Below are 545,586 nucleotides of genomic sequence, written 5' to 3' on the forward strand. Positions count from 1 at the left end.
ATGTATATAAAGAAATCTATTTCGGGAACCCGGCTGAGTAATCAGGTCTTCCCTTCATCCGAGACATCATCGCGACATTCTCTGGAAATTTACCTATTATTCTCGACAGGTTATTACCTATTATTCTCGACAGGTTATTACCTATTATTCTCGACAGGTTATTACCTATTATTCTCGACAGGTTATTACCTATTATTCTCGACAGGTTATTACCTATTATTCTCGACAGGTTATTACCTATTATTCTCGACAGGTTATTACCTATTATTCTCGACAGGTTATTACCTATTATTCTCAACAGATTATGAGCCCCGGGACCGTCTAAACCTCGGACTTGTATCCTACTGCTGCTAACAACCAATAAAACTATCCTCACCCATACGAGAAAAACTACCCCTGTTTTGGGCAACACAATGTCGAACGACGACAAGGACATTCTGAACAGTATGTATCAGATCCATCCTCTGAAGGAGGACAACTGGATGCCATGGAAGAGGTGCATGACTGCATTCCTGGATGAGAAACTTCTCGGCTACATCACCGGTGAGATACAGAAACTGAAGCCGAGCACTAATCCGGATATCAGAGAAGCACGCGATGCCGAGATTCAGAAGTGAGGCGAGAAGGATCACAGGGTGAGGAATTTGATTATCATGTGCCTGGACAATGCACAGGTGATTCATATGGAAGGAGCAACAATGGCGTATCATATGTGGGATCTGCTTCACATGGTAAAGGAGCTGAAAGGACAACATGGAATTATAGCTTTGAGTCGAGTTTTCTATGATTACCATGCTGATGAAGGCATGAATATCCTGAAGCACATCGCCAAGCTTCGGGAGATAAGCGAACAACTACAGATGATGGGAAAGCAAATAATGGATGCAGATTTTAATGAGATCCTCATCAAGTCCCTGCCCAGCAGCTGGGACTCATATATGGTGTCGTACACTGGCGCAATGAGTTCTCAGCCAAACTCTTCACCAATGATGACACCAGAATTGATTACTGTAGTCAACGGCGAATATAGGCGCCGTCTCGACTGCAATCAGCACGTCGAGCCAGAGCAAGTGCTTACCGCCCAAAGCCAGAAGCGGAAGTGAGACTCGATCAAGAAATGTTCCATCTGTCACAAGATGGGACACACGGCTAACAAATGCTGAAACCGAGGCAAGCCCATCTGTTCCAATTGTGGAAAGTTCGGGCACATTGGGAAAGATTGTTGGGCCAAGGGTGGTGACAAGGAGGGACAAGCGCCTTCCAGAGTGGGACTGTCCAATGCCCCATATTGAGGTGCATCATCTGGAGAACCTTCATACAAGCACTGAAAATTTGAGCAGATGCACGATGCCAGCAGCAAAGGCAAGGACAGAGTGCATATTGCACATGAGAATGATAAAGAAGATCGCGATAGCGATATGGTATCCTTAGGCACTAGCTCGGGGAATGATGATTTTGATTTCTTCTATGACTGGTATGCCGATTCAGCGACAACATCACATGTCGCAAAAAATCGTGATATATTCTTAATCTACAAACCTCTCGAGCATCATGCAATAAATGGACTTGGCACTGTCCAAGCCTATGGACGAGGAACTGTACAGCTCGAAAGTAAGGTAGGAAATAGAAAAATTAAGTTCCAATGGTGCAATGTGCTGTATGCACCACGATCCCCCTGCAATTTACTTTCAATACCGAGACTTGACGAAGCCAGTGGCTGAACAGTCATGGGAGATCAGCGCGCAATCTTAATTGATCACCACAGAAAAACCCTCGCTGTTGCCAAAATGAAAGGTAGATTATATTTATTGCATGTCCAAGCAGTTAAGCTGCAACAAGGGAGTGCATACATAGTGTCCGAGAACAACCCGCGCACCTGGGAAGAGTGGCACCGATCGTATGGACACATCAGCAAAGCCATGCTACAAACTTTGCAGCACAACCATCTAGTTGAGGGCTTACAATTTCTGCCCGACCTGGCCAATATCGAATGCACCACATCATCAGGAAAATCACTTTTTTCCTGAGAGCACGTGAGGAAGCTGAACTTTTCCCAGGGCACCTCAGAGCACACAAGGTGCCCTGAGGACAACTCAGGCTGGTACAGGAAATTACATAACTCCTGGGGTGTCTGAGAGTGTCAAGGGTGATCTCAGGACATCCACTTAATTCTATATGAGTACATTATAAAATATAAACATTGACCCAACTACAATCAACAGACACAGCACAATACCAATAGCACAAGCATCTCAGCTTGCACCGGCGACGTGGGAGACACCGGCTATGAGAGAGATTATGTGTCATTGCCATGGTGCAGAGGGCATGATACAGCTGTCAAGAGTGTGCCTGCCACACTGCATTGTGATGGCGTGGCAGGCCTCTTGTGTCTGAAAATGTGACAGGCACTCGTTGAGCTTAAATGTGTCCTGATGTGCATGGAGGACAGCGAGATAGGGCAGACCAGGTAGACAGCACAGAGGAGTGTGAGACTCCACCTGAACAGCATCGCCTTGCCTCCTGTCTGTCGCACGGGTGCATGTCAAGGTGACTGTGGCAAGTTCACACATGCAACTTCACAGAGAGGAAGGCCCCATCTGCATGCTCAGGAAACTTCAAGGAGCGCACGTGCATCTTGGTTCACAGGCCCAGGGGACATAATTGAACAGGGCACAAGTCTTGTGTCTTGCTGACGCGCATCTACAGCGATATTGATAGATTGACGAATCATCAAAATTGATCATCCATGTGCCAAATGACGTGATAGGAGTAGAGGTCAGTGCAGTTCATCAGGAAAACCCCACTTTTTCTTAAAAGGACACTTAAATAACTTAAATGGACTTATGGTCCTTATTTAAGGACATAAGGACAAAAAGGCCGCCTAAGGCATATTCCCTGAGTGTCTGAAATTCAACTTATTTGAACACTTATGGCCTTAAATAAGGGTTCTCAGACCCAAAATAAGTCCATAAGAGAAAGTTGGGTTTTCCTGATGCTTAGCAATGGGGGTCGAACAAGAATGTACTGCAGCGGACACATGGGCTGGGTGGAGTATGCAGGCCTGGTGCTCATGATGTTTGTTAAAATTGAATACATCAGGAAAACTCCAATTTTGCTTACGGCAGCTTTATCGTCTTAATCAAGGAAACAAGGATCTCAAGGACAATAAGCTGATCTCCGTACTTGACTGGCTTAATTTCTACTTGAACAACTTAAGAGCAAAGCTTTGTCTAAGAATGGCCAGGTAGTAAGATGAGATATCAGCTGCGCTTGACCAGCTTAAGCAAGCACATCAAGTGGACGAATTCAACAAGTATTAAATTGCTATATCAAGCAAATCATGCCAAATTGTACGTAAGACGAGACAGATACTAAGCTGTGAAGTTAACAGAAGCCAGAAAAGCGGTGAAACCAAGTAAAGATGAGTTCAGTAGGTATCATGCAGTGGACCATAAAGAAGCGGATCATACACACTGAAGCGGCAGCTAACCTGATTGCACCATAGGGCTTGTTTGATTCCCCCATCTCGATAGCGTACAGAGCAGGGATGTTGATCGTGCCTTCAGTCGACTTGTAATAGTACGCGAGCGTTCGCAAGACCAGCGGTGAGCCGAAGAGACCTCTGAATGACTTGAAAAAAATGACTAAGTGTTAGGACAAAATAATGCTTGATAGTACAATCACTTACAGATTCATTTGGACCATCAGCATCATTCCATACAAATCGCTGTTTATGAAGAAGCACCTTCGCAAAGTTTGCATGCTGTTCGGTCATCTCAAAATCCTCATCGGAGCCAAATAGATCCTCAAGGACCACAAGCACTGTCGAACCAAAGCTGTTACACCATTCACAGAGCCTCTGATTGGCCTACAAGGTGAAAAGGACAGCTATGTTTGAACGAATGATGCATTTGACGCCAGAGACTTACCAGTTTGCAGACGAAATCTTCGCGAGTAACCTTGTGCTCAATCTTTGCTTTGGTAAAAACTGCGTCCCAAACACATTGTAACACCGCCACAGCCTTTTCATCACTGATCGACCAGGGATCCCGCATAGTACCCACGTAGCACTCCAGAGTCGAAACAAACACCTGCCACCAGAGCTTCAGCGTGCCAGGTGGTAAATCAGCATTGGTAGCATTGGTAGACTTCGGCTTCTTGGATTTAACAAGTGTGCCATCGTCCAGCTTATTATTGAGTTCGAACTCTGCATCTTCGATTTTGACCATACTCTACCTGGTTGCTCAGTACCGGTATCAATATTGTATAGACTACTTACATTGCTGGTCAAGCGTACTCTTCCCTTCACCGGACTGGAAAGAGCCATGATTCATTCAAGTTCATCATCGTCATCGCTGGAGATCCCACCGCCAACTTCAATCGCAATGAGATTGATCTCATCGGTCTTAGCTGCTAACTTTTTGACAGTCCCAGACACCTTGGTGGAAGTAGATGCCTCGGTCCTGGCCATTTTGAATGTGGCAGTACGAGACTGAGAAGTGCCGGAGATGGATGGTGGATGGCTATCGGCAGCCTTAGAGGAAAGATTCCAAGTGATTACATTCACCGCCCAGTTCTTGATCGTTCCACTGGCAGAGAGGCCGCTGACACTCTTCTTATCTCTGCAGGTGTAATAAAAGAGGGTAGTTTCATCGAGTGTGAGCAATAACTGCATGTCAGAAGTGAGTACTACTCACTTCGATTGCACCGGCGCTTTGGCTTCCTTGCAGTTCCCAGCATGCAGTTGGGCGTCTTCTTTCTTGACGGTGCCCTCATCCTCGGACGACTCAATGATGACAGGCTCCTTCATTATCTTCTTGGTCTCCTTCAGATTCTGTTTGCGAGCTGCATCTATTGCTTTCCTGGTGGTCTGCTTCTTCGCTTTCTTCTTCGGGTGCTCATTCTCTGTCTCGATATCTGTGAGTTCAGAGGCTTCAGCATCAGATGCATCTCCTACAGCTCCATGTCCAGCTCTTTCCATCGTCTGCACCTCCTGAAGTGGATCACCTGCATTATCGTGATCGTCCTCCATTACATCAAGAGAAGCATAGGTGTGTTGGAGAGCTTGAGGGTCTGAAGCCCGAGAACGTTTCGCAGGCTGCTGAGATGATTGCGTGACATGTTTGGCCTCAATTTTAGCAGTGTCATCGGCCATCCTGTCCTCAAGATTAGCGATCCTCTTCAACTTCTTGACCTGCACCTGCTGCATCTCCTCCTTGGCCTTCTCCTCCGCAATTCTTACCGCCTTCATCTCTGCCTGGGTGCATCTTTTTGCCTTTATATCAGGCTGACCAGGATGCTTATCAAGGTTTGTTGCACGAGTAGCAAGACGAGACATGGCAGATGTATGAAGTGAGCTGAAAAATGGCGGAATGGAAATATGGTTCATTTCGACGGTTGTTGCCACAGTGTTCAGCATCTAACGGCGAACAATTCAGCAGTGTTCTCGGCTTGGTATATTGCAGGTAATATTACTTGAAATAAATGCATTTTCGGACTATCCTTTGTCGTAGTGTAAGCCCAATTTGTTGTAAGTTACACAATCGCTTCATCCTTCGCAAAGTCCCACTTTTACCTGGGTACAATCTCGAGTGCAATGCCTAACCATTTGATTCCTCGATCACGACACATTCCCAGTTTTCTACACTACCCTTGCAATGTCTCCAGTTGTAATCGGTGGTTCAAGAACAAAGGTGGACTCACGAAACACATCCGTTGCACTCACGCTCATGCTCCTCCTGCGCAGACACGAATAACCACCTCTTATCAGCCACAGTCTCCATCAGCTTCTCACGGAAATGTTCACGATGACCAGGAGGAGGAATCACGTTCAGAACGTAAGTCTAGCAATATGCAGGATGAAGATGGCCATTCTGCACTTGCGCCCTCGAGCCCTTTCGATCCTGCAAAGGAAGATGACACATCACTGCAGTCCCCCATACATTCAGATTATGTATACAATGACATTGCAGGCGATGCTGATAACTCAGATATTGACATGGAGAATGAAAGTGCATCTGAGAACAGATGCAATGAGCAGGATCATGTCAGGGTGGACCCAGATTCAGTCAGTGTGACAAGAGAGTACCATCCCTATATTAACGGTTCGTCCATTCACTTTGGCTGAAATTTTTCTAATCTCTTTTGCCTTTGGCAGGAAGGCCGTGTGATAAGAATGGAGTCTATCTTCCAGATGGTACTCCCCCTCCTCCTTGCCCAGCTCCGGAAACGGACAATTGGTTCCCTTACTATGATCGCGTAGCCTTTGAAACTGCGGAATTCCTGTATAATCGAGAGCAGATGTCAGCTGGAAACATCGATACTATACTTCAGCTATGGGCTGCCAGCTTACTCCAACATCACGACGATCTGCCGTTTGCAAATTGTGAAGACTTATACAACACAATCGACTCAACGCTGCTCAGTGATGTCAAGTGGGAGTCGTTCAACCTACAATACGAAGGTCAACGTCCCGAGAGAGACGTTCCCTCATGGATGACAGCGAAATATGAAGTATACTTTTGGAATCCTTCTGAAGTCTTTCACGATCAAATGGCAAATGCGGACTTTGACAGCGAGATCGACTATGCACCACTACGAGAGTTTGTGGATGGTCAACGTCATCTGAAGAATTTTATGTCTGGAGATTGGGCCTGGAGACAAGCCGTAAGTTTGTCTCATCCTTCGAATATTTTCCTTCGTAGCTGATATCAGTCAATCTTAGGATCTCATTGCACAGGATCCAAATACACATGGTGTCGCATTTGTACCTGTTATCCTTGGCAGCGACAAAATAACAGTTTCTGTTGCCACGGGACAAACCGAGTACTATCCATTGTACGGATCCATTGGAGGTGTGCACAACAATGTACATCGTGCACACCGCAATGCTGTGACACTCCTGGGCTTTCTTGCGATTCCAAAGAGTGAGGAATCTCTTCGTGATGACATTGCATATAGGGCTAATTCATTGAATGGTGATAGCTGATAAAGAATTCTCCGAAGACGCGATGTTCCGCAAGTTTCACAGACAGCTCTTTCATTCCTCACTATCAAGAATTCTGCAGCCCTTGAAGCCTGGAATGATGACCCCAGAGATCATGCTGTGTGCAGACGGCCACTATCGCCATGTTGTATATGGTCTTGGTCCCTACATTGCAGACTATCCTGAGCAGGTACTTCTTGCGTGCATTGTCTCTGGGTGGTGTGCAAAGTGAGTCATCTGTTTCTCCCTTTGCACAGTTACTGATGGGTTTTCAAGATGTACCGCTTAAAAAGATGATCTGGATGGCCCCGGCTATGGATGGTGCCATCGCGAACATACTGAACTTCTAGTAGAAGAACTGGAACTCGGTGTATTATGGGATGAGTACGGTCTTGTCGGGGATATCGTGGTAAGCACAATTTTGTCTCATCGACATTCCTTTACATAGCAGACCCATCCATACCAAGTCATGCCGATGTTAGAGCAATGACCCGAACTGATTGATGGGTGAAAATTTTGAGTCAAATGGAACTAACTTTCTGATGTTACCACAGCCCTTTACAAACGATTTCCCTCGCGCTGATATCCATGAACTTCTCTCCCCGGATCTTCTTCATCAAATCATTAAAGGAACATTCAAGGATCACCTCGTAAGTTGGGTGGAGGAATACATTGAATTGATGCACAGCAAGAGGGAAGTGAAATGAATCCTTGCAGATATTGATCAACGGTAGGTTCTTATGGCGTTAATTACTTTTGTTTGGCCTGACACATATCACCCTTTACAGCATTGCAGCAGTGCCTGCATTCTCTGGCCTATGACGATTTCCCAAGGGCCATAGATTCAAACAATGGACAGGAGACGATTCAAAGGCATTGATGAAGGTCTGTCGTTCTCCGCTACTTAAAACATGAGCAAACTTATACATGTATGCTAGGTTTATCTCCCTGCCATTGCCGAGTACGTCCCCGAGGATATGGTGTGGGCCATCCAAGCCTTCCTCGACTTCTGTTATATCGCACAGCGCAACGTTCACACTGAGCAAACACTTGATGCACTTCAGGATGCTCTGGATCGGTTTCATTACTACCGGAAGATTTTTGAGACTTGCGGTGTTCAACCTGATGGTATCTCACTTCCTCAGCAGCATTCTCTCTGCCACTACAGGTTCTCAATCTGGGAATTTGCAAGCCCGAATGGGCTGTGCTCATCCATTACTGAATCTAAGCATATCAAAGCGGTAAAGGAACCTTGGCGCTGATCAAGCAGATACCAGGCTCTAGGCCAGATGCTGCGAACAAATCAGAGGATCGATAAGCTTGCTGCAGCTTATGTTGACTTTACCAAGCGTGGTATGCTGAAGGGTTCATGGCTTTCCAATGCATTCTGCAAGATTTGTAAGTCAAGTTTTTACACCGTTTTACTCCATATGCTGAAAAATCAAAAGATCTCGTAGATGCTGATCCTACCGAGACTGAAGACATCAATATAGGAGCTGACTGCCATGTGTCCAAGCCACTGGGCCCTGACGAGCAGCAGGACGATGATGGCAGTGTCCCTGGCCCAACAGTTCTTGTGTACGTTGATCTAGCAGCGACTGTTCGTGCGTGACGATTGACTCTATCCTTATGTGACTCTATTGACCAAGCCCAACAGAACAGCGACATCCCAGAGGTTTTGCTGAACTTGCACATCAGATCAACCAACCTGAGCTTCCTGAACTGATCCGACGATTTCTGTACGACCAATTGAATCCTAACAACCCGCGTTCTGCATCCGATGTCAGTATCAGCGAATGTCCAACACTCAAAGGCAAGATTTCCGTTCACTACTCAGCCGCCGCAACATACTATGCTCTGAGTGATCCTTGTGGCATCGGCGGAATGCATCGCGAACACCTTCGGGCAAATCCAGTGTGGTGTCGTCATACACCACGTTTTGATTGTGCCCTCGTCAATCGTGACCCCAATCTCGCTGGTATGCTCAGTATTGACGTTGTTCGTATACGCTTGCTCTTCTCTTTCAAGCATGCAGGCCATCAATATCCCTGTGCCCTCATCCATTGGTTTCAGTGTGTGTGTGATCAGCCAGATGAAGATACAGGCATGTGGATCGTCCAACCAGAAACTGATGAACAGGGTGCACCTGTAATATCCATGATACATGTCGACTCCATTATACGTGCAGCACACTTGATCCCAGTGTATGGCGATGGGCGTGTATCACGGGACATTACAGATAAGAACTCACTGGATGCATTCCGTGCTTTCTACGTCAATAAGTTCACCGACCACCATGCATTTGAAATACTGTCATAGCTGTCGGTTGTCTCAATTTATCCCAATCCCTTTTCTTGGTCTGCAGTCTCTTATTCTCATGGCATAGGTATGTGCACCCTTCACTTCTTGCTGTCAAATATCTCACTTGCCAGCCATGGCTGATTGTAGGTGACAAATCAGTCGCAAATTAGCTAACCCACTTGATGCTGTGCGTGACCGCGAATGAGATTGCAGCAAGCGCGAGAAGGCTCGAACACATCCAGCATGCTGCACTCATGCTTGCCAAAGAGAAGTGGCAGGTGCACCACCTCAAGACCCTCCTGCGCAGCATGGATGACTGGCTCGACTACGAGAGCTGGTGCACAGACTGCATCGAGGGCCTCGCACATCGTGCTTGCATGCTTGCAAATATGATGGAATGCAAGTTACGCAGGGCTGAAAGTGAAGCATGGCATGTGGACAGATGGACAAGATTGTTCTTTATGCGAAGAAGGTTGGATACACCCCAAACTTTGTTGGCCTGCTCCAACACGTCATGCGAACCAACCCCGAGAAGGGTGCTGAGTTCTCTGCGCAGTTCGTCAACGATGACTCAGGTCCGCTCATGGATGTCGAGTGGGTGAGTTTTCTGTCTACTTCGAGTGTTCTATTACTGAGCTCACTCCCTCTTCAGGTGGTGGACATCTTCATGTCGCAAAACATGATCCAGCCCGCGGCGTCATTCTTACTCGATGCACTGAAGGAGAACAAGCCTGAGCAGGCTCATCTCCAGACTCATCTGCTGGAGATGAACCTGATTCACGCCCCTCAAGTCGTGGATGCCATTCTCGGTAATGAGATGTTCACGCACTACGACCGTCCACGAATTGCCAACCTTTGCGAGAAGGCTGGTTTAATGCAGCGAGTTCGTAGACTTTCATGGCGATTGATTGCTCTTGCTCATATTTTAGTCTGCAGGCTCTCGAGCACTACGAGGACTTGGGGAACATCAAGCGTTATCGTGCATGCGAACGTGTTCCAGATCGATGTGAGTATTTGCCGTGTCTCGCTTTTCATTGCACTTGTTACTCACTCGTCCATTAGTGGCTCGTCAGCTACTTCAGTCGCCTTACTACTGAGCAGTCATTGGCTTGCATGGGAGAGATACTTCGTATCAACATTCGGCAGAACCTGCAGGTTGTTGTCCAGATCACTACGAAGTACTCAGATATCCTTGGCCCTGTCAAGCTCATCGAGTTGTTTGAGAAGTTTAAGTCATTCGAAGGTAATCTCGCTCTATACATATCATTTTATTGGACACTGACACTCTACGACCAGACCTATACTACTACCTTGGTTCCATCGTCAATCTCAGCCAGGATTCCGAGGTTCACTTCAAATACATTCAGGCGGCCACTCGTACAGGCCAAATTCGTGAGGTTGAACGCATCTGTCGTGAGGGCAACTACTACAACCCGGAGAAAGTCAAGAACTTTCTGAAGGAGGCCAAGCTTTCGGACCAGCTACCCCTCATCATCATCTGCGACCAGTTCGACTTCGTTTATGACCTTGTGCTGTACCTGTATCAGAATGGTCTCACCAGCTTCATTGAGGTTTATGTTCAACGTGTCAACTCGGTCAGGACGCCGCAGGTCATTGGGGGTCTCTTGGATGTCGACTGTGATGAGACAACCGTCAAGTCGTTGCTTGCTTCTGTCCCTGGCAACTTCCCCATCAATGAACTCGTGAATGAGGTAGAGACAATGAACAGGCTGAAGTTAATCCTTCCGTGGTTGGAGGCACACATGCAGGCGGGAAGCCAAGACCCTGCTGTGTACAATGCGCTCGCAAAGATCTATATTGAATCGAACAACAATCCCGAGACATTCTTGAAGGAGAACAATGTAAGTTCGTTCATTCCTTACCACTGCCCCTTGTTAAAATGTGACTGTTCAGTTGTACGAGCCACTGGTCATCAGCAAATTCTGTGAGGCCAGAGATCTGTACCTCGCCTACATTGCGTACACAAAGGGCCTGTGCGATGATGAGCTTCATCACGAATGACAACTCGATGTTTAAGCAACAAGCTCGCTATCTCATCAAGCGTCATGGTCTGGGCCTATAGGTGCAAGTCAGTCTCGATCTGCGGCCATTTCTCTGGAGAAGGGTGAGTTGGGGAGCGCAAGGGCGGGTGAATGAACTCACTGTTGCCTGTGCGGGAGACGAGGAGGAAGGTGATGGTGAGGGAGAAGGTGGAGATGTGGTGACCAGAGGCAATGGAGAAGGAGATGGGGGCATCCATGGTGGGGAAAAGAGATGGAGGAGAGAGAGAAAAGACATTCTCATGAGATGCGGGCTGTCAGCCCCACAGCAGCCAAATATTCTTCCCGTCATCATCCACGACAGATTGCACGACATCTAACATGGGCTGTAACATGATCTGTCAGTCCCCCATCTCCTCGTGCCCATGCTTGCCACTGCAGAGCACCCAGTACACAACATCGCCAAGGTCAGCTTCGGTATGGGAACGAATGAGCTCTATGATCGGTCAGTCGCTCCGAGCGCTTGCTTCCCTGTTCTCATTCCACAGCTCCAGTGCTCAGCCCTCGTACCAGCCTGCCACCCTCTCCCACATCCACAATGCCCTCTCAGCCTCTGCCTCACTTAACACTGTTGAGTGAGTTTACTTGCTCCATCCTTGCTTCTCTGACCGCTCAGCTTTACTAGGATCGGTGCAGGCACCGGCATCTTCACCCGTGCACTTCTCGCCCACCCAGACTGGTCCCACTCCGTGAACCAGCTCCACGCCATTGAGCTGTCCGAAGGCATGCGCGACGTCTTCACAAATTTCGTACATGACCCCCGCGTCTCCATCACTAAGGGAACCTTCGACTCCACTGGTGTCAATGACGGATGGGCCGACCACGTCATCATCGCTCAGGTGCGTTTCCCCACTTTTGCATATATGCATGCCCACACGGGCTCCCCCCGCACCCGAGACAGGACAACATGCATCGTCATCAGCTGATGGATCAGGTGAGATTTCCACGTTGTTTTCGTCTGATCTCCCTACTGACTTCACTACAACTAGATCATTGCGACTGCCCTTCCTGAGTCCACGGACCCCGATGATGTGTCCGTAACTGGGAAAGCGTTCTTGATGGCAGACCTTCCCATTGAGTTGATCGAGCTGCTCGAGAAGCTCATCCTCGAGCCTTCACCATTCAGCGACAATCGCAACCTCCAGAACTTGATGGTGTTGACAGCCATTCACGCAGACAAAGGCAAAGTTGTTGGATACATTGACAAGCTCAAGAACTACGATATTGCTGAGATTGCCAAGATTGTGACCGACCATGGTCTGTATGAGGAGGCATTCCTCATATACAAGAAGTATGAGCAACATGCCATGGCCATCAATGTGCTCATCGAGCATATTGTGTTCCTGGACCGCGGCACCGAGTATGCCATTAAGGTTAACAGGCCCAAGGTATGGAGCAGGCTGGTGAAGGCACAGCTCGACGGTCTGCGAATCAAGGATGCCATCGGTGAGTCAATCTGGGTCTGAACATTTCAGGTGCTAATCCCAGATAAATATTTGCAGATTCGTACATCAAGGCTGAGAATTCCTCGAACTACACCGAAGTCATCGAGATTGCTAGTCATGCGGGTAAGACGACCTCGCCAAGTACCTCCAAATGGTGCGCAAGACTCTGCGCGAGCCTAAAATTGACATGGAGTTGGCGTACACCTATGGAAAGACCGATCGTCTGCACGATATGAAGGACTTCTTGACTATGACAAATGTTGCCGACATTCTTGAGGTCGGAGAGAAGTGTTTTGAGGATGAACTTTACCAGGCGGCGAAGTTGCTCTTCACAAGTATCTCCAATTGGGCCCGGCTTGTAACGATGGTCATCTATCTCAGTGAGAACCAGGCTGCGGTGAAAAGTGCGTGAAAGGCCAGAAACACTCAGTCAGTACCTCTCAGTCTGTCGGAGAGGCATATGTTCCTAATGACAATTAAAGAGTATGGAAGCAAGTGCATGCTGCATGTATCGAGAAGGCCGAATTCCGTTTGGTGCATGTTATCACGGATCTTCTCGTGTTGCACTGACGCGGTCTGCAGGCCCAAAATTGTGGTCTTAATATCATTGTGCATGCCATATGTTCCTAGCCAGTCACCTGTATATTATTTACTGATGCATTGATCACCTTCACAGGAGGAACTCGCTGGTCTCATTCAGTTGTACGAGCGTCGAGGGCATTTCGATTAACTTCTTGCCCTTCTGGAAGCTGGCCTCAGTCTGGAGAGAGCACACATAAGGCATCGATTTTCATTGACAGATAGTCTTCTGATCGTGGTCATCTGCAGATGGGTATCTTCACTGAGCTCTCAGCCTTTTACGGCAAGTACAGACCCGAGAAATGTGAGTAGGAATTTCTTGACATGGCTGGAAACATCTATAATAACATATCTTCAGTCATGGAGCATCTCAAGCTCTTTGTTTCTCGCATTAATATCCCCAAGGTGTGTTATGTTTCCTTCACCATTCTCTGCCCCTAATAGTGATTTCATGTAGGTCATTAAAGCCGCTGAACAGGCCCATCTCTGGCCAGAGCTGGTTTTCCTCTAGGTTAAGTATGATGAGTTTGTGGGTAGCATTCTGATATCTGTATCGAACCTCAGCTAACAGTCTTTACTAGGACAATGTGGCATTAGCAATGATTGAACGCTCGGCAGATGCTTGGGAGCACAACCAGTTCGAGGATGTGATCATTCGGGTTGCCAACATCGAGATGTAAGTGTTAGCTTTGCTCAATCTGTAGCACGCATTGACCATCGTGGTAGCTATCACAAGTCGCTTACGTTCTATCTGCAAGAACAACCGACTCTCCTAACAAATCTGCTGACCATCTAGTGCACAATGCATGAGGTCACATTGCTCCATGCTAGCATGACCACTGCCAACAAGGGCGCAACTTGTCCCAGGTGACAGTTTGGTTGGTGAACGGAATCCACACCGTGCCCGTGGTGGGGTACGTGATCTGTGGGCTGACGATGTTGTCCTCAGCATGGCTGATGGGCGTCGCAAGAGTGGACGCGGTGAGCATCGCAAACGTAGCGGTGAGCACGGACGCCCATCCACGGGAAGTGCACCCAGCTTCCTGCACCTTCCCCCACACTGGCCGATGCCACTGATCACATCTCGGTCAAGCAGGAGGAGCCCTTGCACGTCCTTTCACCCGTCCATCAACACCTCGGCACCAGCACCGGCTACGAGGGAGGCCGAGAGTAGTGCATGGCACGTTCTGGCAGACCTCCGATGTCGACCTACATCTTTGCATCACATTTGAGTTGTCAATACTTGTGCAGCTGTCATTGACGATAGCGCTCTTGTATGACTTGGTTGCTTTATCATTACTTGCTCTACTTTCCTCGTATCCACCTTAGGTGAATTGCCGGATTTAGTGCCTTACTTACATGTTTAATGCGACATAAGACTTGATCACTTCATTCTTACTTATGTGACTTTCGGAGTATACACCTTAGTTAAGTTATTGGGTTTAACCCCTTAATTACAAGTGCTTGATAGCCTTGCTCCAGTAGCTCAACCACATAACCACTTTGTTGACTTACTAACGACAACTAAGTAGAGCCAAGAAAGGACTTTAATTAAAATCTAACACTTAATTCCCTTACTGGGATTGTTGACTTGGATAAGTCACTAAAGCGGATTAAAGTAAAATCAAGGTTTTCCTGATGTAGTTAGTGCAGATTGCAAAGTTGTTAGTTGGCGAATTGCGTGCAAGTCGGAGTGCTAGGTGCTGACATAGGTGCACGTGATGGCACCGCCCACTCCATTTCGGGACAGCATACTGAACACCCAGCATTTATCTCCTGATGTAGCTGTCCTGCATTCCACATCAGGGAATCGGGATTCCTCCGGATGGAGGATAGATCTCCTCAGCTCCATCCGGAGCTGGATGGAGATTGTACCTTCGCATGGAGATGCCAGCTACAGACAGAGAGAGCTAAAGGCCCCAAGCAAGCAGATGTATCTAGACAGCATTGATATCTCTTCCTACATGCTCTATGAGTATTTTCTGAGAATATCCAACAACTTGAGCCTGTCCCTGGTGCTCGCGAGTATGTCCCACGAGCCACGTGCTGTCTCCGTCCAGCTCCATGCAGAGATGTGATCTCCATCCGGCACGGCACGGAGACGGCCTGCTCCGTATGATGGGGGGGATTTCCATCACTCCGGGGCTCCGTCCGCTACCATATGGAGCCTATGGAGCTATCCCAAGTTCCTGATGGCAGTCCTTACCGTCAAGACCACACACGAGAAGGTCGAAGCGGAGTCTAACGTCACACAGAGTGAAGAGCACACTGTGTTTGGCACTGCGAGGAGTAAAAGAGAGACGACGGTCGGTAAGTTGAACATTTTATGAAAGACTTTTGGTTAGAGCTGAGAAGCAGCGTACGTAGCCTTTAAGAATTGACGGTTACATAAGCAGATGGTTTCGACTTCACCAGCCTTCACCAAATCACAGTGGAGCTCCACTGTGTCTAGGTCTCCTCAAATACGCTCTAGTAGTACGTACGCTTACGTACGTCGTAGCACACGGTTGTGCTTCGAAGAACGGGAAGTAGGTTGACACGCTGACCCGGTACCTGTTGAACGCGAAGAGTCACGTTGCTGTTTGTTTGCGTCCCGAAACTACAAGTTAATCTTTGTACAAATACTAGGCCATGGCGCTTCGGACACATCATAACAGTCTCGGCCGCCCACAGTCATTGCATCACAAGTTAGCATCACGAGGGTTCTGTTCCTCACCCCCATTCCATACAACCACCATACTTATTTTCAGACTGTCGGGAGGTAGACCCACATATCCTTGAGGTATTGACATGTTATGAGTGAGTCACCGACGTTGGTGTATTTTCGTTAGCTGAAACCACATTCCCGGACTATTTGCGAGCAGGAGCTATGTCAGAAGAAATGGAGGAACGACCGCCGAATTCTCTGAACATGCACAGTCGAAGGTCATCTGGTAACACCGCCGGTGCTTCTCCTTGAACTACGACCTCAACAGAGTATACGTATCTTCTCAGGCCAGACTAAAACCCCCGCGGATTACCCAACCACCGTTGACGAACTGGGGTCACGAGAACTTTTAACAGGCTACGCCGGCATTCTGCTGACACTGAACTAGTTACACAGGGACCCCCCTCAAAACTCAGTCCAGAGTGACGTTCTTTCATCTCTCTCTCTCTTTACCGATGTCTACCACCCGCATCGCAGTTGTCACAGGTGCCTCTCGGGGAATCGGAGAGGCCGTCGCCTTGCGTCTTGCAGACGATGGATTTGACGTTGCCGTGAACGACATTCCTGCAATGGCAGAATCGCTCAAGGCGCTTGCCGAGAAGATACGGCAGAAGGGCAGACGCTCTCTCGCCGTGACTGGGGATGTATCGAATGAGAACGACGTGAAGACCGTGGTTGACAAGGTCGTAGAGACACTTGGCGGACTGGACGTTGTATGCATTCGGGATTTAAGCGAAGCACCGCATATTCTGAATACCTTGTTGACTGCCAGATGGTCGCAAACGCAGGCATCGCCCTGGCGAAGCCTGTCGTCGAGAGTGTGTGTGCTGTCTGCTTCAAAAACTGTGATACTTATCGGCGGCCGCAGCTTCTGTCGAAGAATATGATCGCATTATGTCTGTCAACGTCAAGGGTGTCTTCCTGTGCTTCAAGTATGCTGCTCTCCAGATGATCAAACAAGGACGAGGTGGAAGAATCATAGGTAAGCTGCTCTTGGGACTGTCCGACACGCGTATTTTGCTGGCATTGATCAGTCATCTCCAGGCGCTTGTTCCACGGCCGGTAGGAGGGGTAGGTCTGCAAAGTAGGTGCCAACAAAGACACTCGCATTCATGAGCACTTTGCATGGCCAGGAATGACCAATATTTCTGTATACGCCGCATCAAAATTCGCAGTGCGGGGACTTACTCAAACTTGTGGTGCGCCTTGACTTTCTTGTTCACATTGAAGAGCACAGCTAAGCTCGTATTCTTGCTTGAAACCGTCTTGTAGCGCTCGAATGGGCGAAGCACAACATAACTGTCAACAGCTATGCTCCTGGGATAATTAACACGCCGCTCGGTGCGTTCAAATGTTGATGCGCAGTTATAGGTCCTGACAAGTCTTTCTGAATAGTGACGGAGTCGAATGAGGTTGCGAGGGAGAAAAATTCAACCACGGTAAGTAGCCCACTCTTGTTACTAGTGAGACGCGATTTATCATGGCTGTTTAGGTCGTCGACACGCTTGGTCTCGGGAAGGATACTCCAAGCGCAGAGCCCTCTGTCATCGGAGAACTGGTCTCCTACCTCGTGAAACCAGAGTCTCAGTTCGTCAGCGGTGAGTAGCTCAATTTGGCGGAGGTGGCTATCGGGATCGGCTGATCGAAATATGGGATATTTAGGCCAATGCATAAACATCAACGGAGGCGTTTTCTTTGACTGAGGTCACGTCCGGAGAGCTATCAGCTAAGCTCCATTGTAATTGTTCGAGTACGTCAACTCTCGTACGGCTGCAGATCGAGTGTACGAATCAGACTTATCTTGGTGGTTCTGTTCTGCGTGTTCGTGCTTTGTGAATATGCTGCATGGATTGCTCGCGTACTCTGCACAACGATCATGCATGAGATCCTCCCTCATGATGAGCTCACTGAGAAGCGTCGATTTGTACGACGAACCGCCCGTCTGTGCGACGTAGTCATTGACCCGTTGATAAAGGTCCTAACGGAACCATCTCATATGGGGGGGAGCCAATCGCGCGCAACAAATACGAAGAGACGTTACCTTCGAAGACGTGTCCCAGACGCGTAGATTCCGGCGCCAAAGCGCAGAAAATTGGTACGCTCGCCGGCACGCACCCATTGCAACCGCAAGCGCATTCATCAAGGCAGTGAGCGTATCCAGTCGGCAGGATGCTAAGGACACAGAACAGTGACAAGCACGCGGATAAATATTACACAAGCACAAGCTTCAGCACTGCAGAGGTCGCGTAATAATTCACCGTCGCCCAGGCTACGGTTTCGTGCCGTGCCAGCCAGAGCACTGTGTGTTCCCGTCTGTCTGCGCGGTGTGCGGTGTGTTATGTATCATGACCTAAGCCTCAAATGTCTGCATGTGGGTTCAGGATTGGAAATATCCGCACCTGTATTGTATTGGTCGAATTTCTCATTCGCATCCCTGCTGCCGCAGATCTTCCAGATCTATGATACCTCACCACGGTCGACGACGTCCTCATAGAGAGCCGCAAGATCGAGGCAGACGAACTGGGTAGCTCGCGGGTATATATAGCACGTCCGCGGGATGCTTCGGTGCATTCTTGAATTGCTCGTCCACTACATAGCATGTCGGCACGGAATACAAACGCACCTCTACGTACGCACCGTGTGCGACTTCTGCGGTTGCAAAATAAAATACTTGTTAACAACCGGCGCTGATCAAAGATCGAAGATCGAAAATTTGACGAACGAGGTGGAAAAATACCGGACACACTAGCTCACCGTCGTCGTCGACAGCGTAATCGTCATATTCTCCGCAGCTCCTACTGGCTGGAGTTGCTGCGTCAACAGTTGATATTGCAAGGCTTTCTGAGCAAGCCCACAGCTGCGCGTCCGCTCGAGTCGGCAGCAGTGAGAACTACGTCATGTGAGATAAATACAAGCACGCCTCATGCCGTGCCGGTTTTTACAGCCGCTACAACGGACGTCACGCACACGCACCCGAACAGGAACAGACATACACCAACCTCGAGCTCACCCACCTCCACGCGACGCCTGCGTTCGACGAGCGCACACTCAGGCTTGCCCAGCTCGCACTTTGTGCCGGTCGGAGCTGGTCACCCTTCCGACCCAGGCAGCTGCACCCGGCACCGGACGCCACAGAAGGCGTGCATGCACTCGCCGGGTTGTCGCCAACGTGAATGGGGAACGCGAGGATCCAGCGTGTACTAGCAATCCGAGTGTAGACCGCCACACAGTTAGTACGAACTAGGGATGAATCGATGACCGATGGGCGCCGAGCGCCGTAGCAGCGATAACTGCCGTAGAACGAACGAGACTTCGTCCCTGGAGCAGCGCAAAAATCAGGATCGAGCAATCCTGGAAATAAAAATACGCGAACATGTAGCAACACTCTGGTGAGCATGCTATATATTCCGATCCCTTTGAAGAACAAAGACCACAGAGAAACGGTGAGTCGAGCGGGGCCACCGTCTTCGAGAGATTCGAGCTCGCGAAGAGCCGCCACAGTTGACAGGACTAGGTCGAATACCTTATTGAGACGCGACACAGGCTGTCCTTTGTGCTGTAAAGCTCGTTGACGCGGCGCATCCTGACTGAACTCGTTCAAGAGATAAGAAGCGAGTGGGGAGACGAAAGGCCATGGCCCGGTAGAAATATAATTGGGAAGAGGTTGGGTGAGCAGATGAACGACCTCTTGGACCTTGGGAGGCCAATCGGAAGAGTTGGTTATGTCGTGGAACACGGGAGGTGGGCAAAACAATGATTTATTGTGAGAGGTACGCGTTCGCCGCCGCGGTGGCGGTTGACGCGGTGTGACAACTCGTGACACTCGCGAGTTGAACACCTTGAATAGATCTAGATGAGTGTTCAATAACGCTCAATGTTCTCGTCAAAGAAGTCTTTCTGGACGCAGCAACTTTATCATGGAAGAAGTGTTGACAACTCTTCTATCGCCCTCACCCGGTAGAAGGAATTGCACATCGAGCGGTCCAAAGCTAGTCATTGTCGGCGAGTGTACTTATTCGAGTCAGCTTATGCTGATCCGATACAATCCTGCGCGCAGCGCGAGACAGCTGCATGCCTGTGATCATCAAGGACAGGAGCACAATTCCATGGTCCGGGAGTGGCCGAGCGCCCTCGTCCTCCCGTATTTTACCGTGCTTGACTGCGATCGAGTCCAACCGCGTATCTTTCTTTCTGTCTATTCTCTCCATTCATCATCACCTCTGCCCATGTCCAGCGCCGACCTGTGTATTACATCGTCTACGGGACCATGAGCCTTCATCGCACAGAGTGCGGCGTTCTCGAGAAAACACTGGGCACAGGGACAGCCCCAAACGCTTTGCACCCTCCACCTTCCTCTCTCTTTCTCTCCCTCTATCGAGTTCCCTGCCGGTGAGTGCAAGTCGCGACAACACGACGACAGGCCAAGGAGGTATGCTCTCTATCCTCACCGACTCGCGTTTCTCGATGTTCCGACGAGGCCGCCCAGTGCCTAGGCTAGCTCGGACTGACTGCTGCAATTTTGTTGACTCTGAGCCCAGCGTATTCTCTAGGTCTAGGTGTTCAGGGTGCTCTGTATCCCGTCACCACCTCCACTGGTCCCTACTCCCTGCCCCAGTCGCGTTCGTGCGTTCTGCGACGCACACAAGCCTTAAAGCTTAAACGTAGAGGTCGCGCAACGTGCGCTTATTTACATGCGTCGTATCCGATCTGGCCACGGAGAGTGCACGACGCTCTCCGACAAAGCACGGACAATATTAACCTCGATCCTTGAGAGGGTTGGCCAACTTATTGCTGTTTTCAGAAGTCTTGTCGCGCGGCCAAATACACACAAATTTCCGCTTGGACAACCTCTAACTTCGAACGCAGATATCTCTTCAACGGCTGGGCCGTTTCCCTCGATTCTTGCATTTTCGGACTCTCCTCGTCAGCGCACAGGGCATGGTACCAACAGATATACCCTTTCTCTGCTATCTCTGTTCGCCATTTTCAGCAGCTTCCTTCTGGCTCAGAAGTGAGTTTGTCATCGTTGGATGGGTCGGAGAACATCGGAAGGTGGTGGAGACCCTCTGGTAGTATGGTAGGCAGGGCAGGGATATGCATTTGTGGCCTGAGAGGGTCTGGATTGTATGTGATTTATCTCAGACTGCATAGTGCATATCAGGGGGTTACAGAACTCAGGCTACTGTCAAAGATTCCAGTGTATTTTGTGTATAGACTACATATAGGATTCATGTGTGCATCAGGAATGAAGGATGACAGTGCTGAAGATCAGGAATAATGGATTCAAGGGCTTGAGTATCATACCAACTGCGGCATGACCTCCACCATCCTGAGTGTGTTCTACCATCTGCTGCTCACTTAAAACCATCCAGATATCAACATAAAACATGTAAGACATGAAAAATGCAAACCGGGGAATGTTTTTGACCATCTGGCAATGGGGTCCTAGTGCTGTGATCACAGATTGGATCCCACAGTAAGAATCAGGACACGCTTACCTTCAAATTGCATACCATGCCCTCTCTATGATCCTAAGAAGTCCTCTCGGAACAATTTCTCCAGTACTGGGACTGTCTGCCGCACGGGAAGTCAGTTCTGAGCTAGTGCGATGACCACCAGATCCGTGAGTATTGAACGGTCCGAATATGTATGTTTCTTGATACCATGCCCTGCGCGCTGACCAGGAGAGTCCGAAAATGCAAGAATCGAGAGAAACGGCCCAGCCGTTGAAGAGATATCCGCGTTCGAAGTTAGAGGTCGTCCAAGCGGAAATTTGTGTGTATTTGGCCGCGCGACAAGACTTCTGAAAACAGCAATAAACTGGCACGCGTGCTGCGCCCGAGGTCCGAGGTGACCGAAGCGCGCAAACGAAAGTCAAGTACTACCTACCAACAGCTCGAAGGTAGTCAGTCGGTCGATCTTCCGCATGTGATCAGATGGATGAGGATCGGGGCCGCTGCCTGTAGGTTCCAGCGCACCACACCTACGAGAGAGATCAACGCAGGGGAAAGAGCGCACGCGAGCAGATATCGGTACATCAGTATATCTGTATATATATATATACGTGTACATATCGGCTTTGCGGGACCTGTAACTCGGGGCAGGTTCTAGCGGCGAAACCGACTCTCACGACGTTGTATACATAGCCCGTCGGGGAACGCGAGTCCTATAGTGATCGGAGGATGCGGGGGGTTAGCAGCTTCCGTCCGCGCGGGGCGGAGGATGTAGCGATCCTCCCGCCTGCGCAGCTGGGAGTGGACGTCGAAGAGGCGGGGCGGACCATCTACTACCTCGTCTGCGCCCCTGTTCCTGTGCGCACCGCGCCCGTGCCACGTCCGAAATAGGGAGGGGCGGAGGGCCAGAGCACGAATCCACAGCGCGCACTCGGGGACGCGTCAATTTGCAATCGCCATGGGCGGCCGAGCGGTCCCGCTGGCATCTGCAGAGGCAACAGCGAAGTCGAAGCGCCAGTGTGAAATTGAGATGGGCCAGTAGTGACGGGGAGGCGCCGCTGTCGGTCGGTGCGGTCAGGCACGCTCGTCGCCGTTCGCGCGGTTGATGGGGTTGCCAGGCCCGCTTTCCAGGGACGCAGCCTCTGGAGTTGTGTCTCGACCCACTGCGCACTGCTGGCAGGGCAAGGCGTACCGCCCGCAGCGCTGCCTGGTGCGCGAGTGGGTGCCGCGAGATGGGCGGTAGTGGCAGGGTGCAGAGCAGTGGCGGAGGCGGAGGGTGGCGGACAGCGAAGGGGGTGCATCTGTGTGCCTGATCTGGGCGGGAGCTGATCGGAGGCAGATCACGACACGATGCTCTCGCCGTCGCTCCGAAGGATGCACGTTCTGTCAGTAAGGGAGCGTGAAGCAAGCCAGACGTCGCGCGGTGCCAGCGCACGCGTGCGTGCAAAGCCAGTGTTGCATCGCGTCTTCCAATCACTCGCGCTGAGTCATGCGGGGCAGGCGCACGGTGGGAGTCCGGCGCTGGCCGCGGAGAGACACACACGGCCGAGCTGTTCGCAGGAGCGGGTGCTGGAGTGGTCCCATTGGTGGGCAGAGGGACGACGGGGAGGAGGGAATGAATGTGTACTGGGAGACGTGGAGCAATCGATGCCGTCCACTCGCGCTGACTGGGCGTTCCTGGCCTCGCTCGCCCAGGCTTTAAAGCGGGCGTCCCGTTATCTGCCCATCATCCTGCCCCTTCCCACCTCTCATTCCCCCCTCGCCTCGCCCACAAAATGAACTTCCAGCTCGTCTCTCTCCTCGCCGTCGTCGTCTTCGCCGGCCTCGCCGCCGCCCTCCCAGTGCGTTCCTTCCGTCCTTCCGTCCTTCTGTCCTTCTATGCCCCCCATGCTGACGCACCGTATCCCCCACCTAGCACCCCGCCGCGAATCCCAACGCACAAGTGAGCTTCCTCCCCAATTGCCTCCGCGTGATACAGCTCCCGCTGACCACCGACCCATCCCGCTTCCCTCCCTTCCAGGAAAAGGTCAGTCTTCTCCCCGAGATCCTCCGGCGTCCCATACTGAGTGCGCCGTGTGCAGCGCGGCGGCGACGAGAACACCCCCGCCTGGTAGACCCCGCATCGTGTAATATGAGATCGCCGCAGGTGCGTTCGCTGTGCTGCCCGCCGCTCACGCTCACCCGCTCCGCACCACAGGTTCCCATATGTTACAGCCCGGCCTACTTTATTTCCTTGCGTTCACCCACTCCTTCTCACTTTCCCCGTTGCCGGAAGTCGAAGCTGAAGCCGAAGCTGGAGGGGGGGCCGATGGAGATGTGTTGAGGTGTTCTGCGTTCAGTCCCGTTCCCGCTCCTGCGGACCTTGCCACTTTCGGGCGTTCGTTCGTTTCTTTCTTGTTGTTGTTGTTGGTCCCCGTCCGTCCCCCGTCGTGTACCTTGTAACTTGCCGTCCCAGCGAGGTATATGCATGTATCCCTACCTGCCCCTCCCGCGCCCCGCGTGCACCCTGCCCCGAATCGGGACAACTTGTGATAGAAGGCGCGATCCGCGCGGGTTCGGAAGCTTTTTCAAGTTAGCGTTGCTTCCGCCCCGCGGGCTCGCGGATGTATAATACGCATCTCGGTGGCGCGTTTTATGCACAGTTCGGTGTCTTTGAAGCGCTGCGCCGTCGAGGCGGGCGGACATGCCGGGTTCGGTGGACGACCGGCTGTGCGCGGGGGTATGTAGTGTATATATATTTTTATGTTATGCCTGCGCGTGCACGTCCAGGTACCACGTGCCCCGCGTGATAATGATTAATGAGGGCTCCGCACCGAGAGCTCGTCCTGCAGTGCCAGCACTGGCACTGCTACATACTTCGGACTGTGCGCGCATCAGGCCTCAGGACTCGGATGGCGACGCGCTGCTTCGGGGACGCTCGAGCGCCTGTCGGGCGCCGCGTGTTTTCGTCTACGCTGAGGCCGGAGGTAAGGTCTGCCTGCGCGTGCGATTATTATTATGGAGCGTCCGTCCGCTGCGACTGTTGGGCGTCTGCGCATTAAATTTGACGGGGCGGGACGCGGTCCTTTATACAGTTGCGGACAATCAAACGCGGTAACTATTTTAGTCCAATTATGTAGAGTCCGGACAGTGCCGGAAGCTTTCGGAAACTGCACAAATGTGATGCTTATGACTCAGAGACTCGATTTGCACGAGCCGATTTCACTAATTCTTATTATTTCCTGTTTTGGACCCAAAATTTTGGCCAACCCCATAATTAATTAGATAAAAATACGAAAAAATATGCAATCGACTCCTTTCAATGAGTAGGGCATAATGCCACAAACAGATGAAAAATATACATCCAAAAATATGGCTATAGAAAATGCACAAAGTATACCTAGAATATGGAATTTGTCATTTAAAGTTACTGTCTTAGATAGCATTCTGACCATTGCCAATCTAGCTATGATGAGCGGGTTCGTGCCAGAGGCAGTTTCAGCTGAAATCTGCGCGAACATGTGAGAACACCTCAAACGTGTGGCGTAAGAACAAATGCGTAAGTAGCAGTAGGATCCCTTACGGAAGCTGGTTGGGTGAATTTTGGGTGGATTCGCAACATTTGAATGAATCAGAGGTTGCGGGTGACTAGCAGGTGGCCAATAGTACTCACTACGACCGCAAAGTGGCCTATAAGTGTCGAAAAAATCGCCCAAAAATTTGGCCATCCAAAAACTTCGTGGGAAAAACTATCTGAGTGCATTTTTGGGGGTTTTAAACCTCCCTGAGTCTGAATCTGAAGTCCATTTGTCTCAGAAAAATCTAGTTCAGGCGCTATCAAATTAACCGTGTTTGATTGTCCGCAACTGTACCCTCGATCGAGCGGTACATATTTACTCGGGCTGCGGCGAGCGTGTTTGTGTTGTCGCCTGGTTCGAGTTTGAGTTCGAGTTGGCACCCACGCGCTCGTTGCTCGTGCTCGTGCTCGTGATCTATATAGAATCGGGTGGGTCTGTTCGCTGTCGCGCTCCAGCCACTGCAGCTGGCATGGCGGACGGATGGACATATGGGACAGACTGCGCGACCCCGACAGACCGGGGACTCGGCAGACGCGACCGCGCCCACTGCAGCCGCTGCTGCGTACTGACGGGGACGAGGACAAGGGGATGTCATCTGTACCGTGAGTGATGACGTGCGTGCGTCGACACCCCCCGTTTCGTGCACACACCGCGACGCCTTCAAGCGTTCGCGCGCAGGGAGCCCGGTGCCGGGATGGCTGGAATTAATGCGCTCGCCGGAGGTGGCCGGTGCCGGTGTGGCGCGGCGGCAGATTGCTTGCTGCTAGCTCTCCGATCGCGATCGCGATTAGAGTATACGGTCACGGTGGAACTCTGGAGATCTTCGTGTGGCCGCGACGCTCGCGGGGACCGACGAAAGGCCAGCCTCTACTACCGTCTCGCTGGCGTTCGCACTGCTCGGACGCGGAGGACGTACATCGTCGCGGCTGCACACCCCCGGATTTTACTCTCTGCATCCTCGCGTTCACGTTCGCGATAACGCAGCTTTGGCTTGGTGGCGTCCGATGCCCCGGGGTGCGACTGCCTATCGAGTCGTAATGGTGACCCATCTTCGACGTTCGCTGGTAAGTCCTACTAGTAGGACTTCTGATCCAGATCTTCCATCTTCTTCCTTCGTCGACTCCTCGAAAATATCCCGTCCAGATGTGCTGGTCTCTTCCTGCGAAAGACTTGGCGTCTTCAAAGCGAAGCTCGAGGCTGCCGGTGGTGTTAAGTTCTCCAGGTACGTCGTATCGGTACGGCAACCGGCCGAACTGCTATGAGAGCACACGTCTGATTGCGCGTCGATCCTCCAGAATGGGCAGCCCGGAGGTCGCTAACCGGAATGCATCGCAGACCTCAGACGGAAGTTTGGGCAGGTACTCGGGGACGGCTCACCGCCGCGGCGATACTTCTACTTTCATTTCACGACGGCCACGGTTAGTGTTCTCGTAATTTGGGCTGAAGCGGCGCTCAGTTGTTGTTTAGGACGCGAAGACGACGTCGACTATACTTCGGGACGGTGAGCCCTCCCGTTTGCATGTCTTCCTAGGCCCGCTACTAATCGACGTTGCCGTGTCATTTAGTGCAGGACACTGTCGTCCTCACAAGTCTACAGAAAAGCAACCGCATAGGATGGGTCCGCAGTGCTACCCTTTCTCGTAGATATTGCCTGGACTGCTCGCTTTGTGTGATATTATACCCGGTATGTCGTGCGTTATGCATCGTTTCTACTCTTGTGCTATGTCATATATCCAGCCCCGCGTCCGCGTCCATTCGCTGAGAGGGTGTTTTTCCGAGTCCGACAAGGTGGGAACATCGACCGCCAATCAGACGTTCGCTTTTGAGATTAAAAGTTTGGCTTCTCCGTTTCTTCCGCCTCTGTTGATTGTATACATGCATCAGCGGACTGCCAGTTCAAGGACAGCCATCGTATATTACACTCGTCCGGCAGAAGTTTTCCGGGGAATCATCCAGCATTTCCGAGACAACAGCGATTCGTATCGTCTCGAGCTACACGACGTTTCCATATCAGCGAGAACGAGAGAGGGGGGGGAGGGGGGAGCGTTCACTGGCACTGGCAAAGTCGCAAGCAGGTCCCGATGGACCGGGGATGCCGACGCTTCTATATCCAGTAAGCATATACAAGATCAAAGGCTGCCCTGACGCCGGAATCACGACTCCTCAGGGAGGAAAGGGCGGCATTGCTGGTAGACGTGGAGGAGGCTCAGCGAGGAGGGTGTAAAATGGCAGCCGCGTTGCATGGAGACATTATCGACTCGCGCCGTCGAGCGCTCGGTGTGCTCCTCAGGTCGCTTGTATGTTCCCGACGTCTTCAGCCGGCACAAAGTGCGAGGGCAAGTGTGCGCCCGTCGAACGCAAACGTCGCGTGTAGGTGGACGGGGTGGGTGTGCCGGGCAAACTTTGTTGCTCCTACCATCGCCTGTAATTAGCACTAGTTCCTATCTTTTCTGCAACTCCTGGAGTTGCTGCGTCAACAGCTGATCTTGGCTTTCTGAGCACTGGCAGGCCCACAGCTGCGCATCCGAGTCGACAGTGAGACTACGTCATAATGTGAGATAAATACAAGCACGCCTCAGCCGTGCCAGGTTTTACGGCCGCTACAGAACGTCACGCACCCAAACTATGCTATCGACAACGCTGAGTGTGTCTGGAATTTTGCCACCTCGTCCATTCGTCAAAATTTCGGTCCTCAGCTCGGATTAGGTATTTCGCAACTGCAGAAATCGCACAATGCGTACGTAGAGGTACGTCCGTGTTACGGTGCTTCTGTGCCAACGCGCTAGTGGATGAGCGATTTAAAAAACATCGAAGCAGTCCACGAAAGCATTACCTGCAATCTGCCAAGTTCGTCTGCTACGATCTTGCGGCTCTCTATTCGTGATATCGTCGATCGTGGTGAGGTATCGTAGGTCTGGAAGACCTGCGGCAGCAGGGACGCGAATGAGAAATTCGACCAATACAGGTGCGAGTGTTTCCCATCCTGACACCACACCACATGCAGATATTTGAGGCACAGTCCACGATACACAATGCACCGCGCAGACAGACAAGAACACACAACGCTCTGGCACGGCACGAAACCGTAGCCTGGGCGACGGTGAATTATTACGCGACCTCTGCAGTGCTGAAGCTTGTGCTTGTGTAATATTATCCGCGTGCTTGTCACTGTTCTGCGTCCTTAGCATCCTGCCGACCGGATACGCTCACTGCCTTGACGAATGCGTTTGCGGTTGCAAATGGGTGCGTGCCGGCGAGCGTACCAATTTTCTGCGATTTGGCGCGGGAATCTACGCGTCTGGAACGTCTTCGAAGGTAACGTCCCTTCGTATTTGTTGCGCGCGATTGGCTCCCCCCCATATGAGATGGTTCCGTTAGGACCTTTTTCAACGGGTCAATGACTACGTCGCACAGACGGGCGGTTCGTCGTACAAATCGACGCTTCTCAGTGAGCTCATCGTGGGGGGCGATCTCATGCATGATCGTTGTGCAGAGTACACGAGTAATCCATGCAGCAGCGATCTCTCCTTATGCACAAAGCACGAACACGCCAGAACAGAACCACCAAGATAAGTCTGATTCGTACACTCGATCTGCAGCCGTACAAGAGTTGACGTACTCGAACAATTACAATGGAGCTTAGCTGATAGCTCTCCGGACGCGAATGACCTCAGTCAAAGGCAATGCCTCCGTTGATGTTTATGCATTGGCCTAATTATCCCATATTTCGATCAGCCGATCTCGATAGCCACCTCCGCCAAATTACGCCACTCACCGCTGACGAAGTGAGACTCTGGTTTTACGAGGTAGGAGACCAGTTCTCCGATGACAGAGGGCTCTGCGATTGGAATATTCCCGATACCCAGCGTGTCGCCCTATATACAGCTGTGATGAATCACGCTTCACTAGTAACAAGAGTGGGCCACCTACTGTGGTTAAGTTTTTCTCACTCGCAACCTCACTGAACTCCATCACTGTCCAGAGAGACTTGTCAGGACCTATAACTGCGCATCAACATTTGAACGCACTGAGCGGCGTGCGAATCATCCCAGGAGCATAGCTGTTGACAGTTATGCCGTGCTTCGCCCATTCGAGCGCTACAAGACGGTTTCAAGCAAGAATACGAACTCAGCTGTGCTTTTCGATGAGAACAAGGTCAAGGCGCACCACAAGTTTGAGTAAGTCCCCGCACTGCGAATTTTGACGCGGTGTACACAGAAAGATTGGTCACCCCTGGTCATGCAAAGTGCTCATGAATGCGGGCGTCTTTGTTGGCGGGTGCTCTGCAGACCCACCCATCTTACCGGCCAAGGAACAAGCGCCTGGAAATGATCGATCAATACCAGGAAAATGCGCTAGTCGGACAGTGGCAAGAATGACTTACCTATGATTCTTCCACCTCGTCCTTGTTTGATCATCTGGAGAGCGGCATACTTGAAGCACAGGAAGACACCCTTGACGTTGACGGACATAACGCGGTCATACTCTTCGATAGAAGCTGCGGCCGCCGATAAGTATCACAGCTCTCGAAGCAGACAGTACGCACTCTCGACGACGGGCTTCAACAGGCAGGTGCCTGCGTTCGCGACCATCTGGCAGTCAACAAGATATTCAGAATATGCGGCGCTTCGCTCAGACCCCGAACGCATACAACGTCCAGTCCGCCAAGTGTCTCTACGACCTTGTCAACCACGGTCTTCACGTCGTTCTCATTCGATACGTCCCCAGTCACGGCGAGAGAGCGTCTGCCCTTCTGCCGTATCTTCTCGACAAGCGCCTCGAGCGATTCTGCCATTGCAGGAATGTCGTTCACGGCAACGTCAAATCCATCGTCTGCAAGACGCAAGGCGACGGCCTCTCCGATTCCTCGAGAGGCACCTGTGACAACTGCGACGCGGGTAGTAGACATCGATAAAGAGAGAGAGAGAGATGAAAGAATGTCACTCTGGACTGGGTGTTAAGGCGGTCCCTCCGTGACCAGTTCAGCGTCAGCAGAACGCCGGCGTACATAGCCTGTCAAAAGTTCTCGTGACCCCGGTTCGCCGACGTTGGTTGGGTAATCCTGGGAGGTTTTAGTCTAACCTGGGAAGATACATATACACTATCGAGGTTGTAGTTCAAGGAGAAGCACCGGCGGCGTTACCAGATGACCTTCGACTGTGCATGATCAGAGAATTCAGCGGTCAGTCCTCCATCTCTTTTCACATAGCTCCTGCTCGCAAATAGCCTGCAAATGTAGATTCAGCTAACAGAAATGCACCAACGTCGATGACTCACTTATAACATGTCAGTACCTCAAGGGTATGTGGGTCTACCTCCCGACAGTCTGAAATAATTATGGTGGTCGTATGAAATGGTGGTGTAGAACAGAACCCTCATGATGCTAACTTGTGATGCAATGACTGTGGCACCGGAGACAGCGGGCAATATCGCACCTCGGACATTGTGGGAAAATTCTGCCTTACATTGTACATGTATGAGCGGCTCTTGCCTGCGAAAATTTTGCCTTACATCCTTTCTCAGCCAATCACGTCGCGAGAATAAGCCTGTTTACAAGATCGTAGCGGCGCTCGCGCCAGTCCCCGACTCTGACTGGTTGCTCACAGTTTTTGTATGAGCAGGGGTGTATGATCAATACATATAGTACAAGTACAGGTGGTGTGGTAGTTACAGTAATCAAAAACTACATGAGCAAGCCTTGCATCAGGAATACCCAACTTTTCCTTAAAGGTGTCCTTATATGACTTAAATGCACTTATGGGCCTTAAATAAGGTAAAAAAGGATGAAAAGTCCGTAAGTCATATTTCCTTAGAGACTTAAAAGTCAACTTTTGGAAACTTATAGGCCTTAAATAAGGCAAAAAAGGACAAAAAGTCGGAATAAGCCTCATAAGTAAAAGTTGAGTTTTCCTGATGCTTCATTGTCCTAGGCTCATAGATACAGCCTTTAGTTACCTGCAGGAAGACAGTTGTTCCTTTTGTACTGCAACATTAAACACACAGAAAATGTCAACATTGTCCAAGCAGTATGTAGAATAAGAAAAGGACATACAGTACTTGTACAGTACTGTACACTAGAGCATCGTAGCGGCGCGAGCGCCATTCCCCGACTCCGACGGGGTGCTCACGGTTTTTGTATGAGCAAGGGTGTGTGATCGATACGTATAGTACAAGTACAGGCATTTGTGATAGTTACAGCAATGAAAACCTAGACAAGCGAGGCATCGTCGTCATCGCTGTCATCCGAGTGGTGTTGGTCAGGCTCGGAATTCGGTCGGAAGACTCCGAGGAGGGGCATGGGCTCGTCCTCGAGGAAGCCGCGGGGCATCGATCCCGGATTGGCGAGAAGGACGATGGATTGGATGTTGAGGGAGATAGTGGTGTCGGCATTTTCGTCATCGAGTTCAGGGTGGCTCTTGATGTACTTCCCAAGAGTGAAGAGCAGGAGGACGGCAGACTCTGTGGAGAGATTGTCGTGGATTTTGGGAAGCATCGATATGGAGCGCATGGAGAACTTGAAGGGCTTACACCCGTCGAAAGTCGGCACTGTGGGAGGAGTGAGTTAGGGCACATGTGCGAGAAGGTTGGGGGCGATCTTACCATCTCGATCGGCCGGCAGCACGGGGGGTGGACCTGGGGTGCGTTAGCGAACATTTTGTAGTGCGAGACGTCACGTACCGCGTTGTGCGTTCACCGGAGTGGCGGGAGCCATGCCGTGGATCTTGGTTGGAGTGTTTGAGGTGCCGGTGGTCAACCTTGTCGAGAAGGAGAGGCCAGCATGGAACGACGGGAAGACGAGTGTTCGTCTGTTGAGAATGGCACCCAGGATGGCAGCCGCATGTGGCCAGGTGAGTGCTGATGGTGCAACGCAGAGTTGACGGCTGCGACCGCTCGGACTGATCAGGTCACTGTGGGTAATGGAGCCGACAACAGAGAAAAGCATGAGATGGGTGCTCGTCTTGAGCTGAAGGTAGTCGGAGGCTCCGATGGTGACAAAGTGGAGTGCTGTGGGGTCTGCAGTCGCGAGATTGATGATGTCGTGTGCGGTGGCGATCGAAACATGGTTCAGACGTCTTTGGGGTTGATTAGTAGTATGGCAGAAAAAGCAAGGGCAAATGGACGTACTCGGCGATGTTCGAAGGGAATGCCCTCTTGAGATACACGGGTTGCATGAGGACAAACACGTTGTTCATGGCACGTATCACGGCGAGTGTTTCTCTGCAAGAAAGTGTCAGTGTGAGTCACAGTGGATAATTGCCAAAGGGCGTACCTGAGTTTCGACAGCGACTGGAGCACTTCGGTTCTTGTATATATGGTGCAGTCAGCGGAAGTGTCTGTCTGGTGGCAAACAGCGACTCACGGTGTTGTGGTTTTCTCGACGCACTTTCCTTTGTTGCGGTAGGGCTTACCGGGAGTCTCATCGGGTCGGTGACTGGCGTGAGCATCGTCTGCGGGAGTATCGGATGCGGTGGAGTCGGTGTGTGCTGTCAGCGAGAATCTGCAAAGAACTGCATGTTGGCTGGTATATGGCGGTGAGTGGGTATGAAGACTTACATGTCGTCGCTGTCTTCAGGCTTCTGCCTTTTTGCGGGTGAAGGCACTGGCGTGGACAGCGACGGATGCCTCATCTTGCATTTGCTGCCAGTGGTGGTTGCAGGAGCATCAGTGACGGAGGCCATGGTGGCAGTTGCGAGAGGAAATTGGGCGAGGTGGGAGTTGTTCGCGGTGCGACTGTTGGGGCATGTCCGTCGGCATTCGCTGTCTGGGCGCAGTCCTGAAACGGGGGCGAGAGTGTGGAGGAAATTGCGTACACAGCGCAGGCGCGTGCTTTGCGAGGGGCGAGGTGCGGCCTTGGTGTTTGAATGGGAGGTCCGGGCGGTGGTCGACCTGGGCACGGTCACGAAGCGTAAGGGAGAGGGTCGAGGTTGCGGTGCGCGCGGCGGGGGCGCGTGTTTTGCGGTGGCCCAGGCGCGGTATTGGCGTTCGAACGGGAGGTCTGCGTGGTGGTCCGGTTGGCGAGAGTAGGTGGTGGAGGGTGTCAGCGGTCGAGGTGCTGTGGAGAGGGGCGCAAATGCATGCGGAATTGCGCGTGCAGTGCAGGCGCGCATTTTGGTCAGGCGAGGCACCGTGTTGGCATTGCTGGATGTCAGCAAAATGTAAGCAAAATAGCAGAGAAAAATACGCATCGAGCGGGTGCGCGTGTTGTGCGATGGGCTAGGTGCGGCATTGGGATTCGCACGCCGGGAGGTCCGCGTGTTGGTTAAGCCACGCGCGGTCACGAAGTGTGAGGGAGAGGGTCGAGGTGGCGGCACGCGCAGTGGGGCCGCGTGTTTTGCGGTGGGCCAGGCGCGGTATTGGCGTTCCAACGGCAGGTCCGCGTGGTGGTCACATTGGCGAGAATGCAGGTGGTGGAGGGTGTCAGCAGTTGAGGTGCTGTGGAGAGGGGCCGCGAACGCACGCCGAATTGCGCGCACAGTGGGGACGCGCATTTGGGTCGGGCGAGGTGCGGTGTTGGGACTGCTGGATGTCAGCAAAGTGTAAGTAAAATAGTGGAGAAAAATATGCACCGAGCAGGTGCGCATGTTTTGCGAGAAGCTCAGCACGGGATTGGTGTTGGCACGCCGGGAGGTCCGCATGGTGGTCAAGCCGCGCGCGATCGTGAAACCTGAGTCAGAGGGGGGAGGAAACTGCGTGCGCAGGGGGGGCGCATGTTTTGTGGTCGGCCAGGCGCGGTATTGGCGTTCCAATGGCAGGTCTGCGTGGTGGTCGCATTGGCGAGAATGCAGGTGGTGGAGGCCGTCCGCGGTCGAGGTGCTGCGGAAAGCGGTCACGAACGTGCTCCCAGTGGGGACGCGCATTTGGGTCGGGCGAGGTTCCGTGTTGGTATTGCTGCATGTCGCGGCTGAGTTGGCGATGGTGGCAGAGAACGTCGGCGACCGTCCGTGTCAGTGGTGGAGATGTGGCTAGAGCAGTCGTGAACGTGTGCCGAATTTGACGCGCAGCAGTGGCGCGTGTCCACAATGAGCTGGGCGCGACGGTAAGATTTGAATCTGACGCGCAAACAGTTTGTCGTGCGGGGGCAAGCGTCGGTCATTGTGGATGGCTACTTACCTCCACAGGTGTGTTCGTTCTTGCTCATTGATCGTGTCTTGCTGGCAATTGACACTGGTGTATAAAGTTTAGTAAAAATCTTGCTGCTTTCGATCAAAATGAATTTGGAGGCTCACCTGAGTTCTGACACAATGGCAAAGGTCTTTCAGGATGCGCGTTGTGGTGCGTCGAGTTTCTGTTTTCGTGATGGGACTGGATGATGGCTGAATCTTGGTCAGTGAAATTATTCGACGAGTGGACCACATGTACGAAGGCGCCGAATCCGGAAATGGGTGCCGATGGACAGGGATTGCAGTTCCTGCTCGAGACGTATGATCAGTTTGAGACAGTTGAGCGTCAATTTGATGTTCAGGTCAGTTCGGGTGGGTATTTGTACCTGGTGTGGCGAAGCGCGCACGAGGAGGTTACACTGCGTGTGTCTGGGTTTGTTTCTCAGATGAGTCTTCTGCCCCCTTTCAGGCGCTCATTCAGGTTTGTCACTTCTGCACTTCACAAGCTGCTTGCCGATGTGATTGATTCGTATCTAGGCTGCTGAGGGGAAATCCAAATCTCGCTCTGCAGACTGTTGTGGTTGCCAGTGAAGGTCCTGCATTCCGGCGAGCCATCACTGCCTGATCAAACATCTTATGTTTCATGGAAATGCATGCACGCCGTGGAACGACATCTGTAATTGATGATGTCTGGCTTGGCGCCATGCCGTGTTTTGTTGCAGAGACACGTGTGCTCACGCCTATGGTGGAAGCACCGTTGTTTGACAGTGCCGATCTGAACATGGTTATTGACCCGTATGGTGCATTGGCAGAGCTAGTTGCTGGTGGGAGGCTCTCGTGGACATCAGACAATGTCGTGTCATGCATGGAGCTGAAGGGCGAGTATGACGACAGGTATGTCATAATATGAAATCATCTGTCTGCATTGCTTGAGGTGATGTTGTGTTTATGTAGGTGGTCTACTCCTGTGCAGTCATCCCTTGACATGGTGCGTGCCGGTGAGCTCGTTGAGCTTTCAGTAAACTTTCAGCTTCATGAGCACGTGAGTCCAAATGGGGCAAATGTGGGTCGCAAGTTTCTTACACAACTTGACACTGTCATGATCGTGAGTCGCTTGGGGATGAAGGTGAGTTGGCATTTGCCTGCATTTGTTTGTTATCAGAAAATGACTTCTAATGGTGGCTATAGCTGATTGCGGACTGCGAGTCAGAGCACTTGTCGATGATGCGTATTGCTGCTGCGGCTGATAACACTGGTGGAGGTAAGGCTCCGAAGAAGAGACAGTTCTCTTACCTCCAGTCTGTGCCTTCTGTTTTAACCAGTACTGAACAACACTTGAATTCACTGACAGTATTGGACAAGACAGATGATGTAGATCAGGTAATGAAGCCAGTGGGATAGTTGCAGTACTGTTACATATAGTTATATGATATAAGATACTGATGGTATGGCTGTCTTTTAAAAATTCAAATGAAAGGATCATCTGAGCATGAAGATCATGTCGATCAGGTAATAAAGTCAGTAAAATAGGTATAGTGTCATGGTGGCAATAATACAATATTTTGTTGATTCAATTGATTCAATTGAATGGACCATTTGATGTATACACGAGGATGTGCGCCCAGCGTCCGTCGAGTGTAAGGAGTGGTGTAAGGTCATCGGTATCCATTCTGTTTTCATATTGTGGGACACCATCATTCTGTTGGTCGTCGTATATCCATCCTGAGTTGTCAGAGTGGAGGAGACGTGCTGTAAAATGACTAGATCCAAAGTATATTACAGTTGCCAATAAGTAGGTGGTCTGCATATTGAATTCCAGATCAAATATGGGAGTGATAACTGTATGTTCCTGTGACGAATATTCAAAGTATAGGATGGGCAGTGGTGTAATGTTGCTTATATTATCATCAACTTCACTGTCGCATTGACATAGTAATCTTCTTGCATGCAGAATGGATGATGTCATGGTCTTACTTAACCAAGTTTGTATAGTTTGAGTTTCAGCAGAGGACTGCATGCCGGTGGACACAATAACAGATGGGATTCTTAGTGTGATTGGGCGTGTTTGATGACAGGCAAGACACTGTATGGTCGTGACTATATTGTTAGTGGTGTTTTCCAATGCACATTCAATTATGCTTACTGCAGAGGCAAACTGTGGACCATATCTTGGATATTCCATAGGTGATCGTCTACTAAGAAAATCTCGGAGAAAATCACGTTGCATGTTAAACTGCTCGGCACTGGAGTCTGGGCTCAGATTCTCAAAACAACTGACCAACAGACTAGCAATAGCCGACTGATTCTTCCACATTGCATGCAAAGAAGAGCTCAGTTGAGAGTAGCTGTGACAAAGTGACATAAATGTGGCATCATATGCACATGAGTAGTCTGTGGATGACCATTGGCAACCGTGCTTGTACATGTATGGTGATGAGTCAGAATGTGGCATTGACATTGATGGCAAAATCCCTGATTCTTCGATTTGTGAGGCTTTCCATTTGGTTCCTTTTGACTGTGAGCTACTGTCACTAAAGTTGACATGAAATGACTTTGTGGAGATGTCATCTTCACTTTCAGAATTTGGCAAAGGTACGAGGGATCCTGTTTTAAAGCCATAGTGAATTAAAGTATTTTGCTCAAGCACTTTAAATTTCTGTGTCTCATGGTATAGGTCAGCAGAAACAGGCTTGTTTAGCTGTTCCAACTTTACTGGCTCTGAGATGAATAGGCCATTTCGTGTGCGTGCTCTCGATGCAGCAACGTAGGCTGCAAAGCTGCCCTCAGTCATGTTGTTAAGTACTTTAGGCAGTGTTTTGCCTTGCGACGTGTGGCCGGTGACCACAAATGCAGGTTGTATGATGAGTTGCAGTCGGGTAACTTGGTACCTTTGTGTATCTCCATTGGCATCTCTAAGTGTAGTTGTAAACTGCCATGTTGTTGGAGCAATAGGCACATAGCCTGAAGGCAAATCAGGCAGATGTACCTTGCTTGTAGGAAACTCAACTATAACACAATTTGCATATGTGTATCCGACAGGACAGTGTTTAATCGAGATGTGCCTAACTATGCCTTGAGCACCATTGGTGATTCCAAGTTCTGTGGAGATGTTTCGACTGCGTAGTACCACAGGCATGCCTACATATAATGAAATGAATGCTGGGAGGGCACCTTCAGAAGTAAGTGGTGTTACATTGAGCTGCAGAAGTGCATCACGAGTGGATTTCTCAGGTACCTGACCATCAATCTTATCGACCGCTGTGCATATTATTAAGCTCAAACCATTGTCTGCATCACAGTTTGCCTGTGCCTTTTCAGTATTAATAACTTGTCGTAGCAGGTTGGTATTGACAATTACTGTAGGATTATCATCATCATCTTTTATTTGAAGGCCATCAAGATGGGTCGCTGACTTAACTACCCATGTATTAAATAGGTCAACATCTCCTATTGTGCATTCACGTGTTCGCAATCTGTTGACTGCATCACCATACTCAGGATCATCTTTCATATGTTGTTGCTCAGTCAACTCTACCACTGCGTTTACTTGCTTCCATGCAAGTCGACCAAGCCTCTTGCTGAGTTCATCTGATGTCTGTCTTGCATATGCTGATATCGGTGTGTATAGCGGTGTGCCACCTACTGGAGGATATTGATAAAAATCTCCCGCAAAAATTATATTAATACCTCCAAACCATACATCTGGTTTTTCTTTGGCATAACGTAATGCATGATCTATCTCAGAGAGTAACTGACAGCTAACCAGTGAGATTTCATCAATAAGTACAAACTCAACATGCTGCCATTCATCACGTAATACTGTACAATTTTGAACACTAATTGTTACTGTATAGTCCTGTTCACTTTCGCCCAGTCGCCTGTTGCCTTTACCCTTTGTCTTTGATTGTATCTTCAAACCAAGTCCTTTGTGAATTGTCATTCCATCGATTAGAGCAGCAGCAGAGCTGGTAGGTGCAAGAAAACGAATTTGGTATAAGCAGCCAAAGTATGTCATCAATTCTTTCAAGGCTTTGACAACATGCGTCTTGCCTGTGCCACCGGGACCGGTAAGCAACAAGTACAGCGGTTCCATTACAGTGTCTGATTTGACTACATAGTTTTGAATAAAATGTTTTGCACAAATCTGAAAGGCACATGCCTGCTTAGCATTTAAACTGTAGGATGTCTGAACAGACTGTAGAACTTTCATTGGGGACTGTTCAACTAATGCAGTAGTATCACTCATATTTGGGGCTTCTGTGGATGTGGTTAATTGTTCTGGTATTGTAGGCGTCATGTAATACTCAGTGTATGCAGGAGTTTTTTCGAGAGTAAACTGAGAGCTCATGTTGCCAGCATTACGTCTTTTCTGCATTACTTGCATCTCTTGCTCATGTAGGGCTGACTTCCACTTCTGCAACTGCAAGTGGGTTATATTATATTTAACAGTGGATAGTGCAGCTATCTTGTGATAAGTGTTGTGATGGAGCCAATTGCACTGTTCAAGTAAAGAGACAAACTGCTGTATCTTAAAGTCATTGACTGCACTTCATCTATCATGTGATGTAACATCAACATCATCATCTGTGTCTGCTGTAACAGATGAGTACATGGATTTTGTCAAGTGACATGATTCTGCTAGCAGCGTCGCTCGCTTGCGCAACCGTTCACTGTCTCTTGCATCTTCGCATTCATATGCTGCCTCCCAGTTGCGCATCTTGGTTTTGCTGAACTCACTAAAGTCATATACACTGAAGGTATGCTGAAAGGTGTCACCGTACTCTACAAGTGGAACTGTATCACTGAATGGTTTAAAGTGTGCCAGCATAAATATTGCATACCTTTCACTATTTTCATGGCGAGGGATCAGTGTACCAATTGGACGTGGAACACGCTCCATATTAAAGTCAACATGCATTGGACTGAAGTGCTCAACAAGTACATGTGTATCTGCAAGAGGATGTTGTTCCTTTACAGAAAGACGTGGAAGTACACCTAGTCGATCATCTGATGTATGATGGTTATGCTGTGCTGTTTTAGACTCTAATGTGAAGTATCTGCAGAAGTCATAGAAGTTTAAGTGAGAAAGAGTGTCTGGTCTGTAGATGTAATCATCAATTTGGTTCCGTTCGAGTAGCTGTCCATTTTTATTCACTTTAATATTGATAGTGCACTCTTCTATGTCATCAGCATCAGAATGATTATCCTCACCACTCTGACTTTCAATTTGCATAGCAAATGAATAATGCTCTTTGACATAAAGCAGTAACAAAATAGATAGCAAGGGCTTTGTAGGATGTGATGAAATACTATCGCCTCTCTTACGTATGTACCAGGCTGCTTGCTGAGAGTGGATCTGTTGTTGACGCAAGAATTGAGCCAAGCACCTATTTAGTAAGGTTTTTGTACTGTAACTAGTCAATTGCAAGGATTGGTCATTGCCACTGGGTAAACTTGCTACTGCCTTTGATAACAATGATAGCATCTGATAGGTTTTTAGGTCAACCTTAGTAATATAGTCTGTAATATAAAACATTGCAGCCTTCGCAGCTTTACCAGAAAGAATACATTTAATGTCATGATTATGTCTGCAAAAAACCAGAATATATGGATTGTAGTAGTTCACATTTGCATCTTTACACATCAGAATGACAGAGTTAGTATTACGATCAAAATATGAGCTCTCAACAACCTCATGGGGAAATAAAAATCTGCATTTACCTTCATTACCGTATTTTTCACAGACTTTATGGTGTTGATGACGCTGCAAGACTTCTTCACATTTTTTAATTTCAGTGACAAACACTGACTCCCATTCATTCAGAATATTGAGTGCTGATTCACCAACAATAGGTGGTTGTGGTGGTTGTTCAATACAAGGTTTGTACGTTGGATCAACTTGCATATCAATATTAGGCAAGTGATAAAATATAATGCTCTCCCAGTATCTGAAAAATTGGTATTCAAACTCATGACTGTCACGCAACCTAGCATGCAAATCAGAAGGATTCAGACCTCTGAGTAGCCATAATACAAAGTGACCATGCAGTGTACCACACTCAGTACATTCAGGTGTACCATAAAATGCACGCAACTTTCCTAAGATTCCACCTTGCCTTTTGGAGCGTCTCTTAGAAAAATCCCAGCCCAAGAGGTCTTCAAATATAGTGTGTATACAAAAGTAGAAAAAATCGCATGCTGCAACTGGATCTTTAGCCAGCCACAAAGCACGTTCATATGCAGGCACAACTAGTGGAAATCGTTTGGCCAAGTCTACAGTAGTGTCACCATACATGACTTGGAAAATTGGATTATGTACAGGTGAAGGATTTATGGTCATGTAAATATGTGGCATGCTAAAGTAACCAAAGTAGCTACGTATCTCATTTCTGACCCGAATTTTTGAGGCTTGAGAACCAGGAATATGTCCACCAATAGTGTTCACATGCTTTAGCAAGTCTAATGCATCTTTTTGCTGGTCAGTCAAATCTGCATATTTACCTTCATTCTCAAGATGGTTAGAGACTGACATAAGCAAGGAGGGTGAAAGAGTGACTAATCTTCTAGCGATAGTCTGAAAGTAGGGCTTTTGTACTGCAAAGTGTGTGTGTAAGTGAGCAGAGCGACACTGCCATATATTAAGTGCAATGAACATAAACATGTGATGATACTGAAATGCCTTGTCTGCAAGATCAAGATAGTAGTTGACCTGAGTATCAAACTCTATTGGCTTTGGCCTACTAGGATCTTCAAACCCACCAATGCCAAATGGATATAGTGTTGGAAACATACCTGAAAACAAGTTAGGATTGTTGTATTCAGAGACAGGCAGCATACCATGATGAACTACAAGATCAGGTTGTGATGCAGTTGGATTAACTATACTTCTTATTGCCGCAGCAGTAAAGCTTCTCCCACTAAGTTTATCTCCTTCTGGATCTGACATGCCCATTTTCTCCATCATAAGTTGTGGTTCATTTGATGGAGGACAGCTTTTGGCAAATAATTCTGCAGGATGTTCTGAAAAGCCTGCCGTTTCATCCTGAAATATAAGTGTAGTATCCATTCTGTGATCTTCGACAATTCGTGAACTAAGACCCGGTAACACATCATCTTCAGGATACATATCAAGTGCAGACAGATCAAAAGTCATATGTTTATACAACTTGTTATGACTCTTAAGCCACAGTAAAAAGCTCCAAATCTTACGCTTCCGCACACGATACATGTTTCCTACGTACTCAGGCTTAAACTTATGTGGACCAATAAAAACAACTGTAAGCATACCAGCAACATCGGCAGGTGTTCTCGGAAGCACTGATGCTGTGGAAACAACATTTAAATCATGTGTACATGTGTTTCCATGAAACACCTTTGGCTGTGCAGGGTCAGATGACTGGTAAATTCTTGTGACATGTGCAGTGCTACGGTAGATTGCACAAACCATTTCTTCAACCCAGGTTATATCATTGTATTGCTCAGGCAGACAACCACGATACAGATTATTAACTAAGCCATATTGTGGTGTAGTACGATGTTGTATTGCTGTATAGCAGCTCGAACAAATTTTGATAGCTGTGACCATGCCATTATCGTAAGTCAGCCCTTTCTTATCCAACATACAGCCGTCTAACCTTAAGTCCTTAAAAACAAACTCAGAGCTATTCTGTTTAACTTTGCAGTTTTCTAGAATGAAAGGATCTGTGATTTGGAATGCAGATAATACTTGCTTATTCAGCAGTAAACCATTCATCTTATATTCAGAAATATGAATCTCATGTGACTGACGAGCACATACAGCACAAATTGAAGGTGAATGCCACTGAGTATGAGTGTAATAATTGTTCAGACAGTTAAGAATCACATCGTGAGGAACAAGTTGTGGCCATGCATCAATATATGCTTTTGTCTCTGCACTGTCCTGTTCAATTTCTAACGCCTTTTCAACTCTACGCTGCTCTTTCTTTGCATCACTGTTTGTATGAGACTCCATGTTTAATTTATCAAAAATCTCAGATGGAACACTTGACTTTAGTAGCTTGAAAATCAGTTCACTACGAGAACTACATAACTCACTCTGAGATAAGAATGGTAAATGACACAAGATAGTATTCAAAAACTTTGAAGATTCAACTTTGAATAAGTACTGGGACAACTCAACAATATGCTCAACTATAACTGTGCAATGTGCATGACGTTTTACCGGCAATTGGTTTGTAAATGTAATACCATAGTTATAAAGTGTTCGCATTAACACAGATGACAAACGGTGAATGAGAACACTAGCTGGAGTGACAAACCAGGGTAATTCTATACATAATTCTACAGGCGATATGGCATATCCAATTAATGGATGTTTCTCAAAAAGTGGAGAGTTCACAGAACGTATTGCTAGTGCTACAGGTTTACCATACAATTTAATATACAGAGCACTGAGCAGAGCATACCGAGATTTGAGAAGTTGATCATCACCATGCAGACACTTTGCTACATCTTCATTGGACATGATAGCAACAGATGCACGACTCAATTGAAAGTCAACAAGAAGTCTTCTGCAAATCTCAGACTTGTTACGATCTTTCTGAGGTATTAAACAGTGAGATGACACAGCTGCAGACTGCAGAGTATAAAGACTTAACCTTTGGAGTGTACGCAAATACTGTTCATCAGACAAATAGAACCATGAGGGATTGAAATCTGCCATGGCTAAAGTCAATCACTTACACTACTTCAGTCCGAAGATTTAAAGGTGTTTCAACACAAATCCTTAGTGTACTTGAACAGCGTGCTTGAAGACAAATACTTAATGTGCTTGAACACAAAATATTTAACGTGCTTGAACACAAAATGTTTAACGTGCTTGAACACAAAATGTTTAACGTGCTTGAACACAAAATGTTTAACGTGCTTGAACACAAAATGTTTAATGTGCTTGAACACGAAATGTTTAATGTGCTTAGACACGAACTCAATCAAAACAGCACTGTGAAACTGTGAACACAGTATCACAAATAGCAACTGCATCGTGCAAATTAAACTGTAAGTATCCATTTGAACAAGTCAACAAGCATAGACGCACCTATTTTGCAGCTACACTTGTCCGAAACAGTCGCAAAAAACGCGAAAACTATGTCTTCAAGAGAGCAGGTCCACGTAGATTCTACATGGTTTAGTGGTGAATCAGTAGATTAGTAATAATATGAGAAAAAGAATACACTCACGTGCAAAACAGAATGATGTCGTATAGCGACTCATCGAGGAGTGACACTGAGGTGTAACGTCGTCCAGCAGCGCCAACATCGTCGAGAAATTGAGCGCGCACGTGATGTGTGCGAGCGCCATCCTACGTGAATAGACCTGCGCTGGAACACCGTCGGCAGGTCGAGCGCAGGGGCAGAACGTTCGCGAGCGCGATCTTACGTAAATAGACCTGCACTCGAACAGTGTCGACAGGTCCAGTGCAACAGCGACGTTCGCGACCGGAACCCTAGACGGAGTCAAGACTCAAATCGTAAGTGTTATTACTCAACTTATTTACTGATGTTGTTTTCGCACAACTTCATTCGCAGAGGCGTCTGCCGTTTCCCCTTGCCAAAGCCCTCCTCCAGTTCCTGGAGTCGGGGAACAACACTTCAAGAGAGTACCAAGAGTGTCAACTTATGACTATGTAGTAGCACCAAAAACACTACCGGAATGGGTTAGTCTTAGTCATCAAAACTCCTTGCATAAAAAAGAGTCTGTCACCTATTTACACATGTTTACATGCATCATACGGAGCTAGCAGAGGCGCAATACAAAATCCCTCGACAAGGCCCTCCAGTTCCTGAAGTCAGGGAATGTATAACTGTCTGACATTCTACCACATATGTACAATATTAGATGGGATATTTGCACAATATTAGATGTCCAGATATAGCTCGCGTCTCCAGTGTGGGTGGCCGAGACTTTCTGATGCGTCTGAAGGGCCATGGCCTAGTATTTTGTACAGAGACTCAGCAATTTGCTAATTGTTAGATGGGTGCCAAAAAATATCATGCACAGTCAGACCGAGAGGCAGGCAATCATCACACAAAGCCTGGGCGAGCAAGGCCAGGAATGCCCAGTCAGCGTGAGTGGACAGTATCAATTGCTCCACATCCGCCAGTACACATTCATTCCCTCCTCCCCATCATCCCCTCTGCCCACCAATGGGGTGACTCAGGACCTCGAAAAATAGGCCAAACAACCCTTATCCAGGAGAGGTCAAAATGTCTAAGTGCTGAAACCCAAAATTTGAGGTTTTGGTCCGTGAAATCATGAGGGTCCAGCGATTTTGTGCTAATATGTCTGGATTGGGCATAAGGGTTCTGTGAACTGACTTTTAGTCTGGATTGATAGATAAGGCTTCGAAAATGTCAAATTTCATCCAGACAGCTGAATAAGGCTCCAAGAAATCATATATTGTATGCTGTACTATGCCAAATGCGAGAGGAAAGCTCTGAGAAACTAGCTGGTTACATCATCTATCTCCTTGGTACCCCTGCACCTCAACTTCTGAAACTCCAGCACTGCGGAATTGAGAATCTTCAGATTTTGTAGCCAGCGAACAAACATGCCATAACCATCTGCATTGAGATTGAGATGATGAACACCTGCTGTTGCATTGCAGCACTCACGAGATAGTCTTATAGTCTGCATGTTACCAGGTGGAAGGTTCATGTGGGCACAGGATAATTAGGAGCTCTATATTAGAAGTCAGTGAACATAAGCCATAGGATAGGACTAACTATTTGAAGAGTACAGTGTCACGGGGGCCAGTCGTGCCACCGTACATCCGGTTCATCGTTGTCAGTGACTAGGCCTTCGCAAAGGCTCAAGTCAATTGTGAGGGGTCCGACCTCCAGTTATAGCGATGACCAGAGGTCGGCCCAGTGGAGCAGTCTTATGAATGCTTGGCCGCTGTCTGCGGACCAAGGTCGATTCGTCGCACAGATGTAGATGGTAAAACTGGTTGATGTGTAACCAGGACAAGATGGGGACTCCAGCTTGTCCTCTCGGTCTTATATACAAGTACAGGCGTCTGTCTACCTGTAATACTAGAACTACGATTGGTCCATCGGTATCAATACAAGGGCACAGGGTTCGTATACCTGTCCCACGGTCGTGAGAATGCTGAGTCAGTCATGACTCTGCGTGAGAGACAATCTGTCCATATGGGAAATAGGTTGTGCTGCAAAGACAAGGCAGCAGCGAGGTCGTCGTGCGTCTAGTGCATGTATCAGGGTCTAGGGCCATGTTTATGAGGTTCAGTATTTGTATCGTAAAGGTAAGGCAAAGGTGAGGCAAACATACCTTTGTCATGTGTGTGATAGGAAGTGCGTCCTAGGTCTGGATCTCGCACATGAGGTAAACATGCCTTGAGCACAAGGCGCATATCGTCAGATGATCAGGTGGATCCGTGTCAGATAGATAAGGGTGATGATCATGATGACATCATGGTCATGTGGTTGGTGACGTCATTGTCACATGGTCAGTCTAGGCTCTGTGATGTCATTGTCATGTGATCGGTAAAGGTAGAGGCGGAAGTCGTCCACGTGTTCCTCAGAGAGGAGCTTTGTAATATCAGCTCCCATTCAGGTCTTCAATTCCCTGGATTGAAGTCGTCAAGAAAGTTAGTAGGAAAATGGAATGGAGAAATTCCATGTATCGTCGTTCATCGTGTCATGTCATTGCATGATTCTGGGTAAATCAGAGGCGGAAAATGAAAAAATTGACCTGGGTGTTAATCCAGCTTCGCAAACTTCATTTTGCTTGTCGCTTGCATCCCTTTAAGACTGCTCGCTCCAACTGCAAGTCTTCTGTTCGTCTTCTTCTGATAAGCTATTCAGCTATGTTCATCATCTTTCATTAGTCTTGTTTCTTTGTGCTTTCGCACAGTGAATGGTCAACTCGCATTGCCCATTCTTCTTCATCTTGTTTCTTTTCAGTGTGCTTTTGCACAGTGAATGGTCAACTCGCGTTGTCCATTCTTCCCTACTATACCCCGGCCTAAAAATCAGGAGGGCTCAAGGCCACCAGGTGTAGCGTTGTCTTCAAAAATTCACAGTGTGGAAGGAGAATGTGGTGGAAGGGAGGAGGGGGGGAAAAAATTTGCCCTTGTGGGAGGGTTCCTCGTCCTCAACTACTCTTGTCGTTCCTCGACTTTGCTCGTCACTCCTCGATTCCATTCGTTCCTTGTCACCCGGGCACTCGGGCTCATTCCTTTGGCTCGGATATGCATCCTCGCCTACTAATCTCTATCCTCTGGCTCGGATATGCATCCTCGCCTACTATCCCCTATCAGCTCCCATTCAAAAAAACCAGATACCCTGGATCTGAAACCGATCAAACAGGTAACAAATCGTAAAGGGGAAAGAGGGTGGGCAGCAAGGGTCTTCTAGTTTCAAGTTATTGCGGACAAATATCATCTTCTAGTTTTAAGTCATTGCGGACAAGTATCGTCTTCTAGTTTTAAGTCATTGCGGACAAGTATCGTCTTTGGCTGGTCATCATCAATGCCAGCATGGTTAATCGTTTTTTGGTGAGCGATAGCTCCCATTCAGGTTTCATATCTTCGATGTTTCTAATCATCGGGATAATCATGGCCTTATCTTGGGTTGATACCGCACTTCGTCGGTTATCTTCCTTCACATTCCGTGAATGCCATAATCCTGCCTTTCGGCTTTCATCGAGGTCGTTTGTCCTTCTGATAACCTTTCTGCACCCCGGGTATCTCGCCCTACTAGGTGTTCTCAGCAAAGGTTCAGATCAAATATCCAATGGTAAGCGATAGCTCCCATTCACGTCTTTATGTCCAGTTTCATGTCTTCATCATTAAAGTACCCCGGCCTAGGTTTGAACTACCCCGGCCTAGCGTGATACTTCATCGAATATTTCATGTTGGGTCTTATCGTGTGTTGGTATCAAATAGAATCGACTACCTCCATCCATATTCCATGGATGCCCTATTCGTCGCTGTGTCGTATATCGAATTTCGTCTGTGAATGTCGTTCGTCCAGATGATGAGACAATAGTCTACATCAAATCCAAGGATCGGCCATGACCCAGTATCCTTTCTATCCATGGGGAACTACCCCGCGCATGTCATCAAAAGTGTCATATCGAAGGCTGTCGTTCATAGTAGTTTCACCCATCGAGATCTGTCTGATCGTCGAGGGTTGCTAGACCTATTTAAGCATCTAGCATCGGGTGTCGTCATCGTGGTGGTCAACAAAGGACCGTCTGAGACTTCCAGACATCATCGAATGAGTCATGTCTGTCTGATCATGCTCGAGTCGTCATCGTGGTGGTCAACAAAGGACCATTAGGGGTTTCCTAATATCAGGTGTCGTTATCGGGGATTGGAGTGTCATGTACTGTTAACTCCAAGTCGTTCTTCGGTGATATGATCTCTTGTTAAGTTCAATCATCAGGCTAATCGTCGCCTCGTCGAACCTTCGGCCTAGATTCGGTATGGATCATTGGTTTATACGGAGAGCCAGGATCCGTCTTCTGTCAGAACCTTTTACTATGTCATTCAAGGTTCATCCAGGTTCAGTTTCTTTATCGTCGAGAGCTGTGATCGACGGTCGTCGTTCAGATCCTTTTGTTACATCAGGACCTTCTTCAGATTGTCGGTTTCTTTAACGTCGAGAGCCTCTTCGACAGGGAATGGTTTGAAGTGTCAACTCGCGGTATCTTCAAACATTCCATGGTCATCAACTCGTAATGGAATCGAGTTGTCAATCTTTCTGCACCCCAGGTAACTCGCCATGCAGGGTGTTCTCAGCCAAGATCTATCGTTTGTTTATAGTGGAGAGCGAGTGTCCACTTGCTCAGTCCGAGCTCCCATTCAGGGATCACAATCATCAGATGGTCATCAGATCGGACTCAATTAAGAGTCTACGGTTTATACGGGTTGCCGTTCCCGGGATCAATCTGCACCGTGGGTATCTCGCCGCACTCGGTGTTATCAGCTATGATCATCAAGTGTGCGACTTAAGTCCTTCGTCAAAGGCTGCGCACCGTCCTCAGTTCATCACGGTCCATAGAGTCGGTACTAATTCTACGGTGGCCAAACCTTTCCGATTCGCAGTCACATGCGGCTCGTACATGTCTTTGATTATTACACATGTCGTAGCTTTCCTCGCATGAGGGGATTCGACCCCTGAGAGTCACCCAATGAAGGGTAAACTCTTGAGAGTTCGTTTCGGAGAAGGTGCCAATCAATTGTCTTATGAGAATCTGGTCTCACCTAGGAATGACCAGACAAGGGTCTTCTTCGTCGTTCCAATGTTAGATATCGAGAGAATGGAGTGTCAATCACGGTATCTCCATCTCTGTCATCACAGGTGTCCTAATGTCAATGGACAAGGTCGAAGTCAAGAGAATGGAGTGTCAAATCACGGTATCTCCATTTCTGTCATCGCAGGGGTCCTAATGTTACGCTGTCTGCGAACATGGACAAGTCGAGGTCGGGTAGTGTCGTCCTAAGGTAACCGTCACCTTGGTCGGTCAAGAGGTCAAAGGACACAGTTGCTGTCTGCGAACTGGTCGAAGTCGGGGTCATCGAGTTCTGCATTAAACCATAGGAGGTTGTGCCAGAGAATAAGGATCTTGTCCTAATGTCAATTCGGACAAGACGAGGAATCAAGTGCAAGGTAACCATCGCCTTGTTCGGTCGGATGAGCTGTCTGCTCAGGAGGTGCAAGGTATCCGTCGCCTTGTTCGGTCGGATGGTCAAAGGACACAGCCGCTGTCTGCGAACTGGTCGAAGTCGTCAAAGTGAGCTGTCTGCTCAGGACACAGTTGCTGTCTGCAAACTGGTCGAAGTCGTCAAGGTGAGCTGTCTGCTCATGACACAGTTGCTGTCTGCAAACTGGTCTAGTTCATCATAAAGTCAGCTCTAAACCATAGAAGGTTGAGCAGTAAATAATCATCTTGTCCTAATGTCACGGGGGCCAGTCGTGCCACCGTACATCCGGTTCATCGTTGTCAGTGACTAGGCCTTCGCAAAGGCTCAAGTCAATTGTGAGGGGTCCGACCTCCAGTCATAGCGATGACCAGAGGTCGGCCCAGTGGAGCAGTCTTATGAATGCTTGGCCGCTGTCTGCGGACCAAGGTCGATTCGTCGCACAGATGTAGATGGTAAAACTGGTTGATGTGTAACCAGGACAAGATGGGGACTCCAGCTTGTCCTCTCGGTCTTATATACAAGTACAGGCGTCTGTCTACCTGTAATACTAGAACTACGATTGGTCCATCGGTATCAATACAAGGGCACAGGGTTCGTATACCTGTCCCACGGTCATGAGAATGCTGAGTCAGTCATGACTCTGCATGAGAGACAATCTGTTCATATGGGGATAAGGTCGTGCTGCAAAGACAAGGCAGCAGCGAGGTCGTCGTGCGTCTAGCGCATGTATCAGGGTCTAGGGCCATGCCCATGAGGTTCGGTATCTGTATCATAAAGGTAAGGCAGAGGTGAGGCGCACATGCCTTTGTCGTGTGTGTGATAGGAAGTGCGTCCAAGTCTGGATCTCGCACATGAGGTAAACATGCCTTGAGCACAAGGCGCATATCGTCAGATAATCTTATAGATCCGTGCCGGATAGATAAGGGCGATGACCATGATGACATCATGGTCATGTGGTCAGTGACGTCATTGTCACATGGTCAGTCTAGGCTCTGTGATGTCATTGTCACGTGATCGGTAAAGGTAGAGGCGGAAGTCGTCCGCGCGTTCCTCAGAGAGGAGCTTTGTAACATACAGTCAATGAGCAACTCAGAGCAAGCATGGGAAATGATCACTAAGCATGCAGGAAAATGATCACTAGGTGCTCAGCACCATCAAATGAGTGGCTCATGGTCGGACTGAGGGATAAGGGTTAGGGTTCAACCTCCCACGCCTGTCTGGACTGAGGCATAAGGCTTCGAGCAGAATTTGGTCTGATTTGTCTGGATTGAATAAGATAAGGCTGTAGCACCATGCAAGCATGGCAGGACCTGCTATCTGTAGGGTGAAGGAGAGGCACGAGGAGATGAAGAGATATATTTGGCATATTAGAACACAAGGAGATATAAGTAAGTACATTAATGTCATACATACGAGTATAATACAATGAATCTGGTAGGCAAACCTTACATTTGGACTGGCAGAAGGTATGAGCAATACAGTAAAGCTGGCAGAAAATTTAAGTACAATAGGATAGTGGGATGGCTACGTTATAAATCAATCAGTCTGCATTGGCATTCTTGGGCAGAGAGGCATCAAACTCAGTGAATGCCACAGGAGGGTTGGAGGAGTGGGCAGATATGCAATTGAGAGAACTGAGTGTGGGACAGAGAATGATGCAGAATTAGTCAGATTTGGACTCAAAAACATCGATGACAGTGTCGATTTTTCCACCAAAGGATCAAACAGAATTAAGGCAGGAATTCCAAGATAATTGCCCAGAAGTGAGAAGGAAGGCATTTCAGTGCAACAAATATTATCAGCAAGCAGAGGGTTGGCAATAAATGTGGACAATTAATGCGAGCGATATGCAGAGTCGACGTAGAGGATGTGCGGTGAAAGATTCAGATGCTTAGTAAGGCTTACAAAGCATCTCACACTTAGCAAAGCTTAGGAAGCATTTTGTAGACCTTTCAATCTTTTGTATAGTTTAGGGCAGGACCTCCAAAACTGACAGTTTTTGGTGGAGCCCCTGTGTGACAAAAGATGCAGCAAGACCCACTACCAAAGGTAGCAGGAATAAACCCATCTCATTTTCAACTACTATGGTTACAGTGTTACATATCACGTGCCACTGCCAAATGTTGTCACACTTAGCCCGCGTAGGAGCACTTAACATCTTCTCACAATGTTCTGAAGATTAACGGCAGCCAGAAATGTAATGTATTTGGCCATGGGAAATCCTTATTATACAGAGCATATTTCACCAAGAGACAAGCCCAGAATATAGTAGCAAAATGATAAATGTTCCAGAATGTTGGAAAGTAGCGCCCAAATTTCTGGAGCTCCAGAAATTGGGGAGCACCCAAGGGCAGACAAGCTGAGGGCATGATTACAAAGAAAGACAAAGAAGGAAATTTGCTTATATAAAGTGGAGCGTCTAGAACTGTATATATACAAAAATCTATTTTAGGACGCGTAATCACGCGCCCCGACACATCTTGACCCGCCATCACTACCTTCCTATTTGGGAACTAAGGCGCGATTTCTAACAGGTTATGAGCCCCGGCTCTAGCCAATAAATACTTGGATAACAACAGCCCCTATTGTGGCTACAAAAATTGTTACCCCCTTACTAGTACGAGAACAAATAATGTCGACCAGCGCTGATAATATGAGCAATAGCAATACTTACCAGATCCCGCTCCTGAAGGAAGACAATTGGCTCCCGTGGAAGTGCCGCGTCGAGGCCATCCTTAATAATAAGGGTCTCCAGGAGTATGTGACCGGAAAGACACCGAAGCCGCAGCCGAGTAATTGTTACGCGGCAGCGAAACACGAGCGTCAAGTCGAGTCGTCACGAGACAAGGTCTTAGTCTAAGACACAAGTCCGTTTAAGAGACACTTCTGGCGATGTCTTCGCACTGAAGGTCGATCAGGGTTCGTTCTTATGACTCGCAGTAGCTGTCTGCTACTAACGGTCGATCTCAGTCAAAGGCAAGTGAAAATCTGGTTTAATGGTAACCAGGTCGAGATGGGGATCCAGCTCGACAAGGTCATCTATTTATACAAAAGGTATCCGCAGTACTACGCAGTAATGCGGAATCGTTCATTGGCTAGATAAGGTGAAACAATATCTGGGCAGGGTAACGGCGAGGAAGTAATATGTATGAGAAAGCTGAGTAAGGTCGTGAGAGATAATCAGTACTAATGGGGATAACGAGTCGTGTATCAGAACGAGGTAAAGATGAGGCATACATGCACGTCTTGCATGCGCGATAAGAAGAAGGTCTGAAGTTGGATCCGGTGTAACCCTAGACTAGGGGTTCTGGACATCTGGGTAAAGAATCGGAGGTTGCGCTCCGATGAGTCACGTGTTGGATCACGTGGTCTGGTAACATAAAGGGAACAAGGAAAAGGAGAAAGAAAAGACATGCCACAAGTGAGGAGCATTGTAACATCAGCTCCCGTCTAACGTTTCTTGTCCCACAAGAAATATTGTGATCTTCATCGTCGTCGGGGGCAGTCGCGGACATAATGATCTCCTCCACATCTGTAGCATGTTCGCCGGCTGATTCGTGATCCTTGTTTGGGGATACGTCCATTCCTGTAGGGATGACTGCGACGCGAAGAAGTGGATGCAGTCGAGAAAGATGGTTGGGATAACGGAGATCGTCCACTGGGTACGTGCGAACGAGGAGGGTGAGGTCGAATGGGAATTAGTTCTGGCGACGAGCGAGGAGTGGATGCGAGTATTCTATTAGTGGTGTATCCGAGGATGTGTCCGATGTCTTCATCCCCATGCTCCCTCCAAATCTCCTGTGCTGTACGAGTGACCGTACTGCGCATTAACGACCAGACTTGGTCGACTCTGGTTCGGGCTCTATTCGTCCTTTCCTCTGCTGCGATGAGCTCTTGTCTGGCCGTCTGCATCCACTCGACCATTTCTAATGCTCGTTGCATGGAAACCACCGCTTGTCGATCTTGCGGGCGATTTCGTAAGGCGACGAGGATATCTGTGAAGTCGACAGGAACATGGATAGCCGAGACCAGACGTGTGGCAAATTCTTGTTCATCCGATGCGCGACTGAGTTCGATAGAAGGTGAGGGCGATGAGGCACGGATAAAGGGTGTCTGTGCTTGAGAGGGTACTCCATTGACAAGCGTAGGCGATGCAGGTATGCTCATAATTGTGGAGGCGACTTCAGCAAGTATATTGTGAACAAGGTCGTCTATAGCGGAAGTGGGCATTGATGATATGTCGTCTTCTCCTCCTTTTATACCTTTCGGTCATTAAGGGGATTGCGGTTATCTGTGATGTGAAATAGAATGTCGTGGATCTGGGTAATAATCAAATAGATGAAAATCCATTGGACGATAAAGAGTATTCCCACAGAGATAAGAGCTGCCTGATCAGTTTCAGGCATCATTCTGATCACCCCAGTCGTTAGCGTGCGGGCTGTCTCGCATGAAGAGTGTGTGTTCGACAAGTCGTCTGATAAGGATTCGGTGGATGATCCAAAGAAAAGTGAGGGTTGTGCAGTGGAGGACGATTAGGAAGATGATGAGGAAAACTGTTGTGGTAGTCATTCTGGGTTTCTTCTCCTCTACTGGATTCTCCTGGTCCTTTTATATGCATCGAGGATTCGCTTGGCATTCTGTAAATTATGGGTAGGTTCCCACGAGTTTTCTGCTGAAGAATATCCCTTCCACTTGACTAAGTACCTCAGATGACCTCGGTACGTCTTGTGATTCAGGATGGCTTCGACTTCGTACTCTTCTTCGTTATCAACGACATCAGGTGGTGGGTTTATGTAATTCGGACCATGTATGTCATTTTCGCGATAAGGAGATAGAAGGGCGGCATGGAATACGGAATGAACTTGCCAGGTCTTCGGGAGTTTGAGACGATAGTTGGCTGGTCCGATGACCTCGACAATTTCGAATGGCCCCTCACGCTTTGGTGCTATCTTGCGCGAGGCGTAATTGACCTTCAGGTTCCTCGAGTCTAGCCAGACCTTCTGTCCTAGTGTAAACTTCGGTGATCCTTGTCTGACTCGGTCCGCCATCTGTTGTCGGGCTAACTCATGCATGGCTAGTGCTTCTAGTCTTATCTTCTGCAACATGTCAAGCCTGGATTCAACCGATGGAATGTTTGTGGTCGGAAATACGGAAGGGAGTCCACGTGGTTCGTATCCCATCATGATGCGGAATGGGCTCATCTTCTGTGCCGAGTGTTCCCTTGTGTTATGACAAAACTCGAGGTCTGGCAGGCGGTCGGCCCATGTTTCAGGGTTGTTTCCGCAATAGAGTCGAAGATAGATTTCCAGCTCCTGGTTGACTCACTCTGTTTCTCCGTCCGTCTGAGGGTGATAAGCTGTGCTCATTGATGATCTGATCTGGAGTAGTCGATTTAACTCTTGGAAGACCTTGGATGCATATTGAGGTCCTCTATCCGAGATGATTCGGTCAGGTAATCCAAATCGCGAGTATACTTTGTCATGAAAAATCTTGGCCATTCCTTCGGCTGTGATCGTTTTGAGGCAGGGCGTAAGAATCACCCCCTTTGTAAGGTCATGGTCTACTACGACCATAATTGAATCAAAACCGTTGGAAACGGGGAGGTCGGTAATAAAATCGGTGGTGCAACAGGAAAATGGTAATGCGTGTGGGTCGGTGGGAATTGGTTCTAAAGGAATACGAGTTGGATGAGTATTCGGTTTCATTTGTTGACAGGCGGCACAGCCTTCAACATAATTGTAGACAAATGTATACATGCCGGGCCACCAGAATTCACGACGTAATAGTTCAAGAGTATTGAACTTTCCAGGGTGACCCATGGCAGGGGAGTCGTGATGTAGTCGAACGAGTTCACGATGAAGAGTTTCGGATGGTGGAACGTAAATCTTTTCCTTGTAGAGGATGACACCATCGCGAACTTCCCAGTCGGAAAGCGATGATTTCATGGAGAATGGCCCTTTGTGCGCAATTGCTTCGAGGGCTTCGTGAACAATGAGGTCTTTTGCTGCGTGATTCCTGATTTCGTCAAATAGTGTCGGGGAAATGGATCGCACGAATAGTGCGTTGGGTAAAAGAATGTGATCTTCGTTGTCACTTTCACTGTCATCGAGTCCATTACGACGAGAGAGCGCATCAGATTGGATCATCTGAGTGCCAGGGACATGGATGAGGTGAAGATCAAATTGTGATAATTTGAGACTCCATCGTGCTTGTCGGTGGTTTAACTTCTGAGCTGTACGGAAGTACGTGAGGTTCTTGTGATCACTGCAAACTTCGACGGGATGGGGAGAGCCTTCAAGATAATGGCGCCATTCAGTGAGGGCTCGAATGATTCCGAGGAGTTCGCGGTCGTAGATTTCATAGTTCCGTTCAGCTGGATTGAGTGTCTGTGAAATGTAGGCACAAGGATGGAGGTCTCCATTGATATTGGCTTGGCGTAAAACTGCACCCGTAGCAAACTTGGAAGCGTCGGATTCAACAATAAAGGGTTTTGCCTTGTCAGGCAGTAACAGTACTGGGGCGGTACTGAATCGTTGCTTCAATGTGTCGAAAGCTGTCTGACATTCTGTTGTCCATTCAAAAGGTGGAGATCCAGCGGCAGTGCTCGTAAGATTCGTCAATGGTTTGGCAATATCTGAGAAGTTGGCAATAAACTTCCGATAGAAGTTTCCAAACCCTAGGAAAGAGCGAACACCTTTTACCGTGCTTGGTTCAGGCCATTCTGCAATTCCTTTAAGTTTGATAGGGTCCATGCCAATGTAGTTTTCTCGAATGATCATGCCTAGGAATTCAACTTCTTTAACGTCAAAGAAACACTTTTCCGGTTTAAGGAATAAGTCGTTGTCTTTGAGTCGTTGGAGTACGCGTCGGGTTTGAATGTGATGTTCTTCCAAATCGTTTGAGAAGATGAGGATATCATCCATTAAATGACTATCCATCCCTCATCGATCATGTCCTTGAAGAGTGCATTCATCATCATTTGGAAAGTCGTCGGGGAGTTGCAGAGTCCAAAGAACATGACCATAGGTTCGAAAAGTCCACGATTTGTCTTAAATGCGCCCTTCCATTGGTCACCATCTTTGATTCTGACATTGTTATATCCGGAGCGTAAATCCATTTTCGTAAAGATCGATGCGCCTTTGAATTGATCCATAAGGTCAGAAATGAGCCGAAGAGGATAGGCGTTCTTCACCATCCCTTCATTCAGGTATCGGTAATCCTGACAGGGACGTAGTGCTCCATCTTTCTTTCCTACGAAGAAAAATGGTGAAGCCATGAGAGATTTTGACAGTCGGATGTATCCTTTTTGCAGATTTTCTTCCAGGAAGTCATCCATCGCTCCTTGTTCTTTGAGCGATAATGGATAGACTTTACAGTTGCGTGGAATAAAATCGGGTTTCAAGTCAATGGCATGGTCCCAAGGCCTGGTTTCTGGAAAGCGTTCAGCTGCTTTCTTTTCAAAGATGGACTTCAAATCGTGGAGGTAGTTGGGGACCAACTCCTCGACGGTTTTGGGTTTGTCTACAGCTGATGCTTCCTTGTGTGCCTGTTGTGCCAATTCTTGTGATTTACCAGATGGTTTGTAAAAGACCGTATTCTGTGTGTTACAGAATAATGGGGATCAGGTACTGTGTGTCATTCTTCCAATGGCGGGGCCTCTTCGTATGGTGAAGACTGCAGTTTCAGTCTCTTCATTCGTCAAAGGTGACTCCTTCCTGATGAGTTCAAATATCCCAATAACTGGCTCTCCTGCGATATAGGATATAACTAGATCGTCATCATCGAGCTGATCCATAGGGGGCTCTGATAGTGGGTCATCTGGTTCGGTATCATTCCGCACTGCGGGTAACTCGCCACGCTCAGTGTTATCGGCCATGATTTCTCTGATAGATTCCGAATGCCCTAACGAGGTAGGGGAAGTTTCGGTGGTGATTAACTCTGAGAGTCCACCTTCCTTGAAAATTAAAACTTCTTCATCTGGTGCATCTTCGGCGGTGGGTTTCGGCAGCCATTTGGCGTCTTTACCAAACCAAAAGTCACCGGTTTCCCAGTTGATCATCGGATTGAGGCGTTTAAGCCACGGCATGCCGAGAAGTATGTTTTCTTTGCCAATGCCGGTCAAGAGGAAGCGAGTAAGTGTCTTCCTTCCTCCGATTTTCATCATCTTCCAGGTACAATGAGTAATAGTACCCATTTGATTTGGTGTGCCATCTGCATTCATGACTTTAATTGGTTTCGGTAATTCCCATCTGATGAAATTGTTTTCTTCCGCAAAACGAATGTTCATGAATGTTTCGGCTGCGCCGGAATCGATCAAGGCTTCTGTTGTAACGTCTTCCTTCTCTCCCAACGAAATATTCACAGTGATTGAATTTCCGCTAGTGTTACAAATAACGAGGGGAGATACGGTGAGATGCGACGGTCCATGCATTACTAGTGGCCGTCGTTTCAAAAACCCAATTGGGTTCGTTCTTTATCAGTTATGTCGTTGAAGACGTTTCGCACATAGGCGATCTGTTCCTCTCTGGTTTCTTCCTTCGACATCTCCTTCTTCTGTGCGAGGTCTTCTCGCATCTTCTTGATCCATGTGATCGTGTCTGTGTCCAACCCGGGCTGTATCATTCTGGCACGGGTGAAACTTCCAGACTGGGGGTGGAATTGTCTGTCGTTGGCTATATGGCCCTTCTTTCCGCATAGGAAACATAATCCTTCTTTCATTCTCTTCTGTCGCTCATTCGGGGATAAGCGCGAGATATTGACACGATCAACATCCATCGCGTTTGGATCCTTTGCAGAAGCCGAGTAGTAGGGACGATGGACCGATCGGCCCTTTCCTCGCGTCATCGTAGTGGCTCCTCGCTTGAAGATCTGAGCAGATCTCCATTGGTTATCAAACTGCGAGGCGTATTTGTACCACTTGTCAAGTGTCTTGGGCATGCTTTCCATCCCATATATCCTTTGTCGGAGTGGGTCGTTAAGTCCCCACTTGAAATACTCGATATTTCCGGCATCTTCTAATTTCGCCTTGGATTCAAGCGATCGGAATTCGGCAATGTAGTCATCCGCAGTACGAGTCCCTTGCTTGATGTTACGCAGCAATGTACGAGCGGTTTCTTCAATATTTTCATCGCCAAATGCTTTGTTCACACTTGCAATGAACTCTCTCCAACTTCTATAAGAAAGGAAGTCGTCATTGGTGAGTTCCGTTTCTATGAAGCTCTGCGCCCATGATCCTGCTGTCCCTCCTTGCATGTGCGATAGCACAAATGCAATTTTCTGATTGTCCTCCTGGTAGACATGGCTATTTCCGGCCATGTAATTCTTGCATTGGTTTATAAATTCCCTAAGCTTCGAACGGTCTGAACCGTTGAAGATCTCGGGTTTTCTAAAACCAAGTTCCTTTTGGCTAACATGGTGACGTTCTTCATCCATGGTAACTGTAGCCATCGGTGGTATGTAATCAGGTACGATTGGTGCAAGAGTTGATTGGGGTACAGGATTCTGGGCAGGGGGGTTCCAAGGGGCGTCTGGTCTCTCTCCTGGATAGGAGGTCATTATACCGCTGTCTGCGATGTGCTGGAGCACTATTCCACCAAGATTATGGGGAAGTGTCCTTTCAAATTCCTCTGGGGAGTAGTCGAAGTTGTGATTGTCTGGCCTGATGAATACAGGCCTTCCTCCTATAAAATGTGCGTTTCGTTCTGTGCTCCACTCCGCTTGGGATGGGAGGTGCTCGCGGTACTGCTCCAGAAGAGCGGTCGGGTTGATGTAGTTAAAATCCAGCATGGATAAATTCTTCTGTGTGGCCTATGTCTACACGTAGACTGCACATCGTCCTTAACTAAGTGGGTTCATTCGTCGTCGGCTAACAAGCCCGTAGAGTGTCTTCTATCTTCAAACTGGTACACCTATTTGCTGATTGCTCGAGTGATTACCTCAGCCTCCTCGGCCTATTGGTCTCTCGGACAGACCCCTCTCCGAAGATGAGTGATCAGTCTATCCCTTCAGCTGCCTCGATTACAGAGTAATCTCAAACGGCGCTTTAGCAATCGAATCGGGTGTATCGTTTAGTATTCAAGGTTCGGTCCGGTCGGTAGTTCGTTGTTAGACTTTAGGAAGTCACAGAGAGTAATAAGATCTCGACCTAATGTTACGCGGCAGCGAAACACGAGCGTCAAGTCGAGTCGTCACGAGACAAGGTCTTAGTCTAAGACACAAGTCCATTTAAGAGACACTTCTGGCGATGTCTTCACACTGAAGGTCAATCAGGGTTCATTCTTATGACTCGCAGTAGCTGTCTGCTACTAACGGTCGATCTCAGTCAAAGGCAAGTGAAAAGTTGGTTTAATGGTAACCAGGTCGAGATGGGGATCCAGCTCGACAAGGTCATCTATTTATACAAAAGGTATCCGCAGTACTACGCAGTAATGCGGAATCGTTCATTGGCTAGATAAGGTGAAACAATATCTGGGCAGGGTAATGGCGAGGAAGTAATATGTATGAGAAAGCTGAGTAAGGTCGTGAGAGATAATCAGTACTAATGGGGATAACGAGTCGTGTATCAGAACGAGGTAAAGATGAGGCATACATGCACGTCTTGCATGCGCGATAAGAAGAAGGTCTGAAGTTGGATCCGGTGTAACCCTAGACTAGGGGTTCTGGACATCTGGGTAAAGAATCGGAGGTTGCGCTCCGATGAGTCACGTGTTGGATCACGTGGTCTGGTAACGTAAAGGGAACAAGGAAAAGGAGAAAGAAAAGACGCGCCACAAGTGAGGAGCGTTATAACAGTAATGACCCGGCCAATAGGGCAGCGAGAGAGGCGGAGATTAGTGCCTGGGGAGAGAAGGACCTCAAGGCCCAGAACGTAATTGTGCTATCGCTGGGAGATTCCCAGATGGTGCACATCGCTGGAGCCGAGACGGCACGGGCCATGTGGGAGCAGCTTCGCACAGTCAAGGAACAGCGTGGACAGCATGGAATTCTCGTGCTGTGCCGGCGTTTTTACCGGATGCAAGCCAAGGAAGAAGATAATAACTCCAGTCACATTACACAGCTACGACAGATCCAGGAACAACTCCACCTAATGGGGAAGGTTGTTTCTGACGAGGATTTCCGGCTCATTCTGGCTACCTCATTACCGGAGAGCTGGGACTCTTTCCTCAGCTCTTACTTTGGTGCCGTGGGCGGCAATGTTGGCGCCGAAGGTGCTGACAACGTGCGCCCTCAGCTTACATCACAAGAATTGATTGCCATCATTCTTAATGAAAATAAGCGAAGGCACGAGCGTGGCGAGCGCGGTCAATCCTCGGACCAAGCCATGGTTGCCAAAGGAAAGAAGCGCCCCTTTGGGGAATACAAAAAATGTTCGATCTGCAGAAAGCCGGGACATCTTGGTAACGAGTGTCGGCACCGCGACAAGGTCAAATGTATGAATTGCGGAAAATTCGGGCATAAGGCCACGGATTGTTGGGCTAAAGGCAGTGGCAAAGCCAGACAGGGCCCGCCGATGAAACGACAAAAGATGGAACGTGCTTACGAAGTGCGCGAGGTCGAATCGAAAGAGGATGAGGCAAAAATAGCCTATGATAATGATAGCGACACTGTATCTCTCGGATCTGATGGTGAAATCGCTTCTTTCTATGAGTGGTTTGCCGACTCCGGGACAACTTTGCACATTACAAATCATCGTGAAGTCTTCGCGACCTATCAGGCGCTCGAAGATCACGCGATCACGGGCATCGGACCACAACCAACGCAGGCATTGGGCCGCGGTACGGTCGATGTCGAAAGTAAAGTAGGAGACCGGAAAGTGAAATTCCGTCTCCACGGTGTACTGTATGCGCCGACAGCACCCAATAACCTCCTCTCCATCACGCGTTTGGACGACGCGGGAGGAAGAGTACTTATGGGTAATAGTCGCGCAATACTAATAGATAAAAATAAACACACTCTTGCTATAGGCAAGAAAAATGGACGACTATATTCATTGAAATTGCGTCCAATAGTTCCGCAACCTGCGCGAACCTATACTGCTAAGGAATACAGCCCGCATACCTGAGAAGAGTGGCACAAGATCTATGGCCATATCGGGAAACCAGCGCTTATGCGATTATATCGCGAAGGGCTTGTTGATGGCCTAGAAATCTCGCCAAGCCCAGATGAAATTAATTGCGAGGCGTGCATCCAAGCAAAGGCGACGCGGAAGCCATTTCCCAAAGAGACGAACGAATGCAGCAAGGTACCCAGAGAATTAACACACACGGATGTGTGGGGACCTGCGCAGACAGCCGCTCTACAAGGGTGGAAATATTTTATTACATTTACCGATGATTACAGTCATCAAAGTACAGTACTATTTATGAGGCATAAAGATGAAGTAACAGAAAAGGTAAAGAATTATATTACCTATATCAAGCGCAAGTTTAGAAATAAACCCTTGCGACTCAGGCTCGACAACGGTCGAGAATATATGAACACCGAATTAATTAACTGGTGTCAAATGAAAGGGATCGAGATGGGTCCGACTGCGCCGTACTCACCATCCCAGAACGGAGTCTCTGAGAGATTAAATCGCACACTGCTTGGACTAGTGCGCACGATGATCTATGCGAGAGATCTACCTCGTTATCTTTGGGCTGAAGCAATTGCTCACGCAGTCTATATTAAAAATAGATCGCCTACCCAGGCGTTAAATAGGGCAACTCCCGAAGAAAAATGGAATGGGATGAAACCAAATATCTCATACCTACAAGAATTCGGTTCCCCCGTATGGGTCCTCACGGAAGACGCAACACTATCAAAGCTAGCGCTCCGTGCCAACAAGTATATTTTTGTTGGATACATGGACGGACCCAAAGCCATCAAATATTATGATGCGCATATGTGCCAGATTAAAATCTCGCGTAATTTCCAATTTTCTTCAAATTCCCCGGACCATTTGCCCGGCAACGTGCCTCACGTGCCACAAGAGCAAATAGGATACGATGTACCTATCCTCACAGCACAGCGTGAGGGGGAGCAAAATATATTTCCGGGCACTTTACCTAGCAATGCATCAGATGTGCTGCATGCGGAAAGGAGACCCGAAGTCCCAAACCTCACAATGACCGCAGATGTGCAGCGCGAGGGGGAGTTAGGAACTTCCACGCCACAGTCACCTGCCAAAAATCCGCGAAAGCGCAGACAGGATGATGATCCTGATCAACGCGAGGAAAGCGGGACGGACGCACCAAGCCAGCCCAGACGAACCAGAAGAAAGACAGTTCGGCATGATTACCGTTTAATGCACGATCCAGAGGCAGACAAAGATCTGGATAATGATCCAGATAAATCAAATGCCGAATTAGTCTATATTGCGATGAGTGCCCACGGAAATGCGGATGCGGACGAGCCAAAGACGCTCAGTGATGCCAAGAGATCACTCGAGTGGCCCAAATGGGAACAGGCAGTCCAGATGGAACTCAATCAACTACAGGGTATGGAGACTTGGGAGTTAGTGGAACCTCCCGAAGATTGAAAACCCGTAGGAAATAAATGGGTTCTAGTTAAGAAAACAAACAAAGAGGGTGAAATAATCAAATACAAAGCCCGCCTGGTTGCGAAGGGATGTTCTCAAATCCCAGGCATGGACTATACCGAGACATTTGCGCCTGTAGTCTGCCTCGAAACCATTCGAGCTATCCTCGGGCTAGCTGCAATCTTAGATTGGGAGATCGGACAGATGGACGTGAAAGGCGCCTATCTTAATGGAACTCTCAAAGAAGAAGTGTATATGCAGCAACCCAAAGGATACAGCGATGGAACATACCGCGTATGTAAATTAAAGAAAACCCTCTACGGGCTAAAGCAGTCTGGCCGAGAATGGAATATCGTGCTGAACCGCAAGTTACTAGACGCGGGATTCAAGCGCCTATTCTCGGATCCATGTGCGTACATTCGGATCAAAGGTGATAAGATAGAAATCGTCACCGTTTGGGTAGACGACCTATTAATATTCACCAATGATTGCGCACTGATGGACCAATTGAAGAGGGAACTCCGAAATATGTTTGAAGTTACCGACCTTGGCGAACCCCGAAAAATTGTGGGGATAGAAATTGAGAGAGACCATTCAAAGCGGACAATCAAAATCTCTCAGACAAAATATATTGAGTCTATCCTACACAAGAATGGGCTTATGAACACCAACACGGTCAGGATGCCTCTTGATCCAAATACAGTGCTTGAAAAAGAAGAACCCGAAACTGATGACGAATGCGACCGAGACAACGGATATGCATCGCTCGTCGGATCACTGATGTACGCGGCAATTGCCACGAGACCAGACATTGCTCATGCCGTGCAACGGCTTAGCTCATTTACTGCCAATCCCAGAATGGCTCATTGGACTGCTGCTAAACGTGTCCTCCGCTATTTATCCGGAACGCGAGAACTTGGAATAATCTACGGGCCAATTGCAGATGTCAAGCCCGAAGATCAATCCATATTTGTGGGCTACTCAGATGCAGACTATGTGAACGATATCCGAGATCGCAAATCAATCTCGGGATATTTATTTAAATTAGAAAATGGCACGATCACGTGGAGCTCAAAGAAGCAAACCACAATCGCGTCATCCACCACAGAAGCTGAATACATGGCATCCGCTGAAGCGGCAAAAAAAGCCGTGTGGCTTCGAACACTATTCAAAGAAATAGGTTTCGAGCAACAAGATCCTACAATTTTATTCGAGGATAATACAGCGGCGATCTCAATCGCACGTGATCCCCAATTCCACGCAAAATCAAAACATTTTGATGTAAAACATCATTATGTGCGCGAAAAATTGAGAGATAAATATATTGATATCCATTACTGTCCCACGGAGGACATGATAGCGGATATCCTAACAAAGTCACTCCCTAAGCCGAGGCACGAGAAGCTCACAAAGAAGCTCGGAATGCCCATCGGCTTGAGGGGGAGTGTTGAAAAGTAGTGCCCAAATTTCTGGAGCTCCAGAAATTGGGGAGCACCCAAGGGCAGACAAGCCGAGGGCATGATTACAAAGAAAGACAAAGAAGGAAATTTGCTTATATAAAGTGGAGCGTCTAGAACTGTATATATACAGAAATCTATTTTAGGACGCGTAATCACGTGCTCCGACGCATCTTGACCCGCCATCACTACCTTCCTATTTGGGAACTAAGGCGCAATTTCTAACACAGAATGAAACATCCAGCAAGTCTGCAGGACATTCTCCAATGAGACATTGTGGGAGACATATTAGATGTTCCAGGATGGTACATGCAACATGTCTCCAGCATGCTCTCCAATGGAACATTGTGCAAGACATATTAGATGTTCCTTACCATGTTCAGAACATGTGACATGTCCAAAAACGTAATCTGTTCCTTGGATGTTCAGACACTGTTCCAAGGCACAACATCCACTTTTGCCTCCAGTGCCTCCGGGCATTCCCAACAATCATTATCTAAGACCAACGCTCATCACCGCGAGGTAAGTGCGAGCTGTAATGCGAGCGCTTGTCGAGTAAAGTTGCTGCGTCCAGAAAGACTTCTTTGACGAGAATGCATTGAACGTTATTGAACACTCATCTAGATTCAAGGTGTTCAACTCGCGAGTGTCACGAGTTGTCACACCGCGTCAAACGCCACCGTGACCGCCACAACCTACCAAGGCAAACGCATACCTCTCACATTAAATGTTTTGCCCATCTCCCGTGTTCCACGACATAACTAACTCTTCCGATTGGCCTCCCAAGGTCCAAGAGGTTGTCCATCTGCTCACCCAACCTCTTCCCAATTATATTTCTACCGGGCCATGGCCTTTCGTCTCCTCACTCGCTTCTTATCTCTTGGACGAGCTCAGTCAAGATGCGCCGCGTCAACGAGCTTTACAGCACAAAGGACAGCCTGTGTCGCGTCTCAATAAGGTATTCGACCTAGTTCTGTCAACTGTGGCGGCCCTTCGCGAGCTCGAATCTCTCGAAGACTGTGGCCCCGCTCGACCCACCATTCCTCTGTGGTCTTTGCTCTTCAAGGGGATCGGAATGGCATGCTCACCAGAGTGTCGCTACATGTTCGCGTATTTTTATTTCCAGGATTGCTCGATTCTGACTTTTGTGCTGCTCCAGGGACGAAGTCTCGTTCGTTCTACCACGGTTATCGCCGCGATCGAACCAGGTCGTATTCGATGGCATCGCCACTCTCCTCATCTCTCACATAGTGGACGAAAGCCAATTCGTCCGCTCCTGCTCGTCCGCGGACGCTATGGATGCCGATGCATTCTCGGAGCCGGAAGAAGACGTCCAGGATGGTGCAGATGCATCGTCCTCTCACAACTCAGAGAGGATCTCTATTGACCGCACTTGCTCTGCTGCAGACTCGGAGGGTGACTACGCCGACGATCGGGACAGCACCGACGAAACCTCCCAGCGACCCAGTGGACCCTCTATCGACGTCCCCTTTGACGCGCATGTGCTGCGTGGGTCCGGTCGGCGGTTGTTCGCTGTTTTGCCCGTGATCTGCGTGGCCGACGCGGACAATATCGGAGCCCTGGTCACGAGTGTCGCATACCAGCGACGTGTCTGGGATATCGACGAGCCCGTGGTCGCGTTCGAGGTCTCGAAGACGGGTGCTGTAGTCCGTATCTTGTTGGGCTGGGTCGGCACGGAAGGCGATGGTGACTTCTTGGTTGGTTTGCCAGGTCTGATCCCGGATTTGATACTGATAAACGTGCAGCCGGCTGTGCACATCGCGTGTGCCACTGCCACTGCGCATTCGCACTCCGGGATGACAGTTGGGATTTTTGACCTCACGGACCCACGATCGGCGCTCGCCCTAGCGCAGTTTGTGCTCAGTCTAGACGCGCATTGTCGGAGGATAGTGTCGAAATCGACGCATCGACCGGTAATGGATGCGCTCCATTGGAGATCCGACTATCTCGAGGAACACGAGGATTCGTGCAACGGTGACTTGGGGACACGGATAGCGAACTGGGCAAGTAAGGTCGATACACGCGGCGATGGGTGAGCAGCTTGACAAGACACCAATAGATGTGCGCAACTCACCCACATTCCATCTCAGAGGCAGTCCCGAGGCTGGACTTGACCTGTCGACGTCCCCCGTGTCAGATACGAGTGACCTATCGATGATCCTCGAGAGCCCGGGGAAGCCTACCGAAGGGTACGAGCGGCCTTGGCTGAGTTAATATTCATGACTGATCTGCGCATCCTCTTGTTCATACAGGCGAGGTCGACCCACTACTCGACGCGCTGGCTCTCAGACAGGGAATGGCGCTGAAAAGTCACATAGCCGCGTCGAGGAAGAAGCCATTGCGACCAAGGGGAGGTCACGCACCCCAGCGAGCGACAAGGCGTCGCAAAGGCAGGAATCGAAAGCTCCGAAGAGCAGGAGTGCTTCCGTCGCACCGCGCAGCGAGAGGTCGAGTTCCGTGTGAGTGTTTGTATTTGTGAGGTCCCATTGTGTGCCACTGATTCTGTCTCCAGGTTGGCCAAGAAGGTTACAACTGCGCTCGACGGGTCGGTGACGCCTGCCACTTGGCTATTTGAGCGCAATGCATTTCCAATTGCTCTGATCGAGTTGCCTCCCGGTGCTGAAGATGCCGATGAAATCAATGAGAAGATCGACACTTACAGGAAGATCGTAGTTGAGTTTGCTTGGCGCAACGGGGAGTGGTCAAGCATAGTGGGTGTCCAGATCCTGCATCCGATATCTGTTCCTTGTCCTCATTTGAGATCAGGATACGATGCCGCAAGTAGACGAGGCGATCCAACCGGTTTTGGAGTGCTTGTTTCAAAACTACTCAGCCCTCAAGGAGAAACCGGTGAAATTAGACGAAGCAGACATGCATATCCTATCTAGTCGATTCTCCACCATCCTCTACGCATCAATGGGTGCCTACACTCACCATGCAGCCTCGTCTGGCCTTCGTGTTAGTGAAGCTGAGGCGCGACATGATTGGGACAGAATGCTTTACCAATTCTGTGTCTCCGATTCTGGCCGCATTGTTTCCCCCTACATTTTGTGAGTGAGCTCTCTAGTCATGCCTTTCACCATACTCATGGTTCGATATGCAGGTTAGAACGAGAACTCATCTTCCCTCGGAACAAGGCCGTAGATCTCATCCTTGATGACGACTCGCCAGAGAAGCAGAAGATCTTGGCTGAAGAGCAGCAGGCCTTAGCCCTGAGCTATAATACTCATTGTGCGGCAGTGCAAGTACCATCTGTCCTTCATGGCCCTGCTGTTCAATATCAGGCACTTGCAGCGTTGGAGCAGGCCTTGGACTTCTCTGTTCAGATCAACTCAGTTTCCAGTGATCCTAGCAAGATGGTTGATATGGTCAGGACACATGCTGCATCGGAGCCACTCAGGGGCATATGCGATGCTATTGTGGTAAGTGGCATCAAAGACACATTTGATAACAAGGACTCCCCGGCCACTCGGAAGTTTCTCAATGAACAGGCACTTGTGCAGCATACCCTGACGACGCGAAGGAAGAAAGACCAGTCATCTGAACTGCCATCTCAAACTTCATCCCACCCACAGCCGCCAACACCAGCCGTTGAGGTTCGTCCGAAGAAAGCATCCGTGCCGAAGACAATGTCCGCCCCGAAGACAACTTCCGCCCCGAAGACAACTTCCGCCTCGAAGACAACATCCACACGTTCTCGTGCACCATCCGCGCAGTCTGCCCTGCGGAAAGGTGTGGGGGATCCGTTTATGAATTCTTGTAGTCCATTGATTTCGAAGGACCGGACCAATGATAACAGTACATCTCCCAGGGACCCAGACACAATTACAAGGGACGCGGATGCGATCACGAGAGACCAGTTGTTGCTTCCCGTGTTGGTCGCAGAGTACAAACGCTGGGATGAGGATGAAGCCAAGTCCCTTAACCAGGGACGGTTCTACTGTGTCGCTTCTGTGACATTCCTTGCCGCGCTCGGCATCGAGGGATATCCGGTCTTCGTTCTCGTCACGAACGGCAAGGTGGGCGCTGTCCTACTTTCGTGGCAGTCACAGGGGAAGAAGGTTAGTGCACGTTCACTTCAATGGCGCTAGATCTGAGCTTGGTTGTTTCGCTATTGCAGAAGAAGATATATATCATAGAGCGAAACGTCTGCACGTTCGACCTCGCGGACCCTCTTCAGGCATTCCACTTCGCGACGTTCCTTGTTCGCCTTCGTCGCCAGCACAGAGAGCTGAAGGCACTCTTTGAGAAGGAGAAAGCAAATTTCAGGCGAAAGGTGTCTGCGGAGCAATTTGACGAGTGGATGATGGCCGCGCAGGATGTGATACTGAAGGCTCAACAGGCTGCGGCTGATGCAGCTGCCGCTTCGAAGGCCGATACTGATTCTAGTGATGCTCGGCCTGCTGCTGGTGATGTGCCAGCGGACTCCCCTACCATAGCCTGATGCACAGAGGTCTGAGTCGAATCGTGCCCCTCGTCCGAGTGAATTTCGATGTTGCTATGCTCTCATGCTGTCTTTCAGGTTGTTGTCGATGTTGCTGCATTCCTATGCTCTCATTCTCGATATCGCATATGCTCCTTCACTTTGATGTTTTGATATGTAGGATGTGTATGAATAACAGATGTACATTACGGCGACTGTATGTTACACGAAAGCATTGCGACATGCGAGAAATGGTGGAAAAGACAGATAGCATCGAGGTATCGAATAGTGGCAGGGCTGCCGCCGAAATGTGTCCAGTATGAGGTTTACTACTCACTCGACAACAGCGCCGTCACATCCCGAACATAATCCAGTGTGATCACGTTGCCGGGGCCGAGTTCAGGATCCCACTGGCGAAACTTCTCGTACGCCCATTTCCAGCGCTTCCGAACGGTGGTGATCGTTCATGAGAAGAACGATCACACAGGCAAAGAGAACTCACAAGGAACCTTTTCAACTCTTTGTCCTTTGGCAGCACAGACTTCCATTCCTCGTCACTGGCACAGAAGATGCGCCATGAGTCGAGCGCGTATGGACCGCATCCAGGAAGGTGAGAGACTGGTGTCCGCTTATAATCTGTCTGTTCAGCAACCACATTTTGGCCGCCGTTGGCTACTACGGAACTATACAAGGTTGTCTTGCACCTCGATTTGCGCAGGAGATCGGGCCTGGGAGGATCGTTTATGTACATTCGAGATAAGGTGATCAGCCGTTCTGAGCGTATATTACTCAGTCCGAGTGTCCTGATAATTTCCTCCACTGCATCCTGGGGGGCTGGAGAGGGTAAGTCGTGCAGCATGGAGGCAGAATAGACTCTCCCAACCTACGGCGAAATCCCGTGGTGTCGGCCATATCTTCATGAGGTTGAAGAACACCGGGACCGCCTTTGCTCCTGTTGTCTTGTTGAGCAACATGACGGCGCACAAGACTTTCCACGGATCATGTGCAACATAATCTGAAAGCCATGATGAACTCAGGGCCTAGCGACCGAGAAGAATCCGTCACTCACCTTGAATGAGTATGGGCTTTGCAAAGTACAGCTCGTCGAAGGCTGAAAGGAAGTCCTGACTGTAGTACTTGAACCCAGGGAGTTCGAGAAGGGACTGGTATTGCGTAGGCGGGCCTTCCGGAGCCGTACCGCTGTCGACGGAAGTCTTTTGCACGCGTTCAGGAGAGAAATAAGCAGATGTGTACAGAATTTCGGGAGACTTTTCGCGTCGTCAACGAACAGGCGGCGCCGAGAAATAGGGCGAGCGCCGAGCGCAATGCAGCACAGTGTGAAGCACGCCTAGCCTTGCTGGGCGCCATCGTCGCAGGCGTTCCAGACAGCGCTCGGGAAGGAGGCGTGTGATCTGCGTGACGGCAGCGACGGGCCTTTACACCGACAACCCGGCGTTCCTAACTGGGACCCATGCCGGTAATACTCCACCACCACCACCACCACCCTCTGCATTCGCCGCACACACTGAGCTATCCGCAAGTACTGTCAGTGAATTTACTCACGTCGACACCCAGCGCTCAATCCACTCGCAGTCCCTACGTGTCGGACTCGCCACGGTCGCCTTGACATGCACCCGCGCGACAGACAGGAGGCAAGGCGATGCTGTTCAGGCGGGGGTTGGGAGATCGACGGTTCGTGCATACACCGCGCTGCACTGCCGATCTGCTAACTGGCGCTACGTGCGCATCTGAAGGAGCATACGATGTGGTGCGCATGGTGTGTGGCACGAGGCGCATCGACGTGTACCAATGTGCGCTGGCGGATCATGGTCAGGACCTCCGCGGGCCTGGTGGAGGAGGACCTCGTGGATCGTGCCGACCCGAACGATGTCGAGGAGGCGAGGGTCCAGCGCGGGAACCGGTGCATGTCTTGCCTGTGGGCCCAAGTGTGGAGCGGCCGAGAGCGTCGTGCCGCGATGTTGTCGCAGGTTTACTCGATCGCTATTAAGATCAATGTAAATGGACCATCCATCGAGGCCGCTACCGAGCGCGGAGGGGGGAATCTCTGCCTGCTTCTTGACGATATCAGCGGAACGCGTGCGATAGGGCGGTGGACTCACTGCTCGCGAGCCGGAGCGAACACGTCTTGGCGAGGGCGAGCCAGATCTGCGCGACATCCGCCTGCGGGTCGTAGATGGCGACGAACGCGCGCTCGAACAGGAAGTCGCGATCGCGGGCGACTCACGCGGATCTTGCATGTCCGCCTTGCGGATGATTGTGTCGAAGAGGGTGTCTACGACGGTCTTGGAGAAGCACTAGGAGATCTTTGGTACCCGAGCACACAGCGATCTGCCGCCACACCGCGGTAAGCTCTCGGAGAGGTATAACAGGTCGGGGATATTCTTCTGGAAGCACGACCCCTCCAGAGCGCGAGAATTTGGGCCCAATGCGCGGGCCCATCAAACCTGACGCGGACGGCATACGCAAGCTGTTTGACGTTGGCCCCCGTCGCGTCATCAGTCGCGTTAGTTGAGTCGATCCGATGTGCGAGCATCGCGTGTGCGGCTACTGCGACGAGCATCACAACCGTGGCCTGTTCCTCTGTATTCAGCTAGCAAGTTCTTCCCCCGTGTACGAGTTAATCTTTGTGGCGTGCTTTATGACTTCTGCCCAGATTCTCTTTTGGCTGGAAAAGTGCGACATCAGTTAATGCTGTTTAAGCATTAGAGGGTTTACTATAATAGTGTATAATATATCCAATAGGTGTGGTGTCCTTGTTTCTGCCGACCACGTATTTGTAGAGCTACTGTCAGATGAGTCCATGATCATGAGTAGACTCGTTAACCAGCCTCTAGTATATAGGAAGAAAGAGTCGTTCCATAGATCATGAGACCATATCCAGAAGAGTGGTGCTCTGAGTCGAGTAGATGCTGGATTAGACATTGGCGTATCAAAGTCATAAGCTCGGGTCCTATGTCCTTGATACCAGATAGTACAAGTGGCTTTCATGGATCTGGGCGCCGAACCGCACATCGTGCAGCGCAGGCTATCCACGCCCGTGCAGCAGCCCGTTCTCCGGGTGCGCAGAGGCGAGCGCGGCGAGGTTTGCGCGAGGCAGTTAAAGGTCGTCGATGTATCCCGATAGGACGGTGACGAAGAGCGCGCACGATGGGCTGGTGAACCCATCGCGCAGTCCAGACTTGACGAACGTGCTCCCCCCCCCCTTCATCACAGAGACCGGGGGATGCGCAGCGAGCGCAGTGGGCGGCGAGCTCTTTCAGGACGTCCACCGCATGTACTGCACGGCAGGTGGGAGAGAATCCTTATGAGCCCATCGGGGCGTGAAGTCCAGTTACAGAGAGGTGCATGCGGCGTGATGATACCGCGCGAGCGAGTTCTCCGAGTCACGAGCCGCCGGCATCGGCCCCCTCGGAGTTCCGCGGGTCACTTCCATTTCCAGCGAGAACTTATTCAACGCCAACGTTACCGATCAGCTTGGAGACTCAGTACGTCGTATATCTTCTCGATTCTGCATACAGACTGGCTACGCATGAGTTCGCCTTCATAGATATCATGGAAGTGAACCGGAGCAACCACTCCAGCTCGGAATCGCGGATCCAGTGGCGGCTTGCCAGTGTGAAGTGTCATCAACAAGAGAATCTATCCCTATATGGAAGTGTCTTTGTGTCCTAAATTATGGGTGCCGGCGCAAGCGTTGCCATCTTATGGGAATCAAACCCTATTTGGCTTCAAATGCCATTGTCCTTGCCTCGTGCCGTTGCTTCAGATCGGGCCCTAGGACTCATGCGCCTGAATAGCCTGCGGATCTTAGCAATAGATCTACGCTTTGATCGAATTCATGCTGCGGTTGGACACAGTCCGGTCTCCTGCGTATAAATACCCAGGTCTGTTGCTCTCCTTTTCCCCCATCGCCTCTCCCTTCTCCATTGTGCCACGCGGACAGTTCGGTGCCTCTTCCCGGGTATATATAATCTGGTGCACAGCGCGTTTCTTGCCATCGCCTCTCTCTTTCTTTCCCTCACATACCCTCGCCCTTCAACCTCAATGTCCTCAAGCCACCTTGCCCAAGCTGCTGTATGACCACGGCGGAGGGTCGAACATCAAGGGTAAGTCTTCTTCCACATCGTTATTCGCCGCCTGTACTCAGCGATGCCCTGGCCCCACCGTAGGTCACTCAAGCGTTCTCAACTACAAACTTGGACAAAGGCGACACAATGGCGCGACTACTTCGTCGTTGACTGAGTTCAGCTTCAACTCTGGCGAGGGTGGCCACCAATGTGACCATATCAACACTCTGCCTTTCGACAACGGTGTTGAAGTTTTGACTGGCAACAGGTGGGTGGGCTGGCCATGGTGGCATTCTCTCCCTCCGGCGACACTCTTTCCCTCTTGCTACACTCTTACCCTCTGGCGACGGTCTCATCCTCTGGCGACGGTTCTCTTCTGTTGGTGATATACTTTCTTCTTTTTCCACTTCCCATTCCCACCCTCCTGTAGCTTTCCTTTTGTTTTTGTGACTGTTGTCGACAATCGCGTGGAAAGACCCCCCCCCCCCCCCCCGAGGGCTGGCGCGGGCCTCTACGTGGTCGTCGGGACGAGTACCCCGTCGCCTTCGTGCGGCGGGCGAAACCAACTCGCGCCAAACGTGAACCTCGCCTGAATCCAAGGTGTGTCCCTTGATTTGATCCTCTCATTTTCATGGACTGATATTTAGCCGTTTAGGTCCAAGACGGCCCTCGACACTCCGGTTGCTAGATGTCGGTCGGATCATCGCCATTCGGATTGCAAGACCACTACAAGGTGTTCACCAACATCGACGACTAGCGTATGGACCCTGTAAACCCTTCATAAGGGCGAGATCGACGGAGAGCCGGTGTGCAACGATGTGGGCATTTCATGCCTTCTGGTGCACACCACCATGGCTTTCTGTGACTGGTCGGCAGGTCGCTTTTCGTTCTTTGTTGCTTGCAAGGCGAGCGCAAGTTGTTCGTCAGCATCATTGACTAGCGTGTGGTCCCTGCAAACCCTTCATAAGGGCGAGATATCGGCGGAGAGCCGGTGTGCAACGATGTGGGCATTTCATGCCTTCCGCACACCACCATGGCTTTCTGTGACTGATCTGGCAGGTCGCTTTTCATTCGGTGTTGGCTGCAAGCTATTCGTCAGCATCAACGACTAGCGTATGGACCCTGTAAACCCTTCTTCAAGGGCGAGATCGACGGAGAGCCGGTGTGCAACGATGTGGGCATTTCATGCCTTCCGCACACCACCATGGCTTTCTGTGACTGGTCGGCAGGTCGCTTTTCGTTCGGTGCTGGCTGCAGGTTTGTGCGAGCCTTGCGGTTGTCCTCAGCGGAAGACAAGGTGAGCTTTTTAGTTCATTTTGTCTATGCTTTGATTAACAATGCTACAGTGTCGATGGACAAGAACCGTGCAAGGCAACGTGAACGTAGAAGGCTTCCAAGGACTCCATATTCAATATGCATTGCGGTAACAGGTACCTCCAGGTGCGTCCATTCCAACCCCTCTTTTCTCGAGGGCGGGCAGTGCTTGCGATGCAGGCGCGTCCGGGTGCGGACCTTTACGTGGTCCTCGGGATAAGTACCCCGTCGCCTCCGGGTAGCGGGGGAAACCAACTCGCACCGAAATTGAGGTTTGCTTCAACTTCCATCCACCGTTGTTTGATGAATATTCCTCGGCATTCTAGACATCTGGTTTTTGATGTCGTACGTCTCGAGAAATTTGCATTGAACAAAGGTGTGTTCTTGATCATGTTATCTCGTGCACCGACAAATGACCATCCTCAGCCCAGACCGAGGATGGCCGTTGCCTTCCCTGTCGCACGATGAGCACGAGGCGCCAGCCAGCATCGAGCGAGGAGCATACGCGCTGCATCCTTCCTCGAGGAAGACCGGCGGAACGACCCGGTGCGGTCTGATGACGGCACTTGTTGCCTCCGCGCACTGTAGAGCTCTCCGTGTCTGGTCGGCAGCTTGCTTGTTTCTCGGCGTTGGCTGGCGCATCGCGCTCACCTTGCGGTTGCCTTCAAGGGGAGACGGATCCACGGAAGGAAACCTTGTGGTCTCATTAAGGTGCGCTGTCTCTCTTCTGGCTAACCGTTGTTTGCAGCTGCGAAGCTGTCAGTGTGCGTGCTTATGTCCTGTTTCTCATCTCTGGGCTACACTTGCTATGACGACTGCTCCTACCCTATTCACTCTGGAGTTAGTGTTCTCTGGCGACTCCCGCGGCCCCTTGCGCGTATTGGTTCTAGTATCTGTGAAGGTAAGTACCCGGCGGGCGGCTCGGATTCACTTTGGCGACATAGGAAAGGTAAGTCAACGATAGCTCGAATCGACTCTGGCGACATGGCTCTTGAGTAACGCCACTCGAGTCTTCGGCAACTGGTCTGTGGCGACTCCAAGGCGACGGTTCATATTCTGCTTTATCGTTATTAGTCTGTGCCTGTTTACTACTTGTGCTTGTCTATCTGGCGACTGTTGTATGTCGGTGAGCGCTGTGGCATGATATCATCTTTGTTTCGTTTGATTTCTGCCAGAATGAATTCACAAGTCCCGACGCTATGTGATGTCGCAGCAATTAAACGATTTCTATATGTGGTTATTGGTGAGCGCTCTGTTCTCTTGAGTTCGGCGATGCTCTGTGTCATTCTTCTGCTTGAATGTCAGTTGAACGCACGCGCAACGAAACGTTCCACCTGAAAGCTGCTGCGATTCAACAAGTAATTTTTTTCGGGTGAGCATCCCTCGTCTTGAGTTGGGGAGCGTGCCGCCGCAGTCGTCCGCTCTCACATTAGTTGAATGTAGAATTGTGACACGACCGCCATATTCAATATGCACTGCATCAAATGCCACGCAATGCAAGAGCCTCCAGGTGCGTCATTTTCTTTCCCGAGGACGGGCAGCGCTTGCAACGCAGGCACTGTCCGGGCGCGGACCTTTGCGTGGTCCTCGGGATAAGTACCTCGTTGCTTCCTCGCAGCGGGGGAAACCAACTCGCGCCGCACTTCATGTATGATTTCTTTCTTATCTCATTTTCTCATGTGGTTCCTCCTTGCCGAATAGTTCGGCGGCTGCAGCTGCAAAGAACGGTGAGTCTGATACACCGCTGCCATCCTTTTTCTGCCTGACCAAGAGCGGGCAACTGATGCTCGCTCTGCCATCCAGTGCTCCCACAAGATACTGTCGATATTGGTTTTTGACACTCGGTTGCTCAATGCCTGTATTTCGCCATTTCTTTTACTCGACGGCGATGATTGCACTGACTGCTTGTGGATACATTGACCTTGGTCACTTCTCTTTCGGCTTAATCGTGTCACTAGCTCAGCGCTGTCTAGCGGCGGCTGACTGCAACGTTTTGAAAATGCAAAGGGACGGTAAGCGTACACTGTGAAATATCTGTATGAGTGCTCTTATTGAAGTAGGCCGTTGTGCATTCTATCTCTGCGGTGACCGGGCTTTTCTACGATGGAACCCCGGGTTCTAGGAGTCAGTTCACGTAGACCTGGTACGTCTGTGGCAACGTTGTTGTTCCAATGATCTTTGAGTTCAAGTTGACTCGTTATCGTTGCTCCGCTTTCTGTCTACGGCTGTCTATTTCTGAGTATGGCGACACGTTTGGCGTTCTCAAACTTGGCTGTCCCCTGCACCTCTATCCCCATCAACATTGTAATGATTCAGGTCTTCCCTCTGTTCGACACTGCAACCTCTGAGCTATGACATCTGGATCTCATATGTATACAAGGATGGTGTCGTCAGTTAGTATTCTAGCTGTAGAAATGTTCCATGAGGCAGAACGATCCTAGCGGGAACGGTGATACGACATACGGAATGAATATTAGCGACTCCTGATCATGAGCCTGGAGCATACTTAAGTCTCTTCTAAGCTTGTAGTACACACATCACGTAAGGCCTACTTCAACTATCGTCACGGCGTGACACATCAGGTGCCTCAGCCAAAGTCTGTCACGGTGGCGCGAGGAAAGGCGTGAATTTGGAGCACGAGCAGTCTAAATCCTCCATCCCTCCCCCAAAATAAAGTAATCGGTTTCTGTAAATAAATCCCAAAAATGATTTTCTACAAAGTTACAGAAGCAGATTTTTTGATGCTTGTCCTGTGCATGGAGAATTTAGCCATTCAGTGCAAATTCAGTGTGTCTCTCCCCGGAAGCGTGACAAAAAGGTCACGTGATAGTAGTCGAGGATGAAGTGCATCACTGAATCCGGGAAGATTCCATAACGCAGTTATAACGAGTGTATTCTACATAACGCCTGTAACTGTTACAGCCAGCGCTACGATGGGTTATATGGCTGAGCAATTGCCCAACGACATAATCCAATATAACAACAGCATTAGTCACAGGGCATTATAAACACAGTCAGATCTAGATGCAGAAATATATATGTCACGGTTTCGACTGACATATACATGATAATGGGATTTCTCATGTTCCGGGAAGATGCATACATCTTACGCAGAGATCTTTCCAACATATGCATTCAAACCATTTACGTAGTAAAACTAGACTAAGCAGTGCTAGAACATTTCACAACACTACCGACAATTCTCGATGCATCCAGAATTCTCTGCAGCCCCACATGCACCGCATGCCCTGTCATTGCTCACCTGAGCGCCGCCCGTTGCATGCAAGCCTTCAAATGGCTGCAGCAGGAACTTGAGGAATTAAGCTGAACAGCAGGTTAATTAATGACGCACCCAAATTTGAATCAAGCGACACAACTCAAACGAAACACACCACATACCAATAACTGGAGCGCGCACACCTGCCTGTTTTCAATGACGCAGTGTCAGCAAGGTGACGACACTTCACAGTCGAGAGAATACAAAATACGAAACGCACCGCATACTACTAACCGGAGCGAGAACACCTACCTCTTTTCGACGACACAGTGTCAGTAAGAACCCACTTCCGGGTAGAGATACAAGGCTACTTGCCTCATACTTACGAGCACACTGTAGAGTACTACTAACTGGAGTGAGAACACCTACCTCTTTTCGACGCAGGGTCGGTAAGAACACACTTCCGGGCAGAGATACAGGGTTACTTGCCTCATACTTACAAGCGCACTGTAGAGTAAAATCGTCAACAGATGAAGGCCATTGGTGAAACGGCGAAGGAAATCAGCGCAGAGTTCGCGTCTTTTATGCCGACAGCAGGACTATGCTGACAAAACAAATTTCAACGGGTAGGCTCCGAGGAACACACCTCGACTCAGCCCAGTGTGGTCGTCAGATGGAGACATATTTATCGAAAGCAGCCCGCGAGTGAGGCTGAAGCTCCGAACATGCCTGGAAGTTGGTCGAGAGTCTCTTGAGATGAGATAGATTTGGAGACCCGTGTCACGGCTATCACAAAATGTCACAGTGTGTCACGCGGAGTATCGCGGTGACGTGGATCCCATTCCGGCAAAATATTTTGCCTCCATTGTGAGCCAGAAACAATATGGGCTGCAATTTCAATCACCTGTGTATTGCCTTACAATTTTTGGCTAGGTCATGTAAGCGTTACAAATGGTAGAAATGTTGCTGGTGCATTATGCAGTACCCAAGTCTTCCGGATGGGTTGTGACTGATGTGACGCTCTGTGATTCTTTCCCGGTTCCAGTGATGTGGGAGGCTATATCTTAGGCTGGTACGGCACCCCCGAGCAACTCATGTCTGGTGAACCCCTCCCTCCCAACCCATACACTGGGCCGGAGGAGGCCGCCTACAACACCTGTCGCTACCTGGAAAGTCTCCTTGACTGGAGCGAGGTAGTAGCTGATCAGGTTCGTACGAGCAAGAGAACGCCACAGTTGTGCGGACGTCTCCTGGGATACATGATGTTAGAGGCACCCACTCCCCAAGGTCGCCTCAACGTGGCGAGGGAAATCCAAACGTGTGTATCAGCCTCCAATACCCAAGACCTGTTGGCAGCCCTCGCGCAGTTTTATGAGGACCACTTCATTCGTGTCTGTAAGTCAGCTCGTGCAAGTATCGACAATATTGTGTCCCGATATGCTGATACTCTGGACTTGCAGTCAAATCTGCGAAAGGACCCACACCTACGGTGTCGATGCATCCTTCCCGGCCGTCATTCGACCTGACCGCTGAGGAGAAGAATCTGCTGCTCAAGGAGGCTCCTCAGGACCACAGGGCCGCCAAATTGCTTGTAAGTTGTCATCTTGCCTGGTGGCCTTCCATCTGATTTGAATACTCCATCTCACTGGTGAGTGTCTCATTCGCGATAACTATCGATGCGTCGTCACAGGAAAATACGATGCTTCCACATATAAGAGCATGCGCCTGAAGGATAAAACTTTCATATCCCCAGCCCCTGTCGGGTATACAGAGCTCGCACATATAATTGCCGAATCGACGAACACAAATATCCAGGGGGGTGGTTCAAAGGTGCGGTTTTACTCCCAAGTACTGCTCTGTCTTCGCCTGATAGGAGCTGCTCGACTCAGCGAAAATATGCTGCCTCCGCGTGGGCGGTTCTGGAACGTTTTGGCAGGGTCAACGTTGTTGACGACGAATTAAATGGGGAAGGAATCCATCGCCTTCCAAATGTGATGACTATGTCTCTGGATGCTCATAGAGCCTTTGACAATCTTGACATATGGTTCGAAGAAATTGTGCGTCCCAATTTATACTTGTTCGACAGTGGGGTTGAACAGTCAGATGATTAGGGCAACGATCGCTATCGTCTGTGTGCAGAAAGCAATACAATTTTGGCTGCAGCTGGTGTTGACATTAATAACCCTGTAGTCCAGCTCACGACTACCGATGTTGACCTTCACCTGCCTGATGCCCGTCTCCTTCGCCTCCTCGCGACATGCGCCAAGGTGTCCCGTCTTTCTGGGGCAGGAGAGTATATAGATGCGATCCTCAGAGACATGGAGGAGCTGAAAGTATTGGCTTCTGATGGTGGCTCTGCTCATGTGTTGCTGGATGCACTACTTCACAGTGGCAGACAAGTTGCTGTCCATTGAAGTCCCTCTGAATTACTGTCTTAGATAGTTAGTAGTTCACCCTTTATGTTTGTGTTGTGCAACTATTCTCGCTGTGTACATTTTGCCTAGAATGTCCAGGTGTCACGTCACATCCAAGTTATACCAGCTGTGCATAGGCTTTCAATTTGGGAAACTGGTACATGGCAGGTGTCGCGGCTGATGGTCACGACAAGTGGATGAGAGACGTTCGTACTCGATCGCTATATATGGCAGGTTGATTCGGTAACAACAAGCCACCTCGATTCCGAGTCACTCTCACTCATGTAACGCAACGTCCACCGGAATCTCTAGAATAACTATTGTAATACTAGAACGGTACGTTAGACATATGATCTCGTAAGGTTCGGGCTTTAAGGTTCAAGAGTTCTTGCATATTGCAGATTTATTGGACTTGGGAGTCATAACACGGTGAAATCGGCGAGTTTGGTCGGGCGTGGTGGCCAGACAGTACGTTCTAACGTATACAATTTTGACGTGATATACTCATTTTTAGGCTGTATGACGAACACCTTTGACAAGCGGCGTAGGCGACTGAAAGAGATCGCCGAAAGCACCCTAGAAGCCATCGAGCAAGGGTCTTTCTCTCTCAACAACGTTACTCACGACCTGAACTCTCGGATTGTGCGTGCAAAGAAGAATACACGATATTACGCTCCAGACTCCCTGCTTTCCAGATGGTCCTCACTTTCTCCGCCATGGAGGTCGCCCCAAACGCCGACCAAAGTCTCCCTGTTGGAGACGTCTACGCTGGAGGGTGCGCGGTGGTTATCCGCGACACACAGCGGAAACCGACCGGCTTCTGATGCCTCTGCAAAAATCGCCATTCTCAATTTTGCATCCGCGAAGAAGCCTGGCGGAGGCTTCAAGAGCGGCGCACAGGCGCAAGAAGAGTCCATTGCCCGCTCGTCCACGCTATACCCAACACTGATGACGCGCACCGGGCAGGAGTTTTACACGCTCCATCATCGCGACCAGAAGGGCGGGTATTACTCCCACGCGATGATCTACTCTCCTGGTGTCACGGTCTTCCGAGATGACGGCGGTGGATGGGTCGAGCCGCTGGATGTCGACGTGCTTACCAGTGCGGCCGTCAATGCTGGCGTGGCCCGACACACGCTGCACGGTCGCGTGGCGGGGCCTGCGGTGGAAGGAAAGATTGAGAAAGCCATGCGAGAGCGGATGGCACGGATTCTGTATCTCTTCGAGAGCAACAGAGCGACTTCGATTGTCCTAGGCAGCTTTGGGACGGGTGTATTCAGGAACAATGTCGCCGTTGTAGCAAACATTTGGGCCGACCTACTGCTTTCGGACGGAGCGAGGTTCAAAGATTCTTTTGACCACGTCGCGTTTGCAATACTGGGCAAACCGACGTTTGAGGAATTCCAGAAGGTCTTCGAGGACAGGAGGAAGAGTGGCCCGGATGGTTCAGACTCTGCAGACCAATCGAAGTTTGAAGATACATGAAGCAACTCATACCTTGGGTATTATTTTACTTGTCTTTTTCGTACCTGTTGCTGACACCTACCGTGCACAGGTTATTGTATAGGTGGTCATCGCTAACTCAGTAGTTATACCTGTTGCGCGGCATACCTCTCACGATGACATACATACTATGTTTCATTGTTATCTTTGACTTTGGCGACTTGACTTGAGCAGCAATCTGCCTTCTTGTACGTTTCTGGACATATGTGTGTAGCATTACATCTCTTGACGTCGGTAACCTTGCTCTGTGGTACTTTTGATTACCTGTGCCTGGCAAGTTTACCGACAACCAGAGGATTGCATACTCAGACCACTGACCTGGACGTCCTGACTGACATTGATTCAAGGCTACACAGACACGAGATTCATCGTTTATGGTGCGTTGGACTATTCTAACCTGTGAGCACTGGATTGCTTTAGTTGTCGCCTAGATCTTGTTTGTTTCAAGTCCTTTATGCAATATCTCCAAGTAGCGATGGTTGTTCCCAGCTTTGGGCATGCATTTCTATGCCGCAGAGCCCGTCAACGCGATGTGCTCGCCGTGAGTTTCCCCTATTCTCAGCTTATGTACATCGAGGACTTAGAACTTGTACCAGATAGCGAGAGACTTTATTACGCCTCAGCTGGGGCACAATGTCCAAAATCCGATATCATAACAACGGCCTTTCATTGGGTATAGGTGTACGGCATTTCTACGCCATCAAGCAACCATCAAGCACCATTGCCGTCACTGATGTCCAGTCCATCCGAATATTTTCCTCAAACTGCTCAGCGTGATCGGTTGATTCAAAGCTGTCAGGGTGAGAGTATTTATGTCTGCCCAGAAAACGTCGACTGCCTCGGCATCTCTGTAGCACTGGGGTTAATCGCGACCTACTCGGGTTCGGCGCGGCGTCGTTCTACATTTATCACGCAGCATTGTCTGTAGCAATCTCGGCCTTGACCAGCGGGCGACTCTGCCCACCGCGGACATCGGTTTTCGGCCAGTCTTGGCGACCCCAAATCCCACTGGTGATGGAGTTCCGCTCGGTCTCTGTGGTGACTGTCAGCAAGCCTACGCGTAAGTCGCATTATGAGACACATGTGATGCACGACGTATTTCAGCGGCGTGCCGTGGCGGATGAATATCGATGAATATCGATGAGGGCCCATCTCCAGGTCGATCGACCGTATGTGGACATCTGCTGTTGTGAGCACTGCACGAGTAAGGACATGTGGGGGTCTTGAATCGCCCATACGCAAAACACTCCATGTCGTATACTATTCGCTTGTGAGGCTACCATCTCCAAACGCTCGGACACTGAATGAACCTTCGACGAGAACAACTTCCAACAAGCGCCCCGCAACGGTTTGAGTGGGGTCACGACGGAGCTGCACCTGACTTCAGGAAAATCTGACAACACGCACGGAAACATCTGGAGTCTATTATGACACTATCATACACGTAGATACAGTACTTTCTGCTTCAGAACGACCTTGTCGGTCTTTGTTCGCGCCCTACAAAGGGCGCGTTTAGTCTATGAACGGTCCACGATGGATAGCCAATAAAGGTATGCGAGAGATAGCCAGGAGCGAAAACAGGGGAGAGAAGGACGAGCGCATCTACAACCAAGACAAAACAGGAGTCGACAGCGGAGGGGCTGCGCGGGGAGGTGGCGCAAGTACTGGAGCGGGTGGTGACGCACCGGCGTTGGCAAAGAGGAGACGAGGAGTGGGGCACATGCGGCGCGGAAAAGAAACAAATAAACAAGAGCAACAAACGAGCGTCGGAATCCGGATACAAGTGGGTGTGTGGTGTTAATGACAGTTGCCGGATATGAGTACAAGGTCTAGCAGTTAGCAATGAGTGTGGGCACATGAATAGAAGAATACAGCGGTGAATGTGGGCGCGGAAATGACAGTTACGAATGAGTGTGGATGCACGATGGAAGATCACACAAGAAGAGACGAGAATAAGTGGGATAGCACCGTAGGGTCCAGTTATACTTTTTGCTTGTTGAGGATTCGACCAAAGACCGCGCTATGAGATGTAGTGCCACGCCAAATTGACACGCCCGACTTCCTTGATGTAAACTTGCGCCTGCACGCGGCAGACCTACAAATTTAAATGCGATCAGTTCGGACTTACCACGTAAGCCGAAGTCAAACGGGGACGAACCATATCCGCGACTTCCCACTGACGCCAGTACACATGCAGGCTACCATCGTCCTTGCGCTCCACCTTGCGCAGAGCGCCAAAGCTCTCGCACCAGTGCACGACATTCGTGAGCCGGCGCCTGCGCTCCTCGATGCGGCGTTCGCGCTCGGCCTCATCATGTGGGTTCCGCAGCTGCTGCACGCTTGCGAGGGCATCGGGGCCCTCAATCCCGCTAATCACGAGCTTCTTCGCGCGACGGCGGAGCCGGCGCTTAAGCGCGAGTGCGGAGAAAAATGTGTGTGGACGTTGCGGGACCAGGAAAGATTGAGATGGCATGCTGGGCGACGGTAAGGGGAGTGTGGGTTCAGGCGGAGGTGAAGGAGGAAGGGAAGGCGCTACGGGAATGTCTGGCAGATGGAAGTCTTGCACATCGCTCGAGGCATGGGCAGATTCTACAGGGATGCAGGAGTCTGCGGTCGCAGAGAAGGGATCTAGCATGGCATCTGTGGGGGTGGGGAGGCTAGCCGCGGAAGATGTATTGGAGGAGCTCGGGGACGAGTTCACAGGGAAATGTGAGTTGACGGGAGTGGTTAATGGAGAGGAGAGCGAGGGGCGCGATGAGACCATCAGGAAGTGGGGTTCCTTCGTGAGAGAATTCCGACCAGTTAACGCTTCTTCCGCAGCGGGGATGACTGGCGGAAGAGTCTTCCCCAAAGAGCCCGAACGGCCTCTCGAAATGAAGCTAATCAGCCTATCCCGAGTGCTCCCTTTGCTAGTTGGTGACTGCGTGGTAGGTGACGCCGGTAGAGGAATATGGACGGGGAGGAAAGAAGCGCGTGCATGTCTGGACACGACAGAGTCAAGTGACCAGCGGGAGGGCAGTTGCTGGTCGTCGTCAGTCTCGCCATTCGCCATGGCGCCCGATCTCGTAAACGGAGCCGCAGTGAGAGTGGAAGGAGCACTCGCGTCAATAAACTTCTGAGAAGTCGCAGTGAAGGCAGAGGGTAGATTTGTCGAGGTAGCACTGCCCAGCGACGGTGACGCAGATTGCACAGCTAGCGTACGCAATTGTGGAGACGATACCGACGTCGAGAGAGCAGGAAGAGCTGGCCTCTGCTTTCTTTTAGGGCCCATCTTTCCCAGCCCCAGATGCAACTTAGGCGCTTCGGCGTTAACGTGGGACATACTCGCGTTACTTCCGCGCCTAGCTGAAGCCGCGGCCATCTCGTCGACCGCGGTCTCGTTGGTACCCGTGACGTATACGCCCGCTCGCCTTTCTGCCTCTGTTTCGCGCTCCTCGAGAAGCTCGAGGGTAGAGGAGATAGAGGGATAGTTAGTATGTCGTTGAGACGCAGCTCTGGAAGCTGACACTGTAGTTGAACTAGGCATGACTGGTCGCACGACCTCGGTCGAAAGAACTGAGCTTGTGGGCAGGGAAGTTGAACGCGTTGAAAGGGGAGAAGTGTAGAACATGGACGTGCTGGCCGATGATCGAGGGAGGGTCGATGAGAACACACGCCCAGGAGCACACGGAGAGGGCGGAGGGGTGCGCGGAGAGGGCGGCCATGATGTGTAGACACATCCGAGTGCAGACGGAGTGCCAGGTATGTCTGGAAGGGGCTTGATAATGCGAGTCAGTGATCGTTGACATCGATTGCCAGAAATTAGATTAGCCACTGGCAGTAAAGTGTGTGCCTTGATGTCCACAGGTGACGAACTGCGACTTGCTCCACATGAAAGCTACATCAAACTTGTACGTTGATGCAACCCTCCATCTCCGTCCCACAGAACAGCGCGCACTGCCTACGCAACAAATTTCGGGAGACTTTACCCTTTTGCAGGGTCTGACACGAAGACGCCGGCATTTGGCGAGCGGCCCGAGCACGGCTCGGCCATTGCCGTGCACCATGCCCCAAGGCAGAAAGAAGTACAACGAAAATATCCTTGGGAAGGGAAAAGACGTCTGCTCTGACGTGAACGCGGTGTTTGACTTAAGGCCGTTCGCAGCGGAAGTGCAGTGGTGAACGGATGAAATATCAATGCACTCAAGAAGTTCGGGGGTCGTGGACCAGACCCAACAGCAGAGGTAACAAATGGGCGGGTACTTACTTTATCCTTGTCGCTGCACGCTCGTTGGTGCTTGGAGTTATTGTGCGACAGTGTGGAGTGCGGGGGTGGGAATAGGGTGGGGTCATACGCGTGCGGCATGCACGCGTCGGTAGCCTCTTCGTCTACTAGACGTATATCAGCACACATGGCAGCATGTAAATTATGAAATTTGCACGCACCTTGGTGCAAAACGCTGGACAAACTTATGGCGGAGTCGCGAGCCTCGTCGAGTGCCCATTGATATTCTGCGTGAATCCAGGTGTCGCTGTCAACGGACGTCTTGCGCGCAGACGGACTCTCGGTCGATTCGTCGAACCCCTGTGAGCACAGTTGTTGAAGAAGCTGAAGCTTCTCGTCGAGTTGCTTGCGGGACATGCTAAGACTGTCTATTGCAGAGGGTAGGTCCATGGTGGTTGGAAGCTAGTCGGGCGTTGCGCGTAGCGAACATCAACTTGTCGACTCGGGACACAGTGATATGATATAACGCACGCAATGCAGGAAACGCGTAGCAAGCACCGTTGTGTCGCGAGGAGGTGATGTGGTCAGTAGGAGATGTATTTGTCGCAGCGACGGAGACCTGCAGGTCTGCCGAGACTGCAGGTACGCGAAGAAAAGAGGATTGTCGGGAAGCGGAAAGTCGGTGCCAGGATTGTTGGAGGAGGGAATGTCGGAAACGCGACATGGCAGCGGGTATTTGAAGGGCACGAGAGCTCGTCGCTTCGCTTCGCGCAAATTCCAAATTTCCCATCAACGCCTCAAATACTTATTTTTCCCTAATCCACTTCCATACCACTTCTGGAAAGTCTGACCCCTACGTAAGCAGAACCCCTCCCGATCGGTCCGTCCGGCAATCTACCGCCCAATGATTCTCGGCTCCTTCTCAAACCAGTTTCCCGGCCACCGAAGCTGGCTGGTCATCCTCTCCCAGCTCTCAAATATTTCTCAACACCCTCCGTCGCGAACCCACTTGACATACCGCTGTGCACAGTCAGGGAACACACTTTGGCCGTATTTTTAAAGCATGGTGGAATTGTGTGCAATCAGGCAATAAATATTCGGCGAGCGATTTTAGGGTCGCCGACTGACGCTTGTCGCTTAAGTCGAGACCTAGCCGGTGTTTGGCCACCATGTTTGGCTTCCGTTGATTGGCCCCGCAAAACCGCATCTTTTCTCTGCCCCCGAGATATCTTCTCTCTGGAAAACCTCCAACTTTTATCCCTCTGGCCCATCTCGCAGCGTAATTGCGCACACGAGGACCAACACCGCGCCTTTATTGGACCTCCGATCTCATGAACACCAAACCGCTGTCCGCTGGAAAATGTGCAGCAGCGGGACGTACAGCATCGATGCTTCTTCGGCGCCGTTTTACCTACACACAGAATCATATCGATAAGCCCGGACGTACATACTCAGCATGACCTTCAGGGCAAAGGATAACCGCACTGTGCCCTCTTAGACGTGGAACAGAAGCTCCAGAACGCCGACAGTTGGACACTTGAAGTCCACCGTAATTGGAAGTACTGCTGGATTTGTACCACGGATGTACCTGCCCGACGTCTCCATCTTTTCGATCCGTTCTGGGAAAGGGGATGGATGACCACTTACGCTGCACATCGCACAAGGCCTCGAGGCCTCATACTGACAGCTTGTGCCTGCCTTGACCGCGGTCCCGGGCACTTGACAGTGAGTGAAAGAACACGAAAGCGTCCGCCGATAACACTCGGGGAACGTACACACGGTCTTCGTTGTGAACTATCGCTCGACAACAGCGTCTTGGACGAGAGTTACCATCCTGCTCTAGATGTGGTAAGTGTAAGTGGGAGTTCTTAGCATGCCTTCCCCTTATCGCATCCACATTGCTCACATTCATCGACAGTGCATCGGGGTCATCGTTGCGGTGTGAAATTGGTGCTCCTCCGACCAGTCGTGGAAAGCCCGATTCACGAGCCTATCATCTCCAGCGGACGGCCAAAGGTCATATACTAGTGACAGGTGTGTCAGGTAGGAATGGATTCAGACCATCGTAGCAATTTCCGTCTGAAAACCTCGTGGTATCGATCTTCGTGACCCTTCCGTCCAAGCACACTCCTATTGCCACACTCGCAGACAAGTTCATTCAGACCACCAAGATACTTCCAGGCGTGTTACAATGGCAGCTTTGCGTTCCTAAGTTGTGTCCTGACTGCATCCCTGTCTGATTCAGTCGTGTCGTCCACCGCGTGCTATCAACTCCTCCCCCCTCGGGGTCAGCTACCCTCCGATGGGCTCTGCATCGTCCTGGCGCACAATGTCCACTTGCTCATGATCTATGGTTAGCTTCAGATCCGCTGCAAATCCTCAATCAGCGCGCTTTCTCGGAGATTCTGCGCCGCATCAAACATACCGCGTGTCCAGTCCGAGCTCAAGGCCATTTCCCCTTGCGACGATTTCTCAGAGCGCGAGCCAGGCTATACGCTGAGTTTTACTTCCCTCCTGGTCGCCCTTGTTCCTGCTGCTGGCAAACCTCCGACTCTTGGGCGCGCCCAAGCGCCCATCAAGACATTCCGAGCGATATTCTTGCTTCACAGTTCAGCTGAACGACGTTTATGTGGAATGCCGCAGGGTCTCTGCTAAGTCTATGCACTGCTGCTTATCTCGTATTTGGGTAGGAGCCCTCCTCGGTTCGATCATGATTGTGCGCAGTTGTCCCGAATGACTGGGGGCGGTCTGGGGGTTTTCGCACCCTCTTGTCATCGATGCAGGGTGGGGGCTACACCGTCTTCGATGTGCGCTCCGTGGTGATCAATGGTGCGCGCAACGGGCGCTCACTGGCGATGATATTGCCAGCAATACGTTAGCTCGAGGAATTCTCGACCGAGCTCGCCGCAACGTTAGTTGTCCACGTATTCGTGCTCATGTGTCACAGTGGTCTTCGTCGTCCTTACGCTGCAGTGAATTCGAGAAGCAATTGATGTGAGTGGTCTGCACTGTCGTTCTCCACTTCCAATCTCTCCCACGCGATCAATATTTGATCTTTGATCCTGACTTTCCATCTGTTCTCATCGATAACTTGCTGTGTTCTTCTTCACTGACTGAACTCTTCGCCGCTGCAGGAAGAGCGCTCAGAAACGCTATACCTTCCAGTGATGAATATTCCATCTGAGCACGAAGCTCTCACCACGTTGATTGCTCGTGTCAATCCAGTACCCACCATTCGCCGCTCCGAGTCCGAGGCATCAACTTGACGGAAGTCAATACCACAGGATCGTGTATCTGGCGGCGCACCGCCCGACGGCCAAGGAGTCTTCTCTGCTCTCTTATTCGCGTCCTGGAACGAAGGATGTCATACGCCCAATGGATTGCTCTTTGTTTCCGAGCTGGGTGTCTTCCCCGACGTCGACGTGCGTTGACGGTTCGCGGGACAGAGAATAAGCTCTGGCGGTCGTACAAGCTCGCAAAGATGAATGGATCGCTGCCCTGGATTCCTCCCGATGGTATTCGTGCCACTGGACGGTTGTCTCACCAAGGTGATGCGATTTGTTTACGTTTCAGGGGCCAATGCTCGGCTCGCGCAAATCCGGAGGCGTACTGTGGCCGCTCGGTGCGTGCCTCTTTTGACTCTGCTGCGGCAGTGTAGGTTAGACTTCTGACCAGTCTCTATAATGCACCAATGCAATGCTATATACGAGGGGCCGGGGAGAATGAAGAGAGGGGGGAGAGGCGGCGGGATTGGTGCTATAGATCTATCTCCCCCCAATGCAAGGCGGCTGGTTTCGACACTAGGTGCAAGTCAGTGGACGACAATTGCCAAGACCAAGGCATCTAATTGGTTTTATGCTTCCCTGCTCTTGGAACCAGGAGCTTCTCCTCGCTGTAGTTGCATCGGGTGATATTTCGTACTTGGTTTGTCACTACTTTAGGCATTTACTCTAATCTTGGCGGGCTGATTATGAATTTTTACTGCTTCAGATTTCCGCGTCTCGTACTCAGAACATAATTGCTCTCATACAAATATAAGCGCTGTTCAATATATTGCCTCAATGGCCTCACATCGGCCAACGACAGGACCTCCGCTCTATAGTTGCGTCCACCCATGAAAGAACTATGTCTGCACTCTACAGGACGGACATTAGGCCTCTGGATTCTCTGCAACAGCACTCAGTGATTCTCCGCAAGGATGCTCCCCGATTCTGTGCAAGAACACTACTCGGTGGCTTTTTCTTGCTGTCTTGGGGGGTGGTCGAATACATGGCAAGGTGTGCTACTTCCAGGCATTATCATCAGAATACATCCCGAGGACGTTTGTAATTCTTTCTAACAAAAGAGCTTCCTCCGTGCATCGCTCGGGCCGGCCCGTGTTCTTCGGCAGGAAGCTTTGGGTGGCATTCTCGAGTCTCTAGTACTCAAGCATGTTATCCAAGAAACTTTGCGGCATGTGTATCATCCGCTCGACACAAGAGGAGATGACCAACGTGTCCTACTTACCTCTGGAGCCAGCTTCGTGTTGTCCAGGCAGTGCAGTGTGCGGATATACGCTCTTCAATGCCATTGCTCCTCTGTCATAGCTTCTTGTATGTTTCGACTTCCCTTTTATCTCCGTCCTCAAGCGAGCCTGTTTCAAATTGCGGGGATGCAGGGATAAGTGTCACAGTGTCGCTCATGTCAGGTGGTACGCTGAATGCTGACGCAGACAAATGTTGACAGAAGTCGAGGAAGAAGAGTGCACCGCATCTCGCTCATTACATCTTGGTGATTCGGGCACATCATCACTTGCTGTATAGAAGATCGGCGGGCAAGTCTAGCTACACCGAGTTGTGCTCCCGCGTCGCATCGTTCGGCGGCTCTTGTCGCGACGCGAACATGTGTGTCTCACGTCGACTCTAAACGATCGTAAACGTCGGAAAATCACGCTGTTGCGTGCTTGCTTTTGAGCAGTCCAATCTGATGTTGACTGCGTTGTCGAGATGCAGGAAAAAGCCTCTTTTCGTGTGGGTCCGACATGATGACTGATACAAAGAGTAGTTGTTACAGAGGTCAGTGTTTTCGCACCCTATTTGATTTTGTGACGAGTCCTGTTTTCTCCTTCAGTACCCGAGGCGCTTCCCTGCGCTTCTAGTGCATGTACTACGGATGTAAGTATTTGCCCACTTCGCAACCTCTCCCATCAATCATATATTCCATGTGTCGATGTACTATCCTTTGTCATGTGATTTGTCATCTACAACGATAGCCTTAGCTTATTCCCGTCCAGATCTCCTCTCGAGATATGTCGCCATCGAGATGTTGCATAGTGGATCTGTGTCAGGTGTGTATCATCCACTTGCAGGAACTCGTTAACTGAATGCCGCCCGCTGAGGGCCTGAGGTCTCCCTGGTTCGAGAGAACATCAAGATATGCTACCGAAGGGCATGGATTGGGTTCTCATTCTCACAGACGATGCCAGTGTGACCACTGTGTTCTACACCACGGTGATTCTGCTGTGCAGATACCGTACGATGACGTATCGCCGTCTTCGAACTTCTCATCTCCACTCGGCCTTCCCTTTATCCTTTCCCTCGGTGCTCTACTTCCGCATCTCGTCCCACAGCGACTAACACCGCGCCGTTCTCATCTGCGGGCTGCAGCTGCAACGGAGACGTCGTGTTGCAGAGACTCGCAGGATAGGTTTCTGTCCACCGCTGGAAGATCTAGAATATTCTTAGCCACATTGGTGGCAAGTTGGCTCCCGCGACAGCTTCCAAGCTTGAAGCTCCACTTTTGGTTCATCGACTTGAGCGATGAAAAATGGCTCGCTTTTTACCAGTTGCGTGCGTCCTCGAATAGCTTAAATTTTTGTGACCTTGTTTAATTTTGGTCTTCGCCATATTCTGTCTGCACGCGTGGTTTCATACCGTATTGCTCGCGACGCGATAGCCAGACCGTGGTCTTGGTGTTACGACATTCCTCCAGAAAAGGGCATATCATTACTGTCCGAAGAGGCGCAAAGGCGGTGGACGTCGTCATTTCACCACCACTCGTGACTGATCTGCTTATTGTTCTCTTCAGCACGTTGAACACCGTGGGATTGTGCAATTGCTGAACGTTCTGAGACAGGCCATTGAAGGATTACTTCTGTATCTCTTCACGTGGGGGTTGACATCATTGGAATCTACTCGATTTTCCCGGTGCCTCGTGAACGGTGACGTAAGCACAAGCACAAGCCGCCACTTCGATACTTCACGGGACCATCAATACATACGTCCTTGTATTGGTATTCGTTGATTCCGATGAGATTCCACATCCTCGCCCTGACGGTTCATGTTCAGCAACCCTCCAAGCGTTAGCGGCTACATCTTCCACCGAGTTTTTTTTCATGTGAAGTTGCGACGAGCAATTTCTGTGCATTTCCAGACGCCACTTGCGCATGTGTCAACCACCCCGAGTCCAAGCTCGATCGCAGCAATAACACATTACATTTCGTGACAATCTCGTGGTGCTTGTCCGTTTCGATAATTTGGACAGTCTTTGGCCTGATTTCTCAGATTCCCAATTGCCCCAGGTGGAATATTGACTGGCGCTCGGAGTACACCATCGACCACTTGCTTGAATGCGAATTGAATATCCAGTTGCGCAACTCCTACCGCCTAATATGGAGTTGTGCATTCGGCGTACCAGATGAAACAACAGTATCTCCACCCTCCGTCTCAGAAGCATCAGCGAGTACTCGAGTTATTCGTAAGTTGGAGCACACGAGCCATTTCAAAAGGAAATTACACTGTTTTTGTTGATTAGAACTGGAGAGACGAGCTTGTAGCGGTGCTCGAGGATAGCGCTCGAAGCCCATCATGACTTCCAATGTAACTGACGAGTTGGACATGTAGCATACAAGATCCCATTCCGGGATTACGAAGGGTATGCCTGTGAAGCTTCACATCCATCGCAAGACTCATGTCCCCATACTTCTATTACTCTGGCGCTACAGCGATGATGCTGATATGAATTCTGGAGCGCAAGCACCTCGAGTTCAATACAGGTAACGTGACTGGGAGACTTCGAAACCTTTCTAGATGACGAGAGGGATATGCTTTTATAGATATCGGAGGGAACATGACTTCCCCCCTTCAGCAAGTGATGATGTTGCTCAGGTACCGAGGTCCCGGTAAACCCAGGCATCGCGCTCGCGAAGGTGTGCTCCGCCAATACCAGGTCTTCGTCGGCGTGGCTCCAGCACTTAGAGAAGGGCAGCGTCGATGGGGTCCCTTCATCTTCTGCAGATGACCGCATCCCATGACTGTGTATTCCATGATTCGCAACACGCGTAGTCTGGTTGTGTACATATAGAGACGCTTCCATGCATCGAGTTTGTTGTATAAAACTGGGTACGTGCAATCTCTCTTCTCTACGCTTGTCCCCTGCACCGCCCATTCCCCCTTTCCTCCGCGAAAGACCACGTAAACTATGGCGTCCAGAATTTATGAACCGTCGCCTCAATCTGAGATGCACGCAGCGGTGTCGTCCTGTTTCTTGGGCCCACAGGCAGAGAACTTCGATTTACTCAAAGACCTTTTCATCAAAGTCGTTGAAGACCAAGCAAACGCTCGTCGTGCTTACCACCCTGAGGACGGCGTAAGTAACCCCTGTTGTCTACACTCATTTTCTCCCGTTATTGACATTTGTTCAGATTTTCATCACTACTGAGATTAAGGAGTCAGCCGCGTATCAAAATAAGGTTGCTGATCTTCGCAAACAGTTCTCCATACTCTCCGATTTACTCAACACGTTCTCTGTCCCGTTCTACTCCCCGCGATATGCCGCGCACATGACATTTGATACGAGCATGCCCGCTATCTTGGGTTGGCTCCTCGCCGGTTTGTTCAATCCGAACAATATCACCTTCGAAGCGAGTCCTATGACGACTTTGCTTGAGATTGATGTTGGCAATCAGTTGTGCGAGATGCTTGGCTATAAAACTCGTGCTATCGCTAAGACTGGGGAGGCTATCGGATGGGGACATATCGCGTGTGACGGTACTGTCGCAAACTTGGAGTCCATGTGGTAAATCTCGATTATTGACTGAGTCTTTCTCGCAGTAGTCTGACTGCGCACTACTCTTTACAGGGCCGGTAAATTGTCATTTGAAAGCGGTGGGAGCAAACTAACGTTCTCGCTGACATATAGCTCGCAACCTCAAATTCTACGCTCTCAGTCTCCGCGAGGCTATGGAACCGGGTGGTCCCCTTGCGTTCATTGCTGACAGATTCAAAGTCGGTACATGCGCCAGGCCGAACGAACTGGTGTTACTTACGGAGCTTTCCGTGTGGGAACTTCTCAACTTGCGCATCAAAGACATCTTGGACATTCCCGAAAGGCTTTCCAATGAGTTCGGTATCACATCTCAATTTTTGGAAGATGCTCTCGGAGACTATCTCATCCAATCTACTGCCAAAGATGTTCTTGAGGTCAAGTACGGGATCCAGAGTCCTCAGTATCTTGTATCTAGCACCAAGCACTACTCTTGGCCGAAGAGTGGTGGTATGTATGTTAGTCACTCGACACGATCATTTCTGATGGCGTGTGCGTTTCAAGCCATCGCCGGAATAGGGTCGGCCAATGTAGTCGATGTGCCAGTGGACACCAATGCCCGTGTCGACCTCGAATGCCTGAAGGCAGCCCTTGAAGAACGATACCAGAATCAGCAAGCTGTCTACGCAGTTGTGGCGATCATCGGTTCCACAGAGGAAGGAGCTGTGGATCCCCTGGATGCCATTGTCAAGCTGCGAGACATGTACGAAGCGAGGGGCATGTCGTTCGTCGTCCATGCAGACGCGGCGTGGGGCGGCTACTTCGCCTCCATGATCCGTGACAAGCCTGTCTACCACGTGCCAACTGCTCCGCGTCGCGATGACCGCGAATTTGTGCCGAGCGTCACTTTGCGCCCTTCCACTGTGGCACAATTTCATTCCCTGCGGCATGCGGATTCCATTACAATTGATCCGCACAAGAGTGGCTACGTGCCCTACCCGGCGGGAGGGTTGTGCTACCGTGACGGCAGGATGAGGTTCTTGTTGACTTGGACAGCGCCCTACCTTCCCCAAGGTACTGCGGAGAGCATTGGTTTGTACGGAGTCGAAGGAAGGTATGTACAACAGCTTCTTGCCTAATTGTCACACTTTTCCTGAGTGTATCATATAAACTAGCAAACCTGGTGCGGCTGCTGCAGCAGTTTATCTGCACAATACGGTTGTTGGTCTGCACAAGGAGGGTCATGGCGGGTTGCTCGGCGAGGTCTCCTTTACGTGCCGCAGAGTAAGAGTCATCCATTCCGTTTATGCTTCCTTTTCTGACGGTCGTGCAGCTCTCTGCCCACTGGGCTGCGATGTCTGATGACAAGACGGACTTCGTAGTCGTCCCTTTGAATCCTCTGCCTGACGAGTCTACATCTGACGCAGTGGCGAAGGAGAAGGAGTTCATCCGTTCACACATTCTGGGGAAGTCCAACGAGGAGATCTGGAACGACAAGGAGGCAATGAAGGTTCTCTGTCAGCTGGGATCGGACCTGAATATCAACGCGTTTGCCTGTAATTTCCGCATCAACGGCAAGGTGAACGAAGACGTTGAGGAAGCCAATTACCTGAACAAGCGCATCTTCGAGCGTCTCTCGATCACTACTACGGACAAGACGCCGCAAGATGTCCCAATCTTCATCTCCTCTTCCGTGTTCGAGATGAAGAACTACGGGAAGTGCGCCACGAGGTTCAAGGAACGTCTTGGACTTGAGACTCGATCGGAGCAGGATCTGTTCATCCTCCGAAATGTGGTCATGTCTCCGTTTCAAACTGCAGGTGACTTTGTGCAGAAGCTAGCAGACATTTTCCAAGGTGTTTTGGAAGATGAGGTCAAGGTAAGTTGTCATTACCTTTCCGTCAAGTTTTTGTCAGCTGAACAATGACGATAGAATGTTGTCCATCGGAACACCATCTCTCCCCAGAGACACGCCTTTATCATGCAGGGTACCAACAATATCTACTTGGTGTACCGATCACTCTTCCATAAGGCGAACAGCCGCTTCCAGCTTATTGTGAGCGCGAATATCGAGGACGCAGCGCAGCTTGCACAGTATCAAGCAGCCAGAAAGGCGAATCCGACCGAGAACTATTGGTTGCAGACACAACGCGAGGTGCCCTTGTCAGACATCTTGAAGAATGGCACCTTCACCGGAACCATCCGCGGCAAGTAAGTTGTGCTTCACAGTAGTCCCGTGTTATCATAATATGGTGTTGATTTCGTTGTCCTTCTGCAGGGGTCTGGACTTGAGTGAGGTGGTCGTATCTTCGATCTATGTTGTCAAGGAGCGTCCCCTTGACTCCATGTGGCGCGACCAGAATTACCCTGCCGATTCCATTCCCTTCTACCTCTACGGCTCTTTGCAGGAGCAGCACGTCGACCACATGCTTCTACAAGCACCTAATGCTCAGCTCTGCGCTGATCGTGTTGCCTTAAGTCTGGCAGAAGTGGATCGTCTCACGGACGAGAATCTGAGGAAGGGTGTTCTACTATTCATCGAGGGGTTGCACGAGCAGGCGATGCAGCCGTTCAGCAAAGACGATCCGCCGAACTTCTTCAAGGCAGGCACCAAGTTCAACGTCAAGGTTTACAACGATCCACGTGCTGCAACCACGCATGGCCCTGGGTTGGCGAAGGTATCCCCCAGAGATTTCATAGCTTCCGGCACTCTCACACTAGGCACTGGGATTTTCGTCGACTACACTGACTTGAATAGAGAGGACTTCATCGAGGGCAAGCAGCACACCACCAACTACACCTCGAACAAGATTAGTCCTGCCATTAGGCAGGAGTGGCAGGACGTTATGAGGTCTTATGTGGGTTGAACACGAGCTTGCAGTTATTGTGGCGACGTTGTCCGGTTCGTGAGCAAATGTACGATTAACGATGATCTAAAAGATGTACTATATTAGTGGAAGGATCACGTTGTAGGAAATATGCAATTATCACTTGATCATCATACACTCGATTATCACCCTGTTCGAGAAAACAAGTAAATTTAATTGACTATGCCGATAAACAGCTCAGGTTCGTAAGAGACACCTCGTCAGCTACTGCGTAAAGAAAATTACGACGACCTGTGGGTGTTCAGTGACCACGTGGTGCACACGCGATCGGGCAAACGATCGGAAGCAGGGCCTGTCGCGCACGCGCCTCAAGTTCCTCTTTCTGCTGCAACCAACTCTTATCCTTCTCGATATCAGCATGGGTGCCGCTGAGTCGACCGCTCAAAATACGGAAGACAACCGCTTTGTGTCGGGAGATCATTACACGGTGTTGGGAATCACAGAGAGCGCTACAGCTGAAGAAATAAGGGTACGTTCACAACGCCTTTGCACGCGTAAACTAGCGGAAAAGTCCCTTCCTGATGGATGTCATGCATCTGAGACACATTGATTAAATAAATCTGAGCGTAGGTCGCGTTCAGAAAGCTCGCACTAGTTCATCACCCGGATAAGAACATGAATGATGTAGAAGGTGCCACTCAGCGATTTGCAGCGGTACAGCAAGCGTACGAGGTGAGCGACTTGATTAGTGGCCGTGTTTTGCCTTAAGCTAGTTCAACTTGGACCTCGTAGATACTAAGCAACGATCAAGTGAGAAAAGAGACGTTCGAATGGGTCGCGTGATATTTTCTGACATTCCTGTGGCGACCAGGATCGCGCGTACTACGATAGCCAGAAAGCCTTCCGTGTACCACAGCCAACACAGAAGGAAGAACAGGAAGAAGAAGTTACATCCACGATGCCGGGTTTCCTTCGTCCAGAAGCTCGTCCAGAGCAGGTCACACCAGAATCTGCATCTCGTCGGACACAGCCGAACGGAAGCTGGCGGGGAGATGGCAGATCCAGTCCAACATTCAATTCCAAGAAAATTTTGACATTTGAGGATATCATCCGCTTTCACCTGCTTCTCTCTCCCGAATTGGACTTCTTCGGCGATGGTACCCATGTATGTGATCAGCATGAAATCAAATGCCGTCACTGATAGTGTTGTCTCTTTGAAGAGTTTCTATGCCTTGTATCACGAAATATTCCATCGCATCGCAGCAGACGAGCCTGACTTTAAAGCGGATTCGTATATGTGCTTCGGCAATTCTGCAACACCATGGAAATTGCCAAGAATTTTTAAGCAGATGAGGCCCTCTCCCGTCTCTGTCGCTGACTTCTACGATTCCTGGATGAAGTTTGAGACGTCAAAGGACTTCTCTTCTGTCGTGGATTTGCAAACCTCAAATGCCGGCTCTCGCAAAACACAGAAGTAAGTGACCCTACACTTCGTTCTTGAAATGTTTCCTAGTGTGCCTCTTTCCTGGTGTAGGAAAACACGGCAAAAAAATAACTATCTCCTCAGGAAGGCGGCTGATGACTACAATCAGGCAGTCAGAGTATGAACACTCAATACTGGTGTTCCAATTTTCCAGACTGAAATGCATCTCGATAAGGCACTGGTGACCATGGTACGCGCCGTGGATCCTCGGTATATTTGCAGAAAGTCGCCTTGCATGTGCCGTGCATGCTATGCCGAAAATTTCCAGAAGACTAGGCGTAGACGGTGATGTGAGGAGGTACACATCATGGTATTATACCTTTTTGGCTCGTGGTGTCGACAAAGCATCGAGATGACTTTCACACATTAAGCTTGTGGTGCAGATGTGGAAGTCTGGTTATGAAGTTGTATCTTGTAGCGATTAGCCAAATGTACACCGTAATAATGTCTGTTGATATCCTGCTTCGCAATTGATGCTTCACGTTTCTGGTGATACATCAGCATGCCAGGCCTCCGAGTTTCTCCGCCCTCGTCGATTCCTACCGCGTAACCCGCAGGAAATGAACTTTAACGAGGTAAAAATGGCCGATGATACGCCCTCACATCATTCTCACAAAGGGCATCCACAATGTAAGTCTGGGCGTGTAAGTTGTTTATGTTTTTCCGCTCTCGCAAGAACGACTTTGACCTCGAGGCCACTGCATATAGTTGCGCGTTTTCGTCACGGTAACCTCGTCGGCAATGTGGAGGAGCACGTCGCCACCTGATGAATAGATTCGGCAGCGCTGTAAAGGTTTCAAAGAACGCACGTTGCGCTTCCTTTCCTCTCACCATGAGAGCTCTGTGCCGAGGCGAAGGAAGAATCAGACCAGCGTTTGCAGAGGACAGAACGAGCGTGGAAATTAACATGAAATAGAGTCACTGTTATTGCCTAACTCCGTTACGCCATGAGGAGACCAGAGACACAATGGGAAAATTAAGCAAATCAGCGCAACATCATCAGCGGAAGTTCGCAGTTTCTGGGGAAAATAAGTTAAATGCAGGCGGGAACAGACATATTCGGCGACAGTCGACAGGTATATGTGACGTACGGTTGAGATCTATGAGCAAAAATACAGTGCATGCAAATGGGATATGCCTAGGATGCATCCAGATACAACTTTAAGTGTTCACATGATCCCGAGGGCTGGGAGAAGTTAGAGTTGGTCTAAGAATATGACAACGCCTACTTGAGTAATTCATCGTCGTCGTGGACAAAATCAACGTCCTCGGCCATCTGGTGCTCGAAACGTCCCCCGTCAAGATTATTTGAAACGTTAACAACAAGTTGAACCTGGCTGAGCAATTGTCACGTAGTCACTGTGACTGGTCGCGTTTCGCGTGACAAGCGAAAGGCGCGGTCCTGTGACACCGCGTCTCATCTTTCAATATTTCAATCCTCACAGCTGTTGATGCTTGCTCGTACCTACGGACGTGGATAACTTATGTTGTAGCATGCATAAAGTGAGTATATCACCGTCATAAGTGCTTATTTCATAGTAATAGCTCCCTTTTCATCGGAATCTGACTCGGATCCTGTGGCGCACAACGTTTCGGCCTTTTTTTGCGAACGCCAATTAAATAAGGACCCTTTGACAAATGTCGTGTTTCAGTTTCCTCAGTAATCATTGCAGAGCTCGTTGTATGCTTCCTGAAGTACGCTCTTACGTTTCTTCGATGGCGATAACTCTGACCTGCGGCACTTCAAGCTTACGAGTCCCATGGGGCGTTCTATCCTCCATCATCTGGCCGCTGCCGTACGCGACCGATTGGTAGCTATTCCGGCACCCTCCGTCACTTGTCATAGCTAGCTCTTCTATTACTACACTGAACCTCCCGAAATTCAGCAGACTTTCCGGCCAAACTAACTTTCCGTATCTGGTAACTTACAATTTGACTCATGCAAACCCTTGACCACGATTCATGGTGCTCTATGCGTTTCTTCTCGAACCTCTTACTTATCTTGCCCCAAAGGATCTGACAGTGCCCAACCATTGTTCCTCCTTATATGCGCCATTTGGTGCAGAAACCGCAATGCTGATCTCTTGGGCTCGGGAGAAGTGCGTCACCACGTTCACTATCCCTCTGCGGCTACAAACGTGCCTGATGCGATGTATGGTATTGCCATGCTTTCGCATATTGCACCGTGAGTTCATTTATTTTGCGTTAGCTGCTCTCAAGTCACACTCGATTTCTTTGACATGCATGGTATGCATCGATTCTACAGAACGCTGGTATACACAACGATACGATATGATATATTGCGGGGATTTGAGTGGTAGTCATACAATGCATGAGTGGGTATAAGAGTACATGTTGTTTGTTAAGCTGTCGAAGAGAAGTCAGGTAAGCATGGCTGGGGCAACGAACACTACCGCTCACTCCTTCGCTTATGAGAACAAGTCGTTTGCGCTCGATTGACGCGTTAAGATCTCGTTCAAATTCCTCGCCACGAGTCCTGCGCCCTGCTTCACCTTGTCCTGGTCGTCTTTCCGCACCTTCGGCAGCAGCTTGGTTTCAAAACGATCAGGGTGCCACCGCCTTATATGCTCCTTGATGCGATCTCTGGGAGACTTCGCCTTCTCGCCAGGATAGTGGGGTGAGAGAACATATGCACTGATGGCTATGGTGGTCAAGTCATCTGGTTCCTCAGGTCTCCTCAGCATTGGCCAGGGAAGGGTGCTCCAGCTGAGCACGTCCATGTTCGGAAGATCGGCCCAGCGGCGCTCGTGTTCCTCAAACAAACGGACTACGTCGTCCCTCGACATAGGCTTGGATGATTTGGCCTGCTTGTCCCATTCCATCTGCTCCTGCATGTGCTTGAACTGCTCCTGCTGTTTTCTCGCTCGCTCTTCTTGTCGGCGCCGCCATTCCTCTTCGTCCGAACTGGGCCCGGTTGAAGGGAAGGCGGTCGTCGGTTTGCTGCTTGCAGACGCTTGTGTCGGGGTCGAACCACCCGTCGATCTTCCCTGCGGAGGAGGTTTCATACTGGGAGAGGGTGTGCTGGCAGTGTGACTAGATGTGGCAGTAGGCGTGCTGGGGGCGTAACTGGATGTCGAGGTCTGGGTATAGGCGGAGCTGTTAGAGCGCCCGGACGAAGACCATCCAGAGGCTGAACTCGTCCAACTCGAGGAAGAGGCCGTGCTGCTGCGATCGGTGGAGCTACTGCTCGAGCTGGAGCTGCTGCTCTTGGGAATTGGCCACGGATTCGAAGGAGGTACCGAAGCATGGGAACGTCCTGCCGTGGGTCGACTGCTGTCAGAAGTGCTGCTCATGCTATCTTGCCTCTTCCTCTCTTCGGCGGCACGACGGAACATCTCCTCCTGCTGCTTGAGGAAATCCTCGTCCTGCCCCTTCAATATAGCCTCTTGCTCCCTGCGGACCAAGTCTTCCTCACGCCTATGCAGTTCCTCCTCTCTCCTCTTGATGTCTTCCTCTTTCCGACGGGTCTCCTCTTCCTTCATATTAACCTCCTGCTCCTTACGTCTCGATTCCTGCTCCTTGCGTCTGATCTCATCGTCTCTTCTCCTTGCCTCCGCCTCTTTCAGTCTATTCTCAGCTTCTTTGCGCTTTCTCTCCTCCTCCTTCCGTCTCGCCTCCTCCGCCATGCGCTTCGCCTCCTCCTCCTTCCGTCTCTCCTCCTCTGCTATCCGTCTGGCTTCCTCCTCTTTCCGTCTGGCTTCCTCCGCTACACGTCTCGCCTCCTCCTCCTTTCGTTTAGCCTCAGCCACCTTCCATTTTGCCTCGGCTTCCAGCCGCTTCTCCTCTTCTTCCTTCCGTTTTGCCTCAGCCTCTCTGCGTTTTGCTTCTGCCTCCTTCCGTTTCACCTCCTCTTGCTTCTGCTTGGCTTCTGCCTGCTTGCGCCTTGCCTCTTCCTCCTTCTGCTTCAGCTCTGCCTCCCTCTGCTTTACCTCGGCTTCTCTCCGCCTTGCCGCCTCTGCCATCGCCTTAGCTTCCATTGCCCTCTTCTCAGCCTCATCCTCCTCCCTCCTCTCAGCCAGCTCCAGGTCAGGGTTCCAAATGTCGCTGTCACTGTCACTGCCATACTCTCCCGAAGCTACCGACTGCTCGTCATACGTTGCCAGCCTTCGAGGAATCGGGCCGTAAAAATCCTGCCTGGAGGATTGAGACCGAAGCGAGTGTGCGCCAGAAGAGTTGCGACGGACGCTTCCGGGAGGAATCTGAGGGCCATACCAACCTCGATGACTGGGACTGGACGGCTGCTGGCTCGCCGAACTGTCTATCGTGAAAGACTGCTGCTTCACAATAGGTCTGTTCGATGGCACTGAAGCGCCTTGTGGACTCGGCACCCATCTCGAGTTAGGACTTGCCTGCGGATGGCGGAAATCGGCCTCCCTCGTAAAGGACGATTTGTTCGCAATCGACCTGCCTCCGTTGAAGCTCGACAGCTGATGGCGCGGAGTATCTGGAGATCCCTGGGGAGAGAGTGGTTGCCGAGAAGAAGACGCACCGCGTATTGGGATTCCTCCTGGTGGTTCTTCCGCCTCGCGATAGGTCACGGAATTGGGCTGGTAGGAGTAGCCATCAGCCGGAGGAAACTGCGCCGAGCCAGCGGGTGACGGGGGAACAGACGTCTGCCAGCGGAAGTCAGTGGACTTTCGAGGCCGGATCTGCTGTGGGCTCTGCGGTTCGCGCTGCTTCTCCCTCGTCCTCGACAGTAAAGACTCGGAGGCCAAACTGCCCGGTATCTCGCGCGACGCGTGTGAACTGACGTGAAACTCCCCGTCTTGCTGCGGTTTCCCTCGAGCTCGAAGACTGCCCGACCGTGACACAGATCTAGAAGTATCTCCTGTGATGCTGTCTCGTCTGACAGGTGAAATGGGAGACTCCATCGCAGCGGTCGCGTGTGCAAGCGTCCGCGACGTGGTCGGCTGGGTGTCGGGCGGTGAAGAAGGGCGCCAGAATTCTTGTTCTGGTCTCTTCGACAAAGAGCTTGTGCTCCTCTGCCTGGTGACGCTTGGGCGTGTGGTATCAAACCCCACGGTGCGCGATGACGACGCCTCGGAATCGCGGTCAAGATATGAGTCTGGCTTCGTGTAGCCGTAGCTGCTGATGGCGGCATCACGCAGCCACTGCGCAGGTATATCGTGGTCTCCACGCGCAGTATCAAGCCCAACCATGCGCGACGACGAGGACTCGAAGCCTCTGTGAAGATATGAGACTGGTTCCGCGTGCGATCCATAGCCGTAGCTATCGATGGGAAGGGCCTCGGGCAATTTCTGTGCGGGAATGTCACGGTCTCCGCCAGAAGCAACACTATTCTCCTCGTTCTCGCTATCGCTTGGCTGAGTATCATGTCTTGGGTTCAGTGATTCTTCACTGCTGTCGCGCTCACCTACCCTCGATGGTCCGTCAGTGGTGTCTCTGTTCTGGTCATCAACGGAGTTCTGGACGACACTGAGATCTTGCTGTTGCACACTCCCCTTTCTCTTTATACCGTCCAGGATTCCTTGCTGCTCACGAGCCAGTGCCTCGTTCCAACCCACATCCAAGGGGCCGCCTGCCGCCCATCGACGCGTTTGCCTCTCCTGCTCCAGTGCGTGCATAAGCTGCTCCTGCGCCAGACGCTTGATGCCCTCAATAGTCCTGTCGTATTCCTTGCAGATCTTCTCCCTCGTAGCATCGTCCAAGGGATACATGCCCAGCCCCCTGTCCCTCTGCGCTTTCGCTTCATCCACCGCCGGCCGCAACAACGCCTCGATCTGTTTGATGGTTGTATTCTTCCATTCTATATCTGGCTCTAGGTCAGTATTCTGGGAGGTGAAAGTGTCCTGCTCGGTGATCGTCGGTAGGAGCGTGGCCATGGGACGTCAAAGATAGGAAGTGCGGAAGAGAGAATTGGAGCTCGGATGGTGTTGATGAAGACAGCTGGGCGGAGACAGCTGGCGCAGGAATCTTGCTGGAAAGGCGGAAAAGCGCAGATGGCCAGGATGGTACAGGGATAGTCCCTCTAGTCCTGCCGCATGGAAAACTGGCGAAGACTGAAGAGTAGTGATGTCCTACCGATCGCGCCTCATGTCAGCACACGCGTTACAAGAAGTCCCGTTCGGTGTGGAGGAGGTTACGACGTACAAATAGGGCCAACGCCGCAGCGACGAGTGGACTTGGACAATGCACGAAGACGACGCGAATGGGAGCTAGAGGCAGTCGGGATACGTACGAAGAGCATATCCTCGAGGCTGCTACTACGCGCACGACGTGGTCGGATCTTTATATCAACCACGCGTGACGCGTCTACCGAACCGTTCCTCATTTGCCACGCTCTGCGGATGGTGCCGCCGCCGAGTACATATGGGCGCTACACAAGCTCAAACTTGGTCTAGACTACCGACAGCAAACAAACGGAATTCCCACATTCCCGTGCGCCCGCGCCCGAAGGATGCTGATCTTGGTTCGCTCACGTTTATCGCCACACGACAGACGACAGACGACATACGACATGGAATTTCGCTCTGCATTATGGTGGTCCTGGTGGCGCATCTTTGACACTGCCCGACATAAAATTTACCTTTGCAGCGTGAGATCCACCACACTTCTCCGGCTTGTGCTGCGCGTAGCGATGTACACCCGGAAGATGGAGAAGGACAAATAACGGAGCAATGAATTAGGAGCTTCGTTAATGAAGTGAACCCGATATGCTTGCCATAGCAATCTGCAAAACCGCCGTTGAAAATTGCTGCGTACCTTAGGGCTGTTATGGAAGGTCCTTCACAATGGAAGTATTACACATGGAGGGACCGCTTGCAGGAGCAATCGAACTGTTCTGAGATTCCGCATGTACCAGGTCGATGTTCATTTTCGCGCCATTGCCCTGTGCAGCATGCTGTCGGAGAAGAAAACCCAACAGCCGAAGACGGAAATGGGAACGCACCGCTAAGTGTTCACTGGGCAAATGAACGCTGAAACAGATAATCCGCGTTCCTGCCACGGAACCTTGATTCCAGCGTAGAGGTGTGCTCATCGAGATCGGACAGATCGCCACGCGAGAATGCTGTCAGTGCTCCGGGGAAAGAATCTGGGGCCCCCGCGTTCCATAGCCGATCTTGCAGAGAACCCAATCGAGAGAGTCGAGAACCCACATCGTGCTGCGCCCGCCGGGACGTCTCGACATTTGCGGAATTAATGTCCTTAAAGAGGACGTCGCCTGCATCATCATGCATCATACGGACGTCTCGTGAGTGTGCATTGGCCTCAGTGATGCTGGAAGATTTGCGGCGTCCCTCACCGACAAGTGGGAACGAGGCTCAAGCTTGGCCAGCGGACCGTAAGTTGTTCTGAAAGCGACGGTCGTGCGAGCCATTTGCTTTGCCAGGTGAATAGCAGGACAGAAGATAAAACACTGAACGCAGGTAAACCAACATGTTGCTGCCGCGATACTTATCTTTAACGAGTCGTTCGTGCTCGCATCACATCCGCAAGTTGTTCGTGTGACTGCTATGCATGCGCTCGACACAATTCAATGCGCATCTTGGTCTATCAGGTCAGCTGCGCATACGGTCTGAATGTGAGCTACTCGCCGGGTTGAGAATCCAACACATCGTGGTCAAAACGAGTAACAGTGAACTTCCTACAAATAAGAAAAATCGACGGGCCTGATGATACAGATAGTTCTATAATCTTCTGGTCTCTTTGATGCATGGGGAGAGTGTCGTAATCGATGGCGCCTCCAGATTAAGGTTCTTTGGCTCAGGGGAGCGCGGTCCCAGCATTGATAGCATTCGCGACCTGGCTGGTGTTCGGACGGTTATGCGCATACCTGTGGATGTGTGTGCATCGTCGTCACTACGATCGATCCATCATGAGGCAGGATAGGTGAAGACATTCTTACCGCTCGTAGCTGTCGATGTATAGCTGCTCCGTGCTGCAGGTGCGTTTGATCGTGGGGTGGGTCAGCAGGCGGTCGACGTAAGCGCGGAAGCGCGGGCCTTCGGGCAGCACGAAGCCACGGTAGTGCGCCAGCACGTTGGTCGCGCGGAAGAGCCCTACACGGGACGAGCGATCGTATCAGTATCGCGTTGGAAAGGCACGTCTTCGCGATTATGACCGTGACTAGTGACTGACAAGGGGAGACCATGACGTCAGAGAGGGTCAGCGTGCCCCCGTCGACCCACAGGCCAGCGAATGCAGGCGTTTCACTTTCTGCACGCTGGAACAGGTGGACAAGGCCCTCAATAGCTTTCACTAAGTCCCTTCCACCTTGGATCTGCTTCTCTGGTTGCAGGACAAATGTAAGTAAATGGTAGCACGGGTAACGGGAACGTAGGTACCTTCATCCTGCGCTTGAATGTAGCGGTAAAATGCCGGGACAAGGGTACGATTGACGTGGTCACCTTGTAGGCGGATCAGGGCACGGGCATCTAAGACGGTTTGTGAGGTGTGTTAGAGCGGAGCTAATGATGTGCAGCATACAGGGCTCTGAAACGGGGGGAAGCAGGCTGCGCTGAGTCGTGGTTGCTGCAAGACTGAGAAGTTAAATCGGTAAGTGAACGATATGCAGGTGAACTATGATAGTGCGTACTCTTGTATGAAGTCAAGAATCACAGTGCTCTCGCTTAATGCACGGGGCGGATCATACGTGTTGAGCTTCAAGCCTGGGACGAGACCCTTTGGTGATACCTCCAAGAGCTCGGGTGGCTTCTTGTATGGATCAATTTCGTCTGGGAGCAGAATCGTGAGCCCAATTCAGTTCGTTCCGTGCCCACGAGAACAGTAATATAATACTGACAGTACTGCGTCAAGCCACCATTCAGACGTCAGTAATTCAAAGATCAACATGTCCGTGAATCGTCCACCTTATAGTCTATTCCCAGAAACTCGAGCGCGATCCACACCCTCTGCACGAAAGGACAAAAACAGCTGCCGAAGAGGGTGATGTCCTTTGATGTACTATGAGCGTTGGCAGTCTCGAGTGCGTCTCCTGTGCACTGCAAGTGATACGACTTTCCAGAGTCGACTTTTGTTGACATCTTTACTGATTATTCGGTGAAGGTAGTCTGGGGAGCCACGGATTACCTTGGTAAATGGAGGTTCCGGAAATGTAGTGGTCTGATGCCGTCGTGTGGCGCTATGATGCGGTGGATAACACACGGTCACGTGGTCGCGTATCCGACTTGAATCGCGTTCATTGATGATGTACAAACTGCTACAAACTACTGATTCGCCGCTTTGCCTTAAGCCTGAGAGTACTGGCCAGAGTTGGCAAGAGCTTCCTGTGCCTGCTCCTTAGCCTGTCTCTTAGCCTTCTCCTTGTCAACGAGGTCGAACTGGAAAGGAACCGCAAGAATCAGACTCTGCATCAGACGATGTACAGATTGACCGATAAAACTTACACCCTTAGTCTCTACCAAGCGATCGATGAAACCACCGGATAAGGCAGCGCTGAGGACAAGGTTGAGGTTTAAGTCCTAGGCGCGATGCAGAACAGTGATGAGCCTCACAGCAACTCCTTTGCCTCAGCATGCGACGTTGGGTGACCGTTCTTTGCGACGTGGTCCTCGTAGGACTTTGCCGCCTGGGAAGATAATCAATCGTCAAGCGATTGAAGTATCGCTAGAATCGCATTGCAGACGCACGGCAAAAGAGGCAGCAGCCGCGAGGAGCTCATGCGAGACCTCGGGTTTGTTGCCAGTCGTGACCTAGTGGAGACAGTGTGAGTCTGAGTCTTCTACGATGACATCGATGGACACGAATAGGTACCTGGTTGTAGGCATCAGCCTGGCTGCTGTCGTCACTGAACCATCCCATGTTGACTGTACGTAGGTGTAGAGTGATGAAGAGGGTTTGAGGGAGTTTGAAAACCCGCAGTCCAGAACACCTGTATATATACCTCAACGCCGGCGGCGGATTCGCACCCTCGTTGCCATTGCGCGTGTTCACTAACAACGAGAAACTGATCTCACCTGATGTCATTAGCACGCTGAATGTGGAGTCATCGCCTTGCACCAGTGATGGCCTAGTGATGAGCGGTGTTCCTTGCTCCCGGGTATTGTCCGTGCCAATTGATAACTGGACAAATATCTCCACTTGGTTGAGGATGTTCCCTCAACTTAAACCATACCCATTGCAGAAGTTGCATGATATTGCACGGTGGAAGCGCCTTAGAGCGTCATCCAGAAGTTGGTGGATGGATGGTTATCTGACCCGCGATAACATAGCCGCGACCCAGTGCCATTTCCGCATCTTGGTATGCTTTTTGCATGTATTAAGCTGCATTGAGCAGTCCTTCGATATTCGGCTGATATGGTAGTAGTGGTCCAACAGCAGGAAGGCTGATCAGATACGCAGCATCTCGGAGGCGTTGAATCCCTTGAAGATGTAGATTCAGCCATGGTCCAAGTATATACCGATAAACGGTCACGACATGAGTAATGTTACAATAACCTTCCATGGTTCGTACAGCTTACGGTCAATCGTCGGCATTGTACAACACATACCCCTTTCCGTCGCCCTTCAGCAGTTTCTCGATGATCTTCATGCCTTCCAGCACTTTCTCTTCTTCGAGGCGCTTCCCAACGACCTGCACGCCGACGGGCAAACCGTGCATCCGGTCCGCGTCGTACATCTGGTACGAGCCCGCTTCGATCGCATTCCTAGGTTTGAACGACGAAAGCGCGTCTCGCGCTCTGTCTACGTGCGTTACGGGCAAGACGCCCGCCGAGTAGTCGAGCTGCGGCAGTACTCAGCACCAGACACTCCGAGGGAGCGAAGATATGGAGACGCACTATGTTGAAGAGGAACGTGTACCCACACGCCTTGAACCCCTCCTTCATCCCCCCATGCGGTACCGCGGGGAGGGCATTCGGCACCGTCAGCACGAAGTCGAGCGCCTCGTCGCGCATCATCGCGAACCAGCGCTCGCGGTACCCCTCCCGCCGTGCGATGAGCGCGAGGTATTCCTCAATGCTCTTCTCGTACCAGCTCTCGATGAGTCCCGCGTACACCTCATCCCGGCGAATGTGCCTCAGGTACCACGCGTAGAGGCTCTTCACAAAGCGCGGCATACGGAACATCAACCGTGCTTGATGCACCCCCGGGTCGTTCGTCTCGTTGAAGCGCATCGGCTGCATACACGTTTTACCTAGACAAGATCTATTATCATAGCAGACCCACTCAAGTGCAAGTGACGTACTGCCGTCCGCTAGAAGTAGCTGAGAGGATATTTGGAGTGCTTCGTATGGACTGGGAGGGTCTCTGAAGAACCATAGGTGATCAGCAAAAAAAACGGGGGGTGATATTATTCTACTAACATAGCCACGACCTCATGCTTGTGAGCCTCCAACGTCGATACCACCTCTTGCAATGCCCGACGGCACGCAGGGGATGGAGTAACCACACCTGATGGTTATGTTGGTGATGAAAATGTACGAGATGCTAGCGGACAGACCATCGTCCCATATCACACCCCACCGTATCGGCTTCGAGCCTAACAAATCGATTTCGCGCCAGGGGATGGGTAAGCACTACTTAGAGGTGCAGGTTATTTCATGTTCCTGCATAGAAGACTCTGTAACTTACAGAATGATCATACTCCCACGGCTTCATGCTGACAATCGCACGCCAGAAAGTCTCCAAGTCTTCCAGCGTCCTCGTCATCGGTGAATACACAGCAGGAATAGCCTCTTGCCCAGGCATACTGGTGGGATTGCCGGTTTTTAAGAACCGATGCATAGACGCCTTGATCGTGTAGACTCCGGAATAGTGTCTGCCGAAATATACTGGATTGTAGTGGTTCATCGTATCACAGTAGAGAGAGGAACTCACGCTGGGGCACGCACGGAACCTGCAACGTCTGTTCCGATCCCAAGACGAGAGCCACCATAGGCGAGCAGCGCAGCTTCTCCGCCAGTCGATCCACCGGGCGAATACCTTTTATTATGTGGGTTCGTCGTGACGCCGAATACATCGTTAGCCGATTCAAATGAGAGCAGCGTTATCGGCACGTTCGTTTTGACGAACGGAACCGCACCCGCATCACGCAAGAGCCGCACAAGCGCGCAGTCTTTCTGCATCGGCTTGCCCACCCACGCCGAGTACCCGATACACGAGTCAAAGCCCGTGATGGCGGCCGTGTCTTTCAGGCTGACAGGCATGCCCGCAAGAGGTCCCTGCGTGTTGCAGTTCTTCGCCCATCCCTCCGCCTTGGAGATGAGGACCTCGGTCAAGCAGTTCGTCTCTGCGTGCGCTTTCAGCGCCTTCTTGCCGTAGGCCAGTAGAATGTCAGACGGGTCGAGAGACCCTGCCTGCACGTTTGCGACGACTTCTGCGACAGGTAGGGCGAGAATGCCCTTATCTGCAGGCGTAAGAGCACTGTGATAAGAGGGGGGAAGGTTCTGAATGCGCTCTTGACGCTCCCGCTGCTTGGCAACGCTACGAATGCTCTCAGGCGCGTGAACTTTAGAAATGTCATCCGAACTCACCAAGCGCGACGGTGTGCGAGAAACGAGAACATCGTTCGAGGAGTGTTACTTGGTCAAGCCGAACTTGAGGCCAGGCGAACAGAGTCGGTTGTAGGCCCAGTGATAAGGGCAGATAGAGCGGACTGTTGGACGACCCAGAGTAATCATGGGAATACGCCAAACAACACAGCTCGCCAAGATCCACTACCTCTCACACAGAATCGCATTCTTTTCGAGGAGGCGCTCATGAAGAGGATTCGAAGGCCCAGAAGATCACGCGCACCGCTGGAGCAAAATGGAGATGACTTCGGCCCGTGTTTCGACCCAACTGTTCTTCTTGTTCCCATATACATACACCATCAGAAGTAGCATGCAGTGCAAGTTGACTGTCCGAGTCGGAGTGGAGTATACGATGTAGATTAGATTAGATGCACCGTTCAACAATCGTATCTGATAAATGTTCACTCACGAGTCAGGTTCATACTTAGTAAGTACCGACGCTTATGTTGATCCCCGCAGTATTGGACTGTCAGAAAAGATCATAAGCGCAGCATTATCAACGAGTTGCGCAGGGTGCAGTACTGTAGTCGTTACTGCGGCGAGCCAATCGGTGCGCAGTCACGTGGAACAGAGGGGCCGGAAATTTCGCGCAGTCTCCAAGTATCCTTTATCCTGCACTGCGACACAGCTTTCTTGGCAAGCATTCATCATTGTGAGTATGGTCTCTACCAGTGTCAAAGAAGGCGGGAGACTGACTGCGCTTACCCAACTCATACCGGGCGCAGGCCATCAGGTGTATAACTCAGGCAGCGCGCCGTCACAGCTCTGTGATCCTACTATCCTACGCTCTCAATCACTATGGACGCACTGAGGTTGCGCAAGAAGTACCCAGAAGTCTCTCAAGATGAGATGTTCGATTTCATCAACCGCTTTAAGTCGGTCGTTCACGTTGAATCCGCGCGCGGACCAGCTGACACCCATGCAGTACGATTTCGACCAATACACCAGGCAGAATCGACAAGACGGATGTGCTGCAGGCGTTGCAGGCCAACGGAGAGTCATATGATCGTGCACGAGAGACGCTGAAGCACGTCAGTGTGGATGCGAGTGGAAAGCTTGAGTTGGAAGATTGGGTCGAGGTGCGCATACATGCATGTCTCTGCGGGCATCCATTCTGACATACTAGGGGACAGTTGAACGTAAAGTTAAGATCGCAGGCACCCTCGTCTGGGCTGCAGACGAAAGCCGGGAAGGTAACGGTACATGGCTCGAACGCAAACGTGAGCCATACGATCAACGAAGACGAGCGCGCGGAATTTACGAATCACATTAACCTCGTACGTATGTGATTGGCGCCGTCGCCATCCTCGAGAGCGGTTACTGAACCTGTGTCCAACAGGTTTTGGATGGCGATGCGGACGTCGGCTCGCGCATTCCGATACCGACGAACACGATGCAGCTCTTCGACGAGGTGCGGGACGGGTTGATCCTGTGCAAACTGATCAACGACTCGGTGCCAGACACAATTGATATGCGTGTGCTAAACAAGCCGGCCCCACGCAAGCCGCTGAACGCATTCCAGATGACAGAGAACAATAACATCGTGATCACGTCCGCGAAGGCGATAGGGTGCTCAGTGGTCAACATCGGATCGTCGGACATTGCGGAGGGAAGGGAGCATTTGATCCTCGGTCTGATCTGGCAGGTCATTCGTCGCGGGCTACTCGCGCAGGTGGACATCAAGCTGCACCCAGAGCTGTATCGGCTATGCGAGGACGGCGAAACCATCGACGACTTGTTGAGGCTCACGCCGGACCAAATCTTGTTGAGATGGTTCAACTACCATCTCAAGCAGGCGGGCTGGAATCGCAGGGTGAACAACTTCAGCCGAGACGTTTCCGACGCCGAGAACTACACTGTGCTGTTGAATCAGCTTAAGCCGGACCTGTGTTCGCGTGCTCCATTGCAGACGCGGGACGTGCGCGCTCGCGCAGAGCAGGTACGCGTCATACAGCTTCTGACCCAGCTTTCGCTGACAGTTTGCAGGTATTGCACAATGCGGACGCCATCGGCTGCCGCAAATATCTGACGGTCGGCTCACTTGTAGCCGGGAATCCCCGGCTGAACCTCGCGTTCGTTGCGAATCTGTTCAACAACTACCCCGGACTCGAACCCCTGGACGAACAGGAGGCGAAGGATTATGGCGTGGTCGAGGACTTCGACGCGGAGGGCGAGCGGGAGGCGCGCGTGTTTATGCTTTGGCTGAACTCGCTTGGTGTCGAGCCCGGCGTGTTCAACCTCTTCGAGAACCTCAAGGATGGGCTTGTCATCCTCCAGGCGTTTGACAAGGTGTTGCCCGGCAGCGTCGTCTGGCGTCGGGTCAGCAAGCCCAAAGCTGGCTTCCAGGCATCGAATAGCTATTCCGCCGGTGGTACGGGCGAAGAGGAGGAAGATATTGGCGTGACGCCGAACCAGTCCAATCTGTCGCGCTTTAAGCAAGTAGAAAATTGCAACTACGCCGTCGACCTCGCGAGGCAGAACGGTATGCATATGGTCGGCATCCAGGGCGCGGATATCACCGACGGGACGAAGACTCTTGTGCTTGGGCTTGTATGGCAGCTCATGCGGTAAGCCTTGGGTAATCGGTTCTGTCTTCAGTTGCACTCATGCGTATCTATACTAGCATGAACATCACGAAGACCCTCTCCTCCCTCTCCAAGTCGGGACAAGGCAGACCTATCAGCGACACAGAGATTCTTAAGTGGGCAAACAGCACCGCGCAGAAGTCGAGGCCAGGCGTTAAGCCTATCCGGTCGTTCAAAGACCCGTCGCTCACGACCGGCCTTTTCTTCCTCGATCTTCTGGAAGCTCTCCGTCCAGGTATCGTGGACCCCACTTTGGTGATCGGCGTCAGCGACCATGGTGACTACGAAGAGCGGCGGCAGAATGGTAAGTTAGGCGTGCACCACAGTTGGCTGTGATCCTGACATTTATGATGATAGCGAAATTGGCGATCTCGATCGCAAGAAAGATGAACACGTTGATCTTCCTCGTTCCAGAGGACATCGTCGATGTTCGTCCTCGCTTAGTATGTATCCATCGCCCTTTTCTTCACCAAATGTACTCAGTCTTCCTTTGCAGCTCATGACGTTCGTGGGCAGCTTGATGGCGATCGCCAATGAATAGGTGTCAGTCTTTATGATTCCGGCATAAGCTCAAGTTCAGTGCTCAGTTAACCAGGACAGTATGAAGTTGTACCAGAATCATGTTGTAATCGAAAGAGGAGAAAGGCAATTCCATGGAGGTATTATACAGATCGAATGAAATAATGTTCGCTGTCTACACGGATCCTCGTCAAGGTGTGAACCGGTCTTGTCAGTTGGAATCTACCCGACGGACTCTAGTTGGTACACTAGTATATGATGCAAGTCCTGTCTTATACAATCTAAAAGTACGTGACCTAATCCCTGAACTTTAGAGTTGGACGAGAGGCTGCATGTGTCGCCCAAGCCCTTTCAACATATGAAAATGTTTGCTTTCAGTCAGCACAGCGTTCCCGAGAATTTCACCCAAGGAAATGAATGCTGCCGCGGTCAGCCCCACACACTAACACGTATCATGTGTGGGCGTATGTCGTGGCTGTAGCCGCAAGGGGAATCAGCCCAGCGACGTTCAGAATGGTATGTCCCATCGCTCCCACAATCACCAGCAGACGCTTCTCTGCGCGGTTGAGACGGAGGCTCGGATTCGCTGTAATCCACAAGGGAGAATACGCCAGTGCTGTCAAGCACTTCGAAGGACTGCAAAGATTGGAGAGCCAGTGATGCATGGCGCAGTACCTCAACGAGCTCGCGATAGCCGTATACGAGCGCGGGCATCCCAAGGAAGCCAAGGAGAATCGTGTGGCGTCGCTCCGATTCTTTCGGTGGACAACCTGACAGCGGTCGGCGACTGTCTCCGCAGTTTGGGCTTCACTATGTTGAAGCTGAGATACCGTCGGATCTCACACAGTGCGCGACGTCTGCTGTCCTCTTTGGTAGTGGCGATGTTATTGCCCAACAGGCGTTTCAGCAGAAGGGGAGGGAGTACAACGTGCTTATCCGTACGCGTGCTCTTACGATTCGCCTTCTGAGTTATTTTGTGAATGCAGTTCGCGCGGACCGCACGGCTCGCATTCTATGGCGGTGAGTGCCGCGTTCGATGCTTCTGCTGTGTGCTCATGCGCGACGTGCCAGGTGGGATATTCGGGCCCCTGCTCACCAAGTGGCTCCAGCTCCTCAACCGCATCACCTTCCCCTCCCCCATCAAGGGCGTCATCTACAAGGTACGCCCGTCCCTTCCCATCGTTCCTCCGAGGCTAATCTCGCGCATAGGTATGGATGGACCAGACGATGTTCACCCCAGGTGCGCGGAGCCTCTCCTCATACTCTACCTGTCCATCGCTGATTGAGCCCGACAGCGGTCATCGGCATCTTCTTCGGCTCCATGATACTCCTCGAGGGCAAAGGCATCGCCCAAGCGCAAGAGCGCATCAGCGACGTGCGTCCCCCCTCCGTTCACCCAGAGACACGCGCTTCGCACCGCTCTCAGGCTTGCGACGAGGCTTTCCTATAACAGCCAATGAGAAGTCTTCCTCGGAGGAGGAGGACTCGCGTTTCCTCTTCCCCGAACTCTGCCGCGCGCCCCCCGCCACAACCGCCTTCCCTTTTTTCTTCACTGGCTGCTCCTCCTGCTCTTCCGCCCCATGCACCTCCGCTGCACCCGATGCACGCTTCTTACCCCTACCTTCCCGGGCTCCCTCATCAAGAGCGCCCACGCCGGCGCTCTTGCTTTCATCCTTCTCCTCAGCCTCCCACACGGAGCGCACCGTACTCTTCTTCATCTCCTTCTGGAAGTTAATCACGTCCGGCATGATCTCCTCGTGCAGCTTCCCCGTCGCCTTCGTCGCCGCTGAGCGCCTCGACGGCGTGCGCATCAGCGCTGCCGGCACGGGGGCAGTGGTGATAGTAGTGCTGTCCTCTGTGGGAGGCTGGAAGGACACGGATGAAGCAGCGCGCTTGGCGAAGCCCGACGGCCGTCCCCGTTTGGTCGGGAACTGCACGGATGCTTCTGGTGCGGCGGCGCGGACGGACTCCGTCCTACCTAAGGCGCTCTTCGCCGGCAGGCCCTGCACGGATTTCTTCGACTCCGGGGAGACGTACACTGAGGCGGCGGTGGTTCGAGCGGGCCGACGCCGCGCTCGAGGAGGCCACCAAAGTCAACTCCCGGCGGGAAGCAGAGATATTTTTCGCGTGCGGGCGTCGGCGTGCGCCAGTGCACGAAGGCGTCCTCAAGCCAGGTGTGGTTCACGAGGGGGATTGACCTGGATAGTGCTTTCGCTGTCTTCGTGCCGCCGACGCTGTGATGGTAGCGTGAGTGATGAATGAGGGGACGAAGGAAGGGATGAGCGGATGAGGGACATACTATGCGGCGATGACGATCGTGTTCGTGTTGGACATGCTTGCGGTGAACTTGCCGTCCATGGTGGAGACCAACTTCTTGAGATACTCGCGATCTTTACCGGTGTAGTTCGTGATAGTGATAGACTAATTGAACAGTGGTTAGAATCTTTCAGGCGTCGATAAATGGTGACACTTACATGCTCCGCAAATCCCTCAGGAGCGCCCTTAGGTATCGGATAGTGCAACAATTTGTCCGTAGGGCGGGAGGGTGCGCCCGTGGACCGCACATGCCACAGCCACGTCATGCTGCCGATCGTCTTCTTTGCCTTAAGTGCCTTTCTCAGAGGAGTTAGTGGTTCAGCTCCCTTTGCACAAAGATAGGCGACGCCCACCCTGTATCGCGTGATGAGCACGTCCGCCTGCTGGACCTGCCTGGCCTCTTCCTGCGCGATGTCGAGTGGCGTCCCAGATCCGATCAGACTGAGGGGTACTATGACATCGCCCTCACGGCGGATGCCCTCCTCATGAGCGTCCCGCTGGCTCGCAGAGAGCTGCAGGGAGGCGCTGAGCAGAATGCGCAGGCCATTTCAGATGTTGCGCGGCGGCACACGGGAAAGTCGGCGATCGAACGACGAGGCGAGCGCCGTCTCGTAGAAACGCTTCTTCTCGCTAGACAGACGGTACGGCACGTCGAGCACGGCGCCGTCCGTACTCGTCTCGGGTTTGAAGACGCGAGGGTAGGGCCATTCGCACTCGTCAGTGGGAAGGCCGCGAATTCCCAGACGTACAGTATCGTCGAACCAGTGCGGGACGAGTACGCACATGCCAGTCTTGTCGCGGTAGTGCATCGCAGTCTCGGACTTAGCGCTCCCCGGCGAGAGTGCGAAGATGTGCGTGACGTCGCGCGTGAGCGCAGTACGCCACCGTCCGCCAAGCGATATGATTCCAGCTGAGAGGAGCTCGAGGTCGGCTGGAGAAAGATCTGTCGCGGTCGCTGTGATCCTCGAGAAGAGATTGGCGGGTAGTGCTCGGCCGGCTGCAGTTTACCAAGAACGAACGAGCGGTCTACCCATGTAGGTATAACTTGCTGAACCTTTTCCTTGTCCGGTATCTCCTCGAGGACGTCGTCTGAGGGCGGTGTGAGGGTGATGAAGTGGGTTAAGGACGGGTCATCGAGTGGCACGTCGGACGCCCCCTCATCATCGAGGACCTCCTTGAGCTGATCACGAATGCTGCTGAGAATGCTGATGGAAGCATAGTAAGAGACGTCGGGGAAGATGTGACTCGGAAGCCATGCGGGGGAACGTGGGCGGTGACGGACGCGTACACGAGGCGCGTGACCCGTCGCGCCGCCGTCACGCAGGTCACACGCCTCCTCCGAGCGCTGTCTGGGACGCCTGCGACGATGGCGCCCAGCAAGGCTAGGCGTGCTTCACACCGTGCTGCAGTGCACTCGCCCTATTTCCCGGCGCCGCCTGTTCGTCGACGACGCGAAAAGTCTCCCGAAATTCTGTACACATCTGCTTATTTCTCGCCTGAACGCGTGCAAAAGACCTCCCTCGACAGCGGTACGGCTCCGGAAGGCCAGCCTACAGAATACCAGTCCCTTCTCGAACTCCCTGGGTTTAAGTACTACAGTCAGGACTTCCTTTCAGCCTTCGAGGAGCTGTACTTTGCAAAGCCCATACTCATTCAAGGTGAGTGACGGATTCTTCTCGGTCGCTGGGCCCTGAGTTCATCATGGCTTTCAGATTATGTTGCACATGATCCGTGGAAAGTCTTGTGCGCCGTCATGTTGCTCAACAAGACAACAGGAGCAAAGGCGGTCCCGGTGTTCTTCAACCTCATGAAGATATGGCCGACACCTCGGGATTTCGCCGTAGGTTGGGAGAGTCTGTTCTGCTTCCATGCTGCACGACTTACCATTTCCAGCCCCCCAGGATGCAGTGGAGGAAATTGTCAGGACACTCGGACTGAGTAATATACGCTCAGAACGGCTGATCACCTTATCTCGAATGTACATAAACGATCCTCCCAGGCCCGACCTCCTGCGCAAATCGAGGTGCAAGACAACCTCGTATAGTTCCGTAGGAGCCAACGGCGGCCAACATGTGGTTGCTGAACAGACAGATTATAAGCGGACACCTGTCTCTCACTTTCCTGGATGCGGTCCATACGCGCTCGACTCATGGCGCATCTTCTGTGCCGGTGACGAGGAATGGAAGTCTGTGCTGCCAAAGGACAAAGAGTTGAAAAGGTTCCTTGTGAGTTCTCTTTGCCTGTGTGATCGTTCTTCTCACGAACGATCACCACCATTCGGAAGCGCTGGAAATGGGCATACGAGGAGTTTCGCCAGTGGGATCCTGAACTCGGCCCCGGCAACGTGATCACACTGGATTATGTTCGGGATATGACGGCGCTGTTGTCGAGTGAGTAGTAAACCTCATACTGGACACATTTCGGCGGCAGCCCTGCCACTATTCGATACCTCGATGCTATCTGTCTTTTCCACCATTTCTCGCATGTCGCAATGCTTTCGTGTAACATATAGTCGCCGTAATGTACATCTGTTATTCATACACATCCTACATATCAAAACATCAAAGTGAAGGAGCATATGCGATATCGAGAATGAGAGCATAGGAATGCAGCAACATCGATAACAACCTCAAAGACAGCATGAGAGCATAGCAACATCGAAATTCACTCGGACGAGGGGCACGATTCGACTCAGACATCTGTGCATCAGGCTATGGTAGGGGAGTCCGCTGGCACATCATCAGCAGCAGGCCGAGCATCACTAGAATCAGTATCGGCCTTCGAAGCGGCAGCTGCATCAGCCGCAGCCTGTTGAGCCTTCAGTATCACATCCTGCGCGGCCATCATCCACTCGTCAAATTGCTCCGCAGACACCTTTCGCCTGAAATTTGCTTTCTCCTTCTCAAAGAGTGCCTTCAGCTCTCTGTGCTGGCGACGAAGGCGAACAAGGAACGTCGCGAAGTGGAATGCCTGAAGAGGGTCCGCGAGGTCGAACGTGCAGACGTTTCGCTCTATGATATATATCTTCTTCTGCAATAGCGAAACAACCAAGCTCAGATCTAGCGCCATCGAAGTGAACGGTGCACTAACCTTCTTCCCCTGTGACTGCCACGAAAGTAGGACAGCGCCCACCTTGCCGTTTGTGATGAGAGTAAAGACCGGATATCCCTCGATGCCGAGCGCGGCAAGGAATGTCACAGAAGCAACGCAGTAGAACCGTCCTTGGTTAAGGGATTTGGCTTGATCCTCATCCCAGCGTTTGTACTCTGCGACCAACACGGGAAGCAACAACTGGTCTCTCGTGATTGCGTCCGCGTCCCTCGTAATTGCATCCGTGTCCCTGGGAGATGTACTGTTGTCATTGCTCTGGTCCTTCGAAATCAACGGACTACAAGAATTCATAAACGGATCCCCCACACTTTTCCGCAGGGCAGACTGCGCGGATGGTGCACGAGAACGCGTGGATGTTGTCTTCGACGCTGATGTTGTTTTCGGCGCAGATGTTGTCTTCAGCGCGGATGCTTTCTTCGGGCGAACCTCAGTGGCTGGCGTTGGCGGCTGTGGATGAGATGAAGTCTGAGATACCAGTTCTTCAGTTGACTGGTCTTTCTTCCTTCGCATCGTCAGGGTATGCTGCACAAGTGCCTGTTCATTGAGAAACTTCCGAGTGGCTGGGGAGTCCTTGTTATCAAATGCATCTTTGATGCCGCAGACCACAATGGCATCACATATTCCCATAAGTGGCTCCGATGCAGCATGTTTTCTGAACATATCAAGCATCTTGCTTGGGTCTCTGGAGACCGACCCAATTTGGTGGAAGAAAGACAAGGCCCGACCTGATGCTGCAATTGCCTGCTGCCCAACAGCAGGGCCATGAAGGACAGATGGTACTTGCACTGCCACGCAATGAGTATAATAGCTCAGGGCTAAGGCCTCCTGCTTTTCAGCAAAGCTCTTCCACTTCTCTGGTGAGTCGTCATCGAGCATGAGATCTACGGCCTTATTCCGAGGAAAGATGAGTTCTCGTTCCAACCTGCATATCAAACCATGAGCATGATGAAAGGCATGACCAGAGAGCTCACTCACAAAATGTAGGGGGAAACAATGCGGCCAGAATCGGAGACACAGAATTGGTAAAGCATTCTGTCCCAATCATGTCGTGCCTCAGCTTCATTAACACGAAGGCCAGACGAGGCTGCATGGTGAGTATAAGCACCCATCGATGCATAGAGGATGGTGGAGAATCGACTAGATAGGATATGCATGTCTGCTTCATCTAAGTTCACCGGTTTCTCCTTGAGGGCTGAGTAGTTTTGAAACAAGCGCTCCAAAACCGGTTGGACCGCCTCGTCTACTTGCGGCATCGTATCCTGATCTCAAATGAGGACAAGGAACAGATATCGGATGCAGGATCTGAACACCCACTACGCTTGACCACTCCCCACTGCGCCAAGCAAACTCAACCACAATCTTCCTGTAAGTGTCGATCTTCTCATTGATTTCATCGGCATCTTCAGCATTGGGAGGCAACTTGATCAGAGCAATTGGAAAGGCCTTTCGCTCAAATAGCCAAGTGGAAGGCGTCACCGACCCGTCGAGTGCAGTTGTAACCTTCTTGGCCAACCTGGAAACAGAATCAGTGGCACACAATGGGACCTCACAAATACAAACACTCACACGGAACTCGACCTCTCGCTGCGCGGTGCGACGGAAGCACTCCTGCTCTTCGGAGCTTTCAATTCCTGCTTTTGCGATGCCTTGTCGCTCGCTGGGGTACGTGACCTCCCCTTGGTCGCAACGGCTTCTTCCTTGACGCGGCTATGTGACTTTTTAGCGCCACTTCCTGTCTGAGAGCCAGCGCGTGGAGTAGTGGGTCGACCTCGCCTGTATGGGTAAGAGGATGCGCAGATTAGTCGTGAATAATAACGTAGCCAAGGCCGCTCGTACCCTTCGGTAGGTTTCCCCGGGCTCTCGAGGATCATCGATAGGTCACTCATATCTGACGCGGGGGACGTCGACAGGTCAAGTTCAGCCTCGGGATTGCCTCTGAGATGGAAGGTGGGTGAGTTGCACACATCTATTGGTCTCTTATCAAGCTACTCACCCATCGCCGCGTGTATCGATCGTACTTGCCCAGTTCGCTATCCGTGTCCCCAAGTCACCATTGTTGCACGAATCCTCGTGTTCCTCGAGATAGTCGGATCTCCAATGGAACGCATCGATTACCGGTCGATGCTTCGATTTCGACACTATCCTCCAACAATGCGCATCTAGACCGAGCACAAACTGCGCTAGAGCGAGCGCCGATTGTGGGTCCGTGAGATCAAAAACCCCAACTGTCATCCCGGAGTACGAATGTGTAGTGGCACATGCGATGTTTACAGCTGGCTGCAGGTTTATCAGTATCAAATCAGAGATCAGACCGGGCAAACCAACCAAGAAATCACCATCAACTTCCGCGCCGACCCAGCCCAACAAGATACGGGCTACAGCACCGGTCTTCGAGACCTCGAATCCGACCACGGGTTCATCGATATCCCAGACACGTCGCTGGTATGCGACACTTGTGACCAGGGCTCCGATATTGTCCGAGTCAGCCACGCAGATCACAGGCAAAACAGCGAACAACCGCCGACCGGACCCACGCAGCACATGCGCATCAAAGGGGACGTCGATAGAGGGTCCACTGGGTTGCTGGGAGGTTTCGTCGGTGCTATCCTGATCGTCAGCGTAGTCACCCTCCGAGTCTGCAGTAGAGTGAGTGCCGTCAATAGAGATTCTCTCTGAGTTGTGAGAGGACGATGCATCTGCACCATCCTGGTCGTCTTCCGGCTCCGAGAATGCATCGACATCCATAGCGTCCGAGGACGAGCGGGAGCGGACAAATTGGCTTTCGTCCACTATGTGAGAGATGAGGAGAGTGGCAATGCCATCGAATACGACCTGGCTCGATCGTGGCGATAACTGTGGTAGAACGAACGATACTTCGTCCCTGCAGCAGCACAAAAATCAGAATCGAGCAATCCTGGAAATGAAAGTACACGCAACATGTAGCAAGACTCTGGTGAGCATGCTATTCCGACCCCTTTGAAGAACAAAGACCACAGAGGAACAGTTGGTCGAGCGGGGCCACAGTCTTCGAGAGATTCGAGCTCACGAAGAGCCGCCACAGTCGACAGAACTAGGTCGAACACCTTATTGAGACGCGACACAGAGTCTGTCACAGACTGTCCTTCGTGCTGGAAAGCTCGTTGACGCGGTGCATCCTGACTGAGCTCGTTCAAGAGATAAGAAGCGAGTGGGGAGACGAAAGGCCATGGCCCAGTAGAAATATAATTGGGAAGAGGTTGGCTGAGCAGATGAACAACCTCTTGGACCTTATGAGGCCAATCGGAAGGGTTAGTTATGTCGTGGAACACGGGAGATGGGCAAAACATTTAATGTGAGAGGTACGCGTTTGCCTTGGTAGGTTGTGGCGGGGCGTGGCGTTTGACGCGGTGTGACAACTTGTGACACTCGCGAGTTGAACACCTTGAACTTGAATCTAGATGAGCGTTCAAACGTTCAACGTTCAACGTTCAACGTTCGTTCAACGTTCAATAACGTCACTTCAATGTTCTCGTCAAAGAAGTCCTTCTGGACGAGCAACTTTATCATGGAAGAAGTATTGACTACTCTCACTGTGTGCCTGAGAAGTGGTGAACTGTCTGAACTTATTCGGTGAAAACCGCCTTTCACCAATAAACTTCGGCATTAATTAGTGGATAGTGATTTGGATGTGATTTCCCCTGATTTCTGATCCACCGAGAATGGTAGTGAAATTCACCAACGACGATCCGCGTCGAAACGGTTCGGGAATTCACCACCTACTTGTTGGTGATTTTCTGTTGCGTTAAACTACCAAGTCCAATCAACCCTGCCCTAAATGTTCAAGTTTCAACATGGCGTCGTCGAGCTTCGTCGTGCGCTGGCATCGCTCAACACTGTCTCTAGCTTTGCACTTTCCAGCGCTCTGCTCGGGCCGGCTAATCTGGACTGGCTTAGTCAAATTGATCTCTGGTGTTGTCTCGTCTGCTGGGCTCCATGGCTTGCTCTCTGGGGAAGGTTCAATCCTTACCATGGCAAACAACAGACAGGTATGTGCAAATTTTGACGCAACGAGTGACCTCCCGGCCTTGCTACGGTATTCTGATGTCATCCTATGCCAGTCCCAGCAGACGGCTCTGTTGTGCAGCGCAGAGCGCGGTTTTAGGCGGACATGGTTTTAGGCAGACATGGTTTTAGGCGGACGTGGTTTTAGGCAGACGTTGTTTCACAAATTACGAGGGAGCGTAGGATGTATGTGTTCATTGCTATATATTACCGGAACTCTAGATCTGTATATATGTACTGGAATTGAATCTATATTCAATGTTTCTGGTAGTGAATTCAGTGATTGAGCGGAACCTAGTAGAAATCAACAATAAACAACCGGGTTCTCACGACTCGCCTTTCGACGCAAGGTAGTGAAATCGGACATTTTCTGGGTGATTTTTACCGCTTTCGCTCACCGAGAAAATTGGTGAAACAAGATAGTAGACCCTCGAAAACCTAGTGACATTCCATATGTAAAGTAGTAATACCTCCGAAGATATCTAGTGAACGAAGTTCGGGCTTTTCACCAACTTCCGGGCACACAGTGTCTTCTATCGCCCTCACCCGGTAAAAGGAATTGCACATCAAGTTGTCCAAAGCTAGTCATTGTCGGCGAGTATATTTATTCGGGTCAGCTTATGCTGGTCCGATATAATTCTGCGCGCAGAGCGAGACAGCCATGCCTGTGATCATCGATCATCAAGGACAGGAGCACAATTTTATGGTCCGGGAGTGGCTGAGCGCCCTCGTCGTCCTGTATTTGACCGTGATTGACTGCGATCGAGTCCAACTGTGGATCTTTCTTTCTGTCTATTCTCTCCATTCATCAGTTTCACCTCTGCCCATGTTCAGCGCCGACCTGTGTATTATTTTTTCGTCTACAGGATCATGAGCTTTCATCGCACGAACAGAGTGCGGAGTTCTCGATGAAAACACTGGGCACAGGGTCAGGGCAGACGCTTTGCACCCTCCACCTTCCTCTCTCTCCCTCTATCGAGTTCCGTGCCGGCGAGTGCAAGTCACGACAACACGACGACTGGCCAGTGCCACAGGCCAAGGAGGTATACTATCTATCCCCACCGACTCGCGTTCCTCGATATTCTGACGAGGCCGCCTGCCTAGGCGGACTGACTGCCGCAACTTTGTCGACTCTGAGCCAGCGTATTCTCTTTGTCCAGGGGTTTAGGGCGCTCTGTATCTCGTCACCGCCTCCACTGGTACTGCTCCCTACCCCAGTCACGTTCGTGCGTTCTGCGACGCACACAGTGACACAAGCCTTAAGCTTAGGCCCTGTTCGGTTGCCTGGTGTCGGCGAACCGGGCTCGGTTTGTCCTGCGGTAGACTTGGGGTCTCGGAACCGGACTCAAAACCCGGTTTCGCGTTTTGGCAGGCAAACCGAACCGGGCACCGGGCTACCGAACGAGCTACTGTCAGTTGCGGACAATCAAACGCGGTAACTATTTTAGTCCAATTATGTAGAGTCCGGACAGTGCCGGAAGCTTTCGGAAACTGCACAAATGTGATGCTTATGACTCAGAGACTCGATTTGCACGAGCCGATTTCACTAATTCTTATTATTTCCTGTTTTGGACCCAAAATTTTGGCCAACCCCATAATTAATTAGATAAAAATACGAAAAAATATGCAATCGACTCCTTTCAATGAGTAGGGCATAATGCCACAAACAGATGAAAAATATACATCCAAAAATATGGCTATAGAAAATGCACAAAGTATACCTAGAATATGGAATTTGTCATTTAAAGTTACTGTCTTAGATAGCATTCTGACCATTGCCAATCTAGCTATGATGAGCGGGTTCGTGCCAGAGGCAGTTTCAGCTGAAATCTGCGCGAACATGTGAGAACACCTCAAACGTGTGGCGTGAGAACAAATGCGTAAGTAGCAGTAGGATCCCTTACGGAAGCTGGTTGGGTGAATTTTGGGTGGATTCGCAACATTTGAATGAATCAGAGGTTGCGGGTGACTAGCAGGTGGCCAATAGTACTCACTACGACCGCAAAGTGGCCTATAAGTGTCGAAAAAATCGCCCAAAAATTTGGCCATCCAAAAACCTCGTGGGAAAAACTATCTGAGTGCATTTTTGGGGGTTTTAAACCTCCCTGAGTCTGAATCTGAAGTCCATTTGTCTCAGAAAAATCTAGTTCAGGCGCTATCAAATTTACCGTGTTTGATTGTCCGCAACTGTAGTAAGAGGATTCCATCGGGACGTCAGATCCGACTTCGAGAGGCAATCGCCCTGGCCCTCCAGATCTGAGATACATCCATGACAATGGACATCGTTCAGTCGGTTTACTAGAATTACAACTAGAGAAGAATTGAGTCCGCGTACTCCAACGATGACTTAGAATAATAGAGCCCAATTCATCTCCCAGTGTTCCTTGTCGCCTCCGTGGCTTCGTCACCAGCACGAACAGGTAATGCAGGCATGTGACGAATAATTTATGCTGAACTGTGCGCACGTGAGACGTGATCTTTGATGGTTGATACTTTTGGTCTTGTTCTACGATGGCCCGGATCCAAGCGACGAAGCTTGGTAGAAAGACGATATAGCCAATCGACGAATTCCACGTCTCGGGTTTCCGGCAGCGAGAAGAGATCCGATAAAATCCGCGAATGTCTGCCCAAGACAATTTAATATTGGCTGAGTGAAACAATCATACGGTCCATTGCCTCGGTATATGTAAGAGTATCTCAGTGATACAGCGAACAACAGAGATAGGACAAACTACGATAGATCTCACTTCCCGGCACCACCCTCATTATTTAGAGACACCACCATGCACTTGCGCGTCAGCAGATTGAACACGCTCCCGAATATCAGTGCGATGAGCGTGTAGCTCACGATAATGACGTACGGCATACTGAAGTCTGGCGTGTCAAGGTCGACCAGTAATGTTGACATGTAGATCCGCCTCGGCCTCCATTGAAGTGTCGTCAGTGCAGCAGCAGAAACATTCAAATCTGCTTCTGAAAGACCGCCGAGGGAAAATGGCACGAAAATCGCTGGGGGGGAGATCCCAGCCACGCTGTGCATAGGGTGGATGTTCGCTGTATCACAGGCATGGCTTTAAAACGTGCATCGTAACTTCCAACGCACTCTTCGGGGGGGAACATCAGTGCAGCTTGGAAGAGCATGGGCCGGGCGTGCGGGACAGGCGCAGCGTACGAGATGATCGTTACAAGATTCTCTGCGAAGCAGTCCGTCCCATGTCAGCCATGTAATGTATGGACGCGAGCATGAGATTGGCATGCGCGATCGCGATCGCCCCGCTTGACCGAGTACACGTATTACGTGAGACACCGTCGTTGCGAACGCCAAGGGTGTGGAGATAGAACTGTGCGAGCCAAGGCATCGTCTGGAGATAGCCTGTTTGGACCTGCACTGGGAGGTTGTTGGTGACCACGAGCGAGAGCCGGCGTCTGTCTGGCTCGAGCCCTTGAGAGTGAGCTGAGAGGTTCGGCGGCGGCAAACAAGGCCGGAGTTGTATTGTTAATGTATAAACACGTCAGAAAAGCAGGGTCCTCATACGCACGATAGGCAAACGTCGCTTTTCCAGGCCATTGCATTGCGATGACCAGCGCGTCCTGTGTTACAAAACAGTAGGTCAGCTGCCACTAACCAAGCTGGATATGTCACAGGGACACAACGCAATATCTTTCGCCACGAATATCGCGAGGTCCTGTATAATTACGGACGGATCAGGGGAGAGTATACAACTTCTTCCCAGGTAGCTCCACTCGAACCTCGCTTGAGCATGTAACCGGGCACGCTCTGTCAATCGTGCGGTCAAATATTGAACCGAGTGACCAGTCTGAGTCGCGCACGCGTAGCCAGTCCAGTCATCAACAACGCCGATAAGGTGGGAGGGGCGGCGGAATGCTAACCTCTACGCTTGTTAGGGGATAACCGGAAGGGATCGAAGACGGCCTGAAAGGTTACTCTCACTTCCACACCCAGTCAAAAATCCGATGTGGATTGAGCAGATGCGCGATGCCTGAGAGCGATTTACAAGGGAGCAATTTGAGGAATGGTGTAAGATATTTAGTGCAGACATGCTCCGACGGTAGCGTGGCGTGGCGTAACTGGTGAGGGGCTTTCCAATCTGGTAATCACCCTTCAGGTTGGAACGATAGAGTAGGCGACGTGGTGTGCTGCTCATCCAGTGAACCCAGTGAGGCACAGAATGGTCCGGCAAGAGCAATACGAAGACCTTGCCATCGTTCTTCAACACTGAGAAGTGTTTCGAGTTAAATCCATTATCCACCGTGACAACAAACTCACTGGACTCACGATATGGGAGCGCCATCTGCCATCCACACCCAGAGCCCTGCTCCGGTACCCACACCGCTATCCATGATAGTTCCAGTTCCCCGCGTTCAGCGATAGATGCAGCTCCGTGACTGCATATTCGCGGAGAATCTGACCCGGAGTAAGAGGGAACAAAGTATTATGCTGCTGCGCTGTCGTTATAGTTAGCACCAATTGACCCTCTGGATTTCTGGGAGTAGCACCCTTCAGCAACGTCGTGAAAGAGAATCTAGCAGCCAGCTTTGTAGAGGACGTAACGTCGATTCTTCCTCAAATTTTTCCGAAGAGGTCTGGAAGTATGAATACCAAACCAGCCCCCAAAGCAAACCGAAGTGTACTGCAACGGCCAGCGAAGTTGGGCGCTAACAAAGGCGCTTATCCTCGCGAGTTTGTGGCTTTGGAAATTTCTTGCCCGATGATCGATGAAGTCCATTGGAGAAAAATCAATAAACGCAGAAACTAACACAGGTGAATAAGAACATTGAACGGGCAGATGTGACGTCTATATTCACAAGAATATCCAGTGTGAAGTCTGATCGATCGCCCAGCATTCTCGACCCAACAACTCCTTCTAACGTATGCTCAAACTCTTGTGGTACGAACTGCTCGTCTTATTGCGTTTATCTCCCAGGAATAGATCTACTTTCTTGGTCTTATCTTTCTTCTGAAAAGGATTATATGGCTGCTATTTCCTCCCGCTCGTTCTCCGTGGGACTGACCAGTTCTGTCGCCATATCGCGCGAGGCACGCCGTGTTATAATCAACGCTGATGTTTTGAAGGCCAGTAAGGTATGTGCGGGCGAGGTCGTCGCCTTATCTGCTGCGGGAAACCAGAAGGTAAATAGCACTTCATTGTCTCCGGGTTCGCTTAGCGACCAACCATCCATATCGTTTACTGATGGGTTTGAGTTGACAGGCGTTTGCGGTGGGTATCGCATGGCCTTCCCAAGAATTATCACAGGACTGTGAGTGGACGTCCGCTTCACCCTCCGCATGAGCAGTGCTATCTGTCAACGTGCGTAAGCGGCTCATTCTCCGTCTTCCTATGTTTTTGTAGCTGTGTTAGTCGCGTCTTCGCTTCTTCTTACCGCCCATCTGGTAGAGGGCGCGAAAGTAGTGATCTTTCAACTCAACGGTGCAAGATTGCCACCCGGCCTCCCGTCTCTGCGGAAGCTGCGAAGAGCAGAGACGGTCCGTTTGACCGAAATTCTTGGACAACAACGATCTACGAAATTTGACTCGGCGTCATCTCGAGCCGTTGACAAGGGAAAGCGTCGCGACTGGCTGTCCTTGTTAGTTCGCGAAGCACTTGGTGAGCGCTTTTCGCCAGAACAGAAATCGCGTTCTGCAGCATCGGCTGCGAAACTCCCCTTTGCTGACTGCGCACCATAGTCGATCTCAAGTACCTGACTTCCACGCAGACGCTGGTGGTGGTCTATGAAGGGCAGATGCGGCGCTTTTCCGTCTCTTTTGTAACCACCGATCATGAGACAGAAGACGAGTTTGCGGAGAACTTTCAGTCACTGTCACTGTCCCTTAATCAACGATCGTTGCTATGGACAGTGGATTGGGACACTCTGGTTGTCCTTGAGGAAGGAAATGCGGAAACTAACAGTGCAGGACCGGCCAAAGAGAAGAAGCAGGTGTGCAACATTGTGCCGAGCGTGCCTTAGAATTGAACTTGACACAGATTCTTTCTCAGCTTACAGAAGGAGACACAATGCCAAACTCATACGCATCTGTCGGAGGTCTCGACAAGCAGATACAACAAATCCGTGATCTTATAGAAATCCCTCTCACTCGCCCGGAACTATTCCGCCAATTCGGTTTATAGCCCCTAATGGAATCACGATCACTGGCTAATGAAATTTCTTGTCCTCTTGCAGGCCTTAAACCACCGCGCGGCATCCTTCTCCATGGGCCACCGGGAACAGGAAAGACTCACCTTGCGCGTGCAATTGCGGCGTCCACACGCTCCACTGTCATTATTGTCAACGGTCCCGAACTATCCTCCGCTTACCACGGCGAGACAGAGTCGAAATTGCGAGATGTTTTCACCGAGGCGCGCTCTCGAAGTCCATGTATCGTCGTGCTTGACGAGGTTGACGCACTGTGTCCGCGCAGGGAAGACGGGCCCGGCGGGGAGGTCGAAAAGCGTGTCGTCGCTCAGCTCCTGACAATTATGGATGGCATGGAGGACGGGGGGAGTGACGCGGCGCAGAGGGTTGTCGTAGTTGCCACCACCAATAGACCAAATGCTATTGACCCCGCCCTTCGGCGTCCAGGACGGTTCGACCGGGAGATAGAAATCGGCGAGTGGTCCTTGATGTTCTGTGGTACAATATGCGCTCATGGTGTTATAGGTATTCCCAATGCGGAGGAACGTTTTTCGATCCTAAATGTACTCCTGGCAAAGACTCCGCACTGTGTCTCGCCAAACGACCTCCGCATGATTGCAGCGCGTGCGCACGGTTATGTTGGTGCGGACCTGAGTGCGGTCGTCCGGGAGGCAGGCACGATTGCAATCAAGCGCTGGCTCGCCGCAGAGTCCGGCGAACGTAGCAAGCCATCTACATCCCCTGATCCCCCTCAGCTCACCCCAGCAGACCTGCTCACGTCGTTGCCGTCGGTGCGCCCATCAGCCCTGCGCTCGCTCTTCCTCGACATCGTGCCGGTGCGGTTCTCCGACATTGGCGGGCAGGGGATAACGATACAGAAGCTGCGTGAATGCGTCGAGTGGCCGCTGCTGCATCCCGAGGCGTTCGAGAGACTTGGCATCCGCGCGCCAAAGGGCGTGCTGCTGTATGGCCCGCCAGGGTGCAGCAAGACGCTGCTTGTCAGAGCTTGCGCAACGGAGAGTGGGGTTAATTTCCTCGCGGTGAAAGGGCCTGAGGTACGTTAATTTCCGCATGCGACTTCATTACCGCGATTCTTATAAATGACCGTCTGGATAGTTGCTGAACAAATTCGTTGGAGAATCAGAGCGTGCTGTGCGCGAAATATTCAGGAAGGCCCGCGCTGCATCCCCCTCGATCATTTTCTTCGTAAGCTTATTCGTCGGTCTCCACCTTTCTTTTCATAGATGATATTTCTCTAGGATGAGATCGATGCTCTAGCAAGCTCTCGCTCGTCTTCAGACGCAAGCGGCGGTGCACATGAAGGCGTTCTGACCAGTCTCTTGAACGAGATGGATGGTGTACAAGAACTGGTTGGCGTGACAATCGTGGCGGCGACGAATCGCCCAGAGATAATTGTGCGGCCTTCTTCGTCCTGAAATTTTCCGCGACCTTTCCATTCATCTATGGCTTTAGGATTCTGCGCTCATGCGTCCCGGTCGCTTGGATCGTATTTTGTACGTCGGCCCTCCTGACCAACAGGGTAGAGAAGAGATTTTGCGCATTCGCACCCGCAAGATGAGCGTGGAGCCTGATCTTGATCTCCAAGCGATGGCGCAGATGGTGCGTTCTTCGCTTCGCCTTCCGGCCAACACTTACTTACTCGCATGCTGTTCTCAGACGGAGGGATACTCTGGTGCAGAGATAACTGCATTATGTCAGGAGGCGGCACTCACAATGATGAAGAAAGATATTAATACACCATATGTGAGCCTTAAGTGTCCCACGCACTGGCGCATGTGTTGAACGTTTCCACAGGTTCCATATGAGGCATTCGTATCCGCTGCACGGGCTATAAAGAGGCAGATCACTCCGGACGTCGTTGCGAAGTATGAGAGGTGGAGACACCAGAATGGTGCTACTGAAGTGTAGAGCCGAATGCGCTGATCTTGTTCTCTTCTCCAGTGCTTGCCAATCTCCAAATTGTCTTACGACTGCTGCATCAATTGTAAAGTATGGCAGGTATGGAAGTATGACTATAATGAATGATGATCGATCCGATACAGTGATTCTGAGCGGGGGTTGGCAGCTCAGACTCCTCGGTTGAGAACTCGAAGGAAAGCTCGCTGCCCGCAGAGACAGCGAGGTTGCTCGAATAGTCGTCTGGTTCCGCCGGGTTCTTGGGAGCAGGGAGCCGTTGACGGGCGACAACGTCGGCTCGTCGTTTGAATGCACCGAGTGTCCAACATTGGAGTCACCGGGCTTCAATGTTGTTGAATGCAAGAATGAGCGGCGCACCATGGCATTCGCATTGGATAATGTGAGGTTGTGTGTGCCCAGCGTGAAGTTGGATGCGTTGTCATACGCCTCGATCCCAAAGCCGGTACATGGGCCAGGAGTGGTTTGACGGACATTCAAGAGATATGCAAAGGAGAGGACAGCAGCCCCTCACGACACAAGCACAAGTGGAGAGAACATGGTTTGTGTTGGTATGGCGCAATCGATGTCCGCGTAAGAACGAGCGAGGACTGCGACGAAGACCGGCGTCGCATTTATACGTCGACGGGACGCTGTAGTCCTATAGTAGCCAGCACACACAGACATGAAACAAGAATATTCGCCATTCGTGAGGTTAGTGGCTGTAGCGTGTTAACGAACATTCTTGTCCTTGTAAACTTCTACTACCGGCCCGACATAGAAACTCTTTACACTAAAACCTAGTGCTTTCAAAGACACTAACTCGTAGCAAATTAGCGAAATTTTACTGCAAAAAAAGCGGCACTCACGTACGTGCGGAAGTTTTGAGTGACAAAGTTTCTCCACGGGGTCATCATTCTTCAACTAACTCAGGAGAAGGAACAGAAAAGCTTAGGTAGGCGCTTCTCAACTTCCGCCGCTCACCTCCAACTTCAGGCGGCCGGAACAACATCAGCAAGCGCTGCCAAATAGGAAATAAATGAAGGGCCAGTCCAGACAGAGTATTCGGGAACGGTGTACGGTCTGCGCGTCGCTGCTCCATTTATACCGCGCCCGATCTACGCTGACGACCCGTGCGTAGCCTCCGGACATTGTACGCCACTCGAACACAACACCAGCAGGAATAATTGCTCAGGTGGAAGTGCAAGACTTGGTGGAGACTAGCAGTGCACAGTTGCATATAATGGCGGGTTCCCAGCACCAGCAGTCAGATCCGAGTCGAGTCCTCGGTGGCACGGCACGGACACAGACGGCGGATAGGCTCACAATGTCAGTCGGTGGGATCGTCCGTGAAGTAGCTGACTTGTCCATCCTTTGTGCGCGGCAGATGGAAAGCTCATAGAGGCTATCGTAGCAGAAGCGGTCGTGTCCTCAGGCTCCGATCATCTCTCCGTGCGATGTCTGAGGATTCCATGCAAACGAGGTTAGAGCACTTTCTCGACATCGATACCGACGAAGGCATTTTATCATAGCACCATGCTTACCTGCATTCAAAAAGAGATGAAGGACAACCTGGGGCATCTTGCTCGTGCTTTCTGGACGACGAGCATTCGGCTGCCAGCATCCCATATGCGAGTAGGGAGCAAGCGTACCGAAAAGACGCAAGCTTCAAAATCGTCGATCCTAGGGTCATAATGCACAGTCCACGCATGCACTAACAGTACGCTGTGCTCCGCCAGCGACCACTTGTACGACCGACGTTCCTGCTTGCCCCAAGCAACTTGCTACTCTTGTCCGGCGGGATCTTGCTGACGTCGTAGGTGAGGTACAGCGAAGTGAGACAGGCATCGACGTCAGGCTTCATGACTAGACAGACCCGTGGCATAAAGCATTGCGGCGAGGAGGAAACGTCGTTGCAGAGATTTGGATCGGGCTCGTGTCCGATCGTCTCGGAGTCACTCTCGACAATGTCCTCTTCGGTCAGACGAACTTTCTCCTGAAGGCCCTCCATCAGCTTAGCCATATATAATGGTGACCCAGCTGAAGTGGAGAATCGGAGGTATCAATACGTGGTCCTACTTAAGCCGACGGACGACGTCTTCAAGAGATCTACAGGCCGCTCTTCGGGATTTGGACTAGTATGTACAATAACGACCGTCGCCCCAGCGGTCATGGTCCTACTCCAAGATCTCACGATTCTACCTCCCACTGTCGATCCTACTGCCGACCTTGATGATCTCCGTTCACCTTAGAACCACCTCCAAGAAAAATGTAGATCATCAAGGTTGGCCTACAGACGAGATGACCTTCAACTGTGAAGTACGTACTACGCATGCATTTATTTCACCTTCATCAGCTACCGCTTGCCATCCCAGAAGTTTAAGAGAGCGATGCACATGCTCTCGTTGGAACACCTTCCGGTTGATCTGATTCCGCGGCGTGGCCAGCTCTTGAAACCGTCGCCACTGCACTTCGGTTGGGTTTACGGCGGAGTCAAATAATTTAATTAAAAAAAGCTGGGAAGTACGCAGGATCTATACAAAACGGCGAATAACTTCGAAAGGTTAAAGTGAAGCTCTCGGATGAGGCTGATTGCCAGCGGCGAGCGCGGCCTCGGTATTGCAGAGCGTGCGAAGGGCAACCTCGAGGGCGCAAGGTAGTAGTATCTGTGCGTGTGCCATGTCGGTAATTCTGAATAGGGCAGGATATTGGAAGGTTTTTTTGTGAGTTTAGGAAGCACGTCGCTTCTACATGAGCTCCAGAACTTTTCCTGCAAATTAGGCTTGGGGCATGCAAGACGGTGTCAAGCATTGTCCCAGTTGCACTCTTGAAGCGGATGAACCTTTACACTGAAATGAAGGCAGCTGGTTACTTAACTTATTACCGTAGTGCACAAATCCCTACAGTCCTTCGTTATTGGCAACGGCGGAATGTGGCACTGAAGAAACACAGTCAGATTGCAGTCATATCAGCTTGTGTTACGATCTATGGATATCATTGCCCATACGACGTCAAACGTCCACGTCCTGAAAACCATTCGGCAGTACGAACCGGATCTGCACGGTACAGAAGTATTATGGAATGCTATATCGTGCGAATGTCATGTGGGAATAAACAAATGTCCATGCAACGAGAGGACACGAGAAAACAATACGTAGCATAGCATTCATGATGTCCTAGTCCAACGGCCCAATTTAACGCATGTGTCCGATTAAACAGTCCTGCGTGCAGCGCACGCATCCCCGCCGAGTTCACGTCCAACGGCAGCTCTAATGCGCCATTTGCCGCAGCAAGGTGTAACCGGACAGGAACATGATAACCACCGTCGCGACAAGACTGACGAAGGCGGGATGAGCGACATAATCCGGCCACGAGGCATTGACGTTGCACCCAGGACATGTCCAGCCTATCACGCCAGTGTATCAGGCCGACGGACGGGTGGATAGACCTCAGGTGCTTACTGGAAAGTGGGGTGTACGGCTGTGGTGAATACAACGCAAATCTCAGCCCACTGTTCTCGGACAGCTGTCCAGGCGACATCGCTGCACCCGGGCCGCGATCACCCCAGATGTTCAGGGTGTACGTCGCAACGGCAAGAGGGGTGGCCGAGTGTGCCTGCTGGTACGACCATAGATCCCATGTCACCGACGTCACAGAGCCGTCGATGATTCCGTTGGTGGGACCGACGGGATATGTGTTCCCGTTCTCGCAGATGGCGGAGACGGTGAGGTGGGTAGGGGTCACAAGGAGGTTGGTGAAGTTCCACGCAAACGTAATGGTATTAGACGGGGCGATTTTGTAGTAGGACGTCGCTGTCTCTGGGGGTTGGGTGATCGTGAGTGCGCCTGCCGGCGCCGTCTGGGGAATCTTCGAGCTGCTGCTTGATGCTGCAGAACTTGCTTTGCTCGACGATGACATCGTGCTACAGTCGACTACCGCTCTGATGAAGCAGGTGAAGAGGGAGAAGAGAGCGAAGATGAGAAATTTGACAACAAGGGCTTCTCGAGACCGTCTTTGCAGGTGGTGAGCGGGCAAGGCGTGGACCGTGGCAACACGGGTACGGAATGGTCACGCACACCGTTACTCACGTTACGTGACGAAATACTCTTCTTTTACAATTCATCTGCCTCGGTACGTGGGGGTGAATATCTTATATTCAACACCATGATGTACTCCAGAGTGCTTGCAAGGACCTGATGCTGTCGCTTGAACACTTGACGCAAATCCGAAGAATGTCGGCCGTGGCGAAATTCGAGCGTTTCTGGGTCCTTCTTGCACTAAATAAAAGAAAGTTCTGATGATCAGCTGCAGTACGAAGACAGCACATAACGGCCGTTAGCGTGGACATCTATCTACACGTACGTGCTCTGCGCAATACGAAACATGCACTGTGTGTGTGATCAATCTGTCTTTCGTTCATTTCATTTCTTGCAGGGAAACGATCAAACTCCCCTAACTCATTAATGGCGCTACACCGAAATCGACTTCTGGCAAGGCATGAGTCCAGTTGGCTAACGCATTTTTGCTACTACACACGGCAGGTGCCGTCTCACTCCAAGAATTTATGAGTATACTGCCCTACAACGATGGATTTGTGGCGTGTACGTACAGTACAAGATCACACTGTTCACATTGCCCCGCTTAATCACGGATCAAGATGCCCTTGCGACCTCCCTCGGTGGGACTGGCTGTGACTGATCAACAGAACTAACATCCGTGTCGAAGTCGATGCTTGTGTTCATCACGCGCGCCTTGACGTTGCTGACAGGAATCGCTGCCTGTGCAGCCCTGGGTCCGATTGTCTTCCATGCTCAAAATGCACTTCTCTCCCAGCCCATATAGTCAGCGGATGTCGCCTGTGCACAAGTGTCGCCATTCTTCCAACTAGCTGGCTCTATTTCTTTCTTGCGTCGTATCCTTGTCCTTCATTTCTATACCCTTCTCTTGTAAAATTGTTCTGCTTTTCACGATGGTGCCTCCGCTCTCCGTTTCGTCGTTCCCTGACCTTCTGCGCCTGCCCACTTCGGACCTCGATATCCCAGCACCACCCTCATCAGACCCCGTTTTATCTATCAAGAAACGCAGAAGACACCCTTCAGCCCTCTTTCTGAAAACTACCGATGGACTTGTTCAGGGCCATCCGTTTTCTGCAGCAGACAGCGACCCGGACGACTCGCCCAGCAGTCCGATCCTATTCCGACAATCGGACGAACTCGAGAGGAGGCGCAGTCTGAGGACAGACCACATTCGCCGATACAAGTTTCCCGCCCCTGCGGCGACACCAGGCGGGACGTCGACCAGTCCTGAGACCGCATCTTTTCCCTCTACACCCCGTTCAACGAAGGAGAGCATTGCCTGCTTCAGGTTGTCACGCAGCGCCCTGAGCAGGTCGCCCAGTCCTGACATGGACATTACTCATTGCTCGGGCAGCTGGGTGGACACCAGAGGCTTACTTCCCCCTCTACCTCCTCTCCCAAATGTATCAAAAATCGACGAGAAGGAGACTTCGACGATATACTACGTCGAGGATGATGAGTCGGACAATCGTCCAGTGGAGGGCACTGCAGATGAGCTGGAGTTCGTTGATCCTTCGCCCACAGACTCATTGTTTTCGGTGTCTTCTTTCGACTCCTGCATCTTGGACTGGAAGGATGACATCCGTGTGGGAGGGAATGTGCGTTATGCTCCGACTACGGCGAGAGCACGTTCATTCGACGGCGTGCGTCCGTCTTTACCTTCGCGACAGTTCTCGAAGCCACTTTCCTTCGCCACCTTCACAACGCCCTTAATATTACCCTCTGTGAACCCTCACATTGCCGTCGCGCCTACCACTCCTTTGCCGACCCCTTGCTCAAGGGCGAAACTGCGGTTTGGCTGCAGGGGAAAGTCCGCTACTGCTCCTCCCGATCTCGGCTCTTCATCTTCACTCGTTGAAGATGTCAAAACCGGCTCTGAGCGTGCGCGCAGCCCTAGCAACATGCTCAAGCTGCGGCTGAAGCGGATGAGGTCCCAAAAAGCATTGTTCTGTCGACGCACACCTCTTGCTTCTGAGTCCTTCGACACTGCCGCAGACACGGATGCAGACATGGCTTGCGATGATTTCTCAGCCTCTCCTTCCGTGTCTAGGATGAGCTCAGGGACGTTGGGACGCGAGCCTTCACCCTGCTCTTCCATTCCCTCCGCTAGGCCCATCCGTGAGTGTACCTCGTCCCACGGCTCCGACATTTCCGTCGTGGATTTGCCCCTCTACGACGTGTCGATTCCCGCACCCTCACGTTCTGCCGACCTCGCTGCCGATGAGCCTCTGGCTTGCGGGTCCGTCTCGCGCAGCAAGCTGATAGGGCGGAGCGTGGAGGTCGCGGTGGCTACCGCGACACTGTTCGGGGACGTGCTCGAGGAGCGCGACATCTCCGACGTGATTCCACGGCTGCGGATGCTGCGGGTGTCGTCGCGGTCGAGGCTGTGGTGAGGGGAGATGAAGTGACGCTTGGACTTAACCACCATCTTCTCCGTGCGATCCGCCGCAGGACATTTAACTCTCCGCCGCCGCTGTTCTGTTCTCTGTTCTGTGGACCCGTTCTGATCCTGACCTGAGCCATAGACTCTTTGAGCGCTGTGCATGATATGATGATAGGTGATGTGGTTGCAACGTGTACTCTTCAGCTAATGTACCAATCTTCCGCCGCTGCTTCTATCACTACAGTAGGGTGTATTTAATCTTTGCATGGCACCAACTATGATTCTATGTATTGTACGATACAATATTATTTTTGCGATACATTATACCATGTACATGTTGCAGAAGCATTTTCGTCGTGGGCATCTTTATGGCTAGTGAGATGCCGGCTCATTGACAAGCTTGGAAAGCTTCGTGCCAGATATGTTATAGGTTGATTGCAGATGACTGGTAGTACGTCACGAACTCCCAACGTACATGGTACAGCGTACATAGAATGAGCCGTGTAGTTGCTGATACATATACATTGACACTCATATCCGTCGATCGAAAAGTGTGATGGGAGAAGTACTACTCACCACAAACCATGGAGTTGGTCGGTTTGGAGAACTCTCGCACAGCCTCGGCCGCTCCACCGAACAATCCAAATGAGCGACACATGCACAAGTCCAAGCACGAGCGTCGGCCCAAGCCCGTCGAACCACGTATCTACCACCGCGAGCACAAGGAACACAAGGGCCACGAACGGGTGTAGACGTGAGTCAGGGCAGACATGCGCAATTGTTGATACCTAGCAGTGCACAGCGCAATTGTTGTTAGCACACGCAACAGCACAGTAATAAGAACATGAAAAGACATACCTTCGTCACGAGCACGAGCGACTTGAGAGTGCGAGCCCAGATGTGTGGCATCCCGATTCGAATGCGTCTCCCGCGCACCAGCACACCATATATCCACCTCAAGACCATGTGGTCCGCAACTGTGAGGCTACTCGATGAAGAGGAGCTTGGCGGCATGGGCAGTCCGAGTAGCGGGACTCTCACGCTATCCGCATGTTTCTCACCTGGCCGAGGTGTACGTGACCCTTCCACATCCACGCCGACATCGACTTCCGACTGCGAACTCGGCGCAGGCAACTCTGCAGACCCACTGGGAAGCGCAGTCGACGCAGCGTCCATTAGGCGCCTTACTGGGACCGGGATCAAGGAGGTGCGCGAGCTCGTGCGACGTATTCGTGCCGAGGGTATCGGGTCAAGCTGTGCGTTGATTGAACGAAGGTTAGATTTCATGATTTCAACGCGGATCACCAAGGTGGCGACGAGGGCTGAGGAAACGTGGTAGACACTCACCCGGCCTTCGCGGATAGCACTCAGCACGCGTTCGGAGGACGGGCGCATTGCGGGCGTCACATTCAATAGACTCTCGAGGAGGACGAGATACGCGCGCGGAAGGCGCCGTGACTCAAAAGCGGTGACATGCGCAGAAGTACATTTGAACCTGAGGATCATCCGTTGGATCTGTATCAGCGATATCTGTAGCTCACACACTACTTTCGACGCACCCTGAGTAGGAGGCGACCTCATGTTCAAGTATGTCTGCTGTCTCCCGTCCGTCCCTTTGCTCGTCGCCGTCCGATGCATGACGATATGGAAGCCGGAAAAAAAGCAGCTTGTGTAGGATCATGCCCACGCTCCACATATCTGCCTTGGAATCCACTTGTTGGAGCAACCCTGTCGAAGGCGATGGCAGGGATTCTGGGGATGTATATTCAAGCCTGTGTGCTGGTGAGAAGCCGACGGCGTATGCAGAGGAATGAGAAGATAAGACGTACGTGCCAGTGTTTCCAGAACGAGTTCGCGATGATAACCTGTCTTGGGACGTCCCAAAGTCACTCAGCATAGCGCGAGGGCTGTTTGCACATCAGTACAATGACGATCTCATTATGATGTAAGGTCACGCGCATTAGCCGTCCCTCGTCCCAAGTCAACAGCACATTACCCGGCTTCAGATCCAGATGCAAGATGGACTTATCATGCTGGAACCTATCCGTCAGCTGCGAGCACAATCTGATCGTGGGAGTAGCACGCACTAGAAATGCGAGTCCTGCAACGACGTCACCAAACAGCCCGCGCACCTCCTCCGCGCTGAGGAGATGTACTGCCTTCAAGTCGATCGGCCGACCGCTAGCCCCCATTTCGGCCAGACCCATCTCACGTCGCAGCCGCTCACGCTCCTCCGGCGGCGCACGCTGCATCGCTCGGAAAGCCCGTATGCGCATGCTCCGGGAGAAAGGCGCTTGAGAGGGTGATGGCGAGGAAGGAGTATCGGGGCTTGTCGGTGTCGTGGAGCCGAAGGGGTGAACGTGCGGAAGTACGGCGGCGCCCCTACCGAGCCGCGCATCGATCAGGTCGTCGAGACTCCCGCCCTCGGCCCATTGCATGAGCACGCTGTACGCTGTCAACTTGTGAAGAAACAAGAGTGGCGAGACAGAGACATACTGGAGAGTTGGGATTTTCGGTCCGAAAGAGGAGAATTGACAATTCTCCAGCCACGCATGGTGGTAGGTGATGATGTTTGGATGATGAAGTGTCTCGAGCAGGCGAACCTAAGAGGACGACATACTTCGATACAGACAGAGTAGACGTGCTAGTAGACGCTGCGCACCTCACGGAGGATGTTCAATAGGTAGGAGTGAGATTGGCCCACGGCTATCTTCTTCACAGCGAAATGACCTAGCACGTTCAGGGTTGATAGCAGCTTGCGTCACACGAATCGAAGCACCAACCAAGCAAATTCCCATCCAGAACATGCTAAATGAACATGGTTATTTATTGAGCATGCGTTTACGTGCAAAATTATGATGACTTTGGGACATGGAATCATTTGGACGACAAGATATTTTGAAGCGATCGATGGAACGACAACAACAAAAATCCTGATCTTCAAGGGTCAAATGTGGTCCGCAACCCTTGCAAACACCATCTGCAAAGAGTGCAATCCACATATTGTCGACCATGGCGCTCCCATGATACTGTATGTGTGCACGACTTACCTGACATAAGAAGACACTGCCGTTCGCACCCATGCCAAGCCGACACTCCTCCTTGAAGAAAGCCTTGAAGTAACCTTCAGCCATGTTCTCCGCACGAAACGCATTGCCTCCGGCACTTCCATTAGGACCACGCGTGCTATTCCCGCTGGAGTCTGCATATTGAGTATCGCTAAAGGTAGCAAACGGCCGTATGTTCGAGCTAGAAGTGGTTGGTGTGACAGGACGTGAAGCCGTCTCATTTGCGATTTCGAGAAGTTGGAAGTAATTCGCAGCACGGCTGTGCGAGTGTCTGTCAAACTCTGCGTCCAGTTCGAAATCGCGCTCTGATTCATCCTCGGCGTGCAAGTCCGCAGGCAACAAACGGTGACAATATGGACAGCGCACATCTGTACTTGATCTGTGTACCAGGGTGGGAGGTGGGGAACGAGACTGAGTGCGTACAGATATCGCATGCGAGGTTGGGTTATAGAGAACGACCTGGTTCGAAACGTGGAGGATTGGCTGCCATTCAGGATCCAGCGGAGGAAGCGCAACGAGTGCGCTAGTCGGAGAAGATGGCTCGCTGTCGTCAAACATCGCCCACGCTAAGCTTGTTCTTGAATGGCACGGTAGAAACAATGGGTACAAGCAGACAGAAATTATTTGTCCAAGTGCTGAATAATTTGAACACGTTCTTCACCCCGATTTGATTGCGTTCGCCCTGGAAGACAAAACGAAAATACGATGTGCAGCAGTCAGAACGGGGAAGACAGTCAAGTAATATGATGAACTCGGGAGTACTTACTTACTACTGCTCAGCGCTCGGCGCTCAATGGAGCCGATAATAAAGTATTATTCTCATCACGTGACGTATATTGATACAAGCCACGCGACAGTACTTCAGTTACAACCTCATTCCATCAATGCAAACAGTGAATGCATATCTCTATGCTGATATTTCGACAAATTATAACATTCCATGTCCATCATGCAAGTCAAGACAAAATATCGCATTTTATGTTTATCCACCACTGGCAGCACACAAGTCACACCGCAGCGGCCGCTGGCTCACACGGCTCAGCAGACATAGTGTATCATTCAAACCATCACTCTCGATTACGAGACCCGTACTAACAGTGCAACAGTACAGTACCTGTGACGCGTGTTTCTGAGCCTTAGCGCCATTTGCTAGACTACTCGGTCTGCGTTGCTTTCCCTGCCTCCAGCGGAACTCGGAACATCGCATACGGCTTCGTACGTAGATCCGTGCTGATCGCGTACCACATAAGTGAGAACGTGAGGCGTAGCGGACTTCGAGGAAGAGCACTCACCCGTTCTGATAGTCTGGACTGAGCCACAATCTGCACGGTGGAAAATCAGCCCATCATGCACAAGACGGAACGCACTAATCAGCACGTGGACGATACTCGAGTACGCACTGGTTAGAGGTGAAGTAGAGGTACTTTCCTCCACTCTGCAGCGTCACGACAGACAAAGTGTCAGGCCACTTGAGCTACATGTTAGCAACTGCGACCTAGATTGCCCCCGTACGCATCATTAATCTACTCACTTGGATGACAGGGTTACGGATGAACGGCTCCATGATGCCGGTGTTATTGTTGAAGCGGTTAATTCCGTTGTGTTCTGCGAATGGTACACGTTAGTACAGCCGTCTAGTGTCGTGGCGTACGGCGCACCGATGGATCCACTGTAGATGTACCCTGATGCATCCGTCTCAAGACCGTCAGCATTGCTTCCGGTCTCAGTCGCCAACTGGACAGCCTGGCGAGCGAGTAGCCCCGCGTAAGGGTTTTTCGAAGAAGGCTGTACCTTGAGGAATGACGTGGGAATTCTCCATAGATGGCGGTCTGACAAGGGAGAGATGTACAAATGCTCGCCATCTTCATGAAAGTGAGCAACACTTAAAACATATCAATACCAGTTTCCTCACCAGCTGCCAAAGCAATACCATCTACTGCGAACTGCGCACAAAAGACAGGTGATCAGACAGCATTTTCTACTTTTTGTTCGACGGTTCCTTACAGCCTCGTAGTTGATGACAGCATTGGGCGCGATATCGTTGTGGTAGTAGAATGGGACTACGTCAAACACAAGTCAATACTCGATACCCTCAAGTACTGCATTCACGCACCTCCGTTGTACAGGGGAACAAAATTGAGATCAAGGCTCACGGACGGGTGACTCTCTAAGTGCCTCCATGATTGGCCCGTCGTGAGATCTACCACGACGATCGCAGGGCGCTGCGGCGAACTATCTGTGATGTACGCGTAGCCACCACCGCGCAAGTCGAAGCGCACGTCGTTCAGGGAGGAGTCCGCGTACACGACGTCACTGGGGAAAGTGTAACTCGCGAAATTCGTACCGTTCAGGTAGAATCCGATCAGCTTTGGCCCGCCAGGAACCGCGGCCAGGAGAACGGTCCCGTTCACTCGCGGTCGTCCAGTGTCCAGTGCCCATACCCGATCTCGGCCATCAACCACGACAGACTGTACAAAGAGAAACTTAGAGGTAGCGATACTGTATCCGGGATTCGAGGAGTTACTGAACGTCTCGGGTGTGTTCCAGTCTTCGCTGAGTATCGCGGTAAGTAACTTCTACTTTATACCAAATATCCACGAACTTAGGCCATGCAACCTCGGTCGTCGGGCTGCTAAGAATGGCGAGAGTAAAGGTCTCGTTTCCGCGCGGGAAGCAAGTGAATACGGAGCCATCACTAGATGCGCCGACACCCTGGCATAATCAAGGAAACCTATTGAGTGACTGTCAGACGAACAGAACAAAGACTGACGGTTGGAACATAATTGTAGTAGGCATGAATCAGCTCGATCTGCGGACCAAAGTATCCCGTGTCATAGTGAACAAGCACGTTCGCAAGAGCAGGGTCGGTAGCAATTCCATAAGGTCTGACACCCTGGGCGCTCGCCAGTATTTCGTTCCAATCGGGAGTCCCAGCAGGAGGATACTCAGGGAACTACGTCGAATCCGTTGAATTTTCAGATGTAAAGAGTATCCGAGGAATTGTGCACTCACGTCAAAGGGATTTGACTGTGCACTGGCTGCAGCAGCCAAGAGGGCCAAAACTGCGAGTGTGCAAATCATCTCAGCAAGCTGGGTTACATCCATGCGCACACGGAGGACAATTTGTACCAGGACATAGACTATTTTTGATACTTCCTTCGCCAGAACTTCACGGGAGCCGCGATCTTCGTAGAGAAATGCAGCCCAGATGACGGCCAGGCCATCACGAGTCATGTAAACCCCTGCATGCGTCCCCCGTGCTTACATCCGATTTCTCATGATGATATTCGCGAAGTACGTGACGTCAGGTTTAACGGTAGGGAGCGACAGAGGAAGCATGCATGAATATCGCTCACTCGATTACGGGTCCTATTAAAATGCCTCACCGTTATTCATTCCGTGCACATGTCCTGCTTCTTTGTGAACACCATGCGCATGAGACGGCGTCGGAAGATGCAGTTGTCCACGGGACTTCAAACGAAGTGCCATTGGTGTGGATCACGCCAGTGAATCGGGGCCGAGTCAGACCTGAGACTGTAAGCATGGACTCACCTTGGACACGTCTTAAGAGGACAAAAAAATTCGAGATATTTGACACTGCTATCGACAGTCATCTGAACGCGATATCGAACTCGCAGGAAGTGGAATTGGCCATAGAACATCACAAAAGCACCGAATGGACGAGCGACGGGCAAGCGACGGATACAACTTCTTTCCTTTCTTACGTCACTTTATACGGAACGTTTTACCCGATTCGGTTCTTCGAGTGGTGCGATAGACACCATATAATTTCCCCAACTTGAACAAGTACGGCGTCCAGCCGGGAACGCGCGCACACGTTGCACAGCAAATATATAATGCGGACGAGATAAGTATAGGTTGAACTTCAAGAAGCTGTTATTGAATTGCTGTTTCCCGCTACCTAAGGTACTTACAATTCTCAGTAGTCGCCTAGTAGGCTCGATTCCAGTGTATAGTACTATGGAAGACAGTCGTTCCTTTGTATATCTCAGCAGCAACCTGTGTCTCAGGGCGTTTCGCAGCGCATCTCTCCAGGCGTTACGAAGCCTTCCAAAAAGTGCAACGCATAGGGATTTTAGAAGAACTGGCATGGAACGTTGAACAGCCGCAGGACGACAGTCATGACATTAACGTCAACTAAGATAGAGAACGTGCATGAGTTGCGGTATAAAAGCCTCTTCACTAGAATAGCTGAGTACGGGTTGAACAGATTCGCTGACAGGTTTGGATGTAGTGCCAGTCTCGTGAAGTAGGCAGTCTAAATTGCTTAATTAGTTCTCACTCTTGTACAACAACTAGTTTATAGATCTGTCAGTTTTAATTGTCTTTTTTTATTCATTTCTGGACGATATTCATTACATGGTATTTTGCGCTTCACCTGTCTCGTGTGAGCTCAGACGATAGAAACCGCAATAAGTTCAAGCCGCTGAAGAAGACGAGTAGTCGGCGACGCGGACCTCTCCTTTCCGGTCGCAAGAGGACACAACGGCTCTCCCAACCCCCGAAAATCTGGGATATCAATCGTCGGTTCACACTTAACCACGTCGGGAGTGATTGGGCCAGACGTCTCGTAACCCGACATGGACGTCGACGTGGAGGATAAGTCTACACTCTCGTCCTCGTCAAATTCGAAGGTGGGTGCTGAGGATGGGTGAGAAGAGTCGGTAGTGTCGTTCATCGGGCGTCCGAAGGGGGTTTGAGGGCGCGGAGGGAGGGAATCGTGTGCAGGGTGAGGTTCCCCGAAATCAGGATGCATGGTACCGATGTCGACCTCCTCAATCTCCATCCCATCATCGTCCTTCCCACGAAAGAGCACTTCGCTTTGGATGACGTGCGCAGAGGTATTGGCATCTAGGACGTCAGAAGAGGCGCGCGCAGCCTCAGCAAGCTGGGCCTCTTCGGTGGCGCTCATGAAGAAAGTGTCTACCGCCAGGATAGCCTTGCGCAGGCGCCGAATGGAGGTACGCGAGGAAGGATCAAGGACGAATATCCCATTGAGGATGTCGGCGACGCCACGTGAAATTGGCATGCAGTGGTAGAAATAGTCGGGGTCGAGGATGAATTCACTGAAGCACGAGTCGGTGCAGCGAGCGGATTCCCAAGGGTTGCGCCCGGTGATCATATTAATAAGGATGACACCAAGCGACCAAATGTCACTTTGCTTGGTTGAGTAGGCTGCAAAGCCAAGTTCCTCGCCGATACATTCTGACAGAAACAGTATCAGACAAATGAAGACGGTGACTGGAATGAGAGGACGTACCAGGGCTCATATAGAATGAGCTACCGCAGCCATGCGTATAGCTGAGCGGTCGGCTCGTCGCAAGCCCGAAATCGCCAACGTAGACTTGAGAGCCGTCTACGTTGCACATGATGTTTTCGGGCTTAAGGTCACGGTGGAAGACCTTATTGCGATGGCAGGCTTGGACAGCATCCAAGATCTGCAGAAACACCTTCCGCACCATCTCATCGTTCTTCACGAGCACCTTCTTCTCGCAAATATGGCGGAACAAATCACCACCAGGGTAATAGTCCATGACCAGATAGAAGTATTTACTGTCTTCGAACGCATCGTGAACGGTGACAACGTTCGGATGCTCCGAGACCAGGCGATGAAGAGATATCTCGCGCCTCTGCTGGGTGGTATCGGACTTCGCAGGACCAGCCTTGCGAAGGATTTTGATGGCCCGCTCCACTGGAGCGGTAGCAGAGGACGACGAAGGGGCGTGAAGATCCACCGCACGATACACTACTCCATAGGCGCCAGCGCCGAGGAGCTTGACTAGCTTGAACCGTCCTCCATCAAGGAGATAACCGGTGAAGTTGGGGATAGAGCTAGCAGCCATCGCGTGTTAAACGTGTATGACAAGTGTAGGGTGTGGGGCGTGGATAGTGAAATTGGAGGAATTGAGCGAAGATGGCTCACCTTTTATGCCTTTCAAGTGTGCTCGGTTCGGAGACAGGCCCTCGGGTGTAAGCACTCGGATGCAGCATTCCGTGCACCCAGTATCCGCCTCACCCACATCCGTGCAGGAAGGAAGGACATCGCGGCGCGGCATATTTCAGTATTGACCGGCACTCGACCCTCGGTTCTATTCGAAATGCTGCCGACAGCACGACTTCAGCAGGCATTTAGCTAGTAATCCTGCACGAATAAGAGATTAAAATCAAACGCATATAATATACCGGTTACGCGTTCAAACGAAATCAGGATGCACTACACAGGGCCTAAGATGTTGGGCAAGCTGCTGCTTTGAAACTCCCTTGTCCGACTGGTTGATGTCTTCCTATTTCAGTTCTATTTTCATAACTCCGCCCGCGTTTGTGAGCGAATCCGACTTTGGCAATCATCCAAGATGGGCGCCATGACACTTAGAGAGTAAGAGCGTACGGTATGTAACTTACAAAAGCAAATAATTGTTGCAGAACGGCATGGTGTCGCAATGTAGCATAAACATACAGACGGATACACAATGTCCTACGGAAAGGTGACGCCTGCGTCACCGTCAAGTCCGTTCGCCCCCATCAATCAATGATGAACCGGTCCACCAGTCGGCGCAACGGCTGCACTCCCACCTCAGAGCATTGAATTTTCCCCAATCGACCGATCGGTGGGCGAGAATACACTCCGCCAAGACTTCCGTTACGAGACTTTGGAGCTACGTCAGCCGGTTCGTGCATTTCCGGAGTGATTAGAATGTCGCTATCGTCGTCGGAGCTCGATATGTCGCAGAATCCAGAGGATGACGAAGTTGTGTCTTCTTCCTGAGGCAACCCAACAACGGTGCGAATACGGCGAGGAAGGAATTGATCCGTTCCATGTGGCTTGTGAGCCTCCAACGCACCATCGTCACCTAAGCCGTGTGGAGAAGACTTCCGATCACAAGCGCCAACGGAGTGTCCCTCCTCCACGTTGAGTAATGATTGCGACTCGACACCGTCGCTGTGTTCGTCTGAGTCATCCGAGTCGTCTTCCAGCGAACTCAAGCTAGACTCCGAAGTCGTCCATTCGTCTGAATCGTCTGAATCGTCTTTCATAAGGGGCGAATTCGGAGAGCGATACGATTCCCATGCAGACTGCACGTGTTCGTTGCTGGCGGCAATCTCTTCCTGGCTCATGTAGAACGTGTCAGTGTTCTCCACGAGTTGGCGTAAAGCGGGTAATTCGATGGCGGCACCGGGGTCGGAGGTAAAGATTGCATGAAGGATGCGGTGTGTGCTCTCAGAGATCGGTAACATCTTGCGCAAGAAGTCCGGATCGTCCAAGAAATAACGATAACACTTGTCGTCAAGTGTCGCACGCTTCCAAGGACTGCGTCCAGACACCATGTTTGTGAATATGACGCCGAGAGCCCAGACATCGCCGCGTCGAGTGTCGTATGATTTCGCGTGTGAGTCAGCATTGAGGCACTCTACACGGCAGACATAAGATTAAAGATGTACAACTCAACTCTGCAAAGTAAAGTTTATGCTCACCAGGGCTCATGTAGAGGGTAGTTCCAGCGCCAAACGTTATGCTGTGACGAGTTTTGGTAGCAAGTCCGAAGTCGGCAACATAAAGCTGAGTGAGATCTCGGCTGACAAGTATATTTTCGGGTTTTAGATCACGATGGTAGATGCCTCTCTGGTGGCATGCGTGCACAGCATCGATGAGCTGTAAGAAGAGACTGCGAATGAGCTCATCGTTTCTAGCGAAGAGATTCTTGCGTGAGACTATGCCGAACATATCGCCTCCAGGGCAGTAGTCCAGCACAATATAGAGGTAATGGGCGTCCCGCACGACGCGGTGTAAGGTGAGGATGTTTGGGTGGTCCGAGACGCAGTGCTGAAGGTGGACCTCGCGAGACTGGTAGATGCCGCCTTGTGTCTCGATGTTGCAGATATGAAGCACCTTGACGGCGTAGAAGATGGGATGTGCGAGAGACGACGAGAGATCGCGAGCACGGTAGATTGTGCCATGACCACCAGCGCCAAGTACGTCGAGCAATTGGATTCGGCCAGCGTCGATACATTTGAAAGCGAGATTAGGAACAGAGTGCTTGCTCATGATATGCGTGCGGCGAGTGTAGACGTGTATATGGAGTTGCGAATATGCAAAGTGGGTAGACAGAGGCATAGCGAGCCCTTTTATCTGGCGAACGCATTATCCGATATCCGAGCACCCGTCGAGTCATTCGACCTTCCCGTGCGTATTCTTCGCAATCTCGGTAACGGATATTGCTATCCGAGCCGCGAGTGAGTACTCTTTACGCATGCATTGGTGGTAGTCGAGATCGAAACAGCCGAACGAAGAATTGCCATTCTGGGAATCACCTCCATCGTTGCGATCTAAACTAGAGGTGAACGTTGGGTCATATGCATATTCAAAACCAGTGCCATCGTATATTGTCATTGAGCACGAGTGACTGGCACAAGCACATCAAGTTGAACATGGGGGGCTCTATACAGTCGTCAAAGATGGAGTTCAATTAACGAGATGGAGAGTGTATGTGCATATGCAAGACACACCCGAAAATTTCACTGACTCGTTTTTTCGACCGGCGTATCCACAATGACGTTCCGGATGCCCTGAGTCCATACGCCAAGTTCCTTCTCTAGCCTGATCAGCGTCTCCCTCACTTCCTGTCCCACTAAGCCTCCTCCCGTCTGTGATCCAAAGCCCACGACCAATTCGTCGCGTGCGCGCACCAGTGTCTCATACGCCAACCTCAAGCGTGCAGCTCCAGACGGCGGGAACTTTGTCTCGCCTCCCGTTGCAGGTGAGGAAGGCTCATCAACAGCGAGCAGCTTACCAAGTTCGGCGAGTGCAACGCCGCGAACGGGATGTCCGGGCGATAAGACACTGGTCAGCCCCGCACTGTACTTGGCGGCGGTACGAATGGTTTCGTCTAGCACTTCTTGAGTTATAGAAGAAGATAGCGAAGCAATCAATAGCTCCAACCGCAAACGGTAAATGGCGAGAAGAGGGTGGCATGACGGTGTGAGGCCAGCAGATGAGAGGATCGGGATCATATTGGCCGTGAGGCGTTCTGCTCGTCGGGGATCTAGGATTGGTATAAGAATCGGCGGTGAAAAACAAAGTAACAGAACATACCCTTGTATTGGAGAAACGATGCCTTGTCGAGGGCTTCCTGGCCCAGGCGCAGTGCGTCCAGCACGGCATTAGTCGAAGAGACCACTGCTCGGCATTGTGTGCAACGACTGAAATTGTTCTCTTCGGAGAGATGAGCACTGTGATAGAGTGATAACGAATATGGATGTACCTTCGGTAGGTACTGGACAAGTGCCGCCGCACTTCTCCGGACACCACATGGATGCACGAGGATCGATTGTCAACTTCTTGCTGCACAGCGCACATCCACAAGAAAAATTGTATGTTTCCTCGAGCTCCCGCTGTCGTTTAGCCTGGGGAAGAGTTGTATCGACATAAGCGGTGAGCACCTGAGGGTTGATCAGAATATCGTGCCACATGCAGCACGATGTAGAGATACCTCTTCATCCGGAGCAATATCCTTAATGGCCACAAGATGCATCAAGGGCTCCTGAGCCTGAGGGTCACTTGACGCTCTGGGGAAGACAATCACAGCATTCGGGTCGCATGAATGGTTGGCCAACGCGATAGTAGGACAAACAGACACTCCCAATGGTGTAAGCGAGGGCGATGTAAGCGTGAACGTATTCGTAGTGAACTGGTACAACGGCGTGAGATTTTGTCAAAAAAATTAACGATTGCCATTGCAACATACCCGTGAGATAAGATCGACCAGGTCTCCTGCGGATGATAGTCCGAACGCTGCCAGTTCTGTGGGAGAAGACACGCCAACATACCGAACTATGGAATGAGCTAGATGTGTATGTGACTCGAATGCAGAAGGCGGTAAAGATGATCTATCTGGATAACGGTGAATTCACAATTGGAGATGGTTGCAGAAACGACACACGGGATTGCATCGTGTATATTTCTCTTGTCTGAAGGACACAATCAGTTCTTGCTAGACACCGCCAGAATTGAATGTCAGTAGATACCCAAAGACTGTCTAGACCCTCCTTTTGTGCACTCCATAAAATTCTGCCCAGGCATCTGATAGCATCACTTGGAATGGCCAACTCTGGAGAAGGAGCGGAGGTCGCCCATCTCTGCAACGCGATGCACTCATTCTTATGCAATGACCAGTCGCTGTTCTGACATTTCTGGAGGAAAATAAGCTTACAATGATCAAAACTCGTCTGTATAACGTACGTACAATGCCGCAATACCACACGGAACGGCAGCGCGTGCAGCGTCTCAAGCCCGAGTCGGGAGCAGGCTCACAACAGGACGAGCAATGGGTATCGATGCACGATGTCGAGAGCACGCTGACATGAGGTTTTCTGAAAAATAAAACTGAGCCTGTTCGCTGTCAGTAACAACAAGGCCAATCGGTTCTGATACTCGAAAAGTAGCGAACCTGTCTTGGATGCGTTCTTTGCATAAACTCCTCGCCCTGCTCGGTCTGTCTTGCGAATCTTCAAATATGATGGCAGAGATTGGTGAAGGCCTTTCAAGTCAACTACCTCGCATCCATCACTGGTTCCAGCCGGTGTACCTCTTTCACTTTTGTCATTCGCCGAACGTAGTGGAGGTGCAGCCTGAGCAATGGAGGCGACCGCTTTCACGCATGATCGATATTGTTTGGATTGCCGAGCGGATCGCAGGTCGGAAAACGACATTAGGTGAGACAGAAAAATGATTATGATAGGCACTGGAGGGTGAACACGGTACCGATCGACACAACGCCACCTTGCACGAGTTGCCCGCAAGTGAGCACGAATGAGGGTCTGGGTCGTGTTGGTAGTGTACCCAGCTTGGACTCCGCAAGGATGTTTAATGCAGAATGGGCAGATTTACACCGTCGGTGTGAGACTTAGATATTTTCATGCTCTAAAAACTAAAAAAAGTACTGTAGCATTTCGACCAACCCGGCCGGTCCCGGTCACAAGTCACAGACACCTTGGCCCCTGAGCTATTTTGTGTAGCGTAGTCGGTTCGAATTCATCTGTTCCCTGTTCTCGGTTGTTTTCCGGATCTACTTGATGTCTAATTGGCTGCCCAGCTGCTCTTTGGTCTCGTACCAAGACGGTTATCTCATCGCACCCTACCACCGCAGATAACACGTCTGGGGCACTTCGATAGAGGCCCTACCTTACGGTAGCGCCCATTGGCCGCCCGAGAAGTCTGGCTTACGGGCTTCTTTAATTCTGGCTTTGTTAAAATTGTCGTCCCACTCATTGACCGCATTTTTTGCTTTCTATGCCCAATCCTTACAGTTTTCATGTTTTTTTGAGTTTCTATGAATTCAGTAAGCTTCTTAAATCCTCTGAAACTATTCTGAGATGGTTCTGAGTTTACTCTGACGCAAAGGGATGCCGGAAATGCTCAGCTGCCGAAATGGTCAAGCTTCTTCATGTGGTAGTGAACTTTTTCTATGTGGATACACAACATTAAAATACAGTGTTCATGCTAAATTTGCGGCCTGCATGTCCGTGATAGCTGGCTCTTCGACGAAGGAAGACATTCAAGCTTCACAACAGTTGCCTAATTCGGCACAGACCCTCCTTCGTTTAGCCCGCGCTTAGCGGGCGCTAACCGTAAGGTTACCTTGCTTGCGAGGTCTCTCCGCGCTCTTAATTGTCGCGCTCTTCGACTCCCCGGTTCCTCTCGTGCATCTGAATCTTGCACGATGTCCCGACTTGGCAACATCTCAGGTTCGAATCTGTATGGTGGCAAATGTCGCAAGCAAGGTCTCTGCCGCGAGGAGGCGGCGCTTCCCTCGTAGCGAAGTGCGATGAGATAACCGTCTGGGTACGAGACCAAGTACGGCTCCTGGTGGGACGCGGCCGCCTCACCTGGCCGGCCTAGCCGCTTTGTCCGTCCTGCTCCGGTCCGCTCACACCAATGCTGGACGCCCACCTTGTCTTGCCCAGGGTCAGCAGTAGGCGCGACCTCTCCTTCTGGTATCCTTCTGGCACAGTTACTGCTACCCAGCGACTTACCTACGGTCTTGTTGTAGGTGATCAGTAAGTAGTTCATGCCTCTCATCTGATGAGACCCTCCAGCAGATTTATAGGAAAACCATATAAGGGTTGTGTAAGCACGACAACAGACGAGTAGCAAGTGTATACACAACAACTAGATTAGAGCATCCGAAAGGGAAGCGGGACGATATAAGAGCATATAGAGTAGCATATTCACAGCAAAGATGTAAGGAGATAAATACGGGAAAGTTTTTGAGAAGGTCGTGTGGGTCATGAAAGGTCGTAACGTCGTGACACGTCGTAAATGGTCGCAACATTTGAAGGAATATAGATGTCTAGTGGCCTATTCATGCCAGGTTAAGACTAGTTTTCAGACACATAAGGAGAGGCACATACCAGCATGAAGAAAGTCTAGGATGGTTCGAAGGATCGCTGGATGAGACAACCGGCGCCTTGGCATCCCGGTCATGATTGACCGGCAACGCTTGCACTTTGGCCTCGTGGTCGAACGTGAGTATCGAATGAGCTTGTGGACGATGATCGTTTAGTTGTGATCGAGGAGTCGTCCTGCGAGTGCGCACGAGTAAAAAAGTCATCTTCGGACTCGTAAGGTGAAGAGGAAGAGTTGATCTGTGAAGGATGAGAGCGTCAGAATGTGAAGCTCTCATGGGATGAGAAATGATGGCTAGTTCAGAGCAACGCAGCGTCTTCGAGCGAGCACCTTTCAAAGAACCCCAAGAAAAACTTCACACGGAGCCCAATCACCTTCCCTTCTTGTCAAAAAAGCGTTCATCGCACGCGTGCGAAGCGCGAGATCCTCGCAGGAACGTGGAGAACAAGTGTCCACCTGGACTCTTCTCACACACACCCAAATATAGGCGATCAAGGAATCGGCTGGGGAACTCACCCACTGTCCCAAAACTTCTGCCACCCTATTGGCCTCCTCGGGGCTAAACGTCCCGTCGGGACCATTCGCAGCATGCAGTCGCAGCAGCTCGCTTAGTGTCCTCTTCGGCTTCCCTCCGCCAGTAGACTGACCATGCGTACGCCCCGGAGCATCGCCCGTATCCCCCTCCCCACTGTTATCTGTGTTGCCAGGGAACACGACAGAGTTCCGCGGAGTCCGCCTGTCCAGCTCAGGTTCGGACTGCAGCTGCATAGAACGGTCCCAGTCCTCCTCTCCCGCAGAACCTGGGGATTGCAGAGATAGTTGGGAGAGAGAAAAGTTGATCTGTTCAGTCATAGGACGGGTGGACGGACTCAAGAAGGTAGAGGATGGCAGAAGCCTTGGTGGGAGAGACGAGAATGGTGTATATGCACGTGACTTTCGTGAGAAGTCAACAAACGCGAGGTGTCACGGTCACCAGTATCACAGTGGTGTCACGCTGCTTCAAGTTGCGCACCCGGCCCTCTCTCTGGAAATTCTGAATCATCGTACCCTTGGTTAGCTCATAATCCCTTGACAATTCCGACATGTTGAAGCTATTATGAGGTGCCATCTGTAGTATACGGACCTAGATGAAGTGCCCAACATCGGTATTCCCTGAACCAGGCGTACACGTGAAGATAATAATGCCTGGGGTACCCAAACGCATGATTCGGAACAACTTAAAAAAGGCGCTTACGTAGTTCATGTCAAGACTATGGAAAATTTTCAGTGCTCCTTCCTTTGCATACAGGTGGCTTCGATGTCAAGATAAAGCAGGTGAGCCTCAGTACCTTCGCTTCACTTGGAAAGATTAATATTCTGATTCCTGCAATCGACATTTTTTTACGTTAGGTAATGTGAGCAGAACGGTCATGACGGTGGTACTCAGTGCTCTTCGTCTGAACCTGGTGAATGAGGGCTGTTTCTTACCTCGACCAAGGACGGTTCTGTTGGGCCATGAACTTAGAACTTGGGGCACACGCGTGATTGGCTTCAGGGATTCCGATGTAGAATTATATCACGGTGTGGATGCATGAAGTGTGCCATGACCTTAATAATCAAGGTATAGGCCATAAAAATGTCATAGATGTCCCTCCTCCCCTTGAGGTGATCTCTCCTAGGATGTCTGCGATCGAAAGAAGATGATCTGCCCTTAGGAAGTTTTGGAAGTACTGCACTTCGATTGTAGGAAAGTATGGTAACTTAGTATGCAGCTCTCATTGTTATCCTTCAGACATCGTAGTCGATTGGGTTCTGGTGCTTAGCTCATGTGCGCCTCAAAAGTCAATGTACCTGACATTACAGCTTCTCTTTGCGCTTGATCCTTCAACTGGATGGAGCGTTCTTGGAGAATAGTCATAAATTAGCCACCGCGCTCGGAGTACATCAACCGCTACGGTCACGGTCACGTCACAGTTCTTCGAGAGCCTGTAAGTGGCGGCCTTTCCCGTTTCGCTTGACTGGGATTCGCAACGGCTACGGAGCGCACGCCAACACCAGAGACACGCTTTTCATGACGGCGACGCTTCATGTGTTCCGTGCGACTGGGTGTCGGCATATATTTAACCGCATGGCCCTGCGTGAGTTTGCGTTGGGTTTTTTTCCCTTGGAACTTCTCGCTTGGTTTATATGTAGTTCACCGCAGTGAATGCGGTAGTGTCTCTGACATATGTGTCCGGCGTCGCTACTACGCGGGTATGTATTTTTATCCGAATGGTAACCAGATGATGCTGAATCGACAGCATATTAGACCTCTGCAAGCTTAAGGCTCGTGATCTCGGACTGTCCTACGTCCATCTCGGGGGTACAACTTACGACTTATGGTATATACAGGTGTTTGCTCCGCCGTGGTGGCTATCTTCGCATCTGCATCATTGATGACGTCCATATGTCGCTCGTGAACCCCATTCTGAATCCATAGGTAAGACGTTTTCGGCAGATACCGGTCTACTTACAGGCACACTCGGCGCAGTGCGCGAGCGTCAGCGCAGAACCCCGCTGGTCCGTGCGAAATACTAATCCGAAGCTAAGAAATCTCTGAGAAGGCCGCGTCCTTGGAGGGCTCGCTGCTAGAATCCTCTGATTATTCCTGAACCTTGTCACTTCAAGGCGACAACTGTTCTGATTCCATTCGTTGGAGTTTGCTGCTGTATCATGGTGCGCCCTGGGGAATTCCAAATTTCTTACCTGCGACATGCCTGGATTTGAGTCCCGTCTTCGGCTCTCGGGAGTCAAGCGTTCGTTTATCTCGTCCGTTCTTTCTTGCAGAGCTTGGGGTGGATCGAGAACTTTCACACTTCACCTCGTGCCACAATCGAGATGCGATGGCAGCTTCTCCCCAGAATCCCATCACGCCGACTCAGTGTTCCATAACTTGGTCTCACTGCTGGCCTGTCTATGTCGTGTGTCGCATTTTCATATGGTAGCGGTGATGAATTTCATTTTACGTGGGTCCACGGGAGGACCCTGAGTCGGCGTCCGGAAGCGGAGCTGTGTCTGGAGCTACGGCTGGTTAGGAGAATTACTATACGGACATAGCCTATTTGCCGGAACACAACTTGAGGCTATTTAAGACACTGGTCGCATGCTGGGGTGAACCTACAATATTGCTCGCGTGAATCTCTGAGGTACTCTCTGCTCTACTTCTCTTCTACAACAGGCCGTCCCTCTACCACTGTTCATCGGTCTAGTTTCCACCCCGAACCTGAATCCGCTGGCACCATGTTTGCCAACAGTCCCGAATACGAAGCCAGGTGCGCTCATAATCAGAATTCAATTTGTCACCTTCGAGTGTCTGACTTACATGCTATATATCGTACCGTTGCTTGGACTTATCGTTCTAACACGATCAGGCTTGCTCGGCCGTTCGCGCCACCCACGATCACCTTGAAGCAGATCCACGATGCGGTTCCGAAACGTCTGCTGCGAAAGGATCCTCTGCGCTCCTCTTGCTACGTGCTTCGTGACGTCTTCTTCTGTACTGTGTTCTTTGCGTTCGCCGGTTCTATAGAGGCACTGCTACAGAGTGGATTCTGCGGATACTTCCCCTTGACGTCGACTTGGCAGATCGTTCTTCTCAGAGCATTGATGTGGATGACATATTGGTGGTGGCAAGGACTTGCCTTCGCCAGTTTCTTCTGCATAGGTAAGTGTAATGTGCTCTGAATTGTTCAATCAGCCTGCTAAGCTCGGTTGCTATAGCACACGAAGTGAGCTTAACGCCACAAGGACCTTCTGGTATTCTTGAGATTCATGATATGATCTTCCCATAGCTTGGCCACGGAACGCTTTATGAGAGACGCTGGCTTAATGACGTCCTTGGTTTCATTCTTGACACGGTATGCTTCTCTCCGCCTTAGCGCTACATCTCCGTCTGCATATCTTCTCCGTAGTTCATCCTTACGCCATTCTTCGCGTGGAAAGTCAGCCATAACGCGCACCACGTGGGTCCCGTCGTCTTCGTATGATGTAATTTCGCTGACGGATCTTCCATGTTGTGTCTTAATAGAAAGCTGTTGCTTCGATGGAGCGCGATGAGAATTATGTCCCACACCTACGTAGCGATTACAAGCTGCCTCCACAAGAGCGTGCGACGACAGTGGACTATGCCGAAGTACTCGAGGAGACACCGATCTTGGTACTGACACGGATGCTGGTAATGCAGATCTTGTAAGATTCCCTCGATCCATACGTTCATGGGACCATCTGACATATTCGGTTAACCTGTCAGTGGCTGGTGGTACTACTTGGGGTACTTTCTGCTCCTTCTGCACAAATCCTCGAGCGCTCATTAACAATTACTGATTTAGGTGGAATGCCCTTGGCTCAAAGATGTATCCGCCAGGAACCAATCACTTCTCGCCTTATTCAGCGTTGTTCAAACCAGAACAGCGTATGCATGTATAACCCGTCATGCTGGTATCTCGCTCACATCTTGCTTGTGACCATCAATCAGGTCGCGGTATAATCATATCGGATATCGGTATTGCGGTCATGCTGTCCATCCTAGTGTATGCTGGCAGGCTATACGGTTGGAAGGCGATCCTCGGTTATTATTTTATTCCTTACGTTGTACGTGTGACCGTCGTACTGCACTGTATTCTTGCTCATTGGCATTGCGCGATAGCTATGCAACCATTGGTACGTGGTCGTATGGTGCGCTTGGCCTTCGATATATGCTGAAGCCTTAAATTCGGCGCTTGTGCAGGGTTGGTGAGTGGCGTTTTCACCTATCTACTTACCCGCGTATTGATTATCCACATTATGTTCTAGTAATGGCTACATTCCTGCACCACTCTGATCCTACTATCCCTCACTACAGGAAGGAAGAATGGTCCTTCCTACGTGGAGCTGCTGCTACGGTGGATCGACCACTTCTCGGCTGGGTGGGCCGCTTTTTCCTGCACAACGTGAATTTCTCTCGCCGTCAAAAGTATCCGTAGCTGAACGTGTTGTTCGAATCAAAAGGTTTCGCATGATCACGTAGCCCACCACTTCTTTTCGTTTATTCCATTCTGTGAGGTCCCGTTTGTTATCGGCGCGGTGCTTTTCACTGACATGTATACGCGAGACAGATAACCAACCGGAGGTCACGAAAGCGATACAAACCGTTCTGAAAGAGCACTACAATTACGACTCTACGGTCAGTTTTTCTCCTCCGTATGCTTTTTGTTTTACATTGAAGGCACAACCACAGAATGAATTCTACGCCCTTTACCGATCGTTCACAGAATGTGTATTTGTGGAAGAGGAAGGTAGTATCGTGTTTTACAAAAACAGGCACGGACAGGCTGCCAGAGAAGTTGCGGAGGGTGCCGTGCAGGAGATCAAGGAGAGCGGATGGAATCCAGATGACCAGGACAGAATGAAAGACGAGGAAGACCTAGAGCATTAATGCGATTGCGCATGTATTACACCGTCCGATGTATTCGTACGTTATGAGATTGCGTTTGGACCGACAGGAAGGCAGTGAACTGCTATATTTGCATGGCAAAGGCACTCTGCGAGGACGAGTGGACCTTCATTGTCTCTGCTTTTGTGCGATCTAAAGCAGGTTACTTCTGATTGTTTACAGCAATATTTATGCGGAATCGTCGAGGAGTTTTGGTTGAGGCGTCACTCAGTATCAACGTTCAACAACGTCATCCGCAATTCGGTCATGTGATCCCCGACGCGACGTTTCCCAACCGCGCAACTGGACATCGGCTCGTAGGCGTAAGAGCTCGCATATAGAGGAATGACTCCTTCCTATCTACTAAAGCCTGCTGCTGCTCAACGAGCCTAGAGCTCGCAGGCTGCTTCACCGTGTCAAACTGCGGCGTTCGCGAGAACGGTGCGAGAATCTGTGTACTGCATGCGACCTTCCCATGAAATTCAATAAGGACTTCTTCTGGCATCTGACGAATGTGACCATCAACCTCATGAGGGGAAGTCCCACTGGCGGCCCGGATTCTACTTGCTCCCTTCAACCAGCCCTGTCACGCGATGCGGATGGTATATTCATGGATGCTTTTTGTCGTCATTACTTGCAGCGGTGCGATGATGGCGAGTTTGCCGACCCGTCAGCGGTCCGCAGCCTCTTGTTGTATTCTTACGCGCGGCGCCCTCACGCGGCCCAGGTTGTGCAACTTATAAGTGACCCACCAGCAGGAACGAGACCAACCTTGTCACAGCTATGCGTGCCCTGTTAAATGCGGCCTTAGGTGTCTCGGTCCTGGTGAGACTGGGATGCCTGGCAGCCACAAACGTGGTGGTGAATAGTACCGCAAGTCACCTCATACCGTCGACGTTATGTGAGTAAAAAATACATTGGTCGTGCGGTCAGAGAATACTCACTTTGTTCTACAGATGGACAGATGTTCGAGGTGAGGAGCACCAACTGGCTACTGCGTCGAACAGCCCAAGATTATAACCTCTGTGCTGTGTCGTAGGATATCAATGTTAGTGGTATCTTTCTGTTCTCACCCGTCGATCGCTGATCAACTTTTCAGCACGTGAGCCACCAGAGTCCTCTCATTTGTGGTCTAAATTGCTAAAAGCGAGATAGAGTGGAGACGGAGGTCTATATGCTGAGTGTTCGTCCGTAGTCTAGCAGCTCTGAAACCCTGCTGACCAATATTCTAGTGCTTCAGAACCGTGCGTTTCAGCAGGTAACACCGAGTAAGACTCTTGCAATCGGAGATATTTGCATTGATCACTAAGTTCATCATGTTCTAGACACTACTACTGCACTTGAGCCGTGGCAGTCCATCAACAGTGCAGTTCTCAACGTGATTGCGGACTCTGCGCCAGTATCGTCCGCTTTACCGAACTCCCTTCAACTCACTATACCAGCTGGTGTCAGTGGAGCCGTAGGTTTTGCCAACCCCGGCTATTGGGGTACGCATCTACGAAATTGTCTTCAACTATTTAGTTGAATTGCGCCTGACATAGGTATAAATGTGAATTCGTCTTGGGTGTACAATGCTTCATTATACTATCGCTTTCCCTATGAATCCTCCTTTGCGGGCAATCTCACCATCGGGCTCCAGGCTTACTCCGGGGAGGTTTTTGCCTCCAAAGTCATACCTATCGACGGTGCACAAACAAACTGGACCTATGTCAAAATCTTCCTGCAGCCCTCAGCCTCAGCACGGACTACTAACAACACCTTCTTTGTAACTGTCAACACCTCAGGCAATGCTGAAGAAACCATCAACTTTGCTTTCTTGTCGCTCTTCCCACCTACATACAAAGATAGGCCCAATGGGATGAGGATAGATATCGCGGAAGTCAGTCCCATGACTGTTGTATTATCTGGCACTGTTCATAGATATATATCCGTCAGACACTGGCTGAAATGGGTCCTGCTTTTTTCCGCTTCCCAGGTGGTAACAATCTTGTACGTCGAGCTGCCTTTGAGGAGCAGGTCATACTGTCACCTGATTTGCTGAACCCACTGTTATTACCGGGATGTTATAGGAGGTAATGTAGGGTTTGTGTTCTATCTCACTAATGTGCTCATCCTCTATACTTCAGGGTCAAACTACTGCGACCAGATGGCAATGGAATGCTACCGTAGGACCTCTGCTCAATAGACCGGGGCGGGTAGGAGATTGGGGATATGTCAACACGGAGTGCGGATGTTTCTTTCTATCAACGGAATTTCATTCTCACTGTCCGCATTTCATCAACTGTTCTGCCAGTGGTCTTGGTCTTCTCGAGTACTTGACATTCTTTGAGGACGTTGGCATGGAGCCCATAATGGCTGTCTGGGCGGGTACGTGCCTCTGTGTTGTGTCCTCTGTAAAAGAAACGATGAGGTATCTTCTAGGATATTCGCTTGGAGGAACCAGTCTTCCCGAGAATGAGCTCGCACCTTACATCCAGCAAGCGAAGGACCAGGTAATTTGAGTCCCCTCCTAACTCTTTCTGTCTGAACTATCGAGACAGATCAACTTCGTGATAGGTGATCCTGCCACGAGCGCCCTAGGTTGGGATAGATTGAATGCGTACTTCCAAACGGATACTCATATGTTATCCAGCTGCATTGCGCGCATCACTCGGACATGCAGAACCTTTTTATTTGCAATACGTTGAGGTCGGAAATGAGGTATGAGATTGCATCTAGGATAATCGCCCGATCATGTCTAACGACTTTTCTTGCCAGGACTTCTTTGCTTCCACCACGTAAGTTTCACAGTTCTTCCAGATTTTGCAAAGGTTATTAGTCTTATGTCGGACTAGATATCCTTACAGATGGCGCGACTTTGTCGGAAATCTGAGCGCTGAATTCCCTCAGCTCAGTACGTATCCTGCACCACCGAAGCCGTCGCAAACTGACATGGTATAGAGTATATCGCCACGGCATATCCCTTCAATCCTATCATCTCTCCTGACCCCTTGCAATATGACGTTCACGTATATCAGACCCCCAGTGAGCCGGATGGATCACCAAAGCTTGAAATGTCCTAATCAAACCAACAGGCTGGTTCGCGGAGAATTCCTTTTACTATGACAGTTTTGAGGCAAGTCGCCATTACTCTGATTGATGGCTTATAGACTTACCAGAGGCGATACCTGGTCAGCGTAATGGAACAAGATACTTCGAAGTGCGTGGTTTTGACATCTTTCCTTTGCCCATATCTTGACATAGTGGTTAACCTACAGGGAGAATATGCGGCAATATCGTTGAACGAGACCAATTTGTATGGCACCCCGGATGATGGCCGTCTCCTTTATCCTACCGTGCAAAGTTAGTGACTATTTGCTACCAAAACGATTCACATGATTAAGTTACGAATAATCAGGTTCAACGGGGGAAGCAGCTTTCATGACTGGCCTTGAGAGGAATAGCGACATCGTTTTCGCTGCGTCATATGCCCCTCTTCTGCAGGTGGGTCAAACAATCCCCATCCCCCAGTCGAGCGTCGCTGATAGCGCATGTAGCATGTAAACTCATCTCAGTGGGTATGTGAATCGTAATATTTTTCAATATTCTCCTGTCGCTGAGGTGAACAGACACCAGACTTGATTAGTTTTGAGTAAGTTTGTCTCCCATGCCGCTTTAAATGTTGATACTAACGACCGATGGTTGGGTAGCGCGGCAGGAGTTGTTCGGTCCACAAGCTACTATGTGCAGAAGGTATAGAGAGCATACTCCAGAGGGATTCACCTCACCCCCCCCCCCTTCAGCTTTTCAGCCTTAATAGAGGTGATCTGTATCTTCCAAGCTCGCTGCCCACATACAACGGTACGCTATTTTGGACAGTATCTCGTTCATCCGTTACGGGAGATGTGTTCATCAAGGTCCGTCAACTGACCTCTGATCTCTTGAACACCACCCACGATGCGTTGCAGATTTCTAACACAGTTGCTACTCCTGCTGAGATCGCCTTCGAGCTGCCCTTTCCAGTTATTGCGGAGTGGGGCACGCTCCAGCTATTAGAAGGAGCCCAGAACGCTAGCAACACTCCAGAGATGCCTGGTGCAGTGGTACCTGTGACGAGTTATATAGCTACGGGCAATTCGTTCGAGTACACCGCACCTGGATACAGTGTCAGTGTTCTTACGGTGGGGACGGCCGACTAGTAGGCCCCAGCACTGTATTTTTGAATAACGATTGTGGGCGTATATACGCCGAGTATTTATCAAGGCTAGTGGTAGCAAGCTATGACGATTCGCTTGGTGGTTGCTCCTGATACATCATCGCTTGAACATCAGTGGTGTTGGCCTCCATGGCCGGCAAATACGTGTTCAACTTCCACATGTCACCAATTCTCACCCTGGAATGGTCGGAGGCCATTGCAATTACTGGGGATTGAGCATGCCTTTGCGTGTCTGGCGTAGGCGGTAGCAACATGTGATAGCGAGCAGAAAAATGCGTCAGCAGAATGTTTTCTGCATTCATCCTGCACGGTTTCTGTCAGGCCAGTCTAGCTTGGTCAATGCAGCCAATGCAATACATACATTTTGCCGATGTCTATGGCTTGTCCGGTCGTAGTGTGGGCCTTGTCACGGGCCATTTCCGCTTCATCGTCTCCCAAGGTCGCTTCATGGATCAGAAGGGTCGCACCTTGACCCGCTCGTACTAGGTTATTTGTAGGCAGTGTATCTCCTGAAAAGCTGTAAAGGTATCAACGGAGGTGAGGGAAACGTGAGAATGAAATGCGAACACAATGCTCCAGCCGTCCTTATGCTTTATGACGACACCGTATGCCTTCGTTTGATGGGCAACATCCACAGTCGCAAAAGACTCGAGTCCAAGCGCATTGCGCATGTCCTCAGCAGCCGCTCGAGCCCTAAAGCGCACATAAGCTATCTCAAATCGTAGACCCCTAAGGGCATCACTCACGCCTGAGTGTCGATGGGGAGATCTCCAGACCGGTCAAAATGAGGTAGCCGACGCCAATGCAACGCATCTGACGGCACCATAATTACGCCATTCGCGTCTTTCAATCCAAGGTCCTCTATTTCCGACTGTGCTTGCAGGTAGTTATAATGATCCCGGAGGCCCACGAGATATAATGGCTGCGCCGGTGGTGGGTGCAGCTGAATAGAATTATGATCAGCGTTGCTCGTCGCAAGCGCGTAGTACACGAGCATAGAAACTCACAAGCTTTCGCATGGCTAGTATCTTGGCCAGACCAACGTGATGATCAGCATGCATGTGGCTGAGGAATATGCACTTGAGATCTCGCAACACCTGCCACACGCCGCACGAACGATCTTGATTTCCGTAGAGGCGCGCAAGCTGGCTCCATGTACCCTCACCAGCGTCGAGCATGATGTTTCCGTACCCGGGAATCTCAATCAAGATACTCGAGACTGCAATCGCATCTGAGTTTCGAGACAGGGCGTACCAAACGGTGACAACATACCATTCCGCAACAAGGTAGGTGTAGCACTACTGGTTCCCAGAGGAACCACCACCACATCATCTCCCGGCCTCTGCGGCCTCTTGCGGTCATCTGACAACGCCTTCACGCGGCTTCGAACCTCCGAAAATCCCTGAGCAACGTTAGCCGGCACTATCTCCTCTGTGGGAGTCGCTAAGGCGACATCGAGGCGTTCTGTTGGTCGAGCGATCTTGTCGTGTTCAGGAGGGCGAAGAGGGCGGAAATGAATAATTTGATCTGCACGCAGCAGAGAAGTTTTAGAAGGCAAACCGGTCAGAGCTGTAACAAATATCAGCACCAGAGATCAAAGAAAACGCGTCGACTGCATACGCACACGCTAGACTGCGCTCGGGCTCTGGTTGGGACTGGAGTTTTGGAAACATGCCAGGATCAAGGACGTTTAAGCGCAGCTGGTTATACGCAGCGCCCCTGAACGTGATCTCGTCCGGTGAATATGCTTGTGAGGCAACGAGGTGCTATTCTCGGTCATTCAGTAAGTCAGAAGGTTGCATGGGTAGGGACCTACAAAAGTCTCATCTGAGAATCCATTCATGAATGCTTGATATTTCGTGTCCTCCAAAACGCCATCTCCGCAGATGTGTACTACTAGATGTACAAGATATTCTTCCATATCCTTCTGTGATTTTGAGTGCAGCTTCGCATAGAAGGGGCTTTCTGTGAAAGATGCCATCACAGACGGTATATACGACGGATCTGGTATATCCAGCAATATCATCGCCTACAATGCAATCATCACAATTGAGCGTCAGCGCAACCCAGTCCAAGTTCCTGTGCACACCTTGGGAATCTCTGATGGTCCGATGCAGTCCTCGGGTCTCACTGTACGGGTAACCATGTTCCCGGAATCGTCTTTTGTGTCGAAGGTTACCGTCTGGCCTTTCGTGAGTTTGCCTCTCAAGGGCCCATTGCCAAGACCTAACGCGTTCGCTTTCTCAACGTCGAATTTGCCCCGGGTGCGTGGGCCAACGATGACATAGCCCATAACAGGCCTCGGAGAGTGCGTGACCCCTGAATCAGAAGCATAACAGAAGGACGGAAGTTGTCTCCCCTTAGACGCATCCACCGCTTGTATTAACCGAGGCGAATGAAATGAATTACTTAGAGGGTTGACCTCAGCAGTAGCATTTTGACCCTGCCCTTTCTTCCCATTGATCTTTTTGGGCGATTTACTCCCTGCACAGGCTACTTCGGGCTTTTCTAGTTGAAACATTCTTCGAATAATACTTTTACGCCAGGTTTGCGCCTCTTCTCCACCCAGCAATGTGGGAGAGAATCCAGGAAGTGTTATCTTCTCCAAAATCGAAGTCGTACCCATAGCTGCAGAAGCGAGATGACGTTTCGACGACGATGGCGGTGACAGAGATCGCTTCCTTTTGGAACCTTCAGACCAGCGATGCTCAGTAGCAGAGTCCGACACAGGAATCGGTGTCTCTGGAGCACCGAAGTCGGAAGGACGAGGGTAGAAAGGAACTCCATATAGAGTAATGTTTGTGTCCTTGTAGATAGGTGCCGGGTCGACTGGAACAGGCATCAAGGGCGAAGACGCAATCTCGATGGGATTCACAGAAATATTTTCACTGCTCTCGGATCAGTGAACATCACAATTTAATCACATTCGGACCAACCGGTGAAGATACTTGTTCATGGAAGCGAGGTAGTGCAACAAACCCTGAGGTCCACCGATGTCTAAGCGCTCGATACCCGCATCAGCCAAAAACATTAATAGACCTTTGCGACATTGTTCATATCAGTCGCAGTACATTGGTACATTAACTCATGGACTCACCCGACAGGCCGCTTCCTCTCTGAGTTCCCGTAGAAGTCAACCAGATAGCCTTCGCTTTTCGCCAATGACGCTGCGACTGCAGCCATTTTCTTGAGGTGTTCTCGCCTACATTGAAAATATACTTTGCATCCTCAAACGTCACCACAAGAGTGGGTTCAGTGTCGGAAGAGATGCTACTATTCACGGATACAAACCAATCCATGGTGAGAAGGCGAGCAGGAGAGCGGAACGTGTGAACACTCCGTAAAGCAGAATTATTTAGACAAGGTTTGCTGATGCGAGAACATAGTAAGGTCGCCAGGATGAAGCTTAAGACTGACGCACTAGTACTTGCAGACTTTAGCCAAACGTCACCAGTCGCTTCTCTTCTAGTACAATACTGTAGAAAACCGACCAACCCGGAGCAAAATTGTCTTTTTTGGATTTTCGAAAATTCCCAGAAAATCGGAAAAATCGAGAAAAAATATTGGCAGGGAGAGAAAAAATTGCGTGTGACGTGTGACCCCCGGGTTGGTCGGTTTACTACCGTAATCCGAATCAACCAAATAACTCCTGAGTTTCCTCACATACATCAGGCTTACATATGTGCGGCTAACAAAATTGAATGACTAAAAGTTGCTCACTCTGGCTGGATTCGCATTGATACAGCAGGTGTATTCATTAAGCTTCCACGTACAGAACAGGACTACCAAGAGAAGCCTACTAACTCATACACTTACACATGCCTAATCTGCATCTGTACAAGATATTTGCTGCCCTTAAGAATTACATTCAAGCCTAGCTAACAGCTCTCAGGACGACCTCAGTCAAAGCAAATGCCTCCATTGATATTTATGCATTGGCCTGATTACCACATATTCAATCAGCCAACCTTGACAGCTACCTCCGCCAAATTATGCCACTCACCACTGACGAATTGAGACTCTGGCTTTACGAGATAGGAGACAAGTTCCCCGATGGCGGATGGCTGCGCGGTTGGAGTATCCTTCCCGAAGCCCACAAAATCCAGCTATACAGTTCCATAGTTAAGGTGAATCTCGTCTCACTAGAGACAACAGTATGCTACGTACCGTGTTTGAACTTTTGTCCGTCTCACTCACAACCTTATTGATTTCCGTTACTGTCCAAAGGGGCTTGTCAATGTCTATAACCGTGCATCGGCCTTCGAACGCACTCATCGGGGTGTTAATAAATCCAGGAGCATAGCTGTTGACAATGATGTTGTGCTTCGCCCATTCAAGCGCTACAAAGCAGTATCAAGGGAAAGTACAAGCTTAGCTGAGCTTTTCAATGGGAACAAGGAAATTAAGCTGTACCACAAGTTTGAGTAAGTCCCCGCACTGCAAATTTCGACGCACAGTATGCACAAGAATTACTGAATCCTGGGCGTGCAAAGAGGTCATGAATGCGGGTGCCTTTGTTAGCGGGTGCTCTGCAGACCTACCCGTCTTGCCAGCCATGGAACAAGCGCCTGGAAACAATTGATCAATACCAGCAAAATACACTAGATGGACAGTAGCAAGAATCACTTGCCTATGATTCTTCCACCTCGGCCTTGCTTGATCATCTGGACAGCAGCATACTTGAAGCACAAGAAGACACCTTTAGCGTTGATAGACATGACGCGATCATAATCTTCGACAGAAGCTGCGGCCGCTCATCAGTATCACAGTTTTTTCAAAGCAGACGGGATACACACTCTCGACGACTGGCTTCACAAAGGCAATGCCTGCATTTGCAATCATCTGAGAGTCAACAAAGAGTTCAGAATATGCGATGCTTCGCTTAGACACAAACGCATACAACGTCCAATCCTCCGAGTGTCTCTACGACTTTATCAACCATGGCCTTCACGTCATTTTCATTCGAGACGTCCCCAGTCACGACGAGAGAGCGCCTGCCCTTCTGCCGTATCTTCTCGGCAACCGCTTTGAGCGATTCTGCCATTGAAGGAATATCGTTCACGGCAACGTCAAGTCCATCGTCTGCAAGACGCAAGGCGATGGCCTCTCCGATTCCTCGGGAGGCACCTGTGACGACGGCAATGCGGGTAGTAGACATCGACAAAGAGATACAGTTCAAAGAACGTCGCTCTGGACAGCTCTCTGGACTGAGTGTTAAGGCACTGGCAGTACCTGCGTAACTAGTTCATTGTCAGCGGAATGCCGGCGCACGCAGCCTGTCAAAAGCTCTCGTGACCCCCGTTCGTCAACGTTGACTGGGTAATCGGCGGAAGTTCTAGTCTGGGAAGATGACCTCCGTCGATGTTGTAGAGAGGTATCTGAAGCGCTCGGGGCCGGTGACATCACTAGATCTGAGATCTGAGTGACTAGATAGTCATTCCTCCAGTACTTCCCGAGTCTCCCTTGGAGTCGGGGACTGGTGCTCGCGCCGCTACGATATGTCTAGTGTACAGTAAAACCGGACACAGGTGATGCTCACTTGTGATGCAACTGTCAACAACTGTGGGCGGCCGAGATCCCAGGTTCATGATTCATCTCGGTCGTCCGAGGCACATAAGAGTCTGGCCAGAAGAGTCTGAATCTACATGCAATACTTCGGTCACATCAGCTGGTATCGCAAGACGAACGGAGAACATTACAGCAACATCTGGTCAACCATAGTGCGGCCCGTGTTCACCATTCCCGAACATCAGTGCTATTTCCATTTGCGTCGTGACGGACTGAGGAGGACTCGAGGAGGAACCGGATGTTTTGCTTGATCTGAACTTCGTTAAGGACGAGAACGTCGGCAGGATCTTTGGACAACGTCTGACCGCTAGCATGCCCACTGCTGCAGACCTCTCTTCACCTGCGCCGCATGCAACTTATCCGTACTGGAGTCGGTGAATTTACTTACGTTGGCACCACGTTTTCATACACAAACCGCTACATCTTCGCTCGGCATTGTTCGACAGGGAGCAGACGCTACGCTTGGTACCGAGATAATGGTTGGAAATATTGCTCTTTAATTGCCGATGGTGAATACTCCGGTGTCGCAGCAGATCACTATGACATCCTGGCTTTGAAACATCCGATCGTGATATGATGGAGACCTTCATGCCTTTGCGACGTCGCTTACGGGGACCGATGAAAGATCAGCCTCTGGTTCATATTCGGACGCGGAGGACTTCATCACTGTGTGCGGTCTACACCTGGAATACTCTCTGAAACCTTGCATTCACATTCGCGACAATTCGAGTGCCATGATGCACACAACTTTTGCGGCGTCCGATGCGCAACTGCCTATCGTAATGGTAACCAGATCCAATGCGATGCTCCGGCACAAAGTACCAGGGCAAGTGTAAGCTCTTCGAATGTAAGCGTCTCGTGTAGGTGGATGAGGTTGGTGTACTGGGCAAACTTTATTGCTCCGACTCAGAGAACCATCCCTGTGAGTACTTCTTGTCTGTTCCTGGTTGTGTGAGTGACGTCCGTTGTAGTGGCTGTAAAACCTGGCACGGCTGAGGCGTGCTTATTGTATGTGGTATTTATCTTACATTACGACGTAGTCTCACTGCTGATATGCAGCTGTAGGCTTGCTCAGAAAGCCAAGATCAGCGATCAACGCAGCGATCTCAAGGAGCTGAAAGAAGATGCTATCGACAACGATGAGTGTGTCTAGTATTTTTCTACTTCATTCATTCGTTGAAATTTCGATCTTCAGTTCCGATTATTTTGCAACTACAGAACTCGCACAATGCATACATGGAAGCCGGCGTGCACGTCCGTGTTCTGTGCCGACACGCTAGTGGAAGAGCAATATTATCCGTGTGCTTGTCATCGTTCTTTGTGTCCTTAGCATCCTGCCGACTGAATACGCTCACTATGTTGACGAGTGCGCTGAATGGCTTATGGTCATCATTTCAGTTGGTTCGTGCCGGCGAGCGTCCAAATTTTCGGCGATTTGGGAGTCTACATGTCTGGAACGTCTTCGGAGGTACAGTCTCTTGTTTGCCCTCGGGTCAATGACTACGCCGCACAGACGAGCGGTTCGTCGTACAAAGCGACGCTTCTCAGTGAGCTCATCATGGGGGAGGGTATCATGCATGATTATTTTGCATTGACAGAGTACATATGCATGTAGCAGGGATTTCTCCTTATTCACAAAGCACGGACAGGCAGAACAGAACCACAAAGATAAGTCTGATTCGTATACTGGATCTGCAACTGTACGAGAATTGACATACTTAAGAATTACAATCGAGCTTAGCAGACAGCTCTGCGGACGTGACCTCAGTCAAAGAAAATGCCTCCGTTGATGTTTATGCATTGGCCTAGTTATCACATATTCGATCAGCCAACCCTATAGCCACCCCCGCCAAGTTATGCCACTCACCACTAACGAATTGGGACTCTGGCTTTACGAGGTAGGAGACCAGTTCCCCGATGACGGACGGCTCTGCGCCTGGAGTGTCTTTCCCGAGACCAATCGCGTCCGCCTATACAGCTGTTGTGAATCGCGCCTCACCAGGGACAACAGTGGGCTACCTACCGTGGTTGAATCTTTCTCCCTCCCACTCGCAACCTCATTGCTCTCCGTCACTGTCCGGAGAAGCTTGTCAAGGCCTATAACCGTGCATAAACGTTCAAACACACTCATCGGGGTGTAAATTAGCCCAGGAGCATAGCTGTTGACAGTGATGTTGTGCTGCGCCCATTCAAGCGCTATAAGACAGTATCAAGGCAGAGTCCGAGCTTAGTGGTGTTCTTCAATGAGAACAAGCAAGACAAGGCACACCACAAGTTTGAGTAAGTCCCCGCACTGCAAATTTCGACGCGCTGTACACAGCAAGATTACTCATTCCTGTTCGTGCAAAGTTACTCGTCAATGCGAGTGCATTTGTAGGTGGGTGCTCTGCAGACCTACCCTTCTTACCAGCCAAGGAACAAGCGCCTGGAGGGGACTGATCAAATACGCTAGTCGAACAGTACCATGGATCACTTGCCTATGATTCTTCCGCCTCGTCCCTGCTTGATCATCTGAACAGCAGCATACTTGAAGCACAAGAAGACACCCTTAGCGTTGATAGACATAACGCGATCATATTCTTCGACAGAAGCTGCGGCCGCCAATCAGCATCAGAGTTTTCGAAGCAGAGACATAGGCACACACTCTCGACGACGGGTTTCAACAGGGCGACGCCTGCGTTGGCAACCATCTGGAAGTCAACAAAGTGCTCAGAATATGCGATGCTTCGCTTAGACACAAACGCATACAACATCCAATCCTCCGAGTGTCTCTACGACCTTATCAACCATGGCCTTCACGTCATTTTCATTCGAGACGTCCCCAGTCACGACGAGAGAGCGTCTGCCCTTCTGCCGTATCTTCTCGGCAACCGCTTTGAGCGATTCTGCCATTGAAGGAATATCGTTCACGGCAACGTCAAGTCCATCGTCTGCAAGACGCAAGGCGATGGCCTCTCCGATTCCTCGGGAGGCACCTGTGACGACGGCAATGCGGGTAGTAGACATCGACAAAGAGATACAGTTCAAAGAACGTCGCTCTGGACAGCTCTCTGGACTGAGTGTTAAGGCACTGGCAGTACCTGCGTAACTAGTTCATTGTCAGCGGAATGCCGGCGTACGTAGCCTGTCAAAAGCTCTCGTGACCCCTGCCCGCCAACGTTGACTGGGTAATCGGCGGTTCTTGTCTGATCTTGGAAGATAGCCTCTGTCGAGGTTGTAGTGCAAGGAGAAGGTCGGCTGAAGCACCGGTGACGTTACCAGATGACCGTCGAATGCGCATGATCAGAGATTTCAGCGGCCATTCCTCCATATTCTTCTGACATAGCTCCCGCACGCGAATAGTCAGGAGAGGTGGTTTCAGCTGACAAAAATACACCAGCGTCGGTGACTCACTTATAACATGTCAGTGCCTCACGGGTATGCCGGTCTACCTCCCGAATGTAAATATGGTGGTTGTACGAAATGGTGGTGTAGAACATGACAGTCGTGATGCTAACCTGTGATGCAACGACTGTGGGTGGCTGAGACCGTTCTGATGCGTCCGAAGGGCCATGGGCTACTAGCAGATTAACTTGCAGAAGTGCACTGAGTCCATCTCGGGACGCGAACAAACAACAACATGACTCTTCACATCGGTGTTCAACAGGTACCTGTGCCCTTCCCCTGGTGAGTGTGTCAGCCTACTTACGGTTTTTCGAAGCCCAACTGGTGACTGCGACGGGCGTATTTGGCTCCACTCGGGCCGCGCATGGATGGGCGCTTATACACCTTGACCCAAACCATCTGCTTATATAACCGTCAATTCTGCTCGACGCCAGCCCTTCTCTTAACTCTGACCGAAAGTCTTTCATAAAATGTTCAACTTACCGACCGTCGTCTCTCTTTTACTTCTCGCAGTGCCAAGCACAGTGTACTCTTCACCCTGTGTGACGTTCGACTCCAGCTTCAACCTTCTCGTGTTCGGTCTTGACAGCAAGGACTGGAATGCAGGACAGCAGAGCACTTGGACAAGCGGTGAGTCCTTCAGCATGGTTTCAGTAGTGATAAAAGTGGGCACAACGACCCGCTGAACGATTGAAGACCTCGATTTTCAACTAAAGGGTCCTACGCTCGGTCCGAAAGGATAGCCGCATGTTGCAGACGCTTCGATGATTATCTTGCTGTCGTATGTAGCTGTCGCATACTGATATAACGGTATTCCTCCACAGGCAGTGCGACCGACATTACCACCTCAGGCCGCCCGTGAGTTCGCCGGAGCATTTCCCGGAGCACTGCAAGCTCGTGTCGGATGCTAATTCAAGTGACGCAGGTCTTTCGATGGCACGAACACTACATGCTACCTTTCGCAATTCTATAACGCGGTCTACGTCATGAATGGCGACTCGTCCAACCCGTCTTCCGTGTACATCTACGATGCCGGCGCACAGTCGTGGTCGACGCAGTCCGTCACGACCGGCAAGTTCAACCCGGCGTCCTTCGAGGCGATTCTGGATCACGATACAAACGTCATATATGCGTTATCGGGGGGCGACCTGTTCTACCTGAATATGGGCGACATGAAGACGGCGAACTCGACCGCACTCTCTTGGGTGGACGTCGAGCAAGCGCCGTACCCCAGCGGATATGAGCCAGTGATGGCTCTCGCGCAGAACCACATCCACTTTTTGGACATTCCCAACGTTCCTGCAGGCGATGCGGATATTTTCGTCATTCACTGTGAGTGGTCCTTTCATGCCTGGCAGGAAGGAAAGATCGGAGTTGACAGTATTTCGACAGACTCATATTTCCAGCCCCAACCACAGTCGTACCCGCTCCCGAACGGTAGTGCGTTCCCCGCGACGCACGGCAAGACTGCGTCATTCTTCCAGATGAGCGGTGTGCAGCAGGAATTTGCATTCATCCCCGATGACGGCGCTGCTACGTACGTGATCAACGTTGAGACGAACTCTACCGAAGCATACGCCGGCCCGATGAACAAGGATTCTCAGGCGACGTACGCCGCTTCCATCACCTCCCTAGTCCAGCTCGACAGTGCCGGCGCTCTCTCGTTCCTCCCGTACACCGAGGGAGATGTATCCACTAACTCGCAGGCCACCTGGTCGGCCATCTCCAAGGTGGCGGCTGTAGCTCCCCCTGGCCAGTCCTCCAGCGCTTTCCCCAGTGGCTCGAACACCGCCAGCGGTCATGCCAGCTCTACCAAGAGCAGCGCTAGCTCGACTGGCACTGCATCGGCTGGTTCTTCGAGCTCAGCCAATGGTGCCGTCACTATAAGAACGGGTTACGGGTTTACGATTGCGCTGGCGGGTGCATTGGGGGTTGTAGCGTGTTTCATTTGAGTGACGGACATCCCTAGATTCTACACTAATACCATTGGACGTGTTTCTGATCTGTTTTTCTCTACTCGGGCTGCTACTGCATGCGTGCAGTGCAATTTGACTGCACCCTAGTGTAGATCATGATTCCGTTTAGTGTGCAGTACTCGGAATAGGTATCACACGACGAGCTCGTAGCTGGCACGCCATGTTGACAATGTTAGAGTGGCCTTTCTCCGACACGCGGATGCAGTGGATGCGAATCCGCTGCTGCATCATATCCTTTCCACCGAACTCGTAAGTTCAGATCTGCGTGCGACACTGGGATTATGGAGTAGATACTGAACTCCAGAACGAAATTGTCTTTTTGGAATTCTCAAGAAATCCCAGAAAATCGGTAAAATCGAGAAAATTTTATTGGCGAGGTCAACGAAATTTGGGTGTGACGCGTGACCGCCGGAGTGGTCGAAATGGTACATGTACAGTAGTCTATCAGTCTACGGAATGTATGCAAGAACGTCATGAGCGGGGAATGAGAGGGATGCGGCATTGGAACTTCGATGGACCAAGCGGCGCACCATCGAGGCCAGCACACATATCGCGTTGCTCTAGTGTTTTTCTTGTTCCAGGACCTCTAGGAATGAGATCACCTCGCGCGCAACCGTCTCTCCATGGGCATCCCGCAACACCCTCTCGACGCTCTCGTCTATTCCGCTCACGATGCCGCTCTCGGCGTCTGGCTCCCCTCCTTCGTCGTCAAGCTGCGGTTGGGAGACAGCCGCTGATACCTTCTTGGTGAATTCCACATAGAACAGCGTAAACTCGCGCGCATGTTCAACAAGGGATTTAAGCTTCTTCCTATCGGATGATCCAGGCAAGGATTGAAGAACGACTCGCTGATTGTCTGGGTTATCCTTCATTAGCAATCCGAAGAGCACAGCCATATGACCGCGGACAACTGGATCGAGCTCGTGCTCTGACTTGCAATGTTGCAAGTAGACCAGGACCAGGCATTCCAGTGCGCTGACACGAGACACGCAACTGCAGCTCAACATGCAAGCACGTTTGCCGGAACAGGCGAAACCGAGCACTACAATCACTCGTCATAAACAGAGGATATTGAATGATAGAACAGCTATGCTCACAGGTATTTCTCGTTGCATCCTTGGCTTCATGCGATACCTGCACCAGGTTTGTCAGGAGCCCAAGCGCAAGACACAACCGATCTAGCGACGATGCTGTCTCTTCTGTATCATCCGGCGCATCTAGCTGTTCATCCTCGCGTTTCACCAAGACTCGACCGCGCTGCCGTTGAGACATAATTACAAGACGGACAATCGTCACTAGTGCGAAGTCTGCATCAAGGACGGCTTGACACCACGGAAGATCATCATGTGTTAGGTTGATCAGCACGCGAAATGCAGATTCCAAACATCGGTAGACTACATTCACTACTTTCAGCGTAAGGCATATACAAGTACGGCAAAACGGCCCACCCAAGTGATGCTGTTCTTGACGTTGTGCGTCTCGAGATTGCACGTCGCACGCGACGCAGAGTGCCATGAGCTTCTCGCCCAAGCCGTCTTCACGTTGAGCATTGAGTCTTCTTGTATCGTGTGAATTTTCAGCACCACTGTCCGTCCAGCGGCCCAGTAGGTAAGAATCAAGAAGCTGTAGACAGTGATCCACATGAACCAAAGAAGGTATATCCATATATGACGAGGATGAAGGCGAGGGAAAGAGAGGAAGACCAGAGGTGAACGCAGAAACGCGTGAGGGTATTGGTTTGAGCTCTGTAGTGAGACTTCTCAGTAGTGATGATAAGTGGGTTGAAATATTTGAAGAGGACGGTAAGCCTGTCAGCGCGTGAGAGATGAGGAGTCGGTTCGAGATCTGAGTTGTGTGAATCAGGCAGAACTTCTACAAAGTATTTAAGACCACTCACGATATCCCATTCCTCAAGAAGCCCGGACTTTTTCCTAATTACGCTGTGAAGGATAGCTAGCTATTCAGTGGCATTACTCATAGCTTCTGCGATACTTTATCAGCACACTCACCGATGTCTTCTCTGCTTTGGAAATCCCTGCTTTCCTTAGCTCGGCGTCGCTAAGGCCGCAAGAGATCAACCACAAGGGGTCGTTCTCTCGTTCTAAAATGGCCAGCATACGATACAGCGCTGACGCGAAGTCAGACTTCGAGGCAATATCTTGAAGGTCACGGGAATCTTGTGCTACCAGAGCAGCATAGAAGATGAGGGTTGTGTCCAAAACCTGCGGAGGGAAGGAGTTCATCGCAAGAGTTTCGACTAAGGCAGAGTACTGACCTTGTCTCCATTACCTGCACCGGCTTCTCGGAAGACTTCCCATGCTCGTCCAAGAAAATCAGCAGCTTTGGCTCTACGCGCGAAATCCGCATCACATAGTTTGGTCACTATCTCTAGCGCACTATTTGCCGAACACGACCGTTGAACGAGGGAATAAGATGTGCAAGCACAAGGTACTCGCACCTTGCTCTCCGGACACCAATGGCACCGTTCGCATCCAAGCCTTCAAAGAGGTACCCGACTTCGTCTAGAAAGCGACGACTTTCGCCCTTACTACGCAACTCTGTGATGCTTTTTAGATCGTTCAACATCCCATTTGGTAAAGGTTCCGCGTGAACATCGGGTTGTTTGCCTTTGCCCTTCCGTTTGCTTTTATCTCCCGGAGACGCGTGAAGTGGTGAAGAAGGCCGTGGATCATCCTCGGAGTCATCTACGCCCCAGCGTGTCCGCAAATCTGTGTACGATTCTCGAATCTCGAAGTCGTCCTCTTGGCTGTTGATGTATACATTGTCTTCGTCTGCTAGAACAGACTGAGAGTTGGAGTTGTTGCGAGATAAAGAACCATACTGTGCGGCAGGAAGAGCGACGAGGAAGGAACGCGACTTCCCAGCATAGGTGCGGATACTGGTAGGGACCAATGAGGGTCGTGCACCTGCGATTGGGGAAGAGATATCGTCCAAGGACTGAGATTTCGAGGGAGAGACTGAATGACTGCGCGACGAGGACGCAGAGCCAGCGGTTAAGTCGATGATCTCGTCGGATCGAGTCTTGGCCAGTTTGACCGGACCAAGGTCTGGTGGAGCAGCTAAAGCACCAATATTCTCTAGAGAGCTGCTCGCACTTGCACTCCCGATGCTTGACTCTGTGCGAGAGCGACCAAGCATGCGCTTCGCGATACTTGTGGGTTTCTTCCGCTTCGCTGAGGCCTTGTTGTTGGTAGCCAGTGAAAAGTCAAACAATTCCGATAAGTCCCTTGCTGGTTTCTTGGGGGACGGCGAATGAGCAACCTGATCGGCAGATACGACTGGGAGTGTATCCGAGCGAGTGAGAGATTTCGGGGACGGGGTAACTGGAGCTGTGTACGATTCTTGCGAGTGACTAGGCGTCCGAGACAGATATGTGACTTGCACCTCCGAAGATGGTACATGTGCAGGTAATTGAGTTCTTCGCGCCGTTACCTGAGAGGTGGCCCTGCTTACTGCAAACGTTCAATAAGTAAATGAGATTAATTTAAGATGCGCTTAAGGATTCTGGTGTCAGAAAGGAGGGGTGAAGCGATGTATCGGTCACAAGGACGAGCCACTGCATTAGGACGCATCCAAGTGAAGTAACCCATTCGGACAGACGAAGATGAAGTGTTTCTCCCACATAACTGCGGGATCACGAACTAGATACTTACCTGAACATAGCAAGACAAGGCCAGAAGTACTAAAGGAATTTCAGGCTAGCGCGAGTAAAATGAAGCATGACGGCCGAAATGAATGTGCGGCTTGACGAGGTGTAAACCTGCCGGATGAATCACAAGGTTGGCTCACCTTGAAAGGATCTTCCTGTGCATTCTTGCTTCTCATCACTGTCCACGTCCTCGCTAATACCGTGTCCTGGTGAAGGACCGGGAACGACCACTTCAACCTCGATCTTCTGACGCTTGCGCTGTCTAATGCTGCTTTCTGGAAGTGATGATCCTTCAGAGGAATCGGTGGCTGCACGACCACGACGCTGGGTTCGTTTGTGACTATATGTGCGCTTCATGCGAGATGCAAGACATTTACGAGATGTAATGGTAGCGGCAGACAGATGAGCCACAAGCGTCACAGAAAGTCACATTGACCATATTGTGTGACACCTGTCACCGCTTGTCACCGGCCGAGCTCGACGCCGCTCCTGCACCTCCCATTCGCGATGATGGACTGCTTGCAAACGAGATTGGATTCATTTTCTTCAAAAAACAAACGCGCGAAACAGTCGTCGAAGTTGCTGAAGTGGCCCCATCCGTCGACACACCTGGCGACACCAGAAAGTCTTGCCGAAGCCGGATTCTTCTTCGACCCCACCCCAGACTACAAAGACAACGTCACATGCTTTATGTGCAGGAAGGAGCTCAGCGACTGGGATGCGGAAGACGATCCATTTAACATTCATTTCATTAAGTGTCGGAATACGTGCGCTTGGGCGACAGTCCGCTGTGGATTGAAAGGGGACCTCGGCGAGCATGGAAAGTGTGTGTGATCCCGTTTCACCCATTCTGCGTTGCTGAAGAAACTGCAGTTACGACTTCTCAGATCCTACGCGTGTTCCGTCGTGCAAAGTGATGGAGATAGCTCGCTTGGAGACATTTACAGTGAACAAATCATGGCCTCACGATTCTGTCAAAGGTCATGGTGCGAACTCTAAGAAGGTGCGTGCAAACAAATTTCCGCGCATTGCATCGCTCTCAGACGCGATCAGATGGCCAAAGCGGGCTTTTCGTACACTCCCCAGTCCGCGGGCGACGACACCGTCACATGTTTCTACTGCAACCTCTCACTGAGTGGTTGGGACCACGACGACGATCCCACGTACGGCCGCGTACTCTTCTCCTGTTCCACAGCTCACGCGTTCTTTGACAGGGAAGAGCACGTGAAACGCGAAAAGAAATCAGGTCCGTGCCCTTTCTTCCAAGCGTCAACTTCACGGACGCTCTCCAAGTCGACCTCGAAACCTCCCACACGGAAGCCCGCGTCGCGTACGAGGGCTATTGAAGACCAAATTACAAACGTCGACTCGGACGACGAGCTCGCGACCACGCCTGCGCTCACTGCCGGCCCGTCGAAAAGCAGGAGCGCGAAGTCGGTGCGCAGCACGGAGACCAAGACCCCCGCGTCTCGGCGGTCAACGCGAGTTGGAAGCCGGACGGCGGGCAGTTCAGAGGTGGAGGACACTGAGGGGAGAAGCGGGAGCGACGTCGGGAAGCGGGTGTCGAAGACGAAGCGGAAGGGACGAAGTAAGAGCAAGGTGCGGATCACCGTGATTGAGGAGGAGGATGAGCAGCAGCAGCATGATGGGGTCGAGGAGGCGGTAGTGGTCGAAAGGGAGAAGCCGAAGCGAGGCCGCCCGCCAAAAGCTGCGACCGAGGCGAAACCCGTGATTGTCGAGGTAGAGAACGCGGTGGTCGATACCGAAGTTGGGCTGCCACCACTCGTAAGGAAGACGCACACACGGACTCGGTCGCGCGCCAATCTAGAATCCGAGTCCGAAGCGCCACTGCCCTCCTCTTCAAAACCGACCCACTCCAAGACGAAATCGACGTCAAACGCGATCCCAGCTGAAAATGGAACTGACGCTCTCCGGGCGGCGGGAACAGGGAAGGGGAGCAAGCGCAAGAAGAAGGGTGACGACTCTGAACCGCCAAGTGACGTACCCTCCGTCCCCAAACTAGCAAAGGCCAAGGTGTCGCGAGCAAAATCAAAAAAGGTTGTAGATCTTCAATCTGATGATGAGGAATACAATGCAGTCCAGGATTTCGTCGTAGTGCAGGAGCAGGAGCAGGAGCAGGAACTTCGTACGGTCACTGCAAAAGCCCCATCATCGCCATCTCAGCCTCGCCAGACGCTACGGCTGGAGAAAACTCCCAAGGCGCCCCCCTCACCTATATCCGACGATGCGGGATATGCTACGGCGGAGCTTCCCTTGGAGACGGATCCAGTGACGGCGACTCCTCCGCGTTTTCTTCACATCCTTCCCACTATCCCCCAAAGTCCTCCAGTACCCGTACCATACAACGATGCGGAAGAGCCTTCCACTGAGAATGGTCCAACTTCACCGGTATCATTCACGCCCTTCATGGCAATGTTCCCCATTCACAAATTGACGTCTCTCACCGATGAAGAAAGCTCAATGACGGTGGAGCAATATGTTCGACGCGAAATCGAACGACAGTACCAGCAACTCAAGTCGGATGGTGAAAGGAGGGTCGCGCAGTTTAGGGAGAAGGCAGCTGAGACGAGACGGATTATAGAGAATTCGTGATTCTTGGGCTCCGTGAGCAGCTTGACATGCGCTGGTATCGCTAATTTATTACGCTTTCATTTTCGTAGTTCGCGGACTGGGGTGTGGACGAATCGGGAGCAGTAATGGACACTTCATCCTATTGCCCATGCACAGAAACAATTACTTGTAAGCTTATGATCTGATGTGTCCAATTTACAACCGGTGAAAAACCAAATGTTTCAACACGCTATTTTTATTTTCAAGTGCGAATTACGTGCTAGAATGCAATCTGCTCTAGGCGTTGCACAAGTGATTCCACAGACAGAACAGGGTCACGCTCTTTCGCGCCGGCTACATTATCAAGAATATCCCTTTCCAAGACGTCCAACAAAATTGCGCCATCGACGGCGTGCATAGCAGGTGTGACGGGACTGTCACTGTCTTCTCCAGATGTGGAACCGGAACTGGATGCAGAAAAAGTATCGAATGACGACACTATCGCAAAATTGCTGGGTCGATCCTCAACGAGGACATCTCGCAAGAAAGATCGCCCATTTGACTTGTTCGATGGGATGGATTCCTCGTCATTCTCGCGCGGGGCATCACCGACATGATGATCCGGAGGCGCAGAGTACGTCGAGGCCGCGTATTTGATGAACTTGTTCCCCCGTGCAATCTCCTCCCCCGTCATGAAGAATCTCTCCAACTTCAGAATCTCCTCGCGAAGTTCAGGGATGGAGATGCGAGTGTAGGGATCAAAGGTAAAGACGCGCTTTAAAATGTGACTGGCGCCCTCTGATATGGGAAGCATCTCGCGAAGGTAGTTGGGGTTCGCCGTATAGCGCAAGAAACACTGATCGTCCTTGGTGGCATAACTCCAAGGGCTGCGTCCAGCGATCATGTTGGTGAGGATGATACCGAGTGCCCAAGTATCACTATGCTGCGTCGGGTAGGGCCTTTTATTGAACTCCACACCGATACACTCTGAACGAGATGAGTCAGCAACTCTCCCTTTTCATCGTATCGTAGTCGAGGCGTACTGACCAGGGCTTACATAGTAAGAACTTCCGCACCCGAAGGTGTTGCTCATACGGGAATTCGTGGCAAGTCCGAAGTCGCCAAGTTTGATCTCCGTGCCGTCCTGACTGCACATAATGTTCTCTGGTTTGAGATCACGGTGATAGATGCCCTTGTCGTGACAATGTTGGACGGCATCAAGAATTTGCACGAAGATCTTGCGGACCAAATCGTCCTTCCCGCAGAACGAATGACGCTCGATGATAGCAGTGAACAAATCGCCACCAGGGCAATAGTCCAGAACCAGGTAGATGAACCAGTCATCTTCAATAACTTCATGCAAGGTGAGCACGTTCGGGTGGTTTGAAACGAATTTGTGGATGGCTATTTCGCGACTCTGGAAGTGCCAATAGTGTCCGGATGGCTCGGCCTTCACGAGCACCTTGACGGCATATTCCTTTGGAGCGGGGTGCGAGGATGAAGTCGTGGAGCTGTCGTCGACAGCGCGGTAGACCACGCCATAACCACCTTCGCCAAGTCTTTCCATGAGTCTGAGGCGGCCGTTATCGATGGTCTGGTTCGTCATATCGGGGATGACGGAGGCAATGGGAGTAGCGTTGGCCATGGCGACGAGCCAGACAGTAGAAGTGACAGTGAATGCGGATGCGGGTACGTGCTTGACCTGCAAGCTTGAAGAGCGAGAACTTGGAGTGCGGTGCGGTCATGGCATGATTTTTATAAGAATGCACGACGGATATTGTAGCATCCATTCGGAGGAGAATGGAAAAGGACGGTACGGATGTGAGAGGAGTGCTGCCTTCCGTGTCGGATATCGATACCTGCAGTCCTTCTCGAAATGCATCCGCATTCGTATCCAGGGTCATCTGCGGTATGCAAATCACACTACTGTTGTCTCAAGGACCTCCGCGAAAATATGAATGTATGCAGAGGCCCGTGCCGCAATGCGATCCTAACGTCTCTGGCCCCTTATTGCCCTTAGTAGGTTTCTAGCCGGACTGGAGAGACCATCCAGGGGTTTGACGGAACCCCTCGCACGCGCGAGCGGGAGGTGAGACTCACTGGTCAGAATTGCAATGTATACACATATATCCGTCATCACGGACTCGAGATATCCGCTCTCTCCGTTCCCGGGGCCCTCGCAAATGTTTTATGTGCTTCTACTACGACAGTCCGGCATTGGATTATACGACAGTATTAAAGTGTAGGAAATTATGTATGGCATAGTGGTAGGTATAGCGATGCTGACTGTATGAAGTAGACATAGCTGCAACAAAAATTGAGTCGACGATCCATTTGTGTGCACCAGTAAGGTATTCTGGTTCAAACAAAGAACCTAGCCGCCACCCGTCGGAAGAACTGAACGCCTGGAGAGGACGTGAATGCGCGCCTCTTCGACAATGACAGCGAGTTGCCCGCCGAAGTGATGGGAGAGACCGCGACATGTTTAGGGACGCCCAAACTTGAGAACGACGGATGTGGGTCCAACTTGGGGATAGGGTGTCCGTAACTCTCGTCCGACGGTTCCTCCCAAGAAAAAGTGATAGTGTTGGTCGGACACGAACGAGGAATGCAGCGGATTTCGTCGCGATCGCTACAGGAAGACTCCCCCAGAGAGACAGTCTCAAGTGAGTTAATGCGGTCAATCGCCGTGGGTGAAAATGCAACCTCTTCTCGACAGCTCTTCAAATGACAGTCCTGGTCACCGCTGCTCCCGTCGTACATCACCTCTTCGACGCCATTGTTAAGAAACTCCTTTGCAACTTTTTTGACATAACGATTGGACACGGCAATCTCGTCGGCCAGTAGGAAGAAGGTGTCGAGTTGAATGATCATGGCGCGCAAACGAGGAATGCAGACTCTACGCGAGGGATCGTGCTTGAAGGTACGCTGGAGAATAGCATTGGCACCAGCGGAAATGGGGAGCATATCGCGGAGGAAGTCTGGATTACGCTGGAAGCTCTTGTAGCATTCGTCGGTGTAACTTGCCTTCCGCCAAGGATTATGTCCAGATATCATGCTGGTTAGAATGACGCCAAGTGCCCAGACGTCGTTTGCACGTGTGGAGTATCCTTCACGGCCGACGTCCTCCCCAATGCATTCTGTCAGCAGGTGAGACTGTCTTCAAGATTTACTAGACGGGGGCGGTACCTGGGCTCATGTAGTAGACGCTTCCCGCGCCAAACGACATACTATGAGTCTTCCGAGTGGCCAACCCAAAATCACTCAGATAAACTCGGGAACCATCCTCGTTGCAGAGGATGTTCTCCGGCTTGATATCCCTGTGAAAAATGCCTACTGCGTGACATGCTTCAACGGCGTCGAGAATCTGTAAATATATCCTCTTGACTAGGATGCTGTTGCCGCGAAGCGCCGTAGGTTGCGAAAGAAGCGAGAAAAGATCGCCACCGCGGCAATAATCCAGAACAAGGAAGAAGTAGAAGTTGTCCTCTACCACATGGTGCAAAGTAACGACGTTCGGATGATACGAAACAAGTTTGTGATAAAATATTTCTTGCTTCTGCAGCTCGTACTGACGAGTGCCTTTTTGCCCCTTCACGAGACACTTGACGGCATACTTGGTGCGATTTGCCACATGGGATGTAGTGTCGATCGCGAGGAAAATGATTCCATTGGACCCCGAACCAATCATATCTGTGAACCTGAGACGACCTCCGTCAATGCTATGGCCGACGAGGTTGGGAATGGCGGAGCTGTATAGCATCACCATGAGGACAGAACGATGGTGAACAGTGGATGGGTGCCGGTGACTTAGGAAGGCAGGCTGAAGTATCTCTGGAAATGCGACGGGTCGGAAACATGTCGAGCTACCATATCCGACGATCCGCAGTGGGGTCATGTCGGATGCAAATCATGTCAGCGCGGGCACTGCCCGGATGGTCGCAGCGGATATGCCCAGCGTCGCACGGATAAGTTGTGCTCACCTCCGAGAGACGCAGAGACTTTCTGAAAATCTGTAGACGACGTTGAGAAACTGTAGAAGGTAGCATGTATAATTTCCAACAGGTCACATAGCAAGCAGAATTCTACGGTATATCAGAGTTGAAAGCCAGCACAGAGAGTCCAGCGAATGGAAGGCTAACAGAGACAGCCGTGTTCGAGCGCAGAGAGTGCATACAAGGTCCAACGGTATCCCAGATCAAACTACCCAGAAGTTACCATCCTAGAGAGGAAGCCATACGGAGGAAACTCTCCTCGTCGAAAGAACTTGTGGAGAGATCTGTGACGTCGCATAGTCGCCGGATCCTACCGGAGGCGTCGTCGACTAACGAGTTTTCGGGGCTCAGATCGGCATCAAACAGGACGCTAATGGAGTGGATCTCCAAGCCGTCGACGTCGTCCACATCCACACCTAGCCAACTCGCCGTAGAGTATACTGAAGGGACTGTAGAGGCGGTAGACAGTCGCATACCGGTCTCTGCGATCTGCATGTCTTCCTCAGAGGTGATATTCGGCATGCTGCACGAAGCCCAGGGACTGCTTCCCAGGTACATTCCGTCCCTGCGCGTCGATCGCTTTTCTTCGGCCAATTCAAACCCCTCTAGTCTCCTTCTGATATCGTCCCTGGCGAGCGCATCTCGCAGAGGGATTAGGTTCTGTGTCCGAACCGCGAATGGAACAGTTTCGTCCGCTGCCTCGAAGTCCTCGTTTCGTCGGCGAATATCACGGCGATACCGAGCGAATGAGAGGGGAATGAAAGGTATGGGGGCGGCCATCGCGATGGTCAGTGCCTGAAGACTCTGAGGGCTCGAGCGAAGGGATGGTGCGGTACCATAGAAGTAAGAGATGTCGAAATCCGCAGACAAAGATCGCTCTTGTATATCAGAGTGCACCGGCGAGTGTGGGGTAGGAGTGTTGGAAGTCATACTCGCAATATTTGGGAAGACACGAGACAGAGGGATCTTCCATGAACTGTCGACTGGTCGACGCGAATGCGAAGGCGTCTGATGAGCCGCCTTAGACTTGCCGGAGAGAAGCGGGAGGGACACAGAGGTCAGTTTCAGGATGGCCATTTGATCTGAAACACGAAAGATACAGAGGTTACAATCTGCTCAGAGTGAGAATATGAGGCAGGGCAGTAGAATGTACCTTCCGATGATCTTCGATACGAGATAGGTTCCACTACCGGCCTGGGGAGCTTTACCGCTTAGGAACGACAGCGATTAACGTGAAACGAACCGAAAGCACAAAAGCACGAAAGCACGAAAGCACGAAAGGCAGAAAACTGGATGAGAGAGGACTATGCTTTAAGATAATGCGCAGAGTACTGCACTGAAAGGCTCACTCGGGGCTGACTGACTTTTTACTGTCGGTCAGCTTCGAAATCGCTTGTCGGACTGGTCAGACCTAGATGAAATCAACGACATACTTGAAACGGCAGCGTTAAAAGTGAAAATAGTGTACTTGACCAGAACGTATGATTTGCGGCTGCCCGAAGGCGCAGACAGTGACCTGCTGAATCAAGGGCAAGACAATCTGATTTAGAATGTGATCAATACGTGAGGCAGCGGCCCAGAGTCTTCTGTATACCACAGAGTCGTAATATTGAAGCTATTGAAGGGACGTGTCCCCATATCACTAACATGTCGGCGAGCGTCAACATCGCGACAGATACTTGGTAGACAGGACAAATGGAGACGTCTCAGAAGGTATTTGCCCTTAGGAATCACATGACTGGGACGCAGACCGATACTTGAGAGATGGACGTTGAACTTCGCAGTACATTACAATCGTTGAGATAACCACAAGGCATTCACATGCGGAGAAGACGGTCGACACATCAGCGTTGCTCCCTCGGTTCTTAAACCAAGTTTAGTATCTTCGCTTGCTGAGCAGAAAGAGGCATAGCGACTTACGTGACCACTGAATATTCAAGATGAGATTGTCATATCCTCGCCCATGCATCTTCTCCATCGCCTTCTGTGCATTGGCCCGCTCCTCAAAGCTGACGAATGCGAAGCCTTTGCCTGCGCCCGTTTCACGATCACGACCAACATATACACGAGCAACACGACCGAAGGTGCCAAAAAGATCGCGCAAGTCGTTCTCCTGGGTGTCCTCGGAGATGTTTGTGATGCGAAGGGTAGGCAAATCATCGCGCGAGCCTCCGGGTCGCGACATTGACTCGCCCGCGCCACGACCACCGGGACGCATAGACGGTGGTACGTACTTCCCACCAGTAGTAGCAGCAGGCGCGGCGGACGTTTCCGCCGGCGCATCGTCCCCCCCGAACGGAGGAGTCTCTACGAAGAAAAAGGTCGGCTTCGCGAATACACGAATCAATCCAAGCGCACCTGCTCCGTCTAGACCGGGCAAAGAGTCTTTGTAAGGGCATTTTGCAGTGAAGTGTTCCCCCTTGCATAGCCGACAGACGACTTTGCCAGCGCCAGCTCTTGCAAGATTGGTCTTCAGCGTTTGTTCAGGTGATGGTTCTGGCTCTGACGACTATCACCCAGAGATACGAATGAACTTCGAGCGCACGCAAGTGCACCTGAGAGGCGAATGCGTACCTTGTTGCCCGCACTGATTTTCAGGCTGACATTTTCTCCAACGGTAGTCGTCGCGCGATCAGGACCTGGTTTATTGCCCCTTTCCTGACCGAACTTGGCCCAATTCTGCCGCTCCGCCACGCTATGTTCAACTAGTGATTTCTGCAAGGTTCGCTTGATTTTACGCGTGATCTGCGAACGTCGCCAACTAGCGCGTGAGTTGCGACTAATGGTGTGCAAGGCATAATCGACCGTACTTTGACTTTCTTACCCTCATCGTTAATCGCATACTCCACCGTAGTTCTTATCCCATTCTCGTCGACGTAGTCTTCGACCTTGGCAGGTTGCTCTGAGATGTCGGGCGTCAGCGCTGACTCAGATGGCAGAAAAATGAGAACATACCCGACTCGTCAACATCGTCTGCCCAAGATGTTTTGGGTACTCCCCTGCGAGATGTTAAACGTCGAGTGAGGATGATCCAGTGTGCTTGTTACTTACGCTGATGCCATTGTGAAGTTATACGGGAAGCTGAAGACAGAGACAGAGACTCACAGAGTTTTTAAGTTATCAGAGATTGGAGAATCAGCCGGGCCGGCTCCGGCGCTAGGAGAACACTACGGCCCTGTACTTCATCTTGCGCCTTCGAGTCTTGCGAGGCAGGGTATACGAGGCTCACTCGTCGCCACCGTCGCATCTGCTAGCACCGCCTACATAGTCTATGCCGGTATCGTTTACGCCGTTGCGGATACGCGACACCAACACGACTCGCCCGCCTAACTGCACCTCACTAGATATCCGCCGAGTCTAACGCTGAGAGCAAGCCGGCGTGGTAGTAGCCAAACATGTCTCTCATCAGCGATCCCGAGTACGTTCACTTTCAAGTCTTCCCTTTCGTCCGTCATCTCATGTGTGCACAGTTTTCTCATCCATAGTTTACGTCTGAACTACCTCCGCAACGTTGACGACCCGTACGGCCCCAGAATCATCTCTCTCGATCCCTCTTACCATTCCAATCAATACATCGTCACGTCCGGCCTCGCGGATGTCGAGCGATGGCCAGAGCTCGCCATGCCCTCGAGTCCCACCCCCAGCGACGACGAATCGGGCGTTGCGAATCGCCCCAATCGTCACCTGGGGGCGACAGGACTCAAGTACACCACTACTATCATGGGCCCCTCCCGTGTTGGGACAATGGGTCTTCGTGTCTCGGGAAAACGTGCTTCATCCTCTAGGGCTTCGTTCAAATACTCAGTACGTTCCGAAGGTGCCGTGATGGAGCCCCAGCCAGAAGAACAAGATGCCGACGTAGTACCGGTCGCTCCGTCTGCATCGCCTATGAAGCTTGATGCCCTGGACCTCCCCGTACATACCAGTTCAGGGGATGGGACGACTCCTGTAGGCAATCATGCTGTTGCATCGGAGGATCTCACGCAAGAGCCAGCACCTTCGCCTCAATTCATTCCGAGATTCAAAGGCGCTGCAGAAATGGAGGCGAGACGGAAATTGCGCATGCTCGCTCGTGCGTCCCCTGGAGTTGTTGGCACTAAACCTCTCGCTGCTTCCGGGTACCTTGACCCGGAGCTATCCTCGTCAGAGTCATCGTCGTCAGATGGGGAAGATGACATCATTGATGAGGAAGACTTCGACCTTGCAGCCGACGCCGACGACAGTATGGACATAGATGGAGACGAATTCGATCCGTGTGTGATAAGTCCTATACTCAATTGTACTTGATTAATTGTTGGCTGTTTGCAGCGACTTTGCTACAAGTCATGGCCCTAGCGGTCTTGGTGGTATCATTTCTGACAGCGTGTCGGACGACCTTTCTATGTCGTCCGCTTCCGTCATTTCCGATTCCAACTCTTCCCTCGCTGATTCATCATTGCAACCCAGCAACAATGCCCGCATTCATGATCAATTGAGTCCTGTTTCGGAGGGGCGGACACGCGAGGAAAAGCTACCTGATCGTCCTGAAGAAACAGCCCCGCTTTCAGGCTTCGAGATGGTTACTCCAGCGCCGAAGATTACCAACCGTGGCCGTGCAGGTGTGGTCACAAATCCTGCCAAGCATTCGTCTATGTTCCCCGACTCGTCGAGCCCTCCTTCCTCTGCACTGTTTGCCCGTCGGCCAGTTCCACCGGCGGCCCCTGGAAAGTCTGCATTGACGGCAATGATGGCTGCCTCGTCGACGTCTTCGTCCTCGAATCCCTTCTCTGAGCTTTACAGCGCTATTTCCGGAAGGTCCGAGTCAGAGAGCATGACTGTGCATGTATACTTCCCCCATTCACGTGAGCCCGCTGGACGGATTCTTGACCTGAAAGTCAGGAAGGATGCAACCGTGGAGGAGGTCCTTGGGTTTGCACTGTGGAGTTACTGGGAAGAAGGGTGGCTTCCCGAGCTCGATGAAGGTCTTGATGGGGAAGAGGACCCAAAGTGGGTGACTAAGTGTTCCGCCATAGGCTGGATCTTTCGAATTGCTGAGGAGGACGGAGAGGTAGACGAGGATTTTCCTCGTATGTTTGTTGACATCGCAGACTCTCCAGCATTGACTCTCCATATTTCAGCGCCTGATCGTACCGGCAAGATTTCCAAATTCAACTTCGATGCATACGCCGTTCTGGAAGCTACTCCGGCTCAAGGTGAGTCTTCTTATATTCTCGTCCATCGCATCATTCACGCTGTGCGTGTGCTGCGATTCAGTGCAACAAAACAAGATCCTGGAATCAAAGATTCAACGTCGCGCCTCCCGCGTAGTGATCAAGAAGAAGAAATCCGCGGGATTGCTGAATCTCACATCCACGCTTGCTCCTCCGACGGACTCTCTGATAGGGACCAGTGCCGGATTGAGTTCTCTGGGCTCCTCTTTGGGGATGTTCCCGAGTTCGCTTGGACCGTCGACTAGTCAAGGACCTCCGATCTACCTGAGGTGCAGAATCGCTGATACGGCTGATGCAGGCCACGTCTCGACAACCATCCAAGCGTAAGTGTCTATGAGGGAAGCGAAGAGAATATTGTGCTAACGATAAACTATTTTGCTATATCTCAGATCGGGCGGCATGTACATGGCCGAAGTCCTCGAGGGCGTGTGCCAAAGGCGCAAGTTGAGTGATTCGAAGGACTACGCGCTCATTCTCGACCTCGGCACCACAAAGGTATACATCCCTCTCGACCGCACAGTCAGGAGCCTGCAAGGCAAGCGGGACTTGATTCTGATGAAGAAGGGTATGTTGCCATCGATCGGGGTGGAGATGGGCCAGGGAACGGATCGAACTACCGATCCCAATGGCGAGTTTTGCCTGCATGCATTTTGGGTGTAGACTAACGTGCCTCTTTAAGCCTCGATATTGAAGCGCAACTCTGAGGTTCCTGAACAACCATTCAGTTCGCTGTTCGATTACACAAACGCATACAGGGTGAGTTAACAGACGTTCGCGTATGCGTGACCTTCATGACTCAACATTTTGCAGAAATACACTGTCTATCGCAAAGTGCCTATGCTAGTGACACGTAGTGCTCGTCTACTCGCCATCGACGGTGGTTACATCCACGTACACTGACACTGATACTACATCGACCGACCGCATAGTGATTACTGATATTTTCTTAGATCATGCCCTTATCGAACAAGGCCAAGCACGTATTCGAGAGTGGCAAGACCGCGTCATATCCTCTTAAGAGCGTTGTTGCTTGCCAGCAATCAAGCAACAACAGCTCGTCATTCAAACTGGTCGTGCAGCGCGAGGCGGATCGCAACAAGCGCTACGAATTCGAGACCGAGAACCCCCAGACGGCCAGTGAGTGTTGTACCTAGGACAGCGATCATTTTGGTCACTAACGCGGATGATTCAGGTGAGATAGTGCAGACTATCCGTAGCTTGAAATTGGCGATGGAGCGCCCTGGTACGCTGAAGCAGTCGCGGAGGAGCAAGCATGTAAATAAGGAAGCTGCGCAGGCTTATATGTCGTTGAACAGATGATTCGTATTTGTACCGATCTTGTTGAGTGATAGTTTTTCCAGGTGGATCTAACATTCGACCGAAAACGCATAAAGCTCAAAGTTCTGAAACGTTCGAGTTGTACGTGCGGTCATGCACTTCAGCCTTTAGTTGTAGTTCGCATCCAGTGTTACCTTCGCTCTGACCTCCCCGAACTCTAGCCTGATCCAGGTATCCACCGCGCCTTTGGGATTGTGAGACGTGAACACGATATTCCGCACGCCGTGACCCCAACCTGAGTTGCTGTATCCCCCATATCTGGATCCATGAAGTCAGTGCCGGTGAGATAATCTGGTCTGACAAGCACACACCCGGAGTGCTTATTGAAGCAGAATATGACATTCTTCGTAGGTTCGCGCGCGCACCATTCATTGCCATGGTCTGTCGCAGAACATGCATCACCGACGTCGTAGTGTACTGAGAACACCGTGTGATTTACCATGACCAGATATCACTGCGTGCACGTTCTTGACATGTTGAGTGAGTGCATCCCAGAAAGGCTTGTCTCGTACGTCCGCAGACGGATTTATGCTATCTTGTACGGATCCGGAGCCCAGCTTGTCCTCTTGTGCGTCATGGAGTGGTGTTGTGCAATCGTTCAAAAGGTAACAGGATACTTCAGCCACGAATCATCGTTGGAAGATGCGAACGTACTAACCATTAAGACCAGGTTGTCGAGTGCTATTGAGAGTGGACTGTAAGCGCTGGATCGCGTGCCTGCAGAAATTGAATAAAGATCCGCACCTGGATCGAAAAGACGGTACGTACGGAGGTATATGTACGAAAGTAAGAGCCCCTCTTGTCATCTCTGCAGGCCCCCAAGCAGCGTCCATGAGGGCAGTCTCCTGTTGAATCCACCTCGCTACGCTCACATCCACCCAGTCAGGAACCGCGATCAAATCCGCTTCAGCAGTATAACCGCCTGATGAATCGGTTTACAAACATTGAACCATCAAGATGAATTCCTTATTCACCGCGTGAATCGAAAAACCAGAGAATCAAGACTGGAAAAGAATCTAAAGTGAAGATGTCAGAACAGGGTGATGACATCTAAGGTCTACTCACCGGAGGAGTGTCTATACACCTTTCAGTAGAAGTAAGCATCTCAGATACCACAGATATAGCTTATCAGCAAACGGTTCGCAGAGCTTCAAAGGGAAACAGGTTTGGTAATCTCCGATACATACAGGAACCCAGTAGTTTCCTGGACCATTTGGGCCGCCTACACCTGGCGGTGCTAGACGGGTATAACTGAGAGGTGCTACTTGCTCCTCGCGCAAAATCTCTTCGCGGTGTGTGATATTGGGCTCGTTGTCATGGTTCTATGATCAGGTGAGTAACAGTCAGGTCTGAAGGTCATACAGAATATGCAAGCACGCACTCCATACGTGGAGGAGAACGGAATCATGAACTCGTTGAGGGGAGCAACAATCTGGTCTATAAGGGTTGTTGAATTCTCCCGAAATGTATCTGGAAATCGTGTGTGAGAGCGCTAGCTGTTAGATTTGGAACAGCTCACTTTCTCCGGTAATCAGGTCGCCGTTCAAGACACTGACACAATTGAGTAGACGATGAGCCAATGACAACTTGCAGCGTCAACGAGCGTGTGCTAACACGTAGTCAGGTCTCTCGTCTGTCAGCACTCGCTGCATCAGCGAAGTACTACGAATATCTTGTTCGGGACCCCACGAGTCCCAGGGATTCTCGCCAAAGTGAAGATCTGAGAAGACAGTTACTTTGAACGTTCCATCTTTTCTGAACCTTATACGAGGTTTTGTTGGGTAGTGGTCAAGACGACTGAAAAGCTGGACTTCTGCGTTACAGATGCTGCTGTCTCGTCAGAATAATGTGGCGTATGCAGGCAGCTTACGTTGAAATGATCCAATGGGTGATGCGTAGAGAAATGCTGGGGTTTCCCATACTATCAGCAGAACGAGAAAATGGAATAGCGCTATACTGCCGAACATATTCTAGTCGGCTCCCGTCGTCGGTGTAGTACTACGAAATCGCTGGACGTTTAGACGATGGGATGGCACAAATCAAAGGGCCGTCATCTTTCTTTCCGACCACCGATCCCACGTAGAGCGCGCGCCTCAAGATTCCAATCTGAGTGGCCGCTGATCTCAAATCGATCACGCCCTGTAGCACACTATCATCTTGTACAATGATATCACGACCTACAGATTTGACCTCCCTTCGATATTTTCGTCATGAGCGTATCTTGAATGAAGGTCAATGACCAACCTACCTTACTCGTACGCAAATCAGTGGTGAACATTCTTCAGATCCTCTCACCCATGCCCTCACACTCCTCGGTACTTTCCCCCAAAACGGCGAAGGAACCGGAGAGCGTGCACCAGCCATTGTGCGGATCGAGAAAACACCTCTTCGTGCGGAGCTTGCGAGCGAACTACTGTCGGATGTGTTGAGCAGCGCACGGCTTATCGAGAGCACAGATATCGTACGCTTAGAATGTACATCAGATCGTCAAGGCGAGCTTACTAAATACGCAGCGCTAGTACACCTGGCTCTTTGCTTGGCTCTCTGTTTCCCCAGAGAGACCAGATGTGAAGGTCAACATCACATTCCCTGCCACCGAAGTCCATATTCGCAAGGTTCGAGTCCTGAAGTTCTCGTCCCATCTATGAATTCAAGTATCATCTAGTACTCAGCACAGGATGTGCTCATCGTGCATGAGACCCCAGATCAGTACCAGCGGATAGTGAAGCCTTATATCGCTGCGTTTCCCAGCTCGCGCACCAAGTGGTAGGCATCGTCCCATCTGACAATAGAAGACTCCCAGTTTACCTTTCCTCTGTTCCAGGGTTGAGGATATTCTAGGTGGTCGCTCCGAAGCACATAAGGTCTTGTATCGAGAGCATTCCTCTGACCTTGGATATGTTTTGCTTCCGGACATGAAGTGGGATCTGACCACTCTATCCTCCCTTTACCTTGTCGCAATATCAGTGTCAAGGGATATTCATAGTCTCAGAGATTTGAATAAGCACCATCTTGATATGCTTCGAAGTATACGGAGAGAAGCAGCGAGAGTGGTGAAAGAACGGTGGGGGCTACGACAAGGCTCGTTGCGGATGTTTGTTCACTATCAACCGTCATACTGTAAGCCATCTATCTTTGTTGTGTGTAGCATCGCTGATTGTAGCGGTCAGATCGCTTTCACGTGCACATCGTCAATGCGAACTACCAGGGTTTGGCGGGTATGACAGTTGGTCAAGCACACCTCCTAGATGATGTGATATCTCTGGTATGCTCGCTATTCAAGGGATGATATTTTGTTCTTGATTTTTTACAATTCTCAGCTGGAATTGGACCCACCCGATGAACCTTCAATTTTCCAGCGAATGACGTTGACATATGGGCTTGGTGATCAACACGGCCTGTACGAGGTTATGAAAGCTGAGCAAAGCGATGATGTACCGTTATAATCCCAATATGACAATAAAATGCCGTTGTGTTCCTTCTTGACCGCAGCAACCGCGAGAGATTTCCGACGGCGGCCTGTGTGATGAATGTGGGTTCGTCCGGAATATATGGCGTTCCGTCTGTAAGTTGCCTCTTACCCGCGCAGAGTTCATTTCTATGGCCTTCCTTTCGCACGGAGGTATCGGGTTCGACGATCTTGCGGGTGGTTCTGTTGTCCGCACCGGCGGACTTCATGTTCTCTTATGAAGTTGCGCGCGGTTACGCCGATTCGGCTTATTCATTTCGCTTGCATCCATTCCAGTATGTCGCCGACGATCACCGACGAGGTATAGCCTTCAAGTCTTTCAAGTTGAACACTGGCAACATACAAACTGAGTCACTTCGTCACCAAAGGCACATATTTTTGTCACCAATGGTGCGATCAATCAGCTATGTTCGTTCAGATTGTTCTCACCTAGTCCTCGTGTGCATGTAACATTTTCTCAACAAATATCCCATCAAATTGGGTGCATTTACACAGAAGGCTTCAGCATCACCGCACCGGAGCATACTTCGTTCCTTGGACCCGAAGGTCCAACTTCCAGCCAGTGGAGGTATGCTGGACTAAGTATTAAGAGGCTGACTGTGATATTCTGCATTGGCTAACTGCATGATGTAGGCGAACGATGTCTCACCAGTGGGAACAAACCTACGGCATTTGTGCGAGGAACAGATGAAGGCGCAGAGCATCACGTTGCAAGATCTCACGCGTGTACAACAGTAATTAGGGCAGATGTAATATTAATGGTCTTCCAATTGCACTGATGGTATGTTACGTATGGTAGTAGATTCTTGGATCCGTCTAGTATGGCGCCGAGGATGGGGGGTGGAAAGATCGTACATCATGAGTATCTTAGCGATGTAAACTGTGCACTGACGACGGAGAGGACCCCCGACAATTGGGGAAGGTCCCTGAGCCAGTTACGGACAAATTTTGAACTTTCGAGAGCCTCATGCCTGGTATTCACGGACAAATCAGGGGGGTTGACCGCCGGATAGCCTGAGCCATTTCGCGGACATCGGGGAGGCAGCGGCCTGATTCGAGGCCGGACAAACGCTTGTGGAAGGCCGGCGAGGGAGAGCGGGCAGGGCCGAGGCGGCATAGCCGCCGGCTCAGAAGCGCCCAAAATTCCCTTTTTAGGGTTAAAACCTGAAGAGAAACGTGGACCGCGGAGGCAAAAAATGTGGTGAGGCCTAATTTTTCACGGACATTTTGGGCCCGAAACGGCCTTTTCCCAACGGACATTTTTGCCCTCTCCAGATCAGGCCTATTCACCAATTGTCGGGGGTCCTCGACGGAGGCGCTTCGGATATCTCCTTATGTTGTGCGGAGAATCTCCAAATGTACAATTGAGCTTGATTACTTCAGCAGTTGAACCATAAAAGCTACCATGTGATCGTGTCGCGACGCGTTACTTTCCCACGTGTGTTAACGGCGACCACCATCATCCCCTCTCCAAGTTCGCTCCCGGCCTCTCCTCAGCAACGACGACGGCGGCGACGACTACGACTACGACGATAGCGATGACCAGACACTCTTTGATACCCGCTTCTGCGCCCACCTCCCCAGCAGTCACCCGCTCCAAGTCAGACCGACACCCCGTCACTCCGCAGCGCGTTGTTCACCCTCAGCTACGCCAGTTCAACTCGCCGTATACGCCCGCCCCGTCGCTGTCGACGGTCTCGACGCCTTATACCCCGCTCAGTCTCCGATCTTTCTCATCTTCGAATGCCTCGTCTCTTGCTACCCCTGCGTCAGCGATCAGTCGCAGGCGCATGAGCCTCTCTCTGTCCCCTGAGATCAACCTCAACCACAAGAGCCTTGCAGATATTGCAGAAAATTGGAGAACGCGCGCAAACGAAAATGGTATAAAAGTTACTTCTAGTGATGATTCTCAATACGAAGGTGTGTACGTGTTTTGGACAACAACATCATCTGCAATTCTCTTGTCTTGGATGGAAAAATCATGTCGCAAGCTTTTGAGTCCCATGTGATGTGGATATCGTCATATCTGTATCAGATGGTCACATGGCCGTCCCACTGCGGCGCTGGATTCACATATTTCTGGGATACATTAACGCGTGTTTGGCGAATATCTCATTCTTGCATACGATCAGACCATCTATTTCGTTGCTGACCATCTCCACTTCAGCTGACTCCTCTAGTCTATCGGACGTGAACAACTCGTTAATCGATAAATGTGAGATTCTTTCCTTCCTCTGGATGTATGCGCTAACCAGCAACACATAGCTCTTCTCCCCGCTCCTTTCTTCTCCACGCAGCGCCGCGAACGCGCTTATTCTCAGGCACAGGCCCCTCTTTCCCAAATTCCGGACCCCACCCAGTTTTGCACTCCCAACCGTGTCTTGCGTCCCCCTGGCATACTCAACACTCCTCCCTCTCAACCAAGTTTTAGACTCCGTGGTAGCTTGACAGACCCGGCTCATACACGTCGCCGACCTCCTTTTGACCAGGTGCGTCACGTATTCCAGAGTATATGCGGAGTCGTAACCATGATTCTCAGACTTCGGAACTGTTTAACATCGACGAAGACGAATACGCGCCCTACCCTCCCACTTTTTCTTCTTCAGTTTCTACTCAAGCAATCCCTCTTGCGCTCACCGATCCGTTCGGTCTTCATGCCAGCATTCCTGCGAACGTCGAGCCTATACAGTTTTATGAAACCAGGAAACCTCCTCAGGAATCAGCCACTGATGTCGTCTCTGCATGCTCCGTATGTGGGCTCTCCGGAAAGTCTCTCGCGATCTTGGAACCATGCGCGCATCCGTTGTGCTCTGCGTGTCTCACAAGCGCACTCAACATCGTCGGCGAGAAAGACATGGAGTGTGCGGTGTGTAAGGCGAAGGTGGATGACTTCAAGTTGTGTAGGTCCACCAGTGGCAAGTCTACTGTGGCGAAGACCCTGGAGAGCGATGCATATATCGACCACGACGACTTCGCACGTGGTATGGACGCTTTCGCTGGCGCGTCAGAGGTAGACATGGTGGTCGATACTCCCGCTTTTTGCGGCTTTGACGATTTCATGGACCGCGCTCAAGGTGCTTCGACGCCTGTCGCAGGCCGTCGCGAGATCAAGTCGGAGGAGCCCGTGGTGTTACGTATTGACAATGTTCCATGGGTGAGTCATGTCTTCAGGTAAGAAGTATCTGTCTCACTCATGTCTTATATCTCCGACAAGGACATCACGCCTCCCGCCATCGCAGCTTGGCTCAATCAGCCCGTCGTGCGCGTCCACGTCCTTCTTGATCGGAAGGGCAAGACGATGAGCCACGCATATGCTGAGATGGCTAATGCAGAGGTGGCACAGGCAGCCCTTAGAACAGCACAGAACTCTGTGCTCGGCAAGGGCAAGCGCGCCCGCGGAGTGACGGTCACGCGCAGCAGCCAGGAAGAACTCATGCAAGCAGTGAGTTGTTACTGCAGTACAGTATTTGGTTAGTCACTGACACTGGTGCCGTGGTAGCTCTTCCCTGCTTGGCAAGGTAACTTTGATGGCTCGCGCCCTTCGCTCTCTGGGTTGGACAACGAACGTGTCATCTCCACTCTGCAGCGCGGATTGTTCTCGGAGGGGGAGCTTAATGCTCTCTTGCATCTCATTCGTTCCCCGGATGTATGTCTCACGTTGGAGTTCCTTATTATCTGATCCTGACCACATGGTTATGTTACGCAGAGCCATTTCCTGAAGGTGCCCTCCCTTCCCTTCCACTCCCTCACTAGCATTCTTTCCAAATTTCCTTCGGACGACGACAGTCGAGTTTTCTGGTCCAGCACGCTTAGAGATACGTTGTATGGTCGGTGTCGCCCTGCACTTGTCTGGTTTGAAGACGCTGATGCTGATTTACTGTAACTGTTAGAAATAACTTATGGTTCGTTTCTTGCATCCAGCTTCCATACGTTTTTCACTTACCTTAACTCCTTAGCCGCTGTCCAAGTTCTGTTAGTTCGGATTGAAGAAAACCCGCTGTCTGACTGGACAACACTCATGGGAGAACTCGTCCGCGCTGCTATGGATTGTCAAGGTTCGTACAGTCGCCTGACTTGATTATTTGAATGAGGTCTTTCGTATACTGATTCATATCTAGCTTTTACGTCTGATCAGATGAGCAAGCTTTCCGACATTCTCGAAGCGTCGCTTCCCCAGTCCATGTCCTCTCCGCCGGGCATGCACACGGCCCTGCACACCCCCTCCTCTCCCCAGAGCGTCGCGCCCCAGTCCCATGAAGGGTACAACAGCCCTGATTTGAACACTGATCGAAGGACATACAACGATCTTGCCAAGGAGTTCGGTGTTGAGGCCGACCTCATTCATGCGTTGGCGCAGCGGCTCTCCGGATTGTGTTAGACGGGACAACTTAGGAGCGCCGAGACCAACATATCCAATGTCTCGCACCATCAAGCTCAAGGACTGTATTCTCCTTCTCTTCTTTTCCTTCCGTAACGCCTCGTTGCCCATGATGTTGATTCGCTTTCGCATGTTTGTCAGTCTCGCTTAGTCCATTCGCTCCCCGCTCCCCGCTATGTTGATCGTTACCGTCTACATCCCTCTTCGCTCTGTCCGTCGCTCTTCTGGAATTCGTTTTCCGCTGTGTGAAGTGTTGTCTTTCGAGTTCGGGAACTCTTGACATGTCGTATGTACCTCGCTCTGTACTTTTGTGACATTCTGCAATGAATTCAGGTTGGCGCGAGGGTCGCCACCCCGATCGTCGGGGTTCCCTTTAAGGCAACTTCTCAAGAAAATGCTTCCACCTATTCAACGTCAGTAGTGCGGGTGAGGTGTATAGCGCTCACCGATATTTATTTCTGGAGGCGGCACTCCTCCTGACTCTCGGTAGCAGTTTACTGAATTCCCCATCAGCGCCTTGTCTTCTAAGACGGTGTCATGAACGTGGGCTGCCCGAAATTGAGGGACATGTGGACAAGGCAGATGACAGTGAGATATTCTTATGCGTCCGTCGCTGGGCTGACGATGTTGGTCAATATTATTGGGGGCATTTTAGATCCTCTATTAATCAGCGTCGCGCACTCTGCAGATGTCCTCGTGATGAGTCGGCGCATTTAGCACGGAGCGTGGCCCTGGCCGGAATTGCATCTGGGATGCAAATTTCCGTCAACATGCGTATCTGGAATGAGATTCTGGCGATGAAAGACGTACGACATAGTATAAAAGATCTCCTTGAACGTACGGAGGCTCGCTGTGGCTCTGAGATGTTCTCCACGGTCTCTGTCCTCGCCCTGTGGTTCGCCGCAGTGGTTGCACAGTCACACTCGAGCCCCTTCGACGTGAGGCTTAGGTCTATATGTTCTTATCAGTAACTGATATTCACATATAACCAATGAAGTTTCCCGAGTACCCACCTCCTGGAACTCCGGATCCAAATGCGACACTAGCGAACTTTGAGGGACCCAGACCTTATGGGATCGCCACCGATCCCGCTCTTGTTAATGTATCTGTGCACTATGACACAGGGTACTATGGGCCTCAGATCGAGCTCATTCATGCCTATTACAATTACTGGCCAACGGTCGGTTATGTCTTCCTCTTTGCTGGGCAAATACTCACCTCTCGTTAACCGGTAAGGGAGTCGGCGCAGCAAGTGATGGATCAGTATTCACCTGCTTCCCTCGTGGAAATGAGACATACACATTAGCTCTTCTGAACAGTCCAACGACCGAAGTCGCGTGGCCCAAGTGAGTGCATTGTCATTACTGTACTGGATACTCACTCACTACAACTGCCAACAGCGAAGAATGGAACACGCCCGAGTCCTTTGTCAACACGTCCAACCCCGGGTACAGCATCGCGACGTCGAAGCTGCTCTTTGTCCAGTCCGTCGTCGTTGATGGACTGGACCGTGTGTGGGCGTTGGACACTGGAAGACCGCGAGTGAACGGGACTACCCTGCTGGCGACTGTCCCTGGCGGGCCAAAGCTTGTCGGATTCCATCTCAACGGCACGAACTTCGTGACCTACACGTTTCCCAGCGACATTGTGTATACGGACTCCTCCCTGAATGACGTACGCTTCGACTTGCGCGGTACGGGTTATGCGTATATCACGGACAGCTCACCGCAGCGCCCTGGCATCGTCGTCATTGACCTCGCGACGGGCGAGTCTTGGAGACACTTGGACGGATACGCCGCCGTTATCGTTGATCCTAATTTTCTTCCAGTCTACAACGGAGGTGTGATCGATCACCTCAGACTTACCTATTGCCAGATATTGACAAGGCTGCAGTTCCACTTTACGACCATCCAGATATCCAGCCAAACGCCGTCACCAATTTCAATGCTGTGAGTTCGTTGTTGAGTGTCTGTGCGGTTAAACTAAGTGCATGACGTGCGAAGTTCGCTGTAGATGGCATAGCATTGTCAGCAGGTGAGGATGAGGATATCAATGTCAGACAGATTTACTCACTTCTGCCGATAGATGGTGAATATCTTTATGTGTCTCCTTTAGCAGATCGCCATTTTTGGAGAGTCCCCACAACATATCTCAAGGTACAGCCTTCCTCGGAGAACCCGTATGCGGCGCTGCTTGCTCGTCAGGCGGTACAAGAAATGGGAGAGGCGGGAAGCCATGCTGATGGGCTCGAAACGGATGCAGCGGGGTACATCTACAGCGGCGCCCCAGGTACGTCAGCGTTTGGAGGTGTGATGCAGGACTCGGGGTGCGTCTGACATGATTTTACCATTTCCAGAACACAATGCCGTCTACCGCTTCAACAACAACACCGGCATCATGGAACCTTTTGTCCGTAACCCTGCCATCCAGGTGCGTGTACATCGGCACGTATAAAACAACGAACGCGATTTTTGTCATTGCCATCTAGTGGCCTGACACGCTGTCCGTGGTGACTCTGCAGAGTGGAGAAAATTACCTATATTTCACCTCAAACCAGTGCGCGTCTTTGTGCCCAGTTAGGCATGCGTTCCCTCCATTGACCAATCGTTAACTTGCAGACTGTGGCTCAGCCCTGACTATCAGAACGGGTTAGTGCCATCTCTGAAACAACATTGCGTAACACAGATTCACCCGACCTTCCCATTAAACGCAGAACGGATCTCCGGACGAAGCCCTACGCCATGTTCAGAGTCGCCCTAGAGGCGGAGAAAGCACCGCAGACCGAGTAACGGAGGCCGGGTAACACGAACCACACGCTTGGCACAGCGTGAGGCTTGTATGCATCCTCAATTGGCTCACCTTGTAGTAGACTTTGATCGAAATCACCATGCGCGAAATTGCTGCGATGCTACAGCATCCTCGTGGCTGGAAATGAGACGTGAAGACCCGCACGCAAGGCTCCCGAGCAGCTATTCGACGAACGGATGATAGTTAAGCGCGACCGGGGCCCTTTAGGGCGCTCGCCAGTCTCCAGGGCGGTTACATAGTCCGTACGTTGCCATCTGCAGCCAGCCAGGGTCCTGGAAACCGAGGAGACTAAGTAGAACACGTTGCAGCCGTTATTACTTCGAAGATGCATGACTCTGACCTCCGCGGCCGTAATATATGTGCACTCCTCACGGACGTTGAGACATAGCCCCGGCAGGCGCCTATTTCATTATCCGGCTACTACCGCTGGCAGCGCTCCGCGGGAAGATCGTTGTCGATCTCTGCTATGCTCCTTCCGCCATACCAGAACAGTGGTCCCGCTTCGGCTGCAGCGAAACATTTTCCGGATGTTTGCCGAGGCGATCTGTCATAAGTAGATGGCGTGGACGGAAAATGCACATCGAAGTAACCTATTGCTATAAGTGCGATATGAAATCGAAGGTACACTGGCAGTTAACTAAGCGAGAACGTGATGCTAAGTAGACATGGAGATACTAGGAAGCGAAGCATAGGCTAAGTGATTGTAGGGTAGAAATGAACTTAAAGTCATGGCGACAAAGGAAGTAGAAGTTTGGGCAACAACGACAGTAGGCAGTCAACAGCGAGGGCTTCCGAGTAAAGTACATAAGGTCGCTACAATGGTAGGATGTTATTCTATAGTACAGAAAGAGGATAGAGGATGGCACAAGTCAAGTAGAAATAATTAAGAGGTTGCGCCCCCGAAGTCGTTACGAAAAGGGGTCGAAAGGCATTCCAAGGATAGGTCAGCTGGCTGAGACAACGAAGAGATCCCAGCCTCGAAGAGTCGTGCAAGAAGCGACTTTTGAAGCAACTAAACACGCTTCATTGTGAAAAACCCCTTGAATGAGCTCTAAGTGGTACGGCGTCAGGCGAGATGTATCAGCGAATACCACACATGGAGAACAACAATGCGCACTGGCACGTTCCGTTTTTGCGGTGTCTGGATTCGGAGTCACCGCGAGTGAATAACTTCCCACAATTTTGGCAGAATCTCGATGTGGTTTTGAGGTGAGTGGTAGCAATGTGCTTTGCAAAGCTTGAGCATTTCATCGACTTTCGATAGTCGCAGTCTTTCCAAAAACAATAACCACGCTCTCCAACAATCCAGTCAGCTCTATCACCGAAGTGATACTGCAGGAGGTGTTTCTTGATGACTGGAACCTCGGTGGAGTTCAGGTTGACCGTGCAGTTGTCCCATCTGCAGGTTGTAGAGTTGGACTCGTCAGCAAGATCGGGAGGCACCGGTCCAGTTTCCTGTGGGGAGCATCCAGTCTGCGTAGTGAGACATGGTAAACAGCGGGTCACAGAATACGTAGCACAAAGGCATACCCTGGCTCGCACGATGCGATCCTCGCACACCTTCCGCAACTCCAACCAAAACTTCAACGGTGCCCACGGAACCCCGCGCAATCGTTGCAGAAGATGATCAGGGTGCATATTGCTAGTCCAATCCCGCATATCACCTGTGAATAATGATCGATTAGAAGGGGAAACTTCAAACGAGCAGAAAGGATAGTCACCGTGTTCGGAGGGAAGACAATGATTAGCTGAGGCAGACGCGTCCTGGGATGTGGGTAGGTGGCTTGGTGGCAGGAGCGAGGGATCAAGCTGCGAGCCGGAAGTAGGCGTGTCGGGAGTGGGAAGATAGCACCTACGGCGAGGTGAAGGATGAACGAGTCTCAACACCACGCTCAGTGTAGGGACAGTAGCAGACGACATACCCGTTCCACATAGTGTCCGGGGTCAAGGATTGAGCACTGTAATTATCGATATCTAGTTGAAAAAACCCATGGTCCATAGTAGAGATCGTGAGGTTACACAAGTGGGAGAGAATCCTAGTGGGATGGTGTTGGGGGAAAGAGGTCTGGCACGGGAGTAACTGAAATTTATTGACGTGTGGAACATCGAAGGTTCAACTTCGATGCTGATCCAGGCCGCGTGTTCGGTGCACACGAAGGCAGATAAGTACATACTCAAACAGGCAACATCGTCAATTGGGAATGGCAGGGCAGCCGGTTTTTTTCCCGGAGGCAATCCACGTTCAATGAGGGGTTGTCGACGACGGACTTAATGGGTATTCACAGGCATAGAATTGACTATGCCGGCCGGCGGCAGACTAAAAGTCGTACCAGGAGATCTGGACTGTGATCTCCAACCAACGTGTACGCCTGCCACAGTGCATCTGACAATGGGATGAGTCGGTCGGATATAAGGAATTGGACTGACCATTGCCACTCGACCCACACAACTCATCCGACGGAGAAGCATCGATGCCATGTCGACCAGCCATTTTAGGGCTTAGCCACAATATTTCATTACTAGTCAGCTTCTCGGCCCTCGCGCGTGGCCGCCCAGAATCAGCGGAAATACGGAGATCTCCATCATGTGTGGAAAGGTAGTCAAGACTACGTGACTCTCAGGCTGTCAGAGACACTATGGTGGGCTATGTTTTCCCAACAAGGTTGCATTGGGCAGACGTCCGCCGTCCGACGGCGGCGAGATAGCGCCCACAATTGCAGAAAACGGAAACTCACAACAGAGCGTCAGAAGGGCCGGAAATTGCGATTGCGTACGCCCAATGGTGAGATGCCAATGACCGACGTTCGGAGATAGAATTCCGAGGCAACCTAATCTTCGACCTCGACCGACCTTTCGCATAAGGCCCGAGACCCTATGTGCCTCAGGAACAGAACAGAAGTTCGAAGAATGTTGGGTTCGTGCGATTGCGTGGTGCTGCGCTGGGTACCACGTTTCCCGTCAGACATGAATGCACTCCCTACCTTACGTGTTTCGTGGGCGTGCTAGAGTCATCGGCGACGCTGTGCGAGGTCAGTTCCGTGATGGTTGCATGAGAACGGATAATAAAATAGCAGGTGGATAATCCACAAGAGGGAAGAGTGCAGCATCCCGCGCCGAGTGCAAATGAGGGATCCAGGCTTTGACGCCACGGTCTGACGCCCGATGCACCCCGCAATTATTTCCCATCTCATTCACTTCGCATCTATTGTCCATCGATCAACGACTCCCACCCTTTCTCGAGGTCTGCCGAGTGCAAAAGCCCGAAGGCAATGAAGTACCTTGCTTTCCTGAACTCGGACTGGATGTTGGACAACTGTTGACGCTTCTGGTTTTCCCGAAAGCATCGATTCGGTCGCCGAGCAGTGGCGAAGCAGAGTGATCCCCGCAACTGGAGCAAGGAAGTAAAGCCAAGCTTCGAGAGTACGCTCAGCCTTGAAGCGGCTGTGCAGCTTGACCTTCCGCCGACTTTCCGCCGGCGCGGAGATCTGACCATGTGCAAACCACGTGCCAGATAGATCTCGAATCGACCGGATCTCCAGTCCGAAAAACAACTTGAAGTTGACATCTGTCAGTGTTTACATCTGAATGTTACTCCTCTAATTTAAATGACTTGTTTCATGGTATATTCAAGATGCCTTTCTGCCAGGCATCCACAGCGACCTTGAAAGCAGACACGTACTCCTTACTCTGAAGCTTTCTAATCCGAAGCATTGCGAAAGACCATCACTCGGGCTTAGAATTGTGCCACTGCAACAACGCATGGCCACAAACGTACGGAAACACCGTGAATGGATCTACAGAATTACAATAAGCGGCGAGTACTAGTACTTGAGCTTGAACATCCGAACCATTGCAGACCTGACATACGTATGGTGACAGCGGACGTAAATAAAAATTTTCCTCGATTATCGATCTATAACCCGATGATCGTTCCATCCACTCCACGGCTGTCTGATTTGGAAGGTCAGTAAGTAGTGCCGTTCAATCGTAGGCAATTGAGGTCACTGCTCGTAATGGCCTCCGCGGGGAGATGGTGTCTGCAATCCGAAGGCAGCGTTGTTCCTTTAAGGTACTTCTTTCGTCCTTCTTCCAGCCGGATATGCATTTGGGCTTCCTTGTTGACAGATGATGGTCCGTCACGGCGCTCCGTGAGGTTCATGTGCATATTCGAAGTCTAATAGGAGAAGTTGGAGAAGTTGGAGGGATCCACAGATGAAACTGAGCTTGCCTGATGCAGGCGATGAGGTTGTGATACACGAGCACACGCAGTGGTTAGAGTTATGGGTAGGGTAGGATGGCAGGATAGGCTTTCGGATCTGCGGTGCATTCTGTTGCATGCGTAGCGCTCTTCTTGATACATCGTATCAATAGCATTCTGACAGATGATGCGCCCTCTAATTGTGGATGTTCAAGAGTCTACCACCTTGTCTGAACCTACGTTATCGTTTCAAACTTTCTTGATCGCCGTCTATTACGTCCCGCAAGAGCCGTGAGCTTATCATAATCTTGAATGAACGAGCTTGCTGCGTCTTATTTTTTGTTTCGGCGGGTCTTCGATCTTGATAGAAGGAGCGCGTCGTGCTATAATACCGCAGTCTAGCCAGAACGACGACGTCACCTTCTCTCGGAACTTTGATTCATTTCGATCATCGTCAACATCTATATGAAATATCCCACGAAGGTCATCAGGTTGCTCCGTTCCTTGTGTTTTTAGGGGGAAAATGTGCATGTCCAGTGACCGGCGTGCGTGGAGAAAAAATAATGCCGTCGATAATTTTTCGTAGTACGTACGGCATATCATTCGGCAGCTACGCCCCATGTACCATCGCAAATGATAGTTGCAATGCATGCTGTTCGGTCCATATATTCGAGTACTTGAGGCTTATGATTACCGAGGGGTTGTCCTCCAGACCTTGCAAGTTTTACGATATCAAGATTGCATTGAGTAAGCTACCAATAATACGCGGGCAATATTGTTATTCAAGTACCACTACTGAACAGCAGAAACAAATAGACGCACGTCCTGAAGTGCAGGGTCATTCTACTGGGAAAGAACGGAAATGAATCAGGACGGGTAAATTTAGAAAACAATATTGGCTAGAATATATATATGCACATTCAGGAGTAAAGTCTGACGTCGATAGTCAGCCAAGATATATGCTGCACAACCTCGACACCGTGGCGCCAGCCAGCATCTGAAACACTCACTTGTGCATCGGTTTAACTGAGCCGAAAATGTTCGCGCAATATGTGCCTAGAAAGGGATGCTTTACTCGGGACTGGTTTGCTGCATGTGGCGGTCCCTTCACGCCATTTACAATTGAAGTTCGATTCAACGTAGTCATTTAGATGATGAGACTTGAAATGACGATCGAGCCCGTCGATGGATGGCTCGAACGTAAGGCTGCATTTGTTCCAATGACAAGGCTTGAGGTTTGACATATGCGGAGAGTGCGTCCTGCACATACGACCATCAGGTGCGAAGTTTCACAGGGGTTGAACGTACTCACCGAGTAAATAAACAGGCTGCTGAGAACTGTCAGTGCGCCCTCGGAGGGGATTTATGATGTTCGACTGCAGGCTCGGAAGGTCTTCATCTTATACTCCCTGAGGCTGCTACCACTGAAAGCTATCCCGTTAGCGCAACAGGACCGCATACCACTGTCCAGATATACATAAACGCGGAAGTTAATGGCTGGAGTGACATATGCGATGTATTTGTATAACTTGACATATCGGTTATGGAGAAAGGCGTCGTAGAACGCCCCGGTCACTGTGGATCCGCGGTTGCGATCGCCAACTTGTGAACGGGCGTTTAAATTCCAAAAAAGGCTGGCCAGCATCACCTCAGCCTGCACTAACTACTATCGCTAGCTACTATTGTCCTTGTGACGCGTGGGGGCACGATATTCTCACCATTCGCCAATGTTTTCTATATCCGGGCGCGGAGAAGGACAAGTGCTAAGCACCTCCAACGACGTCTCCGCCGGCGAAAGTACAATTACGTTTGGTGACACTCCGTCCCGGATGTCTCAATACGAGGAATTCACGATGGTGCAGCGCCGATATCCGATCGGTGTCGGTTCGCTACAGCTCCGGATCTGTGTGGTTCCACCGTACTTATGCAATTGTGGACTAGGATTGTGTCTCCCACAAGGACCATCATGACTTGTCGGCTGTGACTAGCGGTAAGGGGCATAAAATGGAATTGGTTCTCGGGACGCGTGTTCCGGGAGAGTTAATGCTATACCAGAAGCTGTCGTAAGCACAGGAGCCTCTTTGACGATTACTTCGCCCCTTCTCATGCACGTCATACATGTCATGCACCCCCCCTCCCCCGCAGTCGAAACCACCAGCACGACTGCTTGGAAGTTGCGTCTTTGGGTGGTCATCATAGCTGAAACAAGCCACAAGAGCAATTTTTCGCTCCGTGCTTCGCTGGGTATGGGGGCCTGTCTGGGAATGTGCTGTTACTCTCATATTCCTTGGTGTACGTTCATACAATGTGCTTTCCGAGATCACTGGCGGAGACCCCATAGTAGCACGTGTATCTCGACTTCTCAGAATGTTGATCCTTATGGGCAGCCGAGAAAAGTTCTGTACATGGCGCTGCAGAGTATTTGAAATGCAGTATGACCAAGGTGAGCATACGTCTCGGAGCGGATGGAGTTCCATATTTCATTGATGGCAAGACTATCACCATGGACAGTTGCTTGCTACAAGAATTGCTTGGACGCTGACCAGCTACCTGGCAAGTTCCTGTGCGCCCACTTGACCTTGGACAGTTGTCGGAGTACATACGGTCTTGTCCGCGAAGGCATGACTGATCCGAAAATTCGAAAAATATGCCCATTCTCCATATGTTACTGCCCAAACTTGGCATAGTCGGGTTGCGGGTGTTATTGAGCTCTGCCATCGAACTGCGAATGCAGGACCTTCTAGGTTCTGAAAAAAAGAGCCAAACGTACAACCACATACGGACGTTCGTCGTGGCAGTGAATGCATCATCCGTCGTGCGCACAGCCGCCTCCGTCACAGCTTTTTTTCCTCCTCTCGTTTTATGCGCTAGAGTTGTTGCCCTTCCATTTCTGGCATAAGGGCGGGAGCCACACCGATCGGATTATATCTCAGTGTGGTCGCATCCTGTGTTGACACTCGTGATCCCGCTCGGATGCCTCCTTAGTTTACACTGCACTTGATGGCGTACGCCACTCTTTTACTCTGGAGGGATTCGCTCACCTCGAATTTGTCGTGGCGATCGAGTACAACAATGTTGTAGTGCTGTGTGCACCTGTCGCCGGAATATCGCTCAGCTGCCCTGTTGCGCATGGCGCTGCCTAGCCATGACATAAATTGATCACCGTTTTCTCTCATCGTACCTATGTAAGCACTCGTGGGGTATTTTCGTGCCTGTTTAGCTTTATAGATGGCGACTTGGTGCCACAGGTCCGGCAATGTCCGAAAGGGTGTTGTCCCAACGCTTTGCACCTCCGTCTGCACCTGAGGCCTGAACGTTGAACCTTGAGGTCTCTTCCGACCCGTCCTTGACGACTACTGTTTTGCATATCTTCTCCCGAACGCATACCTAGGCACCACTGGGGCTTCCGCTTGTAAGCCATTACTGTTATCCAATATGTTGAAGTCGGTGCAGATGCTCCACGCTGAAAGTGCCCGTACCGCAGGTACATGACTCAGTGTGGCCTCTTGACATCATAATGGAGGTGGTGGATGATAATGTCATGCCTGTGCTGCTCCATGTGCTTGCTATGATCACCGGCTGCACCCGGACAAATTTTCAGCACCAAGCGCTCTTGCCAGGAGAACTATCGAAGTTTGAGCGCAGCGCACTGCAAAGGAAGAAAGGTGAGATCCCTGGGTCGGAGATTGACTGGGAAGAGAATGCACTGCAACGACTTATATGGCCGATCAGTACGGCGTCCCAACCCAAGAAGTTTTTGCCTACTCTCTCTGCTCTATGTACATGGAAGGCCCTGCTACTGGAGCAACCTCCTCCTGATAGGAACCGAAGTGCACAATCATTCCCCTTGGCCAATCGGAGCTCATGCGTCACCGCCGCAGCGGACACACTGTACCAGTAAGTGAATTTGGACACGTCTGTCTCAGCACCTCAACTCCTAGTGAACATCCGATGTTCTTGGGCAGATGTTCCGGAGTTCCTGTCTAACCGTAGCGGCATTGGCATTGTGCACAGTTACGTGACCTTGGCGCTATGCATAGATGGGCTGCGCACTTTAGTGAGCCGATGTCGGATCCAAGTGAAGGTCGCATTATACGACTAGCGCAGCCAAAGGTTGAACAATACATGAAATGACTAGCTGAGCGTTGCGAGAACAGGTAAGTATTCTTCCGAAAAATGCTCCATGTCAACTTACAATCTGTCGCGACATACGCAGGATGTCAAAGGAGAGCAGGTGGAGCAGGTGGAAGAAACGTCAGTAACCAGCTTGGTGCTACCTCTAGCGGCTGAGTGCTTGCATGGTCCGGAAAACATTCTAGTAAGGCTTCATGTCGGTGACCGACAAGGACATTCCCAATCGCTGCGTCAAGCCTGCTGAAATATGAACAGAAGGCGAGAACTGCGCTTGCGAGGAGTCGACTGCGTCAGACTGACAGAATCTCTCGTCGCCGATGTCGAGTGAGTACATCATTCGTTAACTTCTTCCGTTCAAAATTTCATTCTGCGGACGCCTCTGTTTGCCAGGTGGCAAGGAAATTGGGCTCCGACTGGTGTGATGCAGGCCACGAACAACGTGGTACCCTTGTATCTCGTATCCGCCTTCAGCATTGGACTGTACAACGGACATCTTTAACCGTGCGAACTCATCGGTAGCAATATCCGCGCATTTCTATGCCGTTCATTAATTTGTTATCGGGGGGCACCTCGATTATTCTCTTGTCAGCGCCACCAGGTTCTTTTAATGGTCTGTTCACTATCGATCGCTCCTAGATGTAATCTGATTTTCGTCTGGAGGCTTCCATCCCGTCAAACAAGTCAACTGATACCCATGCCAGAGGTACCGTATACCTGGCGTGTTTTTTCCCTGCTCTCACCCCTTGTATAGATCATGTGGCTCTCCTTGGAGAGGCCTCGGAAGAGTCTGGACTCGTAGGGGCCCGGAATTCACCTCAGCGGCGCAGCATGTGCTGAAAGCTTCGTGATCGCATGAAAGGCTCTTTGAAAATCGACCTGGTCCTTCTCTCGTGATCCGTCCGGCGTGACGCAAGTGGACATGCCAGTGTGCGCATTTGAGAGTGCCCTTCGATTCATCTGACTGTCACATTCGGTCTACTCTAGATGTCTTATTCAATCTGTAGACAAAAGTCCAACGCGACAAACCGCCTTGTTTCTGTGAGTTTTCCCTGGATCGCGTGTGACAGTGACGTGACTAGACGTGTTTCATAGTATCACGTGTTACGTGTCATGACGTATTGTACTAATTTGTATGTAGGTCCTACTGCACCGTCCTACCCTTAAAAGCTCGTTTTTGACTTCTATAATACACCGACCCCGAACGACGACGTACATTCAGAGAAACATAGAGATTGTGACGGTACTTGGAGGGAAAATCCTATCAATATCGCCGGAGTCCGACTCAGAACTCAAAGGGAAAAACGCTCCTGCAAGTTCAAGCAACCGTATTTGCAATATTCAGTGTTAGATGACAAGGACCGATGTGATAAGATTCTCGCTCACCCTTAACGACGGGCCTTTGACTTGAAGAGCCGGGACAATGAGAAGGAACAACCCAACAACAATTGCCGCTTCCACACCGAAGGTCTGAAGTGCGCCATTATGCGTCGCCCATGGCACTTGGAAATAGGCCACACTGAATCCCCCGAGTGTACGACAGAGGTTAATGAGCGCTGAAACCTCGCCCTTGGAGAGGATCCGGCCGAGAAATTATCTGTGAATACTGATATATAGGAAAAAGGTATGCTATCACCTGTCTGGTCGGGAAACAATCATTGCAATACGCATCTGTCTCAGTGGGACCGTCAACCATATATCCTCAGGGAATAAATGAGATGACACGAACAGACTGCCACAGTGTTCATCATGATTGCCATCTCTGCGATCCCCCAGCCCATGACAAGGGCACCGACACTGAGATGCTTCTGAAAGGAAGCACCGAGTACCACGAAGCCGCAGACATAGAGAGGCACCGCAATATAACACGTCCTTCGGGTCGGTATAAACTGTCATCAAAGATAGGTAGACGTGAGCTTTTCAGTGCACTCACCATAGTCGCGTCTCTGCCACGAATACACCCTTATTATGCCGGATCCCATAGTTCATCACCCAGTCGTTGAAGTATCGTCCAAGTGTTTCTCCAATGAGAACAGCAACCTAAACAGGACAACAATCATCTGGCGCACTGACTCGCTGAAGGTCATACGAACTATAGGAGTTCCGTATGCACCAGCAATGGCATACTGACTGAACCCGTACCCTCCGGGTACAGGCAAAGCAAGGAAGACAGCGTTGGTAGTCTGACCGCGACGTCAGCATCTCAGGCTAGGACATAGAGAAGTGGGATGGTGCTTACGTTGATTCCAATGCCAAATCCAAACAACAGTGACTAAAGTACAATACACACATCCGTAGCATCACCCTACACCACCCGGGAGATATGGGCATAGAACGCACCTCAAAAAGTAGGATGCTCGCAATGTGCGGGCGCCAGATGACATCCAGACATGCTAAAGACACAGAACGCCAGCTCGCGCGATAGCGCGCCATACGCATCCCAGTTATGCCAACGAGAGTCTCGATGCGGTAGCGTAGAGCTGAGGCGGGTCGTGAGATCGGCTTTGGATTCGCCAGAGTACGATCATACATCCTGTGCCAGAACACAAGATCGCGTAGGCAGGAGAGAATTAGACAAATCAAATCAGGCGCATATAATATGCGAATACGCACGTTTCTTGAGTAAAGAAAGCGATGAGAAGCACCACAATCACCCCGTAGATCGAGCCGACACCATAAGTCCACCGCCAACTACCGGCGTCAAATATCAGCGCAACTAGACTGTAGATATCATGCGAAGCGAACCTACTTTGCACGTGCAACAACAAAACCGAAGATGAAGGGCGACAAGAAGGGCGAAACTATGAAACCCATCGTCCAGATGTTGAGCTAGGGTGACGACTATTAGCACATATAACAGACGCAGGGCCGCAGTATCCTCCCATACCTTGCGCGCCTGAAGATGAAAGGGGAATAGATCCGTCACGACGTAGAGGCCCTGACAGTAGGACCCAGAGACTAAGATCAAAGGCACTTGCGACGTGAGTAGAGCGCTGACGTACCGTGACTTGTGGACATGTCCTGTACGGTTAGATAGTCAGAAGGACAGATGGAAGCGTGCATGTGGGATAAAATACAACGCATTTGAAAACAAATCAGAAAAGATGAGATATCACCAACCCGAAGAAGGCGGTCAGACATCGCATAGCTGCGTAAACAAGGTCGGTCAATGGCACGTAAGTCATGCATAAAATGAGACCATGATAGAAGACAGATTAGAGGTCGAGCGCTGATGGACGATGGCTGAAATGCGGAACAACGCATCATCTGACATAGTGAATAACTCGGTATGCAAACTGACCAGCGAAGGTTTTCAGGTTGGGTGCAAAGGTGCAACCAACAAGGAATCCGAGTGCCAGGACCTGGAACAATGGAGTTATAGGAGTGAGAGCAAGTTCAGCAAGAATGATCAATCCACAAGTCTTATCAGCGAGAAGACACCCATGAAAGCGTTACAAACCTGGGACCAAAACAATACTGGCAGTCGACCGTACCGCCGCATAAGCATTACTGCAAAAATGCTTCCCCATCCTGGAGTCATATAAAATTATTATACCTCAAGACAACGAAAACGAACAGCATGCCGCACGTACCTAGAAGGAAGATGCTCCAACTGAGGAATGTGATAGTTAGATAAAAAATGTAGACCGGCATTGTACATTCAAACAAAGTATGATCAGAGAAAACGAGAAGGCGTACTTTGATGTCAAATTGTTGATTACGCCTGGCGTTGTATCGTACTGCTTCGCGAGCGCGAATATTGATGCGATACCTACGAATCCCAACAGACAGCGCAGATTACACAGCAAAACTTGAGGGCTGAATATGTTATGAACGAGTAGTAGAAGGCACACCTATGCCTGAATCGAAATCGGGGACAATTGCTGCCAGAGTGATGATTAAAAGCTGGATGTTTTTGCGAAGATCCGACCACTAGAGAGGTTTGGAGTGCGATGCATCGTTAATTCAAGGGCTTAAATAACGAATTTGAATCGTAGTATGTATGGGCTTACATTTTGTGGATCCTCGGGGTCGTCCGTGGGTTGGGGCCACAGCACCTTAGTGCCATCGCGAGAGAGCTTCAGACGCTTCGCAACGTCCTCTCCAAACTCAATAATCGCTTCTCTACATCACGTAGAAAACTCAAAAAAAAGTAGATAAATAATTTGCAGACATACTCGGGGTCGACAACAAGTCTTCCAGCATTGTGCTCATGATAGGCATAGAGCTCGAATTGATCTGCGGCGATGGCTTCGGCGGTGACTCCAGTATCCTTGTTCTCCCACCTGGGCTCACGGCCTTTCTCGCTGTCCTCCATACTCTGTGTCTCTAGTCTTGCCTCGTCACTGGACATGTCGGGGAAGGCGAGGAAGACGTTCTCTGAGAATCAGCGAAGGAGGGAAGGTGAGAAAGGGCCTAATAGAAAACAACACGTCAGTGTCAAAATACTTAACGACCATATTCATTTGAATTAGCCAATCCTGAAGACCTTGTGAGCACCCGTGAATGCTCGCCTGACCTCCCTCCGCATCTTCCACCTTACGCCACTAAGTGTCACGCTCCCCCCGTTAGTCACGTGCACGGAGGTGGACCAATGAGAGCGATGACGCCCCTCATCGTTCATCGCAATTATGTCCCTTCATGGAGAATTGGCCTCCACGCTACCCGGTAATGTTTCCCAGGAAGACGGGTCCCGGTCAGGCTTCGAGTACGCCAAGATCTGGAGATAGTCTCGCTCTGGCGGTATCTGCTCGCTGCAAATGTAGATCTCAGAACTAACCACGCACGATAATGTCGAAATACTGTTTATGATTCCATCATGTTGTCATCTTGACATTACAGCAAACCACGCATCTACCGCAGAAGGGAACCGAGTATTACGAGGACTACCTGGCCTGGCAGAATCAGGTGACAATCATTCGTGGAGCGTTACTCCCACTCACCTCGTTTTTATCCGGAGCGCGGGAACAGCGAATGAGGTTTACGACCTCTGCCGCAACCTAGTACATACTGGATCTGCAAGGCACCAAGCTGTGCCACTCGTGGTTGGCTGCCCTAAAGCCATGGAGAATGGTTGATAGGTTCACGCACGAGGAGACTTCGCCCTAGGAAAGACAGCAAACTCATCGCGGTTAAGTCTCATGACCGACGCGGACAATATTGTACATACGTACCTGCCTACTCGGTAAACAGTTTTGGCAGTACGCGTCTAAAACAAAGCAGTGTCACTCTAGCTAGCCTCGCAGCAGACTGTTACGGTGTACCAGGACAGCCAGAGAGATGCCCCAGCCCATCACAAGTGTATCCGCGATGCGATGGAGCCGGAACACCGTATCGAGCACAACGCATTCTATCTAGAGCGCAACCACGAGATAGTAGATCCTGCCCGATGGTGAGTGGATCAGCACGCTCTCCTGTGTTTGAAACAGAGGTCACATACGATAGCATTTTAGCCTCAGAGGGGCCTTTCAAGTCATTGCGCCGGCTACAGTCAATCATTGGCGTAGTACTTGGCGACCCGAACACAGGAATATCGGCCATATGAAGTTTGATTAAGAACTCACGCAAAACATGAAGGCTTGAGCGTGTTGCGTAAAACCTGGAAGCAGGTAGATAGTATTCTCGTTAAGAAGCCTGAGAGGTTGTTGGACAACACATGTGCCTTAGAAAGACTTCCTTAGCTTGTCGAGGAACAGCCGGAAATTCGCAGTGCCGGGCTACACCATTTCGGACTCGTGGGGGGTCACAGTCAGAAGCTAATTTCTGTATTCGTTCATCTCATACTTCAAGGTATCCGGGAAAAAAAGGGCACGACTTGTCGCCGTATATCGTGATTCGTCTTGAAGTAGCCTTCGAGAGCTTGGGCGGCGAGACGAACTTGATGTCACGATTCCCTTGATCACTTGCCTAGTCAATCGTATGGAGTCGTATATACATAGACAAAAGTTCCACATAGGAGAAAGAATACTTGTGTCTCTGACACTGTGAATGCCTGGGGGTGAGACGTTTGCCGGGTTACAAAAAGCCAATCACCCTGAATCTGGGTGATGTTCGGGTACCCATTAAATGGTTGGGCTCCGGGTGAATTGCTGACCCTCAGCGAACACCATCCGGCGGATACCTGGAGTGTAGTACTCGGAGAACGGGTGATTCTGCTCAAAATCACCGCCGAACGGGAAAAGGTTAACCGAATATTGAGTGATCTTACTCGCGATTTTTACCCAAGTTGGCATCCATAGTGTGATCTGCCTGAGCGGTCGATGCTTGGTGGTTCGGTCAAGGCTCAAAAGCAGCTGGACATCGGTGACATGTGACCCGACGCGTTCGAATGTCACGCACGCGCTCTGGCACACCGCACTGCAGACTCGGAGTTGAACACCATTTCCATCCTTGTACAGTACCGTATTCGTGCGGGATTCGCTCTGCAAGCTGTCTCATGCTCATACTCGGATACGTGATAAGTTCGTCTTAAATGAAGGAATGAACGCTACAGATGCTAATGTCACGGTCTCGCACGTCTCACTCGGTTCCAGGACCTTCAAGCACAATCCTCAGTCTCTGACTCGTTCAAGATCTTCTCCTAGCTAGATAATCGTCGATCGTCTTCTGCATGTGTTCTCGTGGACTTCATGCGCAAGTGTTCCAACGGGCGGAATAAGTTTGCAGGCCGCTATTTTCGGTCGCCAATTTGCAGCACGTTCACCAGAGGTTTACTTACCTGAGCAGAAAATCGAGATACTGTGGACTGTCAGCTGTGGCCCCGCTGTCAGATTTAAATGCTTCCACGCCACCAAGGTATGCCGATTCATCTCAGCGCGAAGATTTGCCCAGTTGCCAGCCGCTCGTGACCGTGCCGTCATGATCTCTCGGAAAATGCGCCACGCGTTGGAGACGGAAGTCCATGTCATGAATCCATGGTGCATAATCCCATCGAGACTGGTAGATCTGCATGTGGCAGAGATGATCGGCGAATGTCTCCCGAGGCTCTTCCCAACTGCATCTTTGATGGGTTACGGATGTGAAGGTCGTCGAAGATTGTAGGCCATTGTAGAAAAACATTACCATAGGCGGCATGAAGCTCCCGTCCGCCTCATCTTGGAGGCACTAGAGGGGTATGCCGACGGTAATGTGAAAGGGCCTGAGTTATGCAAGAGTCATGTTAAGTTTTTTGATACAAGCATCTAGTGCCAGGTTTCATGCCGTGGTGTCGCATGCATGCCCTGGGTCTCTTCAGCATTGTCAGAGCTCTCTCAACTTGTGTTACACCCGTCACTGTGTCCATGTCTGCCACCAATCACATGCTGGTGAGGGAGTCGTACGGTGGAGTAGCATTCGAATTCACTATGCTTGGTCTCTGCCTGGCATGATGAAATGTTCTTTTCCGGCGGACACTGCATCCCGGTCGCATAAACTTGTCCATGCAAGAGCGCCGTTGCTCGCGCCGCAGTCAAATCTCCTGCTCAGGAGTGTAAGCTGACAGCATAAAATGTGAATAATAGAGCTTTGAGTGGAACATACATCCTTGCCAAATTCTTTGTCATTCTCCGACCTTGTTGCAGCCCACTTCTGCCCACTGCAACTAGTGTTGAGATCCGGAGATACGAGGACTTCAAAGGTCCCATCGACGCATCATCTGGAGCATTCGAATGCTGCACTGACCACCACGTCCTGGTTGAATCCTGGTTGACAGAGGGAGGAACCCTACGATGCGAGCGTCAGTAATCGGCCTTCTCTGAGCATTTAAACTGCGCGGACATTGAGGGACAAGCAACATCCCTACCTTCATTAGCACCCTGAGGTATTCCTTTGTATTGACCTGCACTATATGTTGGCTCACATATCATCTCCAGCACAAATTGTTGGCCGCTGTCAGCTTACCATGCAAGTCAAGACCATCCTGACCATTGCAGCGGCCTTCGTTGCCGGGGCTCTTGCATCTCCACAACGATCCAGAGAAGGTTAAGCATTATCACCAGGTCGAGAAGAACACTAACTCGCATTTTGATGCAGAGCGCGTGAATTGGCCCAGTTAGAGGCTCGTCAAGTGGCGTGCTGTTGTTAATATGATGAAGTCGTTCTGTCGTGTAGACTCTGTAACAGGCATACAGCGCAGTGTGTAGCCAACGGGAAGTAAATTATTTGAGTCCATGAAGGAGAAGATCGTGTATGTTAAGTCGCAATGATCATGTAACATAGTATCAGCTGAACTGAGTCATGAGCAACAGATGCTTATCCATGTGTCGAACTGAATATTGATACATTCTCCTGGAGTCCCTGGATACAGATCGAGAAGTAACGTAATAAACTTAGACGAATGAACCCACCAGCCCTAGCGATATATACCACAATACTCCTTGAAAATTTTCTGCATCACTCCTGTCCTAATTAGCTTGCAGTCCTGCGTTCTCAATTGGGCGACGCGCCGTAAATATAGAACCAGTGGCGCGATAGCGTGTATTATTCATAGTTGATGGAGTGGACGACGATCTCACTAATGTTCTCGTCTTCATCCAACTGTGAACGAGAATCCGTGAATTCAGAGACAAGCAGAGTAAACATAAGGTTCTTACATTGATGCCGATGATCCTGTCTTCGTCAAGCAACACGTTGGCATAATCGTATTCGCCAATAGTAGTGGTTGACAAATACGGCAAGCACGAGACAACCACCTCTTCGAACACCTCTAAGAATAGTGTCGACGGCTCGTGCACGGCGTGAATGAGCACCGTCTCTCCGTTCGTTGGCTCTGTTCTCTCCCTCGTCACCGAAAGAAGAGCTTCGGAGTGCGGATGCTGAGCGATGAAGCGACGTAGCGAGAGCTGGTTGAAATTCAAGATTGATATTTGGAAGGGCATGTCATGCCCCACCGCGACGTGACGCTGTCCACATGTGGTTGTTATCCAGCGATTGTTCGGGCTCATGCCGTTGAGCCAGCGGGTAGCAGGGGGGCCCCACACGGCCCAAGGAACGGTGGACAATTCCGCGTGGAGACCTCGTCTGGAAGCGTCATCTGTGTCTCCGGGTAACAAGTCCTCTGACACGGCGTCAGAGTGCGAGACCTTGGGTGGGCGCGGAGGTAACCATGCGAGCAGCGCGGAGCGGTGCATTATCAACGAGAGCGTGTACACGCGGCCAACGATTTCTCCAACCCGTATGAAGAAGTTGAATATGACGACCGAATCCTTGGGATCCGGTCGGAAAGGGCTACCGTCGTTGTTCCCGAACGTAGAGTCGCACCCAGAGGGATTAGGCTCAGATCGGCATAAAACCTGTCTGATGAAGGCGACAGGTGCAAGTCTTGGCAACGCGAGGCGACAGACTGTTTCTAAGCGCTGAGGATCTGGACTATCGTTCGATAGCGTGTCCCCGATGTGGCACAACTCCAAACTGTTCTCCGTGCAGTTAGTCAATGCAACGACATCTCGAGACAGGAAGACGAATGCCAAATATTGGACATGCCCTCCAGAACGAGACTGGTCGGGCACAACATCAACGTGTTGGCACATGATACGAGTAATCCATCACCTACCAACGTTTGCCTTCCTGTAAGCCAGTCAAACATGTGGAATTCCCCAGGTCGTTGAGGCTGTACGCCTTGAAGGTATGGGAAATTCATTAAAATTGCCAACATATCGCCAACAATCTCGACAGAGACGCTGCATTGGCCGGCAAAAATAGGTACTTCGGAGACACGTATAGCAGGGTGTGCAGCTCGCGGGTGACATTCACCAGTAGCAATCTGGAGCAAGTGAACGTCGAAGACAACGGTGCGGGTCTGCAACTGAATGCTGCGCACAACCCGTTACCAGTCATGTTAAACTTCGGAAGTAATTGCAGGACATGACAGCTACGCACGCCTGAGTCACAACTGCTATCAAGTCATGTTCTTCAACCGCCAAACCCACATCAAGGATGCTGGCCTCCAGGTCAATTTTGAACCATGGCGATAACGTGGGTTTATCTCCACTCGCGCGTGACAATCGGAGCCATCTCAAAGCGTCGGTCTCCCTAAAAGTCCTCGCGAATGGCTCATACAAGGACTCTCCGAGTAAGAACACGCCACCAGTGAGATCGTATATGCTCGATGGGTTGAAATCTACGCGAATGGAAGTAACGTTTGTACATTCAATCTGTTCCCAGGCAGATTCTCTTGCTTTCAAGACACGGAGCCGATCCGAGACAGGTAAAGATGATGAGGGATTGTCGACAGCTCCAGCTACCTGTAGCTCGATCAGATACTGTAGTACCACACTGGATTCGATGGTGCTATCCAGCAGCTTGTTCGTACGCCGACATGCCACCAGGTCAGACAGAGGTAGGAAGGACAGAATAACGACAATGAGCTCGGAAGGTAGCTCAAGAAATAAAGATTCTGGCATGACGGTAGAGATCAGGACACACACCGACCTTGGGAACCAATATTAAAATTGGGACTCAGCCTATACCATGTATGGAAACGTACTTCCGGAAGTGGCGAGTCAAGAGTCAAGACATCTGCGCCGCAAGCTGTCTGCTGTCACCTCGGGTTGTCCATGTCTCATTCAAGTGAAGTATCCGGACGCAACGTATGCTATGTTGTTTCCAACGAGCTCGTGAAGGCAAGCGTAGAACCGGGGTCTTTCTCTGGTGCTAACCTTTTTTTCTAGATCTCCTCGCTGCTTCCTTCTAACAAGGGCCGTTCATTACTTGTTCATTCATTGGTGAAGGCGTTTGGATTGTTTTCTATGCCGCCAGGCAAACATTACGGTCGTCTTGTGGTCGTAAAACCCTTCCCTGCAGACTACAAAGATCTTTCAGTCTATCACAGTCGAGATTATCTAGACCACATACTTTCTCCAAGCACGTCGTCTTTGACTTCGGACGTCAACTCAGAGTATGGACTTGAAGAGGTATTGTCTTCCTCACATCGCCGATCCACCAGTTACTAAGGTTTCCTCTCCAGGATTGCCCTTACTTCACCGGTCTGCCCGAATATGTCCGCCTTGTAGCGGCGGCGTCACTTGCAGGTTGATACACCGTGAACACTACGCAACTCTGACAAGTTAATACTCTTAGTAGCAACGGATGCCCTTTGTCAGGGTCATACGGATATCTCAATCTGTTGGGATGGCGGAAGGTCTTTCGTTTTCTCCTACTCGCTGCAGTTTGCCAGAATTGACGAAGTCCAGACATCACGCTCATAAGTCATATGCCTCGGGATTCTGCTATGTCGCGGATTGTGTTCTCGCTGTGCTCTCTCTGAAACGCGGCGCGAGCTCTATGCTCACTCTCTCTAGCAAGCCACGTGTTATGTACCTCGACCTCGACCTGCATTTCTCCGACGGGGTCTCTCAAGCTTTCGCTTCATCATCATCTGGCGCTGCTGTTCCTCAAATCCTCACGCTGTCCATCCATCACGCTGCTCCAGGCTTCTTTCCTGTCTCACCTCTATCTGCTCTGCCTGATCCTTCCAGCCCCTCGTTCAATCCGTTCGTGCTCTCCATGCCCCTCGCTCGTGGCGCTTCCAATACCACTTTTGCACGTATATGGCCCACAGTTGAACGAGTTAAAGACGCATTTCAGCCCAACTTCGTGGTTGTCCAATGCGGTGTCGATGGGCTAGCAGGCGATCCATGCGCGATCTGGAACTGGTCACTCGGTGGTGTAGAAGGAAGTCTGGGCTGGTGCATTGAACGTATTTGTCACGAGTGGAATTGCAAGACTCTGCTCCTGGGTGGAGGTGAGTGTCCGGTTCTTGCCACACCGCAAATTATACACCTTTGTTACAAGGTGGTTATAATTCATCGAATGTTGCCCGAGCCTGGACGTACTTGACCTCAATAGCCGTAAGTTCAATTCGTAGAAGGCTTGTATGCATACGATTGATCGATTATCTACAGCTCGGTTCTCCTATTCCGCTGGAGTCTGACATACCTGACCACGATGCATTTCCGCTTTACGCGCCCTCGTTCACTCTGGACGTGCCTTCAGGCACGATGCAGGACCAAAATACGGAGAAATACCTCAGTGAGGTGGAAGAGTGCTTCAGCTACGTGGCTGGCGTCATCGAGAAACGCTTGTCATCTATACTGGAACACCATTAGGGCAGGATTAGTCGGTGTACTTGCTCTCACGGTTTCGGTCATAGTCTCCAGCATCGAGCCGAAATCGATAGAGCTAGCTTGAAAGTTGTACGTTACACTTCCACTGTATGTCCTTACTTATTTCCCACAGGAGCGTGAAGGTCAGGGCGGGTCTACTTTTGTGAACGATGTCATGAAACACGTTGATGGTCTCAGCCTCAAGTGGTCGGACGCCGAGAATATGTATTAGAGGAGTGCTCGATCGCAAGTCACTCCCTCCAAGCACACATTTGGCAACAACTGCAACAATGATGCCGGGCTCCAAGCCCGTACTATTATTCTGCGCAGATGCATAAAGACACCGTAGGTTTGATCCTTCTTATTATCACAGGGCGTCATACTTCTGGCTTGCCAAGTTGTCACGCGATGTAGCCTTAGGCCGCACGAACAGCAGATGCCAAGGTCTACGACCATATCGTGGTAGGTGGTATGTGTATTTGTCCTTTGTGCGTGTTGGAGGGCTACTTATCTTTCAGCGCATACCACGCAGCACTGCAGATAATGTGCTGTCAAGCCGTCTAAGCGAAGATTCCGATGTCTCCATGCTACTCCTCGAGCGCAAGAGGGGAGTCAAGTAGTGGCTATCGAAGGCCATGGGTACGTGGCCTTCACCTCGGATTAATCCATGATGCACGCCCACGGCGGGACCACCTTGCTGTCTCGGTCGTCTTTCGCTTCCCAATGCACGACTCCCTGCATAGCATGGACAGCAGTCCTCTGGTTGTGCTGAGACTTATATTGAAGTATTTTTTCCTTGGGCGAGACCGCCTCCTGCCGAACCCCCAGACTCTCCTTTTTGCGTATTACTTGTCGTCGATTCTCGCATCGTAGCAAACGGCCGCGCGGAACCCGCGACCCGCGCAATATTCCAGATAGCACAATGTGTCAGATTGGCCATCTGACATGGAGGGAGATGGTGCATTCTCATTCCTCGTGGTGCTGCAGCGGCCAAAGTCCACCGGCAGCGTGCGGCTCATCGGACGATCCGCGAGCATGCCCGGCATGCGACCTCGGAACTCTGCAGGCCCCAGAAGACCTGCCCGTGATTTCTGCCCGTGATGCGCAAGGGTTCAAGTTTGCGCTGTGGCTCGAGGAAGAGATGCGCAAGCTGGTATACCTCTGCGCGACTGCACGTCCCAAAGATCAGAGCGACGAGGACCTCGGCGCGTTTATCGTGCACGGAGCACGGACGACATACCAGTTCTCGTCAACGTGTCGCATGGCGCCGCTCTTTTGAGGGCGGCGTAGACAACAAACTGTACGTGCCCGACGTGGAGGGGGTGCGTGTCGCAGACAGGAGTATCTCCAAGCACCGGCGGTCATAGTGGCGGACAAGTGCGCGGGCGTGGTGCGTACCGCCGCGACTCCCATCGCGTGAACACACGCAGGCGCTATGGGGGTGTTGGCATTTCATTCCACTGCCAGTCCCAGAGCGTCGACGCCAGCATATTTCTGGATAAGGGGAGTCGGGACGTGCACACCCACTGTATGTAATAGCAAATATTCTCGATCATTTGTTGCGGAGCACCGTCTTGTCCGTTCCTGAGACAAGGGCAACTTCAACTGGGCTGTCTTGGAGCTGCAACTGAGTATCCGCGTTGCAGCCGTCGCATTTCCCGTACGTGTCTTTCGCAGTAGAGCGCGAGAAACATACTTCCGTCCATCCCCACGCGTACGAAAGGGCCGGGTTGATTGTCACGAGTAACCTTACGAGATAATTGCCGCCAACCATAATCTCTTCAACGTGGATCCTGGTCAAGACACGGTAATCGAGCTAAACTATCATTTCAAGGACATCGTCAGCATAACATTCCAGTCGTGATCATTGGTTTCGTCAATTCGTCAATCCTCCCTCCGCATCCTCCCTGTGGTGCCGCTTCTGATCTGCCGCGAGGCGGATGCGCACCTTCTCGACCTCTCTGTCCCAGTCCGTACGCACGCAAATCCAGACGCCAACCGTGGCGCAGTATACGAGCGAGACGGTAAGGCCAATCCACAGGCCATGCAGCTGCAAACCGTGCTTGAATGTAAGCCAGATTCCGAACGGAATGCCTGCAAGACGAGACATCAGCAGCATCAAGGTGGATAGGACAAAGGCACGTACCAATCACGTAGTAAGCACTGATACGGGAACATGTCAATCAGCAATGCGGTATGAAATATGGGGGCAGTCAACGTACGTCAAGTTCAACAGCGCGCCGGTGAACTGCAGATCTGATAAACCAGTTGATCACGCTCAATCCCAACAATGCACGAACCTGTTTTCCTCGCGCACGCAGGATTCCACCGGTGACACCTCCAAGTCCGTCGAAAACCTGAAATAACGCAACCAACGGCAGTATAGACGCCACAAGCGCAACAACATCTGTCATCTCGCGTTAGCGTTTCGCCATCTGGAATTCGAAAGAATGACAGACCTGGGTCGTCGTTGAACAGGTGCGCCCACGAGTGTCTGAAGGTCATGAACATGGCACTGTAGGAGGAAAGCGTCAGCCACAACCAAATAATCATGGGCTTACGCGCGCACCTCCACACTAAGCTGATGACCAGGGACATAATAATCGATGCATTCGCAGCTACGCCTGCACGCTTGGCGTTTTCCTCGCCGAGCAAATTACCCACACTAACAAGGCTGTGAGCACGATGCTCGCCGGTGGAGAAATGAAGACAAACCGAACAGACGTAGCGACGCTGAGTGCGAAGGGGGCTTGGTAGGTTGTCGAGGCAGAAACGAGAAGGACAGATTGAGTTGCAAGCGCTATAGGTCCAAGCCTACATGAACCATCATCAGTGGAGGAGAAGCTTTCGAAGCTTGGACGTACATGCTAGCCGCGACTAAATGAGCAAACATGAGTGGAAAGCTCACAGCACAGCAGACAGCAGCACTCACGGCCAACGAGCTCCCAAGACCACCATTCTGACGCTGTCTGGCCTGAATGAACATAGTGCCTTAGATAGCACAAAGGCATGCAATGCTAGGGGGATCATACCAACACCTGCAAGCCCAAGCTGCACAAGGACACCAACACTGGTGAAGCACCGTAACGATATCGGGTGCCAAGCGGTCTTGGGGACGAAAAACACACCATAGATGATGGAGGCGATAGATATGAGGTTAAACGAGATGGCGGTGGCAATGGGCGCCCCGATGAAACCAAGACGGATTGATTCGGGGCCCCAGACTGGAAGCACGTCAGTGGACCAATCCCGCTGCTATGTTCTAAACGTACCAAGAAGGTAGTTCAAGATCGCGTTGATCGGCGCTACGACAAGGATAATACGAGTTGGAACGGTGAAGAGACCTGCCATAGGAAGCTCAAGGCAGATGGATGAGGAATTAATAGTCTGCGCACCCTGTGATTGAAAATACCGACTGGAAGTATCAATCGTCAGATACGAAGCGCACGAACCCCCAGTGCTTCAACATACCGAGAGACGCTATTGAACGCGTACGCCGGAAGCCCAATGGCGAGATACTTGAGATACACAGCGGCGAGATGGGCAACCTCCGGATCTTGCTTCAAAGATAGCAGAATGGTCTCCGAATTGAACCATACAAGTAAAATAGGCTGTTTGTGGAGATTTAGCGAATCAAAAGTTGGATTCACAGGAGACGCACCATGAGGACCGCGGTCATAACCACGACTGGAGTACTTGTTAGTTTTCGGCAAAGTAAGGACATGACAAAAAGATTCGATCTTTGACCCCACAAGTACGCTCAAGCATCGGGAGGGAAAAATCACATGTACTCTGCAAAATACTGGCAAGAAAACACTTGTATACGGAAGTCTCTAACTAGCTGAGGGCCTCACAATGCGCAACATGTTCCCACATGAACATGAAATTTCCCCTGCGATGTTTTGCCCATATTACAGCCCCAACGTCGGAACGTGTGAAAACGTACCCATGCGCTGAGACCAGAGTCCGACAAGATTAGGCTGCGAAGAGGTCCACGCGCTCGGAAGCATTGTATCCAATGTGCTTGCGAAGCCCTGAACAATGCTAAAGCCAGATACACTGGCGGTCATTGAACCAAGCGTGGAAGCGGCAAGAGCAGTGGTCGATAAATGTCCTATGGACACCACCGAAGCAATCACGAGTGAATATTCGAAAAGATGCGTTCTGTGAAACGTTCATTGGCGATGTGATTGAGCACAAAGTCCGCGACTTACCCAAAAACTGGCAGAGTGTACTTAGTGAGGATACCAATCTCCTCCTTGTACATGTTCACGGGAGTATCGGGCTCTCCAGCGGCATCCCGTTCGTCTACTTCCTCCTCAATTCGGGGCACAGGAGGTGCGAGAAGAGGTGTTATTTCGGACGGATTAGGTGGACGAGGACCTGACAGGAAACCGTGCTTGTCTGATAGAAGACCAAGCGTAGGATTGAATGGCGCAATATGAGACGATGGGAAGCTGCGCCGACGCGATATTGGTATCCCCGACGAAGAGGGAATATCCAGAGCACTCGTACTGACTCCTTCGTCCGTCTCAAAGGTGCTTTCCGCCACCTCTTGAACAAGCTCCTCCTCTTCTACAGGATGTGCGGCCGCATACCGGGACAGTATCGCATAGTCTGACGGCAGGGACGACGGCGTCGAGTAATGCACATATGTCGATGACATCTCAAGAAGAGGGACCGTGAAGTTTCAAGGCAAGGACAAACTCGGGGCGTTCGGTCACATCATGAAGTCAATTTGACCGGCTCCGATGAGATAGGGAACCTTGATCTATAGACTTCTTATCTCGGTCACACGACGGGCAATGGCCTCGGAAAACCTATCAATGGAGGTGGATTGCAGAGATGCAATCTTAATGAACATCAACTGTCCATCGCGCTGCACCGGTGGACAAAAGATTAACTGCAATGACTTGTCACATGTCACTCGGAGGACAGTTGTACCATCCCCCGATCACCTTCCATGTATGGCAACTAGCCTGTGACGCTGGCATCTCAGGCCGAACATATCCTGTTGTGCTTTTAAGACCTAGTTCCCTTTCTGCGATCTAGCTGCCTGTTGCGGCTGGTGATGAGCCACCATTGCCTGTCGGTGCCAACAACGCGCTAACGGCATAACAATCTGTGTTTTCGCACCGCGCGGCCGAGCGCTAAATGTTCTTGGACCAATCGGAAGGCAAAATCAACCAAAAATTTCCTTTCTCGGGGCCCAGTAAAAAGTTGCGAATACATAGTCTACAAATTGTGGCTGTCGGAGATCGAAATTTGATTAACATGTATGTAACCGGGAGCGCTGAGCGCTCTGCACTCGAGCTTTTCTCCTTGTCCCATCCATGGAGGAAGAATTACAGGCTCCTCCCCTAAAACCTCCTCTTGCTAACACCTCTGTACCTCGCGACAGAGAGCCTGACAGGGCTGATCTCGAGAAGCTGAGGAAATGGCAGGAGGACCGTATTGCCCGGAGACTCCGTGGGGAATATGAGTCGGCAGTATTTCATCTGTCAGAGTTGGTGAGTAGCTCTTCTGGAGGCTTGCGAAACGGAGAAATAATGGCCAAAGTAGGTGAACGAAAACCTGACAACGCCGCTCCGTATTGCTTCGGTGCGAGTGGAGGGGGCCGTGAAGACTCGCAAGCCGTTCCTCGGCAGCATCATCAGTCCATTCCTCCCGACGACTTCTTCGCCCTCTGTGGATGGTGGATCTACGTTGGAGTCTGTTCTTCGTACTACTAGACATATTGGAAGCCTTCTCCAAGAGACAGATTTGTTCCAATCGGTCGAGGCGAAGTTGGAGGCTAGCCAGGGCATTCTTGCCCAAGACGGAGATGTGAACATAATCTTCAAGACACGTGAGAAGGGCAGGTTCTACCTCAACACAAGCACGGAAGTGGGGAACAACGAGGGTGGTGCTGTGCGTGTCTCTGGTTGGTCTGTGCAGGCTTGATGGTGCTGACTCTCACCACGACAGAGTGCTACGTGTCGCGTCCGTAACGCGTTCGGAGGTGCGGAGACCTTCGAAGCCAACCTTGCATTTGGCACAAAAACACGTGTCTCGTTCCATGGATCGCTCTCCGCTCCCTTGACCCCCTCTCTCAAGACAAGAGGCGAGATCTCTGTCTTCGGCCTCGAGAGGGATAACTCAAGCTATGCAAGCAGCTCAGAGGGCGTACGGGGCCTCAGAGCTAGCGTCAGGGTGAGCTAGGTCAGCTTGTCTTCCGACTGCTATATGGTGAGCGAATGACATATTTTACCTCGCTTATAGACCGAGACTGTCACGAGCGGACTGCATGAAGTCGCATATGAAGCCGTGCTGAGACATATCAGCAGCCTCACACCATCGGCCTCTATCAGGTGCGCACTAGCATTTACTTGTGTTCCTGGTTGCTGAATGCTGTGCGCGTAGCATGAGAGAAGCTGCCGGACAGACCATCAAATCCGCTGTGTCGCACTCGTGGACACGGGATACACGCGATGACAAACTTGTTGGGACGACCGGGTCATATTTCAAGCTCTCACAAGAGCTGGCCGGGCTCGGCGGCGATTCCTCCTTCTACAAGACTGAAGCGCAGACTCAGCTGTCAAGACCGTTCGTTCCTGGCGTAGTATGCTCCGTCCTATGATAATATCGAACCGCCCTGCTGATCCCGCTCAGACAGTTTCATTTGCAGCTCGCTCAGGGCTGTTATGGAGTTTTGCTCCGCGATCGCTGTTTTCAGATCGCTTCCAGCTTGGCGGCCCAGTAAGCGTGCGGATGTTCAGGACTAACGGGATGGGTCCTCGGGATGGCCGTGAGTTGTAGGCGTAAAGATGATATGCAGTCGTTGATCTTGCCCTTTCCCCAGCCGATTCGTTAGGTGGCGACATGTATTGGTCGACTGGTGTCAGCTTCATCTCTGATGTTCCACGGAAACCTCATTGGCCCGTCAAGCTGCACACCTTCGTAAATGCTGGCAGGCTAGATGTAGTAGACAGGTGTACGTCCTTTTGGGTGTACAAAGGGTTTTCATTCTATTGACCAAAGTTTTTGCAGCTCAATCTCTTCTGGACAACGTGATTAGCAGCATTTCTAAACCTTCGATCTCTGCTGGGGTTGGGCTGGTATATAAGCTGGATCCGGTGAGAGTTGAGGTAAACTTTGGTGTGCCACTGGTGGCTAGCAAGAGCGATGGTCTACAAAGAGGGTTCCAAGTAGGAATAGGCTTGGACTTTCTGTGAATAACTCACACTACTCTAGCTCAAATTCATTTTGTAATCAGACTCAGACTCAGGATCGACGGGTGGCAAACGGGTGACATCGCTTTGTGCAACGCGTGTGTGGCGCTTATCCCAACTGTCAAGCGTGCGTATGAAGCCACTCTGTGGCGTACTGGAGTTTTTCCCAACTTTCATCGTTCTTCCACCGTGCTCAACCGGGCATGTGTTTCGTCGAATACGCGATATACAATTTCACGGACTGCACCCACGTATTAAAGGCGGTATGGTCGAAACGCCGCTGCCCCATCCTACTCGCCCAGGATTCCACTTTCAATGACCCAGATCTGGCGTGTCCAACATTCGCGACGTATCTTCCGGCGAACAATGTCCCCGGTGGATGTCCCTCCTGTTGCACTTGGGCCACGCAAGAGGACATGAATGTCGGAATAGCGGTTCGGATGCAGGCCTCTTGGAGCGTGTTCCCAGGGCGGCCCGGGCTATTTCCTGCATACCAAGACGCGGACTGGGTGGGCGTTGTGTTCAAGGCGGCGGGTACGACTTTGAACCTCCAGGAGCGTGTGAGAGGTTGGCTCAAAGACCAAGCAAGGAATACATCGTCTTGCATGGACGCGGATGGCGGTACTACGTCGGAGATGACTGACTGGGTTGTCCTTGACCGAGACTTTCAAGACGACAGTTCTTTCGTGGTGGTGGGAGCATGTGGAGAAGATACGGATGGAGCAGAAGATAAGAGTCGTTGAGGCTAATTTAGCAAGGCATTCGGGTCCATCAGAAGAGAAGCTGGTGTGGCCCGCAATGAGCATGTGCCATAGTGGTCTCTTCTCACGGGTTGCGGGGAGGCGCGAGCGACTGGGCAGTCACCCAAGTTTGACCCAAGTACATAAATGACTGGTGGCCCGAGACGCGTCGGTCACAGTGCGAACGGTCGCGTGACAGACGGACGTAAAGTCACGATCTTGACTCCTTGGTGGCAACTCAACAAGCATTCCAATGTCTCCACAGGGCCCTTCCGCAGAACGGTCAAGATATGTCGCTGTGTCGTGGTTCGCTAGCCTTTTCTATTTTCTTATCCAGACTTGAATCACGCTGTCCGTCCCAGCGGCTGCTATAGTATCTCACTCACCTTATCTTTGCTTCGCAGCCCGCTGGTGATAGGATCCCTGTATCGGCGTGTCTACCAAAAGTCCAGTGTATACTTATCACGGATAGATGACAATGTAGGCCAAAGCAAGCCAGTGTTCTCCTGATACTCTCCATCTCGTCCCTCCGTCGAGACAAGATGCTGTCTCTGGCTGCTGAGTCCCAAGCGCGAGAGCTCAAGCACGAAGACTCCTCAAGCTCTGTTGAGAAATCCAAGGAGCTCGGTCACCTCTACTCTGATAAGGAGAAGGTCGCTGTGGCGGTTGTCTCCGATACTGATGACTACTCGAGCGTGAAGGTCATCGAGAAATCCGAAGATGTCGCCCTCGAGGTATGTTTGTCTGCACTGGACCTTTGTGTGCAATAAATAATCATGACCGGCAGATTCTGTCGACAGAGGATAACCCGGACTTGCCTGTGTTTACATTCCGCACCGTGTTTCTTGGTCTCGGACTTAGTGTTTTTGGCTCTACTCTTGCGACGATCTATACATTTAAGCCACAGGTATGTGCTACTCTTTCGTCAACACTGTGCGGAATTTTGTAACCTCATTTTATAATCAAGAATGCATCAGTATCCCAACTATTCTCTCTCATTATCGCGTATGTCATCGGAACCCTCATGGCTGGTGAGTATGGAAACATACGCTCCTTGGACCCTTTAATTGGTTAATTCTCGTTGTAGCTGTTATCCCTACGAAGGGGTACTGGAGATACTTCAATCCTGGACCGTTCAATATCAAGGGTGAGTGGAGCCTCGCAGCCTCTCTGACACTGGCAATTTTCCCACATGCTGCGATAGAACATACTGCCATCGTAATCATGGCGTCGACCGCATCGAACGTAGCAGTGGGAATGGAAGTAATCGCGGCACTGAGTTCGTCGGCTTTCCTTCATGGTTATCACATACTCATGAGAGTACCTACAGACCTGTTTTACAACATTCGCCTCAATGCTGCCGTCGCCATCTTCCAAATATTTGCTAGTCAAATGATTGGGTATGGAATTGCAGGTGTCTGTAAGTTCATCCATACTTTTTCGAACATAGCCGTACCAATGAGTTGTCGTCTGCAGTGCGCACGCTGCTCGTGTATCCCACCTAGTGAGTCTCGCACAAAGTTTAGCATGATCGGATGACTGAATTCCTCTGTTTAACTGTAGCGCATTTTATCCGACTTACATATCCGTTTGCAATCTTTTGCAAAGCCTTCACTTTAGCGGCAGCTTGAACCACAAGAGGCGGTGAGTTGTATTATCCCCGATCCTCATCACTCACTGCTCATCGTATCATGCGATAGAAAATACTTTTGGCTCGTGGTACGCATTACCAAATCGTTCGTACCACTGATCCTCTCATTCATCCTTGCACAGTTTGCGGGCATCTTCTTCTGGGAATGGTTCGCAAATTCTTGTGGCATCATTCTTGGAGCATTGATTCATCCACTCTGAAGGATCCCACAATACCCGTTCCCCCTTCTTACCGCCATTTCCGTAGTATGTCTGATCGACAACGGCCATCACGCCTTCATTCGTAATTTGTTCGGCGGTGGTTCGAGTAACGAAGGGATCGGTTTGCTCAGTTTCAGCACAAGTTGGACCCTTATTACTCAGGGCTCGCCTCTCGTATGGCCTCTGCAGACTCGTACGTGCACGTCCCCAATCCGTGAGCAAGCCGCGTCTAACTCTCGTTGTCCACTTTCAGAGGTTAATTCTTACAGTACGTTAGGAATCTGCGTTGTGACTGTTCTTGGCTGATATTTAGTACAGTTGGGATGGCCATCGGCTACATCGTGCTCACCACGACGTACTATTCGAACGCCTTTCACGCGCGCGATCTCATCTTCATGTCGACGTCTCTGTTCGGCGCTGACGGGTCCATTTACAACCAGTCTGCCATTCTGACCCCGCAGTACAAGCTCAATGCCTCTGCGCTCGCGGAGGTCGGTCTCCCGCGGTACACCTCGACGTACACAATCAGCCAGATCTGCTACAACTTCAGTTTGGGCGCAGCCATCACGCATGTGCTTCTGTGGCACTGGAAAGATTTGAAGAGAGGTGAGCGTGGCCGTTGCCACTTCTTGAATTGTGCTGAGGAAATGGATGCAGCGTTTGGTGGCATGAAGTTTTTGAGGAGCAATCAAGAGATCGATGATCCGCATTACCAAGGTGATTTAGCTTATTGGTGAGGACTTGCTATTTCACCTGAAGCAACGTTACAGAGATGAAGAAGTACGCCGAAGTACCACAATGGTGGTACATTCTCCTGTTCGCCTTGTCACTGGGCGTTGGCATTGGTTGCAGCGTACGAGAGATGCAACGTCCTTCCTCCAATGTGCACCTGACATTTATCGGTAGTACACTACGGGCGAAGCGCTGTTGCCGTGGTGGAGCATCCTCCTATTCACCGCGATCAGCTCTGTACTCGCAGTGTGCCTGGGTTTCAGTGCGTTGTTCGATATCATATTGTTTGTTGAAGTTACTAACGCATTGTTGCCAGTCATGGCTACCACCGGCTTCAGCATCTCCATCACTAACGCGATCCAGATCCTCGCTGCGTTCGTCCATCCAGGTAATCCAATGTAAGTGGCAACCGCACTGGCCATGGCAATTCTGGCTGACGAACCCTTACCACAGCGCTGTGATGTACGTCAATTTGTACGGTAACAGTACAGCGTATCAGACGTTGTACATGCTTCAAGGTGAGCAGTGCGTCGCGTAGTATGGTCGAATCGTTGTTGATATTGACGACCTGTGTTCAGATCTCAAATTGGGACAATACACGAAGCTGCCTCCCAAGGCAACATTCGCTGCCCAGATGGCGGGGTCAATTGTTGGCTCTATTTTCAATTATACCAGTGCGTTCACCAGACCATACCCGACCTGCTACGTAGAGACCTGAGAATTACACCAGTGATGATCTCGATTGTCAATGCAAACCGCGCAGCGCTGTTGAATCCTCTAGGAACCCGTGTGGTGCGCCGATGCTCACATCACGTACTCGATCCTGTGCTCATATGGCAAGTAGTGGAGCGGCTGGAATATCCAAAGCGTCAACTCCGCCTCCGTCGCAATGGGTGCACTCGGGAAGGAACTGTACGTCGATTGTTCTTCATGCACTCCGCGTCGCTGATCTACTCCATCCATCAGGTTTGAATACGGCAAGCCGTACTACTTGGTGGCCTTTGCGATCTTCATTGGCCTTGCGTTCCCGGTGCCGTTCTGGCTATTGCACAGGTTCGCTAGGCCGGGCTCATGGGTCGCCAAGTTCGCGGCGTACATCAACACGCCCATTGTAGCACTGTACATCGGGTACCTGCCGTACTCCGTCAACGGACAGTGGTGGTATGTCTGCTCAAGGAGATGCAGGCGCAGCCGGGACTGACTGGCTACCGGGCACTGGCAGGTCGTGCGTTGTCATCGGCTTCGCGGCGCAATGGTGGGCGCGCTCGCGCCGGCCGTCGTGGTTTAAGAAGTACAACTACCTGACGTCCGCTGCGCTGGATGGCGGGGCACAGGTTATCTTGTTCGTGCTGGTGAGTCAAGCGACGACTGAGATCGCGTCGATCTGTTGATCATGATGTGACCGTATTCAGAGCTTCGCTGTGTTTGGAGCTAGCGGTAACCCCGTCGACTTCCCCTACTGGTGCGTGGATCTCTTTCGAAGACTCATTCTCACAACTGGCTTACGCTTGTGCAGGTGGGGAAATCCCTCGAACCTCTCAGTCGATAGATGCGCCCTTACAGAGTAAGAGGCCGGTGGATCGTGGTGTAGGATTAAGTGCGGTCTTATGTATCGACGAGTTACAACACAGTACGTACGAGAAGTATCATGAGGTCAGAGCGACAGCGAAGGCGATGACGGATTACTATCTCCAATGAGCCACGGGGCTGCCGTGTGGGTCCATGTGAGAGATAGATGCCTCTGCAAATGGCACCCCTGCTGTCTTGGCATGCAGATAATGATACGTGGGCAGCTGGCCCAGGTCCGTGACACTCACGTCTCGATATTCACGTACAGCTAAATGATGCAGGTACAATCTCCAATGGTGAACTAAGCGATACGGATGTCGCGACGTCGCATTACTGTTGGTTGACCGACGTCATCGAGGCGCGATATTGCCTGTCCACGCTGTATCCAACCAGCGATCCGTTGTACCCGACCAAAGACTCGCTGTATCCGACAGGGACCTGCGGCGCGTGCGCGTGCAGCTCGCGCTCCTTGAGACGCTCGCGCAGGAGGCCCCAGGTGACCCACCAGTTGTTCGCAGCGTCCTCGGCCTCGTACGCGAACAGCGCGACAAGCTCGTCGAACCCGAGGTTGCTCATGACGCCCTTGCCGTCCGCGACGGCGCGCTCAACCTGCCGGTCGCGCGTGTCGCGTGCCTCCGCGGCAGGCATCGTCGTCGTGTGCACGATGATGTCCTCCATTTGCCGCAGCTCGTCACATCGCGGCTGGCGGATCTCCTGGAATGCGTACAGGAACGACTGGATCTGGTCCGTGCGCGCTAGGTGGGAGAAGATCTCAGCGAGACACGCCGCGTCCTCCACCGCCATGCTCCGCGAGTAGACCGCACCTGCCTGCGGGTGAAGAGGGCCTGTAAGCGTTGCTGGAAAAGCGAGCGGCAGAGCGAGGCTTACATGGAACGGGTGAGCGGCCCCGCCGATAAGCACCACATTCGAGTCTGGGTGCACCCAGTCCTCCACGGGAAACGGGTGCAAAACTCTGGTGCATAATCGCGAATGGCTCATCTTCACGAGTTTTTGCAACCTAGATTCGCATGATATCATGAGGTCCAAGGGTATCGGAAGGTGTTACTATCTCACCTCCGATCACAAGGTCCCATAGCCCGCAATATCCGACTTGCAGACACTTCTTTGATCCACTCGCCATCTGGGCCGTTACATACGCCGTCATCGGGCACAACAATATGCATGGAATATTCCGGGAGCCCACCCTAATCCTCAAGATCAGTTGAGCCACACGATTGAGGCGAAGGCATGGCTGCTTACAACCGGATTTGCTAGGACGCCGCGTCCGTCGCCACAAAAACATTGCATCACGGACTGCACGGAAAAAAACGACGTAAGTACAATGCACCGAATCTCGGAAAGGAGTGTCGCTACTTCGTTTTGGTAATTGCCCAGGAACGTTCGAAGATCCGGGTCTTGCATCATCCCCGGTATTGAGACAGTCACACTGCGAAGGTTGTTATCAGCGGTTGATCAGTGGTCATCAAGATGGGATGAGACGCTCACTCAAACATAACGGAACCGGTCGGTTTGCGTGGGTCTTCGATCTCGAACGCGAGCTCCCGCACCATGCTTGACCGACCGTCCGCGCCGATGATCACATTCGCCCGCAGCAGCTCACCGGTGGCTAGCCTTACCGCGGGGAGATCGCCGTCGGCCGTGTCGAGGTCAAAGTCGACGATGGAGACTTTCCGCCGGACGGAAGCACCGAGGGAGATGGCGGTTCTCTTGAGGATATTCCGCACGTCTGTTTGCTGCTCGTCGCCAATCGTGATTGGGGGATGTGCGACGTATCGAGTGCTGACTTACGTGCATGAGCAGGAAGACACCGCGGGTCTCTTTCAATATCTCCTCGTCCCATTGGTGGCTGCCCCAGGTGTTCCCGGTAAGGTCTTGGATGGTCGTGAGCGCAAGAAGCAAGAGCGGCAAGGATCGTGGGGACGCACACTCATCCATGGTGACATACCGCGAGACTATTGCCATGCTCCTGCAGTCGTCTTCTAGGCCCCAGCCGAAGAGAATCTTGGACATATTGGGTGAGACCCGGGAGCTTCCCGCGAGCTGAGATCAGAGAATCAGAGTTCGACCTGTGGGAGAGAAGCGCACAGGAAGGACATACGAAGAGCGGGTCACCCTCCGGCTCGAGGACGAGGACGCGGTGGCCGACGCGCCTGAGTGCGACCGCCGCAGCATACGCGCCGACGCCGCTGCCGACGATGATGAACTGGATGGAAAGGGTAGTCTTCATGAGTGCGTGGAGTGAGTATACGATGTGCGGAAGAAGGGGAATATAAGTACTGGTATCAAAATTGCCAAGGTCTGATATGGAGAGTGGTGATGCCCAGCCGTCGGATGTAAGCGAGAGTCAAAGTCGAATGTGCACGTGAATTACGTACGAGGTGCTGTACAATGAGGAATGATTGTGCAGTTGAGGGTGCCTCTCGGACGGCCAACAGCGGCGCCCCCGCTCACGCGCTGCTGGCGGAGCGCACGCACAATAATCCACAAGTGATCCTCCCAAACACAGAACTGCCATATCAGGAAGGTGCATTTCCTTTCGAGGACGTCTGCTCTGAAGACCGGCCCGTCTACTTTCCGCACCGACAACAAGACGCGATCGACAGCGCCCTTCGCAAATCCTTTCGAGCTTACCTATTAGTATTATTATTAATCATTATACCCGAGGGCCACCAACGGCGCAGACATATCGACATCGGGGCGATCGCGTAACTTGAGCTCTCGAACGTAATTACACCGACAGCATCATGCACATCGGCAGCGCCGCATCTTTTTGATATCATCACCGGCCGTCGACCCCGACGAAGAGCGCAACAGAATTTACGCCCGGGTCCCCAAGCGTGCGGCCTGTACCCCGCCCCACCTGGCCAGTGCGCACACAATACGCACCATCTGTTCCCGCTCTAATCGAGACACACCCGGCGATACAAGTACGTGCTCAAGAGAGCGCGAGCGCCCCAATCTATTGTTGCAGACGGGTTGTACGTGAGATCATACCTTGGTATCAGCACCCTAAATCCTATCGCACAACAAGAAGCGGTCAGGCGACGCATCTGAACCACCATTGGTACGGGGCTCGTAAGGGAGATCTAAACGCGTGTATTGTATTCGTGCAACATTGCAAGGAGATCGTAAGTGTGCTAATACTACAGATAGCGTCAGTTGCGTCGTGCGCTCATAAAGAGTCGTGCGAGAGCGTGGAGTTGGAGGTAATACTATATGAGATATAGGGTAAGCGGCCGGACCAGGTATCTTATGCGAACGTTGGTCGCCGGCGTGTATTTTACACTCGCGCAACACACGCGGTGCCGAAAAGAACGGGCGAACGAACCCGTCGACGGGTGCGCGAGAAGCGTACCGAATCTACCGATGGGAATCAGGTCGATGGAATAGTCGCGCTCATACTACGTGTTCGAGCGCTCCGAATCTTGCGATGTCCTGCGCGTCGACGGCCGCGTGTTGCTGTCTACGGTATGCACCGTCGTCGAGCTATACTGTCTATTGTTCACCAGCTGCACACAACGTCAGTATCCCATCCCCGTCATAGAAAGAGCGATCCCGACTCACCCCGCCGATAGGCCTCGAGTAGTCCATATCGTCTCTAAAGCTGATCGCGCCCGTGCTCCGCATCCCGACGGGCCCGAGCGCGCCGAGGTGCGGGTGCAGCAGGCCCTCTGGTGCGCGGCTCGACCCTTCCGTCGGGGCGGGCGACGGCAAATCCGGCCTGCTGGACATGAACCCTTGCTCGGGCAGCACGAGCACCGGCACGGACAGACCGCCGAGCGCGGACGAGTTCGGGCGGATGATCGACGGCGGGCGCGCGAGGCGCGGCGGGTCGTAGAACGACGCCGTCGGCGACTGCACCAGGCTCGCGGGCGGGGAGAGCAGCGTGTTCGACTGGCTCGTGCTCGCGCTGCTGAACCCGTTGCTCCCGGGCGCGCTGCCCGTCGCGTTGTTCCCGCCCATGCTGCCCGGCACGGAAGTGGCTGACGAGGACCGCCCGCGCTTCCAGCGCAACGAGCGGCCGAGGATCCCCATCCTCCGTGGCGCACTCTCCCCCTCCTCCTCCTCGTCCGCCATCGGGCGGTACGCAGTGGGCGGGACCGCGGGGTGCGGCTGCGTGGGCAGCAGGCTCGACGGGCCCGGCGACCGGCGGCCGTCGTTCATCCCGTGTCCGTGCGACGACAGTCTGTGGCCCTGCTCCGACGCGTGCCCGTGCCCGCTGGACGAGTGCCCGCTCGAGGACGCGCCCCCGCTCTGCCGGCGGAGGACATCCCCGCTCGTTCTGAACCCGTTCGAGCCGCCCGACGCGCGCTGCGAGGACCCGCTGCCCCCGGCACCACCACCGAGCTGTTCCACGTCCTCGCCGCCGCTTCCACCCAGCACACCCGTGTCGTCGGGCGAGTATCGCTGCGCGGATAAGGGCGACGGCGGCACCGGGTCGCGGAACGGGTCCGCCGAAATATCGCGTCCGCCAAGCCACGCGGCGGGCTCGGGGCCCACGAAGCTCGACGAGCGGTGCGCGCGCCTCGCGCTGGGCGGGGGCACGGCGAGGACGTCCTCGCTCGTGAGACCGGGCGCGTCGATCAGCGCCGAACGTTCGTCGCTCGGCGTGCGAGTCAGAGCCGGGGCAACGAGATCAAGGTCGCCCGACACGGTGCGCTCGCGCAGAGGCATATACGCGCCGGCGAGGCCTGCGAGCGAAACGGGGATCGGGACGTCTGTCTGTTGCAACATACCCGCGTCGTCGTCGTCACCGTCGTCGTCTTCTCCGAGAGGGGCGCGACCGCGGGGCTGTCCGGCGAGCGCTGCGACCTCGAGGCGATGTGCGCGGTGACGGCGGAGCGCGAGGAAAATCCAGAAGGCGAGCATGGCGACGAAGGCGATGCAGCCGATGACGAGGCCTGCGAGCGCGCCGGAGTTGTGTTCGAAACTGCATGGGTGAAAAAGCGGGATCAGCACAAAGCGAAAAGAGACACGAGTAGAAGGAGACGAGTGTGGGAGGATATAAGAGAAGAGCACGATCAACTACACTCGGTCATAACCCAGTAAATGAGCACTCACATATTGCCATCCTTGTCAGCCGGGTCGGGGATGAGCGTCCCCGTCGTGATCGACGTCACAGTCGTTACGCCTGTCTGCCCGTGGTTAGTCCAAGTCGACGTCACGACAACCGTGCTCGTGAACACGCTCCGGGAGGTCGCGCTGGAGGTGTGCGGGTCCGTAGAGGAGGAATCCCAGGAGGAAGAGGAGGGGTCCGTGGAGGACGAGGGGTCTGAGGAAGAGAAAGAGGTAGGTTGTGAGGCGGAAGAAGAGAGATCAACGGAGAAGGATGATGAGGAGTGTGCGGAGGAGCGTGCTCTCGAGGAGGAGCGGGAGTTCGTGGAGGCTGAGCGCACGGTCGTAGAGGAGCGCGCGTTCGTCGAAGAGGAGGAAGGCGTGTTCGTCGAAGAAGAGGCAGGCGCGTTGGTCGAGGAGGAGAAACGCGTGTCCGAGCTTGGGGTAGGGGTCGTGGTGGAAGCGGCGACGGTGCGCGAGAAGAACGAGAAGGGTAAGCTGACAGTGGAGGATGAAGCCGGGGCATCCGATGAACTGTCGGACGAGGAGGCAGGGGTGAAACCGGCAGACGAGGAAGCAGCAGGGGGCCCAGCATACGAAGAGGAGGAAGCGGCGGACAAGGACGCCTCAGACGAACGCGAGGAGGAGCCGCCCGCGGTCGAGGACCTCGTTACAGAACCCGCAGAGCCCGACGCGGACGCAGACGGTGGGGGATCAGACTCGGTGCTCGAGCTCGAGCCCGAGCTTGGGCTTGGACTCGACGCCGAAGCCGAACTTGCCTCGGACGCGGAGCTTGCGGCGGTGCTGCCGGGGGTGCTGGCACTGGGGAGAGAAACGGGTGAGAACGCGCTCGTAAAACTGGACGAGGAGACAGACGAAGACGCGATGGGCGCCTGTGACGCGGAAGAGAGAAGGAAAGACGATGACGCGGGGGTATAAGTAGCAGATGCGTTAGAAGTCGAAGATAGAGACGAAGAAGAGAAAAGGGAAGAAGAGAAAAACGCAGATAGACTCGTAGACGAGAAAAGAGACGATGAGAGAGATGCAGACAGAAAAGACGAGGACGTAAACGGATCTACGAATGAAGATGAGGGCGAGAGCGAAGAAGCACCGGATGTCGAAGACAACACGGACGCGGGGTCGGATGCAGATGTAAATACAGATGCGTGGGTGGAGGGGGGAGCGGATGCGGACGTAGGTGCGTCCGAGGGAGAGAAGGAGAAAGAAGATGCGGGTGCGGATGCAGATGAGGGTGTGGATAAGGACGCCGATGCGTACGAAGATGAAGACAAAAATGTGGGCGTGGACGCGGATGAAGATGCGGACGCGGACGTGGATACAGATGTGGGCGTGGATGAGGTTGTGGGCAAAGACATAGATGCAGAAGACAAAAATGTGGGCAAGGATGCGGGCGTGGATGAGGATGTGGGCAAGGACGTAGATGCATACGAAGAAGACAAAAATGTGGGCAAGGACGTAGATGAAGATGCGGGCGCGGACGTGGGTACAGATATGGGTGTTGAAGACGAAGATAAAAACGTGGGCGTGGACGCGGATGAAGATGCGGACGCGGACGTGGATGCAGATGTGGGTGTTGGGGAGGATGTGGGTTCAGATGTGGGCGAAAACGAAGAGAAAGATGTGGGGAAGGACGTAGACGAGGATGTGGGTGCAGACGTAGATGTAAGTGAGGGGGCGGAAGTTGGTAAGGACGTAAACGCGTTCGACGACGAAGACAAAGATGGAGGGATGGACGTGGACGAGGACGCGGGTGCGGACGTGGATGAGGATGCAGCCGAAGACGTAGGTGCATACGAAGAAGACAAGGATGGAGGGATGGACGTAGACGAAGACGCGGGTGCGGACGTGGACAGAGACGTGGGCGTGGACGAGGACGTAGGCGAAGACGTCAACGCATACGAAGAAGATAAAAGTGTGGGCGTAGACGCAGATGAGGAGGTGGGTGCGGACGCAGAGGCAGATGAGGGTGAGGAAGTAGGCGAGGACGCGGACGCGTACGAAGACGAAGACAAAGATGGAGAGAGGAACGTAGACGAGGAAAACGAAGATGGAGGAATGGAGGTAGACGAGGACGCAGGTACGGACGAGGACGCAAGAGAAGACGCGGATGGAGATGTGGGAGCGGACGTAGATAGTGAAGAAAAAAATGTAGGTATGGAGGAGGACGAAGATGCGGACGTGGAGGGGGGGATAGATACGGATGCGGGCGAGGACGTGGATGCGTATGACGACGGAGGGATAAGTGTGGATGCAGATGGGGATGTAGAGGAAATGGTGTATGCAGATGAAGAGTCAAATGTCGACGCGGATGAAGAAGTAAATGTCGATGCGGATGAGGAAGCAAATGTCGACGCGGATGAGGCAAATGTCGATACGGATGAGGAGACAAATGTCGATGAAGGTAAGGAAACAAATGTCGATGCGGACGAAGAAACAAACGTCGACGCGGACGAAGAGTCAAATGTCGATGGATACGAGGAAGAAGACGAAGAAGGCGCAGACAGAGACGTGGATACATACTCGGACGAAGACGAAAGCGCAGACGTGGGTGCATACGACGACAGGGGCGATGCGGACGAGAACGAAGAGGTAGAAGGCAGAGAGGAAGATGAAGGTAAAGTCATCGTCATGGACGGGGACATGGGCGGCGTAGATGAGGTCGCAGATGACGGCGCGCCCCCGGACGCGGAAGACGTGCTCCCCGGTGCAGAAGACGCGCTCCCCGCTGAAGACGCGCTCAGCGGTGCTGAAGAAGCGCTCCCCGGTGCAGAAGACGCGCTCAGCGGTGCCGAAGATCCCCTCTCAGAAACAGAAGACGCGCTCTTCGATGCAGAAGATACCCCCTCAGAAACAGAAGACGCGCTCTCCGATGCAGAAGATATCCCCTCAGACACAGACCCCTCAGAAACAGAAGACGCGCTCTCCGATGCAGAAGATATCCCCTCAGACACAGAAGACGTGCTCCCCGACGCAGAAGACAGCCCCACAGACGCAGAAGATAACCCCGCGGAGACGGAAGACGCACTCCCCGGCGCAGAAGAAACGCCCCCAGACGCGGAAGAGGACACCCCCCCGGGTTCAGACGTGGATCTAGGGATGGAACTGGCCGCCCCAAACGCACATATATAAAACGAATCGTAAGCACAACGGTGGACTGGTTAAAGATTTGAAACGGAAAACGAGACCGGACCCGAAGTCGGGTCCGGAAAAAAAGGGGACCGAACACAGATACGGACGGCGGCGAATACACAAGGGACGCTCTGCGTCCCCACCCGCACGCGTATATGCCGCCGAAAGACGTACAGGCGCGACGGGAGAGAAGAGACGCGTCGGGCGTGCGCAGCACACGGACGACGCGCTCGAGGAGCGCCTTCGCCCGGGAGGAAAGGATGAAACGAAGCTGCGATAGGCAAAATGGCGAAGCAGATCTGGATCGAGCACGCAAGGGGACGAGACTCACGTTGTGCCTGAGGCCGAAGGTGGGATGGACGAGCCAGAGCTTGGTGGAGTCGAGGGCGCCGAGGTTGGCGCCGACGCGGATGCCGAGGAGGCCGCCGAGGCCTGGGAGACGGACGTACTGGCACTTGTGGGTGTGGTCACACTGGGAGGGTCCGAGGTGGACGCAGTTGGAGTAGTGGAAGACGCGGTGTGAGAGGACGGGGCCATGGAGGGGGTGGTGGAGGGGTCGGACGGAGAGCTCGGGCCGGAAGTGGAGGATGGCGGCCGTGTTGGGGTGGAAGTCGGGGAAGGAGAGTCGGAGGACGGGGAAGGAGAGTCGGACGAGGAAGGCGGCGGGGCTGAGGATGCAGGGGGGGCGACCGAGGACGTAGGCGGGGTGGATGAGGGTGAAGCGTCGGGGGAGGATGAAGAGGGGGAGTCCTATTAGAGGGCGTGTGTCAGCGAGTGACGCGGATAGAGAACGACACGGGAAAGGCCAGAAGGAACTCACGGTGGACGAGGCACGCACTGGGCTCGAATCAGACGAGGACGCGTCCGGGGAGCGGCCAGAGGAGAGCTGGCGCGGGGAGCGCATACGCGCACGTTGACGTTGCACGTTGGCCATGGGCGAGTACGCAGGGTTGGCGGAGAGGACGAGAGGTAGACCGGGCCTGCGTACAAGCTGGGGCGAGTATGTCCTGGAGAGATAATATAACGAGAGGCAGACACGGAGATCATTGCGCCAGACCCCTGAGGGAGAGGAGAGACAGAGGCCGGGCACGGGTTATGCGCCAGAGGGGCCGGCACAGCCTGCTCCAGGGGAACACTACGCGCAGCCTTAAAAAGAGCACGCTGAGGCCGCGCGCATCTTCTTCCCTGCAGTGCCACCGATCATCCCATTCGAGGTCCCGCCTTCTTAGACGCTCACGCCCGACGCACGCTCCAGCGACGTCATCGCCCGACCTCCTGCTGCTATCCTACTTTCGTCCCCCTTATCGCTCTTATTCCCCATCACCCACGGAACTCTCCTACGCGCTCCGCCATCTTCCACTCCAGCGTTCGCATCGCCGTCCACTCTTGTCCTCTCCGTCCTTCGCCCCTGGCTCCACCGTGAATTTGTCGCCTGCGCACCCCTTCATTCTTCCCGCTGAAATCCACCCCTAATCGACACTGACGCGACCCCTCCGATATATTCGTCCTCCCCATCCCCGCCGCACGCCTCTCCGGAACTCACCATGATCAGATCAAATCACACCATGTCGACGCGATGAGCCCCCCATGATGTCCCCCTACTGCACAGTGCTCACCCCCCGAGGCCGTGTGCAGACGTCGCGGGCCCGGGACCCGTCACCCGGGTTACCACTCCGCTAACACGCCCGCATCCACGCCTCTGGGACTTGGTACGTATGTGGCTGAGCCTACACAGGGACTTCGACCCATCATCCACAGAGTCAAGTCCGCGGGCCATCGGTCGAGGACATGCCCTGCACTCGTGTCTACCGCCGGATACCGTACGAGCGATGCGGTGAAACCGCCGTCGGTGCAATCTGGGGGCGTAAAGACTGGGAAATATAAAACTGCTCGCCGCGACGCACGGCGGTCGGTCCTCCAGCTTGGCACACGGCTGCACACGCAGGTATCAAATCGTTTTTTGAAGCTCGCGCGAGTCGGTTGTGCTGCACCGCGTCGCGCCGGCGGGCCAGCAGTTCGTGCGCGGCTCGTGGACGTACACGCAACGTTTCCACGCCCAGCGACCACGCCCGTCCTATCGCCTGTAGAGTAGAATAAATGGTTGCTGGGCAGATGCATCCGAGTACGGATCCTAGCGTAGACGATCTTGGATGATAGCTTGCACACGGGGACCCACACAAAAAAGACCCCGCTATCGGCGAACATGTTCTCGCGCCTTGAGGCTCACACACAAGAGGTGTCGCCGCCATGAGGATGTGGAGCTGGGATCCGGCTCGGAGATGGCCCCTTCTAACGGCGAAGATTAACTGGAGGCACGGAGGTGCGACGCGGAGGGATGTGAGAACCTGCGTATGGAATTCGAGTGCGCACCGGGCAGTTCGTGAATATTAGGATATGAGCGCTGAGTTCCAGCTTGGCAGTAGACTGGATTCCATTGAGTGCGAGCGTGTCTTGCGCTATGGAGGCGGAACGTCGCATACGATACGAGATCCGGCGCAGAAGTGAAGGGTGGAGCGAGGCCGGGTGATGCCCCGAGGTGAGCATAGTACGTCCGAGGGAGACAGCGAGGATGTGTACTGCGCGTTGAGGCGGCGTAGGTGGGGCGCACGGTAGCTGGAGTGTGTGGGCCTATCGCCGGGATATGTCGTCGACGCGAGGTAGCCAGAATGAACGTGGAGCTTACCATCTACTGTGGTAATTGAGATGCGCACGCGGCGGGCGGTGCACTTCCTGAACTGCCCACTGCGGATAGCGGTGAGTCGGGTGCCAAGAGTGTGCGGACGTGAACGACTGTGAAGAACGAAGTCCGGTAGTATTAAGGGCCAAGGGTGATCTGCGGGAAAGGGTGCTTCCTACGAAGAGCCACAACGCGACATTGATTCGTTGTCCGTGAGCACCTCGGATCCAACAGTCATCCTTGCAAAGCGCAGGAACAGAAGAACGCCTGGCCTGCCAAATTAGAGACGGTGTCCGGTTCGGCATGATGAACTGGTGAGGTTGCGCTAGGTGAATGTACACACAGGCGCTGTAAACACAGCCCGATATACTGACACCGACACCGACATCAGGCGAGACACCCTCTTCCCAAGTAAAAGCTGCGAGTGACGATCAGTCCACTGCAGTAGAAATACTTTGTGCACGGGAGACGAGCGAAGTGATTGTGACGGCTCGACGTGAATGGAAGCAGCTCGATCTGAGCGCTGAGCGCTGAGCACCCACACGAGTAGAGAAACATCAACGCCGCGTTGCAGCGTTGTCAGGTGCATCTCCTCGCCCGCACCATTGGCATGCTGCTGATATGCGCCATTTTTATTTGGGAAATTGGGAATGGGCGGAATATATTTTCGGGACGGTGCGGAAAACAAAGCATGCGAGCTCACGGGCTCACGGACCTCAGCTGTGCTTTGCATACGGAAGGAAGCGGAATTATATGGCACCTACGCACCTTTGGTTCATTTGTGGTTCATTGAAAGGAGAGGTGCCTGCACGTTCTAATGTAGATCTGCGAGATCTCAGAAGTGCAATGAGCGACGGCTTGTATGTACACCTTGGAGATCGAAAATCATACAACATTGGCCACTCAGTGTACGTTCTGCGACAATGTAATTTCTCGTCACTGCAAAGCACGGTCAAGGACGGAAGTGATCACAGACACGATCACGCCAATGGTGCGGCCGCGGCGGAGCAAGCGTGTTGTTTGTTCGATGTTTGGTTCCTCGGGAGACGCCGACTATTGTTTGAACTTGTACTACGACAGTGCTACACTGACAAGCCCAAATATCCTCCTTCATCCTTCATCGACATCGTTCACACCCTCCGCTCGCCGTCTCCTCTTTGACCAGAAATACTAGCTCATCGCTACCCGACGCTGCGACGCTGATGCCCACGACGCGCTCACGCGCCTTACTCGACTCGTCCGCTGTCGATATCCCCCCCGTCCGGCGCCCTCCCCCTAAACGCTCCGCCTCCCACGCCTCCCTCCCTACCCCGCCGCGTACCGCGACCAAACGCAAACGTGCGCGCTCCCGTGCGACAGATTCCGACGTCGACGAGGACGAGCATGTACCTGCCATCGGCGAGGATGAACATAGTGATGACCCCGAACGCGAGCGAGCGAGCCGCCGCGATGGCGACGGCGCACTCATCATCGGCCACAAAAAGCGCAAGACTCTCGACGCCATCGCCGAGGAGCTCAGCGAGGCTGTCGTAGAAGAGGCCTTCTGGCTGGATGATCGCAACGCCAACGCAGGGAAGAGCCAGCTCGAGCCCAAGTCGCTGCCCCGCACCCGTGCGCGCTCACGGACGCGCTCGCCGTCCTCGTCGCCCCCGCCTGCCGCGCACCTCCTGCGCCGTGGCCACACCGGCCTCATATCGCCCCCGCCGTCGCGCCGCCAGCGCACCCGCGTCGGACGACGTCCTGTCACGCCCAGGCCCCGCGCGAGCACCAGCGGGAAGCCGAGCCTCTTCCCCAAGCGCGATTCGCCGGACAATCCCTTCCTGGCTGACACGCCGGATGACTCTCCTACGACACCCGTGCGCGAGACGGACGCTGGCGCCATGCCGCACACACCCGTGAAACAAGTCGAGAAGCCGACGCTCACTTGGGTCTTGTGCGTGCTCTTCGTCCTTGAAATCTCCTCGTTCTTGCTTATCCTGACGTATTTACAGCCGGGGCAAGAAAGTGGAGCTCGCGAATCCGCACTTCCATGGCACAGCCGAGGATGACGAGGATGACGAGGAGACCGCCAAGCACTGTCTCCTGCCGGAGGGCCATCCTGATTATAGCCCACCTCCAACGTACGCGCCCAAGCTTCTCTTCCCCGAGGCGCACAAACATACCCGGCGGCGAGCACCAAAGGCACCTGTGCCCACCACGGAAAAGGCTTCCATACCCATGGAGGCCAAGGCTACCTCAAAGATGAAGGCCAAGGCGGAGCCTGCAGAAGTTTCACCTTCTGACGCAGATCCAAGCGACGATGAACATGATGATGAGGCAGTCGAGGAGTTGGTGGCGTCAACGGTAACAGAAGCGGCGGTACAGGCAGCAATGGAGGAGCGCCTTGCGAAACGCATCGATGCTGCTACCGCGGCCGCGACGAGGACGAGGACACGCTCGCAAGCCGCGCCACGCCTCCCCGAGGTGAAGGACAGCGACATTCCTCGCCGTGCGATGGGCCCCGCCAGGGCGCCCAAGCCGGTCAAGAGCGTGGCGCGCTAACTCTGCGTTTGCTGACCGTCTGGCAGGTACAGCTCCTTTCTAATATAGTCATCTTTTCCATCTTCGCCGTTTTCCCTGCTGGTTATTGTCGGACCATGCTGCGACACCTACATTCTACCCTCCGCACGTAGCTTGTATATACGTTTCGCGACATTTCGGTACGCATCATACTACTTACCGCTCACTGTCGCCCTGCGATACCTTATGTTGCTCTCCGTCACAGTTTGATGTGTCGATATGCCCTGCATCTTGTTTCTCTTCGTTGCAATTGTTTCCTTCTGTTAATTGTCCATGCATTACACTCACGACTATATATGCATACAAGTACGCTTCAGATGTTGCAAATATACGTAGAACTCCATCCATCAATGAATAAAAGCCACGCAGAGCGCGACGCCATATGTCGGACCCGCCGTTGCATCAATCCCAACCAGTATAGATGGGGTACATGAAGGTATCATAGGAGCATGAATGCCTATAGCCTAGCAGAAATAACATATTAAATCAGTCGTTAAATCATGGTCGCCACGCAGGTCTCTCTTTCTCCACTCCCAACCCTCCTGCGACGCTCTGCACGCGCCTCAGCGAACTCCTCGATGGCGCTCTCTCCATGCTCTGTTGCTCCTTCAAACACTCGAAGGTGCGGACCAGCTCCTTCACACTCCCTGCACTGCTTCTGCGGTCACTGGATATCGAAAGTGACAGAACAGGCTGCGGTGTGGGTGGCGACGGTGGGCGCAGCTGAACGAGGCGCTGGGGTCGCTGGGTAAACCGTGGGATCATGGACGGCTTGGGCGGGAGCGGCACTGGGTGTAAGTGTACCAGCTCTTTCGGATGAGCAGGCTTCGACATCGGTTTGGGCGCAGGCGTTGAGATCGGTGGCCGAGGCTTCTGGAAGAGCTCTGCCGGAGGGATAGGAAGGCCAGGGTGCGCTGGCTGCACCCTCCGTGCCTTCTTAGGTGGCGCAGATCGAGTGACAGAGGGAAGATACGAGAATAACAGTCCTTTCATTCTTGTCGCGATAGAAGGGTTTGCTGGTTTCGCCGGTGAAGTAGTGGACGTGACTGTTATAGCAGTCGTCTGAGGGTGATCAGGAGCGGAGAGGCTGTCAGCGTAATCGGGAGACGACACGGTCTCTCTAGCGATGGCTTTAGCCTCTCCCATAAGGCGTGAGTAGTTGGGCTGCGCCTCAGACACGGGAGTGCTCGGTTCATCGTCAGTGATATCAAATCGCAAGGCAGATAGTCGAACAGCCGACTTGGGGATCGAGTGGGAAAAGCGACGATGGTCCGCAGCAGCACTGCTGGCCCTCGAGGACATTAGTGAAGAATAACCGCTTGGAGTTGGCGGTGCGAAGTTCCCGGAAAGTTGTTTTCTCCGAAGGGCTCGCGCTCGCTTCAATATGTCATCCCTGGTCCAATTCGTGTCACATACTTGTTGAAAAAATCTATCGGAGAGCTTACCTATTCCAACTAAGTTGTTCGTCGGTTAAACCGATAGGGCGAACCTGCCCCATAAACCGATCAACAACATCATCAAGGTCGATGTCATCGACCTCCGCAAGAACGTTGTGTCCAAGCCCTCGACGAGCACCGATAGCCAATCGCTCATCTGTGAAGAAGGTATCCAGTGTCCTCCAATGCAGTTTACCCCAAGCTTGAGGGAGCGCATTGACCTCCCTTGAGATCTCTGAAAAGGTCGCGGTCGGGGTGTGGAGGCTCGTCGAATTCACGGGCGTCTCGAATGATTTGTTCTCAATCGCCACCCTCCGAGGTGTCTGACTGCGTTCCAGAGTAACCTCAGCTTCCTTTAACAGTTGAGGCAGAGTGACCAACGGGCTGCCAGGTATATACACCTTGTCCCCGACAAGACCTCCGAGTGTATGCCGCCTGTGCACAGAAGGGGAGCGTTTAGATATCCCGGATTCTGAAAGCGTCTTTCGCCGAGCGTCACGAACGGCGATGTCAACGCTCTGTTGGGAATGCCTCCGTCTCGATAGCTGCGATTGCGAAACACAATCATAATCATGCTGCAGGCAATGGCAGATCCGTTCAGCATTGCAGCACAAAACGAACGCTGAAGGAAGACATGTCCTACCATCTTCAAGATCGCAGCAGCTCGAGCAGCCGCTCTGGGGTCGTCGCTGACGATCTTGACGACGTCCGCATCGATGTCTCCGTTTTGCTCGGGTGGAACCTCGCCGAAAAGAGCTTCCTCTTTCTCCATCACAGATCGGTCATCAGGGAGCTCTATTGTGTGAACCTGAGGCGACGGTCTTTCCAATTCCACCACCGACGGTGAGAAAGAGGAATCATCCTCGTCAAATTCATGCTGTTTATTATCATCGTCGCTGTCGGCCTCGGGTTCTCGAGAAAGTTCACGATCGACAACTGCTTCTTCAAGCTGGTCGTCATCAGCTATACCCTCGTCGCGAGCCTGGTCCGTCTGCACAATTTCCCGCTGTTCCTGAGCGTCGTCCGTTAAGTCCGAGATCGAGTCAACATGCATGTCTTCGAGGACATCGTCTGGCTGCGATTGGTCATCCTTGTTCATGTTTCGCTCCCACGTAGGGTTCTCCAAGGGAGGCGTCTGTAGAGGTGTTTTGGACATATTCTCATCCGTCCACGGTAAATCTAGAAGGGCGTCATCTTCGAGGCTATAGTCCTCAATAGGGATGTCCTGATCGACATCTCCCTCGTACTCCGGACGGTCAACAGCTCTTGATTTCGTAGGACTTGGGTGTGGTTCATCCATCAGAGCTGACTCCGGCTCAGCATCTCCAGCAGGAATTTCCAACACAGGAAAACCCTCGTCCATCTCTTCATCAACCGTCTCCGGCACAGGACGACTTGCTAGCTCCGCGGAGGGCTGCTGGGGGAATCGAGCCATGAGCTCGGAGGGGCCGTTCTCGTTGATACCATCAAGCTCGTCCCCAAAGTCGATCTGGCTGTTCAATCTTGGGAATGGACTGACAGGATGACCCCACGCGTCCATACGATCTCTTGTGCAGCTGCTGGGAGGATCTGCCTTTGTAGGCACCGTGAGCACCTTGTACTTACCAGTGTACTCCCCTGCGTGGTCAAAGTCGGCGCTCCCGTCGTCGCTATCGCTCCAGGCGTCGCCGCTAGCCTCAAGCAACATGTCGTCGAACCTGAAGATGGGCTCTATGACGTCGTCATTGGCGAAGTCGGACGTATCCATTTGATCTCTGAGCCGCAAGTCGATGAGCTCTGGTCCCTGCACGGCAAGAATGGGCGAACTGGACGCCATCGAAGGCGCCTCACGGGAGTGTGTATACGCATGACTGCGGCGAGACTTGGTACGAGGAGGACCGGTCAACAGGAGCGGATCTTCAGTTGGCGATGCTGGAGGAAGCGGTAAGCTGAGATCAATTTCGGGGAGCTCCTTCTTGATTGTCAGCACCAATTTCCCTGGTGACTTGGTCTTGTTGGAGGTCCTGCGCTTGCTAGATCTTGACATACGTGCGGAATGGGGAGCGGTTGGTGAGGTGTACAAGACCTCGCGTGGGGGAGTGAACCTGTCTAACGGTGGCTCATATCGTGGAAGGGGAGTGGAAGAACGGTGACGAGCAGAAAGAGTCTCGCGCGAATGAAAGAGCAAAGGAGGGATATAATCGGCGTGTGGATTGGCGGCGTGTGGCGAAAGAAGGAGCGCCCGTTTGGATGGTGAGAAAGACGACCCGCGACTTGAAGACTTGGTAGGCGTTGTGGGCTGAGCAGTAGATGCCCCAGCATGATACCGAGGAGAAGAGTTCCGTGATGAGACATCTGCGGTGTGTTTCGACTGTTTACGCGGCTTGGGGTTCGGTGTAGCCTCCGGACCCGCAGGGGCAGATCCTGGATCAGAGTTGCTTAACGACTCCGGTTCAAAATGGACTATACACTGAGAGTATGGGGACGCGCGCTTGCGCTTGGCGGCAAACGATTTCTTCGAACTTGAAAGCTCCGAGGTATCTGCAAGAAGCGAAGGCGTGAATGGAATTTGATCGATGGGTACGCTTGTAGATTTGGCGCGGGGAGCCTTGATTGTCATCGTGAGCTCTACAAAATTGCATAATTGTCTGAGACACTGACAGAAGATCGACTTCCAGCTCTCAGCATACTCTCGGGCGGGGGACTGATGAGCATCCTGGTGGCGTCAACATCACCTTCGATCTGGGACGTTGGTGGAGTCAAAAGACCAGAATCAAAGGTAGACTTCTCGCCCGTATCTTCATTAGCCCGAGCTACCAACACGAGTGAACTAGCGTGTTTGTGCCGCGTGGACTTGGCGTAGCGTCTGGTCGGACGCAGGAGGTCCTCAAGGTCGGGAAGAGGTGCATTGTGAGTATCTCTGTCGGATGTCATGGTAGGCGGGACATTCTCCATTACAAGACTATAAACAAAGCCGGGTATTCAAGACCAGAAAATAGACGAGGTAAATATCGATGGAGTATAAGAACAATGGGAACTCGAACATGCGGGCGCTTTCCCATCACGTGACTAAGACGCATCTTGCTGTTCCGTCACGGTTCAGCTAATCCAAATCGTTTCATCGTTTCCTGGGACTCCAGCCAATGCCGTGCTGATCGCACGCCCAAGTCTCTGGCCGTGCTAGAGTCATCCACTCGGACGTCCTCGCAGTTACGCGTCGAGTGGTACTTATCACTGGTAGTCTCCTGTGGGCAGACTGACACTATGGTTCAATCTTCGGGGCTGAGGATTAATCATCTGGTCACTCGAAAATAAGGTGTTCCGTGTAGCTCTTTTCGTCCGGAGACTGAGAGGCCAGCCGTAATACGGGGCCGGCTCTTGAATCCCTACCTCGCACCGTCGACTGCCGTCGTCTTCTGCACAGATTTTCTCGAGTCGGACGATATTTGATCAACTCCAGGTGTTGGCGACGGTGATCTACAAGTGCGGCGTGCACTCAAGCTCTGAATGTCCGGTCGCCCACCCTTGATGATGTGCGTTTAAATGTCAGCCGTGTGTATGTTCATATCCCTTCGCGGCTCTTGCGGTATGGCACCAAGTCAAGTCGTGGAGTGCGCGCCGTCAGACGGAGTTGACGATCTGCAAATTCGCCCTTCCCCCTTGCAAGTGGACGTACTCCGGCGAAGGCGGTCTTCGGCCACCTGTCTTGCGCATAGGTCCCTTGCGCCAGAAACAATTTTCCAGCAGGCTCGCTGCGCCGTGTAGCAATATATGAAGCTGTATGCCGCGTTCCTCGAGCATCCACGATTTTTTCGTCAACAATTCAGAATGTGCCGCGAAACGCGCTGCTGGGAGATCTTGTGGATGCACTTGCCGACAGTACGCGATCTGTTTTTTTCGTTGCGTTATCGTTGGTGCGCGAGAGTTCGCGTGCTTGATTTGCTGCTGCTTGTGTATTTCTTTATTATTCGTAGTGAACGGTTTCCTTCCCATTACACCGACTATCTGTGGATTAATTGGGGTTTTCGCGATGCTGCGCATCGTAGCGGTGATAGTACTAGTATTTCCTACTATCTCGCTCCTAGGCATATGTGCTCCTCCCGCATTTGTCTTCCGTAGGGTGAAATTGAGCGTGCGTGGGGTCGCGGCCTGTTCCCATTCGATATCATTTCATCCATTCTGCAATCTGAAACATTGGCTATATTCTTCAAGTTGTTCACCTGCGTCATGAACTTGAATATCACGCACTGTGGCTATAAGTTGCCACTGCAGAAACTCTCATTCCTGGCTGCCATACTATTCCCGGTGGTGTGCAGCATGGAGTCAGGGTTTTCCCTATTGCTCAATATTTCTTCAGTTGCCCTGAAGTGCATTGTATACTCTAGGTCCCTCTGGCGGTGGTATGACCGCTTGCACATACACCATCAGCAAAAGTGCACAATTGTTACAACGGATTACGACGATTGTAATACTCCGCGGTATGTGGTAACAGATTAGAATGACATTGTAAACCTTCAGAATAATTGGGTTGTATTGCAACCTCTGTAATCGTTCCCGATGTATTGCAACCCTCAGTAACGTAGACAATTAATTGCAATGGCATCACAATGTGCTACAATGCTATGTGAGGTTGTAAGGGCTTGTAAGGTTGGGCAAATTTTTGTCAAATTACAGGAGCAACTACGAAGGGAGACCCAAAAAAATGGTCGACTGGTAGGTACACGTACGATGTAAAGTCCAGAGAGCAATCTATAGCGATCTACTAGGGTTCGGGTTCACCGTTCCTTCGACGCACTCCGAGATGTGCATTGTCTTTTCTTCCCAGCTTGCAGGCCACCTTCGAGTCTCTACTATGTTTACTGCGAGTTCTGTCGCTGTATAGATCCACCGGGAATACATTAATACTATAGGGTCTTGAGGCATCCAGTGCTCCATGTCAAGCTTCTCAATATTGCCGGTAATTATCTTTCCCAGGCTACCTAGCTACAGTCTTATACCGGTCCTTCGGCCACCCAAATCTTGCCCGCCTCTGTATGGTACATGCCTACACTTTCTCGTAGATCGGCAAGCACACAGACCTCAATACATACTCCTACCATAAGATTGCATGTATTTACAACCCAATCGCTGGAGCAAAACATGAAATCGCGGTGGATCAATATAAAAAATCGTTATCAGTGCTTTCCTCACTCCTCCGGCCACGTCACATCACGTTGATGAATTTCCTGATACAGATGAGATTATGGGCGCTCATTTCTATATCAGGATATATGTGATGTGACATCTCGCCGATAAGAGCTCTGAAATGCTCACTCCCCAGGTCGAAGTTCCCTTCTCATCCTGGATAGCAGCGGATGGCTTGGGAAAACATTGCCAAAACATTACAGCGTGCATAAATATGCCTGGCATGAAATTTTTCGGATTTCTGCTGTGAACTAAACAATGTACAAGCACTTTTTTGCAAATTACACTCAAAATCGGTGTCTCCAAACCGATCCAGAGGCCGTACAATTTCTACAAGCTTGGAGAAGATAGTTCTAGTATATTCAGATCTAGTTTTAAAAAGTTGAAGTGGAAAAGGTGGCCAGGAAGCCAGAAAATGTGGGGTGGCCTAAGGACCCATGGTGGCCGAAGGACCGGTATAAGACTGTAATGATCTACCGTACCAGTAGTGAAAATCCAAAGCCCTATTAGGCCCGTAGTGATTCTTCCCGATTTGGAAGTAAAGGCAATGATGTAGCTTCTTTCTCTCATAACCCTGGCCCAGGCGTATATAACGGACGGTGAGTCCCATCTGGCGCCAAATACTCCTTCTTCCCTTCTCCTTGTATCCTCCCACCTTACTGATGGCTTCAAGGACAACAACAACGACAACAACACCGCAGAATTGGTTAACGCCAATGCTGCTCATGCTCCTGCCCATGTCTAACTTCTCCTCTCCTTCTATCGCACTCCAGAAGGATCCTTCTCCAGGATACTTCCTATGAGCCTCATTTCCAAGATGACGTGCTCTTGCTCTTCCGCTCCTCGCATGCCTATTAGAGTATAAGAAGTACCTCTCATTTGTTCACACTTGAGAGTAGAATCGGATCACTTGCGTGAGTTCTCCGGTTCATTGAAGAGCCCAATGATGTTCTGGAAAATTTTCACAGTGTTGAATGTCGAATTAACCATTGTGCCCACTCCAATGCATCTGAGAGTTCAGCCACGGTGCATGCTCTGGGGGGGCTCACATGCTCGCAGATCTAAGATTCCTGGGCAGGCGGGTTGCAGTATGCGCCCGGATGGCGGATGGCAGGTGTTGAGTCTGCACGGTATCGTCTGCGTTGGTGTTGACCTCGAGAGCGTCGTGAAGTATAAGCATCGTGCAGACAATAATAGATACTCATAATATCTCCCACAGTTTCTGGGCACCGCCTCACCGCATATTGATGGTGCCCAAACTCGGTATATGCATCCTCCGAGTACGTATTCATATCCATATCACGACGTGTCTAATGAATCATTTTATTATAGTCAGGTCCTTCATGCCGACGCCAACGAGAATGAGCGTGCAAACCACCGCAATGGTCACAACGGTCTCGCAACTCTGAAAGAGCAACGTGCTGTGCACTACCATCAGGCAGCCTCATGTTCATCATCACCATAGTCGGTAAGTATGCCAACATATGTATCATGCCATACAATGTCTTACAGCCATTCATGCAGACTGCCGACCTCGTATCTCTCCGCGGTTGCTGCCCCTCTCCTGGACATTCTCATCGGCCATCAGCATTCACCTTCGCTCCCTCTCCTTGTCGTCGTTGCTCCTCCTCACTAACTGTGCTTTTTTGTTGCGTCTCGACTGCTCATGTCCTTCGTGCTTTCCCTCGGTTTCCGGATGCTCACTTCTTTTGCCCTCTTTGTGCCAGTGTGGTGTTTGGCTGTCGTGCTCCTTCTTGTCTTGCACGCTGTGCTCCTGCTCTGTTCGGTATCATGGGATCATGTGGACTTCGTAGACACCGGAGACAGTGTGCAATATTGCATCTGCGGACATTGTGGGAAAATTCTGCCTTACATTGTACATGTATGACCGGCTCTTGTTGCCTGCGGAAATTTGGTGAGACTCTATGTTTGTACTCACCTCTGTCGTATGTAATATTGTACAATGATTACTGCATTTCTCGTAATGTGCCGTGCCGGCTACAAACAATATTATCCATACAGCCATTGTAATTTTTCCCCGGGTGTCACCACTGCTTACCATAGCATTACAATACCTTATAAAGCTCGGAATCCATTATAATAAGTCCGAAGTATTCCGGGCATTCCGAATAGATTATGTTGATTGCGAATGGATTACCGAATAATTTAAGACGTTGAGAAAAGTTCAGAACCACCGTAGAGAAGTTACTATCCATTACAACTTTGCTCAATAATTTTGATCATTGTAATGGATTTCGTAGATTATAATGCTATATAACCGATGGTAACGAAAGTGCACTTTTGCTGATGACCGTACTTGCATTGTACACTGGGGTGTCTCAATACAACCATGACGTGTGGCATAAAACTACGCTCTGCCGCGCGAAGCACCCAGAACAAGAATAATGGCAAGCATCACCTGCACTCTCCGACGTTGCACCCATTCACAGGTAGGTTTTTGTGGCAAGTGTACATACGTATCTCACAGCGGACCACGATCCGATTAAACAACTGTGTGTCCAAAGCTTCAAATTCAGGTTCCCTACCATGCGAGGTAGAGAATTTCCCAAAAATGTCCGTCAAGTCCTTCGGGCAGAATTCGCCTGCATGTTACCTTACACAGCACAACACTCCGGATTCTGACATCGGCAGATTCCGAGAGAAATGTCAGATTTTAGAACATTTTCCCAACATTGTGCCTCAGATACCCTCCGCAGAGAATCTACCTTTGATTACAAGTTTTTGCAGCATTGTTCCATCATTCTACTGAACATTTCTGCTCACATTTTACCACATTCTCTCCGGCCACGCTGGGTGCCACCATGCAGCCTTCCCTCACCTCCTCCTTGCTGTCCCTTGTCTGCCCATATTAACAGTCTCCCGCGGTGTGAAAAGCAGTAATCCATGCGCCGAAATGATGTATTAGGATAGATTAATGATAATGAAATGATCAGTATCCGCGTGCGCTCACATTGTACAGTTGATGAACAAGAAGCTCGAGTCAAGCACACAGAGAGACACTGCATCGATGCGAGCACCTGAATCTGTGTCCGCTGCTCGGCCTCGTACATGCCCTCAACCTTCACGGTACTAGTACTTTCTTGCCATGGAGGACGCGAACACCACCGAGAATGGCATGGTGGTGAGGAAACAGAAGACGGCGATGCTTGTGGCGCAGGTGTCTGATCACCAGATGCGCATCGAAGTTCTGGAGGGTGAAAAAGAGCTGTTGAGGATTGAGATAGAGAGCTTCAAGACAGTTGCAGAGACGTACGAAAAGCACCTCGAGACCACAATTAATCAGCTCGATAAACAGGCCAGGCTCATTGGCGGACTGCAAGACTTGGCATCAGAGCTGCAGGACCGCTTGGAGGCCACCGAGGAGGCCTCGAGCGAAGGGGAGGATGAGTCGGATGAAGGTTTTGACAAGAAGGAGAAGATGAGAATTGCAGCCAGTGCCGCAGCGTTGAGAGATGCATCCTACCAAGTGAGTCAGCCCCTGGTGATGTTCGCAAAGAGGTACTCACATGAAAGTCTCAGGAGCTCGTTCAGCAGGTTTTCCAGATGCGCATGGACGTTCCGAACCTTAAACCGTGCACTCTTCCATTCTGGCCGAAGGAAGGAGAGCCTATGCCAGTTGATCCTGCAACCAAGACCGACTTGATGCACTTTCGATGGGATCAGCCTTGGGACACCGCTGGAAACTACAAGAACATTAGGACACTGGTCACGATGATCATCAAACAAGGAGCGGAACTCGTACCTGGCGCGGCCAAGCCCATTCGAGATCTTCTCAAATCTGATGCTGAGGAGAGCGTGAAGAAGAAATTCCGTGCACTGCAAAAAGCTCTTCGTGATGAAAAGCTGATCGGTGCACGTGGTCATTCAGTAACGGTTCAGCGGGATATGAATGTGATGGCGTACGAGGATAATGATTCCACAGAGGCTGGTGGAAATGGCGCTGTGAAAGACATGCCCGTTACAGCGAAGAAGTCAACACATACAACCAGCCGTGCGAAAGGGGTAAGTCTGTCTGCAGTTCTGAGTAATGAAGGCATGGGCTTACATATGTTATAGAAGCTTCAAGTGCGCATCCGTAAGCGTACCAACTTGCCCAAGGAATCTGAGTGGCGCGATCCAAAGTACGATGCAGCATTCGCTGTGAACCTGATGTCCGATGACGAGGACCAGGTGGATGAGAAGGGTGAATTCACGGGGAAATATATCTCCAAGGCCCCTGCTTACCGAAGCCAAGAGGTGCGCATATTATTTTCTTCCGCAAGCACGGAGAGAATGACTTGTATGCGAGTTAATCAACCTGTTTCGGGCGGTTGATGCAACTCGAGACCCGGAGCCATCAAACAGATATATTCCTCATATGAAGGCTGCCGAGACCATTGATGAGCCGCCGAAGGTATCAAGAGACCTCAAGAATAAGGCATGGCGCTGGATGATTGACCAAGCTTGGTTAGCCCTCGAGAATAACAAGCAATATGATGTGGAGAGCCGCATCGTGAACAATGGCCATCTTTGGGGGGACGAAGAGGACCCTCAGGATATCACTGAGAAGCAGAAGTGCATGCGAGAGGTGAAGGCAGAGATCACCTCGAACAAGAAGGCACGCTTGGCAGAGAGTGCAGGCGACAAGGGTGAGGGATCGTCAAAGAAGAAGATTGCAAAGAAGATCAAGACCGTGAAGGAGAAAGAGAAAGAGGTAGTTGCCAAGGATGATGATTCTGATGATTTGTACTTCGGGTAGCAGCTTGCAGCCCACTGTCCCGAAGTTCCGCGTTCTTGGCATGTGCATACTGTTCTAATCATCTTCGTCGTCGAGAAGCTCTTCAGGCTCATTTCCCGTCTTGTTCCATAGTTAGTATAGTTCAGCGGCGCTGTAGGTAGACGTACATGGTCGAATGAAACTGAGACCCATAGTTCTTGTGCCAAACGTTCAGATCGGACTGGGATCAAGGCGAGAGGAGCATCGAGGGCCGTAGCAGGCACAATTTCGTAAGGTCCGAGGCGATTGGCGTACGAGATGTGAATTCCTAGCAAATTGGAGCTAGAGTGGGAGTTATACATCAGCGTGAGGTATATCTGATTGTGTGTGAGAGCGTAGACTGCATACTAAGTTTGCCATGGGAATGTTGGAATATTCTCATCAGAGACCATGCGGCGGATGACAGCGCATACATGCGGCGATTTCTCCGCAACCTTGATGCCTAGTAGTGCTGCGATCTCCACAGGTACACGCTCACCTGACTCTCCACTAGGATCTATGATGAAGACGTATCGATCAGCTTTTGTGCGCTTGTTAGAGGTCGATCCGTAGCGTATCCCATCTTTCCGAATGTATGTGAGAGGTCGCACGACTCGAGATGCAATGAAAGCAACTTCATCCTCTAGCGACAGATCGTCGATGAGATGGAGTTCGGGATATAGCAGTTGGGAGTACTTGAGAGCAAGGCGGTATATTCCTCCAGCCCCAGGCACCAGGAATTTACGAAGATTGATAGGCTTCCCAAGCACACGGGGGAGTTTGACGCGATCTACAGGAAGAAAGATTCATGTGGTATGTCAGTTATGAATATAGTAACACCTACCTGTTGTAGCCTCACTGCGATAGATGGCAAGTTCCGTCATCATTCCACCTCGCTGACTGCGCCCTTCTGACTTGATTACTCTCTCGACGTACTCGCGTTCTTTCGAATGAGCTTCGGGAGGTAGTGCCAGGAGATACTCGTAGATGAGATGGCACTGTATCCAGTGCCGCATGAGAGTTAGCTCCATGCGTCCCCCGTCATGACCGTTAGTATTTACTCGCTCAAACATTCCATTAAACCGTTCAAAGGCAAAGAGCCACCAACCGTAGACAGGCCCAAATAATTTGATGAATTTTGCGAAGTGAGTCGACAGATGGTTGTTGATTGTAAGGTCAACACCGAGCTCCTGCATCTTGCGGTTGTACTGTGTCAGGAAGTCTTGACCAATTTGAGCCTGCGACATAGAGATCTTGCACGAGGCCAGTATACAGATGCCTGCGCAAAGAAGAAGAATCGTGAAGTAGATGCTCTTGCAATTACGAGAATGTGTAGGTCGTGTCTTCGCATTTGGAGGAATAGGTGGGGTGACATTTGGTATGCGGTCATGTTCATCTTTCCAGCACACCCAGAGTAGGATTGGCATGATGGTGAGAAGCCGGCGCCATTTGTCAGCCTTCTTCAATGATTGATTCTCGCCAAGCTGCAACAATGAGTGGCTTACTTGCTTGTGAATATCAGATAAGTGTTACGCACGTTCTTTGGAAGCCGAGTGACATGACTCGGCCATCGCACTGAGTTCACCGTGTCCTCAAACTTCTGTTTGGGGGAATCATCACCTCCGATACCGGAGAACATGTAACCCTTGAAGAGAAGGTCAAGATATAGATGTGCGATAATTCCTAGAGTCCATAAACACGGTATTTTGAGCATAGAATGCATGAGTCTATTGTTACGCACCTAAGAAGACTGCATGCATGAAGTCCAAGACAGTCTGCGAGGATGGTAGCCAGCCTGCGAGCAGATTCATGATGCTCCAGCGCACGCCATGGTTGCACAATATGGCACTTTCCCGGCGAATGCTCACTCCTCTCGCAGAGAATGCATGCTTGAGCAATTTGTAGTCATCCTTCTCCGGTCGACCTAGAAGTACATCAGCGCTTGAAACACAACTAATACAAAGGGCAAACTGTTGTCGTAGCCACTGGACTTGTTGATATCCAGTATATTGATCCCGCAGTACAAGCAAGGATGAAAATCGTGGTTATGCGATGCTGTGCCGCTGACCTTGCGTGCCGCGGGCGTGTCGCAGTTATCACAGAGGAAGTCGGCATACACCGTGGCTGCATCATCATCGTGCACACTCATTTCAATGCCTACGAGATTATTAGCAAATTTATCTCATTTTTATAACTGGATCTCACCTTTGTGTAGTTCAATCATTTCCTTAATACCGGGCTCAAGTGCATGGTTAAGCTGTTGCTGATTAGGCTCGCCTGGACCTGGAAGTACTGCAAGGCAAATTACGTTAAGTTGAAAATACCGTTGGTCGCGCGGAAGATTATTGAGGGCGAGGTATATTGGGCCAGTCGAGTGAGGACGGCCAGAGAGTAAGCCAAACCTACGCGGGATTAATTCTACATCGGAACAGTAGTTACGGTACTTACCAGTCGAGGTTCATAGAAAGAGCTAGTCCGTAGCGATGGCTTGTAAGCTTCACTGGTTCTTGACCGTCTTCTCGAGGACGATCACGAACGGTACCGGCAGAGTTAATTTCTCTGATTGTCCCAGTTGTCAGCCTAAAGAGCATATCACTGTCATAGATGTCCTCCATCACGAAGTCTTCATCGCGATTGTGCCCAGGCTGATCATTGCGAAAGTCATGCAATGACTTGGCGAACCCAGGATGCATCATCATGCGTCACAGCGACTCGATAATAGACACCTGTGGACTGATTTTGATTGCCTGCCGCCGAGTTTTGCCCTTTGAGTCGAGTGATTCAAGATAAAGTGAACCGGAGCAACCAAGAACTGTACAGGCAGGTGACTCAAGCTCTTTCAGTTCCCTCGGAGTATGGTGCTTCCAGCAAACCGGACAAATCGCATACTGAATAATCCAAGCATCAGGATCAATGCCAAGGCGCCGTCTAGCAGTTGCCAGAGTGCGTGCAGGTTGAGGCCTGAGGGGTAGCTGGCCTGCTTGGACCGACAGACAGTCCAATGTGTTGTTCAGCTGCTCGGTTGCGGCGTTCCATGTGAGATTTTGATAGGTGTTACCCATGACGGCATGAAGATAGGCCATCCGAATGTAGGACTCTTCACTAAAGGCCGGAATAATGACAGAGGGTTCATCGTCATCATTGTCATGCTCTGAGCCTGGGATGGCGATGTCTGGTGGCAGCACTTCGTGATAGTCATCGGGTTCGAGCCCTGGTGCAGGTGGAGGATCAACATATGGAGAAGGCGAGCGAGAAGAATTCCTAGATGGCTGAGAGTCTGGTTCCACATCCTGTGGCTGAAAGTCGTCAAAGCCCTCAAAGTCATCTTCAGTACCATGTGGGCCAGGATGAACAGCCCCGTCATCATGAGTGAGTACAGGCTCAGGCAAATGCGCATCCTCTGGAATCCGATGTTCTGCCTGCCGAGGTTCACTACTGGATCCAGTTTCAGCGATGTTGTGGTGTGTTGTAGGCTGCAATGGGGCTGAATTAGGGGTTTGCGAGCTCTCCGGAACTGAAGTGTATGGCCCGTAGAGCTTTAGATGCTTCACACAGACCTGCTTTGACTGATACTTGAATCCTAGCAGGTCCAGACTGCAGCGAGCACAGCGACATTGTATGCGAACAGCTGCAGACATCAGTGAGTGTTCTCCTTTAGACCGAGATCCGAGCACCCAGGGAAGACTTGGTAGACACTTGTGTAGCCCTTTTCACAGAAAGATATAGGCGATTGAAGCGCATATAGTCAGGTGGTGGCGGCGCGAGATGGAGTCAGGTGCCAGTGAAGCGCGACGCGACTCAGAACGTGACCGTGCTAGTGGGCGCTAATTGACAAGCTCGAGTACTTTTTGTCTAAGTCTCGACACTCGCGCGATCGGAAAGCATGATGATAGACAATCTATATTTTCTAAGATTCTGCATGTAGGAATTACTCGGAGGCTTCACAATCGTCATAACCTACGGAGAATCGTGGAAAATCTGGGAACCGCCGACATTTTCCCACGTCCAAAATCTCTGGCGTTGTGCTGTGTTATGTGCGGCGAGTGTAGACCCAACTCTCTTCCACTCAACATATCATCGATTCATCTCTAAAGAGTTCGCTATCCCGGTGCGTTTTTCTCCAACTTTCTCGTCCATTCAGATTATCTCACTCCCTAATACGAGTTGGCTCACTTTGCCTCATATCAGACCGCTCTCGTTGCATGGTATTCTGCGCTTGAAAGTATGGATGCCATATTGCCCTAGTTGTCTATTTCAGTGCCACGGTGCACAAGAACGAGATACGCAAGTTGTGGGGATCTGAAGAGGCTAAAATTGAATGGGCAATGTGACACCGCTTGACCAATGACCCAGGAGGAAATTGGCAAGTTTGCACCACCCAGGGCATAGTAGTTCTCGCACCTAGCACTCCAGGGCACCTGAATATTGCTCGAAAATGACACGTGAACGCCAGTAACCAGCTGTTGGTAAATTCATGGACATCTTACAGCTCTGGCGGAATCGACAACTGAGGTTGTCCTCTTCAGTCATCTACAGGTCACTCAAATTAGCCTCAGGAACGTGTGGAAGGTATACAACATTACTTGTACATGTGAGCAGTGTCCATTGGTATCAGCCAGCATGTCGAAGTCAGTCCGAATATAAGTGAGTACTGTGCGGTGAAACTATCCGAATCAATACAGTAGTTGTGTCCGTTCAAACTTGTCCAAGTTTCTCCTCATCCACTCGACGACGACGCACTTTCCGTGCCTGTTTGAGATGTATCTCCGGTTTGACAAGCGCGCTCTAGCACTTCATGTCCTGATCACAATCATGAACTGAGAGACGCCAACACGACACTCACTGTGATCAAGAACACGCGCAGCGGGATCGTCCTGGTATCTCCCTTCTCTACCCATGGGTAACGTGAGGCATCTAATTGCAGCGACGATGCGTTGAACGTCGAAATGAAACCAGCGATGCAGGTTGTGAATCAATGTCGAAAATACATCTTTGGAGATGGTCGACTCGGATTTGCGGAACATTGAGTGGTCAAGGCGCTCGTCGATATCCTTCAGTCGCGTCTCACTGGGCCAATCCCCTAGCAGGCATAGCAGCGTTCCGAGTTGCCTCATGTTGATGCTTTGTGCAGAATTGGCTTCTGAAGCATCCAAATTCAGTAAATGCTCCGACACCTCGCATAGATAGATGAACGCGTACTATGCGCGGAACCGGAGAGGAACCACGACTCGACAAACGTCTCAGTGTAACTAGGATCTTCCTGATAGTTTTCCGGAAGGTGTTTCGTAGCTCGCTCTTCTCGGTACTTCGTAGCTTCGCGTTTGTCCTTGCGATGCAGAAGAGAGCCACGAGTATCGAGTAGGTCGGCCAGTGCACCTACAAGGGAAAGGTACATGATATGGTTCGTCGGACAATGTCCCTGTGCTTCTCTGCAATAAGCAATCGCTTCTTCAAGGTCTTCAACGTGATGTGTCTTCTTGAAGCGAGTTTGATATAAGACGGTGAGATTGCGCAGAAGCGCGATGCGACGGGTTTCGTGGTTCGGTTGGCGACGATCAACCGAGTACTTGCACCATTGGATGGCCCCTTCCAGGTCCTCCATATCATGTAGTTCGTGGTACGAGGCACTTAAGAGGACCGCGAGGTTGTCGCAGATGACGTAGTCATCGAAGAGATCTTCGCACGGAAGAGCATGCAGGCAATAGTGGATGGCGCTCCTGAGGTTGAGACTCGAATAAGACGAAGTATATGCGACCTTCGCAAGTCCTATCGACGTGCCATCAAATCGTCTGAAGACGTCAACGAGCGAATGAACGAACCTTCATCGACCCTGACATGCAGATTCCTCGGAAACACGGGGTCATGGCTTAGATACGATAGCTCAGGAGTGTTTGTGGCAATTGCAACTTTCGCATCCGATTTCTAAGGAACATGAATATAGTAAACATATGAGAGGCATGCTAATGAGTCACCACATACCGAGAGTATATAATCAAGAACAGACGTAAGAGGATCATATGGCTGTAAGGTATCATAGTCAATCATGGATTGCACAGCTCATGTAGACGCACCGTGTAACGGTGATGAGTAGGTTCAATTCCAACCATCTTTTTCCCAGACGAAGCACGCTGGACGTGGTGGTGAACCTCACGGCTTTTCCGCTTCTCATCTTGTCGTATCGACTTCAATCGCCGGCCAAATGGCAGCAGGCCCGTTATGGAAGATGCAGACCAGTGTGAACCATCTAGCTTTTACACAATTAGGGCTAGAGCAGGGTCGACGACACGCCCACTCACTTCATCCTGAACTCCGAGTGCAGGTGTCGGTTTGTGCTTCAATAAGTCGGTCTCAGAGCTCTGACTGTCCTCCGATGATGGCACAGGAGTTTCCTTCATCTTGCGAGGGATTTTCGTCCGCAATTTCAACCTGTAGTACAGCAGGAAAACGCATTGATCACGCTCCAGTGGGGACTTCATGAGCAGACCTCTCCCGATGCTCGAAAGACTGGAAGCCCTTCTCGCGTGCGTCGAACGACGAGGCCCGGAGTCACAATCCACGGGAAGCTCGTCTCCCTTGGATGAATCGGACATAAAGGCAACATTGGCAGGCACCCCGAATCGGCCCCGAAATGTCAGCTGCCCAGGTTTCGCATGGTCACGATCGTCAAATACTGCGACTGCCCAGTCCGCCGTCTTCACCCACCCACGTACGAACATGATGTCATCGACCCCTACGCCTTGCAGACCCAGCTTCTCAGCAAAATCGATCCAGCTCTTGTAGTTTTGGCGCATATATGTCATCATATTACGACTTGGATGGAATTCCTCGCGAGTAGCTGGTTCTTTCATAACTAGAATTGCTCCTCGCTCTTTCTCGCATCGGAAGCTCAGTGGACCTGCAACTCCTTTGCTAACCAGTAAGAGAACCATGAGAAAACCGTTCACATTAAACAACAGGAAACAGAACGCGCCTTTCATGCTCTGTACTAATGCTCTCAAACTTCACCCCCACGCTGCATAGGGGGCCCGCAGGAAGGGCATCCTTGAAGGTCTCCTTCAAGTATGGACCAGCAGTAAATGGTGTGTATCCTTCGGGCACACCATACCTGTTCAGCTCGTCGTCTTTCGCGCGCATGGCATTGAACATGCGGCTGAAATGGCCGTTTTGCAGGTATCCAACATCGCCAATGTGCACTCCGCCGTGCTTCGCGTGTTCGGGGCTCCAGAGGGGGTAACCATAGCCGCAGGGTGACAGCTGCTCCGCGTAGACGTCCCAAGGGCGAGTGGACGGCGAGGACGCAGACATGATGGGGAGGTGGTGAGAAGCTTCCGAGAAATCAAGGGACAGGTTATGACGACGGTCCCCACAGAGCGCTCGCGGGGAGGTGGTGGTGCGCCGGCGAGGCTCCTCTGGCCGTTAAGCCGAGCGGCGACACGCCTGGATTGCGATCGACCACTCTTAAACCGTGAGGTCTGCGGCCGTCGACGTGAGTTCGGCCATGTGCCTTATATTCGTCGTCAGAGTTGATCCTATCATCTACTGAGGCGGCGCCGGACGAATAAGTTCCATTCAAGAGTGAGCGCGCTCACCTGAGTTACGCCGAGTGGGAACACTGTATCACGCCCAGATGTTGAACTGACATCACGCGCCACCGCAACAGGGACTCTGCCAATCGAAGTCCTAGTGCAAGCACTAGCTATAGCGGTTGCAGTCCCCTGCCCAGGCAGGTGGGCATGTTGCGTTGGACGACCAAGGGGCAAACCCCGGCGTGAAGTTCTGCGCTATGGTCTAGACCCGATCGGGACTCATCAGGCTAATCCTGCTTATTTGGTTGGTCCACATTCAGGTATAATCACCAATGATCAGCGCCCGGAAGATGGTGATTAGAGGGAGAAGTGAGAATCAAGCTTAGGTAGGGGAAGGAGGAAAGCGGCAAACACTTGGTCGCCATATGTGATGTGGGCGCATCGCAGATACCGGTCTCTTGCGTGTCCGATTATCCATGAGCCAGGTTAATCGGACACGACTTGGCATGGAATTTGAAAACACGGAGGTCCGCGGGACACTCACTAGGCAAGAGATATTTCAGCCAAATTGCCAGTCACGAATTTCGTGAACGGAAGTACGACAGAGAGCTGATCGAGATTAGATCCTGCGCATCTAGCCAATACGATGACATCATGCATTATCCTGGCGGGACGGAATAACGTGGTGTCGCCGCAAATGCATGAGATTTTTAGGGTCAATATGCCAGCTCCGAGTGGGTTCCGTGCTCAAGACTGCATGCCCGGCAGGCAGTCCGACGGAGAACCAGGACCCGGGTACTGCCTGCTTACTCAAGGTCGAGCACAAGGAGACCACTCAGTGTTACACTGCAGCGCTCAACGTAGAGGGACGTGACAACATTAATGAGCGCATATAGCCACATTGGAACCTCAAGCTTCAAGCCTGGGGGAGGAATCAATCATGGTCATTACAATGACCGCGTCAAAAGATAGATAGATGCGCACCTCAATTTACTCTCATATGCATTTCCTGTGCATGTGCCAAACTGGAGACTCGCTAATGCACACCGGAGACTAATCACTACATGACAAGACAGTCCGGCACGTCTCTGGATGTCAGGAAGTAGAGAAACGCCATACTAACTGCCATCTGTTCACAGGAAGCCGACGTGTACCAGCTCATAGCGCGCAGAGCATGCCGGCGCAAGCTATGTCGTGAGATGATACAGATGGGCCAGTGCGCGCTTTCGCTCTGATGAGGGAGTCGACACTGGGGCCCGCGCAGAATCGAACCGCACTTCAAGGGTAGCGATGTGTAGCACTAGCAAATGCACAGGACGAGACGCGCACGAGGACTTAGGCATCTTATAACGCGTGTATGAGGCAGCAGACAATATTGTGCACGACGGGGTCAAGTGGCAGGCCGGGCAGCACAACTCATCAAGCTAAAGGGAACAGTGATGCCCTGGTGTCAACGAAACGTCGCGACATGACCCCGCGGATCAGTACTTCAGTCTCCAGTACTAGTCACATTGATAGATGCCCTTGGACATGACGATTAATGTTGTCGGTCGCCGAGGGCAGCAGCTGGGAGCAGGATGAATTTTATTGGTCGTACGATTGATATGTCGCAGAGAAGGGCACAGGCGTGCGAATATTGGGGGTCACCAATGCAAAGTCCCCATTTCCCTTTTGGGCGCGAGCGAGATTGACACATAAATACCGTACGTACGCCTCCAAAGTCTCCATATTCCTCTCTCCTTCCCCTCAAAACATGTCTTCTAAAGGTTTGCTTTCTTCCTCTTTGTCGTACGTTTCCTCGCTCACCGTCGTGCCCAGCCATCCGTGAATACGACGCGAAGCTCCTCCTCGCCTACTGGCTCGAGCGTGCACCCCCAGTCGACCCATCTGCACAGATCGCCACCAAGTTCGTCTACCCTGCTCCCAGAGTAGCTCAAATCTCTTGGGATGCCGCGACAAACTCCATCACTCCCGACACACAGCTCCCAGGTTGGGTCTTCTCCTCAAAACTCGTCGCGAAGCCCGATCAGCTCATCAAGCGTCGAGGAAAGGCCGGTCTCCTCGCCCTCAACAAGTCTTGGGATGAAGCCAAACAATGGGTTCAGCAGCGTGCCGGCAAGCCACAGAAGGTGAGTCAAGTTGTCCCTCGCTCCCCATGCCTCCCCGTCTCCCGTCTCCGCATCCTCAGCCGCCCCAGTCCCGCTGCTGTTCCCACGTAGACCCGTCGTCTAACTTTTGACGAGACGCCCCTTTTCCCGCGCTATCTTGACCCAATATACCTCATGTCCATCGACGCGAGTCCAACTCGCGTCCAGCGTGAGGATCGCTGAGCTTCGGCTAAGAGACGCGTTTATTGCGACCCACGTGACCCATAGTCGTTCTCCCAATCTGATGCTGATCACGACTGAATCTCATCGCAGGTAGAGTCTGTCACAGGAACGCTCAACACCTTCATCGTCGAGCCCTTCCTTCCGCACCCCTCCAACACCGAATATTACGTCTGCATCACGTCCGCTCGCGAAGGCGATGCCATCCTCTTCACACACGAGGGCGGTGTTGACATCGGCGACGTCGATGCCAAGGCTCTCACTCTCAACCTTCCCGTCGGCGCACCTTTCCCCTCCCGCAAGACCATTACGGACACACTCCTCAAACACGTTCCCGCAGAGAAGCAGGGGACCCTCGTTGACTTCCTCACTCGTCTCTACTCAGTCTACGTTGACCTTCACTTCGCGTACCTCGAGATCAACCCACTCATTTGCCTCGATGCCGTCGACGGCGGACAGCCAACCATCCACTACCTCGATATGGCCGCCAAGCTCGATCAGACTGCTGAGTCCATCTGTGGTCCCAAGTGGGCCATTGCCCGCGACTTGTCCGTGTACGAGTCTGGCTCGCAGGCCGTTACCTCGAGGGGCAAGGCCGTCTCTGCCGACCGAGGACCCCCAATGGTGCGCATATATGCTGCATGTCTGCTGGTGATGTTCGGTACCGCTGATCGTCGTTGTCTTGTCAGGTCTGGCCTGCACCCTTCGGTCGCGATTTAACGAAGGAGGAAGCCTACATCCAGAAGCTCGACAGTTCTACTGGCGCGTCTCTCAAGCTCACCGTGCTCAATGCCGAGGGGCGTATCTGGACCATGGTGGCTGGTGGTGGTGCCTCCGTCGTATACTCCGATGCCATCGCCGCCCACGGCTTCGCACATGAGCTCGCCAACTATGGCGAGTACTCGGGTGCCCCCACTGAGGGTCAGACATACGAATATGCGAAGACTATTAGTGAGTCTGTTGTGCCTGTATTGCATAGCATATATTCACCTACTTCGGTTTCAGTCGACTTGATGACTCGTGGCAAGCCTAATCCTGAGGGCAAGATACTCATCATCGGTGGCGGTATTGCCAATTTCACCAACGTCGCGGCGACGTTCAAGGGCATCATCCGCGCGCTGAAGGAGTTCAAGGCTCCCCTCATCGCGCACCACGTCAGGATCTACGTCCGTCGCGGTGGTCCCAACTACCAAGAAGGTCTCAAGGCGATGCGTCTCCTAGGAGAGTCGCTCGGTGTACCCATCAAGGTCTACGGCCCTGATACCCACATCACTGAGATTGTTCCCCTCGCGCTAGGCGTCAAGGGCAAGCCCAAGAACGCTCTGCACTCTGTTGCGCCCACTCCCCTCTCCCCACCGTCGCCGCCCACACCCGCTACTCCTCTCGGTGCTGAGGTTACCCCTACAGTCGGCACCATTCTTCCAGGTGGTGAGCGATCGCAGCCGAATGACCAAATTGTTCACTTTGACACTGCCGACATGAAGCATTCGCATCAGCGCCCCTCCTACCGTCCTTTCGATGCTCACACGCGTGCGTTCGTGTACGGCCTCCAGCCTCGTGCCATCCAGGGAATGCTCGACTTTGACTACTCCTGCGGACGCGAGACGCCGTCCGTCGCCGCGATGATATACCCCTTCGGTGGTCACCACATCCAGAAATTCTACTGGGGTACCCGTGAGACGCTGCTCCCCGTCTACACCAGTGTCGAGGAGGCCGTCCATAAGCATCCTGATGTTGATGTCGTCGTTAACTTCGCGAGCTCCCGCAGCGTGTACTCGAGCACGCTAGATATCCTCACGTTCCCCCAAATCAAGAGCATAGCCCTCATTGCCGAAGGCGTACCCGAGCGTCATGCGCGCGAGATCTTGCATTTGGCCAAGGCGAAGGGCGTCCTAATTATTGGGCCCGCGACTGTGGGTGGCATTAAGCCTGGATGTTTCAGGATTGGTAACTCTGGAGGGTGGGTAGCGCTCGCTGTCGTAGTCTCGTGTAGTGCTAACCCTGGCTTTCTTCAGTATGATGGACAATATCATCGCATCTAAGCTCTACCGCCCCGGGTCCGTCGGCTACGTTTCCAAGTCGGGAGGTATGTCCAACGAGCTGAACAACATCCTCTCGCTGGTCACCAACGGTACGTATGAGGGCATTGCGATCGGTGGTGACCGCTACCCTGGCTCAACCTTCATCGACCACCTCTTGCGCTATGAGCAGGACCCTGAATGCAAGATGCTTGTTCTCCTCGGGGAGGTTGGTGGGATCGAGGAGTACCGAGTCATCGACGCCGTCAAAAAAGGCATTATCCGCAAGCCGATCGTCGCCTGGGCCATAGGAACATGTGCAAAGATGTTCACAACCGAGGTGCAGTTCGGTCACGCCGGCTCCATGGCCAACTCGGACAGGGAGACCGCCGACGCAAAAAACTCTGCTATGCGCGCGGCGGGCTTCATCGTCCCCGTCACCTTCGAAGACCTTCCGCAGGTGCTCAAGGAGACCTACGAGCGTCTGGTCTCGAGCGGCACGATTAAGCCCCTGCCGGAGCGTGAGCCCCCCGTTATCCCCATGGACTACAAGTGGGCGCAGGAGCTCGGCCTCATTCGCAAGCCCGCCGCGTTCATCTCGACGATCTCCGACGAGCGTGGGCAGGAGTTGCTATACGCTGGCATGCGCATCTCCGATGTTTTCAAGGAAGATATCGGTATCGGCGGGGTCGTCAGTCTGCTATGGTTCAAGCGTCGTCTACCGCCTTGGGCTACCAAGTTCATCGAAATGGTGCTCATGCTCACTGCTGACCATGGCCCGGCTGTCTCTGGGTAAGTCACATGTCTTTGGTCTTTGGTTTTCAATCTAACCGATTGCGGTGCAGTGCGATGAACACGATCGTCGCTACTCGTGCCGGCAAGGACCTGATTTCTTCGTTGGCTTCCGGACTACTCACCATCGGAAGCCGTTTCGGTGGTGCACTTGATGAGGCTGCGTCAATGTTCTCGAACGCACGCGACACTGGACTCACCCCGCGTGAGTTCGTAGACAACAGCCGTAAGGCGAACAAGCTCAGTAAGCTTCGACTCACCGCAAAGATGCGAATAATAATTGACATTCGCTCCAGTCAGCGGTATTGGCCACAAGATCAAGAGCGTGAATAACCCCGATCTGCGTGTCGAGCTCGTGAAGGAGTACGTGAGCAAGAATTTCCCCAGCCACAGTCTTCTCGACTATGCTCTGGCTGTGGAGAAGGTCACTACGGCAAAGAAGGACACTGTGAGTGCCCAGCCGCTTTCCTTCGGCCGCTGGCTGATCCTGGTTGCGCAGCTTATCCTGAACGTCGACGGTTGCATTGCTGTCTGCTTTGTCGATCTCCTGCGCGACAGCGGTGCCTTCACTCCCGAGGAGGCGGATGAGTACATCAAGGTGCGGAAGTTAGTTTGTGTGATAATATATGCCAAGCTCATTATTTGTTTCACAGATTGGTACTCTGAACGGCCTTTTCGTCCTCGGTCGTAGCATCGGTTTCATTGGCCACCACCTTGACCAGAAGCGTCTCCGTGCTCCGCTGTATCGCCACCCGGCCGATGACATTTTCATCAACATGGCGGATCTGTCGCAGCCGCGCGTGCTTGGCAAGATGCATTGACGACCTGAACCCAGATGGAACTCTGTGTACTTATAGACCTTGCGAGGGTGCTGTTATACTATTGTTCGTTGCGTTTTATGCTAGGAGGATATAATAGACTATAGAAGATTCTTGTTCTCATGAAAGGTCGTTGTCTCCCGAGCTATCTCCACTAATTATGCAGTTCTTGTGCGGCAATGATTCAGACATGGTGTTTGCCCATTTGGCGACTAGGACGTGCACTCGCTTGTGGCTAATTAGACCGCCAAGGAACGTCATGTCACCCAGCCAGGATAACAACTTCATTGAGAAACTTATCATGGGACAGGGGCAACGGCGGAAATGAGACGAGTCGAAAACATTGGGAGAAGCGGTTGTGAAGACAAGCGTGCTATCTGCGTTCGACCACGACTCACTGCAGACTTGGTCCGACCACGAGGGGCACATCGCGGCAGCGCTACAGCCAGACAAGCTTGGCGCATACGACGCAAAGACAGCATACGATGCACGCATGGTGAGCATACGCGGGTCTCGGCCAATATGGTGCTGGCTGTCACGGAAGCAAACAAATTCGGGCGTTGGCATGATGAAAGGCGACGCTGTGCGGCGTTCGCGTGGTGGCCAAGAGGTTGGAGGTGGGAATAGAGTGGCACTCCGAGCAACATTCCGAACCACATCCCGAGCTCGGAGCGGCTCACCGCGCGCCAAGCTCTGTCTGTCAATTGCATGATGAATCAGACCCACCACATACAAAACTCTCTTGACCCTCGACCACCACTGTTACCCCACGAGCTCTCCTCTCTCGTCGCAGCTGCCGTTCTCCTCACGCAGATTGCATGGCGTCGAGCATCTCTCCAGGTCCCCACTACAACGAGCAGAAGGTGGAGATCCAGTCACTTCCCCGTCCCGTCTCCGCCGACTCTCGTTCTACTGCTATCGAATCTGCCCGTCTATGGCTCTCTCCCTCCACTGTCTTTTCCAAGGAGCACCTCTTCGGCGATGTTGATCCCAAGAAGGCCACGATCCCCCTCGCCGCATATTGCTTCATGACCGGTATCATGTACGAGCTTGCACTGCACCTACGCTAGTCGCGTGCTAATTAATTTTACATGTCAGCGATTCCATTTCCTTCACCGCTGTTTTCGTATGGTGTGGCTTCCAGACTGGTAACTCGGTGCAGGTGCGTGTGCTGCCTCCCTCGCTACGATAGCATCCTGACCAGGTTGTTTAGCTCGCCCTTGCCCTCGCGCGACTCTTCTCTGGTCCTCCTGGCCAGCGTGATACATCCTTCCATCTTCCTGACAGGCAGGCACTCACCTCTCTCATCACTTTCAATCTCGGCGCGTTCGTCGGTCGCCTCGGCGATCGCATGGGACCCATGTCCCGCGCATGGCTCATGCTCGGCACATTCATTCAGGCTCTGTTCACCATGGCGGCCGCACTCGCTGCGTGGAAGAGTGGTCAGGGTAGCGTTGCTGACTCGCGCGGCGATCCGGCATGGACGAACACTCTGACCTTTGTCGCCCTTGGCTTCATGAGTGCCAGCATTGGGCTGCAAGGAATCATGGGCAAGCGGGTGAACACACAGTTCACTACTACCGGTCAGTCCTCTCTCGCACATTCCATCACTTCGATTCGGTGACGGTTCGTCTTCAGTCGTGCTGACCACCGTATGGTGCGAGCTCATGGCGGACCCGAAACTATTCCAGCTCAATCGCTATGTGATCACTCGCGACCACAAGATCATCGCCATCGCCGCCGTATTCGTCGGCGGCTTCGTGGGTCGTGCTCTTGTCGACCAGATTGGTTCTGCTGGGGCTCTGGGTGTAGGCACCGGTTTCAGGACTCTCATCGCATTCTGGTGGATATTCGTTCCTGGGAAGCAGGACGGTCCAAAGATGAAGAAGCCGGCTGCAGCATAGAGCAACCGTACCTTATCTAGCATTTGACATACTGTACATTCAACAGTACTTGAGCTCCAGCAGCATACCTGTATGATATTACAAAGCTATTGAGTTGACTAGATACCCTCCTGGCTCCTAGAACCATCCGTCGTCATGGTGTTCTCGCTCCATTATCCTAGCAGTATGTTTGCATCAGAAAAAGTGTCGAAAGTCTGCAGCACTAGGTAGGCTTTGTAAGGAGGCGGGTCAGATTGGATCGCGGTGCAGCAGGCTGTAAAAGGCAAGCGAAGTGGAAAAAGTTTGCAAGTCAAAGTCCTCTCGACATACACCGCGGAAAATAAAGAATGATAATTTGAGGTTGTGCCCTATCTGTCCGAGTGATCAAGAAGCCGGGATTGAGAATTCAATAAGAAAGGTCCTGTCGACCTTCGAGTTTCCGAATGAGCAACCGTCAATTGACCGGAAGCTCGAGTCGACGTCGGCACGTGATCTTTATTTGAGGTTACGGAATACCTTGGGCGAAGTGCCGCCACCAAGCTCGGAGTGAGATTTTGGTAAGCCTGGAGTGTGATGGAGAGGTCATACTATCGATGACCCGGATGTGCCATAATATGGCACTTCTGGTCCCGCTACACACTACCTTGCCCAATTGTCTTCGGCACTTCAGAGACTGTTTCTGTAGCATATAGAACACTAAAGACTATTTTTTCGGATTTTTTTGACTAGCGTTGAACATTTTGGAGACATGCCGAGGTGTGGCACCAGCCAAATACATTCCGGCAATCCCGGATTTCATGGGACCCAAGTGGGCCACATTTAATTCTGAAACTTTTACAGTACTAAAATACAATGTATGAGAGCATCCCTGAATAATTTCGAGGCAATCAGTGTAGAGGATCAAACTGTAGAAAAAAGTATTGCACTTCTGGGCCATATGGCATATCCGGGTCACTGATAGTAATCACAACATTGTCATTGAGGATTGTGGCAGCAAGTCCAAGTACTTCCATAAGGACATACACTGTCTTGAGAAAAGGTCGGTTTGACTTTCACTTGAGATGCCTTATTACATGGGCCAGATATACCTGTTCATAGCTGGCAGTCCATTCTCGGCACCTGCATTAGACCCTGCCGGCTCTCAGTACAGAATGTAGAATGAATCACATTTATATCGTTCTAATACATACAGGTACCTGTAACGGCCATGCCGACGGAAGTCACGGAAGTAAGCAGAGACATCGTGGCCAGCATTGTATAACAATACTGCAGGTAGCTGGGCAAGGTGTTGTTCACCACTCACCAGTTCTTGTCAATTGTCAAAGTTATTGTTAACAACAGTCTGAGAGGATTGTAATACAATAACAACTTGTACAAAACAACTTATACTTAGCCAGACTTGAACCCTGGTCTTCCGGACACATAATTACATAATCACATGCCACACACACAATCTACCCACTGTTCCATTAGGCCATGCATTTTTTTTAGCCTCAATTCTATATAAGGCTACTGCCTTCTCTAATATACATATTAGAATCTTTTGTAATAACTACTATATCCTGTTGTTACTGTGGCTTCTAAGAGTTATTTGCCTACATTTTTCTATTTATTCCACTCTTCTAATAGCTTTATTAGATCTATAAATTTTGATATAACAGTTTTAATTTTGGATAATTCTATTGAGAAACCTCCAGAAACCTGAAAACCCCAGAAACCACCTTGAGTTGTTCAGCAACCCGGTTTCTCTCAAAGGAAGACTGTTGACAGCTGGCCGGGCTCTCGGGCACTTACATACATCACTGGCAGGCTTAGCGAGATGTGGCACCGATTGTACAAAATATCTGAAAAGTGAGCGAAGCACGGCCTCCCCGACTTCCTTGCAAAACTTTATTCTGAGGATTAAGGCTTATCAAACAAGTCACACTGAAGATATGAGAACTCAGAATATGCATGAAATGGGGGAAATATTGTTCTTACCGATCTCCCAGATACTTGGACAGGTACATAAGAGGCAGATATACTTCCAAAAGCAGCTGCTGCCACGATGGCTCGCGAAATATAAGCATGACAATCATCAACCAAAAAAGGTGGGTGCCGAGTCTCCCTCTTCCTCTCCCTCTCAAGTAATTACATAAGAGCTTGGAGAGACCTTGCTTGCTGGCAAGGTCTCTCAATGAACAGGCATGAGAATCTTGGTAGTAAGTCTGCCCTGCTTTTTACACAACCCGCACAAATGACGTCGGAGGTTTGTCGACGTTGGGACAGCACCAATAGCAGCTAACAGAGGACGGCCGGCCGGACACCGAGATTTCCTTCAGGGAGGGAAACCCCTTAAGTTTCCAAATTGAGGGGTTTCTGTGAGCGGCCTCAGAAACCCGAGGTTTTTTGAGGTTTTCGGGTTTCTGTGAGGTTTCTCAATAGAATTATCCTTTAATCTTATTTGAATATTTACTGAACTAAAAAAGAAATGCTTAATATTAGGCATTCAAAGACTTATTAACAGGGACCTCAATCACTGTTAGAAGCCACAGTAACAACAGGATATAGTAGTTATTACAAAAGATTCTAATATATATATTAGAGAAGGTAGTAAGTAGCCATATATAGAATTGAGGCTAAAAAAATGCATGGCCTAATGGATTAGTGGGTAGATTGTGTGTGTGGCATGTGATTATGTAATTATGTGTCCGGAAGACCAGGGTTCAAGCCTGACTGAGTATAAGTTGTTTTGTACAAGTTGTTATTGTATTACAATTCTCTTAGACTGTTGTTAACAATAACTTTGACAATTGACAAGAACTGGTGAGTGGTGAACAACACCTTGCCCAGCTACCTGCAGTATTGTTATACAATGCTGGCCACCACTGGTGAAGAATGTTCCCTCTTTCAAGGCATTTCGTCAGATGCAAAATCATCTTTGCTCACTGTGCGGTGTTACAACTTTACTACAAAAGTCATCATTGAGAAATCATTTCTATGTCAATGATCCCAGGGATATTATTAGTATGGTACATCCTGCCATCCTTTATTATTATTGTATATTTATGGAGTAATTGTAACTGCAGGACTTTGCCAATCCAGAAGTGGCGCCTTACATCAATATCTGGCCAGAGATCACAGATGGTCCAGTTTCAGAAACATGGCAGGCTGAGCATTGGAAAGAGGTCCCTTTGGATCTACTGACACCCACTGCATGCTCGACATCAGGTTCTAAGCAGTTCTATGTTAATGAATTAAATGAACTACAAGATGGTCGACTTGTAATCCTAATTATTTGGATGCAGCGACATAAAGAGCTTTATGCAGATTGTCGTTTAGTGTACATAATGCCTGATAAGGTATGTTGCTGTTCTTATCGAGATTACTGAATGCTTATACTTTCTTTGACTTTAACACAGAAACATCATGTTGATGAAACATCTGAAGTTATCAGTATTCCACTCACAGCATTTTGCTACAATTATTTTGACATACTAAGCAGAGGTCCTATCTCATTTATTGGTGAGTGGATTTTTTTTTCATAAAGCACTGTTCACTTATGTAAATTCATAGAGTCATGCCACACCTATGCTAGTAACATGCCAAATCCACTACGATAACTCGCAAAGGATGAAGACTTAATAACAGTCTTTATTCCGCTGTGGGCAGATGATGTTTCTGGTGCCCAATCTAAGCAATATCAAAAGCATGTGAATGTCTACATGGTCAATTCAAATCTTCCTGGTCGTCTACTTCAACAGGAGTATTTTGTCAAATTCGTGTCTACGTCACCACATGCCTCTGCACCAGAACAATTTGAAACTATAATGCCTCTTGTGCAGTATGTCTACATTGACTTATTATCAATATATGCTAATTTATGCTTCTCAGGGAGAGTCAAAAAAAACCAGTTTGGTGTTATAATGTGACTACTAATTGACATGCATGAGTCAGGTTAATTGTACCAGCATTACCTGCAGATAATCCATAGCAGGCTGAAGAAGCATCACATATTGGAATGAATGCCAACTGCAAGTGTCGACAATGTAAAACTGGAGGTTCTCATGAGGTTCAAGAGTCAGATGAAGGCTATCATGCCTTGCATGAGGTAAGCATTATTTGGGCAACGTGTTATTGTTGCTTATTTTTAATTTTTATAAAGCCTAGTGAATTACGAAATGTTACGGAAACTAGAGAGGCAGTAATTGAGCAACTGAAACTTGCTGCACTTGGAGTTGCACAGAAGGTTGCTGATCATCAAACTGCCACTGGAGTTAAAGACAAGATTGCACAACATTGGATTGAGCAGCTTATTAAGAAGGCTCGTGAAATCAAAGCTACAAAACCAGGTCGCTCATCTGAATCAATTTCAGATGAACTTGCAGAATGGCTTAAGTCAGAGACTGCACAGCCATTCAGTCCTCTTTTAACAATTTCAAGTATGTTTAATTGTTGAATTTTAGTTGGAGTGTGCCTAACTTCTTTTTAGCCCTTGATCCTACTCAAGATACACCAGTGGAACTCCTGCATACTATATTACTTGGTCTCATCAAATATTCATGGCATTCTCTTCACACCTCATGGACAGAGGCCAATCAAGATCTTTTTACTATGCGTCTTCAAGCCATAGATATTCAGGGTCTCGTTATTCCACCAATACGGGCATCATATATGATCCAGTACTGCAATGGTCTTATTGGCAAGTACTTCAAGACCATTATGCAGACAGCAACATTCCATGTGCATGACATTGCAACACCTGCTCAATTCAAGGTTACAAAAGTATTGGGAGAGCTTGGTGCTGTATTGTGGATACCAGAAATTGATAATATGGAGCAATATCTTGTGAGTAGAATCTTCACATTAACCTGCAGAATTTACAGTTTTTAGCATGATTTAGGAACCTTGATTGACAATGCACTGGATGCATTTGATGATCTAGATCCTGCTCAAATCCTTGTCAAGGGCAAGCTACATGTCTTGAAACACATCTTAGTTGACATACAACGATTCGGACCTGCAATACGCTTCTCTACTGAGATTTTCGAGTGCCTTAATGCAATCTTTTGCATGTGCTCAGTCCTTAGTAATCATCAGGCTCCTAGCCGTGATATTGCTCATAAATTTGCTGATATAGATCGAGTAAAACACATACTCAGTGGTGGATACTGGTTGCAGCATCAAGCACATGTTTAAGCTGGCAAGGATGTACAGTCGCTTCTCAAGCAGCAGCCTATTTTTCAATGTCACTTAGGTTGGACACCTGACAAGCCTTTCACTCCAGGTTCTGTAAAATTGTATCCTCAGAGCAAGCACAAGACATGTCATGCCTCAGAAATGCTGGCCTTTTCATCCAACAATATTGCTGAACTAGAACTGGCCCCAACATCATTGTGGAATGATGCAGTGTATGTCACAGCTCAATCTGAAGACATATGTAAAGTGGGTGCTTGGGTGGTTGCAATACCTTCAGTATGTTATTCCTTTAATCCAATCAAATAGATCTGACAAGAAAATTGATTACGATTCCTGAGGTACGAAGAAATCGTTCTTTATGAGATAGGGCTTTCGCCAGATTCTGGGGGACATGTCAAATCGCCCCTATGCATGAGAACGACTTTTTAATACAAATTTGTAGGCATGGGCTGCACCTAGTCCTGGGTTAGGTCTAGGGTTTGACTACAAACTTTGTAGTGCCTGTTCTTACTGTACTACAGCTTGCATACAGTCGGTCCTTCAAAGTGATTGTAGTAGAAACCAACGCGACTTGCACAAATAGTAATTAATAGAAGTGCCATAGCAGCCACAGAGAACCAATGCATCATAGTCAGTGAATTTATAGAAGCACATACTAATTCCAACACATAAAAAGCAGTACCATTGAAATCCTTGAAGGAAATGGAGCATAATGCTCTCTTAAACCAAGTAAATCTGAGTAAAAGTGGCTGAGATAGCTCAGTTTTAGATTAGAACGCTCAGGTGAAGTGCAGAAAAACTGTATAAATGCCAGAAAAATTTGAGAATGACTCTAAAATGAACATATAAACATGTTAGATAGGGCACCTTATTTTTGACATGCAGTGCACATTGAAGAAACAAGCAGAAATGAGAGAAAACTGAGAAATTGGATTGTAGCACTCCAGCATGTGATCATGATGTTTTGAGAGTAGCACCTTCAGATTCAGCTTGAAAATGCGGTCAGAATGCCTACCAGGTTTATCCAAATCCGAGCAGAATTGAGTGAACTACAAGCCTGGCAAGTTTGGCTACAAGTGTGGTAACAAGTGCTTGAAGCCGGTAGTGTCACGTGCCACCTGAGTCACGTTTCATACGGCGGGAAACGTGACCTGCCGGGCATGTGACGTGCACATGCTTGTGGCTGAAGACAAACATGCAGAATAAAATGCACAAAAATCGCAGAAATACCAGGAAAATTATGGCATGACCCTTTCATGACATTAGACTTGTAGAAATAACTAGACAATGTTGTAAACCATTGTAAAGTCCTTACAAATCCATACTAGATGGCATATTCGAATATTGTAAGGCCTTACAAACTAATACTAAAGGGTGTAATAGAATTCAAAAGATGGTATAATAAAGCATTGAAGCAGGGTTACTAAACACTACTAGACATACTAGGAGTCAATACAACACTTTGTAGGCTATTGTAAGCATCTTACAAAGTGACACTAGATGACATATCTCACTATTGTAGGATCATTATAAACATGTTCACTAGGACACTTACAAGAGATTACTAGAGACTATTGAAGGTTACTGAAGATTCTTACAAAGTGATGCCAGGTAACATTTCCGACTATTATAAGCTCATTACAAACTGATACTGTAGGATCTATCAGGAGCCAGTATTATAGGGTGTCGTTGACTTGCTGAACATTACTAGACAATATACCAAGAGTCAGTAGGCGACTTTGTACACTATTTAATAGTATGGCCCTTATCAACCCACACAACTTATCAATATATAGTGGGGACATTGTAGGACACTTAGTACACATTATTAAATGGCACACTAGGAGTTAGTAGAGAATACAATAACAATTTTTTGTATACATTGTTACAGGCACATTTGTAACAGTTTCTAGTGTCATTCTTTGTAGTGGTTTGTATATGCATGTTGTTCACATTTCTTGTAGTAATTCTTGTAGGCGCATTTGTAACAGTTTCTAGGGTCATTTTTTGTAGTGATTCTTATGTATTAAGAATCAGTAGATGAATTTGTAAACCACTGTAAGGCTCTTTAATCCTTGCAAAATGAATATTAATAACTTTTTAGTCATGTTTTTATATAGATTATATACAATGACATAGTAATATCATTTTGAAGCCATTTTTCAGCTGAATCTTTTAAAATGCATCCTAGCCACTTTTTAGTAATGTTTTTATATACTTTTCAGAAAATAACATAGTAATATCATTTTAAAGCTATATTTCAGCTGAATCTTTTAAAATGCATACTAGCCACTTTTCAGTAATTTTTTTGTATACTTTTTGCAAAATGACATAGTAATATCATTTTGAAACTATTTTTCAGCTCAGTCTTTTAAAATGCATACTAGTCACTTTTTAGTGATGTTTTTATATACTTTTTGCAAAATGACATAGTAATATCATTTTGAAGCCATTTTTCAGCTCAGTCTTTTAGAATTCATACTAGTAACTTTTTAGTTATGTTTTTGTACACTTTTTGCAAAACAACATAGTAGTATTATTTTAAAGCAATTTTGAAAGTTATTTTTAGGAGAGGTGTACTAACAATTTTTAGTAATATTCTTATATAGTTTTGATAACAGAACAGAGTAATATCATCTTAAAGCCATGTTTTAGATAGTCATACTTTGAGATACTTAGTAAGATGTTAGACTATTATCAGACAGCGACAAATAAATTATTATCTATATTGTACTAAATTATCAACTGATATTAAATTGTATGAAAAAAAGTTGTCTCATACTCTAATACACTATTATAAGATTTTTATAAACTACAATCAGATGACATTTTATAAGTAAGTCAAAAGTGTAATATTGTTAGAAGCTTACTAGATATTACTAAGCAATATACCAGTTATTGAATAACATTATAGACCATTAAAATCCTCTTATTTAAAAAGCACTAGCATTTTCTTGTAACTTTTTTATATAGACATATAGATGACATGCTAAACTATTGCAGAACTGTTACTAAATATTTCTAAGTGAAATATTAGACAAATAGCATACTAAAACATTGTAATGCAGTTGTTAATGATAACTGAAGTATCTAAATAATATTATAAGTGATTTTAATGCTTTATTTCTTTTTAGTATCTGTATAAAATGAATTTTTACATAAATGTAGTTGAAATAAAAACAGAGTTTCAGAGCTTCAAAAAATTACGATTCCTGAGGTACGAATGAATCGTTCTTATACAGGATGAGCCCTAGAGGGCGCTTATACTGTCACGACATTTTTCCCAAATCGTGGGAATGGTTTTTGACTACAAATTTTGTATGCGTCATCTAGGGTTAGGGCTGAGTTTGTAGGAATGCCACAAGGGTTAGGGTTAAGCTCCATCTACAGATGTTCTATCAGCTACTTACTCAACTACAATGTAACTATAGGCGGACATTCAAAAAAAGTTGTATTGAAAACCAACGCGACTTGTACAAAGCACTGTCAACAGATGAGTGGCTGAAGCACCTAGATTAGATAAACGATAGTGCTCAGGTGTCTCAGTGCTTTCCCTGTTGCAGTTGACCTTAAACATGTATTTTTTTGGGCAGTTTTAGTTGTATTACTCACAATTTTTGTACTAAATAACATGGTGCAGAGGTTCTCTTAAACAAATCCTACAATTCCTGATCGGAAAACTTGCTTTAGTTTCACAGATGCATATACTATACATTTTCGACCAACCTCACAGGTCATATGTGACAAGGCCAGTGGCCTGCCGGATTTTGAACATGTGTTATAAGCAGCAGCCACCGGCTACAGAACAGCTACATCCCACAGCTACATGATTGTTGCACTTGCTGTATGCCAGCACCTCCGATGCCACTACCTCACCACCTTGCCACTATGTTACATCCTGTCCTTGGTTACACCTGGCCCTGCCAGTTGGCCGGTTTGGATCCTTGAGGTCACAGGTCACACCCTTCACTGTGTTGATCAAAAATGTATAGTAAGATGTTCCGGTGTGCAGACCATCATATTAGTACTCACGGAAATCTCTCTACCATTCATCTCATTGTTGATGTGATTTGACACTTGGGTCACATTATGCAGTGGTACGACTGTCATCAGTTAACATACTGTAATATAAAATAAATTAAACTGGGTCAGTCTGAGAAAAGAAGTAAGAACAATGAATACAGAGACACACTGGACAATCCATAGGTCTACATTGACCTATATTATATCATAAACATGAGAAGATGGTCAAACCTACAATCCATGCTCAGATAAATGCAGTAAAGAGAGTTTGGGGTCAGGAAGAGGAGGAGAGCTAGGAGGATGAAGAACTCACCTAAATGGACAACCTGGGGCTTGATCTGCTGCTATTCCAATGTATAATGATGGGCAAGGAAGCCGTTCTAAAGTACAGCCCTTGGTTGGAAGCCTAGAGTATAATTTTGATTTAATTGGCTGGCTCACAGAAAATAAGTGAGACCAGTGAATACAGGGACACACCGGACAATCCAGAGGTCTATATTTATCTACATTATCCCTAAAACATGGGAAGAAGGTCAAATCTACAATCCAGGCTCAGATAAATGCAGTAAAGAGAGTTTGGGGTCAGGAGGAGAAGGAAAGCTAGGAGGATGAAGAACTCACCTAAATGAACAACCTGGGGCTTGATCTGCTGCTATTCCAATGTATAATGATGGGCAAGAAAGCCGTTCTAAAGTACAGCCCTTGGTTGGAAGCCTAGAATATAATTTTGATTTAATTGTCTGGCTCAGAGAGAATAAGTGAGAACAATGAATACAGGGACACACCGGACAATCCAGAGGGCTGTATTCATCTTCGTTATCCCCAAAACATGGAAAGAAGGTCAAATCTACAATCCATGTCAGATAAATGCTGTAAAGAGAGTTTGAAGTCAGGAAGAGAAGAAAGGCTAGGAGGATGAAGAACTCACCTAAATGGACAAACTCAGGCTTGATCTGCTGCTATTCCAATGTACAATGATGGGTAAAAAAGCTGTTCTAAAGTGCAGCTGCCAGTGGAGACCCCAGAATATTATCTGTGATTATTACATTCTGTATATATTGACTTGACCACTACAAAGTATCTACAACGGTCAACATTTTCTACTTGCTACCCTATCTACTCGCTGGAACTTACAGAGCAAATGTTCTGTCATAATTGGATCAAATCCAATAAGTCTCTTCTGTTCAACAGTAAGATGAGCATCCAAAAATGAGTATGCCATCTTAAATGCCTCTTCAACTTCTTCCACGCTAGATCCTGCAGATGTCAATGAACAAAGAGATAGACCGAAAATAGCACCCTTCTCCACATGAGCAACCACCTTGGCCATCTCATTGACGTCTGGCATTCTGACCTTGCCTGCATAGCAAAGATCAGCTGCCAAGAGCAGACAGATTAAACTGCCCATCTGCGGTAGAATCTTCTTGTGATCAGTTCGCATAGACCTAGTCGCCCAGGTGTAAAATTGGGTGAAGCCAATCTGGCCATCTTTACCCTCCATCTCCAAAAATCTGTGAAAGTATTCCTCTACAATAAAGTAGTCGTGAGCGTGCTTTGGATCACGACCACTAATACAGGAACCATATGCGGTCTTGTCACAGAGATAGCCTTTGCAAATATTGCCAGATGAATCATGAGGACAAGAGAGAAGCATCTCCTCCCACGCGGCTTCTGTGGGAAAATAGGTTGGCTTCTCTTGAACAATGGGACAACCAAAGGTGATTCCATGGAATATACAAGCACTTGCAAATGCACCAGGCTTATCGATATTGTCTGGGTGAAGTGGTCCATCAAGTCCACTGACACATGACTTGCTTGGTGTGCACTCGCGGAAGGGAAGACACTTGTCAAGCTGTTAGAGTACAAGCAATTGGATTCTAGTGGAAGGAAATGCTGTTGTAGAATCCACCAGAGGAATCAGCTCCAACACAAAGTCAAGAAGGCTTTGAAGTCCCTGGTGAGTTGGAATCTGAGAGGTGGATGCAGTTCCAGAAGGAATGGAAGTCGCTACTGGTGTAGGGGCAGTGGGTTTACCACCAGGGTATGAAATGAGCTCCAGGGCCTTCTTCACCAAATCTCCTATGTGTTCCAACAAAGAATGTTCCTTGGACTCCAGGCTAGCAAGTGGCAGGCTGGAGAGCTTGTCAAAGATTGTATCCAGCATATTAGGGCGTAGGGAGTGTGGACGCAATCCTTTGAAAGAAGGACCCAAGACCTTCACCTTGATTTTAGAATATATGCGCCATACGCCTTGAAGGAGTAAAACATTCTCAGAATGAAATGTCTGTATGATCCGAGTCACGAAGACACCTTGCATCATCGAGATATCATTTGGATAACCAAGCCAACTGCATAGGACTGAGTGCAGTGTGCTGAGAACATGAGTCTCCAGCATCACCATTAAGAGCATTGGTAACAGGCAGCTTCCAAGGTTGAATCGACTTTGGAAGACCAGGAAGATAAGTCGAGGGATTTAGTGTGTTACTGGAGCGGCGAGAAATCTCGAAGTGCTGGTAGATCTTGATAGTAAGAGAGGTAAACCAATCGGATGAGGTTACAAGTTTCCTTGCATGAAGAGGTTCAAAGAGTTCCTGACAACGCTGGAGACAGATGACGTTCAGCCAATGCCAGGCAACACCATTAGACAGCATGATCTGCTTCTGCGCAAGAATGTTCTCCAATGAGATGACTTTGCCTTTGATAGAGAGAACCTCCATTGACTCCCATATTTGAGAGATGGAAACTGCAAACTGAGCATTGGGATGCTGCTGACCATTGAACTTGTTAAGGAAACGAGTGAGCTTTTGCTGAGCAGTGACATATTTTTGATGAGACTGCTGTTGAATGCCTTGGAGAATATTACTGAATTCTGAATGAGATGCCTTGATGTTCCGCTTTTTGAAGAGTGAGAGCACTGCCGTATGAACTATAAACAAATAAGCAAAATAACATTATATTAATCTAGTCAAAAGACGCACCGGTGTCATCAATGTCTGAATCATTTTCACTTTCTGTCACTTGGTCACTATTCATTGGATCTACTGCAGGCATAAGTTGAATGAAAAATAAATAAATACATTAAACATACCTTGCTCTCTCTCTTCTACAGATTCATCATAAACATAAAAAGATGCCAAGACTTTGCGTGAAGGTTGTTTCTTCTTTCGAGTCTGAGGTGTCTGTTCAGTGTTCCTAGGCTCTTGATCATAGTTGTCTTCATCATTGTCATCCTTGTCAGGCTCATAGCCATCAGAAATATGCTGCTCAATGTCTGAGTGGAATATAAATTTAGTATTGTATACAAGGTGTTCAGATATATAAACACTAATGAGACGATACACCTGACTTTCCACCAAGGTGACTGCTACGCCTTACACCCTTCTGTGCACCAGACAAATCTACATCCATTCCATCATCACCATTATCACAGCCACCACCAACGAGGCCCAAGTATTCTTGCTCGTTGTCTGTGTCTGAGGATTCATGTCTAGTGGCCAAACACTTGCTGCGACACTTAGTCTTGGTCGATAAATCGATTGTCCGAGTACGCCCGATAGTTTTCAGTGTATCTTGTAACCCAACCTCTGAAAACCAGTATTAGATATAAGCAGAAACAATAAAAGTAAAGCATACCAGTTGCATAACCCTTGCGCATCTTCTTTGGTTGTTCGAGGACGCTTCTTGAAATTTTCTACAATCGCAAACAAATTAGAACGTAATGCAGAAATGAGTGATATCAATACAGACTCTTAGGTACTACAGAACAGCAATCAGTCACTAATACTTGAGTTCAAACAAAAAAAACGTACAAGGTCGACCACTTGGCTTAGCAGGCACGATGACTGCTTCAATATCACCAGTTGCTGCGGGCTCCTCATCAGAGTCAGAGTCACTACCAGCCCCTCCCTTCTTCTTTTCAGCAAGATAAGGAATAAATGCAGCTCGAGTCTTCGCTAGATGGTCCCAAGACTTCACCGCATCAGCGCGAGTAGTTTCAAAAGTCTCCAAGTATGCAGTAGAACCAGGACCAAGCTCCCAAGGGCCAGGCGTAACATGTTCGCCATCAACCTCCATCCAGGAACTTGTTAACGTCCATCTTCGCCTTAAGCATGGAAGGCACCTGACGAAGAAGAAAATGCGCGTACTGGGCAATGCCTCTTGTATAAAAGTGAAAAAAGGCTTTGCGATCACTCAATGCCAAGCCGTCGGTTGCCCAGTTGGCCTCATTCATATAGACGATGTCCGTATTGTCATAACTATACATCACTTAGCAAAACATAAAGAAAGCAGAAAATATATATATATACTCACTGCGGGTCGATCATTTCGGGCCGTAAAGTCAGCAGCTTGTGATCAGGCATGGCTGCAAGTCCAAGAAGAGCATGATCCTCCATCTGACTCTTTGGAGGATAGTTGATAAATGCCACTCGGTAAGAATCACCGGAAGGGTTGGAAGAAGTAGGAGGAGTGCCACCATGATGGCGTACACCTCCAAAGCAAAGCAAAGGAATATTGCCCATTTCCACAAAGATTCCAATGTCAAATAAGCAGAAGATGTCAGGATAGTCATCAGGGCCAAGATCAGAAGCCCCAATCATAACCGTGTAAGCACCAGGCCAGTCACCTTTATCGATGTGATTGCCCGCAAATTTTCCAAGATCTTCTTGGAAGTTGCTCTCTATGATTCTTATTAATATGCATGAGCATTAAAGAAGAAAAGATAATGCACCTGCATACTCGTCCTCATTTTTTGTGGACGAAATATTCAACTGCACAGTCGGATAAGTATAGTTATAAATATCTGAGCTGTCATCGGCCCCCAATGGTGGCAAATTCTTTACATCGGCATTGCGTTTCAACACCTCTGATACCTCTGGAGGTCCAGTCTCAAGACACTGTATGGCAACTTTAGTAGCTGCCTTCACTACGATTAATATGCTGCATGCTTTAGTATGATTAAGAACGCACCTGTACAGCCCTTTTACGCATCTGCTGATGTGGTGTCAACACGTCACCGTATACTTTAGCACCAGGAGAGGGAGATGCAAGGTTACGAGGAAGGATTGGCCCAAGGTATAGCAACACTTGGAAGTTGACACGTGAATGGCATTTGGATCACATTCCCATTGGATACCTCCAGTATAGCTATCACCAAGCTTGACAATATGATCAACTATTCTACTCGATCTACTTTACGTTGTTACTCAAAATCACTGACCTTGACAGCCTTATCAGCTGTACACAATTCTTTCGGGCCAAGAAGCTCATCACGAGAGTCGATAATTGCATTGATAAGTTCCTTCCGTATCTTGTAACTGCAAATGAAATCAATCACGTGAGCATATTATCGGAAAATTAAAGGCTTACAAACCTGGGCACATACCACGCCTGAATTACATCATCTACCAGTTGTCCAGATCCCCACATATCTCTAGCAAACACAGAATCTCCAGGCTTCATCTCAACATAGCCTGATATAACAGAATCAGAAGAGCAAAGGAACAATGGAAACATTTACGCACCAGCCAATCGAGCCTGCTCAGCTGTCAACCCTGGCAACTGCTGTCTCCCAGCCCAATCGAATAACTTTTCCATCACCTCTACATGCATATCCTGGACATATACGTACACCATCCCAACTTCAGAAAAGGGGTTCTTGGGATGGTCGTTCACCACAAAGAGGTGAGGATGCATCTCCTGTCAGTTAGGAACATTCACAAGTTCACTGGGGTGCACAAGTGGACCAGTAATAGGGTCTGTAATCCTCAGCTGGGTCAAAGACTGCAGCAATGAAGTGAAACAATGGCAACTCACCGAGAGAAGACATTGTTGATGCTAGCGTTCTGCAGTCATGGAATTTAAGGTCAGTATTCAATGGAATCAGAAGCATAACGACAAGATTCACTCACCAGATGTAAAGAAGCACTCTACAGGACCGATAGAAGGCCAATATCAATGGAGGTTCAGGAGGGAAAGACTTTGTGTCAAGTTTGCGAGTGTGGGTGCCACGTTCGAGAGGTAGCGGAGACTGCAGATGAGCGGACAACGAAAAAAGTGTCGATGTGATCCAGAAAATTGAGCGCATCGACACTTTTTTCATTCTCAGCGCTCTGGTGGCTGAGGAAATTACCGAATTGGGATAAATATTGGAGCGGAGCTATAATTTAAGGTGACTGGAAAAGCGCCTGTCAACCGTGCGAAATCCTCTAAGTCCCTACACCGGCCTCCTGCTCCTGCAGTCCCTCAGTTCTCCTCCACCCCGCGCCACTATTCGGAGGATGTCCCAAGCAAGAGGATACGCCAGAGATATTGGACGACACCCTCACGTGAATCACGGAGTTTTGGTGTGTAGTTCGCACCATCTCATGCAGATCTCAACTGACTAACCTCCCTCGTGCTTCCACCACCTGGCGCAATGGAACGCGAGGTGTGCCCTGCAAGAGGGCATGCAGGACAACTTGGACGACACCCCCGCATCAAAAGTGGGGGCTGTTTTCATCATCATCATCGTGCAACGTGCAGCCCAGACCCACCACCACCCCTCCGCCTCCCTTGTGTTTCCACCACTCTGCGCGATGGAATGCACACCATGCCCTTCAAGAGGGTATGCAGGATGACTCGGATCACATCCTCACTTCAAGAGCGGGGGCCAGGTTCGTCGTCGTCATCGTGCGACGCGTGGCCCGACTTACCACCGCCCCTCCGCCTCCCTTGTGTTTTCACTGCCCCGTGCGGTGGAATGCATGCCATGCCCTTCAAGAGGGCATGCAGGATGACTCGGACCACACCCCTGCATCAAGAGCAGGGGTCGCATTCATCGTCGTCATCGTGCGATGCATGGCCCAGACCCACCACCACCTCTCCTCCTCCCTCGTGCTTCCACTGCCCTGTGCGGTGGAACGCATGCCATACCCTGCAAGAGGGCATGGAGGAGGACACTGATAATGCCCCTGCTTCAAGTGCGGGGGTGTCTTTTGCAAACGGAGGCCATGCCCTGCAAGAGGGCATGCTGGACGACACAAACGATGCCCCCGCTTCAAGTGCGGGGGCCACGTTTGTCATCATCGCGCAACACGCAGCCCCACCTCCTCCCTCCTCTCTGACCTCCCTCGCACGATTGCCACCCACAACCTCTGAACAGAGGCCATGCCCTGCAAGAGGGCATGGAGAATGACACCGATGACACCCCCACTTCAAGAGCGGGAGTGCTTTTTGTCCTCGTCATTGCGTGACGCATGGCCCCACCTCCTCCCTCTTCTCTGACCTCCCTCACGTGTCCGCTGCCCACATCCTCCAAATGGAGGCCATGCCCTGCAAGAGGGCATGGAGGATGACACCCAGGATGCCCCCGCTTCAAGAGTGGAGGCCACGTTCATTGTCATCATCATCGTCATTGTGGGACAAGTAGCTGTAGCACTCCGTAGCACCATGCACCTATTTGTGAATTGTTAATGTAGCTAATGTGATTTTTCCAGATTAGTACCATCATCTTCCCAACCTTCCTTGTGCATCCATGGCCCTTCTTGTGATTCAACCTGTTTTGTATGGTATCATAGCTTATTTAAGCATATCATAGGACATGCATAGCACACCCGTACTCCTTACATATTTACCATGAAGCTCTCACCAAGGCTAATTGTACTCCTTACATATTTACCATGAAGCTCTCACCAAGGCTAATTGTTCTTGTTCATTGGAGCTTCCATGTTCACTCCTCAATTTTAACGCTCCACAGTGCAATGGACAACATGGATGTTCCCCCCCCTGATCTGGTACGTCCTTTTCATTATCATACACTGCCAATAATCACGAGGCAACTTCACTAATTATACTTCACAAGACCATCCCTCTTTTAGGGACAAGAGTCATGCGATGACTTGGTTAATTTGGCACACGACTGTCCCTCTTTCAGAGATGAGTGTCGTGCAACACATGACTCGGCAGATTTTCCCCAACGATATTCATTTAGTAGCATCTCATGCTATTTGTACTAAGATTGTGATACTCTAAATCTGTGGAGTCACAGGGTCCGATATGTCTAGTCTGGATGTAGATGATCCTATGGCCTCTATCGAAGATTCTACATGGCGTCGCTTTCCATGGTCATCCTCCTCCTCCATATCTGCATCAGAATCAGAATCATAGCCGATCTTACATTTGACTGTACGAGTCGGTAACAACTGTGGATGGACAATATGCTCCACTAAAATCTGGTTGAAATCCTACGGTATGTTGACTTCAGTTATAGTGATCTGTATCTTGAAATAGCATACCACTCACCGATTGTACCCTTCGATCCAGTATACAAATTGATCTCAACTTGTGCAAGAATCGATACTTCCCTTTAGATATAGGCACTGCACAAAAGGACACCTGCAGTTCAACCATATGACCTATCTGAATTGCAGCGGGTTGTATTGGGAGTGTATGACTAGATAGGTCATTAGCCTTATATGTTGATGCCATTTCATCCCTCACCTTTTGCCGTGCTCATTTAGAGCGCTCCTTTCATAATAAAGCACCTTGTTGTCAGTCGTATGAATGTAACCTTCAATCTGGTTTTTCAAGATTCCAAATGGGTCAATCTCAACATCAAATTCTATTGTCTCCTCTCCCACAGCATCCTTGGGCGAAGAGAAGTATCGGTTGGAGAAGTCGAGGAGTACTTCATTCTGAATGCATCGCGGTGTCCAGGGTGTAAGTGTCGCTCCGTTCACCCTCTCTAACATGAGCTGATGAAGGTTGATTATAGCTTTAATACCATCATCAAAAGACTTTGCACCAAGCCCCGCAAGTGATATAGATTGTTTGGCAGAGATAATATGTGTCAGCAGTCTAGTCATTTTTGTTGGTGAGAAAGAACTTATGAAATTCTAATTAGGCTCACTGATTGCGTCGGGTTACAGGTGGTAGCATCCTCTCCCATACGTATCCCTGGATGTAAAGAACCATCTCATCATGTATATTTGCAGTCACCGAATCATAGGGTCACGTAAAATCGACACGTTCACCCACACGAGGACTGAATGTTTCGGTGCATATCCTAGGGCGTTCGGGCTAAAGGTTGTAAGTAACATCAGTTCTAAGTTACTTCATAGCTTTGCTGATGCTCATTACTTACGTCTGCCATAAACACTAACTGCTGGCTTTCTCTGCCTCTCTTCGACCAACTTGTCATCATTGCAATCAAAAACTCACCTATAAGACATGTCAGTGGTACTTTTTGGAAGACAAGCAATTAACTGACAATATTGTTCTCGCTTTTCCAGCATAAGTTGGATAGTCATCCTGCAACAGTGTCGTTTGAGATGGTTCAAGGTTGATATTCGATTTGCATCTTTAGTATATGAAGATTTACCTCATAACCATCTAGGCATTAGGACATCCGCAGAAGTGTGTTCTAGACACAGTTCACATCAGATTCACCCTATCATTTGTGCCTCACAACTGTGAAATTCTTTTTTTTGGATCCTGATTTCCATCATAGTTAACCGGAACTGTCGCACAGCTGAGCAGATCAGTAAGGTTCAACTTAGTAAGGTTCTAAACATCCTTACATCATATTGTAACTGCCATCTCTGAGAAGTTGACATTAAAGTTTAAACTAGATGGTGCGTTCAGCTGTATGCATATATTCTGACGAGCATTGGCCATATGGCTAACGTCAGATAACATTATCAACTAGATTGGATCTGATGACTTGACATGACACATTCTATCTTATGACCTGACGTGACTTCCTTTCTCTCAATCGTTTCCGATGGAACATGTCCATGCTGTCCTCGTTGCTTTATAATCTGTTCACGATAATAAAGGTGAGTAGATTATGGTTACTCATCTTACAACCTTCATTACTTGTGGTTACATTGTTGAGCTTAATTATTGATAAAAACCTTGACAGGACATGAGTAGAAGGATAGCATAAGCAATTTGCTCATAGCTTATTGTTTGATTTTTAAGTAATTGGACCCTTTATCCAAGCATGTGGATGGTGGAGTTGATTGGTAAGGGACACTGTCATCACATGCTGATGGAATTGTTGGATCATTCCAAAGGTCAGGGGATGCCTGTGTCTCGGAACTCCGGCAATATCCCATTCCATTCGTCTCATAGCATAAGAGTAGACTCGTTGATTTTGTGAAGCGTGTAGTCGCCTAGAATTTCTCCTCAACCATGCCTACTCCCCGTCGAGGCACACATGCATGCGCATACTACTTTCCTATACTTATCTGATGCATAGACTTATGACATGCTTCTGTCAGATCACATCGCAGTAGAGGTGGCTCTCGCAAGACTCCAAAGTCGAAAGTGGTGATCTCTGGAGATTCCGAGTGCGTATGAAATATTCACATTATGCTGTGTAATGTTGATGATAGTGATTATGCTTGTTTAATAATGAAGTATCGAAATTATCAACCCTCCTCCTCAAACTGAGCAGTACGTCTACCATCTTTATTTGATGGAGAACATACATATTATAGATTTGCACTTATACTCCTACACAAACAGATCTGATCAGTGAGTCTTCAAGTTATCGTGTTTGCTTGTATAAAATGTATGAACGGACTTTTTTTGACTAATCAGAATGCGTAAATCTACACATACAGCTGTGTTAAAGAAGAAGTGAGTGCTACTCCCACTTTATATCATATTTGCACAGATAACATGTGTTTTAAAGATCATATGCTGATGATGACGATGATCATCTGGGAGGAATAAAGGAAGAGAAAGGCAGTGATGTTGTTCTGAATGATTCCAGTGTCGCTGAAATTGAAAGGTGAGTCGTAATGAATAATATTTATAAATGTGATAATAACAAATCTTTCAAGTGACGCTGCTCTTCCAGTGACAGATCCTGGCGTGCTCGGTACACCTAAGAAAGTGTGCATGCATTGATTAGACTCCAGATGGACTATGCTTACATACTACTTCTTGACAGACGCAAAGATGTATTCTCTCCGCAGCTAACACCTAAGACACCCTCACCTGTGTGCATTTTATTTGTGGTAGCATACAAAGGTATAACCTGATTTGTTTTACAGAAAGTCTAAATCGTCTACCACACGTACCCCAGGAAAGCGTGCTTAACGGTATGTTTTAATATAACTTCTTCACTGGTTTATCTAACACTCTATATAGTAGCTCTGATGCTAGCAATATCGCACCATCGTATGTTATTTTACTACTTATTTGAATATATTGACGACGTGTTTTCTAGTGCATCTCCTACAAAGAAGTCGCGGTGAGTTTATCTCTTATTCGTTCACTTGTAACTGAGTTGAACATATATCATAGGGTTCTGCAGAAAGATGAAGTAGATGGCGAACAATGGTGAGCTATATTTTTATATTATTTTTTCCGATAAGGAGCAACTGATACGTATGTTGTTCAAGCACGCCTACTAAATCCAAGCCTATACCTATAGCTAAGGTATCCAAGGGACAGTTAGTTCTGAGGTACGTCACTTCTATTTAATATTGTGAACATCTGATCTGCATTGGGTACTATCCAGATTGTCCGATCTAGATGGCGATACGGCTGAGTAAATGTTCTCTGATAGATTTTGCTGAATCAATTCTGATCATGTCAACATTAGATCAACACCTGTAAAGCATACCTGAGCTGTGTATGTTCCCATCTCATTTACTTATCTTGGTATATTCTAACAGTTGCTTAGACTATCCAAGGCCACCTTAGCTGATAAGGTCGATGATGAGGAGACCGACGATGATGCTATGCTGTTCGTACAATCCTTTTTGTTTATATCACATAGATCGTAATCATAATATTGTTACTTATATTTTATGCAGCGTATCACCAAAGTTGATTGCGAACATGTCACCTAATGAGCTTCATGCACTTATGGCTATGATCGATGCAAGCTTGCAGACTTCAAAGTACATTCTGGATCTTTCTAAATGAGATAATACACTGATTCCTTTTATGAACAGGACGAAGGTCAATCAGTACATGGTGAAGAAACCCATCAAAGTACAAAGGTAAGCTTATATGTGTGATTGAACATTTATAATGCTGATTTTCTCGATTTTCAAATGTATGTAAGCTCTGATGAAGAGTTGGAGGGCGATATTTCTCCAATGGAGATTGATAGTACCAAGAATGACGAGAATGACAGCAATGGTATGGATAATTCTGATACTTTGGAGGACAATGAGGCAGAGGAAGATGATGAGCACATGTATGACAAGAAGGCGAGGAAGGTTGAAGTGAAAGGGAAAGGAAAGATGACGTTGAAAGCACTTGATGATCAAGAGGATGAGGATGGCAATTTCAAGGTACGTAAGGGCGGAGCAAAAGGTCAAAGGGCATTCAAGGAAGAAGATAAGGATGAGGATGATGTAGAGGATGGTGACGAGAATCAGAAGGGAAAGGTAAAGGCACATTCAAGGAGTCTAAGAGCACCGTGGTAGATCCAGTTTCAGATGATATCAAGAGCGTACGTCAGTATATCTTGTTTAAGCTCTTTCCTTCTAATTTGGTCATACAGCGCCAGCAAAGGAATGGACAAACATGGTAATATTATGTACGTCTTGTTATTTTGATAGTGATGTCGATGCAACTGACACCAATTGAAGCATGGACTACTTGCTTCCGCCTGCCCCCAAGTTCAAATGCGAGGTGACTATTCTGGAGCTTCTTGATAGTGCTTTACAAGGAACCTATGAAGGATTGCCTCCACTGCGGTATATTGATGTAAAACTTGGTGTGTATTATCATATGCTAACTCGCAGGAAAGCAAGTTTCTTGGTCTACAATGAGGGCGATCTTACACTGTTCCGCTCAGCTTCATTTATAAACAACATGAGAGGCTTTTACCGTACAAGAGGTGCATCTCCTTTATATTAAATTGAACGTGCACTGATGATTATCGCTTAGTGCTATCCGCAACTTTGTTACCATTTCTATGAAGCATGGCCTGTTTCTTAATCCTTCACGAGGGGATCCTCAGTTCTTTGAACCTGGGCCTGTTGGCGACATTGTCAGCCAGATGGGCACTCGTCAGATCTGCTTGATGTTTGGGTTTTCAGGTCAGAGCAAAGTTGCAGAGGCTGAGGCTCGTCCTGACAGTGAGAAGTGGTACAAGTACATCCGACTCCTTCCTCTCAACCAAGAGTGGGAACGGTACATCGCATTTATGGCTACAAATATTGGTCAGGATGGGTTTTATATGCCTACGGGGAGGAAGCAAGCAAGCATGGAGTTCTCTACAAAGTGGGGAAAGATGGGTGCTGGTAATGGTGAAGATGACGATGAGGATGAACTATTTGCAGGTAAGTTTATACCTTCATTTGATATGTCCTTCACTTTTATCTTACATCGTGCCAGTGTTGAAGGGCGCAAAGTTTGGCAAGTCTCAAAGTGGACATGCCAGTAGTTCTCGTACACCGGGCAATATCATTACTGGGCATTCGATCACACCTCTTGCGCTCAATCATTGGGACCAAAGTGAGTGGTTCCTTATCAATCGTATGAAACACGGGCCTTAATGGATATGCAGTCGCAGTATACGATTGTACCAGGTTCTTCCAGGGTAAGGATAGTCGAAAGCTCAACGAGTCCTTTGATTTGGCAAAGGTTCGTGCAACTTGTCCTTTGTGGAAGAAGGAGGTACCGGTTGGCTCGTTCATTTGCGTTCTTCACTCCCCCGTCAAATGGATGGCTGCAGCTAAGACTGACAATCCCAAGTTGTCTTTGTCCTTGAATTTGCTCGCTATTTGTATCATCGTATCGCGACTGTAGTTTCTGCAACGTACTATGTGTCTTCAAAGTAGACCAGAATATCAAGTCTATCACATGGTGATACTTGATTATTATTGTGACGATGCATCTGTGATATATCCGGTATATTTGCTAATGAATCTATCGTGTCAGCTTAGTTTGTACTCTGGCTTTAAATGAGTTGGATCTCCGAATAAATGTAAATCAGTCTCACTCAGAGCTCAGTCGTTGACTTGCTCCAAGACACCTTCAAGCTTTACGATCTATCAGCATTGCAGTCATGCATTTCTGGGCAATTTTCCATTTGCTTCATGCAGCTGCTGTGCTAACTGAACTACTAGGTGCATTAAATCCTTCATTGAATGAGATTATTCAACCAAAAAGTCCACGGGTATGTGCCACGTCACTGGATTTAACCTCTCGCTACTTGTATCCGTCCGATTTACAGGATCCAATGTGTATATCATCTGAATCTCTTATGGCAGATACTCTTCAGAGAGTATCTCTATTGTTGAATTTCAGGGTATGGACGGGCACCCTTCCAGAAAGTCCTGGGCCGTCTGACGGCAGGGTATTGCTAAACACCCTCCCTGAAAGTTTTATGCTGCAATATTTGGGTTATATACCCTACAAAAACTCTGTATACATCATCCGTGATGTGGCTATGAGGCTTGCACGGCATCTATATCGATGTCATGACTTTATTGCATCTACTCGTAAGCTGACCTCTTCTCGTCAAAGTCCATCTTGTATGAGAGGTTTGATGCTAAATACTGGCGAGTCTATGCATTTAACAGTGAAGTGCAGGTTTGATAATTCTTGTCTAAATCTTATTGGAGGTGGTGCACGTTCTAAAAAACCAAAATTCTGGTCTGTGGAAGAGCTTCAGCCTTACACTTCAGTTGCCAGTAACTATACGGAAGAACCGGTACGATATATATACTGGAATTATACTCTAGTTTCTCTTATACAAACATCAGGTGATGATATACTGACTGTAAAGATACCACTAACCGAGTTGACTGGACGCTTACCGATCTCTGCTTTACGGACCATTTGTAAGCTTCATGTGATCCATGTCCCTTCTGGTAATCATCTCAGGGCAAATGATTTGCTAACCATTCATGTGAACATTGTCCAGACTTTGTAGCACAATTTAAATGTGTTCCCCCAGCGCAGACAGATGTAGCACGTCAACAAAGGCATAGGCAAACTACAGAAGGGGCACAAAAGCCTAAAATGCATCCTCCTCTCTCAAATCAATTAACAAATGCATTTGATTTTCCTCCGTGTCCACTCTCTTTGATGGCTCTTATACAACTTATGCAAGGATATTGTGATGATATCACCAAAACCAAACTAATTGAAGAGGCTTGTGCGGTATGTGCTCAACTTCACATAGTGGCTGAGATGCGGCCACTTTATAATGTTAGGTCAAATCTATCACTACTTATGGATGCAGACGGTCTTATTTATTACCAGACGAGAGCGTAAAAGAGTTAAGGATGATATCCAGGCTCGATCGGGACCTGTAATATTAAACAATCACAATCAAGTGTGCCTTAATTGTTATAAATCGTTATAAAAGGGAAAGCTACCCGATGACGCACTTGCTAATGGCCTTTGGATCGGTGATATTCCTCTGGAGCTTCAAGGTTTGTCGTGGACTGAGAAGATGTTAATATCTAGAGTAAAACACAACTATTGTGTTGTACGTGTTGCTTCATCACATATGCATAAAATGAAGGCTAATGCAGTATGTCATTCTGTGCCAATGCCTCAGGTATATAGTGTGCTACCACCAAGTCGAGAAGAGCTCAATGAGGTTCTTGCCTTCCTGTATATAGGTCCTTCAAAGCCTACACCCATAGAGTATGCAAGAACTCCTTTTCTTGTGCATCAAAATAAGGTAGCCAAGGCACTTGATTGGTTGAAGTTAAATCACGTTGACTATGCTGACCTGGTTATATCTAAGAAAAATCTTGCAGAGTATCCAGAGGATGTTCCACTGGTCATTGCAGATTATCACCAGTCATATGATGGCACAAAATTACCAGAGGCCTCTGCTGTTAATGATACTGAGAAAGATGATGGCACTATCAAAGGTCCGTGTCCTTTTGTTGTGCATGGTCTCACTGGTGAGACCATGATCAACCTTATGACCATGAAACCTTTGGAGATGCGAGCACGAGCAATTGAACACTTCAAAAAAGGAAAGATACTTGGTATAGGACAAGATGCAACACCTCAAAGCCTTTATCATAATCCACAACTTTATCCAATGATGTTCCCTTGGCTTTTCCCCTATGGTCTTGGTGGCCTTGACAATATTAATGGCAAGACTCATATATCGGAACACTGACATAAGCAGCAGTTATTGAACACTTCAAAAAAGGAAAGATACTTGGTATAGGACAAGATGCAACACCTCAAAGCCTTTATCATAATCCACAACTTTATCCAATGATGTTCCCTTGGCTTTTCCCCTATGGTCTTGGTGGCCTTGACAATATTAATGGCAAGACTCATATATCGGAACACTGACATAAGCAGCAGTTATTAATGTACCACGATAAACAATTCCAACTGGAGCCTCTGTTTCCACTTATTGCCTTCAATCATGAGCAGATTAAGAATTGCACGACAGCTGGATATCTTTTGGCCGACAAACGTAAGTTTGATGGTATTGCAGAAAGGCTTATGAACCTAAGTGACAGAACCCTTGAAGATCTAATCAAATGTTTGTCCAAAGGTCATGTCAAGGCCGAAACAGAAGAAGAAAAGGCCTGTTTTCAAATCATCAATGACTTAGACCATGTTGGATATAAAGTTCATGGTTCAATGACAAACCGAAAGCTATGCGAAATGAAATTTGGGCTTTAACTTCTTATCTCGGTGCCCCTTCATGGTTTATTACCTTTGCACCTGCTGATCTAAATCATCCTATTGCATTATATTTTGCAGACACTCAGCAGACTTATTTTCCAGAGTTTCGCTCTTATGAAGAGCGCTATAAGCTTATAGCTGATAATCCTGTGGCAGGTGCACGATTTTTTTAAATGACGGTGGAGTTATTCATAAAACATGTGCTCAGTGTTGGCCTAGATCGACTTGGTCTATATGGTAAGACGTCAGGATACTATGGTACCATTGAACAACAAGGTAGATTGACCTTGCATATATGCACATGTTACTATGGATTATGAATGCATTAACACCGCAGGAGATTCGTGATCGTATAATGGATCCTAACTCTGACTTTCAGCATGCAATAGTTGAGTATTTGGAAAGTGTGTATATTGGCGAGTTCTTCAATGGAACAATGGAAGATGTTAGACAGCGACTCGACAAACTAAAGGAGGACAACTCCAATAGGAGACCACCTACAGAAACTTTACCGGAGAGACCAGCTAATCCCTGTACATGCAAAGACCCTGATAACTGTTCTGCATGTCAGGCCATGAACACATGGTGAGTAAAGTTTAAACATACCGTTGATGAGCTCCTATATCGTTCCAATCGACATATGTGTCACAAGGGATGTACAAATCCAAAGTACGGTACTTGCAAAGCTCGTTTTCCATGAGAAACATTCAAAGAAACTTCTGTCGACCCAAATATGGGTGCTTTGAATATGAAGAAAGGTGAAGCTTGGATTAATACTGCAACACCAATTCTAACATATCTATTGCATTGCAATTCAGATGTTATCAGTCTTCTCTCGGGTACGGCGATTAAGTCCGTAATTGCATATGTGACTGACTACGTAACTAAGACTGCTCTCAAAACACATGTGATGTTCTCAGCCATTCGGAAGATATTTGAACAGCATCCGGAGTTGCTTGGAGGTACGCAGAACCGACGACAAAATGCGCGTGTCCTTATAACAAAAATTGTGAATAGCCTAACTGCCTCTTCTGAAATTGGTGGACCTATGGCGGCATTGTATTTGCTCGATCATGATGATCATTACATGAGTCATGATTTCAATATCTGTTATTGGAGGAGCTACGTACGAGAGGTTCTATCTGCTTGGGATCACTTTACATCTGATGTTGCAGGTTCGTTGCTACCCTCCAACCCAGTATTATCTGAAGGGCAGTCAAAGGACAAGGTTGTATTAGGTAATGTTAAAGGCCAATATGTGGCCCTCTCACAGGTATTGGATTATATTTATTGGCCCAGAAAGTATGATGACATAACATTATATGATTGGATTCGGCGTAGTTATAAGAATATCCTACCCAAAGGCAAGAAAAAATTGTGTAATGCAAAGTCCTCTGAGGTTTCCATAAATGATAAAGTGGGTTCTAGCCTCGAACAAGAGCTACTTCATGATGATGAAAGCTTTGACAAGCCATTAAATCTTCAGAGTGAGGATCAAGTGGATACTAGTATTGAACAACTAACATCGGATGCAGATAATAGCTTTGAGAATGACTATCATGTTGATGAAACCGCATTTGAGACTTTTATAGGTCTGCAACAGGAAGAAGAATCTGGCAATGAGTCATTTGAGTCAACACATAGGTCTGCGACAGGAAGAAGAATCTGGCAATGAGTCATTTGAGTCAACACATAAAACTGCAGGTCATCCACTGGCATCCATCAAAGAGGTATCAGAAGTGGTTAAAGAAGAAGAAGAAGAAGAAGAGGAAGATGAGTTACTACTTACCACAGAGAGTGCAGAAAAGGCTGCACAGCAGCAAGCAAAAGAACTGGAATTAGAGTTGATGAAACTGGGACAATTTATAAGCGAGCACCCACAGAAGGAAACACATCGAATAAGACTGCTGGCAGAAGAACAAAGTAAGGTACCTAACTTTGTAGGTGGTTCTTTGCCACGTCGTAATGCTGGAGACTGAGAAGAATACTGTGTTACCATGCTAACTCTGTTCAAACCTTGGCGCAGTGGTAAAGACCTCAAGTCCGACAAAGATGTGTCTTGGCATGACACCTTTGAGAAGCATCCATTCACACCTCATCAGATATGAGTTGGATAACTTAGACGAGCAGAACTATGATGATACCTTCAACGGTCTTCTCAACGACACAGACCTAATGCCAGATTCGATCCAAGCAGAGAACAACTTAAAATGTATTTGGGTGGAATGGCTGGTACAGGAAAGTCTCAAGTTATCAAGGCCTTGATACATTTCTTTGAGCAACGACGTGAAGGTTATCGCTTCATATGCATGGCACCCACGGGTTTTGCAGCTGCCCTTATTGCTGGGTCTACATATCACTCTATGCTTGGCTTTAGTAAATATGGTGATTCACAGACATCTTTAATGCAGGTTCGAGCCCACCTTCAGAATGTTGACTATATATTTGTAGATGAAGTGTCAATGGTTGATTGTCACAGTCTTTATCGTAGCAGTTCTAAGATGTGTCAGGCACTAAAAAATGAAGGACAGCCTTATGGCGGAGTGAATATGATATTTGCTGGTGATTTTGCTCAGTTACCACCTGCAGGCACGGGTTCTCCATTATATTCACATAAGGTAGCTACATCTATTCACACAACGAACTCATATATTAAGCAGGAAATTATTATAGGCAAAGCACTGTGGCATCAAGTTACGACTGTAGTTCTTCTGCGTGAAAATATGAGACAGCGCCAACAAAATCCCAATGATGCTAAGCTACGCAAAGCTCTAGAGAACTTGCACTTTAAGTCTTGTACGATGGCGGACATAAAGCATCTCCAAACACGCATTGCAGGTCGTGGTGCCAATAAGCCAAAGTTAAATCAGCCTAGATTCAGAAATGTGTCAATGATAACTTCATGGAACTCCTACCGTGATAAGATTAATGAACTTGGCTGTGAACGATTTGCACAAGAGACCGGTCAGCCATTACATACCTTTTATTCTGTTGGGATACAGGTGATGAAGGTAAAAAATCAAAGAGAAATCAAAGGGCACTGAATCCCCAATGTACTTCTAATGTCATTGATCCTTTCCTTCAACAGAAACTATGGGATCTTCCACCGGCCAACTCTGAACATCGTGCTGGAAAATTAACTCTATGTTTGGGATTACCTGTAATGATTAAATCCAATGAAGTGACGGAATGTAGTGTCACCAATGGTGCAGAGGGGGTTGTAGTTGGATGGAAATCATGACCTATTGCTGATAACAAGAACACGTTAGAAACACTGTTTGTCAAGTTGACAGCACCAACACCAATACAACTTGAAGGACTTCCCAAGAACGTGGTACCTATAAGTCAACAGGGACTAAAGACGAAATGTATGATGCAGAATGACAAGTTAATAACGATCATGAGACATCAGGTGGCTGTGCTGCCCAACTTTGCCATGACAGACTTTGCATCCTAAGGGCGTACGAGACCTGATAATGTGTGTGACCTGCAGAACTGTAAGAATCATCAGTCCATTTATACTTGTCTCTCACGGGGATCTACCTATGAGGGGACGATCATTGTTCAAGGATTTGACTCTCATAAAATGACCGGTGGATTGAATGGATACATGAGACAGGAATTCCATGAACTGGAGTTGTTAGATGAGATTACCAAATTATGATATGAGCAGAAACTTTCAGATAAGGTTGAAGGTGTTACACACAATGCTCTGATTCACTCCTTCCGCACACAAAAAGGGCATGCACACATTCCTAAAGGTATACACTTTGAACTTAAATGGTCCTCTGATAAACCATTTCCTCTAGATCCACCAGAAGAGGAAAGTCCATGGAAGATTATTCCTGTTCCCAAGAAGAAGAATAAGAAGAAGGGCAATCAGACTGAAGTTGAAGCAGAAAATGAACCAGAGGGTGAGCTTAGTGATGCACCACATACCTTAAAGAATGTTGTCAAATATGTTACTGCAAAGGGAACCAAGGTTTTAAATACTCTAAACAACGATCCTGGAGAAAGACGTGGGACTAAATGCAAGCAAGATATTGATGAAGTGAAGGAGGAAAATCCTGCCAAACAGCAAAGAACAGACATACAGCTGAACAATGTGACCTCCTGTGCACCTGTAGGATTTGAATGGGATGCAGAATCATACAGTTGTGCTTATGATAGTCTGTTTACCATCCTATATGACATCTACTACACTCAGACTCGACAATGGATTGCTACTGTCTCAGTGCAAAATGCATTTACACAAGTGACTGAGGGCACATTGACCATGGAAGAGGCTAGAGATATGCTGCGACAAGCGCTTCACAAAGAGGATCCTATTGCATTCCCAGTAGAGGGACCTAATGGAACAGAACTTTTTAATTTATGCAGCATTGTACTCAAATATGAAGAGGAATACCTTTCAAGGACACTTACCTGTCAGAATTGTAAGAGGGATCAAGAATCAGAAGGAGATGATGCTGTATTATGGGATTGTACAAGGGCGGCATGGAAAGAGTCCACAAAAAAAATGGGATCATATAAGAATCGACCCATTGCAGACTGGCTTGAGCCACTGCTTCTGAAAAAGACATCTATTGCATGTGATGTAACCATAGGCTAAGGCTGAGTATTGCCTTTGAGTCCACGCACTTTGTGTTGTTTCAAATAAGTGGTGTTAAAGTTCGCCTTGATAAGACTATAACCATAGGTACTGAAAATACAGAGTACAGATTATGTGGAATGATATACTACGGTAGCTTTCACTTTACAGCACGAGTAGTTACGAAAGATGGACAGGTCTGGTACAATGATGGAATGACCACTGGTTGCCTATGTAAGCTAGAAGGTAAGCTTGAAACTATGAACATTGAGATGTTGGCATATACCAGGGGCCGAAGATGTAGCATAGCTATTTATTCTAAGTTGTAAAGGCTAGCTATAAATATGAGGTAAATGAGTTAGACACTTAGATGAGGTAGCCACTTAAGAATAATGATATATATAACCTAAATTTATACAATGTATGCCAGAGGAGTGTATGCTAAGAACAGTGATACAAAGGAGCAATGGTCCACTCCACCACACAAGTCTACCTAGAGTGTGGTTATACAAACCTATGCACTAACACAGGATTGTGGCTATGAACACAGGTAGGCATAGCTATGCATAGCCTCTACATGGCAGTGCATAGCACAGCCTACCCTGACTAATCAACAGGTATCTAGGTGCACAGCACCTTGCATTGCTTTGAGTCTAGACCTTTGGGAGACTGATGAATTATCTAATCTAACACTTCTCCTTAATTCAACCAGTCTTCCCTCTTCAACACAATGCAAGAACCGTCTCATATACCTCTCCCTGAACCCACTCATTTCACGACATTCCAATGTTCCTCGTCACGCGATTTAGACTTGGATGGATGATCGGCTTCCATCTCACTCTCACGCAGCATTATAGATGCAAGGTCATCCAGTTCATCAAACTGTTAAGTGGTGAAGTGCAGAGAGTGTCACTGGATGTGTGCACGAGGTGGCACAGCTGGGTGAACTAGCATGCGATGGGACGGTTGATTTGATGCTGGAATGGTGATGCATTCCAATTCAATGTCGAGTGGGGGTGGTGCTGGCCAGATATGCGTGATGACATAGTAAAATGAAAGGAGGATGATTGCAGGGAAGAGTGCCCCTGCAGTAATAAGAAGAGTGAGAGCGAATGTTTTCATAGTGATGAATGGTGCAAAGAGATGATTTGAACCGCAGCAGTGAGAATGGTATATGACGTGGCAGACACATGATCCGAGGAAGTCCGAGGAAATACAGACCCGAGAATGTCCGAGTCATTCAGCACATTCAGAAATATCCGAGGGTTTGGAGATTAGATCTTCAAGTCCGTCATCTCGCAGCAGTAGATAATCTTTGCCGCTGGCAAGGACTTTGTTAAAATGTTCACTACCATCTCTGCAGTAGGAATATACACCGGTGCAATTTGACCAGCCTCCACAGTGTCTCGAAGCCAGAAGAAGCACAGATTCAAGTGCTTTATTCTCTCATGATGTTCTCAATATTTAGAGACACTGATCACAGATGTGATATAAACATTGTCAGGAATCGTTACTGCCATGCGGAGCAATGGCCCACTCCACACAAGTTATACACTACAAGAAAGACTTGAGTTCTTTATACTTATTAGTATAGCATCAAATGTTAGTAGATTTTTGCCTAAAGTGACTATTTTAAGTGAATACAAATTGGTGAAACCTTTAAATAGATACTGAATAAAAATGCAACATGCCATGCAATGCAATGGACCACTCTTCACAAGTAATCAACTACTAAGGAGTAATACAAAATGATTAATGCATGGGGAAACAATTAGATAATGAGAGAAAGGCAGGAACACAGAACCTCAGGAATCGTTCCTGCCATACAGAGCAATGGCCCACTCCCCACAAGTAATAGAGAGACCAAGAGAATATGATTGGACACATAGCGGAAATTCTAGTTGCTGATGGTGCAGAGTCAACAACAGCATTCGTCACATTGGACACATTTCTTATAGGTGACTCACTGCATTCAACCTTGGGTATGCCATGGCCCTTCACAACTCAAAAAACATATCATGTTGTTCCATCTAAGGTATGTTGTATTTTATTGCCAGATGGGACTTGCAGGCTGATTGAATGTTACAGGCAATCCACTTTATACTGAATGTGCAACATGATTGTTGCACTTGCACCTGTCAACCAACTGACCCATCTTGCAGGAAAGAGAAGTCACTGGAAGAGTAACACGCACCATATTTCACAATGAGAACAACCGCTTCATTATAAATACCCATGCCCTACACAACAGTCACCTCCTGCATCGCTGTCTCCCCCACGCACTCACTGCTCCACGGCCACTCATCAAGAACAGAGTAAAATGGCATGCTGAGCTTGTATCTGGTGTGCGCATTAACAGAGACAAGCAAGCTGAAACCAGAGCCAAAGGTGCTGCAACCCGGGCATGAAACAAGGCAGCAAAAGCAGCACAGGCAGCCCAATCAGAGCGAGTTTAAGAGCTTGAGCAAAGACAAGCAGACGAGTTGGAATCAGAGGCCATGGAACAGAGTGATGTATTGGACATGGATGTAGATACTGAGCAGAGACCAAGAAAGAGACGCAGAGATGAGTGAATGCCACATCACACGACAGTCAAAATCTCGAGAATGTGTCAAGTACAATGTAGCATTGAGAATCCAAGATAGCATAGAGACCAATTGAAGTAAAATATCAGCTTGGTTTGGTGGTGTAGGTATGCATATCCTGGCAGAGTCCTGTTGGGTATGCAGACGGTATATAGATGTAGGCAGTCACTTTGTATATAGGTGCATATTATAATACATGACCATAACATTACAAGTCCCAGGAGTACTTGCGTGCTGCAGTGGTGCATAGCCTTTGTCACTGTACTCATCCTCCTTGTCCTCACCATCCTCCGGGCCAAGATCTTCTTCATCACAATCACTCTCTTCATCTCCAGTGACCTTCTCATCTTCATCCCAGTAGCCATAATCTTCTTCTTCTTGTACAACATCTTCATCTTCATCTTGAACCCCGACTGTGAGATTATCTTCCTCATCTGCAATTTTTGCGTCATCAGCCACATCCTCAATGTCTGCATCATCATTCCCCTGGATGGGAACACCAATTCCCTTGTGTCCAACTGCACCGCCTAGATAGCACATGAACATGTCGCAATCGATGAACCTGCACAGGATAGAGGTCAATCAGTAGCAAGAGTATACGGCGGGGCATGTACATATTCACATAGTAGTATTTCCAGTCTTCGTGATCCTCAGAGCTCCATCGTGCAATGGAAGGAGATGTTCATCCATGCATGAAGGTGGGAAGGAGATGCACAGCTAATAAAACTTCATTCAGATTGAGAAAGCTGAATGGATTGTAATCTTCAAAGTTGACAAAACTGATGCAATGTAAGCAGCGAGACTTGAAACCACCCAGCGCTGTCAGATCACGCCCGAACCATCGAACCCACAGAAAATCCATATGTTGTTGTGGCGACGTGGAAAGACATCTACTTTATTTTCTTTCTTAGATGCTTACTCAATGTCATTCACCTCCACATGCTTTTGATCTTTCTCCTTTAATTCTGTTTCTTTTTTACCCCAACTCATATTCTCGGCTTAGTCTAGAGACTTCTAGCATTAGGGTCTCCCGACATATAAAAGACCTGCTCTTTGTAGAGTAGAGGTCAGCGTATCGTAAATCGAATATCAGCCTTTAAAGCTTTGACCCATGTGTGCGCTCTTTATGTGATGTGACCTTTCCTATTTGGTTAGCCAACATCACATATTTTTCACAAACTAGGCTTTCTTCGAAACTCTACTCTACTACTTTCTGCTTGTGTTCAGGATCTGGGTCCCCTCGGGTCTGATCAACTCAACCTTCCGACACCGGCAACACTCTATTGTTATACTATCCCAGTCCTATCCTACCCTATCATCAAGATGTACTCATGTCCGGTCGATACAATCTTTGCTCGCACACTGTGTCCTCATCAAGGCTGGCTTCACCTGCAAACTCCATCCCCAGTGGATATGAAAATAGTTGTGATACTGAGAACGCTGATGCCTCTCTTAGTTTGAGTGGTGGCAAAGTGCCTTCGCGTGCTTTTAGCCCATCTGCTGTGATCCCTGGGTTGTCCTACAGCCAGGCGGTCATGTCGAGTAGCCCCTCCTCTGGGTCTAGCATAGGGAGGGAGATTTCTGTTACTGAATCAGAAAATATATTGAGTCCTCTCACTAGTCTTGCCAGTCCTGAAAACAGCAAGAGTGAGAATGGCTTGTCTGACACTACTGTGTGTGAGCCAGGCATGTCCGATGCAAGTGCCGGACAAGGTGAATGGATCACTGTCAGTCCGCGGCATCACCCTCGAAGTGTGGACTCCGCAAACTGGACCTTGAGCTCCCACCAACGTATGGGAAGTTTAAGCCTGCTGAGTCATGCTCAACTGCACACATTTGCCACGGCAGAAAGGTCAATGAGCTCCAGTGACAGAGCTCACTATGAGAACTGCATGCATGCAGTAAGTAGTCTGACACCGTTCAGCCCAGCCAGTCCGGGGAGGCAGTACGTGCTGCTCCCCAAAACCACCCATCCCTTGTGAGGGAGAGTGAGGCTGCGACTAGCCCTGAGTCTCACGGAGAAGGACCTTCACATAAGGGCAAAGCCATTGATCCCTGAGAATGGGGCAATAGCAGGATTCCTCAAGAAGAGTTGGATCCTAAAATTCAGGTGAGGGAGTACAAAATGTATTCCTGTGGGCAGATACATGTCAGCTTGCTCCAAGATGAGGGAATGAGCCTTGAGGAACAACAAGAGATGTTTGAGCATTGGCATGCCCACAAGGCCACTCAGGATGAGCAGACACATCCACCGACAGTGAATGCATGCAAACTATCTGCGCTGTCCAATTCATCAGTTGGACCTGGACACTCCATGTCCATAGCCAGTAGTGCAGACAGTGGTGATAATCGTTGGCACAATGATGTCTTGCGCGAGAATGAAGAACTTCGTGCCCATCTCGTGGCACTTGAGGAGGCCATTTTGAATGTTCAGCGGTCGGGCCCTGACTGCTGTGCTCACAATGCTATGCGTGACATAAAGAGGCACACCCCTCATATGGATAATAAGAAGGTAAAGGCCCCTTCGTCAAGGGCACCTGCTATTATGCAGCCTGTGGCTCAAATCGAGCCTGGCAGTTACCTCAGAATTGTGTTCAAGTCCCTGAGATTGGGCTGTGCCATAGACACCTTCTTCTAATAAAGGGGATGGCGGCGAGCGACCTCATGTTAGGTCCTCTAAGAATAAGAAATGAGTACCCATACTTAAGCCTAAGAAGCCTACAGCATATGATGGCTCCACAGATATTCAGACATTTTATAAATTTATGCATGAAATGACTGAATACTTAGACAGGTATGAACTCGCTCCCACTCAGCATGCAACTAATGTTGCACATTTTCTTATGAAGGCAGCATATAAATTCCATGTTACAACTGTCTCTAAGAAACCAAAGAAATGGCCCCCGCAAGGAGAATATTTGTAAGGCTATTTAACTATCGTAGCGGCACTCGCACCATTCCCCGACTCCGATGGGGTGCTGACGATTTTTGTAAGAGTGAGGGTGTATGATTGGTGGTTATGTAGTACAAGTACAGGCATTTATTACAGTAGTTACAGGTGTTGGTCAGGCTCGAAATTCAGTTGGAAGACTCTAAGGAGGGGCATAGGCTCGTCCTCGAGGAAGCCGTGGGGCATCAATCCCGGATTGGCGAGAAGGACGATGGATTGGATGTTGAGGGAGATAGTGGTGTCGGCATTTTCATCATCGAGTTCAGGGTGGCTCTTGATGTCCTTCCCAAGAGTGAAGAGCAGGAGGACAGCAGACTCTGTGGAGAGATCGTCGTGGATTTTGGGAAGCATCGATATGGAGCGCATGGAGAACTTGAAGGGCTTACACCCGTCGAAAGTCGGCACTGCGGGAGGAGTGAGTTAGGGCGCATGTGCGAGAAGGTTGGGGGCGATCTTACCATCTCGATCGGCCGGCAGCACGGGGGGTGGACCTGCAGGGTGCGTTAGTGAACATTTTGTAGTGCGAGACATCACGTACCGCGTTGTGCATTCACCGGAGTGGCGGGAGCCATGCCGCAGATCTTGGCTGGAGTGTTTGAGGTGCTAGTGGTCAACCTTGTTGAGAAGGAGAGGCCAGCATGGAACGACGGGAAGATGAGTGTTCGTCTGTTGAGAATGGCACCCAGGACGGCAGCCGCACGTGGCCAGGTGAGTGCTGATGGTGCAACGCAGAGTTGACGGCTGCGACCGCTCGGACTGATCAGGTCGCTGTGGGTAATGGAGCCGACGACAGAGAAGAGCGTGAGATGGGTGCTCGTCTTGAGCTGAAGGTAGTCGGAGGCTCCGATGGTGACAAAGTGGAGTGCTGTGGGGTCTGCAGTCGTGAGATTGATGATGTCGTGTGCGGTGGTGATCGAGACGTGGTCCAGACGTCTTTGGGGTTGATTAGTAGTATGGCAGAAAAAGCAAGGGCAAATGGACGTACTCGGCGATGTTTGAAGGGAATGCCCTCTTGAGATACATGGGTTGCACAAGGACAAACACGTTGTTTATGGCACATGTCACGGCGAGTGTTTCTCTGCAAGAAAGTGTCAGTGTGAGTCACAGTGGATAATTGCCAAAGGGAGTACCTGAGTTTCAACAGCGACTGGAGCACTTCGGTTCTTGTATATATGGTGCAGTTAGCGGAAGTGTCTGTCTGGTGGCAAACAGCGACTCACGGTGTCCTGGTTTTCTCGATGCACTTTCCTTTGTTGCGGTAAGGCTTACCGGGAGTCTCGTCGGGTCGGTGACTGGCGTGAGCATCGTCTGCGGGAGTATCGGATGCAGTGGAGTCGGTGTGTGCTGTCGGCAAGAATCTGCAAAGAACTGCATGTTGGCTGGTATATGGCGATGAGTGGGTATGAAGACTTACATGTCGTCGCTGTCTTTGGGCTTCTGCCTTTTTGCGGGTGAAGGCACTGGTGTGGACGGCGACAGATGCCTCATCTTGCATTTGCTGCCAGTGGTGGTTGCAGGAGCATCAGTGACGGAGGCCATGGTGGCGGTTGCGAGAGGAAATCGGGCGAGGTGGGAGTTGTTTGCGGTGCGACTGTTAGGGCATGTCCGTCGGCATTCGCTGTCTGGGCATGGTGCCAAAACGGGGGTGAGAGTGTGGAGGAAATTGCGCACACAGCACAGGCGCGTGCTTTGCGAGGGATGAGGTGTGGCCTTGGCGTTCGAACGGGAGGTCCGGGCGGTGGTCGACCTGGGTGCGGTCGCGAAGTGTGAGGGAGAGGATTGAGGTTGCGGCGCACGCGGCGAGGGCGCGTGTTTTGCGGTGGCTCATGCGTGGTATTGGCGTTCGAACGGGAGGTCCGCGTGGTGGTCTGGTTGGCGAGAGTAGGTGGTGGAGGGTGTCGGCAGTCGAGGTGCTGTGGAGAGGGGTGCAAACGCATGCGGAATTGTACGCGCAGTGCAGGCGTGCATTTTGGTCGGGCGAGGCACCATGTTGGCATTGCTGGATGTCAGCAAAATGTAAGCAAAATAGCAGAGAAAAATACGCACTGAGCGGGTGCGCGTGTTGTGCGATGGGCTAGGCGCGGCACTGGGATTCGCGCGCTGGGAGGTCCGCGTGTTGGTTAAGCCGCGCGCGGTCGCGAAGTGTGAGGGAGAGGGTCGAGGTGGCGGTGCTCGTAGTGGGGCCGCGTGTTTTGTGGTGGGCCAGGCGTGGTATTGGCGTTCCAACGGCAGGTCCGCGTGGTGGTCGCATTGGCAAGAATGCAGGTGGTGGAGGGTGTTGACAGTCGAGGTGCTGTGGAGAGGGGCTGCGAATGTGCGCCAAATTGCGTGCGCAGTGGGGATGCGCATTTGGGTTGGGCGAGGTGCAGTGTTGGGACTGCTGGATGTCAGCAAAGTGTAAGTAAAATAGTGGAGAAAAATATGCACCGAGTGGGTGCATGTGTTTTGCGAGAAGCTCAGCACGGGATTGGTGTTGGCACGCCGGGAGGTCCGCGTGGTGGTCAAGCCGCACGCGATCGCGAAACCTGAGCCAGAGGGGGGGAGGAAACTGCGTGCGCAGGGGGGGCACATGTTTTGTGGTCAGCCAGGCGCGGTATTGGCGTTCCAACGGCAGGTCTGCGTGGTCATTGCATTGGCGAGAATGCAGGTGGTGGAGGCCGTCCGCGGTCGAGGTGCTGCGGAAAGTGGTCGCGAACGCGCTCCCAGTGGGGATGCGCGTTTGGGTCGGGCGAGGTTCCATGTTGGTATTGCTGCATGTCGCAGCTGAGTTGGCGATGGTGGCGGAGAACGTCGGCGACCGTCCGTGTCAGTGGTGGAGATGTGGCTAGCGCGGTCGTGAACGTGCGCCGAATTTGACGTGCAGCAGTGGCGTGTGTCCACAATGAGCTGGGCGCAATGGTAAGATTTGAATCTGATGCGCGAATGGTTTGTCGTGCGGGGGTGAGTGTCGGTCGTTGTGGATGGCTACTTACCTCCACCGGTGTGTTCATTCTTGCTCGTTGATCGTGTCTTGCTGGCAATTGACACTGGTGTATAAAGTTTAGTAAAAATCTTGCTGCTTTCGATCAAAATGAATTTGGAGGCTCACCTGAGTTCTGACACGATGGCAAAGGTCTTTCAGGATGTGCATTGTGGTGCGTTGAGTTTCTGTTTTCGTGATGGGACTGGATGATGGCTGAATCTTGGTCAGTGAAATTATTCGACGAGTGGACCACACGTACAAAGGCACCGAATCCGGAAATAGGTGCCGATGGACAGGGATCGCAGTTCCTGCTCGAGACGTACGATCAGTTCAAGACAGTTGAGCGTCAATTTGATGTTCAGGTCAGTTCGGGTGGGTATTTGTACCTGGTGTGGCAAAGCTCGCGCGAGGAGGTTACACTGCGTGTGTCTGGGTTTGTTTCTCAGATGAGTCTTCTGCCCCCTTTCAGGCGCTCATTCAGGTTTGTCACTTCTGCACTTCACAAGCTGCTTGCCGATGTGATTGATTCGTATCTAGGCTGCCGAGGGGAAATCCGAATCTCGCTCTGCAGACTGTTGTGGTTGCCGGTGGAAGCACCGTTGTTTGACAGTGCCAATCTGAACATGGTTATTGACCCGTATGGTGCATTGGCAGAGCTAGTTGCTGGTGGGAGGCTCTCGTGGACATCAGACAATGTCGTGTCATGCATGGAGCTGAAGGGCGAGTATGACGACAGGTATGTCATGATATGAAATCATCTGTCTGCATTGCTTGAGGTGACGTTGTGTTTATGTAGGTGGTCTACTCTTGTGCAGTCATCCCTTGACATGGTGCGTGCCGGTGAGCTCGTTGAGCTTTCAGTAAACTTTCGGCTTCGTGAGCATGTGAGTCCAAATGGGGCAAATGTAGGTCGCAAGTTTCTTACACGACTTGACACTGTCATGATCGTGAGTCGCTTAGGGATGAAGGTGAGTTGGTGTTTGCCCGCATTTGTTTGTTATCAGAAAATGACTTCTAATGGTGGCTATAGCTGATTGTGGACTGCGAGTCAGAGCACTTGTCGATGATGTGTATTGCTGCGGTGGCTGATAACACTGGTGGAGGTAAGGCTCCGAAGAAGAGACGGTTCTCTTACCTCCAGTCTGTGCCTTCTGTTTTAACCAGTACTGAACAACACTTGAATTCGCTGACAGTATTGGACAAGACAGATGATGTAGATCAGGTAATGAAGCCGGTGGGATAGTTGCAGTACTGTTACATATAGTCATATGATATAAGATACTGATGGTATGGCTGTCTTTTAAAAATTCAAATGAAAGGATCATCTGAGCATGAAGATCGTGTCGATCAGGTAATAAAGTCAGTAAAATAGGTATAGTGTCATGGTAGCAATAATACAATATTTTGTTGATTCAATTGATTTGATTGAATGGACCATTTGATGTATACACGAGAATGTGCGCCCAGCGTCCGTCAAGTGTAAGGAGTGGTGTAAGGTCATCGGTATCCATTCTGTTTTCATATTGTGGGACACGGTCATTCTGTTGGTCGTCGTATATCCATCCTGAGTTGTCAGAGTGGAGGAGATGTGCTGTAAAGTGACTAGATCCAAAGTATATTACAGTTGCCAATGAGTAGGTGGTCTGCATATTGAATTCCAGATCAAATATGGGAGTGATAACTGTATGTTCCTGTGATGGATATTCAAAGTATAGGATGGGCGGTGGTGTAATGTTGCTTATATTATGATCAACTTCACTGTCGCATTGACATAGTAATCTTCTTGCATGCAGAATGGATGATGTCATGGTCTTACTTAACCAAGTTTGTATAGTTTGAGTTTCAGCAGAGGACTGCATGCCGGTGGACACAATAACAGATGGGATTCTTAGTGTGATTCGGCGTGTTTGATGACAGGCAAGACACTGTATGGTTGTGACTATATTGTTAGTGATGTTTTCCAATGCACATTCAATTATGCTTGCTGCAGAGGCAAACTGTGGACCATATCTTGGATATTGGATAGGTGATCGTCTACTAAGAAAATCTCGGAGAAAATCACGTTGCATGTTAAACTGCTCAGCACTGGAGTCTGGGCTCAGATTCTCAAAACAACTGACCAACAGACTAGCAATAGCCGACTGATTCTTCCACATTGCACGCAAAGAAGAGCTCAGTTGAGAGTAGCTGTGATAAAGTGACATAAATGTGGCATCATATGCACATGAGTAGTCTGTGGATGACCATTGGCAACCGTGCTTGTACATGTATGGTGATGAGTCAGAATGTGGCATTGATATTGATGGCAAAATCCCTGATTCTTCCATTTGTGAGGCTTTCCATTTGGTTCCTTTTGACTGTGAGCTACTGTCACTAAAGTTGACATGAAATGACTTTGTGGAGATGTCATCTTCACTTTCAGGATTTGGCAAAGGTACGAGGGATCCTGTTTTAAATAAAGCCATAGTGAATTAAAGTATTTTGCTCAAGCACTTTAAATTTCTGTGTCTCATGGTATAGGTCAGCAGAAACAGGCTTGTTTAGCTGTTCCAACTTTACTGGCTCTGAGATGAATAGGCCATTTCGTGTGCGTGCTCTCGATGCAGCAATGTAGGCTGCAAAGCCGCCCTCAGTCATGTTGTTAAGTACTTTAGGCAGTGTTTTGCCTTGCGACGTGTGGCCAGTGACAGCAAATGCAGGTTGTATGATGAGTTGCAGTCGGGTAACTTGGTACCTTTGTGTATCTCCATTGGCATCTCTAAGTGTAGTTGTAAACCGCCATGTTGTTGGAGCAATAGGCACATAGCCTGAAGGCAAATCAGGCAGATGTACCTTGCTTGTAGGAAACTCAACTATAACACAATCTGCATATGTGTATCCGACAGGACAGTGTTTAATCGAGATGTGCCTAACTATGCCTTGAGCACCATTGGTAATTCCAAGTTCTGTGGAGATGTTTCGACTGCATAGTACCACAGGCATGCCTACATATAATGAAATGAATGCTGGGAGGGCACCTTCAGAAGTAAGTGGTGTTACATTGAGCCGCAGAAGTGCATCATGAGTGGATTTCTCAGGTACCTGACCATCAATCTTATCGACTGCTGTGCATATTATTAAGCTCAAACCATTGTCTGCATCACAGTTTGCCTGTGCCTTTTCAGTATTAATAGCTTGTCGTAGCAGGTTGGTATTGACAATTACTGTAGCATCATCATCATCATCTTTTATTTGAAGGCCATCAAGATGGGTCGCTGACTTAACTACCCATGTATTAAATAGGTCAACATCTCCCATTGTGCATTCACGTGTTCGCAATCTGTTGACTGCATCACCATACTCAGGATCATCTTTCATACGTTGTTGCTCAGTCAACTTTACCACTGTGTTTACTTGCTTCCATGCAAGTCGACCAAGCCTCTTGCTGAGTTCATCTGATGTCTGTCTTGCATATGCTGATATAGGTGTGTATAGCAGTGTGCCACCTACTGGAGGATATTGATAAAAATCTCCCGCAAAAATTATATTAATACCTCCAAACCATACATCTGGTTTTTCTTTGGCATAATGTAATGCATGGTCTATCTCAGAGAGTAACTGACAGCTAACCAGTGAGATTTCATCAATAAGTACAAACTCAACATGCTGCCATTCATCACACAATACTGTACAATTTTGAACACTAATTGTTACTGTATAGTCCTGTTCACTTTCGCCTAGTCGCCTGTTGCCTTTACCCTTTGTCTTTGATTGTATCTTCAAACCAAGTCCTTTGTGAATTGTCATTCCATCGATTAGAGTAGCAGCAGAGCCGGTAGGTGCAAGAAAACGAATTTGGTATAAGCAGCCAAAGTATGTCATCAATTCTTTCAAGGCTTTGACAACATGCGTCTTGCCTGTGCCACCGGTGAGCAATAAGTACAGCGGTTCCATTACAGTGTCTGATTTGACTACATAGTTTTGAATAAAATGTTTTGCACAAATCTGAAAGGCACATGCCTGCTTAGCATTTAAACTGTAGGATGTCTGAACAGACTGTAGAACTTTCATTGGGGACTGTTCAACTAATGCAGTAGTATCACTCATATTTGGGGCTTCTGTGGATGTGGTTAATTGTTCTGGTATTGTAGGCATCATGTAATACTCAGTGTATGCAGGAGTTTTTTCGAGAGTAAACTGAGAGCTCATGTTGCCAGTATTACGTCTTTTCTGCATTACTTGCATCTCTTGCTCATGTAGGGCTGACTTCCACTTCTGCAACTGCAAGTGGGTTATATTATATTTAACAGTGGATAGTGCAGCTATCTTGTGATAAGTGTTGTGATGGAGCCAATTGCACTGTTCAAGTAAAGAGACAAACTGCTGTATCTTAAAGTCATTGACTGCACTTCGTCTATCATGTGATGTAACATCAACATCATCATCTGTGTCTGCTGTAACAGATGAGTACATGGATTTTGTCAAGTGACGTGATTCTGCTAGCAGCGTCGCTCGCTTGCGCAACTGTTCACTGTCTCTTGCATCTTCGCATTCACATACTGCCTCCCAGTTGCGCATCTTGGTTTTGCTGAACTCACTAAAGTCATATACACTGAAGGTATGCTGAAAGGTGTCACCGTACTCTACAAGTGGAACTGTATCACTGAATGGTTTAAAGTGTGCCAGCATAAATATTGCATACCTTTCACTATTTTCACGGCGAGGGATCAGTGTACCAATTGGACGTGGAACACGCTCCATATTAAAGTCAACATGCATTGGACTGAAGTGCTCAACAAGTACATGTGTATCTGCAAGAGGATGTTGTTCCTTTACAGAAAGATGTGGAAGTACACCTAGTCGATCATCTGATGTATGATGGTTATGCTGTGCTGTTTTAGACTCTAATGTGAAGTATCTGCAGAAGTCATAGAAGTTTAAGTGAGAAAGAGTGTCTGGTCTGTAGATGTAATCATCAATTTGGTTCCGTTCGAGTAGCTGTCCATTTTTATTCACTTTAATATTGATAGTACACTCTTCTATGTCATCAGCATCAGAATGATTATCCTCACCACTCTGACTTTCAATTTGCATAGCAAATGAATAATGCTCTTTGACATAAAGCAGTAACAAAATAGATAGCAAGGGCTTTGTAGGATGTGATGAAATACTATCACCTCTCTTACGTATGTACCAGGCTGCTTGCTGAGAGTGGATCTGTTGTTGACGCAAGAATTGAGCCAAGCACCTATTTAGTAAGGTTTTTGTACTGTAACTAGTCAATTGCGAGGATTGGTCATTGCCACTGGGTAAACTTGCTACTGCCTTTGATAACAATGATAGCATCTGATAGGTTTTTAGGTCAACCTTAGTAATATAGTCTGTAATATAAAACATTGCAGCCTTCGCAGCTTTACCAGAAAGAATACATTTAATGTCATGATTATGTCTGCAAAAAACCAGAATATATGGATTGTAGTAGTTCACATTTGCATCTTTACACATCAGAATGACAGAGTTAGTATTACGATCAAAATATGAGCTCTCAACAACCTCATGGGGAAATAAAAATCTGCATTTACCTTCATTACCGTATTTTTCACAGACTTTATGGTGTTGATGACGCTGCAAGACTTCTCCACATTTTTTAATTTCAGTGACAAACACTGACTCCCATTCATTCAGAATATTGAGTGCCGATTCACCAACAATAGATGGTTGTGGTGGTCGTTCAATACGAGGTTCGTACGTTTGATCAACTTGCATATCAATATTAGGCAAGTGATGAAATATAATGCTCTCCCAGTATCTGAAAAATCGGTATTCAAACTCATGATTGTCACGCAACCTAGCATGCAAATCAGAAGGATTCAGACCTCCAAGTAGCCATAATACAAAGTGACCATGCAGTGTACCACGCTCAGTACATTCAGGTGTACCATAAAATGCACGCAACTTTCCTAAGATTCCACCTTGCCTTTTGGAGCGTCTCTTAGAAAAATCCCAGCCCAAGAGGTCTTCAAATATAGTGTGTATACAAAAGTAGAAGAAATCGCATGCTGTAACTGGATCTTTGGCCAGCCGCAAAGCATGTTCATGTGCAGGCACAACTAGTGGAAATCGTTTGGCCAAGTCTACAGTAGTGTCACCATACATGACTTGGAAAATTGGATTATGTGCAGGCGAAGGATTTATAGTCATGTAAATATATGGTGTGCCAAAGTAACCAAAGTAGCTACGTATCTCATTTCTGACCCGAATTTTTGAGGCTTGAGAACCAGGAATATGACCACTAATAGTGTTCACATGCTTTAGCAAGTCTAATGCATCTTTTTGCTGGTCAGTCAAATCTGCATATTTACCTTCATTCTCAAGATGGTTAGAGACTGACATAAGCAAGGAGGGTGAAAGAGTGACTAATCTTCTAGCGATAGTCTGAAAGTAGGGCTTTTGTACTGCAAAGTGTGTGTGCAAGTGAGCAGAGTGACGCTGCCATATATTAAGTGCAATGAACATAAACATGTGATGATACCGAAATGCCTTGTCTGCAAGATCAAGATAGTAGTTGACCTGAGTATCAAACTCTATTGGCTTTGGCCTACTAGGATCTTCAAACCCACTAATGCCAAATGGATATAGTGTTGGAAACATACCTGGAAACAAGTTAGGATTGTTGTATTCAGAGACAGGCAGCATACCATGATGAACTACAAGATCAGGTTGCGATGCAGTTGGATTAACTATACTTCTTATTGCCACAGCAGTAAAGCTTCTCCCACTAAGTTTATCTCCTTCTGGATCTGACATGCCCATTTTCTCCATCATAAGTTGTGGTTCATTTGATAGAGGGCAGCTTTTGGCAAATAATTCTGCAGGATGTTCTGAAAAGCCTGCCGTTTCATCTTGAAATATAAGTGTAGTATCCATTCTGTGATCTTCGACAATTCGTGAACTAAGACCCGGTAACACATCATCTTCAGGATACATATCAAGTGCAGACAGATCAAAAGTCATATGTTTATATAACTTGTTATGACTCTTAAGCCACAGTAAGAAGCTCCAAATCTTACGCTTCTGCACACGATACATGTTTCCTATGTACTCAGGCTTAAACTTATGTGGACCAATAAAAACAACTGTAAGCATACCAGCAACATCGGCAGGTGTTCTTGGAAGCACTGATGCTGTGGAAACAACATTTAAATCATGTGCACATGTGTTTCCATGAAACACCTTTGGCTGTGCAGGGTCAGATGACTGGTAAATTCTTGTGACATGTGCAGTGCTACGGTAGATTGCACAAACCATTTCTTCAACCCAGGTTATATCATTGTATTGCTCAGGCAGACAACCACGATACAGATTATTAACGAAGCCATATTGTGGTGTAGTACGATGTTGTATTGCTGTATAGCAGCTCGAACAAATTTTGATAGCTGTGACCATGCCATTATCATAAGTCAGCCCTTTCTTATCCAACATACAGCCATCTAACCTTGAGTCCTTAAAAACAAACTCAGAGCTATTCTGTTTAACTATGCAGTTTTCTAGAATGAAAGGATCTGTGATTTGGAATGCAGATAATACTTGCTTATTCCACAGTAAACCATCCATCTTATATTCAGAAATATGAATCTCATGTGACTGACAAGCACATACAGCACAAATTGAAGGTGAATGCCACTGAGTATGAGTGTAATAATTGTTCAGACAGTTAAGAATCACATTGTGAGGAACAAGTTGTGGCCATGCATCAATATATGCTTTTGTCTCTGCACTGTCCTGTTCAATTTCTAACGCCTTTTCAACTCTACGCTGCCGCTGCTCTTTCTTTGCATCACTGTTTGTATGAGACTCCATGTTTAATTTATCAAAAATCTCAGATGGAACACTTGACTTTAGTAGCTTGAAAATCAGTTCACTACGAGGACTACATAACTCACTCTGAGATAAGAATGGTAAATGACACAAGATAGTATTCAAAAACTTTGAAGATTCAACTTTGAATAAGTACTGGGACAACTCAACAATATGCTCAACTATAACTGTGCAACGTGCATGACGTTTTACCGGTAATTGGTTTGTAAACGTAATACCATAGTTATAAAGTGTTCGCATTAACACAGATGACAAACGGTGAATGAGAACACTAGCTGGAGTGACAAACCAGGGTAATTCTATACATAATTCTACAGGCGGTATGGCATATCCAATTAATGGATATTCCTCAAAAAGTGGAGAGTTCGCAGAATGTATTGCTAGTGCTACAGGTTCACCATACAATTTAATATACAGAGCACTGAGCAGAGCATACCGGGATTTGAGAAGTTGATCATCACCATGCAGACACTTTGCTACATCTTCATTGGACATGATAGCAACAGATGCACGACTCAATTGAAAGTCAACAAGAAGTCTTCTGCAAATCTCAGACTTGTTACGATCTTTCGGAGGTATTAAACAGTGAGATGACACAGCTGCAGACTGCAGAGTATGAAGACTTAACCTTTGGAGTGTACGCAAATACTGTTCATCAGACAAATAGAACCATGAGGGATTGAAATCTGCCATGGCTAAAGTCAATCGCTTACGCTACTTCAGTCCAAAGATTTAAAGGTGTTTCAACACAAATCCTTAGTGTACTTGAACAGCATGCTTGAAGACAAATACTTAATGTGCTTGAACACAAAATATTTAACGTGCTTGAACACGAAATGTTTAACGTGCTTGAACACGAAATGTTTAACGTGCTTAGACACGAACTCAATCAAAACAGCACTGCGAAACTGTGAACACAGTATCACAAATAGCAACTGCATCGTGCAAATTAAACTGTAAGTATCCATTTGAACAAGTCAACAAGCATAGACGCACCTATTTTGCAGCTACACTTGTCCGAAACAGTCGCAAAAAACGCGAAAACTATGTCTTCAAGAGAGCAGGTCTGCGTAGATTCTACATGGTTTAGTGGTGAATCAGTAGATTAGTAATAATACGAGAAGAAGAATACACTCACATGCAAAACAGAATGAGGTCGTATAGTGACTCGTCGAGGAGCGACACTGAGGTGTAACATCATCCAGCAGCGCCAACATCATCAAGAAATCGAGCACGCACGTGATGTTTGCGAGTGCCATCCTACGTGAATAGACCTGCGCTGGAACACCGTGGGCAGGTCGAGCGCAAGGGCGGAATGTTCGCGAGCGCGATCTTACGTAAATAGACCTGCACTCGAACAGTGTCGACAGGTCCAGTGCAACAGCGACGTTCGCGACCGGAACCCTAGACGGAGTCAAGACTCAAATTGTAAGTGTTATTACTCAACTTATTTACTGATGTTGTTTTCGCACAACTTCATTCGCAGAGGCGTCTGCCATTTCCCCTTGCCAAAGCCCTCCTCCAGTTCCTGGAGTCGGGGACTGCTTCTCAGTAGACTTCTGCATTCAGATGCACGAAGCCATCAAGGTGATTGCCACGTACGAGATTTTATCCATGACTTGGAGAATATGTTCATGATAGTAGGCACGTCAAGCCCACAAGAAAGTGTTGACAAGCTATGGCTTGGACTGAATACTCATATTCAGAAAGAGCTGTGGACCCAAATGCTGACTCTGATGCACTCCACTTGGGAGAAAGTCAGCAAGACAGCTGAAGTGCTCAAGCTTGCTGAAAATGCACGAAATGCAGTACTGCACCGCAGTGCGAAGCCCGAAAAAGCACTCCAGCCGGTGGCAGGTAATGGCAGCAATGCTTCTCGCCATGACCTGCCACCTTGTAATAATGGAAGGTTCACATTCTGGCGAGATTGTCATTGTGATGATCACGGTCACAGCCACCTGCAACTAGCAATAGCGGTGCATTCGTACCCTGCACAGGTATGAAACACTCCGACATGAAGGCAGCCCCACTGTGTTTGACTGACAAGGAGAAAGCTGACCTCATGGCTGCCAAAAAGTGTTTCCTCTGCAAAGAAATGAGTCCAGTCAACTCCCTGAGGGAAACCACCTGGAGTTGTGGCATATCACATAGAACCAGACTTTTGTGCAGCAGAAAAGCTGCATAAGCTGGCCGAGTCTATGGCTACTGGCAGTGTTGATCTTCATGCTGTCTGCCTCTCTGACGGAGAACTGGGGACTGAGCTCTTCGACATTGCAAGGAGATGTGACACATGCCCACTTGTAGGGCACAAGTACTCCACTTGTTAGGTGGATGCTGCCAGCAGAGGGAGCACCTGTGCACACTTTGAGTACAGGGATGAGAGCGCGGGTGAGGACTCTGACTCAAGCTCAGGTTCTTCATTATTTTTTGAGGATTCCTTGACCCACATGCCACCTGCACGGATGGAAGTAGGGGATGTCTATGGAGAATGAATCAGCATGATTCTAGACTCCATGGAGTGTGTACTCACTTACCATTGGATCCCGAATGATGATCGGGTTGTTACTACTGAGGACGGGCCCAAGATTGGTATGCCAGTGACTTATCATACTTCACTCACTGGTGCGTGATGTGATCACCGGCGGATGATGTCGTGGTCCTGTTGCAATTGCTACGAGATCCCGACTTCAACCTACCATTATGGTATTCACAGCAACCCCAGTATTGTGCTTTAGTTGTTAATAACCTCGATAGGTGCAATTGTTGTGACAATGCACCGCCTTTCGGCTCACCCCTGGCAGACTGAGTGAGCCGAGTACTGAGCAAGTGCATACCGACTTCTGATGTTGTTGGCAGTACAGGCAGTCCTTGCGAGGGGCATGCGATTTCAGTACATGCAAAGTGAGGGTGAGGTGAAAGTTACCAACTGTGACTGCAAAGCGAGGGTGAGGTGAAAGTTACCAACCGTGACTTGGGTGTCATCGTCCACTTCGACAATGACTTGCTCTTGCACCCACACTTTAATATTGCACGTGCTTACTCACGTCAAGTACACCACATATTTGTAGCAGTTTTTGAGCCTGATGATCTGGAGGGCGAGTTGGTGTCTTAGTTTCTGCAGTGTCTGTAGTGGATCCTTTCTTTGGTTTCTCCAAAAGTTTAAAAGGTGCAATTTCCAGTGGCTTCTCAATTATATATGGTACCTCTTTCGACCATCTAATGGCATGGTGTACTATCTTGGGAATATAATCTTGGCCTTTCCATGTACGATATGCATGTATGACTGCATCACGAGTAGGACTGTCAATAAATGCAGGCAATTTCTTGCTGTACTGCAGCCTAGTTATTTCATCTAACAGTTCCAAGTCTCAAAATTCTTGTCTTGAGTAGCCAGTTATGCCACCAGTAAGCTTTGCTGGATCAAATCCTTGCACAAGTATTGTACCTGCATATGTTGAACCTCATGATAGACAGGTATATAGACTGATGTGTCCGACAGTTCTGAAGATCACATACATTATCTGGATGAGTTCTGCCTTGAGAATTGAAGTCTGCCACTTGATCTCGACTTATGTGCAGGCATGCACCATTGGGCATTACACAGTCAATCTCTTGTACTTGATGTGTAATAGGAACAACATTCAGAGGTAAGCCATCCAATTGAATAGGAGATGGAGGTGCAGTCAACTTTACAAATAGAGTATCAAGGACCATTTTATCTTGAGTAAGTGGTCGTGACTTCCAGCCAACTACAATGCCTTCAGCACCATTGGTGACACCACATTCAGTTGCTTCATTGTTCTTAATCATAACTGGCAGCCCAATACATAGGGACAATTTACCTGAATGATGGTTGGTACAACAGTGTGGCAAGTTCCAGAGTTTTTCCTGCAAGTGTGGACTGATCTTATTTGATGATCGCTTAGGATCTACTGTAGCAGACTTTTTCTTTGATTTTCTCTTCTTGTTACTAGTGTCCTCTGACTTCCAGCTGTTTATAGAATAAAATGTCTGGAGTGTCTGACCAGTCTCTCTGGCAAATTGTGCAGAGCCAAGTTCATTGATTCGATGACGATATGCATTAAAACTTATTATGATGGACACATTTCTGAATCTTGTCTGAGAGAGTTTAGGTTTGTCCGGACCCCTTCCAGCTATTCTAGACTGGAGCAACTTAATGTCTGCCTTAGTACAAGACTTGTATCTTAAATTCTCTAGTGCTGTTCGCAACTTCTTGTCTTCTTCACTTTGTGACCGTTGACGCATGTTCTCTTGCAAAATAACTACAGTAGTGACCTGATGCCATAGTGCCTTGCCAATAGAGGCCTCCTGCTGTGAAGGACTATATGTTGTATGAATAACTGGTTCAATCTTATGAGAATATAATGGACAGTTGTCAACTGCAGGTGGTAATTGTGCAAAGTCTCCAGCAAAAATCATATTAATTCCACCAAATAGTTCTTCATTGGCCATTGCCTTGCACATATGAGCACAGATTTTATAAAGACTCTTGCAATCAATCATAGAAACTTCATCCACAAAAATATAGTCGACATCCTTTAGTCGTGCATAAACTTGACTAAGTTTTGCAATAGACTCTGAGCCATACTGACTTAATCCAAGTACAGAGTGGTAAGTTGAACCCGATATTAATGCTGCAGCTGCACCAGTAGGGGCAATACACATAAATCTATAGCCTTCCTCTTGTGCGGTAAAAAAATCAATTAATGCTTTAATTACTTGTGACTTGCCAGTGCCAGCCATACCACCTAAGTACATTTTTAACTGCTCTTCACTAGACTGAACTGCATGATTAGCAACTATGCAAAATGCATGCTCTTGTTCTTTATTCAGACTGAATTTCTGCACTGTCTGGTCAATCAATTGCTGACTATCATTATTTAATGCCTTGAATGACTTGTCAAGATACGACCGGTCAATAATCTTTACTTGGTCAATGGAATTGACTGGTTCAGTAGTAGACTGACTAGACTTCTTAGTTGCTGCTTGTGTCTCTTGAGCCTGTAGAATTGCATCACGCTTCTTTAGAAGCAATGTTTTCCAAGCATTTCCAGTGCGACCTTGACCAGTTTGTATTGCAATGTCAGAATTAACAAAGCCTGGTTTTTGATTGAGTGGAAGTGCATCCATTGCACCAGAAGTTTGTAGCATGCGCTCTGCTTCTTGCATTTGAGCTGTACGGAATAATGCAGACCGATTTGGTTCATCATACTGGTCCAGGTTAAGCATACTTGCTTCATCAACGAGGTCAGCTCAAGCTTCATCACCATAGTACTCGCTGTCAAAGTACTCGCTGTCAAAGTAATCCAACAAGTCATTATTTGCATCAAAGGGAAGAATGTTTTGGCCCTTTCCTGCCTTTCTTGCAGCAGAATAATCATCTCGTGCATCATTGCATTCATACCTAAGATTGAAAAACTTTAAAAGCTCATGCTGTCTCTCAGTAAATTCATATTGGTTGAAGGAATCATCCCAAGTTACATCACTGTTTACCTTCAGCTCAAGTCCAGTCTGCCATGATTTAAATAAAGTAAGCATAGTCATACAATAATCTTCACGGTTTCCTTTGTCTTGTCTAGGCAATGCACCACCTACAAAGTTAGGTACCTGTGCATATCGCTCTGCTACTAGTCGCACGTAGTGTGTCTCATACTGTGGGTGATCTTTAGAAAATTGATACCATGTGTAAGAGCCCTTGTCTGAATCAGGGTCTGAGGTTGATGTTTTATGGTCTTCTGGTAATTTACCATCATATTCTTCATCTTCAGAGTCATTTTCTGTTAGTGCAATTTTTGGTAGTGCACACCAATCCCTTACTTCAAGTTTCTCAAGATAAACATCCAACTCTGCAAGATCTTTGCAGGATGTATATGGCTCCCAAGTTGTATCACCTAAAGTCCATTGTACACAGAATTCAACTCTTTGACCAAGCCAGTGATGATTAGTGATAGTGTTTACTTCAAACTTATTTTCTTTGCCTTCACTATATCGTTTAGACATCTTCTTCTTGTCTGCACATTGAATCCAGTCATACAAACTAATTGACTCAAGTTCTGGAGGCCATTGCATATAGTCAACAACTGGTGAGATGCCAATATACTTTCCATTACTTTGACCTAGTATGACCTTGTCTGGAACTTGCCGTTCATTCCCTTCAGGTTCAGATGTCTGCCAGGCTTTTTCAACCTCTTTGACATAACTGCGCCAGTAGCAGACTTTAAAGTCATGACTTGTATAGTGGTCTGGATGCTGCAGTAAATATAAACATGCCATTGGTCCTCCAATCTCAGACTTTGCTGTAAGAGAGTTTACAATCTTTGTCATAATCTTCCGTGCTTTCTGCAGTCAATCTAAGTCACCCTCTACAATATCCAAATTTCATTTAAATACTGCCTGCACTGCCTGAAATATGGTATGTGTCTTTAATGGAGACTTTGTAATATAGTCTGTAACATATGCAATGACAGACTTAATTGCAGTACCAGACAGCAAGCTGGTTACATCAGTATTACAATGCAGGAGATAAGTTACCACTGGAGTATACCAGTTGATCCAGGCTTCACCCTTTTTCTGATTCAATGCACCAGTCTCAGGATCAACTGTAGTCTCTAAAAATGTATCTCTAGGAAAGTGTGCTTTGCAGGAACCATTCTTATCTATGCATCCTTTATGGCAAGAATGTCTGTTAGATCGATAAATAAGTTCATCGACTACATGTGTGAACTTACTCCACCATGAGAAAGATGCAGTACATAGTGAACATACACCATAATTCTCAGAACAAGATGTTGCTACTTTTTCTGGCAGTGTTTCTGTAGGTGGAACACGCATAGGGTTTGCAGTAGTCTCTTTTTCTATGTTCTTGAACATTAGCCATATAAAAAACTCTCCAACATGAATACTCTCCAAGTACTCCACCATATGCCTTTGAAAATCTGAGTTTGCATCCAATATTTTATTGCGAATTTTCTGAGGTGTAAGTGCAGACTTTAGTCAGCCAAGCATATGCATATGAAGTGTTAGGCAACCCTGTTGCTCTACAGTACCATAATAACCGGAGGTCTTTCCATATAGCCCAGAACGCTTAAGTCCAACACCAAGAATATGCTTTAAAAACAGCTCAACCATCATTTTAAAAAAGTGTGCTCCTGCCACTGGATTATTTCCAATCAGACAAATGCGATCATCATAGTTGCGAAACTCAGGAAAGTATGTCTGCTTAGTGTCTGCAAGATACAGTGCAATTGGATGATTGATGTCTGTGGGTGAAAATGTTATAAACCAGGATGGTGCTCCAAGATATGAGGTAAGTGCCCAAGTTTCATTCTGCATCAATTTTCTATTTGTCTTAGAGCCATTCACCTTGCCATCCATATATTCCAAGTCATCTAATATTCTAAAGCATTCCTTCTCTTCCTCTGTCTCTGGCTTTACATGACCTTTCTCAAGTCTCTGTACCAAGTCTGTCAGTGTCTCACTATTCAGACTGAACAAACGCTCTGCAATATCAGTAAATCGAGCCTTGTCAGCAAGCACAAATTCACCAGTAGTACATTGTTTAATTTGTTCATGATTAAATGTAATAAGTGGAAAGACACGATCAAGCTGAAAGCGCTTATCATGATACATCAGAAGTTGCTTCTTACGTTCACGGTCAGATATCTTCTTAAATTCTTGAGTATTGCCAAATCCACCTAAACCATATGGGAATAACCATGGAAACATTCTTGGATATAGTTGTGGATTATTATACAGTGATTCAGCCTGTTCAGAATGTCCAACTGCAAGTACCTTGCCACCTTGTTTGAAGTGTGCTATCGCTTTTGCATGAACTTTCTGTGGATCATTCTTGAGCAGTTCACTAAGTTCATCACTTGTCAAACTATACACAGTAAATGGACACTGTCCTTCTAATGTACCTTGGTCTGGCTCGATATCATTTACTGCACTTGACTCAGCATCCTTATTTGACTCTACATAGTGATAGTCCACAATAACTGGAGGTAAATCCTCAGGATATTCCTGCAAATTCTCATATGAAATTTCAAGATCGGTGTAATCCAGATGATTTGACTTCAACCATTCAAGTGCTCCTGCAACCCAGTTACATCTTACAAGAAAAGGTGTACGCTGAAAATCAGATGGTGTTGGCTTGGCTGGCCCAGTATATATGAATGCAAGAACTTCATCTAAGTCTTCACATTTAGGTGGAAGTACTGAATAAACCTTGGGAATTGGCACAGCATGACATATGGCATTTGCTCGCATCTTATGCATACCAGAAGAGACTACTCACACAACACAGTAATTATGCATAACATGAGATATAAGCATTTGCTCAGTCCACGAAAGGTCTTGCAACTCATCTGGCACTTCACCTAGTCATAGTCTATTAGCAAGTGCATTAACTGGAATCACTCCTTTCTGTAGTGAGCGTACACATGCAGTGCATACTCCAACACACTTTGAATCAATAACTGGCCCTTTGAGTTCTTCTATAGGATCATTCTTCATTTTACGCTCACAACAAGTAACATCGAATGCTTCAAGAAGATTCAAGTCAATATTTGCTTCACTTGCAGGAGTTAAATGTGTTATAGGAGTAAGCATTGCACAAACTGCACATCCAGCCTCTAGAAGTTTGTCTCTCACTATGTCATTACAAAAGCCTTGTATCGTTTCAGTCAATAACTGCTTAGATGGAGGTAATGGTGGAAACATATGTTGCTTCTTGTAATTTGTCTCTGCAAGTCTGTGAGCCTTCTGATAGGCAGGTAATTTGTCTCTGCAAGTCTGTGAGCCTTCTGATAGGCAGGATCTGTGACACGAGATTGTTGTCGCTTCTGCTCTCTAAGTTGATAATCACTGTTCTGGTCTCTATATTTTTTCTGATGCTCACTATCCTGTTTAGACAATGAAGTTACATTAAAAACACATTTAAAGTCTGTGCATTGCATGCAAGAATGTTCAAGCAATATAGATTGTAATACTGCAGCTGAAGTATACTTGCGAGGTAAAAGAATTTTATATTGCTGACACATTTCCACTAAAAACTTTACAGGTGCTTGATTTACTATAGTTGCAAGCGGCACATTTGCAATTGTATACTGTGATTCATTCTTATAATCTGAGACATCAGAAGTATAAGCAAAGAGCTGAAAATGAGCACCAGAAGAACTACAACATCCAGATACAATGTATGGCTGAATTTCTTCAAAGTGCCACATACGTGCCTTCCTTGACTTGGGTTTAACACCACCACCAATCTGTGTAGATGCGACTTTAGATGGTTGCAATATTAGAATGTGTTCACTTCAGGGTACCCTTCCGACCTAGCTCTTAGCTTCAACATAATCTATATTGTGTAGTGGCTAAGAGCCTCTCAGATGTCAGACAGACCATGGTACCAATACATGTCCCAGGGCATTATATGGGATTACCCAGGGCAAAGGCAGGGCAAAGGCTGGTCCAATGGCACAATTATGTCCTATAGTACTAGGGCATTGATATTTATATCCCAGTATTACTGGTTGTCCCATGGTGCCAGGGGTACATAGGGATGTCCCACTATTAGTAAAACATGTATTTTCAGGCTATTGTATGGTAGTTTTTTTATACTTTGTTCCACTATCATATTATCTAAGCCTTAATTATGAAAACAGTGACTATAGTGATATAAACAAGCACTTTATTTGCATATTATATAAGGTGGGATCTCCCATTTTAAGGACATCCTAAGATGTTATTTTAAGATTCACAGATATTTAGTCTCTTTTTTAGCCTGAAGTTTCTATTTAACTACTATAATTATCTAGAGATTTATACTAACTGTTGAATTACTAAGGTTTAAGAGTGACAGGTGCTTACAAGGGATATCCCATCACATAAAGGGACATCCCATAATACAAAGGTGTCATTCAGTGAATGCATTTCTGAGTGTGACTTGACTGAAGTCTTAGGTCAAATGCCTTTCTTTTTTCATTCAAATACAGTATATGATAGGAGACATGACAAGAATATATCTCCTTTGCTAGTATATTAGTAGACTGAGTAGTTTTATTTCTTGAGACACTTGGTGAAAGTTGTAGTATAGCTATGATACATACTATGTGCCAAAGATTATATCATGTTAGTCTGAACATTATGTCAGAAAATGTAAAATTAATTTTGAAACACAAGAATAAACATTGTTGTTTGACCTGTATTAGTTGTTATATGAGCTAATGAAGTTGTTGTACATGCTACCAATAGTAATATAGTCTTTATAACATTACAAATATGTGCACAATACTTGATATGGGATATCCTGCTTTCTATAAATATTTCACCATATATAAAGTGCAAATAAGGCACTTATTTACAGTATTCTAGTCACTGTTTTTATAATTAGAGCTTATACAATATGATTGTAGAACAAAGTATAAAAAAACTACCATACAATAGCCTGAAAATACATGTTTTACTAATAGTGGGACATCCCTATGTACCCCTGGCACCATGGGACAACCAGTAATACTGGGATATAAATATCAATGCCCTAGTACTATAGGACATCCCATATGATAATTGTGCCATTGGACCAGCCTTTGCCCTGGGTAATCCCATATAATGCCCTGGGACATGTATTGGTACCATGGTCTGTCTGACATCTAAGAGGCTCTTAGCCACTACACAATATAGATTATGTTGAAGCTAAGAGCTAGGTCGGAAGGGTACCCTGAAGTGATGTGTTTGGTCAAATTTACAGTGTTTTGCCTCCTATAACAAAGACATAATAGTGGTGTCATGTAGTCAGCCTTTGAGCACTGCAATACAATATAGTCATGTTTGCGAAGACAGTTTTTCATAAGTCTAAGTCTCAATAATTGACAGGTAGTCTGTGGTGTGCGATATGCTTGCACACAAAGGCCAAGTAATGCCTTTAGTCTTATAAGTGTTCGACTTATATCACAAAATCTCTTTGATTTGTGATCAGTGTCGTTATTGCCATGCAATCTGTCTCTGATTTCTGTGAGAGATGATGCTAATATCTTGCCATTCCATGGTATGTCTCTTTCTGTGAGGGTGGATGCTAGTACCCTGCCATTACATGGCATGTCTCTTTTTGTGAGGGTAGACATCAGTACCCTGCCAATAAATGGCACATCTCTTTCTGCGAGGGTGGATGCCTGTACCCTGTCATTACATGGCACATCTCTTTTCGTGAGGGTGGACGCCAGTACCCTACCACTACGTGGCACATCTCTTTTTGCGAGGGTAGATGCCTGTACCCTATCACTACGTGACACATCTCTTTTTGTGAGGGTGGATGCCAATACCCTACCACTATGTGGCACATCTCTTTTTGCAATGGTGGATGCCAGTACCGTATCATTACGTAGCATGTCACTTTCATTAGTGGACACCAGTACCCAGGTGGTAGTAGATAGTATAAAACCATCTGCAGAAGTAAGTGCTGATGATGAGTCATTACACAATACTACATTACCTGGTGTATTGACCAATGCATGCTGTAAATAGCAAGCTGGACATATGTAGACAGCAATGGCAATTAGCCAAAGAAGAAACAACATATCGGAGTATGCTTGGTGCAACAGAGTTGACGATGGTGGTTTGGTAGCAAAAAACTGAGACTGCGGAATGGGCAGAATTTTTGAATTCAGCACTCTGGGTTAGGTCTAGCTAGGGTCAGACTACAAATTTTGTACTCCTGGTGTTAATGAACTACATCATGACTAGACTCGGGGTTTCAAAGTGGTTGTAGTAAAAACCAACGCGACTTGCACAAATAGAGCTCAACAAAAGTGATATAGCAGCCACAATAGACTGGTGCATCACAATTAGTGAAGTGAGGGAAACACCTAGTAATTCTAAGATGTAAACCTCAGTATTATTAAAATCTATGCATAAGATAGAGCAGAACACTCTCTTAAACCAAGTAAATCTGAGTAAAACTGGCTGAGATACCTCAGTTTTGGATTAGAATGCTCAGCCTAAAGTGTAACAAAATCGTTAAAATGCCAGTTAAATTGTGGAATGACACTATAATGCACATAACCATGCCATATATGGCGCCTTATTTATTACAAGCAGTGCACATTTGTTTTTCCTGGAAGAAACAAGCAGAAGTGAGAGAAAACAGAGAAAATGGATTATAGCACTGCAGGAAGTAATGCTGATGTTCTGAAAGTAACACCATCGGATGCGGCTCAAAAATCCGGTCAGAATGCCTACCAGGTTTATCAAAATCTGAGTAGAATTGAGTGAGCTACAAACCATGCAAGTTTGGCTAGAAGTGTGGGAACCAGTTGCTAGAGACTTGCCTAAATTGGTTAAGGTTTGAGCGGACAACGAAAAAAGTGTCGATGCAATCCAAAAAATCGAGCGCATCGACACTTTTTTCGTTCTCAGCGCTCTGGTGGCTGAAGAATTACTAAATGCAGCAAAATGTTCAAAGTCAGCACTTCTGTTTCTGGACTAAAGAGGCGTTCAGCAGGTATACCCGGGACCACTATAAAGCTTGGCTTCCAGGTTATTAGCTTCATTAGTAGCTGTTGTAGGGCAGCTTTTAAGCACTACAAGCTCGGACTTTTGGTATAAGTACAGGTTATAACAACAATTGTAACAGGTCTTGCATGTCTGAGCTATTGTAAGGTCTCTACAAACCCATACTAGGTGGCATTTCAGACTATTGTAAGGCCTTTACAAACACAAACTTGACATAGCAGAATATTATGAGGCCTTTACAAACTGATACTAGAGGGTGCGCTAGAATTCAATAAACAGTATAATAAGGCATTGTAGGAGGCTTACTGAACATTACTAAACAACATGCTAGGAGTCAATATATCCCTTTGTAGGTCACTGTAAGACCCTTACCAACTGATACTAAGTGGCCTATTAAACCATTGTAAGCATCTTATAAATTGATACTGGATGACATATCCAACTATTGTAAGGCCCTTATAAATCGCATACTAGGACGTTTAGTAGAGAGTACTAGACACTATTGTAGGTTACTGGATATTCTTACAAAGTGACATCAGGTAATATATTCAGACTATTGTAAGCTCATTACAAAGTGATACTAAAAAGTATATTAGGAGCCAGTGTAATAGGCTATTGTTGACATTGCTGAACATTACTAGACAATATACTAAGAGTCAGTAGGCGACTTCATAGACTATTCAATAATACGGCCCTTATCAAATCACACAACTTCTCAATGTATAGTGGGACATTGTAGGACACTTACACATTATTAAATGGTATACTAGGAGTTCATACAAGATGTCATAACAATTTCTTGTATACATTTTAATACATTGTTATAGGCACATTTGTAACAGTTTCTAGTGTCATGTAGTGATTCTTATAGGTAACAATTTTGTAGTGACTCTTGTAGGAACATTTGTAACAGTTTTTAGGGTCACACTTTGTAGTAATTCATATAAGTACGTTGGTAACAGTTTTTGTAGTGATTCTTGTAGGAATATTTGTAACAATTTCTAGGGTCATTTTTTGTAGTGATTCTTATAAGCATGTTGGTAACATTTTTTGTAGTGATTCTTGTAGGAATATTTGTAACAGTTTCTAGTGTCATTTTTTGTAGTGATTCTTATAAGCACATTGGTAACATTTTTTGTAGTGATTCTTGTAGGCACGTTAGTAACAGTTTCTGGTGTTATTTTTTGTAGTGATTCTTATAGGCACGTTGGTAACATTTTTTGTAGTGATTCTTATAAACACATTTGTAACAGTTTTTAGGGTCACATTTTGTAGTAATTCATATAAGTACGTTGGTAACATTTTTTGTAGTGATTCTTATAGGAACATTTGTAACAGTTTCTAGGGTCATTTTTTGTAGTGATTCTTATAGGTAACAATTTTGTAGTGATTCTTGTAGGAACATTTGTAACAGTTTCTAGGGTCATTTTTGTAGTGATGCACATAAGTACATTGGTAACATTTTTTGTAGTGATTCTTGTAGGCACATTTGTAACAGTTTTCAGTGATATTTTTTGCAGTAGGCTGTTATATATGATACCATATCATTTAGTAGAGATGATTAGATATATCATTATGCACTGTAAGGTTCTTAAAAATGTATCCTAATTACACTTCTATAATCTTATATAGTCATTACACACATATACTAACCTTTTTAGCCCTCAATGTCCCATCACTGGTAAGAATGATTCTCTTCATTTCTCAAGAATTGTAACTTTAACAGCTCCTGACTTTCCCCATTTGGGCAAGTGTATTCTGAGGTCAGAAATATTTTTAAAAGGCAGAAAAAGGCGGAAAATTTAAACATGACCTAGGTAACCATGGGCACCTTAGGTAAGTCAGTTTCCAAATTGGGAAACTGACTAAGCAGGCCTTCATGTCGTTCACCTCAGTATTGCAAAAGTGGTTTGTCACTCAAATCTTAATGAAATTGAATGTTCTAAAAGTGCATTCAATTCAATGGTGATGGTTACAATGCATTGAAGTTAGTATAACACTCTATAGAACATAATTTCAATGTTCTCTGAGATGAGGCTGTTATCTGTTATCTAATCTAAGTGCTGCAGCCATGCATCTGTTGATGGTTATTTATACAAGTCGCGCCGGTTTTCATTACAACTGTTTTGAACATCCACCTATACTCAACTTGTAGTTGGACAAGAAGAGCCATTAGAATGTTTGTAGCTAAGTTCTACCTCCAGAATTTTCCCACAGTTAAAAGAAAAGTGCGTCACAGTTCACCTCAGCCTCCAAAGACCCACCGCTTATAAGAACGATTCTCTTCGTTCCTCAGGAATCGTAACTCAGAGATGTAGGGCAAGTTAGACATTGTTAGAACACCTACTAAGTATGCCAAAAGTGTCACTTTATCACTTTAGGGTACTCATCTGACCTAGCTCTTAGCTTCAACATAATCTATATTGTGTTGTAGCTAAGAGCCTCTCAGATGTCAGACAGACCATGGTACTAATACATGTCCCAGGGCATTATATGGGATTACCCAGGGAAAAGGCAGGGCATAGGCTGGTCCAATGGCACAATTATCATATGGGATATCCTATAGTACTAGGACATTGATATTTATATCCCAGTATTACTGGTTGTCCTATGGTGCCAGGGGTACATAGGGATGTCCCACTATTAGTAAAAGATGCATTTTCAGGCTATTGTATGTGTAGTTTTTTATACTTATTCTACTATCATATTATCTAAGTCTTAATTATAAAAACGGTGACTATAGTGATATAAACAAGCACTTTATTTGCATATTATATAAGGTGGGATCTCCCATTTTAAATACATCCTAAGATGTGATTTATAGATTCACAGAGACTCAGTCTCTTCTTTAGCCTGAAGTTTCTATTAAACTACTATAATTATCTAGATATTTATACTAACAGTTGAATTACTAAGGTTTAAGAGTGACAGGTTCTTACATAGGATATCTCATCACAGAAAGGAACATCCCATAATACAAAGGTGTCATTCAGTGAATGCATTTCTCAGCGCAACTTGACTGAAGTCTTAGGTCAAATGCCTTTCTTTTTTCATTCAAATACAGTATATGATAGGAGACATGATAAGAATATATCTCCTTTGCTAGTATATTAGTAGACTGAGTTGTTCCATTTCTTAAGACACTTAGTGAAAGTTGTAGTATAGCTATGATACATACTATATGCCAAAGATTATATCATGTTAGTCTGAAAATTATGTCAGAAAATGTAAAATTGATTTTAAAACACGAGAATAAACATTGTTGTTTGACCTGTCTTAGTTGTTATATGAGCTAATGAAGTTGTTGTACATGCTACCAATAGTAATATAGTCTTTATAACATTACAAATGCCTACGCAATACTTGATATGAGATATCCTGCTTTCTATAAATATTTTACGATATATAAAGTGCAAATAAGGCACTTATTTACAGTATTCTAGTCACTGTTTTTATAATTAGAGCTTATACAATATGATTGTAGAACAAAGTATTAAAAGATACCATACAATAGCCTGAAAATGCATCTTTTACTAATAGTGGGACATCCTTATGTACCTCTGGCACCATAGGACAACCAGTAATACTGGGATATAAATATCAATGTCCTAGTACTATAGGATATCCCATATGATAATTGTGCCATTGGACCAGCCTATGCCCTGCCTTTTTCCTGGGTAATCCCATATAATGCCCTGGGATATGTATTAGTACCATGGTCTGTCTGACATCTGAGAAGCTCTTAGCTACAACACAATATAGATTATGTTGAAGCTAAGAGCTAGGTTGGAAGGGTACCCTAAAGTGCACTTTATAGTCTAGTTATATGTTGCTACAAAGCCTACTAAGTAAGCTGAAAGTGTCACTTTATAGTCTAGTTACAAGTTGCTACGATGTCTACTAAGTGCACTAAAATTGCGGATTTGTAATGCTTAAAGGCAGCCCTACAATAGTTACTAACAAAGTTAATAACTCGGAATTGTAAACTAGTTAGAAACTCAGAGTTGTAGGACAGTTAGAAATTGTTAGAATGCCTACTAAGTATGCCAAAAGGATGACTTTATAATCCAGTTACAAGTTGTTACAATGCTTACTAAGTGTGCTAAAAGTGTGACTTTATAATCTAGTTGCAAGTTGCTATAGTGTCTGCTAAGCATGCCAACAGTGCGACTTTATAGTCTAGTTATGAGTTGCTACAATGCCTACTAAGTGCACTAAAATTGCGAATTTGTAATGCTTAAAGGCAGCTCTACAATAATTATTAATAAGTCAATAAAGCAGAATTGTAGACTAGTTAGAAACTCAGAGTTGTAGGTGAGTTAGAAATTGTTAGAATGCCTACTAAGTATGCCAAATGAGCGACTTTACAATGTAGTTACAAGTTGCTACAATGCCTACTAAGTGAGCTAAAAGTGCGGATTTGTAATGCTTAAAGGCTACAATAGCTACTAACAAAGGTAATAACCCGGACTTGTAGACTAGTTAGAAGTCTCCAAGTAGATCAGAACTTGTAATGCTCTACTAGAGGTCTTAATGATAAAGAAACTCAGATTTGTAAGATGCTTTATAATTATTGCTGTAAGCTGGGCTTATAGCCTAGTTAGAAGTCACAGCACCTATTACATCTGCCAAAAATCTGAAGTGATATTGCTTGAAGGCTGCTTTAGAAGAGTTACTAAGAAAGCTAATAACCTGGGCTTGTAGACTAATTAGAATTGATTACAAATGCATGAAGTAAGGCCAAAAGTGCAGACTTCTAATTCCTTCTAATGGGTACTGATAAAGCTAGAAAGTCGGACTTACCTGCTGTGATGAACCATGAAAGGACTTGTAAGCTGAAGTTGAGTCCTTTCACAAGGCCCAGTGGTCAAGTGGCTTAGTTGACTGTTGACGAATATCTGTGTCTCTGAAGGTTTTGGTTCAATTCCGGGCCAGGGCAAATAAATTTGGGTTCATTCTGGCCTAATTTAGATTAGTTCCAGCGGAACAACAACAACAACAACAACAACAACAACAAGAACAACAACAACAACAACAACAACAACAACAACAACAACAACAACAACAACAACAACAACAACAACAACCACTATCACCAACCTCGCGTGCGGGAGACTCAAATTACTATTCCACTTTAACTCTCTATCCTGTACTGTTGTCAAGACCCTCAAAGTCACCTGCGAGAGGCCTTGAATTCCGTCCTCAAATTTCCATTTAACAAAATTAATTTTTGCCGACTTTCGGCCTGCGCACGCAAAATGAACCAAATTTTGCTGGTGGATGTCGAGCACCTTTGATCGAACGAGGTCCCCACCATTCACTTCACGCAGATTCTCTCCAAAGCCAGCAACCTTTCCGCCCATCATCCATATCCTCCTCTGCAAAGCCCACAAAGCAGAACATGTCACTCGTGTTCAGTGTGACATTGTCGCTGACCGCATCTGGCAGCTTCTTTCTGATGTCTGCGCGGTCGAGAATCAAATCAGCGCCTTCAGTGCTCGACTCTACAATTGCAGCATCGCATTACTGATTGCCCACCAGGATCGTGATGAGCTGACTGTTCGCGATCTGGCACACACGGGAGTGAGGAAGCATGGGATGAGTTGATGCAGAGGTACCAAGGGACGATGAACACTGCTGCACTTTTGCAGGCCGCTTCATCTCCTGGCAATCCGTCATCTCCTCCACAACCTCATACTTCCACCATGAGCTCCATGCAGGCTCCACAAGCTCCTGCCTCATCACCGACTCTCATTCGGATGCAGACGATCCTGAAACCCTCCGTCGTCATCGTCACCTTCATCCTTCCCGTTATCATTGTCTTTATGGCGTGGCTGAAGACAGTGTCAATCCATTTCGATGTGCCATCTTCCGCAATGTCTTACACTGATGATCTTATCACCATCACCATCCATCGCAGATATCACCGTGGTACGTACAAGGAAACCAATCCTGAGGTGTGCGGAATTGGAGTTTGCTATTGCCCGATGACTGCCATTATGCATTCCTTCTTCTCTCTGCTCACCCCTTCTTCTCTTTGCACCCTCCCATTCATCTACTATATCATACCATCGGTGGTCCCAGGTTGCGGAGTGCTAGTCCGATGAACATTCTGCTCATGAGATTGTAGTTCTCGCAGATTCATACGTCTTACTTATCAGGTTCATCAAGGCTTGTCTAGTACATGTCCTAAGCCCACTGGGGTGAAGGTGGATATCATATAGTAAACATAGTAAACACTCTAATGAGGGTGCCCCTGTGGTCATCACCGTAAGTTGCGGGCACGACGACAGGGGCGCGTGGAAGCCCTTAAAAAGCAACTGACTTTCCAGATTTAGACAAGTGTATTTTGGGGTTAGAAACCTCAAATAAATGCGGACAAAATCGGAGCATGACCTGGGGAGTCATGGGTACCTTATGTAAGTCAGTTGCCCAATTGGGATGCTGACTAAGCATTGATCTTTTGGTTTATCTCAGCGCTGTCAAGGTCGTTTCTAACTCAAATCTCAACAGAATTTGGTGTTTCAGGGTGTGAATTAGGTCAAATTTTTGGTCTGAATTCAATGGTGACAGCCTCAAGGCACAGATTTGACTATAACAAGTTGTGAAAGCTAATTTTAATGTATATTGAAGTAACACTGTTATCTGTTATTTAATCTAAGTGTTACAGCCATCCTACACTTGACAGACGATCAATACACAGGAGCAGGAGATAGGCCCCATTTGTATCTCTCACTACCCCCTAGATGGTGACTTATATCAATACCCTTCATGCATCATCAAAAAAATCCTCTTTCCACCTTATTGCTTTGCACCCATCTGTTATCACGAGTCCTTCTGAATTGCAATCACACTGACCGCTATAATACGGGTCCCCACAGGCAATATGCACATTTTCCCATGCCATGGTCATAACTTCAACTAAGGGACATAACTCTAGGTGTGTGCTGCATGAGACATTTCTGACCATTTAGACATCGTGCTCCAGATAGATATCCGCACTGCAAGGACACCTCCTTTCACGTGCCCCTGTGGTCATGCCCACAACTAATGGTCACGATTATGGGGATGTGCCACATCTGGCATACTCGCATTGCACTTAATATAGACATCTACGTGCTCCTGTAGTTGCACCTGCAGCTAACAGTCACAACCACAGGAGCATCCCACAACTGGCATACCCGCATTACACTTAATTTAGACATTCACGTGTCTCTGTGGTTGCACTCACAGTGTCAAGGCTAATCTTAACGTATTGAAGTACTGCTGATATCTGTTATCTAATCTACGTGCCACGGTCGCCCATCTGTTGATAGCTATTTGTCCAAGTCGCGTCGGTTTTTAATACAACCGTTTTGAAAGTCCGCCTATAGTTAAGTTGTAGTCAAGTAAGCAGAGCAGTTAGCTCGAGTGTAACCCTAACCTCAGGTCACCAATACAAATTTGTAACTTAAGGTAACCCTAACCTCATGTCACTCATACAAACTTGTAGTCAAAATTTATTCCCACAGTTTGTTCAAAAGTTCGTCACGGTATAGGCGCTCATTAAGGGCTCATCCTGCATAAGAACGATTTCTTCGTACCTCAGGAATCATAACTAGGTAACATTTTTAGCCCTTCAAGTTTCATCACTCATAAGAATGATTCTCTTCATTTCTCAGAAATCATCACTCTGAAGGGCTTCTGACTTTCCCAATTTGAAAAGTGCATTCTAAGGTCAGAAAATTTAAAAAAATGCAGAAAACAACCAAAAAATTAGAGGCATGGCCTAGGTAACCATGGGTACCTTAGGTAAGTCAGTTTCCAAATTAGGAAACTGACTAAGCAGGCCTTCTTGATGTTCACCTCAGTACTGCACAAGTGGTTTGTCACTCAAATCTTAATAAAATTGAATGTTTTAAAGTGCTAACTAGGTCCAGTTTTTGATTTAAATTTAACAGTGATGGTTACAATGCATTAAACTCGGTACAATACTTCATAAAAGGTAATTTCAAATGTTGCCTGACATATAATAGCTGTTATCTATTATCTAATCTAAGTGTTGCAGCCATACATCTGTTGATGGTTATTTATACAAGTCGTGCCAGTTTTCAATACAACTGTTTTGAATGTCCATCTATAATCAACTTGTAGTTGGGCCAGAAGAACCATTAGAATGTTTGTAGCCAAGTTCTATCTCTAGGATTTTCCCACAGTTTGGGGAAAAGTGTGTCACGGATCAGGTTGGCCTCCAAAGGCTTACTGCTTATAAGAACGATTCTCTTTGTTCCTCAAAAATCATAATTGCCTAGAAATTCTGGCCGAATTACTTTAGGCTCATTTATTGATCTACTCCATCACCACTCTTCCATAACCATTGATGTCTCCCAGCCAGCACTTCACTTCAATGCAATTTATGGTGCTTGCTCACCTTCAATACATTTGGCAGCATGTCATGCTCCCAGCTGCTACCAGTTGTGGACCTCCCATATCAACTACTTTAATGACATACTAAAAAAGCCAGTTATAACATGATCAGGTGGAGACCTTGATGGCCATAGAGAGCATGAGTGCAGTGCATGCAGGGGAGCATAAAGTTAGGCCAAAGACCTAACACTACATTCCACCTGACTTTCTGCCTTTGCATCTTTTCCTCCTCCCTTATCGTCAATCCCTCATCTATCTCAAAAGAACACCCAATATCAAATCTACAAGCTCCCTGAAGATGTCTTTAAGATTGCACTAATTTGAGTTACCATCTAATAATATCTACTGAGTCTTCTATAATAGCCTAGTTTATCATTGCCCTTATAATAGCCAGTGTAGAGCATAGGTGGGGCTAACCTGTGCAGAGACCAATACCAGTACACAATATCAGTACACATAGGTACAGATAGAGGTCACAGACACGCAATCTTCACAGACACATGTCCTTTATAAAAGAAGTTTTGAGAAGATTAGAAGAGGGAGAGAGATATGGACAATAGGATCAAAGCGTAACAAGACAGAGATAATGACCAGCCCATTATCACCATTGCCCCTTATATATTGCATTATTTTCACCACTCTACCTCCCTTATTACCCATGCACATTGCTTTTGCTAGCATATGCTGCTTTTATTAGTATAACTACTCCCACATATGCATAGTGCCCTCATGAATAAATGCTAAAAATATGAAAAAGTATAGTAAAAATTAAGATCAGAAAGGACTCAAACTTATAGCCACTTAAGGACAGCCATTACAAAATTTGTAGCTAAATCTAGCGCCTAATCTGAATTTAGACATATCTTATATGTGAAATTTTGTAGTCAAAATTTGTTTTCATAATTTAGAGAAAATTATCTGCAAAGCAAGCATTCATTGTCATGTTACTGCCATACTGATACCTTTATATCTCAGAAATTATAATCATATTGTCTTATAATAATTTCTTATTAGTAGTAACTATAAAATTAGGCATTTTATAAGTTTTCTAAACTGCACAGGAGTCAATTTTACTTTATGGGCATATTTGTAGCATCTTTTCTAGTAGCTACTACAATGTTTCTTATTTTACACATTTTCCTCATTTTTTATGATTTATCTAAGACTAAAAACTGTTATTTCTGCTTAGAGTTTATCATATAACCTGTTTATTAAAAAGCACATAGCTGTGTAACTTGGCTAACACTCAAAGCACTTACTTTCAATTTAGAAGCATTTTGTAGTATGTTTACTGAGAATAGCTATACATTTTCACATTTTATAAATTTTCTGAATTTTTTATAAATTTTTTGAATTTTGGAAACATTTTATTTAATTTGAGATCTATTTAAAGTGTGTCCGAATGTTCACCTTTGGGTAAGATTTATTAGTATATTAATTTTCAAAGTCTTTACAGCCTTTCTCAGGTTTGAAATACTCACTTTTGCTTGAAATTCATCATACAGTTCATTTACTAGTAAAGACAATAAGTTGTGTTATTTTATAATGTTTTATCATTTTTGGAAAGTTAAAACACTTTGAGAGACTCAAACTGTATATTGTAATACATCTAATAGTGACAATGATAAAGCAGGTTTTTATTATTAATTTTCTGAGTTCAATAGCACTCACTTTCACTTTAAAAGTGCAAGTGCATTTTATACTATGTTTATCGGTCAGAACTATGAAACTTGCGATTTCACAAATTTTTCGGATTAATTGGCATTTTTCTAAGTCTCAAAATGTCTACTGGTAATAACTAAAAGATTTCTTAGTCTCTCAATTTTTTGGCACTTTGTACAATTTTTATCAGCCTTAGAATAATCAATTTAAAATGTATACTATAATTTATCTACTAGTGAAAACTATATAATTTGTTTTCTAGGCTTTTTTTTCTGATTTGTTGTAACATTTTTGAGATCACTTACTTTGACTTGACGAACAAATGTGCCTATAAGAATCACTACAAAAAATACGACTAGAAACAGTTACAAATTTGCTGATAAGAATCGCTACAAAAAATGAGACTGAGAACTATTACAAATGCACCTATAAGAATCACTACAAAAAATGAGACTAGAAACTATTACAAATTGGCTTATGAGCATCACTACAAAAAATGAGACTAGAAACTGTTACAAGTGTGCTTGTAATAATCACTACTGAAAATGACACTAAAAACTGTTACAAATGTGTCTATAAGAATCACTACAAAAATTGAGACTAGAAACTGTTACAAATGTGCCTATAAGAATCACAAACAATGAGACTAGAAACTGTTACAAATGTGCTTATAAGAATCAGAGTTTTAGGGTGGTTAGAAATTGTTACAATTCCCAGTAAGTGTGCTGAAAGTGTGAATTTGTAATTTAGTTACAAGTTGCTACAATACCTACTAAGTGCACTAAAAGTGCTTAAAGGCAGTCTACAATAGTTACTAACAAAGTTAATAACCCGGAATTGTAGACTAGTTAGAAACTCGGAGTTGTAGGCCAGTTAGAAATTGTTACAATGCCTACTAAGTATGCTAAAAGGGCGACTTTATAATCTAGTTACAAGTTGCGACAATACCTACTAAGTGCACAGAAAGTGCAGATTTGTAATGCTTAAAGGCAGCTCTACAAGTTACTAACAAAGTTAATAACCCGGAATTGTAGGCTAGTTAGAAACTCGGAGTTGTAGGGCAGTTAGAAATTTTGACAATGCCTACTAAGTGTGTCAAGAGGTGACTTTATAGTCTAGTTACAAGTTGCTACAATGCCTACTAAGTATGCTGAAAGTGTGACTTTATAGTCTAGTAATAAGGTGCTACAATGCCTACTAAGTGCACTAAAATTGCGGATTTGTAATGCTTAAAGGCATCTCTACAATAGTTACTAACAAAGTTAATAACCCGGAATTGTAGATTAGTTAGAAACTTAGAGTTGTAGGCCAGTTAGAAATTGTTACAATGTCTACTAAGTATGCCAAAAGGGTGACTTTATAATGTAGTTACAAGTTGCTACAATGCCTACTAAGTGGGCCAAAAGTGCGGATTTGTAATACTTAAAGGCAGTCTAACAATAGTTACTAACAAAGTTATTAACTCGGACTTGTAAGATGCTTTACAACTATTGCTTCAAGCTGGGCTTGTAGCCTAGTTAGAAGCCATAGCACCTATTACATCTGCCAAAAGTCTGAACATATATTGCTTGAAGGCTGCCCTAGAACAGTTACTAAGAAAGCTAATAACCCGGACTTGTAGACTGATCAGAATTGATTATAAATGCATGAAGTAAGGCCAAAAGTGCGGACTTCTAATTCCTTCTAATGAGTACTGATAAAGCTAAAAAGTCGGACTTACCTGGTGTAATGAACCAGTGAAATGACTTGTAAGCTGAAGTTGGTTAAGTGGGGATAGCCTGGTGGACCAGTGGTTAACTTGCTTTGTGGCAAATATCTTTGATCCGGAAGGTTTTGGTTCAGTTCTGGACCAGGGCAAATAAATTTGTGATCATTCTGGCCTAATTTGGATTAGTTCCGGCAGAACACCCTAATGAGGATGCTCCTGTGGTCGTCACTGTTAGTTGCGGGCATGACCACAGGGGCACATAAAAGCCCTTCAAAGGCAACTGACTTTTCGGATTTAGGCAAGTGTATTTTGGGGTTAGAAACCTCAAATAAATGCAGAACAAATCGGAGCATGACTCGGGGAGTTATGGTTTCCTTATGTAAGTCTGTTACCCAATTGGGATGCTGACTAAGCATTGATCTTTTGGTTTATCTCAGCGCTGTCAAGGTCGTTTCTAACTCAAATCTCAACAGAATTGAATGATTCAGGGTGTGAATTAGGTCTAATTTTTGCCCTGAATCCAATGGTGATAGTCTCAAAGCACAAATTTGACTATAACAAGTTGTAAAAGCTAATCTTAATGTATATTGAAGTAGAGCTGTTATCTGTTATCTAATCTAAGTGTTACAGTCATCCTACACTTGGCAGATGATCAATACACAGGAGCAGGAGATAGGCCCCTTTTGTACCTCTTACTATCCCCCTAGATGGTGACTTAGATTACCACCCTTCATGCATTACCAAAAAAATCCTCTTCCTACCTCATCGCTTTGCACCTATCTGTTATTACCAGCCCTTCTAGGTTGCAATTAGACCAACCACTATAATATAGGTCCACATTTCTGACCATTTAGACATCGCACTCCAGATAGATATTTGCACTGCAATGATGCCTCCTTTCATGCATCCTTGTGGTCGCACCCACAACTAATGATCATGACCACAAGGATGTGCCACATCTGACATACCCACTTCACACTTAATATAGATATCTGTGTGCCTCTGTGTTTGCATCTGCAGCTAATGGTTATGAACACAGGAGCATCTCACATCTGGCATACCTGCATTGCACTTAATATAGACATTCACGTGCCTCTGTGATTGCCCTGTATATTGAAGTAGAGCTAATATTTGTTATCTAATCTAAGTGCCACAGCCACCCATCTGTTGATAGCTATTTGTACAAGTCACGTCGGTTTTCAATACAACTTTTTTTGAATGTCCGCTTGTAGTTACAATCAGTAGCTATTAGAACATTTGTAGACAAAGCCTGACCCTAACCCTTGTGGCATTCCTACAAACTCAGCCCTAACCCTAGGTCACGCATACAAAAGTTGTAGTCAAAAGTCATTCCCACAGTTTGGGAAAAATGTCGTGACAAAATAAGTGCTGTCTAGAGGTCATTCTGTATAAGAACGATTCCTTTGTACCTCAGGAATCGTAACATATAAAGACAGGTAGTGTTTTGCACCATACTGCAAGCGACAAAAGTGCCCCTTACCTGGCCATTTGGAACTTGCTGAGAGTGGGCCACTGCTTCGCATGGCAGGAACAATCCCTGAGATTCAGTTTTCTTGCCTTTCTCTCATTATTTAATTGCTCCCACATGTATTAATCATTTTGTATTACTCCTTAGTAGTTGATTACTTGTAAAAAGTGGTCCATTCTATTACATTGCATGTTGTATTTTTATTCAGTATCTATTTAAAGGTTTTGCCATTTGTATTCACTCAAAACAGTCACTTTAGGTGAAAATCTACTAATATTTGATGTAATACTAATAAGTATAAAGAACTTAATCTTTCTTGTTAGTGTATAAATTTTTGAAGCTCTGAAACTCTGTTTTTATTTCAACTGCATTTATGTAAAAACTCATTTCATACAGATACAATGAAAAAATAGAGTATTAGAATGACTTATAATATTACTTACATACTCTAAGTGGTCTTACTAACTGTATTACAATATTTTATATGTTATTCATTTAATATTTTACTTACAGATATTTGGTAACAGTACTGCAATAGTCCAGCATGTCATCTTTATGTTTATACAAAAAAGTTACAAGAAAATGTTAGTGATTTTTAAATAAAAGAATTATTATTTTTGAGCTGAATCTGATAGTATCACTTTCAGAGCACCAGAATTACTTTCTGCAGTGCTACAATCCATTTTGGCTGAAAGCACTTGTTTTCACACATCTAGCCAAACTTGCCAGGCTTGTAGTTCTCTCAATTTTGCTCTGATTTGGATAAACCAGGTAGCCATTCTGACCGCATTTTTAAGCTGAATCTGACCGTGTCACTTGCAGAACATCAGGATCACTTGCTGAAGTGCTATAATCCACTTACTCTGTTTTCTCTCACTTCTGCTTGTTTCTTCAAGGAAACAAAATGTGCACTGCCTGTTAAAAGTAAGGTGCTCTATCTAGCATGTTCATGTGCATTTTAAAGTCATTCATAGTTTTTTTAAACATTTATACAATTTGTTTGCACTTCAGACTGAGCATTCTAACTCAAAACTGAGATATCTCAGCCAGATTTACTTGGTTTAAGAGAGCATCATGCTCTATTTCCTTCACAGATTTCAATGGTACTACTTTGTATATGTTGGGATTAGTATATGCTTCTATAATTTCACTAACTATGATGCATTGCTCCTCTGTGGCTGCTGTGGCACTTCTATTGATCACTATTTGTGCAAGTCGCGTTAGTTTTTACTACAACCACTTTGAAAGACCAACTGTATGCAAGCTGTAGTACAGTAACAACAGGCTTCACAAAGTTTGTAGTTAAACCCTAGACCTAACTCAGGACTAGGTGCAGCCCAAGCACACAAATTTGTATTGAAAAGTCATTCTCACACATAGGGGCGATTTGAGATGTCCCTCAGAATCTGGTGGAAGCTCTATCCCATAAAGAACAATTCCTTCGTACCTCAGGAATTGTAACTGTCATTCTCGAAACTGCTTGTGAATGGTACGATGGGTCGTAGGCAGCTGAGCTTATTTCTGTGTGCCTCTCTAGTTTCTGGTCCAATGTGATGCATCAGTGTCACAATTCTGTGATGACATGACCTCTATCTCATCCTGAGGCTCGCAGTCCTCTGTGCCATCGAACAGAAACATTCAACTGTATGCTTATTTTGGAGCATTTAAGAGGGTCTAGGTGAGTCAAACAAATACTTTTTGTTTGTTTTCAGCCATGCTAATCTTTTACAGTGTAGCTATCATTGTGCCAGCGACCACAGTGCAGCAGCAGCACGTAGCCCTCTCCTCATAGTTGTCAAGGCCTCGTGAGGCCCCTTGAAGTCTGACCACATCTCCCTGCACCCTTGCCTAACTCTTCTCAATGCACATGAGCCCATCACGGCTAATGATGGTGCCTCGGTCATTGCAGTGGTCATCGAGGTGCAACATCAGCATGCAACACCCACCCCTCAGTAATCAGGGCCCTGTGAGATCCCACAAAACCCCATCCCACCCTCTCACACCCTCCCTTGAGTCTTCTCATTGCATGCAGGTTTACCAAATGATGGTGCTGCAGTGATTTCACTGTCTACTGTGGTGCAACGGCCATACTGACCAGTATCCAGACCCTAATGCTGGCCCATGTCATCTTTCAACACTGTCACCTCATGCTCCTCAATTTCTATGCACAGTCATCTTAGCATTATCTGAGCATTGTCAGAATATGAGGCTAACTGTGCATTATCTAAATGTTAGTTTAATGGTACATTATCTGATTGTTAGGCTAATGGTGCGTTATGTGAACATTAGGCTAATGGAGTGTTATCTGAATTGCTGCACAATCACGTACCTCTGGACTTGTCGCATCACGACAAGTCTGATGCTGTACCCCTTTTGCACCACCACAATGACTTTATCTTCCTTGCCTTTGCTCATTGAGATTACCTCTGCTCTCTGTGATGCTGGATTGTGTACTGAGCTGGAACAGGAGTGTACAGAATGTAAGTGATTTTGAGGTTCTCAAGCATGGCTTGATTATGGAACCATGTGCATTAATTGGGACTGACAATTGATGGCTAAAGGCATATAGGTACTCAGAACCCAATTGGAAAGCAGAGGACTAGGAAAGCAACTGGAAGGAAAGCAATAAAACTTTGCAATTTCGATGCAGTTTGCTGAATGTGTGTCCTTCCTTGGAGAAAGTATGATGCTTTGGATTAGTTACTTCTGAGTAACGATCTGAATGATTGTTGAAGAAGCTTCTATTCCTGTCGATCTGCAGTGGTGTTGCAAAAAGATGAACATTGTGGGTTTTGCACTGCAATTTGTCATGATAACTAGTGGTCAAGTATCGACTTTTACGGCATATTTTCAAATGTAACCATACATGTCTGCAAACCACCAAAAAAGTTGACTGTTGGACTCATAACATTGTTATATAAATTTCATAAAATGACATAGTAATATCATTTTAAAGCCATTTTTCAGCTGAGTCTTTTAGAAAGCATACTAATCACTTTTTAGTGATGTATTTATATACATTTTGTAAAATGACATAGTAATATCATTTTGAAGCCACTTTTCAGCTCAGTGTTTTAAAATGCACACTAGTCACTTTTTAGTAATATTTTTATATACTTTTGCAAAACAACATAGTCAGATTATTTAAAGCAATTTTGAAGGTGATTTTTAGGAGAAGAGTAGGAGAGATGTACTAACAATCTTTGGTAACATTCTTATATAGTTTTGATAAAAGGACAGACTAATATCATTTTAAAGTCATCTTTTAGGTAATTCTACTTAGAGATACTTAGCAATATGTTAAACTATTATCAAGCAGCTACAAATGAATCATTATATACATTATACTAGATTATCAACTGATATTATATGGTATGTAAAAGGTTGGTAGTTAACATATAAGACTCATGTGATAACATAACATATTATTGTTATAAAGTGTTTTGCATACTCTAATATACTATTATAAGATTTTTATAAATGACTATCAGGTGGCATGTTATAAGTAAGTTAAGAGTACTTCAGGATTAGCAAGGTCCTCAGCAAATAGCTGTAACAGTTCTGGGGTTTGGTCACAGCTAAGAGCTGGCCAGAGGTAGGTCAGTCCAGGGTCTAATGCTAAGGACCATGTCCCTATGTGGATAGTCCATAATATGTGAGCAGTCCTATATAGGGAAGTGAAGGTCTTTGTTTGCCCTAAAGCCCCATATCTGCCCTGATATCCCTACTTGTCACATGGTGCTTGGAGTCATCTTTGGGACATCCCTTTTTGGACCATTCCACAGCTAAATCAATTGATTTTAGCTAGCATGCAGGTATGCTCTCTGGATAAGCTGATTATGAAAGTATATAATAGAATAGTACAGAGCATTGCTTTATTTGCATTCAATAAAAGCAGAGGTACCTACAAAAGGAGAAATGTTAAAAAAAGTGGAAAATCTCACACTGAGTTTTTAAATTCACTCATGGTGTTAGAAATACTCTATTACCTTTACTGGTATGTACAGCAGGTTTGTCAGATTATATAATAACTGAAACATGCTATAAAATAGTGTTTATTCTTGTGTTTTAAAATGTATTTGACACTTTCTGTTATAGTGCATAATCTAACCTCATATGATATTTATTCTACAGTATCTGATGTGAACATTCTATAATTTTCATTAGAAAGGTTAAGAGAGAGAATAAGCTAGTGTGTCTATATACTAGTAGAAGAGATAAAATTCTCTCTACAAAGATATATCCAAACAGAAAAGCAAGGCATTTAGTCCTGTAGTCAGAGGAAGTTATACCTGTGGCAGATGTATTTACTGCACAACATCCTGTACCAAAGGACATTTTTTAATATAAAGGGACAATGAAATATTCTTCTTAATAATTGTTGCGAGTCCAAGTAATAAAATATACTAGTATATAGTGTAGAGGATTAGCTTTCATCCTAACTGGTAACAGATACTTTAAGTTATGTAGCAGACTGTTATAAGACTGTTATAAAACTGGTTCTAAAGGAGTTACTAAAATTACTCAAAAATATACTACAATTTGAGCCTGTTTCTTTTTATAAAAATTTCCAAGCAGGTCATAGCACACTAATAACTTTTTGCTAAAGTTTTTATATAGTTTTTATAAAATCATTTAGTAACATCATTTTAAAGTGCTGTTCAAGGTGATTCTCATAAAATAAATATTAACAACTTTTTAGTCATTACAATTCCTTCATACCTCAGGAATTGTTCTTTAAAATAGGTCTTCTGCCAAATTCTGAGGAACATGTTAAAGTGCCCTTATGCGTGAGGATGACTTTTCAATATAACTTTATATGCATGAGATATACCTAGTCCTGAGTTAGGTCTAGAGTTTAACTACAAACTTTGTAGTGCCTGTTGTTACTGTACTACATCTTGCATACAGTCGGTCTTTCAAAGTGATTGTAGTGAAAACCAATGTGACTTGCACAAATAGTAATCAACAGAAGTGCCACAGCAGCCATAGAGAACCAATGCATCATAGTCAGTGAATTTATAGAAACACATACTAATTCCAACACATAAAAAGCAGTACCATTGAAATCTATGAGAGAAATAGAGCATAATGCTCTGTCAAACCAAGTAAATCTGAATAAAACTGACTGAGATATGTCAGTTTTGGATTAAAATGCACAGTCTGAAGTGCAGAAAAATTGTATAAATGTCAGAGAAATTTGAGAATGACTCTAAAATACATATGAACATGCTAGATGGACGCCTTATTTATTACAAGCAGTGCACATTGTGTTTTCCTTAAAGAAACAAGCAGAAGTAAGAGAGAACTGAGAAAACAGATTACAGCACTCCAGCAAGTGATCCTAATGTTCTAAAAGTGATACCATCAGATTCCGCTTGAAAATTCGGTCAGAATGCTTACCAGATTCATCCAAATCTGAGCAGAATTGAGTGAACTACAAGCTTGGCAAGTTTGGCTACAAGTGTGGTAACAAGTAGTGCTCCGCAATTATGATTAAATATGCCACAAAGGCAAATAATAATATTATGTATTATTACTCGAAGACCTTAGCCAGATATCTAATGGTGGTCTAATATAATCCAAAGTATTCTATTATAATTCATTACGGTCACACCTTTTCAAAAGGGTTCAGTGCAGTATTATGTGAGCCCAAAATTACCCTGAGAAGGTCCTCAAGTATGGATCATTGGACAATTTTCCCAGTATTCAGAGTTTGGTGCCTGGAGGTGACCTTCTGATGAGGTAGGCTTACCTGATATGGAACATCACACTCCCTTCTATGGTATGTCCGGTGAAGGGACGCAGAGCGCGCTGAGGTGGGAATCACATCCGAGAAGTGGTCTCACATTTTGGAGATACTACAGGGTGCTACACAACCGACCCCTAGTCCGACATCAGTTGGAAGCTGGTTATCGGAGAAGGGCACGCTACGAGCCCAAACGCTACTTCCAATTCCTCGACTGTGATCCGCAACCGTCTCAAAGTACCATCCACCAGCTCGCGTCTACCAGTGATTCCACGCATAACATCGTACAGTTCGCGGGCCGTGTTGTGCAATGTCTCAACCCGAAGGTGCAAGGTTCCTGAGAACGATAAAAAGCTGAGGAACACGACTCCAGGAAAATAGGGACAGGACGACCGCGCACCAATGTCAGGGAGACCATCTGGTGGGTGGCCTAAACCAAAGTTTTCGCGGACAGCAGGGTCGTCATACAGAACACGGGCAGTCAAACTATGAGGAATGACCGCAGGAAGATGATCCGCAATTTGAGGTATCATCCGACGACCACCTTCTACAGTGCGAGCTGTTGCCAGGTGTATTTCCACCTGGGCCAGGACAGGAATATCGCGCGGAAGGGGTAGGATGATCCCCATGCTGGCCACTTCAGACTGGGCTTGGACCATAAGGACCTCAGAGACATGTGAGGGTCAGACAGCGAAGGATCATATGCTCGTGGGGGCCTCACCAGCAGGATGTGCATCCGAACTGCCCATACTTTCCACAGGATCGGATCGAAGGGCTCGGTAAAGATCTCAATGCGAAGAAGAGCTTCTGCGAGGGTGTATTTGTGAAGGATGATGCTGGCGTCTATGGATAGGAGATTGAGTTTAGGATGGGAGATGCCTCCGAGATGGATGGGTCCTTATTAGGCGCTCGGGCGGGTTCGGTGACGGAAGGTCCCTCAGAATGAGTAGGAGCATGAGGGGACGGGATTGCGAGATATGGCGTGATGGGCAGTGATTTAGCGGAGCGATTGTTAAGCAGATGCGGGCAGTATCGGGAGGGCAGGAAAGGTCAGGACTAGTTAAGTATGATGGCAGGAAAAAAGGGGGGAAAAGAGAACTCACCGTCCCGGAAGGTATGCTTGCAAAAAGACTCGTTTCACATTCCCATTCCATCCAGTTAGTGCGTCTTTGGGCAGTCTTGCATTTTGTGCATTTTCTGGGCAGTCTTGCATTTCTGCATTTTAGCGTTCTCCTTAGGGCAGTGCGATTTTAGTCCGACGCGTTGTCCAGCGATCATTGTGACTACAGAGATTTTCCTAGCTACGCTTTCGGGCCACCCACCTCATACCTCTGGAATAGACTCTTCTCCCTCGTTGCATCTCAGACCCCACGCGGACTTGTACTCCTCCTATCCGGCTTGCGATGGAACAACAATCTCGTCACCGGGCTCACATACGCTTCAGTCGGTTACGAGAATTTCTCACAAATAGCTGCAACTCCAAAGAACTGTTTCAGAGCACAATTTCTTCAGATTCCTCCTAGAACTCCATCACGTGTAGTGTATTCCGAGTATGATTAAATAACATGTCCATATTGTAATATAATGGAATTATGATATTATCTGGTCCCAGACTATTTAATCATATTTTTAATTTAATTATAATTATAATAAATTATAATTATAATCTTGCGGAGCACTAGTAACAAGTGTTTGAAGCCAATAGTGTCATGTGACCAGCTGAGCATGTGACATGCACGTGCTTGTGGCTGAAAACATGCAAAATAAAATGCAAAAAAATCGCACAAATACCAGGAAAATTATGGTATGGTCCTTTAATAACATTAAACTTGTAGAAGAACTAGACAACGTTGTAAGCTATTGTAACGTCCTTACAAATCCATACCAGATGGCATATTAGAATATTGTAAGGTCTTACAAACCAATACCGGAGGGTGTAATAGAATTCAAAAAATGGTATAATAAGACATTGAAGCAGGCTTACTAAACACTATTAGACGTACTAGGAGTCAATATAAGACTTTGTAGGCTATTGTAAGGCCTTTATCAACCAGTGGACAGTGGTCTATCTTACAAAGTGACACTAGATGACATATCTCACTATTGTAGAGTCATTGTAAACATGTTCACTAGGATACATACAAGAGATTACTACAGACTATTGAAGGTTACTGAAAATTCTTACAAAGTGATTGACTTCTTGAACATTACTAGACAATATACTAAGAGTCAGTAAGCAACTTTGTAGACTATTTAATAGTATGGCCCTTATTAATCCATGCAACTTTATTAAATGGCATACTAGGAGTTAGTAGAGAATACAATATCAATTTCCTGTATACAATTTAATATATAGACACATTTTTAACAGTTTCTAGTGTCTTTTTTTGTAGTGACTCTTATAGGCACATTGGTAACATTTTTTGTAGTGATTCTTGTAGGCACATTCATATGTCATTTTTTGTAGTGATTCGTATAGGCACATATTTGTAGTGATTCTTCTAGGTACATTTGTATGTCATTTTTTGTAGTGGTTCATATAGGCACATATGTAACAGTTTCTAGTGTCATTTTTTGTAGTGGTTCTTATAGGCACGTTGGTAACATTTTTTGGAGTGATTTTTATAGGCAGTTGGTAACATTTTTTGTAGTGATTCTTATATATTAGGAGTCAGTGGATGAATTTGTAAACCACTGTAAGGCTCTTCTAAACTCATACTACTCAGTGTAGTAGAATATTGTCAAATGCTTACTAGACATTATTATACAGCCTACTAGGAGTCAGTAGAAAATATAATAGACTATAAGAGGCTTATTCATAGTTTCTAGGTGGTATATTAGGATTTAGTAGAGGACATTGTAGATTGTTATAAGATCCCTACAAACTGATACTAGGGGTTTTTTGAGACTTTTATAAGGCCTTACAAATAAAGGCTAGGTGGCATATCAGGCTAATATAAGGTCATTACAATACTGAGCAACTTGCTAAAAGTTGTTAAACTATATAGTAAGATATTGTAGGAGCTTAGTAGCCATTACCAGATCACATTATAGGGCATTGTAAGACTTCTATTAAAGATAATAGGCAGTATATCAGACTACTGTAAGGCACTTACAAACTGGTATTAGGTGTCATACTAGAAATCTGATGACATAGTAGACTATTATATGAGTAACACTTTCAGACATTTCTTTGTACAATGAAAATGATTTGAGTTATGTGAGACCCAACTCATTTTTGCTGTTAAATAGGTGCTTATTAGTGCAAACACTTAGAAAAAAATTCGGAAACATTATACAAATATTAGGAAAATTGTAGCATGACTATAGAATCTAAGAGTCACAAAAACTTCTATCTCATAGTTACCTTGGAGTAAGTACATAATGGAGTAGGCTATTAAGATGATCCTTGTAGAATAAATATTAATAACTTTTTAGTCATGTTTTTAGTAGCATCATTTTGAAGCCATTTTTCAGCTTAGTCTTTTAAAATGCATACTAGTCACTTTTTAGTAATGTTTTTGTATACTTTTTGCAAAACAACATAGTAATATCATTTTTTAGCCATTTTTCAGCTCAGTCTTTTAAAATGGATACTAGTTACTTTTTAGTGATGTTTTTATATACATTTTATAAAATGACATAGTAATATCATTTTGAAGCCACTTTTTAGCTCAGTTATTTAAAATGTGCACTAGTCACTTTTTAGTAATATTTTGTTACACTTCTTGCAAAACGATATAGTAGGATTATTTTACAGCAATTTTGAAGGTGGTTTTTAGCAGAAGAGTAGGAGAGGTGTACTAACAATTTTTGGTAACATTCTTATATAGTTTTAACAAAAGAACAGACTAATATCATTTTAAATTCATGTTTTAGATAATTCTACTGAGAGATACTTAGCAATATGTTAGACTATTATCAGACAGCTACAAATAAATCATTATCTACATTATACTATATTATCAACTAATATTAAATGATATAAAAAAAGCTGGTAGGCAATATAGCATGTATATAAGACTCATGTGATAATATATTATTGTTATAAAGTGTGTTGCATACTCTTATATACTATTATAAGATTTTATAAACTATGATCAGATGATATCTTATAAGTAAGTCAAAAGTATAATATTATTCCTGGACACAAAGTGCTCCAGGTCTTGATTCACGTATTACCACTTTTTCGTGAGAACATATTTCCATATATGGGATTTTATCATATGATGTCACATGCATGACCATAGCTCTGATGCACTGACTTGTCAGCTATAATGTGTCTGTTATGTTCACATATTAGATGTATTGGTCGCACTCTCATCATACTCAGTTTTGTTGTTGTTCTCACACTCTGGTACTCAGATTTAAATATGTGCACTATTTGTACACTTATAATGTACTGCTGGCTAAAAAAGCTCCACAGCATATTGCAATCTCCACAGACTGTCAGTGGTTATTATGATCCAGATCATACACCAGACTTTTATGCCCTTGAAGAATGCTGCATCATAATGTTGAAAATCAGCCTTTATGAACATAAAAACATCCACCCTGGTAATTGATTCATCTAAGATCCTCATATAAAATGGATCTAGAAGCCAAGAAGTTTGTAAGAAGTAGGGAGGAAAAAGATAACAACATACTAAGCCCTAAATATAAAGTTTCTCATACTGCACTTTTACCTGAGCTACTAACACACCTGAAGATGAGTGAGAGGAGGACAACTGCTGTAAAATCAAGATGCTAGCTTGTGAGACAAATAAATAAATAAATGTGACTCACCTTGAGAGCTTACAATGTCATGCACCAAAAGTGATTGATACATGAACAGACACTTTCTGTGCAATTTCAGCCTTACTTGAGCACATAAACATACTCATCTCAAGATTATGTTCCCATGACAACAGATTTATACTCAGCGACAGTAACAATCTTAGTTACTGTGACAATAATGTCTACAAAAATTATATACAAGTTAAAGTGCTGACAGCATAAATTCACTAGCAGAAGAACAGCCATATTTATAGTATTCAAAGTTCTTATGTAATTTTGCTTAGTAACAAAGATATTGCTTAGTCATCATACTGCCTGGAGGATTCTGAGCTTTGACTTAGTAATATTCAGATTTAGCTTAGTAATATTGGAAGTTAGCTTAGTAATATTGAGAGTTAGCTTACTAATACACAAGATTTGATTAGTAATATATACAATCATGCTTAGTGATTAATGTAGCAGCAGTATATAAGCTGGTGTTTTTACCTCTTACCCCCAGTCATTCAGACAATTCAGAGAGTTAGTTAAGAAACATCTCACAAATATCTTATAAAACACTAGTTTGGAGTGGGCCATTGCTTTGCATAGCAGTAACGATTCCTGAAAGGTTATAATAAGATGTCTTTAAGACTGCACTAACCTAATAGTATCTACTAAGTCTCCTATAATAGCCTAGTTTATCATTACCCTTATAATAGCCAGTGTAGAGCATGAGTGGGGCTAACCTGTGCAGAGACCAATACCAGTACACACAGGGGTACAGGTGGTCACAGACATGCAATCTTTACAGACAGATGTCCTTTATAGAAGAAGTTTTCAGAAGATCAGAAAAGGTAAGGAGAGATGGACAATAGAATTAAACTTATATATGCACAATATTGCATTATTTCCATCAGCCTACCTCCCTTATTGTGCATGCACATTGCTCTTGCTAGCACATGCTGCTTTTATCAATATAACCACTTCCACATATGCATAGTGCTCTCATGCACCTATTGCACTTTTACAATCAGATAGCACTCTGGCAAACTCATTACTGTCATTATCTGCCCTCTGTACATGCCATCCTTGCAAATGCATCTTATTTTACAAATTTTCCTATGTCTGAAAACTCTCACTTCTGCTTACATAATCTGTCTATTGTAAAGTATATTATTCTGTCATTTTGCTGCAGCTTAAAGCATCCACTTTCAGTTTAAAAAGCATTTTGTACTATGTTTAGTGAGAGTAGCTATAAACTTTCACATCTGATAAATTTTTCTATTTTTTTCATGTTTCTGAATCTGAAAACACTATATTTTATCTTAAATTTAGTTAAAGTGCGTCTTAAATACTAGAAAGTGTCATACTTTCACCAATAATAGTCAGAACTATGAAAGTTGTTATTTCACAAAATTTTCAGATTAATAGCCATTTTTGAGAGCCTCAAAATGTCTACTAATAATAACTAGAAAGTTTCTTAGTCTCTCAATTTTTTGGCAGTTTCTACAATTTTTATCAGCTTTAGAAGACTCACTGTTGCTCAAGTTCAATTTAAAATGTATATTATAATTCACCTACTAATGAAAACTATGCAACTTGGTTTTTAGGTTTTTTTGTTGTAACAGTTTTGAGATCACTTACTTTGACTTCAAGAACAAATGTGCCTATAAGAATCACTACAAAAATTGACACTAGAAATTGTTACAAATGTGTCTATAAGAATTGCTATAAAAATGTGCTTATAAGAATCACTACAAAAAATGAGACTGGAATCTGTTACAAATGCCTATAAGAATCACTATAAAAATTAACACTAGAAATTGTTACAAATGTATTTATAAGAATCGCTACAAAAATGTACTTATAAGAAGCACTACAAAAAATGAGGCTGGAATCTGTTACAAATTTGCCTATCAGAATCACTACAAAAATTGATGCAGGAAACTGTTACAAATGTGCCTATACGAATCATTACAAAAATTGACTCTAGAAACTGTTACAAACGTGCCTGTAAGAATCACTACAAAAAATGAGACTAGAAACTGTTACAAATGCGGCTGTAAGAATTACTGGAAAAAATGAGACTAGAAACTGTTACAAATTTGCTTATAAGAATCACTACAAAAACTGACACTAGGAACTGTTACAAATGTGCCTGTAAGAATCACTACAAAAAATGGCACTAGAAACTGTTACAAATTTGCTTATAAGACTCACTACAGAAAACGACACCAGAACTGTTACAAATGTGCCTATAGCATTATGTATATAAGAAATTATATTCTCTACCGACTCCTAGTATGCCATCTAATAATATGTAGTAAGTGTTCTACAATGTCACACTGTACTAAGTCATGTGAGTTGATAAGGGCCTTACAATAGTTTACAAGGTTGCCTACTAACTCTTAGTATATTGTTGAGTAATATTTAGCAAGTCAACAATAGCCTATTATGCTGGCTCCTAATATACTCCTTAATATCAGTTTGTATTGAGCTTACAATATTCTGTATATGTCACCTGATGTCACTTGTAAGAATCTCCAGTAACCTACAATAGTGTCTAGTGATCTCTAGTAAGAACACTAGAAATTGTTACAAATGAGTTTATAAGAATCACTACAAAAATGAGACTAGAAACTGTTAAAAATGTGCCTATGAGAATCACTACAAAAAATGAGACTAGAAACTGTTACAAACTCACTTATAAGAATCACTACAAAAAAGAGACTAGAATTTGTTACAAATGCACCTATAAGAATTACTACAAACAATCAGACTACAAACTGTAACAAATGAGTTTATAAGAATCACTACAAAAATGAGACTAGAAACTGTTACAAATTTGGTTATAAGAATCACTACAAAAAATGAGACTAGAAACTATTACAAATGCACTTGTAAGAATCACTACAAAAAATAGTACTAGAAACTGTTACAAATGTGCTTATAAAAATCAGAGTTGTAGGGCAGTTGGAAATTGTTAGAATGCCTACTAAGTATGCCAAAAGGGTGACTTTATAATCTAGTCACAACTTGCTACAATACCTACTAAGTATGCTCAAAGTGCGGATTTGTAATACTTAAAGGCAGCCCTACAATAGTTACTAACAAAGTTAATAACCCGGAATTGTAGACTGACAAGTCTCCAAGTAGATCAGAACTTGTAATGCTCTACTGGAGGTGTTAATGATGAAGAAACTCGGACTTGTAAGATGCTTTACAATTATTGCTGTAAGCTGGGCTTGTAGCCTAGTTAGAAGTCACAGCAACTACATTTGCCAAAAGTCTGAAGTTATATTGCTTGAAGGCTGCCCTAGAAGAGTTACTAAGAAAGCTGATAACCCAGACTTGTAGACTAATTAGAATTGATTACAAATGCATGAAGTAAGGCCAAAAGTGCGGACTTCTAATTGCTTCTAATGGGTACTGATAGAACTAGAAAGTCGGACTTACCTGCTGTGATGAACCATGAAAGGACTTGTAAGCTGAAGTTGAGTCATTTCTTAAGGCCCAGTGGCCAAGTGGTTAAGTTGACTGTTGACAAATATCTGTGTTTCTGAAGGTTTTGGTTCAATCCTGGGCCAGGGCAAATAAATTTGGGTTCATTGGGGTGTAATTTGGATTAGTTCCAGCGGAACACCCTAATGAGGGTGCCCCTGTGGTCGTGACCATTGGCAGTCTCCTTATAGTGGTAGGGTTGGCCGGAAATTAAATAAATTAAATGAAATTAATTCGAGCGAGCGAGAAGGTATTCACTCTGTATCTTTGCGTGATGCCCAGCATGTCCTCAACTCCTGCGCAAAGTGCCTTGGTGTATGAATATTGGGTTTCATGTCACTTACACATAATCCATGATGATTTTCCAGAGTTATATTCAAATCATGCAGTACAGTCAGACATAGAAACACAACTGCAGGGATGACTCTTCTTGTGAGGCAACTAATGAAGCTTAGGTCCTGTAAATTTTACACATTCACGGTATGCAGAAATCCTTTAAATTTTCTGCTCGCCCTTCGGGCGAGAGTGTATGTCCCTCTTGTAGCACAATAAAACTTCGGCCCAGTGCAGTTGCATTCACTGTAGCCATCTGAATGCACTGAGTTTCTCCTGCAACCTTAAAAAATTTCCATGATATCACAAGGACTGCCAGTTGTAATTTTCACTGGCAGGACATGCATTGAATATGAGAAAAGTCCCGGTGTGCAGGTTTGGCTGCACATAAGTGTTATCATGATTGTGGTCCTCACCTGGAACTGTACATAGGCAGTATTTTTTTATGTTTAGAGAGCATATAGAGCACTCAGTTATGGACACTAATTTTTATTAAAACATGCCGCAGAGTGTGTAATTTGAATAGCTGTAGTGCAGTGCCCAACCTTAGGTATGTGCTTACATCAGAAATGCCATTTGGGGCAGGTTGCCTGCCGCATTGAGTAGGCACATGACGCGGGGCCGCCCGCACCGGTAGGTTAGGTTTTCAAACTCCGCTAGGACCTAACTCCCCTACCACTATAAGGAGACTCCCTGACCGTTAGTTGCGGGCACGACCACAGGGGCGTGTGGAAGCCCTTGAACGGCAGCTGACTTTCCGGATTTAGGCAAGTGTATTTTGGGGTTAGAAACCTCAAATAAATGCGGAAAAATGCGGAAAAAATCGGAGCATGACCCGGGGAGTTATGGGTACCTTATGTAAGTGAGTTGCCCGATTAGGATGCTGACTAAGTATTTATCTTTTGGTTTATCTCCGCACTGTCAAGGTCGTTTCTAACTCAAATCTCAACAGAATTTGATGTTTCAGGGTGTGAATTGGGTCTAATTTTTGCCCTGAATTCAATGGTCATAGTCTCAATGCCTAGATTCGACTATAACAAGTTGTGGAACTAATCTTAATGTATATTGAAGTAGCGCTGTTATCTATTATGTAATCTAAGTGTTACAGCCATCCTAAACTTGGCAGACGATCAATACACAGGAGCAGAAGATAGGCCCCTTTTGTATCTCTCACTATCCCCTAAATGGTGACTTATATCAATACCCTTTATGCACCGTCAAAAAAATCCCCTTCCCACCTCGCTGCTCTGCACTCATCTGTTAACATGGGCCCTTCTGAATTACAATCATGCTGACTGCTATAATACAGGTCCCCACAGGCAATACGCACATTTCCACATGCCTGTGGTCACAACTGCAACCAAGAGTCACAACTCTAGGTGTGTGCCACATGAGACATTTTCGACCATTTAGACATTGCACTCCAGATAGGTATTCACACTGTAAGGACATCTCCTTTCATGTGCCCCTGTGATCATGACCACAACTAACAGTCACAACCACAGGGATGTGCTACATTTGACATACCTGCATCGCACTTAATATAAACATCTGCGTGCCCCTATGGTTGTGCCTGCAGCTAACAGTCACGACCACAGGAGTATTCTACATTTGACATACACGCATCACACTTAATATATACATCCACGTGCCTCTGTGGTCGCGCTGTATATTAAAGTACAGCTGATATCGGTTATCTAATCTAAGTGCCACAGCTGCCCATCTGTTGATAGCTATTTGTACAAGTTGCGTCGGTTTTCAATACAACTGTTTTGAATGTCCGCCTGTAGTTAAGTTGTAGTTAAGTAAGCAAAGCAGTTAGTTCGAGCGTAACCCCAACCTCAGGTCACCAATACAAATTTGTAACTTGAGGTAACCCTAACCTCAGGTCACCCATACAAACTTGTAGTCAAGATTTGTTCCCACGGTTTGGTCAGAAGTTCGTCACGGGATAAGCGCCCATTAAGGGCTCATCCTGCATAAGAACGATTACTTCGTACCTCAGGAATCGTAACTCAGATTGATTACACACCTCAAAACTCCACTTCAGCTTACACTGCAGCATAGTCAAGCTTGTGATAGTCTTACTAAGACTTAGTTACATAGTAATGAATTCAGGCAAAGCCTAAAATTTGACTGTATACTTTTGTGTGAAGTAACTTGAGCAATTCTCTAGTGACAAGAAAACTAAAGTAAAATTTAATATTCAGACAAGGTAAGAGAAATACTATCAGGTTTTACTAGCAATCTCTTGAAGAATAGATTCAACTACAATTTGAATAAGCAATTGAAGCTAGTATAAGAAAACCAGCACAAGCAAGTACACTGTAAGGTAGAATATTAGTTATAGCACAGTTATTCTTGAATGAACTCAACTGAGCCTCTGGCCAAGGAACGATAACTACCGCTACACCCAGTATAATTTGAAGCATCAGTTCATCAGCACGCTTCTCTCTACAACTAGTTTTATTTAGTTGTTTAGTATTTAACAGCTAACAGGTGATTGTTTCTGCCCCAAGTAATACATAACAATGACTTCTCAGAGATGCAATTGTTGCTGCAACTAACCTTAGATAGCATGCATGCTCTATAATGTCCACACAATGAACTTCAATGCCTGAATAGTAATCTAAGAATATACTTATTGTCCAAATATGAACTCATCAACAAATTACATACAACGTGCATGCTTTAAAGTCCATGCAAATGAAATATTGAGGAAGTCCCAGGTGACTGCATGTAATGGGAGTCTAGAATGTAAAAGATGGCAATAGAATATAAACAAGTCAGAAAATGAAATTATAATGTACCAGAGGCTACAACTTGAGCCCTCTAACATCAGTGCCCACCCACTGAATGAATGCAGTCGTACCATATAGACTTGATGCATAACATCCAGTTGCCTGTCATATTTATGTTCAAAGATTATGTGCCCAAGTCAGAAACAGTGTACACTGAGAATTGTGCACATGCTGCCTGTAATATACAATAACAAGATGTAGTTAGTAGTTAGTTTCTGTCATGAGAATGATAGAAACATATACCTTTGATAGTTTTGAGCCCAGTGTTGTCTGTGCATGCTCATTTAGGCCATTATTTGTTGGAATTTCTGGATGTTGAGTGAGCTCACAAGCTGAAGAGGGTTAGGGTTTGTCAATCAAGTACTTATGTCATGCTTTCATGTTTATATTTCTTATGTGATTGCCCCATCCTCACTTGTCTCTTGAGGTCAAACATGCTTATTCTTAGTTGAAATACTTACTATGCTACTGGAGATTTCAATATCATTGTCATGCACTAAAAGTGTTTGGCACATGGACAAACACTTTCTGTGCAATTTCAGCCTTATTCAAGTATATAAATGTACTCACCTCAAGATCATGTTTTTATGACAACAGATATACACTCAGTAACAGTGACAACTTTAGTCACTATAATGATGATGCCTACAGAATTAATGTATAAGTTGGAGTGCTAATAGTATAAATTTACTAGCAGAAAGACACACCAGATACAGAGACAAGAAAAAGAGAGACAATAAGTCACTCAGACTTACTACACACCCTAAAACTTCACTTCAGCTTACACTATGGCATAGTCAAACTTGTAATAGTCTTACTAAGACTAAGTTACATAGTAATAAATTCAGGCAAAGCCTAGAATTTGACTGTATACTTTTGTGTGAAGTAACTTGAACAATTCTCTAGTGACAAGGAAACTAAAGCAAAATTTAATATTCAGACAAAATAAGAGAAATACTATCAGATCTTACTAACAATCTCTTGAAGAATAGATTCAACTACAATCTGAACAAGCAATTGAAGCTAATATAAGAAAACTAGCACAAGCAAGTACATTGTAAGTTAAAATATTAGTTGCAGCACAGTTATTTTTAAACAAACTCTCTGACTGAGAAATGATAACTACCGCTGCACCCAGTATAATTTGGAGCACTAGTCCATCAGCACACTCCTCTCTATGACTAGTTTTATTTAGTTGTTTAGTATTAACGGCTAATAAGTGGTTGTTTCTCCCCCAAGTAACACATGACACCATCACCATGAGAACCATGCAGTCTTAAATCCTGCATCTCAGAAAAAGACAGACAAGTAGAAAGAATATGGAGAGCACTACTATCCACAGATAGTAGATTAATTTGAAACTCCTAAATGCTTACTTCTATAACATGTAAGGAGAGGTTTCAGGATGAGCTGACAGATATCAGCACTGTTGATGATAATGAGCAGGACCTAATTTTTAGCTATGACAACTCTAAGTTTTTGAACAATTCAGCTGAATTCACTAAGCTTATTGTGTTATATAAATTATAATAAAAGTTTATGTGACATACAAGATGTTTTTTTATAGTATTAGCATGTTCAGAATAAGCCCCTTTTTAAAGGATGTGAAGCTTGGATTACATTCTGTCACTTCGTGGCCAGGTTTGCCCGAAGGGCTCTTGCTATTAGAAGCTTACTCTATACTATACCAGTTATTGAATAATATTATAGACTATTATAATGTTTTCATTTAAAAAGCACTAGCATTTTCTTAGAACTTTTTTATATAGACATATTGATGGCATGCTGGACTATTACAGTACTGTTACCAAATATTTGTAAGTAAAATATTATATAAATAGCATAGTAAAATATTGTAATACAGTTATTAATGAAACTTAGAGTATCTAAATAATATTATAAGTCATTCTAATACTTTATTTCTTTTTAGTCTTTGTATAAAATGAATTTTAATATAAATGTAATTGAAGTAAAAGCAAAAAGTTTCAGAGCTTTAAAAAATAATACACTAATGAGAAAAACTTAAGTTCTTTATACTTATTAGTATAATATTAAATTTCAGTAGATTTTCACCTAAAGTGACTGTTTTGAGTAAATATAAATGGTGAAACCTTTAAATAAATACCAAATAAAAATGTAATAAGCCATGCAATGCAATGGACCACTCTTCACAAGTAATCAACTACTAAAATAATTAATGCATGTGAGAACAATTAGATAATGAGAGAAAGACAGGAATACAGGACCGATATACAAAGCAATGACCTACTCCCCACAAGTAAAACTTCATGCAAAAAGTTATGCTTAAAAGTGTTCTAATATGGCTGTAAAAATGAGACTAGAAATAGTTACAAATTTGCTTTAAAAATTCCTACAAAAAATGAGACTAGAAACTGTTACAAATTTGCTTATAAGAATCACTACAAATATTGACACTAGAAATTGTTACAAATGTGCTTATAAGAATCACTACAAAAAATGTTACAAATGTGTCTATGAGAATCATTACACAAAATGACCCTAGAAACAGTTACAAATGTACTTATAAGAATCATTGTAAAAAATAACACTAGAAAATGTATATAAGAAATTATGTTTTCTACTGACTCCTAGTATGCATCTAATAATATGTAGTAACTGTCCTACAATGTCCCACTATACTACGTCGTGTGAGTTGATAAGAGCCCAAAGTTGCCTACTGACTTTTAGTATATTGTTAAGTAATATTCAAGTCAACAATAGCCTATTATACCAGTGCCTAATATACTCTTTAGTATTAGTTTGTAATAACCAACAAAGCTTTCTGCCCGTTAGAAGCATCTACCACATGCACTAAGTGGAGCAAAAGTGCCGATTATACACTAAAATAGAGGTTAATAAGCAAAAAGACTCAAAGTTGTAAGATGCTTTAGAGTCACTAACAAGTTACTAATACTTGGCAAGTTTGCCAAAGTATGGACTAGTGATGCCCTATAATAGATAGTAACACAGCTAATAATAACTCAGAGTTGTAGGCCAGTTAGAAACTGTTGCAAGGTCCACTAAGTACACCAAAAGTGTGAATTTATAATCTGGTTACAAGTTGCTACAATGCCCACTGAGCATGCCAAAAGGGTGACTTTATAATCTAGTTACATGTTGCTACAATGTCTACTAAGTGGGCCAAAAGTGCGAATTTGTAATGCTTAAAGGCAGCTCTACAATAGTTACTAACAAAGTTATTAACTTGGACTTATAGACTAGTTAGAAGTGTCCAAGTAGATCAGAACTTGTAATGCTCTATTAGAAGTGATAATAATAAAGAAACTCAGATGTATAAGAAGCTTTATAATTATTGCTATAACCTGAGCTTGTAGCCTAGTCAGAAGTCACAGCACCTACATCTGCCAAAAGTCTGAAGTTATGTTGCTTGAAGGCTGCCCTAGAACAGTTACAATTCCTGAGGTACGAAGAAATCGTTCTTTATGGAATAGGGCTTCCGCCAACTTTTAGAGGAACTTTTTCCCCACTTCAGGGTACCCTTTATCCCTAGCTCTTAGCAACAACATCTTTTATAGTATGTCATAGCTAAGAGCTTCTTAAGTGTCAGACTGACCATGGTACCTATTATGTCCCAGGGCATTCTGTGGGATTGCCCAGGACATAGATAGAGTATAGACTGGGCATATGGGATGATTATTATGTGAGATATCCTACTAGGCTAGGACATTAATTGTTTATCTCAGTATTACTGGTTGTCTCATGGTGTCAGGGGTACATAAGGATGTCCCACTGTTAGCAGAAGATATATTTTAGACTATTGTATATTTGTTGTTTCATCTTTTCATCTATCATCATACTATATAAACTGTAATTACATAGTACAGTAAATCAGTGCTTTATTAACACTTTATATAAAAATGAGACATTCCATTTTAAGGACATCCCAAAATGTGATTTATTTGTATGCTGACAGCTATTCAGGCTATTATTTGTCTGAATATATCTGTTAGACTACCATAATTACCTAAAGACCTATATCAGTCATTGTATTATTAAGATTAGAGAGTAACAGGTTCTTAGATGGGATATCCCATCATATAGCATAGTGTCCCAGAGTATAAGAAGTCATTGGGTATGTGTTTGTGAATGCAACTTTACTGCAATCTTAGGTCAAATGTCTTCCTTGCTTTGTTCAGGTACATTCTATAGTAGCAGACTTGACTAAAGTGTCTCTTATTTACTAGTGTATAAGTAGACTGAGTTACTGTGTTTCTTCTGGCTATTAATAAAAGTTATAGAATATTCATGTTAGATGCAATATACTAAAGGTGACATCACGTCAATTTGAACATTGCATCAGAAAAGGTATAATTACTTTTGAAACACAAGAATAAGAACTGTTGTTTGGCCTGTTATAATTGTTATTTGATCTAATAAACATGTTATACATACCACTAACAGTAATTAGTATTATAACACTGCAGATAGATATGAAACTTAGTATGAGATATCTCACTATTTGTGGATCTCCCATCTCATTTGAAGTATCAGTAAAGCACTGGTTTACTGTACTATGTAATTAAGGTTTATACAGTATGACAGTAGATGAAAAGATGAAACAACAAATATACAATAGTCTAAAATACATCTTCTGCTAACAGTGGGACATCCTTATGTACCCCTGACACCATGGGACAACCAGTAATACTGAGATAAACAATTAATGTCTTAGCTTAGTAGGATATCTCACATAATAATCATCCCATATACTCAGTCTATACTCTATCTATGTCCTGGGCAATCTCACAGAATGCCCTGGGACATAATAGGTACCATGGTCAGTCTGACACTTAAGAAGCTTTTAGCTATGACATACTATAGAAGATGTTGTTGCTAAGAGCTAGGGATAAAGGGTACCCTAAAGTATTTTCCCCAAGGTGTGGAAACGACTTTTCAATACAATTTTGTATGTGAGGGCTGCACCTAGTCCTGGGTTAGGTCTAGGGTTTAACTACAAACTTTGTAGTGCCTGTTCTTACTGTCCTACAACTTGAGTACAGTCAGTCTTTCAAACTGATTGTAGTGAAAACCAATGCGACTTGCACAAATAGTAAGCAATAAAAGTGCCACAGCAGCCACAGAGAACCAATACATCATAATTAGTGAAATTATAAAAACACATACTAACTTCAACACATAGAAAGCAGTACCATTGAAATCTGTGAAGGAAATGGAGCATAATGCTCTCTTAATTCAAGTAAATCTGAGTAAAACTGGCTGAGATAGCTCAGTTTTAGATTAGAATGTTCAGTCTGAAGTGCAAAAAAATCGGATAAATGCCAGAAAAATTTGAGAATGACTCTAAAATGCACACAAACATGTTAGATAGGGCGCCTTATTTTTTACATGCAGTGCACATTGAAGAAACAAGCAGAAGTGAGAGAAAACAGAGAAAATAGATTTTAGCACTCCAGCAAGTGATCCTGATGTTCTAAGAGCTACACCGTCATATTCAGCTTGAAAATCCGGTCAGAACGGCCACTTGGTTTATCCAAGTCCGAGCAGAATTGACTGAACTACAGGCCTGGCAAGTTTGGCTACAAGTCTGGTAGCAAGTGCTTGAAGCCAATAGTGTCACATGCCACCCGAGTCACGTTTTGCGCCATATGAAACGTTAAGTGCTCTACGGCGCTTAACGTTGCATACGGCGCAAAACGTAACCTGCCGGGCATGTGATGTGCACATGCTTGTGGCTGAAGACAAACATGCAGAATAAAATGCAGAAAAATCGCACAAATACCAGGAAAATTATGGCATGACCCTTTCATGACATTAGACTTGTAGAAATAACTAGACAATGTTGTAAACCATTGTAAAGTCCTTACAAATCCATACTAGATGGCATATTAGAATATTGTAAGGCCTTACAAACTAATATTAGAGAGTGTAATAGAATTCAAAAAATGATATAATAAGCCATTGAAGCAGGGTTACTAAACACTACTAGACATACTAGGAGTCAATATAACACTTTGTAGGCTATTGCAAGGCCTATATCAACTAGTGGTCAGTGGTATACTAGACTATTGTAGACTTGTAGAAGTAACTAGACAATATTGTGAGCTGTTGTAAAGTTCTTACAAATCCATACTAGATAGCATATTAGAATATTGTAAGGCCTTACAAACTAATACTAGAGGGTGTAATACAATTCAAAAAATGGTATAATAAGGCGTTGAAGCAGGCTTACTCAACACTACTAGACAATATACTAGGAGTCAACATAACACTTTGTAGGCTATTGTAAGGCCTATATCAACTAGTGGTCAGTGGTCTACTAGACTATTGTAGGCATTTTACAAAGTGACACTAGATGACATATCTAACTATTGTAGGGTCATTGTAAATATGTTCACTAGAACACTTACAAGAGATTACTACAGACTATTGAAGGGTACTGAAGGTTCTTACAAAGTAATGCCGGGTAACATTTTCGACTATTGTAAGCTCATTACAAACTGATACTATAGGATATATTAGGAGCCAGTATCATTGAGTGTTGTTAACTTGCTAAACATTACTAGACCATCTACTAAGAGTCAGTAGGCAACTTTGTAGACTATTTAATAGTATGGCCCTTATCAACTCACACAACTTATTAATACGTAGTGGGACATTGTAGAACACTTAGTACACATTATTAAATGGCACACTAGGAGTTAGTAGAGAACATAATAACAATTTTAATATATCATTTGTAACAGTTTTCAGTATCAATTTTTGTAGTGGTTCATATAGACACATTTGTAACAGTTTCTAGTGTCATTTTCTATAGTGATTCTTATAGGCAAGTTGGTAACATTTTTTGTAGTGATTCTTGTAGGCACATTTGTAACAGTTTCTAGTGTCATTTTCTATAGTGATTCTTATAGGCAAGTTGGTAACATTTTTTGTAGTGATTCTTGTAGGCACATTTGTAACAGTTTCTAGGGTCATTTTTTATAGTGATTCTTGTAGACATATTTGTAACAGTTTCTGATGTCATTTTTTGTAGAGGTTCTTACGTATCAAGAGTCAGTAGATGAATTTGTACACCACTGTAAGGCTCTTATAAACTCATACTACTCAGTGTAGTAGAATATTGTAGGATGCTTACTAGACATTATTATATGACATACTAGAAGTCAGTAGAGAATATAATAGACTATTCATGATTTCTAGATGGTATATTAGGATTTGGTAGATGACATTGTAGATTGTTGTAAGACTCCTACAAACTGATACTAGGTGGTCTTTCACTCTATTATAAGGTCTTACAAATAGATACAAGGTGACATACTGGGCTATTATAAGGTCATTACAATACTGAGCAACTTGCTAAAAGTTAGTAAACTAAGTAGTAAGACATTGTAGGAGCTTACTAGACATTACCATTGTAAGGCCTCTATTAAAAATAATAGTAAATAGTATGTCAGACTACTGTAAGGCACTTACAAACTGATATTAGCTGTCATACTAGAAATCTGATGACAGAGTAGACTATTATATATAACACTTTCAGACATCTTTTTATATGATGAAAATGATTTGAGTTATGTGAGACTCAACTTATTTTTCTAACAAATAGGTAGAAACAAATCTGAACAACTTACAAAAATATTAGGAAAATTGTGACATGACTATAGAATTCTGAGAAACTTTTATGATGTTATGTATCTACTCCAAGGTAACTATCTGATAGGCTATTAAAGTAATGTTTATAAATTGAAGATTAATGACTTTTTAGTCATGTTTTTAGACAGATTTTATAAAATAACATAGTAATATCATTTAGAAGCCATTTTGCAGCTCAGTCTTTTAGAATGCATACTAGTCACCTTTTAGTAATGTTTTTATATACTTTTTGCAAAACAACATAGTAATATCATTTTAAAGCCATTTTTTAGCTGAGTCTTTTAACATGCATACTAGTCACTTTTTAGGAATGTTTTTATATCAATTTTATAAAATGAGATAGTAGCATCATTTTGAAGCCATTTTTAAACTGAGTCATTCAGAACGCGTTCTAGTCATTTTTTAGTAATGTTTTTGTATACTTTTTGCAAAACAACATAGTAATATCATTTTAAAGCCATTTTTCAGCTGAGTCTTTTAACATGCATACTAGTTACTTTTTAGTAATGTTTTTTTATACTTTTTGCAGCACAACATAGTAGTATTATTTTAAAGCAATTTTGAAGGTAATTTTTAGGAGAGGCATACTAACAATTTTAAGTAACATTCTTATATAGTTTTGATAAAAGGATAAAGTAATATCATTTTAAAGCCTTGTTTTAAATAATCCTACTCTGAGATATTTAGCAATATGTTAGACTATTATCAGGCAGCTACAAATGAATTATTATCTACATTATACTACATTATCAACTGATATTGAATGTTAGGCACCCCTCTCTCAGAGTGTGAGTAACAATTATTCCAACTTATGCCTGCAGCAAAGTCACTTCAGGGTACCCTTCCGACCTAGCTCTTAGCTTCAACATAATCTATAGTGTGTTGTAGCTAAGAGCCTCTCAGGTGTCAGACAGACCATGGTACCAATACATGTTCCAGGGCATTATATGAGATTACTCAGGGCAAAGGCAGGGCATAGGCTGGCCTAATGGCACAATTATCATATGAGATATTCTATAGTACTAGGGCATTGATATTTATATCTCAGTATTACTGGTTGTCCCATGGTGCCAGAGGTACAGAGGGATGTCCCACTATTAGTAAAATATGCATTTTTAGGCTCTTGTATGATAGTTTTTTAACACTTTGTTTTACGATCATATTGTAGAAGCTTTAGTTATAAAAACAATGACTAGAGTACTGTAAATAAGTGCCTTGTTTGCACTTTATATAAGGTGAAATATTTATAGAAAGCAGAATATCTTATATTAAGTTATGCATATGCATTTGTAGTGTTATAAAGACTATATTACTATTGGTAGCATGTATAACAACTTCATTAGCTCATATAACAACTAAGACAGGTCAAACAATAATGTTTATTGTCTTGTTTTAAAATCAATTTGACATTTTCTGACATAATGTTCAGACTAACATGATATAATCTTTGGCATATAGTATGTATCATAGCTATACTACAACTCAGTCTACCAATATACTAGCAAAGAAGATATATTCTTGTCATGTCTCCTATCATATACTGTATTTGAATGGAAAAAGAAAGGCATCTGACCTAAGACTTCAGTCAAGTTGCAGTCAAAAATGCATTCACTGAATGACACCTTTGTATTACAGGATGTCCCTTTATGTGATGAGATGTCCCTTTATGTGATGGGATATCCCATGTAAGGACCTGTCACTCTTAAACCTTACTAATTTTACTGTTAGTATAAATATCTAGATAATTATAGTAGTTTAATAGAAACTTCAGGCTAAAGAAGAGACTAAGTATCTGTGAATCTATGAATCACATCTTAGAATGTCCTTAAAATGAGAGATCTCACCTTATATAATATGCAAATAAAGTGCTTATTTATATCACTATAGTCACTATTTTTATAATTAAGGCTTAGATAATATGATAGTAGAATAAAGTATAAAAAAACTACACATACAATAGTCTAAAAATGTTTCTGCTAATAGTGGGACATCCCTCTGTACCCCTGGCACCATGGAACAATCAGTAATACTGGGATATAAATATCAATGCCCTAGTACTATAGGATATCTCATATGATAATTGTGCCATTAGGCCAGCCTATGCCCTGCCTTTGCCCTGAGTAATCCCATATAATGCCCTGGAACATGTATTGGTACCATGGTCTGTCTGACACCTAAGAGGCTCTTAGCTACAACACACTATAGATTATGTTGAAGCTAAAAGCTAGGTCGGAAGGGTACTCTGAAGTGGCAAAGTTGACAATTCCTGCCACAGTCTTTGAAGAATCAGATGACAAGTGAGCACAGAATGAGAAGAGATGGTATCACTGTTTGTTTTGCTCTCCTCACCTTACGGATGATCAACAATGGATTGAGCGGGGCCGAATTGCACAACATCTGAAGACACAGACTCATATGTAAAATGCTGAATTGGATGCACTGCATGCCCAACAGGCTGCTGTGTTTAAGTGCAGATTCACAGAGGAAGAACTTGCTATTCGAGATGCCGAGGGTCACCACACAGAATCAAGACTTTGCCCTGTCATTATGGCAAACTCGGATTCTTATAACAAAATGCAGAAGCAGTCCATTTCAGCTGCTGAGGCACAAATGTGGGACAATTTTGAGGTCAATGACACTAATTTTACTTGTGGTGTTGACTCAGAGGTACAAGAGTGGCAACGCCTGGAGCAGGCAATGGATAATTTCATGTTGTGGCACATGGAGTTAGAAGATGAACAGAATGTTGCAGACGAGGAGTTGGAGTTGCTGCACAGTGGAGACAAGCGCTTGAGGAAGATAATGAGCTTGTGAAGTTGATGGGGAAGGCAGACAGCAAGGATACAGAGGTGACAGAGCTGCAACCAGATTTTGAGGCTCCTACATTTAATGCAGGCTGGTTCCCATACCCAAACAAGACAGTAAGTTTGTCTGGCACAACTTAAAATTAATTCTCTGACTTATCTTGTCACAGATGATGCTGCTTGATACCTTGGACAATCTTTCACGAATAGCTGTGTCTGGATCATTAATGTGTGTCTTTCTATGGATTCTTCGGAAGACAGGAGCACATGATGTTTCATCATTAGATGGCCTCTGAAAGTTGCAAAAGAAGCTCCATGCACAAAGTGGAATTCAAACAACACGATATCAATCACCACGAGGGAATATTTTCTATTATAATGATTCATGCACCATAATGCCCAGCATGTCCTCAACTCCTGCACACAGGTGCCTTGGTGTATGAACATTGGGTTTCATGTCACTTACACAAAATCCAAGAGGATTTTCTAGAGTTGTATTCAAACCATGCAGTACAGGAAGACATACAAACACAACTGCAGAGATGGCTCTTCTAGTGATGCAACTAAAGAAACCCAGATTCTGCAAATTTTACATATTGATGGCATGCAGAACTCTTTCAAATTCTCTCCTTGCCCTTCAGGCAAGAGTGCATGTCCATCTTGTAGCACAATTAAACTTCAGCCTAGTATGGTTGCATTCACTGTAGCTATCTGAATCCAGTGAGGTTCTCCTGCAATCAGAAAAAATTTTCATAATATCACAAGTACTGCAAGTCATAATTTTTACCAGCAGAACATGCATTGAATATGAGAAAAGTCTCAGTGTGCAGATTTGACTGCATATTAATGTTATCATGGTTGTGCACCTCACCTGAAACTATACATAGGCAGCCTTTTTGTTGTGTTTAGACAGCATACAGAGCACTCAGTTACAGACACTAATTTTTATTAAAACATGCCACAGAGTGTGTAGTTTGAGTAACCGTGATGCAGTGCCCAACCTTAGGTATGTGCTTACATTATAAATACCATTTGGGGCAGGTTGCCTGCCGCATTGAGTAGGCACATAATGCGGTGATGAGATTGTAGTTCCATTGCAAGCTGAAAAGGTGGAGTACGAGCAGAATCAAGTCTGCGTGGGGTCTGAGATGCAATGAAGGAGAAGAGTCTATTCCAGAAGTATGAGGTGGGTAGCCCAAAAGCATAGCTAGGAAAATCTCTGTAGTCGCAATAATCACTGGAAACATGTCAGAGTAAAATTGCACTGCCCTAAGGAGAACGCTGAAGTGCAAAAATGCAAGACTGCCCAGAAAACGCACAAAATGCAAGACTGCCAAAAGATGCACTAACTGGATAGGATGGGAATGTGAATGAGGTTTTTGCCAGCATACCTTCTGGGATGGTGGTGTTCTACCCCGACCTCTTCCCCTGCCATCATACTTAACTGGTTCTGACCTTTCCTGCCCTCCCAATACTGCCCGCCTTTGCTTAACAAACGCTCCACTGAATCACTGCCCATTACGCTGTATCTCGCAATCCTGTTCACTCACGCTCCTACTCATTCCGAGAGATCCTCCATCACCGAACCCGCCTGAGCACCTAATAAGGACTTGCCCATCTCGGAGGCATCTCCCATCCTAAACTTAATCTCCCATCCATGGACGCCAGCATCATCCTTCGCAAATACACCCTCGCGGAAGCTCTTCTTCACATTGAGATCTTTACCGAGCCCTTCGATCCGATCCTGTGGAAAGCATGGGCAGTCCAGATGCACGTCCTGCTGGTGAGGCTCCCATGAGCATAAGATTCTTCACCGTCCAACCCTCACACGTCCCTCAGGTCTTTATGATCCAAGCCCAGTCTGAAGCGGCCAGCATGGGGATTATCCTACCCCTTCCGCGCGATATCCCTGTTCTGGCCCAAGTGGAAATACACCTGGCAACAGCTCGCACTATAGAAGGCGGTTGTCAGATGATACCTCAGATTGCAGATCACCTTCCTGCAGTCATTCCTCGTGGTTTGACTGCCCGCGTTCTGTATAATGACTCCGCTTTCTGCAAGGACTTTGATTTAGGCCACCCGCTGGATGGTCTCCCTGACATTGATGCACAGTCATCCTGTCCCTATTTTCCTGGAATTGTGTTCCTCAGCTTTTATCACCATCAGGAACCTTGCACCTTCGGGTTGAGACATTGCACAATGCGACCCGCGAACTGTACGATATCATGCGCGGAATCACTGGTAGACACGAGCTGGTGGATGGTACTTTGAGATGGTTGTGGATCGTAGTCGAGGAATTGGAAGTAGCATTTGGGCTCGTAGCATGCCCTCCTCCGATAACCAGCTTCCAGTTGCTGTTGGACTAGGGTCTGTTGTGTAGCACCCTGTGGTATCTCCGAAATGTGAGACCACTTCATGGATGTGATTCCCACCTCAGCGCACTATGCGTCCCTTCAGCAGGGCCACCTGCACCGGTAGGTTAGGTTTTTCAAACTCCACTAGGACTTAACCCCCAGTCAAAGTTCGTTATTGCAGGGTCGAACGAGATTGAATGAGCTCGTTGCTTAGAGTAGCTTCGACCGTGTGAGAAACTTGGACTATATGAAATCTGGGACAAAGCCAGGCGAACCAGGTCGAGTCTGATCAAAGGTCGAAAAGCCAAGAACACAGCAGAATGAGCCGGATTGAATGACATTGTGTACTTGTACATGGATCTTGCCCTGCTTAAAATTGCTCCATTCATGCTCGATTTCATTTGTTCTATAGAACATACGAAATATATTTAGATTTACATACAAAGTATGCTATGTCACTACACGAAAAGCTGCAGAATACATGACATCAGTCTGTTACCTGCAGAGTGCATGGCCTCGCATCGCTGGAGGAATGTGTTTCAGCCTAAAAAGAAAGTGAAATGATTAGCAGACACATGTGAATGTTACGTGAAATTACACTACAGATATGCTCAGGACCTTGGGATGAAGGCATTCAAGTCCCAACCTGTGTACAATGAAATGCAGGTCAGTGCCGCCTGCTGGTAAACAACATGTCACATAACGTACTGCGATGATCCCCACATACCAGCGCCGGCGACCCAAGTGAGCACGATGCGAGAACGTAGTCTGGGGTATTGGGGGCTAGAGTGCTGCGACAGAAGCACAGCTGGTGGTGATGGGGATGGGAGATGAGAGATGGTGAGATGGGGAAAGTATAAGTTGTGGGGCACATCGTACAAACCTTATATAGGGGAAGTACTGTCTGTCAAAAGCCTGTGTCAGCAAAACCTCAGCATCGCAAATTCTTAGTTGGGCGAAGGGCAACAAGAGGGTGGCAGGAAGTCAGTTCACTACCACAACTCCCAAAACTAAAATAAGGGTCCCCAGGGTACACCTCCCTCCCTCCTTCCTTTCAAAAGTGGAAGGTCTTATCCGTTTTTGGTATGTTAAGTGCTCAATAATGATGCACCATAGTGTCTTTTGCAAAAAATGTCACTGCCTCTCTCACAGGCACATACATATTTTCAATAAACATAGTGCACTGGAGATTTGGTCTTTGAGATGAGCTCAATGGTGGAATTGTGACAAGGTAAGCCTGTCAGGCACTGGTTTTGTGGTTGCAGCTCATATGAGGCCAGAGGATATCATGGCCTTTATAAAATATGACATCTAAGTTAGTGGAGCCATGGAAGTATCATTTTGGACATCTGGGACTATCTACGGCCATAAATATATGCATGTGCATGAACCCAAGTAAGGTCCTCGAAAGTACCCCTCCCTTAGTCTCCCCAGGCAGAGTAGACACTCTGCTTCAACCTTCATGCCTCAGGATATCCGTGTCTGACGTCTGCTATCACTAAGGAGGCCCTTATCGGTAGATCAGATATTCAACTCTGCTAGATGCTGTGAACATCACGTGTGCATCCAAACACGAACAAATGTGCGAGTCAATGTGTTGCGTCATGTTGCAGGCCTAAGGATCTAAATTAACAGATGGTATTCGAGCGATTAATGAGCTATAGAACGATGTGCTACACCTCTATCCCAGACATTGCAACATAATTATCCTCCGGATTCCCCTTCTCTGTTTGAGTTCGCGGCACAGTGAATAGAATTTTGAGGAACTCGCCAAGGGTCCATCCAGATTCTTGGATGGCAAACATAACACGATCCATGGAGGCCGTGCGAGAAGCTTCCCATTTATCTTCATCAGAAAGGAAAACTGAAGGGGAGCCAGCCATGGTGGAGAACGCCTACAGTCTTATACCGGTCCTTCGGCCACCCAAATCTTTCTCGCCATTGTATGGTACATGCATACACTTTCTCGTAGATTGGCAAGCACACAGACCTCAATACATACTCCTAATATAAGATCACATGTATTTACAACCCAATCGCCGGAGTGAAATATCAAATTGCGGTGGATCAGTATAAAAAATCGTTATCAGTGCTTTCCTCACTCCTCCAGCCACGTCACATCACGTTGATGAATTTCCTGATACAGATGAGATTATGGGCGCTAATTTCCATATCAGGATATATGTGATGTGACATCTCGCCGATAAGAGCTCTGAATGCTCACTCCCCAGGTCAAAGTCTCCTTCTCATCCTGAATGGCAGTGAATGGCTTCAGAAACATTGCCAAAGCATTCCAGTGTGCATAACCATGTCTGAAATTAAAATTTTCGGACTTCTGCTGTGAACTGAACAACGTACAAGCACTTTTTTACAAATTACACTCAAAATCGGTGTCTCCAAACAGATCCAGAGGCCATACAATCTCTACAACATTGGACAGCATAGCTCTAGTATATTCAGATATGATTAAAAAAAGTTCAAGGTGAAAAGGTGGCCAGGAAGCCAGAAAATGTGGGGTGGCCCAAGGACCCATGGTGGCCGAAGGACCGGTATAAGACTGTCCCTGGGTTGTGGTGGCCACCGCGCTTGGCGCGATGATGCACGCCCAGTACCGTCCCACGCGCAGGCCGGTACCCCCGTTACGCGCCGGTGGTGACCTCGGCACCCCGTGTACCGGTGGGGCGCCCCGTATGGCAGCAGTTGCCCCGTCGGGCAACAGTTTCCCGTTCTCGAGATGGATGAGTGCGCGCCCTCCCCCCCCACTCCCGCACGCGCCGTCCTCCCCCACTGCCGCATGCGCCATCCTCCCCGCTCTCACTCTGCCGTGTCATGGGCGCGATGGTCATGCTGATCTGCCGCCCTCGCGCTGAACGTCTCTTGCGCGTCGAGCTTTCCTCCTCCTCTCTCGGCCCATTCGTTCGTGCGACCTCCTTGCCTTCACGCACTGGCGGTCATCGCCGATCTTGACGAGATCTGCACACAGGCAACCCTCGGACGTCGTGCTGTCTACTGTCGCGGGCACGTCGCACTTTGCTGCGTCCTCGCGCGGAAAATTTACTGCATCCTCACGCCGAAAACATCTCTCTTGCGTGTCTCGCGGTCTCACATGCACCCCTCCCGCTCTGCCTGTGGCCCATCGAGCTTGTCCCCCCCCCCTTCCTCTCAGCCCCACTCATTTGGCCAGCAGTCATTGTCGATCTCGACGAGATCTGCACACAGACAACTTCGGACATGCGTCCGAGTGCAGCACAAGTAAGTGGAGGAGTGTGCCTCGAGACAAGGGGCCAAGGGTGCATGCAAACGCGAGTCGCACTGGATGCATGTGAGGATCCTCATCCCGACGTTTCACCTTTGACACCTTTGACAGGATCGAGCCGAAATTGCTGCTCACGGGTGCGTCACGCCATGCGCTCTCTCGTGTGCTCAGCGCTGATGTACACAGCACCTCACCTGCCACCTCCCCCTCTCATGAGCCCACCACGTCCACCCGCCCGTCCACTCTCCCTCACACCGGTTGATCTCGAGCTCGAATGGCATCTGCAGCAACTCCCAGCCAACGGCGATCTTGGCTGCGTACCTCGCTCGCGTTCATCTGACGTCTGCCCCCATTGGCCTCGCACTCGACGTGCCACTGAACAGCCGCCGTCTGCGACTCCGGGCAATACCAATCTCTCGTGAGGGGGGATTGAGCTGAAAGTAATGCAGGCCACCTCGAGTCTCGCGCACCCGCTGCCTTCTCGCGTGCCACCTTCACCACCTGGTTTCACGCGCACCTGGCTTTGGGACCAGCGTGCGCGGTGACAGCATGATGCGGGCGCGCGGGGACATCTCATGGTGTGGCATGCAGGGTTGGAGGGGACTGCACGCACTCGTGGTCAGGTTGCCTGCAGGCTGTGCTCGTGGCATGCCTCTGGTCTCTCTCATTGCCTGCATGGCCCACCACTTTGCTTTGTATCTATTTAAAAACCAATATAGCTCATTTTACTACACATGGGATCTGCCAGAAACATGAGTGAGCAGCAAAATGAGGGCTTACCGCAGACACAGCCTGCCACTGAAGAGCTCTGACAGCAAACAATTAAGACTCATTTCGGGTTGGGGCAGGTACTATATATACAGTTACTACAGTTACTACGCGAGACACGATCCGACTTTTACTGGCAAGATACCGCTCATGGCCGTTCGATTCAGATGTCACAGGTACGACATGGCGGCAGACACCACCTCGTCCCTTCCGGCCCTGCCGTCCTTCATGAGGTAGTCTGCGAAGCTGCGCACCTTGTACCTCGGCTTGTATTTCTCTTTGAGGAACAGCAGCGCGAGGTTGACGGACCACCGGGGCTTCTTCATGAGACCGTTGATCAGGTCGACGATCTTCTTCTGGCGTCCTCCTTCCGTCTTCAGGCCCGTGTTGTTGTGGCACCAGCGATTCTCCCACTTCTCCGTCAATTCGTGCACCGAGATGTGCCCATTCAGTCCCACAATCCATTCTGTCCACACGTCCGAGATGGTGACCACGGGTTGATAGCGGTAGTGGGGCACGAGCTCGCCGTGCATCCAGATCCAGGGCTCATGCCGGCCGAAGACCTCTTGTCCGTAGAGCTGCACCAACGCGACCCGCTTCACCACCTGTGGGTCCGCGCTCTCGTTCGGTGCATGGAGGGCCCCACCCAAAGGCTGCAATGAGGCGGTGAGCACATGCGCCGAACTGGATGCCGCTGCACTGTGGCTCGGCTGTGCGTCGACCCGAAATGCGATGCCATCGCTTGGCAACTGGGATGCCTCCTCGACTGGGCCAGTTCTGACGTCCAGAGGCAGGCCGGCCAAGTTGATGGTGATGTTCGGAACTGGCGCCGGCGCCATTGGTGGGACCAGTGGGAAATTAATTGGCTGCACAACGGCTGTCATGCTTGTGGCCTGGAGTTCTGATGGTCCACGTGTCAGAGTCAGACAGCAGTCTCGCAAGAGAGAGGGAAGAGCAGAGAGGGGATGCTGCACACCTTGTTTTTGCCTGCCACGACACGACGATCGCGATTTTGAGTTGACAAAGGACTCGAGGAGGCCCTCCATCTTCAACATGCAGTCTGACATGTCTGCGAGGCTGCGGCTGTTCTCATCGTATTGTCGCTGTTGCTCCAGCAGCACGGTGGTTGTTGCACCGCGAAGACTGCCGACCAGGTGCTCCGGCAGGTTGCGGTAAGCATGCCGGGCATGCTCTTCCACCTCCCTGAGCATTGGCAAGGCGGCGGTGGCAAACGAGTGAACAGCGGCGCATGGGGATACATTGAGCACAGAATGGCCGCATCTTGCAGGAGAACACGCCGAAACCAGATGAGGACCCTGAGAAACTGGTGCAGGGACAGATCCTGTGCTCGTGTGTCAGCTCGCGCACGCTCCTCGAGCGCTGCCTGCTCCCATTCGACCCATGGGAAGAGCTGCGACAGGACCTCCTGAGGGGGCTCTTCACAATGTTGTGCACATTAGTGACATCAGAATTGCAGGGCAGGAATCGATGTGTGCCTACCTAGCATGTCACGTGGGAGTGAGTACATCTCTGGTTTCCGGCCATTGAAGTTCGCGGCCCCGAGCAACGCATCCACGGGGAAGGTGCGCTCGTAGCATTGGCGAAACGCGCCGTTTTCTTTCCAGCCCCCCATGGCCTTTGTGCCACTTTCGGTCACGCCGTATGCCTGAGCACTTTGTGCTGCATAGCTGCGACCAGCATGGGTGACCTTCGCGATCGCGATGTTGTTCTTCATGTGCATGAGCTTCACGCGGTCTCGGTGATCTGTGGTGGCACAACGGTCAGTTCACCGCGAACTCCAAGCCGAGGCAGGAAGGAGAGCTCACTGTCATAGTTCATCGGTGCAGACGGCTCTTTGGTGAAGAAGACATGACACTCATACCAATCTCGCCGGCCAAATTCCCCGTAGGTGCATTGATGTCAGTTATGAAAGATAACCTTTTTCATCAATAAGTAGCAAATTTTCATGAGAATTGCTACCTTTAAGTAGACTTATTTGTAGGTGCATAGATTAACTCAGGATAATCTTTCAGATAATCTTAGGATAATCTTAATATAATCTTCCGAATAATCTTTGGATAATTTGAAGATTAGCAATAAAATACAATTTTAACTTTGACACCAGCCAGGATTGAACTCTGGACCTCAGGTTGATTTTATAGAATATAATTCTAAGTGACACTTTAGACCACTTGACCATTAGGCCATACATCACAACTATCTTCTCTTAAATTAGACATCTTTTTTTTGGAAAAGACTTAGCCAAATTCTGTCTATTAGAAGAGAGTAAGTAAAAGACACTTGACTTTTATCATAGATAGACAACACTTATAGACAAATAGTACTCTGCATCTTATCATAGTCTTGTCCTACAGCTTACAGTTTTTGTAAACTATCATGCAGTACTATAGAGTATCCTAATGTAGCCATCTATAATACATAACAAGTTATTGAGAGACAGTATTTTATTTGTTCATTTTAGGCTTATACTCTAGAGTCTATTATATTATAGACTGAGCACATATATATACAAGATTTCTATAGCTATCTTCCAATTGTATAGCAAAGTTCTGTTTTACTGAAGTAACTGTAGAAACTTATATTCTATTAATTACATATTATACTACATTATATGAAGGCTGCAAGCATTAGAAAAGACTATAAGACTCAGAGTAATGTTTGTTTATAAGTCTTGTCTTTTACTTACTCTCTTCTAATAAACAGAATTTGGCTAAGTCTTTTCCAAAAAAAAGATGTCTAATTTAAGAGAAGATAGTTGTGATGTATGGCCTAATGGTCAAGTGGTCTAAAGTGTCACTTGGAATTATATTCTATAAAATCAACCTGAGGTCCAGAGTTCAATCCTGGCTGGTGTCAAAGTTAAAATTGTATTTTATTGCTAATCTTCAGATTATCCAAAGATTATCCAAAGATTATCCAAAGATTATTCGGAAGATTATATTAAGATTATCCTAAGATTATCTGAAAGATTATCCTGAGTTAATCTATGCACCTACAAATAAGTCTACTTAAAAGTAGCAATTCTCATGAAAATTTGCTACTTATTGATGGAAAAGATTATCTTTCATAACTGACAAAGATGGTAGGTGATGTCCTTCAAGTCGGGAGCAAACCCTGAGCGGGAGCGAGCACATGGAAGACGATGAAGAACAGCATGGCGAGTGCGCCAACCGGACACACCCGCACGTTGCGGTGTCGTATTGTTCCGTGCTCATCCAGCCGGCCTTCCTGGTTGTGCTTTGCATTGTCAGCGAGGGCTGCGAGGACCTGAGGGACATACCATGTCAGTTGTTGTCGTCATTGAGCGCTCTTCAGGTCAGCACACCACATACTGGCACTCTGTAACTGGGCTGGACATCCTCCATCGGGATCGAGGACATGAAGAGATCCGACCATTGCAGGATGCGTGAGCTGTTGCCACAAAATGCGGTGGTGGCTGACAGCAGCAACATTGCACGGTCGCGGATGCCGACGAACACATATTGGACGCCCAAAAAGTCCGTGAGACACCAGCGGGAGCATCGCACAAGCTCCTCCTGCGTGTAGGTGTCTGTGGTGAGAGGGATGATGTTTCAGTGTGCAAAATGATGAGGAGGTGAAGGCGGGACCGCACTCACCCGCCGAACTCCCCACAGCCTTCAGGGCTTGTGCCTTCTCGATCCTCTTTGGTTCGTTGTGCTTTGACAATGTTTCTATGTTGCGAATGCGAAGGTCCGATCGGAGTGTCATCTGGGCATCCGGATCGTTCTTGTATAGGTACGCATTGTTGCAGCGCCAGTTCTCGAGCGCACTGATCACCTGCGCGATGTGAGACTTGCCGACGGTGGAGCCAGCAATCACCTCGGTGCCTCCACGTCTGCGCTGCACAAAAAAAAGAAGCGAGGTCAGCGAGATGCATCGAGAGCTCGATATTCGGTCTCACGCACCTTCTCGCGAGTGAGCTCATGGTCCAGGAAGAAGGAGGCCTTGAGCGCGGTAACGGGAAATGTGGGCATGGGTGGCAGGTTGGGTTGCTGTTCGCAATGTGCCATGTCGAACTCGGCCCACCATGCGGCGTAGTTTTCCACGTGCCGACTATAGCTGCGGCCTGTCTGCTTGTCATCCTGGTCGACCCGGACCCTCTTCACGCGCGCCGCGTGCGACTCCGCCTCGAGCAGGCTGAGCGCGTGGTGCACGTCGAGCGGCCCATTCAGCGGCACCGATATCGAGACGGCGGGAGGGAGCATATTTGTGCAAGGGACTTGAGGTGGGGTGAGGGTGGAGCACTCACGCTGGGAGCTTCCTGAAGGCTCAGCCGACACATGGCGGCTCATCACGAGCAGCTTTGGGTCATTGAGCAGCGAGGAAGCGGGGGCCGGTTCGGGCGCGGTGTAGTGCACGAACGTCGACTGTACAAGCCTGCTGGTGGTGGAGAGCGGCACCGAGCACAAGTCGCGACGCTCGCCGTTAATGTTGCCAACATTGATCACTGTCGAGGCGCTCGGCTGGTCTGCGCTCCTGCCGCCCTCGGCACTGTCGAACATTCGCTTCTGAGGGATGGTGGCAGCGGTGGTAGCGGGTGCGCACGAGACGATCCGCATGGGCTGCGGGGCATTTTTGCGCCCCATACCGATTGCGCGCGGACCCGTCCGCGTCCTCGGTGGGGGGCTGGGAGGATGTTCTGTGCTGTGCGGGACGGTCAGGTCAGTTTGTATGCTGGGGCGGGGAGCTCGCGCTCGTGCAGCGAGACCACTCACCTGGAAACCTGGAAACACCGACTGCCCGAGCTCTGCTTCGAGCTCTGCTGGGCGCGGTGAATGGCAGTGAATGCGGACAAGGCGGCACCGCGTCACGTGCCTCTCTTCGGAGATGGGAGGAGATTGCGACAGGGAGCAGAGGGGGTGAGGTGGGAGGTTCACTCGGGTTGTCCCTTGTGCAGTCCGGGGGTCGCGACACGAGGCAGGGGCAAAGACGGGCGATGGGCACGGAGGCAGAGTCAGACCAGAGGGGGGAAAAATTTAAAAAAACTAGAGAGTGAAAACAAATCCTCAAACCGAGATTAGATCCCGAGCGCTATGGTAAAACAGGGCCAGTGCAGGTGGCGGTGACACCGTCATAGAATAGAAGAGATTACACGAGAGCGAGTATGGTAGCAGGAAGCGCAGCGGAGGGTCGCAGCTGCACGGGCGGCGGTGTTCAGTGAGAGAGCATTTGCACGGGTGCTCGCAATGGCAAACAGCGCGGCGGACAGGGTGCGGCAGTCTTTCGAGCGTGGAGAGGGCAAGCGATGGCGCGTTGGGCTGGCGCTGCTGCAGCGTGTTGTGCACCGCAGCGGGCGGAGGGCGCGAGGGCGCATGACAACGAAACTCAGTTGGGTCGGGGGAGAGCGCGCGCGTGGCGTGGGCATGTCTCAGGCGCCCGCTGCTTCTTTCCCCTGCCTGGCCGCAGGGCCGATCTCTCCCGAGAGTGCTTGCCGCTTTTAGGGGCGCCCACCGGCCGAGTCCTGACGACCAGCGTGTATCGGGCTGGTGACCCTTCCTTTCCTTTTAGGGGGGGTCACCAGCATGGGTACCAGGCGGGGGCGGTACCCGGTGGTATACTCTCTGTAGCAAGGAAGTCTTATGCACGAACGTTCTAAGACTTGAAGGTATCTTCGAGCTCCGACTAAAATTATTGGGGGCATCTCACCGTCACATTACAAGCTCCGAACTAAATTGGGGACCTACCGATAAGCCCCCCGCGTAAGAAAGTAGACTACCCTCCCTCCCTAGGTTGTCTCGGCTTTCTCCGGTGAAGTACTCTTGAAGGGCAATGCAGAAACAACAATTTGCTCCACCGCATGAGATGTCGTTGGAGTCCCGGTGACAAATTTAGTGAGTGTACACTTTTAGACACACCGGTACAAAGAATTGCATCAAGCAGCTGACATTGCCAAAAATTTTGTCTCAATGAATCGACATGGTCCAGGAATTTCTGTCCAGCAAATGGCCGAAAGCGCAGTCTAAGCATCACAATGTTCGACGGCCTCCGTTCTCGTTCGATAGTCCATTACATAAGGCGAACTTCTTCGTACCGGTGTGTTCTTGCTCGACCTCGCAATACAGGACTTTGACTGGGCCTAACCACCCTACCCCTATAAGGAGACCCCAAGTAATCCCCGTCAAAGTGCCCCGAGATCCTCAGGCCTCAACCCTCGCGCACCAGGCGCAACACCGACTCACCTCCGAGCGCCGCCGCCCCTCACTCACATGCGCACTCGCACACGGTGGAGAAACCTCAAAGCTGTGTATCTGTGTATGTGTATAGTACAGTGCGTATCCAAACTGCGAGAGCGAGAACAGATCCGAATAATCGTGCATGCGCGTGCGGGGGCTCCGCGCCAGACCGGAGGGGGAGGTGCAGCTCCGCGTGGGAAAATAGGGGGCAGCGGGGCGGGTACCGGACAGAAAGGGGGGCGGGCGCGGGTACGCGGAAGAGGGGTAAGGGGCGGCGTGCACGGCAGCACAAATAGGAGGAGAACAAGATAGGGGGGTGGTATTACGGCGTGTATGATAGATAGGGTAGTGGTATGCGTCGTGAAGGGGACCGTGGCGCGATGTGGGCGCCGGGGTAGCTGGTCCACAAGAAGGGGAAAACAAGAAGGGGCGTGGCACCGACCGGGCAATACGCGCGGAAGGCAAAGAGCGTCCAATAGGTGAAGCATATACACTCCTGGATATGTGACATTTTGAGAGGACGAAGCACCTGGACAGCACGCTCCGCACGGGCCCTACGACACGCCCCCCATGAGTCCACTCCACACATACAACACCGTCGACGGAGCACTCACCTCGCTAGCAAATAACGCACGAGCAGCAGCTTGCCTCGTCCTCGGACCCGGAGCCAGTACGGACGACGGTATGTCTGCGCTTCTTCTTGGGTGCGTCATCGGCGCCATGGGGCGCATACGCGCGGATGGAGAGGTGGACGATCGTCGCAGGGGGAGGCTGCGAGGTGGGTGACGTCGAGAGGTACGCAGCGTCGGAGGATGGGGGCCAGGTGGGGAAGGACAGTTCTGTGCGAAGGGCAAATATGGTGTTCGTCAGGAGGGAGATGGCCGAGGCGGAGGGGAAGACATACGAGTGAGGGTGTCGTCATCCTGGAGAATTTTTCCGAGGTAGAGAATGCGAAGGAAGGACGGCGCGGGTGGACGCTCGTCCTGCCACTCTGGGAATGGGGTCAGTATGGGGTGCCAGCGAACTCGCGAAGGATGATGAACAGATGTGAAATGGCTGTGGTGCGACGGCGGACGCTCACCATTTGGCCATGCATTCCATGCGAGTTCTTTCACGCGGCCGACAGTTGTCTCCGGATCGAAGGACATGGTGCGTCTGCGGCCGGACACGAGGAGAAAGGTGACGGCGACCTGGGGGTGGGGCGCAGCCTGCTCGTGGTCATGTACCAGGTCGTCGTCGACGCCGAGAGCGTCATCGGTGGCCGAAACGTCGACGCGGGTGTAGGAAGTGCGTGCGGAGGGGCAAAGGGGGGTGAACGAGTCTGGGTGGGGGATGGACAGCAGGACGGGCTCTGAGGGGCTGGTGAAGTGGAACTCTGGAAGGGAATCTTGGATGCTTGGGACAGCGTTGAGGCGCGGCGCACGCCCGTCCGAGGAGTGGGGACGGGAGGACATGGTGGGCGCAGACAAGGACGCAGTGGTTGATGGGCAGGGACTGCTATTAAGCGGAGCTGGTCACGCGGGCAGGAGATGCGAAGGAGACGAAGAAGCGCGCCGGAAGAAGGCTCGGATGGAGGACAGCGTGTGGTGCAAAGTTTAGCGGAGAAATGCGATCACCAGTCGGTAATTTGGGGGTGCAGAGCGTGGTCCGTGCGCACGCTGGTGTCGGGGAATGGTGCTGAAGGGAAGTAGTCGAAGTGCTGAGCTGGCAGACGGGCCTGGCGAGGAAATATACGCGGAGGAGCAGGAGGCGCCCGGAGGCCACATGGCAATTTCATTGCGCGGCTCTGGGCAGCGGATCTAGATCATCCCCGCCCTTTCTCCCCGCCGCCCCGCCCCGGCCTCGCTCTCTCCGTCGCTGCTGACTGGAGTCTGACGCGCGGTTTCTCGCGGTTTCTCGCTCGTTCTGGCAGCTCCTCGTTCTTTCCCCTTCCGGCGTCGTCCTTCCGCGCCAGCATCCGCCTTGGCTTGGCGTGGGCCGCCGCACGATCTGGTAATCCGATCTCCCGACTACCCCGCATTCCTTCTAGCCCTTCTTCGATCCGTGCCTTTCTACCCCTCGCTCCGTCTTCGGCCGCGCCCGACTCCCGGTCCGCCGCGGCCGCCGTTTCCTCGCGTTCTGCTAAGTAGCGACCCGATGCGTACGCGGTACGCTGGTCCATCGCTTGTCTCCTCAACCTGTCGTTTGCCTTGCATTGCCAACTGATCATCTCGTCCATTTCTTCATCACTACCACCCGTCACGTATAAATTCCGCGGCATCGTAGTTTCCCCGCGAAGCGCTCCAGTACGCCATGAACCGCACACCAGACCGCATCCTCGTGCATCAACCTCGATAACCATAGCACTCGTCCACAGGTGCGCCTTTCTGGCAAGTGTACTCTTATGCAGCGCAGATCCGTCCGAGCCATCACGCGTCCCAACTAAAACGCAACGCGTCTCAATCTCAAGGGGCGTCTTCACAGAACGCTGTTTCTCTATCAAACGAGGTATCGCATTCCTTACACCGCTCGCATTCACCCGTGTCCTTCGTGAAATGGAAGCCGAACTCAGGCAGCATGCTTATTTACGTGCCGTCGAACCCACGCTGTTTCTCCGACGCGCGCTCGCTACGTATCCAGTGCGTCTTCCTTGAATGCCCTCATCGATCTCCATTGTGATCCTTCACTTTACCTCGTCTTCTCGATATACAGGATGCTTTCCAGGGTGGGGCATAACCGCTCCGCGTTCTGCTCGAGCGTGCCTTCGCCAGCGCCGCCTTTCAATGCCAAGGTGAGTTGGTGTCCTTCGTCTATAGCACCTGTTATTTCACCTACATTCCAGAGTACTGATGCATCTCTGACACTACTGAATTCCAATTATAGGTTATTGTCGCGCTCGTCTGGGAACAGATTTCGCCATCAAACTCCCTATTTCAGTTCAACAACAAGCGTCAGCTGGTTCTCTAGTTTCAGCGCGTCGCCTTTCACACCCAGGCCATTAAGCACTGCTTTCACTCTCTCTTCCTCACGCCACTCTCCACTGGTCGATGTGTGATATGGAGCGAGGTCCCCACCGCAGCGCTCCCCGCTATAACGCATAGTAAGGTTCCACCCGGATGACGGAGCATGAACAAGCCAGCGCCGCATCACCGACCGTATTTATTCCACTCATCAATTTAGCAGCCGGATCTCTCTTGCCGTCCTCAGCGACGCGCTTGTCCTTCCACACGGACCGCATGATATACAGACGTCTTGACACGGAAGCGCATTCGTCCAGACTCAACTGCGGTCGATCTAATGGTGCGCGTGTATACCGAGACAACGTCCCATCGACGGTGTACAGCTCTTCGCTCATAACGTCTTCGCATAAACAGCAAGACCTCTTTCGCATCCCTCAAAGTTTCCCAATAAGAAGGTGCGGTGCCGTCGATGTCTCAATGCTCATATCTTCCTTTAGATTGTTACGCCTGCTGTTCGAACGGGCCCAGCCAGCGAACAAGAGGTATTTACAACAGCGTGGGTCTCCTCTCGTCTTTTCGTCTCAAAACGTTCCCACATCCGGACGGCATCTCGTGGGTAGCAGCACTCCTGTTAATTTAGCAGAGGTGGAACGAATATAATCTCCGTCGGAGACTATTTCACAGAATGATCATCAAAGTTCGCATGACAGCCGTAAGGTCGAGAACGGCAGACAAGCGACAGGTCGTGAGTTATATGCCGTTATCCACCACCCCCTCACAACGTCGCACGAATGTCCTCTTTGAATATAACTTCATCGCAGGGTTAATACTGTCACTCGTAACACGGAGCCTTTCGTCAATAAGCCACATGTGTGGCGTCGCGCGCGAGATGAAAGTGTCCGATAGTGGTGGCTCACGGCTCTCGTCGTTCTTCTTGCGCTTCAGCGTGGTTGCCGTCCTTGGTCAACGCACCGCAATTTGCAGCACTTCGCTCTCAGTGGCTCGTCTGGCCATACGGGACTGTATCGAGAAAATTAGATGTTTATATGCGTGCGCGTACCGTACGCCGAGAAGTAAGACATGACATCTATATCGCATCCGTACCTGCAGAACAAACTTATCCCATATTGGGGGTAAATCCATAGGTCTACTGGTGACGGTAATGCAGTGAGATATCTCTTCGATCACGGGGTAGGAAGAAGATACGTACGGGTATCCATTTCAAATCAACGTCGCCATCCGCATCGTACCCGTTCTGCTCCTGTGGACTCGAAGGGCTGGACGATCCACGCTCCGGCTCAGCAACTCCATCCAACAATACACAGAGCAAAAATAGGCACTGGTTGTGCTCGACGCGGCCACTGTCTGTTTCGTCCGTACTGGCTTTGCGAAGCGGACCATAGCGGAGTTCCATGAAACTGTTGTTCATGACAATGACAAAAAGGGTGCTTGCATCTTTACTGGACTGCTCCTGGACAACAGCCGTAGAACAACGCTCCGCACTGTCGTTCGCGCTAAGCGCCCAATCGGAAGTCTTGATGTGGCCACGAACAAAGACGAGATCCTTGGCGTCCAATTCCATGCCCATCCCTGAAATCTCGAGCCAGCTTTTCCAGTTTGCCTGAATATACTCCGTCAGTTCTTCGTGTGGAAGGATCTCCTCGCAAACAGCGTCCTTGAAGAAGAGGAAAGCACCCTTCTCGTTTCTCGCGCATTCCACGCGATACGTCCTGCATTACACGTCAGAAACGAAGGTTAACACTATCCAATGTGGTACGCACCCTGGAAGATCTGCTGCACGACTTATTTTTATACTGGGGCTGCACAGGTGGTCTTCGGGGATGGCTCGTTCTTGCCTCCTTAATTTCGATGCGTCGTAGGAGAACGGGATGAAGTCCTTAAGAGTATAGGGTTTGTTCAAAGGGTGGTCCTTGTCCTCGAATGCGTTGAAGAGTCGATAAAACCCACCCTTGGACATAAAGCCCACATCGCCAATGTGGACGTCCGACGGTGGATGCCACAGAGGATAGCCATAACCCAACTTGAGGACTTCGTCCGTATAGATGTCCCAAGAGGTTCTTATCAAGGACATCGGGGAGACGCTTCTGGAGGACATGGTAGATGCAGTTCAAGGTGTATTCAATGGAGAAACCTACAGCGTGCCGAATTTATCTGAGCGCCACTTAGGCCAAAGCGATGCCACTCACGTGAGCGTTTGACGAATGCCAGTGGCTGAGAATTCCAAGCAGCGTTGAATGTGTCGCTTAAGCACTTACATAAGTACTCTCAGGGATGATCACCGCTGAGACCCGTTTCATGAGGTCACATTATGGGTATCTGGTTTGTTAGAAATCGCGCCTTAGTTCCCAAATAGGAAGGTAGTGATGGCGGGTCAAGATGCGTCGGGGCGCGTGATTGCGCGTCCTAAAATAGATTTCTGTATATATACAGTTCTAGACGCTCCACTTTATATAAGCAAATTTCCTTTGTCTTTCTTTGTAATCATGCCCTCGGCTTGTCTGCCCTTGGGCGCTCCCCAATTTCTGGAGCTCCAGAAATTTGGGCGCTACTTTCCAACACTCAGCTTCTCATGCCTCGGCTTAGGGAGTGACTTTGTTAGGATATCCGCTATCATGTCCTCCGTGGGACAGTAATGGATATCAATATATTTATCCCTCAATTTCTCGCACACATAATGATGCTTTACATCAAAATTTTTTGATTTCGCGTGGAATTGGGGATCACGTGCAATTGAGATTGCCGCCGTATTATCCTCGAATAAAATTGTAGGATCTTGTTGCTCGAAACCTATTTCTTTGAATAGTGTTCGGAGCCACACAGCTTCTTTTGCCGCTTTGGCAGATGCCCTGTATTCAGCTTCCGTGGTGGATGACGTGACCGTGGTTTGCTTCTTTGAGCTCCACGTGATCGTGCCATTTCCTAATTTAAATAAATATCCCGAGATTGATTTGCGATCTCGGATATTGTTCGCATAGTCTGCATCTGAGTAGCCCATGAATTTGGCTTGATCTTCGGGCTTGACATCTGCAATTGGCCCGTAGATTATTCCAAGTTCTCGTGTTCCAGATAGATAGCGGAGGACGCGTTTGGCAGCAGTCCAATGAGCCATTCCGGGATTGGCAGTAAATGAGCTAAGCCGTTGCACGGTGTGAGCAATGTCTGGTCTCGTGGCAATTGCTGCGTACATCAGTGATCCAACGAGCGATGCATATCCGTTGTCTCGGTCACATTCATCATCAGTTTCGGGTTCTTCTTTTTCAAGCACTGTATTTGGATCAAGAGGCATCCCGATCATGTTGGCATTCGTAAGCCCATTCTTGTGTAGGATAGACTCAATATATTTTGTCTGAGAGATTTTGATTGTCCGCTTTGAATGGTCTCTCTCAATTTCTATCCCCACAATTTTCCGGGGTTCGCCAAGGTCGGTAACTTTAAACATATTTTGGAGTTCGCTCTTCAATTGGTCCATTAGTGCGCAATCATTGGTGAATATTAATAGGTCGTCTACCCAAACGGTGACAATTTCTATCTTATCACCTTTGATCTGAATGTACGCACATGGATCCGAGAATAGGTGCTTGAATCCCGCGTCTAGTAACTTGCGGTTCAGCACGATATTCCATTCTCGGCCAGACTGCTTTAGCCCGTAGAGGGTTTTCTTTAATTTACATACGCGATATGTTCCATCGCTGTATCCTTCAGGTTGCCGCATGTACACTTCTTCTTTGAGAGTTCCGTTAAGATAGGCGCCTTTCACGTCCATCTGTCCGATCTCCCAATCTAAGATTGCGGCTAGCCTAAGGATAGCTCGAATGGTTTCAAGGCGGACTACGGGCGCAAACGTCTCGGTATAGTCCATGCCTGGGATTTGAGAATATCCCTTCGCAACCAGGCGGGCTTTGTATTTAATTATTTCACCCTCTTTGTTTGTTTTCTTGACTAGAACCCATTTATTTCCTACGGGTTTTTCGGGAGGTTCCACTAACTCCCAAGTCTCCATACCCTGTAGTTGATTGAGTTCCGTCTGGACTGCCTGTTCCCATTTGGGCCACTCGAGTGATCTCTTGGCATCACTGAGCATCTTTGGCTCATCCGCGTCCGCATTTCTGTGGGCACTCATCGCAATATAGACTAATTCGGCATTTGATTTATCTGGATCATTATCCAGATCTTCGTCTGCCTCTGGGTCGTGCATTAGACGGTAATCATGCTGAACTGTCTTTCTTCTGGTTCATCTGGGCTGGCTTGGTGCGTCCATCCTGCTTTCCTCACGTTGATCAGGATCATCATCTTGTCTGCACTTTCGCGGATTTTTGGCAGGTGACTGTGGCGCGAAAGTTCCTAACTCCCCCTCGCGCTGCACGTCTGCGGTCGTTGTGAGGTTTGGGACTTTGGGTCTCCTTTCCGCATGTGGCACGTCTGACGCATTGCTAGATAAAGTGCCCGGAAATATATTTTGCTCCCCCTCACGCTGTGCTGTGAGGATAGGTACGTCGGATCCTATTTGCTCTTGTGGCACGTGAGGCGTGTTGCCGGGCAAATGGTCCGGGGAATTCGAAGAAAATTGGAAATTACGCGAGATTTTAATCTGGCGCGTGTGCGCATCATAATATTTGATGGCTTTGTGTCCATCCATGTATTCAACAAAAATATACTTGTTGGCACGGGGCGCTAGCTTTGATAGTGTTGCGTCCTCCGTGAGGACCCATATGGGGGAACCGAATTCTTGTAGGTACGAGATATTTGGTTTCATCCCATTCCATTTTTCTTCGGGAGTTGCCCCATTTAACGCCTGGGTAGGCGATCTATTTTTAATGTAGACTGCGTGAGCAATCGCTTCAGCCCAAAGATAACGAGGTAGATCTCTCGCATAGATCATTGCGCGCGCTAGTCCAAGCAGTGTGCGATTCAATCTCTCAGAGACTCCGTTCTGGGATGGTGAATACGGCGCAGTCGGACCCATCTCGATCCCTTTCATTTGACACCAGTTAATTAATTCGGTGTTCATATATTCTCGACCGTTGTCAAGCCTGAGTCGCAAGGGTTTATTTCTAAACTTGCGCTCGATATAGTAATATAATTCTTTACCTTTTCAGTTACTTCATCTTTATGCCTCATAAATAGTACTGTACTTCGACAACTGTAATCATCAATAAATGTAATAAAATATTTCCAGCCTTGTAGAGCGGCTGTCTGCGCAGGTCCCCACACATCCGTGTGTGTTAATTCTTCGGGTACCTTGCTGCATTCATCCGTCTCTTTGGGAAATGGCTTCCGCGTTGCCTTTGCTTGGATGCACACCTTGCAATTAATTTCATCTGGGCTTGGCAAGATTTTTAGACCATCTACAAGCCCTTCGCGATATAATCGCATAAGCACTGGTTTCCCGATATGGCCATAAATCTTGTGCCACTCTTCCCAGGTATGCGGGCCGTATTCCTTAGCAGTATAGGTTCGCGCAGGTTGCGGAACTATTGGACGCAATTTCAATGAATATAGTCGTCCATTTTTCTTGCCTATAGCAAGGGTGTGTTTATTTTTATCTATTAGTATTGTGCGACTATTTCCCATAAGTACTCTTCCTCCCGCATCATCTAAATGTGTAATGGAGAGGAGGCTATTGGGTGCTGTCAGCGCATACAGTACACCGTGGAGACAGAATTTCACTTTCCGGTCTCCTACTTCACTTTCGACATTGACCGTACCGCGGCCCAATGCCTGCATTGGTTGCAGTCCGATGCCCGTGATCGCATGATCTTCGAGCGCCTGATAGGTCGTGAAGACTTCACGACGATTTGTAATGTGCGAAGTTGTCTCAGAGTCAGCAAATCACTCATAGAAAGAAGCGATTTTACCATCAGATCTGAGAGATACAGTGTCACTATCATTATCATAGACTATTTTTGCCTCATCCTCTTTCAGTTTGACTTCGCGTGCTTCGTAAGCACATTCCGTCTTTTGCCGCTTCATCGGCGGGCCCTGTCCGACTTTGCCGCCGCCTTTGGCCCAACAATCCGTGGCCTTATGCCCGAATTTTCCACAATTCATACATTTGACCTTGTCGTGGTGCTGACACTCATTACCAAGATGTCCCGGCTTTCCGCAGATCGAATGTTACAACGCTCCTCACTTTTGTGGCGCGTCTTTTCTTTTTCTTTTCTTTGTTCCCTTTACGTTACCAGACCACGTGATCCAACACGTGACTCATCGGAGTGCAACCTCCGATTCTTTATCCAGATGTCCAGAACTCCTAGTCTAGGGTTACACCGGATCCAACTCCGGACCTTCTTCTTATCACACATGCAAGACGTGCATGTATGCCTCATCTTTACCTCGTTCTGATACACGACTCGTTATCCCCATTAGTACTGATTATCTCTCACGACCTTACTCAGCTTTCTCATACATATTACTTCCTCACTGTTACCTTGCCCAGATATCGTTTCACCTTATCTAGCCAATGAACGATCTCGCATTACTGCGTAGTACTGCGGATACCTTTTGTATAAGTAGACGACCTTGTCGAGCTGGATCCCCATCTCGACCTGGTTACCATTAAACCAGCTTTTCACTTGCCTTTGACTGAGATCGACCGTCAGTAGCAGACAGCTACTACGAGTCATAAGAACAAACTCTGATCGACCTTCAGTGCGAGGACATCGCCAGAAGTGTCACTTGAATGGACTTGTGTCTTAGACTAAGACCTTGTCTCGTGAAGACTCGACTAGACGCTCGTGTTTCGCTGCCGCGTAACATTAGGTCGAGATCTTATTACTCTCTGTGACTTCCTAGAGTCTAACAACGAACTACCGACCGGACCGAACCTTGAAGACTGAACGATACACCCGATTCGATTGCTAAAGCGCCGTTTGAGATTACTCTGTAATCGAGGTAGCTGAAGGGATAGACTGATCACTCATCTTCGGAGAGGGGTCTATCCGAGAGACCAATAGGCCGAGGAGGCTGAGGTAATCACTCGAGCAATCAGCAAATAGGTGTATCAGTTTGAAGACAGAAGACACTCTACGGGCTTGTTAGCCGACGACGAACGAACCCACTTAGTTAAGGACGGTGTGCAGTCTACGTGTAGACATAGGCCACACAGAAGAATTTATCCACGCTGGATTTTAACTACATCAACCCGACCGCTCTTCCAGAGCAGTACCGCGAGCACCTCCCATCCCAAGCGGAGTGGAGCACAGAACGAAATGCACATTTCATAGGAGGAAGGCCTGTATTCATCAGGCCAGACAATCACAACTTCGACTACTCCCCAGAGGAATTTGAAAGGACACTTCCCCATAATCTTGGTGGAATAGTGCTCCAGCACATCGCAGACAGCAGTATAACGACCTCCTATCCAGGAGAAAGACCAGACGCCCCTTGGAACCCCCCTGCCCAGAATCCTGTACCCCAACCGACTCTTGCACCAATCATACCCGATTACATACCACCGATGGCTACAGTTACCATGGATGAAGGACATCACCATGTTAGCCAGAAGGAACTTGGTTTTAGAAAACCCGAGATCTTCAACGGTTCAGACCGTTCGAAGCTTAGGGAATTTATAAACCAATGCAAGAACTACATGGCCGGAAATAGCCATGTCTACCAGGAGGACAATCAGAAGATCGCATTCGTGCTATCGCACATGCAAGGAGGAACAGCAGGATCATGGGCACAGAGCTTCATAGAAACAGAACTCACCAATGACGACTTCCTTTCTTATGGAAGTTGGAGAGAGTTCATTGCGAGTGTGAACAAAGCATTTGGCGATGAAAATATTGAAGAAACCGCTCGTACCTTGCTGCGTAACATCAAGCAAGGAACTCGTACTGCAGACGACTACATTGCTGAATTCCGATCGCTTCAATCCAAGGCGAAACTAGAAGATGCCGGAAATATCGAGTATTTCAAGTGGGGGCTTAACGACCCACTCCGACAAAGGATATATGGGATGGAAAGCATGCCCAGGACACTTGACAAGTGGTACGAATATGCCTCGCGGTTTGATAACCAATGGAGATCTGCTCAGATCTTCAAGCGAGGAGCCACTACGACTACGCGAGGAAAGGGCCGATCTGTCCATCGTCCCTACTACTCGGCTTCTGCAAAGGATCCAAACGCGATGGATGTTGATCGTGTCAATATCTCGCGCTTATCCCTGGACGAGCGACAAAAGAGAATGAAAGAAGGATTATGTTTCCTATGCGGAAAGAAGGGCCATATAGCCAACAACAGACAATTCCACCCCCAGTCTGGAAGTTTCACCCGTGCTAGAACGATACAGCCCGGGTTAGACACAGACACGATCACATGGATCAAGAAGATGCGAGAAGACCTCGCACAGAAGAAGGAGACGTCGAAGGAAGAAACCAGAGAGGAACAGATCGCCTATGTGCGAAACGTCTTCAACGACATGACTGATGAAGAATGAACCCAATTGGGTTTTTGAGACGATGGCCACTAGTAATGCATGGACCGTCGCATCTTACCGTATCTCCCCTCGTTATTTGTAACACTAGCGGAAATTCAATCACTGTGAATATTTCGTTGGGAGAGAAGGAAGACGTTACAACAGAAGCCTTGATCGATTCCGGTGCAGCCGAAACGTTTATGAACATTCGTTATGCGGAAGAAAACGATTTCATCAGATGGGAATTACCGAAACCGATTACAGTCATGAATGCAGATGGCACACCAAATCAAATGGGTACCATTACTCATTGTACCTGGAAGATGATGAAAATCGGAGGAAGGAAGATGCTTACCCGCTTCCTCTTGACTGGCATTGGCAAAGAAAACATAATTCTTGGCATGCCGTGGCTGAAACGCCTCAATCCGATGATCAACTGGGAAACTGGTGACTTTTGGTTTGGTAAAGACGCCAAATGGCCACCGAAACCCACCGTCGAAGATGCACCAGATGAAGAAGTTTCGATTTTCAAGGAAGATGGACTCCCAGAGTTAATCACCACCGAAACTTCCCCTACCTCATTTGGGCATTCGGAATCTATCAGAGAAATCATGACCGATAACACTGAGCGTGGCGAGTTACCCGCAGTGCGGAATGATACCGAACCAGATGACCCACCATCAGAACCCCCTATGGATCAGCTCGATGACGACGATCTAGTTATATCCTATATCGCAGGAGAGCCAGTTATTGGGATATTTGAACCCATCAGAAAGGAGTCACCTTTAACGAATGAAGAGACTGAAACCGCAGTCTTCACCATACGAAGAGGCCCCACCATTGGAAGAATGACACACAGTACCCGATCCCCATTATTCTGTAATGCACAGAATACGGTCTTTTACAAACCATCTGGTAAATCACAAGAATTGGCACAACAGGCACACAAGGAAGCATCAGCTGTAGACAAACCCAAAACCGTCGAGGAGTTGGTCCCCAACTACCTCCACAATTTGAAGTCCATCTTTGAAAAGAAAGCAGCTGAACGCTTTTCAGAAACCAGGCCTTGGGACCACGCCATTGACTTGAAACCCGATTTTATTCCACGCGACTGTAAAGTCTATCCGTTATTGCTCAAGGAACAAGGAGCGATGGATGACTTCCTGGAAGAAAATCTGCGAAAAGGATACATCCGACCGTCGAAATCTCCCATAGCTTCACCATTTTTCTTCGTAGGAAAGAAAGACGGAGCACTATGTCCCTGTCAGGATTACCGATACCTGAATGAAGGGACGGTGAAGAACGCCTATCCTCTTCCGCTCATCTCTGACCTTATGGATCAATTCAAAGGCGCATCGATCTTTACGAAAATGGATTTACGCTCCGGATATAACAATGTCAGAATCAAAGATGGTGACCAATGGAAGGGCGCATTTAAGACAAATCGTGGACTTTTCGAACCTATGGTCATGTTCTTTGGACTCTGCAACTCCCCGGCGACTTTCCAAATGATGATGAACGCACTCTTTAAGGACATGATCGATGAGGGATGGATAGTCATTTACATGGATGATATCCTCATCTTCTCAAACGATTTGGAAGAACATCACGTTCGAACCCGACGCGTACTCCAACGACTCAAAGACAACGACTTATTCCTTAAACCGGAAAAGTGTTTCTTTGACGTTAAAGAAGTCGAATTCCTAGGCATGATCATTCGAGAAAACTACATTGGCATGGACCCTATCAAACTTAAAGGAATTGCAGAATGGCCTGAACCAAGCACGGTAAAAGGTGTTCGCTCTTTCCTAGGGTTTGGAAACTTCTATCGGAAGTTTATTGCCAACTTCTCGGATATTGCCAAACCATTGACGAATCTTACGCGCACTGCCACTGGATCTCCACCTTTTGAATGGACAACAGAATGTCCGACAGCTTTCGACACATTGAAGCAACGATTCAGTACCGCCCCAGTACTGTTACTGCCTGACAAGGCAAAACCCTTTATTGTTGAATCCGACGCTTCCAAGTTTGCTACGGGTGCAGTTTTACGCCAAGCCGATATCAATGGAGACCTCCATCCTTGTGCCTACATTTCACAGACACTCAATCCAGCTGAACGGAACTACGAAATCTACGACCGCGAACTCCTCGGAATCATTCGAGCCCTCACTGAATGGCACCATTATCTTGAAGGCTCTCCCCATCCCGTCGAAGTTCGCAGTGATCACAAGAACCTCACGTACTTCCGTACAGCTCAGAAGTTAAACCGCCGACAAGCACGATGGAGTCTCAAATTATCACAATTTGATCTTCACCTCATCCATGTCCCTGGAACTCAGATGATCCAATCTGATGTGCTCTCTCGTCGTAATGGACTCGATGACAGTGAAAGTGACAACGAAGATCGCATTCTTTTACCCAATGCACTATTCGTGCGATCCATTTCCCTGACACTATTCGACGAAATCAGGAATCACGCAGCAAAAGACCTCATTGTTCACGAAGCCCTCGAAGCGATTGCGCACAAAGGGCCATTCCCCATGAAATCATCGCTTTCCGACTGGGAAGTTCGCGATGGTGTCATCCTCTACAAGGGAAAGATTTATGTTCCACCATCCGAAACTCTTCGTCGTGACCTCGTTCGACTACATCACGACTCCCCGGCCATGGGTCACCCTGGAAAGTTCAATACTCTTGAACTGTTACGTCGTGAATTCTGGTGGCCCGGCATGTATACATTTGTCTACAATTATGTTGAAGGCTGTGCCGCCTGTCAACAAATGAAACCGAATACTCATCCAACTCGTATTCCTTTGGAACCAATTCCTGCCGACCCACACGCATTACCATTTTCCTGTTGCACCACCGATTTTATTACCGACCTCCCCGTCTCCAACGGTTTTGATTCAATTATGGTCATAGTAGACCATGACCTTACGAAGGGGGTGATTCTTACGCCCTGCCTCAAAACGATCACAGCTGAAGGAACGGCCAAGATTTTTCATGACAAAGTATACTCGCGATTTGGATTACCCGACCGAATTATCTCGGACAGAGGACCTCAATATGCATCCAAGGTCTTCCAAGAGTTAAATCGACTACTCCAGATCAGATCATCAATAAGCACAGCTTATCACCCTCAGACAGACGGAGAAACAGAGCGAGTCAACCAGGAGCTGGAAATCTATCTTCAACTCTATTGCGGAAACAACCCTGAAACATGGGCCGACCGCCTGCCAGACCTCGAGTTTTGTCATAACACAAGGGAACACTCGGCACGGAAGATGAGCCCATTCCGCATCATGATGGGATACGAACCACGTGGACTCCCTTCCGTATTTCCGACCACGAACATTCCATCGGTTGAATCCAGGCTTGACATGTTGCAGAAGATAAGGCTAGAAGCACTAGCCATGCACGAGTTAGCCCGACAACAGATGGCGGACCGAGTCAGACAAGGATCGCCGAAGTTTACACTAGGACAGAAGGTCTGGCTAGACTCGAGGAACCTGAAGGTCAATTACGCCTCGCGCAAGATAGCACCAAAGCGTGAGGGGCCATTCGAAATTGTCGAAGTCATCGGACCAGCCAACTATCGTCTCAAACTCCCGAAGACCTGGCGAGTTCATTCCGTATTTCACGCCGCCCTTCTATCTCCTTATCGCGAAAACGACATACATGGTCCGAATTACGTGAACCCACCACCTGATGTCGTTGATAACGAAGAAGAGTACGAAGTCGAAGCCATCCTAAATCACAAGACGTACCGAGGTCATCTGAGGTACTTAGTCAAGTGGAAGGGATATTCTTCAGCAGAAAACTCGTGGGAACCTGCCCACAATTTACAGAATGCCAAGCGAATCCTCGATGCATATAAAAGGACCAGGAGAATCCAGTAGAGGAGAAGAAACCCGGAATGACTACCACGACGGTTTTCCTCATCATCTTCCTAATTGTCCTCCACTGCACAACCCTCGCTTTTCTTTGGATCATCCACCGAATCCTTATCAGACGACTCGTCGAACACACACTCTTCACGCGAGACAGCCCGCACGCTAACGGCTGGGGTGATCAGAACGATGCCTGGAACTGATCAGGCAGCTCTTATCTCTGTGGGAATACTCTTTATTGTCCAATGGATTTTCATCTATTTGATTATTACCCGGATCCACGACATTCTATTTCACATCACAGATAACCGCGATCCCCTTAACGACCGAAAGGTATAAAAAGAGGAGAAGACGATATATCATCAATGCCCACTTCTGCTATAGACGACCTTGTTCACAATATACTCGCTGAAGTCGCCTCCACAATTATGAGCATACCCGCATCGCCTACGCTTGTCGATGGAGTACCCTCTCGAGCACAGACACCCTTTATCCGCACCTCATCGCCCTCACCTTCTATCGAACTCAGTCATGCATCGGACGAACAAGAATTTGCCACACGTCTGGTCTCGGCTATCCGTGTTCCTGTCGACTTCACAGATATCCTCGTCGCCTTACGAAACCGCCCGCAAGATCGACAAGCAGTGGTTTCCATGCAACGAGCATTAGAAATGGTCGAGTGGATGCAGACGGCCAGACAAGAGCTCATCGCAGCAGAGGAAAGGACGAGTAGAGCCCGAACCAGAGTCGACCAAGTCTGGTCATTAATGCGCAGTACGGTCACTCGTACAGCACAGGAGATTTGGAGGGAGCATGGGGACGAAGACATCGGACACATCCTCGGATACACCACTAATGGAATACCCGCATCCACTCCTCGCTCGTCGCCAGAACCAATTCCCGTTCGACCTCACCCTCCTCGTTCGCACATATCCAGTGGACGATCTCCGTTATCCCAACCATCTTTCTCGACAGCATCCACTTCTTCGCGTCGCAGTCATCCCTACAGGGATGGACGTATCCCTGAACAAGGATCACGAACCAGCCGGCGGACATGCTACAGATGTGGAGGAGATCATTATGTCCGCGACTGCCCCCGACGACGATGAAGATCACAATATTTCTTGTGGGACAAGAAATGTTAGACGGGAGCTGATGTTACAATGCTCCTCACTTTTGTGGCGCGTCTTTTCTTTCTCTTTTCTTTGTTCCCTTTACGTTACCAGACCACGTGATCCAACACGTGACTCATCGGAGTGCAACCTCCGATTCTTTATCCAGATGTCCAGAACTCCTAGTCTAGGGTTACACCGGATCCAACTCCGGACCTTCTTCTTATCACACATGCAAGACGTGCATGTATGCCTCATCTTTACCTCGTTCTGATACACGACTCGTTATCCCCATTAGTACTGATTATCTCTCACGACCTTACTCAGCTTTCTCATACATATTACTTCCTCACTGTTACCTTGCCCAGATATCGTTTCACCTTATCTAGCCAATGAACGATCTCGCATTACTGCGTAGTACTGCGGATACCTTTTGTATAAGTAGACGACCTTGTCGAGCTGGATCCCCATCTCGACCTGGTTACCATTAAACCAGCTTTTCACTTGCCTTTGACTGAGATCGACCGTCAGTAGCAGACAGCTACTACGAGTCATAAGAACAAACTCTGATCGACCTTCAGTGCAAGGACATCGCCAGAAGTGTCACTTGAACGGACTTGTGTCTTAGACTAAGACCTTGTCTCGTGAAGACTCGACTAGACGCTCGTGTTTCGCTGCCGCGTAACATCGAACATTTTTTGTATTCCCCAAAGGGGCGCTTCTTTCCTTTGGCAACCATGGCTTGGTCCGAGGATTGACCGCACTCGCCACGCTCGTGCCTTCACCTATTTTCATCAAGAATGATGGCAATCAATTCTTGTGATGTAAGCTGAGGGTGCACGTTGTCAGCACCTTCGGCGCCAACATTGCTGCCCACAGCGCCAAAGTAAGAGCTGAGGAAAGAATCCCAGCTCTCCGGTAATGAAGTGGCCAGGATGAGCCAGAAATCCTCGTCAGAAACAACCTTCCCCATTAGGTGGAGTTGTTCCTGGATCTGTCGTAGCTGTGTAATGTGACTGGAGATATTATCTTCTTCCTTGGCTTGCATCCGGTAAAAACGCTGGCACAGCGCAAGAATCCCATGCTGTCCATGCTGTTCCTTGACTGTGCGAAGCTGCTCCCACATGGCCCGTGCCGTCTCGGCTCCAGCGATGTGCACCATCTGGGAATCTCCCAGCGATAGCACAATTACATCAGGAAAACCCAACTTTTACTTATGGCACTTATTCCGACTTTTTGTCCTTTTTTGCCTTATTTAAGGCTCATAAGTTCACAAAAGTCGATATTTAAGGCTCTAAGGAAATATGACTTATGGACTTTTTGTCCTTTTTTGCCTTATTTAAGGTCCATAAGTGCATTTAAGTTATATAAGGACACCTCTAAGTAAAAGTTGGGTTTTCCTGATGTACGTTCTGGGCCTTGAGGTCCTTCTCTCCCCAGGCGCTAATCTCTGCCTCTCTCACTGCCCTATTGGCCGGGTCATTACTCGGCTGCTGCTTCGGTGTCTTTCCGGTCACATACTCCTGGAGACCCTTATCATTAAGGATAGCCTCGACGCGGCACTTCCATGGGAGCCAATTGTCTTCCTTCAGGAGTGGGATCTGGTAAGCATTGCTATTGCTCGTATTATCAGCGCTGGTCGACATTATTTGTTCTCGTACTAGTAAGGGGGTAACAATTTTTTGTAGCCACAATAGGGGCTGTTGTTATCCAAGTATTTATTGGCTAGAGCCGAGGCTCATAACCTGTTAGAAATCGCGCCTTAGTTCCCAAATAGGAAGGTAGTGATGGCGGGTCAAGATGCGTCGGGGCGCGTAATTACGTGTCCTAAAATAGATTTCTGTATATATACAGTTCTACATGCTCCACTTTATATAAGCAAATTTCCTTCTTTGTCTTTCTTTGTAATCATGGCCTCGGCTTGTCTGCCCTTGGGCGCTCCCCAATTTCTGGAGCTCCAGAAATTTGGATGCTACTTTCCAACATGGTTGACTCGGTCAGCATGTTCGTTAACCAGCCTCTGGTAGATATGGTGCGCGCCAATTAGACACCGCTACTTTTGGACGGTGGCCAATCTGGCTGGTGAAAATCTCCAACCCTAAAATAGGGTCTTCATGTGTCTCGGGAGGTGTGGTAAAGCTTTGCAAGCATAGTACTACTATCGTTACCCCAGTAATGCAATTGTGATTGCATCTCTTTCACCATTCCTTCAAATCGGGCCCGTTTTCCTTCAAACCTCTTTGGATCAAATATACAACATATAAGCTACCTTCTGTGTGACTGCCAATTTTTTTCCTCATGTTGTGCGACTCCAAGACCGAACGCAGTGAAGAGACTCATTTGCACGCAAGAGCGCCGAATCGGTCACAGATCGTCACGCTTGCCGACGTGCCGTTCCCTTGTTCTCCCTCTGGTCGGAGTTTTAAATGGCACATTTCACTGTCACACCTGAGTCCTCCAAACTTGCAATTCAGAGACTTCGCACTCTTCCCCTCCGAGTTTGACTCCCAAGTTGCACAGCCAAGGTATTTGGGACTGTGCACATCTATTGCATTTTTTTTTGTGATTTTTAGTGCAGCAAAATGTGGCAAAACGGCGAAATTGCATAACTAGACCAGATTGCAATACTGGGGTAATGATAGTAATCTCAGGTCAATATGGGTTTCTTCCAGGCTCCTAGAACGTTACAGTGCTCTTGCTCCTTTATCCTAGGATATATTTTAAAAAATCATGTGGGATGGTTCTAGGAGCCTGGGTCACTCCTTGGTACAGTGGTGTAGCTCGGTGCCATGATCATTCTTCAGGGTGGACACCGTCTTCAATGCACCACAATCTACAGTACTTTGCTATCAATGGTTCATCTGGCCAAACAGGACTGGATCGAGAAAATTAGACATATAGTGTGCGTGTACCGTACATGACAGGCCGAGAAGTGAGCTATGCCGCATCTATATCCGCAAACCCATGTGTCCTTGACCAATGGGCCATCTATATTTATCCCATATTGGATAGCAGGTTGACGGTAGATCCATACGCCTGCAGGTGATGGTAATGCAGTAAGAACTAAGAACTCTCTTCAATAAGGGGTAAGACAAAGACACATACGGGTATCTCGTTCAACTCAATCTCATCCGCATCATACCTCTTCTGCTCCTGTGGACTCAGAAGTCTAAGTCGTCCATTGGGCACCATAGCAACTTCGTGCCATAATACACCTAGCTTTCTCTTGATCACGCAACAGCGCATAAACAGGCACTGGTCGCGCCTGATCGGGCCGCCGCTGTCCGTTTCGACGATACTGGCAGTTCGGTTCGTCGGACCATACCTGAATTCGTAGGTATTACTACCATTAGTCACGACATATGCGCTTGAATCTTTGCCGGACTTCTCCTGGACAACAGCCACAGAAGAATATACACCCGCGAACGTCCCAACTGCCCAATCGGAAGTCTTGATGTGGCCACGAACGAAGATGAGATCCTTGGATTCGAATACCCCGGGATCACTTTCACTATGGAGCCAGCTTTTCCAGTTTGCCTGAATATACTTGGTCAGTTCCTGGTGCGGAAGGATCTCCTCGCAAACAGCGTCCTTGAAGAAGAGGAAAGCACCCTTCTCGTTTCTCGGGCATTCAACGCGATACGTCCTGCATTACACGTCAGAAACGAAGGTTAACACTATCCAATGTGGTACGCACCCTGGAAGATCTGCTACAGGACTTATTTTCGTACCTCGGCTGCACAGGTGGTCTTCGGGGATGGCTCGCTTCCTTAGTTTGGACGTGTCGTAGGAGAACGGGGTAAACTCGTTGAGAGTATTGCGTTTGTTCAAAGGGTGGTCCTTGTCCTCGAATGCGTTGAAGAGTCGATAAAACCCACCCTTGGACATAAAGCCCACATCGCCAATGTGGACGTCCGACGATGGACACCACAGAGGATAGCCATAACCCAACTTGAGGAATAGGTCAATATAGATGTCCGAGGAGGACATGGCAGGAGGAGTTCAACGTGTATTCAATGGGAAACATACCGCGCTGGATATATATCTGACGGCCACTTGGCCAAAGCGTTGCTCACGTGAGCGCTTGACAAGTGGCTGAGTGAATAGGTCCTTTTAAGCGCTCACGTACTCAAGCTCACGTACTCAGCAAGAATGAGCATCGCTGAGACCCTTTTTTGAGCTAACATTATGGGTATTTGGTCGACTCGGTCAGCGCGAACAATCCTGAAGGGCGCAGGCCCTCGGCGAGTCGTGCAAGCCCGAGATCTGAGAGCGTGCGAATTTGCCCGCATCTTGCAAGACCTTGCAGCCGTGGCTTATAGTCAGGATGGTCGGCCTCGAGGAAATCTTGACCGATTGGTGAATGACGTGGATGGTGATGAATTTCAGGTATGCTGGCTTCGCCCTACTTATAAGCTAGTCACCTCGAGATTTCATCTTTTTACGGCCGAATATCTTCCATTCAACCTGCATGTTGGGTCCAGAAGTCTCCGGCAGTTGGCAACGATGGGGGTAACTCGCAAGCCGCTCCTCATTACAATAACCGAGCTTCTTTCCTCATGTTTCACTACGCGGTACTGCTCCGCTCGTATCAATGGACAAACAAACGCGATACATGATACATGCACTATAGGATCTAGCTGTGCACCGACACATTACTCTAGTGGCTAATCTATACACATAGTCCGACGGTTCAATGCACCCCGTTCGCAAAAAGCGGCTTCTCCGAAGAGCCAACTGCTGCCTCCAGAGCCTGCTCCACGTCGGCAACCAAGTCCTCAGTCTCCTCCACGCCGACCGACAGACGGATGAGGTTGTCGCTAATGCCGAGCAGCGCACGCTCCGCTGGAGGGATGCTCCCATGGGTCATCTGCGCAGGAAGTTCTGCAAGACTCTCCACGCCACCAAGCGACTCTGCCAGCGTGAACAGGCGCGTCGCGGTCAAGAATCTATCTGCCTCTTCCGCACCGCCGCGTATCCTGAACGAGATCATCCCGCCGTATGGGAATCCGCCCTCCACGCCCCGGCTGAGCACTTCGTTCACGAATTTGCGGGCATGCGGCGAAAGCGAACGGAAAGCGACCTCGTTTCGCGGATGCGACGCAAGTCCAGGGTAGATGACTTCTTCCACGTACGGAGAGTGCTCCAGTGCCTGAGCAATCGCAAGCGCGTTCTCACCGTGCGCTTTCATGCGTAGGTGGAGGGTCTTTGCACCGCGCTGGGCTAGCCAGCAGTCGAACGCACTAGGAACCGAGCCGATCGCATTCTGGAGGAAGCGCAACTTTTCGACTAGAGCGGTATGGTGCGCCGGCAGGATAAGCGCGCCCATGACGACATCGGAGTGGCCGTTGACGTACTTCGTCAGGCTGTGCATGACAATGTCGGCGCCCTGCAGAAGCGGAGAAGAGTAGAAAGGGGACAGGAAGGTGTTGTCAACGAGCACCAAGGGCGAAGACTGCGCAGAGCGTGCAAGTGAAACAATTCGTGGGATATCGATAACGCGGAGGGTCGGGTTTGTGGGTGATTCTATCCAGACCAGCTATACCCAAAGGTGTCAGTCTACACTAGATACGTCCGACGGGTGTGGGGAGAACGAACCTTGGTGTTAGAACGGAAAGCCGCTAGTATGGTCTCATCGTCTGCATTCTCGAGATCAACGAACGTCGCCTCCATGCCCTGATTTTCGCTCGCAACTCTAGACATATAGCGGAATGTACCGCCATATACGTCGTTCACACTGACAACGTGCGCATCTGGTCCGAGTGACTGCAGCACGGTCGCAGTGGTGGCAGATCCCGAGGCGAAGGCAAGCGCATGAGCACCACCTGATTCTAACGAAGCGAGGGTCTTTTCTAGTGCATTGCGATTTGGGTTTCCGGAGCGAGAGTATTCGAAACCCTGCAAAAGTAAAATGTCAGTTACTATACTTAGTCGGCGTCTGCAAGGTCTTCTGAGAGCAGAATCACACAACGATCATCAGAACTGCATCTCCAGACCAACTCTAGTCATAACGAGTACATCCGACACAACAACAACAACAAAAACCTCCGGAAAAATGATGATCTTAAACTGAACAAAAGATGCTCACCTTATGGTTTCCAACACCATTCTGTTTGTACGTCGTGCTCAGCGATATGGAGGGTATAACAGCACCAGTCTCTTGACTCGGTTCCGATCCCACATGAATGGCACGAGTTCCGAAGCCACCGGGGTGACGCTTCTTCACACCGTTCGCGTGGCCATTGGAACTAGACTCGTTGCTGAAAATAGCCGGAGACATCGGGGACGACAGGGAAAATCGCCGAAAACTAGATTTAAAACAAATTAAACTGGGGAAGGAGTGTAGCAGAGCAAAGTCAACCCAGCCCTTATAAATAACGAGAGGATGTGCGTACAGTGACCGCCGGAGACGGTTGCACCAGCATGACGAGATCGACGAGGCAACTGAGCTCAGCCGATGACAAATCCGGCGTCTATTTCGAGCTGGCCTTACCTGAGCGATTCGGGTTACAGTAAAACAAATACCAGGAGCTGCGCTATGTACCTTCTTACGTTCTTTTCAGCCCAGGAAGATGCATCACCTTTCTTTTCCGAACAGCGCCCACGTCAACGTCAGACGACGGTGTGTATAAACTGTGGACTGTTCCCGGGCCTGGGATGGACGGGAGAAAAGAACCTGGTTTCGAAACATCCTGCATAACAGTCTGACCGTGCAAGTACAGCCCGTGTTCGCATGTCGAGCAATGCCTGGGACACTAGTCAGCCTGCTCCACATGGAAGTCTGCAAGTCATACACAAGGCTGGCATGAGCAACCATCTTTGATAGAAAGCCGTGTGCAATTTGGTGACATCTGCGTCAGAATACGCGAGACCCGGGTGTGGGAGACGAGAACGCGCAACTTCGCAAGCATTACGAGCGCGCAGGATGATGATGAAATCTGTGTATTTATACTGCAAGCAGGCGATCAAGCGCGCCAAGGAACAGTCTCTAACGTAGGTAAATACGCGCTGGTAAGGGGTTGTCGAAAAGATAAAGTGTCCTTGCTGCCGTGAAAGCAGCGGTGTCTCGTGAGTACTGCGTTGTTCGGGTGTGGGGAAGTGGTGGATAGCTGGGCATGGTAGGGTAACATAACAATGGTGAGCATAGGAAAAAAGGGAAACCTATCAAGTCTGCCTATCCCGAATCCTTCCACCTGAGAAATTCGTTCGTTCGCGCGGTGAATTCTTCGTATCGCCCTGCGGCTCGCCCGTTTTTGCGGCAGCTCATACCCTAGCGGCCCACTGGCGCGTAGCACAGCCGTTTTCCTAGCTGCGGCCGGTCGGGGGTAATATTACTGTTGTTCGTTGTCCGGTATCTGCGCGAGTATGGTCGAGCGCCCAGGAGGAGTGACTACGATGATATCCGGGAATGACACCGCATAAAGGAGAACATAGAATGTTCGAGATTTGAAGTTTGATGAGATATCATCACTCGGGTAACGGGTAGTTTGTATTTTACAAACGTCTATGTCGCCTGTTGTCTTCGCATGTAGTTCCGGGAGTACAGAATCCCACCTACGCGCAGTTGGTGTAAGCTATTCCCTGGCATAGTAGAAGCGGATATCACTGACCGCGTCCCAAATTTTCGGAGAATGCGCATCCTCCCGGTCCAAGTGTGGTAAACTCAAAATTTCCTTGATGAAGAATGCGACGAACATGTCCAAGTATTCAGCATCTGCTACTGTGGATTGGTGACACCTGGCAGCAGACTAGGTTTGGTTGTTCATCCATCCCCTGCCTTGAGAAGGACCCAGCTTCTTTTGCGCGACGGGATCCCTTGTGAGAGGCGTGGGAGACGGTGAAAGCGCGGCAGGTTCAGACACTCCATTTATGTTGGGTGGAATAACCTAGCCGTGCTCACTGTCCACCCAACGCGACTTGCCAACGAAAAACTGGCGCACATGGACAACATCCTTGATACCTTCGGAGACTTCGGGAGAATGAGAGGAGAGGAATGTGCGATCAGCTTCCAACCTCTAGATCCATACTTGCATTCGGCAGGCACCTGCCAGGCCGCTTGTGCCCCCAATAACAAATGGTTCTCGCCACTCGAAAGTTAAGACCGGATAGAGAGTGAATCTGAGTGATTGCCGTGTTATAGGCGATGACAAAGCTGGACAAATGGGCAATTGCGACAGTCAGCAGAAAACTTATGGCATCCTGCGTAGACGTACTTGAATGAAAATTTGGAATACAACTGAAGGGCGAGCATCACAGTTTATTTGAAACTTTGCGGGCCGATTGTGGATATTCATGTCGGTGGGCAGTCGTGAACGTGGGCATTCGCAACAGTCTTCGGCATGTAGCGCTGGATATGCTCTAGGTCGAGAGATGCATCAACATCCGCTGAGAAATCTGCGACCTGAAAGCAAGCCCTGAAGAAATCCCTCCCCTGGAAAGGGTTGGCGTAAATTCGCATTTTTCACATTCCGACAATTCTCCCACTTCACGGACGTGCTGCGAGCGTGGATAGAGATACAAATCGCACGTCAGATAAAACGATCTGTAAAAAAAATGGACGCCAAAAGACTGGGATATCGGAATAGCGGTGCGGGCTTGAAGTGGCCGGAACGCGAGCGGATCAGCGAAAAACTTAGTTAGAAAACGGTTGCTGAAGGGGCGGCGGCTGGGGTAGTCTTGCACAGCTCTTCGAGTGATATGGCAGACACACCCCATGGAATGCAGGAAAAGATCCGGTCATACTGTACAGGAATGTGTTGAAGACAGTTTCTGGCACGTCGGACATGGGGCTAATATGAGTAATGAGGATATACATATAGGGATCATGGAAGAATAGTGAGGATCGCTTACGATGCTAGCACAGCTAACAGAATGAACCTAGTCTAATGCTGGGGTGTGGACCAAGGATCGTTTCGAGAGTTCTGCTGTGCATTTCAGCGGTCTCCGGAAACAAATTCTAAGAAAAGACCCATAACTGGCCGGCATCCATGGCGCACCATTAGTTGTTTACGATGTTTACGATATGAAATCCACCTTTGCTCAAAGGCTAGCACTTACGACGTATTCTTCGAGTTGTCAACTTGAAGTTCAAGAGCACCATCAGTGGGCACGTGGATACGAACTTGGCATGTCTTCGGAAGGGGCTGTCGATCAGAGGCCTCAAGATGTATTGGTGTCTGATCAGGCCGCATTCATTGTCGTCCTCGACGTTCTTTGGCCAACTGTGAAATGCCCGCGAGTAATTCTACCCCCTTTGTATATACATTATCTGGTTGACTTGACTCTTTTAAAGCTGTCGGAATCTGTTAGATTAATAGCTGATGAGTCCGTCTGGATTCAAATTGCCTGGTCGTTACACAACTATGGGTGATCTCTGCAACATCCTTACTATGTTGTATGAGCCTCGGGAAGTTGTTTTGCGATCGTCGCTAATGTAAAGGTTTAAAAGGATGTGCCATGCCGTTCTTGGCACCCTCTGCACAGCCATCCCAGTGGACTGTTCATACATGGGAAAGAAAAGAACCTAGTAATTGCTATCAGCCTATGTTACAATATGGCTGTGCAAGCCTCGTCCATGTTCACGTATCGAATAACAAGGCCAATGACTGGTCAGGAGAGGCGCAAACGCATGCAACTCCACAGAAATGGGAGCATGCAGAAAGTGGGACTGTGACAATAACCCGGAGTGCCGCATTAAGTATGGACAAAGCAGGAGATACTGTGTCTTTCAAACGTAGGCTCGTACCAATCAATGTGTGCGATAAAGAACAACACTAACTGACGTCTACGGCTCTGGCTCGCATTGAAGCTTTCGCAAGTAATTCTGTCGAAACAATGGGACTACAGAATCCCACCTGTTTACAGCTGATGTGAGCAAGGAAATCAAAAATCAAAGTGAGATATGTTGTACCATGTCCAAAACTGTGGAGTGTCAGCCGTCCAACCTTCCGGTCCAAGTTTGGAGTGCTCAAGTTTCCCTTGATTTCTGAAAAATGAAATGAGCATCTCCAAGTACTTCTCATCCGCCACAGTATAGTTGTAATATAGCACAGAGGTTCTTGCTGTTGAGTACATTATGTCTTGATATATGACTCCATGTTTGTATTCATCAGCGTTGAGAGTCCAGCTATTTTGCATGACAGGATCCCATGTGAGAGGCATCGAAGTCGGTGAAAGCGGGGTCGGCTCAGATACTTGATCCATATCTAGAGGGATGACCCAACTATGCCTGTCATCTGTCCAACGCGTTTTCTGGACAAAAAAGTGATCCCCGAAGGTGACCGAGTCTGGAGACGACAAGACAATGAGAGGAGAAGAATGTGCGATCATTCTCCAGCCTCTTTCTGCATACTTGCGCAACGCAGACGCTTGTCGATCGTGCCCCCCAATAACGAGGGCCTCCCTTCTCTCGAAAGTCGAAAATGGATAAAGTGATATCGCAGCATTATATGTGATAATGTTCATGACACAAGCTGGAGGTTGCCACAGCGTCAGCAGAATATGGGCATATTGCAAACGTCACGCACTGGAATGAAAATTGAGAATGCACTCAAAGGGCGATTCCTTAGATTTGATGATTTGGACTTTCGCGGGCTGATCCGGATTATACGCGTCGGTCGATGGTCGCAGAAAGGTGAAGACGTTTGCGACGCTCTTTGTCCAGTAGTGGTCAAGAGGCAGAAGATTAACGCCATTTACTCCAGTCATGATAGGATCTGCGGCAGATGCCTCAAGAAATGACTCGGGTTGGAAGGAGGAGGGCATAAATATGTACCCCTCACGCCGCAACCACTCTCCCACTTCGCGGACATGCTGTGAATGCGGGTAGAGATCCAGATCGGACTCCGAGTATAATGACCTGTCAAACAATTGCACGCCGAAAGACCCAGATATCAGAGTCGCGGTGCGCGCTTGGAGGGACCGAAATGCAACGGGGTCAGAGAAAAACCTGGTAAGGAGACGGTTGACGCTGAAAGCGCGGCTGGAGTAGTCTTGCACAGCCCTCCGAGTGATACGGCTGACACGCCCCATGGAGACCAGTGAGGCAGGAGACAGGCAAGACAAAATCCGGTCATACGCAGGGTGCCTAGTGAAAGTGCTGGAGACGGTTTCTGGGTCCCATACTGCTTCCGACATGGAGCTGACGGTTCCAGTATGAGTATGTGTGTTCTAAGAACGCAAATGTAGCGGGGCTCACTTATACCGGCTTTCAGGGCCCCTGAAAGAAAATTGTCCCTTGGCGCAATGTTCGAAAGAGCTATATACCGGTTAGTTATTCAGTAAAGGCAGTGTTAAAATTTCTAGGAACGTACCTATAGCTATCTAATAGCAAACGTTTGGTCGTCGTTCCTCTCGGGTCCGCGAAGTTCAAATGGGCGGTGCACGTGGCTTAACATTTACCAACCATTTCCAAAAGCGGTATGATAGGCGGTACCGTGGCTGGAGTTTTGTGTCTGCACAGTAAGTATCTATACATCGATCCGAGTGTCGCTCATTTTGTGCGTGTTATAGACATCATAATAGGTATATATGCACCCCATCCACTTCAGAGTTAGCTCAAAGTCCCACATGGAATATATGATTGATGGGAGAGGTTGCGAAGTGGGCAAATACTTACATCCGTAGTACATGCACTAGAAGCGCAGGGAAGCGCCTCGGGTACTGAAGGAGAAAACAGGACTCGTCACAAAATCAAATAGGGTGCGAAAACACTGACCTCTGTAACAACTACTCTTTGTATCAGTCATCATGTCGGACCCACACGAAAAGAGGCTTTTTCCTGCATCTCGACAACGCAGTCAACATCAGATTGGACTGCTCAAAAGCAAGCACGCAACAGCGTGATTTTCCGACGTTTACGATCGTTTAGAGTCGACTTTTCACGTCTTTGGCAGTGGCTCACGTATCTGGTCACACGTGGATTTTTAGAGAGAATTGGTGAGGATGTAGAGTTCTGGTAACCTCTTATCGTGTTTTGAGCACGTTGTTGCAGAGATGAACCTGCAGACTGTACTCACCTCCCCACTTGCGCTGTGGAAAACTCTATTCGTTTCTATTTTCCCGGAATCACCTCTGGTTCACCAGCAAGATCACTTTGCTCCCCATCCACCCTCGGGATTTGAAGGCTACTATTCTCGTACGCTTCTGGACAATGGAGGGACGCTGGCCATCATCTTCTGCTGGGTGAAAGACGCGAAAAGTCGCGGGGACATGGTGTATGTGTCTTACCACCCCACCGAGGCAGGCGGTATCTCTGAGTTTCAGCATGTGTTCTTTGTTGATTGCATCAATGCTCAAGTCGATCACTACACTCCGAACCAACCACTTTCTTTCACCCTCCGTGCACCCAGCATTGGATCTCTCGAGGTTACGCCTAGGTCTATGAACTACGCCATCTCCGTTTCTAATTGTCAGCTTGACCTTACCCTATCTCTCGATAATCCTACTCCTTGGTCGAAATCACGTCCCTTGGAGGGTCCTATGGGCCCATTCACTCACCTTTCACATCTATTGCCACTTAACTGGACTGTGCACTCCATTTCCAGCACCGCTAAGCTCACCCTCACGTATTCTGGACAGACTCATTCAGTAAGCGGTGTCACGCACATGGAGAAAAACTGGGGCACATCATTTCCTGAGGGCTGGATCTGGGGTCAGTCGTTCAGCACGGCTGCGAGGAGCTTCTGTCTTGCTGGCGGAGCAGCGCTGCCTGGAGTGCATGCATATTTGGTTGGGTACCGCTCTGCTGCATGCAACTGGGACTTCAGACCGCCATTCACAGTCTCTATCGGGCTTATCTCACCATTCATAATCATCAAGCACGACAGCCGGAAGGGCACTGTTGACATGGAGCTGCGCACATTCACAAGGAAGCTGGTCGTCAGAATGGACGCGCCAATCGACTCATTCCTCCCCTTTCCCGCACCGCTGAAGGAGGGGCATCGGTCGGGGTATGCATACGAGAGCTTCAAGGCGCGGACGTGGGTGGAAGCGTGGAGTCGGCGCTGGCCATGGCAGAACTGGAAGCTGATTGAGAAAGGATTCTGCGGGATGACCGAGGACGGTACGCCTTGTTCTGCACTCGAGTTTGGCGGCTCCTTCTGCCATCTGTCGACTGCACCTTCTTCCTAACAATAGGCTGTATTGAAGGTGCGATATCGAATTGTCTTCTGTGATACAATGCCTTGACTCGGATCGACATAATGGCTCTGCATTTAGCATCCGCATGAGGTGTTCAGCGAGGAGCCTTGGTGGTACTGATGTCTACGATTCCTTTAAATGAGTGACATAGTATGCAGACGGTAGCATCGTAATCTCTCATATTTTGTAGCTCGTATGACACTCGTACTGCCAGTGTCGCTGGTGCACGTGCGGTTACGTCGCGTTCTGGTCATCTGCCCCAGAACCTCCGTCAGATGGTCGCGACTGGAAAGTGATAACCCCCGTGTACCCCAGCTGACCCCCTATATAAACCGCAGGACGACCTTCCCACTCTTCCTTCTTGACCTCCCACTGGTACACGACTCGATTTGCGGCGACAGGCTTTCGTCGCGCAACCTACAGAACTGTTGCTCATTACTCTTAACCTTCCCGTCGAAGATGTCGGAAACTACAGCAGCTTCGATTGAGATCAACGACGCCCTGTTTTGCCCTCACTTCAAGGAAGTGGTGAGTGAAAGCAGTTTATCTAGGATCTTCTCTTACTCATGCGCGAATTCGCCTCTAGTGTGCCGAGTGCAGCTTTGATGGCAGGGAGGAGAATGATACTTTTTTTGGGGTATATCGTGCTATCGTTCCTTTTGTCACGCATGATAATACTATGATCGTAGTTCGACCCCATCGACCGTGAAGGCATCGAGGCTCCTGCTTCCAGCGTCAACAAGGAGGGCCAGTACCAGTGCAAGAAGCATGGTTCTGCAGGTAAGTGCTGATTCGCACACTTCAGACAGGAGACGCTGATATCATGTGTTACAGCTTGTAACCAGTGTTATGGATGGAAGAAGCAGATCACACGCGCCAGAACCGCTGCGAAGAAGGCAGGCAAGAAGTAGTCAATCTCAGCGAAGGACAGGCGGAACTATCGTGTATTTTGAGGACGGATTGTATGTACTATGATGTTGCGCGCCCTGTAGAATGGATTTCATGCCAGTTTTTGCTAACTGACATGCTGATGAGGCAGGCCAATGGCTTTGTGAGCAAGCCCATTTGTGCTCCGACAACATTGAGAGGACATTATGCATAAGTGCCCACCTATCTTGCTACGATTCGAATGTTGTGCTAACACTCTCGTTGCTACGAGGCCTACTTCAGCCTGTAATGTCTCAACTGGCGACTTCGAACACACTGGAGTTTACGACGTCTATTGATGTATTTCCCTCGTCTTGTTCTCTGACACCCTGCTAGAGCAAGTTCGCCGTTGCGGCAACAATTTCTGATCCGACCATAGTGAGTTGCTCTGTAGATCCACTATGCGGAAGATTCGCAAGACTCTTTGGGGGTCAGTTGTTCGGACACCAAATAGCCTCGGCTTAATACTTTCAACACTTCGCATTTTTCCCTCCAATTCACTGTCCTATCACCATCGGACGAGTCATCCGACTCGCTCGTAGCCTCGAGGCTTCCGTGGCTGTGATTCCTTTTCTCTCTGGTTCTGTCCAGTTGAAGCACTCATTCAACGCTGTGGCGATTGTGGTTGTGCACACTCAATACAACGAAGTCGTAAAGCAGTAAATTTCCTTGCATCAAACACAGAATCAGCAGCTTTCTTAGGACGAAACTGAGCAATTTGAATCCTCATAAATTATGTGCCAAGTGTCTTCACTGTTACACCGTCTCCTGTGTACCTCCTCAATCAAAAGTGTTATACAAGTCATAAGTTAAAGCTTGTGCGCGCGCACTGGCGCCTATAGCTGTGGCTGAGGCGTCTTTCGAGTCGTGCGGCTTCTGCACTCAACGTGTTCCTTGTCCTCCTTGTCCTCGCCCTGCGTCTCGTAAATTTGCAGGCTGTCTGATAGTATCTGGTAGAATCGTGTAACAACACCTCGCTACCCTACGTTGCTGTGTGACTCACGTCCTGTGATCAACTTAAATCTGTTGACTTTATTCAACATTAGACGCGTTCAGGTGGGCTCTGCATTCCTTTCGAATCGTGATTCTGACGCTACTATGCAACTTATGTGGCATGTATGATGTATACTGCGTTGAGTATCAGGGGACATTCCGAGTTTATGGAGGAGGACAGGACTGAGCCGTCTAGAGAAATTGCTGACAATCCCCCCTCTCACAGTGCAGTGTCGCACAATGGCTCAATCAGGGTCTTCAAGCTACCAGGCACATCTCAATACCTCTAGCTCGTCTCGTGGGGACGATGGACTTCCTTCGCTTGACAGTCTCGTCAATAGCATCAGGACGTTGGAGAATTCCGCCAGCTTGAACACGATTCTCAAGAGCTTTGCTCCGAAGGATGTTCGAGATACAATTTTGGCGGGTGCCCTGGCACATGGCGAAGATCCGTTGACCGTGCTGGATGCACCTCAACATACACTAGGGATCCTATACATCCTGTGAGTAGCTTTCATCCTGTGCTGTGGCAGAACCGTTACAAATGTGCGACTGTTATCCAGATCAGCGCGGTTGCATTCGTCGACGTCTCCGAAACCACCACTTGAATCCATTGAGGACTTTTGCACTCGTTTCGATCCAGTACAGGCGCGTCTTGCCCCTGATCGAGGTATATGGTAACCTTCTCTAGGTGAGGCATGCGCTCATCTTGTCTAAGTGACATCTCTGGCCAAAAGGCTTGTCCGTGTGTCTGAAGAATCTCACAGCGTATGCGGTTCGTTATGTGCTACAATTTGTGGTACTGAGCCTATTCTAGTTGAAGTACGCACTTGGCCCCTTGTTCAATCTTGTCACGCGATACCCTCCAACTCCATCTCATTTAACTACTTTGCATCCCATCTTTTTGAGAGTGAGTGCGTTTGTCACGATTCTATCCGCAGTAGCTGACGGGTTTGCACTTCCATGTTAGACGTGCGTAGCTACCCACCACTTCACTGCGGCACTCCCCGTCCTATCGGTGCCGATCACGACGATTGATACGACGCTCTCCGACCTGCACTACAATGACAACCTCATCTACCACTACGCCGGTGGGATGGCGTTCGGTGCGCTCAAGCGGTGGCATGAAGCGGAGGAGTTCTTTGAGATCTGTGCGAGTGCGCCCGCGCAGGTTCCTGCGGCCATTCAACTAGAAGCATCGAAGAAGCTTGTCCTCGTGCAGCTGATTCTGCACGGAAAAGTAGGTATCCTCCCTTGTGTCGCGTAATTGCCTTGTTGATGATACGTCGCCAGACGATTCCGCCGCCAAAATACACTAACCCGGTGCTACAGCGCCTCCTCAAGTCTTCACCGTACGCAGCATTTATCAAGGCGTACCCGCAACGAACAGCTACCTTGCACAACCTGATCCAGAAGGATGTGGAAACTTTTGCCACGGTGGGCTCCATCGCGCGAATTATGTCTAAGTTCATACGACTGATCGTGCGTCTGTCACAGGAGAAGAATCTCGGTCTGGTGCACCAGGCGATTGAGCGCGCCCCACGGTGGCTGATAAAAAAGCTCACGAACACGTACCTCACACTCGGGCTCGCCGACATCGGGAAAGAGGTTGGGCTCGAAGAGCCCGAGGTGCGCATGGTGATTCTCAGCATGGTGCGTCCTATCTCCCAAACTCCCTCCCTGTCCATCTCTTACTCCGCCGCCGGTCTCGACCGGTACAGATCGAGGCGGATGAGATCAGTGCGACGATCTCGGTTGATGGGACGGTCACTTTCTCCGACCCTGTGCCGCAGTACTCAAAGGAAGACGTAGACAGGATGCTCAGCCTCGCACAAGAGCAGAGCAACCTGTTGCTCCAGCTCGAGCGCACGATGAACTCGAACAAAGACTACCTCACCAAGGTGCGTTCTTGTCGATTAATGTGTGCCTTTGTTGACTTTCTGTCGCAGGCGGTGAAGCACAAGGATGAGGCTGGTTGGGGCCCTGATGGCGAGGATCTTTTCAGCGGTCCCAACACGAGCGGTGGCGGTGGTTGGGTCGAGGATTCTGGATTCTAGAAGACTACGTAGTTTATCGGTTGCTATCCAGTAGTTGTCTGCTAGAAATTGATATTGTATCGTATGAACCCGTCCAGTGCAAGGAACTCTTTCCACGTTTCTTTACTTATGTTATTCTGACATGCAGTGCGAACTGCCTCAATTTCTCGATCCTAGTACAAAAAATTTCGTACTGCTTCTCTCCTTTCCTTTCTAGTACCGCGCATTTCCCTGGGGGAGTCACTCCTTCCTGTGCTTCTGGTAGTAGTGGATGACACCGGTCGTCTGGGAGGCAACAATGAGTAGGAATCCGCAGATACGACGGGAAGAGGACATACGGAGCTGTCGTGGCCCTTGACATCATCCGGCTTCTCGAGCTGTGCAAGGATGTTCTTCGCGAGTACCTTGCCTAGCTCAACACCCATTTGATCTGGGCACCGTCGCGTCAGGAAGTGCACTCAGCGCCATGCAGATGGACTGCTGCTCACCGAAAGAGTTGATCCCCCAGATCACACCCTGCGTGAAGATCTTGTGCTCATAGAGCGCGATCAGTGCACCAAGCGTCGACGGGGTCAGCAGCGGGAAGATGATGCTGTTGCTCGGCCTATTGCCCTCGAACACCTTCGACTTCACAAGTGGCTCGGACGCATTCGGGCCGAGCTCCTGCAAGAGAGCCCGCACAGTGTGTGGTCAGTAGCAACCTCGCGGAGTTCGTCTACGGTGACAGACCTTGCGAACCTCCGTCTCGGTCTTGCCGAAGGCGAGTGCCTCTGGCTGCGCGAAGAAGTTACTCAGCAGGATGCGGTGATGTAACGAGTTCGCGATCGGGTTGTGCGTCGTGGCGGGGGCGAGGAAGTCCGCGGGGATGAGTTTCGTACCTTGGTGTACGAGCTGGTAGAACGAGTGCTGGCCGTTTGTGCCAGCGGCTCCCCAAATGATCGGCTGGATCATCGCGGGTTTAATGCATGAAATGCAGAAAAGTGAGCCGTACGTACACCCGTCTGGTAGTTGACCCGTTGGCCGCCTTTAGTCACGAATTTGCCATTCGACTCCATGTCACCCTGCTGGAAGTAGTCCGCGAACTTGTGCAAGTACTGGTCGTAGGGCAGGAGGGCGTGCGTCTGCGAGCCGTAGAAGTCGTTGTACCAGATGCCGATCACCGCTAACAGCACGGGGAGGTTCTGCTCGAGCGGCGCGGTCTTAAAGTGCTTGTCCATCCCATGCGCACCTTTGAGCAACTGCTCAAAGTTGTCGTAGCCGATAACGAGCGCGATCGAGAGACCGATGGCACTCCAGAGACTGTACCGGCCGCCGACCCAGTCCCAGAACTGGAACATATTCGCCTCGGAGATGCCGAACGCAGTGACGGCTTTGGTGTTAGTACTGAGCGCAACGAAGTGCTTCGCAACGTGCGCCTTGTCTTTGGCAGTGCCGAGGAACCAGTCGCGCGCGCTCGTCGCGTTCGTGATCGTCTCTTGCGTGGTGAATGTCTTGCTCGCAATAATGAACAGTGTCGTCTCAGGGTTGCAGACGCGCAGCGTCTCAGCGAGGTGCGTCCCATCGATGTTCGACACGAAGTGCGCCGTCAGGTCGCGCTTCGAATATGCCTTGAGCGCCTCCGTCACCATGACGGGGCCAAGGTCCGAGCCACCGATGCCAATGTTCACGATGGTGTTGATTGGCTTGCCTGTATAGCCCTTCCACGCACCGCTGCGGACGGCCTCGGTAAATTCCTTGATGTGTGCGAGCACGCCCGAGACCTCGTCTACGCCCGCCTCACTGATCTTGAACTCGTCGAAGTTACGCAGCGCGACGTGAAGCACGGCACGGTCCTCAGACGTGTTGATATGCTCGCCGGCGAACATCTTGTCACGGAACGTCTCCACCTGCGCCTCCCGGGCGAGGGAGAGGAGCGTGTTGAGGATGGGCTGGGTGATGAGGTTCTTGGAGTAGTCGAGGAGAAACGTCACGGAGGGATCATCGGGCGAGACATATTCTCTGCTGAACTTGGAAAAACGCGAGGGGTCCTGCGCAAAGAGCTCCTTCAGGACGAGTTTGGAGTGCTGGGTGTCATATAGCTGCTGCAGCTGCTTCCACGCCGAGTAATCTGGGAAAAACAAGTCACGACGTGGTCAGTCAGGTACTTGGACGTAAGGAGCTGGAATCTGAAATTGAGGGAAACGTTCACGACGTGCAGAAACAAACAGAGGAAACATAGTCGTTATATACGACGAAGCTCGTCTTGAAATTGCCCGTCAAATCATGGAATCTCGACGTTTCGGACACTCTTCTTCAATTCCTGGACACTGTTAGGCGCATATAGGGGCCCGGGTGCCAAGTCGCAGCCACTTCTATGTTCTGCACGCCCCTCCCACCATCATCACTGTCCTGATATTGCGATCTCGGCCGATTCACGACGTCTCAAACGCACTACTCACCTGATGCTAGTCTGCCGCTCATGATGGTAGGAAGGAAAGAGGGATGGGAGGGGACGTGCCCGACATACGACCGTGTCCTTTATACAGTGGCCCTCCGATCGTGTGAACTATGAGCTCAGCAACGCCTTTGAGGTCATCGGTGTCGCGGTCTCCCTGTCCTCACAAATCCATACGGTTTCTCGCCTCAGTATGTGTGTAAGTTCTCAGGCGGCGACGCGTTTAGCCCTGCAGTATATCGGATGGCGATGACACGTCGGAGTAAGGCAGTAAGCCAGGTCACGGACATGTGTAAGTCTATCGTGCTGATGACCCCTGCTCACGTCTTGCAGCAGACAATTCGCACCGCAAATCAGCATCAAACGAGTTGTCAGCGTCCATACGCTTATTGAGTAGTCGTGACTGCGTCCAGGTTCACAGCACAACGCTCCGGATTCTGACACCGACAGATTGTTAGAGAAATGTCAGATTTTAGAACATTTCCCCAACATTGTGCCTTAAATACCCCGTGCAGAGAATCTACCTCCGATTACACGTTTTTGCAGCATTGTTCCATCATTCTACTGAGCATTTCTGCTCACATTTTACCATATTCTCACCGGCCGCACTGGGTGCCACCCTGCCTTCCCTCGCCTCCTCCTTACCATCCCTACCCTTGTCCGCCCATATAACAGTCTCCCGCAGTATGAAAAGCAGTAATGCATGCACCGAAATGATGTATTAGGATAGATTAATGAAATAATCACATATCCGCGCACGCTCGCATTGTACAGCTGATGAACGAGAAGCGCGCAGAGAGAGACTGCATCCCGAGCATCGGAATCTGCATCCACTGCTCGGCCTCATATGCGCCTTCAACCTTCACGGTACTAGGACCTCACTTTCTTGCCATGGCGGAAATGAACAGCACTGAGAATGCAAAGAAACAGAAGACGGCGATGCTTGTGGCGCAGGTGTCTGATCACCAGATGCGCATCGAAGTTCTGGAGGGTGAAAAAGAGCTGTTGAGGATGGAGATGGAGAGCTTCAAGACAGTTGCAGAGACGTACGAAAAGTGCCTCGAGACCGCAATTGATCGGCTCGATAAACAGGCCAGGCTCATTGGCGGACTGCAAGACTTGGCATCAGAGCTGCAGGCGCAGAACTCGTACCTGGCGCGGCCAAGCCCATTCGAGATCTTCTCATATCTGATGCTGAGGAGAGCGTGAAGAAGAAATTCCGTGCACTGCAAAAAGCTCTTCGTGATGAAAAGCTGATCGGTGCACGTGGTCGTTCAGTAACGGTTCAGCGGGATATGAATGCAATGGCGTACGAGGATAATGATTCCGCAGAGGCCGGTGGAAATGGCACTGTGAAAGACATGCCTGTTACAGCGAAGAAGTCAACACATACTGTCTGCAGTTCTGAGTAACGAAGGCATGGGCTTACATATGTTATAGAAGCTTCAGGTGCGCATCCGTAAGCATACCAACATGCCCAAGGAATCCGAGTGACACGATCCAAAGTATGATACAGCGCGAGCACAGCGACATTGTATGCGAACAGCTGTAGACATCAGTGAGTGTTGTCCTTTAGACCGAGACCCGAGCACCCAGGGAAGACTTGGTAGATACTTGTGTAGCCCTTTTCGCAGAGAAATATAGGCGATTGAAGCGCATATAGTCAGGTGGTGGCGACGCGAGAAGGTGCGACGCGACTCAGAACGTGACTGTGCCAGTGGGCGCTAATTGACAAGAGTCTTATTTTGTCTAAGTCTCGATATTCGGAAAGCATGATGATAGAAAATCTATATTTTCTAAGGTTCTGCATGTAGGAATTACTCGGAGGCTTCACAATCGTCATAACCTACGGAGAATCGTGGAAAATCTGGGAACCGCTGACATTTTCCCACGTCCAAAATCTCTGGCGTTGTGCTGTGGTTCAGAAGATCCTTCAATTATATAGTACAGAGACGCATTCTCACGAACGCTCTTGAGGACGGATGATGCACGTTCATCCACTTATCCTGGAAAATTGGAATAAGACGATGCACCACTCGCGAGCCATGTGTTTGACTCATCGTGCGAGCTGTTCACTTAGGATGCCTTCTGAATCCTTGAGGTGACGATTTGTGAGTCTATTTAATATCATCGATATTCCGTTTGTCTTTCACTCCTCTCCCTTCCGGTGTAACGACTGGTCATGCAACGCAGAAGAAAATAGTGAGTCGAGACCACGCTGGATGTAAGATTAAAGCGTCGGAAAAGGTTGGGTGCCGGGCGGTCCTGCGTAAGCCTTTCCCTTCGAAGGCTATGACGATTACTGGCGATGCTAACCCGTTCAAGGTTGTTAACTCGAAAGGCCGCCAGGCGGCGGCGGAACTTGCTCGGAGACGGGATTGCCACAAAACAAATAACGCACAACAACTGTGTAAAAAGGACACTTTCACTTTTGGGTCGGGAGAGCTTGCTCTCCGAGCAAGAACGTTGATCGAGATCTCCCAATGGGATGATTGAAACCGACTGCAGGATAGCCTCAAATTACTGTCCCTCGAACTCCTGTTCATTTCTCTATTCTGCCTCGTAAATCACGAGGCCAAAGCACCCGCTGGTCTTCCCGGGATGGTTATAATGTATCCCTAAGTGTGGTGAGTGGTCAAGCAATGTTATAGCAACGTGCTACTACGATGAAACGATTTGGATTAGCTGACTACGCTAATACAATAGCTCAGGTACGTAATAGGCACCTCGTCAGCCAGTACGGTAGCACGGAATAGTGTAAAGTAGGGAGAGACAAAGGAAAGTGATGAAAGTAATGTACGAAGTAAAGGAGACAAGATGACAGGTAATTACAAGGGTGAAGTAAGATGTGTAAGATGGGTCGGAAGAGATGGGAGAGGAGGGGGTAGAGCACGTAAGTGCCTGCTCGCCAGGGAAGTCACGTGAGCGTCTCTTTGGCTAAATGGCCTTCAGATGATTTCGCACCACGGTCTGCTATTCCATCTGCTTCATTAGCACTATGACCGACTGAGGAAGCTACCCAAGTTGTCTCTACCCGAAGAAACTTCCGCTATGGGTATCCTCTGTGGTTCCCTGCCAGTGAACAAGCGAGCGTCGGGGACTCAGTGCTCATCGGCGACGTAGGCATAGAAGAGGGCGGACACTTTTTCTCGGTGTTTAACGCTGTTTTAGACAGCCACCATACGGTCAATGAAGGTGGAGTCTGCCAGTGTGCAGTTCGGAAGTGACGTTCACTTACACGACGGTCGGAGAGTGAGTATTAATTTGATTACTGCTTTATATCATAATTAACGCATAACCCAGGAACGATTGCAAGGGCGTTTACCATTCCAACTGCCCGATCTACAAGGAGGGTGCGGTCCTGGTTATTGGAGATACCACGCGCGAAGTGCAACTTCCAAGTGACGAACTATGTCATTACATCCTGCAGAACTACGCAAGTTGGATCAAGCTCATCGAAAACAAGGGGCATGACGTCACAGCAAAGGAAACCGTCTTTGTTCGAGGCCATATAGACTAGCATGGAAGCTGGCTATGACGTGCTAGAGGCGCCCTACTACTGCTCCCAACGGCAAATCCTCCGGCACTTCCATCACAGGTGACAGCGGGCTTAAGTGCAACGAATGCGTTTTTTTGTACTGCGTCAAGGTCAAGAGAGTGCTGAGTATCGTGCGGGGAATTTCCTATGATCCCACCGAAAGACGTATACCTACTATCCATCCGAACTATGCCTCTGGCGTTTATGGCGAACTTCCCGCCTCTCTGTGAGACTGAAGACAAGTTATGCGGTACGTGCCTTTTGATGCGTATACATTGGATATTGATTGAATTTTTGTTTGCAGGCTTGTGCGTCTACCGATTGCCTCTTGAGTGAGAAGCCTCAGAAGTGGTAGGTAGTGTATGGAGTAGTGCAGAGTCTTTACAGCGCCCTTGTTTGATATTCTCGTGGATGCAATATGACTGTAGATTTTCTATTACCTTGGCCATCGAGGGGTTTTGGGTGAAATTCATCTGTATATATGGAGGCTGTAATGCAGCATTTTCACCTTGTCTCGCCACCTCGGGTTCACCGTCAGAGCTGGAGATGCGCTACGACTAGACATCCTTTCCAGCTGTGCATTGTACGAAAAGAAGATAAGTACCAGAATTTGATTGCAAGTACAAGATAGAGTCGATGCTACAAAAACCATTTCAGACACCTCAGGCATACCTACGCTACATGATTATACAACCCCATCCCTGCGGCCGCTCGTTCTCGCGCCTCTGCCGTGCTTGTTCCTCCTGCGCCCGTCTCCGCTGTTCCTCCCGCAATCGGTCTTCCTGTATCTGCAACCGCATCCGCCGTCCTCGTTCTATGTCTTCCTGTAACCGCCTCTGTTGCTCTTCGTCCCACAGTTGGAGTGCTCTCGCTCGGCGCTGAGCATCCAACTCAAATGGTTGCGCCTGCTGTGCGCGACGAGCTTGCACTTGCCGCAATAGCTCTTGCTGTTCACGATAGTCAAAGTCCAGAGCCGGTTCCGCATCATCATGAATTCCTCCATGCTGCGCGTGCATGTGCGGGTAGATGGTATCAGCAGTGAAAATGCCCATGCACCGCCAACATATGTGGGCACCACACCTGCGACACGTCCAAATCAACTCCGAGCACGGAACCAAGTAATACTGTGGCACTCACCGGCAAGACATGTGGTTGCACCCCTCCAGCTTCTCGATCGGAACACTGCACGATGGGCATTTCTTGACACGTCCACCTTGCTGAGCGATCCATGCATCATTCAAGCGCTCCTGTTCGGTTGGATCCTTCTGAATCCTGTATTCTGCACAGCTCATACCCTCATGCGCATCCTCATGGCATGACGAGCAGACCGTCGAGAAGCACGATGGGCACTGGAGCGCAGATGCCGGTATGTTCTGGGTCGCAGCGCGATAGAGCTGCGTGCAGTCCGGCGTCTTACAGTACTTGAGTTCTTGCGGGCGCTCGGCGATGTGCTTGTTGAACACCACCTCCAGTAGGCGATTGAACGACGCAGGTGGGAGGAATCGCTGGATCGTCGGGATTGGAATCGGCACGCCGCATCGAGCCTCGTCGCCCATACAGACAAGCGGGAACTCATCCGAGTCCACAGCACTCGTCAGGAAATGGCGCAAACACGCCATGCAATAGACATGTCCGCAGCCGAGGTAGTGTGGGGAGGAGATGCTGTCGTAGCAGATCGGGCAGGCCTGTTCTGCCAGAGGCTGATTGGGCAGAGTGTGAAGCTCGCTAAGGGACTCCTCGATCAGACGCGACAGGGCATGTCGGACCTCCTCGCCCCCTGTGATGGTGATCTTGCTGCTCGAGGCAACAAACTTGACACTGTCTTCGCCAAACGTCTCCTTCAGAGCTGGGATTCCATGGCGGATAAAGAAGCTGACCGACTGTCTCTTTAGAGAGACCGTCTTCTCCGTCGCTGACAGTCGCTCGAGTTCGGCCTTGATGAGTTCGCGTGCGCGTTCGACCGCTCTTGGCTCTCCATACACCTTGAGGACCTGTCTCCTCCAATCTCCCCGCATATACGCGCCCGTCTCGTCGAACACCGAGCGCACAAACATGCTCCTGGAGTATCCGAGCGATGAATGCCATCCCTCTACTTGCTCTCCAGCAATCAAAGTCTCCACTCTGACCTTGAGAGAACCAATAGCCTGCTTCACTGAGCCCGACAAGCGGATGCGGACAAAGTTTGCCTGCTCATTGACGATTAAGTTGCAAGCCTTTCTGTCCTTGATGCTGTCAATTAATGAGGCCCACTGTGTCTTCTGTGCCTTGTATTGCTCAGCCGAGATGACGACCGTGTAGAGCAAGGGGCTGGGAAGTCGGAGCCAGAACGAAGAATAACCAATATAATGGATCTTCCGGTCGGCGAGAGAATCATGAACCTTCTGAGCTTCCTCCCATGACGTGAACTGTACGCGGACGGAGATGACACCATTGACGCTGTCCAGAGTGGATGTCTGATCAAATGTTCTCATTGCTCCAGAAGCCAGGAGTTCTACTTCGTGGCGTAACTGCCGTATAGCGTGCTCGGCGTTATAAGAGAGTCCATTCAGTCGTCTGACCAGATCAGAGCCAGCGAAGTCTCTAACTTCTTGGTCAGCCACGGTAGATGCAAGGTTGTTGATCTTGACGGAGTTAGGTCGGAAACTGGGCACGAAGCGTCCGGGGGGGAGAGTATTCATCTCCAGTTTCACTCGGCGCCCAGCACAAATGCGATTGTTGAGTTCCTGGACTTTGCGATTAGCGTGAAGAACGTCGGGATATTCGACAACGTAACGCGCAGAGGGAGCGCGCCATGAGATCGTGAGCACGTCGGCATCCCGTCCAGTAGCTGAGTTCATGCTTCCGGGGATGTTGTGTGAGCCAACTTCGAAAACCAACGTCTCCTCCCTAAACTCAAGTCCGTCGAGGCCTGCCGCCAAAGCAGATCCGGATTCCGCCTCCATAACAACAACGGCCTCCTGCTTCCCGTCCGGGGTCCGCTTCAAGCTGACGATATGAAAACGCCCTGCATCGATGCCCTGTTGGGTGAACAACGCGCGGACTTCATCTTCTCGAGCGTCGAGTGGAAGGTTCTTCGTGCGCACGGTGCAGGACTCGAAGCCAGTAATGATTTTGTCAACGCTCAGGCCAGCGCTAAATGTGACGATGGATCCGAGCACGACGTGCTGGATTGTCTTCGCGGCGTCCTCCTTCGCGAGTTCCGCTGTGCGCGCCTGCCGCTCTCGTTCACGGGCCGCCTCCCGCTCCGCAAGACGTGCCCGGCGTGCACGCTCATGCTCTTCTCGAGCTCGTTCCTGAGCTAGCCTTTCTGCCTCTTCCTGTACGAGGCGGACCTGCCTTTCTGCTTCCTCCTGTGCGAGGCGGGCCTGGCGCTCTGCCTCCTCCTGCACTTGGCGAGCATGCTGAGCCACTTCCTGCCTGGCACGCTCTAGTGCTTGTTCTGCGCGGATGCGTGCAGCTTCTTGTACCTACGGGGACAATTACCAAACGATTATCAGACATAGAAGTAGTTGATTACGGATAAGTGGATGAAGTACTTCGGGATCGTGTCCGAACCAACATTTAGCGCCCTTTGTGCATGAACCCGTCTTCCAAGCATGGCACGGTATCTCGCCGCGTTTAGGGCGTGGGTTACCGGCTAAAACTGTTGGATTCGTGTTCGTGGAGCTAGAGCTCTCAGCGATGGGCGGAGAGGGTCGAGATTGGTATTGCAGGCTGCCCAGTGTCACTGGAGAAGGCTGTTCATCATCCGTAGCCGGCGGCTGTGGCCGTGCACTAGACTTCCGCTTCGTGCGAACGCGAGGAGCGCGTTGCGTATGAACAGGATAGTTGAGAGTCTCTGACTGTGATGCTGGTGTGCCGTGAGTTGTGACCTACAGAAAGAATGTAACAACACTCGGCAGCAAATGGTAATCCACATCACTGGACTACTTACTTGTGAAGCAAGCTCGTGGTTGAACTTGCACGATGCTCCAAAGCGACAGTGACCTTGTGCATACAGGCGGCATGGCTTGGTATGTCTCCGGGTGTCGGAGAGGGTGGACATGGCGGTTGAGGGATAAGCTGAAGGGCACTCGGATGAACCCAGCGCTCCGGGATGTCTGGGAAGGTAACGACCACCGCATGTCGACGAACCCAATTACCAGCGAGGCATTCATGTGTCTAGAAAAGGTAAGTAGACAGACAACCAGTGGCAGATAAACTTCTTTGAACAGTTGCACTGAATAAACACGCACCTACGTATATTATAAGTGTCCTTCAAATATGCAGCAGGATAAGTTCGAATGGACCTATTGCAGCGGGAACGTCGACGAACTTTTTTGCAGCGTTGAGTGTAGTTCTTGTCCGTTGTCAGAAACGGAGCCGAACTGAGCGCTCGAGGTCGATCTACACCACCTTATCTCCTGATTTGTGCACGAACGCAGGTAATAAATTGCTCAGAGCAAGGAACACCCAAGGCCCATTGATCGCTGTAAACGACACCGATAGTAAATTAGGACTAGTCTGTGCCACAGCCACTTTGAGCTTTTATCAAAGGTTGAATCTGGATTATTCACTCGGATTTGGTCTCCGCGCACGCTAAACTTACCAATTGTGGCTGAACAGGAATACAGGTGGATCAATATTGTACTCTTTCATACAACTTTCATATCTCTTTCATATCTAATGTTCAACGTTCAGCGTCAATAGAATTCCGCGATTGCGCAGTAACCGAAGAAGGTCGATCAACGAACCACTACATACATGAAACAAGAAATAGAAGCTTTGCAGCTATGGAGGACAGTCTCCTCTTTCCTCTATCGCTTTTGAATCCACAGCTACAGATACACAAGCTTCAATTTTCAGTTTGTATCGTGTACGGGGTAGGCATAGATACGGTCTCACCGTATCTGTACTTTCCTTCGCGTCTATCGGATTAAAGTCCTGGCACTTGAGGATTGGCTCGAGTGCACCACCGTCCACGCGCCACCACAGCGGCACCTCCGCATTTATAACAGCAGGTGTATCACCAACAGAAAATTTCCCCTTCTCCGCCACAGTTACCGCAACCCAGCGCAGTGAGGCAATGGTACATGCTATGTGCAAGCGAAACGCATGGAGCACGGACTCGGTGAGAGTGTCGGAGGTCGGAACTGGTCCTGCGACATGTCGAACCGGATTAAGAGTAGGAGAGGGCACCCGGAACGGCCGGATGCAGATGGACAGGGATTGGATGGGGATTGTGCCGAGGATCTGCGGGATGGTACCCTGCAAGCATAACTGCTTCAGTCACATGCGAGAGGAAATACAAGACCTAAAACATACCATCCAGTCGTCGACCTTCATCGTGTGTCCCTCGTCAAGACGCAGTGCTAGGTGTCGCAGCCGCGGAACGACGCGCACAAATCGTCCCCAAAATGCCGCCTGACTGACTCGAGTCTCAACTGGGAGAGAGAGTATGATCGGATTCGTACGCTCTATCACCCCCAGCGCGGTGGCGTAGTGGTATGAGGTTTGCTCGAGTTCAAGCAATCGTACAGGGCATGCGATGACCCAGTGGGCAAAGTCGGGCACGTTTCCCCGAAGGCGGTCGAGAGATGGCCAGCACGCTTCAAAGTTACCGGTGTCGTTGTCTCCTTCAACGGGGTCTGCGTATATATCTGAGACGATGAGAGTGTGTAGGTTAGGGAACGCGTTCACAAAGGACGACATTCGCGCCTTCGTGCCATGAACTGAGAGTGTGCGTAAGGATGGGATCTGGGCTATCTGTCCCTTCTTCCGCTCCGCCATTCCGGAGTCGGTGGGCGGCCAAGCCTTGTCAGTCTGGATATCGAGATGCGCCAGCTCGAGACAGTCGAGATTCTGCAGTGCACCTAGTCTCTCAAACAACGCCGGAGTCTTTTTGTTGAAGAGCTGTGTGAAGGTGAGCCTGCGCAGCTGGCTGCACATTTGGGGGAGATGCGTAAGAGATAATTCTCCACAGTTATGCAGTGAGACATCTACGAGGTCGGGCAACGCTTGGAGCGCAGCAGCAATGCGGGGCTCATGTGTAATGAGCGCTTCAAAGCACGATATCGAGAGTCGGCGAAGGCGACGCGCGCCTTCCAAGAGGTCCACTAACTGGGAAGAAGCGGAGAAGTCAACTGTGTGGGTGAACTCGATGTGGCGCGCGACACCGAATGCAGAGGAGATAATGGTGAGTTCGCGAAGAAAGGGAAGCCGGACACCTCCATTCATTAGCATGGCCATGCAAAAAGCACGGAGCTGGTCTTGAGACTGTGTGATATAAACGCTAGAGAGGCTGCGAGCCAAGCTAATGTCGTAGGCTTCGCGAGAGACCATAGAAAGCGTCAGCGCGGAGGAGGCATTCAAGTAAGAAAGTACGATGTATAGAACATCGCGATTGAGTGACAGGAGGTTCAACGTCATGGCAGGGAGTTTAGTGGAGACGGAGCCGACGAGGTGGAGGTCTACCTGGGGGAGCTTCTGAAACTACCCTGGGATTATATGTTTCCGGCACTTCGCCAAGTACAGAAGCAAAACGCAAGTACAGATGCACAAACAGGCAACTCCATGACTCTTGGCGTCGACTCTGCGTGGGTGAAAACAACACGAAGAACCGTTTTTTTGGCATACCTGGGAGCTCACCGGAGAATATGCGGTGCTGATCTTCCTAGTAGTGCTAGGGAGCACTGAAAATGATAGCCGGCGCAATGATTGCGCCGGAATGATAGTTTGCAGCGTGAGCCTCGGATATGAAGCTAAGTTACTCCCGCACCGATCAGTGAACGATACCGTGACGGAGAGTCGGCGCGCACTACGTGCGCTGGAAAGCCCTGAGGATCGTAAGACCTACTACATGCCTGATAGTTGACTCGATGTGAAAGCGGTCAACGGTGATCGTCGTGGTCGCGTCTGGTGACCGCGTCGCAAAGCACTGTGGAATGTTATGCTGCAGCCAGCGGCGTGCTCCGCTTGGGCCATCATGGGAGTCCCACTCACGCTGAACCACTGCTTCGCCGGATTGTAAGAGCATACTGCCATTGACAATGCGGATGCGTGTGTGCGAGAGCTGCGTAGATCTCTTGGGCTTGTGACCGGAGTTTATAGATCGATGCTGCCGCGGACTCGGAAGTATTTTCTATCTCCAAGATCTGAGCGGCCCGGCGCCCCGCTGTCCATTCCCACTACTTACATGCACCACAATGGGCTCATTGGTAAGTCGAAAAAATTGATAGGCTACTGAACAACGCGCAATACGCTTTACACACGGTATAACACACACCGGATGTTCTAGCCACCAAACTTCTCATCATGCATGGTTGCCTCTTGCGAGTCCAAGTCTCTACCCACATCTGCGCCGAAGTTTGCCACAGGGCCTTGGAACCAGTACATGCCGCCGTACTTGGGCAAGAAATAGTAGCCCAGGCACAGCGCGAACCATCCTCCTAGCACCGCAATGGTGTAGTTCATGTCTGTTGCGTTTGGGCCAGGCGAACTGGGGAATACTAAAATAACCAACGAGAACACCATCCATGCCACCGCTACCATACCCACAGGGTACCCCTAAGTGAAATAAATTGAGCCTCTGGTATCGGGAATAGATTCGCAGAACTCACCCATTTGCCTAGAGAGAATGGACCGGGTTTCCAGTCCTTTCCTCCGTAGAATCTGCTCATAATGGAGAATATGTACGCGATGTATAGACCTATCACCCCCAGACCGAATATAGCGGAGATAGCGGCAGCCCCCGCGAATGCAAGTAACCCAAGTAATGCCGCGACGAAGACGGCAAACCAGGCGCAGTTAACTGGTGTCTGTGTGTACTTGTTGACGCGATAAAGATATTTCGACAACGGCAGACCTCCGTCTCGCGCAAAGGCGAATGTCTGTCGAGAGCTGGCAATGCACTGCGGATAACTTAGCTCAAACTTCGGCATCCATATGACTCCATATGACCAGACGTACCAAGCTTGTGCCCGTGAAAAATCTATTCAATAATTCAGAAAACTACAGCTACTGAAGAGAGGTGTAACTCACTGCACGGTAACGACGAGAGACCACACAGCCAATGTGCCCCTTTGTCCGAAGCTGTCATACAAGATCTAAGAGCTCATAGTCAACACTACCGAAGATAGTGGTCCTAGAAAGACGCACTGCAGCCATCGGCTGTCCGATAGGGCTTGCCAGGATTGTCTCGATATCAGTGCCCATCCGAAATGCAATCACGACATTGATAGCTAGCCACGACGAACTTCGTTAAGTGCTTACTCCTCTTACAGTGAGACAGCTAAGAAGAACCAATAGACTGACCCCATCCGAGAACGCCGGCGACGAACGTGGCGCTAATTAGAGCATACGGGACCGCCTTGGCAGCATTCGTTGTCTCTTCACTGATGTGCAGTGAGGAATCAAAACCCGCTGGAAACTAATCAGAATTTCCCTGAGAAGCACATAGTTGATGGAAGGCTGACATATTGTCCAGAGTGGCGCGAGGAAGCTCAGGACGAAGGCGAAGCCATCCGGCCAGCCACTGTCTGTCAGAACAATGTATTCATTCAAGAATAATTACAATTACGGCGGGTGCAGTTGAACTCACAGTTGACAAAACCTCCAAATGCATACCTTGCTGAGTTCTTGAATCCATCCGGGGTGGATGCGGGCAGAGCAATGATGATGCCAAGACACAACCTGTATCATCGCGTGAACTGCCATTCGCTATGAAGGCCAATTTATATTTGATCGGTGCACGCACAAGATATTTAGAACCATATATATGGTCTGCAAACGTGCGATGATCGACGATGCTAAGGAGGCTACTGTAGCATGGCAGATTAGGATGAGGAGATACACGGCGCTGCAATCGAACAAAGGAATTAGTCTGTGAGGTGCCTCGCAACGCACAGAGGAAACGCTCACTAGGTCTGCCCAGTAGTCGGAGAGAATGTAGTTCCAGAACCGATACTCGCTGCTGCCTGTCATCTCCCTTTAGCCATGCCTAACGTCACTTTGTCTGAGGAAGATCTTACCATCACCTGAACCGCACAACCCCAATCAACGGAAGCGATGCCCGCAATAAGCCCAATGGTATTGGAATCTTTATTTCTTCTTAGTCTCAGTTATGACTGGTATTCTGAATCAAGACTCACATCCGACAATCCATGACAGCAGCTTGCGCCATCGTGGCGAGGCAAACTTGAATGTCCACCAGTACAACCCACCCGAAGTCGGGGCCGCTGAACCCAATTCACCTAACGTCAAAGTGATAAGGAAGATGAAGAAGCTGCATGTCGCCCACTGTCGAACGAACAAAAGGATGACTGTAAGCGCGTGTACGTAACTAGACGCATCAGTGCAATACTTACGCCCCAGATCATTGACACAGGACCACCGTTTGGAAGGGCGTATACGAGAACAGACCTACAACAAACATCGAGCGGTGAGTACCGCACACCGTGATCGAGCAGTGCTTCCTAGCAACGTTTCAAGAACACAGCAGCAGGCTTCGCCGTCTTTGACTTGTAGTATCGGACTTACGCTATAGAGGGAAACAGACCATAGATACTGAAGACAAGTCCAAAGACTTCAAACGGAGAGAATGCACGGCGGAATTCCTGCTTGTATCCCAACCGTGCAAGCACCTGTGCATCGCTGTCTCGCTCGATGGTAGGGTGAGATTCCACAGCCGTGCCGAACTTGTTGTTCTCTCCAGTATCCATGATGGTCAGATGTGAGTCTAAAGCACGGGCAGTACTTGGGAGTGTAAGTGCAAACCGGGGGAAGAACTGAGCCTCAGTGAAAACGTCGGATTTTGAGGTCGATTCCTATCGAATAATGGCGGAGTATTCGCTGTCCGCCGACGGCATTTGATCTCAGCAGAAAAAATGAGACTGAAACGTTTGAGGTCAAATGAAATCAAATGAGAAGCTGCAAACATTTGATGGCAATTGATGTCGTTAGACGGTATGGTCGCCGAGCAGGCTTAGCTTCATGTTCGAAGTTCAAGTCTCATATTTGATCGGTAGAACGCTGATTGATGGTACACTAGAATATCGAGTTTGCGAGAGCACGGGGATGTGGTACTGAGAGCCCTTCTGCATGCAGACTCCGAGAATTAGGAGTGTAGACAGATGTATCTGGAACACACTTCAGCCATGCATTATACATGAGACAATGCAAAAGCACACTCACGAGAAGGGAGGGGAGGTGCTTGGCTCCCGCATGTCAGATGCATTTGCCGTTCCGCACAATCCGAAATCTTGCCAGACACCGCATTCAGCACGCGAGGCACGATGGAGGACTTGCAAGAGGTACCTCGCCAAATTGTACAGATCTGCTCAGCAGCTGCGTCGTTCATCAGCCTGCCAGTTCTGTTCAAAATTTAACTTCAGGAAGATATTTCACAGGTGCTTTCGGCATTCAACACAGATAATCCATGAAGGAGACAGCGAGCTGCCGCCAGCTCGGCTCTGGAGGTGCGCGTTGAGGTAGATCAGGTGTGCAGGGAATGTACTGGAGGGACAAGGGTCTTTGCGGCCTCGTTTCCGCTCTCTTTGGTACTCTGGTCAGCGGGAAGGCGGTGTGTCACTTTTTGGGAACGTACAGAGGCCTCGATACGGTACGCAGGAATGTCGACGGTATGTACTTCGAATTTGACGCGCTCATTTGCTTCCGGCTGGCGTGCGCGCGCGCTCACAGACGCCCGCCCCGACTGCTTCGGACGGCGGCAAGGAGCCGAACCAGAGCAGCTCAGCTGGTCGGAGCGCGAACTTTTAGGTTCGCGTGCCGGTGTCCCGGGTCGATCTAAACGTTGCATAGGCGGAAGGTCAACCGGGATCCTCAGATTACTATCATTACCCCAGTAATGCAATTGCGATTGCATCTCTGTCATCGTTCCTTCAAATCGGGCCCGTTTTCCTTCGAACCTCTTTGGATCAAATATACAACATATAAGCTACCTTCTGTGTGACTGCCAATTTTTTTCCTGATGTTGTGCGACTCCAAGACCGAACGCAGTGAAGAGACTCATTTGCACGCAAGAGCGCCGAATCGGTCACAGATCGTCACGCTTGCCGACGTGCCGTTCCCTTGTTCTCCCTCTAGTCGGAGTTTTAAATGGCACATTTCACTGTCACGCCTGAGTCCTCCAAACTTGCAATTCAGAGACTTCGCACTCTTCCCCTCCGAGTTTGACTCCCAAGTTGCACAGCCAAGGTATTTGGGACTGTGCACATCTATTGCATATTTCTTTGTGATTTTTAGTGCAGCAAAATGCGGCAAAACGGCGAAATTGCATAACTAGACCAGATTGCAATACTGGGGTAACGATAGTATCTGGGGAACGGGGTATGAACGCGGATCAGTTTTGACTTCGCGCTTTGTGACTTGAAAATGAAGCTGAGCCTGCTCGGCAACCGTAGACGGCCTCTCCCATCCTTTGCTGAAAGCAGTCGAATCTCATTGAATGTCATGAAATATCATTTCGCTGGGAGCCCGAGTCTTGCCTGCCTCTTGCCTCTAGACGCAAGAATTTATTCTCACTCAACCGCAGGCCCGGTGAGTCCGAGCTCGAGTCAACAGTCTGAGTCCCTTCCGCCGGCGAAGCACGCGTCTTCCGACCCCCAGCAGGTCGATATCAACGCGCTAAGTCCTCTTGAACTCGTGCTTGTCGGAGGCCTAGAATCTGCATATTTTCTGAATCCTCTCGTGCCTCAGGAGATGTGTGCCCCAGCATTAGATTCGTGGTAAGTGACTATATGATCCGTCCCCTCCGCCCCCCAACCCATAGTAGGGATCATTTTGTAGTATGCCTGCGGGTGACTAACTTGACCTGTCGCTGTTCTTGCCATATGTACTCTTGCTGGTGAGCTTTGTCTTAGCACGATGCGTGTTTGAATGCTGACATTGTGACATTTCACCACTAGGATGATGTCAATTGTGACCGGCCGCATTATGCTCGACCTACAGTGAGCGGCGATACCGAGGAATCTGACTGGCATGCCATAGTCGAGACCTTCGAACCGCTTTGCCGATACTTGGCTTCCCTGCGCCTGCGATCGTACCGAGCATTATACAGGTAGAGGGAGTATCACGGGGCATCTTGCATTGAGATGAATATTGGTGTGAGCTCTCAATATTTTTCTCGTCACCATGGGCTGACACTTAGATGCTTGTTATACTGTTCAGCAGTGGGCAGTGGCATGGAGACACCCCCAAATTGTGCGACCGCTCTCATCGAAATGTGTATAATGTTAGTATCGATAAGTGGTGAGCCGAGGAGTCAGTCACTAGAGGTGTGTCCCACAGAGTCCCCACTGGATTATCTCTGCCGGAGCGTCGGCCCCATCTCCTCATTATTCAATGGAATTGATTCCACCATTGAGGCCTACACCTCACTTCCGGCCCAGCGACTCATCAGGAAGTCTGGATTTCTCCGGATGGAGATGGGATTTCCTCGGTTCCATCCGGAGCTGGGCCATGCAGAGATGCGATATCCATCCGGGGCCATGCAGAGATGCGATATCCATCCGGGGCCAGGCAGAGACGCGATCTCCATCCAGGGCCAGGCAGACGCGATCTCCATCAGGCACGGCACGGAGACGGCCCGCTCCATATTATGGGGGGGATCTCCATCACTCCGGGGCTCCGTCCACTACCATATGGAGCCTATGGATCTATCCCGAGTCACAGTGGACCCAAACATAATACCACTTTGCACCCTATCGGCCTCAATTTTTCATAGGAGGGGACTGGTCTATTACTAACTTACTCATTTTCAGTCGCCCATTGTCTACTTGGGCATACCTGGATTCATTCATACACTTGTGCGGAATTAATGCTTGACCACAAGGCCTACTGATGCTAACCCAGGATTATTGAGGTCAGACTTGCCGACATTGCCTCTAAAGACTTCCCACATTGGCCTGAGTACCCCATATCCATGTAACTGCTGAGGACGGCTGACAAATTCGCTGACTCGAATTCGGTCACTTCTAGTTATAACATGCAGTGATTCCCCTTTCTTGCCTGACGACTCACATCTGTCATCATCTCCTAATGTTGGCCGCTCTTCGTCCCTCGTGACATGAAAAAGGTTCTACCTTCTGGGCCATGATGCATGATGAGCGCTGCTACATTCACTCGCCACTAGCACAGATTCAAGGGAATCGAGCCCAGAAGATGTAGACAAGGCATCATTTGATCCCGTCAACTACTGTAACCAACGGCTCCACCGCTGGACAGATGCCACCATAAAGTAAGTGGCTAACCTGATTGAATAAGCGACGGCATATTAAGCTTTCAGTGTGATGCGCTGTGTTTAGCTTTCAACTCCCTCTTCCGATCGCTCCTTGGTCCACGGCGCTGCAGTGAGTCACTCGCAGGTCTTCTAGATAAGTGCAGCTCACCTCTGTATATGTTGGGCTTCGAATCGAAGGATTTCGTGAGGTGCAAGCAAATAGCAGCCAGGTAAGTTTTCTATCGCTGCAGTCGTGTTTGTCGTTGCGCTCTTATCAGCTTTTGAAGGGTCTAATGGCGGACCTTCTCAACCTCAACCATGACGTCCTGTTGATTATTATATGGTTTCTGCCAGCTCTTGACGCCCTGAAGTTTGCAATGACCTGTCGCCTTGCATATGAGCTTGCCATGCCCTCTTTTCTCTACGAATTCGACTTTTCCAGATTTAGGAGCAAATGGCGCGGAGCTGCTAACTTCTGCGAGTTCATGCTGGCCGATGCTCCGCGACGGATGCCATGTCTTCAAGTTCTCCGCGTTACGGGTGATCCACAGATCATTGCGAATCCTTCTGTTGATGAAACGATCGATCCTGAGCTTGTATCGCTGTTGGTCCAAGTGGTACGACAGAGTACAGAAATGAAGAAAATTACCATCGGGCGTTATTCTGACAAATTGTTGACGGACCATCCGGAGCTTTTGGAGGCCTTAGCTGGACTTCGCCATCTCTACACCATTTGTGTGGAGGATTGTGGGTTCCCTTCGTTGGCCCTTTTATCACGCACAGCTAGTCGGCCTCGCGTAATCGAGCTCACGCGCTGTGATTTGGGTGCCTCATTTTCAGACGACCAACATTCGATCTCGCAGAACATCCTGACATCTGCCACAAATCTCAAACTACATCTCACCAGTCCCTTTGCGCCCATTCAGCTAGTCACCGATGCTGTCTGGCCTTCTGTTCGCGCATTGCATATCGTCTTCGACACTAAACTAGGACTCGTCCCCCATGCCTTCCCCAACCTACGCGACTTCACTTATTCCGGCAGTGATGTTTACTCTCTTTACAATGATGACTTGGTCGAATGGTGGGCACTAGACAACGTCAAAACATACGCCCACGTGCGTTTTGCATGCCCTGTGCGTAGGCTGGTACTGCGTTATACGTGCGCACTGGAGAACGGCTTCCTGTCCTTGTTGGAACGCACCAAACCCACGATTCTGTCCTTCAACGCCAGTTTGGATTACGCTGGGATATGCGACGAAGCGCGAGAACGAATAACGCATGCGGTGCAACACAAGTTGAGATATCTGGAGCTCTTCACTTTCTGGCATTCTACTAGAAAGGGGAATGTCAACGAGTCTGCAATAGTGCCAGGTATCGTGAGTCTTCAAGTTCTTCCCATGTCCCATTCTGGCGACGCTTATCAGGTGTTAGCTGAACTATGTGTCAATGTTCCGTGAAGTGCCACTTGTCGGAATCTCCATTTTATACCAAGACTCGCTGTCTATGGATGGAGATGCTGCGACCTTGCTGGCGCAACAAGTTGCGGCCTTGATACCAACCGTGACGTACGTGGGATTGAATCTCACCAGGTTCAAACCCCTGTTTGGTGACCGCCCCGTCCAATTTGAATGGCACTTCGTGACGTCTCGTCAAGAAGAGCTCCCGCAATTGAATGTTCTTTCCGACAGAGAGGGGAAGGAGGTTCAAGCGAGGCTGGACGACACCGGTCATTAATTCATTTCTGATCAACTTCTGTTGTCTCGCGCCTTCTTCACTATTTAAAAGGTACGTTTTTCAGCCTTTTACGTGCTGGCCTGATCTCAAGATGCTATCCATGACTTGTCAGCGATGTCTGGTGATATCTCGGTGGTCGTACACTAACATAGTGCGTCATGTTCTTCCACGTCTAGGGAAGATGCTGATACCTTCCAATGCAGTCCATTCATCGCAGCAATCACCAAGCGAATCTTGGAGAAACTCTCTTCTATGCCATGATGTGTTACCATTAGGCAGAGGGGAAATCAAAAGGCAAAGGGGCTAGGAGAGTGATATGTATTTGCCACCTTGAGATTCGTTACATACATACTGGGTAACCGCCTCCAATGTGACGCTGTTCGCCCAACTTCCAACTGATCATGAGTGGCAGGCAAATGAGCCTAGCTGAATCCTCACCTCAAGCAAAGCTCGGAAATACGAAACGATAGTACTCTTGGATAGTGATGTCCGCCGGAAGATAATAATATTGTGGGCAGTCTGCCATGAATCCAGGACTCGATCGTTTTTATCTCGTTTTCATCATCACCATCCATATCTCACACTGATATCCTCCAAAAGATTTACGTTCCGCACTCACTACATGGGCCAGCCTCTCAATTTTGCCACAGTTGCTAGCACTTGGTCTTCCGACTCTCCTTCATCATCCTCGTCATCGGTCTCTTCGGCCACTTTCTCACCATCCCTGACTTTGTCGCCTACCTGAGACTTACCGCTGTCCTTCGTCTTCTTCCGGCCATCTGCGTCCTCCATCTCCACGAACATCCTCCACCTGCTGAGCGGCAACCACTCCACATTGAGCGCTTCCGCGATGTTGCCCAGATATCCTAGGTCCGCTGCAAGCTGCGCTGCGCCTGCGGGAGTCAGCATGCGGATGCTCGGAAGCACGTCGCCAGTAAGGTGGGCAAGCAGCGTGCGCCCGAGCGATGCGAGCCACACCGCAGTAACAGCCTCTGGCAGGAAGCGCAACGACGCCTGCGCAGGTGCAGCAACGAGAGGATTCTTCTGCAGTGCAAGCGAGGGCGAGCGGCGAGTGTGCTGCATCGAAGGGGAGCCGGATGGCTCCTGCGGAACAGGCTCCGCCAGAGCGCGGAGGAACACGGGACCAATGTGGGGGAGCGTGGAGAGCGAGAACGCGAGCGCGTCGTCGTCCGCGTACACCTCGAATAAGCGGGGAAGATTGAGCAGGCCTTCTGCCACGCGCTGGATTGTTTCGCTGGAGGATCGAGAGAACGTCGGGACTTGCACCTCGCTCACCGCGCTGCCGGTCGTGGCGCGCTTTGGTCGTGTGTCGCTTGCGGATGACCACAGGGGGGAAGATGCATAAGATGCAAGGTGTTTGTGCAGCGGTGATAGGATCGTGTCCTGCAGAGCCACCTGACAAGCCTTGGCGAGCTCGGCAATCGCAGTCCGAGCACCGTTGAGAAGTGGAGGCGCACTTGCTGGAGGACTTGGCAGGGGAAGTGCGTATGATGATCTGCGCGGATCTGGCGAAGGAGGTGCGGGAGCGAGCAGAGCATCACTCCGAAATTGAGGCTGCGAAGCTGACTCCGGATCAACACTATCCAAAAGTACGTGCAGGCTCGCAGAGTTCAGCGATGACTGAGCGAGGAGCTGCATAGCTCCGCGAGTCGTCCCACTAATCTGTAGTGTTCCTGGCTCTGTCCTGGCTGCACGAAGAGTACCTGACACCTGAATAAGACTGGACCGTAACTTCGTCTCGAAGGCGAGCGTCCGATCCTGCAGCGCACGCACGGCCTCGAGGAGATGCAGAAGCGCCTGGATCTCAGCCCAGTCTTCAGCAGCGTAATCCATGTCAGAGAAGTCTTCACCCGACAACGACGGTGTTAGCGATCCCGAGGTGCCAAATGCACCCCGCCGTCCAGCGATCTCTGCACGCGATGCATCTGCGAACGCGGAGACCAGGTGGTCCACGGCTTGCAGTAGACCCTCGGCGCCATATCCATGGGTGAAGGCTGCATAGCGACCAAGAGCATCTTCTGCAGCACCGAAAACATCCACTGACCGCTCGCGCAAGATCCGTGCGCGATCGCTACTCGCGCGAGGAGCAGTGCGCATTGCGTTGGCGAGCACGTCATCTAGGAAACGCCGCTCGAGCAACCCATAATCGGCCTGAAAGTCTGCGAACGGAGCAAAAAGCTCTTGATCCCACTCGAGCACCGGGATAGTTACGGCAGGAACCGCCTCGGTTGGCACGACACCGCTGATCGAACCACGATGCGAGCCTGGACGCTGAGACATCGACATCGACATGCGCACAGACGAGCGACGGCGAAGTCGTGTACGAGGTTGAGAGGAGTTGTCGGAGTTGGCGAGAATAGCAGAATATCCGATTTTCTCAAAGATCTTCTCAGCCGTCACTCCGAATTCTTCTGTCGCTCGAAAGGCGGCGATGAGCTGTGTGAGCGTCGCTGGACCGTAATAGGTTGCGAGGGCGGAGAGGCGTTCGGAGAAACTTGGCTGTAGAGCAGAAAGCGTCGAGGTAATCAAGGCGGAAAGTGTCGGTTGAGGATCTGGGAAGATGGCGGGTATGGACGTACGTTCAGTCTGTAGAATAGACAGGAAAGAAGTGTAGAAGCTCGTGAGGAATGCAGAGAACGCCAAAGCATTATTGTCAGCTGGGGCCGTCCCGTCACAGTCGCGTAGCCGTGCGCCTTGCCATGTCTCCACGAGGGGTCCACGGCGTGAGCCATAGTAATAGTTGCGGAACTCTGCTTCCCGCTGGATGTTCCTGAAGATGGCAAAATAGTTTCGACACACCGCGACGTCCTGCGAGGTGACGGCTGCCACGAGTGCAGAGCTCAGGGCCGCCTCCAGCTGGTTCTGCAGACTGACCATCAACGTGCGTCGGCTCTCGTACTCGGGGGTGTTCGCGAACACGACCATGCTCTTGCTTGCCTCAGAAAGCCGCTCCGCAGCCTTCTCGTAGTTTTTCTCGCTTAGCAGGGACGTCACGTCGCTCTCGAGCGAACCCCAGCTCTCCGCCTCACGCAACACCGCACGCGCAGCCTCCATATTCTTCCGCACGGTGTCCAGAAAGTGCAACCGATCGAGGGCGGCGCTCGTCTCTGCGTCCGAGGAGGCTTTCGACTTGGAGTCGACCTCGTGCAGCAGGCCTTGCAGGGACAGCGCTCCTTCACGCATGAAGTGGAGGTCGTGAATCAGACGAGAAGCTCCCCTGGAAATCTCTTCGATGATCCGCTCCACTTGCGCGGAGGTGTCTTCGCTGGCGATCTCGAGCGTGCCCACCAGGCGGGACACGCGTTGGTCCAAGTCCGTAAGCTTCATGGGCTGCGTCTCGTCCGCCGCATCCCCAGTATCGATTATGTCGTTAATCCAAGAGACGACATCCGTGTAGTTCTCCAAAGAACCCAGCAGGTCGGAAGGGGACAAGACTTCGGACTGCTTGGCGGCATCATAAGATGGCATCTGTAGAGCTTAGCATTCAAGTTGATGAGAAGCTCGCGAAGAAAATCAACAGAGGACATTCCGCTCACAATGGCCCGTGCAGTCTAGTCTCCCGAGGGCAGATGGTAGGCGCTCTGCTTCAACCTTCGTACCTCAGGATATCCGTGTCTGACGTGCAGTCTGTCCTAGTCCCTGTCACCCAGCTCCGCTTCAAGTCAATAGTTTTGGTGGGAGAGTGTGCTCTCGAGCACTGCCAGGGACCATCCAATGTTAATAAATGGAAGAAAATGTACCAGAGAGGTTGGAAGACTCGATGACCAGAGACAGAATGGCTAATAAGTAGAGTACTGTATTCCCAGTCTCTGAGAGCCTCGCGGCGGAATATCACGGCCACGTGATCAGGAGTAAGTAGCCCGGAACTAGTCTGCTTTCTGACGCGGGGGGTTAATCGAGAGGTCGGACAATTTAGACGGAGCCTGAAATTTACTAAGGATTCGATACACCGGCAGTTCAAATCAATAAGCCTGCGGTTACAACCCGTTCCATTGCCGACGGGCGCTTACGACCTCTGCCAGTGGGCCCGCTCAGCGCTCAGCGGCCGCTCACCCTTGGAACTTCATTAATGCACCTGCTGGCTCGTCGACTCATGCATTCATCTTTGTACTGCGGGAAACAGACATTGCGGCAGCATAATCTGACCATGTTCTGAAGTTTGGTGAGTATAACTTGAATGCTGCTGCCGAGGAGTGGGAGGTCAGCAGATGATATTCATCAGCTTCGACACCTCAGTTCTTCTCGTTTGACTGCCGTAACATTAATTACAATGCAACCTACACAAGATTATAAGGTTCATCCACCTTGGCATACATGCCCTGTCAATCATATGGCTTTACCCTTGCAGTAGTGCATGAGGATGAATGTACCCCACTGATTGATTCTTATTTCTATGTACAGTATCACAGTATTCCCAATAAATATAGCTGGTCAAAATTTTTCTGAGGCAAACCAGAATGTATGGCACACACATACCACAACTAAGCATGTTTTCCATTCCGTGAGACGCAGTGCGACGCGTCCGTAAGAGGGACGCGTTTTTTCGTTTGTCATTGCACGTGATATGCCGATCGGCAGTGACCGACCTCTTAGAAAGACCCCCATTAAGGAAAGCAGACGTCAGATACGGATATCCTGAGGTACGAAGGTTGAAGCAGAGTAGCTACACTGCCTTTGGGAGACTACCCAGAACGGCAACTCTCCAAGATTGGATCACGGTAGAAACAACGTATTCGCCTCGAAGAGAAACGATTGCGTCGTCTAATGAACAGGATTTCTACTCAACGACGCAAATATATTGCATGCCATTGATGAAGAGGGAAAATGTCAACACTCAGCCAGGATGTAATAAGACACACTCTTTTTTTTTTTTTTTTTTTTTTGGTTCCGGTTTATTGTCCTCGAGGGCGAAGCCCTATGGTAGACAATATCTACTGTAGCTAGCTGATGTACATACTAATGGAGTGTCGAATGAAACATTGTGCCCGCGCAAGCACGGGGCTTTTGCAGACAGGAAATTGGGAGGAGCTGTGGGGTGAAGAAGTGGAATGTGAGTATACATGGGGGGGTGGTAGCAGTAAGGCAAGCCTGCAGGCACACATCCAAGGCCCTCGGCGAGTGAACACTAGAAACTAGGTTCTAAACCTGCTGCTCTTGTGGGTGGTAGAAATTACCCCCGGGATTTTCCTCTTGCCGCAGTCAGGGATACACCTGGTGGTCCCGCACTAGGCATCAAAACTCCCCAAGTCTCTAGGGCGAGGATGTGTCTCTAGGCTGCCGGTATGTACAGTAGGGGGGGGTATGTGCTAGAGAAAAGGGAACAGGGGGCATGATGTGAGTAACGTAGGTTGCCACTTGATCGGACTGAGAGTGCAGTCTGTGTGAGGATGTAGTCAGTGGTCTGCAGTGCTGAAGTAGGGGGGGGACTTCTCGGTGTGTTAACACTCGGTTCGGCGGCGGCTGTCGAATGTGCCCAGTCGGCCGTATGTTGCGGTAAGACGTCCCGTGGCATGGATGTAGCGGAAAAGGGGTCGGATGGCGCGCGGGCTGGTGAGCAGTTTGGGAAGTGATCTTGCTGTGCGTCCCAGTTCTCGCGTCATGACGTCACGTTGTAGGCTGTATGCGGGGCAGGTGAGAAGGAAGTGGTGCACCGTTTCCGGGTGGTTGTGGCAGGCGGGGCAGGATCGAGTTGGGGAGCGCTTGATGCGGTGGAGGTGCATGTTGAGTGGCGCGTGACCCGTTCTGAGTTGAATGAGGAGGCTGGCATGATGACGTGGCAGGTCCGCGACGAGTTGTTCGAACTTGGCGGAGGGGATGGACGGGTCGATGCGACCGAACGCGTGGCCACGTTCCGAGTTCTTCCAGGCTATAGCGGCTTGGGACTTCAGGAGTTCGAGATGGCATTGCTTGAGCTTAGACGTGCTGAGTGGGAGTGGGGAGCGTAAGCTTTCGGGCAGCTTTGCAACCGGGCTGGAGTCTCCATGGGCAGCTTTCTTGGCTTCGGCATCTGCTCGGTCATTCCCAAGGACATCTTTGTGACCAGGTACCCAACGGATCGTGAGGTCCTTTCGGCTGATCTTGTGTTTTCAGATGAGTCGTTTGATGTCCTCGTGCAGCATGTCAAGGAGGTAGTGACTGGGGGCGGGGCGTCGTAGTTGAGTTGCTCGTACTGCTGCCTTATTGTCTGCTGCACACGAGGCAGTGTAGACAATGAACTCGTTGTGGAGTAGCTTGACGGCCAGGATGAGGCCGACGTCCTCTGCTTCGTATACTGTGTGCTCTGTGGACTTTCCGAGGTAGAAACGCAGGGTCTTGGGGGCCGCACGGTCTCGTCTGTACAGCACGGCGGCCGCTCCGACTCTCCCGTCAATGTCCGATCCATCTGAGTAGACATGGATGCCTTGTTTTCCTGCCCATCGGGCTTCGTCCTTCAGGGCATCATCTTTGCTGCCAGCGATGGAGACTTGGAAGGGGGGAGACCATGCTGGCGGGAAGCGGGCCGGGGAGATCGTCTCGATGGTGTCCGGCTGTAGTTGGTAGGCATGGAGGAGTTCATGGATTGGGGACTGGTGGTGCTTGACAAAGCGTGTGCTTGCTGTCTTCACATGCACATGTAGCGGGTGTTCCGGAGGGAGAGTGCACAGATGGACAGCTGCGCGGTGGCAGTGCTTGTCGACCAGGAGTGGGAATGGAAGGAGGTTGGCATGTGTGTCCAGCATGTCGCTCGCCGTCATTCTCATTGCACCTGTGATAAGGAGAGCAGCTTGGCGTTGCACTCGTGACATCAGCTTGATCGCACCGACAGATCCGTACATCGTCTTTCGGCCTGGGACTTTTCTGATGGGGGTGAGAAACACGTCTGCTGCATATAGTAAGCGTGGAACCGCTATGCTAAGGTAGAGGTGTCGCATGTGTGAGAAGGGTATGCCACCAGAGGCTCTGGCAAGACGTCGGAACTGCTGTATCCAGGCGGTGCCTTTCGCTAGTGCCCCTGCATGTTGTTCGTGGAATCGGAGGCGGCGGTCGATGATGATGCCCAGGAATTTGTGCGACTCTGCAGGTTCGATTGTTGCCGCACAGAGTCGGAGTGACTGGCCCGGGTCGTGCGATGTTGCAGACATGTTGAGGAGGCCGAACTTGTCGAGTGAGAATTCCGACTGGTGGGTGTTAGACCATGTCATCGCGCCGTTACGACCATTCATGTAGCTGCAGAGCGTAGCGTGTGTTTCTGTGTAGTCCTTTCCTGTGGCAATGATCGCTGCATCGTCAATGTAACCAAGCACTAGTGAGTGGGGGACCCTGTAGGCGATCTCAAAGAGATCAGAGTTGTAGAACTCATAAAGGATGACGGAGAGGGGGCAGCCTTGGTCTATGTCACTGAGGATCTCGAAGAGTGCCGATTTGAAGTCGTCGAAGAGAATTCTGGTGTGTCAGCCTTCGAGGCGCCTGCGGAGCCAATTGACAATCTCTACGGGGACTCCCCGCCTGCACATATTGTGGAAAAGGCGGTCTAGGCTTGCGCTGGGGAAGGCAGCTTTGACGTCCAGGAAGAGGATGAAAACTACTTTCCCTTGTCTCCACGCATCCTTGACAGATTTGACCAGCAGGTGGAGAGAGTCTGTGGTGTGTCGGCCTGGGCGACCTCCGAAGTGGTTGCGGGCAAGGAGGTTGTGTGCTTCTGATTCGTAGACAAGGATGTTAGCAACACACGCAGATAGGATCTTACCGATGCAGTTAAGGAGCATGATAGGATGGTAGGATTTGGCTACGGAGTAGTCTGGGCGGCCAGGCTTCCGTAGGGCCACTGTGTTCGATGTCTTCCATTCAGTAGGGTAGACCTGCAGGTTGAAGGTTCCATGGAAGAGATGACCTAGATGTGGAAGGAGTAAGGCTATGCAGTGTCTGTATACCTTATTAGGAGCGCCGTCCGGCCCCGGTGCCCTGTGATCACGCAGCTTCTTGATAACGGCCTCGATCTGTGCATCTGTGATAGGGGAGAAGCGGAATGCAGGGCGTCCATATCTGTGGCCATTGGGTATGGTCGGTGGGGGACCCGGGGGTGGAAAGAAGGTCTTGTACAGAATTGCGCTCTTGGCTGCGTTGTCATCTACAGGTGGCTCACCACCTTCCCTCAGTGGGGGCACTCGCGGTCGGCTACCATCTGTCGGTCCTGCTGAAGTGAATCGGTTGATCGTCCAGATAGAGTCTGGGTCTGCAGACTCCAGCCACGCCTCCCAGTGGTCTTGTTTGGCAGACTTGATCTCCTCACCATATCGGTTGCATGTCTTGCGGTATTCCGTGTGCGATGGGTGGTCTGCAATGTGCTGGAATTTGTGGGAGGTTCGTGCAAGGCGTTGTACACATTTCTGAGACTTGGTGAGGTCTTTGGACCACCAACGCTTTGTGAACGGCATTGGTTTCGAGAGTGGGACCTTTTCTTCAATCGTCGCAGTGATGGCATCTGTCAAGTTCTTCAGGACAGTGTTGAACTGCTCTGGAGTAGAGATCTCCCCTTCCCCAAGCATGCGGGAGCTCAGGTTGCTCTTCAAGCACGAGCGAAAATCCTCCCAATCAACCTCGCAGAAGTTCCGACGTGGGCCCTCCTGCATTGTGTGTGTGGAGACGTCCAGTGTAAGTGAGATGGGAATGTGGTCGGTGAATGGAGGGTGGAGTGTGGGGATGGTGTCACATGACAAGAGCTGGCTGGCCGTGTCTGAGGAGGTGAAGATGTTGTCAGGGCGCGTGTAGTTCTTTGTAAGTGATGCTTCCAGCGTTGGTGTGCTGTGGGCGAGGAGCATTGTGAGGTCAAAGGCTGCAATGTTGTCGAGAAGGGGCTGGGCCATCGTCAGAGCTTCCTGGGTGAAAAGGTGATGGTTCCGTTCCTCGTCCCACATGGGGTGATGTCGGTTGAAATCTCCTGCCCATATTACGTTCGCTTCCGCTTCTCCTGGTTGTGCGAGTTGCATGGTGGCTTGCGCGAGTAGATTGATGGAGTCCTGGTGATGTTGGTCATTGTAGATGTTGAAGATGTGTAGTGGGCCGGACACAGTGCGCAGGGAGATGGCAGTAATGTCCGGGGAGTCGACCTTAACCTGTGATCAGGTTTCTCCTGAGATCCGCTTGCTGACAAAGATGACGGAGCGTGTGCGTTCTCTAGCTTCAGAGTAGTGGGTATGGGGATATACCACTATCCAGTGTGATGTAGCACGAGTGAGGGAGGTGCGGGGATCGAGGTATGGTTCCTGTAAGAGAACGATGTCGAAGTCGGAGGTGGAAAAGGAATTGATGAAGGCTGATTGTGCTGTGAGCGACTTGTTCAGGTTCAGCTGTAGTATTCGCAGTGTAAAGTTGTCGTGCGTTGGTGTACTAGACATGGAAGCCTACGGGGGAATCTCTGCCATATGAGATCTTGAATGATGCCCGGGAGCCCGAGCGGTGTATGAATGTCTGGTGGAGTTGGGGCCGTGGCTGTGATGCATTCTGGGAGCTTCTTGCTTCGCTGGCCCGGCGGGCCTGTGATGGGCGAGGGAAAAGGTTGGGTTGTGGGTAGAGGTTATCTGCCTCATCTGCCCAGTTCTGCAATGGTGGCTCCTTACGCTCGGGCGTAGGGATGCGGCGGTAGGGGGGAGCGGCTGGCATCAGTGGCTGTCCTGTTAGTTCCCAGGTAGATGGGTCTTCAGTGGGGAAGAAGCGGTACTTCGCCTCTGGTTGGCGTTCTTCCATGCGGCAACAGTGCTCCAGGAAAACCGGACAGTCACAGTCCCAAGCTGCATGATCCGCATTCACACGTCCTGCCCGGATACAGTTGCTGCATCTGAAGTCTGTAGGGTCTGCCTCGCACGCAGAGGTCCTGTGGGAGATTGAGGCACAGTTCCCGCAGGTGTCGTGGATCTGTTTGCAGTCACTAGCTAGGTGTGGGACTCCGATCTGCTGACACTTCAGGCAGCGGCGGGGCTCTCGGATTAGCTTTCTCGCCGAGACCTGCTTACTGGCTATAACGAGACCGTTGCATATAGCGCGGTTAGCGGCCTTCGGATTATTGAAGCGTACGATGAGGTGAGCGACTTTTTGACCCTTCACTCTGCATTCTGGGGGTTTAATCCAGCGGGCTTCTTCTATCACGTTCGGGTTGAGGTTGTTGGAGCCCTCAATGACCCGGAGGTAGCCACTGTTGTCTGGGTTGCAAGCTACAGGGACAAACTCGATGAGGACCGAGTACATGTGCGCCTTCACGCGGGAGGCCTGGTCACCAAAGTGTTCTAAGAAGCTTTTCATCACGTCGGGAGTACGAAGCCACTTAGCTGATTCTGGGCTGTCTAAGGTGTAAGCAATTCCTCCGTTGCGCATGCAGTTGACTGATTTAAATTTGAAGTCCGGGGGGGCATCTGACCGCGCCACTCCCATTAGGTCGGTCGCAGTGTTTGCCTTGGCGAGGAGTTCGTCCTCGTTCAGGCCTGTGCTGTCAGCGTGCTTACAAGTAGCTCCGTCAACGATGACCTGGCAGGCACGGGTTTTTTCTCTGGCTAAGGTCTGTGCATGCGTGGCGGGGAGGGCTTGGCTGGCTGCTGCGGCATAGGTCAGTGATGCGGGTTGGGAAATGTTGCTTACCTGCGGAGTGTGGTCGGGCTTGTGTGCTTCAATGAAGGTCTCAGCGGCCTCCCTCATGGACTGTCCGGCGTCGGCAACTATGCTGTCGAAATTGTCGGAGATGGTCCGTAGACCTAGGTGGGTCTCCCTGATATTGGCGGCATCCTGTTCTAGCTGTTGCGAGAGGTTAGATAGTCTGTCCGTCCCGAGTTTGACCTGTGCATGTGCCTCTGTAGCTGCTTCAGCTGTCTTTTCCAGTTTTACCTGGTATTGCTCAAGGCGAGAGCAGATGCTCGACATGGCCTTGACTGCACTGTGCTCTTGGACAATCAGTTCCGAGTACCAGGCTAGTGCGACGAGGGACTGCATTAGTTTGGTGTCCGAGGAGCGAGCCGGGCAAGCGCTCGCGTTAGCGTTCTCATTTCCGCGGCTCTTCCCGTAGTTGCGTATTCGTTGTTGCATAGAAATATCAGAGCTTTGTCAGATGTATCAATACCGTGGGTGAAAGTACTCAGCCAATCCGTTAGGGTGGAGTTCTTGTTCGCGAAGGGGTCTGACTTAGAGCGGGTTGCCGGCCTGCTAGAGCTCGCGCTCGAGTTTGGCGCGGGCTTTTCAGCGAGCCTATGGCTCGTGTTCATTGTTTTCGACTCAGGTATGTACTGTTTTAATTCTGGGAAGCACTTATGGGCGCTCTGTAGTACCAGAAGAACCGCACGGGTGGCCTACTCCTATTGGGCCAGGACCGTGGGAGAATTGCCTGAGATGGAAGTACGAAGCAAAGAGGAGTCCAAAGACACTCTCTTACTACGACACCGGCGGAGCGAGAAGTACCGAGGGCAGAGTTTAGTGAGCTCCCTGACTATCAATTAACTCGATGGTTGCAGCGGTACATACTGAACATTACCATACCATCAAAATTCCATGCGTGGTCGGTAGCTCCAGTAGTTGGCGAACGTCTCACTCAAAACTTGACCTACAGCAGTATCGCATTGCCTCCGCGCTTGGGTCAAAAAAAAATAGTTGCAGTGAGCAGCTGTGCTCCAGAAACATCGCGATGGCCTTGAGATTACGGTGGCGGTGCATTGTGAATTCCATTTTTCACAAATATTTATGGTGCTCAGCTACACGATGCGGACCAAGCAATCTTCCTCGGAAAGCAGACTCGTCTTATGACGATATCATACCCAGGACGCATGTCTGCAAGCCAGAGCCTAGTATTCTCCTCGCGCCGATCATGGAACATGCGCATAGCATGAGACAACTGACTTCAATTGTATCAGCGAGAACCCGTACATAGACTACTGCAACGACAGTCAGCGCCCCTCCGGGCCCTGCGACCCAGTATTCCGCAGCAGAGTACCAGACCCCACTTGTGGAAGCCCACGCTGTTGAGACGATACGAAATATGGGACAGCTGGCGGAGAGAAAAATGCTCCCGGTCAGTCCTCGTCCGTATCATTCGAATGCGCACCGCTTCGTCGGGAGTGCACCATTATCCAGTGGGTTTTCCGCGGCACCAATTCGTCGACAACGCAGAACCACTGACGTGAGAATTTCCGCCAGCGAATTCGCATCTCGAATTCGCAGCCGAAGCCCAGAGAACGTAGATAAATAGTGTGGCGCCCTGAGCAGAGATATCCATAGACCGGCGGCCGCAAAATTTGACGCCACAGACTGTGGCAATTTATAAGAGCGAAACTTCCGCAGCAGTGCCGTAAATTTAGTCACAAAAGAGAAGAAGTAGAAATTCAGCAGGTTTCAAACCTAATTCAGAGCGTCTGAACAGAGTGGAGAGGACCCGACGAGCCGGGGGCGCTCATTCAGCTAGGCATCTGAGATGGTCAGAATGTCGAGCTGGAGGAGAGGGGGTGTTGAGATCGTCAGATCGCCGTCAAGGTACTCAAAGAGATTGAATTACCTTCGGAGAACCTGTGTCATTATTGTCTAGAACGGTTTCGTAAAATGGACGCCAAGGCTTGAGACGAACAAGGTCTCCCGCGGCCAGACTCTTCCCGCGACCTGCATGGGCAGCACTAGAGTTTTCCGCTGCACACACCTGGCGGCTGAGGGTCGTCGAGCGTGCATGTCCGAGAGCACCTACAGTTGGCGGTTGCTCCGAATATTAATGGCAACTGCAGTGTCACTAGTACTCTCGCCCTCGAGGTATGGTTGAAAACTTGGAGATGTGCAGGATGAGTAAAGTGGATGATAAAATCATGACTTGGCGCGCATCGATCTGGCTGATGCTGAGCAAAGCAGATGCTATAATTAGATCCGCATCGACGAGAACGGTCATCGCGAGATGTCATGGATTAGGCATCTCGAATGCCTTTTTGGGCTTCGTCAGCGATGACTGGCTGGTTCCCAGTCAAGTCGCGCAGCTCGGTCAGGAGGATGAGGGGACGCGATCGCGGGATGGGGATGGCCGATGCACACGATAATTGACGCGATTGTAGAGGTGAAACGCGTATAAAGCGCGTAGTTACTTATCTAGAGTTCAGGTTGACGGAAGTCAGATGACTGACGTAAGCGTCGTGGGGGTTGTAGGGGGCCTTGGACAGCGAACAAATCCGGTGGCTCGGGTGGCACGATGAAGACAAGAATGGGGAGAAAGTTGGACGCCGGGGTGAGAGCGAAGGGCCAGATGGAGAAGGAACGGAGACGACGAGGGCGAGGGTGCCGGAACAGATGTGGGTCCTGAGCTGACTAAGCACTAGCGCGGACAAGTTGTGCCCGATTTGGACAAGAGCGCATCATCACTTCCGAAAGAGGCAGACAACTCCCGCCGTCAGCATCGCGGTCGATTAGTCGAGCCTCTCCAACGCCGCTTGCTTAGCCGTGCGGATACCCGAGTGAGGTGCGCGCGGTGCAGGGACGTGTTGGGTAAGAGTGATGTGGAAGGCCATAACGAGCTCGGACGTCTCACGAGCGAGTGCAGGGTGCGGCGACGGTTGCTCGCCATGCCGTCCTTCCAGAACGCGGCCCTGGCCTTACTGCCCCTAGTCCGTAGGCGCTCAATCGATTATAAAGTCCCCCGTCCACCGCGCCCTCTCTCCCATCAACCCAGTGGATGTGTTTCCCGACAAAGAAACAGCAAGCGAACCTCTCCGAAGACGATAGGGTCCCAAACACCTCCAAATCCTCAGCTCCCGCTATAAAGCCTGAAGCCGAGCCCACTCCTCCTCCCCAATCCTCTACCGCAGCCACCACCGAGCCAGCCATGTCTAAGCCTAGCATTGCCATCGTTATCTACACCATGTACGGCCACATCGCCAAGTGTACGCTCTCATCTCCTGCGCACACACTTCCATCCCGCTGACCGTTTACTTCAGTGGCAGAATCTGTGAAAGGCGGTATCGAGGCCTCAGGTGGTTCCGCTACCATCTACCAGTGCGTTTCTCCACATTTCTACGTCCACTCCACTCGTGCTCACTGCTCGTAGAATTTCCGAGACTCTGCCGGAGGACATCCTCAAACTTATGCACGCGCCCCCGAAGCCCGACTACCCCATATTTGAACCCAACGACCTCACCAAGTTCGACGCGTTCCTGCTCGGTGTCCCCACCCGTTACGGTAACTTCCCCACTCAGTGGAAGGTAGGCCCGCTCCGTTCCTCCTCGTCCCTCCCTCTCCTTTCGCCTCCATCGTTCATCATTTCCGGTCGACGGACACTGACTGTGACGTCATCCCCCACAGGCGTTCTGGGATGCCACCGGCGCGCTCTGGGCGCAGGGTGCGCTCGCCGGCAAGTACGCCGGCTTCTTTGTGTCCACCGGCACCCCCGGCGGAGGCCAAGAGACAACCGTCATCTCCGCGCTTTCGACGCTGACCCACCACGGCATCATCTACGTGCCTCTCGGCTACAGCAAGACCTTCCCGCTGCTCGCGAACTTGACTGAAGTCCGCGGTGGTGAGTTTCTGCTTCTTGCCTTCTCGTCCTTCGTTCTTCCGCTGCCGGAGCTTCCACTTTTTGTCTTTCTTTCACACCCCTTCGCTTGCGCTGCGTATGTGCATATATACCCACGCATACATCGAACGCAAGGCTATATTTACACCCCCCTTTAAATTTCAATGTACGCGTGGGCATCGCTAACATCGTCCTCACAGGCTCCCCTTGGGGTGCAGGCACGTTCGCCGGCACCGACGGCTCCCGCCAGCCTAGCGCACTCGAGCTCGAGCTCGCCAAGGCCCAGGGCGGGCAGTTCTACGGCGTCGTCAGCAAGGTCAAGTTCTGAGCGCGTCGCGCGAGCTGATAGATGCTGAGGCCTGGGGCGTTTGAGGACTGAGGTTGCATCTGTATCAAATATATACTGTTTCTTGGTTCGCCGAGTTGAATCCGATAAATATCTGTCCGTGCCTGAGTTTTCTCTAGTTGCGGCGTCTGCCGGCCCGTGCGACGCTTGCGCGCTTCAGCTAGCTGTACGCCCACTGGCCATTGCTGCGGCAACCCTTCCATGTAAACACATCCATGAAGCTCAGGCTCGTACTTATGGCGCTATGGAAGCGACCACTATAGTCTTCGGTCGTGGCGGCATCCCGAGTTCCCATGTTTCCCTCGTGAGCAAGCGGGCAAACGTTGGGCAAACGCGTCCAAACGCCTGTGGCGGCTGAACGTTGATAGCCATGATGCAGGGTCCTGTTCCCGGATACGTACCGCGACGTGCCAGTCGCGACGAACGAGCACCGCTGCGTTTCCACCGCTACGTGGTGGTGCGCAATCGCTGCCAATCATAATTCGGAACGGCCGTGCACGTTGGAACTTGGCGCGTAACTCATGTCGACTCACTGGGGATAAGGCCTTCAGGAGATAAACCGTATCGTGATCGTCCTCTCCCTCTCGACAAGGTCGCCATTTACGGGCTGCCTAGGAGACAAGGGACTCAGACTGTGGACACCGCGGTTGGGTGAGAATAAATTCTCGCGTTTCGACGTTCTGACATCGACACGACGTAGCAGCTGATCTACCTAGGTCGTCTTCCAAAGTGGTTTCGACGTGTTAGATATCCGGCGACTCTCTCATCTAGCAGGTTTGTATCCTAGGGAACTCCCAGTCTTCAGGGTTACTCCCTGCTGCGCGCATATATGCACTTTTTTCTCGATTTATGATCTGCCAGTCCTGCGCGTCTCAAGTTTTCGTACCGCAGACCGCCTCTGCAAGCCTGCAACGTTGCGCTGGTTATCGGCTTCGAAACGTGTCGCCCTATTCTGCGTTCAGACGCGGAGCTCCAGTATCGGCGAAAAGTCACTTCTCCATTCGCAAGCCGACGCGTAAACGCGTCGTTAAATAAGGGCCCTTGCGATCCGTTAATTATGATGTCGACTTGCTGCCAGTGGGGGCCAGAAGACGCGTGCTTCGCCGAAAGGGACTCTGTCGAATTCGACTCGAGGTCGGACACTGCCGTTGGGTGAGAATAATTCTCGCATTGAGAAAGCATTGATACGACGTAGCAGCTGATCCTTATTTATAGGCGATTGTTCAAAATGACTTGGACGCGTTCAGGATGTCCGCCAATCCTCTTGTCCGGCGGGTGCTTCATATACTCAGTGGGACTCTCCAAAGTTGCTCCCAGCTGCGCATATATGCACCTTTTTTTCGATCCGTGATCAGCGAACAATCCTGCTAGTCTCAAGTACCGCAGTTCGCCTCTGCCGCCTGGTATTCTTCCACTGACCGACGACTTCCAAATGTTCTGCGTACAAATGCTCGCGAAAATTTTCTTTTCTCTATTAACACAAGTGCTACAAGCTGCCTGACGTGTGCGTTCGTGCAGCAACGCATAAACGCGTCATTGAATACGGGGCCTCGCGATCCGTCAATCAGCTTTCCACGAGTGGTGCTTTTCCCGCGTGTCGCTGCTAGCCGGTTTCTGACTTGCTGCTGTCGATCCCTTGTCTTCGGTTGTCTTCTGTTGTGCCGAAGTTGAAGTTCAGGCGTGTGCGCAGGACATCACATCAGTCGGTTCAAGCCGTTTCCTAGGCCTGTTACATAGAATCAACAGAGGTGAGAACAAAACAACTTTCACCATGTCCAAATAATATTGTGAACGTGTCGCATACAAGCATTGTTCCGACTCGGACAGGTTGTACACTGTAACCATTTGCCCTGATACAAATCCTTTTACGTGTACCTGCGCGATAGTCCACGGTCAGTCTATTAGTTCTACAGAGATTTTGGGGAGTGTTTCAAGGTTGGGAATTAAGGACAAATTCACGTCATGATCTTAGCTACCTCGGTATGTGTTTTTTTTCGACCGCTCAATCACGCTTGGCTGCCCATCTCGCCGTCTTTTGTCCTGACCAACTTGCGCATCCGCGCACCGCATCTCCAGGTATCCCCCAATTAGGAAGAATTCAAGACATCTGCATCTAAAAACTGCAGTCTGGGGGTGCGTCAACTATCGTTTACATGTTCAGTTCAGATACACGGAGGACAAAGGTGCAGACTTGCCTCATAGCCTTGGAATGCCATCAAATATGGTCAATATCGTTCAGTTCGACCTCGATCCTCCGTCCTTCGACCTCGGAGAGCTGTTCTAACTCCGGGGACTCTCCTGCTCTGGATGTCACGGAGTACCATTTAAACGCAATCGGATGGAGGCTTGACTTGCGTTCAGAGAGATCCAATCCCACATACGCTAGTGTAGGTATCAGCGCCGCGATCTTCTTCGCCAAGCCCATCAAGCCATCCACCTCGAGACTTAGCGGCTTGTAATACGTGATTGCTATTCCGGTAAGCGGAACTTGGGAAAACATCCCCACGTAACTTATCTTGCTCGTTTGTCAGAAAATTTGAATTCACCAGGTCGTGGAAGATCGCACTCACAATACCCGGAACTATTTCACTTTGGACGATTTGGTCCGGATTCCTTTCATGCCAGAAGGTGTACAGTTCGAGGTATCTCAAATTGGACCGCACTGCTCGTGTCATGAGTCCCTGCACGCCTTCGCAATAGGATGCATAGACAAGACTAGCATTGAAGGACAGGATAGTGGGTGTGCAGCGTTGCAGCAGCGTTAGGAACTCGGCCTCCGGCGGACATGTGTACCGTAGCACGAGCCTGCGCACACGCGATGCTAGGGGCACGCGGCACCTTGCCATGACACTGTCAAGATTGGACCATTTGACTAAGGGGTCATGGTCCACTGGGCGAGGGTCGGTATTAGAGTATGTGAGGTTATGTAAGTTCGGGAAAGCACGGGCGATGTCGCTCATGTCGGAACATTCGCTGAGGTTCAGCGCACGAACGGATGACCAAACGGTACGGGTCAACAATCGAGTTGGTACAAACTCAAGACCATCCTCCTCGAGATCGTCGTCAATGCCCAGATGTGAGAGTTGCACTTTCATATTTCTGACAGATGTGACAATGTTCTGAGCGATAGGAAGGTCGTCATCGCCCTCAGAGCCACCCAGATTGCAGTCGAAGATGTCTAGTGTGTGAGGACAACTGATGCTGCGAGACAAGAGGGTCAATGATGGCCAACCACAGTACTCCAAGCGAATGGTCTGGAGATGAGGAAGTGCAGCCAACGCATCGAGAAGCTCCGGATGATTCATCAATAAGTCGTCTTCGTTGCCGATAGTGAGTTTCTTGATCTCAGTAGCTCGACGCAGCACCTGCACCAACAGAGCCACGCTTTCGGGATCGATAGAATGGTTAAAGGGTTGCGGAAAGTAAGGACAACCATCTGCGAGGGAGAATTCGCGAAGATACGGCAACCGACGGGGCGCATCAGCCAGCATGAACTTGCAAAACCCGGCAACTTTGTGCGACTTCCGCATGGAATACTGAATATCTACCTTGGAAAGAAAACGGGGCAGGGCGATATTGTAGCCGAAGTGACATGTCGACGCGAGTCGCAGTGCGTCACGCTGTGAGATGAGAGAAAGAATAATAAGGAGGATGTCGTCATCTAAATCATAGAATTTTGCCATCGTGAAGCTCTGCACAGAGTAGTCAGTAATCGATCACTGGCAACGCTGTTGGCAGTGGATTATTTGAGAGATTCATTACCTGCTTCGCAAATTGACGCAGACACGCGTTAGAGTTGTCACTACGCTCCTGTCGCAGTCTAGTTCAGTGCACTTGAAGGTCGCTTCCCTTTCTACCACGCGATTAGAATGGGTCGTACATCAGCCCTGGTCTGATCGACTCACGTTTGCAGACGATAGGCCACACACAAGCACCGTTGATGATTGGTGAGACGTTATCACAGTATACCACGTAAGCTCGTGAACCAGCCTCTAAGTAGTAGTCGGGAAGAAAGAGTCGTTCCTCTATGGAGGCTGCGTAACGGCCTCTGAGAAGTTACCCATGGAAACCAAATGGAAACTGCGGAGTTTGGACATGCCGAGGGCAAAAACGCGCACATATACATAGGACTGATAGATCGGCTGTGTGCAACTCACAGGTAAGTCGAAGAAAATGATACTGTACTATTTCAAGCAACTGTTCAGCACTCAGCTGTTGCGAGTCCAACTTGCGACGCATGCATCGTTCAGGACGGAATTCCCGATAAATCTCAGAAGTTTCGAAAAATCGAGAAAACATTTGGCGGGTGCAAACATTGCTTGATCACGTCCATGACAGCGTATGTTCGCTCCGCTGCATTGTGAAATAATTCTAGGTATCATGAGCTCCATCTACTAATGATGAACACCAGGTTCGCTTTTGGGGATTCCTTCATGACTACACTCGGACAGATAGTCCGTGCGTGCTATGCTCTATTGGAATGCAACGGTTTCCAGACCTTTTCATCTTGAACCATGAACCAGAATCTACCATTACAACTGACTTTACACTCTGCCAGGATTAATGTTCTTGCGGACAGGGCGCATGAATTCTGGATCGTCAAGTAAAAATGTATACATGTCATAGGCGAGTAGAAGAGGCGTGTACGGCACCCATATTCCCGTAATATCCATTACGGGGTGTAGTCGCACCTCTGTCCATGATTCAGCCCTTCAAGTTAGCTCTTGGATGCAGGAGCATTTCAAACCTGAAAACTAGCATGCAATTCCTCATATCTCGCAGTTGCTTCGCAGCCGCTTATCACATACTCGCCAGGAGGAGAATCAAGACGCAAAAGACGGACAATTAATCGTAACCACACCCAAGCAAGCCAAAAGAAAATATAACCCAACCGAGCGCCCCATACCCTACAAGAAGAACCAGACAGCGGTCGCTTCGCTCTGTGACACCGGTACTGTCTCGAATCGTACGCGCCGCTCGGGGGACCCGGACGCATTCAGCACTCCAACCGGTGTGGGCGGCGTCACGCATACCTCCACTCCAACACTCCCTCCGCCCCGAGCCGCCACCCTGAATAGTCGCGGCATCTCCGAGGGTAAGATCACGTCCAGGATCGCCCCGCCGTTTCTGATATTCTTGCCCGCCACATTCGGGGTGTCGACCCCCTCCTTCTCGTCCGTGCCTCCAGTGGTTCTCTCCTCAATATCAAGCTCCCTTCCGAACTTTGCGACGGGTGCTGGGATTGTTTGTGTGAGGCGCGTGCGCCAGAGGAAGACGCCGGTCGCGACCAGCATGGTAAGTAAGGTGAGGCTAACGAGGACGAGACCGGCGATCACAGCTGGAGTGAGTGTTCAGTGGCCAGCGGCATCGTAGAACGTAATTCTTACCAGGGGTAAAGTGTTTCGAGTTGGCCATCGTGAGTTCTGGTGCGGTTTCGGCTTCCGGAATTTTGCTGACTACGAGGCGGTTTGACTTGTGGGTTGACCGAGTCGTGTGACCGTGGATGCAAGAGGAAGAGCGACCAAATTCTTTGCACTTTGTCTGCGGTTGAGGCTGACATGGCGATGTTGTCCGCCAAGGCTTTCGATCAAATATTGACGGCCAGGTCACCGTCCAAATTCCGTGTATTGAAGATGGTTTATTCCAACTTTTAATCAATACTGTCTCCCAGAAATTCTGCGGTTCGGGCACTCAAGATAATTACTTCACGTTTTTACTCTTATGCCGCTGGGGACGACAACTGGCATGGAGGATTCGCAGTCACGTGGAATTGGACAGAAGCGAAATAAAGGTATGCACAACAGCGAGTTGCTAATAACGCACCAACAATCACCAATAATTGCAGTGTAAAAGTAAATTTCTGCGAGGTCACACGCCGCCGCTTCGACCCAACGACAGCCTATAATCCGCGGCTGCGCCAGTGTCCAATCTCGAGCACCACGTCAGAGGTATTCTCAGCATCGTCTAACGCCCTGCGCGTCGGGAGTTCGGTGCGTTAGTACGCCGTTGGACGCTGCCCGCATCTGCGGCGACGACAACGCCCACCGCCGGGGCGCGCTGCAGTGGACCCCGGGAAATTGAGCATTCTTTGCAGAGATATCGAAGGGAGGTTGCAGGGGTTTCTCAATAGACGTATCGAAATGAAGGCTCCAAGACCTGTCGAGCAGGATGAGAAATGGAAGGGGCAATTCGGCCGGACGTAGAAAGATTCTGATATTCTCCTTTTCCCCGCTATCGTTGTTTCCTCAGGACTCGAAGAACTCCAGGTGTCTCACCATAGATATTGATCTGCAGAGAGTAAAGTACGAGAAGATCCAGAAATTTCATGAAATCATAGTGTCTCCATATATTGAAACGCGTGACGGATCCAAGGGAAGCGTGTGTGTGCTGAATGTCGAGATTTAGATTTGCAGTGCGAATGCATAGATTAAGCAACCGTCACAGAATTCGCTACGAAGTTCAAACGTTCATCGACGCGTCAGTCGAACGTATTGACGCGTTGTTTGGCTGGGAGGTGAAATGTGTCACGTGCGGTGACCACTGGATGCTTCCATTCTTGTTTCCTTGCACTTAGAGTCAAGTTGGAGAGACTACGTACGTATACACAGCACAACGCTCCGGATTCTGACACCGACAGATTGTTAGAGAAATGTCAGATTTTAGAACATTTCCCCAACATTGTGCCTTAAATACCCCGTGCAGAGAATCTACCTCCGATTACACGTTTTTGCAGCATTGTTCCATCATTCTACTGAGCATTTCTGCTCACATTTTACCATATTCTCACCGGCCGCACTGGGTGCCACCCTGCCTTCCCTCGCCTCCTCCTTACCATCCCTACCCTTGTCCGCCCATATAACAGTCTCCCGCAGTATGAAAAGCAGTAATGCATGCACCGAAATGATGTATTAGGATAGATTAATGAAATAATCACATATCCGCGCACGCTCGCATTGTACAGCTGATGAACGAGAAGCGCGCAGAGAGAGACTGCATCCCGAGCATCGGAATCTGCATCCACTGCTCGGCCTCATATGCGCCTTCAACCTTCACGGTACTAGGACCTCACTTTCTTGCCATGGCGGAAATGAACAGCACTGAGAATGCAAAGAAACAGAAGACGGTGATGCTTGTGGCGCAGGTGTCTGATCACCAGATGCGCATCGAAGTTCTGGAGGGTGAAAAAGAGCTGTTGAGGATGGAGATGGAGAGCTTCAAGACAGTTGCAGAGACGTACGAAAAGTGCCTCGAGACCGCAATTGATCGGCTCGATAAACAGGCCAGGCTCATTGGCGGACTGCAAGACTTGGCATCAGAGCTGCAGGCGCAGAACTCGTACCTGGCGCGGCCAAGCCCATTCGAGATCTTTTCATATCTGATGCTGAGGAGAGCGTGAAGAAGAAATTCCGTGCACTGCAAAAAGCTCTTCGTGATGAAAAGCTGATCGGTGCACGTGGTCGTTCAGTAACGGTTCAGCGGGATATGAATGCAATGGCGTACGAGGATAATGATTCCGCAGAGGCCGGTGGAAATGGCGCTGTGAAAGACATGCCCGTTACAGCGAAGAAGTCAACACATACTGTCTGCAGTTCTGAGTAACGAAGGCATGGGCTTACATATGTTATAGAAGCTTCAGGTGCGCATCCGTAAGCATACCAACATGCCCAAGGAATCCGAGTGACACGATCCAAAGTATGATACAGCGCGAGCACAGCGACATTGTATGCGAACAGCTGTAGACATCAGTGAGTGTTGTCCTTTAGACCGAGACCCGAGCACCCAGGGAAGACTTGGTAGATACTTGTGTAGCCCTTTTCGCAGAGAAATATAGGCGATTGAAGCGCATGTAGTCAGGTGGTGGCGACGCGAGAAGGTGCGACGCGACTCAGAACGTGACTGTGCCAGTGGGCGCTAATTGACAAGAGTCTTATTTTGTCTAAGTCTCGATATTCGGAAAGCATGATGATAGAAAATCTATATTTTCTAAGGTTCTGCATGTAGGAATTACTCGGAGGCTTCACAATCGTCATAACCTACGGAGAATCGTGGAAAATCTGGGAACCGCTGACATTTTCCCACGTCCAAAATCTCTGGCGTTGTGCTGTGATACAGGCTAAGACTGAACTCAACTTATCATCTCAATGGGCCACTCCACGAAACTGCTGACGCCTACTCAGACCGTTGGAGACATATTTACAGACCAGCTCCGCCAGGATGTCTCAGCATACCTTACTGGTGTGCTCGCTCAGTCTGGTATAGGTCCGATTATCTTATGGGGCGAATGGGCAATGTTGTACTATGGCGTCCCAATCAGTCCTAACGTGAGTCGATGGTATATCCTATGCCACCAGCGCATCGGTCTGACCCGAAACTTGATCCAGCATATGCATTTACTTGTTCCTGATGACCAGCTCGAAACTGCTTATGAAGTCTTGCTTTCTGCTGGTTACAAGGACTCTCCACTCCCCCTTATTCCGGTGATTAGTTCTCTCGATCCCAATATTCGCTGGGAAGAGCTTGGGTGTCCAGCTCATCGAATCGGTATGTCTGAACTCCTCCAATAATTGAGTGCCACCTTGTGTATTCCACGCGAGACAGTCAGAGATCTTAGTCACGAGAAGACGCCCCGGAAGATTCTCATCCAAAATTACTCCGCCGCCGCATCGACATTTGATGATGCAAATCCCGCCTCATTTGAACAATGTGCTGGGCTGGCCATACCGCCGTTGACGCTCCTTGGTCAATCTTTCTTGCGCACGTACTTCAAATCTTCCGACTGCAGGTCTAGGGTACCTTCCATGCTTGCAGTGTGGTGTGCGTCGGTGAAATTATCCGGCTACGCACCACTGGGCGTTGATGCGATGCGCGGTGTGCCCGGGATTAGCGATGCAATGGCATTGTATTGGGAGCGAGGCTACTAGGTTGGGTCCAGGAGGTATGGGTTCCGAAAAGCTGCAGTACCGTGAGCTTTCAGGCTTACAGACCCACTGTAGCACATTCGATATCAGAAGTACAGGTGGATGCAAATCGTTCGGTTGGTTAACATACTTACTTGAGCTAAGAGGTGCGGCAATTGTCACGCATGATGGTCGTAGTGTACTACTCTCCGTCAGTCCGATATCGCTGTAACCTCGTGTTTTCGGTAATACATAGCTGACCGCGTGTTGCGTTGGCATACTTGTGTGAGTGGAAACACACTGTTCATGAGATCTGTGTTGACAAGGCCCTCGCACTTTTTCGTCAGTGGGCGGATTTCACAACGGTACGAAAGCTTGCTGGCGCCGTGCCCACTTCTGCGACGGTCAGGGCCGCTCTACTAGCACTTTCTTGTACCTTCAAAGCTCGTTTCGCAGCTCACCAGTGTCCTCAGAGTGGTGAAATCACATGAGGCTTAAGACCACGCTGATGACACAGTAACACATCCAGCACGAGGGGGTTAATATCATGGAGTTCTGACAATAGCACAATCTTCCTGTATATCACGATAGTGCAAAAAGGTATACTTGGTATCATTTACAATACAATCTCTTTTCTGACCTTGCCAGCGGCGGGATCAGTACCCGAAGGCCTGCTCCCCTGCAACGTCCCCAGCTGCGATGGCAAAAGCCTGCTTGAGGCCTTCTGTCATGGCACCAGCGTCCGAGATGACATTGATCTTCAGATGGATACCAAGGGTCAGGTCAGCACGCGCTCGGTCATCGTGCAAAGCGCATGTTGAATCGTGCAGCAGACGCTCAGAAAGAACAACGACTTACCATATCGAAGCCCTCTTGAGCACGCTTGGCAGACTGCTTCCCCGTTGTGCAGAAGAACGCGCTAAGGAGCATGGTCGTGTCAGAATAGGCGATTGAAATCCGCATGCAGGATGCGAAACTCACCATTTCTTCCCCTTGGCATGAGCTTTGATGAGGATCTCCTGGATGATCACCTCCACATCGGGATGAGGGTCAGGCGATGGCGCAGGATATCCATACGACAGTGAAAGATCATATGGACCGATGAAGACGCCATCTGCGAGAATTCAACGGACCACGTGAAGGATCAGGGGTCTGATACCGCACAAATGCACATACCAAGACCATCGACGGATAGAATCTCGTCGAGATTCTGCACGCCCTCGCGCGTCTCGATCTGGACGAGGACGAGTATACTCTCGTTAGCGGTGGTGAGGTGCTCCTTGGCACTTATGCCCCAGACAGCTTGGGTGAATGGGCTCCCAAACCCGCGGATACCAGTAGGGGGGAACCGTGCGGCAGCAACCACAGACGCCGTCTGGGCACGATTAGACACCTACAGAGATGAGACCAAGTAAGTATCGGTAACCACGGATCTATGGATCTGAATAGTACAACCATTGGAACTAGCACACCACGCGCACCGGCGTCGAGCACATACTTAATCTGCCAGGCTGCACTGGTATCTGCGCATGGTCCTGTCGCAGGGATGCGAACGATAGTGCTCGGCGCAGCGGCGCCTAAGCCAGCGACCGCTTGGATGGACTCCCCCACACCTGGTTGAAGTGAAGTCATACCATGCTCGCAATCGATGACAAGCCACGATATGTGCGGAGAGGCGAGGGCTGCCGTGCGTGCGTTGAACGTGCCTGGGAGGGTGATCCACGCGCCGAAAGCAGGCTTGGACACGCGGAAAGCTGTGAGCAAAGGATGGGAAGCCATGGTGAAGGTGAGAGTGTCGCAGGACGCAGCAGCCCCTTATACTACGGCGAAGACTCATCGGATTCGTTGTGTTCTGCCAGTTCATGTGCCCACTGTACTCGGCGTTGCGGTACACCGCTCAGGGACCGCACCGCTCCAACGGACCGGTAACACACCTAACCCTAAGATCACGTAAGCCCTAACCCGACTCTTTCGACAAGCGGGATCCCCATAAGGTCTAGTGCAATTCATTATACGCATATGAATGATTCTATAACAGCCCCGAGAAATTATTTCTTCCCTCCATCTGCGTGCCAAGGCGGTGTACTGTGAAGTAACGTTAACGGCGGGAATGCTTATCCTGGAGATGCAAACTCCAATGCATACTACTTAGCGACTCTTCGAGACACAGAGCTTGTTTCCGCTGATAGGAATGAGAATCTCGTCCGAGAGGGCGCCATTGCAGTACGTTGGCGGCGCATTTCGTGCAGTTCGCTAAATATATTGGGCGCGCTGCCATGAGCAAGGGCATGTCTGAGTGTCTGCTCGGGTTTTAGCCGGGATCAACCGATGATGTGCGTGTTATACCCATGTCTATCTTCTTTTGAAGTAATTGCTGACGTGACATGCCAGGTCTTGTCTCTCAGACTTTGAGATTATCGTGGTGGTGTTGGTCCAAACTCTTGAGAACCCAGTGTGCACCCCGCTGTCTCCGCTTTTTTTTCTTGCCTAGGCCTTGTGAGATATTACTGCGGATCATTGTATAGATGTGTCATATATATTGCCCATCTAGTGACACAGCCTGAGTTTTTATGCTTTCATGCTTGCATTAACTGGCGACTAGTATGAATATTTTAACTTGAATGTTGATACTTAAGGAGGAAACTTGAAGACCTGCCATATTGAGACCGACACTCCCAGCACGTGATTTGGAAGAGTCAGTGAGCATGCCAAATAATGCCAAACAATACCATCTCATAGTAGCTGTTGTCGAGCTTGAGCTCATCGTTGCCGACGGCGTCCACGATGCCCGCCCCATTCTCAACACCGCATACCCCCGTGGCGTATCCAGCACTCTATCTCTACCCACTGAATGACTCATTTATTCCAAAACACATCTCTCTCCTCAACAACCAGCGCGTGAAGATTGGAAGACAAACGAACGCAAAGACCGTGCCCGCCGAGCGAAATGGCTACTTCGACTCCAAGGTTCTCAGCAGACAGCATGCAGAGGTATGGGAGGAGTCAGGAAAGGTTCGTGGTGGTCGATGTATCCAGTTGCGAGCGAGCTGAGCGAGCTCTTCTCACGCGGACCGCAGATCTTTATCAAGGACGTGAAAAGCTCCAACGGGACGTTCATCAACGGCGAACGGCTCAGCCCAGAGGGCCTCGAGTCGGAGCCATTTGAACTGAAGACGGACGACATTGTGGTGCGTAGACTCGGAGCGGTGGTCATGTGGCTCAGCTGACGCCGCGGGCGAACAGGAATTTGGAATCGACATCGTCGGGGAAGATAACAAGACAATCATACACCATAAGGTTGCCGCGCGGGTGGTGTGCGTATTCTCGGAGCAGGACGCGCAAGCGGCAGCGCGGGCGGAAGCCCAACAGAACCCTCCAGCGTACGGGAGCCTCGCGAACCAGGGCCCGTCTGGATCGGCGGCAGGCGCATTCAACTTCGCGGGCGGGCAGCAGGCGGGTGCAGCAGGCCTAGGGAACGGTGTGCCTGGAGCACAGCGGAGGCCGGGGATGCAGCCGCAGGGATTGGTCGGGATGGGCGGGATGGGAGGGAACGTGCGAGTGCCGGGGAAGAGCGGGCTGACGTTTGACCATATTCTGAGCAGGCTTCAGGGCGAGCTGCAGAAGAGCCGGGACACCGGCTCGGAGCTGCACTCACTTACGGGGTCGATGAATGAGATACACGACACGCTCGGTGGAAACATGGTGCGTGAGCAGGCGTACGGTTCTTACGCAATGGGTGGCAGGCTTACCTGACACATGCAGCCGCCAAACGTGCCGCCGTATCCCCAGTCGCTGCCTGCGGTTATGCCTGCGCAAGCGGTCGAGCACCATCAGCAGCAGGAGCAGCACCAGCAGCAACCGGCGCCTTTTGATCCTACTTTCACCTTGAGTGAACTGCAGACACAGCTGCGCGAGACGCAGATGTCGCTTGCAAGCCACGTCGACAAGATCCGCGCGCTGGAAGGCGTGCTCGCCGAGCACGACGCGATCAAGCGCGAGGTGGGCTCAATGCGCGATATGATGGAGGAGCGCATGCGCGAGATAGAGTTGCTCCGTAGGCAGAGCGGCAGTCCTATTCACCAGCGGCAGCGTCAGGACGAAAGGGATCACGACGGAGATTTACTCGGAGACGACGATGACGCGCGTAGCATCGCGACGGTTGTCCCGCATGAACTGGAACGGGTTGATGAAGAGGATGAGGAGCAGTTAGCCGCTGAGCAAGAGGAAGAAGACCGAAGGCGGAGAAGGGAAGAGTTGGGGCGCCCAAGAACGCCCGAGCCGACCGGGATGGGCATGGGTGACGATGATGAGGACCATGATTCGCATCCCAACCATCTTCAGGGTGGCAACTCAGACCTGTCTCACCTTCGTGCTCGTCCGCACTCGCCATTGTCTCCGCCCGTCCCCCATGTTACCGCTTCTTCCTCAGAGGATGTCACTGAACGCCTCGACACACTGTCGAAGCAGCTCGAGTCTGCGCTCGAACTGTCTCGCTCATTGGAGGCGCAGCATACAAATGCTCAGTCGACGATCCTAAATCTTGAAACAAAGGTGTCTGCGCTCGAGACATTGGTGCTTGCTACCCGCGTACAGGTGGATGTACAGGAAGAGAAGACACAGCAGTTGGCGGAAGCTGCTGAGGCTACCGCACTAGAACGTCCTACAACTTTGGCGCAATCAAGAGAGGAGGAGCGTGCCCGTGAACGGGAGTCTCTGACGGAGATGATCACGGAGTGGAAGAAGAGTGTGGAGGGTCGGTGGAGCGGTGTACAAGAGGAGTGGAACGATGAACGTGAACGGCTACGACGTGCCAAGGAAGAATGGGAGCTGCGTGTGCGCTCTGTCGAGGAGGGCCTTGGTAGTGCGGTTACCAAGATGGAGTCGGGGCTCACATCACTCGCATCCTTTCAGGCGCACTACCAGCTTCTCCAGCGGCACCCTCTTACGAATGGCAATGCGAAGATAAATGGCAGCGGTGGTCTAGTCACTCCCCCAAGTCCAAGAAGTCTATCAGCGGAGTCAACTCGTCCTCGGGCAAGAAAAAAGCGGGTGAGCAAATCGCGAGGCAGGACACGGTCACGATCTGCATCGCTTGGCACCGGTGAGGTGCCCTATGACGGTTCCTCTGCATCTTCGGTGGTCAGTGATCTGAACGGCCAGGAGCTGCCTCCTTATTCGAATTCTCACCCTCGACGTCGGTCACCGTGGGCGACAGACGAATCGAGTGCCAGTGACTCCGAGACACGTTCGTCCGTTATCCTCGAGAATGGAAGGGCTGCGTCATCAACGAGAAACGAGAAGGATGTGCCTTTCCCATCGCCAGAATCGTCCGTCGTGCATCAGCCGCTGTCAAAATCAGACGCGGTCTCAGGCGTTGCAACAGATGCACGTACGAGAGAGCCGCCGAAGGACATCGTGAGTGCCGTGTGGGCTCTTCTTGTATCGTACATGCTCATCGGACGACAGCCTCAATTTACGCACCTATCGATGGCTGTTGGTATCTTGGTGCTCAGTGCAGCAACTGCAGCGGTGTTATGGCGAGTTAAACCCGAGACTTCAATATAGTCGTTTCATAATCCAAACAAAAACGTCCCACCCTACCAGGTTATTCCCCTCTTTAATATGTTTGGTGTGTCGCTATGCATTTTCTATCGCTCTCCCTATTTTCGTCTGCAGTACGCCTATATCAATCATCCTTGTTTCGCTCTCCATCCGTCCATTCGTCCACGGAACCTCATTCGTTTTTGGCAGCGCATTATGTACTTCTCTTGACTGGTGTCTGACTACGCTACATTATTTAACGACCATTACGACCTGCAATTTGAGTATCTTGTGGACACTGTTCATTGCACATTCCTCTCCAGGGCCACGTAAATTGAGATGACTATGGTTAATGTAGTGACGTGCATAATTCCTCGGTGATTATTGGACGATCGCTGACGTTCGACGTCCGTTGACGCGTACGGCCGTCACTTTCCGTTTGCCAGGTACCAGCCACCTCGCGCCGACGCCTACATCCTCTGCACTTGCACGTCTTCATCTGCATGTTTTCTCCATCGTATGCTCTGCAGCTAAACATACCGACTTAGAATCGACTCTCGATTGCGACCTTCGACGGAGATCTGTAACTGAGATTCGATACTAGTATTAGTACGCGTTGAACTCCGTTACGACCGTCCAAACTCCAGCTCGAGATCGAACTAGCAGCTACTTAGACTGGGGCTTCGTTGCTCGCCATCGCATTCACCTGCTCCAAACATGCGGAATTTGATCTGCCAGTGGGATCCGTTGTAAGACAAGCCGGTGAGCCCTGGTTGTATATTTGAACACAGGGATAATCATCCAAAACTCACGTCTTCCTCGACAGAGCTTGCTATCCAGAAAAATTGGTACACAGGCAACCTGTGGATCTTCTATCTCTGAATGACGATGTTTTGGATACCATTCTCTCTGATATATCGAATCACGATGCGTTGCACCTCGCGATGACTTCTCGAGCCGCACACACATTGCGATTTCTCTCTGACGTGGTCCTTGGGAACAAGTCTACAGCCGTTACTCAAGTCCCTGCAATTCAATGCCATGACATGCACATTTGCATCCGATGTGAATGATGGTGCCTGAATAGACCATTCCTCGGCCATCCTGCTAGGGGAAGTCTTGCGGCATGCCACACATATCAGAATCTCATCCTTCGCTTGCTGATGCTGTAGCGGGGCTGCTCACGTTGGATTCTATCTGTTTTCGTTATGGCTTCTCTTCATGGGAACGGTTGATAGCACGGATGTCCAGCAGGTCTCGGAAACTCGATGTGCTATACTGCGAGAGGCCTCCACAAGTCACACATCCAGCCGATACTTGAAAAAATCTTACCGGGTGACTCAACGTATTGCACGTGAGGCATCTAGCATCTTATCTTGGTGGCGACATGGTCTTCCCGTCCGTGCATACATTGACTTTGACCGGACCAACCGACTTGGCGCAAATGTCGTTTCCTGCCGTTCGGTCCATCTCCTTCGGCGACGGCACCTTCACCAATGGTGACAAAATGCGAAGTCTTGACCATGTCACATCGCGGAGTAATTTGCCTCTACAGTTTTCGGTTCATTGGTTACGGCTCGTTGGCCGTATGTGGGGCGAGCATTGTGGAAAGCTCGCCATTACTCTGGCCCGGATGTCCCCGACGGTACTCGATTGTCACCTTCAATGGGAACAATTGGGCACACTCAGGCATATCGCAGATTCTGGGTGGAGCATCAGATACCTGAAAATTACGGTGAATTGTCTTCCCCTATCCCAGCGGGCTGAAAATGATTGTGTTTCATGGGCGGTGCGTCGCAGCTAAGTGTTTACTTGGGACGCTTGTTCATCTCCGAATTTTGTTCACAATCGCAGCTGGAACGTATGAGTGTTGCATAGCATTCCCCGCGGGTTTGCTATCATCTTTGTTTCGAGTCGTTTGAGGTTTCTCTCAAAGCAGGGAATGATTGAGTTGGCGCAAACATTTGCAGCCAATGTCAACACTCTCATCTATATCGTCATCCACTCAATCTCTCGGACAACGTCTTCAGAGCCTTCCCTCACCTGGTTTGAGGTCCCACCCGCGACGAACGTGGTTCGGTGCAATTACGAGCGCTATCGTCATATGCTGGACATATAGTTGAGGAAGATCTACTCAGAGTCCCTTGCAGGTGAGAACCCGAGCGAGTGAGCTTAGGTTGGAACCATTGTTCACTGCGATATCGTAATTTCGGTGCATAGCCGTTGTCGATTTTCTGAACTTTTCTGTAGATAATTTTCCAAAGCACACTGCTCGATCTGTGATTGCAGAATTACTCCCAATGCCGATGGAGATATTGAATATAAAACCATGATGACCATTATCCTGGTCAAAGCTCAGCCTCCCCGTCCAACATCACTCCCGCAAGCCTGACTGCGAGACCAAGGCGACGCAGTGTATTCAATACTTTGGACAGTGCGTGGGTGAAATCGTTCTGTTCCAATCAGACTCGAACAACATCGGGTAATCGTTGTATCTGGTAAGTCTCATAAACTGCCACCGTGACGTGCACCGTGACGGTTTGTGTCAACGTCTACCACGTCAGGACACTGAATCGTTACATTTCACTACATGTCGTCCCGGTCTCATATACCTTGTTTCTTATTGCTAGGGAACAGCCACACTGGTCTGCCCAGCTGGCCAGGATGGAGATGGACGCATACTTCCCTTGTCGCATCTTTCTCCACAATCTCGCTTCCTGCCGAGAGTCATACCCGTGGTCTGAGACTGGACGTGCGCATGGCTTATAGGCGCTTGCACCCACATTGCCGTCTCGGGTGTCCAGTGTTATCGTACTTACATAACCAGATGTGTTCGTATGCAATGTGAATCGTGTGTTCATCTCTTCTAAATGTTGGTACTGTTCACAGATGATCCTGATCGGCGCATTGGCCATAGATTGGGCACTTCGAAAGTACTCTCTACAATGCAGTTCTGAGCGTGCATCTCTATGCAAGATTTCCTCGCTGTGAATGCCCACCGCATTGATTCAGGGAAGATGTCTGGACCCAGGATATGTTGTTATCTTATCAGTAACCCTTCACGTTGTTTACTGTGACTCCCAGTGTGAACATCCTCCCTCACAGAATCAGACAGAATCAGGATGAATTCAACGTGATTTGCACTGGGAGAAGATGTTACATGTATGAGCCGCGCAAGGTGCCCTTTTGAGAAATAAAAGTGCTATCTAATCTGACGTATCTATCAGCGCTCAGCTTCTTCGTCAACTGTTCTCTGGAGAATTTTCGAGTGATAAGCAAACTCCTACCGAGGTGATGGATTGGCCTTGTGCGATGGTCCTCGGAGACGCCAAACGGTAATATCATATATATCCCCAAAGAACCCCACCAGATAAGCTCAGTTCTTCCCCCGGTGTGCACTTACACTCCCAAGTACTGCCCGTGCTTCAGACTCACATCTGACCATCATGGATACTGGAGAGAAAGACAAGTTCGGCACGGCTGTAGAATCTCACCCTACTATGGAGCCAGACAGCGATGCACAGGTGCTTGCACGGTTGGGATACAAGCAAGAATTCCGCCGTGCATTCTCTCCGTTTGAAGTCTTTGGACTTGTCTTCAGTATCTATGGTCTGTTTCCCTCTATAGCGTAAGTCCGATACTACAAGTCAAAGACGGCGAAGCCTGCTGCTGTGTTCTTGAAACGTTGCGAGGAAGCACTGCTCGATCACGGTGTGCGGTATCTCACTGCTCGGTGTTTGTTGTAGGTCTGTTCTCGTATACGCTCTTCCAAACGGTGGTCCTGTGTCAATGATCTGGGGCGTAAGTATCGCACTGATGCGTCTAGTTACGCGCTTACAGTCGTCCTTTTGTTCGTTCAACAGTGGGCGACATGCAGCCTCTTCATCTTCCTTATCACTTTGACATTAGGTGAATTGGGTTCAGCGGCCCCGACTTCGGGTGGGTTGTACTGGTGGACATTCAACTTTGCCTCACCACGATGGCGCAGGCTGTTGTCATGGATTGTTGGATGTGAGTCTTGATTCAGAGTGCCAGTCATAACTGAGACTAAGAAGAAATAAAGATTCCAATACGATTGGGCTCATTGCGGGCATCGCTTCCGTTGATTGGGGTTGTGCAGTTCAGATGATGGTAAGGTCTTCCTCAGACGATGTGACGATGCATGGCTAAAGGAAGATGACAGGCAGCAGCGAGTATCGGTTCTGGAACTACATTCTCTCCGACTACTGGGCAGACCTAGTGAGCGTTTCCTCTGTGCGTTGCGAGGCACTTCACAGACTGATTCCTTTGTTCGATTGCAGCGCCGTGTATCTCCTCATCCTAATCTGCCATGCTACAGTAGCCTCCTTAGCATCGTCGGTCATCGCACGTTTGCAGACTATATATGTGGTTGTAAATGTTTTGTGGGTGCACCAATCAAATATAAATTGGCCTTCATGGTGAACGGCGGTTCACGCGATGATACAGGTTGTGTCTTGGCATCATCATTGCTCTGCCCGCATCCACCCCGGATGGATTCAAGAACTCAGCAAGATATGCATTTGGAGGTTTTGTCAACTGTGAGTTCAATTGCACCCGCCGTAATTGTGATTATTCTTGAATAAATCCATTGTTCTGACAGATAGTGGCTGGCCGGATGGCTTCGCCTTCGTCCTGAGCTTCCTCGCGCCACTCTGGACAATATGTCAGCCTTACATCGACTACGCGCTTCTCAGGGAAATTCTGATTAGTTTCCAGCGGGCTTTGATTCCGCACTGCACATCAGTGAAGAGACGACGAATGCTGCCAAGGCGGTCCCGTATGCCCTAATTAGCGCCACATTTGTTGCCGGCGTTCTCGGATGGGGTCAGTGTGTCGGTTTTTCTTAGCTGTCTCACTGTAAGAGGAGTAAGCACTTAACGAAGTTCGTCGTGGCTAGCTATCAATGTCGTGATTGCATTTCGGATGGGCACCGATATCGAGACAATCCTGGCAAGCCCTATCGGACAGCCGATGGCTGCAGTGCGTCTTTCTTGGACCACTATCTTCGGTAGTGTTGATCATGAGCTGTTAGATCTTGTATGACAGTTTCGGACAAAGGGGCACATTGGCTGTGTGGTCTCTCGTCGTTACCGTGCAGTGAGTCACACCTCTCTTCAGTAGCTGTAGTTTTCTGAATTATCGAATAGATTTTTCATGGGCACAAGCTCGGTACGTCTGGGCATGTGGATGTCGAAGTTTGAACTAAGTTATCCGCAGTGCGTTGCTAGCTCTCGACAGACATTCGCCTTTGCGCGAGACGGGGGTCTGCCGTTCTCGAAATATCTTTATCGCATCAACAAGTACACACAGACACCAGTTAACTGCGCCTGGTTTGCCGTCTTCGTTGCAGCATTACTTGGGTTGCTTGCATTCGCGGGGGCTGCCGCTATCTCCGCTATATTCGGTCTGGGGGTGATCGGTCTATATATCGCGTACATATTCCCTATTATGAGCAGATTCTACGGAGGAAAGGACTGGAAACCCGGTCCATTCTCTCTAGGCAAATGGGTGAGTTCTGCGAATCTATTCCCGATACCAGAGGCTCAATTTATTTCACTTAGGGGTACCCTGTGGGTATGGTAGCGGTGGCGTGGATGGTGTTCTCGTTGGTTGTTTTAGTATTCCCCAGCTCGCCTGGCCCGAACGCAACAGACATGAACTACACCATTGCGGTGCTAGGAGGATGGTTCGCGCTGTGCCTGGGCTACTATTTCTTGCCTAAGTACGGCGGCATGTACTGGTTCCAAGGTCCTGTGGCAAACATCGGCGCAGATGTGGGTAGAGACTTGGACTCGCAAGAGGCAACCATGCAGGATGAGAAGTTTGGTAGCTAGAACATCCGGGGTGCGTTATACCGTGTGTAAAGCATATTGCGTGTTGTTCAGTAGCCTATCAATTTTTTCGACTACCAATGAGCCCATTGTGGTGCATGTAAGTAGTGGGAATCGACAACGGGGCGCGGGGCCGCTAAGATGATTGAGATGGAAAATGCTTCCGCGGCAGCATCGATCTATAAACTTCGGTCGCAGGCCCAAGAGATCTACGCAGTTCTCGCACCCACGCATCCGCACTGTCAATGGCAGTATGCTCTCACAATCCGGCGAAGCAGTGGTTCAGCGTGAGTGGGACTCCCATGATAGCCCAAGCGGAGCACGCCGCTGGCTGCAGCATAACATTCCACAGTGCTTTGCGACGCGGTCACCAGACGCGACTCGCACGACGATCACCGTCGACCGCTTTCACATCGAGTCAACTGTCAGGCATGTACTAGATCTTACGATCCTGAGGGCTTTCCAGCGCACGTAGTACGTGCCGACTCTCCTTCACGGTATCGTTCACTAATCGGTGCAGGAGTGACTTAGCTTCATATCAGAGGCTGCAAACTATCATTCGGGCGCAATCATTGCGCCGGCTATCATTTTCAGTGCTCCCTAGCACTATGAGGAAGATCAGCACCGCATGTTTATTCATGGTGTAAATGGATTCTCCGGTAAACTCCCAGGTATGCGAAAAAAAACAGTCCTCCGTGTTGTTTTCACCCACGCAGAGTCGACGCCAACAGCCATGGAGTTGCCTGTTTGTGCATCTGTACTTGGCGAAGTGCCGGAAACATATAATCCCAGGGTGGTTTCAGAAGCTCCCCCAAGTAGACCTCCACCTCGTCGGCTCCGTCTCCACTAAACTCCCTGCCATGACGTTGAACCTCCTGTCACTCAATCGCGATGTTCTATACATCGTACTTTCTTACTTGAATGCCTCCTCCGCGCTGACGCTTTCTATGGTCTCTCGCGAAGCCTACGACATTAGCTTGGCTCGCAGCCTCTCTAGCGTTTGTATCACACAGTCTCAAGACCAGCTCCGTGCTTTTTGCATGGCCATGCTAATGAATGGAGGTGTCCGGCTCCCCTTTCTTCGCGAACTCACCATTACCTCCTCTGCATTCGGTGTCGCGCGCCACATCGAGTTCACCCACACAGTTGACTTCTCCGCTTCTTCCCAGTTAGTGGACCTCTTGGAAGGCGCGGGGCGCCTTCGCCGACTCTCGATATCGTGCTTTGAAGCGCTCATTACACATGAGCCCCGCATTGCTGCTGCGCTCGAAGTGTTGCCCGACCTCGTAGATGTCTCACTCCATAACTGTGGAGAATTATCTCTTACGCATCTCCCCCAAATGTGCAGCCAGCTGCGCAGGCTCACCTTCACACAGCTCTTCAACAAAAGGACTCCGGCGTTGTTTGAGAGACTAGGTGCACTGCAGAATCTCGACTGTCTCGAGCTGGCACATCTCGATATCCAGACTGACAAGACTTGGCCGCCCACCGACTTCGGAATGGCGGAGCGGAAGCAGATCCCGTCCTTACGCACACTCTCAGTTCATGGCACGAAAGCGCGAATGTTGAGTTTCGTGAACGCGTTCCCTAACCTACACACACTCGTCGTCTCAGATATATACGCAGACCCCGTCGAAGGAGACAACGACACCGGGAACTTTGAAGCGTGCTGGCCATCTCTCGACCGCCTTCGGGGAAACGTGCCTGATTTTGCCCACTGGGTCATCGCATGCCCTGTACGATTGCTTGAACTCGAGCAAACCTCATACCACTACGCCACTGCGCTGGGGGTGATAGAGCGAACGAATCCGATCATACTCTCTCTCCCAGTTGAGACTCGAGTCAGTCAGGCTGCATTTTGGGGACAATTTGTGCGCGTCGTTCCGCGGCTGCGACACCTAGCACTGCGTCTTGAAGAGGGACACACGAGCAAGGTCGACGACTGGATGGTATGTTTTAGGTCTCGTATTTCCTCTCGCATGTGACTGAAGCAGTTATGCTTGCAGGGTACCATCCCGCAGATCCTCGGCACAATCCCCATCCAATCCCTGTCCATCTGCATCCGGCCATTCCGGGTACCCTCTCCTGCTCTTAATCCGGTTCGACATGTCGCAGGACCAGTTCCGACCTCCGACTCTCTCACCGAGTCCGTGCTCCATGCGTTTCGCTTGCACATAGCATGTACCATTGCCTCACTGCGCTGGGTTGCGGTAACTGTGGCGGAGAAGGAGAAATTTTCTGTTGGTGATACACCTGCTGTTATAAATGCGGAGGTGCCGCTGTGGTGGCGCGTGGACGGTGGTGCACTCGAGCCAATCCTCAAGTACCAGGACTTTACTCCGATAGACGCGAAGGAAAGTACAGATACGGTGAGACCGTATCTATGCCTACCCCGTACACGATACAAACTGAAAATTGAAGCTTGTGTATCTGTAGCTGTGGATTCAAAAGCGATAGAGGAAAGAGGAGACTGTCCTCCATAGCTGCAAAGCTTCTATTTCTTGTTTCATGTATGTAGTGGTTCGTTGATCGACCTTCTTCGGTTACTGCGCAATCGCGGAATTCTATTGACGCTGAACGTTGAACATTAGATATGAAAGAGATATGAAAGTTGTATGAAAGAGTACAATATTGATCCACCTGTATTCCTGTTCAGCCACAATTGGTAAGTTTACCCACCGCTAGCGTGCGCGGAGTCCAAATCCGAATGAATAGTCCAGATTCAACCTTTCATAAAAGCTCAAGTGCACAGACTAAGGACCCCCGACAAGTGGGGAAGGTCCCTGATCCAGTTACGGACAAATTTTGGACCTTCGAGAGCCTCATGTCTAGTATTTTCACGGACAAATCAGGGGTTGACCGGGACCGCCGGGTAGCCTGAGCCATTTCGCGGAAATCGGGGGGGCAGCGCCCAGGAGGCCTGATTCGGGGCAGGAAAAACGCCTGTGCAAGCCTGGCGGGGGAGGGCGGGGAGGGCAGGAGGAGTAGCCAGCGCCCAAAATTACCTTTTTAGGGTTAAAAACCCACGCTAGGCCTGAGGAGAAACGCGGGCCAAAAATATAGTGAGGCCTCATTTTTCACGGACATTTTTGGCCCCAAACGGCCTTTTCCCAACGGACATTTTTGCCCTTTCCAGATCAGGCCTATTCACCAATTGTCGGGGGTCCTGTATAAGACCTGTATGCCCGTACGAACTTGGAGATGCGATTTAACAGCAAACAGTCTGAAAGGACGCCGATCTAAATATATTCGCAGACCAGAGCACCACCATCATTCTTCTAATCGTACTAGAAAGTATCACCTGGATAACTCTACAATTGCAGGGTAACGTGTTTGTCAAGAAACATAGATCTACTTAGCCGTACGACGCTTGCATTTTGCGAGGATCGCCACCACGTGTTAAACGAGCTGCTGCAAGAAAATACTGCCGCTCACGGCCTGTAAACGACAAGGAATAAGGGACGTATGGCTTCGTTCTGAACGGATGAGTCATTAGCATGGACTACGAAGAGGACCAATCGTAGCAAGCTGACCTTGTACACTGTTCGGACAGATGGGACATATCCCTTAGGTTAGCAGCCGCGTATATCTTTCCATATCACTCAAGACGCACCGATGCTCTCATCGTAGTTCAAGTCACCTCCAGGTTCGCCAACTACAGAGTCGTACCCCTGCGGCGGCTAGAGTGTGGCACAAGCCAGACATAGGGCATAAACACTCTCCGTAATAGGAAAAAACATCGCTGATAACATACCTTCGTAAGCCTCTGGTCACCCATTTGAAGTTTAATGGCCTTTCCCATGACAACCTTGCTAAGGAGCATCGCACGGTAGGGCGAGTCGCCCCACTCTGCGACGTAGTCGTTCGCCTGTACAAAGATTAATTAACGACACACGGAGATCAGCAGGCGCACCTTGGATGAAGTCGCTGACGTGTAGATGCCTGCGCCGAACCTCCCAAAGTTCGTCCGCTGGCCTACGCGCGTGAGCTGGAAGGACGACTGCACATTTTGATGAGTTTCGTCAGAGCGAGACCACAGACGGGTAAGAATGGTGGAAAGGTGTACTCACGCGTATGATCTCGCACAACGAGCATGCAGGATTCCTGCAGAGCTCATGCATGCCGTCGTCGTTGCCCAGCTGGCATGCGCGAACCGTGCCATGCCACCGGCGGCAGGTGTTACCGCCCTTCAGGCTAGTGCGACGCTCCACGCCCAATCTGACAATGAGGACCATCTCAGTATAGGCCATCAGGTGGGACAAGGGGGTATGGTCTTACTTATACCGTGCGAACTTGTCGTAGATACCTTTCTCCCCATAAATCTTCCATACCTATGGGCGTTGGTCAGCAATTACTTGTCTTTCAGTGAGGGGGAAAATCACATGTACGACTGCGGGCACATTTGTGCCGTGCTTCCACCCCTCGCTGAACTGACGCTTGACTGGGAGATATGTCCATATGACCGGTATGGCGTAAACGAATATCACCGACGTACCGCTATAAAATTCAGCATGACTTCTATTTACTTGAAGAATGATCGGGGCTACACGAAAAGACAGAAATTGACATGCAGCTAATGAATTTATGGAACGGAAAGCATACCGGCATTGATGGCATCTAGACTGCATGTCTTAGAACAGAAGTCTGTCAGCTTGCCATTCACCACCGCCTTCGGGAGTTGGTTGCACCTGTGCGTACAATATTCAGTTCGGACGTCGACTGTCCTGGGAGGGGAACCCACAACAGGCATCCTTCAGCGTTTCCAGTCCTCACGGCGTCCCTAAACAACGACATAGATGTAAGCTGTGGATAGTGAGAGGGTATTACAAGCGTACCGACGGTGACGATTAGAACAGAACTGGCTAGGGATACCATCCCTGCCAGTCCAAACACGACGACGGCACCCAGGGAGCCTGCAAATGCTGTTCCCGCTAGGTGCGGGTGATGCGCGTGGGCTCATGGGTACTGGAGTACCACTACGAAATGCATTGGCGCAGCGAATTCCACAAAAATCGTGGACTGGATAGGGTTATACACCGTTGAATTAGAGGAAAAAATCTCTGATTTCAGAGTGCCGCACCACGACCGTTTTGAACGTACACTGGACGGGCATTACATTTCTGGAGCGAAATTAGAAGAGCTCTACCCCTACGCAACGATCTAAGTGAGCCTACTTTGCAAAGCTTTTTGCCCTCCAACTGGGCCATTGCTTCGCGATGGGTTTTACCACAGTAGGATGAGAAAGATCCATCCGGATCTTGCCAAACCGCTCTGTTGCAACCAGGATATGCACACGGAGTAGTTGCTGTACGAACGGTATCTGAAGTCATCTGGAATGCTATGAGGTGAGTACCAAGTCCAGTAGTAGTAGTAGTAGTAGTAGTAGTAGTAGTAGTAGTAGTCGTCGTCGGGGCACGTCGTTAACTCGAGCTACAGTAAGCGCCCATAACATCACGTACTAGGCTGCGGCTCAAGGCTTAGCTGCTCAGTTTGAACTCCAAGACCATCCGCTCACAAGCACCATTTTTTCGACTTCGAGAATAGAATATGCGGTTTGTACTACCTGCAGTAGTATATTATTTGTTCCCTTTCTCGTACTGGGCACCCGATATCCGCTCAAGACGGCGATCTTGTGATGACGACCCCATGGACGTCGACGAGCAAGATGGGCTAGGTGAGTTGATTCCTAGCTTCCTGTGCTATCATCCATAAAGCTCGTCTTACCTAACAGCGGCAGGTCCGAGTCATCATTCACGCTCACGAAGGTAGGGATTGGCGTTCCATGCGAGGTAATGTTCTACGACTACACTCACCCGCAATTTACCTAAGAAGTCACCCTCGATCGAACCGAGAACTTCGTCAGGAAGAGCATCGTCGATGGAGGCCGCGTGAACCCGAGCCGCAGCCTCTTCTTTTTTATAATCGCGATGAGCCCTATTACGAGTAAGTTACTCTCCTCATTATTACAGGATACTTACACCCATGCAGGTTCACGAATTTCTCGCATCATCCGATTGAATTCCGCGGACGTGTATACCCCACTTCCGAGCACTGTGAGCCTGCTTCAATGCAGCCTACGTGCAATGCTCACCGAGTGCTTAGTGTTTCAAGCTCATAAATTTCTGGATTATCACCCCGACATTGCCGAACGGATCCGATGCATGCCCTCACCTAGTGCGGCTCTCCGCGAAGCGACCCGTCTGAACCGCCTCCGCCGTGCGGACTGGTATGATGTGAACGTCGGAATCATGGATATGGTCCTTGAGGCTAAGTTCACACAGCACCCGTCACTCCAACGGTTGCTACTTGAAACAGGGGATCGGCCTTTGTTCGAGAATAGCCCTGTACGTTTCCACATCAAGTGTTGTCACTTACTTGCTCGAACACTTTATATTTCTGCTGCGTCAGGACATCGTCTATTCAGTGATGATACTGATCAACTTCGCAGGTGGACTCTTTCTGGGGCATAGGAGAGGACGCAAATGGCAGAAACGAACTTGGGAAGGCCCTGATGCGCCTTCGCGAGAAGTTGCAGAGAATGCCACACTGACCCGTGTGCAGAGGACGCGACGTCGTGTATTTCTAGTACGATCTCATACCATATTCTTGTATTCCACACTTTTCCAACGTGGACTCCACGACCAGACGTGCAAACGAACGGCTGACAGATAGTGCAACAGTACAGCAGCATCCGACATACGAGGGTATATATTCAACAATAGCCAGCCATTGCATTGCTATCACAACTTGGCCTTAAGCTGTGTCGACAACTTGCCCTCCTTCTGAAGCAGTCTGGCGCGGTCGCGTAAGACACGGCGAAGGAGCTTCCCGCTGGGGTTTTTCGGAATGACGTCGACAAATTCGACGCCTCCAGCGAGATGCTTGTAGTCTATCTTCGCGTCGGCGACGTACTGATAGTGGCATAATTAGTATACCATAGTAGAATAGCGAGAACATAAACATGGACTAACCTTCACGAGAGACGCCTTGATCTCGCGAGCCAGAGCAGGATTCTTCTTCACACGTTCTGCAGCACCGGCAGAGAGCGCGACAAATGCGAGAGGGATTTCGCCCCGGTACTCGTCCGGGATGGGAACAACACAGACGTCAGACACATCCGGATGCTCAAGGAGATGTCCCTCGAGTTCCGCGGGTGCCACTGCAACACGCGTCAACACGACAGACGCCAAGTGCAATTATACAGCTACTGCTCACCCTGGAAACCCTTGACCTTGATCAATTCCTGATGGGTATGTCTGTCAGCTAGATAATCGACACCATGGATAGTAAAAGAAATACCTTTATGCGATCAACAACGAACAGTTCTCCCTCCTGGTTAATTGTCACCTCATCCCCTGTGTGAACCCACCTAGACAGAATGAGTATCCGTCGTTGGCTTCCAACGGCTTTGCTTATACATACCCGTTCCTGAACGTCTCTCGAGTCCTGTGACACCAATCACAGTTAGCGGCTCATTTCCAGCAAGAAACAGTAATGCTCACGCTTCCACATTATCCAGGTAGCCAAGAGCCATCGCCGGCCCCCTGACGACGAGCTCTCCGGGCTCTCCAAATTTAGCCAGAGATCCATCCGGCTTCACGACACGCGCGATGATGCCATTGACCAAGCGCCCCGAGCTGCCCGGTGTCGGGAGCCGCATCTGGGTTTGCGGGAAACTAACGACCGTACACGTCTCGGTCATCCCTGCCGCGACCACGTTCAGTGCATAAGATATGGGCAGTTAAGAAGGTAAAGTTATGGCTCACCGAATCCTTGGCCGACATGTTTTAGCGAAGGGAACTTGGTCGCTACCAGGTTCGTGAGCTCAGAAGAGAGCGGCGCCGCTCCGCTGAGTGTCGCGCGGACGCTGCTTATGTCGAATTTCTCAACCAACGGATGCTGTACGACGATTTGAATGGGCACTCAGATAGAAGAAGGCGTGAGACGACTCACCTTGCACATGAGCACGAGCATGGGCGGTACGACACTGTGCGATCGCAGGATCGTATCGAGAGCGATGCCGACGAGGTAAAGGCACTTACTAGATCACGCTCACGCGGTAACGCTGGATACTTGTGAGGAACTCTGGAAGGTCGAACTTTGGGAGCACCACCAGGGTCATCTACGTACGTCATTGGTAAGATCCGCTCATGAAGGTCATACGTCTCGTTAACGTACGCCATAATAGACAGAGAAGTGCACGAGTACAACGAGACCGAAGATGTCTGCAGCCAATGAGCAGGTTTGACTCGAGGGGGGAGACACAGACACTCACGGAAGAAAGGTAGAACTGTCGCTTGAGTCAGATACCCCTCTAATAAAGTAAACGTTAACCAACTCACCGCCTAACGCGACAGCGTCAACTCGGAGTACTCTGTCCGCTTCCACGGCGAACGGCGTCTCTGTCGCCCGCTGAGCAACCTGAATGACGTTCGCAATCATGTTGTAATGTGAAATGCACACAGCCTGATTAAAATGGTCTATGAGCGCGACGCATAAATAATACTACCCGAGACTACCTTTGGTTTGCCAGTGGTGCCGCTCGAGAAGCTTAGGAACGCTAGTTTCGTCTTGCCTTCTCCGGGCTTCAACCGTTGCTCGACATAATTTTGCGGCGCAGACAAGCCTTCGGAAATCAACGCAGAGATCGTAGGGTATGGAGCGGCCGCCGTAGCAGGAAGTGCGTCCACAAGCATGATATTTTCGGGAGGGATACCCGCAGCTGTGGCCGCCACGAGTGCAATAGGATGATTCGCTGGGTGGGCAATGATCACTTTAGATTTGGACGTCACTAATTGGTGTTCCAGCTCCTCAGCAGTGTAAGCCGGATTCGCGGCACTTTTACAGTCAGAGTTTCAGTCTCTGAGAGCTCCAGCATGAGGGGAGAGATGACTACGTTACGATAGCCCCAAGTCTGTGGATCGCCCTAAAATTCTCGATATCAGGAAAGTACGTGGCGCACGGGGTCTTCAGACCCACCAGATGATGCCAGGGTAGTCTCATGACGGCTGATATATTAGTTTGTTGGCTTGCCTCATCAGCGTAAGGCACACATACCAATGTGATTTGGACTAAACAAACACACTTCACACGACACCCTACCTCAGAATCAATATCCAGCATGCAACAGTCTAGCTCTTACCGACGTCATCCTCTCCTGAACGAATGGAAGGAAATGAAAAATGTGAGAAAGGAGGGGGAAGGATGAAGTTCAGAACATGCCTATGTGCCATCGAGAGTGTAGAGCATTCGCTAGCCCATGAACACGCGCTCTAATCTTGACGGCATAGTTAGAAACCAACACCGTGCGAGAGTCGACGAACACATACCTCAGATGCATACAGCGAACGACCTGTGGCGGCATCCACGTACCAAGGCTTGGGAATCTTCACGACTGGCCTGGTGACGTGATGGGTATCGAGCATAAACTGTGGAATAGTCAAGTCATCAGGAACAGGAGGGAGAGCACCGCCGGAGATTTCTGCCATCTTTTCAAAGTGCGAGCGAACGTCAAGAGCAAGGGGTTGGTGGTATGCGGAGAGGTCCTTTCAGTCCTTTTAGCGTCCACGGATGTCCCCTGACCGTGCCGATTGATCAGAAATAACATGTCGGGACCGGCTGTAAATGCTCACCGATCTATGCGACAACGAGAGCACCGTGCGCATCGGACCCCGAGTTTTGTTGAGTGGATACCACAGCACCGCTCCGTACAACATCGCAAAATTCGCCTTGAACTAGCAATAAAACTCCGTGGACTGTTGTTGAAACGTTGATCACGAACGCGGCGAGATAATATCTCCAAGACTGGTTGGTGAGCATATTAATATTCCTCCGTATTCTGCTGGGCGTGGGAACTTGACGCTGGCGTGTACCGTGAGAATCAGAATATTCTGTTCGCCATCGCAGCAAATTGGCATGCCGACCGATAACACCAAACGAGCTCGGCACCAAACAGCGAGGCCAACAAGTTTTGACATCGACCCGGCAAACTGGATTTACGCCACAATGCTTTCGCAGCAGCACTGCCGAGGAGCCGGGAGAAGTTAACATCGTATACGCCACAAAAACATATACCAGCTTGTGTTATTCGAATTCCTATGCATCCGAGCTTGCGCTGTGACGGGAACTCACGGCAAACCAAGAAAGGGACGACACCAACAGCACTGGGTGAGTGAATAAGTCATTCAAGCGCCGCGAACTATGTAGAGAACTGCTCTATGCTGTTGCTTTAACACAAAGGCATACACTGAACCAGGTCAACGGAGAGGAGGAACACAGAAACAAACAGCTCAGTCTTGAGCACAAGAACATCGTGTCTAAGCTGTCGCCCAACAGTGACGGTTCAAACGTTCACTCTTGGTAGAGAATAAGGAATATCGGACGGATCGCATCGTTCTGCAAATGAAGGGATCGGCTTACGGCCTTCTCTCGTACACATCATATTTACTCACCGTGTAGACTGTGAGATGAGTCCCATCATGAATAAATGGCACAGTGTTCCTGTAGAGGGGGGAAGGGACGCACCGATGCTCTCGTCGTAGTTCAAATCCCCTCCGGGCTCGCCGATGACTGAGTCATACCCTGGCGGAGGCTGTATATGTGTTGTCAATTGTCCATTCTCAGTAGCAGGAGCATAGAGCCAATGGATGCAAAGGGAGTTGTTACCTCTGTCAGTGTTTCGTCTCCGGTATGAAGCTTGATCCCCTCCCCCATGATGACCTCATTAAGAAGCACTGATTTGTACGACGAGCCACCCGTCTCTGCGACGTAGTTATTGGCCTAAGGGTAAAGACTCCATCTCGCACAGGGGATCAACTGTGTGACAAGGGACGAAACGACCGTACCTTCGAAGACGTTCCAGACGTGTAGATTCCTGCGCCAAACCGCCCAAAATTGGTACGCTCACCCGCACGCGCCAACTGAAATGACGACTGTAAAGAATCGAGCATATTAGTTAAGACGGTGAGCGCATTCACCCGGCAGGGACACCAAGAACGACACGCACGCGGATGATATTACACAAAGAGCAGGTTTCGGAAGTGCAAAGCTCGCGTAATAATTCGCTGTCGCCCAGAGTACAGGCACGAATCGTGCCGTGCCAGCGCCTTTGCGTGTTCCCATCTTTCTTGCCTGTGCGGCGCTCCAAGCTTAATCTATCACGAACTATGCCTCAAATTTCTCCATGAGCAGGGTTGGAAACATTCGCACCTATATCGGTCGAATGTGTCGTTCGCGTTCTTGCTGCCGTAGATCTTCCAGATCTGCAATTCCCCATGACGTTGAATGAGTCATCACGAAAAGAGAGCCGCAAGATCGTAGTAGATGAACCTGGTGGACAACGGGGACGTTCGTGGAATGCTTCCACGTATCCTTGAATTGCTCCTCCACTAAAGTGTTGTTTAGTGGCGGAGACTACGGAAGATGTGCACGCAGACGAATAACGCACCCTCTATGTATGCATCGTGCGACTTCTGCAGTTGCAAAATGATCGGAGCTGAAGACGCGAGCTCTAACAAATGACTGAAGAAACGAAACACAACAAAAACACCCACCGCTATCGACAGCATCTTCCTTGCACCTCCTGGAGCAGAAGTCACTGTATCGATCATTTATTCTGGCTTTCGGTGCAAGCCCACAGCTGTGTGTCCAGCAGTTAGACTACGTCATAATGTACTATGAATATCACGTACAACAAACATGCTTCAGCCGCGCCAGCCCTTACAGCCTTACTACGCCGGACGTCACTCATAAAAACACGGTGGAATATAGAACAGACTTACAGACGATGGCTCTCGGAGCAATATTCGCCCGGTACACCGTCGTCGTCCACGTACACGGGACGTTTACATTCGACGAGCTTGCACTGGCTCTCAGTGCTTTGTGCCGGAGCATCGCGTCGGATCTGGGTACCATTACGATAGGCAGTGGCACATCGGACACCACAGAAGTCGTGAGCTGATGTGCAAGATAGTTATCAGCAATGGCCACATATGAAAGGTGCACCTGATGAGTCTACTTACAACGGCCATTTTCGACATAAACCGGGCGGGTTTGGCAGTTCTGGGAGCTTGTCAGCAAAGTGCTAAGTAAGCCCAAGTACAGTTCACTTTGCAAAGCTCCCCGGCAGTAAATTGGGCTTTCTCAAGATGCGATCTACTACAATAGGCTGAGTAGGAGCCGTCTGGATCTTGCCAGACAGTCTTGGAGCAATCCGGGTACGAGCACTGAGTATCCGCTGTACGAATCAGAGTGGCGCTCATTGTGACAATCACTGTGCACGGTAGGCGTAGAGTTGAAGACGGTGATAAGCGCACAAGGCTGCTTTGCTGTCCCGACACGCCCATTTCCATTGTACGCGTCGACGTAAACCTCACATTTACCAAGTAGTCCGTAGAGTTATAGATGCGTGAATACTATGCAACCGTGCGCCATCTACACCAAAGAAACGAGTATCATGTCTAGATCTGTTCGTTTGAGTCCTCGTGAAATAGGGCACTTTGAAAATTGGAGCTGCTCAGTAAACTCCATGTCAGTGTCCGATACATCACGACGCATCTCTGCATGCGCCAGACAAGAGTCGGCAACGACTTTAATTGAGGGAACAAAGACGACAAATATGACCTGGATTCAATAATTCTTGTTGCATCCCGCCCTGTGAGGCTCCGATCAACCTCGATAAATGACGAGGAACATCGGCCGGATGGCATCGTTCTATGAGCTGTCAGCATACGCACATCTTACAAACAAAATGTCTTACGGTGTAGACTATCAGAGAATGTAGCTGTTAGCACAGGCATAGCCAAGAACAATAGAAGGCGTACCGATGCTCTCGTCGTAATTTAGAGAGCCGCCGGGCTCGCCAATGACGGAATCATATCCAACAGGAGGCTGCGTAGATATCCTTTATTCAGCAGCGTGCAGAACAACGCAAGCAAAAGCAAGGATGGAGAGCATGGGCGAAGAAAACAATCATACCTCCGTTAGTGATACATTATCTCTAGTAAGCTTGATCCCTTTGCCCATGACAACCTCGTTGAGAAACATCGCCTTGTATGGAGAACCTCCAGAATTTACAGCGTAGTCATTGGCCTTATATGCAACTGTAAGACTACTTCTCGCAGCACGATCGTGAGTGCGTGAACTTACCTTGGAGGAGGTAGCGGAGGTATAGATCCCCGCGCCAAATCGCCCAAAGTTGGTGCGCTGACCCGCGCGTGCCAGTTGAAACGATGACTGCAAAGGATTGTGATCATCAGGTAGTGAGTAAAGAGCATTAATAAGGAGAATCCTGTGACATACGCGGATGATCTGACATAAAGAACAGCTTTGCGAAGTGCAGAGGTCACGAAGGTTGTCATTGTCGCCCAAAGTACATGCGCGAATTGTGCCATGCCATCTCCGCCTATTGTTCCCTTCTGTAAGGCCAGTACGACGTTCCACATCTTGTCTGGCCCTCTCTTCAAAACCCATCGTTAGGAGTAAACGAACATGGTGATAGTCTCACCTATACTTGAGAAAGCGATCATTGATAGCCTTGCTGCCATATATTCTCCATACCTAATGATCATGGAGAATATAAGTGAGTTGAAAGAGCGAAGCTGTGAGAAGGCAAGGCAACCTGAACGACTGTAGGTACTGTAATAGAATGCTTCCACGCATTCTTGAACTGTGTGTCCACTGTGGTAGTCTTCTGTGTAGGTGGTGGCACAGCTATCAAGAAGACGTACCATCCTTATATGCTTTATGAGTTTCTCTCAATTGTAGGATGATCGGGGCTGATGAGCGCGTTCTTCAGCTTGTAAACGTGCAAGAGGACGACATCTATCACTCACCATGTGAGATGACGTCCTCCTTGCAGGTCTTTGAGCAGAAGTCGATGTATTTACCACCATCCTTCATTTTCGGGTCGAGCCCACAGCTGTTGCTGGCCGTGAGACTAGGTAGACGTGCCGTATTTGCTGACACGTACAGTAAACACTCTTCCGCTTCTCCATTCTGTGCGGCCTGGCTGCTGACCGCATTGTGGATGAAAAGTAAAATTGAATGCGAAGAATACGTACCGGCGATGACGGTGGGAGCAGTACTTGCTCGAAGTTCCCTCTTGGTCGACATATACGGGACGATGACAATTAATGAGCCCGCACTCGTTGATGGTGCTTGCAGTCGAGGGTGACGATGGTGTTCGGTTGCGATAGGCGGTTGCGCAACGCCTTCCACAGAACTCCAAAGCTAGATGGCCTGTGATTGAGTACTACGCCACCACGATTGTCGAGGATACCTACGGCGGCCGTTCTCAATATAGACGGGGCGAGCACCACAATGCTAGGATACGATGAGCGACAATCGAGCTAGCGGCGAGCTTTGAAGAGACACACCGACTCACTTCACAGAGGGTCTGATCGATAGACAGTGCTGCCGCTTTTTCGCGGTGCGTCCTACTACAATACGCAGAGAAGGTACCATTTGAATCTCTCCAGGCTGTCTTGGAGCAGCCCGGAAAAGCACAAATAGGAGCTGAGCCGCGCACAGTACTAACAGACATCATAAATACTAAGAACTCGGGGATGCCTGAGCCTTCAGTAAGGGCGGTCTGAGTACCACGCGCGCTTGTGTAGGCGCATTCAACGTCACGGTCGAACCATGTCACGAACGTGACTTTGTCGTAAGACTCGGAGATTCATTTCAAGTTATCTTCCTGAATAAACTTTCGAATAGGTACGTACCTATGCTCTTATATGACTTACATCATATGCTAGAGACGTGCCACCTTTCGTTCTCCTCGCGACCCGTGGTTCAAGTTGAGGTTCCTCACGTTGGGCATATGAAATCACGATCTCCATTGCTTCTAAGCAACAGTACCACAAGATAAGTAGCTGATTACTAGTAGCAAGCGTTGGGACCTGTCCTGACGATTGAAACCTTTGGTTACTTAGAGGATCTCACAAGCTGTATCTTGGTTGTCATTCAATAGCGATGTCACACAGATCTTCATGTGTCACCTCTCGACTCGAGGCTCTCCATCTTGGGCGAACATGCTACGATCTCTATCTTGCGGTTAGCCCCCCGTTTCCTTCCCGAGATTACAATCAGAGGTGCACACCAATTAGCCGGCCTCTCCCTCGTGCTTGCTTGACATCTACCTTAAGAACACTTGCTTCGACTACTTCTACACCGAACGCGGACGATTTTCCCAGTGTGATTTACTCGTTGGCATATTGTGGCGAGCTGTCTTGCTCTAGTCGTCGGATATTAAGTGTTTAGGCAGCGACACGGCACTTATGGGCGCATTGGCAATCCACACTGCTTTGAGCGCGTTTAGTTCTCTGAGATATATGTGTGCTTATTCAAGCTCATATCTTGGGTAGCCAGTCGCCCGAGATGTCTCGAGCTAGGCCGATTTGTCGAAGATAGCAGGCTCCTTTCGGCGAGCCTAGATGTCCCATGTTTCCGCGCGTTATCGAGTAGCTCGGAGTGCTTGAGCTGTCGCTCTTTGGCTTGAGATTTCCGATGCTGTCTGGGTACGTGTACAAGCTTTGCACATCATCCATGCGAAAAGTACAATGTTCTTGCACTTTACCCGAGTGTTCTCTAATCTTCGCGATTATTTTTGTTGCGTACTCTTTGTCAGAACTTCTCTCGAACTCCTTTCGATGCGAACGAATTATTGCGATCCTTACGACGGGAGAAGCAGGACTACATTTACACTATCGGATGCGGCTCGAAATCTGAAGTACCCACATCTCCATGGGGAAGGCGATACTCGCCTGACGAGGATCAACCATTGACTCTTGAGTCATGTTTCGTACGCACCCCGCTGTCCTCCTCGCCTCGTCTCAATTCTGATTTGACCCTGCAGACCCCCATCTCTAATTCTCCATATGCTGCCTCTTGCGCGGGATTCTATTCACGTTCGCTGGGAGTACGTCTTAAGCAAAATATGACGACCATCACGGGATGCAAATGACCCAAGACGTTGCAACCACGCGTTCCTCAATACGTCGGACTTGCTCGGATTTTCCTGTGACTCGGGGTCATTTCGCGGACGAGTTGTGTGCCTGAAACTTTTGTCGCACGACGGCAGCTGAGTTGGATATCACTAGCTCAACCTCATTTATTTATTAATTTGGCTTCGTCTATCGCCTGTACTCCGTTTCTTCAATAGCTGAATCAAGGTACGCACTTAAGTGCTATTCCGCCTCACTGAAATGAAAATGGTCATTCTGGGAGACTAAAGGGAAGCGGAATATACGAAGACATTGCCTATAACGGCTCAATGATCAGCGGAACGTGTCAGGAATGCACCAGTGAACGAGTACGAGGCACAGCACCCATCAATATTCTACTTGCTTGCTCGCATGGCCTGCACGAAGAATAGAGAATGTGAATAACAACACATCAATGCGGAGATCTGAGTGAAGTCACTTACAGCACTGTGAAGACTCCGTTTCAGACAGTGCGTACGTACGATAAGTCACCTTGATCTTTCCTGTAAAGAATCCCAAAAACATCAGGTAAATATTTATTGGCCAAACATCTCAGCGCACCAAGTATAGTCACTGCAGGCAAACCCGCCGTCTTCCGCGCGACGCCGACGATAAACTCGTTGACGTTCACCCACGTGCCCGCATCCATGCACGACATGCCCGTGAACTCCTGCATATCCTGCACGGCGGCGAGCGCGGGGTGGAGCTCCGAGATAAGGATACTTGCCACGCGCGTGGAGAAGAGCGTGTGGAAGTTCGTTGTTGCTGACAGGTGCGATTCCTGTGCTCCAGCTGGGCCGACAATTTTCCAGAGGAAAAGCACCGGAATGTCCTTGACGTGCGACATAGCGATTTGCATGGGGGTAGACGGCAAGACGGTTGCGCGCTATATCCATGCATGGGAGTGTTTGGGAAATTACTTATACGACGCTGCTGCGCAAACCTTGTATGGGCATGCGAATCATGCTTCTCCGAAGCATACTATGTGCGACCCTGGCTCGCCGCCTATAGACTCCGTACACATGCATAGCTGATCCCGTGGCCTCACTATTTTTATTGAACCCAGGAGCAAGTTGGAAGCCATTTCTGGCAAATCGGGCCAGACGTTCCTGGAAGTAAAAGCGTTACGGAGTATCCACCGAGTCGTACGTGCACTTTGTTGGTGCACCACTTATTGAAGAGATAAAATTCGCACTAAGATGGGGGTGCTTGCCCCGGTCCCTTGAGATTGAAGCCGCATGAATCTGTACTGAAGACAGGTAGTATCTGCAACCAGATAGAAGAGGTTCGCACGCTGCGGGTTAGTCGTCTAAGCCGGTACATAGATTCTGGCATCTGCGGATCCATTACGCACCATTTCAACCTTCCCTGCAAATAGCGACCATGTCAATCACGACTATCTAGGATGAATATGCATACCAAGCATAATTACCAGACGACTCGTGCCTGAACTCGAATTTTGAGGACTTGAGAAGACGGAGGTTTGGGAATGTGCGTGTGAGTTGAGCCAGCGAGCTCCAGTCCTCGGAGCCGTCGAGTGCAATTCCTGTGCGTAGGGCCAAATCATATTCGGGTCCAATAGGTCCAGAAAACTGTAGGATCGCCGCACCTCTAGCGTTTCAAGACATTCGGTAAAGTTATTTCAGATTGGCGCACAGAAATTCTCAGTGTATTCGGGATTCAGGAAGTCTTTGAGTGTGACATGTCGCGGACGGCTGTCCATTCGCGTGAGCAATTGAAGAGACTTTTCGCCCAAACCTCCAAATGAAACTTCGGCAAGCCGAGGTAGGGAGGAGAGTACATCCGTCATCAGCTCGTCTTCATCCAGTAAGGATTCTAGGCATGCAATCCATGCGACTTGAGGGAATTTGCACTGCGGAAAATCTGGTTAAGCAAAGCACGATCTTCCGGCTCGACTGTGTCCACGAGCGCAGCACGCATATAGGAGGGATGGCGAGATGGTTCAGCGATCACGAACGCACAGAATCCAGCAAGCTTCGTAGAGTCCCATATTGTGACTTATGACAAATAGCGTGGGATGGCTGCAGCATAGAACTCGCGGCAAGTCTTCCCGAATTGCAAGGCATTATTAGGAGGTGGGATGTAGGAGACCACTTAAGTTGAGCAAGGATATATCATCACTAAGACGTGCAACCGCCATATTGTAAAGAGGCCTCGATGTGGCAAGGGATTAGCAGAGAGGAAAGTATCATTGATAGACGCTCACAAGCTCTTGTGTATGAGGTGTACCAACTGCAATGACCGCCAAACAACAATACGCTATTCGGAGCAAGGGGTATGCACATTTCAGACACAAGGTCAGAAATTCCAGTTAAGCACCCCCTCCCTCCGTGTAAATTTCTCACGGTATATGGAAGGCACCTACCATATATAGAGAGGGTCCTGTTATGTGAGGTATGTCACACAATTAGTCACTGTGACCCGACGTCGCCGCCGCGAGGGAGCCTCAAATTCAAACGTTAAAGCAGAGTGTCTATCACTCTCTACCATCTGCCCTCGGGAGACTGGCAAGAACTTGAAACTGCCTGCTCATCCGCCGTATACTCGTTTGCCAAGTATTGAATACTGCTTCAAGTTTTGCGATGGTGTACAGAGGTCGATGTACCTAACGAGTCTCTCCATCCATCCTTTGTGTGTTAGTTCGTCCTCCGGTGGGCTAGCGGTCTGTCATTTAACCTGCTGATCTATTTTATCGTTCGCAGGACCTCGCTTCTCCTGGATCTTCGTGCAGAAGTGCTTGCCAAATTCGCGTCGAAAACCTGTAGGTGAGGTTTTTGCGAGTATCTGATGATTCACCCTTGTCACCGATACTATATCTCGTTTCTCCTACTTTAGGATTCTCCAGTTTGTGTTTCACAAGGAACCATGACCGCACTTTTTTCGCTGAATGACGACGTCCTCGGCATTATCTTTTCTTTCATGTCACCTCGCAATGCCTTCAGATTCGCAAAGACTTGTCGTGATGCATATGCTGCAGCTATTCCCTTCTATCTTTCGGATGTGACCATTTGTACTTCCCAACAACTAGATGGTTTCTGCGCCTTTGTGCTCGCAGAACCCTCCCACCGATCCGGGTGCCTGAGGAGGCTCAACCTCCAGCAATCATTCGCGCATAATGCCCAATCCGTCTGTGGTCTGGGACTTGCAGAAGTTCTGAGTTGCGCGACATCTCTCAAATCGCTCAGTATCGGAAGTTTGGAGTGGCTTCTTTCCTCCAATCCGTTGTTGTTGGACGTGCTTGTTGCCATCCCAGGCCTTGAGCATGTTTCGTTTTGCCATATCGGTGACCGCGCTTGCAAAATGTTGAGGAAGATGGCCAGTCGCCCACGTCATATGTACCTGAACATTGTCTGGTCCTCCGACGGTCTCTCACTCGGCGTTCTCGAAAACTTTACCGAATGTCTGCAAACCTTCGAGCTATTGGACGGATTCTTGGATTTGCCAGGAGAGTCGGAGCCCAGTAGAACCTGGCCTCACGTGCAGAGCTTGCACCTGGCCGATTCTATCACATCGATAGCAATGTCCCATATTTCACTCGCATTCCCCAACACTAGGAGCTTCAAATGTTCAGCCACTTGCTCATTTGCCCCTCAATCTCCTTCACACTGGGCCTATCTGGATGAGGCTGAAGCTCCCACCTGTGCTCCTCTCATATTCCCAATTCGCAGGCTGGTGTTGCTTGACTCGGGTGAGGAAGCAATGTTGGCCATCGTTCGGCACACGTCGCCCGTTGTCCTTATTTGCAGTGCCTTCCCGGAATTCTTTGCGGACGTCCCACCGGTTGCGCCCGACTTGAAGTACCTTACGATTGACTCCCCTGGAATGAACGGAGAAGTATCCGACATCAAGTCAATGTCGGTGCGTCGTTTTGCGAGCAACATTTTCCAATGCTCATTACAGTGACTTGTTTGGACTTAGGTCTTGATCGCTCGCTCACTCTGCACCTTACCTCTTGTAGCACTTTCCTTCCGTTATAAGCAAAGGCGGTTCTCCACACCCATCCCCATGCCGACTTTAAAGGACATTGCGCAAGAGGTCGCCGCAGAACTCCCAACACTGAATTATATACACTTCGATGTACGAATCTCGAGGTCGAAGAAAAAGCGTATCCAGCAGTGGTACTATGTGACGCTTCGCCAGGATGGTCTCGCGCATATGCGCTCACTGAATGAACAAGAGTCGGGGATTCTGAAGCAGCGGCTGGACAAGCTGGACCGAACCTAAATGTGCAGGACCACTGCTAGAAGGATGGCACAATAACGCAAGGTGAGCGGAGCTTTCCCACTCTAGTACCGATAGTTTTTAAGTGCTGACCATCTTCCCCGAATGTGCGAATGTCATCAGCAAAGTCCACGCCGTCGAAGGTCACTACCCGCTCCTTGCCTTCTGCATTATGCCACTGCTATTTCAAGTCATGTCGTAGCTCTCGTCCCTTCTCCTATCCCATGTCTGCTGAGCTCGTGAGAGATCATGCAATGCTCTGCCGTCCCAGGATGACTTTCTTATCGCGCCTTGCTTGCATGTAGGGCAGTGGAAACGATAGACTCCGATAGAAACTTTCCTCAATGATGTGTCAATGATTGCGTGGGGCGGAATATTTGTTTCCGACATAGTGCACACTCTGCAGGCTCCCTTGTAAGCGACACCTCCGAACTACACAGTGGCCTTTTGTCAAACTCTTTTCACACGATTTGGGTTTTGCTAAGGCGAAACGGGACGTAATTCTCGGGAACACAGTATTTCGCATTCACCTCACGGTCCTTCTTCAGACACGCGTGGAAGCACCGTTGAACGCTACCTGGTATATGTAGCCCACGTCACCGATGAGAACTCCCCGGAACTTGGTTGATTCGGAATCCTATAGAGGATAGCCATAGCGGAATGGGAGTGGTTTTTCAGCGTAGAATATTTCGGACATGGTGTTAGAAAGTAAGATAGGCTAGGCAGACACGCAGGTTGCGCAGGAAGCAACGATACGCTCACGTGAGCGCGCCTAACAACGAAAGCACCATCGAGCTACCATACCACTTGTGACAAACTTCCGCTTGACCTTGCGATGCCTTGAACTGCTTCAACCCTCTGGGATTCTAGCCTCGACGAGTCACTATCCCTCTTTAAGGATACAGCAGGCATTCTTGGTGATATAGTCCGCACGACTGCTCAAATAATTACGTGGCTCGCGGGTGTGCACTGCATTGCATCGTTTTATTCCGAAGGTGAGCGGATAGACGTGCCTCGCATGTATAATGCCTACTCATGGTCCTCGCTTTCAATTCTCAGTATGTCGATGCTACAGTGATTCGCGTCCTGGTGCACCTCACAAACAGCTTTTAAAGTTTTTCGAGATCTACATGGCTTCCTTCGGCAACTCGACGCGACCCCAAGGTGGGCTAGCATTTATGCGGTGCACCTGCGGCACGGCGACAAAAAAGACTGGTGACTGGTCTTGCACCATCCCCAACTCGGGGGGCGACACAGTAATCTTGCTTTGAATCGTTAAGTTTTGTTCCCTCTCTCCAATCATGCTGAAATGCATGTACGACGAGCCACCCATCGCTGATCGCTCAGTGCCGTGCATATTTGGCCTGGCCGCTTGCTGTACTCGTATTGCACGCGCGGTGCCAGGCGGTATATCATATCACGATCGTCATGGAGGAATTGAAGCACATCAGCTCAGCCTCGCGGCCGGGCACCTGTGAGGGACCTAACGCGTTCGAGAAGCATTACCTTCTGCTCTATTCAATTTACACCGTATTGCACTGACACCTAATCTCCCCTGCGCAGGTAGCCTCCACAGGGTGGACCGGAAGCCTGACCTAGAGAAAACTTACCTGTATCGCTGGAAGTTTCCACGAAATTTGCCGTGTACTCATGGACATTTAACGCAGATTTGCATCTCTTGAGCAGATCTTGGCAGTACAAGTTGACCAGGACGGTCGTTCTTTTGCATGCGTATTCGAGGTTTCTTGCAACATATCTGCCACCCCTCTGGAGCTTCACGCACACTTGGGAAATCCTGCCACGTGACTCGGTCCAACGTCTGTCGACTTGTCCTGCTACGCGACATTACTTGCGTGCGTTCCTCTCAGAACGACAAGGACACCTCTGGCTGCGATGTGTCTCATTGGTGGCCTATCGTGCAAGGTGTACTCGGACGCAAGTAAACGAATCCGGTCTGTTGCACCAGACCTGAAGGCTCTACACATCTCAGTTCTAGACTGAAACTAACTCTACAACTTTCGAAGCTGAGACTATATGTACGCTCGTCATCCGCGCAGTCAGCAGCTTCACAGTTGTAACGCTCACTCGTTTCAACCAATAATTGTCAGCGCAATCGGTCGGAGGGAGATCGTTGTTCGTAGTCTTACTATTCTTCCGTTCTGGTTCTCTTTGTCCCGTCTCAGTGTGGAGTAATTAATATGATTTTGTCTTGATCAAACGAGTCTTCTTAATCCAGTATTCCAGCATTCATCAACCAAATCATGTCACCAACGCAAAGCCGATACACGCTATGTACTCGTACAAGTTCCTAGACAACACATACAGTTGATGTTCGTTCAACGCAACGGAGGGCAGCAGTCGCTAAAATCGTAGAGAGCGGACTATCTTCAGGCTCCCCTGAACTCCCAGAAGCAGATAGTAGGATCGACGTCCTTCGTATCATAGTTGACAGTGACCTGTTCTCAGAGTGAGTGTACTGTTGGTTCCGAAGAGAAAGCACCAACCTGAGTGCCAGCTTTGTGGCTATCCAGGGCCCAGTGCAGCGGGCCGTAGCTATGGTCGACGAGTAGAACCCTGTCACGACGAGGTAGTTGGTTCATTATCATTCAGAAGTGTTGCATTAGAGGACGTACATGTAGGTGCCGGCCAGCTGTAGGGGATGAATAAGCCACGTGTCGGCTTGAACTCCCGGGTTGCGGGCGACGGCAAGCATCCCAGAGCGGTTGTTTGCGGGCCCCTTGTCCTTTTCCGCCGAACTGACAGTAGTTTCATCCAAATTGATGTTATACTCCCAGCCAGTCGTGCCAACCTGCGTGACGTTCCACTACGAGTTGATCCCAAGGATGAGCACACGGCATGAAAGATAATCGTAGACAAAATATTACGCACGACTGCAGCTTGGGTGGCACTAACAACATTGAGGTAGGCGTCGTTATTCCCAGAACACTCAACGTTAATGGCACCGTTCTTGACGTCCTTGATGGTGTACCGGCCTGGCGAGAGTGGCTTCGGGGGCTCCTCGGTAGCTGGAGTGAACTTCCAATTCGGCTCCTCAGTCAATGTGTCGTTACTGTCTGCCGCTAAGAGGTGCCTCGAGAACAATTGCTTGCCTGACACCACCTGTTTGACATTTTCCAATTGCTTGGCGGTGAGACCCTTGTATTGGACCTGGGTAACAGCGTTTGTCTACACTCACAGCACGTAGGCAATGATTATTCATACCTGAGTCCCAGCCTTCCCGCTTGAGAGGGACCATAGCTTGTAGTCCGAGCTCATGATGCTGCACCGCCAAGCATAAGCAGGTCCGAAGCTCTACACATAGTACTAGGGGCAGGCGAAGGGACGCACACATATTGCCCACGTTGCGCGGTGTCTTCGTATATGTACCAACTCAGGGGCGCACTAGAACCCGTCGAGCTCTGCTTCACACCGTATATTTTGTTACCGTCGTTCATTGTCAACAGTTGCTCCGGGAGGAAAGTGTTCGTGGCGATCATAGAGATGGAGTAACGATCGTCACCCGCGGGTACGACGTTGAACTGTAAACGAACGCAGAGATGGGTCATGCATTTGACTTCCTCGTCGGTGAGATGGTACATACAATGCCCACTGTAGTGGGACTGGTAGTGGCGACCACAGGGGCCTTCGTCACGCCACCAGCATCGGCACCGATGAGGCCGTACTTCGTGTTCTCGATCTTGTAGATTCCCGCTATAGACATAGTGCTGTGTAGAGAGATGCGTGCTGGAGTGCGGCGTCTTATGGTTGAGATAGGTGCAAAGCTGTTCACTTATAAGGATCGTTCGTCATTATCTTTGTCGAAATGGAAGTGGCACAAACACGGTGTTGAAATGTGGGAAATAATGTGAATGTCCAAGGCGACCCAAGCTATCGCCACCAGTCTATACCTGCTGTATCGCTTCGTCAGCACGGTGAACTCGCAGCGGAAAACATGAACAATTAGAACAGGACAAAGTTCCCACTCGACAGTGTTCAGATTCACCGGAGATCACGTAGAAGCGCAGACGAGGCTCTGAACAAAAGGTCCGTCGACCAATCTGTTAATACAGACGTCGCCGACATATTACCAGGAGAATGACGGATTTATTCAGAACAACGGCATAAGAAAGACACGAGGATACTTTGAGAGACTTCCATTCATGCATGTCAACTATGCCTCTGCATATGACCTCCGAATCATAAGTTCCTTGCAGCAGGTATTTTCGCATGACCACTGTCCTTGCCCTGTGACCGTTAAAGCGCTGACGAACTCGCTGCGCTGACAGAAAGCCGAGATGCAATACTGATCATCAGTACGAGCGATGGCATGGAAGTACCAGAGTGCGCAGCTTTAGAAGGTTAGGCCGAATCCTGCTCTGCGCAAGCGCTGAAGCGGACGATACCGCGGATCCTTATCTAGATTCATTGTGCCTTGTTTTGACGTCATTCAGCCTTCGCGTGGGCGCGGTGAACACATACTATGTTCATCAATCACTTCGTTGCTGTCTTGTGGGCCCAGTGTGGGTCTATCTGAGTGAAAGTAAGTGTCGCTTTAGTCGTTGAATTGGAGCTTCAAAATCATTAGCAGTTCATCACAGCCAGTTGGGGGTGCTGAGCGCTGAGCGCTGATCCACCATCGATTAGTGACTCATTGACATTGGAAGGGAAGGCGATTCCGGCGATTCTGCTTTCCGAAAAAATGAAAACAAAGGGTCTCGTGGATTGGGAGGATTTCCATGCACGTGTTCTGAGGGTGGACATTCAACACTGGACGGATGCAGGGAATCCGAGCGCCTGTCGTAGAACGCGAATGAACAGGGCTGCAACCGGCGATTCAGCAATTCCGACACAAGAGGCACCGTATAATTACCTCCGCGGATCTTTGTATGTGTGTTACGCAGCTGCGCGCCGCAGGGAAGTCGAACTTGATGGTAATTGACGCGCAAGTCATTGTTACTGCCGCCTTCTCAGCTTAGTTCTACCAGCCATCACGTAATTGAAATGTGTTCAGATTCCCTATCTCTCCAAGCTACCGCTCTCTGGATTCCACCGGGATGCCCTGCGTGTGTATTCTGTCTTGGCCGTCTTTCTTCGCCGCGAGTCATGAGGCTCACCAGGCTCTAATATTTGTCATGCTGAACTTCCTGCGCTATTACAACAATGACCCGTCACCGTAGCATATAAGGTGAGCAGTTCCACATGAAGCTCGCCGGTCTTCGTCGTCATCATGTCGTCCACAACAGCCTGGACTGCTCGTCCGATTATTCCCGCTGGTATCTACTACATCAGGCCGAGGAGTTCCAGCACACTCTGCCTCCAGTTGAATGTCGACGACTTTTCCATAACTGCGGCTCAGGGGCCAGAGAGCACGAACACAGCACAACAAGTAAGTCTTGGCGACTCATTGCTACTATTGTTCTACCCAAATCTCACCAAATTCCTTTTTTACAGTGGAAGGTTGAATACGTAGATACCGATCACACGTACAAGTTTACGAACTGCAACAAGAACCTTGAGATGGGGATCACTAAGGACGTCCCTCACGTCCGCGGGTCTATCCGCGGTGTTGGCGAGGAGTGGAAATGGCTCCTCACAAGTTACTGGAATGGTTTCTTGTAAGTAACTTGTATTTAATCGCAAGCCTACATCGTGACAAGTCGATAATATCCAGGATTGGGGATACTAGCAACCCATACGTCGTGGATCTCGACGATGACAACAAAGATGTACGCTCTCTGCCATGCTTTGTGTCTTCTGCGATCTTCTGACGTGCCCCTGTCCTCGCTATTCTGCACTATTTTCAGGTGGTTCTCAACTACTACTCGCCCCTGGTATTCACTTGAATATCTGCACATCGATACTTCCTCACATTTACGTCGTTTCACAGAAACGTCTTGATCGACAGGTCTGGGTCCTCGACCTGGTCGAAGGGACAGCGCCGGAGGTTACCATCATACCAGGAAGATCATACCGACTCATCAACCTCGCCGACACAACCTACAGACTGGGCATAACCTATTTGAACAGTGCCTACAGGTTGTCCTTGAAGTATGGTGGTGATTCCACTGACAGTACTGTGAGTCCATTGGTCAAGTTTCAGACTATCTGCCTGCTCAGGAATGGTGTGCAGTGGTTGTTATGCTTCAATTCGGAGACCGGGCTTGTCATTGCGTGTTCATATCCCTCTGCTCCTCCGTCTCGTCTCAACTACGTTACCAACGACACGGCCATCACTAACTCTGCCATTGTCTGCCGTTTGATTCCGGATGATGATACGAATGGCGTCTTCTAGTGCGCAATGTTCACCTTGCTAACCCATCTATGTCTGATTCCGATGTGCCCAGTATCAATCCGAACTCGGGCGCCACTGGGCAAGTCCTCACGTCGAGAACGCCTCTTGCCTATAATAGTGCGGTCAGTGCCTCTTTTCGAAATGTAAACGGGCATGCCTCCTCATGCTTGCCCTCCAGGTGACAGTTGTGGACCCGGTCAAGGACGACAACAAGCAGAAGTGGAGATTGGAGTTGTGCGGGTGATCTAGTTCGGATTTGTTGTCCATTAAGCTTTAAGACTGATCGTACTCCGTTGAAATGTACTTGTTGATTCACGCGAAGATCTGTATTTGTTGTGCTCTCACTGGCGTGTGGATATATTTCCGTCTCGATGCAATGAATGAAAGTAAACGCGAACCGGTGTCGCTTGGTAGGTGAGATCTCTTTAGGCCGCGAGTACGGACTGACGAAATCTAGGAATTAATATGATAGAGTTTCGTATTGGCCGCCACCCGGAGTTTTCCGCGAGTAGTGAGTGACTCGCAGTTACTGCACACATCCGCGACTGGTCTGGCTTCGACCCCACATCTCTATGAATCATCTCCTCCCGTAGTCCCTTAAAGGCAGACTGTAAAGTGGTGGATGAGACGGGACGGTATCGCTTCTCACGAAGTCTCCCAAAGCCAGACTTTCAAAATCAGTGCTACGAGAGGCAGGAGGGACAGACTGATATAAGTCAGCTCCTCACGATACTGGAGATATTTCAGTGCTATTTCAGTATGTGTCTTCTGGCTATGGCGTGCAGTTCTCGCTGACATTCTCTCAGCGTTATTTGGCAGCTCTTTGGAGAAACTAGACTCGGAGATACTTTGGGGAGCGTCTAGTACGTCGTGCCGCAAAGTTTTTGAAACTCTTGAATATTCCACTGATTCAGCCAGCAGCATATTCAAAATCGTGCCAACGAGTAACATGTTATTGCTAGAACTCAACGACGACGTTCTCGCAGAGATTTTGACCTTCTCTGGTCCTGTCGATGCGATGCACTTCGGGAGGACATGCCGTCACACATATGCCATTGCGATTCCTCATTATCTTTCTAACGTGACCATCCAGGACGCTGTACAGCTATACGGATTTTGTACCTTCGTACTTACAGGGTCAAACCGCCGTCCGGCAAGCGTACATACACTTAGTCTCAAGCACACGAGTCTAAATGCAAGGTATCTTCCCACACTAGCAGAACTGCTTCGTCAAACGAAGTGTCTCAAGTCATTGACGATTGGTAATGTAGAGGGCTTCCTCTCCGAGCCGTCGCTGGGGGACGCGTTGGCCGCCCTGGTGGGCCTCAACAGTATCTCCTTCTCCGTCATAGGGAAACGTTGTTCCATGTTGCTATCAAGGATGGCCAGTCGTCCGCGGAACATCAGTCTTCATCTGATCAGAACCAGCGACCAGGAACTCATGCTCTACAACTTCACTGAATGCTTGGAGACCTTTCAGTTAGAAATAAACCACACTTCTTTGTACGGGCTAAATGCAGATATGATCTGGCCGCGCGTGACAACGCTGCGCATTCATGCCAGTGAGAGTTTCCAGATATCTCACCTCGCCCGTGCATTTCCCAATGTCCAACACTTCAAGTGCTCACACCCCCTTCCAATGCTTCCGGATTTGCATCCACATTGGAGCTACTTGGACGAAGTTGATACAAGCAGTCCTATCGAGCTTTACTCCCGTGTCCGCCGAATTAGGTTCCGCTACGATCGTGGAACAGAGCCGGAAGAGAACAATCGTGTTGCGCTGGCCATGTTGCAGCGCGCGTCACCAGTGATACTCAAGTGCGAGGTACACCCAGAAGTTGTTGAGCGTATCCCAGAGGTCGCACCTGACTTGAAGCACCTAACAATCTTTCTAAGGGACGGTCGCGGTGAGCTAATAGATCTCGTTGTTTCGGCTCAGTCGGTACGTCGTGATAAATAGTAGGTGACAATGACCGCCATTCTAACTTCTCTAACTTCTCTTTCAGCTGACGACCTCACGCGCTCTCCGCAAGCTTCCCCTCGTTGCACTTTCGGTTGGATTGTGCACCCAGTCACCACTATACGATGTTCCTCGCCTCCGCGATACTGCGCAACGGATCGTGGTGGCGCTGCCGACACTGGAGTACATCAGTTTTGATACACTGGATAGCCTGGGTTTCCCTCGTACCTGTTGCTGGTTCCGCGTAACCACCCGCGGTGTTTGCCTTCCCCAGCTCAACGTGCTATCACAAGCCGAGATCGGTGTGGTAGAGTCGGAGCTACTCTCGCTGGATCGCGGATGATCACGGACGTCCTTCCGCCCCGTGCTGTGGAACATAGGCGCATTGCCTCCGCACTTGCCTCAGCTCTCGTCACTCATCTCTTTCTCTCCTTGCATTATTCTGTCTAGCCCTTCCCGACCATACTTCCTCTTGCACCAACCATTCATGGAATATTTATTGTTCACGTTCGTCAGCTCGAACATGGACTGTTACACCCCACACTAGCCTCTTTCTGTCTTCATCCCGTTCTCAATCTTATATATCCAGTGCGGTACAACTCTTTTATTCCCGGCATCTGGACCTCCCAGAATTTCGATCACCCTCGTCCGTGGTTCGTCTCCTAAACTCCGCCGCCCACGCAGCATACAGAGAGAAAAGGCAACTTTACACGGACTGCTATGCATATGCTACCTCTATAGCTCAGTATCTCTCGAACGTCAACGTCGATCCCACTCCAAGCTACTATTCCGGTTTTGTGCCTTCATGCTTGCTGAATCCCTCGTCTTCTTTCTGGGGGTGTTCCGTCTTAGGATGCACATCTCCTTCCGTTACTTCTCTGCGGTCGCTGACTGTTGACAACGCGGAAAGTCTCCGCAAGCTTACACTAGCGGCGATCGTGGGTCAGCAGCCATATATGCTGGTGCTTCTGCTGCAGATGTCAAATCTGCAATATCCGCGCCTCGTGCTCGTGTGTAGTACTATGCCCTCACGCATTCTTGACCGTGACGACTTTACCGAGACGCGTAACATGCAGCGTTCGCTGGGCTTCATTGGCGAATATGGTGCCAATACTATCTGGCTCCGCGTGCACACGTACATGTAGGACAGGCCACTCTATCATCGCACTCGCATTCTCCGACGTCCGGCCTCACGAATCCTCCCCATGTTCACCGACTCTCCCTGGAGGGCGCTGATATTCCACCGCGACAGGAACGCACTCTACGGTACGCCGAGGACAGTGGCTAAACCAGAGTAGAGGAGAAAGCGCGCCGCCATCTCGCGCTGGCTGTATTGGCACCGCTCTCCTCATTCCAACATTTCGTCGCGATGAGCTGCCTTTATTGTTCTGCTGGTCCCACAGGTCCCGGATGCCCGCTGCGCCCCTTGTGTGTTCGAAAGTCGCCGAGACTGAACGCTACTGCAGGCTATTGCAACGTACGTTTTCTCCTCTGCAGTGCGGCAAGGCGAGCGGTCAGACTGTACAGGTCTGGGTCCACGCTTATGGAGTCACGGAGGCAGCTAGGGAGAAGAATGGGTATTATCACCCTCATCGACGGCGGGAGAAATAGTGATCTACGTCATCCAAGAAACGACAGAGCGGCAGGTTTCCGCTGTGCTGCGCGAACGGACACTCGAGGCCGGAAATTCTGAAGCGGGGGGGTGCTGGGTACGAGGGATGTCGCCGTGTGCGAGGGGTTCTCGTGCGTATCCCGGACGTTGCACCCTACTGTACCTTGAGGGGTGGACTTCCAAGGTGAGTGTTGAACTTTATACCCGTCTTCGCACGTGTTAATCTTTGGGAAGGAATACGTTGTGGTGGCGGATGTCCCAGGCCCGCAAACCAGCATCTCCATCCGCAAAGCTTGCCGAAGAGCCCGAGGAATGGTACAGGGTGCTGAATTATGGCCCTATCAAGGTTAACTTCACGCTGCTTGGTGTTGTCATCGCCGAGTCCCAAATATATCTTTGCAGTTGTTGATCGACAAGCTCGCTGTGCTCAGCACGATGTGTTTAGAGGCTCTGTGGCTTTGAAAAAGCCCGAGGGTACATGGTTATGTCAGTATTGTGTGTATAGAGTATGACAATAAATATTGAACGGATGAGTCTCATCCAACCCCGGTCGCATGGGGGACCTCGAAACAGAGGAAGTAGTGTGCTTTAAATGAGAAAATCATATAGGAAGTTCAAGCAGTGTGGTGGCACCTGGGGTGCACGGTGACCTCGCTAGAAGTAGAAGTCGAGCGTGACACTCCTATGGGCGCTAGAGTGGTCCGGTATTAATGAGCAAAAATTAACGGCATACGGCTGGTTTCCTAGGGCTGGCAGTTGCCGAACTGCGGCTTTCAGACTCTCTATGGCCGCAGTCATCGCATCTACCTTCGTCTCTATCACGTCCATCCTGGCCTGCAACCCCTTCATACAATCCAGCTCTGAGCCTGTGATATGTACATGTGAGTATCAGTCTCCAAGCTGGTAACATGCAAAAATGCGAAAAGGAACCTAGATTCCGCGGTGAGACGTCCGACCCTGGCACAGGAGCGGATCTATTAAGCAAGTGAGCGCTGGATCCGAAGGACTAGAGATGACGGACGAGGAATATGGCATACAAAGTCTCCGTCATTGGACGTTGCAAGTTGGGTAACGGGTGACGTCACCCGTTACCCAATTTGCAACGTCCAATATTGGTGGCACGACGAAGATCAGCGATGGGACTAGGCGGAGAGGGATGCGTATAATACTAATAGCGGCTGGCGAATGTCGGTCCTCTGACTTTGAATAGGACGGTTTCCACATTAGTTCGCCGATCGCCGATCGACTTGTGGCGGGAAACACAAGATCCGTTGCGTATTTGCATCCGACATCCGCTGGGCTGCAACTTGGCTGCAACAAACATGCCCAAATGGCATGCAGTCTATAAGTATATATGTAAGGGGCGGTTGGTTCATCCTTTTCACAAATTCTGACGGCGATGACAGTGCGAGATTTCACTCCGAACCCGCCTCCTGAAGCAATTGTCACTCTTCATATTCCCCTCCGTGATTTCTCAGATATCGATTCACTTTACTGGGCCGCCGCATTGGACATACCGACCAGCTGCCTGCCCAACTTTTCTTCCTATCCTTTGCGTTGGCTCTGCTACTTGAGTTTCTGTCTGACCGGTTCCAGGGGTGACCTGAAACGCTCCTCGCAGGCCGACTCCCCGCATGTAAACTATGACGACCAGACAGCCCTTGGCGAGTCTGCCAGCTTCTACTTCCATCCTGAGCGTTCGGCGTTCCTCATCGATCCGGACATGTGCGCGCGAGAACTACCTTGCGAGACCGATACGGAGAATAGCGACGGAGATGAATTATGGGACCATTTGATGGAAAGGGAACATGCAGAGTGTGTAGCGACGGGAACCCCTCACGATCTATGCAGTGCGGAGCACTTGATCCCTGCTAGCAAGGGAAACAAGGTGCGCGCTTTGACGAGATAAATGCCGAACATCATTCCTTATGTGTTATCGCTAGTATATCAGTTTGTTGACGAGGGGTAGGAGATACGACGACGCAGACGATGCCATCGTTGACAGTATCAACGACCCTCGCAATGCGCTGTTCGTCAACTTGTTACTGCGCTCTGCAATCGGTGCCATGGACGCCGCCTTCCTACAGGTACGCCGCCTTCGTTGGCTCATCTATTTGTGGGTGTCTTGCCAACGTACACGCTCAGACTCCGAACTTTATCCTGAAACCGGAGCATCTCAATTCGCAGTATACAGGTGGCTCTCACACCTTCCTGCATTACTTTCCTCGTCCGTCAGAAATTGCCGATAATATCAAGCCCTATATCCCGCACGGCCAACCCATCCGGCTTCCCGAACCGAGGAATAGAGACACCTGGCCGCCGGAGACGATATTTGCAGCTTGTTATGGCTGCGCGGCGTTGAATACATGGCCCGTGCACTCGTTCGTGGAAAGAGTAAGGGAGGAGTGGGTGGGTAAGGGTGAGATGCCCCTGGATCTACCTGACGATGCGAACCGTAAGCAACCCCCTATGCACGTTTGGAGCAAAGCTGCGCAGGAACGTAGAGCAGAGCGCAGCGAAACGGAGGAGGTGTGGGATATCTTGACCATGTACCAAGAACTGTTACATGGTGCCGCACAGGAACGGGGCCAACAGAGAGCTAGGGAGAATACGAGGGAGAGGGTCAATACGTGGTTACACACGACCGAAGATGAGGAGTAAATAGCTCGTGTACACCGCCAGACGTTCACTTAGCTTCTGGTGCACTTCGGTCGCAGTCAGCCCAATGTGTTGGAGTTTACAGATAGATAGACTTCCGATAGCCTAATTTCCTGAAATTTTAGTCTCTCGCTGTTTGGCCTGCCTTAGGCTCATAGATACAGCCTCTAGTTACCTGCAGGAAGACAGTCGTTCCTTTGTAATAGAGGCTGAGATCATTACCGATGACCCGCTGAGAAGTCCCCCGTGGGAAACCGGACTTTGAACGATGCCGACGGCAATTCGACGCACGAATCTTTAGCGCTCAAGTCGCGTGCAGCCACAGGCGCGTCTTACCTGTGTACAAGCTTCGCGTGCTGTAAAAAGTTCTCATGGCGACGGTTCCACCTACTGACGACATCCAGGATGATGGCGACATATTCGGATCTGTACATATGGGCCCTCAGGTACTCAGCCGATCCTTCAGTCTTCCGCAGATATCCCAGCCTGCCAGTGGCTATCCGTATCATTTTATTCATCGTGAGAATGTCACCACACTAACGTCGGATGATTCTCATAAGCCTTATGTATAGATTTATCTCCTGGTGTAAATACTCAGGATGATAGTGAGTTCGGGATGCACTTGAGGTCACTGAGCTTAGCGGAATCGGAGTCAGGGACTCAGGACAACTCGGAAATTTCACGAGGTCGCGCGCATGTGCACAATGGCCTGCAAGATGTTCGCTATGCACGACGGGAAATGCACGGAGGTTACACAGCATCACTTTACCCCCCGCTACGATCTAGTCCAGTTTCGCCGACGCGTTCGCGCGCGCCTTTGAATCTGCTCATCCCGCAAGTGTCTACATATGCAGTTCAGCACCGCTCAAACGGTCCTGTACGAAGCGTTGTCGGTACGTCGCAGGCATGAATGAGTTGTAGAGTTTAATGATCTTGTTGCGATGAGGTACTGCTTCAGGGATAAGGCGATCGAGAAAAGACATGATTTTGTAGCCGAGCTCGATAGTCTGGCAAAAGATCAGAGTTGTTGTGATATCGGTGGTGGAAGCCATCTCCAGGGGTATCAGGAAGCTGATGTCGAGGAAGTCCGTGCCAGAGACAGCATGCTCGAAGAACCGCGGGATATATTTGATGTTGGAGCAGTCAACCGAGTACCGAGCATTGACATAGTGCCCAGGTTGGAAGCCCAGATTTTCAGCGAGAACCAGAGTCCGAAATGGAGTCGCCGTGCCAGTGAACGCTGCCCAAACTGTCCGAGCTGACAAGATAGCGCGCATAGTCTTGATGGACTTGAAGATCTCGATCCACTCGCCACTCTGTTCGTCGACGAGGTGGGCTTCGTCAACGAAGAACCAGCAGACAAGACTCTTGACAGCTTGCTGCGACAGCAGGCTACGAACGCGTTTTGACCGGAGCATTTGAGGGCTCATGATGGCGAGACGAATGTCCTCTTCGCTGACAAGCTCGGCCAGAAGATCGCGATTGTTGTGGTATGCTTCTCTCATAGTGTCTTCGTTGATAGCCAGTGCACGAATTCCGCGGCTATTGGCCACAGTTTCCTATACTCAAGGTCAGAATGAAACTACTGTCGGTGTGCTTGTCAGCACGACAGTATCTGCTGCAATGCTAGCAATTTAGTAGGCACAATCATGAGAGCTATTCCTATCTTCATCTGGGCTTGTGCAGCCAGTAGCGGAGCATGCATAACTGTCGTCTTCCCTGGCCCGGCGCGATGACGAGGAACAGATCCTTGCCGCGGATGAGGTCCATGCCATGGCATAGCTGGAAATCGCGAACCGAGGGACACTTCTGAATGATCAGCGACTCGAGCCATTCTGAAGAGCTTTCTGCAGGTATGATGGACATAGAGAACGGTGTGGATTACAGCTACGTAGCATACATACAGAGTTGACGCGACTGACATCTCTGCCACCGACGCGTTTTGGGAATTATAGTTTAGTGCCGATGACGCAGCCGTCCCTTCCGCTGTCTGGCACGTAGCTCAAAAACTCCCACGGGGGACTTCTCAGTGGGTTCCCGGATAATGATCCTAGACTAGGCCTGCCTATTCCTCCGTGAAGGCATGCCAGAGCTTGCAGCACTTGGTGACATAATTCGACGTCCATCTTACCCTCTCGCCTTTCATTGCCCTTGCATTCGCCCAGGGCGAAGAGCAAGTCTTGCTTTGACCTTGAGACTCGTCTGGGACTCTGACGAACGATTCTCCTACGAACCTCGAAACGCAAGGCTCGTCACCTCGTCACTCACCCTCTTGGACGAGGTGAAACAGCTGAGTGCGCTGAAGCTAGCATGTATCATTCATAATATCCCTCGCCCCGGGCCTGGTACCGCCATCGCAGGTCCCAACTGCTGCAATGGACAGGGTGAAGATGCCAGCTGAGCACGCTACTTAGGCGTCTACTTCTTACGAGGCGCCTATCTGTAGATCTGCAGATAGTAGACCATATCGGGGACCTACGTGGCGACAAACTCCTCTATTTGACTCAGACCTCGTTCCTGCGCCTAAATTTAAAGATACGTTTTCAATAATACCGATGGCATCGTCGACCCTCGGCCGTTGGGCCGCCAGGACTCTGGGCGGCCGTCAGCCTTGGCCCCTCAGGAACTTCTCCAACCCGCGTTTCGAGAGGATCGGCGCGAGCCAGCGCATCGAGGAGGAGAACTTGCCAGACTACGTCGCGGCGCGGTACTGCCCCGTCCGCATCGGCGACCTGTTTGCTTCGCGCTACCAGGTCGTCGGCAAGCTCGGCTTCGGCGTAACGTCGACCGTCTGGCTGGCGCGAGACCTGACGGGCCGCCGCCACGTCGTCTTGAAGATCTTTATCCGCGCGGCCAGCTTGGGAAGCGAGCTGTCGCACGAGTTGTCCGCCTACCAGCGCCTGGACCGAGGTCCCACATCACATTTGGGTCGACGAGCCGTCCGCACCCTGCTCGACTCGTTCACCATTTCCGGCCCCGACGGCGCGCACCCGTGTCTCGTGCACCCGCCGCTGTGGGACAGCGTCAAGACCTTCCTGGCGCGCAACCCCGCCGGCCGGCTGCCCGTGCCCGTCCTCGCCATCGTGCTGCAGCAGCTCTTCCACGCTCTCGATTACGCCCACAAGTGCCAGGTTATCCACACAGGTGAGCGAGTTCTTTTTTTTTGTCTTGCTCTGATCCGATCAGGCATGTCTGTGTGACACGAGAGACTCACACCTGGCCGCCCAGACATCAAGGCGGGAAACATCATGTTTGGCAGCGAAGACGCTACCGTTTTCGAAAAGTTCGAGCAGGCCGAGCTCGAGCATCCCACGCCGCGCAAAGAAATCGACGGCAGGATCATCTACCTGTCCCGCGACTTGGAAATGCCCAGCGACCTCGGCCTACCCGTCCTCTGCGACTTTGGCTCGGCCGCATGGGGCGAGGAAAGGCACGAAGAGGACGTGCAGCCAGATGTCTACCGGTCGCCTGAGGTCATTCTCAAGGTCCCCTGGAGTTATGAAATCGATATTTGGAATGTCGGCTGCGTGGTAGGCAACATTGAAGCCCACTGCAGGTTTTATTTGGTTTGCCAACCGACGACTGACGTGAACCTCCAGATCTGGGATATCTTTGAAGGCAGGCACCTGTTCTACGGAACCGACCCCGAACACGGCGCCTATCGCAGCCGCGCCCACTTGGCCGAGATCATTGCCCTCCTGGGTCCTCCGCCGCCAGGGCTCGTGGCCCGGGGCTTGCTGAGGTCCAAGTTCGTTTCTGAACAAGGCCAGTCCCCCTATCTCCTGCCTCGCTCTCCTGATGCGGTCGTCCCTAACGTGTATTGCTCCTCAGAGGAATTCCAAGCCGGTATCAAGGTGCCGCCTCCCGTCTCCTTGGAACAGTTGGAGACAAACCTAGAAGGTTCAGACAAGAAGTTGTTTCTGCAATTCATGAGCAAGATGCTGCAGTGGGATCCGCAGCACCGGCAGACGGCGAAGCAGCTTCTTGAGGACGAGTGGCTGAAGAAGCATACCTAGAGTTTGTGATCAGACTACTTGGCCGTATGGGCCACAGTCTTTCGGATACTGGCAACAGAGACGACTCGGTGGAGAAGGCGAAGGAGAGTGTAAGGAGAAGAGGGCGGACATTGTGAGCACCGGGAGAAAGAGAGACACGGTCCTTGAGCAAAATCAAGAATCGACCCAAGATGGCTCCTGACCTCTGGGGAGGAGAAGGAGGAGCAGAAGTGGTGGAACCCGTCGTGTGACGGCGTGCTGATGTCCCTGCCGGTGGACGTTGGAAGCTCTCTCGGTTGCGATTGGTCTGTCCTATACCAGGGACCGTGCCCACCGACCTTCCAGTCGCAGGCACGGTCCTACCAGAACTTCACCGCATAGGTGCCCACGTACACAGGCCAGGCGTCGTTGACGTGCTCCCTCCCACTTTACGCTCATTGGCATAAGTACGTCGGGCTTACGGATGGTGCTTCCTCCGGGTAGGTCCGTAGCCCAGCTTGGAATCGGGGAATATCACGATCGATGTCGTCTGAGCTGCATGACGCTCTACGCAGCTTGCAGATTCATGACTGCCGTGAATTCCGGTCCTTGGACGCGTCCTTGTCATCGCACTCGGTCACGCTGCGATCTGCGCGCCATACAGTTCCCCTTCCCACTGTAGCAGTATCGACCTCCGTCTCCTTCCCTGCTTGCTCGCCGTGCCGTTCTAGCACCTCCTCCATCGGCTCCGCTTCCCACCTATCGTGCGTTCGTGGGTAGACGGCGTGAACGCTACCGGTCGTTAAGAGCGACTCGGGTGCGACGCCGCGTCCTGCAGCCTAACCAGGAAAAGCATGCCGACCTCCCTCCAGCAACTGTCACGCCTTCTGTGCGTCCATCTCACCCAGCGCGTCTCTGCCATTGCCCCCGTATATGGGTCTTCGCTCAAGTTGAAGAAATCCTCGCAGAGAGAACACGATCGCCAGGCTGCCATGCATGAAGTGTCCCTGCAACCGACCACTCGGGCTGCTTCATCGGCATCCCTCCCAGCCTTCCAGAGGCCTCAGACGCGTCGGTCTCACGTCCGGCGATCCATTCGAAGCTGCACAACGAGATCGTAGTGGTGGCGTATTTCCAGGAGATGAAGAAGGGCACGGTGCGCGTATGGGAGGGGACAGCGTGGAGGATGAGGTCTGGGGCGCCAGTATAAGCACGCTTGACGAGGATGCCCGGAAGGGGCACGAAGCGGGTCGGCTGCAGGGGAGTTGAGTGGCATGGGAGATACAGCAGCCGGTGAAGCGGCTGCGGACGCGTGTACGGCCATCGTTCGAAGGCGGGGGCGGGCACCAGCGGCGAAGCGGAAACGACGTGAGTCCTCAGAAGGTCAGCGGCTGATACAGGTAGACTTCGTCGCGACCCGAGAGCGGCGTGACCAGAGCGCGGTGAGTACGTCCTGCTCCGACCCTTAGATTCATATGGAATTCCGACGAACAATTCTCGTGCAAACCTCGAAGCGTTAAGCTCGTCCCCTCGCCACTCACGCTCTCGGACGAGGTGAAACAGGTGATTGCGCTGAAGCTAGCAGGTCTCATTCATAATTTTCCTCACGCTGAACCTCGTGGCGTTTTCACAGGTCCCTATTCCTGGAACGGTTAGGGCGAAGATGACGACGACGCCGACCACGTACCTTGTGACCAACGTCATCCGACTGTGCGCCCTCCCGTCGTGCACCGCATCCTGAACGAGGATCGGCTTAGCTCCGCGTGTATGCTCACGAAGCAACCGCTGTCTCCCCCGAAACTCTTCTCCTGCTCACTCAACTTACAGCGGCGAGCGACTCCCCGCTCCCTATGCAGGGCAGGGAGAACAAGCACAGCTTCAGACTCGCGGAAGCTCCCCCGGCCAAGCTTTCCACCTGGAAGACGTTCCATGCCACCCCGCACATCGATATCAGCACGAAGCTGCTGAAGAGCGTCACGGCCGACGGAGGGCACGGCAGGGAATTGTCGTCCTTCTCATGAGGTACCTTTCCTCATCGCTATTTCCGCGTCTGCAGTCCCCGACGCAGAATCATCTACGTGCATCCTGCGCGGGCGGGCGTGATCTCCCGAAGGACGTATTGATCTGGCCGGGAAGGGTCATCCAGTATACAAAAGCGAGCGCTCGTCCTCACTGTCGCACTGCAGCCACCACCAGAGCAAGACAGCCCCGTAAACAAAGTTGTTGTCTCATGGGAACGACAGCCCCCTCACCGGCGACTACTGCGTCGCAAGGTACAGTCACGTCTGCCTCTATCCCAGTGGCACCTAGGCCAGGTACCGACATTCCCCTCTTCTTCCGTCTGTACATTGCGAATGCCGGCGCAACAAAATTTCACGGCCCGTTTTCGCGTTGCGCGTCTCTGACTCACTGTTCGTGTCAATCGGGTAAGTTCGAGAACCTGGTGGTGCGTGATATCAGGCGATCTACTCTAGTGGAGGGTAGTTGAATATGTTCACCGTGCCGTCCTACCAGGAGAGAGCCGTCGACTCGTACCTCGAGAACTATATCCCACCGTGCCCTGCTGACACCTGGGACTCAACACGACAGCTCACTGACGTTGCCTGCAGCGCAAACTATCTTGTCACGCTCCAGGGTGCGCACTGATACGGAACATCGTGCTCTTTCCGTGTGTCCGCGCCCTCCTTGCTGCATTTAATGCAGCTCGCCTCACTGACGGGAAGGGCCCAATGGACTTGGTCAACCCTACGTGCATCGGTCCTTCCCATTGTCGTAAGCTCATTCAGGTGATGTGTCACTCGCTCACACAGATCTGTGCACATCCCGCCGCCCCGCAGTATGGACGCATTCAACTGGTATGAATCTGGGCCGCGGCACTGTCAGGTTCTACGCTGAGCCTGGTCACGGGCGTTAGAACGCCTGACTTCGCGAAGCTGCTAGAGCTCTCCCTCTCCCTGCCGTGGAGGTGGGATGACGATTTCGGATTTTGGACTCGGTAAGTGCTGTCGGAGCTTGCACGGGTAATTAGTCTATGCGTTCATTTGGTGTTCGGTTGGTAGTGCTCTACACAAAATGAATCGTCATTGTAATCCAGCTGAGCGTGAGCCTCGCAGTCATGACATGTCTTCATGCATTTCTGACCTCGGTAAAAAAGCCTGGAATTTTATTCACGGACAAGGTCCAGTGATGCAACATTACTCTTCTCGACCAAATTGGTTGACATAGCGAACGTAGCGAACGTCGGCCGGGTAGACACTACGCAGTAGACACAGTACAGCAGCAGTACGGCATTCGCGACCTACTTCGATACGCAGCCGTGCATGATGCGTTCATTTCTCAAGAAAGGACGCCAGTATAATGTCCTCACCGCTCATGGTCTCCGCCCAGACATGAAGCCATACGATGGGTAGGTAAACTGCCGATAAGAACCTCAGTGGCAGAACGTGAAAAACGGCATCAAAACAAAAACGTACCGGAAAAATTATCACGAGCGATCTAGGCTAGAGAGCCGTAGCTCCAGCTCCTCTCCTTGCTCTCGCGAGAGCAATTCCAGCTGGGGAATATCACCATCGCGGGACACCACGCAAAACCACCGCGGAACACGCCTTTCATCTCTCCATCCCAGCGATGAGTCAAATCCAACATATCCCAGCGTCGGGAGCGTCGCTGCAACCTGCTGCGCGAGACCCAGGAGGCGAGCGAGATCACACTGCGGTTCCGTCATCCAGCTGCTGTGATAGCAGATACAGAGCGCGGTCAGTTGAAGACCATGGAGGTCTCGGGCGATGGAGAGCTGAACAACAGAAGCCAATTAAACTTTCATCCTACAGCAGCCTCAATGCACTCACCGACTGCTGATGCTCGGTATCGGCGTCTGCGTGGGTCACGACCTTCAAATACTTCAACCTGGGTGTGAACTCCGAGCTCGTTCGCGTAAGCCTAACTTCGCCTGCGTCGTGCGATCCCCTTCTCGATAGTAGCCCACTGCGTCGGATGCCAACGTAGTAATACTGACGATTTTCTAATTTTCTAGTCTTCGACTCATCACATTGGCCCTCTGCCGTCCTTCCTGGAGGTTATCTCATCGCCCTCCCAATGTTCCCTCCTCCCAGAATCGTTGTCTCCTCGCCCATCACGGTTCGCGAGTCTCTCCTCCACGATCGCGCAGGCGCGGAACGGCTCACCTGATTCCGAATCAATCCCAAGAGGTATGGGAAGCAGATCGAGAGCTTGGGCTGGGACTAGACGACAAAATAGTGTGGGCGTTTGAGCCCGCCGCCGAGTCCATATCCTCCCTCGCGTCAGTGCGAAACGCGGTTGCGGTGTTGCTCGCACTGCGGATCCACGCGCCCTCCAGATGGCGAGGGCGAATATGCCAGCGACGACTGGATTTTAATGCACCAGAGCTGGTCACGGAGGATGATGGCACGATCCACCTCTGACGACTTCGACATTGCAATACTGCTTTCTTCACGCATGCATGGCTTGCAGCCCCAAATCCATTTCAGGCTCCTCAAGCCCATGGACGAGCAGCATCACGCTCCCACTGCAGTGTATTGTCCTCGCACAAGTCGCGCCTACTCTCAAACGTAGGAAGAGCTTCGGCCCGCGATGGCTGTTCTCAAAGGGCGAGATCGCCAAATCATTCCTCTGCAGTCTCGTAGCAAATTGTGTAAGCAGGATTTCGTCGACCCATCGATCGCGGAGGACATTTATGAGTCAGGCTCGCGCCCGTCCAACGAGCGCACTGCGAATATGCCGCCCCCGAACGCTCCCCGTCGGCTTATGTACCGAGGGAGAAGCCTGCCGCACCGTCATCCCTCGCTTTTTCGAGCCGCCCTACGCGTCTCTCCCAGTAGCCCGGATCATCGCCTATATTCCATATCCCAGTTTCACAGACCTCTTCCACGTCGCCCGACCGACGTTCTCTCCCGCCGAGATCTCTGATGCGTGCTGCGCCTCCACCTCTCGTTCTAGGTGAGAAGTCTTGGCGCCCACCTCCCGTCCACGGTTTTGTCCATGTCTCGCTCGGTGATCTGGAAGACGGCTGATGCGCGAGGGCGTGGAGCGCCAAGTAAGCTCTACCCCTTCGCCCTGCACCACTCAGGTGTCATGATCAGCTACCACCAGTGCCTTCTTGCGAACGCGTTCGCAGCATTCATCGTCGTCCACGTCTGCACCCGAGAGGTTAGAGGGTGCGCTCACGATCTATTCATCTCAGCAAACAATACCTTTCTCTTCGTTGGGGCGGTCCCGGCTACGCTTTGTGTCCGTCTCCCAGCACTCTACGGGGTAGGTCCTCTCGACGTACTCGCCGGCGAACGCTACCTTTGCCTCACCTATCGCACCAGCTACGCCCGACTACACCGACAGGGCACCACCCTGGCGGTCCGCTACCCGAACTCTGCAAGAAGTGTCTTCACCTTCGTCCCCTCCAGTGCCGCCGTGCCTAGAAAAGTAGTCCACGTGCTACGCCGATATAGCTTCCCCTGAGCCCGTCGACACTGGTCAAGGTGAAATTGTCGCTGCTGGGTGTTGTCGGCATGTACGGGGTACTATGCTTGTTGCTGTTCCCAGCAGATGAGCTCACCGCGCTTGGCGCGACGCTTCTGAATCTCTCACGAGGATCTCACACATGATACCTGAGGGTTTATCAGGGCACAGTGTCGCTCTGCTGCACTGTGGCGTGAAAAATCTACTTGCTTGTCAGTTTCCTCCGATATGTTGTTCTGATGCCATGGTTTTTGCACCGCTATCTCTGTCCAACCGTAATGCCCATGAACTAACTCAACAGCCTAAGCACCTCGTATCCATCGCGAACGACGAAATTCTTCACAATACACAACCAGGAAAAGACTAGATCAATTATCTTGCACGAACATGATGCCTCAAAACCTTGATAATTGACCGTTTGGTAAGGCTGCATGTCGAGAAAGTGCACCTAAAGATTTCATCTTGCTATATTCCCGAGTTCTGTCCATAAGCAAACACCTAAGTAGCTAACCTCACACTCAATTTGCCCACGCGCGGATATCTGGTGTTCTGCAACGGAACAAGTACTATGCGTCGGTGTTCAGTACGGACTACTCGCGTGGATGGTGGCTGGAAGACGAAATGCCTTTTCTGCGGTGTCGACCGTCCTCGGGATCTCAACACCGGAGTGCGTACCACTTCTATTCTGGTCGTCGTTGATCTACTGGCTGTGTCTGTGCCCACTCTGCTACACACCAGTCTTACTTCTAGCCCTTCTTATATCTAGCTCTTCGACAGTACTTACCTGTCAACGGAATTCGTAGGGAGGTGCAGTCTTGGGCCGTGATACGTAGTCACTTTTCCATTGTCCACCCGCACTGATCCTAGTTAGCACCGTCATTTCGTGCTTGCTGGCTGAATCAGACCTTGATATCCGCAATGTCGTCGGCCACGTAGAGCGCAGCAGTCGCGCCCCTTGCGGATCTGGATGCTGGGTACACCCCTGCTTTCGAGGCGCCATTCCTCCAGCGCGGCGCCGACGTTCAGGTGTAGTGCGCTTGCGCACCTGTGTTGTACGATGCAGCAAGGTTCGCGGTGTGAGTCACTCATGATTCTTATTCCAGGTGCGATCATCATTCTTTCCTCCGCAGTGTGATGACTTTACCCCGCAACACTTGTGGTTCTCGCATCGTCTAATACACTTCCCGCCTTTTAACCCCTGAGACCAAAATTCGAGGAAACTTACCAGGACTCTATGGCTAAATCAGTGGTGGTTCGTGCAGGTTTCTTTCCTCCTCAAATATGTTCGTCAACATCTTGAGCTGCATGCTCCAATTTTGCCGTGTTCGACGCTGAAGTTCCGGTAGGCATGAATATGTCCATATTCAACTACAGGAGTATGTCATACTAGTACTGACGTACTGCAAATTCATCAGCATGGCCATAGTCACCAGTCCTAATCCGACCTCTACCAGCGTTAGGCGTTGAGTCGCTTAGACTGCACCTCCTCCCGTTGTGCATCCTTCGACAACGTGGGTTCACGCATGGTCGAGGTTTAGGCCAGCGCCGAATCCCTTGTTCAACCGGACAGCTCAACGACGAGCGACGCCCCTCGAGCTGCCCACACCCACCAGCCCCGAGTTCCCCACCACCGCCCCCACCTCGGGAGATCCCAGGGCGGACCGCCATCTGACAATTCCAATCATCAATTTTTCACAACATTTCAATCAAGACCATGCGCACAATGTCCCATTGTACTGGAGGGCTGGTCCACAGCGGGTCTTTTTTTTTTCAGCAGGTACGCCGCAATGACTGAGGACTCAAACACTCGTAGAACGGCCTGGTCTGTGGTCTAGTGTGCAAGTAGGAGCGTCGGGATTGCGCATCCGCCTTCACCCCTCCGGTGAGTGCTCGTAAAGCATCCATGAAAACCGGTGTACCTACGTGGCTTGTGACCGCTTCTAACAGCATGCAACAGGCTCTGCATGTCTGGAGAAAAGCGAGTTAGGAAGACGTCATTGGGCTGGCCTTTATTGACAACTACTAGTACCGTCTCTCAAAGAGTCATTTTTTCTGACGTGTCTCTTCAGTCACTGACCAGGGAAACCCCTAAACTAGTAGGATGCGCGAGAGATCCGTTAGCTGACGCTGCGTCTCTGTGCTAGTCAATTTCATAATCAAGAAGATGAAGACGAACGTTGTAGTCTGCATCGTGCGCTAGAATAATTTACGCCATGGTGATGACCTGTTGTGGGGTGGAGCACTGCAAAGCGCGGAGAAATTCCCGGGCTTGGTCAACGTGAAGCAAACGCAGTTGATGCTTCGCACTATGTGATGAAACAATCTCTTCAATCGATAGTGATTGCCTTCCATCTGACTCACATAGTAGGTGTGCTGGGTGCTAGGTGGTAACTAACCTTGTACCGAGTTTGCTGATGTGGGGATGTTCCTGTAATGGAACAAGTACGATGCGTCAGCGTTCAGTATGGACTTGAAGTGCAGAGTACACATCGTTATTCTGCGATCCTCCACATTAGCACTGCAACTTGTTTCGTTACTTTTTGATCGCGTTCATCCTCTAGCCTTTTCGGCACTCGAATGTTCTATACATACTATGCACTTGCCTAGATTTTAGTTGTATATATAGTATTCACGTTTCATATGCAATGTCAGCTGGCCGTAGTACTTCCCCTCACGCAGTTCTTCGGTAACAGGGTGGTTCTGTTTTACTGAACGGTCACTTATCGCTTTACGTTCGTCGGTCTGGGTATGAGACGATCACACCAGTATTTCACGTCGGAATGCGACTGGAAGTTTCAGCACAACCTAGTCAGCCGGAGCCAATCGCAAGGTTGAAGTTGACGCCACGAGGCTCACGCACGGGCTGACCTTTCTTTGAACTGCACCTCGTCTAGACCACTTATTTAGTTGCCATAGATGTCGGTGTGCTCTTCCACAGGTTCACGCGCTTTCTCATCTTCGCGGCTGGATGAACACATCCGTAAGTGACGTGGTTTCTCTCGAAATTTTCCTACTTATCTGCTGACCCAGCGCAAACGATGTCGTTCTTATCGTTGAATGACGATGTCCTCGAGATCATCATATCCTTCATACCCTCACCTGATGCCTGGCGATTGGCACAAACATGTCGTTATCTGTATGATGCCGCTGTCTGCCAGTACCTCTCCATTGTGACCATCAACAGCTGGCGGCAGCTTATCGGATTCTCTTCTTTTGTATTGGCAGAACCATCTCGCAAGCTCTACATAAAGGCCCTTGAAGTTTCACTGCGTTACAGCCAGGAATACTCTGAATGCATCCCTGCATTTATCGAAGTACTTCGTGGTGCGGGATCTCTGAGGTCGCTGAGTATTGAAGACGAGCATGATCTCCTCCGATCTCTGCCGTCGCTCAGAAGCGCGTTGGCTGCCATTCCAAACCTCGAGCGCATCTCGTACTTCCGAGTGGGCTCAAAATTCCTTGAAGTGCTGACACACATGGTCAGTCGCCCGCGTTATCTCAAGGTCTCCCTCTTTCCCTATGACGACGAAGTGCCCTTCTGGCATGCCCTGGAGAACCTGACTGGCTGTCTAGAGACACTTGATTTCAGCCCCATTCAGAGTCTAAATCCTGGGATTAATAATGTCTGGCCACATGTGCACTCTCTGAGTGTTCGGCTCCATGACGGGTGTAGGTCACTCTATCACCTCGTACGCGCATTCCCCAACGTCCGACGTTTTAAACTCAACTGTGGTGGCGTTTACGACACACGTCCTCATTGGGCCTCCCTGGACGAGGTGGAGTCTAACTTCCCGTTTACGCTCTTCTCTCGCGTTCGCCGACTCCTCCTACATGAGGACGACTTCGGTGATCCAGATGGATTGTCGAATATGGTGCTCCACATGCTTCGGCACACGTCACCCGTGGTGCTTTCATTCAGCACATGGCGTCCACGTCTTATCCCACATTTGCAAGACCTCACACCCAGGTTGAAGTATTTGAAGGTCGTGACCCACGCAGACGCCGATACCGAGCATCAGCAGTCGGTGAGTGCATTGAGGCTGCTGTAGGATGAAAGTTTAATTGGCTTCTGTTGTTCAGCTCTCCATCGCCCGAGACCTCCATGGTCTTCAACTGACCGCGCTCTGTATCTGCTATCACAGCAGCTGGATGACGGAACCGCAGTGTGATCTCGCTCGCCTCCTGGGTCTCGCGCAGCAGGTTGCAGCGACGCTCCCGACGCTGGGATATGTTGGATTTGACTCATCGCTGGGATGGAGAGATGAAAGGCGTGTTCCGCGGTGGTTTTGCGTGGTGTCCCGCGATGGCGATGTTCCCCAACTCGACTTGCTCTCCCGAGGGCAAGGTGAGGAGTTGGAGCTGCGGCTTTACAATCTAGGTAGCTCGTGATAATTCTCCTGGTACGTTTTTTGACGCAGTTTTTCGCATGCTGCTGCTGAGGTTCTTAGCTCAGTTTACTCATCGGTATGCGTGCCCCTTCAAATCTTCGCTTACTCAGTTGATAGCTCTTGCTGCCACTGCATTTTCGGTCTGATTTTTCACATTTCCCTTCGACGGGTAATTTACGCATTTCTAGCCTTTGTGTTATGTGCGAATAGTCCGGGCGTTAATAGGGTGCATTGTGAATTGCTGCAGGACGGGGTCCCGCCAGATCTTGTTAAATGTAGACGACGTTCACCGAGGAGTCATCTGCTGTATAATGCTTTCCAATGCAATATGTTTCGCAAGAATGTGCCATAAAACCATTTCTGCCATCCCTCACGTGTTCCGAACACCTTCGTCCTGTAAAGTTGTTGAACATACGCAATCAGAGGAGCCTCCGCCACAGCAAATCTTGTTCTGGGACATTGGAAATTGCTGCCAGGACGCTGGTGATGGGGACAGTCACCCGCCTATGATATGCGGAGCTCAAATTTGGCAGCACGAACAGGATTGAACTACAAGAATTGAAGATGGAGGCTATTCGGAGAACGTACATCGCTTGTGAGCCTGAATCGCAGTGCATCTGCGTCGCATATAACTACTGTACAAAGTGACACTGATCACGACTGCGGTCGTCAGTTCTCGAGAATGCAGTAGAGGTGTCATTTACTCACACTTTAAGGAGCTGCTTCTGACCATACTCGGAGTGGACCCTCCTATCGTGCGACGTAACAGACTCTGTGTGCAAGATGCATGCAGATAGGCAGCATATCCTAAAACAAAGTGATATCTCACCTCACGAGACATTACTACCGTCCGCCTGGTTCTCCACCGCAAGAACGGCTGCCTGATCCATGGCAAGCGTGGGCTTGCTGTGGCTCTCTTTCACAAGGACATCATCGGCCCGATGGACATCGTGAGGTATTGCGGGTCTCGGTGTGATCTTGATTGTCCCTAGTCATAGCTCAACTGCTTTCCACGGTGGCAGATGTGCGGGGCGGACTCATACCCAGTATGACCATGAAAACATCTCCCGTTTTGACATGGATAACTTTATCCGTGTATGCTATGATGAGAAAGCGGCTGACTTGATCCCACGTTTTTGCATCGGTGAAATCTGCGCCCGGGAGCATGGAGAGGTCTGATCGTAGTTGCGACGGTTGCGACGGTTCACCGGATTTGTGTCGTCGTGTTGCTTGAACCAAGTCCGAGTTGATATCCAGAATTTGAATCTTAAGGATACCAGTGGAGAACAGGGCTCGAAAATCGCTAAGTCCGGAGAGATATGTGCCGTCAGTGACTTTCCAGAGGAACAAGTTTGTAGCCGGACGGTGCGGCATGATGGGAGGAACGAAGAGTAATTGATAGGGCAAGCGCTAGACGTCATCATCCAACCACTGTGGCCGAGGAAGGCTGTTTCGGCACACCAAGTAACTGACAAGTTACAAGTATCGGCTAGCTACATTCGCGCAGAATTTGCTTAGCGGTACGTATCTTTATCTGCGCTCACAGAGTCTATCACGGACGGACTGATGTGCCCCATATAATCGTTTATTCAAGCGAGACTGTTTGGTATAAACTAAAATGAAATGATTCGCGACTGTTCGAGCGTGCAGCGGCGTCTTTGAATACTCACCGTCAATACAGCACCTCCGACTCTGAGTCGTACCTAAGATTCATGGAACCACCAATATTATGCACGATGGGCCACGTTCCTACTGTGCCCTCTTAGTTCTACTAGATATATCGAGTGCACCCTGGAAGACAACTTGCGGCTCGACGCCGGCTTGATATTTATCCTGTGCGTCGGTCCAGTCCGTCAGCAAATCAGCATGCTATGTGCAAGCTTCAGAATGAAACTTCGGGACATCAACATTCCAACGCGCGCACTTCTAATCGCTTGTGCGCAAGGCTAGGATTCGGTCTTCCTCAAGCCTTCTCGATCCATCCTACTCAATCTGCCACATCTGCATATTAATGCCCACCGTCCCGAAAAGGCTTGCCTATTGCCGCATCGGGTGGGAAAATTTCATCCTCTGCCCACTCGGTCTCCATTTCCATATCTCTAAGTCTTATACAAGTGACGGCGATAAAAGAAGAATCCAGCAATACTGTGCTCATCGCGAATATATGAAGCCCAAGGACGCGCCGCTCAAGCTATTATTGCGCGACTACCAACGCGTGACTGCGTGGCTGGTGCACCCGTCAACAAGCCCGTCGCGCCACGGCACACACATACATTTGTCGCAGACGTACTGCGCACGCTATGCACTCGGGCACGGAGCTGAATTTGCTTGTGCATTGGTTTTACTTCGAGGTGGTAGAAAAGACAAGAATTGATATCTCACGCACGCTGACAAGGACAAAGACGTTTGGCGGGACAGGGAGCTGTGTGAGCAGTTGTTGACCGACGCGGATTAGTGGTGTGTCGCGTTTCTCCTGTTGTCGTTGAGCGCTCTGTCTACAGACGCGAATACCTCGGTCAGGATCATGCATCGCAGGCCATTTCTTTGATGGCGCGGGCGAGGTATATGTACGCTTTTGAGACTCGTTCCCCCAGGACCAGTGGATGGATGTGCAGACGTGGCAGTTCAACGTGCGCAAGGTCGACGGCAGGAGGTGGGTTGAGAAGGAGGACTACCGGTAGGACGTGCGTCGACTTTATGTATGTGTTTCGGTGTGAGCTGATCCTTTGCCTTAACAGATGGTGAGCGGGGATAGCTCGTAGTGTCGGTGGACTTTTGGCCGATGTAGATGTAGAAAAAAAAGTCTCATCGGTTCTGGTCGCATGATGCTCATATGATCATGAACTGTGAATAAATGAACCTTGGCAGTCAAATGTTGAGCACTGAAATCGTGAACGTCGGACGGTTGCGGTGATGTTATATCCGTGAGCTCTTCCATTCGCACTGCAGTGTCATTCACAGACCCTCGATTCATCCCGTCGAATTAGAATTATAGTCATACTGATGTATCATTTGTAGGGAATGGACTCCAAGGCCTCAGAGTCATAAGCGATGGAGGAGCTCCGCGTACATGTCTTCAACTCGAGACCATTTTATTGTGTATCCGCGTCAGTGTCCTGGTCCTAGTTCCCTGAGTTTCAATTAACGGTCGGCAGTGGGCGCACTATTGACAGGTTGCAATGGGCAGTGTGGTATCTTTCCTCAAAGCGCTGCCGTCGTCAATGAAACCCAACATTTTCCACCAGAACGTTTCAGAGGCTCCTCGAGGTTCATGCCTACACCCCGATCACGGTCATTACCATACGAAACGACCTCTGGGCATGCGTCTCTCTGCAAACACCGACTTTCACGCCCTCTTCACCGAGTGCGTAGCCCGGATCAAAGTCATCAGTATCGCTCCGATCTAGCCTCCGACGTCGAGTTGCTTCGCGAGAATGCTCCCCGTCGGCCTGTGTACCTGAGGGAGGAGCCTGCCGCACCGCCGTCCGTCGCTTTTTCAAGCCGCCCTGCGCGTCGCTCCCAGCAGCCCGGATCACCTATATTCCATATCACACAGACCTCTTCCACGTCACTCGACCGACATTCTCTCCCGCCGAGATCTCCGATGCGTGCTGCGCCTCTACCTCTCGTTCTAGGTGAGAAGCCTTGGCGGCCGCCTCTTGTCCACGATTTTGTCCATGTCTCGCTCGGTGATCTGGAAGACGGCTGAGCAGATGCGCGAGGGCCACTCAGGCCTCATGATCAGCTACCACCCGCGCGTTCTCGCGAAATCTACATGCCTGTCAGTTTCCTCCGATATGTTGTTCTGATCCTATGGTTTTAGCACCGCTATCTCTGTCCAACCGTAATGCCCATGAACTAACTCAGCAGCCCCAGCAGTTCGTACTTGTCACGAACGACGAAATTCTTCACCCATGGCCAGGAAAAGCCAGGCTCGATTATCTTGCACAGACATGCCTCAAAACCTTGATAATCGACCGTTCGATAAGGCTGCATGTCGAGAAAGCGCACCTAAAGATTTCAATGTCTAGTTCTCGTAATCTTGCTATATTCCCGAGTTCTGTCCGTAAGTTAACACTTAAGGTACGATGGTAGCTAACCTCGCACCCAATTTGCCCACGCGCGGATACCTGGTGTTCGGAACAAGTACTATACGTCCGTGTTCAGTACGGACGTTGGCTCGCGTGGATGGTGGCTGGAAGACGTTGCTGATCAATGAATTGTCACGAAACTTGAATGCCTTCTCTGCGATGTCGACCGTCCTTAGGATCTCAACACCGGAGTGCATACCACTTCTATTCTGAGACCTTGATATCCGCAATGTCATCGGCCACGTAGAGCGCAGCGGTCGCGCCCCTTGCGGATCTGGACGCTCAGCACTCAGCATCGGTAGACCCTCGCTTTCGAGGCGCCCTTCCTCCAGCGCGGCGCCGACGTTGAAGTGTAGGGCGCTTGCGCACCGTGTGTTGTACGATGCAGCAAGGTTCGCCGGTCCCTCATGATTCTTGTGCGATCATCATTATTTCCTCCGCAGTGTGACGACTTTACCAAATGCGATGCCCACAACACTTGTGGTTCTCGTATCATCTAATACCCTTCCCGCCCTTTAACTCCTGAGACCAAAATTCGAGGAAACTTACCAGGACTCTATGGCTAAATCACTGGTGGTTCGTGCAGGTTTCTTTCCTCCTCGAATATGTTCGTCAACATCTTGAGCTGCATGCTCCAATTTTGCCGTGTTCGACGCTGAAGTTCCGGTACGCATGAATATGTCCATATTCAACTACAGGAGTATGTCATACTAGTACTGACGTACTGCAAATTCATCAGCATCGCCATAGTCACCAGTCCTAATCCGACCTCTACCAGCGTTAGGTGTTGAGTCGCTTAGACTGCACCTCCTCCCGGTGTGCATCCTTCAACAACTTGGGTTCACGCATGGTCGAGGTTGAGGCCAGCGCCGAGTCCCTTGTCCAACCGGACAGTTCAACGACGAGCGACGCCCCCATCGAGCTGCCTACAGCGTTACCTGATGCTGCGCCTCTGTGCTAGTCAACCTCAGAATCATGAAGGTTGTAGTCAGCATCGTGCGCTATTTCATGCCGTGGTGAGAACCTGTTGTGGGGCGGAGCACTGCAAGCGCGGAGACATTCTCGGGCTTGGTCAAAGCGAGGCAAGTGCGGTTGATGCTTCGCACTTTGTGATGAAACTGTTCCTTCAGTCGATAGTGATCGCCTTCCTTCTGACTCGCCTAGTAGGTGTGCTGGGTGGTGGTAACTAACCTTGTAAAGAATTTGCTGATGTAGGGATAGTACGATGCATCAGCGTGCAGTATGGACATGAAGGGCAAACATGATGCATATTGTTATTCTGCGGTCCTCCCGGTCATGCAACTTGTTTTGTTCCTTTTTGATTGTGTTCATCCTCCAGCCTTTTGGTAACTCGAATGTTCTATACATACTATGCACTTGTCTGGATTTTAGTGGAATATAGCATTCACGTTCAACCGGCCGTAGTACTTCCCTCTCACGCAGTTCCTGTGTAACAGGGTGGTTCTGTTTTACTGAACGGTCACTTATCGCTTTACATTCGTCGGTCTGGGTATGAGACGATCCCACTAGTATTTCACGTTGGAATGCGATTGGAAGTTTCAGCACGTCAGCCCGAGCCATAATCGTAAGGTTGAAGTTGACGCTGTCCTGGCTGTGCGGGGATAAGCCGCGGGGGATCTGGATATGGGAAGCAAAGGGGGCAGCCACAGCCAAATACGGCCATACAAGATCAGTCAGGCAGAGATCCCAGTTGTGGCAGACGACCGCTCACACCAACACCCACCGCCGCCGACACCGACGACGACGCTCACGACGACGACGACGAAGAGGAGGAGACTGACACACCCGTCTCCATCTTCTACATCGCTGGCACATCTATCCCCCCATTCCTTATCGCTCCATGCGCGAATCCAACTTTGCCTTTCCCGCCCAGAACAGGGCGTGCGTTTGCATAACCTCCCAGCTTTATGATCGCAGAGGTGCGCACTGTCTTTGACTCGCCGGATATTGCTGACGTGTATTGGGCACCGCCAGCGCTGGATACGAATGCGCCGCTGCCGCTGTTCAACTCGCTTACGCACCTCACTTACCTCACATCCACCTCACCTCGCATCCGCGAGATCATGACCATGGACGGCGGCCTCGAACGACTCGTCCGTATCATTCACGATTTTTGTATCTGTCCGCCACCTCCTGAGAATCCGGCACTATTTTACGGTCTCCAATCTCCTTCATCCCATCCCCCAAAGCCCGTGCCCACTCTCATCCCCAAGTCCTTCGACCGCAGTGCTCAACAGCGGTTTTCACTCGCTCTCCAGTGCGTTGTGAATATCGGTGTGCGTGGAAGCGAGCCGATCCGGAGCCGCGTCGTCCAAGCCGGTACGCTCGATGTTGTCGGCTGCATACTCGAAGCATGGCTCGCCGGAAGGGGCTTCGCCGTCGGCCCCAACGTGAGCGCGAATGGCATGCCACGGGAGACGCGGGAACGGAGGATGGCGCGGAGGCAGGCTCAGGCCGAGATGCGGTCGCGCGATCACACTGCGGAGCTCGACAGGGCACTTCAGCGCCAGATCGCCCTTGACCGTGCCATCAGGCTTGAGCGTGCTGCGACTGGCGAAGATGTCGGGCAAGATGTGCGTGATCCGTTCGTATACGATGTTCTGTGCATTGATATCTTCGCAGGATTCTATGGATATTGACCAGACAAGTACCGAAGACACTGATACACCAACAGATACATCGACCGCCGTTACTCCTGGGGGCATCAGAGGACGCAGCGGAACCATCATTGCACGCTCGACAACATTACATGCTACTAGCAGCACCCACCGGCGCAGTCGTCCATTCATGCCGTCGGCTTCGACTTCTGCGGATAACTCTCGACCTGAGACCGAGACAGAAGACGACGGAGACGTGGATATGGACCGCGAGAGCAGCCGTGAGATCGACCCTCCTTCTGTCTCAGTCTCGCCTTCTCCGGAGCGCCGTGACTCATCCGCGGACACTGGGACTGTGCGGGCTGTACCCGTGCGTTCTCGTAGGCTTGTAGGTATAGTTTCGGACACCCCTTCTGCGACAGCGACTGTTGCATCTCCCGATCTGAATACCGACGCGCACATCATCATCAACGAACAGGGTGGCCTCGGTGAGGGCGTCAGCGTGGAAGACGGGGTTGTATCTCTAGAGCAGAACGACGATCTAGCGATGGGTGCGCCTCCTGGAGCACCAGGTGCAATTGACAACCCGGCAGGCAGAGCGGTCACAGACATGCACGGATCTGCAGGCGAGCGTACGCCTCGTGCGAGGCCTGCAACTCTGCCGATGATGATCCCAATCGCCACTCCTACAACAACCCCTACCTTGCGCGTTACAGGTCCTGGTGAGCCTGCACGCACAGTCGCACCGGGCACCGGGCGTGCGCACGCGAATCGAGGCACGAACACTCCTCCGACGGGCGCGGCTGCAGGTCCCACTGGCGCTGCGGGACAACACACGCATCACCATCCCCGCGAAGAGTTTGGCCCATATCGCGACGAAGATGTCCTTCTCAGCCTGCAACTTCTCGCGTATCTCAGCAAGTATCCGTACGTCCGTCAGGCGTTCTACAAGCCTCGCCCGACTTTCCACCCGGCAAGTCTGAACTACCCCACAGGAGACGGCCGCGTGTCTCAGGCAGTGCCTGGACCAAGCGGTACCAGATCGAGCATGACAAACCCATCCTCGTCGAGCTCTGTGAGCGGATCGAGTTCGTCTGTGCAAACGCCTGTGAAGGAACCGAATTCGTTCTTAAGGGCATTTGCATCCGCGACTGGGCGCGGAAAGGAGAAGGAAAAGGCTCCTGCAAGTCCAGGGGCATCAGGATCTACATCTCCTGTGCCACCCCAGCATATGACGAACGTATTCTCGCTGGTGGAGAGGTTCACATTCAGGCACAGTTCTTCGGAGCTGGACTCGCCTAACACTCCGCCTTCACTCCCTCCAGAGATCCAGTATTGGGCGGGCGTTATCATGCGAAATGCGTGTAGGAAGGACGACAGCCGCGGTGGGATTCGACAGTGCGCTAACAGTAAGTTTCGTGGACCTCGTGCATGGTGCTGTCACACTAATTGCGATGCGTTTGCAGTGTTGTGCGGAAAATGGGAAACCTTCCCGCGGGAGTTTGCGAAATGCCGGCGATGCAGAAAGGCCAAGTATTGCGGCAAGGAGTGTCAGAGCACGGCTTGGAGCGAGGGTCATCGGTTCTGGTGTAGCGCGAAGGATCCGGAGGAGGACGGGGACCACCATCATGGGCACGGCGAGGGCTCGTCACGGTCTGCAGTGACGACAACAGCAGGCGGCACGGTTACGGGACGTGCGGAGCGTAGAGCTGAGAGGGAGCGCGAGCGGCATGCACGGGCGGTGGCAGCAGAGGCAAGATTGGCCGAGCATCTTGGTGTGCGTGCCCCTGGCGGTACCGTTCAGAATCCTATGCGTACGGCGGTGTCTGCGATAGGTATTGATCCCAACGCTACGCTTGCGGCGCTCAATGCGCCACCGCCGACGCCGAGGGCGCCCATTTTGCCTCCACCTGCAGGCGCGTGGGCGCCGCAACCGCTGACCGCGCGCCCTCTACGTGGAGAAGAGATGCCGCCGCTGCTTTCAAGAACAGGATTGGGGTTGAACCCGCCGACGGAGAGGGGAGATGGCGAGCCATCACGGGAGGCGTTACGCCATCTAATGCATTTGGTGGAAGGTCAGCATGAGACGGACAGAGGTGAGGGACCTACGGTGACACCGTTCATTGGGCAGCGGATGGAGGAAGGAGCGGGGGATGATCTAATGATTTTTGATTGACATGGAGAATGTGTATACTCTGAGCTGGAGTCTATCTTATTGTGTTGGCAGCTGAGAGTGTAAGTGGCTGCCGATGTAATAGCTACATGATGAGAGTGTAGAAAATGCATTCTAGACGGGCTTGGTCGCCTATTCCATTGACTCAATAGAATAGGTGACCAAGTCCATGTAGACTCTGCTTTGCGTTTTCTACACTCTCATCATGTAGCTATTATATCAGCACAATACATCCTACTGACAGTAATATGCTGGCTGGTGGAAAAGCTGGTGGATGTTGTAGATGCTGCCAGACTCTGGGGGCATTTGTTGGCAGTTAGTTAACATCCACTAGATATCAGTGGTCCATCACTGACATCCAGTGACTGCCAGTGAAGTCCAGTGTACTTTGTTGGTGATCTGGCAATATCCCTCGGTAGAGTTACATAATTTCATAAATGGTAGATTTGTGATATCAAGACACCTGCACCATGTTGGACAAAGGAAACTTGTCATAATGGTACCAGTGAGGAATAAGCTCGCGCAATTGCTGGTGCATAATTAGAGACTCATAGTAAACAGTGTATGTGATGTTCAGTCACGGAGAGGACTCAATGATACTCATTACAGTGCTTTGCAGTTTGCACATGAAACTGCATTCTCGATTCCACATAAATTGTTTGTTTTAGCCAAATATGTGATAAACCCTAACCTATTTGAACTGCTAGTGTACTAAGTGCCTCCTCAATCGCTCACCACTAGCATCCCTTTCACGATGTACTGCACAGTACTATTCAAATCTGACATTTACCTAGAGTTCCCGAGCTCATGTGTATGAGGACTATAGCTGCTAAACAACAGAGAAATCCCTACTGACCCTCTGCCTGATCTTTACAGTTGATCTTAAAACTATGATTATCGTGGGCCTCAGTCACTGCATGCAGCTATGCAATTCTGAACCTCTCTGTTTGAGGTCGGACATAACCAAATAACATACTGCACATGGACCTGAGAGCAAATGTATAAAGGTGGAAGAAGTCAGGTCTTTCTGTAGTGCTTGGTTGTTATTTGTTGCACCTATAGCTCTAGTACATACTATAAAAATGTCCAATTCAAACATTAGCTTATCTTGCACTATTCCTGGGCACAGTCTTCACAGCCTGTCTACCTCCCTGAGTGCAGTGCCATGATGGACGATGCAATCCTGGCAGTACAAGGGAATTCAAAAAATATAATTTTGGTGTGACATGCTGCAAAGCACTGTAAGGCAATATTTGGCCCAAACAAATAAAAGATTTCATTGCCATGTTTCCAGTTTCATATGCAAATGACTGTAATTACAAGGAATTATAAGGTAATTATGTTATATATAACACTTTGAGCCCTTTGTGAGTGTATTGTATTACAATCTGAAGCACCACAGTTGTTCAGTGCCAGACTCCATTTATCTATGGCAGTTATTGGCATCCAGTATCAGCCAGTGTGGGCTAACATTGGTCACTGGCCTCCGTAATAGTAGTCATTGGATGCAGCTAACATTTGGTAAAGATTGCCAAATGCTGGTTGCATTCAGTGTTGGCAGAGTCAGGCTGACCCCATCAATGCAGTCGGTGAATCTTTGACTGACTCTTGATTGACACATCGGTCAGACGGGTCAATGGTCACGTGAATTATATTTCGTGTACTACTAGTAGTACTACTGTAGAGTCATTCGAATACTGTCACAATATTATTTTCCACACACATCTATAGCAGTATAATTTATATGACTCAAAAATCTCCATGGTGGAAGCTCTTCTGGTCTAATAAATCGAAGTATCTCAGCAACAGATCCTATCTAAATGCTTGGTGCTGCAAGTGTCTCGATGCACACATGCGAGGAAATATGTATGCCGATGAACTTAGCATTGCACGAGGAGATCTTATCAAGGCCCATGGCTATCAAGAACTATGGGCTCTCGGTCAGTATTGTCAATGGCACCGAAGAATGATAAAACTGACCTTTATACTGGCATAGCAATGGCTCCGAGAGGCTCTGTACTTCCCGGAATTGAACCTGCTCCTGCCATGCACTGGTTGAGTGTCAGAGTACAGCCAATCAAGGGGAATTAGAGGGTAATGCAGGCCCATGCCTCTGGGTGCCCATACACACCTGCAGAACTTCTTCAGGAAGTTGAGGCCAGGCTCCTTGAGGAGAATCAAGAAAATCAGCCCTTAGGTCTCACTATACCCTCCATGGAGGTATCTCTGATCAACACTCAATCTTCCACACACACTCCTGTTGCACCCATTCCTTCAGCTTCTTCCCGATGTTGAAAAGGATCAAAATGAGCAGTCTGGATGACGTACCACTTCCCAGTCCTTGGACAGCCGTGTGTCAGCAAGACTTTTCTCGAGACATGTGCAGAGTGTTCATCTCAAGTGGATTGGCCTGGAATGTCACAGATAATCCCGAGCTACACCTGTTTATAGAAAAGTGGGTCCCAGGTTCGAAAGTTCCAGATCATCGCATGTTATCTGGGAGGTACCTTGATCGTGCAGTTGCTGAGGTTGAGGCGCGAACAAAGGTCAAGGTCGAAGGAAAGGTTGTGACGGGGCAGTGCGATGGTTGGAAGAACATCGCGAAAATGCCTATTGTCACATCAGTGATGACTGTTGAGCATGAGGTAAGTCAGACAGATATTCACACCATTGACTCGGATAAGACTCACTTCTGATGTTGGATAGGCATACCTCTTACGCACACATAATATGACTGGTGAGCCCAAAATGGGCGAGAAGTTGTTGGAGATTGTCATATCTGACATTAGTTACATGTCTAACAAGTTCGGGGTCAAAACAATTGGCTGGTGCACCAATGATGGCCCGAATGGCAAGAAGATGCATCAGCTGTTGAGTGTGCTCATGGCATGAATTATCTGCCTTGTGTGCTGGTCACATCAGATCAATTTGGTAGTGGGTGAGTATCTCACCATTCCGGAGATACTCGAGGTGATCACCCAAGCACTCGAGATTGTCAAGTGGTTCAACAGTCATGGTGTTGCATTGGACCTCCTTGACAAGGAGCAGGAATTGACTTACATTGATCGGACACAGACTCTTGCCTTAATTTTGCCCCATATCACACATTGGACGGCTCACTTTCTTGCCGTCTCTCATTTGCTGGATGTGTCTGTCGCAATGAAGCTATGTTGCACTCGGAATGCAGATAAATTGCTGATCTGTGCTGGGAGGACAGCTGATGTGAAAGCAAAGGCACAAAGTATCCTTGATGTTGTGAAGGATGAAGGATTCTGGAAGAAGCTCATCCGGTATGTTTCACCAAGTTTGTGTGAACACAACAGGTGACTTACATGATAACAGAATTAGAACACACCTTGAGCCACTTGCAATTGCAGCAAACATCACACAGGCACCTCATACTCGACTAGATCATGTGTTATTGACACTCAGCAACCTCTACTGTATCTACTGCTCTGCCGATACTGAAAGTGACGTCCATGAAAAGATCCTGGGGAGTCTTGAGAAGCGTTGGAAGAAGGCAGACCAGGATGTATTTATCCTGGCCATCTTTCTCAATCCCTATATCCAAGGGTGTTGCTTCAACCGTGCGGTGCTCACACAGTCTGCACTATTCGAGATGGTCAAGTTAACATTCATGCGAGTGTTTGGACAGGCTCCTACAAATGACTTTGTGTCGGGCCTGATCGACTACTCAAGAGCGAAGAATATATTCACAGATGGACTCATACAGTTGGACTATACAAAGGAGACAGCGGACAAGGTGTCAAAGGTGTGCCAAATTTACCCTATAGCATTGTGCAGTAGTGTTTGCTGATCCAGATTTGACATTAGGACATTGATCTTGTTCTTCTGTGGTCAATGCTTGATGGATCCAATGACGACATCTGTCCTGGATAAAATGGTGTCATCAGACTTGCTATGTGATTACTTAGCATTATTGCAAATTCTGCCAGTTGTGAACGGGCATTCTGTGTTTGGTATTGGACACATGAAGCTTCGGAATCGCTTGAATTGCCACAAGACCCATGGCACTGCTGCAGTCAAAATGGACATTCACAGATCCCATGTCAGCTGTGGCCTTACAAGCACATGGAAAAAGTGCAAGTTCAGTGAGGATTATCCTGGTCAAGCTTTGGAATCACCATCTCAATTTGGTGAAATACCCATCCCACTTTCGGCAGCACCAGACAGCTCAAGTGATGTCCTGGAAGGTGGCTCTTTCCGAGAGCTTGCGGAGCAATTGCAAGCTGATGCAATTGCTGCAAGAGATGATAATGAGGGACCTCTCATCTTGTCTTCTGCTGGGTCCTCAACTGAAGCTCCTCGGTCTTCCAGGAAGACGGCTATCTTGCTGCATGAGCTCTTCATCTTTCCTCCTCCAGGTGGCAGTGAGGCAGGCTTGGACTTTTATTGGCACGGTGGGATGCGAAACTATGATGAGGAACTGGCTCAGTATGAGCTAATACATTCTTTAAGTCAATCTAAGTGTACCTATATTCATACCAGCGACAGCGCCTCTTTCGTACAGTGATGAATGTATCCGAAAATAGTAATAATCTCGCGTATGTCAATTTCTCACCCTTACTGTCTGACCGGTCAGAGTTTTCTGACTCTCTTAAGGGTCAGACTGACCTTTCTTGACTGATGGGGGTCTGACACCATTAGTGACAACACTGGTTGCACTCAGTGCCAGTTGCTGCACTTAGCTGATTAATGTCGGAAAAACTTTTCATACCTAATAAGGCAGTTATGACAGATTTTGACCTCCCTTGCAATAAAAACAAAAAAAATACAGTTGTTTGTATAAAAAACTGACAATCATGTTGAAATCTTGTATTTGTTCAGGACAAATATTTCCTTTCCAGGCAAGTGCACATGGCCGTGGCTTCTGTCAGCAAGCATCTGGCATCCACAGCTACAGCTCATATATAGCAATACCTATGTATGAGCTACAAACTTGAGAACTTATCAAGTGCAGCATCCAACCTACCTTGGAATATTTCTTCAGAGATATTTTCAGTTTTTTATGCCAATCACTGTACTATTATTGACCTAAATATGCCAAAATTAGACACTTCTAGTTTCGCTGTGCAACACCTGGTGCAATGGTCTCTGGCACTCCATACAATGTTAGGATGACACGTTGAATACTACACATGGTTTTTCTGGATTTTTTCGAGCTATGTTGAACATTGTAGACAGATGCCGCTGTGTGGCACCAGCCAACCACAGTCTTGTGATTGAGAATTTTTTAGGATCCAAGCAGGTTTGGATTATCAAGTGTAGGCACACAGGCTTCTATAATGTAGGACTGGTCACTAATACACCTTCACTCACTGATACACCCTCACTCACTGATATACCTCAATGTAAAATATTTTTCCTCCTCACTTCTGAGGCCAGAAATTATCTAAATCTTACAGAACCACTTTTGCACACTTTTTGTGTGAATATGAGAGGACTCAAGAAGTGCAGAGAGGTCAAGAAGTCCAACATATAGAGATTTTATGGAGACAGTAAATTTTTTTTCCAGTATCGAGACACAGTCACACACTGTAAAAGTACAATATAACTTAGGCAAGCTTCTAAATGGGTTTCTCTTGAAGTTCCGTCTGCCAAGTTGTACAAAACAAGCTTGAGGGAAAGAGCCAGTTCAATGCTGAAGATTTATGGAGAAATACAACAAGAATCTCATGTCACACAGATGTTGTCATGCTGAACACTTGCTGCCAGTAAGCACCAATGTTTTTGTGTTGTTGTGTCTCTCAATATCAGCTTGATACTTGAAAATTACATTCTCTGCTTGTTATAATGCCTGGTAGAGCCAAGTCTGCTACACTGAAAGCTCATATAGTCAATGAGAAACTAGACAAGCTCATGATATATGCTATCATAGCATACGAGGCTGAACAGGCCAAACCTCCAAATGAAGCACGCAAAGAGCTGGAGGGAATATGCAAAGAGATTGCAAGAGAGCATCTATGTCGGGTGAATGGGGTCAAATTAAAGAGTCAGTCCAATGCGGAGAAGTGTTGGCTTACAAAGGGAGAAGAGCAACAGGTTATAGACTACATAATTGAGCTTGCAGCTCACAGTTTTTCCTTCAGTTACTGCAGGCTTAAAGAACATGTTGATAAAATTTGCCGAGCTCGGTATGGTGCCAAATTCCCAGTGATGGGTGTTAGAAAGAACTTGACAGACCGATTTTTGAAACAACATATGGAGATCCAGTCATACTGGGCATGACCACTTGATTTTGCACGAGCTTAAGCAGTGAACCCTACAACAAATGCTGTATGATTTGTGCTCCTCAGGAATATTATTTGCAAGGAAGAAATTGAGGCTGACACCATGTGAGCTACTGATGAGACCAGTTTTCAGCCATGAGGAGAGACCCAAGAGCATGTAATTGGAGGTGCTGAGAAAAAGGTTCAGTATCAGCAGAAGGATGAAAATCAGGAAAATATCACCATCATAGTGACAATCTGTGCTGATGGTTCATTGATTGCTTTTACAGTGATTTTTAAAGATCAGGCATTTCAAGTGAAATGGCAACAAGCAAATCCACTTAAAGCCTTATATGTGTGCATCACTGGTCAATATATCAGTTTACTCACATGCTACATCATCTAGGCTTGGATATCAAAAGAAGGGCTGGACTGATGGTGAGATCAATGTCCTCTGGATCAAAAATATGGACACGCAGATGAAGGTCAAAGCCAGATTCTGTGCACATCTTCTCCTTGTTAATAGACACAACTCCCATTACACACGAGGATTTCTGAAATATACACAAATCCACAAAATTCATATTGTGTGTTATCCAGTTTATGGTACACATGTTTATTAAGGACTAAATGTTGCCATCTTTGGGGTGCTCAAGATATGCTGGTCAGAAGAAAGAGACAGATATAAAAGAGAGCACAAAGAAAACTTCCTTACAGTTTACGGTGCAGCACATGTCCATGCGCTTATAAGCAAGATGATACAAAGTGCATTTCACAAAACTGGAGCCTGGCCATATGATGCTAGTATTGTCACAGCAGAGATTATGGCCCTGAGTCTCGAGACATCCTGTTGCAGCAATCTTTCTCTAGCACAGGCACAAACAAGTCCCATCAGAGCTGTCTCAAAGATGTTCAGAGAGCTTGCTGAGCCTGTGCAATGGTGACACACCTACACCGATGAGAACACCCTGCCAACTCCTATCACTCCAAAATCTAACACAATGATTTTCTCACCTGTTCACACAGGCTTCAATACACTTGCTTCAACTTCAGCATTATTTCTACTCTCTTCTTCTGTCATTCAATCAACCTCGCAAATTCCGAGGTTCAATGTGACACTGATCTCACCTACAAAGCAGCGAAATACACCGCTCCTTATGTTTGAGCTTCAGACCTCCCGAGAAAATATGCTTCAAGATGCGCTTCGAGAGTCAGATATGCAGGCAGACTGCCAGAAGAAGTTCCTTATTGACATGCAGTCTGCAGTGATCTTGCAAGATCTCTATGTGCATTCTGTCAGAGGCCAGCTTGCTGCACAGAAGAACAAGAAGAACAAGAGCAATGTGAAACTGGTTGGGACCAGACTCCCTCAGTTGTTGACACATGATGTCTTCTATAGTGCCGTGATTAAGCAGAGTGAGGACCAAAAAAAGGAGGCAGCAGAGAAGGAGACTCGAAGGGTTGCAAGACAAGACCGGGCAGACATGATACAGCTATGGAAAGTGGCAGATGTGGAGCAGAAGGAGAGGAACTTGGGTGTCACCGCAGGCCATCAGAAAAACCCAACTTTTACTTATAGGACTTATTCCGACTTTTTGTCCTTTTTTGCGTTATTTAAGACCTATAAGTTTCCAAAAGTCGACTTTTAAGTCTTTAAGGAAATATGACTTATGGACTTTTTGTCCTTTTTTACCTTATTTAAGGCCTATAAGTGCATTTAAGTCACATAAGGACACCTTTAAGTAAAAGTTAGGTTTTCCTGATAAGAGTGGCAGGAGGAAGTTGCACAATAGGAGATTAAGCGCAATACTGCAAAACAGGAGAAAAGAAGAGCTGTATGGAAGAAGTCTGTCTGAGGTCCACTGGAGCCAGGTGTTGCAAGACTAGGGCTTGCAACTGTATCGTAATTACGGAAATATCCCAGTTCGTATCAGATACGGACCACATCGTTTATGCCCGGCAAGATCCGAAAACGTTACTGATACGATACGCTGTGACCCGTACGTTTACAACTGCATACGTGTTTACCGTCACATTTTGAAGCCTCCCCAGACTGTGATCCGGCGCTTCAGCCGAGATGAAGCACCCAGGGCCAGAGCCAACGGCAGCAGCGTCCGATTGGTTCCAACCCACATCACGTGTATTTTCCCCAATACACGCGCAAGTACAGACATGCCAGTATCGTATAAGAGAATCCCCGTAAGCAGCACCACAAATACGAGCTGTACAGTATTTCCCACGTACTTTTACGACCGTAACCGTATACAGTACATTGTGAGTCCTATGCAAGACCAAAGGTAATCATGAAGCCTGTGGAGGAGGGAGAGAATGATGATAGTGGCAGTGAGGAGGATGATCAATAGCGCATCTTAATTAGATAAAACACATCTCATCATGCTGTGTGACTGTATCAGTGAGCAGTAAACTGCCGAAGTTCTGTTTTTGACATATTTTAACAATGTTTGATACTCAAAGGACCGTTGGATGGCGGCAGATCTTGCTTAGAGATGCTCGATGATAATGACCAGGTGACAATGTGGTTAAATGGACTTTGTTAACTTGTATAGATTGGCAATACAGTAGCAATACAAACAAATAGAATAGTGGGTGCACCAAAAAAAACCCACACTGCAGGGGAAAAAGCTACCACATTTTGTTGGTCTCTATATGTTGGTGCAGTAGATGGTAGGGAAGTAACAGGGACAGATAGAATAGTGAATGTATTAAAAAAAGGATGTGCAGGAGAAGACTATATTTTGTTGGTCTTGCATACCTATCATCCACCTTTGACGATGCGTGTAAGTTATGTCTTCTAGAGCATTACATTCCATGCAGCTGTAGCGCTTTCTGCTGCTCTACTGGTGGCTCTTCGCAGGTGGTGCAGACTTCTGGGTGAACTCGCAGCGGCACTTTGACCTGCACATGAATGTGGTGATGGGCTGCTCAGATAAGGTCATGCTGATTATTGCGAAGATCTTGGCACTTGCACACTGGAAGGTGACAGAGTGCATGAATCATGCGCTGCGAGAACCTGAACTGAGCTGCATAATTGAACAGAGTGGTTGCCAGATACAATGTAAAAGTTTGTCAGGAAAACCCAACTTTCTCTTATAGACTTATTTAGACTTTTGGGTCTGAGAACCCTTATTTAAGGCCATAAGTGTTCAAATAAGTCAAATTTCAGACACTCAGGGAATATGTCTTAGGCCCTTTTCGTCCTTATATCCTTAAATAAGGACCATAAGTCCATTTAAGTTATGTAAGTGTCCTTTTAAGGAAAAGTGGGGTTTTTCTGATGTTGTCAGTGCTGGGTAAGTTTTTACATTGGAAGATATATCTACACATATAGAGAATGCATCCTCAGGAGTCTGATATGTTATGGAAACCTCCCGTCTGTTGCAAGCTGCAGGTTTTGGAGTGCTCAAAAGGTCCCAATTTTCATTAATGTGAGTCAGCTGTGCACGTGATTGAAGAGAGTGGTCAGCTACGATTCCTGTAGGCACATTGGGTATGATTTTTTAGGTGGTCTGACAACTCGAACCATCACTGAATGTGCTGGAATGTACCATGGTCTTTCAAAAACCAGCCTAAGCATGCAAAACCCAAGTGCAGTCAATGAGTGTTCAACTGGGAGGGAGAGATAACAGTTGCACATAGGAACAAACAACTATAAATATCCATGCAGGACGGACTGCAGAAGATGCCATGTCAATTATGGGTTGGGATAGCTTGCTCTCTGAGCAAGAACATTGCACCCTTTCCTATAGTGCAACATTCAGCATATAAGGTTAAGCTCAGCCATAACAGTGATGTCAGTTATTAAAGATAATCTTTTCGACTAATAAGCAGTAATTTAGATAAGAATTGTGTCTAATAAGCAGAGATAAGAATTGTGTCTAATAAGCAAAGATCATCCTTCAGATCATGCTGAGATAATTTGAAGAATCATCTGAAGATTATCTACAAAATACAACTGTAAAATTGCCACCAATCAGAATTGAACTCTCAACCTCATGGTAAATCACATGACATGTTTTCAACTCATGCTTTACACCACTACACCATTGGGCCTTGCAAGTAGTAAACTTTATATATAATATGTAATCTTCTTTTTTGAAAGTAACTTAGTCAAATTCTGACTTTCAAAAGACAGTAAGTGAAAAACTCTAAAGTTGACTATAAACAAAGATGGTTTTAAAGCTTGTAGCATTTATATAATGTCTTGAAATCTCAGATGAGATTACAATAGTCTATAACAAGATGTAAGTATTCTTACTCTAGTAGGTATGTTATAAATTATAAACATTTACTATCTATCTGTCAATACTGATTCACTGTCTAATAGACTTATATGAGCTACTGTAATAAAGAATTAACAGCCAGCTTCTTAGAATCTTAGCCTCCATTCTTTAGTTATATGTTAACTTGTTTTGCTAAGAAACTAGAAAATTTTCAGCTAAACTGTATCAACAGCATGCTGTAATGACTGTTTAAGTTATTACATGAATGCTACAAGTTTTAAAACCATCTTTGTTTATAGTCAACTTTAGAGTTTTCCACTTACTGTCTTTTGAAAGTCAGAATTTGACTAAGTTACTTTCAAAAAAGAAGGTTGCATATTATATATAAGGTTTACTACTTGTAAGGCCCAATGGTGCAGTGGTGAAACGATGAAACGATTTGGATTAGCTGACTATGCTAATACAATAGCTCAGGTACATAATAGGCACCTCGTCAGCCAGTACGGTAGCACGGAATAGTGTAAAGTAGGGAGAGACAAAGGAAAGTGATAAAAGTAATGTACGAAGTAAAGGAGACAAGATGACAGGTAATTACAAGGGTGAAGTAAGATGTGTAAGATGGGTCAGAAGAGATGGAAGAGGAGGGGGTAGAGCATGTCATGTCGGATTAGTACGCCTTTTATATTCTCCCCAAATTCTGCCTGCGAGATGAATAGCAGCTGTATGCCAGCTCTGTGAAAGACGTGCAGAGAGGCGTGTATGCAACAGAGCTGCTGAGGAGATTGGGACACGAGGTACAATGCCGAGGAAATATCGAGACGTGTATTGTGGCCAGTGATCGCTGTCGATGGTGTCCACAGAAAGGGATGTGGTTTCAGCTCCATGTAGAAGCTTGGATGTATCCACGAGGACATCGCGTTGACTGGTTAGACGAAGGGTTTTGAAAACAGGGCATTGTACGAAGACGTGGTGTGGTGTCTCGAGTGAGGCGCATCCGAAGCGACACCACAGGGCAGTATCGCCAAAGCATGCAAAGCGTAAGTACGCAGTGTCGAGTTGGCTACAACGGGCATACAGCTGCACGAGGGTGGAATATGCGAATGATGCCCAGGTGTAGGGATGCTCGGGTGGCGCGGCAGGGTTGTATATGGGCAGGGCGAGAGTTCGGAGAGGTAAAAATGTACTGTCATCGACAACGGCTGCTATAAGGGCGCGGGAGATGGAGGTAGAAAGATCGGATTCAATGTAGCTGTCAGTGTGCGAGAATAGTGTATAGTCATCCATAAAGGTAGGGATCGGAGCAGATGGAAGTGGCTGAAAGTGAGAGTGACTTGCAAGCTGGTCGACGAATGCATTTGCACAGGAAGAGAGGGACAGATTGGAAGTGTGGGCAGGAGTATAGGTGAGATGGGGGGAAGAGGATGAGGACGTGAGGATCTGATGGAGCCATCGGTACAATGAGCGTGCAGGGAGGACCAACGATTGGGAAGGGATTGAAAAGATGTGGAAAGGAAGTCATTAATTATATGGGTGGAGTTGAGGTGATCGGTGTAAAGCAGAGCGGAAGGTGAAGGAGAAAGTGAGGATGGTGTGGATGCCTGCAAGGACGCCGCGACGAGACTGTAGACTTCGGCATGAAGAATAGAAGTGCCATTGCAGAAGGAGGCAAGGGAGCAGACGGTAGTGGAGGTGGGACCAGCTGCGGCAAAGACGGCGGAACGAAATTGACGGAATGAGGGTGCGGCGGGGATGAGGGAACCATCAGAAGCGAACATGGGAAGTGCAAAATGTGAAGGGGGTTGGGAGGAAACAAGTGTGAGAGCATGGAGGACGTGCTCAGCGAGAGCGCGTCGAAAATCACGGGGTAGGGTAAGCATCCAATCACGGGCGACACAAGTGTCACCAGAGCTCCCAGGAACACGAGTGTTGTGGGGACGAACATAAGAATCTGGTGTAAAGCATGAGTTGAAAACATGTCATGTGATTTACCATGAGGTTGAGAGTTCAATCCTGGCTGGTGGCAATTTCACAGTTGTATTTTGTAGATAATTTTCAGATTATCTTCGGATAATTTTCAGATGATTCTTCAAATTATCTCAGGACGATCTGAACAGGGATGGCAGTGACGGGGTCTGACCCCGTCAAGCCAGAGGTCATGACCCGTCCGACCCCGAAAGGTCAAAAAGGTCAAGGGTCACCGCGTGACCGACGCGCGTGCACAACTCAATGGCACGCAACATATATTTCGTACGAAACTGGTTCATTCGTAGAATAGATCTTGTCGTCTCGAAAAAGTAGACAAAATTAGCTTGAATCCCGTCACCTACAAATTGTCATGGTGGGCTATCTTGATATATTATACAACCCGTTCTCCGAGTCATTCAAGGGCTACATACCGTCCTTCCAACCTCTCATAGGACTGATTTTGTAGTCTGGCTTTGGGAGACTAAGGGCTACAGGACTGTTTATGCTACTCCTCAAATTCCTCTGAAGGTCATATGTCCGGGAGACTTGCATCCATGACAGCATCCAGCCCCAGGGCCTGCATGCATATCTCATGAAGTTTCATAGCCATACAGCAGACACACCACATCCTTGGATTGACTACTTGTTCATCCAGTTTTGGCCTTCTTTAGAAACCCTTCCGGACTGGGTGGGGGACATACCAGAAAGCATGCACATAGTGCCAGAGGGAAGGAATAAATATATGTTGTGCTACACAGTAAGTTAGACACTGCATCGCCAGTGTTAAGCACCAAGCGTTTAGTCGCTGCCGAAGCTGCCGAGCCGTGTCAGTCATGCCTTGACGCGCTGACCTCCGTGACCCTGGGGGTCGGACCCCGTCAAGGTCACTGACCCCGTCAAAGGTCAAGGGGTCGAGCGTGACCTTGCCATCCCTGGATCTGAAGGATGATCTTTGCTTATTAGACACAATTCTTATCTAAATTACTGCTTATTAGTCGAAAAGATTATCTTTATTAAATGACAATGATGGCCATAACCATCTGGTGTCATGTGCAGAAGACTTACATTGAAAATCTAAAAACTTCGCGGGCCGGCACTCTTTCAGAGAACGACAAATGATGAAATTTCGAGATTCTTAGCAACTAATTTTCATTGTTTGAAGATTCGATGTCCATCCAGTTGTTCCAATGCAGTTAGATTTACAAGATAAGTGCAATGCACATGACATTGGAGGGATATGGCTGAGCCCAACCTTATGATTATCATGTACATTACAAAAATGCTGTATAATAGGAATGTGGAAATGATGTTGCCAGCAAGCACACAGAGGGAAACAAATTTTGGGTGTATCAGTGACCGGTCCTACACTGTACCTCTGCAATTTCGAAGTGATCAGGTAAGGGAATAGAGCCGTAGGAAAAAATTTGGCACTTCTGGGTCATTTGGCACATCCGGGTCTGATAGTAAGGCATTTTGAGTACCTTTAGCACCATTTTTGTCCCCTCGCAAGGCAGTTACAAGTCCCAAGGAGATGTCAAGGCCCGTTGCAAGCCGCATTGTTTTTTTCCAACAAACGTTGGCGGATGTTGGCAGACGTTGGTGGACGCCGGTGGACGTCGAACTTTCCACCGCTGGGCGTGTAACTCACCTTTTCAACGTGTTTCAATGTGCTACATTCCGATTTTCTAGGCATTTTCTGACAAATTCTGTGAATTTCGGTAGCCTTCGAGAGTTTATTTGTTCGGAGCAAACAACCAGCCTGAAAATACGCCCTTCGTGACTTGTCTTTTCAAGCCTTCTCCGCAAACATTTCTTGTTTCTACCTCACTGGTGTCTCCTCATGGTGTGTCGCCTTTCTCACCGTCAGCGTGGTCGCGATGCTCACTGCTCTCGATGTGTAGGCTGCTCAGGCAACGTTCAAGTCCATCAAGGCCGTCGTGCCTCTCCTTGACCGTGTCCTCGTCCAGCGGTTCAAGCAGGACGCGGTACGTCAATGATGTTCATTATAGTGAGACCTCAGCGGGGTGCTCACCGTGTTCGTGTGAAGAAAACCGCATCCGGTATCTTCCTGCCTACCTCTGCGACCAACCAGCCCCTCCCAGAGGCGACCGTGATCGCCGTCGGCCCTGGTGCGCCGAATAAGGACGGTCAGGTCCTACCTACGTCGGTCAGAGCTG

At 49.2% G+C, this 545,586-nt stretch overlaps 145 protein-coding genes across 145 annotated transcripts in view; 71 read left to right on the forward strand and 74 right to left on the reverse strand.

Annotated features, from left to right (window-relative positions):
* Positions 1–413: 413 nt before the first annotated feature.
* On the forward strand, positions 414–617 carry SCP_1102860 (hypothetical protein; the record flags this gene model as incomplete). The annotated part of the gene is made up of 1 exon (XM_027762721.1): positions 414–617. The coding sequence occupies one exon, from the start codon at positions 414–416 to the stop codon at positions 615–617; it is 204 nt and encodes a 67-aa protein (XP_027618522.1).
* Positions 618–3,384: 2,767 nt separating this feature from the next.
* On the reverse strand, positions 3,385–5,338 carry SCP_1102870 (hypothetical protein; the record flags this gene model as incomplete). Its single annotated transcript, XM_027762722.1, has 6 exons — positions 3,385–3,630; positions 3,689–3,868; positions 3,930–4,213; positions 4,280–4,313; positions 4,376–4,622; positions 4,698–5,338. The coding sequence occupies 6 exons, from the start codon at positions 5,336–5,338 to the stop codon at positions 3,385–3,387; spliced, it is 1,632 nt and encodes a 543-aa protein (XP_027618523.1).
* A 513-nt stretch (positions 5,339–5,851) lies between these two features.
* On the forward strand, positions 5,852–13,881 carry SCP_1102880 (hypothetical protein; the record flags this gene model as incomplete). Its single annotated transcript, XM_027762723.1, has 24 exons — positions 5,852–6,104; positions 6,158–6,666; positions 6,725–6,926; positions 6,985–7,213; positions 7,828–7,870; positions 7,924–8,226; positions 8,293–8,383; positions 8,443–8,589; positions 8,643–8,767; positions 9,729–9,884; positions 9,939–10,292; positions 10,349–10,529; positions 10,583–11,148; positions 11,201–11,231; positions 11,692–11,791; positions 11,841–11,921; positions 11,972–12,185; positions 12,248–12,280; positions 12,336–12,792; positions 12,849–12,945; positions 13,468–13,549; positions 13,620–13,674; positions 13,729–13,775; positions 13,828–13,881. 24 exons carry the CDS (start codon positions 5,852–5,854, stop codon positions 13,879–13,881), a joined length of 4,410 nt encoding a protein of 1,469 aa, XP_027618524.1.
* Positions 13,882–16,532: 2,651 nt separating this feature from the next.
* SCP_1102890 (Versicolorin reductase) lies at positions 16,533–17,780 on the forward strand (the record flags this gene model as incomplete). Its single annotated transcript, XM_027762724.1, has 9 exons — positions 16,533–16,790; positions 16,850–16,895; positions 16,946–17,059; positions 17,122–17,148; positions 17,211–17,276; positions 17,350–17,418; positions 17,473–17,516; positions 17,570–17,675; positions 17,740–17,780. The coding sequence occupies 9 exons, from the start codon at positions 16,533–16,535 to the stop codon at positions 17,778–17,780; spliced, it is 771 nt and encodes a 256-aa protein (XP_027618525.1).
* A 4,583-nt stretch (positions 17,781–22,363) lies between these two features.
* SCP_1102900 (hypothetical protein) lies at positions 22,364–22,831 on the reverse strand (the record flags this gene model as incomplete). The annotated part of the gene is made up of 1 exon (XM_027762725.1): positions 22,364–22,831. The coding sequence occupies one exon, from the start codon at positions 22,829–22,831 to the stop codon at positions 22,364–22,366; it is 468 nt and encodes a 155-aa protein (XP_027618526.1).
* Positions 22,832–26,124: 3,293 nt separating this feature from the next.
* SCP_1102910 (hypothetical protein) lies at positions 26,125–26,700 on the forward strand (the record flags this gene model as incomplete). The annotated part of the gene is made up of 4 exons (XM_027762726.1): positions 26,125–26,309; positions 26,383–26,505; positions 26,555–26,588; positions 26,653–26,700. 4 exons carry the CDS (start codon positions 26,125–26,127, stop codon positions 26,698–26,700), a joined length of 390 nt encoding a protein of 129 aa, XP_027618527.1.
* Positions 26,701–28,818: 2,118 nt separating this feature from the next.
* Positions 28,819–29,996, reverse strand: SCP_1102920 (Hydroxynaphthalene reductase arp2; the record flags this gene model as incomplete). Its single annotated transcript, XM_027762727.1, has 8 exons — positions 28,819–28,962; positions 29,018–29,061; positions 29,116–29,184; positions 29,255–29,320; positions 29,383–29,409; positions 29,472–29,585; positions 29,634–29,679; positions 29,739–29,996. The coding sequence occupies 8 exons, from the start codon at positions 29,994–29,996 to the stop codon at positions 28,819–28,821; spliced, it is 768 nt and encodes a 255-aa protein (XP_027618528.1).
* Positions 29,997–31,295: 1,299 nt separating this feature from the next.
* SCP_1102930 (hypothetical protein) lies at positions 31,296–33,945 on the reverse strand (the record flags this gene model as incomplete). Its single annotated transcript, XM_027762728.1, has 7 exons — positions 31,296–31,633; positions 31,688–31,720; positions 31,766–32,160; positions 32,213–32,305; positions 32,358–32,390; positions 32,448–32,585; positions 32,642–33,945. The coding sequence occupies 7 exons, from the start codon at positions 33,943–33,945 to the stop codon at positions 31,296–31,298; spliced, it is 2,334 nt and encodes a 777-aa protein (XP_027618529.1).
* A 384-nt stretch (positions 33,946–34,329) lies between these two features.
* On the forward strand, positions 34,330–35,563 carry SCP_1102940 (hypothetical protein; the record flags this gene model as incomplete). Its single annotated transcript, XM_027762729.1, has 7 exons — positions 34,330–34,360; positions 34,417–34,669; positions 34,726–34,775; positions 34,911–35,082; positions 35,143–35,314; positions 35,377–35,486; positions 35,551–35,563. The coding sequence occupies 7 exons, from the start codon at positions 34,330–34,332 to the stop codon at positions 35,561–35,563; spliced, it is 801 nt and encodes a 266-aa protein (XP_027618530.1).
* Positions 35,564–54,222: 18,659 nt separating this feature from the next.
* Positions 54,223–55,680, reverse strand: SCP_1102950 (hypothetical protein; the record flags this gene model as incomplete). Its single annotated transcript, XM_027762730.1, has 1 exon — positions 54,223–55,680. One exon carries the CDS (start codon positions 55,678–55,680, stop codon positions 54,223–54,225), a length of 1,458 nt encoding a protein of 485 aa, XP_027618531.1.
* A 143-nt stretch (positions 55,681–55,823) lies between these two features.
* Positions 55,824–56,987, reverse strand: SCP_1102960 (hypothetical protein; the record flags this gene model as incomplete). The annotated part of the gene is made up of 2 exons (XM_027762731.1): positions 55,824–56,461; positions 56,531–56,987. The coding sequence occupies 2 exons, from the start codon at positions 56,985–56,987 to the stop codon at positions 55,824–55,826; spliced, it is 1,095 nt and encodes a 364-aa protein (XP_027618532.1).
* Positions 56,988–57,349: 362 nt separating this feature from the next.
* Positions 57,350–58,687, reverse strand: SCP_1102970 (hypothetical protein; the record flags this gene model as incomplete). Its single annotated transcript, XM_027762732.1, has 1 exon — positions 57,350–58,687. One exon carries the CDS (start codon positions 58,685–58,687, stop codon positions 57,350–57,352), a length of 1,338 nt encoding a protein of 445 aa, XP_027618533.1.
* Positions 58,688–59,798: 1,111 nt separating this feature from the next.
* On the forward strand, positions 59,799–60,962 carry SCP_1102980 (hypothetical protein; the record flags this gene model as incomplete). Its single annotated transcript, XM_027762733.1, has 1 exon — positions 59,799–60,962. The coding sequence occupies one exon, from the start codon at positions 59,799–59,801 to the stop codon at positions 60,960–60,962; it is 1,164 nt and encodes a 387-aa protein (XP_027618534.1).
* Positions 60,963–62,006: 1,044 nt separating this feature from the next.
* SCP_1102990 (hypothetical protein) lies at positions 62,007–62,420 on the forward strand (the record flags this gene model as incomplete). The annotated part of the gene is made up of 1 exon (XM_027762734.1): positions 62,007–62,420. One exon carries the CDS (start codon positions 62,007–62,009, stop codon positions 62,418–62,420), a length of 414 nt encoding a protein of 137 aa, XP_027618535.1.
* A 2,184-nt stretch (positions 62,421–64,604) lies between these two features.
* SCP_1103000 (hypothetical protein) lies at positions 64,605–68,342 on the forward strand (the record flags this gene model as incomplete). Its single annotated transcript, XM_027762735.1, has 9 exons — positions 64,605–64,981; positions 65,037–65,595; positions 65,644–65,930; positions 65,989–66,087; positions 66,151–66,357; positions 66,411–66,609; positions 66,665–66,948; positions 67,002–67,959; positions 68,019–68,342. 9 exons carry the CDS (start codon positions 64,605–64,607, stop codon positions 68,340–68,342), a joined length of 3,294 nt encoding a protein of 1,097 aa, XP_027618536.1.
* A 308-nt stretch (positions 68,343–68,650) lies between these two features.
* On the reverse strand, positions 68,651–69,689 carry SCP_1103010 (hypothetical protein; the record flags this gene model as incomplete). The annotated part of the gene is made up of 5 exons (XM_027762736.1): positions 68,651–68,764; positions 68,824–69,155; positions 69,205–69,336; positions 69,391–69,535; positions 69,591–69,689. 5 exons carry the CDS (start codon positions 69,687–69,689, stop codon positions 68,651–68,653), a joined length of 822 nt encoding a protein of 273 aa, XP_027618537.1.
* A 368-nt stretch (positions 69,690–70,057) lies between these two features.
* On the reverse strand, positions 70,058–70,579 carry SCP_1103020 (hypothetical protein; the record flags this gene model as incomplete). The annotated part of the gene is made up of 2 exons (XM_027762737.1): positions 70,058–70,396; positions 70,442–70,579. The coding sequence occupies 2 exons, from the start codon at positions 70,577–70,579 to the stop codon at positions 70,058–70,060; spliced, it is 477 nt and encodes a 158-aa protein (XP_027618538.1).
* A 7,455-nt stretch (positions 70,580–78,034) lies between these two features.
* SCP_1103030 (hypothetical protein) lies at positions 78,035–79,354 on the forward strand (the record flags this gene model as incomplete). Its single annotated transcript, XM_027762738.1, has 5 exons — positions 78,035–78,335; positions 78,401–78,531; positions 78,594–78,770; positions 78,830–78,997; positions 79,052–79,354. The coding sequence occupies 5 exons, from the start codon at positions 78,035–78,037 to the stop codon at positions 79,352–79,354; spliced, it is 1,080 nt and encodes a 359-aa protein (XP_027618539.1).
* A 519-nt stretch (positions 79,355–79,873) lies between these two features.
* On the forward strand, positions 79,874–80,839 carry SCP_1103040 (hypothetical protein; the record flags this gene model as incomplete). Its single annotated transcript, XM_027762739.1, has 1 exon — positions 79,874–80,839. One exon carries the CDS (start codon positions 79,874–79,876, stop codon positions 80,837–80,839), a length of 966 nt encoding a protein of 321 aa, XP_027618540.1.
* Positions 80,840–82,877: 2,038 nt separating this feature from the next.
* Positions 82,878–85,511, reverse strand: SCP_1103050 (hypothetical protein; the record flags this gene model as incomplete). Its single annotated transcript, XM_027762740.1, has 4 exons — positions 82,878–82,952; positions 83,016–84,614; positions 85,104–85,228; positions 85,283–85,511. 4 exons carry the CDS (start codon positions 85,509–85,511, stop codon positions 82,878–82,880), a joined length of 2,028 nt encoding a protein of 675 aa, XP_027618541.1.
* Positions 85,512–92,519: 7,008 nt separating this feature from the next.
* Positions 92,520–95,950, forward strand: SCP_1103060 (PLP-dependent transferase; the record flags this gene model as incomplete). The annotated part of the gene is made up of 9 exons (XM_027762741.1): positions 92,520–92,687; positions 92,743–93,116; positions 93,180–93,184; positions 93,240–93,593; positions 93,648–94,197; positions 94,259–94,367; positions 94,417–94,962; positions 95,017–95,294; positions 95,362–95,950. 9 exons carry the CDS (start codon positions 92,520–92,522, stop codon positions 95,948–95,950), a joined length of 2,973 nt encoding a protein of 990 aa, XP_027618542.1.
* Positions 95,951–96,329: 379 nt separating this feature from the next.
* SCP_1103070 (DnaJ-domain-containing protein) lies at positions 96,330–97,683 on the forward strand (the record flags this gene model as incomplete). Its single annotated transcript, XM_027762742.1, has 7 exons — positions 96,330–96,440; positions 96,542–96,643; positions 96,704–96,721; positions 96,783–97,076; positions 97,132–97,385; positions 97,446–97,512; positions 97,570–97,683. 7 exons carry the CDS (start codon positions 96,330–96,332, stop codon positions 97,681–97,683), a joined length of 960 nt encoding a protein of 319 aa, XP_027618543.1.
* A 2,140-nt stretch (positions 97,684–99,823) lies between these two features.
* SCP_1103080 (hypothetical protein) lies at positions 99,824–103,258 on the reverse strand (the record flags this gene model as incomplete). The annotated part of the gene is made up of 1 exon (XM_027762743.1): positions 99,824–103,258. The coding sequence occupies one exon, from the start codon at positions 103,256–103,258 to the stop codon at positions 99,824–99,826; it is 3,435 nt and encodes a 1,144-aa protein (XP_027618544.1).
* A 1,882-nt stretch (positions 103,259–105,140) lies between these two features.
* On the reverse strand, positions 105,141–106,229 carry SCP_1103090 (glutathione S-transferase; the record flags this gene model as incomplete). The annotated part of the gene is made up of 7 exons (XM_027762744.1): positions 105,141–105,210; positions 105,283–105,436; positions 105,516–105,665; positions 105,722–105,811; positions 105,864–105,916; positions 105,973–106,111; positions 106,157–106,229. The coding sequence occupies 7 exons, from the start codon at positions 106,227–106,229 to the stop codon at positions 105,141–105,143; spliced, it is 729 nt and encodes a 242-aa protein (XP_027618545.1).
* A 395-nt stretch (positions 106,230–106,624) lies between these two features.
* Positions 106,625–107,198, reverse strand: SCP_1103100 (hypothetical protein; the record flags this gene model as incomplete). Its single annotated transcript, XM_027762745.1, has 5 exons — positions 106,625–106,717; positions 106,784–106,832; positions 106,892–106,965; positions 107,027–107,089; positions 107,151–107,198. The coding sequence occupies 5 exons, from the start codon at positions 107,196–107,198 to the stop codon at positions 106,625–106,627; spliced, it is 327 nt and encodes a 108-aa protein (XP_027618546.1).
* A 661-nt stretch (positions 107,199–107,859) lies between these two features.
* Positions 107,860–109,902, reverse strand: SCP_1103110 (Acetamidase; the record flags this gene model as incomplete). Its single annotated transcript, XM_027762746.1, has 8 exons — positions 107,860–108,120; positions 108,176–108,531; positions 108,583–108,644; positions 108,701–108,788; positions 108,838–108,913; positions 108,969–109,155; positions 109,215–109,820; positions 109,871–109,902. The coding sequence occupies 8 exons, from the start codon at positions 109,900–109,902 to the stop codon at positions 107,860–107,862; spliced, it is 1,668 nt and encodes a 555-aa protein (XP_027618547.1).
* An 805-nt stretch (positions 109,903–110,707) lies between these two features.
* On the forward strand, positions 110,708–113,035 carry SCP_1103120 (Fimbrin; the record flags this gene model as incomplete). Its single annotated transcript, XM_027762747.1, has 8 exons — positions 110,708–110,784; positions 110,835–110,988; positions 111,043–111,186; positions 111,249–111,848; positions 111,896–112,476; positions 112,533–112,798; positions 112,852–112,937; positions 112,991–113,035. 8 exons carry the CDS (start codon positions 110,708–110,710, stop codon positions 113,033–113,035), a joined length of 1,953 nt encoding a protein of 650 aa, XP_027618548.1.
* A 958-nt stretch (positions 113,036–113,993) lies between these two features.
* On the forward strand, positions 113,994–114,463 carry SCP_1103130 (hypothetical protein; the record flags this gene model as incomplete). The annotated part of the gene is made up of 4 exons (XM_027762748.1): positions 113,994–114,033; positions 114,085–114,173; positions 114,223–114,253; positions 114,309–114,463. 4 exons carry the CDS (start codon positions 113,994–113,996, stop codon positions 114,461–114,463), a joined length of 315 nt encoding a protein of 104 aa, XP_027618549.1.
* A 99-nt stretch (positions 114,464–114,562) lies between these two features.
* SCP_1103140 (hypothetical protein) lies at positions 114,563–116,138 on the reverse strand (the record flags this gene model as incomplete). The annotated part of the gene is made up of 7 exons (XM_027762749.1): positions 114,563–114,604; positions 114,666–114,991; positions 115,051–115,247; positions 115,313–115,434; positions 115,488–115,625; positions 115,683–115,841; positions 115,899–116,138. 7 exons carry the CDS (start codon positions 116,136–116,138, stop codon positions 114,563–114,565), a joined length of 1,224 nt encoding a protein of 407 aa, XP_027618550.1.
* Positions 116,139–116,695: 557 nt separating this feature from the next.
* On the forward strand, positions 116,696–117,727 carry SCP_1103150 (hypothetical protein; the record flags this gene model as incomplete). The annotated part of the gene is made up of 4 exons (XM_027762750.1): positions 116,696–116,987; positions 117,042–117,173; positions 117,223–117,554; positions 117,614–117,727. 4 exons carry the CDS (start codon positions 116,696–116,698, stop codon positions 117,725–117,727), a joined length of 870 nt encoding a protein of 289 aa, XP_027618551.1.
* A 308-nt stretch (positions 117,728–118,035) lies between these two features.
* On the reverse strand, positions 118,036–121,766 carry SCP_1103160 (hypothetical protein; the record flags this gene model as incomplete). The annotated part of the gene is made up of 9 exons (XM_027762751.1): positions 118,036–118,359; positions 118,420–119,362; positions 119,416–119,699; positions 119,755–119,953; positions 120,007–120,213; positions 120,277–120,375; positions 120,434–120,717; positions 120,766–121,321; positions 121,378–121,766. 9 exons carry the CDS (start codon positions 121,764–121,766, stop codon positions 118,036–118,038), a joined length of 3,285 nt encoding a protein of 1,094 aa, XP_027618552.1.
* Positions 121,767–122,254: 488 nt separating this feature from the next.
* Positions 122,255–122,581, forward strand: SCP_1103170 (hypothetical protein; the record flags this gene model as incomplete). The annotated part of the gene is made up of 2 exons (XM_027762752.1): positions 122,255–122,465; positions 122,538–122,581. 2 exons carry the CDS (start codon positions 122,255–122,257, stop codon positions 122,579–122,581), a joined length of 255 nt encoding a protein of 84 aa, XP_027618553.1.
* A 2,643-nt stretch (positions 122,582–125,224) lies between these two features.
* SCP_1103180 (hypothetical protein) lies at positions 125,225–125,521 on the reverse strand (the record flags this gene model as incomplete). The annotated part of the gene is made up of 1 exon (XM_027762753.1): positions 125,225–125,521. One exon carries the CDS (start codon positions 125,519–125,521, stop codon positions 125,225–125,227), a length of 297 nt encoding a protein of 98 aa, XP_027618554.1.
* A 1,953-nt stretch (positions 125,522–127,474) lies between these two features.
* On the forward strand, positions 127,475–130,563 carry SCP_1103190 (ATPase family gene 2 protein; the record flags this gene model as incomplete). Its single annotated transcript, XM_027762754.1, has 12 exons — positions 127,475–127,633; positions 127,713–127,761; positions 127,854–128,108; positions 128,189–128,439; positions 128,499–128,622; positions 128,683–129,108; positions 129,160–129,689; positions 129,751–129,840; positions 129,894–130,049; positions 130,108–130,254; positions 130,312–130,398; positions 130,450–130,563. 12 exons carry the CDS (start codon positions 127,475–127,477, stop codon positions 130,561–130,563), a joined length of 2,388 nt encoding a protein of 795 aa, XP_027618555.1.
* Positions 130,564–132,262: 1,699 nt separating this feature from the next.
* On the reverse strand, positions 132,263–132,571 carry SCP_1103200 (hypothetical protein; the record flags this gene model as incomplete). Its single annotated transcript, XM_027762755.1, has 1 exon — positions 132,263–132,571. One exon carries the CDS (start codon positions 132,569–132,571, stop codon positions 132,263–132,265), a length of 309 nt encoding a protein of 102 aa, XP_027618556.1.
* A 1,246-nt stretch (positions 132,572–133,817) lies between these two features.
* Positions 133,818–134,466, reverse strand: SCP_1103210 (hypothetical protein; the record flags this gene model as incomplete). Its single annotated transcript, XM_027762756.1, has 2 exons — positions 133,818–133,954; positions 134,010–134,466. The coding sequence occupies 2 exons, from the start codon at positions 134,464–134,466 to the stop codon at positions 133,818–133,820; spliced, it is 594 nt and encodes a 197-aa protein (XP_027618557.1).
* Positions 134,467–135,517: 1,051 nt separating this feature from the next.
* Positions 135,518–137,017, forward strand: SCP_1103220 (hypothetical protein; the record flags this gene model as incomplete). The annotated part of the gene is made up of 1 exon (XM_027762757.1): positions 135,518–137,017. One exon carries the CDS (start codon positions 135,518–135,520, stop codon positions 137,015–137,017), a length of 1,500 nt encoding a protein of 499 aa, XP_027618558.1.
* Positions 137,018–137,579: 562 nt separating this feature from the next.
* On the reverse strand, positions 137,580–140,633 carry SCP_1103230 (predicted protein; the record flags this gene model as incomplete). Its single annotated transcript, XM_027762758.1, has 11 exons — positions 137,580–137,795; positions 137,866–138,261; positions 138,355–138,502; positions 138,567–138,779; positions 138,837–138,914; positions 138,967–139,040; positions 139,095–139,452; positions 139,504–139,610; positions 139,670–139,737; positions 139,791–139,815; positions 140,058–140,633. 11 exons carry the CDS (start codon positions 140,631–140,633, stop codon positions 137,580–137,582), a joined length of 2,259 nt encoding a protein of 752 aa, XP_027618559.1.
* Positions 140,634–141,229: 596 nt separating this feature from the next.
* Positions 141,230–143,564, reverse strand: SCP_1103240 (hypothetical protein; the record flags this gene model as incomplete). Its single annotated transcript, XM_027762759.1, has 12 exons — positions 141,230–141,305; positions 141,368–141,397; positions 141,476–141,543; positions 141,607–141,680; positions 141,734–141,937; positions 141,988–142,018; positions 142,080–142,135; positions 142,189–142,628; positions 142,678–142,787; positions 142,846–143,028; positions 143,088–143,137; positions 143,462–143,564. 12 exons carry the CDS (start codon positions 143,562–143,564, stop codon positions 141,230–141,232), a joined length of 1,425 nt encoding a protein of 474 aa, XP_027618560.1.
* A 925-nt stretch (positions 143,565–144,489) lies between these two features.
* On the reverse strand, positions 144,490–146,087 carry SCP_1103250 (Negative regulator of sexual conjugation and meiosis; the record flags this gene model as incomplete). The annotated part of the gene is made up of 3 exons (XM_027762760.1): positions 144,490–145,301; positions 145,357–145,928; positions 146,020–146,087. 3 exons carry the CDS (start codon positions 146,085–146,087, stop codon positions 144,490–144,492), a joined length of 1,452 nt encoding a protein of 483 aa, XP_027618561.1.
* A 531-nt stretch (positions 146,088–146,618) lies between these two features.
* Positions 146,619–148,209, reverse strand: SCP_1103260 (Negative regulator of sexual conjugation and meiosis; the record flags this gene model as incomplete). The annotated part of the gene is made up of 2 exons (XM_027762761.1): positions 146,619–147,505; positions 147,570–148,209. 2 exons carry the CDS (start codon positions 148,207–148,209, stop codon positions 146,619–146,621), a joined length of 1,527 nt encoding a protein of 508 aa, XP_027618562.1.
* Positions 148,210–148,610: 401 nt separating this feature from the next.
* SCP_1103270 (hypothetical protein) lies at positions 148,611–150,803 on the reverse strand (the record flags this gene model as incomplete). Its single annotated transcript, XM_027762762.1, has 9 exons — positions 148,611–149,137; positions 149,188–149,307; positions 149,357–149,534; positions 149,585–149,782; positions 149,840–149,985; positions 150,035–150,062; positions 150,120–150,284; positions 150,338–150,483; positions 150,542–150,803. 9 exons carry the CDS (start codon positions 150,801–150,803, stop codon positions 148,611–148,613), a joined length of 1,770 nt encoding a protein of 589 aa, XP_027618563.1.
* Positions 150,804–152,378: 1,575 nt separating this feature from the next.
* Positions 152,379–153,351, reverse strand: SCP_1103280 (hypothetical protein; the record flags this gene model as incomplete). Its single annotated transcript, XM_027762763.1, has 4 exons — positions 152,379–152,451; positions 152,505–152,634; positions 152,690–152,738; positions 153,016–153,351. The coding sequence occupies 4 exons, from the start codon at positions 153,349–153,351 to the stop codon at positions 152,379–152,381; spliced, it is 588 nt and encodes a 195-aa protein (XP_027618564.1).
* A 1,214-nt stretch (positions 153,352–154,565) lies between these two features.
* On the forward strand, positions 154,566–154,914 carry SCP_1103290 (hypothetical protein; the record flags this gene model as incomplete). The annotated part of the gene is made up of 3 exons (XM_027762764.1): positions 154,566–154,731; positions 154,787–154,803; positions 154,870–154,914. 3 exons carry the CDS (start codon positions 154,566–154,568, stop codon positions 154,912–154,914), a joined length of 228 nt encoding a protein of 75 aa, XP_027618565.1.
* An 843-nt stretch (positions 154,915–155,757) lies between these two features.
* Positions 155,758–157,930, forward strand: SCP_1103300 (Delta(12) fatty acid desaturase; the record flags this gene model as incomplete). The annotated part of the gene is made up of 15 exons (XM_027762765.1): positions 155,758–155,789; positions 155,889–156,181; positions 156,238–156,245; positions 156,309–156,374; positions 156,429–156,479; positions 156,545–156,705; positions 156,767–156,787; positions 156,846–156,928; positions 156,992–157,107; positions 157,163–157,176; positions 157,244–157,248; positions 157,309–157,445; positions 157,504–157,552; positions 157,611–157,678; positions 157,733–157,930. 15 exons carry the CDS (start codon positions 155,758–155,760, stop codon positions 157,928–157,930), a joined length of 1,302 nt encoding a protein of 433 aa, XP_027618566.1.
* A 1,043-nt stretch (positions 157,931–158,973) lies between these two features.
* SCP_1103310 (Probable alpha-L-arabinofuranosidase) lies at positions 158,974–162,105 on the forward strand (the record flags this gene model as incomplete). Its single annotated transcript, XM_027762766.1, has 22 exons — positions 158,974–159,029; positions 159,083–159,110; positions 159,168–159,195; positions 159,253–159,414; positions 159,469–159,806; positions 159,863–159,916; positions 160,054–160,151; positions 160,221–160,294; positions 160,349–160,419; positions 160,468–160,507; positions 160,560–160,627; positions 160,685–160,704; positions 160,774–160,820; positions 160,868–160,951; positions 161,002–161,034; positions 161,086–161,126; positions 161,185–161,269; positions 161,325–161,410; positions 161,464–161,488; positions 161,543–161,558; positions 161,617–161,659; positions 161,710–162,105. 22 exons carry the CDS (start codon positions 158,974–158,976, stop codon positions 162,103–162,105), a joined length of 1,893 nt encoding a protein of 630 aa, XP_027618567.1.
* A 79-nt stretch (positions 162,106–162,184) lies between these two features.
* Positions 162,185–165,421, reverse strand: SCP_1103320 (hypothetical protein; the record flags this gene model as incomplete). The annotated part of the gene is made up of 11 exons (XM_027762767.1): positions 162,185–162,425; positions 162,484–162,639; positions 162,690–162,815; positions 162,869–163,065; positions 163,130–163,341; positions 163,395–163,691; positions 163,747–163,888; positions 163,939–164,151; positions 164,212–165,010; positions 165,059–165,161; positions 165,220–165,421. The coding sequence occupies 11 exons, from the start codon at positions 165,419–165,421 to the stop codon at positions 162,185–162,187; spliced, it is 2,688 nt and encodes an 895-aa protein (XP_027618568.1).
* Positions 165,422–166,021: 600 nt separating this feature from the next.
* Positions 166,022–167,280, reverse strand: SCP_1103330 (Versicolorin reductase; the record flags this gene model as incomplete). The annotated part of the gene is made up of 9 exons (XM_027762768.1): positions 166,022–166,062; positions 166,126–166,228; positions 166,290–166,339; positions 166,394–166,462; positions 166,536–166,601; positions 166,664–166,690; positions 166,753–166,866; positions 166,919–166,964; positions 167,023–167,280. The coding sequence occupies 9 exons, from the start codon at positions 167,278–167,280 to the stop codon at positions 166,022–166,024; spliced, it is 774 nt and encodes a 257-aa protein (XP_027618569.1).
* Positions 167,281–169,454: 2,174 nt separating this feature from the next.
* On the reverse strand, positions 169,455–170,696 carry SCP_1103340 (Versicolorin reductase; the record flags this gene model as incomplete). The annotated part of the gene is made up of 9 exons (XM_027762769.1): positions 169,455–169,495; positions 169,558–169,660; positions 169,714–169,763; positions 169,818–169,886; positions 169,960–170,025; positions 170,089–170,115; positions 170,168–170,281; positions 170,335–170,380; positions 170,439–170,696. The coding sequence occupies 9 exons, from the start codon at positions 170,694–170,696 to the stop codon at positions 169,455–169,457; spliced, it is 774 nt and encodes a 257-aa protein (XP_027618570.1).
* Positions 170,697–171,544: 848 nt separating this feature from the next.
* On the forward strand, positions 171,545–173,026 carry SCP_1103350 (hypothetical protein; the record flags this gene model as incomplete). Its single annotated transcript, XM_027762770.1, has 4 exons — positions 171,545–171,704; positions 171,899–171,932; positions 172,000–172,406; positions 172,467–173,026. 4 exons carry the CDS (start codon positions 171,545–171,547, stop codon positions 173,024–173,026), a joined length of 1,161 nt encoding a protein of 386 aa, XP_027618571.1.
* Positions 173,027–173,610: 584 nt separating this feature from the next.
* SCP_1103360 (predicted protein) lies at positions 173,611–177,077 on the reverse strand (the record flags this gene model as incomplete). The annotated part of the gene is made up of 8 exons (XM_027762771.1): positions 173,611–174,092; positions 174,148–174,444; positions 174,499–174,895; positions 174,948–175,007; positions 175,060–175,272; positions 175,326–175,446; positions 175,509–176,523; positions 176,861–177,077. The coding sequence occupies 8 exons, from the start codon at positions 177,075–177,077 to the stop codon at positions 173,611–173,613; spliced, it is 2,802 nt and encodes a 933-aa protein (XP_027618572.1).
* A 333-nt stretch (positions 177,078–177,410) lies between these two features.
* SCP_1103370 (predicted protein) lies at positions 177,411–179,333 on the forward strand (the record flags this gene model as incomplete). Its single annotated transcript, XM_027762772.1, has 4 exons — positions 177,411–177,544; positions 177,594–177,723; positions 177,774–177,883; positions 177,935–179,333. 4 exons carry the CDS (start codon positions 177,411–177,413, stop codon positions 179,331–179,333), a joined length of 1,773 nt encoding a protein of 590 aa, XP_027618573.1.
* A 954-nt stretch (positions 179,334–180,287) lies between these two features.
* Positions 180,288–180,792, forward strand: SCP_1103380 (hypothetical protein; the record flags this gene model as incomplete). The annotated part of the gene is made up of 3 exons (XM_027762773.1): positions 180,288–180,291; positions 180,353–180,655; positions 180,716–180,792. 3 exons carry the CDS (start codon positions 180,288–180,290, stop codon positions 180,790–180,792), a joined length of 384 nt encoding a protein of 127 aa, XP_027618574.1.
* An 860-nt stretch (positions 180,793–181,652) lies between these two features.
* SCP_1103390 (hypothetical protein) lies at positions 181,653–184,363 on the reverse strand (the record flags this gene model as incomplete). The annotated part of the gene is made up of 3 exons (XM_027762774.1): positions 181,653–182,431; positions 182,481–183,043; positions 183,510–184,363. The coding sequence occupies 3 exons, from the start codon at positions 184,361–184,363 to the stop codon at positions 181,653–181,655; spliced, it is 2,196 nt and encodes a 731-aa protein (XP_027618575.1).
* A 767-nt stretch (positions 184,364–185,130) lies between these two features.
* On the reverse strand, positions 185,131–186,348 carry SCP_1103400 (Eukaryotic translation initiation factor 3 subunit G; the record flags this gene model as incomplete). Its single annotated transcript, XM_027762775.1, has 7 exons — positions 185,131–185,150; positions 185,207–185,593; positions 185,645–185,795; positions 185,861–186,031; positions 186,097–186,188; positions 186,242–186,285; positions 186,338–186,348. 7 exons carry the CDS (start codon positions 186,346–186,348, stop codon positions 185,131–185,133), a joined length of 876 nt encoding a protein of 291 aa, XP_027618576.1.
* Positions 186,349–186,681: 333 nt separating this feature from the next.
* SCP_1103410 (Stress-activated map kinase-interacting protein) lies at positions 186,682–189,816 on the forward strand (the record flags this gene model as incomplete). The annotated part of the gene is made up of 10 exons (XM_027762776.1): positions 186,682–186,704; positions 186,757–187,539; positions 187,595–188,352; positions 188,404–188,478; positions 188,540–188,819; positions 188,886–189,124; positions 189,176–189,252; positions 189,307–189,387; positions 189,447–189,633; positions 189,689–189,816. 10 exons carry the CDS (start codon positions 186,682–186,684, stop codon positions 189,814–189,816), a joined length of 2,631 nt encoding a protein of 876 aa, XP_027618577.1.
* Positions 189,817–189,941: 125 nt separating this feature from the next.
* On the reverse strand, positions 189,942–191,801 carry SCP_1103420 (Metallo-dependent phosphatase; the record flags this gene model as incomplete). The annotated part of the gene is made up of 12 exons (XM_027762777.1): positions 189,942–190,092; positions 190,146–190,215; positions 190,274–190,399; positions 190,493–190,551; positions 190,603–190,756; positions 190,809–190,850; positions 190,900–190,918; positions 191,022–191,156; positions 191,216–191,304; positions 191,354–191,385; positions 191,449–191,647; positions 191,705–191,801. The coding sequence occupies 12 exons, from the start codon at positions 191,799–191,801 to the stop codon at positions 189,942–189,944; spliced, it is 1,173 nt and encodes a 390-aa protein (XP_027618578.1).
* Positions 191,802–191,998: 197 nt separating this feature from the next.
* Positions 191,999–193,280, forward strand: SCP_1103430 (m7GpppX diphosphatase; the record flags this gene model as incomplete). Its single annotated transcript, XM_027762778.1, has 7 exons — positions 191,999–192,065; positions 192,120–192,295; positions 192,354–192,449; positions 192,500–192,600; positions 192,659–192,954; positions 193,005–193,099; positions 193,155–193,280. The coding sequence occupies 7 exons, from the start codon at positions 191,999–192,001 to the stop codon at positions 193,278–193,280; spliced, it is 957 nt and encodes a 318-aa protein (XP_027618579.1).
* A 1,561-nt stretch (positions 193,281–194,841) lies between these two features.
* SCP_1103440 (hypothetical protein) lies at positions 194,842–197,681 on the forward strand (the record flags this gene model as incomplete). Its single annotated transcript, XM_027762779.1, has 10 exons — positions 194,842–195,223; positions 195,471–195,518; positions 195,569–195,792; positions 195,843–196,457; positions 196,518–196,745; positions 196,803–196,949; positions 197,010–197,130; positions 197,194–197,205; positions 197,260–197,358; positions 197,422–197,681. 10 exons carry the CDS (start codon positions 194,842–194,844, stop codon positions 197,679–197,681), a joined length of 2,136 nt encoding a protein of 711 aa, XP_027618580.1.
* A 1,148-nt stretch (positions 197,682–198,829) lies between these two features.
* Positions 198,830–199,327, reverse strand: SCP_1103450 (hypothetical protein; the record flags this gene model as incomplete). The annotated part of the gene is made up of 4 exons (XM_027762780.1): positions 198,830–198,839; positions 198,953–198,992; positions 199,067–199,254; positions 199,311–199,327. The coding sequence occupies 4 exons, from the start codon at positions 199,325–199,327 to the stop codon at positions 198,830–198,832; spliced, it is 255 nt and encodes an 84-aa protein (XP_027618581.1).
* Positions 199,328–201,512: 2,185 nt separating this feature from the next.
* Positions 201,513–202,488, reverse strand: SCP_1103460 (hypothetical protein; the record flags this gene model as incomplete). The annotated part of the gene is made up of 5 exons (XM_027762781.1): positions 201,513–201,540; positions 201,607–201,962; positions 202,020–202,153; positions 202,211–202,341; positions 202,412–202,488. The coding sequence occupies 5 exons, from the start codon at positions 202,486–202,488 to the stop codon at positions 201,513–201,515; spliced, it is 726 nt and encodes a 241-aa protein (XP_027618582.1).
* A 7,622-nt stretch (positions 202,489–210,110) lies between these two features.
* On the reverse strand, positions 210,111–213,172 carry SCP_1103470 (MFS general substrate transporter; the record flags this gene model as incomplete). The annotated part of the gene is made up of 20 exons (XM_027762782.1): positions 210,111–210,128; positions 210,205–210,387; positions 210,455–210,489; positions 210,548–210,690; positions 210,752–210,858; positions 210,912–211,001; positions 211,058–211,090; positions 211,159–211,351; positions 211,432–211,509; positions 211,568–211,647; positions 211,706–211,756; positions 211,821–211,839; positions 211,939–211,966; positions 212,120–212,180; positions 212,279–212,349; positions 212,412–212,431; positions 212,518–212,590; positions 212,673–212,751; positions 212,832–212,943; positions 212,997–213,172. The coding sequence occupies 20 exons, from the start codon at positions 213,170–213,172 to the stop codon at positions 210,111–210,113; spliced, it is 1,650 nt and encodes a 549-aa protein (XP_027618583.1).
* A 4,103-nt stretch (positions 213,173–217,275) lies between these two features.
* Positions 217,276–219,197, reverse strand: SCP_1103480 (predicted protein; the record flags this gene model as incomplete). The annotated part of the gene is made up of 4 exons (XM_027762783.1): positions 217,276–217,332; positions 217,389–218,291; positions 218,348–218,606; positions 218,674–219,197. The coding sequence occupies 4 exons, from the start codon at positions 219,195–219,197 to the stop codon at positions 217,276–217,278; spliced, it is 1,743 nt and encodes a 580-aa protein (XP_027618584.1).
* Positions 219,198–219,350: 153 nt separating this feature from the next.
* SCP_1103490 (Histone deacetylase phd1) lies at positions 219,351–220,901 on the forward strand (the record flags this gene model as incomplete). Its single annotated transcript, XM_027762784.1, has 7 exons — positions 219,351–219,416; positions 219,465–219,707; positions 219,761–219,824; positions 219,877–219,934; positions 219,987–220,537; positions 220,588–220,643; positions 220,698–220,901. 7 exons carry the CDS (start codon positions 219,351–219,353, stop codon positions 220,899–220,901), a joined length of 1,242 nt encoding a protein of 413 aa, XP_027618585.1.
* A 919-nt stretch (positions 220,902–221,820) lies between these two features.
* SCP_1103500 (hypothetical protein) lies at positions 221,821–222,177 on the forward strand (the record flags this gene model as incomplete). Its single annotated transcript, XM_027762785.1, has 1 exon — positions 221,821–222,177. One exon carries the CDS (start codon positions 221,821–221,823, stop codon positions 222,175–222,177), a length of 357 nt encoding a protein of 118 aa, XP_027618586.1.
* Positions 222,178–222,774: 597 nt separating this feature from the next.
* On the reverse strand, positions 222,775–225,564 carry SCP_1103510 (Uncharacterized transporter; the record flags this gene model as incomplete). Its single annotated transcript, XM_027762786.1, has 16 exons — positions 222,775–222,992; positions 223,045–223,061; positions 223,121–223,146; positions 223,199–223,305; positions 223,358–223,413; positions 223,468–223,563; positions 223,614–223,712; positions 223,763–223,775; positions 223,831–223,872; positions 223,931–224,122; positions 224,171–224,242; positions 224,294–224,313; positions 224,370–224,509; positions 224,560–224,585; positions 224,845–225,062; positions 225,113–225,564. The coding sequence occupies 16 exons, from the start codon at positions 225,562–225,564 to the stop codon at positions 222,775–222,777; spliced, it is 1,794 nt and encodes a 597-aa protein (XP_027618587.1).
* A 667-nt stretch (positions 225,565–226,231) lies between these two features.
* Positions 226,232–228,112, forward strand: SCP_1103520 (SAM50-like protein; the record flags this gene model as incomplete). Its single annotated transcript, XM_027762787.1, has 8 exons — positions 226,232–226,408; positions 226,461–226,808; positions 226,866–227,090; positions 227,160–227,248; positions 227,301–227,499; positions 227,550–227,685; positions 227,740–227,871; positions 227,928–228,112. The coding sequence occupies 8 exons, from the start codon at positions 226,232–226,234 to the stop codon at positions 228,110–228,112; spliced, it is 1,491 nt and encodes a 496-aa protein (XP_027618588.1).
* A 200-nt stretch (positions 228,113–228,312) lies between these two features.
* SCP_1103530 (hypothetical protein) lies at positions 228,313–228,852 on the forward strand (the record flags this gene model as incomplete). The annotated part of the gene is made up of 1 exon (XM_027762788.1): positions 228,313–228,852. The coding sequence occupies one exon, from the start codon at positions 228,313–228,315 to the stop codon at positions 228,850–228,852; it is 540 nt and encodes a 179-aa protein (XP_027618589.1).
* Positions 228,853–229,391: 539 nt separating this feature from the next.
* Positions 229,392–233,000, forward strand: SCP_1103540 (predicted protein; the record flags this gene model as incomplete). Its single annotated transcript, XM_027762789.1, has 25 exons — positions 229,392–229,583; positions 229,637–229,756; positions 229,817–229,880; positions 229,937–229,996; positions 230,054–230,128; positions 230,180–230,269; positions 230,326–230,353; positions 230,413–230,493; positions 230,550–230,568; positions 230,623–230,648; positions 230,703–230,893; positions 230,954–230,968; positions 231,019–231,306; positions 231,358–231,417; positions 231,471–231,553; positions 231,607–231,694; positions 231,749–231,830; positions 231,886–231,950; positions 232,011–232,106; positions 232,163–232,224; positions 232,277–232,344; positions 232,399–232,593; positions 232,655–232,784; positions 232,845–232,894; positions 232,949–233,000. The coding sequence occupies 25 exons, from the start codon at positions 229,392–229,394 to the stop codon at positions 232,998–233,000; spliced, it is 2,280 nt and encodes a 759-aa protein (XP_027618590.1).
* A 331-nt stretch (positions 233,001–233,331) lies between these two features.
* Positions 233,332–236,084, reverse strand: SCP_1103550 (hypothetical protein; the record flags this gene model as incomplete). Its single annotated transcript, XM_027762790.1, has 13 exons — positions 233,332–233,829; positions 233,890–234,019; positions 234,076–234,206; positions 234,262–234,315; positions 234,376–234,448; positions 234,508–234,755; positions 234,811–234,893; positions 234,948–235,062; positions 235,121–235,243; positions 235,300–235,320; positions 235,398–235,403; positions 235,474–235,653; positions 235,938–236,084. The coding sequence occupies 13 exons, from the start codon at positions 236,082–236,084 to the stop codon at positions 233,332–233,334; spliced, it is 1,809 nt and encodes a 602-aa protein (XP_027618591.1).
* Positions 236,085–236,423: 339 nt separating this feature from the next.
* Positions 236,424–242,161, reverse strand: SCP_1103560 (hypothetical protein; the record flags this gene model as incomplete). The annotated part of the gene is made up of 5 exons (XM_027762791.1): positions 236,424–236,531; positions 236,587–237,952; positions 238,084–241,200; positions 241,559–241,977; positions 242,048–242,161. 5 exons carry the CDS (start codon positions 242,159–242,161, stop codon positions 236,424–236,426), a joined length of 5,124 nt encoding a protein of 1,707 aa, XP_027618592.1.
* Positions 242,162–243,474: 1,313 nt separating this feature from the next.
* SCP_1103570 (hypothetical protein) lies at positions 243,475–243,754 on the forward strand (the record flags this gene model as incomplete). The annotated part of the gene is made up of 2 exons (XM_027762792.1): positions 243,475–243,589; positions 243,651–243,754. The coding sequence occupies 2 exons, from the start codon at positions 243,475–243,477 to the stop codon at positions 243,752–243,754; spliced, it is 219 nt and encodes a 72-aa protein (XP_027618593.1).
* Positions 243,755–245,106: 1,352 nt separating this feature from the next.
* On the forward strand, positions 245,107–246,445 carry SCP_1103580 (predicted protein; the record flags this gene model as incomplete). The annotated part of the gene is made up of 2 exons (XM_027762793.1): positions 245,107–245,837; positions 245,896–246,445. The coding sequence occupies 2 exons, from the start codon at positions 245,107–245,109 to the stop codon at positions 246,443–246,445; spliced, it is 1,281 nt and encodes a 426-aa protein (XP_027618594.1).
* Positions 246,446–246,961: 516 nt separating this feature from the next.
* On the reverse strand, positions 246,962–250,833 carry SCP_1103590 (hypothetical protein; the record flags this gene model as incomplete). The annotated part of the gene is made up of 4 exons (XM_027762794.1): positions 246,962–247,856; positions 247,909–248,474; positions 248,543–250,486; positions 250,540–250,833. The coding sequence occupies 4 exons, from the start codon at positions 250,831–250,833 to the stop codon at positions 246,962–246,964; spliced, it is 3,699 nt and encodes a 1,232-aa protein (XP_027618595.1).
* Positions 250,834–256,168: 5,335 nt separating this feature from the next.
* Positions 256,169–257,821, forward strand: SCP_1103600 (hypothetical protein; the record flags this gene model as incomplete). Its single annotated transcript, XM_027762795.1, has 4 exons — positions 256,169–256,549; positions 256,603–257,085; positions 257,140–257,319; positions 257,372–257,821. The coding sequence occupies 4 exons, from the start codon at positions 256,169–256,171 to the stop codon at positions 257,819–257,821; spliced, it is 1,494 nt and encodes a 497-aa protein (XP_027618596.1).
* A 365-nt stretch (positions 257,822–258,186) lies between these two features.
* On the reverse strand, positions 258,187–261,456 carry SCP_1103610 (hypothetical protein; the record flags this gene model as incomplete). Its single annotated transcript, XM_027762796.1, has 8 exons — positions 258,187–258,608; positions 258,663–259,302; positions 259,356–259,501; positions 259,560–259,742; positions 259,790–259,975; positions 260,024–260,220; positions 260,267–260,490; positions 260,545–261,456. 8 exons carry the CDS (start codon positions 261,454–261,456, stop codon positions 258,187–258,189), a joined length of 2,910 nt encoding a protein of 969 aa, XP_027618597.1.
* A 1,079-nt stretch (positions 261,457–262,535) lies between these two features.
* Positions 262,536–265,123, reverse strand: SCP_1103620 (hypothetical protein; the record flags this gene model as incomplete). Its single annotated transcript, XM_027762797.1, has 8 exons — positions 262,536–262,609; positions 262,662–262,958; positions 263,018–263,584; positions 263,638–263,740; positions 263,798–263,839; positions 263,890–264,066; positions 264,115–264,727; positions 264,789–265,123. 8 exons carry the CDS (start codon positions 265,121–265,123, stop codon positions 262,536–262,538), a joined length of 2,208 nt encoding a protein of 735 aa, XP_027618598.1.
* Positions 265,124–267,097: 1,974 nt separating this feature from the next.
* Positions 267,098–271,302, forward strand: SCP_1103630 (Probable ATP-citrate synthase subunit; the record flags this gene model as incomplete). The annotated part of the gene is made up of 10 exons (XM_027762798.1): positions 267,098–267,110; positions 267,163–267,473; positions 267,765–268,295; positions 268,361–268,622; positions 268,677–269,631; positions 269,687–270,481; positions 270,535–270,725; positions 270,778–270,929; positions 270,981–271,079; positions 271,135–271,302. 10 exons carry the CDS (start codon positions 267,098–267,100, stop codon positions 271,300–271,302), a joined length of 3,477 nt encoding a protein of 1,158 aa, XP_027618599.1.
* An 815-nt stretch (positions 271,303–272,117) lies between these two features.
* SCP_1103640 (hypothetical protein) lies at positions 272,118–273,203 on the forward strand (the record flags this gene model as incomplete). The annotated part of the gene is made up of 4 exons (XM_027762799.1): positions 272,118–272,341; positions 272,398–272,461; positions 272,513–272,882; positions 272,938–273,203. 4 exons carry the CDS (start codon positions 272,118–272,120, stop codon positions 273,201–273,203), a joined length of 924 nt encoding a protein of 307 aa, XP_027618600.1.
* An 11,507-nt stretch (positions 273,204–284,710) lies between these two features.
* Positions 284,711–288,077, reverse strand: SCP_1103650 (predicted protein; the record flags this gene model as incomplete). Its single annotated transcript, XM_027762800.1, has 13 exons — positions 284,711–285,309; positions 285,362–285,421; positions 285,472–285,654; positions 286,131–286,139; positions 286,193–286,485; positions 286,529–286,639; positions 286,695–287,061; positions 287,113–287,302; positions 287,352–287,467; positions 287,518–287,539; positions 287,602–287,698; positions 287,755–287,854; positions 287,906–288,077. 13 exons carry the CDS (start codon positions 288,075–288,077, stop codon positions 284,711–284,713), a joined length of 2,319 nt encoding a protein of 772 aa, XP_027618601.1.
* Positions 288,078–289,131: 1,054 nt separating this feature from the next.
* SCP_1103660 (hypothetical protein) lies at positions 289,132–289,557 on the forward strand (the record flags this gene model as incomplete). The annotated part of the gene is made up of 1 exon (XM_027762801.1): positions 289,132–289,557. The coding sequence occupies one exon, from the start codon at positions 289,132–289,134 to the stop codon at positions 289,555–289,557; it is 426 nt and encodes a 141-aa protein (XP_027618602.1).
* A 3,997-nt stretch (positions 289,558–293,554) lies between these two features.
* SCP_1103670 (hypothetical protein) lies at positions 293,555–294,814 on the forward strand (the record flags this gene model as incomplete). Its single annotated transcript, XM_027762802.1, has 9 exons — positions 293,555–293,625; positions 293,679–293,714; positions 293,777–293,839; positions 293,896–293,925; positions 293,980–293,989; positions 294,053–294,123; positions 294,194–294,280; positions 294,335–294,382; positions 294,448–294,814. 9 exons carry the CDS (start codon positions 293,555–293,557, stop codon positions 294,812–294,814), a joined length of 783 nt encoding a protein of 260 aa, XP_027618603.1.
* Positions 294,815–295,308: 494 nt separating this feature from the next.
* On the forward strand, positions 295,309–296,144 carry SCP_1103680 (hypothetical protein; the record flags this gene model as incomplete). The annotated part of the gene is made up of 3 exons (XM_027762803.1): positions 295,309–295,675; positions 295,731–295,850; positions 295,903–296,144. The coding sequence occupies 3 exons, from the start codon at positions 295,309–295,311 to the stop codon at positions 296,142–296,144; spliced, it is 729 nt and encodes a 242-aa protein (XP_027618604.1).
* A 10,206-nt stretch (positions 296,145–306,350) lies between these two features.
* SCP_1103690 (hypothetical protein) lies at positions 306,351–310,674 on the reverse strand (the record flags this gene model as incomplete). The annotated part of the gene is made up of 8 exons (XM_027762804.1): positions 306,351–306,747; positions 309,242–309,539; positions 309,594–309,626; positions 309,674–310,068; positions 310,121–310,213; positions 310,266–310,298; positions 310,356–310,493; positions 310,550–310,674. 8 exons carry the CDS (start codon positions 310,672–310,674, stop codon positions 306,351–306,353), a joined length of 1,512 nt encoding a protein of 503 aa, XP_027618605.1.
* A 55-nt stretch (positions 310,675–310,729) lies between these two features.
* On the reverse strand, positions 310,730–311,484 carry SCP_1103700 (hypothetical protein; the record flags this gene model as incomplete). Its single annotated transcript, XM_027762805.1, has 2 exons — positions 310,730–311,134; positions 311,182–311,484. 2 exons carry the CDS (start codon positions 311,482–311,484, stop codon positions 310,730–310,732), a joined length of 708 nt encoding a protein of 235 aa, XP_027618606.1.
* A 754-nt stretch (positions 311,485–312,238) lies between these two features.
* On the forward strand, positions 312,239–313,340 carry SCP_1103710 (hypothetical protein; the record flags this gene model as incomplete). Its single annotated transcript, XM_027762806.1, has 4 exons — positions 312,239–312,269; positions 312,326–312,833; positions 312,894–313,065; positions 313,128–313,340. The coding sequence occupies 4 exons, from the start codon at positions 312,239–312,241 to the stop codon at positions 313,338–313,340; spliced, it is 924 nt and encodes a 307-aa protein (XP_027618607.1).
* A 24,769-nt stretch (positions 313,341–338,109) lies between these two features.
* On the forward strand, positions 338,110–338,589 carry SCP_1103720 (hypothetical protein; the record flags this gene model as incomplete). Its single annotated transcript, XM_027762807.1, has 1 exon — positions 338,110–338,589. One exon carries the CDS (start codon positions 338,110–338,112, stop codon positions 338,587–338,589), a length of 480 nt encoding a protein of 159 aa, XP_027618608.1.
* Positions 338,590–351,633: 13,044 nt separating this feature from the next.
* Positions 351,634–352,125, reverse strand: SCP_1103730 (hypothetical protein; the record flags this gene model as incomplete). The annotated part of the gene is made up of 2 exons (XM_027762808.1): positions 351,634–351,833; positions 351,897–352,125. The coding sequence occupies 2 exons, from the start codon at positions 352,123–352,125 to the stop codon at positions 351,634–351,636; spliced, it is 429 nt and encodes a 142-aa protein (XP_027618609.1).
* A 26,169-nt stretch (positions 352,126–378,294) lies between these two features.
* On the forward strand, positions 378,295–378,570 carry SCP_1103740 (hypothetical protein; the record flags this gene model as incomplete). The annotated part of the gene is made up of 1 exon (XM_027762809.1): positions 378,295–378,570. One exon carries the CDS (start codon positions 378,295–378,297, stop codon positions 378,568–378,570), a length of 276 nt encoding a protein of 91 aa, XP_027618610.1.
* Positions 378,571–379,105: 535 nt separating this feature from the next.
* On the forward strand, positions 379,106–379,378 carry SCP_1103750 (hypothetical protein; the record flags this gene model as incomplete). Its single annotated transcript, XM_027762810.1, has 1 exon — positions 379,106–379,378. The coding sequence occupies one exon, from the start codon at positions 379,106–379,108 to the stop codon at positions 379,376–379,378; it is 273 nt and encodes a 90-aa protein (XP_027618611.1).
* Positions 379,379–379,894: 516 nt separating this feature from the next.
* On the reverse strand, positions 379,895–381,563 carry SCP_1103760 (hypothetical protein; the record flags this gene model as incomplete). The annotated part of the gene is made up of 5 exons (XM_027762811.1): positions 379,895–380,625; positions 380,701–380,927; positions 380,984–381,161; positions 381,225–381,488; positions 381,551–381,563. 5 exons carry the CDS (start codon positions 381,561–381,563, stop codon positions 379,895–379,897), a joined length of 1,413 nt encoding a protein of 470 aa, XP_027618612.1.
* Positions 381,564–382,841: 1,278 nt separating this feature from the next.
* On the reverse strand, positions 382,842–387,393 carry SCP_1103770 (hypothetical protein; the record flags this gene model as incomplete). Its single annotated transcript, XM_027762812.1, has 10 exons — positions 382,842–383,012; positions 383,078–383,295; positions 383,363–383,606; positions 383,672–384,410; positions 384,482–384,525; positions 385,973–386,493; positions 386,554–386,557; positions 386,618–386,778; positions 386,844–386,930; positions 387,021–387,393. The coding sequence occupies 10 exons, from the start codon at positions 387,391–387,393 to the stop codon at positions 382,842–382,844; spliced, it is 2,562 nt and encodes an 853-aa protein (XP_027618613.1).
* Positions 387,394–387,743: 350 nt separating this feature from the next.
* Positions 387,744–388,199, reverse strand: SCP_1103780 (hypothetical protein; the record flags this gene model as incomplete). The annotated part of the gene is made up of 1 exon (XM_027762813.1): positions 387,744–388,199. The coding sequence occupies one exon, from the start codon at positions 388,197–388,199 to the stop codon at positions 387,744–387,746; it is 456 nt and encodes a 151-aa protein (XP_027618614.1).
* A 296-nt stretch (positions 388,200–388,495) lies between these two features.
* On the forward strand, positions 388,496–388,885 carry SCP_1103790 (hypothetical protein; the record flags this gene model as incomplete). The annotated part of the gene is made up of 3 exons (XM_027762814.1): positions 388,496–388,557; positions 388,631–388,709; positions 388,802–388,885. The coding sequence occupies 3 exons, from the start codon at positions 388,496–388,498 to the stop codon at positions 388,883–388,885; spliced, it is 225 nt and encodes a 74-aa protein (XP_027618615.1).
* A 1,140-nt stretch (positions 388,886–390,025) lies between these two features.
* Positions 390,026–390,994, reverse strand: SCP_1103800 (hypothetical protein; the record flags this gene model as incomplete). The annotated part of the gene is made up of 3 exons (XM_027762815.1): positions 390,026–390,028; positions 390,089–390,608; positions 390,660–390,994. The coding sequence occupies 3 exons, from the start codon at positions 390,992–390,994 to the stop codon at positions 390,026–390,028; spliced, it is 858 nt and encodes a 285-aa protein (XP_027618616.1).
* Positions 390,995–391,444: 450 nt separating this feature from the next.
* SCP_1103810 (Putative transposon Ty5-1 protein) lies at positions 391,445–393,094 on the reverse strand (the record flags this gene model as incomplete). Its single annotated transcript, XM_027762816.1, has 1 exon — positions 391,445–393,094. The coding sequence occupies one exon, from the start codon at positions 393,092–393,094 to the stop codon at positions 391,445–391,447; it is 1,650 nt and encodes a 549-aa protein (XP_027618617.1).
* Positions 393,095–396,370: 3,276 nt separating this feature from the next.
* On the forward strand, positions 396,371–397,336 carry SCP_1103820 (hypothetical protein; the record flags this gene model as incomplete). The annotated part of the gene is made up of 1 exon (XM_027762817.1): positions 396,371–397,336. The coding sequence occupies one exon, from the start codon at positions 396,371–396,373 to the stop codon at positions 397,334–397,336; it is 966 nt and encodes a 321-aa protein (XP_027618618.1).
* A 245-nt stretch (positions 397,337–397,581) lies between these two features.
* Positions 397,582–401,217, forward strand: SCP_1103830 (Transposon Tf2-6 polyprotein; the record flags this gene model as incomplete). Its single annotated transcript, XM_027762818.1, has 1 exon — positions 397,582–401,217. The coding sequence occupies one exon, from the start codon at positions 397,582–397,584 to the stop codon at positions 401,215–401,217; it is 3,636 nt and encodes a 1,211-aa protein (XP_027618619.1).
* A 419-nt stretch (positions 401,218–401,636) lies between these two features.
* On the forward strand, positions 401,637–402,317 carry SCP_1103840 (hypothetical protein; the record flags this gene model as incomplete). The annotated part of the gene is made up of 1 exon (XM_027762819.1): positions 401,637–402,317. The coding sequence occupies one exon, from the start codon at positions 401,637–401,639 to the stop codon at positions 402,315–402,317; it is 681 nt and encodes a 226-aa protein (XP_027618620.1).
* Positions 402,318–403,101: 784 nt separating this feature from the next.
* SCP_1103850 (hypothetical protein) lies at positions 403,102–403,482 on the reverse strand (the record flags this gene model as incomplete). The annotated part of the gene is made up of 1 exon (XM_027762820.1): positions 403,102–403,482. One exon carries the CDS (start codon positions 403,480–403,482, stop codon positions 403,102–403,104), a length of 381 nt encoding a protein of 126 aa, XP_027618621.1.
* Positions 403,483–405,314: 1,832 nt separating this feature from the next.
* On the reverse strand, positions 405,315–406,310 carry SCP_1103860 (hypothetical protein; the record flags this gene model as incomplete). Its single annotated transcript, XM_027762821.1, has 3 exons — positions 405,315–405,356; positions 405,426–405,966; positions 406,018–406,310. 3 exons carry the CDS (start codon positions 406,308–406,310, stop codon positions 405,315–405,317), a joined length of 876 nt encoding a protein of 291 aa, XP_027618622.1.
* Positions 406,311–407,013: 703 nt separating this feature from the next.
* SCP_1103870 (Cystathionine gamma-lyase) lies at positions 407,014–408,600 on the reverse strand (the record flags this gene model as incomplete). The annotated part of the gene is made up of 3 exons (XM_027762822.1): positions 407,014–407,859; positions 407,919–408,218; positions 408,409–408,600. 3 exons carry the CDS (start codon positions 408,598–408,600, stop codon positions 407,014–407,016), a joined length of 1,338 nt encoding a protein of 445 aa, XP_027618623.1.
* A 1,051-nt stretch (positions 408,601–409,651) lies between these two features.
* Positions 409,652–409,959, reverse strand: SCP_1103880 (hypothetical protein; the record flags this gene model as incomplete). The annotated part of the gene is made up of 2 exons (XM_027762823.1): positions 409,652–409,874; positions 409,931–409,959. 2 exons carry the CDS (start codon positions 409,957–409,959, stop codon positions 409,652–409,654), a joined length of 252 nt encoding a protein of 83 aa, XP_027618624.1.
* A 2,145-nt stretch (positions 409,960–412,104) lies between these two features.
* Positions 412,105–413,727, reverse strand: SCP_1103890 (NADPH-dependent methylglyoxal reductase GRE2; the record flags this gene model as incomplete). Its single annotated transcript, XM_027762824.1, has 6 exons — positions 412,105–412,174; positions 412,231–412,792; positions 412,847–413,460; positions 413,518–413,577; positions 413,633–413,642; positions 413,721–413,727. The coding sequence occupies 6 exons, from the start codon at positions 413,725–413,727 to the stop codon at positions 412,105–412,107; spliced, it is 1,323 nt and encodes a 440-aa protein (XP_027618625.1).
* A 587-nt stretch (positions 413,728–414,314) lies between these two features.
* SCP_1103900 (hypothetical protein) lies at positions 414,315–415,451 on the forward strand (the record flags this gene model as incomplete). The annotated part of the gene is made up of 1 exon (XM_027762825.1): positions 414,315–415,451. One exon carries the CDS (start codon positions 414,315–414,317, stop codon positions 415,449–415,451), a length of 1,137 nt encoding a protein of 378 aa, XP_027618626.1.
* Positions 415,452–415,919: 468 nt separating this feature from the next.
* On the forward strand, positions 415,920–416,371 carry SCP_1103910 (hypothetical protein; the record flags this gene model as incomplete). Its single annotated transcript, XM_027762826.1, has 4 exons — positions 415,920–415,988; positions 416,047–416,097; positions 416,150–416,240; positions 416,295–416,371. 4 exons carry the CDS (start codon positions 415,920–415,922, stop codon positions 416,369–416,371), a joined length of 288 nt encoding a protein of 95 aa, XP_027618627.1.
* A 1,249-nt stretch (positions 416,372–417,620) lies between these two features.
* On the forward strand, positions 417,621–419,437 carry SCP_1103920 (hypothetical protein; the record flags this gene model as incomplete). The annotated part of the gene is made up of 9 exons (XM_027762827.1): positions 417,621–417,883; positions 417,944–418,050; positions 418,099–418,148; positions 418,198–418,290; positions 418,351–418,620; positions 418,674–418,817; positions 418,878–419,033; positions 419,102–419,281; positions 419,330–419,437. 9 exons carry the CDS (start codon positions 417,621–417,623, stop codon positions 419,435–419,437), a joined length of 1,371 nt encoding a protein of 456 aa, XP_027618628.1.
* A 219-nt stretch (positions 419,438–419,656) lies between these two features.
* SCP_1103930 (Glucose-6-phosphate isomerase) lies at positions 419,657–421,876 on the reverse strand (the record flags this gene model as incomplete). Its single annotated transcript, XM_027762828.1, has 6 exons — positions 419,657–419,701; positions 419,755–419,846; positions 419,905–420,079; positions 420,146–420,358; positions 420,412–421,523; positions 421,855–421,876. 6 exons carry the CDS (start codon positions 421,874–421,876, stop codon positions 419,657–419,659), a joined length of 1,659 nt encoding a protein of 552 aa, XP_027618629.1.
* An 865-nt stretch (positions 421,877–422,741) lies between these two features.
* Positions 422,742–423,059, forward strand: SCP_1103940 (hypothetical protein; the record flags this gene model as incomplete). The annotated part of the gene is made up of 1 exon (XM_027762829.1): positions 422,742–423,059. The coding sequence occupies one exon, from the start codon at positions 422,742–422,744 to the stop codon at positions 423,057–423,059; it is 318 nt and encodes a 105-aa protein (XP_027618630.1).
* A 3,006-nt stretch (positions 423,060–426,065) lies between these two features.
* SCP_1103950 (hypothetical protein) lies at positions 426,066–429,433 on the reverse strand (the record flags this gene model as incomplete). Its single annotated transcript, XM_027762830.1, has 4 exons — positions 426,066–426,468; positions 426,526–428,855; positions 428,925–429,260; positions 429,323–429,433. 4 exons carry the CDS (start codon positions 429,431–429,433, stop codon positions 426,066–426,068), a joined length of 3,180 nt encoding a protein of 1,059 aa, XP_027618631.1.
* A 725-nt stretch (positions 429,434–430,158) lies between these two features.
* Positions 430,159–431,796, reverse strand: SCP_1103960 (predicted protein; the record flags this gene model as incomplete). Its single annotated transcript, XM_027762831.1, has 2 exons — positions 430,159–430,635; positions 430,693–431,796. 2 exons carry the CDS (start codon positions 431,794–431,796, stop codon positions 430,159–430,161), a joined length of 1,581 nt encoding a protein of 526 aa, XP_027618632.1.
* Positions 431,797–432,660: 864 nt separating this feature from the next.
* On the reverse strand, positions 432,661–435,086 carry SCP_1103970 (Uncharacterized amino-acid permease; the record flags this gene model as incomplete). The annotated part of the gene is made up of 14 exons (XM_027762832.1): positions 432,661–432,933; positions 432,987–433,277; positions 433,336–433,357; positions 433,408–433,472; positions 433,525–433,607; positions 433,681–433,788; positions 433,842–433,904; positions 433,967–434,058; positions 434,123–434,224; positions 434,287–434,342; positions 434,397–434,464; positions 434,517–434,664; positions 434,733–434,787; positions 434,905–435,086. 14 exons carry the CDS (start codon positions 435,084–435,086, stop codon positions 432,661–432,663), a joined length of 1,608 nt encoding a protein of 535 aa, XP_027618633.1.
* Positions 435,087–439,011: 3,925 nt separating this feature from the next.
* Positions 439,012–440,338, forward strand: SCP_1103980 (hypothetical protein; the record flags this gene model as incomplete). The annotated part of the gene is made up of 2 exons (XM_027762833.1): positions 439,012–439,980; positions 440,036–440,338. The coding sequence occupies 2 exons, from the start codon at positions 439,012–439,014 to the stop codon at positions 440,336–440,338; spliced, it is 1,272 nt and encodes a 423-aa protein (XP_027618634.1).
* Positions 440,339–440,956: 618 nt separating this feature from the next.
* SCP_1103990 (Conserved oligomeric Golgi complex subunit 7) lies at positions 440,957–443,827 on the reverse strand (the record flags this gene model as incomplete). Its single annotated transcript, XM_027762834.1, has 1 exon — positions 440,957–443,827. The coding sequence occupies one exon, from the start codon at positions 443,825–443,827 to the stop codon at positions 440,957–440,959; it is 2,871 nt and encodes a 956-aa protein (XP_027618635.1).
* Positions 443,828–446,445: 2,618 nt separating this feature from the next.
* On the reverse strand, positions 446,446–451,408 carry SCP_1104000 (hypothetical protein; the record flags this gene model as incomplete). The annotated part of the gene is made up of 4 exons (XM_027762835.1): positions 446,446–447,781; positions 447,851–449,445; positions 449,488–449,685; positions 449,744–451,408. The coding sequence occupies 4 exons, from the start codon at positions 451,406–451,408 to the stop codon at positions 446,446–446,448; spliced, it is 4,794 nt and encodes a 1,597-aa protein (XP_027618636.1).
* Positions 451,409–454,166: 2,758 nt separating this feature from the next.
* On the forward strand, positions 454,167–455,181 carry SCP_1104010 (Protoplast secreted protein; the record flags this gene model as incomplete). Its single annotated transcript, XM_027762836.1, has 5 exons — positions 454,167–454,224; positions 454,279–454,336; positions 454,389–454,542; positions 454,643–454,856; positions 455,054–455,181. 5 exons carry the CDS (start codon positions 454,167–454,169, stop codon positions 455,179–455,181), a joined length of 612 nt encoding a protein of 203 aa, XP_027618637.1.
* Positions 455,182–457,414: 2,233 nt separating this feature from the next.
* On the reverse strand, positions 457,415–458,882 carry SCP_1104020 (hypothetical protein; the record flags this gene model as incomplete). Its single annotated transcript, XM_027762837.1, has 2 exons — positions 457,415–457,714; positions 457,770–458,882. The coding sequence occupies 2 exons, from the start codon at positions 458,880–458,882 to the stop codon at positions 457,415–457,417; spliced, it is 1,413 nt and encodes a 470-aa protein (XP_027618638.1).
* A 1,224-nt stretch (positions 458,883–460,106) lies between these two features.
* SCP_1104030 (hypothetical protein) lies at positions 460,107–460,614 on the reverse strand (the record flags this gene model as incomplete). The annotated part of the gene is made up of 2 exons (XM_027762838.1): positions 460,107–460,537; positions 460,587–460,614. 2 exons carry the CDS (start codon positions 460,612–460,614, stop codon positions 460,107–460,109), a joined length of 459 nt encoding a protein of 152 aa, XP_027618639.1.
* A 1,663-nt stretch (positions 460,615–462,277) lies between these two features.
* SCP_1104040 (hypothetical protein) lies at positions 462,278–462,595 on the forward strand (the record flags this gene model as incomplete). The annotated part of the gene is made up of 1 exon (XM_027762839.1): positions 462,278–462,595. One exon carries the CDS (start codon positions 462,278–462,280, stop codon positions 462,593–462,595), a length of 318 nt encoding a protein of 105 aa, XP_027618640.1.
* A 745-nt stretch (positions 462,596–463,340) lies between these two features.
* SCP_1104050 (hypothetical protein) lies at positions 463,341–464,120 on the forward strand (the record flags this gene model as incomplete). Its single annotated transcript, XM_027762840.1, has 3 exons — positions 463,341–463,520; positions 463,581–463,740; positions 463,798–464,120. 3 exons carry the CDS (start codon positions 463,341–463,343, stop codon positions 464,118–464,120), a joined length of 663 nt encoding a protein of 220 aa, XP_027618641.1.
* Positions 464,121–464,752: 632 nt separating this feature from the next.
* Positions 464,753–465,875, reverse strand: SCP_1104060 (Phosphoenolpyruvate/pyruvate domain-containing protein; the record flags this gene model as incomplete). Its single annotated transcript, XM_027762841.1, has 5 exons — positions 464,753–464,854; positions 464,955–465,015; positions 465,078–465,210; positions 465,273–465,489; positions 465,552–465,875. The coding sequence occupies 5 exons, from the start codon at positions 465,873–465,875 to the stop codon at positions 464,753–464,755; spliced, it is 837 nt and encodes a 278-aa protein (XP_027618642.1).
* Positions 465,876–466,880: 1,005 nt separating this feature from the next.
* Positions 466,881–469,661, forward strand: SCP_1104070 (predicted protein; the record flags this gene model as incomplete). Its single annotated transcript, XM_027762842.1, has 5 exons — positions 466,881–467,108; positions 467,174–467,284; positions 467,340–467,798; positions 467,859–469,511; positions 469,563–469,661. The coding sequence occupies 5 exons, from the start codon at positions 466,881–466,883 to the stop codon at positions 469,659–469,661; spliced, it is 2,550 nt and encodes an 849-aa protein (XP_027618643.1).
* A 3,422-nt stretch (positions 469,662–473,083) lies between these two features.
* Positions 473,084–475,492, forward strand: SCP_1104080 (Uncharacterized amino-acid permease; the record flags this gene model as incomplete). The annotated part of the gene is made up of 14 exons (XM_027762843.1): positions 473,084–473,265; positions 473,384–473,438; positions 473,501–473,648; positions 473,701–473,768; positions 473,821–473,876; positions 473,939–474,040; positions 474,105–474,196; positions 474,259–474,321; positions 474,375–474,482; positions 474,556–474,638; positions 474,691–474,755; positions 474,806–474,827; positions 474,876–475,166; positions 475,220–475,492. The coding sequence occupies 14 exons, from the start codon at positions 473,084–473,086 to the stop codon at positions 475,490–475,492; spliced, it is 1,608 nt and encodes a 535-aa protein (XP_027618644.1).
* Positions 475,493–476,136: 644 nt separating this feature from the next.
* SCP_1104090 (predicted protein) lies at positions 476,137–477,972 on the forward strand (the record flags this gene model as incomplete). Its single annotated transcript, XM_027762844.1, has 3 exons — positions 476,137–476,160; positions 476,221–477,438; positions 477,496–477,972. The coding sequence occupies 3 exons, from the start codon at positions 476,137–476,139 to the stop codon at positions 477,970–477,972; spliced, it is 1,719 nt and encodes a 572-aa protein (XP_027618645.1).
* Positions 477,973–478,920: 948 nt separating this feature from the next.
* SCP_1104100 (hypothetical protein) lies at positions 478,921–480,696 on the reverse strand (the record flags this gene model as incomplete). Its single annotated transcript, XM_027762845.1, has 14 exons — positions 478,921–478,965; positions 479,023–479,030; positions 479,103–479,169; positions 479,244–479,357; positions 479,403–479,489; positions 479,560–479,707; positions 479,768–479,820; positions 479,872–479,930; positions 479,985–480,032; positions 480,092–480,177; positions 480,231–480,269; positions 480,325–480,508; positions 480,570–480,609; positions 480,664–480,696. The coding sequence occupies 14 exons, from the start codon at positions 480,694–480,696 to the stop codon at positions 478,921–478,923; spliced, it is 1,011 nt and encodes a 336-aa protein (XP_027618646.1).
* Positions 480,697–481,135: 439 nt separating this feature from the next.
* SCP_1104110 (hypothetical protein) lies at positions 481,136–482,039 on the forward strand (the record flags this gene model as incomplete). Its single annotated transcript, XM_027762846.1, has 6 exons — positions 481,136–481,163; positions 481,221–481,254; positions 481,319–481,432; positions 481,478–481,542; positions 481,592–481,833; positions 481,938–482,039. 6 exons carry the CDS (start codon positions 481,136–481,138, stop codon positions 482,037–482,039), a joined length of 585 nt encoding a protein of 194 aa, XP_027618647.1.
* A 190-nt stretch (positions 482,040–482,229) lies between these two features.
* Positions 482,230–484,977, reverse strand: SCP_1104120 (Acyl-CoA ligase easD; the record flags this gene model as incomplete). The annotated part of the gene is made up of 19 exons (XM_027762847.1): positions 482,230–482,400; positions 482,461–482,648; positions 482,705–482,732; positions 482,789–482,858; positions 482,912–482,935; positions 482,992–483,193; positions 483,256–483,388; positions 483,443–483,476; positions 483,532–483,611; positions 483,668–483,714; positions 483,765–483,779; positions 483,832–483,955; positions 484,009–484,327; positions 484,386–484,415; positions 484,469–484,487; positions 484,547–484,573; positions 484,632–484,646; positions 484,712–484,766; positions 484,819–484,977. The coding sequence occupies 19 exons, from the start codon at positions 484,975–484,977 to the stop codon at positions 482,230–482,232; spliced, it is 1,740 nt and encodes a 579-aa protein (XP_027618648.1).
* An 862-nt stretch (positions 484,978–485,839) lies between these two features.
* Positions 485,840–487,749, reverse strand: SCP_1104130 (hypothetical protein; the record flags this gene model as incomplete). The annotated part of the gene is made up of 14 exons (XM_027762848.1): positions 485,840–485,884; positions 485,941–485,948; positions 486,014–486,080; positions 486,155–486,268; positions 486,334–486,420; positions 486,495–486,642; positions 486,698–486,750; positions 486,818–486,876; positions 486,936–486,983; positions 487,042–487,127; positions 487,180–487,218; positions 487,270–487,444; positions 487,510–487,549; positions 487,597–487,749. 14 exons carry the CDS (start codon positions 487,747–487,749, stop codon positions 485,840–485,842), a joined length of 1,122 nt encoding a protein of 373 aa, XP_027618649.1.
* Positions 487,750–488,155: 406 nt separating this feature from the next.
* Positions 488,156–490,034, reverse strand: SCP_1104140 (hypothetical protein; the record flags this gene model as incomplete). Its single annotated transcript, XM_027762849.1, has 13 exons — positions 488,156–488,200; positions 488,247–488,254; positions 488,311–488,377; positions 488,465–488,578; positions 488,636–488,722; positions 488,789–488,936; positions 488,994–489,046; positions 489,108–489,166; positions 489,217–489,264; positions 489,322–489,497; positions 489,550–489,718; positions 489,772–489,811; positions 489,873–490,034. The coding sequence occupies 13 exons, from the start codon at positions 490,032–490,034 to the stop codon at positions 488,156–488,158; spliced, it is 1,176 nt and encodes a 391-aa protein (XP_027618650.1).
* Positions 490,035–491,820: 1,786 nt separating this feature from the next.
* Positions 491,821–492,331, reverse strand: SCP_1104150 (hypothetical protein; the record flags this gene model as incomplete). Its single annotated transcript, XM_027762850.1, has 3 exons — positions 491,821–491,849; positions 491,916–491,975; positions 492,034–492,331. The coding sequence occupies 3 exons, from the start codon at positions 492,329–492,331 to the stop codon at positions 491,821–491,823; spliced, it is 387 nt and encodes a 128-aa protein (XP_027618651.1).
* A 2,462-nt stretch (positions 492,332–494,793) lies between these two features.
* Positions 494,794–495,717, forward strand: SCP_1104160 (hypothetical protein; the record flags this gene model as incomplete). Its single annotated transcript, XM_027762851.1, has 2 exons — positions 494,794–495,351; positions 495,412–495,717. The coding sequence occupies 2 exons, from the start codon at positions 494,794–494,796 to the stop codon at positions 495,715–495,717; spliced, it is 864 nt and encodes a 287-aa protein (XP_027618652.1).
* Positions 495,718–498,101: 2,384 nt separating this feature from the next.
* On the reverse strand, positions 498,102–499,435 carry SCP_1104170 (hypothetical protein; the record flags this gene model as incomplete). The annotated part of the gene is made up of 7 exons (XM_027762852.1): positions 498,102–498,170; positions 498,219–498,288; positions 498,348–498,538; positions 498,604–498,882; positions 498,937–498,994; positions 499,063–499,253; positions 499,316–499,435. The coding sequence occupies 7 exons, from the start codon at positions 499,433–499,435 to the stop codon at positions 498,102–498,104; spliced, it is 978 nt and encodes a 325-aa protein (XP_027618653.1).
* A 1,506-nt stretch (positions 499,436–500,941) lies between these two features.
* On the forward strand, positions 500,942–502,250 carry SCP_1104180 (hypothetical protein; the record flags this gene model as incomplete). Its single annotated transcript, XM_027762853.1, has 8 exons — positions 500,942–501,100; positions 501,166–501,329; positions 501,386–501,440; positions 501,519–501,545; positions 501,602–501,790; positions 501,845–502,005; positions 502,059–502,128; positions 502,185–502,250. 8 exons carry the CDS (start codon positions 500,942–500,944, stop codon positions 502,248–502,250), a joined length of 891 nt encoding a protein of 296 aa, XP_027618654.1.
* A 1,137-nt stretch (positions 502,251–503,387) lies between these two features.
* SCP_1104190 (hypothetical protein) lies at positions 503,388–504,309 on the forward strand (the record flags this gene model as incomplete). Its single annotated transcript, XM_027762854.1, has 2 exons — positions 503,388–503,948; positions 504,013–504,309. 2 exons carry the CDS (start codon positions 503,388–503,390, stop codon positions 504,307–504,309), a joined length of 858 nt encoding a protein of 285 aa, XP_027618655.1.
* A 2,591-nt stretch (positions 504,310–506,900) lies between these two features.
* On the forward strand, positions 506,901–508,239 carry SCP_1104200 (hypothetical protein; the record flags this gene model as incomplete). Its single annotated transcript, XM_027762855.1, has 4 exons — positions 506,901–506,934; positions 506,985–507,466; positions 507,522–507,665; positions 507,724–508,239. The coding sequence occupies 4 exons, from the start codon at positions 506,901–506,903 to the stop codon at positions 508,237–508,239; spliced, it is 1,176 nt and encodes a 391-aa protein (XP_027618656.1).
* An 839-nt stretch (positions 508,240–509,078) lies between these two features.
* Positions 509,079–509,741, reverse strand: SCP_1104210 (hypothetical protein; the record flags this gene model as incomplete). Its single annotated transcript, XM_027762856.1, has 1 exon — positions 509,079–509,741. The coding sequence occupies one exon, from the start codon at positions 509,739–509,741 to the stop codon at positions 509,079–509,081; it is 663 nt and encodes a 220-aa protein (XP_027618657.1).
* Positions 509,742–510,791: 1,050 nt separating this feature from the next.
* On the forward strand, positions 510,792–512,252 carry SCP_1104220 (hypothetical protein; the record flags this gene model as incomplete). The annotated part of the gene is made up of 4 exons (XM_027762857.1): positions 510,792–511,380; positions 511,465–511,766; positions 511,836–512,001; positions 512,068–512,252. 4 exons carry the CDS (start codon positions 510,792–510,794, stop codon positions 512,250–512,252), a joined length of 1,242 nt encoding a protein of 413 aa, XP_027618658.1.
* A 954-nt stretch (positions 512,253–513,206) lies between these two features.
* SCP_1104230 (hypothetical protein) lies at positions 513,207–513,479 on the forward strand (the record flags this gene model as incomplete). The annotated part of the gene is made up of 1 exon (XM_027762858.1): positions 513,207–513,479. One exon carries the CDS (start codon positions 513,207–513,209, stop codon positions 513,477–513,479), a length of 273 nt encoding a protein of 90 aa, XP_027618659.1.
* Positions 513,480–514,060: 581 nt separating this feature from the next.
* On the forward strand, positions 514,061–514,231 carry SCP_1104240 (hypothetical protein; the record flags this gene model as incomplete). The annotated part of the gene is made up of 1 exon (XM_027762859.1): positions 514,061–514,231. The coding sequence occupies one exon, from the start codon at positions 514,061–514,063 to the stop codon at positions 514,229–514,231; it is 171 nt and encodes a 56-aa protein (XP_027618660.1).
* Positions 514,232–515,694: 1,463 nt separating this feature from the next.
* SCP_1104250 (hypothetical protein) lies at positions 515,695–515,934 on the reverse strand (the record flags this gene model as incomplete). Its single annotated transcript, XM_027762860.1, has 1 exon — positions 515,695–515,934. The coding sequence occupies one exon, from the start codon at positions 515,932–515,934 to the stop codon at positions 515,695–515,697; it is 240 nt and encodes a 79-aa protein (XP_027618661.1).
* A 4,685-nt stretch (positions 515,935–520,619) lies between these two features.
* Positions 520,620–522,092, forward strand: SCP_1104260 (hypothetical protein; the record flags this gene model as incomplete). Its single annotated transcript, XM_027762861.1, has 3 exons — positions 520,620–520,683; positions 520,734–521,728; positions 521,784–522,092. The coding sequence occupies 3 exons, from the start codon at positions 520,620–520,622 to the stop codon at positions 522,090–522,092; spliced, it is 1,368 nt and encodes a 455-aa protein (XP_027618662.1).
* Positions 522,093–522,921: 829 nt separating this feature from the next.
* Positions 522,922–523,465, reverse strand: SCP_1104270 (hypothetical protein; the record flags this gene model as incomplete). Its single annotated transcript, XM_027762862.1, has 2 exons — positions 522,922–523,079; positions 523,135–523,465. 2 exons carry the CDS (start codon positions 523,463–523,465, stop codon positions 522,922–522,924), a joined length of 489 nt encoding a protein of 162 aa, XP_027618663.1.
* Positions 523,466–528,043: 4,578 nt separating this feature from the next.
* SCP_1104280 (hypothetical protein) lies at positions 528,044–530,976 on the forward strand (the record flags this gene model as incomplete). Its single annotated transcript, XM_027762863.1, has 4 exons — positions 528,044–528,122; positions 528,178–528,776; positions 528,826–530,209; positions 530,267–530,976. The coding sequence occupies 4 exons, from the start codon at positions 528,044–528,046 to the stop codon at positions 530,974–530,976; spliced, it is 2,772 nt and encodes a 923-aa protein (XP_027618664.1).
* Positions 530,977–533,721: 2,745 nt separating this feature from the next.
* On the forward strand, positions 533,722–534,873 carry SCP_1104290 (hypothetical protein; the record flags this gene model as incomplete). The annotated part of the gene is made up of 4 exons (XM_027762864.1): positions 533,722–533,848; positions 533,909–534,263; positions 534,316–534,745; positions 534,808–534,873. The coding sequence occupies 4 exons, from the start codon at positions 533,722–533,724 to the stop codon at positions 534,871–534,873; spliced, it is 978 nt and encodes a 325-aa protein (XP_027618665.1).
* Positions 534,874–545,249: 10,376 nt separating this feature from the next.
* The window catches only part of SCP_1104300 (10 kDa heat shock protein, mitochondrial), a gene marked incomplete at both ends in the record, with an annotated part of 497 nt that continues 160 nt past the window's right edge, over positions 545,250–545,586 (forward strand). The window contains 3 exons of the mRNA XM_027762865.1: positions 545,250–545,252; positions 545,311–545,394; positions 545,457–545,586. The exon at positions 545,457–545,586 is cut by the window's right edge and continues 56 nt beyond it. Of these exons, the coding sequence (XP_027618666.1) occupies positions 545,250–545,252; positions 545,311–545,394; positions 545,457–545,586 (217 nt within the window). The remainder of the gene's footprint in view (positions 545,253–545,310; positions 545,395–545,456) is intronic.

Source organism: Sparassis crispa (genome assembly GCF_003851025.1).
Source record: "Sparassis crispa DNA, contig_000011F, whole genome shotgun sequence".
Taxonomy (NCBI): domain Eukaryota; kingdom Fungi; phylum Basidiomycota; class Agaricomycetes; order Polyporales; family Sparassidaceae; genus Sparassis; species Sparassis crispa.